Source organism: Anabrus simplex, chromosome 2 (genome assembly GCF_040414725.1).
Source record: "Anabrus simplex isolate iqAnaSimp1 chromosome 2, ASM4041472v1, whole genome shotgun sequence".
Classification (NCBI taxonomy): domain Eukaryota; kingdom Metazoa; phylum Arthropoda; class Insecta; order Orthoptera; family Tettigoniidae; genus Anabrus; species Anabrus simplex.
This window is the reverse complement of record NC_090266.1, coordinates 342,018,630-342,549,318: the sequence shown is the minus strand read 5'-3', so window position 1 is coordinate 342,549,318 and position 530,689 is coordinate 342,018,630. Positions and strand designations below refer to the sequence as shown.

Genomic DNA, 530,689 nt, shown 5'->3' with positions numbered 1-530,689 from the left:
AAGTATATTAAGCTCACTTTGTAAGAGTTTTTAAAAATTACATACCGTACAGAAAATATTTACATAATTAAGCCTAAGTATTAAAAATATGACTAAATTTATGATAAACATGGCAAAGAAATATTAAAACACATACGTATAGTACAATGAATACGTTGGTATGTTTCTATAAGACAAAACAGCATGCTTACTTCAGTATGTAGAACACAATATTATAAGGCACTTTTTGTTATATTTTATATAACAAAAAATTATAGTTTAAAAAGAAATCAAACATATAAAGCCCAAGTTTGCAAAATATGAATAAACTTAAGAAAATTTGATAAAGAAATATACAATATACACATTTATTTAAAGTTACGCGATTAGAAACTTCAATTATTTAAAAATACTCATAAAAAGAATTGAAATTACCGAAACCATTAATTTGGAGAATATTGACTGCATTCTAAAAGTTACCAATTATGGTGCAAAAATACAATTTGGGATGCCTTTGCTGTAGTAAGTCTATTTCTTTTCTCCGTAATTATCTGCCCTATCTTGGAGAAGATGCTTTCACAGGGAACAGATGTTGCTACTACGCACAGTCTTCTTTTTACAAGCTCGTGCAAGCGGGGATAGACGGCTCTCCTTTCCTTCCACCACTTCAACGGATCTTCCCTTCTGTCCAGTAGAGGTTCCTGCAAGTATTTATTTAATTCAACAATTCCTGGTGAAGTCGGGTTTTGAGGGGCGATCACTTCTTTTACCTCGCGGTCAAAATCTTCCCAAAGTGACGACGTGAGGCTAGAAGATGCAGGTCCTGCCACAGATAACGTAATGGCTGGCTCGTGATCCAGCCGCAGATTTACTGCACAAACTTTCTTCTTCAACGAATCGTTAGCTGCGGTGAATTTAGACACATTGCTGAAGCCATACTTTTTGAATCTTTGATCCAGTAATGTCGCATGTGCAGTCAATTCGTTGTCTTCAACGTCTTTGAAACGCTTCAACAAGTGTTCTTTTAAAGTCTTTACCAAAGAAACTACTTCAACAGGAAATCTCTTATCCTGTTCGTACGCAATAAGTCTTCGGTTCATTGCCCGAACAAACAGTATCACCTTAGCTCTGGATACAGACTTTCCCGAGCTTACCTCAACTGTTATTTCTTCAAATACCTGAAGTACTTCAGTTGCATATTCCACTCATGTTGGGTCAACACTTCCACACTGTTTTGTACAATAGCAAATGTGGAAACTACAGCATTTTTTGCTTGAACAATCCGCTTCAACATATCATGCGTAGACTTCCACCTACGTCTTGCTTCAATTTGAGCTCGGGTAGTCCCATTTGTTTTTGAACAGACTGCATTTTAGCGAGGGAATGCGAGCTCCTTTTGAAATATTCTACTATTACCTTTACTTTTTGTATGAGAACATTTATTTCACTGCTGCGCAGTCCTGTCTGCACCACAAGGTTTACTGAGTGCGCGAAATATGACAAGTGCCGCCAGTTACATAATCTTATTGCAGCAACAATGTTACTGGCGTTGTCACTGACGACAGCAACAACTTTTTTCTCTAAGCCCCACTCACGCACTGTCTCTTTCAAGCGCCCTGACAAATTTTCAGCAGTGTGTCCGTCCCGAAATTCAACACATCCTAATAAAACGGTACTCAGCTGGCAATCAGCATTGATATAATGGGCTGTGACGGCCAAGAAACTTTGATTATTTATGGATGTCCAAGAATCGGTTGTAAGATAAACAGCTTGTACATCTTCTAGGAGTTTCTGCAACTTTTCAACAGTGTTGCGGTAATATTGTGGTAATAAACTGGTGGAAATAGTTTTTCTAGTTGGGAGATTATATCCTGGGCACAGTAAATTTACAAAATCTTTAAATTCGGGCTCCTCCACCATACTGAAAGGATGGCAGTCTTTAACTACCAGTTTCATTAATTGTTCGTCAATTACTTTTGATTTATGTACAGTAACCGATTTCTTTACTCTAATATAGTCACCCATACTTGACCGAGTAGCATTTCCGCTTGAGGAAGACTTATCAGGAGGTCGCATTTCGATGATATTGTCTGTAAATACATCTGATGCTTCAGAACTAACTTGTTGTTGTGGGTATGGTTCATATCTTGAGGTACTTTTATGTGTCTCTGTAAATTACTTAAAGAACCACAGACAATGCTTATAATTTGTGAACAATACACACACTTCGCTCTTTTATCCTCTTCCACTTCACTGAAATGGTTCCACACTTGGCTTCTTCTCCGTGGCAGCATAATTATAAATGTTATAATATCACTTGAAACATATACTCGCACAAACTCGGAAATACATCAACTAGTTGAACTAAATGAGCTGTAGGAACTTGTTTATGAAATGAACTATTATAAAATTGACAGCTGCACAAGCGCAAGAATAGTCGACCTGTACATCAGTGTTGCCAACTCCAGCGACAGCGACAAGTCTCTTTGAAGTCATTTAGCGACAGAATTTCAAAGTTAGAGACAAACGACTTTTCTGGAGATTTTAGGAACATTTATTAGAGACAATTCTGACGAATTATGATTTATGGTTTGATAAATTTGGTGAGTGAAGTACGGTAGGTTAGTTAACACTATGAAAAATACAAGTGGTAAAGTCGCATTCTGATTGACTGCCGGCATCTTTTAACTTAAATGCAATGAAGAATATTACCGTATATTTTTGTTGTAAACTTAATTATCATATTTTGTTATGAGAAATCGTTTCGTATGGCAATTATTGCACCCAACTCTAACTGAGCATAGTCATTTTTCTTTTATTACGAATAGCGCCTGGGGCAGTCAAAGTCGAACTTCTTCAAATAGCCAAATTACTGAAAAACGATGATAAATATGTTATAGATGACTTAGCAGAGAAGACTAGACATTATGTCATAAGATTGCAGCCTTATCACTGCGAGTTGAATCCCATAGAGCCAGTTTGGGGCCTTGTTAAAGTTAGGTAGGAAAACACACACAACGTTTAGGTTAAGGGACTTGCATGCCTTAGCTAACGGACTTGCTTATGTAACAGCTGAAAAAAGGCACCGCAGGAGTATTTCAATCATGTGGTGAAGGGAAAGGAAAGCTATGGGAGTTAGACGGGATTACGGACTCTGTGATGACCGGTAAATGTAAATGCATCATCATCAAGTGAATGCGACGACTCTTACACAGATATGGAGGGAATCGAGCCACTGCCAGAAGACGACTAATGAGACTGCGTAAGTTATGTACAAATTACTTTGATTGTATTGTATATTTATGAGTCGTATCTGTCTGTCTATTCTTGTAAGTTACGGTAGTACGTAAACTTGGTACATATCAGCGTATACAAGGCCCGGTGCAGATCTTGTGCAACCTTCGTCGCCTGATTTGAAGGAGCTGTAAAAGTAATATTGTTTTCTGCTAGGCACATGAATATATAGTTTTAAGTGATTACATATCATACAAATAAACTGTAACTGGATTATGGAGGTTAATTCGACTTACCGACTTTTAATTTAGAATTTGCTGAAGTTTGTCTAACATTAGTTGGCTACCCTGTTGTGCAACTATCTGGCGAGAAAGCTAGGAAATAGAGAAATAAGAATATGCCGGCATGGTTGTTGGAAAAAACGTGATGGACATGTTCATCTTATTATGTGCATTGAAAGCCATCGATGTATATTATGAAATAACAATTATGTATTTAGACCTAATCAGTGATTTCGTGTTAAATTGTAACTGCTGTATATATAAAGATGCACAGTCGAACAAAGAATATACATGACACGGCAATAGCCCAAAAGCTTATAATTATCATGTCTATATATACATGCCCATGCGCGAAGTTGGAGGAAATGGAGGTGAACTAGTGAACTAAACGAACTAGTTTTTGAACTGTTCCTGGCAGTGAACTAGTTCACATTGAACTGATCGCAAGAAAGAACTATTTTTTTCCCATCACTACTGTCATGAGGCTTATGGGCTCTTTTAATGTTACCCAGTCACTATACTTCTTAAATCGACGTCAGCCCCTGATGGGACCGTTGCCTACGCTATAATACAAGGCCTTGAAATGCACTCGTGGAAACGGGTTGCTTCCTAGTTCACCATTCAGCCGCTAAGATCGCGGTCTTGCACCCTTATATTCGCATCCCCGTATATCTCAATAAGTAAAGTATATCCTAAATAAAATTAACTGAATGTTTTTGCGAGTATTGACAGTAATTTATTTATAGAGCGGTGCTTTTCTAATTGGCTTGGATATGTCATTGAAGTTTCAAAACTTTCCTTCTGAGGGGCTTCTTATCAAGTTTCAAAACTTTCTCTCTTCTACTTGATTAGCTCAAAGCAATGTTGTCTAACAGAGGTCTCAGAAATTTTCATAGTAGAAAAAGAGGTGGATTGTCGCCTTTACACTTTCCACACTTAATTTCACTGTTGAACATGTCCTTCGAAAAAATAAACGTACACCTTTTAGTAACTCCCTTCGGGACAAGTACTGCGTAGCGGAAGTGACAAATTCCGTCGTTCACTGCAGAAGTGCCACAGACGATTTTCGGTATCTGGGGGCTCCTCGAACTTGAAAACGAGTAAGACACAATGTTGGACTTTGAGTAGCTGGAGAACAGATATGTTCTAAACAGCCTTTACAGTCTGTTTTTTCTTTTGCCATACGAACCATAATGTCATTGTATTCCGCTTGGCGTCTTAGGTAGCTGAAGAAGAGCTCGATGTCATAACTCGTTAGGTTCCTCATCAATGCATAATGCAAATGTATACTTATGAGGTATTTTACGCAGGCCACAGTAGATTGGGTAGTCAAGATCTATGCCTGATACACTCTTCTCATGATTCTTTTTTACTTTCTCTGAATGCATTTTAAGTTTCTTAATATATGACAGGAAATCATTAATTAACCAACTGAGGAGTTCATCTTCAGTACTAAAAGATGCTTTTTTTTTTTGCTAGTGACTTTACATCACACCGACACAGATAGGTATTATGGCGACGATGGGATAGGAAAGGCCTAGGAGTTGGAAGGAAGCGGTCGTGGCCTTAATTAAGGTACAGCCCCAGCATTTGCCTGGTGTCAAAATGGGAAACCACGGAAAACCATCTTCAGGGCTGCCGACAGTGGGATTCGAACCCCCTATCTCCCGGATGCAAGCTCACAGCCGCGCGCCCCTAACCGTACGACCAACTCGCCCGGTTAAAAGATGCTCATTTGTTCTCGTTCCTGAATATGTACCATGTGAGGTGTTGCAGACGTTATGCGCATTGTACAATTTAATAAAATGCTCCATAAAACAAATGGCTTATTTTAAACTGTATTTTATGGAGGTGTTTTTGTCCCGAGAACATAATTTACAAATCAGAGATTGTTTCAGGGGAAAATACAAAATTTTTAGCTCTCGCTACATTCATTTTCGTGAAATTTGTTGGGCATATTATTTTCCTCGTTGGTTTCCTAATTTAAGATTTCTGAGTTTGAAGATGCCACTCAAATGATTGCCGGCCAAGGTAGCATAGTTTACAAAAAGTCCAGTGACAAAATTTTGGGATTGCTCGATCAGCTTGAAGTCGTATCTCATGCGTTATACTTCCTCTGTATAATATTTCGAACATTGAACATTCACTGGAAACTTGTGAAACGAAATTCCACTAGCTTTAATTTCTCTGGAACTGCGAATGTTTAGCATCAGACAAATACATAATACATTCACAACCAACTCAGTTAATGAACATGATCAAAGGAGCGAGCCTGGTAGACAGGGGGCAAGATAGCGATCCTAGCAGCCCGGCAATGAATTTCAGTGTAACCACTTCCATAGCGTTTTACGGGCTCTATTTCCAGGCCTTGTATTATAACGTAGGCAACGGATGGGACGTACTACGGCTCCACTCTGAAGCTTTACCGAAGCCTTACGGAGCAAGCCGATGCTTTCCGAATGCCATACGCCGCCATCATGAATCGAGTAGTTCAGTGACAAAATTTTGGGATTGCCCGATTTTTATGACGTAACTCAGAGGAACAGAAGCCAACTTCGATCAGCTTGAAGTCGTATCTCATGCGTTATACTTCCTCTGTATAATATTTCGAACATTGAACATTCACTGGAAACTTGTGAAACGAAATTCCAGTAGCTTTAATTTCTCGTGAATAAACCATGATAATTAACTGATCTGAACTGAACTATTCTGAAGAACATTGCTGTATGTTTATTTTCACCTACTGCAGCTTCACATGGTCAGCACTATTTCTATTATTTTATGCTCAGAGTATTAGCATATGTGTATATAAACGTGACTTGTGTGTTGAGAATGTCTTGTGAGAAGATATTGGATAGTGCTTTCGGTCTCTGGAGCTCAGTGATTGTTGTTATATCTCCGAGTGGTACATGTGATCTACTGCCCGTTGCTTGTGAGAAGATATTGGATAGTGCTTTCGGTCTCTGGAGCTCAATGATTGTCACTGTTGTTATATCTCCGAGTGATACATGTGATCTACAGCCCGTTTAAAGCAAGCCCAGTCTTTTAAAATGTACAGGCTTTATATAAATGTGTAAAAATTTGTGTATTTTTTAATATTATATTTGACGTTTATATTGTATATTTCAGTTCAATATTGCATCGAGTATTATAACCTCAAATTATATATTGGAATGAATGCCCTATTTTACCTTAGATACCGATATACAGTTTGATTAATCAATAAGAATTGCACAAATAATCAGTGATCTGCATTAGGTGCTGTTGCCCAGGTGGCAGATTATACTTTCACTCTTAAGTCTCAACTAATACAGTATAGACCTACGGGATTGATAAGATTAGCCAAAAGATAATTAATTATAGTACAAGGTAGTGAAACTAAGGCTGTACTTTTATTCCAGTATTGCTGATCTTGATGGGTATATCCATTAGTGGTTGGTGAATTTGCTTGAATCTATATCAGAAAGTCAGAAGAAAGTGACAAGGAGAAGTTTGAATATAATCCCATCAAACTCAGTACCTCTAGGTTATAGAAGAGGTTATGTAATTCCATAGGCAGAACTGACAGTGAGCTGATATTGTAGGGTATTCTTTTTTTTCTGCCAAGCATGAGATAATAAGATTCAAGCAAATTCGCCAACCACTACCGTAATGGATATAGGCTATCCTTCAAGATCAGTAATACCAAAATACAAGTACAGCCTCAGTTCCACTACCTTGTATTATAATTAATTAATCTTTTGGCTAATGTTATCAATACCATATACTGTATTAATTCAGACTTATAACAGTATTTCTAGTGAAAGTATAATCTGCCACCTGGGCGACAGCACTAAAGATAATCTCTCATCCTAAAGGGTCAGTGGTACACTCCTGTTTCTATTGTAAAAAAGGTCAAATCACATGAAATTTTCGAGCATGATGTACTATGGTATGATTTTTTTATCACACTCCATGAACTGTGTGACTGATATATGATAATTACCTTCCTGAAAGCTGCAGGTAACAGCTAAATCTATTCTAAAGATTGTTGGTTTGCAGCTTCCCTGTTGGTACATGGTAGTACTGCTGAAAGTGTCAGTCATTAGTGTGCTATGGCTCAAATTAAGTGTTCTGCAACTGTTAAGCCATGATCAGAAATTTGAAATAAAAGTGAGGTGTCATTTGCATAACTGAAATTTGCTTCCAGAGGATTCCTGCAGAAAGTAAATTTTACAAATTTCTTACATCCATACATCATCATCTTCAAGCTCCTGTTTCCCAGGTGTGGAGTACAAGCGCTTGCTACTTCATCCTGTTAAAGTTTAGTTTCTGTTCCTCTATATCTTCCCACTTGGCATTCCTCTTGCTGACCTCCGATTTCTATCCATCAATTCCTTGGCCTCCCCCTTTCACTTCTCTGTCAAAATAATTCCTTGCTGTTCTCGTTCTGTCCATCGTCATAACATGTCCAAACCATTGTAGCCTGCCTCTTCCTAAAAGCTTGGTAACAGGCATTTTGATGCCAGCTTCCTTTATATTTGCTTCATTTCTAATCTTGTCCTTCCTGGTCTTTTGGTTCAATGTTCTGGTGAATTTCATTTCTGTTGACTGGATTTTACTATTTGCCTTGTTATGCAGAGTACATGTTTCAAGTCCATATGTGGGAATTGGAATGAAGTAGGTATGAAACATGGTCAGTTTTGCTTTCTGGGGGCATTTTAACATCCCAGAGTAGGTTTCTCACTTGAAAATGAAATTGAGAAGATTTCTGAGTCCTATTAATTATTCCTTAATTTAATGTGTTATATTTTGAAGTGATTCTTCCAAGGTAGCCTATTTGAAGTTAGAACCAGACTGCAATAGACTTCCCTCCAGGAAATTGTTTGAATCTGTGCCTTTATTGTTGATAGTCATTTAAAGAGCTTTTGTTTTATTGATTTTTAGTCCATATTCTTTAAATTACTATTCCAGGGATTTAGGTTCTCCTGTACGTCTCCTTAATTTTCTCCCCAGGTCAGAACATCATCTGCAAATATTAGAGGCTCTTTGCAATGTTCTTTGTTGGATTTTATGATCCAATCCATGTCAATGATGAACAGGAGTGGTGACAAGGCACTTCCCTGCTGGACGTCTCTTTTGATTTCAAACCAATCTGATCTTCCATCCACTATTTGGACACAGGTTAAGCACTTTTGATAGAGCATTTTTACTTTATCAATCAGGATGTCTGGCAGACCTATACCTTCTAGGTATTCCCAGATTTTCTCTCTAGGCACACTGTCGTAGGCCTTCTCGATATCCATAATAACCATCACTAAGTTCTTAACATAGCCTATTCCCAGTGCTTCTCCGTTATCATTCTGATGGCAAATATCAGGTTTGTAGTGCTTCAGTTCAGTGGCGTATGCTGGTATCAAGACGTGGGCTAACACTAGACTTAGGCTACCCATTTTCGATAGTTGGTTTAGGGAACATCAAGCCTTAAGTATTTTGAGCTGCAGCCAACAGCCAACGGAGTTGCCCGCTGTGTTGTCAAGGCTGCTTCGCAATATACTGCCCTGGCCTCTGCCACCGTCAATACTCAACACCTGATCAATCGAGTTGGTAGCCTAAAGTTTAGCAAATTGAAGTCCAGCTTTGAGGCTAAATGGATAGAATGCTTTTCTTTGGTCCGACGGCCCCGGTTCAATTTTCAGAATCAACACACTCATAGTGTTAAATCCCTTGACTTGGGAACTGGGTATTTATGACGTCTTCGCCATCCATTTTATCCTTATTAGGTCACCACCAAGCCTATGTAGATGCCATGCACCATTATTATTATTATTATTATTATTATTATTATTATTATTATTATTATTATTATTATTATTATTATTAGGTATTATTATCGTTAAATAACAATGTTGAATTTTACAGCGGTCGTACCCATCGTTCAATGGTTAATTATCTTCCTCGGAAGATCAGTGGTGGTGTCCGACCCATGATAACGGGTTCGATTCCAACCAACAAAAGAGAACACTAAACCTGAAAGATTGCGTTTCATTTTAGCAGATCTACCAATGAAAAGAAAACTATAGTACTCCTATAACAGCAGCCCTGCAGTGTCTTCCTACAAGGGTGTAGAAGTAAACGGGAGTGAAATACCAGCACTCCGTTATCTATATATTTAAGGCAGAAGGATGAGGTGAGGAAGTATATAGGATGAGTAACGCATGGATGACAGCAGTGGCGATCTGACGGACCGAAGCCTTGCACAGCTATCCTCCGCCGGTCCCCGCGCCTGTAGGCAGACAGCAGCAGCAAGCCGCGTGAGGCAAGTCGATGGGAAGGGGCGAGAGTCTGGGCTGCAATATCAGTCTCCGAAACCTTGTTCTCAGAAATACGTGCGACGTGTTTTCTCATTGCTTTGCAAATGGAACAATGTGTCAGATGCTTACACTATAATGTGCTTTAGATTTCCGTCGCCCTCATTTGAGGTTTGGGCTTCACTGATAGCCTTGGTAGCCCTCGGTATGCGCCACTGCTTCAGTTCCTGAACCCGCGTTGCTCCTCCTCCAATAACGGTTCAACTATATTCCTAATTCATTTTCAAATGATCTTCTCCAAAAGTTTGATTGAGAAAGTTGAGTGATGCCCCTATAATTTGTGCATTTCTTCCCGTCTTCCTTTTTATACAGGGCAGTAGCGGCGATTTTGTGGGGGGGAGGGGGCAGTTGCCACCTCACTTTGTGGATAAAAGATTACATTTTTATTCCATTTTAGCCAGCTGAAACTAGGAATTATAGAAATTATTTTTAAACAAAGCAATTTGTACAAGCCCTGTTGTCTTATCGGCTAATTTTTCCCTCATCTTATTTAATTATTAACAAAATTATTAGAGGAAATACGCACATAATGTCGTTCGTCCCGGATAACCGATTTGTATACCGCCACAGCAAGTAGTGGACACTTCGTGTGCTATGAGGAAGGGTAGCAAGGTTATATATTTTTTGCCGAGGTCATGGGCACTGAGGTATGCTTCACCCGCTTGCCGCGTGCATCCTTCAGTCTGGCAGTCTCTTTAGTATATGTTAGTTTCTTAGTGTGTAGTCAAATACTAACTGATTTTAATTGCATTATCACACCATACTTTATTTAATTGTACTAAATGCGTAATATTGCTCCTTTGGTGAAAGTTTTATTGTATGGTATAGTATTGAATCGACCACCTCTGTGGTGTAGTGGTTAGTGTTATTAGCTGCCACGGTTCATGCAGACAGTTCTCATCCTAATTCCTCCAACGGCTAAATCTACCCAAGTCATCTCCTCATTTACGAGCCTAACCCAAATTATGTTGTGTGCAATAGAACTCCTGATTAACAGTCCTTCCCATTTTAACACCTGTTAAGAACACTTTATAATCTATCTCTTCCTCATTAGCTCCACTTACCTGAATATCTTTAACTCCTAGCACACCCGGATACACACTCTTTGATGACTCTGCCAGTTCTACTTTCTTTCTTGCATAAGCCTCATTGATATTGACGGATACGCATTGAATTTCATTTTATTTGCCAAGTAGTTTCCAAGGTAAATGCCCAGAAAACAAAAGCAATGAATATCAACGTGAAGAGCAAACAGAAATTCAATGTCAGTGATGAAGACATTCAAGAAGTCGAAGAGTTTACATATCTTGGCAGTATGGTTACGCAGGATGGAGGAGCAGCTGCTGATGTCAAAATGAGAATCCACAAAGCAAATGTGGCATTCATACAACTCTATCCGATATGGAGGGCCAGAGAAATCTCAATGAAAACCGAACTTCGCATTTTTCGAACAAATGTAAAAACAGTACTGTTACATGGTTGTGAAACCGGGAAAGTTTCCTCAGAGATCACTCATTAACTACAAGTATTTATAAATAGATGCTAAAGGAGAATTAAATGCATTTTTGGCCAAAAGTAATTTCAAAGGAAGATCTCTGGAAACAAACAGAAGAAGAGCCCATTGGCATACAAATAAAACGGAGGAAATTGAAATGGATCGGCCACACACTGCAGAAGCAGCAGGATGCAGTGGAGAGAAAGGCTCTGTTTTGGAACCCCCTAGGATAACGGAAGAGAGGTAGACCCAGAAAGTCCTGGAGACAGTGTGATGGAGGAGGCAAAACAAGAAGGGAAGACCTTTGGAGAACTGAAGACCCTAGCTCAAAATAGGAAATTTTGGCGCTCCGTTGTCAAAGCCCTATGCTCTCCAAAAGAGTCAAAGGACATAACTAAGTACGTAAGTTTAAAAGGTGTCCCTCCCCTGTCAAATAGAAGTGGGACTGAGTTACTCCCATAGGTTCAAGGCTTGTTTAAAATATTCTGAGCTTGGTACATTCTGTGAAGCAGGATGCTGCCTTACTTACACATAGTCACAGTGAGAATCTCTCCTATAGGAGGTAGGGACCGCCGGTTGATTGTATAGTTCTAGCTGCCAGAACAACAGGAGGGTCCTGGCTTGGAACATGTCAAAAATGTCCACCCCAATTCCATAGCAATGGGTATCCCAACTCTGAGGACGATTAACTTTGCCACTCAGCCGTTGCCCATGGTTCACACACTAGGATATGTCTACAGTAACTCTCACCATAAACCACACATTTGGACTTAACAGTTGAGGGTTATTCAAACATTTGTGTAATGCAATACTGTTATGTAACAAAATGTGTGACATTAGGTTATCTGGCGACATTACCTTGAGAGCTGCACAAACCATGGATCTTAATGTCATGGTCCATTCTCCATCAATACTTCAGATCACAGCCTGCATGGTTGCTAGGCAACATAGCATCACACATTTTATTGAAAGGCATTTATGCTCATTTGATTTTCCCAGAGGGAAATGCAATAACTTTTTAAATACTCATTATTTTCCATTACCGAGACACAGTTTGCAGAAAATGTGCAATTCTTTACTCCGTTCTACACTCTTGTTTGATCACAGGAAATGTAGTTTCATAGAAGTTATTAACTGCACAAGAGTCGTTGTTCAAGAGTACCTATGTGGAAAAACTATTCTGAAGTTTAGTTTGGGAGCCATTCTCAGCTAACAACCACTTTCTTTGGGTACACGCTTCTGATATCTGAGAACTTGGCAGCTGTTAATTTGTCATGGTAATAAAATGATGGAAACATTAAAGCTTTTTGCAGAGTCTGATTGGTTAAGCTCAGCTGATTATGATAATTTTTAAAATATACGCACTGTAAAAAATGAAAGTTTTGAAATTGTTTGAGAGATGACACTCATAACTTGCAGATATTGACAAGTCCTTAAACATTACATGGTTCACTCTGTTATTGTCTGCTATTATCACACAAATTTTAAGCCCTCATGTTACAACAGGCTTCACTTGCATAGGATGTTAGGTCCTTACCTGTGATATTTACAGGAGTAAGGGAAAAAGTTTGCTTCTTTCTGTTAGGTCGTCAGCCCAGAGGCTGGTTGGATCCTCAATTAGGAGCTCCAAAGGTTATGCAGTTATATGGGAGCTGCAAAAAGTAATGGCAGAGCCCAAATGAGGCATACTAGGCAAGATGAGGAGTGAGGTAGTTTGCCATTGCTTTCCTCACTGACCAGAAGGTGCTGCTGTAGCACGGCTGATCCTATGAGCAACACCTTTCATAACACTCAAACACTAGTTGTGCTCCAAATGTCATTACTCAGGACGACCCATACCCCAGAAGCTTCCATATTGTCACAGCCATGGATGAGATTGGGATTTCGGTAGAAGCTACACTTTGCTCTGGCCTGTGCCAAGAGACAGATACAAAAAAATGTGAAATAAATAGGCACTAAAGATGCCACAACAGAGTTTGCTGCTGCTGATAATTTAAGCAAACCCATTGAGCACACCTCAGGTGTAGACTGTACTCTCCTGTACATACACAAACTTCCCATTAATTAAGCCACACACTTTTCACTTGAATGTTGTACCATTAATGGTGGACTTTAAATAAGGTACGTTTTCGCTGGGATTGTAAACAGCCACATTCAATGGGAAGTATAAGTGCTGAAATTTTCTGAAAATTATTTTGCTTTTGAACTTTGATAACTACTGAATCAAAAATTATAAAAAATGCATATAGCATCATGAGAACTGAATAATTTCTACCATGTTCTAACAGACAGAACTAAGTCTCGCTCTTCAGAAATATTTTGTGAGTTTTACCACAAACATAACTGTACAGTTTGTAGATCCGTAACATCAACTGGAAAACTACAAATTAATCGATAATTTCTTTTTTAAAAATGTAACATAGAAGGGTGAATTGAGTTTTATGCCTAGTGCAGCTTTGTTTAGTTTTTTTACAAGTTGCTTTACGCTGCACCGACACATATAGGTCTTACAGCGATGATGGGACGGGAGAGGATTAGGAATGGGAAGGAAGCGGCTGTGGCCTTATCTAAGGTACAGCCCCAGTATTTGCCTGGTATGACAGTGGGAAACCACGGAAAACCATCTTCAGGGCTGCCGACAGTGGGGTTCGAACCCAATATCTCCTGAATTCTGGCCGCACTTAAGCGACTACAGGTACCAAGCTTGGTGTTTAGATTACTCTCTGAGACTTTCCAAAAAAGAGAGAATGTTTATTCAACTCTCTGTAAGATGAGCTGAAGATTCTTGGCTACTATATCATTTGTAGGTTTGCAAGACTGATGTATTATGGAGGCTGAATACAGCATGGATTAAGGAGGAGATATTTCAGTTATGCAACCTTCTTTAATGCTAAATAGTATTTGTTACTACTTTGTGAAAGACTTGCCGGAAAAAGAAGCCCTTTTTTCTTCTGAAAAGTGTACAGGAACACCAGTTGCAAACATCTTGCGGGGGAGGGGGAGGGGAGAATCTACTTCTGCATGTCTAATACATACCTGTTTTTTACAACCTAAGGAGAAAAATTCACATCACTGCTGTGTAGATATGGTGAAGGTTGCAAAGGTTCTTCCCATTGATATTTCTACTTATATTCTTCACAATAATAATATTTCCATTTCCATTTATTTAGGAACAACGTCCTGTATTTACAGGCTGCCACTAAGGACAACGTAAAACATACCAAATTTCTGTACAGATCTATTAATTGAAGAAATCTCTAAATTATAAAGGAACAGTATAATTAGTGTGGCATTCCAGAGCTGTAGCTGTTGAGGTGGTGTCTCAGGATTTTGATGGAGCCTCTGAGGACGAGAGTCGCAATTTCAGGGATGAGCTTCATTGGAAATTGGAAGCGCTTCCATGTGGCGACGAAATGACAAGGTACGGTACCGCGAACTCGAGCATTACTGTATTTCTATTTCCTGAAGGTGGTATTTAGATTTGTAGTAAGGGATAGTGGATTTGTATTTGTTAATCTTTTCAAGATTAACATCCTCTGGCTGACCGCTATGGTGCTCGAATCTGACAGTTGGATCTAATATGAATCCTTGAAAGCTGCTGCCTTTAAAGGCTATGTTGTCAATTCTCTGCGAACTACTGTTTATGGCCAGTCCGTGTATTTCCTCATGTACATTGAATCCCTTCTTTCTTAGTTCTTCGACAATGAGGGATCTGATCTGGTGGTGCCGGGTGTTTCTTAGGAGCTCCCCGTGTGTGCAGAATCCCAGGACATAACCAAGAGTTTCTTTCTCTCCGTGGCAATGCCGACAGAGGTTGTTGTCCAGGGATCTGCCTGGCACCGAGCGCACCGCAGAAACATAAGCAGTCATCCTTATAGCCTCTCTCCACTCGTTACAAGACAGTCCGGTATGATCTCGCACCCAAGAGTTTGCTGGTGTGTACTCTTTGTACAGTTGTACTCAGAGTCCTTTTTGCGGCAGTGAAAACCAGGAGGTGAATTCACGTTCTCGTAGCTCTTGCCGGATCTTCTTAGTATCGTACAAGCCGTTCTTGGCGCTTATTTTCTGGATATCAGCGTTTGTTAGTTTTAGGCGTTCTACGCATTCCCGACTCTCCGCATGAGAATCCCTTGAAGCGACGCCGAGTGGGTGTTTAGTCTTAAGCAAGATGTTACAGGCGTTAATACATTGAAGGTAAACTTCCCACGAGGTTTTAAAAAGAGTAAGTCCTTTGTATTTCTTTTCGGTGTACAGCATGCCATCTGGAGTATCCATCAGTAACTGCAATATCTCCTTTGTTGCACTTTTAATCATTTTATTGCTATCGGATAAGAATTTCTGTGCAATTTTCTTCAAACTGCATGTCAGGAAAGGGTACATCAGGGTGGGACAGATAGAGGAATTCAGTACTACCGGTATGAGTTTCTGGTCTTCCTTAAGCAGTGGCGACGATGTTAGAAGTTGGAGCTTATTGTGAAGGTTTTTCATTACAGCAGTCTCGTCGAACACTAGAGTATCCCTGAAGGTAGTTCCAAGATAACATATTTGTTCGCCGTCTCCAATTAAGTCAATCTTACAGTCTTCCTCCATGGATAGTATTATCCTTCAAGGTGAATGGAAGATATTTAAGTTTGAGAAAGTTAAGAAAAATTAAAAATCTGTAAGTTAAAAGAACCAGAAACCTCATATCAATCTAAAACATCCATGTGGGAAAAGGAAATATCCTGAAGTAGCAGATACAATTAAGATATGTTTCAATCTATCCTGTAGGAGTGCAGATGTAGAGATCTTTCTCTCAGAAGAGCCAAGATTTGACCAATGACAAAGCATCGCCCATGTCACCAGAATATTAAATACAAGAATAAATATTCAGGATGCTTTTAAAAATTACTGCAGTAAAACAAACCACAATTGATCTGGTCACAACGAAGCAACTGACAATGACAAGATCTGCTCAATCTTGCTACACTGCTCATCCAGAAAGGAAAGAATGAGCACCAAATGAACTTGATGGAGAGGAAGAAATCTGCATCAAAATTGGAAAAGTAAATAAGAAATGCAACTTAAATACTAAAGAATTTGAAGATTTCAAGAAACTTAAGAAATAAAAGTGAAGAAATGGCAACTAGTGACAAGCTTTTTGAAGAAGTAAAATTGAAGTTAAAGAAAGCTGTATAATAAATGGTCTTGGCAATATAAAGGTTGCTCATGGAATGAATTTCATGGAATGATAACTTTAAAACAAGAGAAAGCTTGTATATAAAGAAGTAGAATGCATGCAGAAGAACTGCGATGGATGTCTTATTTTATAATAAACATTTTCCAGAAAAAATAGCAATTTAATGGTTCATAGTAAACCTTTTTAGTTATTGATCTAATATTCAAATTATAGTACTTCTTTTTTATTGTATTATGGTAGTATTCTGTTAAAAATTAGAAATTAAGGGCAAATGACAGACTGCTGTAAGAGGTGATGTAAAGATTGTTTTGCGAAGAAGATATGCAATGTGTTTCTCTTTGTTTTATTTTAGAAAACATTAGTATATCAATACTGAATGGCAGCCTTGAGTTTTGTACAGATTATTCACCCACTTCCAGACACAGGTTCGACAGTGAGCTGCTGATAAGTTTTTCCTTCCTCTGCCAAGTATGACTGCTGTTGTTTATTAAGTGACTTAAAGTGTTCTGTCTCCTGAATTTCTTCCATCATGACTTTGATACTGTTCCTTGTATGATTCTTTCAACAAATGTAGACATCACTTATGTTTTTCTTAACTAGCATACCTATTCTAAAAAACTTAGGTATTCATAATAGGATATATTGCAGTTGATTTCGATGAGAAAGACTTTGGTAGAGGAAGGTGGTACAGTACTGTACTACTGCACCCTGAAGATAATCTCTTGCTCTAAACAGACAGTGGTACAGCCCACGAGACTATTGTAAAAGGTCCAATCAGATTAAATTTTCAAATGTAATATTTTATGTATGCCCTCTCTTAAGTAGATCTCACAAAAAAGCTGTACCTCTTTTTCCACTCGCAACCTTCTGCCCTATGAAAGGTCAACTATAAAGCAAGTAAGTTAAAAATAATTATACCCACCAAGTAATGCACCACCTCCATCATAATGTCTAGTGATCCTTCAGAACAGTACTTCTGAGGATTTCAATTCAGGAAGAAATAAATAGTAGTTTGTATATGCCTAAATGTGTTTATTCATGCTTAAATAAAGGACCTCAAATCTGTATCACATGTTCCTTTTTTTCTTTCTTTTCTTTTTTTTTTGTGTGTGTAGTCCATATAGGATTAATTATCAATGTTACAAACAAGAGTTTTACATTGATGCTCATAACTTCCTACTTTTTGCATTAAAATCCTGAAAACAGTGATTGCTTAATTCTGTGTATTATTTACCTACATACTGACTATATATTTCAAAACATTCTAAACCCTTTTCTTTACAACAGGCCACAAACACATATCACATATAACACTGATATCACAACATTTGGGGCTGATGACCTAGATGTTAGGGCCCTTTAAACAAGCATCATCATCATATCACAACATTCCAAACTACTCATTACTAACTGAAATAACAACTGCTTTTGATCTGAAACACTCAAAGCACAATGTTCATAGTCACTTTAAATCAAATGTTGCATGATACTATACACTCACTGACCTAGCTACTAGGTGTGCAAGACCACACCTATTTAATTCACAAAAATCTAAATATTGTTGCATTATTGTTTGCAGAATTTTATAAACATTTCCTTGTTTTTCTTTCCCATTTACTTTGGTCTGAATATTCTTCCTCCATGCTCTGTCAACATGCCATAAGCAAAATAATCTCATGGTTGGAGTCCCATGACTCCATTCCAAGCATTCTAGAAGGCTTCTGCCAAATCGGACATGAAGACCTTTGGGGATACACAACCAACCTCATTCTTAATGTAGGGGAAAAATAGAGACAATATTTCCTGGTCACTTCTATTGGAAATCAGAAATGCACAAGGAAAGCCCTGTCTCAAGTCAACCAGAACTAAAAGCGTTATTAACTCAAACCCGTAGCTATTAAGCCCATGTGTTCCATCAGTGCATATACAGTCACTACCATATTTCTTTAATATTTCACTCTGAGCACTGTTCATAATAATTAAAATAAAGTCATCACGTCTGAGGTTTGGATGCTTTTCACTGGTGGCCCCTGATGTTTATAGAATAATACACAGGGACTGTCACCTGAATTAACTTCATTGACCCCGGCCTCAATACTTGTACCATCCTCCTGGTGTCTGACATATTTAGAGCTCAAGTTAAAACTATGCTCAATATTATACAAATCCTGTTTTGTGATTAAATGCATTCTTTCAAGCTTTGAGTCTGTCACAGATTCGCGAATTTTATCCAGAATAGCTTGAAAGGGAATCTGGTTGGCAATATCTGTTCCTAATGTTTTCCTCTCTACATCTGTAAGCAGTGGCGGCTCGTGGATATCAGCAATCGGGGGCACACCTTAGTTTCATAATTCCATAATATATCTCAAGTTCTTCAAACGATGTCATCAAGATACACACTTCGAACACTACACGGTGCAATGCATATGCAATTATTATTATTATTATTATTATTATTATTATTATTATTATTATTATTATTATTATTATTATTATTATTATTATTATTATTATTATTATTATTATTATTATTATTATTATTATTATTATTATTATGCGTGAATGGTCCCTTTTGGAACACACGGATGTTTATTTATGATATGCTTTCATCTGTTGACTGAAGATCCTCTTCCTTTCTTACGTCCACTTGGTACCTGCTCTTTTTGGTACTTCATTCTCTGGAGTAACTTCCCACGTGTCAATTTTCTTTCTATATATATTTCGATTCAAAATGTCTTCGGGTTGAATTTGTGCGTTCTTCATGTCCGCCTTTGTTTGTTGTATTATTATTATTATTATTATTATTATTATTATTATTATTATTATTATTATTATTATTATTATTATTATTATGCGTGAATGGTCCCTTTTGGAACACACGAAGGTTTATTTATGATATGCTTTCATCTGTTGACTAAAGATCCTCTTCCTTTCTTACGTACGCTTGGTACCTGCTCTTTTTGGTACTTCATTCTCTGGAGTAACTTCCCACGTGTCAATTTTCTTTCTATATATATTTCGATTCAAAATGTCTTCGGGTTGAATTTGTGCGTTCTTCATGTCCGCTTTTGTTTGTATTATTATTATTATTATTATTATTATTATTATTATTATTATTATTATTATTATTATTATTATTATTATTATTATTATTATTATTTTATTATTATTATTATTATTATTATTATTATTATTATTATTATTATTATTATTATTATTATTATTATTATTAATGGTCCCTTTTGGAACACACGAAGGTTTATTTATGATATGCTTTCATCTGTTGACTAAAGATCCTCTTCCTTTCTTACGTCCACTTGGTACCTGCTCTTTTTGGTACTTCATTCTCTGGAGTAACTTCCCACGTGTCAATTTTCTTTCTATATATATTTCGATTCAAAATGTCTTCGGGTTGAATTTGTGAGTTCTTCATGTCCGCTTTTGTTTGTATTATTATTATTATTATTATTATTATTATTATTATTATTATTATTATTATTATTATTATTATTATTATTATTAACATTTGCCTGTTCTTGTCCACGATCGAATTATGTTTACGATAGTTTCGCTGTAGTGATCACTCAAACAAGACACGACATTGACTTTACCAAGCATTTCAGAGTCCATGATACTTTTGATATCACCCCTGTGGTGATCCATTTATCTCCTTTCCTAGAACGGAAGAATAGCAGGCAAGGAATGCAGTAAAAGGTTTCTGAGATATCACTTCCACATATCCGCGCGTTCTTGTTATATACGTCAGGAGAATTAATTTGTCTTTGGAAAGCCCTATTTTCATTTTCCTTGGTCTCCGGTCTTTTCAACGAGAAGTCTGGTGTCCGCCTACCACACCCCTTCAGTTCGACTTTCTTCTCGATAGAAAGAGAAGAAAACGTTAGTTCTTTAATATGTTCGACGGTAATCATACTGTACGAAGTGCAAACATAACACTACGCCTACATATAAATCACAACCTTTCTCCTAATTTCACCTCGTCACAGTCACCTCACGAGATCATTCATCAACACACAGCTAAACATCGCGCTCTCCAGTGAGTATGGCCAACATGTGTCAAGTGCGAGCAGACAGTAGTTACAGTCGTTACTCGTTTTGTTAGTTAATAACCCTAAAAATTACAAGACAATTTTAAATATATATCGGCACATTTAACTCAGGTAAGTGCCTCAGTAAAATAGTTCCTAGTTTTAGGAGAGAAATGGCACAAACTGACCCCTGTTAAATAGAAATCAAATCAGCAATGTTTCGGGTAGGTTGGCTGCAACCATAGGCCGCGGCGGAAACGCGCCGGAATCTCCGTTAGAACAGCACATGTCTACTGTGCCTCTGATTGGCTCCCTCAAAGCTAGTCGAGCGAGACTCGGAGTATTTGGTCCGCTATGAGAGAGCGCCCTCCTGCGCCGGGCCAGCAGCGCATCGGGCCGCAGTACAGTACAACTCGCGCCCTTGATAATAATAGTAAAATATTCCGCTTGTTAACATTTAAGATTAAAATTCCCTAATTTAATGGAACCCCGTGGGGGGCGCGCGCCTTAGCGCCTCCCAAACGAGCCGCCACTGTCTGTAAGGACAAGATGGCTTAGATCATTTTGATGACCTCTGTGAGTGGGAACATATTTTACTTCACACATTCCATTTTCGTGTTCAATTAGTCGAATACTTGCTGGACAGATCTCATCAACTTTGTTGCTTCCCTGAAGCTTCAAGTGCCTGATGCCTTTACTTTCAGACACACAAAATCCTGATCAATGACACACATAGTAATGTCTCTTCGTGTCATCTGTTGCAGTGTAAGAACCCGTTTTCTTTACATACTGTGATCATGTTTCGCTTTCAGTGTTTTGTTTCCACTCTAGGAAGCTTGAGAAAGAAGGATATTTTTTATCTTCTGTCTCAGGTCCTCCAATTAAGCTTGTGTGGCACTGACGCTCGTGCCGTTTTAAATTATAACTTTGCGTGAACTGTTTATCACAAAATTTACACTGGTGCGGAAGAGATGTGTCGCCCCTTAAACAAGGCGCAATTTCATCTAGTTTCTCTGGATGGGCCTTATAAATATGTTTCCTAAGATTTTTATTATGTTCATAGCTTTTACCACATTTAGAACACGAGTATCGCTTAACGTTGCTCATTATAACGCTATGTAAGTACGCCTACCTAAACTGAAGAAAAACTAAATAAACACGTGGCACATAACTAAATACACATTATAGCTGGGCACTCCAAACGAAATACACTAATCCCACAGGTACAGTAACGAACACAATGCACAAGTAGATATTCGAAAATATACACACGTAATTTTCTTCTCGAACCACTCGTACAATAAATACACTTTCCTGCAGTCAACACGAAATCGTCACTGCCCGGTTCTCTTCGTATGCATTCGTAGTGTACCTCATAAACACTACTATAGTTCGTTCGTTCGTTCAGCAGATCTCCTACAGTTCGTTCTTTTGCATTGTCAACTCAAAGCTAGTGCGCCGTTCGGAAATCTTCGGTGTGTTCCGTAAGGTTTCGGCCGTGGTATCCAGGTGGAGCCCGAGTACATCCCGTCAGGGGCTAACGTCGAGTTACTTTTTAATAACCGGAAACACACGTAAAATAGGGGCGTTAAACGCATATACAGATGAAATTTTTCACGTATTGAAAAAGAGATATAGAGTTCATGAACACTGTTAGGATTGTCAAGTTATTAATATATCACGCACGCAAAGGATTTTGCACACAGTTCAAAATAGAAGCCAGAGCCGTTGGCTATGAGATATGCAAGGCCGGGACATAACTACTAATTTGTCGCTGTAAGGATGGCCCGACCGTGTTCACGGTTTCAAATCAAATCAAAATTTCTTTATTTGCAAATGAGGTGTCTACCTCGGTGGCAAATGGTACACTAAAATAAATTATTGTCAAGCACTAAATATTAAATTAACAAGAGAATAAAATTTTCCTATAATACAATATTATATAATTTACGCTAACATTTTTTTCTATTAAACACACAGCTCATCCTTAATAAATTTACATTGTTTACAACATTCTACTTATAATATCTCCTGTACTACTTACAAATATAGTCAACTGATATACAGTATGTGGAATTACTTCAAATGATACTGTACAACTGGTAAAAGATTAAAATTTATATTGCATTTATTTACTTCTTCTTCTCTTAACCCATTCTGGAACCTAAGTAGCATAACGACATGCTGCGTCTTAACCAGAGCCGCTTTTACCACAACTTTTCAGAGTTACTGAAGGGCCTTCACAGCTACCGTAGCGGTCCCAGGCCCCTCGAAGTCCCCACTGTACTTCACCCCTACAGGCAGTCCCCTACTTTGGCTGTCCAAACTCCTTAGACCAGGGGATGGAATTAATTTATTCACACACATTTTTTATTTACATTAACCTGCACTGGTCGAATGCCCTCTAATATTTCATTTATTTTCTCTGTTGCTGTTTATTCTCTTGAATATCTGTACAGATTTTGGAAAAGGATCAAACACTACCCCCTGGTAAACTGTTCCACTCCTTCACACCCTTCCCAATGAATGAAAATTTACCCCAATCGCTTCGGCTAAAATTCCTTCTAATTGTATATTTGTGGTCAGTCCTGGCGATATAATTATTTTCCAATTGAAGCCTCTCACGGATATCTCCCCATGCTTCTTCTCCTGTATAGGCTCTATATAATCCTATAAGTCTAGTTTTCTCCCTTCTCTTACTTAAAGTTTCCCACCCTAGTTCATTTAACATTTCTGATATACTACTCTTTCTCCTGAAATCCCCTGTTACAAATCTTGCTGCCTTCCTCTGCACACTATCTATTTCTTTTATTAGGTATTCTTGGTGAGGATCCCAAACACTGTTTGCATATTCCAATAATGGACGAACCATACTTAAGTAACTTTTCTCTTTTAATTCCTTGTTGCATCCTTTAAGTTGCCTCATTACGACATGTAACGATCTGTATGCTTTCCCAACAATGTCATCCACATGACCCTTCCAGTGAAAATTACTTTCAAATCTTACACTTAAGTATTTGCACTTGCCATCTTTTGGGATAACTACCCCATCCAAAGTATATTCAAATTCAGTTTTAAAACTCCTGTTTGTAAATGTTGTAACAGTTGATTTGCCTCCATTAACCTTCATGTTATTCTCTTCAACCCATTGTTGGATACTCTCAAGGTCCCTTTGTAATTCTGAACAATCCTCAATGGTATTTATTTCCCTATATCCAATTATGTCATCTGCATACAATCTTATTTTTGATGTTATATTGTTCCCTAAATCATTTACGTATATTAAGAAAAGTAAAGGACCGATTATACTACCCTGTGCAATTCCCTTCCAAACTTTCTCTTCCTGCGATACGTTAATTCCAACTTTGACTTTCTGAACCCTTGAATTTAGAAATGTTTTTACCCAACGTGTAACCCTTACGTCCTATTCCCTCCAATTTCTTTAATAATATTCCATGTTCCACTCTATCAAAGGCTTTGGAAAGATCTATGGCTATGCAATCTAACTGGCCTCCTGAATCCAATTGATCTGATATGTCCTGCTGAAATCCCACCAGTTGTGCCTCACAAGAAAATTTCTTTCTAAATCCATACTGGCTCCTCATGAACCAATTTTTATCATCACATATCCCTCTGATGTACTTTGATATTAAACTCTCCAGTATTTTACAAACTATACAGGTCAGGCGGATTGGTCTGTGGTTCTCTGGTTTCCTTTTATCACCATTTCCTTTATAAATTGGCCGCTATATGTCAGGTTTCTCTTCTGCTCATGGCGGACTTTTAACATTGTCATAATTGTGGTAATTGTGAAGTTGTGTTGATTATATGCAATTTATTGTGCGTATTGTTTCTGTCGGCAAGTGTCCATGAGGTTGAAAAGCATGGTGCACTGTTGTGAACCTCTGTGTACTTCGGATATCGCTAAAAAGAGAGAAAATGTGACGTTCCAAAATTTTTCTTCGGAGTGCGGTTTTAGGGAGAAATGCAGGCAAGCTATTTCGAGGCACGAGGATGTAGCTTGCATTTTAATACATCAGATTTCAGTGTAGGCATATCAATCAAGAGAATTCTCCCCAGCGAAGTTCCTTCTTGTTGCTAGTGGCTTTACGTCGCACCGACACAAATAGGTCTTAAGGCGACGATGGCATAGGAAAGGCTAGGAGTTGGAACGAAGCGGCCGTGGCCTAAACTAAGGTACAGCCCCAGCATTTGCCTGGTGTGAAAATGGGAAACCACCGAATTTCCTACTCTTCTTAGTGTACCTACAAGTACCTACAAGTCTCGTTTCTATGTCAAGGAAAGGTTATGAGGCCCTATCTATGTTAAATCTAAATATACAGTGTTAGGGGTATACTTGCAGATATTTTTTGTAGCAGTAAAGAACGATATGGCGAACCACAATATATCAAACTCTTAGTAATCTTCGGAAGTTATTTTCGAGAGCAAAGGATACGATGTTTTTAGAATAGGTTCTTGTGAATGAATAGCTTTCCTTTGATAACAGGCAAGTCACGCGCCATCCGTGCCAAACTGGTTTCTGTTCTGTTTATGTTTAAGAGCAAATGTACTACCGTAACAGGTGAGCGCTACTTATGCAATGCCACTAGATGTTACGTAATATACGTAATATACTTGCCAAACTGGTTTTATGTTTACGAGCAACTGAACTACGATAACAGCTGAAGGCTACTACCAGTGTAAAACATGTTACGTTACATTCTCGCCAGACTAGTTTTGTTGTTGTTGTTAGTATTTGGTTTCCGTCTTAGGGGATTCAGACAACACTAGTCATCGGTTTTGGACCCTGGAGAGGTATCGAATTGTCAGCGTTAATACTGGTTCATTTGCTGTTACGTCCTTTAGGGGATTGGGATATCTGTGGTCGTCAGCCCCGTGGTATAGTGAGTATGGAAATTACTTGAAAACCTGTGTCGATGCGGGAACTGGACATGTTATACAACTAAAAAAATTAAACGTACCTACATTTCGTGATTTCTGCCGGATTGAGTGGCCCAAATGTTTGAGGTAACGGCCTTTTGACTCCAACTTCGTAGGTTCGAACCTGGCCCAGTCCGCTGCTATTGAAGGTGCTCAGATACGTCAGCCTCGTGTCGGTAGGTTTAGTGGTACACCGAGCTCGATAGCTGCAGTCGCTTAAGAGCGGCCAGTATCCAGTATTCGGGAGATAGTTGGTTCGAACTCCACTGTCGGTAGCCCTGAAGATGGTTCTCCGTGGTTTCCCATTTTCACATGAGGCAAATGCTGGGGCTGTGCGTTAATTAAGGCCACGGTCGTTTCCTTCCCACTCCTAACCTTACCTGTCCCATCGTCGCAATAAGACATATCTGTATCGGTGCGACGTAAAGCAAGTTGTAAAAAGATTACTGGTACATAAAATGAACTCCTGCGGGAATAAATTCCGGCACATCAGTGCCTCCAGAAACCGTAAAAGTAGTTAGTGGGGCGTAAAGCAATTATTATTATTATTATTATTATTATTATTATTATTATTATTATTATTATTATTATTATTATTATTATTATTATTATTATTGTTAGAACATTAACAGATGAAAGACGTGGAAGAAAATAGTACCATATGCGTAGTTTAGGAGGAAACAAGAAGAAGTATACGTCATGGGAGGCAATATCGGTCGCAGTATTTAACTACAGATCACTGTGCGTAAGACGAGAACCAGGTACAGCTCTTGGGGATGAGTCATCTGCAACCTCGTATTGTGGTTAGCACGAGAGGACGAAGTGTAACAAAACAGATTTTATGTACAAACATCGAACATACACAACAACAAATCTCATAAACGTAAACATGGTTGCACGTAGGAGACATGTAGCTATTAACCTGAACGCCAGGCCGACGGTCGCTTTCATGAGTACAAGATGAGTTATCAAGTTATACACAATTCACAGATTTCGAACGTTTTTAAGAGGATTCCGCCACAACTACATCCTACATTTTAATATGATGGTGCTAATAAAAGGTCGCAGCAGATTACGCTACTGCGTATTAAGATGATGCCGGTGGAATACATCTGTTAAGACATAAGACTTCAGAAGAAACAGAAGAAGAAGGTAATGAGAGCCATATATTCAAACAGGATATAGCCGAACAAGGCTCATATTAGTGGCACAGACATAAAAGTGGCGGTGTGGTCGTAGGAACTACAGTCGTAATAGTAACACTCTGTTGTAGAAAAGAATGAACTAACATACAGTAGGGGCTCCGTAATGCCAGGTGAACGGTAACAAGACTATCTCGAATAAAAAAGCACGGATTTACGGACGTACACGAAAACGCCTGTGTACACGAAAAATTTACCTATATTAAACATTACAGCAAAACAGTTTAGAAAACAAAAACACACAGATTGCCTTACTCGAAAAGAAATTTTAAATTGTCTTATGTTAATAAAAACGTTCTAGGCAACTTATAGTTCCTATTTCAATAGTGATGAATATAAAACAAGCATTTTATTGAAATTTTTAAATGTGATAATGATGATGATGGTGATGATGATGATTGCTGTTTTTAGTTGATCGGCCCTTAAAAACGCAAAGTGTCTTCTGTTTCAACTCATAGTGAATAAAAACAAAATATAAATTGCTCGAACACACGTAATGAACCAAACCACGTGCAGGGCAGGATTATGGACCTGCCGAACTGCGTTACAGGTCAATGTCTAGTGTTTTAACAAGCACGTCTTCCGTCTGTTGTGTTCATCTTTCATCACGTACAAGGCACTCGCGCACTGAAACTCCCGATTTCTCTGCTCAGTTTTATGAGAATATCGAACTAGCGAGTCTTAAAGTACTATATCGATTCTGTACTGTACTCCCAAGTACGCTGCAGAAATGGCGTAACAACTGACATACCAATAATAGCCAAGACACCAGTGTTGTTCAGAATATCCTGTGGTACTTAAAAAATACGTTCTCGGAGGTCATCCGAATTGGTTACTTCAGGTCTGTATACTTTGTTTTTCATGTTCCCCCAGACATAACAATCCACTGGAGTAAGTTCTGGAATAAGGGCTGGCCAATTGATAGTTCCACATCGTCCTGTCTACCGTTGAGGAAATGCCTGCACCATCGTGTAAAATCCACGTGGTTCGGCGTAGTCGAAACGACACGTCTTCTGAAAGTTCCAGTAACGTACTGTATCTACAGGAGCAAGATAACATTAATAAAAAGATGTAACCGACCTCCAACTACACCCATCCAGATATTAATTAGTACCGGTGCTGGAATTTGCCTTGTCCTACTGAATGGGGATGTTCCACAGCTCATGAGTGGGATATAGTGGGTTCGAACCCCGCTGTCGGCAGCCCTAAAGATGGTTTTCCGTAGTTTTTCATGTTCACACCAGGAAAATGCTGGGACTGTAACGTCATGATGGCCACTATCGCTTCCTTTCCGATACTATCCCTTTCCCGTCCCATCGTTGCCACAAGGAAAGCTACATCGATCAATTTTATGCAAGTAAGGTGTTTGGTACCGCTCTGAGTGTCTGAGAAGGTCGAGGCACTGACCTTCCGACCTCCAACTTGGCAGATTCAATCTTGGCTCAGTCTGATGATATTTGATGGGCCACAAATGCGTCAGCCTTGTGTCTTAGAAATACTGGCACGTAAATTAACTCCTGCGATATTAAATTTCGGCACCTCGGCGTCTCAGAAAACGGTAAAAATAGTTAGTGGGACGTAAAGAATATGTCCTTCAAATACCATCGGACTGACCAGGATCGAACGTCCCAAATTGGGGTCAGAAGGCGAGCGCCACGTCGCGTCTGCAATGGGACGTAAACAACAACAACATTATTATTATTATTATTATTATTATTATTATTATTATTATTATTATTATTATTATTATTATTATTATTACTGCATTAGTCTATTACTGCTACTATTATTCAAATAACATTTAACAGCTACACTCAAACTTCGTGACTCTGAATTTGTCAGAAAACACGAAAGAAAGTAGTGAACTGACAACGAGTCCGAATTATTAATCTTGTGATTCCGGACATGTCTCCGAAATTAGTGGAACATGTACTTACAAATTGGTTTTCTTCGCACCGACACAGATAGGTATTTTTGGCGTCGATGGGAGAGGAAAGGGTAGGAGTGGGAAGGAAGCGGCCATGGCCTTAAGTTAGGTACCATCCCGGCATTTGCCTGAAGGATTAGTGGGAAACCACGGAAAACCACTTCCAGGATGGCTGAGATAGGAATGGAACCCCCTCTACTCAGTTGACCTCCCGAGGCTGAGTGGACCCCGTTCCTAACCTCGCACTACTTTTCACAATTCGTGGTTGAGCGGGAATCGAACCCGGGCCTCCGTGCGTGGCAGCTAATCACACGAACCACTACACCACTGAGGCGGGCGAACATGTACTTGCATGTCCAAAGTTACAGTTCTATTCCTTCATAGGAAATGCTCGAAATGCCTTCCGATAGCTCGACGAAAAGCTTCCATGCGGTGACACCACGAAGCTCACACCCGCCTCCACACATCCACGTCAGCTCTCACAGTTGCGACGGCATCCCAGATTCGTTGTCGTAGAGTTGCTTCATCGGCTATTTCCACTTGGTACACCAAGTCTTTGAGGTACCCCAGAAATAAAAGTCTAGTGGATTTAAATCGGGGGACCGCGATGGCCAGCTGACGGGACAATACCGACCAACCCACCGATTCGGGAAACAGCGATCTAGAAATCGACGACCGTCTATAATGACATGAGGAGCTGCCCCGTCGTGCATGAACCACATCCGCTGACGTATCTGTGGTGGAACGTCGTCCAGAAGCTCTGGTAGAGAAGACTGCAGAAAATGGAGGTAATTATAGCCAGTTAGTCGTGCAGGCAGTTCCCATGGTCCAAGAAGCTGATTTCCCAATATCCCGGCCCAAAAATTTATAGAAAACCTGTGCTGGAAATTACAGTGTTGAATGGCATGAGGGTTTTCCTCTGCCCATGTATGGGCATTGTGAAAATTAATTATACCCTCACGAGTAAAAGATGCCTCATCTGTAACCAAAGGGAAGATCAGAATTAGACGTCGATCCAGAGAATAAGGATTTATGAGAAATTATAATATTGGGGGTACCGTGCAGGCTAGTAAAGGGAATGGAGTACATAGGGAGTGAAGAAGTCTTGAGAAGCAAAGTTCGTAATATGTTTAAAGTAATATAAGCAGTGTATATAGCAGGGAATCGTCCTGAACGGGGAGGTCATTATTGATAATATTCCTGTAAGAGCTGCAACTTCGGCATTAAAGGGAAAGACGAGAAGACAAGACATTTAAGCAAGTATTTCTGTGCAAGCATGTGCCGTCTAATTACAAGTGGGAACTCACCTGTTTCTACCAGTAACGCATTGGTAGGAGTAGTCTTCAGGGCTCCGATGCAGAGACTTAAGGCGTGAAATTTTAAAGTATTAAGCGGCGTAAGAGATGTGACTGATGCAATGTCTATTATATGGGCGCAATAGTCCAGATAGGAGCGGATAGTCGCTTTATATAATGAGAGAGCAGTATAGGGATCTGTGCCTCATTGACGATGCACGACAGTTTTAAGAATTTTGAGATACCCGTCAGCTTTTTGACATATCGATGTAATATGCCGTTGCCAAGTGAGATTTTGATCATAGATTATGCCAAGATATCTATGATGAGTAGTAAAGGAAATACTGTAGCCATCGAAGATAAGTGGAGAACGGTTATAAGAACGCTTATGAGTAAAAAGCATTGCAGCACATTTATCAATAGAAAGTTGAAGTCCATTATCATGAAACCATGTATGTACTTTACTCATTACGTCTCTCATCAGTATTCTTGCATCATCGATGCTATCATGAGATGTATATAAATCTATGTCGTCCGCATCAGTAAGAACTAGGGCGTACTGCGAAATGAGATGTTCTAAATCACTCGTATAGAGTGCAAATAAAATTCCACAATATGTCGCCCTGGGACAAACCATTACAAAAAGAGCGGCTAGATAATTGATGATATGAAGATTTAATTGTTAATGAACGATATGTATATAATTTTTGTAAAAGGACGGCAAAGGCGGGAGGGAGGCCTTTCGCGACGAGTTTTTCCCAGAGAAGATGTAGAGAGACAGAGTCATAGGCAATTTTTATATCCAGAAATACTGAAAGTGTACTCTGTTTATGGTGCTTGGCAAGGAGAAGATCTATAGTCAAAATATTGATGGGATCTTGTGTACTTTTTCCTTTTAGGAAGGCATATTGGTACTTGGGAATTAACTTATAATATTCTATAATCCACAGCAACCGTTGCAGTAAGATGTTAAGAAAGTTTTGTGAATATATGATCCTATTACTATTCCACGATAACTGTTCGGGTCCGTAGGAGGTATTTTAGGTTTGAGAATAGGGATTAGGAAAAACTCTTTCCACTGCGGAGGAATATGAGTAGTAAGTAATATATCGTTGTAAAGACGGAGAAGTATAGTCTGTGCGCTCGAAGGTAATAAACGGAGCATATGATATGTAATGTAGTCCCGGACCTGGGAAAGATTTGGATGCTGAATGAAGGACAGATTTTACTTCACTTAATTGGATGGGTTTTAAAAGGGTGGAGTATTGATTATGTGGATTATAGGTCGGGAGTTCAAATATTGGTAAAGAATAATCAGGGGTCAAAGAATGAAGAAAAGAAATGATAATATCACGTGGTATGACACGTTGCGTTTTATGTCGAGAGGCACGCGACAGCGTTCGGATGGCGTTCCATAAGTGAAGAGCAGACAAGTGCGAATTGAGGGGAGATATAAACAACCTCCACGCGGCACGGCGTTTCTGATTGCAAATGATTTTGGTTTTAGCAATATGATGCTTCAGCCTAGATAATTGTGACGAGGGATGAAATAATGAATGGATAAGGGTCGGTAAGATATAGAACGATGTATAAAAAGGCAGCCCCACCGTATCCTGGGCCGTCATGACGCACATGATTGTAACCAGGTAGTGAAAATACTCTTTGGGTCGTAAACCACGTTTCCTGCAAAGCAAGCATATGTGCTCCGGTGCCATTTTTAATTGATTGGAGTTCGTATTTTTTTATTGAGGATGCTCCTGGATTTCTACTGAACTATATTGATCATAAAGATTAAAAATGTCACATAATCGATCTCGTAATTGAGACACGATTGAAATCATGAAGGGATGTTCTCCTAAAGCTTGGATTAGAAGTAGAAGTATGTTGTGTATATCTTTCTGAAGATTCAATTTTTGACGGAGAACTGGGTGCTCGGTATGTGATAATGGAGCGATAGGACAAAGAACGTCAGCAGTAAAAGTAGAAGGTTGAGGCTGTTGAGGAGTGGGGGGGAGCATTTAAACACACGGGTGGTATACTCGGAATATGTTGATCTTGGGTAAACTTACGCTTCCTCTGATTTTCACTGGGGGAGGGGGAGGATGATTCCCTTGAGAGAGAGGGGAAATGCTGTAGGTGTTGGGCAGGATTATATGCAGGAGGGGAAACTTTGAATTTTGCTTCACGAAACGAAATGTTCTCGGTACTCATAATTTTCTTGACCATTTATTCGTGCTTGTGTTCCAGGCATGTGAAGTGTCCTGTTGGATGTTCCCCACTGCAGTGGGCGCATTTCCTGATCTGTTCTGTGCACTTGTCCATAGCGTGCTGCACTGAACAGTTGCCGCATCTAAAGGATCGAGCTCGACACTGCCGTGCGGTATGTCCATATCGCTGGCATTTTTTACAGATAATGGGGTTAAAGATGAACGGTTATACATCTAAATAGACACTGTAGAGTGACACTTGGTGTGGAAGGATTTGAGATCGAAAACCCACCTTAATAGAACCAGTGGGTATGTATTCAGTGGCATCATTGAGAACAGCCTTACGATGAAGCCTATGAACGAATTTGACGTTGACAGTTGATTTCAGATGCTGGAGAAAAGCCTCTTCCGTCAGGCTCTTATCCACTCCACGGATAATGCCAACACGAAATATGTGTCAACTAGGTATGCAGGCTCGGGCATGCGTGGTTTCAAGTAGATTATGGCGCAAAAATTCGTTTGCCTGAACAGCAGAACTGAATTCTAACTGCAATCGATTTCTCCCTCGCGCGTGATAGAATGTACGGGCACGTTCTTTTCAAGAAAGAGTGGGCCTAAAGCCATGGGATGGAGATGACAGACATTTCTATCATTTAAAGATTCAACTAAGACAACATATGGCCCATAATGTTCCCTAGAATAAAATTCCTGAGGAGCGGGATGTGCGGGCCTTTGATCACGTTGAGCAGTTTGTTTATCATGTACTTGCTCTTTAGGAAGTTGGTCAGTAGACTGTTCATCCGAAGACGCATGATCCATAAGAATTGTAACCTCTTTACATATAGGCAACTGTGAATTGTCTAACAGGGCCTCCCCTCCACTGGAGGCCGCCATCACACGTAGCACACACTGAGAAATGTATAATATAGATGAGACGAACTATCAACACAAAGCACACACGAAGTAAACTCCCTACACACGACACAACCGATTCGTTTCGCTGCGCGGTACGAACTGATTCTTCTTCTTCTTCTCTTCTACTCTTGTTCTTGTTCTTGTTGATGGGGACGGGCTCTTTTAATGTCACGCAGTCACATATCGGGAGTATAACTTCACTTTTGTGTTGTAAGAAGAATCCACATTAAACACACACATAATAGCGAAGCACTTATTCACAAAAAACACTATGCTATACACACGTTTTTGACCGTAAGCCATGGACCAAATTGAACCGTTGCTGTGTGCATATGTCAATGGGATGTAGGAGTACGAAAACATTTGTGAAACAAAACAGGATCATTTGCTTACAAAATTAATTTAGAGTCATCAAGAAACTGGTTGAGAATTTTAAGGATATTGGAAGAGGTTTCAAATAATAAACAAGAAACACGAGTTGGTAAAGGGATGGCAAACTGTATCAGTTCCTTTAATAATTTTTGTCGCGAGGAAGAATACTCAGGACATTGAAAAAACAGATGATTGCTGTCGCCTACTGGACTACCACATTTACAGTGGGGGAGGTCAGTAATATTTAAACGATATTTGTATTGAGGAGTGAGAGCATGATTGAAACGTAAACGTATAATGTTAATAATATGCCGCCGTGAATATGAGCCTTTAAGATACCAAGGTTTCTGTGGAATGTATGGTTGTACCTGATAATAGAATTGACCTTTCGTACGAGCAGAGCGTTGCCACACTTCCTGCCAAGATTGAAAGGCAGCATCTTTAATAAGAGGATAATAATCTGGGAGAGGGTTAGCTACCGTAAGAGGCTCAGGGGGTGAGTTACTCGCTTCTTTAGAAGCAAGATCAGCTTTGTCATTTCCTTTATTTGCGGAATGCCCTTGTATCCATATAAAAGTTAAATAAACACCCGAAATTTCAAGCTGGTAAAGAAGATATTTAACATTATATAAATACCAATTATAAGACTGCGTGTTCGAACTGAGAGATTGTAAAACACTTTGGGCATCAGTATAAATGGTTGCCTTCTCTACGGAATGTTGTTTAACATATAATAGCGCTTGGCTAATCGCAAAGATTTCTGCTGAAAAGGTTGAGAAATTGTTCGGTAAAAGGAATCGCTCGGTTGTGAGCGTATTAGAAACGAAGAATGCAGCACCTACATCCCGATGAGATTTCGATCCGTCAGTATAGATGTTGACGCCACAGACTATTGGAGAAAATTTGAGCTCCTTGTTCGCCGAAGTAGGGAATGGGGCACTTTTGATTGATCTGGGGAAATCAATGTGGAGGTAATTATCATATGGGGAGTAAAATTTCAGCTACCAAAGGAAAAGGAATGCATAGGTTGCTGAGGGGTACGTAGTAATGAAGTGCGATGAAAATTCACCACAACGTAAGCCTGATATACTGCGGGAGCTCGTCCATAGTGTGTGGGGAGTGTTGGCTATAATATTCATGTAGAAGTTGCAGCTTCGGTATTAGTGGGAAACGAGATAGGGCTAGTTTCTTGATAATCTACGTTTTAGCGAGCATTTGGCATCTAATTAAAAGGGGGCATTAACTTGTTTCTACGAGTAGAGCATTGGTGGGGTAAGTTTTAAGAGCTCCGATACAGATTGGTAAGGCTTGATATTGAATTGTATTAAGATGAGTTAAAGTTGCTTCAGACGCAGTATCTTGAAATTGGCACTATAATCCATAGATGAACGGATTGTTGCTCGATATAGGGATAACACTGTTGAGGTATCTGCTCCCCATTGGCGCCTCATGACTATTTTAAGAATTTTAAGGTAGCCATCTGCTTTGTGCCTTAATGTAGTTATATGTTTTTTGTATGCCCAAATATGTATGTTGAGTAGTAAAAGGATTATTGAATCCAACAAAGGTAATAGGAGTATGATCAAACGAGCGTTTGTGTGTAAAAATCATTGCAGCGCACATTGAAATAGAAAGTTGTAATCCATGTATGTTGAACCACGTTAATACATTACTCATAACATTTGCTATTAACTTTCGGCATTCATCTGTGCTAATGTGTGAAGCGAATATGACGAAATCATCCGCAAATGCTAAAACTCGAGAAAATGGTCTTATAATCAGCTCTAGATCACTCGTACAGAGGGCAAATAATATGCCACTTAATATATCGCCCTGTGGCAACCATTTCGATGACTGTCGACTATTAATATGGTTATGTGCAGATTTAATCTTTAATGTACGATAAGAAAACAATTGACGCAGAATAGATAGATATTTAAGAGGCATTCCCCTTGAAGCCAACTTTTCCCACAAGAGGTGTAAAGGAACTGAATCATACGCACCCTTTCTGTCCAGAAATATAGCAATAGTGATGTGTTTTCTCTAGCGGTCTAATAGGATATCATTAAGTAGAATACTGATCGGATCCTGGGTACTACGACCTTTTAAAGAGGTATATTGAAATTTTGGGAAGATATTGTAATAGTCTAAAGACCATACTAGTCGGCGTAATAGAATCTTACAAAGAATATGCGTACGCAAGAACCTAGGACTATTCGCGGTATTCGCTGGGTCGTTGGGAGTTTTATATGTGGTTTCAATATTGGTGTTAAATGAAAATCATTCCACTGTTGGGGGGGGGGGGGTGAGCGCGGTATGCAAAATATTATTATAATAGTTAAGTAGTACAAGTTGTGCTTGAGGAGGAAGTAACCGAAGCATCGTATATGTTACTGAATCCGGGCCTGGGGAGGGACTGTTAGCAGTAAACAAAACAGCTAGTAATTCAGTTAATTGTATAGGTTGTAATAAATTAGAAAATTGAGGATGAGGCACGTAGGAGGGAAAAGAGAGTTGCGGTACCGTATAATCAGGACTGAGGGAATTAAGAAAGTCACGAAGTATATCTCGATATATAGGTTGATTTTGAGAGGCCCTTGTAAATACTCGTACCGCATTCCACAAATGGGACACCGATACATGAGTGGTTAAGGACGATATGAATGTTCTCCAAGCATCTCTACGTTTATTATTAAATATAATTTTAGATCTACCGATATGACGCTTTATATTGAAATAATTCACTTGCGTTAATGATTGATGATAAGTTTTAAATAAAACTTTACGTTGTCTAATCAAATCATGACACTCTTGGTCCTAACAATGTATCACTTGAAAGGGTCAAGGGGAAGACAGTATTATTGGTGTATATGGATGGAAAGTATAATTATTAAGGATTGTAAGAAGTATTGAATATGTTATTGCACGCCCGTGAAGACTATTGAAATAATTGTTTAGGTATGTGACGTAAGTATCGTTGTCAAAGTTTCTAAAAGATCGTATATTACTGTGTTGTGCAGCTAATCGCATAGAAGTACATGGTCTACCAATACCGTATGTAATGATTATTGGGTAGTAGTTGCTAGAATAAGTGTCTGACAAAGTATTCCAAGAAATCATGCGGGCCATGTAAGTACGACACAAGGTTAAATCAACTGCGCTGAAAGGAGATCCAGGTGGGGAGAGTCTCGTGGGGGTCCATCATTGAGGATCGTAAAATTATGCTGTTGTGAAACGAAAAGTAGATATGAACCTTTTGGGGTATCAATTATACTTCCCCATGCGGTATGGTGGCAGTTAAGATCCCTAAACTCAATATTCTCTTCTACTCCTCGAAAGGTTTATGGGCGTGTGATGTCACCCAGTTCCAATACGTATAATCATTTTACAGTGTTGCACTCGCACAAACCACAGACAAAGATATATGCAAATGATGTCCTCAACATTTCCTTATTGACAACACTTGTTTAGGGAAGTAAGCAGACAGTGGCAGGGATCAAATATCTACTTCAAAAACACAGGAATAGGTAACTTTATAGTACAACATGTGAAACTTTTATGGGGAAAAACTACTTATCGTATTTTCTAGATACACAGGAAACACACGAAGACACAAGGTGCTAATCTTCACGCCAGTGTGTTCCTCCTCGGCAACACAGGACAAGACAAACATGACCGGATCAACAATTAGGGTCGATTTCAGAAGCGATGACTAATTTTAAGCCTTAGATAACGTCTTACTAAACAACGTCCAAGTCATGTTCGATGTTCCGTTGCTTAAACGGTGTTCAGCCGGTGTTTAGCAAGACATTAGCAAGACATCGTTTATGTTTCCATATCAGCTCCAAAACAGAAATAGAAGTGTCTTCGAAGCTACTCTTTGCCAGCTGGGACCAATGAGAACTCAAAATGCAGGCGCCATCTTTAATCATCTGTTGTGTGTTGTGAAATTGGCAAGATGTTCAGAAAACTTTTCAAGCGAAGAAAACACAGTATTTTCTGAAATTGTTAAGCCGCATGAAGTTGTGGAATGAAAGGCATACAACAGCGATACAATACAGAAAAAGAAGGTAGCCTGGCAGAAGATTACAGAGGCTTTCAACAGCATTATTCCTCAGAACCCCTCACGTGACAGCAGGACTCTATTGGGTAAGTTCGAAGTAATCTTTGTTGGTTTTATTTATTTCAGTGGGAATTAAGCCGTTCTATATACAAAAACGAATCATGTTGAATCAAAATGAAGACAAAAATGACTCAATAGGCATGCACTAAAATGTATTGGGGTATTTTTACAGGACTGTGGTGGAGGCTGAAGCTCCAGGCTAAAAACAGCTTGGATGACTAAAAAAATCCAAAACAACAGCAGGTGGGCCTCCACCAAGCCCATTCAGTTCTTTAGATGATAATGTGCTGGTGGTATTAGGCGATTCAGGCGAACCTCTTGAAAACGAATTGATGATGAGGGAGATCTCGCTTATGTAAGTATAATGGATAATGTTAAATAATCATTACTCTTGATGTAGGAAATTCATTTTTTGTAAATAAATTGCATGACGAAAGTTTTATTTGCCCCGTATGAAAACAAATCCCTGCGGAAGGTGTTAACGCTCAGCTGTCACTGCTCAGAGAGCGTGAGGTGGAGAGATGTTACCGTCCTGACGCCAAAATTAAGCAGGTGGAAAAGGGGGACTTGGTCGAATTCACAGGCGAGAGATCTTCAGCTCAGACACCAAGGTAAGTTGTGGTCAGAAATTTGAATTAATTTCTGTTCTCTACTGAATATAACCTCAGTTTTTTAGAAAAATGTACAGTTTAACCTCTAAACATGGTCTATGTTTTCGTGTACTTCCAGTGCCAAGACAAGTAAAAGGCGACATGAGGAAGATGAAGAGGACGAGGCGGTGAAAATGATGCAAGAAACACACACGAAACTGTTGCGTGTGTTAGATTTACAAGAAAGGAGAACACTGTTAGACAATTATTTCATTGAACAGGAAATGATGAAAAAAATGGAGTGGTATAATTCAATTAATTGATAATCATGCTCAATAATAATTAATGAGTAAATTATACATTTTCATTTCACTTGAGGTGATCTTATCTTAGCATGATTTCTAGCGGGCGAAGTAATTATCAATTATGAGCTGACGAAATCTGTTTCCTGTCACATCGTCTCTACTGGATCAACAGGCACTTCATCATCTTGTAAGTCTGCCTCCAGGTCAAGTCCACCGCGCTGCACAGCGAGGTTATGTAACACAGCAATCGCCACGATTATTTTTAGGGTTTTTCGAACTTTCGTTCACAGACCCTGTGCAACACAGGAGTTGTTCTTTTCCACGAGGCGAAAGTTCTTTCCACTAAATTTCTGGCTAGGACATGAGCTCGATTATAACGAGTATCAGCTGCATTCCATGGGTTCAGAATCGGAGTGAGTAAGTATTTCTTACAAGATGTCCCCTAACATCTCCTCTTTCCAGGCGGTCGTGGATAGTAGAATTTCGAAATATTCTATCATGAGTTGAGCCAGGCCAACGAGCAACAATAATCCTATTCTCATCTTAGTGTCACATATAACCTGCAACGAAATAAAAACCGCTGTAGTAAGAATGTTTCAAGTGTCGTAGTAGTATTAGTAGTAGTGGTTGTTGTTGTTGTTGTTGTTGTTGTTGCTACGTGTTGTAAAGTTGCGTTAACATGAACTCGTTAGACCGTATTTATCTCCACTATTGTGCATGTCATATAATTAAGTGTACCTTTAATAAGAGTATTGGCGTCAGGATGAGTCAAATAACTGCCATTACAGAAAAAAGTGCTGTTTTTGCGTCAATGTTATGTGCACTTACTTGGCAGTTAATAGAATGGAATCCCTTCCTTGATGTATGTGAAAGCTCTCTGACGATCGGGACAAGTTATTCTGACATGAGTACAGTCAATGGCATCTATTATTCCGGGAAAAATATCCCTAGAAATAATAACAATTATTTTCCAACGTGTAAATGGATAACACGTTTATGAGCACACACATTACAGTGATGATCATTACACTATATCCCCAGAAAGATGATTAGGCCTATTTACATGGAAAGGACAGCGAAATCATTCCTGATAGCAGGTAGCTCATCGTTGTTAGGGAAGCTGATAAATCTTTTCCTGAAACTATTGACGGCAGTTACAACACGATCCACTATCCGGCACACACTCGCTGGGTTGACATTTACCGTATCACCGTACATAGTATAAAATGCATTGGTTGCCAAGAATCGTAAAGTCAGAAGGAGCTGCGGGGTGACAGGTAATGTGCTACCTAGTGTGTCGTGCTCGATTAATTCTCCCGTGTCACGCAACAATTCCCTTAAAGCTTCCTTTGAAAAGAGAAATCGTGTTTTAAATTGTGCCTCCCCATACATTTCAAAAGGACTGCTCCGATCTCGTAGCAGGCGACGTACAGGAGACCGTCTAAATAACATTTATCTCCTGAACCGTCTCAACATAGCGATATAATTTACATGCTTCGTAGTAAACAACCAACGACTGCGATTCGCTCCTATTTTGAGGTTAAAGAGCGCTCTCAGAAGTGTTAAAACACGGCGTCTTGAACATCGAATTTAGACAGTGTCTAAGTGATAAATGACGTCCATGCAATGCGGCAGCCATGCTTACACACTGTTTAACCGTAGACATCGTCGAAACACCGTTTCTGCAATCGGCCCTTAAGGTTTAGAATAGGAATATAAGGGTAGTAACTGATTGGTAAAAAATTATAGGAAGGGAGAATTCTATACTGAAGGAATACAAAGAAATTTTACCGATGAATAAAACGTAAGGACTTGAAAAGTATATTTATGAACGTTGCGAATAACATAACATCGTAACACACCTGATATGGGTAAGCCGACAAAAGGAGTACGCGCAATATGTGAGTTGAACGAGTGACAACAGCCAGTAGCTATTAACAAGGGAGCCTCAGCAGGAGTATTCATAGAATCAAGGCTCAATTTACAGTAAGAGTATAATTAGTATACATAATGTGTAGTCGAATGTACTATTAAAGAAGAATAATATGCCAGAGACTGTCTCCAATCTCCAATCTCCAATAAGAGATTTGAAGTTTATATTTGATTCTTCAAAAAACAGAATTAATATGGCTAGTATCGCGGGAGAGGTGTTGTTAAAAGGACTCGCGACACACGTTAGAAGAGGGAGATTTAAACTGAGTAAACTCGAATAAAAGCGGCCACAGGAGGAGTTGTACAAAGGACACTGGAAGATTAGATGATTAGCATCAGCTTCTGATGAACCACAAATACAGAGTAGATGCTCTGTGAGATGACATCTGAATTTATATGTGGGTATTAATGCATGATTAAAACGAAGTCGAATGATATTAATAATATGTCGACGGGTGTATGTTGCCTTGTGGTACCAGTGCTTTGTGGGTAAGAGAGGCTGGAGGCGATGATAGAAAGTCCCCTTAAGGCAGGCAGATTCAGTCCATAAATGTTGCCACGAGTTTTTTTCTTGACAATTAAAAATAGGAGGGAAATCGGATGCAGGGGCAGCAATTGTTAGGGGAGGTGTGGATAACATGGAAGCCTCTTTGGCTAATCTATCAGCTTGTTCATTACCAGGAATATTTTTATGTGCAGGTATCCAAATAAGCGTAATATGGATAACTAATTGGTATAAGTCATATAGATATGTTTCACATTATAGACGTACCAGTTTATTGTAAATTTGTTGGATCTTAATGATTGTAACACAGATTGTGAATCTGTAAATATATTAGCAGAATTTTTGATATATAGTAATGTTTGACATATTGCAAACATTTGAGCCGGGAAAAATATGAGGATAAATGATAAACTCAACATGCTGGGTTTGTTCGTGATAAAGGGCAGCACCAAGCATTCTTAGAACCTTCTGTATAAAAGTTATTACAGGCATTAGAGTATGAGATACAGAATTTTTAGAAAATGAGTGAAAATTGGTAAGCCGATAAGGGAGCATGGCAAAAGATGAAACGCGAAATATGATAATTGAAGGAGTGTACTGAAGCACATCATAAGATACGGAATAAAGTGGAAGTAGAGGACGACGTATAATATTATATTTGAGTGGTGAGACAGGCTCATAAGCCCAAACTAACGCAGGAGCTCTGCAATGTTGCATGAGAGGTGTAGTGAACAAAGCAGCAAGTAGTTGGAATTTGGGTAATAAATTATTTGAAACAACTATACGTCGTTTTAGAATGCACTTGGAGGCAAGGCTGATCTGGAGAGGATGTTCACCGGTTTCTACTAAGAGAGCATTAGTTGAGGTGGTCGACAAGGTGCCAAAACAAATGCGGAGCGACTGACTGTTGTATGGCGTTGAGTGACTGTAGTGCAGACGGGGGTGCGAGGTCAATGGCGTTTGCATAATAATCAAAACGAGCACGTATTGTGCTACAATATATTAATTTAGCTGTGGAAGGATCAGATCCCCACGAACGCCGGGGGATATCCTTTAACATTTTGATATACGCTGCAGTACCGTGAAGAAGACGGTTCAAATGTTGGGAGAAGATTAATTTACTATCAATTAGAATACCAAGATATTTATGGTGAGCGCGAATAGGAATTTCATAGGTAGCAAATGTTACTGGTTCTGCATTAAAGTTGCGTTTGTTAGTGAAGATAATAGCAAAACATTTGGAAGGGGATATGGTTAATCCGTGTAAAAATAGCCAGTGCTGTGCCTTGATCATGAGTTGTGTGATGCATTTCCGAGCCATATCAATATCGTTATTGGAGATATAAATTACTATGTCATCAACTTCTCCTTCCTGAGGGGTGTGTTTGAACTCAGGAATTATCGTCTTCTTCTTCTCCTCCTCCTTCTTCTTTTTCTTCTTAGGAATATCTTGGGCGCTGCTGGAAAGCCATTATCCAGTCACTACACTTGTTATCGCGTATCTTCAAGAGAAACAGACTTTGAGTTTTACTCGAGATGGATGGAGTTGTTCAACACTTGTAGAAACACTTGGGTTACCGGACGAGAATTTGCTGATAATGATGATGCTTGTTGTTTTAAGGCGCCTAACATATAGGTCAATCGGCCCTGGACGACAATTTGACGACGTCGTAGGTTACAGTTATGTAGAGGAGGATGCGAGTTAAGAACGCGTAAGACTCACTATTCAAACGAATTTATTTAATGTGACAGTTATCCAAGAATTCTTGATTAGCAAGAACACTTGAAGGTGTAGGATGTTAAACGAGGCGAGTCACTATTGTGGGTACTTGGATGTTTGTGAGTGTAAAGTTTGGGAAAACGTTTTCTATGTAGGGTGAAATGGGAACATTGAAAGGAAATATGATAAACGTCGCCATGCTATGATTACATGAACATATGGGTGAGGTGAACCCGTCAGTTTTAATTTGAATTTATAAGCCGAAGTCAAAGCGTGATTAAATCGTAATCTGATAATTGCAGTAATATGTCTGAGTGAATATTTTGTTTTTGAAAACCATGGGTGACTGGCAATGCTCGGTTGCAGCGGATAAAAATATTTCCCTTTAGTTTCCCCGATTGTGACCAGTTGTGCTGCCATTTGTGTTGAATAACAAGTTTAATGATCTGGGTGAAATCTGTGTAGGGGAGGGCAATGAGAGCGCTGATGCCTGTTACGGATGCAGCTTGTTTCGGAATGTTATCAGCCTGATCATTACCGGCGTTGTTCGAATGTCCCTTCATTTGTATTTAAGTTATATCAGAGCCAGTTTCATCGAGTTCAAATAATAGGCGTCGAATGTTTCAGATGTACCAATTTTTATAGGACTTGTGTGGCATTAAACTTTGAAGCACATTTAAGGAATCTGTAAAATGATTGGATTGGTGAAGTGGTGATGTTTTAGGTATAGCAAAGCTTTTCGGATAGCGAAACCCTCAGCAGGATATATTGAGACATGGTTTGGAAGAATATAATGCTCACTGACGTTGAGTTGCTGAATGTAATATGCGGCCCGCGTGCCTACATTTTGTTTGGATCCACCTGTATATATTATGAGATTAGTGTTGAGATCATTTATCGCCGTTTTAAGTATTGGGTTAGGTATATCGGAAATTTGCATTGTGCTGTTATTAAACGGAATGTGCTGAGACGCTGTAATATTAGGTTTGTAGTGCATAATATTTAATGTGACCATATGTTCTCAAACTGAAAACGGGACACTTATCAACTGACTTTTAAAGAGTATTATTTGGTCTATAAGTTAAAGCAAATAGAAAACTATAAGCCTGTTTGTCTGTTTATTACAAACGTAAGGAAAAATTATTACAATAGGCCTAATGAATACTAAACATTTAAAGCATTACAATTACTATAAAAATCGTATACATTTTACTTCATGTTATACAGTTAGCCTAGAGGACATATTTTTCTGAAGAATGGATTTTCTTCAGAAGTTACTCATATTGCTTCAAGTAATTGAAAAACTCAAAGCAACTGTATTTTAGATTGACTTTTGTAAGCAACAATGCTTTCAGCGTTCCAACATTTAATTGGGCGTTTCTGATGTCCATATTCTGTTCATACTTGCAAAAACTCTCTCTACAGGTGCATTAGTACCTGGCAAGGATAACCTAAGTTCTACAACCTCAGAAAAAGTACTGAATGATAGTTTTTGAGAAGAGAAATACTGAAACATTTCTACTCATCTCTGATGGGCTTCTTTTCCTTCATTATTCCATTGAGTGATTTTGTCTGCAGTAGCAAATTGCTTAACATAAACAAATTCACTGAAAATAGCATTATCATCAACATTTGATTTTCCAGATACAATTTTAATCGTAGTTATACATATTGCAACATCATTCCATTTCAGGACATTGTTAAGCAAGATCCATTCAAATTTCTTATGTACTTCAAATCTGGCAGTCCAAACTTTTAAGTACTGAATACATGAATCATAGAAACTATTAGCATTTTTTGGAAATCCTCTATTTTCACCTTACCCTCATCTTGTAGTTCATGCAAAGCACATTTTACAACATCTGGGATAAAATTGTTCTCCTTTTCCTGAGTCATATTTACTTTCAACATAGAAAGTGCGATGGTTACTTCAACTCCTATTGTTAACTCACCTTCTACCTGGAGAACTGTCTGGTGGAAAGTTGTAGCTTGGTTGTGCAGAAAAAGAAGAACAATTTTCGCCAATGGGTTTTCAAAGAAATCTTTCATTTTCATTGGACATTTTTCCTGACACAGAAAATACGACCTCAGTCCTGCAAAAATTGCAAGAACTCTACAAAGTGCGGGCATCAACACTAACCACCTGGTGTTACTATAACCAAAAAATTCCTTTACTCAATCTCATCAAAATTGCAAAAATCCTATAGTGATTCTACTCTAATAGTGTATGAGTGAAAATGGTAATATATTTTGTAAATAACAAGTTCCGCATCGATAGATGAACAATCAGCAGCAGACTTAATTGTGTTGTGCACTACATGGGCTGCACATCCAACGTCAATGATTCACGATGTAATAACATCCTAAGTTTGTGGAAAATATTTCTGGATCCCTTACGTGCTGCCCCGCCAAAATTTCTATTAGTATTGTCACCACAGAATGCAATTAACTTGTTGTTAAGATAGTAGTTTGCAAACACATCAATCAGATAATCGGTTACAATATCTGCTGTTTCGCCAGGACGTTCGTCAATTTCCAAAATTCAAACACGGACATCCTGTAGTGAAAAAAAGTACCTAACCATAACAGGAAAAATACTTTTCTCTCCATGATTAGAAGCATCTATAAACACTGTAACAAACCTGATTTCATAAGAATGAGGTGAAAGTACGTTCACAACAATGGATTCACGCTTCGTACGACCGCAAGAGAATTTCTATTCAAACCATTTCCTTATTAGTATCGAACCACAGTCATTTGAGCGAAAGCTATGATTTTCTTCAACCATGATTTAAGTCCAGGCTCGTTCTTTTGCAGCCAATTGCAGTTCACGGTCTGTTGCTGAAGTTGGCCGCAAAATGAAGTTACACTTTTGGATGACGATGCCGCAATTTCTGCATTTTCCCTTGATTTTAGATGTTGTTCAATGTCGCTTTTCTCTCCATGGGAAACAGAGAATTCGGTGTTTCAAATGGTGCAACGAACATCACAATCACAATCGGTCAGTGTTTTCTTTATGAACGTGTACCTTCGATAGAAAATAAGTATTTGTTGATCTATACATGATTACTGGGAGTTGAATTGAATTAAATTCACAATAAATTCTAAGTTAATAAGGCACTTACCTTTCTTGCAACGCAGTAGTGAACATACATTTTCGTTTCGGCATCTTTTTTTTGCTAGGGGCTTTACGTCGCACCGACACAGATAGGTCTTATGGCGACGATTTCGGCATCTTTAATCATGCATCATACGACACTCCAACTGCTGTTGTTGAGAGAATTAACCAGGGACTCGCTTCAAGCAAGGAAAACAAATGCAGGCAGTGTAGCAGGGTTGCCATATTTGTTGTTGCTCGTAACGAATTTGGTCACAGCATCTTATATTCCCTCTTTACTCTTAGCTAGCTTAGTTTTACGGTCATAAAAACAGTTACCTTGCCATACAAGAATTTCAGTATCTATAATAATTTAAAATATTGCGTTGACGAAAATAGAGATTAAAATTAAAATTCACTTTCTAACAAAACGGGACAAAGAGGCGTCCCGACAAAATCTGTCGGGACACCGGGACAACAGTTTGAAAAACGGCACTGTCCCGTTCAAAACGGGACGTCTGATCACTCTAAATATTATATGGCATTGTATTGTGTGGGAGCGAAATATATTTTGTTGAATGCTAGTGTGAAAAGCGTTTAACAAAGCAGGAGTTCGTGATTACGGTTTAGAACGTTGCCGATATTCCGCTGGTAATAATTGAAGTTTGTGTGGGATAGGGTGTCCAGCTAGCGGAATTCTTTGCAGTAAAAATTAAGAAGTTTATACGAGTGGCGATAGTGTAGAGGCATTTTACATGTTTCAACAAGTAACCTATTAGTCGGAGTAGAGGTTAAAGCGCCTATACATAATCGTAGTGCTCGATGTTGGATTACGTTGAGCTTGTGAATAAGAGTGGAGAAAGCAATATCAAAATAAAAGGATCAATAATCTAAAAGCGAGTGTATTTTATGCCGGTAAAGTAATTAAGCCATTACGGGATCAGCACCCCAGTTCCGTCGAACTGTCATTTTTAATAGATTGGTACATTTTTGAGCCTTCTTCGAAAGGTATTCCATGCAGAAGGAGTGACAGCTGAGTTTGGTATTTGATTGTAATACGCTTCGATTATTGCGTGTGCATGGTAAGGAATATGAGTGAGAATTTTATAGCATTTTATAGGACAGTTTATTATCTAAATACGTTCCTAAATATTTGTGCACCCTTACGGTCGGAAGTTTAATATTTGCGATTCTGAAAGGATCAGTATTATAGTTGCGTTTATGCGTAAAAATCATGGCCACATTTTTGGTAGAGGGTAATTCCAAGCCATGCTCATTTAACCATGCCTTAGCTTTAGTTAATGCTCTAGTGATATTACTTCTTCAGACTTCCAGACTTTCATTAGAAGAATAAATTACTATATCATCTGCATAAAGTAAAATTCTTGCATCGCGTGTTACAATACCTTCTAAATCCTTTAAGTATAGAGCGAATAAGAAGCCACTTAAAATGTCGCCCTGAGGTAACCCATATGACGCATATCGTACATTAGCGTTTAGGTCTGGCATGTGATGTCCATACGCCGAAAATATAAGAGATGTTGGAGCATTGTGAGAAAGTTATCAGGGAGGTGTAGTTATGAAGTTGTGACAGTAACATGAGTATGGGCACGGTGTCGTACGCAGCTTTGATATCAAGAAAAGCAGCAATTGTTCCGTGTTTGCGTTGTTTTGTTAGCAATAGATCCGTTAATAATATAGTAAAGCGGCCCGCTGTGCTTCTCCATTTTATAAAGACATAGAGATATGCGGGTAGCAAATTTTAGTAAGGGAGACACCACAGAAGTCTTTCCAACATAATACTGAGGAAGACCTTCCTTAAACATGACCCTAAAGAAATTCCTCTATATTCGATGTGATTTGTGATCGAGAGTTTTGGTTTCTGTATGGGTACGAGCGTAAATGTATTCCACGCAGGAGGGAGAGCTGAGTTTAGTATTTGATTGTAATATGCTACGATTATTGCGTGTGCATGGTAAGGAAGATGGGTGAGCATTTTATAGGTAATATAGTCTGGTCCAAGAGCAGAAGCAGGTTTCTTTTGGAGTATGTTAAAGAATTATAGATAAGATATAGGTTGGGAGAGCGAGAAAAACTTATCAGGAAGAGTCACTGTATTATACTGCATATATTTTTGGACAACAAAATCCGGTGTTAAGGTGTCATAAAATTTGGAAATGCTTTCGAAGTGTGGTTGGTCGAGTTTATTGCATCCTTAATACAGGTGTTTCTATTGAGGGAGCTAATAAAATATTTCCAAGATTCTTTTTGTCTATCGTTGAAAAAAATTCTCAGGCGGGCAGTGTACTTTTCATATTGCACATGATTGGCAGGTGTGACATTTTGGTTTAAACTTTTGAGCAGGATTCGTCTTCTTTTCACCATAGCGGCGCATTGTTTATTCCACCAGTGAATGTTAAGACGTCTGGTAGTATTGCTATAGGTGCGAAAATGTAAAGGGTTTACACTGAGTTTTTAAAGCTAAGTTTTGCGAATATTTGTGTAGTAATGTCGATAATGATTGGAAAATGATCAATTCGATGAGTCTCTTTGTGCGTATACCACATTGAATTATAGACGATATTTTCGGAACAAATTGTTAGATCTAATGCACTATTAGGGTGCCCGGGTGGTGATAGCCGCGTAGGGGAGCCATCATTTAAAATAAACAGGTGGTTATTTAAGACTGCATTAATATATTACGACTTTTTGTTGAGGTATCGACACATCCCTAGTCAGTGTGATGTCCGTTGAGATCATCTGCTATTATTAAACGATCTTGGGGTGAAAACTGGGAAAAATATTGATGCTATAGAAGGGCGTTGCATTGTATTGAAGGTGGACAGTAGAGGTTCACGATAAGGAAACTTTCTACTCTCACAGCCAAGGAGCATTTGTTAGGAATCATATATGATGGAATGACGGTAGTATATGGTATATTCGATGCGATCAAAGTGAGTACACCTCCATACCCACAATCACCCAGTCGCTCAATATTATAACCCTTTTCTGACAAAGTGGGGTCATGTTTTATTCATCAATTTTGTAATATAATAATATGGGAATTATATTCTTGAATGAGGAGTATTAATTCATGCTTTTTTGGAGTAATACTCCTACTGTTCAACTACAGCATTCGCATCCTCTTCTACGAACAACTGACTAACCTTGGTAAACCGGATTTTTAATAAATGATCCCTTTGAGGTTGTTCACCCACGACTTCGGCTAATCGCTTGAAATCGTGCAGAACTTCTGCTTGAACAATGTTTGTTAATCGCGGGAGTATAGTGCGATCGGATGGAGTCTGATGATACTCTGAAGGTGAGGCTGTGCTAGTTGACTGTTCAACTTGCACCTTTGGTTGTTGGGGCTGTAAAAAAGATACCCGTGGAGCATGCTCCAAGATAGGATTTTGTAATATCGCATGATAGACTGCTCTATCAAATCCTGCCAGGGGAGTTGGTCGAATTGGTCTGTGGATCACTTCAGTGAAGTTTCGTTTGCGTGGATTCTTACTTGGAGACTGCGAATTGCTTGCACTAAGCTGTGGAAAGGGATGTGGGGCGCTAAGTTAGGAAAACCCTGTCCGGTGAATTTTCGTCTTGGGCTTCCTGGAAGGAAATATTGTCCACACACATCATGCGTTTGATTGCAATTTGTTGCTAATGGACTTCACATCTATCGGATCTTACACTGTGATTCAGCCCACAATGTAGGCATTTACGCATTACATCGGAGCATGTGTGAGTTTCGTGAGACCTAGAGCAGTTACCGTATCTCGGTAGTTTTGTTCTGCAGGTTTTGGCTGTGTGCCCATAGCGTTGTCACTTATCACAGATAGTAGGGCGAAAAATGAATGTCGGGACCTCTAGCATTACGTGGAAAATAGCAACGAATTCTGGTAAAGTTTGGTATTTGCAGGTTAATTTTATCGTTCCCGTGGGAACAAATTTAGTTTCTCCATCAACTGACACACGTCTGCTGAGCCGCTGGGTCTTAACTATACGAACGGGGATCCAACGTATTTAATAATGTCCTCCTCGCGTAAATTCTTATCGACTCCCCGAAATAATCCAATGCGAAACAAGCTGCATTCCGCGATGACAGCTTTAAGGTGATGAGAATCCAAAAGGGGATGTCTTAGAAAAATGTTGGCATTGGCAGCTGAGTTAAATAGAATTTGGATGCGCTTTGCACCTTTCGGTTTGATAGATGTTATACCGAATATGCGTTTCTCGAAGAAGAGCCTACCAAGCGCCATGGGGTGAATATTTCCGGTATTTTTCTCATCAGCCGACTCCTATAGATTACATACGGACCGCGATGTCCTGGATAGTAGTATAGCGGATTGGGTAGAACGATCTTGTCAGATTGTATATTCATATTGGATGAAGTTTGTTCACCACCGAGAGCTGGTGTGATGTCACTAATATTGGTTGACTGCACTGTTTCTTCATGCACAATGTTACTGGAAACGTCAATGTCCAGTGAACGGTAAGCACCGCCAACCCCACTAACGAAAAGGGCCATACATGTAACGTAAGGCTTGCACTAGAGTCCACTGAACCTGTCGCACACGACACAATCAGCAAAGTAGAACCGCAGTCTACTAGTGAGAAAAGAACTGAATTATCGCCCGGTCATAAAACAGTATCTCAGTGATGAATTGCGACATTCTCTTATCCAACTGACTTAGCGCTACCAACAAAATCACAAGACAGAGCCAAATAGGGTACCAGTGTCGCCAAGACCATTTACATTTAATAAGCAAGGAAATCATCCAGCATAAGCTAGAAGAAGCTAAATCAGAACTACAGAATTTTAAAAATTAAGCTTTGTATTTATAGGATTATTCACCGGCGAGAGAATGGAATTGTTCTGTTCGATCAGCAAACTACTATAACCGCAAACTATGGATATTTACTTACGTACATTGAGCTAGTCCTGACAGTTGGAGGTGGTGGTGAATGTTGTTTTAAGAGGAAGTACAACTGGGCAACCATCCTTTATAAAATTAATCAGAATGAAGTGGAAGGGGTTTGACACTTCGAAAAATGAGGATGTCGGCCAAAGAAAGACAAGGACCACGACAGGCTTGAAAGTGAAAGACTCCCTAGGCCTCGTGACATAATGCAGTCGGGGTCAGAAAAGAACAAGCGTTGACCAAGGGAGATAGGACTGGATAGCCGAAAGTGAAGAGCCCGCCACAAATAAGTGGAAGCGATGCCATGACTCAGCTGAATGCCTCGCAGTCGCAAATCCACGCTCCCAAAGTAAGAGAAAGTGAGAGAGAGAGTATGTGTATGTGTTCACACTGGGGTGAACACAACGCCAATCATATGAGGCACGTTGATGGAATTATGGTAGATTTAGCATGGAAGAAGCTACAGCGGGAATATTGTTCTTTTGCCACTAAACTTTGGAATAATTAACATAGATTCAGCGGGAAAAGCTACATTGGCAACACTGTATGATACAGTATACCATCGTATTTGACAGAGCTAAAAATTACATAGTTCAAATTATAACATTCAGACATTGTCCTGCTATGCAAAGAGAATGAGTATACAACACAAAAGTCAACAGTGAGCGATTTATTTACATATTTAATGTCTTCTGCTTGGAGTTCGCTTACACACTACGTCCAGTCACTAGTCTGATTTTGGTATGACTGAATAACGGTAATCGGAAGTAACTATTTGGGATGGGATAACTGCAACGAGCTAGAACATCATAGAAGGGCTGTATGCCTGAAATCAGCGCTCCCTGCGGAAATATATGGTGATTTGACACTGGATTATAGTTGTTACTGAGTTTCCGTGGTTCAGAGAGAGGTGAAAGAAGGTGTAACATTTCAATTAATCACTCACTAATGATCTGCATTTAGGGCAGTCGCCCAGGTGGCAGATTCCCTATCTGTTGTTTTCCTAGCCTTTTCTTAAATGATTGCAAAGAAATTGGAATTTTATTGAACATCTTCCTGGGTAAGTTATTCCAATCCCTAACTCCCCTTCCTATAAACGAATATTTGCCCCAATTTGTCCTCTTGAATTCCAACTTCATCTTCATATTGTGATCTTTCCTACTTTTAAAGACACCATCCATACTTATTCGTCTACTGATGTCCTCCCACGCCATCTCTCCACTGACAGCTCGGAACATACCACTTAGTCGAACAGTTCATCTCCTTTCTCCCAAGTCTTCCCAGCCCAAACTTTGCAACATTTTTGTAACGCTACTCTCTTGTCGGAAATCGCACAGAACAAATCGAGCTGCTTGTCTTTGGATTTTTTCCAGTTCCTGAATAAAGTAATCCTGGTAAGGGTCCCATACACTGGAACCATACTCTAGTTGGGGTCTCACCACAGACAAAATATGCTCTCTCCTTTACATCCTTACTACAACCCCCAAATACCCTCATAACCATGTGCAGAGATCTGTACCCTTTATATACAATCATATTTATGTGATTACCCCACTGAAGGCCTTTCCTTATATTAATACCTAGGTATTTACAATGATCACCAAAGGGAACTTTCACCCCATCAACGCAGTAGTTAAAACTGAGAGGATTTTTCCTATTTGTGAAAAACAACCTGACTTTTATCCCCGTTTATCATCATACCATTGCCTACTGCCCATCTCACAACATTATTGAAGGTCATTTTGCAGTTGCTCACAATCTTGTAACTTATTTATTACTCTGTACAGAATAATATCATCTGCGAAAAGCCTTATCTCTGATTCCACTTCTTTACACATAGCATTGATATATATATAAGAAAACATAAAGGTCCAATAATACTGCCTTGAGGAACTCCCCACTTAATATTTACAGGGACAGATAAAGCTGCACCTACACTAATTCTGTGAGTGATATTTTCTAGAAACAGAGTCCGACTCGTTGGCTGAACGGTCAGCGTACTGGCCTTCGGTTCAGAGGGACCCGGATTCGATTCCCGGCCGGGTCGGGGATTTTAACCTTAATTGGTTAATTCCAATGGCACGGGGGCTGGGTGAATGTGGTGTCTTCATCATCATTTCACCCTCATCACGGCGCGCAGGTCGCCTACGGGTGTCAAATAGAAAGATCTGCACCTGGCGAGCCGAATCCGTCCTGGGATATCCTGGCACTAAAAGTCATACGACATTTCATTTCTAGAAACAGAGCCACCCATTCAGTCACTCTTTTTTCTAGTCCAGTTGCACTCATTTTTGCCAGTAGTCTCCCATGATCTACCCTATCAAATGACTTAGGTAAGTCAATCGCAATACAGTCCAATTGACCTCCTGAAACCAGGATATCTGCTATATCTTTCTGGAATCCTACAATTTGGGCTACAGTGGAATAACCTCTCCTAAACCCAAACTGCCTTCTATCAAATCAGTTATTAATTTTGCAAACATGTCTAATATAATCAGAAAGAATGATTTCCTAAAGCTTACATACAGTGCATGTCAAACTGACTGGCCTGTAATTTTCAGCTTTATATCTATCACCTTTTCCTTTATACACAGGGTCTACAATAGCAACTCTCCATTCATCCGGTATAGCTCCTCCGACCAAACAATAATCAAATAAGTACCTCAGATATGGTACTATATCCCAACCCATTATCTTTACTATAAACCCAGAAATCTGATAAATTCCAGCCGCTTTTCTAGTCTTCAACTTTTGTACCTTATTGTAAATGGCATTGTTATCATATGTAAATTTCAATACTTCATTGGCCTTAGTCTCCTCCTCTATCTCGACACTTTCCTTGTAACCAACAATCTTTACATACTTCTGACTGAATACTTCTGCCTTTTGAAGATCCTCACAACATACACACTTCCCTTGTTCATTAATTATTCCTGGAATATCCTTTTTGGAACCTGTTTCTGTCTTAAAATACCTATACATACCCTTCCATCTTTCACTAAAATTTGTATGAAACTTGGGGGCAAGCAACTTTCTCCTCAGATTTAATGGGAATTCCGCAGCCTCGACCAATGTTGCATTGTTGGGGGACGATTGCAGTGCCCCAATACAAAGTTTAATAAATTGAACATGAAGCGAATCCAATTGAGCAAGCTTCTGCTTGGCCGCCGTGTCAAAGAACCCCGAGCCATAATCCAAGGTTGAACGAATAATATTGCGATATAACAGGAGCATAGTACTGGGATCCGATCCCCAATATCTCTGTCGAAGGGCAAAAAACAGAGTTTTTTCGAAGATACTTTCCCACAAGATGTTTAACGTGAGAGTGCCATAATAATTTCCTGTAGAGGTAAATACCGAGATATTTAGTCGACTGGTCGATCGGGATCGAAAAAACTTGAAATCGTATCGGCGGGTGATCAGTACGCTGGGACCAAGAGAAAAGAACCGCTCGACATTTATCGTAAGCCACTTCCATGTGATGATCGTGAAGCCAAGTAGCAAAATCAGAAAGGGTCGTATGTAACGACGTGTAAATAGCTTCAAGGGATGGGAGACTAAGATATATCACTAGATCATCGGCGAATTGTATCATGCGACTGCTACGGGTTATAATTTTCTCGAGGGACATCGAATAAAGTGTAAATAAAATAGGACTGAGAAGGTCTCCTTGAGGGAGACTCGTAGACGTCATACGTGCCTGAATATGAGGGAAATGTTTTAATTGAAGGGTTTTGTGCGTCAGCATGATCAAGAACAGATTAACGAAAAGGGGCGGGAAGTTATAATGGAGCAATTTTTGGAATAGCATTTGGAGGTCAACATTATCATAAGCTCCACGTAGATAAAAAAAAATGATAGCCAGTAAGGGTTCTTTCCGAAGGCGTGCGAGTTTGATGTCAGTTACCAAGTGGTTAATTGCAAAAGTGGCAGAGCGACCCGGGAGAAAGGCAAATTGATATTTGGGCAGCAAATCATAAAAGTCTAGAGACCATTGCAGTCGTTTAAGAATAATTTTTGGAAAATCTTTCGAATGCATTGTCTGAGGTATATGCCCCTGTAAATTTCGGGAAGTACAGAGTTTTTCCCTGGTTTCAGCAGGGGGACCAAATAAAAGTCGTTCCAGGTGGAAGGGACTTGAGCCGACTCGAGGCACCGATTGAATATCTGCAGTAATTTCTGGCGAGCCAAAGGGGGAAGTTGCTTTAGTACTGAATACGAGATACCATCCCGTTCAGGAGTCAAAGTATGGGATGTATTAATTGCCAGATTTAATTCTTTGATATCAACTGGGATAATGAGCGAAGAAAATTTACTCGAGCTAGGAGGAAGAGCGAGACTATAATGTGGGGCTACAAAATCCGGAGTAAGTTGTTGAAAGGAGCTTAAAAGAGCCTCCATGTTAAAGTGTATAAGTTTTGACGGTAACTGTCTATTTAGAGAGGAAATGGAGGCTTTCCAAGCCAGGCGTCGTTTATCGTTAAATTCCTGTTTAGTTTTTGCAACCAGTGCTTTATAATGTAAGTACGCTTGGAACGTCCCAAAACGGCGAAAGGAGCGAAGTGCTGCCTTCCGTTTTGGTATTAAAGCCGCACATCCCACCAGGGAGCATAATGAATAGTTTTGGGTCGGAAATGTGGCTGTTTCGGATGCTATAGATCTAAATAATAAGTGAGAACTGATGTGAAGGTATCATAGGACATCCGTTGACCGTCAAATGCAGATGACCTTTGAGACAAAAACTGTCGAAATTGGAGTGTATTGAGGGGAACATGCGCCTACTCACTTTAAGCGGGGGGATAGCGGCTGGTTGACTGGCCGCGAACCCAATAGAGATGGGGAAATTATCACTCGAATGATTGTCCTTGACGACCTCCCATTCGATTCTGTGTGCTAGATCGCTAGTACAGATGGTTAAATCAACAGCACTCTTATCTGCAAGAAGAGACGTCAGTCGAGTAGGCGAGCTGTCATTCAAAATGCGTAAATGATATAAGGCCGCTATTTGAGCTATTTTGTTCCCTTTTGGACACGAGACCTCGCATCCCTAGCTCTGATGGTGCCCGTTATGGTCGCCTCCGAGGATAAGGGGGGTGCGGAAGTGCGAGAAAAAAATCGCCCAATTCGAATATGTGTCTTGGATTTTCGGTGGACAATAAATAGAAATAAAATTTATGTTATCAACCACAATGGCGACCACCTGTGTACTCGATTTTCTATAGTGCAAAGGTGTCAAAAGGAACTGTAGGTTGTTAGCTACCAAAATACAAGCCCCATCATAACCGTAGTTGTCATGGCGAATACAAGTATAGCTTGGTATGTGAAATTGTTTGGCTGGAGCCAACCAAGTTTCACTAATCAAAATTACATGAGGATGATATGAATCAATCAGTAAATATAGTTCGTATCTCTTATGTACGACACTACGTGCGTTCCACTGGAGAATTATCATGAGGGGAGACAGAGAGTGCTAATGAATTGAGCAGAGCCAGTACTTCCTCCTGCATGGTTAGAATTAGTTTGGACCATTTAGAATCGTTTTCCGCTGCCCTAGCATAAGCAGATATTTTATCCGAAATAGCTGTGATTGTGGCAGTTATCGGGGTCGAGTCCAGGACTCGTTCTTGGGACGAATGATCACTAGTATCAACCCGCTTGGGAGGAACCTGTATGCTCTTCCCAGAGACAGAAGGCATGGGAGGTGTTGCACTCGTGGAAGAGGAAGGCATGTGTGGGATCGCGGGATGACCCTGTGCATCGTAACCAGGTGTACGATCATGTCGAAGCGGAGGCGATGTAACAACCGCCGTGAATTTTCTTTTCCGGGACATGTGGTTGAAGAACTGGAGAAGTTCGCGGGAGAGGAGGAAATTGTTGGAGGGACAAGGGTGGACCGAAACGATTTTCGACGGGTGTGAAAAAGGACTCAGAGTTTAAAGTAGGGACTTCCATATTCTGCTTTCTCTTCGATTCTTGTTGGCGTTTTGTTCGGGGCAGTGAAGGGTCCTCACTGAATGTTCCCCAGAACAGTTTATACATTGTCTACGAGAATCCGTACATTCTTGAGTTTCGTGATTGAGGGCGCAATTGGCACATCTAGGGTTTTGGGCTCTACAATTTTTCCTTGTATGGCCATAGCGCTGACATTTACGACAAATAGTAGGTTGAAATACAAATGGTTCAACAGGGGTACGAACCCTCTAAAGCGAAATGAAGGAAGGTAGCATCTGGCTACGAAAAGTTAACTTAATGGTGCCTGTTGGAATTTATGTGACCTTTCCGTCCTGCCTGAAGTGTCTGTTTATCCGCTTATCTCCGACTATTTGGTACGGCCCTCGGATTACGCCAACCTTAAAGAGAAACGCCGAGGAAATAAAAGCTTTTAGATGCTTTTTCTTTAAAATAGGGTTAGTTAGGAACTGATTGGCCTGGGTTCGAGTCTCAAATTCAATTTGTATTCGGAGTCTACCTCCACGAGAAATTAGGGAAACGCCCTCAAATTTCCGGTCGTAAATATTTTTTCCAAGAGCCATTGGATGTATATTACCTAATTTTCTGCTGCCGTCAACAGCTTCCACGTAAACTCTACATGGACCAGTATGACGGGCATCGTATGTCTGCACTTCAGATTTTTGAACAGAGGAATCGGTATTAGTAGGGAGAGCAGAATTAAGTTTCTGTAGGGTTTTATCATCAAGCACAATGGTATCATCCATAGATATTTCTTGACTGTCTACTACCACAGGCTTCTACTTCATACTATCTCCCCCACTTGACTCCGCCATGAGTGAGGTGTTTACCGAGTTCGATAGCTGCAGTCGCTTAAGTGCGGCCAGTATCCAGTATTCGGGAGATAGTAGTTTCGAACCCCACCGTCGGCAGCCCTGAAAATGGTTTTCCGTGTTTCCCATTTTCACACCAGGCAAATGCTGAGGCTGTACCTTAATTAAGTCCATGGCCGCTTCCTTCCTACTCCTAGCCCTTCCTTGTCCCATCGTCGCCATACGACCTATCTGTGTCGATGCGACATAAAGCAACTAGCAAAAAAAAAATAAAAAAATTAGTAAGGTGGGAAATCGACACACATAACAATCACAAAACCTTCTCACCACTCCCAAATAAGAGAGAGAAAGATTGAAACACAACACCAAGTCCGAAAACGATTTGCACACCACGCACAGTAAAACGCGAACGCCTAGGAACATGCATCTACTTACCATCGGTAACCGTCATTCGAGAGTCGGTCATGTCCCCTTTCCCCCTTTCCACTCAGCCAAGACCAACTACAATATATCAGACCTTAACCGACCTATCGAAACTGTCCATAATGGCGGCAGCTGGAGTGCTAGCATGCGTTTGTTTTGATTTGTGTAAGCCGTGTTGTTACCAAATATTTACGGAAATTTGAATATTATTAATCGTATATTATATTTATTTATAGTCTTAAGAAGGTTACAGATCCTCTTTCAGTGCCGTAAGAAGCTATTTGTTCTCAAAGAGCTTATTTATTCCAACAATATCGGTGGTGATAAGGTTAATGTTGATTCTCGTGTTCTTCTCTGAAAGTTTTTTCCTTAATTTTTAATTACCTATGCAATATGCTTATAGTTTAATGTGCTGTGTGCCTGGATGTAAGTAAGAGCTTAAGTGTTCCCGTTTCCAAAAGACCTAGTATTAAAACAAAATTGGGTTAAGAGCATTCGTAAGGAAAACTTCGAACCGAATCATAGGACTAACAATGTTGTGTGGATTAATCATTTTATCATTTTTGAAATCAAACGTATTATTAGGGAAGACATTATATACCCATAGAAGATGGTGATCTAATTCGAGTGCCGCGCAAACTTCCGAATTTTAAACTAATGATGCCTATCCTAGCATTTGCCTTATCAGCCAACGTACTACAAAGAACATTAAATCAGTCCCAGAAATCATGACTAATATTTATGATAAATTTTAAACGGTGGCGCAAGAATGATGTAATAAATTTTCAACGTTTTACAATGAACATGCGTAAACTAAACCTAACCCCCTTTCCCGTGGAGTGAACATGAAGGTTGTGTTCTTTTATATAAAATACAATTATGCCATAAATTCTGGTGAGTTTTAAGCTGACGAGTGCTTTAGATGGTCAAGTGTATCATACAAATATCGCTTGTACCTACTCAACAATATAGGTGAATTTTGGAGGGTTGAAATTTTGTTGGAGAAATTTATTTGCGTGTTTTACGTAATGGGCTGTGGTTAATGGTGGTGTGAAATCTATATATCGTATTTGCTGACCGGAGATTTTTATGTGAAATATTTTTATACTCTCTGTCCGTTCCAACCTGACGTTGATACAATAATTCTTCCTTCGTTATTTTCCCCTCTGAAATTTAATTTAGACTTACAATACGCTATAACGCTACTTTTGGTGTTTAATTATTCATATTTTGAGTTAGTGAGTTGCATTTCATGACGTTCGACTAGTGGTATTTTCTGTAGGTGACTCGAAATGAACATGCATAATCCTTCCCTCAACCTCTCATATCGCACGCCGATGTCCGCCATGTTTATTCTGGATTACGGTCTGATGTGAGTGAGAGGGAAGTGAGAGGGGAGTGAGTGTGAGTGTGACTGAGGGCTCCTAGGCGGCCCGGGTGGTCCAGTGGTGCACCGGCCCGGGTGGTTTAGGGGACAGAACGTGAGCGAGAGAGTCGAGCGAGTGAGCGGAAGCGTGAGTGAGAGGGTAGCGCGGAGCGAGTCTGGGAGTGAGCGAGTGAGACTCCTAGGCGGCCCGGGTGGTCCAGTGGTGTGCCGGCCCGGGTGGTTTAGGGGTGCGAGTGGGAACGAGTGAGTTAATGTGGACTGAAGTGAGTGCGTGAGGAGCAGTGTGAATCTGAATCCGAGTGAGTGTCCAGAGCTGCCCGGGTGGCTGAGTGGTGTACCGGCCCTGGTGGCTTAGTGGTTGGAATACAAGTGAATTCAGGGTTGGGAGCTTGTTTGAAAGGAAGATTGTGCCAGAGGCGTGTGGGGATACTAGGCGGCCAGGGTAATTGAATAGTTCGACGGCCCGGGTAGCTCAGTGGTTTGAGTGTACTGACCGTGTGATTGGTGGTGTGCGGTGCGTACTATATAATGGACAGCTTGAATATCTCTGAGGACGCTTTGGGTGAGGGCCTAGATGTGAGCGGTGCGGGGACGTCCCCCGGCCTGCGCGGCAGGCTCAGTCACCAACCCTCCACCTCGGCATCTCACCCCACCATGAACCCTGATGCTGCTGTATATGTACCTGTTGCAGGTGCAGAACAGCGCGTTGGGTCGCAGATCATCTTCCAGTTGCCTTATACCACCACGAGATGGCTCTGTCCAGCCTGCACCGCACCGCAGAAGACGTTCAAGCGCCAGGAGGATCTAATCAAGCACACCAAGAAGTTCCACCTGGCGCAGGGCTACACATTGGAGGTGGTCTTCGAGTGCTGCGGCCTGCATTTCTCAACTTCCGCCAACCGCTACGCGAAGAAGCAGGCCAACAAGCATTGGGGAGAGAAACACCCGGACCAGTCGATTGATTCGGTACTGCAAGGCAGATGTCGCCTCACCATCTATAGTGACATCAACAGGACCTACGCGACGCCTGGCCCCTCTCCTCGACGCTCGATCCCACCATCTCCACCAACTTCCCGTGTATCCCCACGTCCTGCCCCATCAGTCCCTACCACCTCCACACCGCTACCCCCAGGCAGAAAGCGGCCAAGAAGAGCTCCAGCCAACTCGGCTCCTCGTCCGGCCCCCGGCAACCGCCTCCAGAGAGAGACTCCAGAAGTGGTAGAGCCGTGCCAGCACCACGAGGAACGCCGTCCCACCACCTGCGACGACGCGGAGATCCAGCACGAGCTGCCTGATAACCCTTCCATGAAGACGCCTCCTGTTGGAAACCAATCTCGTCTCCCTCCAACCCTTACTCCCCCCCCTGGCTGTCCCCACCTCTTGTCTTCCACCCTCCTCAGGCAGCCCATCGACCGTAACGGCATGGTCAGATCCTGCTGGTGAACACTACCTGACCGCCTCGACGCCTAACACCGACGCGACCTGCCTGCGAGATGGGGACCCAGAGAACCCCCCACCGGACACCAGGACTATGGACCAACACTCCACCCTTGCTAACACGACGTCCACCACGACGACACCGAGCGAGCCCGAAGATACGTCGGCATATAGAACGGCAATCCCGATAAGGAACATCGACGGCGGCCTTGATGGAAGAGAATATGGTACCCCAGACACCAGAGAGTCTGCAACTGACGCGACGATTCCACCCAGCCAAAGCAACAACGGCCTACCTACTGGCGCCCAACAACCAAGCCAGTTCACTCAAGAATGGGTGGAAAGGTTTCATGACATCGATGATTGGGAGGTCTTTGAGTTGGCCTGTAGTGACCTCGCCGAAGCCGTCCGCAGCAGGACCTATAAACCACCCTCCAATGCGGACGTGCCAAGGATTGATGAAAACCGACGGCAGACTCAGAACCCAACATTCAACCGCCGCAGACGCAGGGGTGTACCACAATTCGACGCTAAAGAGGCCGCCAAAATACAGCGACTGTACCGCGTGGACCGACGCAAGGCGATGAGGCAGGTTCTGAAGCAAGAATCCCCCTACTGTACGGCCCCCCAAGAAGAGCTGGAGGAGCACTTCGTGGGAGTCCACCGGGCCAGGGATGGCTGCACCTCCGACCCAGCCGCAATGAGGGTACCGAAGCTACCGAGAATCGAGGACCCCGTCTCCATAGAGGACATCAGACCAGAAGAGGTGGCCCTCAAGTTGTCCAAGGCCCCTAACACCGCGCCCGGACCTGACGGTATCTCATACCAACACTGGAAACAGGTCGACAAAGACGGAGTCCTACTGGCCACAATTTTCAACATCTGTCTTCGGTATTCCAAGGTCCCCACATCCTGGAAGCAAAGTAGGACTGTGCTGATCTTCAAGAAGGGCGACCAGGATGACCTATCGAATTGGAGACCAATAGCCCTATCTAACACCGTAGGGAAGCTATACTGCAGCATCATTGCGACAAGGCTGGGCTCGATTGCAGCAGCAAACAACATCATCTCCCCGCAGCAGAAGGGATTCATGCCATCAGAGGGATGCCTTGAGCACAACTTTGTATTGCAAGAAATCCTGGTGGATGCTAGAAGATCTGGGAAAGAAGTTGTCATCGCTTGGCTTGACCTCGCCAACGCCTTTGGGTCAGTGCCGCACTCCACTATCCTTCGTGCACTAAGCGATATCAACGTGGGCCCTCACCTTATTAACATCGTGAGCGATCTCTACACTAACAGCACCACCAGGATTCGGTCCACGACGGGAGATACCGGCCCCATCCCCTTCAACGCCGGAGTCCGGCAAGGTTGCCCGCTGTCTCCGATACTCTTCAATGTCGTCATGGAGTACCTTCTTCCCACCGCCACTGACGTTGGAATGACCCACGGATACATCATCAGAGATTACGCTGCATCCGTTCTGGCCTTTGCAGATGACATCGCTCTAATAGCCAGATCGGAAGAGCACATGAGATCCATGCTCGAAAGGATGGGCAGTACAGCGCGCTGGCTCGGCCTCGAATTCAAGCCGCAAAAATGTGCCACGCTCCACATGAAGAAGAAGAAAGCCCTCGCCACGGAATTTACCATCTCCGGAGGAGCCATGGCAATTCTTCGAGAAGGGGACTCCTACCAACACCTTGGAGTCCCAACGGGGCTGAAAGTGGATCAAACCCCCAACAAGACCATTGAGCGGATTGAACGAGAGGTCGACGCAATCTTCGACAGCCTTCTCGCGCCGTGGCAAAAACTCGACGCCCTGCGCACTTTCACCATCCCGCAGCTCGAGTTCACGCTACGATCATCGCGCGTGAAGAAAACCCTGTTCCACCAGCTCGACAGGAAAATCAAGGCCGGCGCAAAAACTGTCCTCAACCTGCCGCAGCGCGCAAGTGCTGAGATTGTGTTCATCCCAACACGCCAGGGTGGTGCCGGACTTCCACCGATCGCCGACATCTCGGACTTGGCAGCCATTAACCACATCTTTAGCCTGTTAAGTTCCAAGGATGAAAGCATCGCGAAGCTCGCACTGGAGGGCCTCCGAACCGCCGTAAAGAAGAGGATCCTACGGGACCCGACACCGAGGGACATGGCCTCCTATCTCTCCGGGTCCATGGAGGAGCCTTTCAACAGGGACTCGGGAGACGTAGGCACACTTTGGTCGTATGCGAGATCGGCAACCCGCCGGATGCAGAAGAGAATTCCCGGACTACGTTGGGGATGGGCCGAGACGCTAATGAGATGGGAACTCCACCTCCCCCATCCAGAAACCAACACTAGCGTCGCAGATGAAGAATCGCGTCGTGACATGGCAGCACTCCTCCGCTCCTGCCTTACAGAGCACTACCGCCACCAGCTGGCTTCGAAACCTGACCAGGGGAAAGTAATACGAACTTCGTCCCAGAATGTTCCATCCAACCATTTCCTACAGTCTGGGAGATACACGAGGTTCGCAGATTGGCGGTTCATCCACCGTGCCCGCCTGGGACTGCTGCCGCTCAACGGATGCTGGAGATACGACAGAGCGAACAACGACCGCCGTTGCCGCAAGTGTGGCGATCTAGAGGAGACGACGGCTCATGTTGTGAACCACTGCCGTCCTCATCTGGCTTCGATTACGAGACGGCACGACGCGATCCTCCACAGACTAGCTAAAGCTGTACCTCCGAGATCGGGAACATGCCGCAAGAACCAACAGGTACCCTTCGACGAACTCACTGGGTCAGACACTAACATTCCACAAGACATCAAAACCCTTAGACCTGACCTAGTGGTTATCAACAAGGAAAAGAAGGTGATATCAATAGTTGACGCCACAATCCCATTTGACGACGGGTATGAATCACTTCAGAAGGCTCGTGACATGAAGAAAACAAAATACGAGCCAACTGCCAGGATTCTGCGTGACACCGGCTACACTGTAAACCTGGACGCCTTCATAGTGGGCTCGCTCGGTACCAGGGACGGTGCCAACGGCAAGACGCTGCAGAGCTTGGGCATCAGCAAGACATACTCCAAGATGATGGCCAATCTGTGCGTCTCAGACTCGATACGGTGGTCTCGAGACATCTACATCGAGCATGTGACTGGACACCGCCAGTACACCTAGGCGGCTGCGGTGTGGTGTGGTGCAATTTCAGTGCGTGTGCTAGTGATGTGTGATATGAAAGTGGATGCGCACTTGCGCAACTGAACGAAATCAAGTGATTCTATGTGTGCCAGTTTCAGGAAGAAAGTGGAGCGCACCTGCGCAACTGTTTGAACGGAATCGTGCTTGTGAGTGATTGATTCAAATGTCTCAATGTTTATTTCTATTACATGTAGCTTAGTATTACTGTACATATTATAGGGCGTGTGAATGTGAGAACGCATGGATGTGAGTGAATGACGTGAGAATGCGAGTATGTACGAGACATATTTATCCCACTAGTATAGTCCTGTACATATGCCTGATACTATAAGTCATTCTGTAAATATTATCATATTTTATTGTGCATTATATGCGTGAATGTACGAGCGAATGATAGGCAAATCGGGATCGTGTCACCTAGTGTCACTTAGATCTAGACAAGTCCAGGCCGACTGTATAATGCACTGGAAGGGTTCAACTAATATATCTCAGTAGTCAATCAGTGGGCAGGGCACCTCTACCTAACCCCATTCCCACTTAGGCCTGTAAGGGGTCATGGGGACACAAGGGTGGGAGAATGTTGGACCACTTCCAGATGCTTCCCTCACTACTAACCAAACATATTATTAGTCGCGATTCCGATAAGCCTAAGCCTGAATGAACGTATGAATGCACACGAATGAAAGGAAGTGAGCGCCTAGTTCAGGGTTAGACCCAACTATTCAATATTACCTGTATATACCTTAATACTACCAGCATGAGCCACACGGACTCTCGCAATATGGAAACGAAAGTGGACTCACCAGCAAGCAACTTCTTATATTCATGCTAATTACTTTGTATAAGACACTACCAGCACCATATACCATATGTATCTTAACGCTTGACTTGTATATATTATGTATTTTGAATAAAGTTTAATTGTAGTTGGTCTTGACTTGGCCGTCGTTTGACAGATAGATACAGCGTTGCCAATAGCGCTGTGAAGAGGAGGCGGACCTCCTGTTGATTGAATCGGATAATACGATTACAGCGCTCCTCCGGAGACCTCCGGTAGTCCTCCGATTGAATTCACTGGCGGAAAATTCAAATGCTTTGATGTGGGCAATGTTGCAACGGTGATCTTAGGAGGAATTACAATTTAGATTTCAGTACTAATTCCACAGATGCATGTGTTCCCCTACGTTTGTCATTCAAATGATGTAGTCGTTTCAAGATCGCCGCATTATTTGTTATGTTATGAATAACAGATTTTGATCTGCTGACGTTCAGTTTGCAATAGGTGCAGGTGGATAGAATACTGCAGATTGAATATTGGTATATATTATACTTTGCAAATGCGTTAACAATATTGTTAATACTGGTAGTAAAATAGTTTAAGTGGTAATTATATTCCATTGCATGTAAACATGTATTATATACGATGTTCTTACATTAATTATACTCGTAGCTCATTTATTACGGAACAGTACATCCGGCTCCATGGCTAAATGGTTAGCGTGCTGGCCTTTGGTCACAGGGGTCCCGGGTTCGATTCCCGGCAGATTCGGGAATTTTGACCTTAATTGGCTAATTTCGCTGGCGCTGGAACTGGGTGTATGTGTCGTCTTCATCATCATTTCATCCACATCACAACGCGCAGATCGCCTAAAGACGTCAAATCAAAGGACCTGCATCTAGTGAGCCGAACTTGTCCTCAGACACTCTCGGCACTAAAAATCATACGCCATTTCAATTTTTACTGAAGAGTATGAACTGATTGAAACTGGTTATATGTTGTACTGGGCTGAGTAGTTCAGACGGTAGAGCGCTGGCCTTCTGAGCTCAAGCTTGCGGTTTCAATTCCGACTTTGCTCGGCGGTACCTGAAGGTGGTCAGGTGTACCGGCAGTAGCGGCGATTGGGAATTAGAAGTAGGGGGGGAAAATGTAAAGACAACAAAGTACCCCAGTTTGTGGGATATAGCGGGGGGGGGGAGGGTATATATGTTATAAATTAAAACTGAAAAAAAAAGGCTACTAAATGGAATTTCGACAGAGAGGTAAAGATTCTCAGCCTAGCAACTTACCTGTATTGATAATATTTATTTGAGATTTTGATTCAATACTATACAATAAAACTTTCACGAGAGGAACAATATTACACATGTATTACAATTAAATAGACGTACGGCGTGATTATATAATTAAAATAATTTAGTATTTGACTACAAACTTAAAAAAAAACCTGACACTAAATAGACTGCCAGACTAACGAATGCACGCGTACCCTTCCTCACAGCACATACAAAGTCTCCACTACAGTACTCGCTGTGGCTCTATACAAATCGGTTAACCGCGTGAACGACTTTGTTGCCTATTTCCGCTAATAATTTCGTTATTAATTAAAGCAAATAATTAGCTGATAAGACAACAGGGCTTGTACAAATTGCTTGTTTTAATAATTCCTATAATACCTTGTTTCATCCAGCTAAAATGGAATACAAATGCAAAGTTTTCTCCACAAAGTAGGGGGGCGACTGTTCCCTCTCGTCCCCCCTAATCGCCGCTACTGTACCGGCACATGAAAGAACTCCTGTGGGACAAAATGTCGGCACCTTAACGTCACAGAAAACCACAGAAGTGGTTATGGGAGTACAATAATAATAATAATAATAATAATAATAATAATAATAATAATAATAATAATAATAATAATAATCCTTCCATCAATTTACCCTCCAGGGTTGGGTGTTCCCTCGGACGCAGAGAGGGATCCCACACCTATACCGCCTCAAGGACAGTGTCCTGGAGCGCGAGACTTTGGGTTTTGTTTTATGTCGCACCGACACAGATAAGTTTTATGGCGACGATGGGATAGGGAAGGTTTGGGAGTGGGAACGAAGCAGCCGTGGCCTTCAGTTAGGTACCATCCCGGCATTTTCCTGGAGGAGAAGTGGGAAACCACGGAAAACCATCTTCAAGGCTGCCGACAGTAGGATTCGATCCCACTATCTTCCGGATGAAAGTGGGTTCGAACCCCACTGTCGGCAGCTCTGAAGAGGGTTTTACGTCCTTTTCCATTTTCACGCCTAGAAATTACTCTCCTTAGCCGTTCCTATCACATCGTCGTCATAAGACGGCATGACGTAAAGCAAATTTTTACAAAAGTTATCGACAAATGAAACACGAACGATAAATGAGAATGTATATATTTCCTATATTCTCCTTCGTCATACTTATAAAGCAGTATTTACTATGTCGCTAGCACATCCGTTGCGCACCACGGATGGAACGGCAAGCGAGGCACACATTCAGTACTGTTGCTCCGTCCGCCGCTCGCCCTCCGCTCGCGTGCCGAAGCACCGATTGGTTTCCCAGCAACAGTTTACTACCGGAGAATTCCGGAGGGAGCGCTCACTCGCACTACCGATTGCAATCATAGGAGCAACTGCTCCGTTCCCAGCTCTATTCGCAACAGTAGCTCCGAGTGTAAGGACTTAGTGGGCTGTAATTTCAAACTTATGTCCATGAATGTAGGCGCCCTATAAAAATCGTTACCTACATAAACAAAAATTGATCTATATCACCGATATTCCATACAATACCCCTTAACAAAGAACGTATAGTCATTCAGAATAATTAATGCATCCTCTCATTTGTTATCAAGAAAATGCAATTATATCGACATTTAATACATACCCCATATACCTGTAGGTATAAACCCTGTAGATACAACAAACAATATATCTTAATAGGTTCAGTTGTTCCTCAGAAAAGTACAGGCCCTACCTGTGCAGAACTTACACAGTGGTTCGTTCATTATTATTATTATCATTATTATGGAAATATTCCCATTATATTGGCGCTAGAATACAGTAATTTCCAGTTAAATTTGAATTCGTTTTTAATTTCTGGACATAGGTAAAACGCGTGAAAGACGTGGCAGAAGTAAGGGATGATTATTTACGAGCGGAGGGAGGAGTTCAAGCGGTTCAAATCTGTAAAGGCTGCTCTGTAAAACATGGCACAAATGACTCCTAACCGCTGGTCTTGCGGTGTAGGTGGCAACGCGTCCGCCTGTTACTCGGCGGCCCCGGGTTCGATTCCCGGCCAGGTAATTTTTTTATTGTAAATTATTAATATCCCTGGCCTGGGGACTGGGTGTTTATGTCATCCTTAACGTTCCTTTCCTCGCATTCAACACTTTACCCTACCGCCATTTACATAATACACGCAGGTTTCCTCATATATGGTGCAAATAGGGGCAAAGGATCTTCATAGGTCGACGCCCCGAACAAATAGCATTAAAAAAAAGTTAAAGAAGGAGTGTAGTTTCGCGCAAAAACAGCGACGTCATAAATTCCTGTGAAAATGCTCGTTCATCCTCCCGTATGCAGTTCACACTATGCGCTTGTCATTCAATGTTTTTTTTTCTTTGCTAGTTGTTTTACGTTGCACCGACACAGATAGGTCTTATGCGACGATGGGATAGGAAAGGTCTAGGAAGTGGAAGGAAGCGGCCGTGGCTTTAATTAAGGTACAGTCCCGGCATTTGCCTGGAGTGAAAATGGGAAACCACGGAGAACCATCGTCAGGGCTGCCGACAGTGGGGCTCGAACCCATCATCTCCCGAATACCATCTTCAGGGTTGCCGGCAATGGGGTTCGAATCCACTATCTCCCGGATGCAATCTCACAGCTGCGCGCCCCTAACCACACGGCCAACTCGCTTGGTCGTACCGACTGTAACAGCCTGCCTGTATATTGGTGGGAAGTAGCTGGGGTGTAAGATAACTTTCTTCTTTAGCATGCCATTCCTCTGGTTCATACATTTTCTGATATATCTGGTACGTAACACACTGGTTCATCATTGTATTCGAGCTATAAAATCCCTACTCTGAGCCACTGATTGGAATGAGTAGTGTGCATATTTAACGAAATAATGACAGAGGAGTGGTCACGGCAGTCTGCGACCTGGTTATTCCAGTTCTGGAACTTTGGACTCTTAGATCGGCACCGTAGTACTGTTCGTTGAAAGTGAGAAAGTGTGCGGTTTTTCATTTGATCGAGTATTTTATATGATAACATTGCTTTCAATCGCTACATTCCTACTGACGTTTTTGTAATGACCTATGTTGAATTCAGATAGGAAAACCACCAAGTCAGTCTTTCTGAGAATCCCGTAGCGAAGCACGGGTACATCAGCTAGTAATAATAATAATAATAATAATAATAATAATAATAATAATAATAATAATAATAATAATAATAATAATAATAATAATAATAGCTTTACGTCCCACTAACTACTTATAAGGTTTTCGGGGACGCCGTGATGCCAGAATTTGGTTACGCAGGAGTTCTTTTACGTGTAATTAAATCTACCAACACGAGGCAGACGAATTTGAGCATCTTCAAATATCACCGGACTGAGCCAGAATCGAACCTTCGAAGTTGGGGTCAGAAAGCCAATGCCTCAAACGTCCGAGCCACTCAGCCCGGCATGCAATGATAATAGTATTAATTATTTCATAACGAAGTAATTTACAGTCACGGACAAGACCTAAATTATAACATGTTTATATTTAAGAAAATACATAATTATGTTTGTACGTAAGAATGCTATGTGTAATATCGATAAATAGTTAAGGTATTAACTGAGGGGCCTAGTTTCGCACAATAGTAGCGACAAGTTTTAAATTCCTGTGAAAATGCTCTTCCATTTCTCCCGTACCAAGTTCACACTACGCGCTTGTCATTCAGTCGGAGGTTCTGTTACATAATTATTATGTCTGTACGTAAGAATGCTAGGCCTATTTGTAATATCGCCAAATAACTGAAGTATTAACGGAGGGGCGTAGTTTTTCACATTAATAGCGACAAGTTATAAATTCCTGTACAAATGCTCGTTCATTTCTCCCGTGCCAAGTTCAAACTACGCGCTTGCAATTCAATCGGAGGTTCTCCGGAGGCAAACGATTGAAAGCGCCCGGAGCCTCCGCTCCGTAAACAACCGCTCCGTTAACAGCGCTAGTTGCCAAGCTTACCCTCTAACTTTAACTGTAGATGGCTCTGGCATAGCACGAGTCCGTCCTTTGTAATCTGGGTTAAGAATGACGGTTGTCTTCGCTCAGTTTTTTGTTGGTTGGCAATTAATGATCTACTAAAAAATATTTTATATTGATATTTGTAAAGCTGATCTTGAAATATGTATTACTTTGCATTACCCTTTTCTATTTCTCTCTCCATATTCATTTTTTTCTATCTCGGAAGGTGGTAGAGATATGCTTTTATATTCTTCACATTATTAGAATTGGTAGTACTATTGTTGAAATGTTGGCCATACCGATAGTTCTAATAGTGTTGAGAATGTGATGGACTGGTGACTGTTGTGGTTTGTTGTTATTTGTGTATTTTGTTGTAAATTATGTGAAATGTGAAGTATGCATATCTGTTAACCTTCAAGAGTGTGTTTTGAGAGGACGGCGAGAATGAACGTCGGCGAAGTAATGTGGGAGCGTTGGGTTGCGGAGAACGTATACAACAACAATGACTCCTTCGATTCCGGAATTGCAGGAATTCGGGATACGGAGACAAGACGAAATTGTGAAAGACAGCTGGACAATGCGCCGTCATGTTCTGAATATATCGTTGATCAATCAACGAAAACAACATACATGAAAGGCAGATTCTTGGGGAAGGTAAGTATCTTTGTTGACAGTCCTAATAGATCTGATAGATATTTCCAGGTACGTTTCTTTTACGAATTTCCTTGAATTTCCGTTTGGTTAATAAAGATTTTTCATAAATTACCTTGTGTCAGCGTTGCTTTTTAGCAATCTTTTGCTGTTGTATTACTGGGCTGTAGTGTCTAGAAAAAATAAAAATAGAAGCTTTGAAATGTGTTGTTATGGAAGAACGCTCAACGTGAGAAGGGTAGATCGAATCACGAATGGAGAGATATTGAATGGAATCAGTGAGAGGAGAATGATTTGGCGAAATTTGATCAGAAGAAGAGATAGAATTATAGTATACATCTTGAGCCGTCCAGGACTTGTTCGGCTAGTTTTTGAGGGAAGTATAGGTGGTAGGAACAGGAGTGACAGAGATTGATCTGGACTTTTCAGCGATTTTTTTGCCAATATTGATGCTTTCACGGCCTGTACTTGTAGACATGGTATAGGCTTTTGGGCTTATGGCGTGGCAAAAAAAACAAGGTGAAACTCTACGTTTCGCACAGAAATTTTATCTGCATCTTCAGAAGAAAATAGACTAATGGCAACCAACACACGCCGTGATGGTTTCAAACTTCATGGTTTTGATGATGATGTTTGTTGTTTACAGGAGCCTAACGGCTAGGTCATCGGCCCTTCATGGTTTTCTTATTTCCACTACACATGCAAGCTCTATCGGAGGCAATATGAATATTGCATTCATCACAGCCAGCTAATAGCAGCTAAGAAGATGGTCACATTTTCTAGTTCCACAGTTTCTCACTTTTAATCCTTGTATGTAAGTAAGAATTATTCTTGTGGTGGGTTGGCAGACACTGGCAAGCGTGAGGGAGGATCTACCCTCTCTGCTACTTCAGGTATCGTAAAACATCATTTTTCTAGATTTCAGAAATTTCGATGGGTACCAAAGTGACACCTGAATATCGCAAACAGATTATAGTAGATGTAGGATGTAGTAGTGACGTTAGAAATAAATTGGTTAACACAAGATAATTTGTCGCATCAAACCAGTCTATGTACTGAAGTCCCAAACATTGAGCGAGATGGCTGCATGGGTTGGGTCACATTGCTGTGAGTTTGCATTTGGAAGATAGTGGGTTATAATTCCACTGCCAGCAGCCCTGAAGATGTTTTTCCATTGTTCCCCATTTTCACACAAGGCAAAAGCTGAGGCTACACTTTAATTAAGGCCATGGTCACTTCTCAGTCCTAACCCTTTCCTGTTTTGCCATCATCGCCATAAGACATTTTAACACTGATGTTTTCACGGCCTGTACTTGTAGACATGATATAGGCTTTTGGGCTTATGGCGTGTCAAGAAAACAAGGTGAAACTCTTTATGTTTAGCACAGAAATTTTATCCGCATCATCAGAAGAAAATCTTGACTGTTCACAGGGAAGACTTCTGCGATAATGAGGGTTTGAGTTTAAGAACGCTAACTGTTGGTCGCTGTAAGTTATATGCTGATTCGTCACCAGATGACTCGCTATATTCTGGCACTTCCTAGCTGGAGTTGATGACACCATTAAGCTCCAATTAAGATGTTCCATCACACCACGTGTGCATGAGAAGTAACAGATAGGTCATCAGACGAATCAGGGATGAAGGTGGTAGAGCCTAGAAGAAATAAACAGAAAATAATAGAATAAAGTCCAACGAAAGGCATCCAGGATAGAATAGAACAGAGCTGAAGAATAGAAAGTAAGTGTGTGGATTAAACCAGAGGATGATAATAATGTGAGATAGTGTGGGAGAGGGGCATAACTGCTGTACACACGTTATGAAAGTGTGACACTTAACACATAGCCTGGAATGAACCATCTGGTGAAAACAAAAGTGAAAGGACAGGGAAGAGAACTGCCTACTTCAAAAAATCAAAATCAAAATATCTTTATTTGCAAATGAGGTGTTTACCTCGGTGGCAAATGGTACACTAAAATACATTATTGTCAAGCACTAAATATTAAATTAACAAGAGAAGAAAATTTTTCCTATAATACAATATTATACAATTTACGCTAACAATGTTTTCTATTAAACACACAGCTCATCCTTAATAAATTTATATTGTTTACAAAATTCTACTTATAATATCTCCTGTACTACTTACAAATATAGTCAACTGATATACAGTATGTGGAATTACTTCAAATGATACTATACAACTTGTATAACATTAATATTTACATTGCATTTATTTATTTACTATTTTTTTTTTACCCGTTCTGGATCCTAAGTAGCATAACGACCTGCTGCGTCTTAACCAGAGCCCCTTTTGCCACCACTTTTCAGAGTTCCTGAAGGGCCTTCACAGCTACCGTAGCGGTCCCAGGGCCCTCGAAGTCCCCACTGTACTTCACCCCTACAGGCAGTCCCCTACTTTGGCTGTCCAAACTCCTTTAAATCTTTAATGGCTGGCAACTACGTATTACTTAATTGGTAGCCAGTGTCCCTGTTGAAATTGTTAGGATTTTTACATATTTCCACACCTTCGCGTACAATCCTAGATCTTTATTGTTTAGTGTGGGTAAGAGCTCGAACATCTTGGAACACGACATCATGATCAGATGATGGTACTCGTATCATGGAACACCAAAGAAATATTCGTCCCTACCAGCCAGACAAGTCAGCAATAGCTGAGCATGCCATGAACTTTATTTTTCCTTATTTGGATGACTGTTTAGTTGCTTCAAAAATATGGAGAAACACTGCATACATCTCAAGGTTGTGTTTGAGAGATTGAATAAATTTGGCCTGCACATTAATGTTGAGTATTCTTGAAGCATGACAAATAGAATACCTAGTGTGTTCACTCCGCTTTCTCAGCATTGTCATTAGTGGCCTCGCCAGAGTGTGGCACTGCAGTTGCAACGAACCAGCCACAACAACATGTGCGCCATACTATCGACGAAGGTAATAGTGTGTGTGCGTGAAGTCATGGTAACAATTTTAACACCTATCGAGGGAATATTTTTGTTTTGATATTTTCGGAAAGTTTGTATTAATATCTGCATAGTACTTTGTGTGTGCAATCAACTGGTTTACAATTATTTCGGGAAAGTGTCGTAATGTTTCGTTCCTGGTTGTAAATTGGGTTACGGAAGGAAGCCTGATGGTAGACGATTTTTTACACCACCAAAAGAAAATAATCTGTCTGCAAAGCGTACAAGAGTTATTCACAATTAAGTATTTATTTTCCACCTAGTCGATACAATGATTGCTTAAGGCAATTTTTAATGGTCAAAAGTGGTACATGTTTCGTATATTATCAACATCTTCAGCCACATAACACTGTTTAGATGAAAAATGTATAAAATTGACAAAGTAATGCTTTAGAGGAAGTGTCACACTTGGGTTAAAGTGTCACACTTCCTCTAAAGCGTTACTTTGTCAATTTTATACATTTTTCATCTAAACAGTGTTATGTGGCTGAAGATGTTGATAATATACGAAACATGTACCACTTTTGACCATTAAAAATTGCCTTAAGCAATCATTGTATCGACTAGGTGGAAAATAAATACTTAATTGTGAATCTATTGTAGTGCGATATGGACCATGAAGCTGATTTTATGCAAGAGTTATTCTGCGGTAAGATAAGCAATTGTCTGTCAAAAGCAGCATTATGTGACTTCAGCATATTTAATTATAAAGGCGGACTGTTTCATTGTTAACGGTGAAAACGCTGAACTTCCTCATGTGAGGTTAAAATTAAAACCAGGAGTGCTGCCTCATATTTGTTCCAAATTTACCAAAATACCTATCCACTAAGGTATAATTGCGAAAGTAGGAAAAGGAATGAAGACAGTATCAAAAGAATAAGGAACAAGAATCACGATGTGAGTGAAGCAGTGATGGCAAGAGTAAGTGAAGGAGTTCAAGCTCAAGGTCAGCCTAGTTCTAGTCAAATTCACGGCCAGTCTAGTTCTCTTAATGATGCCCAAAAGCCAATAGTGTCTCTCAGAAGGTGACTAAAGAACGCAACTCATGCTTTAATGCCAGCTAAATGTCGCTTTCTACAGCCAAACCTAGGATTCATTTCCTACAGAGGCAGATTAAGAACACGGAATGTTTATTGTTTTATGTGCTCTGTTTAAAAAGTCATTTCTTTTTTTTTGAAGTATGTAAAGCACAATATTGTTCTTGCTTTTCGTAATGTTCCCTTTTATCTCGTGTGTTCTCTTATTAAATCCCAACAATATTTCTTTGTGGGGATCGAGAATATTGACAACTCTCTGACAGTATTATTCGTAAGTCTAAACAGTTGGGTGGTGTATTTCGTTATTTGCGTATCAGTGTAACTCACGAAAACAGCTGACCGTTTAGTGTTGGTGATTGGCTCCACTAGCGCCGCTTTGCGGGAGCGTGTCTGAACTCGGTGAGTGATCTCATGAAGTATTCAATTAGTCATGCTTGGAGTAGAAGAACTTGAATGTTTGGGATATTGGATTATGCCACAAGGCTCAAGACCTCTTCCTGATTAAGCGAAAGTTATCATCATCCACAAGCTGCCAGAGACAATACATGAACGTTGTGTATTCCTGGGCACTGTTAATTTTTATCGCATGTAACTTAACACGTTCACTGCGTATTCGTAGAGCATGACATATCCATCAACCTGAGCAAGATATTTGCGTGGAACTCTTAAAAGTTGTAATAATTTGAATTTTTGAACATTGGTAGGACGAGTTATGAGTTATATTGAACTCGTGAACTTATCCCACTCACCCGCCTGGTGCGTGAGCTGCACGGTAGTTGAAATCGAGAGGTAATACTGGTCACCAGGTGGATGATGTGACAGGCGTGTGGCTAGATTACTGTGGATTATTTACCGCGGATAACAAACAAATGCAAGTATGATTACAAACATAAATATATTCGTGTTTAGACTTCCTATTATACACTTTTATGTCATTGCAAAATTGCCAACTACCGAGAAGTTATTTCTTCTGTTGAAGCACGCCATTTACTGGTATTGGGTGGACCTCGCGATGTTGAAGGAACGGCATTGTCGGCCATCAGAAGAAAATACACTAGTGTCCAAAAGTTAAGCATAAGTTACAAGCAAGCAGGGCAACAGGAAATAGACAGCAAATCGCATGACATATGCATCTACCAACCTTACGTGTTCGCTCTGTATAGGAAAGGAGTGTTCCCTGCTTTGAGTAGCGGCATAACCGCAAGGTAAACACAGATAGTGCCTGCGCCCCATATTCCGTCAGTCGTGTTTGCCCTGTTATAGTGGGCGGAGTGTAGCCTCGTGGTGTACGTAATAACACATTGGTACGACGACGCTATTTGGACCCCGTTTTGCAGGATAGATTACTCGGCCGCCTGCAAGCAGGCCAGATACAGACCGTATCCTTGAATGAGCCACAAAGTGTCATTTCCAGGCTTTGGAGACGATTTTGAGACACAGGAGATGTTAGTCGTAGGCCAGTACCAGGTCGACCGAGGGTAACCACCCCGCAGGAGGACTGATATCTGGGCTTAACCGCCTGACGAAATCGGAGTGCACCTGCAATACAATTGTCGTCGGAGTTTGCAGCCGTCTCATGGGTTGCCGTTTCCCGGCAAACTGTGTACCGGAGGCACAGAACAGCAGGACTGTTTGCTTGACGTCCGGCGGTGTGCGTCCTGCTCACTCCAGCACAGAGATGGGCCTGTTTACTGTAGAGCCGTCAACATCGAAACTGGACCATGAATGAACGGAGGCATGTGCTCTTCACAGATGAATCCCGCTTCGGTTTGCAGAATGATTTCCATCGCACATTCATCTGGAGAGAACTGGGTATCCGATACAATCACAGGAACATCATAGAACGGGACCAGTATGGTGGTGGTGGTGGCGTCTTGGTGCGGGGCGACATCATGTTGAATGGCCGTACGGACTTGCACATCTTCATGGGTGGTCCGAGGAACACTGTTAACGCTCGGAGATACAGGGATGAGGTACTGAGACCACTTGTTCGACTCTTCAGAGGTGCGGTTGGTCCAGACTTCCTCTTGATGGACGATAATGCCCGGCCGCACCACGCTGCTCTGGTGGATGAATTTCTGGCTCTGGAAGACATTCATCGCATGGACTGGCCAGCGAGATCTGCGGATGTGAATCCTATAGAACATGCTTGGGATATATTGGGGAGGCGAATTGCATCCCGTCAGCCTCCACCAAGGACCCTCCAAGACCTTCGCATTGCCCTTTCGGAGGAATGGGATCGACTGCCACAAGAGCTCTTGGACCATCTGATAGAGAGCATGCCATGTCGCTGCGAAGCATGTGTGGCGGTTAGGTGTAACCATGCACCTTATTAACAGCATATTTTGTTGTGGAAGACATTGCTAAGTTTTGTTAGTTGTTGTCAAAGGTGTACCTTAGCTATCAGAACCTTTCTGACACTGTTTTTTTGGACAAGTATTGCGACATATGGTGTGTGAGTCAGCTTCTGTTTGTTCAGGAATTCGTCTGACATTCCTATCAGGCAGTATGGCCTCTTTTAGTGATTACATAAGCATCATGACTAGAGATGAGAATTATAGGCACCAAGAACACTTAAAATATGCAGGCATACACGCTCTTAAAATATCCACAATAGGCATGTAATTAAGCACTAATGTGTAAAATAGACAAAAAAATAGGCATGGAAAGTTTACTTATAACACACTCAATTACTGTAAGAGAAATTTACAACAAGCAACTTTTCAATGTTTTCCGATAACTATCTTGTTCTCCTGTCATGCAGAATGTTTTTGTACTAAGAGAAAGATCTCTCAACATCACATGAAGTGATTGGACAAAACTTCAATCTGGTCTTAATTCCATTGTTTCATCTACCTCACCTCGTAGGACCCCGGCCACTTTTACCATCGCTTTCCGTCCAGGATTCCGCTGCAGGACCCTATCGAACTTTTTGCCGTCATCGGCTACCTTCCCAGAGGTTCGGTCAGAACTTCCTCGACTTCTCCCACAATCCTAAATGACCCCACCTGGGGCATGCCACTCTTCTCCAACTCTGTGATTGCTCCCGGCAGCTTGTTGAAGTTTGCCTCCATGAATGCCAAATCGGATGGAGCCGATGGGCAGGACAAGGCTTTCTCAGCTTCTGTTATGCAGGCAGCATATCTTCATCCATGGCCTGAATGACTTGCAGTCACTGGGCAACTGTCAGGACAGTGAAATAAAATCCTCAACATTTGTACAGTGGTGTACCCACTTCTCCTTCATAGAGAAGATTGAAACCTAGGTTGAATCTAATTTGGTGTCTACTGCTACAAAATGACTTTTTAAACTTACCGATAAGTACGATGACTTGTGATACAAATTCTTATAATTTTATTAAATACCACCTATTCAATACATAATAAGCTAATAAGGACTTACATCTTTATTAAATTGTTAATATGGTACATGTTTTGCTCCTTTTTGTGAGCATCATCAGCCAATTATTATTTACCCAAGGTTTAATAAGATCGTGAACATATTCTATTGAGGTAAAATATGCTTTGTAAACATGAGAGACAAATCTTATAATATTTTACAAATCATATAACAATAAAAAATGATGTGTTTAAGTTAAAACACATTTGTCTAAAATCTTAGTTAACATTGTCCTTTAAATTTATTGACGAAACTCATCTGTTGGACATCCTTTTAAAATAAATTTTTAAAACCATTTGAGATCTGGCTAATTGGATTGATTCAGTATTACTTGACTTGTGTAATTGTTATTGAACCTTCGTTAACTATACTGACAATTTTATGCAGTTGATAATTGCCTATATTACGAACACTTATCTTGTTCTCAATGTTACTGGAGTAACACTTGTACAAAATGTATTATATTAATCCTATATTGCCAATACGTCAGTATTGTTTCTGAACGAACTTGTTGGTGAAATGAAAACATTCTAATGTGAAGTAGAATTTGACTGAACACCGTACATTTCCATATTGTTGATATATCCTTCCTGCTGCTGCGTAATTGTCTAGTGTTACTCACAGCCTCTTGAGAACTACTTCTTGTTCCGTTTGTGCTCCTTGTATTATATTATAATTCTACTTCACATTAGATGTGTTTTCATTTTACCAACAAGTTCGTACAGAAACAGTACTGACGTATTGTCAATATGTGATTAATGCCAATACATTTTGTACAAGTGTTACTCCAGTAACATCGAGAACAAGATAAGTGTTCATAATATAGGCAATTATCAACTGCATAAAATTATCAATATAGTTAACGAAGGTTCAATAACAATTACACAAGTCAAGTAATACTGAATAAATACAATTAGCCAGATCTCAAATGGTTTTTTAAAATGATTTTAAAAGGATGTTCAACAGATGAGTTTCGTCAATAAATTTAAAGGACAATGTTAACTAAGATTTTAAACAAATGTGTTTTAACTTAAAGACAATTTTTTATTGTTACGTGATTTGTAAAATATTATAAGATTTGTCACTCATGTTTACAAAGCATATTTTAGCTCAATAGAATATGTTCACGATATAAGTCCTCATTAGCTTATTATGTATTGATTAGGTGGTATTGTATAAAATTATAAGAATTTGTATCACAAGTAGATCTTCAATATGGACAAAAAATGAAATTTATAACCTGCAAAGTACAATGACTGCAGATAATTCTTCTGTAGCGTTGAGGGACATGGTATTACTTTGCTCAAGTATTTTCTTAAAAATTCTTTGAAAGTTGGGTGCTACAGTTTATGCAGGGGATATTAGTTCCTACCATTGCAGTTCATAGGCCTGAAAAAAATTGTTGGTCACTGTTCACAGCGGACTGGTAGAGAGGCTACGTTGATACATTTTTCTGTACTCTTGTCAGATGCATCGCAGTATTTCTATGTTGATCTATATGGGGTTTTTTCCCCACATTTGATCTGAAAAATAATAAAATTGACTTAAATTACAATGTTCCTGTATCATAAATTTCTATCATGCATTTGTTTTTTTGTTTTTAAATAATAATAATAATTTAGTGTGGCTATTACTAGCCGAGTGCAGCCCTTGTAAGGCAGACCCTCCGAAGAGGGTGGGCGGCATCTGCCGTGTGTAGGTAACTGCGTGTTATTGTGGTGGAGGATAGTGTTATGTGTGGTGTGTGAGTTGCAGGGATGTTGGGGACAGAACAAACACCCAGACCCCGGGCCATTGGAATTAACCAATGAAGGTTAAAATCCCCAACCTGGTCGGGAATCGAACCCGGGACCCTCTGAACCGAAGGCCAGTACGCTGGCTAACGAGTCGGACTGTTTTTAAATAATAGAGATAATGTTTCCAGAAGTACAAAACTTTGAAGTAGGAACAAGGGAATTCATAATTTACATAGAAATATGTTCTCAAATATATTTTGGTTATAACTTGGCAGTATTGTGTCCAGTTCACCATGTGAAAAAAATTAATAAAAATGACGTGAAAGGATACCTGAATAGAGTGGAGGAGAGATCCTTCATTTATGCTTGCCAGGGACCCACCAAGCTGCCCCTGGCTGTATTCTTAGGCACTATAAATCTGAGATTTGTGAACATTTTATTTGTTGCTATTTGCCGCCTTTGGTCAGCTCCTGCATCATGTGTGCTCACAAGGCTGCCACCCTCGTTGAAAACTAGAAAACTGCGTAATTTGAACTTGTCGGGGCATGCGCCCGTAACCTTACTTTTTGTCACAATTTAGCAAGACTCTAGGGGGTGCTAGATGCTTGTTGGCCACTTCATGGCCCTAACCTTGGAGCTTACGCTCCCCCCCCCCCCCCAGACCCTCTGTGCTTACTCCCTAGCACAATGCTTACTAACCGGACCTCACCAATCTAGACCAACGGTCTTTTCACTGGTCTGGTCTTATAAAGATAGTCTTGGCAACCTTGTAAAACATCCTGTGACATCGTCCTAGGTTCTAGTCATGCCACATTGGATATGCAACCTATTTTTCGCAAAGGCTTAGCGGTTGTTCACTAGAGCCTACACAAAAGTCTGGTGAAAGTTATTCACGATTTTTTTTTAAAGGGGGTTTTAAAACTTGCACTTCAGTTGTAAATCTTTATTTTCACAGGAAATGAATCACAGTTCAAAATACAGATTTTTAATTTTCATCCACTCTGTGACAAGAGACAATCGGCGTTCTAACTCCTTGTCCAGTAATTAAGTGATTATTTACATTTTAGCAGTATAAATTATTGAAAGTTCACGACTAATACAGCATTGCAACAAAACAACTTGCTGCAATACATAAATTAATACGCCTACAAATGCAACAATGAAATGCGATTGTAGTTCTCAATCAGTTTATCTTTGGACATTGCTGCGGACACACTTCTTCTTTTTCACAGTAAAGCACAACACGTTCTGAAGATGAAGCGTACGTGTACAACAGTTTGCATCGAGAGGGAGGTAAGGGATATAGTTTGTGCAACATAGTTTGACGTTGATTGGTTCTCGCATATGTCTTAGTAGAATGGAGGGGTTGAAGGCTTTGAGGTCAAATTGTTCCATGTTTCTCCTGATGGAAATTTCCCAAGTACTATTTCTGGTGACTTCCGAGAATTCCTGTTTTTTGTTTGTAGGGTAAACAGATATTGAGAAGCGTGCCGTGATGAAGACCTTTGTGAACCACGCTCTTCATGTCTGTGAAGCAGAGTGCATCAAGGAAGAACTACGACATCTTGATCAAGCCTTACAATCCAATGGCTGTACGGTACAAGACGTCAGGAGGGCACTCCTTCCCAGAAGAACCACCCAGGAAGAAAACTATTGGTGTTTTGCCATATATTCAGGATGTTACGGATCGTATTGGAAGGCGTCTTAACCTCTTCAGTGGCGGGTTCTGGCAGACCTCCTTTGCCAGAAAAATGAGATTTTTTGGAGGAAATTATTTATTTTTAGGAATCAAGGAATGAGTACACTGGATATAGAAATAAATTTATTTATCATCAACAGGTTATTTTCCCAATTAAAGATGATTCGATAAAACACAATATACAACAAATACACCTTAAATAAATAACACTAATTTCCTAAAATAATAACCAAGTTCAAACTAAATCTGGAGACTTTAAATAAATAAGTAAATAAATAAATAAATAAATAAATAAATAAATAAATAAAACAATCTCCTTAAATAATTGTCATGAAAAAACTACATCTAGAAACATACACATGTTTACATATTTTACAGAGAGGGCCTTACATTCATGAGGTCGTTAGGGCACGTCTGATTTTAGACGGGGGCAAGTTGAAAAGATCCACTTATAACCTACCTCATTCAGTATGTTTGTGCCCTCAGAAGCCATGAGTTAGCCCAAGCCACAGTTCTCACTTTAGACAGATGAAAAATATACCTTTGCCTAGTATTGCGATGAGCAGCATGTAATGGAATCAACTCCAATAATGTTGAGCAATCCACTCTATTCGTCAGACACTTATAAAGAAAGAGGGCATTGACACATCTGCGGCGTGAGTGTAATGTCCTCATACTCATAGTCTTACAAAAAGATTCGTAATCGGATGAAGAGAGAGAAATACCCTAACCATTGTAGCTGATCCATTTCATGAACCTTATTTGGACTCTTTCCAAGTTTTGTATTAAATACTGCTGAGAAGGTAGCCACACCTCGCAACAGTATTCTAACGATGGCCTGATTAGAGTGCAAAACAAAGTTATTACAGTTCTAGGAGAAACAAATTCGGCAGAGTTTCTTTTCAGAAGGCCAAGTAATTTTAACCCTTTCATAGAAATCTTGTCTAAATGTTTCTCGAAGGAAAGACCATAACAGTTTGAAAGTGTCACACCAAGATCATTTATTTCATTCACTTGAGCTATTTGAAAATTACATAGACGGTAAGGTTAATTTACTGGTTCCAACTTACGTGAAAATGTAACTGCATTGCATTTTGAAGTATTCAAACCAAGCAGCCACTTTTTACACCAATTACTTATGAGGTTTTAGTCAGACTGTAACAACTTACAGTCCAACTCACTATTTATTACTTTAAAGATCTTTAGATCGTCAGCATAGAGAAGGCAATTACTGTGTTGTATGAATGTTGTTATATCATTTATGAATATGACAAAGAAAAGAGGGCCCAGTAAAGTGCCCTGGGGAACACCAGAAGTAGGGTGGTACGGCTCTGATATAATATCATCAGCTTTTACTATGCAAACCCTATTAGTGAGGTAGCTTCTAATCCACTTCAAAGCACTCTCTCTTATCCCATATGCTGACAATTTGATGAGTAGAGCATCATGTTGAAATGAATCAAAGGCTTTGGAGAAGTCCGTGTAAACAACATCCACTTGTTGCCTCCTATCCAGAGATTCTGAAATGAAATTGATATACATCGCCATATGGGACATGGTAGAACGTTTCTGTACAAAACCGTTCTGGGCTATATTAATATACTGTGAAACCGAGCTCTGCACTCTTTTATACACCTTTGAAATCAGGGACAATAACACAACAGGCCTATAGTTATCAAACACCATTTTGTCTCCTTTCTTGAACACTGGTATGATGTCACGTTTATTTCTATCGCACGGAAAATACCCTGATGAGAATGAGATATTTATTATGATGCTAAGTGGCCTACTTAGCTCAGATGCACATTCTTTCAAAACTATTGTGGGTACATCATCGGGATCATGTGATTTGGATGTATCCAGAGATGCAAGAATTGAAGATACCTCTGCTGGAGAGGTCACTATTGAGGTTAGGCCTACATCGCACATGGATGAAGTGGATAGATTACACTTTGCGGCAGGTGAGTGATACTTTTCAAAGGCATCTGCAAAACTGTCCAAGATACTCCTCTTGTCCTGTAATTCTTTCCCATCCTGAAGCATATCAAATGGCAGGCAAGATGACCTCCGTTTGTTGTTTACAAAATTCCAGAAACACTTCGGGTTGGCACCTACGTAGGTGGTTTGAAAAGTTCTCGGAATGTACTAGAATTAAGTATCTTACCTCGGTGGAACTGCTTTTATTTTTCAACATAGTCTCCCTGTAGACTAATGCATTTGGTCCAGCGATGTTCCAATGCCTTGATCCCATCTCAAAAATGAGATTCCTCCAGGCCTGCAAAATACCTCCCCAATTTGGCTGTCAGTTCTTCCCGTGCAGAAAATCTCCGTCCACCGAGGAAAATGTTCAGCTTGGGGAATAGATGAAAGTCTGATGGTGCCAAATCAGATGAATAAGGTGGATGTGGCAACAATTTGTATCCCAGTTCATGAAGTTTTGCCATGGCAATAACACTTGTGTGCAGCAGAGCGTTATCCTGTTGAAAGATGACCTTTTTCCTTGCCAAACCAGGCCTTGTTTCGCGTATCTTTTCCTGTAGTTGGTCTAGGAGATTTGCATAGTATTGCCCCGTAATTGTTTGGCCAGTAAGAAGATAATCTATCAGCAAAATGTCTTTTGCATCCCAGAAAACTGAGGCCATGACCTTTCCGGCCGAACGCACTGCCTTTGCTTTCTTTGGTGGTGGTGAATCAGCATGTTTCCACTGCTTTGACTGCTGTTTTGTCTCTGGGGTATAGTAGTGGACCCAAGTTTCATCTGTAGTCACAAACTGGCACAAAAAATCTCGTTGGTTGCACTGAAAACGGGCCAGACTTTGTTCGGACATTTCCAATCTGGTGCATTTATTGTCCAATGTCAAGAGCCGCGGCACCCATCTTGCGGATAATTTTTTCATACCCAATTCTTCGGTTAAAATATAATATACCCATTCAGAAGACATCCCAACAGCTTCAGCAATCTCCCGCACTTTCAGTTGATGATCCTCCATGACCATTTTATGCACTTTTACGATAAACTCTGGGGTCGTAACACTTTTTGGCTGTCCACTACGCGGATCATCATCCAAGCTCTCCCAACCAAATTTAAACTCGCTGGTCCATATGGCAACAGTTGAAAATGAAGGAGCAGAGTCCCCCAGTGTGTTCTGAAAGTCAGCATGAATTTCCTTTGCTTTCATACCTTTCTTTACAAAGTATTTAATCACTGCTCGAATCTCAGTTTTTTCCATTGTCACAAATCACTACGCGGGAACAACAACAAAGAGTCATCACTACCACACTCCTGCAGCTAGAGTACTGATGCACCACGTGTTCACTCACAAAGGACGTGTGATTTTTGCGCGGGAACCTTGTTGCTCTAGCACTGACATCTAGCGGTGATTCCGAGAACTTTTCAAATCGTCCTCGTAATTTTGATTCCATCCGGGAGATAGTGGGTTCGAGTCCCATTGTCGGCAGTCCTGAAGATGGTTTTCTGTGGTTTCCCATTTTCATACCAGGCAAATGCTGGGGCTGTACCTTAATTAAGGCCTCGACTGCTTCCTTCCCACTCCTAGGCCTTTCCTATCCCATCTTCGCCATAAGACCTATCTGTGTCGGTGTGACGTAAAGCAAATAGCAAAAAAACTAATTTTGATTCCATCAAAGTTATGTAGTTTGTGAATTTTTTTTGAGCTGAAGATGCTTAAATTCAGCGCGTATGGTCGAAAATTGCACATAATCACTACTATGGCCTGTTTTCTAAAACTTCCTTCTTGCCCTCTCCTTTTCTTTTAATTTATCGATTACATCAGAGTCGTACCAGCATGGGTACCTTCTGCGTGCTAACTATCCGGGATGGTACACAGTGTCTTTTATTACAGTGTGAATGAGGTCGTAAAAAAGGGTTAACGCCTCATCGACGGAGGGGGGTAGTCTTTGATTAAATTCCAGGGGCACAACAAAAGGAAATCTCTCATTTAAGGAAATTCGGCCTTAATCCATGTCAACATAAACTTCCTCTGTGTTGCGGGGCGCATAACTCGCGGTAAGGATAAAGTGAATTCTACAGCTCGATGGTCAGATGTAATGACCTTTTCTGTCTCAAAGCAGTTCAAGTGTCCACTGTATTGTTCTGAGATTAGAACAAGGTCCAGGAAGTTCTCATTTCTTGTTGGGAAATGACACATTTGGTTGAGTCTGAATTCACTGACGATTTGAAGAAGTAAGAAGACTTCCACACATCGTTGTTTTATAACAGGACCAGGATTCCAAGCCAAATGCCTGGTGTTAAGGTCTCCGCAAACTAGAAGAATATCATGTGGGTTTAAAACAGCCTGTGACGCTGGCCAGTGTTGCTCGTAGATTACTCATCCTAGCAGTCCCTTCGTCCGGTGCCAGGTAGTAGCACACTACAAACACAGCCCTTCCTGGTGTTGGGGTGGCCTTGACCACGAGACACTCCCAGTCTCCTGGCAGTTCTCGTCGGGAAACTGGCCTTAGAGCAGATTTTACAGCAACCATAATCCCTTCCCCTTTCACTTTGCTACGATGGACCTGATGTCTGTCTTGACAAAACACACAGTAATCAGTAGACAACAGTTCATCACCACCAACAGAATCATTTAACCAACTTTCAACTATACAAATACAATCTTTGCTGGCGTCACTGAAATTAAGGTTGAAATCCGTCAAAAAAATTACACATGTTCCGTACATTTTGGTAGAAGAAATTCATACCGTCATGCTGCGGTCCTGGGTTCAGATGCATATCACCGGACAAAGCCATTGGAAGCACACAAATCGCTGAATCAGATATCTTTGGGTTAGAGTTCGCCTGTTGTTTTCTTGCAGCCTGGTTGTGACATCAGTAGATATGTAGTTCCATTTAAAGCCAGCACATGGGGCGAAATACGAAGCTCCGAGCCATTCAAAAAGCGTTTTCTCAATGGTTTTCATATTTCGCGTTGAATTCTAGCACATTCTTATGCCGGAGGCAAATTTGAACGGACGTGATACTACATTTGAACACTACTGATAGACAAAAGTCGCAGAACGATACCGGGACACAACTACTCGCGGTCGCCTCAGTGTATATCTACTACGACATTATCTGTCAAGGTAACAATATCTTATGTGATATCAGTGATCATAATGTACTGTACTCTCAGTTACCTGCCAGTAGTAGAACTATAACTACATTTAAGAAGAGGAAAATACTATCCACAAATTATAATATATCAAATCACTATTTTGCATACCACACCTTCTGTACTGGTGCCTGCTGCCATTTCTTGATGGATACAGTACTTTTGTATCCATCTCTTGGCACAGGCCAGAGTAAAATGTAGCTTCCACCGAAGTCCCAGTCTCATCCATGGCTGTGACAATATGGAAGCTGCTGGGGTATGGGTGGTGCTGAGTAATGACATTCAGAGCACGACTAGTGCATCTGAGTGCTATGAAAGGTGTTGCTCATAGGGTCAGTCGTGCTGCAATAGCACTTGCTGACCCAGTGAGGAAAGCAATGGCAAACTACCTCACTCCTCGTCTTGCCTAGTACGCCTCATTTTGGTGCTGCCATTGGTTTTTGCGGTTTCCTTATAACCGCATAACCTTTGGTGGTGCTATTTGAGGATCCAACCAGCCTCTGGGCTGATGACCTAACAGACAGACAGACCTTCTGTACTACTGCAGCTCATGCCGACTTGTTTTATAATGACCTAGACAGTGTTCTCCCTAAGACCTTTTTGATGGGCTAACATAACCCAACACAGAGAGGTCTTATGTCGATGATGAGATAGAAAGAGGCTAGGAGTAGGAAGGAAGTGGCCATGGCCTTAATTAAGGTCCAGCCCCAGCATTTGCCTGGTGTGAAAACGGAAAACCATGGAAAGCCATCTTCAAGGCTGATAGAGGGTTCGAACCCCACCGCAAGTAGTCGTGTCCCGGTATCGTTCTGCGTCTTTTGTCTATCAGTAGTGTTCAAATGTAGTATCACGTCCGTTCAAATTTGCCTCCGGCATAAGAATGTGCTAGAATTCAACGGCAGCCAGCCGCCCAGCTGACAAACATTTCTGGTGAGAACACCGCTAGAACATGCATGTCAAGGTCAAGCACACGCCAGGCGATATGCATGCAGGGTATCTTAACTCCCGTGTGTTTGTGGCTGGCACATGCTGATACGAGCAGAGAAATTCAAAGGAGATGTGTTAGGGGTGCACATTATTCCTTCGTTCATTGTGAATGAAGCACACTACCTCTAAATGAGAGGTGTCCTTCAGCAATATCATTATTAAGGCACTGTAAGTTGTTAATTTACGTGAAATAATAATAAACACATTATTGATAAATACGAGGACGGTTTGAAAAGTTCTCGGAATCACCGCTAGATGTCAGTGCTAGAGCAACGAGGTTCCTGCGCAATAATCACACGTCCTTTGTGAGTGAACACGTGGTGCGTCAGTGCTCTAGCTGCAGGAGTGTGGTAGTGACGACTCTTTGTTTTTGTTCCCGCGTAGTGATTTGTGACAATGGAAAAAACTGAAATTCGAGCAGTGATTAAATACTTTGTAAAGAAAGGTATGAAAGCAAAGGAAATTCATGCCGACTTTCAGAACACACTGGGGGACTCTGCTCCTTCATTTTCAACTGTTGCCAAGTGGACTAGCGAGTTGAAATTTGGTCGGGAGAGCTTGGATGATGATCCGCGTAGTGGACGGCCAAAAAGTGTTACGACCCCAGAGTTTATCGCAAAAGTGCATAAAATGGTCATGGAGGATCATCGACTGAAAGTGCGGGAGATTGCTGAAGCTGTAGGGATGTCTTCTGAACGGGTATATTATATTTTAACTGAAGAATTGGGTATGAAAAAATTAGCAAGATGGGTGCCACGGCTCTTGACATTGGACAATAAACGCACCAGATTGGAAATGTCCGAACAAAGTCTGGCCCATTTTCAGTGCAACCAACAAGATTTTTTGTGCCAGTTTGTGACTACAGATGAAACATGGGTCCACTACTATACCCCAGAGACAAAACAGCAGTCAAAGCAGTGGAAACATGCTGATTCACCACCACCAAAGAAAGCAAAGGCAGTGCGTTCGGCCGGAAAGGTCATGGCCTCAGTTTTCTGGGATGCAAAAGGCATTCTGCTGATAGATTATCTTCCTACTGGCCAAACAATTACGGGCCAATACTGTGCAAACCTCCTAGACCAACTACAGGAAAAGATACGCGAAACAAGGCCTGGTTTGGCAAGGAAAAATGTCATCTTTCATCAGGACAACGCTCCGCCACACACAAGTGTTGTTGCCATGGCAAAACTTCATGAACTGAGGTACGAATTGTTGCCACATCCACCTTATTCGCCTGATTTGGCACTATCAGACTTTCATCTATTCCCCAAGCTGAACATTTTCCTCGGTGGACGGAGATTTTCTACAAGGGAAGAACTAACAGCCGAATTGGAGAGGTATTTTGCAGGCCTGGAGGAATCTCATATTTGAGATGGGATCAAGGCATTAGAACATCGCTGGACCAAATGCATTAGTCTACAGGGAGACTATGTTGAAAAATAAAAGCAGTTCCACCGAGGTAAGATACTTAATTCTAGTACATTCCGAGAACTTTTCAAACCACCTACGTACAAAGAAATAGAACTGTTGATTCCATTAACACTACACACATTAACCAAATATTAAACGAAGAATCAAATTCTTAGTTGTTCAAGATACAAGAAATAACTTAAAAGTCTTCGATGAGCACTTGTCTACATCCTGGGCATCATGATTTCGCTTCCTCTGGAAGTAAAAAATAAGTAGCCTAAAAGTGACCCATTTATGTTCACTGATTTCCTGAGACCTGCTGACGTTTGCTGGCAATAATTTGGTCAATGTTAAGTTTGCTGGTGCTGGCAGACACTATTTTCATTACTGCTTTGAAATGTATGTCTGTTAGCCGTGATCGGAATCGGTCAGTCTTCTTGTACAATTGTTTACCACCCAGTATCAAAACCCAATTCAACTACTTTTCATTTCAATCCCATCTGAAGAAGTAAGTGTGGTCGTTATTCTGTATCAATAGCTGCTAATATGTGTAAGTACCGTACTTAGGCCCTTTTTAAAAAAAAGTGCTATTTGTTTGGGGCGTCGACCCATGTGGATCTTTTGCTCCTACTGGCGCCATATTGTATGAACCTGCGTGTAATTGGAATGGCGGTAGTATGGAATGTTGTGTGCAAGGAAACTAAGATTAAGGACGTCACAAACTCCCAGTCCCCAGGCTAGGGATATTAATCATCACAATAAAAAAACCCTGGCCCGGCTGGGAATCGAACCCAGGGCCGCCGGGTGACAGGCGTCCCTACACCGCAGGGCCAGACTACTTAGGTCCTAGTTTAAAAGATAAGATTTGTATTGTCTGTCGCTGTCCCTCATTTTCTGACGTTCTCCAACACACGAAAAAAGGTTTTATTCTGGCGTCATTCCCATTCTCTTTGACATAAACCAGAACTCCTTAAACAAGGATTTTTTTGATAAGCACTATTTCGACTAAATTAAATCATCGAAGATGCAAGACTGCCCCAGGCATTTCTTGCAAGAGAAACAAGTTAATTTTTTAAGACATGATAACAAAATTAAAATTTACCTTATCCCCATCAGCCTGGAACTACCCTTCAGAGCAAGAGCTCTCCACGGAGGACCAAGATGAGAATTGAGGTGTAATCATCGCGTCTTAGGATATCAACGCCCGCGGTTTTCATGCGACACCCTTCCAAGACAAGGGAAGCAACCAATCAATCAAGTCCAGAATTTCAATGGCAGTCTTTGCATCTTCTGGCATGAGTGGATGGCCTCATTCTCTGATGTATGCCAGAACACACTAAACAAGTTTTCATTCTGGGATCATTCCTATACTCTTTGACATAAACCAAATCACCTTAAACAAGGGTTCTTTCTGGCGTCGGCGAGATGTGAGAATGACATAGCCAGGCCTGCTACAGGGTGTTCCAACAGTTGTCACCTTTCTATTTTACTGAGCTGAACAAAGATTCCGTTTTCTTTATCATAATAATAATAATAATAATAAAAAACTGCCGAACAAAGAATTCCCCCTTTAGACACGCAACCCCAAATATATTTTTATAAGCATTTTTATAAACTGATACAATAAGTGTTAGGAAATATGTTCACTTTTATATATAACAAATTCCAGCTTGTATGTTCGAGGCGTTTCACCTTTCCACCACAAGAGTCATCCTGGTGTCATTCCCATACTCTTCGACATAAACCACAATGCCTTAAACAAGGGTTCTTTCCTGCTGTCCATGAGACGTGAGATTTTTCTTAGATAAAAATAATATTAATTTATTTTAAAATTAGTCTGTACATGTTTAGTTTTTCATAGAAAACATCTTCAGCCGTGATCTTGATTGACAGTTAAAATATGTACAAAAAGACAGGTTACATAAGTAAAGCACAATTAACCATTCTTTTGTCTAAAGAGCATTAGGTTTTTCTTCATTGTCACTATTTGACATCTCTTTTACTTTATATTTTGTTGTAATTCTTTTGTGCAATTGTTGGATTATCACCTATACTCATTGGTTTATTCACAAACATTGTTAATCCTGAGTTGAAGTAGAAATAATGCATAAATTCATTATGAAGTTGCTTTTAAACAAATGATATGTAGGCCTATAGGATCACTTGTCTGTATGTTTTCATATGACTCGTATAATGGGTCGCGTGTGCCTGAAATACTACCCTGATCCTGAATAGGTAGGATCCGGCCCGACCCATGTGCATCATAACCCAGCCCGTACCCGAATGCTACAGGCAATGAGACTTCAGAATGAGGATTTGGTGTGATAAATTTCAAAGCTATTCAGGATGTAAGGAGGCACTTATCTTTGCTACAGTATAATTGTATGATGCAGGACTTTTGAACCTGTGGTATTAGAATACAGAGAACCAAATAAGCCTTTATTTCATACTCAGTAGGGTATGATCTACCCGGATAAATTTTTTTTTTCTTTTGGGATTGGAGAACCTTTTCCTAGTGTAATAATTTGTTTTGCATGTAATTACTGAAAAGAGAGTGTCCATCTATATATATAAAATAAGAGTTTTGTCTGTACATTGCTCAGAAATTGAAAAGAATGGTATTTCTGTATCGGTCATGTCCACAGTAACAAGAAAATGCCTTTTTTTACTTTTCCGTAATTTCTGTCTGTCTGTCTGTCTGTATGTATGTATCTACACGCATCACGAGAAAACGGCTGAAGAGAATTTAATGAAAATCGGAATGTAAAGTCGGGTGATGAACCGCTACAATCTAGGCTATAAATTATTTTATTCACGCTGAGTGAAATGGTAGTTTAGGGGAAGGCCTAAAATTTAATTCTCAAATATTTATGTTATTAGTAGTCGTGTCTTAATGAAAATCGCTAGACAAAGATGGGAAATAAGTCGCTACAATATAGGCTATACACGCTGAGAAAAATGGTAGTTAAGGGGAAGGCCTAAAATTTAATTGTCGAATATTTATTTTATTAGTGGTCGTATCTTCACGAAAATAGGTATGCAAAGTCGGAGAATAGGTCGCTATAATCTAGGCTATCAATAATGTTATTCACACTGAATGAAATGGTAGTTTAGGGGAAGGCCTGAAATGTAATCTATATATATATAAAATAGGAGTTTTGTCTGTACATTGCTCAGAATTTGAAAAGAATGGTATTTTTATGTATCGCTCATGTCCACAGTAACAAGAAAATGCATTTTTTACTTTTCCGTAATTTATGTCTGTCTGCTGTCTGTATGTATGTATGTATGTGTGTATGTATGTATGTATGTATGTATGTACACGCATCACAAGAAAACGGCTGAAGAGAATTTAATGAAAATCGGAATGTAATGTCGGGTGGTGAACCACTACAAGCTCGGCTGTAAATTATTTTATTCTCGCTGAGTGAAATGGTAGTTTAGGGGAAGGCCTGAAATGTAATTCTCAAATAAGTTATTTATGTTATTAGTGGTCGTATCGATAAATCAATATATCTATGTATATATATATAAAATAAAGAGTTTTGTCTGTACATTGCTCAGAATTTGAAAAGAATGGTATTTCTGTATTGGTCATGTCCACAGTAACAAGAAAATGCATTTTTTACTTTTCCGTAATTTCTGTCTGTCTGTATGTATGTATGTATGTATGTATGTATGTACACGCATCACGAGAAAACGGCTGAAGAGAATTTAATGAAAATCGGAATGTAAAGTCGGGTGATGAACCGCTACAATCTAGGCTATAAATTATTTTAATCACGCTGAGTGAAATGGTAGTTTAGAGGAAGGCCTGAAATTTAATTCTCAAATATTTATGTCATTAGTGGTCGTGTCTTAATGAAAATCGTTAGGCAAAGATGGGAAATAAGTCGCTACAATATAGGCTATACACGCTGAGAAAAATGGTAGTTTAGGGGAAGGCCCAAAATTTAATTGTAAAATATTTATTTTATTAGTGGTCGTATCTTCACGAAAATTGGTATTTAAAGTCGGGGAATAGGTCGCTATAATCTAAGCTATCAATAATGTTATTCACACTGAGTGAAATGGTAGTTTAGGGGAAGGCCTGAAATTAATAATCTATATATATATAAAATAAGAGTTTTGTCTGTACATTGCTCAGATTTTGAAAATAATGTTATTTCTGTATCGATCATGACCACAGTAACAAGAAAATGCATTTTTTACTTTTCTGTAATTTCTGTCTGTCTGTATGTATGTACACGCATCACGAGAATACGGCTGAAGAGAATTTAATAAAAATCGGTATGTAAAGTCGGGGGGTGAGCCGCTACAATCTGGGCTATAAATTATTTTATTCACGCTGAGTGAAATGGTAGTTTAGGGGAAGGCCTAAAATTCAATTCTCAATTATCGTCATATCGATAATTTCTGATCATTTACGTCTTATGCATTTTTACTGTACCGGCTATGATAACAGAGATATTCATGAATTTTGATTTTTGTTGCTAAGTTCATATCAACGCCGAGCCCTGGCAAAATGGGTAAACAGAATTTAATGAAAATCAGTATATAAAGTCGGGGAATAAGAAACTACAGTTTAAGCTATAAACAATGTTATTCTCCCTGGGTGAAATGGTAGTTTAGGGGAAGGCACCTAAAATTTAATTTTTAAATACCTATGTTCTTGGTCCTATGGAAAAGTACTCCATAACAAAAGTTATAGAGAATATAATTTCCGATCATTTTAGTTTTATCCAGTTTTACCATACCGACTATGATAAGAGTGGTATTTCAGAACCAGAAGACAATTAATAATGTGACGGCCTACAATATCGAAAGCGCGTAACATAGATCAACAATAATATTACACTGACCATTGTTTGTTGTAATGTTCTTTGTCTCTTATGCTGACATTCAACTCGGATAGATGGGATTACTGCTGCGTACCGAGTATAACAGCCTAACTGAATATTGGCGGGAAATAGCTGAGGAGTTAGATAACTTTCTTCTTTAGCATGCCAATCCTCTGGTTCATACATTTTCTGATACTGCTGATACGTTACACACTGGTTCATCATAGTATGCCAGCTATTCGATACCTACTCTAACGCACTGTTTTGAATGAGCAGCGTGCACACTTAAGTGGGAGGCTCAGTTAGTAGTAGTAGTAGTAGTAGTAGTAGTAGTAGGAGTAGTAGTATGAACTGGTCTGGAATTACAATTTAGCCCTATTCCAAATTACAGTACCAGAATTCACAAAATAACTCAAAATTCAACCTTGAAAAGAGCCGTTTCTTAGGAAAAGCTTCCTCATCACTTTCATTAAATCTACATTAGTTTTATTCCAAATTAGCAGCGAAGATGTGGTTTCTTCTCTGGCTTGGAGGAAAAATTGCCTCCACGTCAGATAGTTCTTTCACTGCCAGTGTAGTGAATTGAGATTTTCCGACTCATATCAGGTACTCCCAGTAAGCCGATAAGTAAACGGGCATAGTTTTTGCCCTGAGACTATCCACTATTTGAACACCCCCACCCCCCCCCCCCCCGCCGAAAAAAGGACGAAGATTGTTCATGGATCACAGATGTCTGCGTCTTGGTCATTCCAGCTCTGTAGCTTTGGACTGTTAGTTCAGCAGCATAGTACTGTTCGTTAAAAATGAAAAATGTGTGGTTTTTCATTTGATCGAGTATTTCATATGAAGGTATTGCTTTTAATCGCGCCATTCCTACCGACGTCATTGTAATGACCCATGTTCATTTTAGTTGGGAAAACCACTAAGAGAGTGTTTCTGAGAATCTATAAAGGCAGGCGGAGAGTGAGTGTCTGCTATTATAATGAAAACTCCCCAACCTAATTGTGACTGACGGTAGGAAAGGTGGCCTACCATTACAATGAAAATTCCCTAACCCAGTCTTGATATGAGAAAAGACGTTGGTGACATGCCCGTCGTGCTTCTAGGGCAACGTTAACAGCTATGCAACTTAATACAATCTTGCTCACAACGTTTACACTACCTAACCTAGAATTCTGTATAAAATTTAGAATTCCATAGCGAAGCACGGGTACATCAGCTAGTATCATCTAAAATAAAGCTCTGATGGAGGACAACCTTGATACTTCCTTTGCGTTACATTTCACTGTTTCTGGTGAATAAATGAACGAATAAACTGTTAAACTCTTTTCACCTGCCACCCATATCCAGTCACCTTTATCCTTTCATTATGGCTGTGTTAAGTCAACTGATACCTTATTGTATCACATTCAGGTGATGGGCTTTCAACCTCATTTAAATTATCGTCATAATCACATGCACCTTCTTCATTATCACTTTCACTTACTTCTGGTCCACTGTCCAAAACACTTTCATCAGACTCTGAATTTGGTCATACTCATGACCCCAAGCCATAGCAAACTGAAAGACATGTGAACTAGGCTTAGACGATTGAGGCACTGGCCTTCTGATTCCAACTTGACGGGTTTGATCCTGGGTCAGTCTAGTGGTATTTGAAGGTGCTCAAATACGTCAGCCTCTTGTCAGTAGATTTACTGGCACGTACAAGAACTCTTGCAGGACCAAATTTCAGCACCTCGGCGTCCCCAAAAAAACCATAAAAGTACTTAGTGGGACGTAAAGCCAATAACATTTTTATTACTGTATTTACATGCGAACTAAGGGAATATCGTTGCTAATTCTAAGACTTTGCTGTGCGGTTAGGAGCGCGCGGCTGTGAGCTTGCATCCGGGAGATAGTAGGTTCGAATCCCACTGTCGGCAGCCCTGAAGATGGTTTTCCGTGGCTTCCCATTTTCACACCAGGCAAATGCTGGGGCTGTACCTTAATTAAAGCCATGGCCACTTCCTTCCAATTCCTAGGCCTTTCCTATCCCTCATCACCATAAGACCTATCTGTGTCGGTGTGACGTAAAACAACTAGCAAAAAAAAAAAAAATTCTAAGACGGTACACACAAATAATAAATACAGGGTTTGACAGCTACATTTCTTAGGTATTCATAGAACATTAAACATCAGAGATACTTGCAGGGTAAGCCAAATTACAAGCAGAAATATAACAGCCTGTTTTAGGCAGGTGGGACCCATCACCCAAGTTGAAGGCTATGAACGATGCCGTGGTCTGGCTTTTCGTCTGAGACAAACAGTTTAATAATATAAGTACTATATAAATATCAAATAAAGATAGGAAGAATTAGTGAAACAACGTGAACAAAATGTCCCGAGTTAACGTTGGTGTAGGAAGAGCTTTTTAATATTAAGTTTTAAAAAAAGGTATATAATGGTTCCACCTTTCAATACTATTAAAATAAGAAATGTAAGTTTACATTCCTATTTAATTAAAATTGATACTGGTTTAGAAAAGTATTCATGGTCATCATCAGCCAATTACAAGTAAGTGTAAAAGAATGCATAGAAAAATAAAATGCGAAGTTTAAGTAATTCTGTTTGGTTTCTGCTAATGAAGCACTAAAATCTTTAAGGAGCACTGTGTGTTGAAATATAACCAAAAAACACAAATAAGGTGCATAGGTAAAAGTGAAGTTTAGATGATGCTGTCAGATGCAGTTTATGGAGCACTATGACACATAAGGGAGCACTGTGCATTGAGATTTCAAAGCTATGTAGAAGTCTAAAGTCAAATACGTATTTTTAGTTGTAGTTTATGAGGCACTGTGTAATTTTAAGTATCAGTAATGCTTGTCTATGAAGAAGTCGTAGATCAAATATGTTATTAAGCACTGTGTGTGAAGAAGAATCAAATATGCACTTAAATGTAGTACAGAGTAAGTTCTTGAAGAGTTCAGTTGAAGTTTATGAGGCACTGTATAATTTTAGAAATTAGCAATGCGTGTTGATAGATTCAAAAATTATTTAAAAGTCGTAGATCAAATAAGTACTGGAAGTACAGAGCAAGTTCTTGAAGAGTAAATCGGCACTGTGCTTCCAAAAGTTACGTAAGTTAGATTAATGAAGTTATTGAAACATATGACATAGAAAAAACAATTGAGAAGAAAAAAAATACTAAAAAGTGCAATATTGGAACAGTTGAGGAACGTAAATGATGTAGCGTGATATATCTTGAAGGTCAGTCTTAGAATAGCATAAAATATAAATTTGAAAGTTAGAGTGGTCAGAATCATTAGGGATGTTAGAAAACGTGAACCAATTAGGAGAGTGGAAAAAAGAATGTATTACAAAATAATACGAAATTCTTATCTCTTAATAATGGCTTTTTAAATTCAGCAGCATTTCTCACTCTGTGTTTGATATTTTCTTACACATGATCTCTCTACTTTCAGAAGACCAAAGGTTCTTTTTACGGATGATTGAAATTGCTTGCTTTAGAAGATGATATATGGTGTAGGTAAAGTTCCTGTAAGTTATCACCTTGGTTTCAAGTAACAACATCTTTGAGCTGTAAATACAGTAGGCCTAGTTGATCTAGTGTAAAGAATTTTCCTATAATATTTCTGGGGTTGCGAGCCCCAGGAGCTCCAAACCTGTGTGAGTGGTCAGAATCCGCTGTATTTAACAGGCTATTCAATGTTTCCTCACCATTCTCTTCAGGAATATATAAATGGTATTTCATCCCTCATATTGCTCAGTTTTGTCCATTTTATCCTTAATTAAATTGGATTTTAAAAAATGTGGAAGTTAGTAAGTAGGTTGCAGTTTGAACACATTTATATCATCAAGAAATTATAAGTATCTTACAGACTAAAAAAATTGCATTAAGGTACATTGAATACTATTCACTTTACTAAGTTTCCAAGAATATGCCTTTTGAAAAAAAGGCTTTCAGTTTATACCTTGATAGTTACAATTATCAATATAACTCGGAGGAAAAATCTTAACACATTGAAAGCCATGCCTTTAAGGTGGCAATGGGGCAGGCAGACTGCCATATTTTTGAAGGTTTTTAAAAAATTTGGAAGTTAGTAATTAGGTTGGACTGTTGAACACATTTATATCATCAAGAAATTGAAAGTATCTATTTTACAGACTAAAAAACTTGCATTAAGGTACATTGAATACTCTTCACTTTTCCAATAATATGCCTTTTGAAAAAAAGAAAAGAAAGAAAGAAATGGTTCATGGTGTGGCTTATTGTAGTCACATCCTAGTTCGTGAACCATGGGCAACGGCTGAGTGGCCTGGTAAGTGGTCCTGAGAGTCGGGATACCAGTTGCTATGGAATAGGAGTGGGCATCTCGGACATATTCTGAGTTATGGCCCTCCTTGTGCTCTGGCGGCTAGGACTATACAATCCACCAGTAGTCCCTAACCCGTTAGAGGAGAGATCCTCACTTGGACTACGTGTAAGTAGGGTAGCATCCTGCTTCATGAATTAACAGAGATCAAAACATTTTAAGCAAGCCTCCGACCTATGGGTGTAATGGAGTCCCACTCCCATCTGACAGGCGAGGAACTCCTTGGAAACAACTTGGCAAACAACATGGAATTCGATGGGACGCTATCAATACAAATGGGGCTTACGGAAGAAAGAAAGTAGAACTGGCTGAGTCAGCAAAGGGGTATCTGGATGTGCTAGGAGTAAGTGATATTCGGGTAAGGGGAGATAATGAGGAAGAGATAGGAGATTATAAATTGTACTTGATGGGTGTTAGAAAGGGAAGGGCAGAGTATGGGATAGGGCTGTTTATCAGGAATACCATTGCACGCAACAAGTTTCTGTTAGGCACGTAAATGAGCGAATGATGTGGGTAGATTTGGCATTTGGAGGAATGGGGACGAGAATTGTCTTAGTTTTACGAAGCATTGAGTGACATTGTGGTCAGGGTCAACAGCAAGGATAGGATAGTGCTTGTTACGGAGTTATCCGTGGAAGTCAGATATGAAAGAAGGTGCGGGCTGGAATGGGTCTAACTACAAGTCCGAAAGATGAATTTAAAATTTAAATAAAGGTTATATTTTCAATAGACAACAAGAGTTAACAAAAGTTTAGCAATTTTCACAAGGTGAAATAACAAGAATATCAGGTACAATGTAAGTTTACAAATTCTGGGCTACGAGCCCTAAAGTCTGAGCTCTCAGCTCATAACCACAAATTACCAAAGGGCAGAAAACCCTTAATTACATGGAGCATTAGCTCCCAACTTTACATCTCAAGCCTCTCTAAGGCACTTTTACCACAACACCATAAAGAGCTGACCCGCTGTCGATCTTTCAAGCCTATAAAGGCAATAACAGACTTTTACACAAACTGCCATCAAGGCATAATAAAGAAACAGGGGTATCTCCTACCCAATCTACTGGGCCATAGTGTGCAAAAACTAGGTTAATTTAAATGGCCCAAAACAAAACGATGGAGGCGTGAATTTGCACTCCTAAATCTACATTTTAAAACCTAAGTGGCGCTAGGCCGATACACAGGGGCTAATCCCAAGCTAGGAAGGTGACTCGTATGAGAAAACTTTAATACATTAAGGAAGAGAAGAAACGGTTATAAAAACGTGGTCACCTCAATTTCAAATGAAGGGGAGCTCGAGAGGGTAAGGCACTCTCTATCCCCGAATTAAAGTTCAAGAAAACTGAAGTTTACCAGGAAATGGGTTTACATGTTTAATAGTTTACATATTAAAGGTTTCGAACCCTCCCCGAGAGTTAAACTGCTGAGCTAGCACGAAATAAAGATGTTAAAAGGCCATTACCTTGATGGAGATCTGTTGCCTGAAGAAAGAGGTGCTTCCCGCCCCCTGCTACATATCCACACACTAAGCTAGATGTTACTGAAGTGGCCCGGAGACAGGAAAATCAGCAGTTTTTATACCCTCATGGAAAATTTGAGACCTTTCAGGAATGAGTAGACACACCCACTCAGTTTTTATTGGTTGACTAAGAATTACACATGGAAATTTGAAGAAGAAAGCTATGATTGGAGGAAAATTAATTACAGAAATTACTGATTGGCTAAATTCAAAACAGGCGGAAAGAAAGGATTAATGTTGCCAACCCACAAACCACAGAACAAAATTTAGTAAAGACAAAACTTATGAATACAACATTTCTCCAAGAAGGTTCATTCCTTTACACAGAGTGCGTTATCATAGATTTTGGTAGAGACATCTGTTAGAGAATGTCCACACTTCTTGATCAATGAAAAACAAAAGCAAATCAAAAACACTCAGTGACATCTTCTGATAACCAGTAGAGTTGGTTCAGTTGTTAAAGTTCCGGGTTTCTCCAGTAGAGAAGTTTCAATTGGCGCAAGATTTGAACTTGCGTCGTAGAGGTGTACCGCCCGGTACAGTGCTAATGGGCAATTTCAGTGCGAGAGTTGGAAACAGAACTGAAGGATACGAAAGGGTGATTGGTAAACGTGGAGAAGATATGGAAGCTAATGCGAATGGGAAGCGTTTGCTGGACTTCTGTGCTAGTATGGGTTTAGCAGTTACAAATACACTCTTCAAGCGTAAGGCTATTCACTGCTACATATGGGAGGCTAGGGGTACCAGATCCATAATAGATTATATCTTAACCGATTTCGAATTCAGGAAGTCTGTTAGAAATGTATGAGTTTTCCAGGGATTTTTTGACGTTACAGACCATTATCTGATCTGTAGTGAACTAAGTATCTCTAGGCCTGAAATTGAAATCTGTCTGCAAGCGAATAAGGGTAGAATATCTCCAGGACGAGGAAATTAGAGAGAAGTACATGCATATGATTAGTGAGAAGTTTCAAACAGTGGACAGTAAGCAGGTTCAGGATATAGAAAGAGAATGGGTGAAATACAGGGATGCTGTATTAGAAACAGCAAGGCAATGCCTAGGAACAACTGTGTGTAAAGAAAAGCGAACAACTTGGTGGAATGATGAAGTGAGGGCAGCTTGTAAACGTAAAAGGAAGGCTTATCAAGAATGGCAGCAAACAAGGGCCGATGCAGACAGGGAATTGAACGTAGATGAAAGAAACACACTGAAAGAAATAGTTGCTGAATCCGAAGAGAAGTCGTGGGAAGTTTTTAATAACCTGGAAAGGCTAAGTCAAGCAGCAGGGAAACCTTTCTGGACAGTAATAAAGAATCTTAGGAGGGGAGGAAAAAAGGAAATGAACAGTGTTTATTGTAATTTAGGTGAACTCATGATAGATCCCAGGGAATCACTGGACAGGTGGAGGGAATATTTTGAAAATCTTCTCAATGTAAAAGAAAATCTTCCTCATGGTGTTGCGAACAACCAAGTTCATGGGGAGGACGAAAATTATGTTGGTGAAATTACGCTTGAGGAAGTGGAAAGGATGGCAAATAAAATCCATTGTCATAAAGCAGCAGGAATAGATGAAATTAGACCTGAAATGGTGAAGTATGCTGGGAAGGCAGGGATGAAATGGCTTCATAGAGTAATAAGATTAGCATGGTGTTGGTAAGGTACCTTGAGATTAAGCAATAGTAGTAATTGCACCTGTCTATAAGCAAGGGAACAGGAAGGATTGCAACAACTATCGAGATAATCTCATTGATTAGTATACCAGGCAAGGTATACACAGGCATCTTGGAAGGGAGGGTGCGATCAGCGGTTGAGAGGAAGTTGGATGAAAACCAGTGTGGTTTCAGACCACAGAGGGCTGTCAGGATCAGATTTTCAATATGCACCAGGTAGTTGAAAAAATATTACGAGAGGAATAGAGAGTTGTGTTTATGTTTCGTAGATGTAGAGAAAGCATATGACAGTGTACCGAGGGAAAAGATGTTCGCCATATTGAGGGACTATGGAATTAAGGGTGGATTGTAAAATCAATCAAAGGCATTTGTGTTGACAATTGGGCTGCAGTGAGAATTGATGGTAGAATGCGTTCTTGGTTCAGGGTACTTACAGGGGTTAGACAAGGTTGTAATCTTTCACCTTTGCTGTTCGTAGTTTACATGGATTATCTGCTGAAAGGTATAAAGTGGCAGGGAAGTATTCAGTTAGGTGGAAATGTAGTAAGCAGTCTGGCATATGCTGACGACTTGGTTTTAATGGCAGATTGTGCCGAAAGCATGCAGTCTATGTTGCAACTTGAAAATACTTGCAATGAGTTTGGTATGAAAATTAGCCTTTCAATGTAAATTGATGTCAGTCCGTAAGAAATTCAACAGAATTGAATGTCAGATTGGTGATACCAAAGCTGGAACAGGTAGATAATTTTAAGTGTGTAGGTTGTGTATTCTCTCAGGATGGTAATATAGTAAGTGAGATTGAATCAATGTATAGTAAAGCTAATGCCGTGAGCTTGCAGTTGCGATCAAGTGTTCTGTAAGAAGGAAGTCTGCTCCCGGACGAAACTATCTTTACATCGGTCTGTTTTCAGACCAACTTTGCTTTACGGGAGTGAAAGCTGGGTGGGCTCAGGATATCTTATTCATAAGTTAGAAGTAACGGACATGAAAGTAGCGAGAATGATTGCTTGTCAACGGGTGGGAACAGAGGTAGGAGGGTACTCAGAATGAGGAGATTAAGGCTAAGTTAGGAATGAACTCGATGGATGAAGCTGTACGCATAAACTGGCTTCGTTAGTGGGGTCATGTTCGGCGAATGGAGGAGTATAGGTTACCTAGGAGAATAATGGACTCTGTTATGGAAAATAAGAGAAGTAGAGGGAGACCAAGGCGGCGATGGTTAAACTCAGTTTCTAACTATTTAAAGATAATTTTAAGTATTTAGGTTGTGTTTTCTCTCAGGGTGGTAATATAGTAAGTGAGATTGAATGATGGTGTAGTAAAGCTAATGCAGTGATCTCGCATTTGCAATCAATATGTTCTGTAAGAAGGAAGTCAGCTTGCGGTCAACAGCACTAGTTGCAAATAGAGGATTGTGGCTACGTGTAGTAAATTCACAGAGGCTTGCAGACTGAACGCTGAAAGGCATATCCGTATATAATGATAATATATTGTGATCTTTCGCTCATTTCTGAGTTCTGGTTAAAAAGTTATGCCCCCTGTGGGTGGGGGACGCAGACGAAGAATACACCCAAGGTATCCCCTTGGGATCTACGATGACTCTGCAGCCTCCGTTAAAGAAACCTGGAAAATCTACTTCATCTCTAAGCACCAGTTCTATAATTTATAAGAAGAAATTAGGTAGCAAGAAAATCAAGGATAATCAATTCAGTATTGATCTATAGAAGCAGTCCCTTGTTGTAAGAGGCGACTAAAAGGGGCAACCAAGGGATGATTGGATTAGAACCATGAAACTACTTGTGATTAGTACCACCACGCGGGGAACACCAAGGGTCGCAATTATTTGTGCATAGTCCACTATGTCAGGTACCAAATAGGTTTGTGATTAGTAGCACGCAGGAGCACCGCATGGTCAGGCTTTTACTGTACCTGTGATTAGTAGCACTTTATGAGCAATACCAGGGTTCTGGCTTGCCTATGACTAGTACCCACTATATAAGGAACACCACGGGATAGTACGAGTCCCTATGGTTAGTACACTTATGTGATGAAAATCATAGGTTTGCGTTGCCTGTAAATGGCGCCGCTATGTGCGAAACACCATAGGTCTGTATTACATGTGCGAATTTCATTACCTGTGAGTAGTACCATAATGTGTGGAATACCGCGAGTCTACGATACTTTTGATTAGTACCGTGCCATGACAAATACCATCGTTCTACTTTCCAAGCGATAAGTACCATTATGAGAGGCCTATGACCTATATTTTGGACCCCTTTAGCTTCCAAGGATAATCGATTCAGTATTGATCTATAGAAGCAGTTTCCTTGATCAGTATTACTATTGTTTTCCGTCAGTTTCTGAGACTGAGGCATTGCGGGTCGGCTCCACTGATTGTTTTATCCATCTGTTCATTCTTCGTCCTAACGTTTTGAATTTCGGTCAGTGGAGGATTTTGGATTTTTATTTTGTCATTGCATTTCGTCTCATTTCATACCATCAGGGACCGATTACCTAGATGTTAGGCCCCTTAAAACAACAAGCATCGTCATCATCATCATCATCATCATCATCATCATAAAAAAGTTATGCCTCAGTTGGTGTCATGCGGAGATGCAAAGGATTCCACTCAAAGGACGTGAAGGTTCATCGAGTTGCGTCACAGTATCTCACCGTTTGCTTATTTTAGATCTGACTGACGTATGAGGATTTTTCTGGATTAATGCCGTAACCTGAACCATCATGATATTACCTTATTCTATCAAATGAAAAATCTGAAAATATTTCTTTTCATGGAAGGATGTTCCGTTTAATAATCAACATATTCGGAATAACATTTACAATATTAATGAAAGAAAAGCAACACAAATGGACGTTAGTAGTGACTGAACATTAAATTAATCAGAAGAAAACTATTCTAATCCCTGACTCTTGTTAGTATTCTGTCTTACATCATCATGTTCTTATCATAACAGGTTGGTCGCAATAATAATGATCTTTAAAATTCGCAAGAAAATCAAAAGGGAAACCAACCTCGCATTACTGAAGGCTTATTTTAACAGATAAGTCCATCAATCATCACATCTGTCTTCTAGTTGATGGTTAAAATTACAGAATCTTGTTTGTTTGGCACACCTATTCACTGAATTCAAAATAAATGTCTTAATATCCTGTTATTAATGTGGAATTACCATTTAATTCATCAAAAATCTAGCTAAACAACTTGAACGCACCAATAACCTGTTCATATTGCTATCGTTCAGGTTAAAAAAAATGATCAAAGAAACATAGGACCACGTATGATCCTTCATAACATTAAAGTTGGGCAATAAAATGAAATCAATCTCCCCTGAACTCCAATGGCAGCTGCACCTAAATAACAAATATCTGAAAATACAATCATCACCAACTACATTGACTCAAGATCTACGATGACTCTGCAGCCTCCGTGAAAGAAACCTGGAAAATCTACTTCATCTCTAAGCACCAGTTCTATAATCTATAAGAAGAAATTAGCTAGCAAGAATATCAATCTACACACTACTCATAAGTAAAAGTTACATGTTCCATCTGTGACATGGCTCACATCTGCATGGTGTCATCAACTAATGAAGATCTTATATCATCCTACGATATTGTGCGCAATTACCTATATTGTATCTTAAATTAAGGTATCTTTGACGATCATCATACAAATGTCTTCAATACACCTCGAAACATCACAAATATCGCCTGTATGCCTAAGTAGTCATTACTCATTACTGCAATCAAATTCACATGCATGATGAAATCAATCTTCACTACAACAAATATCACCGGGACTTCTAACATTGCATTATTCCATTAAATGCTTAATCCCAATGAAACATTCTTCAACGATCCACACAACCTTAATCACTCACATTATTCGACGACCCTGTCACAATAACATAACATAACAATACACATGTCGTGCTCAACAAATTCTCATTTCATTTCAAACATACTCAGGCACCTTATATTATGAAGACTATTCATCTTGATACAACTATCAACACAATATCACTGCAATAAATCACTATCACATTCGCAAATACTACGCCTAATATAAAATATGATCGTAGATGACTCTAAATTACGTACATTTAATTACTTCACTATTCCTTTCAAAACACATATCTAAACTATAAATTAAACTGAGGTTGATTTAGAATGACACTACATTAACACATGCGTCATCCATGCCTAAATTTCACCTGCATAACACTTACTAGTGGCCGCTTAGATTCTCATAACACAGCGTACAGCAGATCATAATTTTCAGGATTATTCACATTAAAACTCACAATATTCCTACCCATCGTAAGGTAATGATTGACGACTAAATGGTTGCATTCAAGTTGTATGTCTAGGCATGTCACATTTTGACATCATGAATTTATACTACTCTTGACTACTTATCGGCCGTTGACTTCAGGAAGAAGACACCTCTCATTCTCCAGTCTTAGTTTTATCCGTTGGTATCCATCTCAACACTCCTCAAATCCTTCAAGACCACGTCTTAAGTTAGTTAGCCATGCTGGGATTTATGAACATCTTATAAACTTCTTCAGTGGTACTCGACATCATGATACCTGAAACTTGTAACATGCTATTAGTATAATGCTACACAAATGAATATCATTTACAATATTATCATCCAACACTTGCCTTAGTATTTTTGAGAGAACCAGATATATATCTTTCTCTTTACAATGAATTATTCTTATTATTAATGACAAACTCGCAATTAAATTCAGATTTTTATATGATTTCCTTCTAAATCGTGTGGAACCCTTCTAATGCTTACAGAATCCTTTCAACAAAACTGTATTATTCTCTTTTTTTAAAACAAAATCTAATGCTGGACTGCAATAATAAAAGTCTGTTTGCATTTGAAGACTCTTCCAAGTTCCGTAACTTTCCATATGTTTTTGACGTTAAATACGTAACCTCTTTGATACAGAGTGCTCCTAAAAAATCACTGTCATCCGCAAAGGAATTTGTTTGACAATCCGTCACATGATAGTTTGGTGTATCAGTCGACCATTTCATTACGAGTCTCGATTCTCAAATTATATTGGACTAGATAGATAAGGTATGGCCACCATATATATATTGAACGTGGCCCATTTGATCCAACTCATTCCATGGCCTCCGATACATATTTCTGTCATTGATGTTTCTCTCCATTTATTTACATTTATTTATCTTCTACCTGAAGAAACTGCGATGTTTATTTAATTCTATATTTTCTGCTACGACATCCTATCATCAACCGTAATTTAATGAGATACCACGGGGATCTGAGCTTATTATTTTGCCGGTACCTTCAATCCGTTGTCTGTTATTTATTTGGTTGGGCGAGTTATTTGAATTTCTGACATACTTGGACATGTGATAATTGGACGTACGATTTCATTAACTTTTACCTTACCATAAACTTCCAATGTCTCCACCGACTCTAATCCAACATTCATTGGAAGGTTATAGTATATATGTATGAAAAGAAAGAAAAATTTCTTACGACCAAGTTGCACCTTAATCATCTACCTCTTCTTCTAAGCTAGTGTCATCAAACATATCTTCTAATGTTTCTGCAGTTCCATTTCATTCAAAGATCCACTTATGTTAGCAGAAACATATCATAAAGCACAGACTAAACACTTTGTTTGATTTAAACCAAACAGTGAAAGTGTCTTTAACATATTGGAGACCAAGCCTGGGTGTGTATGATGGTGGTGGTAGTGACGGCGGTGGTGATGGCGGCAGTGGTGGTAGAAACATATCATTAGAACTTTTAGAAGAGTTGAACCATGTCGTCCTATCCTCTGTCGTTGTTTTCTTGGACTTATGTATGTATTCATTTCTAAATCCTGCTTCCAGCTCCTGCTTAAAAAAGTGACCATCAATTAGCTTCAAAGTTCCGCATTAGACTCAATTTAGGGCACATTAAGCAAGCTCAAAATAAATAACAGCCTACCTGGAAGGAGTGAAAGAAATGAACATTCAACAATAATTAGAACACCGAGCTTGATGATAGCTGCAGTCGCTTAAGTGCGGCCAGTATCCAGTATTCGGGAGATAGTAGGTTCAAACCCCACTGTCGGCAGCCCTGAAGATGGTTTTCCGTGTTTTCCCATTCTCACACCAGGCAAATGCTGGGGCTGTACCTTAATTAAGGCCACGGCCAATTCCTTCCCACTCCTAGCCCTTCCCTGCCCCATCGTCGCCATAAGACCTGTCTGTGTCGTGCGACGTAAAGCAAAAAAAAAATTAGAACAGTGTCAAGAAGCCAATCATTTTTAAAAAAACCTTTTAACTGGAAGACAAACAGGTATTTTTAGTGTAACAGAGTTGAAACTTTTAACAACTATTCCAATGAATATATATAGTTTTTAAGCAGGCTAACTATGTATTCATCCTGTCTCATTTCATCATCCCATTAACCCCTACGTTGTTTTAACATCCTTTTAATTTAATTTATATTCAAATAGTCTTTAAGAGGAACGATGTACCTGAAAATAATGTATTCAGAAACTTAGCGATTCACCTAAGCTTAACAACAGCTGAAGATGTTCTCAAGTGAGAACGAAACATGTACTGTTTATAATTAATTATTTGCTAAAAAGCAAATAAAAAGTATCAAAAAGGTGGACAATTTTCAATTATTGTAAGTCTCTGTACTGGATACTGGCCGCACTTAAGCGACTGCGGCTATCGAGCTCGGTGCCAAATACTTAACGGTGAGTCTGTGCAGCTCCCTGAGAATGAGAATGTACTGTCTAGTACCATTCCTCATTTAAAATATGCACCACCGACTTCATGTGAAGTTGAAAGTTCTTTTTCTATATATAAGAACATCCTAACAGTCAGAAGGCATTTAATGATCGCAGAAAATTTGGAAAAATATTTAGTCATTAATTGCGTCTCCAAATGAAAATTAGAGGTTGAAAAACATGCACTTTTAACTTTTTTGGTTTTGTTTCGTTTTCTGTGTGCAAGAATACATCAAATAAAACATAAATATTAAGGTACATATTTTTATTTATTACATATTTTGTAAATTTTAGCTACATATTTATGTACATATTTCTCAATTTTATATTACATATAATCCGGTTTCTACTCATAAGACATATTTGAAATGAGTTGCCCCATGATACATAGCTTTATTCGACAAACTTGTCCTATGAAGGTTCTTGTTTAAATGTAAACAGTGCGGATCAAACAGTCCCGCCGTGCCCTTGAAATGAGTGCCTTGTAGATGTTCTTTTTATAATGTACCGGGGCAGTGTATGCCTTCTCACTCTCCAGCGAGACACAAACTAACAGCGGATGTTGAAATCGAAAACTAATAATGGTCAAATTTGTTGATTTTTAGTAACTTGGCACATAACTTGCTGGTGATGATTAGTCGGTGATACATTGTGACTGTTTTGTATGGTACAGTTAATGCATTCTTTGAGGTCTTAATGCCTGAGAAAAATGTTGTCAGTTTGTGTTTTCTTTGTGCCACTATAATCTATGTATATAAAAGAAGAGTTTTGTCTGTACATTGTTCAGATTTTAAAAAGAATGGCATTTCTGTATCGGATGTGTCCACAGTAACAAGGAAATGCACTTTTTAATTTTCCGTCATCTCTGTCTGTGTGTTCATGTATCACGAGGAAACGGCTGATGGGAATTTAATGAAAATAGGTATGTAAACTCGGGGAGTGATCCACTACAATCTAGGCTATGAATCATTTTATTCACGCTGAGTGAAATGGTAATTAGGGGAAGGCCTAAAATTTAATCCTCAAATATTTATATTATTGGTCCTATCGATAAATACTACATAACTAAAGTTATATAGAATTACATTTCCGATCATTTGTGTCTTATACATTTATACCGTACCGACTACGATAACGGAGATATTCATGAATTTGTGTTTTTATTGCTAAGTCCATATCAACGCCGAGCCATGAAAAAATGGGTGAACAGAATTGAATGAAAATCGGTATGTAGAGTTGGGGAATAAGAAACTACGGTCTAGGCTATAAATAATTTTATTCACTCTGGGTGAAATGGTAGTTTAGGAAAAGGTGCCTAAAATTTAATTTAAAAAAAACCTGTGTTATTGGTCCTTTCAAAAAGTACTACATAACAAATATTATAGAGAATACAGTTTCCAATCATTTATGTTGTATTCAGTTTAACTGTACCGACAATGATAAGAGTGGTATTTCAGAGTCGGAAGAAAACTAAACGTAAAGGCCTATAATATCGAAAACTCATAAATTGATAAACGTTCTTTGTCTCTTTTGCTGCCACTCAGTACTGCTGCATACTGAGTATAACGGTCTGCCTGAATACTGGCAGGAAATATAGGGGGGTTAGATAAATTTCTTCTTTAGCATACCATTCCTCTGGTTCATACATTTTCTGATACTGCTGGTATGTAACACAGTGGTCCATCATAGTATTTCAGCTATTCAATTCCTACTCTGAGGCTCCGATTGGAATGAGCAGTGTGCACACTTAATGGAATAATGGCAGAGGAGTGTTCACAGCTGTCTGCGGCCTGGTCATTCCAGATCTGGAACTTTGAACTGTTAGATCAGCAGCATAGTACTGTTTGTTAAAAGTGAGAAAATGTATGGTTTTTCATTTGATTGAGTACCGGTATTTCATGTGATAGCATTGCTTTTAACCACTCAATGTGGAGTGCCGTACACTGCACGCAGACTCCCCAACGCTCTCTGTCGCGAAGTGACATACATTGCACACGCGTAACAGCTTCTGCTTTGTGCTTCTATCTAGCAAATAGTCCTTGAACTATTACAAATGTAATAAGATACATCTACAGACGTAGCATGGATCTTTCGCGTAAATCTATTGAGTTTTAATTGATTACAAATGATATATCGCATCTGAAAAACCAACAAGTTCTGTTGTTGATATCATGGCAGCTAAACGTTTTCTTGTGATCACGAATTCGAAAATTAACGATGTTTTACCGAATGATTATATGGAAAGTTTTGTTTTGTTAAACAAGGACTAGGATATCAAATTTGAAAGTGAAAGCATTGATCGTGACATTGATGTTGCTTTTGATACATGGGAAAATATCAGCTGTAATGTTATTGACGGTGGGTTTGTGTGAGAAGACATGGATAATTACAGAGGGCAAAGAGAAATGTTTACAGCAGATTATGGGTCTCAGAACGCTGCAAAGAACTGCTTATATCCTGTGTGAAAAAAATTCAGTTGTTTTCTACTGTCGAGTTCGTAAAGATGATAGTAGAATAGGCAGATATTTATGCTCAACATCACATGCGGTCAAACGGTATGTTATTTCCGTTCCCATCGAGGGTAAATGAATGTGTACTGGTTACTGTGGAGGAAATGGATGTAGTATTTGCATTGTGTATGTTAATGAGCATAGTACAGAAACCTGTATTGAGATCTTATTTCTTAAAAAAAAATAATTAAAAAATGGGAACTAGCTACTCCCATATTTGGTTCAGGCATATCTCTTGTTCGATTTGAGAGCATCAGAAGATTCCTTCACTTCATTGCCTTTAGTTAATTCCAGTAAATTATGCTAATAATATACTGAACATTTTGGTAAAATTCATTGAACCGCTTGTCATTTACGCCCGATTAACTAAAAGCCTGCACTCATAGCATGCTTGGTGCTATACTCCTCCCGCAGCACAGGGTAGCCAGGCAGTGAAAGTCGTCCCACGCTCAGAGGTTAATTGCGACATTTCTACTGATGTCATTGTAATGACCTGTGTTGATTTTGGTTGGGAAAACCATTAAGACAGACTTTCTGAGGATGTAAAAAGGCAGGTAAATGGTGGAGTGTCTGCCATTATAATGAAAAGTCCCTAACTTAAGTGCAACTGATGGTAGGCAAGAAGGCTTACCATTACAGTGAATACTCCCTAACCCAGTCTCCACATGAGAAAAGACATATGTTGACTTCCCTGTCACGTTTCTGGGTTAACGTTTAGAGCTATGCAATGTAATACATGCTTACTCACAACGTGTTCACTACAACATAGATTTCTGTATACAATGTAGAATTCTGTAGTGAAGGACGGGTGCATCAGCTAGTATGCAACTAGTTGTGAATCACACATTTTTATGATTACTTGTTATTGCATCTCTAACTCTGTGCTTGTCCTCGGAACAGGTGATGAATTAGCTGGGGGGATGATAGCCAAGTGTTGGCTTCTCATCAAGGTGACCATGGCTCAGATACCAGCCAATGCATGTGGAATTTTAAAAGTTAGAAGTCATTGGTTCATATTTCACGTAAAACTGGAGGTCCTGTGGCTATGGTTACAATATCACCAGTATCATTATCCTCCTTTTTTGTCATGTCAGTCCAATCAAAATGTCCACATTAAAGTATAGGATGTCTGAGGGTTAGCTGTCTTACTGTACAGTAAATTGATGGGAAATTGACAAAACACTGTATAACTTCAATTACAATAATATTATTATTCAGTGAACTTTTAAATTGGTACTAATACTCTGCAACTGGCCAGCACCCACACAATGCACCAGTGAAGATATATGTGCTAGGGATTCTTAGCAACATATACAGCTCTCAAAATCCTGTACATGTTATTTGGTACTTAATTTAGAATGCTGCAAATTGAAAAATGTTATTGTACAATATATATGTGAGCTGTTTCCTTATTTCTGATGCATCTACAGTATCTACAAAAGAAATCCCCTGTTGCTATTGTTACTGTTAAGCATAGTACTGGTACACAATGTACTATCATTAGGGCAACCAGGTGCAAATAGATATATTTTTTGCAATAGATAGATAGAATAGAATAGGATAGAATAGTGCTAATGGGCAATTTCAATGCGAGAGTTGGAAATAGAACTTAAGGATATGAAAGGGTGATTAGTAAATGTGGGGAAGATATGGAAGCTAATAACTGTCGACAGTCATCAATAATGTTTAGTTTATAACGTAGCATATTACCCTCACCATCGTCAAATGATTCAACTGTCACACTGCCGTTTCGACTAGAATGTCAATAAACCCATATTCATAACAATGGTTTAGCGTTGCATCAAATTGAGATGGTCCATAAGGTCCAATTTAAACATCGTTCTTCAACCTTCAACTACAACTTTGTATTTTTTGATCAAAGTGAACCACAACTTCACCATATGCCATTGACTTTCGACTCTTATCTCATGTAAACAAATAATTACAGGTCACTTGACCATCCTTCAGCATTATTTTATTCAACATTATTTTTTGAATAAATACGATTTTGATCATCATTTTCATTGTAACCGCTGGTCGGCCAACATAATTTTATAGCAATCTTATCACTTGTTCATTTTAGTTCAAGTCTCTCCAAGGCTTTTTAAAAATTTGTTTTATTTCATTTATATGTAAATCAGGTGTCTGATTTTCTTTCAAGGTTAAGGCAACGGCTGATGATGCCTATATACAAGGCGAAACATGTACCATTTTAGTTAACATGTTAATGTAAATCAACAAAGACAAGACTTATTGTATTGATTAGGTGGTCAAATTAATAAATTAACTTATTGTTATTATTCCAATCAAATATCAATACGGACCAAAAATGATATTTATCACATGTAATAAGTGGTATGTTCCGAGCTGTCAGTGGAGAGATGGCGTGTGTCACGTCCTCTCACTACTACATCGTGGGATTTGAGATTCTACTTTTTCTTCGCCTACCTTACTTGTCTCGTCATCCAGTGCTGCTGCATTCTACGACTCACCTGCTGCCATGTGTCGCTCCTTATCAGCTGTGCGTCTACTCGCCCGGCCAGCTCTTCGTTTACTGGGCATGGTTTTGCACCCCTCCTCCCTCCGCTCACGTCACGTATTACGTCTGCTTTCTCGCATGTTCTGCGATCGCTACTCTCCGCCTATATAAGCTCACCTTGATCTTCTTTACGACGCGTTGGGTATGAGGTGATTCTAGAGTGGAGGGCTTCATTTGTCATTGTACAGCTGGTCTGTACTTCTGCTGTTCTACGAATTGGCTTTTCTACGAGGGGGTGGGTGAGCAAAGGACATGCACACAAACTTTTAAAACATTTCAGCTATTGGGTTGCCCTTCTGGCTTGACATAACAAACGCCATTTTCAGTCTCTCTCTTTCAAACATGGCTTTACTATTTTCATTTTATTCCTAGTCCTGAAAGTTTTATAATATTTTCAAAGTGTTGCAGAAGTATCTTCAGCTATGGACACACAAGTTTGAATTTTAATTATGGGTGTCTCGTAGATCATTGCAATCTTGTATCTATTTTCTGTCAACATTGTTGGTGCCGATCTAGTACTTGTTTCAATATATATATATATATATTGTGTACGAATGTTCATTTAGCTTTGGTCCCTTCTTTAATTGACCGATGTGCACTATTACTCTACTTTATTGTGAGGATCCATATTGTCGTTCCTCGATAACCCTTGTACTATTTTGATTTTTTTTTTTTTTTTTTTTTTGCTAGGGGCTTTACGTCGCACCGACACAGATAGGTCTTATGGCGACGATGGGATGGGAAAGGCCTAGGAGTTGGAAGGAAGCGGCCGTGGCCTTAATTAAGGTACAGCCCCAGCATTTGCCTGGTGTGAAAATGGGAAACCACGGAAAACCATTTTCAGGGCTGCCGATAGTGGGATTCGAACCTACTATCTCCCGGATGCAAGCTCACAGCCGCGCGCCTCTACGCGCACGGCTAACTCGCCCGGTGTACTATTTTGAGATATTCTTCACTTCGTATGTGTACTCCAGGTATTATTATCAGTGTTCGTCCCTCCAAATTATGTACCTTCCTTTGAGATTTGACCTTTGATCTATTTGTGCGTTTCTCTAGTGTGAAGCAAGCATGTTATTTCCTATAAAAAAAAAAAAGAGAATACCAGAAATAATAATAATAATAATAATGAAAAGGCTTGCAGAAATTCTAGTCGGCATCACTGTTGTGCTTAGACATTTGTTGGAATTCCCATTGAATGGGCTTGTTGGTCTTGTATCTTGTATATAATTTTTGCTTCTTTTAAGTATCACCAAAATAAAAAGTTTGTAAACATTTTTACCTTTTATCTTGCTGTCAGTTTTGAAAATACATAGCTTCAAACCCTTCGGTTGTTTCCAAAAGAAAAGAGGGTATTTAATTTTCCCTGCTCTTTCCATGTCCTTGTACCTACCATGACTTTGCCTTTTGGGTTTGCCCCACAACACGGCCCCCTGCGCGTGATTAACTCTGCTGACTTGCTGTATAGTGGAGGGTTGGCCACCTTATTCCGAAAGTAACTGGCATATTAACCCCTATCATCGCCTACTACTCAAAAAAATAACCTGACACGTGGGAGAACATCAGTAGACGAATAAGTTTGAGTGGTGTCTTTAAAAGTAGGAAAGATCACAATATGAAGGTAAAGTTGGAATTCAAGAGGACAAATTGGGGCAAATATTCGTTTATAGGAAGGGGAGTTAGGTATTAGAATAACTTACCAAGGGAGATGTTCAATAAATTTCCAATTTCTTTGAAATCATTTACGGAAAGGCTAGGAAAACAACAGATAGGGAATCTGCCACCTGGGCGGCTGCCCTAAATGCAGATCAGTAGTGATTGATTGATGTTCCCTCATCCATTCTTGCATAGCGTATTTCTTCCAGCTTCTTGTTGGTATATGCTCCTTCTTTCTGCCGCAATAAGAAGCATTATCAATAACAATAACAGAATTTGGAAGCAAGTTTGTCAAGAGCTTTTCCAAAAGTATGTTTCGTAACACACTCCGTCCATCCCATCGTGTATGTCGGCAGTATTTTTTTTTACACGAAAAGATATTCAGCGTTAGGCACGAACCCGTTATCGTTACCTGCGTGAACGATAGCAAATCGCGGCCCACAAGCGGTAGGAGTTCTCATCCCAATTGAAAGCCCTGCAAGAAAAGCTTGCCTTGGTGTTGTAATGGCTTTATCTCTCCACTCTTTAGCAACAGTTATTATTCCAGTGTTAGCCCAACTTTCGTCTGTATAAACAGTTTTCAGGCCTTCTTCTCTCTACTTTTTATTTTGTCGGAGGTACTTATGACGCCAAGACACAACATCTTCCCTTTCTAATAACATTGCTATATTTCTCCTTCTCTCGTACACAAAGTTCATTTCCCTGAGAATAACATGCAACGTAGATATCTTAAAATTGGGTAGTTCGGAGTTAATGTTTACGGAAGTGAGGGTTGTGTTCAGAGTTGACGGTTCATTTTAAATATTGAATTCATGAACAATGCGCCTTATTCTGCTTCTGACAAAATCATCGTATTTAATGAGTCTGGAATTACTGCGAATTAACTTTTTCCGGTAAAGCTTCCGTACCCAGTGTGCAAAAGTGAGGTTAGACATCCAACATGGCGTGACACGGGCGACGTCACGTAACACTCGGGAGGCTTGCCAACTTACGCATTCTTAGTGACAAGACCAGAGCTTGGCCTGGATTTGCAAAGATAGGTTAGAGCTGCTAAATTACATTTTTTTCCGTGCGGGCAGTATGCGCCGCGGCCATAGTTAAGAGCTTCCCGAAGGGAGTGTGGCCCCCGAAGGGGGCCACTGTTCTTATGACAGAGCTTGGCCTGGATTTGCAAAGATAGGTTAGAGCTGCTAAATTACATTTTTTTTTCTTGCCGTGCGGGCAGTATGCGCCGCGGCCATAGTTAAGAGCCTCTCGAAGGGAGTGTGGCCACCAAAGGGGGCCACTGTTCTCATGACAGAGCTTGGCCTGGATTTGCAAAGATAGGTTACAGCGAGTTAGGAATTCATGGTTCTCTTACTTTTAGCGAATATGGCAGCCCCGTACTTGCACACGATGTGAGCTCTGTCGGAGACATTAGAAAGCTTGTCCGGCGAATAGGAACTCTTCGCGAATATTAGCCGGCCAATAGGAACACAGCACATGGTCGCTATCATCTCATTTACACAGTCTCGGTTTTCTTCTATATAAGTACGAATACTTTTTGGGGCGGGATAGTGGGTTTCTAGCAAGCATGAAGGAAGGATCTCTCCTTTCTGCTACTTAAGGTATCGTTGCACTTCATTCTTATATGATTTTTATCTTCCCTAAGTCTGCACACCGAGTACGGAAGCGGCACCCTTTTTCCTTTGCCGCTTCTTGGTGGTACTCTGGAGTGGCCCTTCGCTGGCTTCCTTCCTTATATTGAAGACGGAAGACCTCGAAATTCCTAAAGCCTTTGCGGCTTCATCTACTACCCAGCTTACATTTTGTCCTGGATGCTTTATTTTCAAATATGAAAATGTATTAAGCACCATTTGCGGCTCCTTTCTCCTGAGAACTTCACCATTTCTCCTTTTCACATGTTCAGCCATAACTTAAAAAAAAATATTACTCGCTGATTGATTATATAAAATACTAAACAGACAAAAACAGTACACGGCATACACAACCAAAAGCAATGCAATACACCAAAAACGAAACACAACATATTTATAACGAAACACTATGCACCCTAGAAAGACGACCACTTCAATCTCAGACTGCCGTATATCTCCCTTACATAAGCAATTACTGTCATGAGTGACACACGCAAAATGGGAAACATGCCGCGCTGACCTCACCAATGATGATTCGCGGTAGTTAAGCTGAGTTATTACACTTGTTGACTCCTGTACACACTTCCGCACTACGGCACTACACGTTGAAATGTGGCGAGCAATGCGACAAGCATGGCCGGCTATTCCGAGTAATGAACTGCATTTGTAATATTTAAAACGATAAACTCAAAGATATCAAATTGATTTTACGGCTCCTTCAGAATTGTATGGCACAACCAATGTTTGTTTCATTAAAAAACATTATACATTTCGATGGGAATTCATTATAATTATTATATATATATTTAGAATTAAAGTGGGTAACACCAATAGAAGTAAAAGCCCATAAGACGTGTAGTCTTTTCTTAACCCTGGATACTCTATAGGACACCATGGTTTGAACAGTTGATCAGATGGTATACGTCCTGATGGGCTATCAGTCGCACCTTGGAAGAATGGAATATCCTTAATGCAGTTTGCATGGATACTGTTGTAGCTACACGTTTACCTACCACCTCAAAAGTAGCTGGGTCAGCACCAGAGCCAACCATTCTTTTAAAGTAGAAGAAAGATCGATATATTGTCGACATTATATTTTTGTTATGTTTTCTGTTGAAACGTTTGGGCCATGATGTTCCAAAGGAAGGAACCTTGTCTCTGAATTTGGGAAATGCTACAGGACATACGAGATGATTCCTATGTTACTGACTATATCCGGCAGCATATCGCTATCCGGAGTGGGAATGCTGCAGGTGCCATGGAACATTTGTGTACTCTTCTCCCCTGGAAGGAATATTTTAATTCTTGTATTGATAATTATTTTTGAATCATTGTATTCCATGTTTGATTAAATTTGTAATCGCCGGGCGGAATGGCTCAGACGGTTAAGGCGCTGGCCTTCTGACCCCAACCTGGCAGGTTCGATCCTGGCTCAGTCCGGTGGTATTTGAAGGTTCTCAAATACGTCAGCCTCGTGTCGGTAGATTGACTGGCACGTAAAAGAACTCCTGCGGGACTAAATTCTGGCACCTCGGCGTCTCCGAAAACCGTAAAAGAGTAGTTAGTGGGACGTAAAACAAATAACTATTATTATTAAAATAGCTGACCCGACAGACGTCGTTCTGTCAAAAATTAATGACAATGGAACGAACTTAAATTCAGTCTGTACTGCACTCAAAAATCAGAATAATGCAAATGACGAATCATCAACATCAAATGAGTTAATTTTCTACAGCTACTGAAAGTTAGTAACAAACTACTGGAAAAACGTGTTTTCATTACCTGCAATATTATTACCTTGATTGTGAATAAAGAAATGCTCAAATAGGTCACAGCATATCACTACCCAGAAATAACCCTGATTGAGTGTGACGTAGATAGGAACTGTTCAGCAGGTCTTCAAATCCGTCACAGAGCCATAATTATCCCCCGTTGCAAATCAAGTAATTTGATAAGTTGATGGCATGAAGATAATGTGGCAAAACTTACTCCTCTTTCTTCGTAGGAAATAACTATCATAGAAAACACTGATTCCAATCAACACTATGAAGATATTTTTCATTGTAAAGCTTTAAGGTACACGATATTTTTTGTTTGATTACCTGGCGCGTAAACAAACAAAGTTGATGGTTTTCCAACACGGGAACAGGCAACATACAATTGGCTATGCGAGAAACATGGGTTTTCAAGATTAATGCCGCAAACACTCAATGACTGCCCCTGGGAGCAAAAGCGAGCCCTACTGGAAACAGCAGTCGTTTAAATTCAAATGGTATGTCAGTCGGAATCATAGGGATGCGTGGTATCAAAACGTCTTCTCCTTTATTCTTCACCAGGCAAATGCCGGGGCTGTACCTTAATTAAGGCCACGGCCGCTTCCTTCCACTTCCTAGGCCTTTCCTATCCCATCGTCGCCATAAGACGTATCTGTGTCGGCGCGACGTAAAAAACCTTTATTCTTCCCCGTTAGAATGGTTGCTTCGATCACGTTGTTCAGTAATGTTTTCACCGCTAGCCATGTGCCATTACAAAGACGCGGTTGGTTGATATTTTGCAACATTATGGCCACTGATCCGACATTTAATTGAAGAATGTGAGGTGGCAATTCTGGCAAATCCAGCGAGTTCAAAAATTCGGGTGGATAGTTGACGACATCATCTTGGTTAGTAGCGGAATCAACTGATTTGTATGTCCTCAATTCACCGGCAATTTCATTGTGAATTTTGAAATTTAATTCATATACATCCATGTTTTTGGCAGTCAATATAGCTCGTTCGCTCAACCAAAAGAGCAATGTTTGGGAACACCTCTTGAATGAGTTCGGTTTGGATTCAGTAAACCGTCAAAAATTGTCAGGAAAAGTAATGCAGCCAGTCAGAACGTCTGAAGGGAATTTGCCAATGAAAAAAAAAAAAAAAAAAACAAATTGAAATGGCGTATGGCTTTTAGTGCCGAGTGTGTCCGAGGACATGTTCAGCTCGCCAGGTGCAGGTCTTTAGATTTGACTCCCGTAGGCGACCTGCGCGTCGTGATGAGGAAATGATGACGAAGACGACACATACACCCAGCCCCCGTGCCAGCGAAATTAATCAATGATGGTTAAAATTCCCGACCCTGCCGGGAATCGAACCCGGGACCCCTGTGACCAAAGGCCAGCACGCTAAGCACTTAGCAATGGAGCCGGACACCAGTGTCAAGTAGTTGTTCTGAAATTATCTCTCCAGATGGATCATTTTGCAACTCGACACGCATATTCTGGCTTAAATTTAGTATATTGACGTGTTTCTACAAAACTGATGGCTTTAAACATGCATTAAGTTCATCAGCTGGCGTTGACCGTGGAATCACTGGCAATGTTTGACGAAAATCTCCTGCTAACAAATCATCGCTCCACCAAATCGGTTTTGATTGTTCCGCAGATCTTGCATGGTTCGGTCTAATGCCTCCAAAGACTTTTTATGTGCCATGATGCTTTCATCCCACACTGTCAATTTACATTGTTGCAAAACCTTTCCCATTGCAGTGTTCTTCGATATGTTGCAGGTCGGAGTTTCGTTGCTTTGCATATTCAACGGAAATTTTAGCGCTGAATGGTCTTCCAACAATGCAGCTGCAATGCCTGATGAAGCAAGTGCGAGTGTAATTTCATTGTGTGAGCGAATTGTTGCTAAAATCATTGAAATTAAGAATGTTTTTCTTGTACCCCCGGGAGCGTCCAAGAAGTAAATCCCTCCAGTCCATCATTTACAACTTTCATTAGAGTATCAAATACATACTTTTATTGTTGGTTCAACAGCGGAAGATTTATTCGAACTGATTCTCTTAAAGCACCGAGATCGTACAGTTTTTCGCGTTGTAACTCTTGATTAAAAGCGTTGTGCATCGGGCGATTGGGCGCGGCCATGCCTAATTGAGATACTTTGTTTGACATCATCAAGCACATGTTCTTAATTGATATCAACACCTCATTGTACATTTCTTCACTGATTTGTAAATTTGTGCAGTCCGATTAGACTGAAAATTGGCTTGGCTTGCAGTATTTCGAGTTCTTCGACCGAAATTGCTCCGCCCGCGTCTTATAGGCGGCATGAGTCTTGCAATGAGTGTACTGTATATGGAAGCACACACAAAACAAACCAATCAACCAAAGAAATCGATGAACTTGTTTGTTGAGAAGCGAAGATTTAAAAAACAATCAAGGTAGACAAAGGTCTCTATCTACGACACTGCGTGCGACTGTCTGGAGAGCGTACACGCGAAACCAAAACCCAAGGAGACATTCTTCCCGTCACAAACTGAGAACTAAGCGAGATATGAACTTGGGATTTGTTTTTGAAATAACTTCCATATCTGAAGACCATTTGCCTCGCTTTGACCCCCCATGCAAATTCAATAGCAAAGAAGTTGGCCAGCGACTGACATTTTCGTGCCTGCACATAAAAATCTCTGAACATGACTGAAACGAAACACAAATAGTGCATGTTCTTATCATTTAAATTTAAAAACAAACTTATCTACGTCGAGCTGAAATGTTCCTTTACCAGCAGTGAAAAAGTTACAAATATTGAGAATATAAAATAGGAGTTATGACATAAGTTCTATGCAATGAAGATTTTGCATTTGAGGTAACATTCCATTATATTAACATTTTCACACTCAATTATTTTGTAAACGTTTTTTCTGTTAACTGCATCTAATGCGGCTTGAAATTTTGTACATAATCTGATATTCACCCATTTTAACCGATAACATTGAGATTTACGGACATTTGGCAAACGCGCTGGATTAGAGGAGGACAGCACTAAGCGCATACGTGGGAGAAGGAAAGAGAGACGAACAGTTTGAATGGAAAAAGAGAAATGGGGCTTTTACGGTTTTTCCTGGCATTTTGTCCAATTTTTCTCTTCGTAAAAACCTTACTCGGACTTCGACGAATATTTGAAAAAAAGAATTAGCCGAATTGGTCCAGCCGTTCCCGAGTTTTGCGCTTAGCAACACATTTAGTGATTCATTTTTATTTATATAGATTTGTAATCCACTATTTATAATTCATTAAATCTATGAATCTTTTGATATATTGCAACAGTAAAAGATTCTATTAAATCATTCTACATTCCTGATGAGGTTCCATTAAAAACCATGCTGGTTTCTAAATATTATCTTTTAAGAGCTTTTCCACAAGGTAACTAAATCCACCACTAATTTAAAATAATTTAAACCAAAATTAAAGGGATATTTATTGGGACTCTTGTCTTTTAAACAGTCTAGGAATCATACATCTGTAGAAGTATATTACTATCAAATACAGTAGTGGTAATACGCGACACTTACGGATTTAGCCTTGCTAAAATGGGAGACCAAGGTCTCTCTAGGGAGGTCAAGTCACGAATGCTACTTATGGAGCCGCCATATTGGGTCTTTAAGCGAGCGTAACCAAAGGCAAGTGTATTCGAATTTAGAGGATTTCGGTACCGTACATTGAAATAAAAACAAAATACCAACTATTTTTCATAAAGAATTTAACTGGGCATCTACTGGCCATGTATATATAACTGTATAACACTTAAATGATATGAATACATTCACAGCTCTTTGAATAGGAAGATAATTAACAGAGCCTGAAATTCTTTTTTTTCCTTTCTTTTTTGAGGAACAAGAATCAACAGAAAAGCTCATGTTCTTCTCTTTTACTTCCTTACAACTTGGTCTTACTGTGTTTTTTATTAATATCATTTGTGATACCGGTACGTAATCTTACTGACAGAAACATAGAAATCTGTACAGGCTGTGTCATATTATGATTACCGGTACATGAAATACTGAACTTGAAGTACTGTATTTAAAGTACTAAACGACGGTTGTAATCAATTACCTTCAGCGTTTTCTTTATTAAGAAAGTAATTTCCGATACTGCGTTTCTAAAAAGGTTACCCCAGTATATTGACAAACACTTAATGCCTCTTGAGTGCATTAAATTATGTATTGTAACTGTTGTTATCCATTCATGTGGTATTTCTTTGGGTTCTAAGGCAAAAATATTCTGCACATATGCATCGAGAGTGATGTTCTTAGCTACTCTTAACTAGTTTATTGATAACCCATGCAGCTATATAGTACAAAGTGGTGGTGGTGATTATTGTTTTAACAGGAAGTACAACTGGACAACCAACCTCTATAAACACTAATCAGAAGGAAACAAATGGAAGGGGACCAACGCTTTGAAAAGTGAAGGTATCGGCAAAAGAAAGATGAAGGCCACAAAGTGCGTGGAAATGAAAAACTTCCTAGGCCTCGAATGCGCTAATGTTGTCGCGGTCGGAAAAGAACAAGTGTTAACCAGGGGAGGTTGGATGGGCTAGAATAGTGAAAGCAATGTCAAGACTCAGCTAAGGGCCTCGTAGTCACAACCCAAAATAGATTTCCCCGCGTGGGTGGGGGCAGTAGAACAACACCCACGGTATCCCCTGCCTGTCATAAGAGGCGACTGAAAGGGGCGTCAGACGCTCCTAACTAGGGAGGGTTGTTTGGTGACCACGGGGCTCTTAGCTGAGTCCAAATATTCATGCATATAATAATAATAATAATAATAATAATAATAATAATAATAATAATAATGGTTAAGAAAATTAAAGCCATTGGTAGACACGATTCCATAAGAAATAGAAATTCAGTCACTATTGAGTTAACCTAGGATTACATTAGGATATTAGGATATTATGTTAGGCTACGGTACATTAAATTACAGTAGTTGGTTAGTGCGAGTGAAGCGAGTGTTGTGTTCAGCCATATGATGTACTCGATAGAGCATTTAAGGTGAATGAAATTTAGCTGTAAATAATAACCACAGTACAGTATAAGACTGCTATTATCAATAAAATTGTTGTAATGATGGCCAGCTGGACATAAATTGTTGGTTTGAAGTCATATGCCTATTGTTTGTTGTGATTATAATTGGTAAATGAACAGGAACAAGCATTTCAAATATCTGTGAAACATTTCTACGTTGCATGTAGGGTTAGAATGATACCGTCTGTAGTTTACATGAAAAGGAATGGAATGAAATGGCGTTTGGCTTTTAGTGCCAGGAGCGTCTGAGGACAAGTTCGGTTCGTCAGGTGCAGGTCTTTTGATCTGACTCCCATAGGCGACCTGCGCGTCGTGATGAGGATGAAATGAAGATAAAGACGACACATACACCCAGCCCCCGTGCCAGCGAAATTGACCAATTATGGTTAAAATTCCTGAACCCCTGAAAATGTTTTTCCGTGGTTTCCCATTTTCACCCCAGGTAAATGCTGGGGCTGTACCTTAATTAAGGCCACGGCCGCTTACTTCCCATTCCTACGCCTTTCCTATCCCATCGTTGCCATAAGACCTGTCTGTGTCAGTGCGACGTAAAGCAAATATAGTAGCAAAATTCCTGAAACTGCCGGGAATCGAACCTGGGACCCCTGTGACCAAAGGCCACCATACTAACCATTTAGCCATGGAGCTAGACACATGAAAAGGAAATTTTCATAAACATCAATACTACTATTATACATTTCCTGTTACTTTTCTTGCTTGTTTTGAAAGACAATTCTCTTTCTTTGGAAGGTTTCCTATTATATGTCAAAGACTTAGGTGGATTCGGGACGTTGAAAATTGTTGGGATGGAATTCCACTTGAGTAGTTTCCGTCCATCTGCCCTCTTTAGTTCAAATTGCGATTCTTCAAAATGATGCAAGAAGAAAATACATAAGACCCATAAATATAAAACATCATTCATATAAACATACTATTATTCAGGAATAATACGAATGTATAACTTCACTAACCTCGCACAAGAAGCATTTATCTGTAGGTTTGCTATTTGTCACGCCTACAATTTTGTACCCACTGAGTTCTCTTTTGCTTATCTCTCGGGAAGCGAAACACTCTAATTCCGTCAGTTGTCTTATTTTGACAATTTGGTGCGGCTCAGTATCCGTTTTCCTTCAAAATACAAGTAATAACTCACATCATTACATCGGGCACGCCCACATAACAACGATATTTGAGACCCAATATAGCCGCTACTGCAAAGGATTGTGGTAGCGTAACCAGACCTCCCTAGAGAGACCTTGTGGGAGACAATTCGACGGTGGCGCTCCTAGTAACTTGACCTGAACAAATCGCGCTAAATTCAAATATCAATGGAAATGTATATACGGGAATGGATAAATAAATTACGTCTAGAAAGAAAGTGTTATTGAGATATTAACTTCGAAGTTGCTAAAGCAATTCTGGATAAATGAATGAAGAATTATTTAAAAGGTTATTATTCGAAGACTGAAATTAGACATATAAACAAGGTGTGAAATGGACTGCTGTGAAATGGCTTGATCTTTCATTTATGCATTACTTTTTTAGCTTTAGGATTCCTACCTGAACTCTTATGGTTGGATTTGTCTTTTTTCCTCATTTAAAAACATTGTATCATCACATTAAGACGTTTGTCAATAAAAATATCGGCACATTCCTTACACATATGATGCAATGAATTAACATTTAATAGCTGGACAATTTTCCTCTTAACACGCAGCCTACTAACAGAAAGAAAATCTATAAAAATCCCGGCTTTAATCTGAGAAGAGGGATAAAAGAAAGCAAAGTATGAAAATGTTGTCGATAGTGATGCTTTGAGGAATATTTACGTACAATTAGAGTAAAAATGTAACATACCCTTGGCTGTATAGTTGAGGATTTTTAAAGTCGCTGGCCTGGAAATGATCTGAACAGATCTTATAATTCTTATATAAGCGTAACGTCCCTTCTTTCTTGTACACCATATCCAAATCACTTATGTGACATTTCAAAACCCACAGATCACACGTACAACAACACATCGGTATTGAAGGTTAACTGCTGCACTATAGAATAAAATATGCGTATTACATTTTATGCCAGTTAAAATGTGGGTCGAGCAGGTCAGAAGATTATGAAGTACTATAAAAATCTCTGTCACTGGAAGAATATATATGCAAACACAATATTACTTACATGTTCTTGTCACGAGGGAACCTGAAGAACGACCGCACATTTTTCTCTACTTTGTAATTACTGCAGCCAAACACAGGACATACCTTTCCCCTCATGTTGAGAGGAGATATCAAGGAATGACACACGCTACTATTTATTTATGTCAACTCACTGAAAACGCATAAATAACACCAAAAACTTCACACAAAAATACACATGCTCTTATGCGAGAATCAGTACTGTTCAGGTCTATCCGCTAGAGTGAGCTCCAGTAGCTGTCCCTCGATATCTCGCTCAGTGTCGCGTATTAATCTCTACTGTATTTGTTACTATTCAATATGTAGGCTACTTCTAGAATATTTATTCTATATTTTTAATTTTTGACTCATATTGCACAATGTGTATGTTACAAAGTGTACACTATGTGTTTTTACAATTTATGTATACAGTTCCTAAGGTAGTCAGTATATCCTCAGCCATTGTACATAGAATAGTAAATACATAAGCAACTGAGTTTTGGTGAAACCCCCCCAGATTCAAAATCAGTTTTCAGATATCCTGCATTTTTAAAATTGTATTTTAGTGCAATATAAGTTTTTCTAATAGGTGCTTAAATATTAATCATTAAAAAGGCACAACAGTCAGTAATGAAAATGCATATATTGACAAATTTGTATGTAAACTATTGCACTGGCTTCCAAGATATTTATTTTTATATGAGAGGGGGGAGCAAATGGAGAGGAAGTAGAATGCCAATTACAATCATTTATCTAATTATTGAATGAAAATAAGCACAGAGAATACCAAAAAAATTGGTGTTGAATAGAGGAGAAAAAGAAGGGAAATGTACTGGAAAAATTGGGAGACGAGACCATGAGACTCTTGTGAGAATCCAGAGACTGATTCTCCTGTGCTGGTGATCTGTGCAATGCCTCAGTAACTACAAGCGTAAGCTTGATAGTATATCATCAGCAGTTATTGCGTGAAATAATGTTCTCATATGGAAATGTGTGCTGATACAGTTTGTCAAAAGCCTGGAAAAGTATTGCATCTTCAATTGTGAGACCCTTAATACCATTAACAAAAGTGAAGATGGAATGTCGGTATCTTAAACGGTTCATGAATTATTTGAGGTGCACATCTTAGCTGAATTGTCATCATCCTCCATTTCCCTTATCCAGCTTCTGCCGGGTTGGAGCATTTATGGCACTTCTCCACCTTCTTCTCTCCTTCCACTATTCCTCTTCCATCATTTTGTCCCAGTCCAGGTTTCTTCTTCTTGCACTCTTCTTTATTGAATCGATCCACCTTGTTTGAAGTCTCCCTCTTGCTCTTTCTCTTGAACTTCATATCCATCATCTGTTTTGGTATTCTTTTCTCCTCCATCCTCTTTGCTTGTCCAAACCATCTTAGCTTACTCCTATCAGTTCTCTCATTTACGTTTTGCTTTCCTATCATACTTTTTAGTTATTTTGTTTCACTGGCTCGAGTTTTACTCTCCTCCCTACTTGTCATTATCCAGGTCTCAGCTGCATACGTCAGTATAGGTGCATAATACATTTTGTACGTAATCTCTTTACATTTCCTTGGTACTTCCTTATTCCAGACAAGGTTTCTTACACTCCGGTAGAATGCATTGTTCTGTTGCACCCAGTTGCTAATCTCCATGTCCAGCCTTGTATTCTGCATTAATTCTCTTCCTAGATATTTGAAACTGTCAACAATTTCAAGGCTTTGACCACCAATTTTTGCAGTGCCTTTCCTTTGCCTTTCTCCCTTTTATATCACCATGGTTTTGCTCTTTCTCTGCTCTCTACTCTGATATTCATACTATACTTTTCAATTTTCTTGTTCAGTGCATCAAGTTGTTCTTGTACTTCTTTGCTGTTTGTTCCCCAGACCACAATATCATCTGCAAATACTAATAACCTCTCCCTATTCCCATATGCTTCCTTTTTCTCCTTTATAATTTCATCGATAACAATTAGAAACACAAAAAGGCGACACTCCCCTGTCTTCGTGCAGTTTCGTTTCTAATCAGTTCTTTTTTTCCAAACAGTCTGTACACTGCTTACACAGTTTTTGTACATTGCTTGCACCATTTGTACAGTTTGTGTACCCAGTCTCTTTTTTTGACCATGGTTTCCCACACCTGCTCTTTCTGGGGACAAACTAGCGTATGCTTTAATTAGATCTACAGGTGGAGGAGCTCTCCCTATGGAGGCCAGGTGAAGCTGTTCTGTAGGAAATGACACATAAATTAAAATACTGGAAAGGCGAACATGGTCGATGGTTTAGATGGAGGAAGAGGACACCAGACCCAGCGGTAGATTAAACGGAAGAACTTTCTTCTGTCAGCAATGTCTGTACTTCAGTGAAGCGGTTGCAGAAGGTGTCTGTACTCCTGAGGAGCGACCTAAAGTTACCTGGCAATAGGTATAAAATGCCTCCATTAATTGCCTCATGCTGAAGATTAGGTCTACTGTAGATCTTCCAGTTCTAAAGCCTGTACCTCTTGCAACTCTTCCCAGTCTTCTGGCGCACGTTTCTGTTTCCATATGCGCTTTAATAATCTGTACGCCCAGTGTAGTCCAACAGGTCCAGCAGCCTTCATAATTTCAACACTTATTTCATCCATTCCTGCTGTCCTCCCCATTTTCAATTTAACCCCCCCCCCCCCCCCCCCCAAACCCCATGGCACTACAGCCCTTGAAGGGCCTTTGCCTACCAAGTGTCCGCTGCTCAGCCCGAAGGCCTGCAGATTATGAGGTGCCATGTGGTCAGCATGACAAATCCTCTCTGCCGTTACTCTTGGCTTTCTGGACCGGGGCCGCTACCTCACCATCAGATAGCTCCTCAAGTCTAATCACATAGGCTGAGTGGACCTCGAACCAGCCCTCAGGTCCAGGTAAAAATCCCTGACCTGGCCAGGAATCGAACTCAGGGCCTCCAGATAAGAGGCAGGCACGCTACCCCTACACCACGGGGCCGGCCCATTTTCAATTAACTGACTGATAATTCCTCCTCTGACATGATTATATCATCTTCTACTCTTGAGTCATCACACTGTACTATTACTGTCTCCTCTGCACAATTTCTCACATTCAGCAGTTTATCAAAATATTCCTTCTATCTTCTCTTTTTTCTTCTGATTGTGTTATCAACTCTCCACTGTCCTCTTTCATCAGCTTTGTATAAACTCTTTCTTCCCTATTACTTTGTATAATTCCATACAGCATTCTTTTACTGCCAGCTCCTTTTTCCATCTTTAGCATAAATTCTTCCCAACTTTTCTTCCCTTACAGTTTCTTATATTTCCTTTTATTATCAAGATACTTCCTTTTGCTTTCTTCTTTTTTTAAATCTCTATTCCATTCTTGCCATGCTTTCTTATTTTCTTTCACTGCTTCACTCACCTTCTCATTCCACCCTGGTGTCTCCTTTTCTTTCACTTTCATCGATGTTCTACCACAGGCACACTCTGCCCCACTTACAAATGCTCTTTTGAAGTTGGAACAATCATCTTCCATATTTCCTACTTCAGTAACTGGTATTTGTTGTTTCAGTCTCTCCGGAAATTCTTCCTGTACATTCTTATCTTTTAATTTCCATACCTTTATTTTACTATCTCTTATCTCCTTTAATTTTTCCATTTTCCCACTCTCATTTTTGCTATCACAACTTTACGATTTCTATCCAATTCTTCCCAAGGTAAAACTGTTACATCCATCAACTGTTTGTGATTTGTCCTTTTCACCAGAAAGTAATCTATTACTGGTTTTACTCTTCTGTTACCTCAGCAATATCTTGTAATTTTATGGCTGTTTTTCTTCCAGAACCATGTGTTGCCCACAATCATTCCATTCCTCTCTTAAAACTCAACTAGTTTCTCTCCTTCATTCCTTTTCCCATGTCCATATGGTCCGATTACTTTTTCCTTTCCTTGTCTTTCGTTTCTCACCTGTGCATTTATGTCTCCCATGATAATCACTTCCACATCAGTTATCTCCTTTTCTAGTTTCTCCAGAAATTCCTCAATATCCTTCTCTTTGCTCCCTGCCTGTGGTGCCTACACTCGAATGAAGTCCGTAATTTCGTTCCTCATTCTCAGTCTAATTTTCATTATCCTGTCGCCGATGTACTCTACCATATCCACATACTCTTCTAGCTGTTTTGAAATTATCAGGCCCACTCCATTTTGTTGCCTCTTTGCCACCGCTCCAGTATAGTGCATATCCTTTTTTCCTCTCCCCTACCATTTAACTTAGTAATTTCTATACCCTTTTGCTCCATAAAATCCACCACTTTTTCTGCCTTTCCTGTCAGGGTTTTAAGGTTGTTTATGCCCACCTTAATGATGTTGGCTTCTGGTCACCCATTTTTCACAGTTCCCCCAATGACCAAGGAAATGTGCGTCGCTTGCTGCAGGGTACGCCCGAACCTTTCTTAGGCAAGTTCCGAAGTACCATATATATAGGCTATTATTACAGAGGGGTCGCCACTCCCAGAAGTTATTTATACCTACTGCCAGGTGCAACTTTAGGCCGTTCCTCAGAAGTATAGATGCCTTTTGCAACCGCTTCACTGAAGTATAGACATTGCTGACAGGAGAAAGTCCTTCCATTTTACGTGCTGTTGGGTCGGGGGTCCTCTTCCGCCATCTAAACCATTGATCATGTTCCACTTTCCAGTAAATTAATTTATGTGTCATTTCCTACACAAAGGCTTCACCTCGCCTCCAAAGGGAGGGCTCCTCCACCTATAGCCATTGGTCCCCTCTTTGGGTGTCAAATTTCGTAATGGCCACTTGACCCTCGGCCAGACAGTCACAGAAAGTACTATCTACTGTCACATACGGTAGCTGAATAACCTTGTATAATATGTTAATAACTGTAGATGGGACATACACCTATCTGGATGCCTCGCATTTGTTGTTGACAGGCTAGCTTGTGATGTAGACCAGGCCAGCAGTGTTCTCTGTGATGATACCCCTTCACTGATATGTGTTTTTAAGTGCTGGATCATCCCAGAAATATTTCTGCTGGCCTATGTTACTTCTTTTGAACAAACAATGCAGCCAGCTGTGCTGTGTCGCATCTCTTCAAAATAATCCCAAGACCACGACTTACATCATCTTAAAGTTGTTGCGTACAATTAGACACAGTTACACATTGCACCCTCATATACTGAAGTACCTAATTATGTTGCAAATACTCTATAACATTGTAAGGAATTGTTTCCTTCATTACCATCATGTCATAAACACAAGCACTGTTTAAATGGATATTGAATGACGGGGTCTGATAAATTATGAGTGATAACGGTGTACACCTACAGTAGACATCAGTTTCTGTACTCATTCGTGTACTTACCACTGCATACAATTCTAGAATGCATATGTTTTATATTTGTAACAGTGCATCAAAATAGACCTCGGAAGAAATGAAAGATATGACTGGCCTAGTTGCTTCTTGGCACATATTTATGGAATGGAGAAGGTCTATGTTTGGCTATTTGCATAGTCAGCACAAATAACATTCAGCCCACCTGTAGGCCTGTGGCATGCTGCTCACCGCACAATGCGGTGACAAGACTCTCAAGATATCTCGAAATTTCTCATGAGAAACAGGTGCTTGAGCTAGCCTCGAGATTAAAAATTGGGAGTATGAGCGTAGGAGAAAAAATGAGAGCTATCATTATAATCAATTTACCTTTTTTAGCTCCAGCCAAGTTGGGATATGAATGGCACCTGCCATTGACTGCCCATCACTAGATTCAAGTACAGTTAATTGGGGCTCTAAGTTGTCTGCATTAATGATGATGATGCTTGTTGTTTTAAGGGGCCTAACATCGAAGGTCATCGGCCCCTCCGCATTAATGAAAGTCCGGGTTAAACGAAATAACTTATGAAATGAGCCAGGGTACATATTTAAACACTCTGTTCAGTAAAACGAACGTGTACAGTATTTTAAATGTAAGAAATACAAAGGTTATTTAGTATACAAGATATAATGCAATACAGTATTAGGCTCTACAAAATATAAAATAACTAGTGCAATAAAAAAAGTAGAACATGGCAATCAAGGCACAGCTTCATTGACCACACTTGACACACGCTTACTGGTTTGAAGAAATTGCTGATCTTTTGTTGTCTTTCTTTGACATTAACTTCTTTAATAATTTCAACATATTTAACAACAACGTTTAGATGGTCTTTAATTTTACTAACTTTTGACTAAAGGTTAATAATATCACCTGCTTCATTCTTGTCATATTCATCTGTTTCACAGCTTTCTGCAGCGTTCACACTTTCAACAGTCTCCTCCTCTGCAGAGTTACGACATTGCATTCGTAACTCGGCTTTATACTGTAATGGAATTTATGTATTATTATTAAACGGCTGTCTGGACTAAGCGAAGTCCGGAACTGGTGCGAGATTGGACATAGAGAATGGTGAAAAGATACAGCAGATGTGGATTCAGATCACAATCTGGTGTTGATGAAGAGATTAAGAAGAAAGGTTATAAAACAACCCTATAAGAGATGGAACATTAGCAAGGTAAAAACTGACAAGCAAGCTTTAAATGAGTTTGAAGAAAAAACTGATGAAAGTATTGACCTTCTGGTGATGTCTGGAAATATACAGGAAAGATAGGACAACATAAAAAACAAAATAACTGAAACAGTTGAGGCAGGTTTCGGTAGACAGGAAAAAGTGGTATACAAACCTTGGATCACCGGACAGATACTGGATTTAATAGAAGAACATAGGAAGTGTAACACAAGAGGAAACCATGAAGAATATGTAAGACTTAGAAACAAGATTAATAGAGAAGCAAAGAAAGTAAGGGAAGAATGGCATGAAAAGAAGTGCAAAGATATGGACGAACATATTCCGAAAAGTAACAGTGAGAGAGCGCACGCCGAGATACGGAAACAGTTTGGAAGAAGAAAAAGCATGATGAGCATCATATGGAACAAGAATGGTGAAGCCCTAAATGAAGAAGATGAAGTAGTGTTAAGATGGAAGGAGTACGCTGAAGAACTCTATAAAGGAACTCTAGATGCAGATGTCCTTGAAAGTGATTACCAAGTGGATGTTGATGAATTAGGACCCCCAATTATAAGAGAAGAATCTGATAAAGCCCTCAAAGAGTTAAGACTTAGAAAGGCTTCAGGGCCTGATGGGATACCTGCTGAACTTTTATAGGTCCTAGGAGATAAAGCCAAGAACAACCTATACAAGCTAATAAATGAAATATATATAACAGGAAAAATACCAACAGATTTTGAGCAAACTATTCTTATTCCTGTACCAAAAAGCTCAGAACACAGAGGTGTGAGAATCATAGAACGTTGAGCCTCCTCTCCCATGCCTCCAAAATAATAACACGTATTATCTACCATCGGATAGAGAGAAAAGTAGAAGATAATATTTCAGAAGTACAGTTGTGATTTAGGAAAGGGAGAGACACACGAGAAACCATCCTAAGTCTCAGAGTAATTATTGAAAAATCCCTGGAAATTGATAGACCTGTGGTAATTGCTTTCATTGATTTAGAGAAATCCTGTGATAATGTAAATTGGAATGTACTGTTTGAAACCCTAAGAAAGCTGAAAATAGACTACGGGGACAGAAGAATACTCTATCAACTTTACAAGAACCAGACAGCATTAATTGGCAAGGAAAGAGTGGAAGCAGGAATTGAGAGTTGAGTAAGATAGGAATGTGGACTATCGCCATTTTAATTTAACATCTACATCGAAGAAGCCATTAAAGAATTTTTACCTATGAACAGTCATGGTATAAACGTTAATGGCAAGCTGTTTAGTATCATACATTATGCATATGATATAGCCCTGATAGCTGAGAATGAGAGAGGAATGGAAAAGGCAATGAATCACATAAACAAATTTCTGCAAGACAGGTGCGGTATGAGAATAAACAAAAAGAAAACCAAGGTAATTGTATGCACTAGGGAGGGTGATCAAACTGTCAGTGTGCTAATGGATGGAGAGAAATTAGTCCAAGTAAAGGAATTTAAATATCTGGGGAGCCTGATCACATCTAATTGAAAATGTACGAGGGAATAAATGCTTGAAATGCACAGGCGAATGAAGCCTTCTCAAAAAAGAAGTGTCTACTAACATCCAAGAATGTTAACTTAGAGTTGCAGAAGCACTTAGTGAAAAGTTTTTTATGGAGTATTGTAAGCTATGGCTCTGAAACATGGACCCTGCGAAAAGCAGATGTTTTGAAACTCAGGACATTTGAGATGTGGTGTTGGAGACGAATACTAAAGATACCTTGGATTGGTGAGGTCACAAACGAGAATGTTCTCAAAAGAGTAAATGAGAAACACACCTTGGTTGAATCCTTGAACAAAAGAAAGAATAGCTTTGTTGGCCATTTGATTTGTCATTCTGTTTGGTGCACCACCCTTATTGAAGGGAAGCTGGAAGGAAGGAGGAGTAAAGGAAGACCAAGAACTCAGTTTATAGATGGCATTAAAGGCAAATACACCTATTGTCACTTGAAGCTATGGGCTAAAGAAATAAGATGCTCAGAAGACATCCATGTCACCCACCAACCTAATGGAGGAGGAGGAGGAGGAGGAGGAGGAGGAGGAGGAGGAGGAGGAGGAGGAGGAGGAGGAGAAGAAGAAGAAGAAGAAGAAGAAGAAGAAGAAGAAGAAGAAGAAGAAGAAGAAGAAGAAGAAGAAGAAGAAGAAGCTGACATATGCAGCCCAGACCTATACACTGGCAAAAGGACAAGAAAGTAAAATGCATGAGAGTGAGGTGATTTAAGTACAATGGGAAAGACAAGGAAGGATAAGATAAATGAGGATGTCAGGTAGGAAATTTGAAGTAGTTGTGAGATTGAAGGAATAACAAAAAGAGGGCCGATGGCGTATGTGTTAGGCCTCCTTGAACTACAATCACAATCAAGATCAACAAGAGGTGGACCCAGACTAAGGCGGTTGGACTCACGAGCAGCATAATAAGAAGGGATCTTGATGGGAACTCGGATAAGGAGCAACAACGGTGTTTGGCTAGGGAAAGATGTAAAGGTGCCATTTACATCCCAGCTTGGCTGGAGCTAGAAAAGGGAAATTGATTATGATGATAGCTTCTCATTTTTTCCCTATGCTTATATTCCCAATGTTTAGTATTTTGTTCTAGAAATCATCAGGAAAGCCTATCTTGAGTTCTATGGAAGCAACAGTTTCAGTGAAAAAAGTTCTTGTAGTATGTTAAATTGTATGGAGGACTGTATAGGTGACATTAGAGGTGCTTATATTGGATAGTTGTGTTTTCAAAGCTGTCCTTATCAAATCTTTCTCTTTGTTTCAGGGTGGTTTTGCTCATGTCCATGAACTGATGGATCTCACAACCAACACCATTTATGCTGGAAAAATAATTCCCAAGGCAAACATTACCAAAAAGCAGCATATGCAAAAGGTGAGTAAACTAAACTAGTATGTATCTATTTTCAGTTATCACTGTTTATCTTCTTAAGAACAAAATATGTCTTTGCACATTGTTATGTAACTGTCAAGAGGGGATACTGCTACCTTCATTTCATTTCTTCTGAGTAAGGATTTTAAAGGATTGAGATATGGCTGAGAGGCCTACTAAGTGGTTCTGAGAATCGGTATGCCAGTTAATACAGTGGGAAAAGGACAATCTGTGTTGTACCAGGAAATTACTTGATAATAAGCCACGATTAGATGTTTCTAGAGTAAAGATATCTTAATCACAGGGCACACTGGGTGAAGACCTGGAACTGGGTACAGAGAGAGGTCCTAACTACAATGAGTTCCAAATTCTTTAAACTGAATTTATTCACATAAAGTTCACCAATTGTGCTGGTTACAGAGAAGTTGCTTCCATAGATCCTCCTTGATGGACAGCGACCCAACCATGGAAACACGGTCCCTCGTGTGCAGCAACCGAACCATGGAACCACGATCCCTTGTATGCAGCAACCAAACCATAGAACCACAATCCTTTGTAGGCAGCAACCAAACCATGGAGCCACGGCCTGTTTCATAAGTTTAAATTTTGCGCCACAATCCCTTGTATTGCACGTTATAAATTTCATATTAGAGCCCGTATTGTCAAAGTATCAACTTGTGAAAATTTAGATTTTATAATTCCACCTTTACAATACAGTATTGGAATTATAAAATCTAAATTTTCACAAGTTGACAATCCCTTGTAGACAGCAATGGGTCATCGTTGATTCTTGAAGGTCCCAGCGCGGGGTAACCACTCACTGATTATGTTACACGAGTGTCCACATTTAACTGTCCTCTGAGTATCGGATGATTCACATAATCCACAGCACTTTGTGAATTGTAATCGTTGACTCGGTTCTAACTTAGAACCCAAACGTAAAATTAGAAAAATGAGTATTCACTTCGAAAAATAGAAGGTCTGATTGACTAACTGCTCTCTTAGAATTATAATTACTAGAAGCACAGTTCACTTGGAAATTTCACTTGCATTACATGAATATCTATGAGTGCACTTGTGTCCATGTAGTGTAAATCACTTGCACTATCATTTCTGAATACTGCATGCTATGCAAATCAATTATTATTATTGTTATGAAAAGTCTGGCTGAAGAAAAACAACATATCACTTTCACTACCACATTTGATAAAATGTCTAAGTGAATTATTAAACACTTGTACGAAAATTGAAGTTGCTGAATATTCTATTGTTCACATCGTAATGTTAAAGTTTAAGTCGAGTTCACTTGAAAAAAAAATAACTAGTATGGCTTCTAGCATACGTGTAAATGTTAGTTATACAAGTCTTAGAATCACCTCCTTCAATATTTGTAAGTTCCTTTACGAGGTTCAACTTACTGAAAGTTTATACAGTAAGTACCGTAACGTCAGAATTATTCTATGTTCCACAATTCGCTCGTCACTTTGACATAATTTCGCCCTGCAGGCTGACTCCGTACCATGTGGCGAACCAACATCGTCGTGTTGCTGGTGTGTAATGCCGTCACAGGACCAAGAGTTATGGCCTTTTATATAGATCTAGCTCTGACATAATGTTTTATAAAATCTTAAATTTCTCCGTAATCCCTGGATCGATTTTGGAGAAATTAACATGAGGAGACGTTTGAAATGTGCACTATAAGATCCTGTTGTTTTTGAATCGATACCTCAGTTGGTTTAGGATATAGATATTTTCTTGCTTGGATATTTCCAGATTGTATGATGCAACCTGTCCTTGATACCACGCTGGCTGTGTGATGACGAAAGTAGCATTGTGCGGGTTGACTACTTGTTCCTGCGAGACTTTATTAGTCTGAGTGCTGAAAATACACTCGCTAATACTTTGTAAATTCTTTGTGGTGTATAGTATTAAAGAAATACTTGGTCTACGGTCAATCCCGGTACAGTATATATATATATTTTTTTCTAGTTGCTTTACGTTGCACCGACACAGATACATCTTATGGCGACAGTATACATTTTGAAGTGTTGGCTTTCCTTATACGTCGGCAGCTAGGACTACCCAATCTACTGGTGGTTACTAAACTGTTAGGAGATAACTTAGTGGGAATACCTGTTAGGAAGATAATCACCCTGCTTCAGACACATTATTTAAAACATTCTTATGATGTTTCCAGCAAGCTACCCATGGGAGTGATGGAATCTGACATCCATGAGACTGACCAGGGACACTTTAGAAACAAACTGACTGATGAACTGGAAGGAAGGAATCCCTTCATATAGTTGGAACTGCGAGCTGTGCAAGCAGCTTGCTTGCTTGCTTGCTTGCTTGCTTGCTTGCTTGCTTGCTTGCTTGCTTGCTTGCTTGCTTGCTTGCTTGCTTGCTTGCTTGCTTGCTTGCTTGCTTGCTTGCTTGCTTGCTTGCTTGCTTGCTTGCTTGCTTGCTTGCTTGCTTGCTTGCTTGCTTGCTTGCTTGCTTGCTTGCTTGCTTGCTTGCTTGCTTGCTTGCTTGCTTGCTTGCTTGCTTGCTTGCTTGCTTGCTTGCTTGCTTGCTTGCTTGCTTGCTTGCTTGCTTGCTTGCTTGCTTGCTTGCTTGCTTGCTTGCTTGCTTGCTTGCTTGCTTGCTTGCTTGCTTGCTTGCTTGCTTGCTTGCTTGCTTGCTTGCTTGCTTGCTTGCTTGCTTGCTTGCTTGCTTGCTTGCTTGCTTGCTTGCTTGCTTGCTTGCTTGCTTGCTTGCTTGCTTGCTTGCTTGCTTGCTTGCTTGCTTGCTTGCTTGCTTGCTTGCTTGCTTGCTTGCTTGCTTGCTTGCTTGCTTGCTTGCTTGCTTGCTTGCTTGCTTGCTTGCTTGCTTGCTTGCTTGCTTGCTTGCTTGCTTGCTTGCTTGCTTGCTTGCTTGCTTGCTTGCTTGCTTGCTTGCTTGCTTGCTTGCTTGCTTGCTTGCTTGCTTGCTTGCTTGCTTGCTTGCTTGCTTGCTTGCTTGCTTGCTTGCTTGCTTGCTTGCTTGCTTGCTTGCTTGCTTGCTTGCTTGCTTGCTTGCTTGCTTGCTTGCTTGCTTGCTTGCTTGCTTGCTTGCTTGCTTGCTTGCTTGCTTGCTTGCTTGCTTGCTTGCTTGCTTGCTTGCTTGCTTGCTTGCTTGCTTGCTTGCTTGCTTGCTTGCTTGCTTGCTTGCTTGCTTGCTTGCTTGCTTGCTTGCTTGCTTGCTTGCTTGCTTGCTTGCTTGCTTGCTTGCTTGCTTGCTTGCTTGCTTGCTTGCTTGCTTGCTTGCTTGCTTGCTTGCTTGCTTGCTTGCTTGCTTGCTTGCTTGCTTGCTTGCTTGCTTGCTTGCTTGCTTGCTTGCTTGCTTGCTTGCTTGCTTGCTTGCTTGCTTGCTTGCTTGCTTGCTTGCTTGCTTGCTTGCTTGCTTGCTTGCTTGCTTGCTTGCTTGCTTGCTTGCTTGCTTGCTTGCTTGCTTGCTTGCTTGCTTGCTTGCTTGCTTGCTTGCTTGCTTGCTTGCTTGCTTGCTTGCTTGCTTGCTTGCTTGCTTGCTTGCTTGCTTGCTTGCTTGCTTGCTTGCTTGCTTGCTTGCTTGCTTGCTTGCTTGCTTGCTTGCTTGCTTGCTTGCTTGCTTGCTTGCTTGCTTGCTTGCTTGCTTGCTTGCTTGCTTGCTTGCTTGCTTGCTTGCTTGCTTGCTTGCTTGCTTGCTTGCTTGCTTGCTTGCTTGCTTGCTTGCTTGCTTGCTTGCTTGCTTGCTTGCTTGCTTGCTTGCTTGCTTGCTTGCTTGCTTGCTTGCTTGCTTGCTTGCTTGCTTGCTTGCTTGCTTGCTTGCTTGCTTGCTTGCTTGCTTGCTTGCTTGCTTGCTTGCTTGCTTGCTTGCTTGCTTGCTTGCTTGCTTGCTTGCTTGCTTGCTTGCTTGCTTGCTTGCTTGCTTGCTTGCTTGCTTGCTTGCTTGCTTGCTTGCTTGCTTGCTTGCTTGCTTGCTTGCTTGCTTGCTTGCTTGCTTGCTTGCTTGCTTGCTTGCTTGCTTGCTTGCTTGCTTGCTTGCTTGCTTGCTTGCTTGCTTGCTTGCTTGCTTGCTTGCTTGCTTGCTTGCTTGCTTGCTTGCTTGCTTGCTTGCTTGCTTGCTTGCTTGCTTGCTTGCTTGCTTGCTTGCTTGCTTGCTTGCTTGCTTGCTTGCTTGCTTGCTTGCTTGCTCGCTCGCTCGCTCGCTCGCTCGCTCGCTCGCTCGCTCGCTCGCTCGCTCGCTCTGAAGATTTTATTGAAGTATTTTAATACGATTCTACGTCACGTTTTAAGAAGTGTGTTAAATTAAGCTAATGTTTCTTCAAAACTATTTTATTTTTAAGTTGTTGTTCTTTTAAATGCACGTTATTTTATTAGTGAGCAAACCGGTTTACATATGTTTTCACCAATTTAAGGTTTAAGACTCGCAAGTCTCGGACTTGGACTTTGAGACAGTATAATGGTAACACAGTTTTAGGTTGTTAATATTGTTTTAAATTGTGTTCAATTTGACATAGATAAACTTATGTGATTGCCAATTTTTCCAAGAACCTATATCAGCTGATGATGACTCAAAAAGGGCGTTGAAACTAGTTCTGATTGAAATATATGTTGTAATTTCATGTAAACAACAGTTTTTATGTATTGACTAAGGTGGACCCAAATTATAATAAAAGTTGTACATTCTTGAAGCACAAGGCTATTCGCCACTATACATGGGAGGCTAGGGGTACCAGATCCATAATAGACTATATCTTAACAGACCTTTAATTCAGGAAATCTGTTAGGAATGTACGAGTTTTTTGCGGATTTTTCGATGATACAGACCACTATCTGATCTGTAGTGAAATCTGTCTGCAAACGAATAAGGGTAGAAAATCTCCAGGACGAGGAAATTAGACAGAAGTACATGGATATGATTGGTGAGAAGTTTCGAACAGTAGACAGTAAGCAGGTTCAGGATATAGAAAGTGAATGGGTGGCATACAGGGATGCTGTAGTAGAAACAGCAAGGGAATGCTTAGGAACAACTGTGTGTAAAGATGGGAAATGGCAAACATCTTGGTGGAATGATGAAGTGAGAGCAGCCTGTAAACGTAAAAAGAAGGCTTATCAGAAATGGCTCCAAACAAGGACCGAGGCAGACAGGGATTTGTACGTAGATGAAAGAAACAGAGCGAAACAAATAGTTGTTGAATCCAAAAAGAAGTCGTTGAAAGATTTTGGTAATAACCTGGAAAGGCTAGGTCAAGCAGCAGCGAAACCTTTCTGGACAGTAATAAAGAATCTTAGGAAGGGACGGAAAAAGGAGATGAACAGTGTTTTGAGTAATTCAGGTGAACTCATAATAGATCCCAGGGAATCACTGGAGAGGTGGAGGGAATATTTTGAACATCTTCTCAGAGTAAAAGGAAATCATCCTGGTGGTGTTGCAAACAGCCAAGCTCATGGGGAGGAGGAAAATGATGTTGGTGAAATTATGCTTGAGGAAGTGGAAAGGATGGTAAATGCACTCCATTGTCATAAGGCAGCAGGAATAGATGAAATTAGACCTGAAATGGTGAAGTATAGTGAGAAGGCAGGGATGAAATGGCTTCATAGAGTAGTAAAATTAGCGTGGAGTGTTGGTAAGGTACCTTCAGATTGGACAAAAGCAGTAATTGCACCTATCTATAAGCAAGGGAACAGGAAGGATTGCAACAAGTATCGAGGTATCTCATTGATTATTATACCAGGCAAAGTATTCACTGACATCTTGGAAGGGAGGGTGCGATCAGTCATTGAGAGGAAGTTGGATGAAAACCAGTGTGGTTTCAGACCACAGAGAGGCTGTCAGGATCAGATTTTCAGTATGCGCCAGGTAATTGAAAAATGCTACGAGAGGAATAGGCAGTTGTGTTTATGTTTTGTAGATCTAGGGAAAGCATATGACAGGGTACCGAGGGAAAAGATGTTCACTATACTGGGGGACTATGGAATTAAAGGTAGATTATTAAAATCAATCAAAGGCATTTATGTTGACAATTGGGCTTCAGTGAAAATTGCTGTTAGAATGAGTTCTTGGTTCAGGGTACTTACAGGGGTTAGACAAGGCCGTAATCTTTCACCTTTGCTGTTCGTAGTTTACATGGATCATCTGCTGAAAGGTATAAAATGGCAGGGAGGGATTCAGTTAGGTGGAAATATAGTAAGCAGTTTGGCCTATGCTGACGACTTGGTCTTAATGGCAGACTGTGCCGAAAGCCTGCAGTCTAATATCTTGGAACTTGAAAATAGGTGCAATGAGTATGGTATGAAAATTAGCCTCTCGAAGACTAAATTGATGTCAGTAGGTAAGAAATTCAACAGAATTGAATGTCAGATTGGTGATACAAAGCTAGAAGAGGTCGATAATTTCAAGTATTTAGGTTGTGTGTTCTTCCAGGGTGGTAATATAGTTAGTGAGATTGAATCAAGGTGTAGTAAAGCTAATGCAGTGAGCTCGCAGTTGCGATCAGCGGTATTCTGTAAGAACGAAGTCAGCTCCCAGACGAAACTATCTTTACATCGGTCTGTTTTCAGACCAACTTTGTTTTATGGGAGCGAAAGCTGGGTGGACTCAGGATATCTTATTCAGAAGTTAGAAGTAAAGACATGAAAGTAGCAAGAATGATTGCTGGTACAAACAGGTGGGAACAATGGCAGGAGGGTATTCGGAATGAGGAGATAAAGGCTAATTTAGGAATGAACTTGATGGATGATGCTGTACGCATAAACCAGCTTCGGTGGTGGGGTCATGTGAGGCGAATGGAGGAGGATAGGTTACCTAGGAGAATAATGGACTCTGCTATGGAGGGTAAGGGAAGTAGAGGGAGACCAAGACGACGGTGGTTAGACTCGGTTTCTAATGATTTAAAGATAAGAGGTATAGAACTAAATGAGGCCACAACACTAGTTGCAAATTGAGGTTTGTAGCGACGTTTAGTAAATTCACAGAGGCTTGCAGACTGAACGCTGAAAGGCATAACAGTCTATAATGATAATGTATGTATGTATGTATGTATGTATGTATGTATGTATGTATGTATGTATGTATGTATGTTTTTATATCCATATCCGATATTAGGCAGTAAGTCTCACTCTACATGATTTTAATGCTAACACATACACATATATACACAATTAACTGCAATGAAGCAAGCGATAATTAATTAATTAATTAATACATAGGAAAATCAGATTATAGAATTGAATCATACTATAATAATAGTTACAATAGTAGTAATAATAATAGACACAACAGCAATATTAATAATAATAATAATAATGACACAGATGAATGCTTGTAATGGGAGTTGAACCGTTACAGTACTTATCTGGGCGGAAGTGCTGTCTTTCTGCCTGACACAACTCGGCCTATAATTGTTATAGTTCTGATGTTCCTTTCCATTCATTTTAGTTTGATAACAATTCAAAAACAAGACTAAGAGGTCCGCAACCTCACCATTAGCACTTATGTTTGTTTTCCGTCTGTATAATTTATTTTATTTTAGTTTTAGTTTTAGCACACTTTTTGGATTCAGTTATGTTTTATATTAACCTTTTTTCACTGACTTTGTCTCAGTGGGTTATTTATTGCTCCATCTAGTGATGTAAATATTGTATATTGTTATTGTTTTCATTTCTGTCATGTCTCTCTTGTTTTTTCTTTTGTTGCTTCATTATATTTTTACCACATTTTTAGCTTGTATTATGTAGATTACTTTAACCCCTTTTATTTCACAGAAGATGGCTCAAACGAGTCGAAACATGTTTTGAATTTTATTGCTCCATCTAATGATGGAATTATGTTTTGTATTGAAGTAGGAGGAAATAATTTTTCCTTTATAAAGCAAAAACTGTCAATACGGAATGATTCTAATATCTTGTAACACCAAGTATTAATAAGAAAAAAATGCTACAGGGTATTTTTGCATGAAAATTGGTGCAGAGATGAAGGAAGATGTTGCCTGGTAGAACAAGCTAAAAACAAGCAAACAATGAAGGTTTTTGATGTGTATAATGCTTCTTAAAGAAATTAAGTTTGGATGCTTAAGTTGGAGACTTTATCACTGTAACATGAGTGTAAAGACAAGATGCAAGGCTGAAAAGATCTGGCTTTCATAAAACTAAGTCTTGTGCAACTTGTGAATACTTAACAACTTGTGTACAGTCAAAGGCAGCTATCAGACAGAAAGGAGGGAGTCATTTAGTCATGTGCTAAAAATACCACCTGAAGTTGAGGGTGTTTGACTGCAAGAACTCCAGGTTATTCATTGGCTTCTTATACGTTAAAAAACTCTTGCGGGACGAAATTGCAACTTTGCCATCCTTACTGCAATCCCTAAATACCCTCTTAACCATATGAAGAGCTCTGTAATCTTTATTTACATCCACATTAATGTGATCTTTCGTTATATTAACATGTAGATACTATAATAATAATAATAATAATCGTATGGCCTCAGCTACCGTGTGCAGACATTTCAATTTGACGCCATCTGGCTGTCTGCTCGTCAATTTCGACGTTCCGTTTTACTCTAGGCCCCCACTAGGTGGCAGACCGAGTAAACCGAAACTCTCTTGGGCGTCTATGGCTGAGATTTAATGAATTTTGTCGGGTAAACACCAAATGTGTCACCAGAGATCTTTAACATGCCGACATCGTACGACATGGAGTGTCGAATGGACTTTTTTCCGCCCTTCAAAAATCCGACTACCTCTGCCGGGTTTGAACCCGCTATCTTGGGATCCGGAGGCCGACACTCTACTATGAGGTACTTTAATTCCTTCAACACATTAATTAAAACTGAGAGGATATTGAAGAAGAAAACACAAACATTTCATTTCCCGTTATTAAATTGGAGTTTAAACAACATTTTCTTGGGTATACTCCCATGTGCATTGTGATTTTTTAAAATGCATTATTCATCATCATCATCATCATCATCATCATCATCATCATCATCATTTCCCTTTATCCAGCTGTAGCCGGGTAGGGGCAAATATGGTTCCTCTCCACTTTCTTCGGTCTTTCCACCACTCCTCCTCCAACACTGTGTCCCAGTCCAGGTTTCTTTCTATAATGTTGCGTTGGATGGTATCCTTCCATCTCAATCGTGGTTGTCCACGGCCTCTCCTTCCTTGGATTTGCATTTCCATCACCTTTTTTGGCATTCTTACGTCACTCATTCGCTTTACGTGCCCAAACCATCTTAGTCGGCTCTTCTCTATTCTATCATTCATTTTTTCCACTCCAATTTCTTCCCGGATTTTCTCATTCCTTATTTTGTCTCTTCTACTCTTCTGTATCATACTCCTCAAGAATTTCATTTCGGCTGCCTGTATTCGACTCTCATCCTTCTTTGTCATTGTCCAAGTTTCTGCTCCGTAAGTTGTTATGGGTACGTAATACATCTTGTACATAGTATCCTTTGCTTCCATTGGCACATCTTTGTCCCATAACATATTTCTTACACTATGATAGAAACAACTTCCAGCTTGAATCCTTTTACTAATCTCAGCATCCAGTCGAGCATTCTCCATTAATTCACTCCCCAGGTATTTAAACGTTTCCACTACTTCCAGGGGCTTGTCTGCAAGTCTAATCTGACCTTTCCCTTCTTTCTCCCCTCTAGTCATAACAAGAGTTTAGTCTTTTCTAGACTTATTTTCAATCCACATTCTTCAATCTTCCCATTCACCACATTCAACTGTTCTTGAACCTTCCTGTCGTCTTCTCCCCAAATCACAATATCATCTGCAAATAACATCATGTTCATTTCTCTTCCTCCATATGCTGCTTTTGCCATTCTCATGATGTCATCCATTACTATTGTAAACAGGATTGGTGATAGAACACTTCCCTGTCTCAGCCCACTAGTTATTTTGAACCAACTTGTCCTGCCAACTTGTGTTTGCACGCAACTACAACATTCCTCATACAATGCCATGATCATTTTTATTAATCCCTGTCCAATTCCTTTTTGCACCAGACTGTCCCAAACTTTTGTCCTAGGGACACTGTCATATGCCTTTTCAATATCAATGAATGTCATCACCATATCATTCCCATACTCCCAATGCTTTTCCATTAGTTGTCTCATAATGAAAATGGGCTCCATTGTTTACCTTCCACTTCTGAAACCAAACTGATTTTCCTGTATCTGCTTCTCAACCCTCAACCTTATTCTACTTTCCAGTATCCTTTCCATTATCTTAGCAACATGGGATATTAGAGTAATTCCCCTGTAGTTCTTTAAAACTTTCTTATCACCTTTCATGAAAATTGGGATGATTATTCCTTTTTGCCAATCCTCAGGGACCTCCTTATTCTCCCAGACATTTCTGAGAACCTGATATGTCCACTGCAGGCCTACAGCTCCAGCTGCCTTTATCATCTCCACTGAAATTTCATCTATTCCAGCAGTTTTTCCATTCTTCATCTTTCTTACTGCCATTTCAATTTCATTCATTGTAATTTCTTTATCCATTTCTTCGTCAACTAATTGCCTTTCCTGGTCATCCATTGAATGACTGTCATCCGTTCTTATGTTCAGCAGCTTCTGAAAATACTCTCTCCATCTATTTCTTATTTCTTCTGGCTTTGTTAAAATTATGCCACCTTCATCCTTCACAAATCTGGTGTTTACTTGATCTCTCTTTTTGTTTCTTAAGATACCATACAGTAATTTCTTGCTGCCCTGCGTATCATCTCTCAATGTCTGTGTGAATAAGGCCCAGCTTCTCCTCTTTTCTTCCTCCACTACTTTGTTGGCCAAATTCTTTGCCTCCACATATTTCCTTCTACTTTCTTCAGTCTTAAATGTTTTCCATGCTTTCCATGCCGTTTTCTTTTCCTTCACTTTAATCTTTACCCTATCATTCCACCAGTGTGTTTCTTTGTCTTTCACATTTCCTGATGTTCTACCACACACCTTTTCTGCACATCCAACCAGTGCTTCCTTAAATCTTTTCCATTCCTCTTCAACATTCCCCACCTCTATCCTGGGTACCAATGGTATTATTTCCCTTTGAAATTCTTCTTGTATGCTTTTCTCCTTCAACTTCCATACTTTAATTCTTTTCTCTCTTCTTAATTGGGGTTTTTCAATCTTTCCAACTTTCAATTTTCCTATCACAACTCTATGATCTCCACCAAAGGCTTCTTCAGGCATGGCTGTTACATCTACAAGGTTCTTCCGGTGTTCTTTCTCTATGATTATATAATCAATCATGGTCTTTGTCCGTCTGTCTGCCCAGCCATACCTTGTAATCTTCTGACTGTTCTTCTTCCTAAACCAGGTGTTTCCAACAATCATTCGATTCCTCATGCAAAAATCCACCAACAACTCGCCTTCTGGATTTACATTTCCATATCCAAAGGGCCCTACAACATCTTCCTTTCCTTGTCTTTCCATTCCAACTTGTGCATTTAGATCTCCCATCAATAGTACTTCCTTATCTTCTATCTGTCTCTCCACTTCCTCTAAGAAGTCCTCTAGATGTTCATCTATGCAACCAGTTTGTGGGGCATACAACTGAAATAGATCTTTCACGCCATTTTCAAACTGGAGTCTCATCATCATCATCATCATCATCATCCTATCGCTGACGTACTTTGTATATTCCAGATATTCTTGGATTTCTCTTCTAAGTATGATGGCCACTCCATTTTTTGCTTCAGGTCCTCTGCTGTAATACAGCCTGTATCCTTCTCTCAGAGGGATCTCCCCTGTACCCCTCTTCTTGGTCTCGCACAGTCCAAGTATGGCTATATCTTTTTCTAAAATGGAAGTCAACCAGTTCTTCTGTCTTTCCCGTCAGTGTCAGTACATTAACTGTTGCAATTTTGATGTAGTTTGGTGCTGGTTGCCCATTTTTCACAGTTCCCCCAGCACCTGAAGAGCTGCGCGTCGCTTTTAGCAGGGGCGCCCTAACCTTTTCCGAGGCACCATATCTGCTTTGTCCATATAGGCTATTGTTACTATGGGCTCGCCACACCCAAAGGCATTTTATACCTACTGCCAGGTTCAAAATTAGGCCGCCCCTAACATGGAGACAGACGCCTTTCTTAGCCGCTCCTCTGGAGTACAGACGCTACAGGTATGCCCCTTCCGCCATCTCCGCCGTACCGAAGTCCACCTTCTCCGCCGTAGATGCCGTTGAGGTCTTCACTCGTAACCCTGAGCTGGGACCCATACGAGATGTTACACACCGGGTCAGTGTGCTCTGGGACTCACATAGGCAGGGGCGCCACTCCCTGGGTAGGGCTGCCTCCGAAGAGGGTCCCTACCTGCTACCTGAATGCATTATTATTGAAAATATATTATGTGCTATATTATGTATTTACTATTACTATAAAATAACTTCTTGAGATAAAGCTGTTTTGTTACTATTAAAGAAATGTTATTTCTGTTTCAGATAGCTCGTGAGATCATAATTCACCGTGAACTCATTCATGAACATGTTGTTAGGCTTCATCATTTCTTCGAAGATAAAATCAATGCCTACATTATTTTGGAAAACTGCCCTAAGAAGGTACATTTGACAATTTTATTTAACATTCTCTTATTTTATTAATTTCATAACATTGTATTATCAAGGAAATTCACTAAATATAATAGCATTAAAGAAGGAGTGTATGATTAAATTCAAATTTTAAGGTATATATTAGGAATATTTCTCTAGTGTATCCAAGATTACTGGCAAAGCTAATGCCATTTGTGGCTTCTCTCTCTATTCATTACATCATCCATCCATTTTGTTTAACAATGTACTGGGCGAGTTGGCCATGCGGTTAGGGGTGTGCAGCTTTGAGCTTGCATCGTGCAGATAGTGGGTTCGAACTCCACTGTCGGCAGCCCTGAAGATGGTCTTCCGTAGTTTCCCATTTTCACACCAGGCAAATGCTGGGGCTGTACTTTAAGTAAGGCCACGGCCGATTCCTTCCCACTCCTAACCCTTTCTTATCTTATCGTCGCCGTAAGACCTATCTGTGTCGGTGCGATGTAAAACTGATTCTCTAATAATGTAGCCCGACATATGAAGGTGAACTTCATCACTTTACTGTAGACTGGCACCAGCTGGAATAGCTTCCAGGTTGTCTCACAAAATGCTCTGTGGTTGGCACAATCACGCTCACCAAGTTCCTGCATTCCCACCATTTGGTAAGAATGGAACTTTATCTCTATTTGTTAAATTATCCATATGGTGCGATCAGATAGTTCCATAGCAATTGCATGCCTGTGGACTGAATGTTGGGAAGATTACGAAATAGCTTGTCTCAATGCATGGATGTTTGCTGGTCTTACAACCAGGCAGCTTCATTTTGAAGTCAAACCCGTTTTTTTCCAAATTCACAAAATACAACAATATGGTTTACTGTCAGGAACTTTAACGTGTCGACCTAGCCTGAAGCATCCTGCAAAATAAGCACTGTGTTGTGGTAATAGAGTCAGTATTTTTAAAGTTATTCTCAATCATGAACCCACGATGCTCTCCACTCCAAGCCATGTTAGTGACATAGTAGGGCACATGCTCTGCAAGGTCATTACCCTGCTGCTGATATCACCACTAATGCCTGAGAAACAACGGTGGCAAATTTGGGAGTTATTCCAGCTACTTAAGTCTATCACCGTAGGCCACAAAGCATGTGAAATAAATGGCAAACACTGATTTTTCAAATTGAGAAATATATTTTTGAGTAGCTTCTAGCACTGCTTCGTTATTTATGTTTAACATTGGAGAGTTATTTCTGCTATACTCTGTATAGTTTCTCACACACAGCATATGCCGACCACTTTCATCGCAGGGTCTACCTTGCAAGGGCTACACCATATGCACACAGGCCACATTAAATTATTACTACCAAAATAAGAATGTCTCATTGACTATTTTATTTCTGTTTTCCCAAACCCTAAAAAACTGCCCATGCACATAATCGTAAGATTGGTTCAAAGCTCTGAGAAGCATCTGTGAGACTTGTTTTATATCTGCAATGTAAATCATAGGTGCTGTTCCAATATTATCATTAGTAAATAAACATTTTTTGATCTCACAGCCATTTCGCAGGGCTCTGAACTAATCCTGCAATCCATATTGTAATGGCTATTGTTTTATTAGCCACTATCTTCAAAACTTACTAAAGTGTAGGACCTACTAAAATTGCACTATATTTCAACTTTGTTCAAAATAGTACAAGTCAAGAAGCAAAATATTCAGTTGAATATAATTCTGAAACTTAATAATGTAGTGCACTTCACCAGTAAGCTCTGATTCACCGAATATTACCTGATATATTAAGCACTTCACATGATTACAATACAGAAGATTGAAGATGCCATGATGATTTTTAGTCTCTCCATACTGGTAACCTTATCATCATCATCATCATCATTTCCCTTTATCCAGCTGTCGCCGGGTAGGGGCAAATATGGTTCCTCTCCACTTTCTTCGGTCTTTCCACCACTCCTCCTCCAACACTGTGTCCCAGTCCCGGTTTCTTTCTATAATGCTGCGTTGGATGGTATCCTTCCATCTCAATCGTGGTCGTCCACGGCCTCTCCTTCCTTGGATTTGCATTTCCATCACCTTTTTTGGCATTCTTTCGTCGCTCATTCGCTTTATGTGCCCAAACCATCTTAGTCGGCTCTTCTCTATCCTATCATTCATTTTTTCCACTCCAATTTCTTCCCGGATTTTCTCATTCCTTATTTTATCTCTTCTACTCTTCTGTATCATACTCCTCAAGAATTTCATTTCGGCTGCCTGTATTCGACTCTCATCCTTCTTTGTCATTGTCCAAGTTTCTGCTCCGTAAGTTGTTATGGGTACGTAATACATCTTGTACATAGTATCCTTTGCTTCCATTGGCACATCTTTGTCCCATAACATATTTCTTACACTATGATAGAAACAACTTCTAGCTTGAATCCTTTTACTAATCTCAGCATCCAGTCGAGCATTCTCCATTAATTCACTCCGCAGGTATTTAAACGTTTCCACTACTTCCAGGGGCTTGTCTGCAAGTCTAATCTGACCTTTCCCTTCTTTCTCCCCTCTAGTCATAACAAGAGTTTTACTCTTTTCTAGACTTATTTTAATCCACATTCTTCAATCTTCCCATTCACCACATTCAACTGTTCTTGAACCTTCCTGTCGTCTTCTCCCCAAATCACAATATCATCTGCAAATAACATCATGTTCATTTCTCTTCCTCCATATGCTGCTTTTGCTGTTCTCATGATGTCATCCATTACTATTGTAAACAGGATTGGTGATAGAACACTTCCCTGTCTCAGCCCACTAGTTATTTTGAACCAACTTGTCCTGCCAACTTGTGTTTGCACGCAACTACAACATTCCTTATACAATGCCATGATCATTTTTATTAATCCCTGTCCAATTCCTTTTTGCACCAGACTGTCCCAAACTTTCGTCCAAGGGACACTGTCATATGCCTTTTCAATATCAATGAATGTCATCACCATATCATTCCCGTACTCCCAATGCTTTTCCATTAGTTGTCTCATAATGAAAATGGGCTCTATTGTTGACCTTCCACTTCTGAAACCAAACTGATTTTCCTGTATCTGCTTCTCAACCCTCAACCTTATTCTATTTTCCAGTATCCTTTCCATTATCTTAGCAACATGGGATATTAGAGTAATTCCCCTGTAGTTCTTCAAAACTTTCTTATCACCTTTCTTGAAAATTGGGATGATTATTCCTTTTTGCCAATCCTCAGGGACCTCCTTATTCTCCCAGACATTCCTGAGAACCCGATATGTCCACTGCAGGCCTACAGCTCCAGCTGCCTTTATCATCTCCACTGAAATTTCATCTATTCCAGCAGTTTTTCCATTCTCATCTTTCTTACTGCCATTTCAATTTCATTCATTGTAATTTCTTTATCCATTTCTTCGTCAACTAATTGCCTTTCCTGGTCATCCATTGAATGACTGTCATCCGTTCTTATGTTCAGCAGCTTCTGAAAATACTCTCTCCATCTATTTCTTATTTCTTCTGGTTTTGTTAAAATTATGCCACCTTCATCCTTCACAAATCTGGTGTTTACTTGATCTCTCTTTTTGTTTCTTAAGATACCATACAGTAATTTCTTGCTGCCCTGCGTATCATCTCTCAATGTCTTTGTGAATAAGGCCCAGCCTTTCCTCTTTTCTTCCTCCACTACTTTGTTGGCCAAATTCTTTGCCTCCACATATTTCCTTCTACTTTCTTCAGTCTTAAATGTTTTCCATGCTTTCCATGCCATTTTCTTTTCTTTCACTTTAATCTTTACCCTATCATTCCACCAGTGTGTTTCTTTGTCTTTCACATTTCCTGATGTTCTACCACACACCTTTTCTGCACATCCAACCAGTGCTTCCTTAAATCTTTTCCATTCTTCTTCAACATTCCCCACCTCTGTCCTGGGTACCAAGGGTATTATTTCCCTTTGAAATTCTTCTTGTATGCTTTTCTCCTTCAACTTCCATACTTTAATTCTTTTCTCTCTTCTTAATTGGGGTTTTTCAATCTTTCCAACTTTCAATTTTCCTATCACAACTCTATGATCTCCACCAAAGGCTTCTTCAGGCATGGCTGTTACATCTACAAGGTTCTTCCGGTGTTCTTTCTCTATGATTATATAATCAATCATGGTCTTTGTCCGTCTGTCTGCCCAGCCATACCTTGTAATCTTCTGACTGTTCTTCTTCCTAAACCAGGTGTTTCCAACAATCATTCGATTCCTCATGCAAAAATCCACCAACAACTCGCCTTCTGGATTTACATTTCCATATCCAAAGGGCCCTACAACATCTTCCTTTCCTTGTCTTTCCATTCCAACTTGTGCATTTAGATCTCCCATCAATAGTACTTCCTTATCTTCTATCTGTCTCTCCACTTCCTCTAAGAAGTCCTCTAGATGTTCATCTATGCAACCAGTTTGTGGGGCATACAACTGAAATAGATCTTTCACGCCATTTTCAAACTGGAGTCTCATCATCATCATCATCATCATCCTATCGCTGACGTACTTTGTATATTCCAGATATTCTTGGATTTCTCTTCTAAGTATGATGGCCACTCCATTTTTTGCTTCAGGTCCTCCGCTGTCATACAGCCTGTATCCTTCTCTCAGAGGGATCTCCCCTGTACCCCTCTTCTTGGTCTCGCACAGTCCAAGTATGGCTATATCTTTTTCTAAAATGGAAGTCAACCAGTTCTTCTGTCTTTCCTGTCAGTGTCAGTACATTAACTGTTGCAATTTTGATGTAGTTTGGTGCTGGTTGCCCATTTTTCACAGTTCCCCCAGCACCTGAAGAGCTGCGCGTCGCTTTTAGCAGGGGACGCCCTAACATTTTCCGAGGCTGAATACATGTTTGTACAATAATAATGAGGGTTATAGCAAGAGGATGATTAGCTTGTATAAAAATCATACTATTAAGAAGATTGAAGACAAGAATTCTTAAATTTAAAATTCAGAGGGTAGTTTAAATATAAAATATTAATTTTGGGGATTAGTGAAAAGAATTTTTCTTTCCTCTGAGTTTTAGAAGAAAAATCTTAATATTGGTTTACAAGACCAGTGTTTTTATTAAACTACTAAAACAATGGTAATAAATATAAGTTGAGTTGTCTTGATTTTAGTATTTTTAATAGGGGCGTGAACTTTTTGTTCTAAACGTAAGCATTTATTATCTATATTGTTGAGTTTAGAATTTATTGTGTTGAGTTTGTTTGGGTTACTTTATTTATATTTAAATTTTTTTGATTATGAATTGTATTTTAGTATAGTTTTTTTAACATTTTCTGTTTGTGAGGGGGCTTTGGGACTATCTGTGTTGGTTTCTATAATTCGAACTCATGGCAATGATTTTTTTCAAACATTTAGAGTATTACAATGTTAAAATTTATATTTATGATCGTATTTTTAATCCCTTTATGTTTTTTAATTGATTGTTGATGGGTGGTTCAGTCTTTAATATATTTTATAACATTTATATTTTTTGTAGGTTGTACTCTATCAGGTAATTTTGGTAATTTAAGTTATTGTTTTGGGGGAGATATTTTATCTTATGGATTAATTTTATTGAGATTTTGAATTTGTGCGTTGATGATTACAGCTAGAGAATCGGTTTATCGTGTTAAATTTTATAATCAATTATTTCAAATTTATGTTTTGTTTTTATTATTGATATTATACTGTACTTTTAGAAGTATGAGTATATTTTCTTTTTATTTATTTTTTGAAAGTAGATTAATTCCTACTTTGTTTTTGATTTTAGGTTGAGGATATCAACCTGAACGATTACAGGCGGGGGTATATTTATTGTTTTATACTTTATTGGCTTCCTTACCTTTATTGGTGGGATTATTTAATGTGTATAGAATTTATGGTAATTTGGATTTAAGTTTGTTGAGAAATGTAAGTTTGTTTAATGTTATGTTTTACTTGGTTTTAATTTTTTTTTTTAGTAAAGATTCCAATATTTCTTGTTCATTTATGATTACCGAAAGCGCATGTGGAAGCGCCAGTATCTGGGTCTATAATTTTGGCAGGTGTATTGTTGAAATTAGGGGGATATGGACTATTACGTGTTTATACAATAATGGTTTCTTTGGGATTAAAGTATAATTATATTTGAGTTGCCATTAGTTTAGTAGGGGGTGTGTTAGTTAGTTTAGTATGTTTATATCAGACGGATCTAAAGGCTTTAATTGCTTATTCTTCGGTCTCTCATATAGGGATTGTCCTGGGGGGTTTAATAACGTTAAGAGTTTGAGGGTTTAGAGGAAGTTACACGCTTATGATCGCTCATGGGTTATGTTCTTCTGGTTTATTTGCTTTAGCAAATATTACATATGAGCGCTTAGGAAGACGAAGAATACTAGTAAGTAAGGGTTTAATGAATTTTATGCCTTCAATGGCTATATGGTGATTTCTTCTTAGTTCTTCTAATATGGCTGCGCCCCCTTCTTTAAACTTAATGGGAGAGATTAGTTTATTTAATAGATTGGTTGCTTGATCATGAGTGTCTATGGTTATATTAATGTTATTATCGTTTTTTAGAGCAGTATATACCTTATATTTATATGCTTATAGTCAGCATGGTATGATTGTTACGATGGGCTCGCCACACCCAAAGGCATTTTATACCTACTGCCAGGTTCAAAATTAGGCCGCCCCTAACATGGAGACAGACGCCTTTCGTAGTCGCTCCTCTGGATGTACAGACGCTACGGCCTTAACATGATAAAAATATCAGAAAGACATAAGTTTACCACATCTGTCCATCATCAAGACCTTTATGTTTTCTTATATATGTCAATGATATGTGTAAAGAAGTGGAATCAGAGATAAGGCTTTTTGCAGATGATATTATTCTGTACAGAGTAATAAATGTTACAAGATTGTGAGCAACTGCAAAATGACCTCGATAATGTTGTGAGATGGACAGTAGGAAATGGTATGATGATAAACGGGGATAAAAGTTAGGTTGTGAGTTTCATAAATATGAAAAATCCCCTCAGTTTTAATTACTGCGTTGATGGGGTGAAAGTTCCCTTTGGGGATCATTGTAAATACTGTACCTAGGTATTAATATAAGGAAAGATCTTCATTGGGGTAATCACATAAATATGATTGTAAATAAAGGATACAGATCTCTGCACATGGTTATGAGGGTATTTAGGGGTTGTAGTAAGGATGTAAAAGAGAGAGCATATTTGTCTCTGGTGAGACCCCAGCTAGAGTATGGTTCCAGTGTATGGGACCCTCACCAGGATTACTTGATTCAGGAACTGGAAAAAATCCAAAGAAAAGCAGCTCGATTTGTTCTGGGCGATTTCCGACAAAAGAGTAGCGTTACGAGAATGTTGCAAAGTTTGGGCTGGAAAGACTTGGGAGAAAGGAGATGAGCTGCTCGACTAAGTGGTATGTTACAAGTAACTAATCTCATGTTTGTTCCATATTGAAGATAACAATAAGTAAAATTCTTTCAAGAATAAAATTTACTGTGTCCACCTATTCAATACTCAATCATCAATCAATCAATACTGATCTGCATTTAGGGCAGTCGCCCAGGTGGCAGATTCCCTATCTGTTGCTTTCCTAGCCTTTTCCGAAATGATTTCAAAGAAATTGGAAATTTATTGAACATCTCCCTTGGTAAGTTATTCCAATCCCTAACTCCCCTTCCTATAAATGAATATTTGCCCCAGTTTGTCCTCTTGAATTCCAACTTTATCTTCATATCGTGATCTTCCCTACTTTTATAAACGCCATTCAAACCTATTCGTCTACTAATGTCATTCCACGCCATCTGTCCGCTGACAGCTCGGAACATACCACTTAGTCGAGCAGCTCTTCTTCTTTCTCTCAATTCTTCCCAACCCAAACATTGCAACATTTTTGTAACGCTACTCTTTTGTCGGAAATCACCCAGAACAAATCGAGCTGCTTTTCTTTGGATTTTTTCCAGTTCTTGAATCAGGTAATCCTGGTGAGGGTCCCATACACTCGAACCATACTCTAGTTGGGGTCTTACCAGAGACTTATATGCACTCTCCTTTACATCCTTACTACAACCCCTAAACACCCTCATAACCATGTGTAGAGATCGGTACCCTTTATTTACAATCCCATTTATGTGATTACCCCAGTGAAGATCCTTCCTTATATTAACACCTAGATACTTACAATGATCCCCAAAAGGAACTTTCACCCCATCAACGCAGTAATTAAAAGTGAGAGGACTTTTCCTATTTGTGAAACTCACAACCTGACTTTTAGCCCCGTTTATCAACATACCATTGCCTGCTGTCCATCTCACAACATTTTCGAGGTCACGTTGCAGTTGCTCACAATCTTGTAACTTATTTATCACTCTATAGAGAATAACATCATCCGCAAAAAGCCTTACCTCCGATTCCACTCCTTTACTCATATCATTTATATATATAAGAAAACATAAAGGTCCGATAACACTGCCCTGAGGAACTCCCCTCTCAACTATTACAGGGTCAGACAAAGCTTCACCTACTCTAACTCTCTGAGATCTATTTTCTAGAAATATATACAATTATATATACAATATATACAATATATTATATATACAATATATACAATTATATACAATTATATTCTGTAGTGATTAAATCCTACATGAATTACATATATTAATTAGGTACATGTTTTGCCCTAGTTTTGGGCACCTTCAGCCTAATAATAATTTTAAGGTCAAGTCCTTTAACCAATTAAACATTAGAACTAATACAATGGTCTTATGCTTAATTTTTTTTATTTTTTACAATAAGTTGTGCTTTAGGTGATATCTACATAGATTTGAAATGTGTACATTAATTAAAACCCAGAATTTGTGACAAGGAAGCAATTAAAATTATCATACAATGACTAGAAATTGTCCAAAGCGTAAATTGGAACTTCTCCAACTGTATGGATGTATCATTATGTTGATAGTTTATACAGATGTGTTCACATTGACTAGAAATTGACCAAAGCATAAATTGGATCCTCTCCAACTGTATGAATGGATCATTAGGTTGATAGTTTATACCAATGTGTTCATTCAAAGGTAGTTATGATCACCTATGTCGTAAGTACACAGCTACAAAACCGGAAATGTGGTATATTGTCGATCTTGTTGGGCTTGGATATCCCATTAGAAAGAAGCGTGGTTGGATGGTATTATTTTGGTGGTTAAAAATGTGTATGTTTGGAACATGTCAATATCATCTGATAAAATGTTTCTTGGAATTTTGTGCCATTCTTGTCAGATTAATGTTTCCGTTGGTACATTGTTCTACCCTTGGGAGGATTTATGAGTATTGTCTGTAATTGTCCGGTCAGGTGTTAGCTGGATCCACATGTTCCGGTTGCGTCTGTTGCGTTAGTCGTTCAGACGCATTGCTAGTGCATATAGTGGAGGCATCATCATCGTCAAGAACGTTTTCATTCCCATCCCTGAGGTTGAGGAGTGGGCTACCTAGAGGGTAAAGCCCTTTCTCTGACCAGGAGTTTTGGGCATGGTCTGAAGGGTTTACGGATTCAGGAGGTGGGTAATTGGATGTGTGGATATAGGAGGGGGAAAGACTATTTGGCCTCTTGGCAGAGTGTTAGGCGTTTATTAAATGTCAACAGCTTTTATTTTTTGATTTTTTAAAAGTATGGGAGATGAGTTCCAGTGTATGGGCTCCAAAATAGTTAAGAAGGGGAGCATCCGTGAATGTATGACTTCATGTGGTGGGTGATTTAAAAAAAATATACAGTTTTACTGGATGGGTGGTGCAGAGGGAGAATGTATGATGGTTTGGAAGTGATGTTAGTGATGTTTGATGAATTGATAATACTATGGATGATATAGGGATTATAGGTTGGTTGAATTATCTAGTGGGTCAGGGCTAGCGGGGAGGTGATGTTTAGACTAATGTTTCCAGAGGGCTGAAAGTGGAATGTGTATTGAGTTTGCTGTGTAAAGCATAGAAATGTAGGTTAAGTGTTTGATTTCCTGCTGCTTGAAAACTGACAAGTACATGAGGGCGATCGTAAGGATGGATATTGTAGAGTGCGATTGTGATAAAACAGATCATATCTTATATTGTGGGTGGGGGGTACTAATGAATAAGCTGGTGTTGTGGGGGTGTCAATTGTTCTGACAGGTGCTACAAGTTCTGTTTTGCTGGGGAGTGAGTGCTTTGCAACAGCGGGTGTATGTAGGGGATTGCTCACCACAGTTGTTAACAACAGGGTGGCTGGGAAGAATTTGGACACCTGGTGTCCAATAACGGACCATTTTGATTGGTATTATAAATTTACTCATTCAGGACAAATATTTCAGATTCTCTATGGGAATCAACATCTATATCATATTGGAACTTGAAAATAGGTGCAGTGAGTATGGTATGAAAATTAGCCTTTCGAAGTCTAAATTGATGTCTGTAGGTAAGAAATTCAGCAGAATTGAATGTCAAATTGTTGATACAAAGCTGGAACAGGTAGATAATTTCAAGGTTTAAGGTTGTGTGTTCTCCAAGGATGGTAATATAGTAAGTGAGATTGAATCAAGGTGTAGTAAAGCTAATGCTGTGAGCTCGCAGTTCCGATCAACAGTATTCTGTAATAAGGATGTCAGCTCCCGGATGAAACCATCTTTACATTGGTCTGTTTTCAGACCAGCTTTGCTTTACGGGAGCGAAAGCTGGTTGGACACAGGATATCTTATTCATAAGTTAGAAATAACAGACGTGAAAGTAGCGAGAATTATTGCTGGTACAAAGAAATGGGAACAATGGCAGGAGTGTACTCGGAATGAGGAGATAAGGGCTAAGTTAGGAATGAACTCGATGGATGAAGCTGTATGCATAAACCAGTGTCGGTGGTGGGGTCATGTGAGGCAAATGGAGAATAGGTTACCTAGAAGAATAATGGACTCTGTTATACAGGGTAAGAGAAGTAGAGGGAGACCAAGACGAAAATGGTTAGTCTCAGTTTCTAACAATTTAAAGATAAGAGGTATGGAACTAAATGAGGCAACAGCACTAGTTGCAAATAGAGGTTTGTGGCGACGTTTATTAAATTCACAGAGGCTTGCAGACTGAACGCTGAAAGGCATATCAGTCTATAATGATAATGTATTTATGTATGGTTATACTTCTGAAATACGTTCGTAATTGTTAGTGAAAAACAGTTCTATATCTATTGTATCGTGATTATTGTGATCTCCACAAATACCCTCCCCAGGGATATCCAGTTGAATGTAATTCTGTTGCGCAGTATATAGCCCCTTTTTTAAAATTTTTAGTTTTCATTGTTTAAGATTTTCTGGAAATTAAAAGGTGTTATTTCTACAGTCGGAGCTAACTCTGAATTAATTTGCCGCATTTCAAAGATAGTTATGAAGGAGTTATATATTTAAGAAATTGAACTTAGCTGTGTCAACAATCAGTACTGTAATGTTACACTAGTGTCCAAAAGTTAAGCATAATCACTAAACGAGGCCATACTGCCTGATTGAAATGTCAGACGGATTGCTGAACAAACAAAAGCTGAATCACACACCATATGCCACACAACTTGTACAAAGAACAGTGTCAGGAAGGTTCTTATAGCTACGGTACTCTTTTGACAACAATTAACAAAAGTTGGCAATGTTTTCCACAACATAATATACTGTTAATAGGGTGCATGGTTACCCCTAATGGCCACACATTCTTCACAGCGATGTCGCATGCTCTCTATCAGATGGTCCAAGAGCTCTTGTGGCAGTCGATCCCATTCCTCCGAAAGGGCAATGCGAAGGTCTTGGAGGGTCCTTGGTGGAGGTTGATTGGATGCATTTTCCCTCTGCAATGCATCCCAGGCCTGTTCTATAGGATTCACATCCTCAGACTTCGCTGACCAGTCCATGCGATGAATGTCTTCCCCAACCAAAAATTTCATACACCAGAGCAGCACGGTGCAGTCGGGCATTATCGTCCATTAAGAAGAAGCCTGGACCAACCGCAGTTCTGAAGGGTCGAACGTGTGGTCTCAGTACCTCATCCCTGTATCTCCGAGCATTAACAGTGTTCCTCGGACCACCTATGAAGATGTGCAGGTCTGTATGGCCATTCAACATGATGCCAACCCACACCATGACGTCACCACCAATATACTGGTCCCGTTCCATGATGTTCCTGTGGTTGTATCGGCTACCCGGTTCTCTCCAGATTAATGTACGATGGGAATTGTTCTGCAAACTGAAGCAGGATTCATCTGTGAAGAGCACATGCCTCCATTCATTCATGGTTCAGTTTCGATGTTGACGGCTCCACAATAAGCGGGCTCGTCTCTGTGCTGGAGTTAGTGGGACGCACACCGCTGGACGTCAGGCAAACCGTCCTGCTGTTCTTAGCCTCCGGTACACAGTTTGCTGGGAAACCGCAATCCCTGGGATGGCTGCAAGCTCCACCGACAATTGTCTTGCAGGTGCACTCCGATTTTGTCGGGCGGTTAAGGTCAGATATCAGTCCTGCTGTGGGGTGGTTACCCTTGGTCGACCTGGTACTGGCCTACGACTAACATCTCCTGTGTCTCGAAATCGTCTCCAAAGCCTGGAAATGACACTTTGTGGCACATTCAAGGATATGGCAACTTCGGTCTGTGTCTGGCCTGGTTCGCTGTAAACTTGGAGATGCCGACTTTCTCCAAGTTGCTAACAGATGGCAGAGGGTAGCACATGTATGGGGTGACAAATTCTGACCAAGTTTCAATTGCAGCGACATCATTCGGAGGGTTTCAGAACTATGTCTGCCACCGTATGCAATTTTAAGATTGAATGCCTTACATTCTTAACTCCTCCATTTGCTGTCTCTTTATAGAGTGGAATAGGTGGCGAGACTACACCAGCACCACACGTAGTCAAGCAACGGAACTAGTACAGTTGCGCGGAGCTTTTGAACTTCTGAGAGGTGAAATTGATAATATTTGACTTGAAACAACCTAAAATCATACTTCAGACACCTCTTTGCGTTACCATAATGCATGTAATGAATGCCTTGCATTCAAGGAGAATATGCCCCTGGTCTCTGTCATGCTTCTAAACAAACCCCTAACATATACGTACCCATTTGGTTCAAGTGAAGGCCATCAAACAGGTCCCTGTTTTGTATTCACACATTAGGATCTTCAAATCTCACTTCCAGTTTCCTTCATACCCTCTCCATAGTCTCATTTAAATCCCCGATCACCCTCCATTCAGTATCCCTCCTACACATTATCCACTGATCACAATCTCCACTACCTTAAACTTCTGCTTCTGCTTGACTTACCTTGTTGGTACCAATGTAAAAACTAACCACCTTGTCTTTACCCTCCTCCTTTCTTTCTACTTTCCTCAATATCTGCCTTAACCTAATTCCTGGATAACACTTTACCCTGGTTCCCTTTCCTCCACACACCTTCCTTATTTGCTCAATAGTGGAGTCTCCCATAACCAGAGTCTCAGCCCCACCCACCTTGGTAGATCCCCTCCCCTCCTGGTCTCCCTTTTCTTCCCAGATGGCTGCAGAACCTACTTCTCCTCCCATTCCTCTCTCTCGTCCCGGTTCCACCTTCCTTTTCCCATCCTCTGTTCTACGTTTCCTTTTCTTCATACATCTTCCCTCCTCTGTAGCAATTTCCTGTACCTCATCTTCCCTCTGCTGTTCTATCAGCAGTGACTAATACCGATTTCTAATTGATATCTCTCCCGAACCCCCACCCCTCCCCCACCCCTCCCTCCCCCCTTTGGCTAGATTCCTTAGTCCCCATTATCCTTCCCCTTAAAACATTAGCCTACCATCTTCCACAACTTATCTCCTTCCTTCCCCTCCTCCTTGTTTACCCACTTAACCCTGTGCATTGTTTTAGGGAGACCTGCCCTCCTTCCTGTTCTCTGTTGGTGAAACTTTAGATATTTTGTGCATATTTGCACCCCTGTGTTGTTATTATTATTATTATTATTATTATTATTATTATTATTATTATTATTATTATTATTATTATTATTATTATTATTTATATTATTGGCATATATTTTAAATGATGATTTTGCCTTTGAAGTTTAGAATTAGCCCATTATTCTGCGTCTTCCTGTTCTATATTCTATATTTAGAACGAATAGAACATAGATGGTATTAACCAGTTCTAAGGTCAGCATAATAAGTAACCTTACGCACAACCTTCTGTTCTCTACTGTTTTTCATTTTTTACAGAACTTTCCTTTTTTCTCATAACCTGTATTACAAAACACCTCATTTGTTGTTTGTGTGTCAGCTCTTGCTTGGTTTGGCCCAGGTACATGAAATGGATTTGTGTCTGTCCTAATTAGGTTCTTGTGGATCAGTGGTAGTGTTGGCCTCTGTATCCCAAGATAGCTGGTTCAAACCCGGCAGAGGTAGTCGGATTTTGTAGAGCGGAAAAAAGTCCGTTCGACAATCCATGTCGTACGATATTGGCATGTAAAAGATCTCTGGGGACACATTTGGTTTTACCCATCAAAATTAATTAAATCTCAGCCATAAATGCCCAAGAGAGTTTCGGTTTACTCGGTCTATCTAGTAGGCCTAGAGTAAAACAGAGCATCGAAATTGACGGACAGACGGCCAGATGGCGTCAAATTTAAATGTCTGCACATGGTAGCTGAGGCCATACGATGATGATGATTATTATTATTATAATTATTTATTGATTGATTGATTCATTCGTTCGTTCATTCATTCATTCATTTATTTATTTATTTATTTATTTATTTATTTATTTATTTATTATGGCAAAAATAAGGATACATAGGAAACATACAAAGAACTTATATAAAATATTTACATGTCAGACTGTAGGTAATATTTGGTTTGTTAAAATACAATGTCCAGTGTACACAGCCAGGTCACTACTTCTTCAGTGGCACTATGTATTTCTTGGATGGATCCATGGAACCTTCTTCTTGGACACTCCATAGCAACATGCTGGATGGTCTGAGGCACGTTATCGCAGTCACACAGTGGACTTGTAGTTTTTCCCCATTTGAAGAGCCAAAATTTACATCTTCCGTGATTTGTCCTGATTCTGTTTAAAGATGTCCATTCCTTTCTTGGTAAGTTGAAACCAGGCGGAGCTCTGCATAGATTATTGATTAAACCCGGGTGGTCGGGGTTTGATGAGTTCCATTCTTCATGCCAGGCTTGATCAGCATCGAAATGCGAGTTGAACTTCTCACCAAGCTTCTGTGATGGGTTCCTGGATTTCAACCTTTGTCATGTCTGAAGTTTGCAGTCCTGATGCAAGGGCAATTGAGGATCACTGCAACATTTGTGCCATTCTTTTAGCAGAGCTTTTTCTCTTCGTATGTGAGAGGGATGGATGTTGGATAACACTGACAGCCATTTCAGAGGTGTTGATTTGATGGTGCCTGATATTATCCTCATTGTGTCATTCAGCTGGACATCAACTTTTGCAGTATGTGCACTGTTAAGCCATACAGGGCAGCAGTTTTCTGCAGTTGGGTAGACTAAGGCAAGGTCTGATGTTCGCAGAACTGTTGCGTTTGCTCCCCAGCCAGTTCCACTGAGCTTGTGCAAGATGTTATTCCTCATTTTTAGCTTTGCAGCGTTATTTAAGAGGTGTTGTTTATACGACAATGTCCGGTCTGTTGTGACGTTCAGATATTTTGGGCAAGGATTATATTTTAGTTGCTGGCCACTGAATTCCACTTGGGGTACATAGTTGGCTCTTCGACTATCTAGATGAAAGCAGCTCACTTCAGTTTTGTTCAGGTTAGGATTAAGTCTCCAGGTGTTGAAATATTTGTTCAAATTGTGGAGATCCTTGGTGAGTGCAGTTTCTGCTGTTTTAAAATCATTGGACTGGGCGGTCAGAGCTATGTCATCTGCATATATGAACTTCTGAGAGACAGTTGCTGGAAGATCTGCAGTGTAGATGCGAAAGAGTTGTGGAGCGAGAACTGATCCTTGTGGTTGACCATCATTTAGTACGTAAGGCTTGCTTACATTGCCATTTAGATATACTTAAAATACTCTATTGCATAACATGTTGAGAAGTGTCACGAGGGTTTTACAAGGAATAATCTTTAAGAATTTCAGTACCATTCCTTGTCGCCACACCGTGTCATAAGCTGATGTTAGGTCCATAAACACTGCGATAGTTTTCTTCTTCTCCTGAAATCCATTCTCAGTGTGGCTGGTGAGTGCCAGTACTTGGTCACAGCATCTTCTGTTCGGTCGGAATCCAGCTTGTTCGGCTGGTGTGTGTTGGAAGGCTGTGGCTGAGATTCTGTTGTAGACCATTCTCTTGATTAGCTTGTAGCATATGCTGTAGTGTTGGTTACTGAATGCATGATTCGAAGCATTGTATTGATTCATTCAAGTGTCCGAGTGAATCGATTCACAGGAACGGCGAGCTCACGGCACATGATTCAGCTTACTCCCAGCGGACAGTGCTGAGTGACGCACTCACTGGACGTTGATGGGGAGCCGAGCTTCCGCTGCAGCGAGACAGTGAATCATGGCACATCGAAAGAATCGTGAACGAGTGCGGCTCAGTGAGACACAAGATACACACGGCTCCTTATCGGCTCACTGGACACTGGCGGAGAGCCGAGCTTCCGCTGCAGCGAGACATACAGTGAGCCATGGCACACCGAAAGAATCGCGAACGAGCATGGCTCAGTGAGATACAAGATACACAAGGCTCCTTCGGCTCACTGGACACTGGCGGAGAGCAGAGCTTCCGCTGCAGCGAGACATACAGTGAGCCAGAGTACACTGAAAGAATCGTATGCTATAATGGACTCTCGAGCTCAGCTCATTTGAAAATAATACCCATTTGCATTCACTGTCCTCTTCTTACAGGGAGGTTTAAATAATAGATGGATTTATTTGCAGTGTTGAAAAGGTAGTCAAAACATAATTCTGAAGTAGCTAGTAATTAGGTAGGCTATTAGGTTATACTATTTATTAGTTTAATGAATCTTAGTATTATAACTTAGTTGACATTTGACAATTAAACTCAACTCTAGCCTGCCCTTTGACTATGAGTCATGCTCATGACCACTCAAAAGTACCTGTTTTATATTGGGAAGAACGGTTCGGTATTCTCTTAGTTCATATGTCATATCGTTGCACAAGACTTCAATCAACTTAACCAACGGTATGTTGAATCAGAAAACCAGCGGGCTACTGTACATCTCGGGTAGCCTGTACAAAATATGACGATTTAAAAAAATCCTAAGCTGATAGAAAAATACATATTTTCAGAAATGACTGAGCGAGTTGTCATGCGGTTAGTATCGCATAGCTATGCGCTTGCATTCAGGGGATGGTGGGTTCGAATCCTTCAGAGGGCAGCCGTTAAGATGGTTTTCTGTAGTTTCCCCATTTTCACACCAGGAAATGCTGGGACTGTACCTTAATTCAGGCCATGGCTGCTACCTCCCTAATCCTAACCTTTCCACCCTGCGTCGCCGGAAACCTTCGATGTATTAGAGTGACTAGCATTTTTTTCTAAGAAAGGAGTTCATAGTATGAAGACCAGATGGCAGTTGCGAGCACTGAATGCTGTTGCTGCTGTCTTACCAGCACATACTACACAGATGTAGTAGGAGCGGTGACTAATGTGCCGTGAATCGGATCACTGTATCGATTCAGTAACGTGAACGGAATCAAATGAATCGATTCAGTAAAATGAATCGAATGTCCCATCACTAATATGCTGAAGAGTGCGATGGGTCGATAATCTTCTGGACTGTTTCCGCTTTTTCCAGGCTTCAGGATGGCAACTATTTTTGTTCTCTTGAGCAGGGGTGAGAGCCTACTGCTCCGTAAGATGTCATTACAGAATTTAACTAGCCAGTCCAGAGTTCTAGGACCACAGTGTTTCAGGAACTCTGGATATATTTCATCTAATCCAGCTGCTTTACCTGTTTTTATTTCTTTCAGAGCTGCTGAAATTTCTGCAACACTGAAGTCTCCCGAAAATTGTGTGGTTGGTTCATTCAGTGATAGTTTGTTTCTTAGCTCCTTCTTAAGTTTCTTAGTTTCAATTTCGTTGGCATTAGGAGGTCTCTTCACATGTATAGTTATCACCTTAAAATACCCTACACGTGTCTCTCAGGTGGTGCTAAGTAAGCAACACCACTTGGCTGCTCGAGTTTAAGCTCTGCTTTACAGTTATGGATATCGCAGCAAACAGAAGATGCACTACACTTCAAACTAGATCATGGTACATTATTTTAATCTAAATGGTTCTTCTCAGAACCAGACAAAACATCGGTAAAAAATATCAGCCCCTCTTTGAATATACTCCATTATTATTATTATTATTATTATTATTATTATTATTATTATTATTATTATTATTATTATTATTATTGCGGAGTTATCCGTGGAAATCAGAGGTGAAAGAAGGTGCAGGCTGGAATAGGTCTAACTACAAGTTCAAAAGAGGAATTAAAAATTTCAACAAGGTTATATTTTCAAAACTTAACAATGGTGAAATAGAATTTTGAGCGTACAACAAATAACAACAAGTTAAATCAGGTACACAACCAAGAGAAAAATTTAAACAGTTTCCACTAGGGGGAAATAACAAGGAAAATCAGGTACAATGCCGCTTTACAAGAAAGCACCAGTAAGTGGTCTTTACAAATTCTGGGCTACGGGCCCAAATTCATCAATCCTTGAGCTCTCAGCTCACGATCACAAAACACCAAAGGGCCGAAAACCCTTAATACATGGAGCATTAGCTCCCAACCTTACATTTCAAGCCTCTCTAAGGCACTTTTATCACAACACCATAAAGAGCTGACCCGCTCTCGATAGTTCAAGCCTATCAGAAGGCCATAAACAAACTTTACACTTGACTGCCCTTAAGGCATACTTATAAATAAACAGGGGTATCTCGTACCCAATCTACTGGGCCTTAGTGTGCAAAAAACCAGGTTAATTTAAATGGCCCAAAACAAAAGGATGGAGGCGTGAATTTGCACTCCTAAATCTACATTTTAAAACCTAAGTGGCTCTAGGCCGATACACAGGGGCTAATCCCAAGCTAGGGAGGTGACTCGTATGAAAAAACTTTAATACATTAAGGAAGAGAAGAAACGGTTATGAAAACGTAGTCACCTCAATTTCAAAATGAAGGGGAGCTCGAGAGGGTGAAGCACTCTCCATCGCCGCATTAAAATTCAAGAATTTTTTTTTTTTACAAACAAAAACACATCAAAATTCACACAGAGCCATCTTTGGAGAAACTGTTGAGTTAATACAGTTTTTTAAAGTTCAGGCTTTCTCCTGTAGAGGAGTTTCAATTGGCGCAATATTTGAACTAGCGGCGTGGAGGTGTACCGCCCGGTACAATTATTATTATTATTATTATTATTATTATTATTATTGTTATTATTATTATTATTTCTTGTCTGATTGTTGCTATAAATTGCCTTCTTATAAGTATGCATGCTAGATATCAGATTCTGTGCTGCCTTTCAAGCTCCATTTGTTTTGTTCTCTTAGTTCATCTACATAGAACATGTAGATAATTGTCCCTATGAGTAGTTCAGTTTTCATTATTATGATATATATGAATTTGCTTTTGTAGATGAATGTATCTCTGGTATGTGCCTTTGGCTTCATTCTGAATTACAGTTGAAGTGCTTACTTGAAGAAGGGCCCAAGTTAATATTTTGTAATTTTACACGAGAGACAAAAAACACACGGCACATCATTACCAAACACTGATACAGAAGTTTAATTAACTATAACAGAGGTGCCAACTATTACGGATTCTCCGTTATAATTACGGATTTCATGTCACGATTACGGAATTACAGCCAGAGGGGAAATTATTACGGAAAAACTGACATTATCACGAGAAAACATTTTCTACGGATAAAAGAAAAGAAGGGAATATGTTCAGTCCTTTCGAGCCTTCCTCCTAAATCATCCTCATTTCAATGCTTGTGAGCTGGCAACGATACTTATTCGATCGTGACTTCCTTTTGTTACCCATAAGCGTTTTCAAATTCATTATGAATGAAGGAGCTCAGGCGCTGCTCTTCTCCACTGTAAATCCTTCAGTAATGTTGTATTTGTTGTGTTGAGTGTAGCTGACAGTTGACAGAAAGATTGAGAAAGAAGTGAGGCCTACTTTAAGCACATCTGCACTGGAATCGCTTATGGTTCAGAAGACGAAAATGTCACAGCGGGAAGGATGCTTCAAGAAAAACTACACTGAAAAGCAGCTGCTGCGTGAGAAACAAGCTACAAGGAATGTTTTAACACAGAACTAACAGGTTGCATGCAAATGTTATCGTGTAATATGATATACTTTTGAATAGATTGCTAGAGAGAAGGGAAAAGGGGGTGTCATTATCGAGAAGGAAGGAGCATGCTTTGGACTTGACTCAAAATTTTTCTTGTGGGCGGAGGGTGATTACTGATAATCCACTTCAAACGTTGGCACCTCTGCCTGATGATTTTATATTTATAACATTTTTCCTTTGCCCATTACACAAAACCATAACTGGCGACTGTAGAACACGTCACTCGTCACAGACATGGGATATTTTCTTTAAAATAAAATCAGAAGAAAGCACATTGACTGCCTCATCTGTCTCAGCAATCAGCAATGGCTTCCTTTTTTTTTTTCCCCCTAGCTTAATATAAAATGCATGAGCTTTATATTTGTGGCTTTTATGATCCTCTTCGAGTTATGTCTTATCCGTTACACCAACTCTAGGTGGATGTTTAATTTCAGTTCTTCTCATGTTGAGCGGACATAATGTCTAGGCTGGTTGAATAGGTAGTTGATGCAGTTGATGCAGAATTTTGCTTCTTTGCCCTAATTTTACTGTTGACTTCCAAGAAATGCTTTACCAGGAATATGTCATAGAGTTTTACTGTATCTAGAACAGGTTAAAAATATCTAGCTTTTCTACCATATTTCCCATAAAGACATACTTTATATGGAACGCTTTCAATGTGATCCCTGATTTTCTGCACTACATCTATGGTTTCCCTTTTTTGGCCTTGTGTTATATTTTCCTTGGAAGTCTTTTGGAACCTTTCCTGCAAATTGAGATCACAAAGTCTGTTGACCTGCTTAGCAAACCCCTCCCTGCAGACTTCCTTCACAACTTCACCAATATGGATCTGAAAAGAATAATGCTTTTTTTAAGAACATAATATATCAGGCCATAAATAATTCACAGTATGAGAGAATTTAAAACAATGTTGAAATCTCACTATTTAAAAAAATGGAGTTCTTTTCATATTTGAGACACACCTGCTGTTTTTGCAGAGTTAACCTTTATTAGGTTCTATAAGAAAGCATCTTTAGCATTCTGATCTCCCAACATGTTGAAGTTGTTGTATGTTTTGCATTTTATGTTGTCATTGAATCATATTAGACAACTTTGCGAGCATTTGAAAAAAACCACAGCACAAATATATAAGGACAATAATTTGCTATGTAAAATTCTCGATATGTCTCATTATGTCAACATCTTAACAATGATCTTAAAATCCATTAAACCTTTTAAACCTCTCTAAATATCTGCAGAATACAATATTATTACAAGAATGAAATAATGTTTACCTGCATTTGGTTCCTGTGCACCTGGCAGGAATCGTATTCCTTTCCTTCTGCTCTCAGTTTTTTTATCACTCCATGTAGGTGGACCACTTCGCCTCTTAGGCCTTGATGGATTATCACAGTCAGACATTTTTCAATAACAACAGCATGACAAACCAACAATACATATTCACAGAAAGAGGTTGTATAAGATTACTAGTGAAACATTTCCTGCCTTCTCATTCCTGCCTGTCTAAAGGTTCTAGCCTAACATCTGTGGGAGTAAATATTAACGTGAACAATATAAATATTCAAAAGTGCGTTATTTTAGCAGAGTATTATTTGTATAAAACATCCCAGCTGGTGGAATAAGGGCCCAAATATGAACTCTCAGGCTCTTCTTATGCAAACTTAAAACAGTGAGGTTATAACAAAGTCCCAAGTGGAATATATGGTTCTTCTTCTACCATCCATGTACTTTAATGTGTGATTTCACTGGCATGTACAAGCATGCCTGAGCCCTTGTTCTGCTCACCAGATGTGCCTCCTGAAGAAGTGCAAGATGTAGGAAAAAAGTTCATTTTGAAAAAAATTGCAACTGGAGCCCTTCTTTGATCTCTTAGCTCTCAATTTACTTCCCGTTTAAACATTAGCCTACCTGTCTTCCACAATTTCTCCCTTTCCTTCCCCTTCCTCTTGTATGCCCTCCGTACCTTGTCTATTGTTTTATGGAAACCTACCATCATTCCTGTCCTCCGTTGGTGGACCTCTAAATATTCTATGCTCTCCCATCAGTACTAGCCCTCATTTTGGGGTACTTACCAAAATCTTTCTCTTTGCAGTGTATTATAATCACTATCATGAGATAGACAGTGAATTAATGTATGCTACGTTTTTCTTGCCCACAGTCTCTGGTCCATGTTCTCAAGCATCGCTGTTTGGTCACAGAGCCAGAAGCAAGATACTACCTCAGGCAGCTGATATCAGGAGTTCACTACATTCATAGCTGCAAGGTGATCCATAGGGATCTCAAGCCAGGCAACATGTTGCTGAGTATGAGAATGGTGGTGAAGCTGGCAGACTTTGGCCTGGCTACCCAGGCAGATAAGTGCAATAAAGTGTTAGTGTTTTGTTCTTAATCAAATTTTTCTTCCCTCCATTGTCTCAGATCATACTGCTTTTTCTATGTATTACATGATATAGTTGTATACTTCTGTATATTAAAAAAAATGATAATCTCTTTGTTGGTGGCAGTGGGATGGAGTAATTCAGAGAAAATGACAACAATTGAGTCAGGTACATTATAGGAGTTATATAGTTGTAAGGCTACATTTTAGGAGATGGTGGGTTTGAACTTCCAGGTTAGCCATGACTGCAGTGGATATTTTGACCAATGGCAGAATTTCATATCTTACCATTTCCATGCTTTTAAGAACTTTCTTAGATCAGTTTTTTTATAAATCCTTTTGGAAAATTTTCACATACTTATTTGCATTTTGGCCAGAACGAAAAGTGAATCACTGGCATAATAACATTCCACTTTTCTAGATAGGCTGAAGTGATTGTATCGATTGATTAATATTTTTCAAGTTGCAGGAATTGTGTGCAAATTCTGGTGTTTACTCAGGATTACAGAGTACAGTAATACAGCAATTTACTTTGGTAGAATTGTATAATAACGAAATATGTCATGAGCTAACAAATAGTGCTGCTTCGAGGCAAATGAGCCCATACAATAAAAACACATTGATTGGACGAGTTGGCTGCGTGGTTCAGGTCACGTAGCTGTAAGCAAAGAAGATAGTGGATTTGGATCTCACTGTTGGCAGTTCTAGAGATGGTTTCCTGTGGTTCCCATTTTCACACTAGGAAAATGCTGGGGCTGTACCAATTAAGTCACTGTCACTAAACCTCCCAGTCCTAGCCCTTTTCCATCCTTGAGTTACCAATGAACTTACTATGTGTTAGTATGACGTTAAACCACTGTGTATGTGTATGTTGGGTATTCAGCCCGAAGGGTGGTTTGATCCTCCACAGTAACTAACAGAAAAAAAACCTGTTTGGAAAATGTTTCTGACGTGATGGAAAGTGACTCCTTATAAATTTCAGTTGTTGCAGCACCTTTGTAAAGAAGACAAAATTAAATATCAAGATTTCTGCATCGATATGTTGCAATGTAATGAAGAATTAGATTTATTTAGTGATTGGATAATGTTGAATGACATGTCTATTTTCCACTTGGGTGGAAAATTGAATGAATAGAATGTTCAGATATGGGGAGTGAACCTCCCAAGTGCAAGAGTATTGCCTTTGGAAATTCTTAATGTTTATTGGTTGATACTTCAGCTGCATGAGGAGAGGGAAAACTTTAACTTCCAACTGGACGAAATGCTTTCATGTTACTGGATTGGCCATGCAGCAGATGGCAACCATTTTCTCACATGAACTCCAAGGATCTCATACTATGCAACTTTGACATTTTCTGGGGGAATTTTTGAAAGATGTTTTCACCCCTTCTTTTCTTGAAAATTTAGGTGACATGATTCATCATTAGAGCTGTGACAAGTGTTATTGCAGATATGTTATACTGGGTTTTGTATGATTTATACCATTTCGTATAACAAGCCGTATTGAATAATTTTGAGTTCTGAAAAGTAAACCTCTGCAATTCCTCAACCTAACAGTGAAAAATGTGTGTTGATGTCACAGATGGTTTTGATTTATTCACTATTGTATATTTCTTTCTGAGAAACCTTGTTGATTGTTGTTGTAAAAGTGAAGGTACAGCCAGTAGTGAAATTGACCTAGTTGATATGATGCCAGTATATGTGATAATAAGAAGTGTGTATCCTAAGATGCAGAAACATAACTTCAATAACATTCATGAAGTAAATTGAGGGTGGCGATTCATTATTAGTACACCTATATGAACGTATCCTACCAAGCAATAAAAGTGCAACACTTTTTTTTTCTTCTGTTATGTTGCAAATATCTAAGAATATCACCTACAAATGTTTTCGAAGATGAAACATATTATAAAGAAAAACAATGCTCACAGACAAACTGGATCAAATAGCCCAAGGTCTACACTGGCCAGAGATCATCTTTTTAATTCTGGAGATTTGGTGTGAATGTCATGTAACAGGAGTAGAATATTATAATTTGGGGAGGGTATGTATTGTCAATATTGGCAAGTGGACAGCAAGGAGAAGAGTTAGTGAAACGTATCTGTCCTTATGCATGACCTCCCAGGGACCGTCAGTTGGTACACTGATACCAGTGACATAGGAGCATTAAAGCAATATCCTATTCGGTAACATTGATGTTACGCCATCATCCCTCTCATTCCCTCCTCACTCCACTTATGTCTGCCTGGCATGCTGATGGTTTTACATAGCTGCCAATATAACAAATGCATAGTGCTCTAATAAAGTCATAACACTTCCAGAAACCCCAAGAGTTACTTTTACCCAATGTGTTGGCTGTGCGGTTAGGGTCGCACAGCTGTGAGCTTGCATTAGGGAGATAGTGGGTTCAAATCCCACCGTCGGCAGCCCTGAAGATGGGTTTCTCTATTATCCCATTTTTGCATCAGGCAAGTAATGGGGCTGTACCTTAATTAAGGCCACGGCTGCTATCTTTCCAATCATATCCCTTTCTCATATTTCCATCAACAATAACCTTTGACGTGTTAGAACAAAGTTAAACAAGTAACAAAAAAAGTTGCTTTTAGTGACTGGTTAGATTCTAGTTTACCAGAAAGCACTGCTGGTGACAGGGTAGAGTTTTGTTCAGTTAGGTTCCAAAGTGACCATAATAATATCTTATTATTGTCGGTGTCAGAATTACTGATATTGACTGATTAATTCTTGTCTACCAGAAAGCACTGTTAATGACTGGATTAGGTTAGAATTCGGTGAGGTTGTACAGCAACATTAATACTAAATACTGTCTATGTCAAAATTCACTGACGGTGACAGGTGACAAAATTTATGATAATGATGACTTAAGTCCTTTTGGCCTATTGTGATGAAAATCACAAAATGCGCCTATCACATTCATCATTGTAGTATTAACCAGTCTATCTATATTTTTGATTATATTCTTTGGTACTAACACATTTTCTGCTTCTAAGCTTACTGGTTATGGGTAATAGCAATGTGTTTGCTAATTATTAATTTTCTCTTTGTGCTTCCTGATTGGTTAGATTTTGTGACTTTGACACTAAATTTTGATTATTGTTTTTCCAACAGAGGTTACCTTATGGGTCCTTGGCATAGTCTGGAAATTTTCAGTGTGATTTTTGCCAGTTTATTTGATTGATTTTGGAAAGAAGATCGTCTATGAAAAATTAAAAAAGTGTCAAAATTGATGCCTCTGTTTCATCTATATTTACATCCTACTCCATGGCTGTGAGGTCAGCATTTGACCTTCGGTCCTCAGGACTCTAGGATTGATTCCCAGCCAGATTGGAGGATTTTAATCATAAATGATTAATTTTCTTGTCTGGGGAAGTGGGCATTTGTGCTGTCCCCACTGTAATTCATTACAGCATCGTGTAGTTTCCTAAACACAGCCAATGCCGCCCACTCTCATCAGAGGGTCTGCCTTACAAGAGCTACATTCGTTAGCATTAGCCGTTCAAAATTACAATTATTTATTCTTTTTCTTTCTGTTGATTCTGATTAATTATTTACATCTCTTTTTCCCCTTTTATGAAAGAAGTATAAACTGATGAGCGGAAGACATACAGCCAGCTCCGAGAGGAGGACTACATTCACCCGACTGTGAGCTATTCTATTAAATAAAATAGAAGGTTTATTCCGGAGGACCTCGGCGTTTCTGAAAACCATAAAAGTAGTTAAAACATGTATTCTAATGTGTATGTAAATGACAGCTGAGGATGACTTGTGATAGGTCGAAACCGGTCCTGTTTTAAAGAACATTATTAAATTTAGTATTGATAAGGTGGATCTCTTTCTTTCTATGACATACTATAGATATCAATACGGAACATCATGACATTTATTAATCAAGATATCAATGCCAACCAGGCAAGACGTAATGCACCACCAAGAATATCGCCTTTCTAAAAGAATGCCTTGCCAACAACCTAACTCCTAAATTTCTTAAGAAGTATAACAATAAGCACAGAGTTACCAATCAGACACGTAACACATTAAATAAAACTAACAAAATCTGGCTGAAAACGGAAATCAAGTTTTTTTACCGTAAAAAACAATATTTGAACAATGAATTGTATCCACTACATTTGAGAGTATCCCAAGAGCTGCCATATAGTTATTGGGATCACTTTCAACGTATCACTAACGACAAAATAGAGAACTTAGCCATAAAAAAACAAAACAACCTTAATAAAAAATTAGAGTCTTTAAAACAGACACGAAGAACGGAACCCATGATTCCTAATATAAATAAGATTACCTCATCCCAACCTAATTCTGACATTGAACATAATTTCCATCCTTCGATCAAAAATCTCACAAGTACAGTATCCGATGAAACAGAAACTGAAATTTTGAGTAAGGGTCCAAAACATAATTGGGGCAATACCTCAGTTTTGCAAAATATCACAACTACCACCGCGGAAACTGAACTTGCATTACAGAAAATTCCATATGACCTACGAGATGAAGTAAAACACGACATCGCAAAAAGATTACCACAGTATATCAAGAAATTACAAGAAAATAGTTCACACAATAAAAAAATTAATATAACACACATAAATAGACTAAACAACAAGATAAAACAAAACAATCTGGTCGTAACTAAAGCGGACAAAGGCAACACCACAGTAGTCATTGACAAAAATGTATACATTCAAAAAACAAAAGTTTTCAATAACGACACCTTTCGGATCATACGCAAGGACCCTACAAATATAATACAAAGAAATCTCAAGACTCTACTTAAAAATATGCACCTACTACTTACCGAAACTGAAGCACAAAATCTCATAGTCATGAACCCCCAACTACTGAATGCAAAAGCTCTTCCAAAAATACATAAGGACAACATACCCATGAGACCCATAGTAAATTACAGAGCAAGTCCTACATATAAATTATCGCAATTCATCCAAAAATTCCTTAAAAAACATTCATTTCATGTCAATAAAACTATACGCAATTCAGTAGACTTCTGCAACAAAACTAAAGAGCTACAACTAGAACGATACCATTCCTTAGCGTCATATGACATTACCAATATGTACCCCAATATCCCCACTAAAAAAACTATAGGTATAATCTCACCCAACCTCAAAACTTACAGAAAACTAAGTAATTTAGAAATTGAGGAATTCATAATAATTTTAGAATTTGCCGTCAATAACAACTTTTTTAAGTTCCATGACACAATTTATCAACAACTAGGCTTACCAATGGGTTCTCCCGCCTCCGGTATAATTGCTGAAATATATTTAGACCACCTCGAATACAACTCAATCAGTACAATAAACGGAATATTCTTTTGGTGCCGTTTTGTTGATGACGTATTTGCTATCATAGATAATAGACTAACTAATGACAACACTTTGTTAGACAAATTAAACACCATAGACCCACATATACAATTTACAAAAGAATCAGAAAACAACTCCAAACTGAACTATCTCGATTTGACCATTACTAGACAAGACAATCATTTATCTTTCAAAATTTATCGCAAGCCCACCCATACAATAAATACAATAGCAACAGACTCCATTCATCCTAGCTCCCATAAAAAAGCAGCATATTACAGTATGGTTTATAGAGCCTTTAACATACCGCTTTCAAAAACAGGTTTTAATGAAGAGATACATTTAATCCAAGAAATAGCAAGAAAAAATGGATACAAGAAAGATACAGTCAATTCAATCATTCATAAATTCAAATCAAAACCCAAAACTAAATTATCAAAAATGGACAAACCTAAGAAAAACTACGCAACCTTTACATTTAATAACACGCACATATACTCGTTAACCAACATTTTCAAAAAACATAACCTTGAAATAGCCTACAGGACTACACATAACAGCAACATCATCATACATAACACAAAAACTATCAACAATAACAACAAATACCTTCGTTCTGGAGTTTACCGTATCCGCTGCAATAACTGCCTAACAAGCTACATAGGACGTACAGGCAGGAACTTTACTATCAGATACAACGAACACGTCAATGCCATAAAACACAACCATTTTTCGGCAATAGGACAACACATGGTTGATTACAAACACAACTTTACTAATATAGATAATGACATGATAATATTAAGCACAAACCCCAAAGGACCCTTACTCAATATTACTGAAGAACTATATATAACAGTAGACCAATATGCCAACCCTAATTATAACATTAATGAAATAACAGATAAAACCAATATTTTATTTAATAAAATCATCCCTTTTATAAAAAACTATTATCTGAGAACAGTCAATAAACAACACCATGCGCAATCCACAGCGCAGGAGAAAGACATGACTAACTCCACCTCTACACAGTTAGCAACTCCCCTTCCCCACCCCTCCATTCCTCTCACGACAACAGACACTAATACCACAAGTTCACGATATAGTACACGCCAAGCTGCCAAGCGATACACTTCCCAATCATCTCACGACAGTAAGTAATCTCTACAATACACACACACACAAGTTTAACACTTTAACATTCTAATACGCTTCTAATTGATTTCATTTACTTTTTACAGATAGTTAGCAAGTATCATGGACCGAAAAAGAACCACCTACAACAACAGCTTTCATAACCCCAGCAGCACATTCATCTTCAATCTGTATATTTAACAAGACAATATAAGTTTATAGTGATTGGACTTTAGCAAATAGTGGCCAATAGTGCCCCATTTGAACTTGGCATGTACACGTGAAGAACAGTACTTCATATGAAGATTTACAAATTTGCAGGACTGCCTCTTACCTTTTAACTTGCATATTGAAATGTACCATTGTCTTATGTTTCATTTAATGTATTTTACACAGTATATATTTGAAGAGGTCATTCAATACAGGTTTTAATTACCTGGCATTTCATTTCTCAACGCAATCTCAAATTCAGATTCACATTATTTAATTTGACAAAGTTTATATAAAGTATACTACCCCATTTGAAATTGACACATACGCATGAAGAAAGAACAATACTTCATATGAATTTCACAAAACGTATATGATTGTCTTATACCTTTCAACTTTTATATATTGAAGTGTGCTAATGTCTTCTTTGCATGAAATGTATTTTAAATAGCATATAATTGCAGGAGTCATTCAACAGAGGTTACAATTACCTAGCTTACTATTATTTCAAACGCATTTCACTTTGTTATTGTAATTTCAACTTCGAATTCACATTACTCATTTTGACAAAGTCTAAGCCTAATAAAAAGTATACTGTATAAGCACATGTGGTTACATTTAAGCATATTTAGTCGACTAAAAACAACGCAATATGAAAGCCCTTTTAAAGAACTATTACTAGTAAAACTTGAACGTTAATGCTATATTCAAGGTCAGGTGTAAACAACAAATTTTATCATGTGTTATAATTCTTTTAATGTATTAAAGATAGATATCTTTTTAATATACTTGATCCTCTAAACTTAGACGTAAGAAGCAGAATTTCACTTCTAGACATACTACCTAATGTCTATCAAACATGACATGTTTATTTGTAAGATACAACTGTTAAAACATGTATTCTAGTGTGTATGTAAATGACAGCTGAGGATGACTTGTGATAAGTCGAAACCGGTCCTGTTTTAAAGAACATTATTAAATTTAGTATTGATAAGGTGGATCTCTTTCTTTCTATGACATACTATAGATATCAATACGGAACATCATGAAATTTATTAATCAAGATATTAATCAAGATAAAAGTAGTTAGCCAATAACATTATTATTGTAGTTCTAATTTAAATTTAATTTTAACTAGCATTTGTCTTTGAACATTAATACATGTAATAGACCTCCAAATCTTAAAAGTTAACTTAGAGGCAATGCAACTCTGGATTCAATATATGTAGGACTAAAATGTGTGAGATGTGTTGTAGTCCGCTTGTGCTGGGCTGAGTGGCTCAGGCGGTAGAGGCGCTGGCCTTCTGACCCCAACTTGGCAGGTTCGATCCTGGCTCAGTCCAGTGGTATTTAAAGGTGCTCAAAGACGACAGCCTGATGTTGGTAGATTTACAGGCATGTAAAAGAAGTCCTGTGAGACTAAATTCTGGCACCTCGGCATTTCTGAAAACCGTAAAAGTAGTTAGCCAATAACATTATTATTGTAGTTTTAATTTAAATTTAATTTTAACTAGCATTTGTACCCGTTCTTTGCTCAGGAATTTGCAGTGGATTATATGTTACCTTCACGAATTTATGTAAAGTAACATGGCTCTATTCACACGTTTAATGCGACATGTTAAAATGATATTTTCGTATGAAAGCGCGTGGCAGTAACGTAAAATATGACGAAGTGGAACAAAGTCGAGAGAGAATGATGACGATTTCCGAATTTATTGTACGGTACAGTTCCTGGTCCGAAGTTGTATGAAATTCTCCATGGTTCTCAGGTTGCATATTGTATCTCTGTCCACTGGCATGGTGCTCTGACATTGATAATGCCCCCCTTAATATCTGTCCTATCGAAAAGAGTAAAATGGCTCTTTAGTTTTTGCCGTTGCCCATCTTGAAGTGACATCCACAACATGTCCCACGGGACTTGGACTAAAAATCCAATTTTTCGTAATAATCTGTTAGCCGATTATTATCAGTCGCACAATAAATATGTACATGGCATAAAAGAATGAACGTAATATATTCTTAAATATTTCTTGTATACACTCTTTGATAGACCTAATGTTAACGAAAATATTTGATAATATTCGTATAAATAAAATTCTAGGGGGTGTCTTGTCTGTAATGTCATTTATTTCACCAAATTTTGATATATTTATCTGTTTCATGTCAATTCAAGATCGTATCATTAGTTTTTAGCTTTTGTGTCTGTCTGTTTGTTTGTAAGTTTGTTCCACCATCACGGGTAAATGGCTGAATAGATCTCGACCAAACTTCATATTTAGAGTCTACTCATCCAGGAGCAGGTTTCGATATGCATATCATTTAAAACTCATTGGATAGACTAGGGGTTTATAGAAATGCCAGAAGAGGTTTTTTTCCCTTCAATTTTTTCTTACACTACTAAACATATATATAATAGGAATCAATCGAGGGATGTTCCACCATTCAACACTTTATATAATGTGTAACTTTTATTAAATGAAGACCGGTTTTGATTCCCTTGGAATCATCATCAGTTCAAAACAAATATATAAATCAAAAGGGTATTAACATGCATTCAACATGAAATCTGCCTTAAAACACACTTAAAATGGTTGAGATGGGTTATATGTCATAAAAACAAGTTAACATTTAAAGACTGTCCTAGGGTCCAGGTCATAAATAATTGGAGTGCGTTTGTACAATGTTGAGCAGAGTTTTAAAATAATGTATAAAAACTTGAAGTTGAGGAATGTTATAAAGTTCTGATGTTGTTGCTGTGGATATAAAAACATATGTTAAAAATTGTTCATATGTTCGTAGTCGAATCGTCTATGAAAAATTAAAAAAGTGTCAAAATTGATGATCTTGTGAAAGTGCCAATGTTAAGGCAACTTGCAGTTAATGCAGTTTGCTGAGGAGTTGGGAGAACATCCTTCGTTGTTTTGTAACAGCTGCTGTATTTTGAAAATGTCACTGTTGATATTGTTGTTGAAGGTAAAAAGTTAAATGACGGTACGGCCTCGGTTGTATGGCACAGTAGTCGCAAAGGGTGGACGTCTGTGGAAAAAGAAGAAAGAGAAATGAGGGCTAATGTGTGTATTTGGACATTAATTCTTGGAGAGTGGTTTGATAGTACTTACTCCCTTACTCCTTGCTCTAGTTACCCTGCCTCTAGGAAAGCTGGAGATGCACTGCTCGCTTGAGTTTGCGTGGAGCTTATTGTTGACTTGTTTTGGATTGGCTGTGCTGTGGAGGGGGTGCGACAGAGTGGGGGAGTGATCCGTTGATGTGCAGTTCTCCCTTGATATGTCTTGAGAATAAGGGGGGCGGATGACCGCGTAAAGTATGTTTGCTTTCTCGATAGATTCATTCAGATTGTGATTAAAATTGTCTCGTTGATCCAGATATAGATAAAACATTTCTGTGATATTGAACAGAGGTCCCTTCTTTCATAATTTCAATGATATGCAAGTCCTTGTCTGTATCGGAAAAATTGTGGTTAGATTCATGCATGTGTATTCCCATGGCAGAATGCCTGTTATGTTTGACTGCATTAATTTGACAGGCCATGAGAAAATTTCCTTGACTGAGCTCAATAGCTGCAGTCACTTAAGTGCGGCCAGTATCCAGTACGTATATAGGAAAATATTTAATATTTTTATTTCCACCTATTCAATACAATATAAGATATTGACATTTAACTTAAAACATTTTTCAAAAGTGAGACATGTTTCACCTCATATTTTGAGGCATCTTCAGTCACTAATCAAAACTTTATTATTTCTGTCAGACAACGTTTCCAAATATTCTACAGCTATTATACAAATGTTCATGAAATAACTAAAACTCTATTGTAGTGATGAAAACATGTGTTGTTCACTTGATGAAAAGGACGTCATAGGATGGTACAGTATTACAGAAGATGGCTTGAAGCCTTAGTCAATATTAAATTTTAAATACATAGTGGAAAGCATATAAAATCATTTCATTAAAAATATACAATACATTTAAATGATATTAAAATAGAAGGTTCTTAGGTGGTACACTTAAAAATGGAGGTATATTATAATTATGAGTGACAGTTGATGGCTTAAAGCCGTAGTCAGAGTTTGAAGCATAAGTAGAATAACACGTTAATATGAGGTACAAGAATATGAAAAAGATTACATTAATGAAATAAAAGATAAAGAAAAAACATTCCAAAATGCTGGGCAATTGTTGTTTATGCCAGCGTATATTTGCCCGTAATATTTGATGGTCAAATAGTTTGTAGATTGTTTATAAAATGGTTCAGCGAAATTGTGTTTACACGAAGTTTAATGTTGGCTTAAATTTATTCTGAATCATCGGAGTAAGTTTGCCCAAACTTTGCAACATTTTTGTAACGCTACTCTTTTGTCGGATATCACCCAGAACAAATCGAGGCGCTTTTCTATGGATTTTGTCCAGTTCTTGAATCAAGTAATCCTGGTGAGGGTCCCATACACTGGAACCATACTCTAGTTGGGGTCTTTCCATATATGCCCTCTCCTTTACATCCTTACTACAATCCCTAAATACCCTCATAACCATGTGCAGAGATCTGTACCCTTTATTTACAATCATGTTTATGTGATTACCCCAATGAAGATCATTCCTTATATTAACACCTATGTACTTACAAAGATCCCCAAAAGGAACTTTCACCCCATCAACGCAGTAATTAAATCTGAGAGGACTTTTCCTATTTGTGAAACTCACAACGTGACTTTTAACCCCGTTTATCATTATACCATTGCCTACTGTCCATCTCACAACATTATCGACAACTTATTTATTCCTCTGTACAGAATAACATCATTTGCAAAAAGCCTTGTCTCTGATTCCCATTCTTTACACATACCATTGATATATACAGGGTGAACCAAAATTCGCACACTCGTGCGTCGCAGCGCGACTCCTCACATGCCAGCAGTAAAAAAATTGTCTCACACAAAAGTTCGTCCTGCAAGTATATCCAGCAGAAAAGGATGTTGAAGAGTGGCACTCTGGCAACACTGTAACCACATGTAGGGTAACTACCTCTGTCAGCACATATTAGTCGTGCTGTACAGTTGGTGCAGTGGATAGAGTTTTGGGTTAGCATGCAGGAGGTCGAGGGGTCGATCCTGGGTTGAGGCGTATGTTTTTTATTTCGTAAATGTAGTCCAGGTGGTATGGTATCTGGCATCTTAATCGTCAACAGCGATTGCAGGGGGTCCTCTAGAAACCATTTGCACTTACATACTACAATCCTAGAAATGGACGAGCAATCCTTTTCATTGGTCAGCTTTGAAAGACGCCCTTTCCACGTCGTGGGCATGAATTTATTCGCTGTTGAAGATTAAGATGCCAGATACCATACCACCTGGACTACATTTACGAAATAAAAAACATACGCCTCAACCCAGGATCGACCCCTCGACCTCCTGCATGCTAACCCACTGCACCAACTGTACAGCATGAGTAATATGTACTGACGGAGGTAGTTACCCTACATGTGGTTACAGAGTTGCCAGGTTGCCACTCTTCAACGTCCTTTTTCTGTCGGATATACTCGCAGGACAAACTTTTGTGAAAGACATTTTTTTTATTACGGGCATGTGAGGAGTCGTGCTGCGACACCCGAGTGCGTGGATTTCGCTTCACCCTGTATATAAGTAAACATAAAGGTCCAATAATACTGCCTTGAGGAATTACCCTCTTAATTATTATAGGGTTGCCTACTCTAATTCTCTGAGTTCTATTTTCTAGAAATATAGCAACCCATTCAGTCACTCTTTTGTCAAGTCCAATTGTACTCATTTTTGCCAGTGGTCTCTCATGATCTACCCTATCAAATGCTTTAGATAGATCAATCGCGATACAGTCGTTTGACCTCCTGAATCCAGGACATCTGCTATATCTTTGCACAATCCTACAAGTTGAGCTTCAGTGGAATAACATTTCCTAACCCCAAACTGCCTTCTATCAAACCAGTTATTAATTTTGCAAACATGTCTCAATATAATCAGAAAGAATGCTTTCCCAAAGTTCGCATGCAATGCATGTCAAACTGACTGGTCTGTAATTTTCAGCTTTATGTCTATCACTCTTTCCTTTATACACAGGGGCTACTATAGCAACTCTCCATTCATTTGGTATAGCTCCTTCATGCAAACAATAATCAAATAAGTACTTCAGATATGGTACTATATCTCAACCCATTTTCTTTAGTATATTCCCCGAAACCTTATCAATTCCAGCCGCTGTTCTAGTTTTCAACTTTTGTATCTTACTGTAAATGTCATTGTTGTCATAGGTAAATTTTAATACTTATTTAGTATTAAGGCCGCTTCACACTAGGTGAGTAGAATCAGCGACCAGCCGCCCGTGCTTGTGAAACATTGTTTTAAATGGAGCTCTTCACACTGGGCGACTCAGTAGCCGAGCTACAGAAAGAAGCCTGGCGACTGACCTTGCAGTAGCTCAGTCCCGCTACCGGTCGCCGAGGCAGATTGCACAACCCCGGCTGGCGACAGCTGGTGAACCATTGTTTTGTATTGGAGTCTTCACACTAGGCGACTGTGCAGCCCAGCTACTCGCCTTGAGAACACCCTTCAGTGTCATTGCGCTTTTCTCGTACGTTCTCAGTATGAGCGATCTACCTTAAAAAGTGGGCCAAATTAACACTGAAGACTTAATTCTAGAAATTGAACAGCATCCAGCCTTCTGGAACCTAAACTGTAACGAGTACAGCAATAAAGTTGAAAAGAAAAATGCATGGTCTGAAGTAATCACGCAGTTCTTCAGTGACTTTGAAGAAAGAACATCCCAGGAAAGAAACAAGCTCTGTAAGTAAAATTTTACAAATAGCCTTTGCGTGACCTCACTTTTATTAAATATTCAATATAACTGAGATATTGTCGTCCGACTCGTTTGGCTGTATGCTCAGCACAACGTCCTTCGGTACAGAGGGGCCTGGGTTCGATTCCCGGTAGTGTCGTGTTCTTTTTTTACAATGTGCTTTAGGTAGCAGCGACTCAGACAGGTCTTACGGCGACGAGGGGATAGGAAAGGGCTAGGAATTGGAAGGAAGCGCCCGTGGCCTTAATTAAGGTACAGCCCCGGCGTTTGCCTGGTGTGAAAATGGGAAACCACGGAATACCATCTTCAGGACTGTCGACAGTGGGGCTCGAATTCACTATATCCCAATTATATAGACAAGGATTGGGCAATTTGTTTAAATACGCTTCTATGTAGGAACCTTGTACTGGAAAACTACTAGCATCTCAGTTCAACTTACCTCAAAGTTAAGGCTAACTTTTCTTTAGCCGGTATTGCTTTTCTCAACATGGTATCCATTCCGGTAATATCTTCTTTCACACTTTCGAGGAGTTCATCAAAAGATTTCTTTGACATTCTGAAGTAACTAAAAAGCTTTGTACCATCATCACATAAATCGTCGAACAGTTTATAGAAAAATCCTTTTTCCAACCGATCTTTCAACATAGGATGTGAATGAAACCTACAACGCTTTCTTTCCTTCTTTCTTTTAGACAACAACAAGAGTAGCAATAGACACTCCTCTGCCTGGGAACTCATGATGAAAACTGGTTCTAGGCCGGGGAAGGCGGCTAAGTAGCGCTACCGGCGACCGCACGGCGACACGGAATTCGCCTGAGCTACTCAGTAGCTGATTCTAGTCGCCGATTCCAGTTGCCTAGTGTGAAGCGGCCCTTAGTCACCTCCTTTATCTGGACATTATCCTTGTAACCAACAATCTTTACATACTGCTGACTGAATACTTCTGCCTTTTGAAGATCCTTGCATACACACTCCCCTTGTTCATTAATGATTCTTGGAATGTCCTTCTTGGAACCTGTTTCTGCCTTAAAGTACCTATACATACTCTTCCGTTTTTAACTAAAATTTGTATGATCACCAGTTATGCTAGCCATCATGTTATCCTAGCTGACTTCTTTGCTAGATTCAATTTCCTATTAAGCTCTTTCAATTTCTCCTTACTTCCACAGCCATTTCTAACTCCATTTCTTTCCAACCTGCACCCCCTTCTTAGTCTCTTTACTTCTCTGTTATAATATAGTGGATCTTCATCATTCCTTACCACCTTTAAAGGTACAAACCTATTTTCACATTCCTCAACAATTGCTTTAAACCTATCCCAGAGTCTGTTTACATTTTTATTTACCGTTTTCCACTGATCATAGTTGCTTTTTAAAAACTCCCTCCTGCCTGTTTCATCAGCCATATGGTACTGCCTAATAGTCCAAATTTTAATACTTTCCTTTCTTTCACATTTATTTTTAACTACCACTACCACAAAAACAGTTTCGTGATCACTAATACTATCTAATACTTTGGTTTCTCTGTAGAGCTCATCTGGTTTTACCAGCACCCCATCCAGAATATTCTCCCCTTCAGTTGGTTCCATCAGTTTCTGAATCTGATGCCCTTCCCATATTAACTTATATGTTGGTGATGCTTCCTGTTGTTCGCATTACCTTCCCAATTGACATTTGTTAAATTGAGTTCACCTGCTACAATCACGTTCCTTTCCTTATCGTTTCCCACTTAGCTGATTATCTTATCAGATTTCTTAATCGGCATCAGTGCTACCATTTCCCGGTATGTACACTCCAAAGACATCAAGTTGCCTATTATCTTTAGAGATGAGCCTTACACCTAGAATTTCATGTTTGTCATCTTTAACTTTTTCATAGTTTACAAATTCTTCTTTCACCAGAATGAATACTCCCCTTCCTACCATTCGTATCCTATCTCTATGATACACACTCCAGTTCTGTGAGAAAATTTCTGCATCCATTATATCATTTCTCAGCCATGATTCAACTCCTATTACAATATCTGGTAAGTATATATATATATTAAATTAACTAAATTCTATTCCTTTCTTTACGATACTTCTACAGTTCAGCACTAACTTTTTTATGTGATCCCTACTTGATTTCCAGTTCCCTGTTTCCTTATGACTGCTCCCTAGGCCACCCCATTTCCCTGAATGTACCTCCCTATAACCCTTCTATACAAATTTCCTAACTTATATGTACTACTGCGGTTTAAGTGAAGGCCATCTGAGCGCATATCCCTATCTCCTACCCACCTATTAGGATCTAGAAATCTCACTCCCATTTTCCCCACATACCCACTCCGTCATCTCATTTAAATCCCCAATTATCTTCCAGTCAGTATCCCTCCTACATGGTATTCCACTAATAACAATCTCCGCTTCCTTAAACTTCAATCTTGCTGCATTTGCCAGATCCCACACACCTCCGACTATGTTGGTACTTATACCTGCTTGTCTTACGTTGTTGGTACCAGTGTGAAACACTACCACCTTCTCCTTTCCCTCCTCCTTCTCTTCTACTTTCCTCAACATCTGCCTTAACCTAATTCCTGGATAACACTCTATCCTGGTTCCTTTTCCTCCACACACTTTCCCCACTTGTCTAACTATGGAATCCCCATGACCTGAGCCTCAATTCTACCCACCTCATTTGATCAATCCTATGTTTCCTGACAGCTGCAGAAGCTACTTCCTCCTCCCTTTTCTCCATCCCATGACCCTGTTCCACCTGTCTTTTCCTATCCAGTACCCCACATTTCCCTTTCCTACCTTTTCCCCTCTTCCTACTTCCACGCTTCTCAGCAACAGTTCCCTGTTCCTCATCTTCCCTCGGTTGTTCTACCTGCAGTGACTGGTACCGATTTTTCTCAGACACCTGTCCTGAATTCTGATCCTGAATGGAGCCACTGAAGATGTTCCACGTGAGGAATGAAATGTACTTTTTAATATTGTAGTTAGATTTTAAGCTGGATTATGTTACATAAATACATAGACTAGCAATAAAAAACAAATAAGTATTGGAATATAGAATGTCCCGTCTTCAGCCCTAAGGCTGGTTGGATCCTCAACAACTCTGCCATCAGCTGTCATAGAGGCGTACTAGGGAAATGAGGAGTGAGGTAGTTTCCCGTTGCTTTCCTCACCGACCCAGACGTTGCTATTACATATCAGTCTGCCAAGCCCACTGAAATGCATGCACCAACCGACCCTATGAGCAACATTTTCATACCATTCATAGCAGGGACTGGCTGCACAAGGAATGGCATTACTAGCATCGCTCATACCTCAGTCACTTTCATAGTGGCAAAGCCAAGGATAAGACAGATCAATGAAAGTAACAAAATTGCTCTAGCCCATACCAGAAGGCATAGTGTACTGTAAACACTAGGTCCTGCCAGCAAAGACATGGAATATAGAATAAAATAGAATAGAATAATTTTATTGTCGTTAGGCAACTGGCAGTTGCAATGGACAGAGTCATAGGTTCATAGTTACAAAATATTACAAGTATCTCATTTAGCACAGAAAATAAATACAACTATATACACAAAAGTTAAAATTAAACATAACACTATTCATCCAAGAGAGTGATAAATAATTACTAATTTACCAACGTGTTAGGATGGTGCTGGCCTTTATTACCACCCTTGAAACAGTGTTATTTTTTCTTCAAATTCAGATACTGAGTAGAAGTTATTGGATGTCAACCAATTTTTAAGGGTTCTTTTGAAGTTACATTCGGTGCATATCCTTTACTTGGACAGGTAGTTTGTTGAATAATTTAATGCCATTATACCTATAGTTTTCTTGTGTTTTTCTCAGCCTAACATGTGGTTAATCTAAATCGTTCCTATACCTTGTGGTCTATGAGTGTACATTGCTGCAAGTTGTTAGGTCGATGAGATTTTCTTTAGTATTGAGTATACTATGATAAGTGTATAATGAGGGAAGAGTCATAATTGCGAGGTCTTGGAACATAGGTCTACAAGACTCCCTTGTGGCCTTACCTTTAATACATCTTATTGCCTTCTTTTGCCACTTGAACACATCTTGAGCCCCTGTTGCGTTTCCCCATAACATGATACCATATGATAAGTGTGAATGAAAGAAGGCATAGTATGCACTCATCATCTGACTACTACTAACTGATCCTTTAAGTCTGCGAAGCAAAAATATCACTCTAGCCAGTTTTTTACGTAACTTTTGCATGTGTGTGTTCCAGGTTAATTTACAATCCAGATACAATCCCAATAATTTGACAGAATTTTGATCATTATTACCCAGACCTGAATTAATGGAAGTAGATCACTTCTGTCTTGTTATTATTTAGGATAAGTTTATTTGCCTGCAACCAAGAGGATGATTTGTGTAGCATTTCTATCCTTTCCTCCTCAACATATTTTAAGTCTCTAATGCTTGTTATGATAGTAATATCATCTGCATAGAGCACTGACCTACGGGGTAAATTACTAACTAGGAAGAGGAAGGTTCCTATAACTGAACCTTGAACCACCCCTGTTTTTACTATGAGAGCCCCAGATTGTTGATTTTCTACCAGTACAATTTGATACCTGTCATTGAGGTAGGATGTAATTAATAATAACTCTAAATCTTTCACGCCATAGTAGCTAAGCTTACTTATTAGTATATTGTGTGGTACTGAATCAAAAGCTTTGCTGAGGTCTAACTTGTAATGTGGTGAGACTCAAAGCATTGAATTACTTCAGTCACAACAGCTTCTAAGGCTTTAATGGTGGATTTTTTTGTTCTGTACCCAGTCTGTGCAGCATTTAGTAAATTATACTTTTCAAAATATACAGATAGCTGTTCTTTATACAATCTTCTATTATCTTAGATATGATTGGAACAATTGAAATGGGTCGATAACTGCCTGGATACATAACATCTCCATTCTTAAACACAGGAATTGTAACTGTAATTTTTAGACACAGAGGTTGATAGCTGCAGTCACTTAATTGCGGCCAGTATCCAGTATTCGCGAGGTAGTGGGTTCGATCCCCACTGTCGGCAGCCCTGAAGATGATTTTCCGTGGTTTCCCATTTTCACACCAGGCAAATGCTGCGGCTGTACCTTAATTAAGGTCATGGCCGCTTCCTAACCACTCCTAGCCCTTTCCTCTCCCTTAAGACCTATCTGTGTCGGTGCGACGTAAAGCAACTTGCAAAACAAACAGTCTGGAAAAGTCCCCTCAGCCAGTATCCATTTGATAAGATGAGTTAGAGGAATTATTATTATGTCAATAATTTGTTTTAGAATAAAATTACTTATGCCATAGAAATCTTCACAGTTTGAAGTATTTAGTTCTGAAACTATTTTGCGGCCTTTCTTAGGGTTTATAACATGCCATTTAAAGGGGTGTCGGTTATTTTCAGGAGTTACACTATTCTTTAGTAGATTGTTGTATGCAGTTTCATTGTCTCCAGAGGTGTTACTGATATTCGTATGTTTGGCACTAAAGTACCGGTATTCATTAAGTACATTTGGTTCTATTGGAACAGAATTCTCCCTCTTTGCCCTCCCAATTTCATCGTATTAGAGTTTAGTATAATGTTTTCAAAATTGATGTGAATTAATTAATTTCTTAGCTTTAAAATATTATTTTCTTCCAACCTCCTGAAATGTTTAAATTGCCTGTTGTCGTATTATTGCTTTTCCAAATCAGTTTTTAATTTTAGCCAGAGACCACTGTGGTCAAACAATATATGCTCTGTAACACCACATGTGAAGTCACTGTTTTGAACATTAGTGATTATGTTGTCCAGACAAAAAAATTTCCTGGTGGGTTGATCATTGGCAAGATAGAAATCATGAGACCTGAGAATATCACAAAATTGTTTTTTGATGGATGATTCAACTAAAATATTAATATTAATATCACCTATGTAATAGATTTTGTAATTCCGATACCTCGCTAAGTACTCTGCAAAATGATCCCACACGTTCAGAAAGGCGTGACTATCAGAATCTGGTGTTCGGTACAGGGAAATAATTATCAATTTAGTATTTGTAAATATCACCCCTACCACCTCAAATAACTTTTCTATACAGTACTACTCTAAATCTAAAACAGTGTATTTCATATTAGAATTTATTTTCCCATATATTGCAACTCCCCCATTTGAAGTCCTACTCTAAAAAAATATGTAACTATCTCATACCCTGCTGGGATATAAAAACCAACCTCATCCTTTACGAGACAATGTTCATTAATACATAAAATATCAACTGGAAATGAGTTCAAGAATATTTCAAGTTCACCTAGCTTATTTCTAATGAATTGAAGATTGTTATGAAAAACAATAAGGTCTGAATTTACATAATGTTCTCTTGAAACCTTGACTGCTGGTATAGGTTGGTCCTCTGAAAGATGTTGTCTGGTATTAATATTCATACTATTTCCTAGTGTTACATTTGACTCACGAGTTGAGGTGGGATTCTCCATTCAACCTACTCGTAGTTCAGTTGTCCCTCCTCAAAGGATGATAGTGTCACACTTTGCTTCATTTATATTATCAGGAATGAATGAAAAGTCGTATTCTCGAGTGACAGTCCTTTCCACAGTTTTGGCATATAAAGGAGGAGGGAGCCCAACCAGAAGCTGCTCTGAGCTTTCACCAAGTTCTTTTTGCAAGATGTGCGTCATTTCAGACCTTCTCTGCTGTCTGGACATTGTGTTTAACTGCTGTCTTCTTGGCATATCTGTCAATCGCTGTGCTTTCCCAATCTTTGCTGTCGATTGCAACCTGCATCAGGTTCTTTTTGCAGACATCCTTTAAAACGCTGTGTAGGTCTACCCAACGATCTTGAGACTTCACTTAGCCCCCTGTAAAGCAGAGCCTTGGGAATTCAACAGCTATCCATTATTCTGACATGACCTAGCCATTTGAGCAGTGCATGGATACTGGATGATGCAGTAATGGAACATTTGGTTTCCCAAAAAGTTTCATAAAATGTTCCTCCAAACTTTCAGTAACAAATAGAAACTAGTCACATGTAATCATTCTAGGGTTCTGTAAGGTGGAATTTCACAGTAGCTAATAGGAAGTAGTGGAGGAACCAATTTGTATTCTCTTTGTTTCAGATGTTTTTCTTTTTCACTTGACTATCCCTTGCTGCTTCTCTGGAAGAATGAGTCATTCATTTCTCTAGGAACAGAATTATGTTAGGAAATACATTGACTGTGCAAACTTTAAAGTCTATGAGGATAGGTGTGTAAACAAGTAAGTTTCATTCACGGCATTCTTTCTGCTGCTGAAAAGTTTTTTGCCTTGGAATAGGCACATAGGAATTTCTCTGCATGTTTCAGAGTGAATGGTGATGGGACAACCACACTCAAGGTACTTGTCAGAAGTTTTGTCAAGGCTCAGAATCAAACTTCTCAACTTTGGTTCTGTCATTCTGTCATGGTACCAGTCATGTAGACTACTTACTAGATATTTTAAATGTGTGGAGTAAATGATGGACTGTGCTACTATACAAAAGTGGAGTCTGACAAGCTGTTCAGGTTGTATTGTTGCTACTTATTTTGTATTAGTTAAATGTGTAATGTACTGAAGGACTGAGGATGTGTTTGTGGGCGTCGTTCTTTACTTTTTAAATGTGGAGTGTAAATGACAAGCTGTTCATGTTGTATAGTTGGTGCCTATTTTGTATTAGTTGAAAGTGTGATAGACCGAAGGACTGAAGTTGTGTTAGTAGGCTGTTGTTCTTTACTATTTGAATGTGGAGTCTGCCAAGCTGTTCATGTTGTATTATTACTCCTGCCTATTGTGTTTTCATGAAATAGTGTGATGTACTAAAATACTGAGGATGTGTTGTGGGCTGTTGTCCCTTACTATTTAAATTTAGAGTGTAAATGACAAGCTGTCCGTATTGTATTGTTGGTGCCTGTTGTGTATTAGTTAAATAGTGTGATACTGAAGGACTGAAGACATGTTAATGGGCTATTGCTCTCCACTATTTAGATGTGGATTCTGACAAGCTGTCCATGTTGTATTGTTGCTGCCTATTGTGTTTTCATTAAATAGTGTGATGTACTGAAGGACTGAGGATGTGTTGATGTGCTGCTGTTCTTTACTAGACCTATTCAGATGGGGAGTCTAAATGACAAGCTGTTCATGTTGAATTATTGCCTATTGTGTGTTAGAGGTGTGATGTGGCTGAGGGACTGAGGACTTGTTGGTGGGTTGTAGTTCTTTGCTATTTAAAAGCAAAGTGTTTAATTCTACTGACCTTAAATTGTATGCAGGCAGTTTTGTTTACTTGCAACAGTGGTTGTTAAGGATGGTTAGTAAAAGTTAAATATGTTATATGTTATACCGGATGCTCCACCAGCCCCTTGCAATCTAGTTTTATGCATCCCGCCGCTTTTATTACAGTTCTGAAATCCATCGGTCCTTCTCCCTAAACCTAGGTAATATAACAAGATGGGTGGTTACGGCTAGAAGACAGCAGGAATCGTGAGTGCCACTATTAATTCATTATGGGTACCTTGAATAAACCTGTAAAATGACTGCAGATACGAAAAATACACACCTTACAACAGGAGGTGCGCACACAGACCAGGAGCACATGTTGTATAGGCTGGAAACTGCACGCTGCATGTCAAGCCTCACAGTAGCACACATGGCAAGGGCATATTGAGAGATGTGATGGTGGACAGTGCTTGAAGGTTCAAATCCCATGCAAGCTATTTGTTTTTATTATTAATTTTTATTTATTTTACCGCCAATTGCCTGGAATGTGGTAAGGTTGCATACTTGATAGCTTCCACAGACTGATTTGTGTATTTGGCCCGTATGTATCGTGGCATAGGGTATGGAGCTGGGTTGGACGACGACGATGAGGAGGTGATGGTCTGCAGCTAGGACACAGGCAGCCAGTTAGCTACGTTATACAAATTCCAAGCTTCGCAGACCACAGGTAGGGCAAATTGTTCCCCATTGCAACGATAACAACCTGCAATGGCAGGTAAATATGTAGCTGTGCAGACTCTCCTCCTTCAAGGCAAGTCGCAACACAAAGCTTATTCACTGCCTCATGATGTATTCAAGCGGCTAGTATGTGGAAATGTTACTCATCTATAGGGAAGCTGGAGAGAATTTCATACCAGGCACAATGCATGTATCAAGAATTTTATCTGGATAGACGACAACTCACAGGCATCTCATTTTGGAGTGTGAAAAGATGTATGTGGGTTACCGCGTCCCTGGGAACGACATGGGCTGTTTGATATTAGGCTGTGATGCTTGCTCACAATGAAGAGGTGGTCTTGGACGCTATCCGGCATAACCCTCACACTAGCATTCGGGCCATTGCACAAGAGAGGAACATCAGCCAGGCGTCTGTTATTTGAATATTGCATATAGTGGTTTCACCTGTACCATCTGCACATACACCAGGAGCTCCATAGTCATGATATCGAAGACTGGGTGGCGTTCTGTCAATGGACCGTACGGCATGTGATCACTCATCCTGCCTTTTTAGCGACTGTCTCATTTACGGTTGAAGCAATGCTCCACGACTATGGAACTCTTAATCAGCATAATATACATTACTGGAATGTGGATAATGCCCACTGGGTACGACAGACACCTTTTCAGGTACAGTGGGGTGTGAATGTATGGCGTGGCATCGTGGGTGATCACCTTATTGTTCTCCATTTCCGTGAGGGATCTCTGATGGGAGAATGCTGTCTGCGGTTTTTCCAAGATGACCTACCACTGTTCTTGGAACATGTGCCACTTCTTGACCGCTGCACAATGTGGTTTCAACATGACCGACGTCAACTGCACGTGGCGTTGTCGCCTGGAACCGTCTCCATGCAACGTATTCTGATAAATGGGTAGGAAGAAGAGCACCTGTCTCCTGGCCCTCCAGATCACCAGATCTTACGCCCCTGGATTTTTTCTGTGGGGCCATGTAAAACAACTGGTATATGCACAGGAGCTGGCTTATCCTGGACACCTTAGACAGCTCATCACTGAGGCATGCCGATCCGTTATGCCACAGGAGCTGTCTTATCCTGGACACCTTAGACAGCTCATCACTGAGGCATGCCGATCCGTTATGCCAGAGATGTTGCAACGTGCCATACTGTCTTAACAATATTGTGCACAGCTATGTATCGACCACGGAGGTCATCAGTTCAAACAGGTGCTGTGTTAGCCAACGTAGGTAACTGAAATCCTGCCATGTTGCCTAACCTCTTCCAAACCAGCTCCATACCAAATGCTAACATACCAACGGCCCTTTTCATGGCCAAATAATCAATCAGCCTGTGGAAACTATTAAATATCCAACCTTGCCACATCCCAGACAAAAATAAAGAATACTTGCATGGAATTTGATCCTCCTAACTGTCAAGCACTGTTCACGGTTCACCGGGCCCCTGCCAAGTGAGCTGTTGTGAGGGTTGACATGCTGCGAGCAGTTCCCAACCGATACAATACCTATTGCTGGTCTGTGTGTACATCTCCTGTTGTAGGGTACATGTTCTTTGTATCTGTGCTAATTTTATGGGTTCATTCGGATCATTCATTATTACTTTAATAGTGTTCGCAATTTCTGTTGTTTTCTAGCCTGTAGCCACACATCTCATTATATTACTCTGGTTTAGGGAGAGGGACCAATATATTTCAGAATTGCAGTAAACGCAGTGGGTTGCATAAAACTACATCGCCCGGGCGAATTGGCCATGCAGTTGGGATGCGCAGCTGAGAGCTTGCATGCGGAAGATAGTGGGTTCGAACCCCACTGTCGGCAGGCTTGAAGATGGTGTTCCATGGTGGTTTCCCATTTTCACAACTGGCAAATGCTGGGGCTGTACCTTAATTAAGGCCACGGACACTTCCATTAAAAAGATCGCAAGGGCCACATGAACCACCTGGTATGCGTTTTCTTTCACTTCTGTAGTAGTTACTGTTTGCTGGAGACCAATATGTGATGTTATAGACACTGAGTTTTAGTGGTCTGTTTTGCACAAACAATTATGTACATAATGGTGATAGAATTGGAAGAAACGGCTAATAGGAAGGAAGATTGCTCTGCTAACAGGTCTAGTAATGTCGAACCTACTGCAAATATCCTAAATAAAATATCATGCTCTTATTATAGCAAATACTATATGCAGGTGAGTACTCACATTACCAGGCCTCAGCCAGACAAGCACAGAGAATTGTGAACCGCCATGCAAACTTAGTTGAATTTACCGATGAGCGTGAGGAGGAGAGTACACAGTGTGTGCATACATTCTCAAGAAGATAATTCACAGAATTGTCAGTTGAACTCAGTGAACTGTGTAGTGAGCTTATCAGTGTGGTACGGGAAGTAGGGAATAAGAAATAATAGTAGACATGATACTGTATAGGGTTTTGGGCTCATTCCGTGTCAAGAAAATAAGGTGGAATTCTTTACGTTTTGCAGAGAACTGCTCCGCGTCATCAGAAGAAATCTCGACTGTCCACGAGAGAGGCTTCTTAAACAATGACTCTTTAAATTTAGACGTTATAATAGAAGTGGAAATGGTACGTTCATTCGCCACCAGATGGCTCCCAGCACGTGGCACAGCGCTAGCGTTCGAAGCGGAAGCTGACCGAACCATCAGAATCAGTCTTAAGAGGTTCACATAACATGTGTACGTAACATATGACATTGACAGGTGTGTGACATGACACAAGCCTGGAATGAAACATCTGGCGATGAGGAACGTATGAATTTGGAAAACACCGAGACGAAATAACAGTATTGAAGTGACTGAGAAGGGAACTACCTACTTAAATGTCGTGAAAGCATCAATGGCAAAAAGAAATAATAATGTTATTGGTTTTACGTTCCACTAACTACTTTCACGGTTTTCAGAGTAGGGAATAAGCTACCTGGACATAAACACCAGGTTACACGATTTGTTGAAATGCAAAAAAACAAACGTGCATTTGCCAATAATGATGGGAATTACGGTAAAATTAGTAATCCTTAAGTGCATTCCAGAAGAGACAGAAAGGAGAGGAGGGAAGAATGTAACTACGATCTCATCTAGTTTCAGTATTTCAAAGTACGTAAGACATGTGCGAGGTCAATATTGAGTACTGATAAGAACCTCGAACGTTATACAATAGAAATGGAAACATTACAGAAGGCTTTTGACAACAAAATGGGGATCACCTAATAACAGTTACAGGACAATAGGGAACATGCATGATCCGGGGTTTTAATTAAAAATATGCTAATCTGATTCAAAATTTCATGCAGAATTCAAAAATGTGATCAGAATGTACAAATAATAACTCCAAACGTGATAAAAATCTACGAAAATGTCACGTCACGCAAGCACGCGAACTCATTGGTCTGACGTCATCGTACAGGTTGACTGAATTAGCAGACGAAATAACACGTAGTGTGCTGTGAGAAGCAGGATACACTTCGCGTATTTCTACTTTACCTTAGTGTCTAGTATGGTTAAATTCGAGGTCTATACATTGGATAATAATCTGAGTGGTATATGTTAGACTTAAAATGAATCCTGCGCAGACAGTGAGGCAGAAAACTATAAATGGTGTAGAGTTCCGATGTGTAATAGCACATCGCATACCATACCAAACAAATTGTTTATAAATGTTCCAAAGACGCTAAAACTAGGAAGAAATGGATTTTGGCGAGCCGGAGAAATGCTGGTGATATATCGGAAAAGTCTACAGTTTATTTTTTTTGAATATTTTAACGTAAGATGAATTTGTTTGAATTTTCAAATCACTTTTCCATGTCAGCTGTTCTAGTGGTAAAACTTTAAATTTTAATGTATGATGCTTTATTTAAATGCTTCAATTACATCTTGGAATATGAAAGTAATAAACAGTGCATTAAATAATGCTGATTATTAAAGTATTCTCCAAACCTAACCTATGTTTTGGGTGATCCATGTCAAGATAATAAATCAAAGGGGTTATGAACCATTTTGACAGCTCTAATTCTACCAATATATCTTGGCATGGGACAGTTATGTATGTCTTTATTGAAGAGCTTAATTGGTAAAGAAATTTAGGCTATATCTAAATACTCTATAATGTAACAAAGAATAGGCGTGTACATCATGAAAGGAAACAACGTGAATTTAACAAATGTATAACTCTACACAAAACCAATGCTTGTCTGTTGGGGTCTTATAAGTTAACAATGCTCAATTATAATAATTATCATAATATTAATGAAATAAATAACATAATTGCACACAGGTGAAAATAGTGATGTAGGTGTTTAAAATATTATCCAACTTAGCCTAAGTTTTAGGTTATACAAGGCAAGTCAATAAACCGAAGGGTAAAAATACCGCGCGAGTTGGCCGTGCGGTTAGGAGCACGCAGCTGTGAGCTCGCATCCGGGAGATAGTGGGTTTTGAACCCCACTGCCGGCAGCCCTGAAGATGGTTTTCCGTGGTTTCCCATTTTCACACCAGGCAAATGCTGAGGCTGTACCTAAGGCCACGGCCGCTTTGTTCCCATTCCTATGCCTTTCCTGTCCCATCGTCGCCATAAGAACTATATGTGACGGTGTGACGTAAAGCAAAAAAAAAAAAAAAAAGTAAAAGTCACAGCACCCAAAGACATTCCTGTATTGAGCGACTAAAATGTCACCAGGACACTTTTCTTTCCTGATATGTTCAGCTTGTTAAAAGCCAAATGTAATTAATGTTATTGGCTTCATGCCCCGCTAACTACTTCTACGATTTTCGGAGACGCCGATGTGCAGGAATTTAGTCCTGCAGGAGTTCTTTTACGTGCCAGTAAATCTACCGACACGAGGCTGACGTATTTGAGCACCTTCAACTACCACCGGACTGAACCAAGTTGGGGTCAGAAGGCCAGCACCTCAACAGTCTGAACCACTCAGCCCGACTTGTGAAAACTAGATGAAGTCATATTTATCTTTATCATGTTTAACTTTTTCCCTCCACAAAGATATTTAATTCTCTTTCATGGGCCCTGGAAGTGGGTAGGCCAGCTGTCCCAACCATAAATATATATTTTTTTGGGAATGATAGATTATAGCCCTATAGTACTATGATCTTTCTTTCTTTCCTTCTTTCTTTCTTTCTTTCTTTCTTAATCAGTTTATCCTTCAGGGTTGGTTTTCTCTCGGACTCAGCGAGGGATTTCACCTCTACCACTTCAAGGGCAGTGTCCTGGAACGTTGAGACTTTGATTATGGTGATGAAACTGGTGAGGAGGGCCATTACCTCGCCCAGGCGGCCTCACCTGTTATGCTCAACAGGGGCCTTGTTGGAGGATGGGAGGATCGGAAGGGATAGACAAGGAAGAGGGAAGGAAACGGCAGTGGCCTTAGGTGCCTGGAGGAGAAGTAGGAAAATACGAAAAACCACTTCGAGGATGGCTGAGGTGGGATTCGAAACCCTTCTACTCAGTTGACCTCCCGAGGCTGAGTAGACCCCGTTCCAGTCCTCGTACTATTTGTTTTCAACTTTCATGGCAGAGCCGGGAATCGAAACCGGGCCTCCGGGAGTGGCACACATTAACCACTACACCACAGAAGCGGACTAGTACTATAATGCTACCTATATGTTTATGTTAGTGCTGAAATCCGATTTCTTACTTTACTAATGCTGAAAGCCCGAAAATGTAATGTTATTCTTTAATAGGATAATCAGCCTAGAAGGAAATGTTGAAAGTGATGTGATATCTATCCAGGTTCGTTGTTATCCTAACACTATGGGTTACAGTACATTGCACGTATATAAAAGACGCCACTTACAAACTTGCTTGTTATCCGCGAATTTCTGCGGCCACAAAAGTCACATTTTTCAAGAATGATGACATCTACACATGGTAGATTGTCTGACTGTGCTGTTTCGAATCTTTCTTCTGTCATTTCGAAGTTACTCGCGATCATGAATAATAAACAATCGGCTTTTAGCAACGGCTGATGCACAACGGCTGGTAGAGCTCCATGCGGTACTGGATCGTGACGTCACAGCGCGCCGCTTACGTCAGAGGCCGTTTCACTCGCCTTGCGGAAAGGCACTATTAAACATTTTTTTAATGGTAGAAAACAAGGCAACATACCACAATGTAATACGTTTACGCACTATTTCATTGGTGTACTTTTCGAAAAAAATATTTTTGAAAATTATGCATGTTCCCAATTATAACTATATCTGATCTAGTATAGAGCTGGATGTCCTTGATGAAATGTTTGTAGGATCAGTTGAAGACATTGAAAAATCCTTTTAAGTAAGATGAAGTCAGACTCTTCCCTGGGACAAGATAAAGTTTTAATATGAACACTGATGTTAATGCAGTGCTCTAAAGTCACTGCTGCTTTAATGGAGGTAATGATTAAATGGAATGTGGTTCTGGATGGAATGCAACAGGCTAAAACCATACTAATCTACAAAGTCATAGGCGATAAAAGTTATCCTTCAAACTGGCATCCAATTTTTATATGTTCATTGATTGAATCGCTCACTGACAAAGTTCCGCATTCCAAATTGAGGGGTTTTGTAGTCCTAAATGTGAGTCAAAAGGGATTTGTGAATCAACCAGCCTCATACATTAATGTTTCACTGATTGTTGTTTAAGAAGAGCAAAGAAGAATAAGAATGATCTTACAATAGCAATTTTGGATGTTACATAGGCATTTTATAATGTTGATATTGATCATTTTGATGAATGTCTTCATACTCAGCCTATCCCAACAATCCTTCTTGAGATAGTCAAGTGTTTGTCCAGGGGAAACTATACTAGTATTCATGCCTTGAGACACGTATCTGAATATATTGTGCTCAGAGGAGGTGTTTTTCAGGGATCTCTTCTTTCTCCGACTCTTTTCAACCTATCAGTTGATTTCATCCTTAAGGATTTATCAGAGAAACAAATTACTAACTCATTTGGGTTTGAAATTTTACCTGATCTAGATAAATTATATCAGTAGTTTCCTTTGCAGATGACAAGGTAGTTATTGGGAATTTGATAGATGCTGCGTAGTCAGTTGTCGGTCATGATAACCAATTCTCAACTTCGGCAAATTGGTCTTTTTCTGAATGTCGTGAAGTCATCTTTAATTAATATAACTCAAGGTCACCTATTACAGAACAACCTCTTCTTGAATTATCAATCTTGTATAAAGCCAAAGTGAACCAAAAATACCATTAAATATTTGGGAGTAACATTTAAAGATGAAATCCTTTTTGGGTCAAAAAGGAGTATAATATCACTTAGGGTAGACCTTGAAAATCTTACATCACTACTAATTCTACGTCTGGGTCAGAAACTAAATAGCATTAACACATTGGAGACGGCCATATTTGGATGTACTACCCTCCAGAAATCGCAGGTACCGAGCTCGATAGCTGCAGTCGCTTAAGTGCGGCCAGTATCCAGTATTCGGGAGATAGTAGGTTCGAACCCCACTGTCGGCAGCCCTGAAAATGGTTTTCCGTGGTTTCCCATTTTCACGCCAGGCAAATGCTGGGGCTGTACCTTAATTAAGGCCACGGCCGCTTCCTTCCCACTCCTAGTCTTTCCTGTCCCATCGTCGCCATAAGACCTATCTGTGTCGGTGCGACGTAAAGCAACTAGCAAAAAAAAAAAAAAAAAAAAAATCGCAGGATTTTTTATGGTTTTTGAAACTTTTTCAATGCTAGGATAAGTCATAATTATAACAACTTTTGGAATGTTTAGATAGATCACACTTTCTTGTATACAAAAATGAATTTTAATTATCATAATATTGCTTCCAGATTTTAAATATAAATTTATGAAGATAATAAGTTTTACAAACGAAAAAAGATCTGACGCAGCTGTGGATGCCAGTTCGGTTAATATTTTGAAATCTGTCTAATATTGTGGACACATCTACTGAAACACACTAATACAGATTCTAACCTAATTGGTCAATTGACACTGGTATCCTTGTTTACAACTAGTAATTTGCTTTCCTACTGTTTTTTGTTTGACGACAGGGTTGCATCGAGTTGCTGCAGGTACACGAGAAACACCAGCATTTTTAGGAAGCGAAAACAGTATTACAGAACCCACTTTAAGGAAGCAGTATAAAACTACGTTACACTTCACACCAATTTGAAATTAGCTCATTATCTACATTTACTTGCCTGAAGCACCAGAATCATCATATTTAGGCCTACTTAGTGTGTAATTGTTATCTTCATCCTCATTTTCAGAACTCGTGTCTTCCATTATGGATTCGTTATCAAAATTTTGTACACTTGAATTAGACATCCTAAATATTCACAATAATTACACAAACAAGCCTGCCTCTCAAACACAAACGCCCATTTCACAGCTGAGAGTCAACGATGACACAGCCCCAGGTTATGTAGGAACCTGTCTGTGTTATCAATGCCTTGAAAGAAGAGCTCTCGATTTATGCTCATGACTAGTACATTTTATGCTTATAGAAGCATTCAGCAGTATCCTAATGAAGTCGCAGCTCGCTGAAACAGCAGCTACTATTTTTTAGCTACAGTGTAAACGTGCCCATAGATTCTCCGAATTCTGTCAGCAGCAATGAAATAGCGTGCCCGTAGTTTTGACGAGCGGCGTCTCCATTGTGTTAACCATTATGTATACCCATTACAGATGGCACCGTTGCACAAATGCCACGTGCATTTTTCGAGGACGTGGACAAGATTATTCAGAGTTCTGTTAGAGATGCTTTTCTTATCAATTGACATCCCCAGCACTGTGTTGTATTGAGGGAGAAATTTCAGAGGGCTAAATTTGAGCTGCATGGGAAGCTATTGTCCAGCACTGTAATGTCTGTATAGCATTCGTGAGAGCTGATAATGCACATGTAAATGTAGTTACAGTGTTGGAAGAGGAGTTAAAAACTTCATGTGTTCGCCTTAACTTTCCTCCATCATCAGAAATGACAAAGTCCTCAGTGATGAAATTCCAGGAAGGAGTGCATAACTTCGAGTCTGAAACTTTGAAATTTACAGTATGTCTGGAAGAGGTAAGGGGGTAGCAGTGTACAGTGAGGATACCAAATGGATATCTGACAAGAGCAGATTATCAACTTCAGAGTGGGTGACATGTTTAAAAATGAATGCAAATGTTGCTGCAGTTGTGTCCGTACACAGTACTCGGTGCAGACGTGGCTGCCCACAGAGTGAAACCCCCTGGCTCACGTCTAGGAACAGTGTGACTGTGGAATGCTCAATCGGAACTTACATCACCACATTGTAAGTTCAAAGATAGCTGATGCCCTGAGGAAGAATGGCTGGGCAGTAGATGAGGAAATTTCCTCTCTTGCTGTGAATGGATCATTGTGGATGATTGATATGATAGTGTACTCTACTAATACAAAGCAAGGTGTAATTGTGGATCCCACAATAAGATATGAGTTGGGAGGTGAACAACAGGATACAGAGGTGTGACAAGAAAAGAATAGTATTTATGAACCTATAGTAAATTTCTTGGAGACAATTGAGGTTTATAGTCTTTTATGGGAGCTCAAGCTGTGATATCAAGTGGGGTTTTTTTTTATTTAAGAGATTCAGCTTAACATCCTGTCTTAAGGATGAGATTCTAGTGATGGTGCTGAAAAATCCTACCAAACCTTAAATCACCACCTCAATCCAAATATTTGCTACAATTTGCAACAGCTGTTTTATAATATTTCTGTGACTATACTGAGTCCTATGGAGCTTAATGAATTAATTAAAATGGCATGTTTTGTTCTTGAAAGAACATCATCAGATTCTATCAAATCATACTCAAATATTTAGAAATAAATGTTTATGTTTATTTCTGTTTAAATACTTAGGAAATTAAAATCTGGAACTTACCTTAATGATGTCCTCTTTTGTCTCTACTCAAGCATTAACTGTCATTGGCGTGGGTCCAAATGGCTGCAGTCCGTTGACCTGCTTTCTCCATGTTATGCCCCTCTCCTTGGCTAGGTCAATGGCATGCTGTGTTTTATTTTTATTTTTAGCACCTTCTTCAGTATTACCATTGTTGTTATTACTATTATTATTATTATTATTATTATTATTATTATTATTATTATTATTATTATTATTATTATTATTATTATTATTCTCATATTGGTGTGGGTTACTGTAGTCACGTCCTAGTTCGTGAACCATGGGCAACGGCTGAGTGGCCTAGTGAGTGGTCTTGAGAGTCCGGATACCAGTTGCTATGGAAAGAAGTTGGCATCTCGGACATATAATAAGTCATGGCCCTCCTTGTGCTCAGCCGCCTAGGACTATACAATCCACTATGGTCCCTGACCCAGTTGCTATGGAAAGAAGTTGGCATCTCGGACATATAATAAGTCATGGCCCTCCTTGTGCTCAGCCGCCTAGGACTATACAATCCACTATGGTCCCTGACCCATTAGAGGAGAGATCCTCACTTGGACTAGGTGTAAGTAGGGTAGCAACTAGCTTCACAGAATTTTCACCAAGTACGCTCAGAAGGTTTTAAGCAAGACTCGGACCAATGGGAGCAACGGAGTCCCACTCCCATTTGACAGGCGAGGGACTCCTTGGAAACAACTTGGTGAACGAAATGAAATCGATGGGGGGGCTATCAATATTAATAAGGCTTATGGAAGAAAGAAAGTACAACTGGCTGAGTCAGCAAAGAGGATGCATTTGGATGTGCTAGGAGTCAATGATTTTCGGGTAAGGGGAGATAACGAGGAAGAAATAGGAGATTATAAAGTGTACTTGACGGGTGTTAAAAAGGAAAGGGCAGAGTGTAGGGTTGGCCTGTTCATCAGGAATACTATTGCATGCAACATAGTTTTTGTTAGGCACGTAAATGAGCAAATGATGCAGGTAGATTTGTCAGTTGGAGGAATTAGGACGATAATTGTCTCAGTATATTCACCATGTGAGGGTACAAATGAGGATGAAGTTGACACGGTTTATGAATCATTGAGTGACGTCATAGTCAGGGTCAACATCAAGGATAGGATAGTGCTATGGGTGATTTCAATGCGAGTGTTGGAAATAGAACTGAAGGATACAAAACGGTGATGGGTAAATGTAAGGAAGATATGGAAGCTAATAGGAATGGAAAGCGTTTGCTGGACTTCTGTGCTAGTGTGGGTTTAGCAGTTACTAATACGTTCTTCAAGCTTAAGGCAAACTGGGGCGAAATGCTGGCAACCAGGAATGAGTTAGCTGGAAAATTTATAATGTCCAATAACAGACCAACTACATTGGTTTTATTAAGGCTATTCACCGCTACAAATGGGACGGTCAGGGCACCAGATCCATAGTATATCTTAACCGACTTTGAATTCAGGAAACCTGTTAGGAATGTTCGGGTTTTCCGGAGATTTTCGATGATACAGATCACTATCTGATCTGTAGTGAGCTGAGTATCTCTAGACCTAGGATAGAGAAAATGAAATCTGTCTGCCGATGAGTGTGTAGAAAATCTCTAGGATGAGGAAATTAGACAAAAGTACATGGATATGATCAGCAAACAGTTCCAAACAATGGACAGTAAGCAGGTTCAGGATATAGAAAGAGAATGGGTGGCATACAGGGATGCTGTAGTAGAAACAGCAAGGGAATGCCTAGGAAAGATGAGAAAAAGCAAACTTCTTGGTGGAATGATGAAGTGAGAGCAGCTTGTAAACGTAAAAAGGAGGCTTATCAGAAATGGCTCCAAACAAGGGCCGATGCAGACAAGGAAGTGTACGTAGATGAAAGAAACAGAGCAAAACAAATAGTTGTTGAATCCAAAAAGAAGTCGTGGGACGATTTGGGTAATAATCTGGAAAGGCTAGGTCAAGCAGGAAGGAAACCTTTCTGGACAGTAATAATCTTAGGAAGGGAGGGAAAAAGAAAATGAATAGTGCTTTGGGTAATTCAGGTGAACTCATTATTGATCCCAGAGAATCACTGGACAGGTGGAGGGACTATTTTGAAAATCTTCTCAACATAAAAGGAATTATTCCTGGTGATGTTGCGAACAACCGACCTCATGCGGAGGAGGAAAATGATGTTGGTAAAATTACACTTGAGGAAGTGGAAGAGGTGGTAAATATACCCATTGTCATAAAGCAGCAGGAATAGATGAAATTAGACCTGAAATTGTGAAGTATAGTGGGAAGACAGGGATGAAATGGCTTCATAGAGTAATAAAATTAGCATAGAGTGTTGGTAAAGTACCTTCAGATTGGACAAAAGCAGTAATTGCACCTATCTATAAGCAAGGGAACAGGAAGGATTGCAACAACTATTGAGGTATCTCATTGATTAGTATACCAGGCAGAGTATTCACTGGCATCTTGGAAGGGAGGGTGCGATCAGTGGTTGAGGGGAAGTTGGATGAAAACCAGTGTGGTTTTAGATCACAGAGGGGCTGTCAGGATCATATTTTCAGTATGCACCAGATAATTGAACAATGCTATGAGAGGAATAGACAGTTATGTTTTGTAGATCTAGAGAAAGCATATGACAGGGTACTGAGGGAAAAGATGTTCACCATACTAGGGGACTATGGTATGAAGGGTAGATTATGAAAATCAATCAAAGGCATATATGTTGACAATTGGGCTGCAGTGAGAATTGATGGTAGATGGAGTTCTTGGTTCAAGGTACTTGCAGGTGTTAGACAAGAGGTGTCAGACAAGGCTGTAATATTTTGCCTTTGTTGTTCATAGTTTACATGGATCATCTGCTGAAAGGTATAAAGTGTGGCAGGGAGTGATTCACTTTAGGTGGAAATGTAGTAAACAGTCTGGCCTACGCTGACAACTTGGTCTTAATGGAAGATTGTGCCAAAAGGCTTTAGTCTAATATCTTGGAACTTGAAAATAGGTGCAATGTGTATGGTATGAAAATTAGCCTTTTCAAGACTAAATTGATGTCGGTAGGTAAGAAATACAAGAGAATTTAATGTCAGATTGGTGATACAAACCTGGAAGAGGTAGATAATTTCAAGTGTTTAGGATGTGTATTCTCCCAGGATGGTAGTATTGTAAGTGAGATTGAATCAGGGTACTTATTAAAGCTTATGTAGTTAGCTCACAGTTGTGATCAACAGCATTCTATAAGAAGGAAGTCAGCTTCCGGACGAAACTACCTTTACATCGGTCTGTTTTCAGACCATTTTTGCTTTACGTGAATGAAAGCTGGGTGGACTCAGGATATCTTATTCATAAGTTAAAATTAACAGACATGAAAGTAGCAAGAATGATTACAGGTACAAATAGGTTGGAACAGTGGCAGGAGGGTACTTAGAATGAGGAGATAAAAGCTAGGTTAGGAATGAACTCGATGGATGAAGCTGTACGCATAAACTGGCTTTGGTAGTGGGGTCATGTGAGGTGAATGGAGGAGGATAGGTTACCCAGGAGAATAATTGACTCTGTTATGGAGAGTGAAAGGTGTAGACCGGGCGAGTTGGCCATGCTGTTAGTGGTACGCAGCTGTGAGCTTGCATTCGGGAGATAGTGGGTTCGAACCCCATTGTCAGCAGCCCTGAAGATGGTTTTCTGTGGTTTCCCATTTTCACACCAGGCAAATGCTGGGGCTGTACCTTAATTAAATTCATGGCCACTTCCTTCCCATTCCTAGGCCTTTCCTATCCCATTGTCGCCATAAGACCTATCTGTGTCGATGCAACGTAAAACAAATAGCAAAAAAGAAAGGTGTAGAGGGAGACAAAGACGATGATGTTTAAACTCAGTTTCTAATAATTTAAAGGTAAGAGGTATAGAATTAAACATGGCCACAGAATTAGAGACAAACGGACGATTGTGGCAGCGTTTTGTAAATTCACAGAGGCTTGCAGACTGAACGCTGAAAGGCATAACAGTCTATGTATGTATGTATGTATGTATGTAACAATTCTTTATGTAAACTATGCAAGGGATCTTAATGAGCATCTAATGGGCTGTCTATTATACCAGTCATTTCTATTTCATTTTTGCTTGCTTCATCTCTTTTGGAACAGTACATTTGAGTTCATTTGAATAAATCTACCATTATATGTATTTGAATTGTTTTCACAATTCTCTTGAAAGGGTGAGATGGGTTTCTCCATTTTGATCTCTTTGGCATTGCACTATACTGGGTAACATCAGAATGGCTCCTAGGCAAGAGATACAGGTCCTGCTGATTAACTTGTGTGAAGGTGAATTAAGCCTTTTACCCTCATGCACTATCTTTAAATGTCTACTTATCAAGACTGTAATCTTGTCTGCAGACGGGAATGTGGAATAACTGACGCGTGTCTTTGTCAGGTGGGAGAAATGCCAGTTCTGTGCACCTGTGCACAATGCAGTATTTTCATTACCCCCAGCAGCTACTAGACACTAACTGTGTTAATTTGACAGTATAAACTATACTGTTGGTTCACCATTAACCATTATTACTAGTTGTATACAATTCCAGGTAATCTCACTGCCACATTTTTTAACATTTACATGAGATGTACAGATTGGTCCGCCAGTCCCTGATAGTTCTTGAAAAAAGGTAGCCTATGTAATAATGTCAGTTCTTAGAGTAGGAGCGGGCAGCTGTGAGGTTGCATCCAGGTGATAGAGGGTTCGAACCCCACTGTCGGCAGCCGTGAAGATGGTTTTCCGTGGGTTCCCATTTTCACTCCAGGCATATGCTGGGGCTGTACCTTAATTAAGGCCACGGCCGCTTCCTTCACACTCCTAGCCTTTCCCTGTCCCATCGTCACCATAAGACCTATCTGTATTGGTGCGACGTAAGACCAGTTGTGGAACACCTGTTTCGAGTCCCTCCACCTCCCACCGATTACTTGATCGTATGCCATTTGACTGCTTCCTGTGGGACCATTTAAAAGCAAATAGTGTATACACAGAAGCCTAAAAATCCTGATCACCTTAAACAGTCTAGGCATGCAAACCCGTTACAAAGTGTCAGCTTAACTTTACAATGTTTGCTTCAATCAGTGTAAAAACAGGGACCATCATTTTGAACACGTTAAGCATTCAACAGTATGGAGTACTCTGTTTTCTGCCTACAAGCCATTATGTTTCAGTATCTATTCATAACCTTACTGTACACTTCCTTTGCTAACATAGATGTTATTCACTGTGATCATTTTATACATTCATTATAGGTTCTTTCATTGATTTACCAATGGCATTAACAAGTCCATCTGTTTAGCTGACAAGGAAGTTAGCACAACTTGCAATCGTAATTGCAAAAACTTTCTGGTTTGTATTTAACTGTTTTACATGTACAGTACAAATATGCACACAATATTTGCCATCGACAATTACACTGCACTTTACAGTCCTGCGCACATGTTCGGGCACCAAGCTCAAAATATGGGTTGTTGGTAGCTCTTGGCAAAAGATTACGAGGATGAGCATGTCCACAGAGTATAAAGTGCAGAAAACAGAGTTGCTTATCACAGTAGGAACACTTCATGAGTGCTTGCAATAAGCATTCTTCTGAGTCACACAGCTTTTCATCATCAAAAATACATTCGGGTGGTGATTGAAACCTCTCTGGTCTGAAGTCATCATATCCAGCTACAGTCCAGGAGTACCGAATAAAGTCAGCAAAGACTGGAGAACAGAACTGATTGTGTAGAATGCACATCAGCAACGAAATGGAATCCCTCAACGATGGTGTGAACTGACAGTCGTTAAGGATAATGTGATCTTCAATCTGCTTCAGCACCCCCTTGAACTGTGTGAAGAATAGCACATCAAGTGACTGAACGTAAGGTGTGCACCCAGGAAGGATGGTCTTTATACACCATATTTTGTTGTCGGATAGCATCGATATGCGTTGTCACGATATGTCACGAGGGAATTGACCAGAAGTAGAGACTCCTGTGCTGCGTATGGGAAGTAGACATCTTAAAAGAATTGCATCATGATTTGTTTTGGGATTAGGCCGGACTTTGAAGCAACTTGAACCAGATTTTGTGGTTTCAGCATGTGTTGCGTTACTCGCACTGCAAACTGACCATTAGGTTCCTGGTAAATAACCAGCAACGTTGGAAACACATATCCACTTGCCGAAGTAACGGGTTGGATGGTGTAAGAATGAGTTGTTGCGTGATCACTCCATATCGAACTTCTTACCGACTTCTCTCCCTTGTAATGCAGAGTTTGCGATGAGTGAAGTTCTTTTCGTATACCCCTTTGATCAGTATTATAAATCTGTACACGTTCCATGGTATTCATTAAAGACATAACCTCTTTGCGAAACTCGTCACATTGTTCCTTCACGTCACCATCTGTATTCCAGGCTTTAGTGGTTACACATTTTGTTATTGCCCGTGAACCAAGATGGTGTGTCTGTTTAAACTGTGCAACCCATCCATAGATAGATCCAGTGAATCGAGTCAGTCCTATTTCTCGAGCTTTTTCTAAACCCCAACCACGAATATCCCTGTCTTGAACATCAGCGCCTAGAACAGTTCTCGCCACCCTGAATTTTTCCGCTACATAATTGTCAAGCAGGGGAAGTTTTGAGTGCTGTCCTAGCTCCCCTTTTTCTACTACATGACGTAAATATCGTAGATGATGTACGTCTTGCACCATACGATATCGTTTCTGTACTGTATTGAAGCTTAATCGTTTGGTTTTCCCAGAATCTTGGAATGAAATTATCTCCTTTGCCTTTTCAAAAGATACAACACCCCACCTCTTCCTCTGTGGTGGGCTTGGCAGATATGCAGACGACTGACTTCCATAACTTTTTATCAATGACTCTTCCTCACAGTCAGGTTCTGGATCGTCCATAATGTTTTCACAATCAGATAAGTCTTCCTCTGCATATACATATTCTTCAATATAGTCTATTGTATTTTCTTGATGTATATTATTACCATTGTTTGCCACTGTTTCGTCTGTCACATTGATTATGCACGCAGCTGCATTTCTCTCACTTACTGTAATTTCTCTGGATCTTCGTTTCTGTTTGTAATGGCGAACAATTATACTCGCTATATTGGCAGGATTCATTTTCACACGATTACGGTGACAGTGACTCGCTACGAAATTGAAAACACCACAAACAGAAGGAACTTTATGAACGGTCGAAGCAGATACAACACAGACGGAGGTCCCTATTATACTAGCTTCCTTGCTCTTATGCGGAATGTCTGTCTGGTTCCCCTAGATGTCTCATTGGCAACTATGTCGGGTGACCTTGGACACGGCGCGGCGTGTCGACCATAGCATACACGTAAAATAACTAAAGTAGCTAGAGAAAACGTTTATGGTGTCTAAAGTTACTAAAGCCACGATATCATGTTAGATATGGTCCACTTTGAGCGGAATAGCGAATCTTCGTAACTTACAGTGGACTTGGCGATGGCATTTAATTTATACAGTGTTGTAATCAGCACCTCAAACATATTCATACAAACCACAAATCACCTGCAATTGCGATCGCAAGTTGTGCTAACTCCCTTGTGAGCTTCACCTGAACATTTAGTTATACTAATCTTGTATAGGAACAGGAACTAATATTTTTAGTTCGTCTATAAATTATAGATTACCAAATTATAAGGGGCTGGTTGACAGAGTATTTAAGCATCCCGTTTACCACACAAGCAAATCTATTTGCAAATATCTATTGACACAGAATTGCCTCAGAGGTTTATTGTACTGATTATCTGTTTAACTTAAGAATCTGTTTGGGTATTTTAATCATCTTCTGTGTTATATGGCAAGGTGTGACTGTTGATACTTTATTATTTTGACATAATGCATGGTTTACTTTTCATTTGTATCATCATTTTGTTAGTTTAAAATTAATTAGCATGTCGTTTTTATGATAGCAATGTATGTTGAATGATTCTGTGCATGAATTTCTTTTATATTGGGACAAAGCAATTTTGTTTCAAAGTAATTGAAGGGTCTAAACCACATTTTTCAGCAAGTTGAGTTTTTTTGCGGAATAAGGGTCTATATCATCTCAGGTTATTGCATGCGAACTATGATAATCATAACTTTAACAGAAATAGGTCATTTGTCTGTTAAAAAACTCCTTTGCCTGGAAGAAGGGTCTATCCCACTCATTCAAGATGGATGCCATTGTGTTGAATGTTTTGTCCAATGAGTTAAAAAACTTGAATAAAACCAGAAAAACTAAGATAAATATGGATAACTGGAAGGATAATGAACGTAAAAGGAAACAAAGTAGGTGTGAGGCTTATACAACAACGAAAGGCGTTATAAAAGAAGCAAAAACCTGGCCACAACAGGTGAGTGGCATAAGGGTCTATAATAAATGGGTTATGTTGTGCTAAGGAAGGTCCTTAGAATAAATTTGGTCATCGTTACATAATGCATTATACAAACCATTCATTTAATTATCATTACGGTAAAATGGTATAGACCGAGCTCGATAGCTGCAGTTGCTCAAGTGCGGCCAGTATACAGTAATCGGGAGATAGTGGGTTCGAACCCCACTGTCGGCAGCCCTGAAGATGGTTTTCCGTGGTTTCCCATTTTCACACCAGGCAAATGCGGGGAATGTGCCTTCATTAAGGCCACGGCCCCTTCCCTGCCATTCCTAGGCCTTTCCTATCCCATCGTCGGTGCATAAAGCAAATAACAAAAAACTGGTATAGGGTATAACATTATAATCACTTTCTGCTTCTTCGTTGTTTCGGGACCGTGTGTATTATCCAGAGTTCTGTAACAAGAATGGGTGTATTCAGCTCATTGACTGTGAAAAGGAGACGTTGTGTACAGAATACTATACCATGGACCTTAATGAGCAGTCTTTGTTTCTTGTGAATAAGTGCCTCAAAATCTCTGAACCGAAAAGGAGGTGTAATCAGAGAACAGATGTCACTTCACGTCGGAAACATTCTTTTGGATACCATGTTCCAGCAAAAGGTAGTGACAGTAGTTCACCGCAGGTATGTAAAATAACTTTTTCAGGCATGTTTAGAGTGTCTGTCCAGAGTTCTGACTTCAAAGACGCAAAATGTTGGTCAACGACCCTAAATTCAAGGTTACTGAAGGAATGTGACTGAAGTTTTCTGAAGGTGACCCCACATCTATGTTTATGCGAAGATGCCACAATTTGATTGCTCCTCGAGAAAGATATGCCTTAGTTAAAGGTGTCAAGAACAGACGTAATCAGCCACTATTCCTGCCTCAAGAATTGCCACAACTCTATGGCTCAACACTGCCCATTAAGAAAGAAAAAAGAATGACCTACTGAAGATGTGTGACTATATGTCTCAAGAATTCAGAGGATTCTATAACGATTTGAAGTGATTCATCTCGCAATAAGTAACACTGTATTAAACTGTGAAAATGTGGTTTAGACCCTTATTCCATGATTTCAAAATGAGAAAGTGCTTTTTTACTACATTAATAAGGTTAATTTGTGATCATTCGGTTTTCAAGTGGTCTTTAAGCATTCTGATTTAATTCAAAATATACATTTTTCATTTTCTCGTTATTCAGACGGTTTTTCTGTTTCCTGAACATTTTAGTTTTGTGGCATAGACCCTTATTCCGGGGGGGCCTTCAATTGTTCTGAAATGGATGTTTATTTATTAAATGTATGTTTAACTGTGATATTTTGAGTACAGTGAATCCTCTATATAGTGTTGTAATACAGATGTAAACCAAGGTTACTTCGGGAGAAATATTGGGAGAAGGAATATTTAATATATATATATATATATATATATATATACTTATTAATTTTGGGCATACCCAAACTCCCATCTATTTATAAAATTACAGAAATAAATTTAAGAAAATAATAGCTTGAGGTTTCACTGTGCTTTGTTGTATAATTCTTATTTCTTTCATATTATTTGTTTTATTTCCATTTTATATACAGGTCAGTCTGTGGAACTCCCAATTATATAGCTCCTGAAGTTTTGAATAAACTTAGCTGCAGCTATGAGTCTGATGTGTGGGCCATTGGCTGTATAATGTAAGTTTTCATTAAGTCAGATCATTCACTAAACTAGTTTTTCATTGAAATTTTCCCATTATACTTTTGGCCGCTTTTAAGCAATAGTTTTAATTTGTAATGCTCATTTGATTCATTATTAGGCACAACATTCTTCTTGTTATGTTGGATAATTCCAAAAATGAGCAGGAAAAAACTGACCTGTAATTTCTCATTTACATGTGGAAAGGAGTTGGTGGGTGATTGAACCTAATTCATATGTGCTGATTTGAATTCTACTTGGAAGTTTTTCATAGCCCACTAGATAATTCTATGATACTAATGGCCAGTTCTTAATTGAGAATTGCAGTTTCTTTGTCTTTACATAATTGAGATTGCCATAAAAATGTTCAGAATGGTTCAAACTTTGCAAAATTAAAAATGCAGATTAAAACCAAAGTTAACATGGATCTGGGAGACCTGTAATTAATTATTGATCATCATATGGATATTCCATCCACTGTGGTACCTTCTTTTTTTACACAAAATGAGTGAGAAATGATGAAGAGATGTTATATTAGTTCCTTGTTCAGAAACTAATATTCTTTGTCTGGCTCCTTGCCTGAATGGTCAGCATAGCAGCCTTCAGTTCAGTGAAATCTGGTTTTGATTCATGACTGGCTTGGGGATTTTAGCCATGTCTAGTTTATTTCTCTGGCTTGAGTATTAGGCGTATGTGTTAGTCTTAATACATACCTCCTCTTCACGCTCAACACACCATACTACCAACCACCACAGAATCATCCAGTAATGCATACATCCCTCCACAGAGGGTTGGTGTCAGGAAGGGTATCTGGTTGTAAAACTGGGGTTAATGCTGACCAAAATTAGAAAATGGCCAGGAAGAAGAAGAATGAGAAAATAATTTTCCTTCTTAGTTTTAACATTTCAACTACTTGTTTGTATGTAAGGTGTTTGATATATTTTAAACTCTCATTTAGTGTGTTTCTAATCATAACAGTAATGTAACAGTGTGAAGTGATATTCAGTTTTAACTTTTGAAATAGTAGTATACACATATATTGTAGCTTTATGAAGTAGGGAAATGGTACAGTAGGTTAACTGGTAAAGGTTTGTTGTCAAAATGTTTGGATGGTAAAGTAATGAAGTAATTAAGTTTTTAACTTTTTTAAAGAAGCCGACAGGAAGGATTAAATGTTTCAATGGATTCAGTAAGCCATTTCATCAGAATGGATCATCTGTGTAATCTACCCTGGAGAATGAACGTTGAGATAGGAATCTGCAAGTTAGTGAGTGGTAGAATTCTTTGCAGAGAAGGAAAAGGATGCAGTGAAGCAAACCACACCAGGGGAGAACAAAGAAGAGAAGATTCTTGAAAGTTTATTTTTCTAGCATCAAATACAGGTCAAAACACTTAAGGTCCTTTTGTAATCAAGATAATGACTTGAAACTTGTTTTGTTTAAGTGTAGATACTGTATTCCATTTTAATTTGTGAAAAAGCGTGACATAGCCATCCTTGGGCTGAGTGAGACTAAGTTGTAGGTGGAGGGGAGGAGAGATATGAAGGATGTATGCAATACAGTGGGGGCTGGAAGCCTGAAATTGATTAGGTGTGATCCTGAGGAAGAATATTCTGGATGAGGTGAAGTGTGTAAAGGACAGAATTATTCTGTTTAAATTCGTTCTGTTTGTTTTAGATATGTCCCCCACAAATTGGAAATAGAAAACATAGAGCAGATTCTGGAAGAAGTGAAGAAATGTATATAAGATAAAGAAGTAATTGATAATGGGAGATATGAATGCACAAGTAGGGAAAAATGTAGGAGAGGAAGAGAAGAGGTCTTGGACCCCTCAGTATGCTGTAAGAATTGATAAAGCTATTTGCTAAATTGATTTTAGTGTCCGACTCGTTGGCTGAATGGTCAGCGTACTGGCCTTCGGTTCAGAGGGACCCGGGTTTGATTCCTGGCCGGGTCTGGGATTTTAATCACTTCTGATTAATTCTTCTGGCTCGGGGACCGGGTGTTTGTGTCCGTTCCAACACTCTCCTCTTCATATTCACACAACGTACTACACTACCAACCACCACAGAAACACACAGTAGTAATTACATCCCTCCATATAGGATTGGCGTCAGGAAGGAGATCCGGCCGTAAAACAGGGCCAAATCCACATGCACGACGCAGTTCACACCCGCGAACCCCACAGGTGTGGGATAAGCGGTAGGAAAAGAAGAGAGCTAAATTGATTGTAGTCAGAAGAATCAGTGAATTATAGGGAATACATGGTTCTAGAAGAAGAATAGTCAAAAGATATGGGTAAAGAGGTAAACAAACCAAAACCTTGGTTGATAAAATAGATTGTAAAAAACTTATGGATAATACTGCCATAACTGAGGAAGCTTTTTGTGGTGATGACAGGGCATGAAAAGGAAATGGAAAGATTACCTCATTCGGGAGGAGTTTGTGAAGGAACTAGAGAAACTAATCCAAAGTATAAAGAGTGGGAAGGTTGAAGACGAATAGAAGAAATGATATGAAGGGTAAGACACACCATAATAAAATAGCCTAGCAGGAGAAAACATATGGAAAAGAAGAAATTATTAAGAGAATGGACAACAAAAAAAGGCTAAGGAAGGGAGGTGGAGGTACACTAAACCAAAAAGAATTTGCAAGATCTTGAAAAAAAAGAAAAGCTGGGAACTGTTCACTCGTAAATAGAGATACTTTATAGTGGAAAGAAATTACTATATCGTATTCATGGATAAAGAAGAGTAAATTTGTGGAGGACAGATACGAAGTAACACACCAGAAATAGAACCCAAATGAGAGAACTCACTGAATGTAAAAACTAGGGAGTTGCTGAAGTTGCAGTAAGAATTATAAGGGAGTGCAGCGGACTGGCAAATGATTTAAGAGTGTATGGAGAAAGAAACAGGTTCCAAAAAGGTTGGCAGTAGTGAATCTTAGTACCTATTTTCAAGAGGGGAGATATAATAATTTTAGAGGAATCACAATTAAATCCTGTGTTGTCAAAATTAGGAAAAGGAATATTTGAGAAAATAATAAGTAGCAGGAAGGTGGAAATGCAACTACAAGAAGACTAATTTGGATTCAGAATTGGAAAATCAACAGTGGACCCAATTTTGATACAGAGAATTACTGGAAATGAAATAATTAGAATTATAGAAATATTTTATTTTGAATTTGACAACTGTGTGAAGATGTGTTGGCAGGACAGGATGGTTTGAAACTGAAACTGAAACCTAGTTTTTAACTTGCTAACTGCTGTATACTGAGCATTTTAGCCATATTTTGTAGCGTTATAACTTCAATTCTTTTTGAGCTAAATTAATTATTATTTTTGTATCCAAAATGGTATGAAGAAAGGCAAGGAGAGCCCAGGAAAGCAAAGGCAGCTGATTATTTTCCCATGAGCACATCATGAAGAGGCAAGGACATTATATTGTTGTGCCAGGCAATCAAAGTAGTGATTGGCACCAGTCTGGGTCCAGGCCGGCTGATGTGAAATGTTACAAGTAACTAATCTCATATAATTGTATTGAATAGGTGGACACAGTAAATTTTATTCTTGAAAGAATTTTACTTATTCTTGATGTGAAATGGGCAACCAGACGTGCATTGGTCAATGATCAGGCCTTGCATGGCAAATGAGCTCCTGATGGAACAAATGCAGACCAACTCTGTAATGGCAAAACAGTTGCAACGTGGAATGAAAGAGGACTTCTCCAGGCAGGGAAACTTTCATCATTAAGTCCAAATTAAAGCGGCATTGAATTGATATTTGTGGCCTATCAGAAACACACTAGAAAGGCTGTGGGCACTTTGTTACAAAAAAGCTGTGTGATATTCATCTGTGGTATAGATGTCACGGGACGAAATGGCATCGCATTTCTAGGTAGCAAGTCACTTGTTCAATATGTCGAAGCCTATGGACCAGTCATTGGAAGAGTATTGACTTCCACCCTTAACACCAAACACCAGCCATACAAGTTGCACCTGGTGCAGGTATACCTACCCACCACTGGCTCAGATAACCAGGAAGTAAAAGACTTCTACGCAACCCTAGAGGACACCGTGGCAGTTCTGTAGCTCTCAAGCCCAAAGGTATCATTATTTTGCTGGAGGACTAAGGTTGGGAGCACCACAATGGACAACCACTTGAGAGACACGGTGGGGCACTATGGCTTGAAAACGCGTGATGAGTGAGCCAACAGACTGATCCAGTTTATAACTGATAGTAACCTGTCCATAATGAATACAATCTTCAAACATCACAAACCCTGCCTCTACATGTGGATCTCACCGAACGGGCAATATAAAAACCAGATGGATTACATACTGGTCGACAAAAGATGGAGAACCAGGTGAGTTGGCCGTGCAGTTAAGGGTGCGCAACTGTGAGCTTACATCCGGGAGATAGTCGGTTTGAACCCCACTGTCGGCAGCCCTGAAGATGGTTTTATGAGGTTTACAATTTTCACACCAGGCAAATGCTGGGGCTGCACCTTAATTAAAGGTCATGGCCGCTTCCTTCCTACTCCTAGGCCTTTCCCATCTTATCATCGCCATAGTACGGTACATATCTGTGTCAATGGGACATAAAACAACTTTTTTAAAAAAAGATGGAGAAACTCCTCCTGCAACATCAGAATTAGACCTGGTGCTGAATGCAGTACTGATCACTGTCTTTTCTAGGCTTACCTCAAAATCAAACTGAGAAAGCCAGCAAACAAACTAAAATCTCAGAGGATAGTTGCTCCAGAGCTAATGGCCTTTCGAAAAGCTCTTCTGGAAAGTGGCCTATCAGACCTTGAGGGGAACTGCGACAAAGTTTGGAAGAGAGTGGAAAACTGAATTGTTGAAAGAACGAAGTAGATTTCCAAACACAACAAAACAGTGAAGCAATAATATTGGATGTCAGATAAGATCTTGGCACTATCAACAATTGACTAAGCATCTGACTCTCAGTTGTAGACCGTGAGCAACAGAAAGTGAAGGGAGACATCAGGCTTGCTTGTAGAACAGATGAGAACGAACACATACAGGCTGTATGCAGAGCTGGAGAGGCATGAAAATGAGAACCAGGATGGTTGCCCAGTTGTACCTCCTCTTAAAACAATAATCACCACCATAATAATCACTCTAAAGAGCTCCACAACGAAGGAAAATAAGTGGCTCGACAGTTCAAAGCCAAGATACAGGTCATCAGGGATGAACAAGGTAACATCATCTTGGACCCAAAGGGAATAGCCGAAGCATGGCGAGAGTACTGCGTAAGGTTGCTCCATGACAACCTACATTTCAAGCAAGGAGACCAGGTTGAAGTCCTAGAACCAGCAATCCTTAGAGAAGTGAAATGTACAGTGAAGGAGTTGTGAAATCAGAAAGCACCAGGCTTTTATGGGGTTACTGCTGAAGACCTAAAGAACAAGGGCAAGTAGGACATGGACATCCTCCACAACTTGTGCCAGATGATCTGGATGTCTGGAAACTGGCCAGAACAGTGGTGCCAAACCATCTTCATGTCACTGTTCAAGAAAGACTCCCCACTAGACCGTGGGAGCTGTCGCACAATATCCCTCATCTCCCACATTCACGATAATAAACGAGAGGCTAAAGACCTTCCTCCCACCACAAATACCAGATGAACAGACAGGTTCGTTCCAACGAAAGGAATGCCGGAGTAGGTCCTGAATGTATGCCAACTCGTCGATAAAGCTAGGAGTTCTACATCATGATGTTCATGTGCTTCATGGATTTCAAAGAAGCCTTTGACAAGTGAAGTAGTCAAAGCTCTGGATAATTCTCATTGAAATTGAAAGGCACCTAGTGAACCTGATCAAGCAACTGTATTCTTCAAATATGGTGGCAGTGCATGTCAATGACACCCTTTCATATATCTTATCAACTGCTGCTGGAGTGAGGTGGGGGTGAATTTTGTCCGTCCTCCTTTTCACCATCTACAGTGGGCACATCATCAGGGAAGTCCTCGAAGATTGGAATGGCGACTTCATTATTGGTGGCAAGAAAATTAACAATCTATCATATGCTGATGACACTCTGATAATAGTCAAAGATGAACATGAACTAGAGACTTTACAATGCTTAGTAAAGCTAAAGGTTCCACCTATTCAATACGTTATCGTAATGGTCTATTTAGAACATCACATATTTATTTAACTTATAAAATACATCTTTGGGACCAGTTTCGGCAATCCACTATGCCATCATCAGCCATTGAGTTTTTTATAGCAAGGAACATTCAAAAATTTAAAAATATGCAATAGCAAGTCCTATTCTTACATTAAAAACATTAAAAATATAGCTAAATAGCATAGGCCCATTGGTACTATACAATACGCTGTTACATTCAACCTGAGGTGAGTTTCATATCTTCAATTCTTTTCTATAGTACCGCGTATCGTTCTCAATAACTCATACTCATTTCACTAATTCCTTTTTTAGGACCGTACTGGTTTGAGATTAACACTATTTACGGCCCATTTCCATCTGGCACATAAAATAATATTCAAGATCTTAACCATAGTTTCGGCCTCAGCCACTAAGTTATTTACATTGGAAAATACTAGAAGCAAGGTTCAAATACTCAAACAAGAAAAAACACATCAGAATCTGCTACTCCTTACATAGTCAAACCGACTGTTATGTCAATAAGTTTTAAGGAAGAAGAACCTGTATTTATTATCTAAAACAGTACAAGTCGCATATTATGAGGAACTAAAAAAACTGTGTTTAAAAAATGACAGAGGTTTTTATAGAATCATTCATCAATTTTATAGAAAATTTCCTGTGTATCAACTATGTCAAACCATAGTCTTTTTAAGCACCTAAAAACAATTCTAGACGCACCAAATAATACTATATTTTAAAAGACATGTTACTTGTATAACACAAAAAAAGGTTAATACTAACTAGCCAATTTTTAATATTTTCCATGTAAAATGGGACTTGTTGTTTTTAAAACTGTGGTTTAAATGGCAAAAATAGATTCTTTTATCAATTTCACATGATTCTATTGTACATAAGCTACACCAAATCATAGACTTTTCCAATTATATATAAAAAATAAATTTAGATGCACTAAACAATATTGTATTTTTCAAAAAAGACATGTTATTTGTATAGTACCAATGGGCCTATGCTATTTAGCTATATTTTTAATGTTTTTAATGTAAGAATAGGACTTGCTATTGCATATTTTTAAATTTTTGAATGTTCCTTGCTATAAAAAACTCAATGGCTGATGATGGCATAGTGGATTGCCGAAACCGGTCCCAAAGATGTATTTTATGATAAGTTAAATAAATATGTGATGTTCTAAATAGACCATTACGATAACGTATTGAATAGGTGGAACCTTTAGCTTTACTAAGCATTGTAAAATCTTGAGTCAATACGGACAAAAAAATGAAGTTTTTAATACTAAATGAACTAGAGACTGTCGTGGAGACTAGAAAATCAGAGCAGATTGTATACACTAGAAATTAATAGTTCAAATACCAAAGTAATGATTATAGACCGCCCCCACAACCACACAGACATTACAAGAGGCAATGGCTATGAGACTGTCAACCACTTTGAATACCCGGGATCCATCGTCACCAACACTGGCGACTGCAAGCCTGAAATCCGCAGGCACATTGCAATTTCGAGAAATGTGACAGCAAAGCTGACTTGCATCTGGAAGAACACCTGGATCACCGTCAAGATGAAAGTAGGATTGGTGTAATCTCTCATCTTCCCCATCACAACATACGCAGCAAAAATTTGGACTGTGAAGATGGCAGACTGCCGCAGGATCGATGTCTTGGAACTGTCCACAAGATATAAATTTCATGGCTTCCATATTGACAGCTAACTTAGTTGTATAACAATTTATTACAAAGTTTTCCTCCTATTCAATACAGTAAAGTGTTTTGACACTTGAGTTTTAAAATCTATAAATGTTTCAGCAGTAATGTGGGGCCATTTTCAGTAGAAAATATTATTAAGACGTGATAATAATTAAAAACAATTAAAATTATGTTGAGGAATGATACGATAATAATTAGAAACGATTAAAATTTTGTTGAGGAATGATACGTGCGACTGGTAAATGGTACAATATTCTTATCTTGAAGATTGAGTTCATGGTCCAACTGGATAGTAGTAAAATGGAAGATTACAATTTATAAAGTTTATTATGTTTGAACTTAGGTAGTAAATCCTCTTTTCTTGAGTAATGTTAAAAAGATTCTTGATGTTGTTAAAGAAATAAACCACACAGACATCGCAAGAGATGCTGGCTATGCAACCGTCAACTGCTTTGAATACCTGGGATCCATAATCACTAACAGTTTTTCTTCTCTTTTCCATCAATTTTTTTTTTTTTTTTTTGGCTGACATTTCTAACTCTGCGATATTTATAGCTGTTTCAATCCCTTATTGGCAGCTAACCACTCCTTTATACAAGTCAAACATTAGAAATTGCCTTTCCCATTAGCTGATATTCATTTCTTGGACATCAGGATCCTTTTCAACATTACTTAAGAAAGGAGGATTTACCACCCTAGTGCAAACACAGTGTACTTTATAAATTGAAGGGAGATGGCTAAAAATTATCAGAGTCACATTTTGCTGATTGTCTAGAATTTCATTTTTAAGGTTTCAGGTCGATTATCTTACTTTAAATTAGTGAGAAAATTTATAATTAAACTCATTCCATAGAGCAACTTACTTTATTGCACTTGATGTATAGAAAAATAGAGTACAATGGCATCTTGTCAGATAGGTGCCATCATCAACAGGAGGATCATCTGCAACCTCAATGTCACTTTCATCTTCGTTCGGAATATTGTCTGGAATTAATGCTTGATAGAACGCTTGAGCATTGTGATTGACTAACAACTGTTTCAGGTGTTAAAGTCCTTCAACTTTGCATATTTTATAGGCGATGGTCCATTGTACAACTTTTCTAGTTCTGTAGGGCCCGCAGTTTTATTTTTGTCTTCTTCTTATTCTTATTCTTCTTTGAAACCACAACAGCTTTATTGTAACTTTCAAAATAAGTACGTTTATGTAAAATAAACATCAGCTGATGTTTGTCAGTTTTCACTATTCTGATTGGTCTTGTTTGCTAAGGACATCTTGTTTTGTATAAATGTGACAGAAACTCTGTCCAAGTATGAAAGTTTACTTCATTACCACAGTTTACTACTTTGAAAGGCAAAGCTTTTGTTCTTCTGCTTCTAAGCACTTCCCTACAGTCATCTGATGTCTCAGTGTAAGACTTTGTGTTAACGAGGCTCATATCTTTATCACCCTCCATATACAAATGTCTGCATATTGGGAAAACAACTTTTACGCTATCGAAATAGTTCTTCTTGAGAACTATGTGTTTTGCTTGATGTAGGTAGATTATATTCTGTGTGAACTGAACAGCTGTAATGGTGCAGTGGAGAGGTGAGGCAAGGCATATGGACCCTGATCGGTTGTTGCTCATCAGCGTGCGGACCTTGATCACTATTACCCATTACCTAATATCGTTTCCCTTCAGTAACTGGGTGACTATGAACTTCCTGTGCCAAACAGAATCGTATACATATTCTGTCTGAATTAACCTGCACGATGGCACTGCACACTCATTTTTGACCAAAACTGGACTATGATCGTTTTTAGCCGTCACCTTTCAATTGTAATCTAACATTTTACTATTATCCAGTTGGTCCATGAATTCAATCTTCAAGATAATACCATATGTCGGTTGCACATATCATTCCTCAACATAATTTTCTTTGTTTTTAATTATTACCATGTTTTAATAATATTTTCTACTGAAGATGGCCTGAGTTACAGCTGAAACATGTATAGATTTTAAATCTTATGTGTCAAAACACTGCACTGTATTGAATAGGGGGAAAACTTTGTAATAAATTGTTATACAACTAAGTCTTGGAACTGTGTTACTATAGAAGGCTGTTACAAATACCGTGGATGGCACACCAAACCAATGAGTCGATCCTGGGACAAGCCGGTATGAAAACAAGACTGTCGACCTTTGTGAGAAAACAGTTTTTGAAATACTTCAGGCACATTGCCAGAAGACCAGATGCAGTGGAAAAATTGATCATCACAGGAAAAGTTGATGGTCGAAAATCCAAAGGATGTGTACCATCACGATTGGCAGATCAATTCAAGAGTCTGACCGAGAGAGCCTGTAAGTGTAATCCACCATGCTCAGGATAGGGAATCCTAGAGGAGAACTGTCAATGTGCTTTTTGCATCAGGATGTCACCATTCCCTTATTTGTTTCAGCACTGAAATAATTGACATTGAATTAAGTGGTATCTTAATAAACAGGGTTCTACTGTAGTTGGATACATCTTCATTATGGACTGATCCACCACTCACCACTGCAAGCCTTTGCGAATGAGCTGAGCAACTTTAAAATCCTCCGTATGCAAGTAGAAGTAATAAAAGAAATCTCTCATCTCCAAATTCATCTGAAAACAGAGCGATGTAAAAATATTCTGAGAACCCTTCTTTCTTACAGAATAACTTTGATCGCAACTGTGACCTCACCACATTAGCATTGCTACCCCTTAATTTTCAGTTTCGCTTACTATTATTATCGTCATCATCATCATCATGGGCACTTGGTCACTGCCGAGGATAATGATTGTTTTCCAAGTGCAGTAGAGTTGCTGATTATTGGTTCTTAGATAGCTAAGAGACCCGTTCTGGAACCTCAAGCTCTCCTGCAATGTTGGCACATCAAATCTACCAAGCTGCTTATTGCTGTTGAGCCTGGCCTTATTTCTTCTCTGATTTTTCTTGTTCCTTTCTATGATCTCTCTTCTATGACTCGTGCATTGATTGCTGATGTTCAAAAGGTTGTGTGATCTCATAGACAATATGTCGTAACATCTACCAATCAGACATTGCATCTTCCCAATTTGGTACCACTCCGTATTAGACATTAGAATGTTTTGAGTTTGCTGTACTACCTGATTATGTAATCCATCCTTCAATTGAGAAAACACCACTTCCTTTGGTAGAGTAGCTATTTGCTAGGCATATGGGTGATATGGTCAGCCCATCAAAGTTGATGTTTGATTTGTCTCAATGCTTGTGTTATTAGCCTCTTCCAAGGCACTATGTGCATTCTATGATCCTGTCATTTTACTCTTAAGTGTTTCTCCAAGACAGTGCTGATGGTATGTTTCCAGATATTTTATGTGTCTTCTATAAGCAATCCAAGTCTTGCATCCATTAGTAAGTGTTGGAATCACCATGGTGTTATAAACATATAGCTTGGTCTTTGGGATCCTCCTTGTTTTATGGAGTTGAAGGCATCCGCAAGATTTATAAAAGATATGTAAAGGGGATAGTCTTGTTCTCTGAATTTTCCTTGCATTTGCCAGGCAGCAATGACCAAATTGATTTTGCCTTGGTTTGGTCTTAAACCAAACTGGGTTTCTGGTAGGGACTCTTTGACATGTGATAGCAAACACTTGGATGGTATTCTTATGGAAAAATTTCTAGCAGAAGGAAGTAGTGATATCTCTCGATAGTTACTAATTTGAAACTTGTTTACCTTTTTTTTTAGATAGTGATGATTAAAGCATTTTATTACCGGGCGAGTTGGCCCTGCGGTTAGGGTCGCGCAGCTGTGAACTTGCATCCGGGAGACAGTGGGTTCAAACCCCACTGTCAGCGGCCCTGAAGATGGTTTTCCATGGTTTCTCATTTTCACACCAGGCAAATGCTGAGGCTGTACCTTAATTAAGGCCACGGCCGCTTCCTTCCCACTCCTAGGCCTTTCCTCTTCCATCATCGCCATAAGACCTATCTGTGTCGGTGCGACGTAAAGCAGAAAAAAAATTAGCATTTTATTTCTCGATAGTTACCGTGTTGAAACTTGTCTACCCTTTTACGATAGTGATGATTAAAGCATTTTTGGGGTCAGCACGTGTGGTTTTGGTGTTACAGATTTTGATAGTAAGTATATACATATGTTTAGCTACTTTGTAGCCTTCTTTCTCGAAAAATTTGGCAGGAATTCCGAATGAACCTGGTTTTTTGTTGAACTGTCAAAAGGCTACTCTGAATCTCTTGAAGAGAGTTGCACACCTGGGAGAACACATATTATAAGTACTTACTTGAAATGATCCACATGTTCCAGTTTTGTATTCCATAACTGATATTCAGTCCTCTTAGAATTCTTACCTACTGGCATCACTTTGGTCTTGGAAATGTTAATTTTCATTTTGTACTGCTGCACCTATTTTCAGGCTCCAAGATACTAGATTGCAGACTTATAGTACAGTCTACCATTAAGAGTGAGTCATCAGCATAGACTGAAGTTCTTAACCTCATTTCTGTTCAGTTTTATTTCTCCAAGTTGTACCTTTTAGTAAATGATTCTGTAAACTAAGAACAATAAAGGTGAACGATTACAGCGTTTTCTAACTTCTGTAACTACTTTGAACCAAGAACTCATTCTACCATCATTTTTCATTGCAGCCTAATTGTCAACATAAATATCTTTGATTGTCTGAAATTGCACATGTTGAGGCTACTGTAACATGATTAATGATTTCGGTTACGCAACCTACTGCATTGAAGTAGTTTTAAATTGATCACGGATTCTCATTGCGCATGAAGTAGCATTTCCTCCTTTAAAATTAAACTGTTTTGTTAAATTCTTCTACCTGAAACAGTTGAAATTTCAATTCACTAACTCTGAAGTACTGCTGAGACTTAGCTTCATTATGCAATAAACATTAAAATAAGCTTGAATACTCTCCTTTTTGGCTCTCTTGTTAAGGTAATTTCTGTGCCCAGAATATTCTCCAATCTCTTTTCCTCTTCCCACACAAAAATGCTTATGCTGTCAGACCGTCCATTGCGTGCTTTAAGTTTCCCATAAAATCCCATTCAGTTCTGTTCTGCTAGATGTGAGAGGTCAAGTAAAAGTTTTGACTGTTCAGTTCGATTCGATTCCACTAGGTGGGAGCAAGACCGACTCCAATCCTCAGACCAAGGTCAACTACAATATATCAGACCTTAATGCAGCTATCGATATTAGCTAAAATGGCAGCTTTTATGCTTTTAGTGTTGGGTGCATCCGAGAAGAAAGCTTCTGCTGCTGCTCGTTAGTATGCAGCATGGTACCCTCAAAGGCGCCATCCTGATAAGAATATTTTTCGTCGCCTTGAGCAACGCCTGCGGGAAACCGGTAATCTTCGTCCACAAGTAGTGGACAGAGGTCGTCCAACGACTAGATGTACTCCACAAACAGAGGACGACATTCTTGAAGCCGTTCACCAGTCACCTCGGTGAATTACCTGTGATATTGCAAGACGGTTCCAGGTATCTCAAACACTGGTTGTTGACGTGTTGCACGATGAAAAACTGCATCCATATCATTACACGTTAACTCAACACCAGCTACCAGAAGACCGCATTCAACGAGTACAGTACTGTGAATGGCTTTTGCAACAAGTTGAAGATAACAAACATTTTATAAAGAATGTGATATGGAGTGACGAATGTAGCTTAACTTGGGAAGGTATTTTTAACCATCACAACAGCCATTATTGGTCTGACCACAACCCACATGTCACCCGTGAACGTGGCTTTCAGGCACGCTTTGGCATAAACTTGTGGGCTGGAATCGTGGGAGGAATGCTTTTAAGCCCTTACCTATTGCCGGACAAGTTGAATGCGCCCCGCCATCGTATGTTTCTGGGCAATACTTTGCCTGACGCTTTAGAAAATGCTCCACTTGGTGTTCGGCGACAGCTATGGTTTCAGCATGATGCTGCACCGCCATACTTTGGAATAACTGGTTTAATGAAGCGTTTCCAGGGAAATGGATTGGTCGTGGAGGTCCAATGTTCTGGCCTCCATGTTGCCTGGACCTTAATCCACTAGATTTTTATTTGTGGGGACACTTAAAGGAACATGTTTATAGTACTCCACCCATGGATGTACAAGACCTAACAGTTCACGTGCATGCTGCATCGGCAATGGTGGATGCAGGTGTATTGCATAGGGTCCAGCAAAGTCTGCTCCAGCGAGTGGCGAAGTGTTTGCAAATGCAAGGTGGTAGCTTTGAACATCTGCTATGAAGTGGACGTTGCTCGTAAGTGTATGTACCGGCTCTGTGAAGATAAGACTGGACGTCACACGTACACTATGGAATTATTGTGCGTAGCATAATAGGCAATCCAGTGTAGCCTACCTACTGTACTGTATTGTTTCCTTGTACCGCATTGGATAGAGACGATGTAACTGTATCCACTATTATGTTCTACGTATTGGCTTTATTTGTGCCATGGGCGAAACAAAGTTTTCGTTTACGTCTGTAAGAAGTTCATTTAATGTTTGAATGTTTAAATAAAGGTAACTGTAACAGTAAGACAGAACATAGTGTATTGCATAGTGGAGGTGTACATTGGATACAATTTGATCCATTAACTGAAAAAAAAAATTGGCGCAAACACAGCTCGAACATCCGCACGTCCTTACAACCGGCATTTATGGCATTACCTCGTCTCACTGAGCTAATGAGACAGCTCCAGCAGAGCGCTGTGTTCACGCGACTTGTGCTTGGCCACACTGCACACCGTTACAGTGTTGCCAGAGCCTCGTTTCTTAATGCGCATTTCTATTAAACCTCTTGGTGGGACTAGGTTTTGCAGGATAAACTTTTGTCCTGAATTTCAACGAGGAACCTCATGCCGACCTCCACGTGTGGCATTTTTTGTTCACCTTGTATTAGGTTGCATTCAAGGTAAATTTGTCAACAGAGAAGATGTGTTCCGTGTATTTGATGAGCTGTTTTTTCTGGATAAGGCCAAAACTCTGTGTTGTTACCAATCCTAGTACATTTCTCAGTTACTATACCTTTTGTGAATTTTAAAAGTGAGGTTATAAAAAGTGATAAAGCTATTCATTTTATCTGTGAATGAAGATTTTATTCTCTTTGTTAAAATTAGAGGACAAGGTATCAACTGTTATAGTGTCACAGTACGTAGGCTATTTACGTTGCCAACGATTTGGGTGTTAAAAGTGCTTTATACGAAAATGCATATGCTGCTAGAGAACTTCAAATTGATTCTCCTATTGATTATCTGAAGTAAAGCAGATGTAGCAGTTTGATGGATCATTATCAGAATCATGTTATGAGAGAATTGTAATTTGTGACAGGGTTATGTTTCTAACAAATTTCTTGAACGAGGTAGGCTATTATATTTATATTTAAAAATGTATGGTAATAGAAAGGTCATTCAAATAAATGTATTTCTAAAACAAGTACTGATTTATAGGAAGAAGAATTACGGTCTGGAATAATCTACCAAGGGTGCCCCCTACTATATCAACATCAATTAGATACATTTCCAACTTCTTTGAAATCACTTAAGAAAGGACAAGGTAGACAATTGAAACGTAATGTGCCACTTGGACGACAGCCCTAAATTCGTATCATTGGTGATTGATTAATTAATTGACTGAATTGAAACACATCAAATATTCCCCCAGGACTGCTATTTTAGAATGCAATCCTATATTACCTATTTCCTTTACCATACTAGCTCCTAGAAAATATTTATATTTTGAATTATCCACATATTGCTTATCTAAATATAGGATATTTCTAGATAGTATTGGTGTGTTACCCAAAGTAAAGTATTCTGTTCATTATTATTGTCAGCGTAGCAATTCAATACGATAATCAAGGTTATGTTTATGTATCACAGGAGTGTTTACATGGAACTGGTTCATCGGCCATTTTGTTTTGTATTAAGGTCTGATATTATTATAGATGGTCTTGCTCAGACCTTAATGCTACTGTGGACTGTTCAAAGATGGCGAATCGAGTAGCTGGATATGTTGGAAATGTGGGGTTGTTTTGGTTTGTTTTTATCGTATGTAGTCGGTGTAATTTCATTGTTGACGATAAATATTAGTTTCCTTGTAGAATATAAGTGTGCGAGTGTACAGGGCAATTCAAAATGATGGACCCGATTTCATAAATTTATTCTATGAAATCTAATGAACATTTTATACTGTGAGATATGCGCAAAGAAAGGCAAACTCTCAAAGTTTAGTTGAGTTTAGAGTTCATCCCACGTGATTAGTGCTCAGCGGCATTTCCGTACCAGGTATGGAAGAGACCCACCTACTGGAAAAGCCATTCATGCGTGTTATGCAAAATTCACTGACATGGGCTGCATCTGTAAGCGAAAGTCGACTGGCCGTCCTTCTACCGGGGAAGAGACAGTGGAACGTGTTCGCGCCAGCTTCGTGTGGAGTCTGCAGAAGTCCATCTACTGGGCAGCGAGGCAACTTGAACTTCCACAGGCAACTGTTTGGCGCATTCTGCAGAAACGTTTACGAATGAAACCTTACCGCTTGCAACTGGTGCAGGCGTTAAAAGACACCGATTGTGCTGCTCAAGCGTCCTTTTGTGCTGATTTTCTTACATTAATGGAAGAGGATGGGTTTTCCGAAAGGCTTATTTTCAGTGATGAAGCGACTTTTCACCCTCCTGGGACTGTGAACAGACACAACATAAGGATCTGGGGAACTTCTAATCCCCATCAAGTTGTGGAAGACCAACACGATTCTCCCAAGGTGAATGTGTTTTGTGCCATTTCCTATGAGAAGGTTTATGGACCCTTTTTCTTCATTGAACCTACTGTGACAGGAAATGTTTTTCTTGGTATGCTGCAACAATGGCTCCTGCCACAGCTCGAAGAGGACAGTGCAGATTTCATCCTTCAACTGGATGGTGCCCCTCCTCATTACCATGGCAACGTTTGGAGCCATCTCAATGAGACATTGCCACAACGCTGGATAGGTTGTGCATCTCAGGAGGATTGAACTCTCATTTGTTGGCTACCGCGTTCCCCCGACTTAACCCCATGTGATTTCTTCTTGTGCGGTTTCATAAAGGATCATGTTTACGTACCACCTCTTTCACTAACATTGGACAACCTTCGTGCCCGCATCACAGCAGCCATCGCAGAGATTGGCTGCGACACCCTACACAAGGTTTGGCAGGAAATACACTATCGGCTTGATGTATGTCGTGTTATGCGAGGTGCTCACATAGAACACTTGTGATATGACTGAAAGAAAACTTTGAGAGTTTACTGTTCTTAGCACGTCTCACATTACAATATGCTTATTAGATTTCACAGAATAAATTTATGAAATTGGGTTCATCATTTTGAATTGACCTGTATTTATATGATTCGGTGGACACTTAGAATCTGTATTTATATGTGGTAATGTGAGAATGTGTTTGTTTTGTTCGTGTTGTGAATCAGGTTTTAAGTTTAACTATGGCATTGCCTCTCATACAACTATTCTTAAGTTTTCTACGGAATAAAACATTAAGAGAGAAATGGATTAGGAATGTATATTGTGATTATTTTGAAATCAATGACAAAACTAGTGTGCATGCATTTTTTTTTTTTGAAAATAAGTCTGAGGTTAGGGAAGACTTTTCTCTAATTCCAAATGGTGAACCTATTTGTGTTCCTCTAAAAATATTAATTTAGATAGAATATAATTGATATTGTGATATTCCATCAGTGTCTATGCTTCAAAGTCGAGTGATTAGATGGAAGTGTATTTTACAGTAATCTGTGCTTGCCTGCAGAAATGTTTGGCTGGATCTTGGAGCATAACAAAACTTGTAAGTGTGACAGATGGAGCCATCTGTATACTGTTACACAGAAGAAATAGTTACTTGGAGGGATTAGCTGGGATTGTAACGCAGAGTTTTACACTACCAACACCTTCCGATACATGCTGTGGTAATGTTATCAAGCAGACTACACCGAACTGAAGCTCGTCCATGTGGTTAAATATCAATGTTTAGACTCAATAGACGTATTGCACTCATGTTCTTTTAATGGGTAAGAACCATTATATCTTTAGTGTCTGAGGCCCGGTTTCATCAACACATGTTAAATATATACTAACAAGTAGTTAGTTAATACAGAGTTAGAAATTTAACATCTTGTTAGGTTTCTTGCGTTTCATCAAACTTTTCTTGTGAAATGGTAACTAATCGACTGTTAACTCTCCCAATATTGCGAACTGGTGCGAATCAAGGAGGCAGTGGTACGATCATGCTGTTTTACAGCGCGCTCCAATGCGCTTTTGTTTGAGCACAGCTGTAAAATATGGCGCGTGAAGTGAAACGGAATCGTAGTTCTAATTTTTCCTCCTTCGAAAAAGAGTTGTTAATTGAATTAGTTAGTAAATATATATAAGTTATTGAGTGCAAACGCACAGATGGCTTGACGATAAAAGAAAAGGACGAGGCGCGGGAAAAGTCTGCGAGGGTTTCAATGGGGGTAAACAGATACTTCGTCAATTGTCCCACTTCAAACTGTGCTCTGATATGGGAGTTATTAAATATTGTATTGTCGTGTGCAGAACCAGACCACCTAGCAACTATATCCCTGATTTGGAGGTTAGGCTCATTAATCACCTGAACATTAACATTAACAGAGAAATATCCCTTTTGATTACGATATATTTCGGCCCAATTGCCTCTAGGTGATTGGATTCTTACATGTGTGCAATCTATTGCACCTAGAACAAACACCAGGAAAACGGCTTATTTCATAGAAGTCGCGGATAATTTGCTGACGCTCTTCTACTGAAGGGAATGTTATATACCTCCTTCTCATGCATGCTATTGCTGCAGACACTCGACAAACAACTCTATTAACAGTGGCTTTACAAATTCCAGCATTGTCTCCGGCCATTATGTGAAAATAACCAGTAGCAAAAACTCGTAATATTATCAGTACCTGCAGCATTTGGGAAAGAGGTTAAGTTTCTCTTCGTAGGATATTATAACCTCACTTGAATTTCGTCAACAACCTTAGCAACGACTGTTTTCGATAACCTGTATCTATGAAGAAATTTCGGATCTGTCAAATTTTAAAAGTCATTACGTCGCCGAACTCTTCTTCGATCAGGATTTTTTTTTTTAAAAGATTTAAATAGAGCAATTCCGCCTCGAAAGCGAGATTCACAGCAGCCATTTTGGAACAGGTTGCTAAATGCTAATGTTAGCCATTTAACATTGGAAATGGCTGATGTTAACTTTAATACGCTGTTTAACATTTGTTAATGTTAACATTTGTTGATGAAACGCAAATTTTCTTAAATCGTATGTTAAAATGATTTAACACCATGTTAAATATATACTAACAAGTAGTTAGTTAATACAGAGTTGGGCCCGGTTTCATCAACACATGTTAGTACTTAACAAGGTGTTAAATCATTTTAACATACGATTTAAGAAAATTTGCGTTTCATCAACAAATGTTAACATTAACAAATGTTAAACTGCGTATTAAAGTTAACATCAGCCATTTCCAATGTTAAATGGCTAACATTAGCATTTAGCAACCTGTTCCAAAATGGCTGCTGTGAATTTCGCTTTCGAGGCGGAATTGCTCTATTTAGATCTTTTACAAAACAATCCTGATCGAAGAAGAGTTCAGCGACGTAATGACTTTGAAAATTTAACGGATCCGAAATTTCTTCATAGATACAGGTTATCGAAAACAGTCCTTGCTAAGGTTGTTGACGAAATTCAAGTGAGGTTAGAATATCCTACGAAGAGAAACTTACCTCTTTCTCCAATGTTGCAGGTACTGATAATATTACGAGTTTTTGCTACTGGTTATTTTCGCATAATGGCCGGGACAATGCTGGAATTTCTAAAGCCACTGTTAATAGAGTTGTTTGTCGAGTGTCTGCAGCAATAGCATCCATGAGAAGGAGGTATATAACATTCCCTTCAGTAGAAGAGCGTCAGCAAATTATCCGCGACTTCTATGAAATAAGCCCTTTTCCTGGTGTTTGTTCTACGTGCAATATATTGCACACATGTAAGAATCCAATCACCTGGAGGCAATTGGGCCGAAATATATCGTAATCGAAAGGGATATTTCTCAGTTAATGTTAATGTTCAGGTGATTAGTGAGCCTAACCTCCAAATCAGGGATATACTTGCTAGGTGGTCTGGTTCTGCACACGACAATACAATATTTAATAACTCCCATATCGGAGCACAGTTTGAAGTAGGACAATTAACGAAGTGATTTTGTTAGGTGACAGGGATACCCACTAAAAAAAAAAGTATCTGTTTACCCCATTGAAACCCTCGCGGACTTTTCCCGCGCCTCGTCCTTTTATTTTATCGTCAAGCCATCTGTGCGCTTGCACTCAATAACTTATATATATTTACTAATTCAATTAACAACTCTTTTTCGAAGGAGGAAAGATTAGAACTACGATTCCGTTTCACTTCACGCGCCATATTTTACAGCTGTGCTCAAACAAAAGCGCATCGGAGCGCGTTGTAAAACAGCATTTTCGTACCACTGCCTCCTTGATTCGCACCAGTTCGCAATATTGGGAGAGTTAACAGTCGATTAGTTAACATTTCACAAAAAAAGTTTGATGAAACGCAAGAAACCTAACAAGATGTTAAATTTCTAACTCCGTATTAACTAACTACTTGTTAGTATATATTTAACATGTGTTGATGAAACCGGGCCTTAGAAATTTAACATCTTGTTAGGTTTCTTGCGTTTCATCAAACTTTTCTTGTGAAATGTTAACTAATCGACTGTTAACTCTCCCAATATTGCGAACTGGTGCGAATCAAGGAGGCAGTGGTACGAACATGCTGTTTTACAGCGCGCTCCGATGCGCTTTTGTTTGAGCACAGCTGTATGGCGCGTGAAGTGAAACGGAATCGTAGTTCTAATTTTTCCTCCTTCGAAAAAGAGTTGTTAATTGAATTAGTTAGTAAATATATATAAGTTATTGAGTGCAAGCGCACAGATGGCTTGACGATAAAAGAAAAGGACGAGGCGCGGGAAAAGTCCGCGAGGGTTTCAATGGGGTAAACAGATACTTTTTTTTTTAGCGGGTATCCACTGTCACCTAACAAAATCACTTCGTCAATTGTCCCACTTCAAACTGTGCTCCGATATGGGAGTTACTAAATATTGTATTGTCGTGTGCAGAACCAGACCACCTAGCAAGTATATCCCTGATTTGGAGGTTAGGCTCACTAAATCACCTGAACATTAACATTAACAGAGAAATATCCCTTTCGATTACGATATATTTCGGCCCAGTTGCCTCCAGGTGATTGGATTCTTACATGTGTGCAATCTATTGCACTTAGAACAAACACCAGGAAAACGGCTTATTTCATAGAATTCGCGGATAATTTGCTGACGCTCTTCTACTGAAGGGAATGTTATATACCTCCTTCTCATGGATGCTATTGCTGCAGACACTCGACAAACAACTCTATTAACAGTGGCTTTAGAAATTCCAGCATTGTCTCCGGCCATTATGTGAAAATAACCAGTAGCAAAAACTCGTAATATTATCAGTACCTGCAGCATTGGAGAAAGAGGTTTCTCTTCGTAGGCTATTCTAAACTCACTTGAATTTCGTCAACAACCTTAGCAACGACTGTTTTCGATAACCTGTATCTATGAAGAAATTTCGGATCCATCAAATTTTTAAAGTCATTACGTCGCTGAACTCTTCTTCGATCAGGATTGTTTTGTAAAAGATCTAAATAGAGCAATTCCGCCTCGAAAGCGAGATTCACATCAGCCATTTTGGAACAGGTTGCTAAATGCTAATGTTAGCCATTTAACATTGGAAATGGCTGATGTTAAATTTAATACGCAGTTTAACATTTGTTAATGTTAACATTTGTTGATGAAACGCAAATTTTCTTAAATCGTATGTTAAAATGATTTAACACCTTGTTAAGCATTAACATGTGTTGATGAAACCGGGCCTGAATGTTTCATTACTAAGGTTAGCATCATTGTGTGAAGTGCTGCTGTGGCATATGTCAACATTATGTTAGTATTACCAGGGCCATTCAATGGGTTAGCATAATTATTTCAGGTGTACTTGGGCTGAGTTTCTCAGACGGTTAAGGCGCTGGTCTTCTGTCCCCGAGTTGGCAGGTTCGATCCTGACTCAGTCCGGTGGTATTTGAAGTTGCTCAAATACGTTAGCCTCGTGTTTGTAAATTAACTGGCATGTAAACAAACTCCTGCGGGACTAAATTCTGACACTTCCGCGTCTCCGAAAACCGAAAAAAAAAAGAGTTAGTAGGGCGTAAAGCCAATAACATTATTATTTCGCGTGTACTTCCCTGCCATTGGGTGCTGAATATAAGAAATTGTCCACCACTTCAAAACTTACGCAACCGAGCAGGTTGGCTTTGCGGTTAGAGTCGCACAGCTATGAGCTTGCATTAGGGTGGTAGTGGATTCGAACCCCACTGTCGGCAGCCCTGAAGATGGTTTTCCGTGGTTTCCTATTTTCACACCAGGCAAATGCTGGGGCTGTACCTTAATTAAGGCCACGGCGGCTTCCTTCCCACTCCTAGCTATTTCCTGTCCCATCGTCGCCATAAGACCTATCCGTGTCGGTGCGACGTAAAAAGCAAATTGTCAATTTTAAAAACCTTAGGCAACAAATTTTGTTTCATAGTTCTCATGAGGGCGAATAAATTGAGGAATTTCGCACCTTAATTTATTTTGAAATATTCAAAATGATGTTATAAATATCATTTTAACGGTTTTGTCGTGTATTTTCATCTATCCAGCGAAGTGAAATCTAAGAGTAAACGTTATTTGACTGATTGAAATTTCTGAATAATCAGCTTGTTCTTTTCTAGTAGAATATATGTGATTCTAGTTTATTATACACTGACTGACGGAGCAAATGCAACACCAAGAAGGAGTGGTCAGAACTTTATGCCAATTGCAGGGTAGACTGACGTCACTGAGGTATGCTCATGATGTGAAATGCGCCGCTGTGCTGCGCACGTAGCGAACGATAAATGGGACACGGCGTTGGGGAATGGCCCACTTCGTACCGTGATTTCTCAGCCGACAGTCATTGTGGAACGTGTTGTCGTGTGCCACAGGACACGTGTATAGCTAAGAATGCCAGGCCGCCGTCAGCGGAGGCATTTCCAGCAGACAGACGACTTTACGAGGGGTATGGTGATCGGGCTGAGAAGGGCAGGTTGGTCGCTTCGTCAAATCGCAGCCGATACCCATAGGGATGTGTCCACGGTGCAGCGCCTGTGGCGAAGATGGTTGGCGCAGGGACATGTGGCACGTGCGAGGGGTCCAGGCGCAGCCCGAGTGACATCAGCACGCGAGGATCGGCGCATCCGCCGCCAAGCGGTGGCAGCCCCGCACGCCACGTCAACCGCCATTCTTCAGCATGTGCAAGACACCCTGGCTGTTCCAATATCGACCAGAACAATTTCCCGTCGATTGGTTGAAGGAGGCCTGCACTCCCGGCGTCCGCTCAGAAGACTACCATTGACTCCACAGCATAGACGTGCACGCCTGGCATGGTGCCGGGCTAGAGCGACTTGGATGAGGGAATGGCGGAACGTCGTGTTCTCCGATGAGTCACGCTTCTGTTCTGTCAGTGATAGTCACCGCAGACGAGTGTGGCGTCGGCGTGGAGAAAGGTCAAATCCGACAGTAACTGTGGAGCGCCCTACCGCTAGACAACTCGGCATCATGGTTTGGGGCGCTATTGCGTATGATTCCACGTCACCTCTAGTGCGTATTCAAGGCACGTTAAATGCCCACCGCTACGTGCAGCATGTGCTGCGGCCGGTGGCACTCCCGTACCTTCAGGGGCTGCCCAGTGCTCTGTTTCAGCAGGATAATGCCCGCCCACATACTGCTCGCATCTCCCAACAGGCTCTACGAGGTGTACAGATGCTTCCGTGGCCAGCGTACTCTCCGGATGTCTCACCAATCGAACACGTGTGGGATCTCATTGGACGCCGTTTGCAAACTCTGCCCCAGCCTCGTACGGACGACCAACTGTGGCAAATGGTTGACAGAGAATGGAGAACCATCCCTCAGGACACCATCCGCACTCTTATTGACTCTGTACCTCGACGTGTTTCTGCGTGCATCGCCGCTCGCGGTGGTCCTACATCCTACTGAGTCGATGCCGTGCGCATTGTGTAACCTGCATATCGGTTTGAAATAAACATCAATTATTCGTCCGTGCCGTCTCTGTTTTTTTCCCCAACTTTCATCCCTTTCGAACCACTCCTTCTTGGTGTTGCATTTGCTCTGTCAGTCAGTGTATGTGATAGGTAGTTGTTGCCGATGCGTTTTCGTACGTACAACAGTGGTTTTCCCTATGATGTTACATTTGTCATGTTAAATTAGCGCCATTGTACGTGATATTTTAACGTTAGCCAATACCAGTAATCCGGTTACTTCGGCCGCTTTATTGAACACATTCCACAAAATATCTGTAGAAAGCACAACAATTTCATCCTATGTAATTTCTGAAATTCAAATCGGAATCACTCATAAGTCTCTTCAGTGGCACGTCCGAGACATTCTCGGGCTGTACGCGCTTGCCCATAAAGTGACCGCCCGAGAAATTCTCCTTCAGCTGCAGTGCTCATTTTGCGATCACCGGGCGAGTTGGCCGTGCGCGTAGAGGCGCGCGGCTGTGAGCTTGCATCCGGGAGATAGTAGGTTCGAATCCCACTATCGGCAGCCCTGAAGATGGTTTTCCGTTGTTTCCCATTTTCACACCAGGCAAATGCTGGGGCTGTACCTTAATTAAGGCCACGGCCGCTTCCTTCCATTTCCTAGGCCTTTCCTATCCCATCGTTGCCATAAGACCTATCTGTGTCGGTGCGACGTAATGCCCCTAGCAAAAAAAAAAAAAAAACGTTTTGCGATCGCCCGACGTTTTCTCGGGTATTGTAATATCTTTGGAAAAATGTTTTATAGCATTCTCAACAGATGGCACGAGAGTTTTCAGTTGCTTTCATGATGTCTTTGACCTAAAATGTGCCTTATCTGCTCTCGCCTACATGCAATCTCTTACAACTTATGTCTCATTTTTTTGTCCCGTATTGGTATCAACTCATCTAAGGTTAGGTTGAATGGAGAATCCCACCTTCCGATACTTGTTTGTTTTTTAATTGATAGTCTGTGTAATTATGTAACATAGTCCAGCTTAAAATCTAATTCCATTATTTAAAAAGTACATGTTTCATTCCTAATGTGGAACATCTTTAGCCAAGAAAGATACGAAAATTGGCATAAACGAAATAAAAATAACACTTGTGATGATGATGATGATGATAATAATAATAATAATAATAATAATAATAATAATAATAATAATAATAATAATAATAAGTGAAATGCGCACAAATGTGCAAAGAGTTTACTGTACTCGTTGATTGATCTTGTTCTTTTTTTGCACTTAAGTATGTAGTAGCGATCACACACATCCTCACATAGAAAGCACACACACTCGCCGTTCACCTAATGGAATCGCTTAGTCGCACATAGCTTATGGTGGAAGCCATGGACTGCCATCCTTGTAACTACATGTCGCTGTTCGTAGTTCGCTTCTGTCCATTTTCGCTCCATCATGGCGTCAGTGGCATAGAATTTGAGCTCGATTTGGGCTCGTTTCATTCTTCTCTCTTCAATTATCTTTGCGCTTTGTCTTGCGAATGGCAGAACTAGACTGATTCTTAGATCCTCAATATAGAATGGCTCTTTACAAAGTTCGTACACTAATCTGGACTTTGTGTTCGTAGGCACACCTAATACTCGCTTTAGAAATCTGGCTTTTAGTTTCTCTAGAGCCCTAAGGTCAGCCACAGATAACTTTTCCCAAATAATTTCAATGCCATAGGTGGCAATTGGGCTTATTGCAGCATGAAATAGCTTTATTGCTGTTTTTAAAGAAAGTTTTTGCAGGTCTTTAATTCTGTATATCGCTTTGATGGTTCTTGTTGCCCTTTCCTTTATGTGCGTTCTGTAGGAGTTGATTGTCGTTTGTAAGATTATTCCAAGGTACCGGTATTTAAAGGAATTCGTTATGTTTAGGTCTGTTCTGAAATTTAATTTTGTCCTTTGTTGCAGCTCTTCCTCTTTTTCTGAAGATCATTATTACTGTCTTAAGGCCGGTCTCCACTGATTAACATTTAACACCAACATGTTAAATTTAACATGTTACGATTGACATGTATATTGTGATTGTGTCTTCCAGTTGACTTTGCAAGTTAACTCAGAATGTTGAGATTAACACTTTTAACATGTTGACGTGTTTCCCGCTCCAAGTGGAAAACATGTCAAGCCCATTCGTTGTTCGTGAGATGTTGGCACATCTTCGGCAACTTCATTCCTGTTTCCATGTCTGCAGATAGCCAAACGACGCAAACGACGTACTTCTCGTGAAGTAGGATTATAGTTACAACACTCTGCAACACTCATTCTCTTTGTTATAAGCTACAAATACAGTACCGGTAGCGGTACGCGCACGTGTGTCGTTCTCTCTGCACTATACTAAAATTTAGTCAGAAATGGAATGGAGCAAGATTACTTTGGACTTAATTGATGTTATAATAGAAAGGCCTTGTTTATGGGATGTTTCAATAGGAATACAGAGATAAAGCGAAGAAAGTCGACAGTTTCCAGGAATTCAAAATTATCTATAATTGTTCCCGCGAGTGCATCGAAAGAAAACCAGCGTCCTTCCGCTCCCAGCACAGTCGAGTATTGCAAAAAATCAGAAAAGTCGGGGGTGGGAACGGACGAAGTTTATACTTCAAGTGGTTTGCTTTTGAAGCATTGAGCAGGATGAGGGGAGGAAATGTGCCTAATAAAACTGCATTTCTAAATCAAACAAGAAGCAACAGTGGCAATAATAAATGGCAATGACAAAGGCCAAATCCTCTTCATCTGAGTTCATTGTCCTTGTTTGCAAATACTAGACACCACCTAAATGAATTACCACAAATTGATATTATGAACTGCCTACACATAAACAGCCAACGGCCGTAGCCGTGTTGAAACACCGGATCCCGTGAGATCTCCGAAGTTAAGGAACATCGGGCGTGGTCAGGAGTTGGATGGGTTGCCACGCGCTGTTGGTAAGGGAATGGAGGAGCGGAAAGGAACTGGCCACCCTACCGTACGTAAACTCCGGCTCAGGAACACCTCTGCGGAGGTTCGGACCTGCCTTCGGGCAGAATAACCCTTACCTTATACATAAACAAAGAAAGTCAAGTTTAACATGTTTATTAAGTGCGGACACAATGTTAAATTAAACATTTAACATGTTGATGGTGTCACCAGTTAACATTTAACATGTTGTTGTTAAATGTTAATTCTTTCGTTTATCTGCAGATCATTTTCTTCTGCCCATGTTTCCAGCTTGTTCACTACTTCCTGAAGTTCTTCCAAGTCGGATGACCCAATTACCATGATGATGATAATAATAAGATAAAATGTTCCTTCATGTTGGGTTAAAACCTCAACAAGTCAATGTTCGAGTTCGAGATAAATATCTGACATAAGGGATCATCTTTCTTCAAAAGCTGGAGAAGTATTGACTTTTAATATCTTGAGGATAGACTTAAAATGTAAAATTTTAAAATACGATGATTGGGGAAACTCCTAAAGAATAACCGAAGTTGAATTTAATTTTTTTTGTTTTAAAGTTTTATGTTGAAGGGAGTCTTCCGGCCGGTCCCGCTATGTTTACTTCCTCCCTTACGCCATCAGCTGACTCTACTTTCATGAAGTCTTTGACCTAAAATGTGCCTTATCTTCTTTCGTCTACATACAATCTCTGACAACTTATAAATCTCATTTTTTGTCCCGTATTGGCATCAACTCAACTAAGGTTAGGCACTGCAGACGCAGGTACACAGAGATACTTAAATGCACACCTATGAATTGGAACAAACTCCTCACCAGTTAACTGCAAACAACTGTACAATTTCTGTTGGCGCGAAAAATAAGCCAGTGACGGAAAAAGAAAAAGAAAAAAACTATGGTTAACTATCGATAATAGCCAACTGACTATCGATGTCAGACGATAGTGGTCTCTATCGTTAACTATCGATAGTTTTCCTTCTCTAGTCTGAGGAATGGAGTTGGTCTTGGTGGGAGAGAGCCTGTCGTTTCCCGAGTAGTGGTGACGCTTCAAGGGTTGGCCGTCGTACGTACCGCCTGGAAGGGTTCAAGTAAGTTAAACTGTTCTATAATTTGTTGCTCTGTATATGACTGGCGAGTTTGTAAAATGTGTCGCTGACAAGAAGTAGGCATTTACGTAGATATCAGTCATTGTTGTCAGAGAAATTTGAATAGGTTGCTGTGTGCTAACATAAACTGATTTCAGCTAAACTCTGATCAACTGAAAACAAACAACGTGAAATCAATTCGAAGGTTCAATGTATTTTACTGGCAAGCAACAGTTAAACATACCTTGCCTGTTTTGGGTGCAGATTATGGACAGAATGAATTTTTGTTTTTGTGCTGCGCCCTCGGATGCCGCCTTTCTGTACAATAGGAAATTGTTAACATTCAGAGATTACTTGCATATCTTACGAGGCCAAGGGTGAATATGTTCTTGATATTTAATAGAACTCAACAAATATTAGTAATGTCTCACTGCGCATTTTATCGGTGGAATGTCCACCTTCGCCATGTTTTCATTCCCGATTCCTCGTATCACGTTTCTTGAAATTCTTTCGTCAAAATGGCCGTCAAGTTAACTCTTGCTTCATGTTGGGCGAAGGATGGAATGAAGTGTTTGGTTTCGGTAAATCTTGAGGATTGTAACAGGTATTAGTTTCCTGTTTGAATCATCGCTTATAGTACAGAGTACTCTTTCCTCCCAAAATTACCCTTTTTTCCCTTCCTTTGTTTGGTTTAAAGGGGGTGGGGGATTTTCTCCCCGCCTGTGTTATTAATTAAAACGTGCTTGGATATTTTCTGGTTTTATGCATCTTGCGCCCGTTTTCTGTATTAATCTTCTTTCTTATTATCTTCCTAATCTCTCCATAAATGAAATGCATTCCAGTTACCGGATTACAGCATGAATGTGCACTGATGTAATCTTATTCCCGGAATACATTCCAAGGAAATTATTAACTTCTTCTCATGTGCCTATTGAAAACTTGATTGCAGTTTTAATTTTCTGTGAATGTCGTGGCAATAGTAATAAATGTAGATTGTCTCTGTTCCTGTTATTCTCTCTAGCATTCTTAAAATTTGCTACCCTGATCCAAAGCTCCTCATGCTAACGTCACTCGTTATTGGTTGTGACGAAATTACGTTGTCATTTTCGGATTTCTTGCGTCATATTTTCATATTGTCCTTTGTGTTACGCGGCCTTACTTAATGTCATACACGCGTGCATGCTATTATAAATTATATTTCTGCAGAGATGTGCCTGCAAATTATTGTACTATACGCGAACCTTTTCTTGAGCCCTGAGCTCTCTAGTGCTGAATCGGTAGACCTCGGTTATCTTCGACATCCATATTGGCAACCTTTGAAACACAAACTATGCATCGCTGTGCGACATATGGCGTACACTTTACGAACTAGTACTGATGTTGTTTACACAGCAAAGCCAAACTATATAATTCATGCTAGGAACAAGATTCGCATCGAGAAATGTTATATAATGTTAAATAATGTATGTGTAACAGAGTTGTTGGCGTAAGATAATAAATGTTTAGAAAATTCATATCGATCGATCATATTATCGATTCAATTCAGATTTCATTTCCATCCAGTTGGCAGTATAACCGGAACCGTCAGCGCTCCCTCCTGACCCCTCACCCCGTAAAAATCGGGCTCGAGAAAAAGTTCGCGTGTAGTAGATTAGGGTTAGTATATTGGATCAGAGCGGCTATTATGATTGACTGCGATTGCTTTCGCCTTTCAGTGACCTGCGTGTCCATTGGGTGATGTAATGCTTTCTCACCGGCACGAACCGCTGTTTTGTATTTGATTGGTTATTTATTGTATTTATATTAGCGCCTAGTGACAGGATCATATCGTTGCTAACGCTCTAATACAAGGCCTTGAAATGCACTCGTGGAAACGGGTTGCTTCCTAGTTCACCATTCAGCCGCTAGGATCGCGGTCTTGCCCCCTTGTATTCGCATGGCCGTATTTGTCAATAAGTAAAGTATATTCTAAATAAAAAGAACTGTATGTTTTTGCGAGTATTGACAGTACTTTATTTATAGAGCGGTGCTGCATTGGCTTGGATATGTCATTGAAGTTTCAAAACTTTCTCTCTTCTACTTGAGTGGCTCAAAGCAATGTTGTCTAACAGAGGTCTCAGAAATTTTCATAGTAGAAAAAGAGGTGGTTTGATCGCCTTTACACTTTCCACACTTAATTTCACTGTTGAACATGTCTTTCGAAAGAATAAACGTACAACTTTTAGTAACTCTCTTCGGGACAAGTACTGCGTAGCGGAAGTGACAAATTCCGTCGTTCACTGCAGAAGTGCCACAGACGATGATTTTTGGTATCTGAGGGCTCCTCGATCTTGAAAACGAATAAGACACAATGTTGGACTTTGAGTAGTTGGAGAACAGATAATTCTAAACAGCCTTTACAGTCTGTTTTTTCTTTTGCCACACGAACCATAATGTCATTGTATTCCGCTTGGCGTCTTAGGTAGCTGAAGAAGAGCTCGATGTCAGAGCTCGTTGGGTTTCTCGTCAATGCATAATGCAAATGTATACGGTATTTATGAGGTATTTTACGCAGGCCACAGTGGACTGGGTAGTCAAGATCTGTGCCTGATACATTTCTCTCATGATTCTTTTTTACTTTCTCTGAATGCATTTTAAGTTTCTTAATATATGACTGGAAATCATTAATTAACCAACTGAGGAGTTCATCTTCAGTACTAAAAGATGCTTTTTTTTTTCTAGTGACTTTACATCGCACTGACACAGATAGGTATTATGGCGACGATGGGATAGGAAAGGCCTAGGAGTTGGAAGGAAGCGGCCGTGGCCTTAATTAAGGTACAGCCCCAGCATTTGCCTAGTGTCAAAATGGGAAACCACGGAAAACCATCTTCAGGGCTGCCGACAGTGGGATTCGAACCCACTATCTCCCGTATGCAAGCTCACAGCCGCGCGCCCCTAACCGTACGACCAACTCGCCCGGTTAAAAGATACTCGTTTGTTCTCTTTCCTGAATATGTCCCATGTGAGGTGTTGCAGACGTTATGCGCATTGAACAATTTAATAAAATGCTCCATAAAACAAATGGCTTATTTTAAACTGTATTTTATGCTCTCGGGACAAAACCACCTCCATACTTTTCAAACCAGAGATTGTTTCAGGGGAAAATACATTATTTTTAGCTCTTTCTACATTCATTTTCGTGAAATTTGTTGGGCAAATTATTTTCCTCGTTGGTTTCCTAATTTAAGATTTCTGAGTTTGAAGATGCCTCTCAAATGATTGCCGGTCACGGTAGCATAGTTTAAATTAAGTCCAGTGACAAATTTTGGGATCGCCCGATTCTTATGACGTAACTCGGACCAAAACTTAGGAACAGAGGCCTACTTCGATCAGCTTGAAGTAGTATCTCGTGCATAATACTTCCTCTGTATAATGTTTCGAACATTGAACATTCACTGGAAACTTGTGAAACGAAATTCCACTACCTTTAATTTCTCGTGAATAAACCATGACTGGAACTGCGAATGTTTAACATCGGACAAATACATAATACATTCACAACCAACTCAGTTAATGAACACGTTTAAAGGCGCGAGCCTGGTAGACAGGGGACAAGAAAGCGATCCTAGCGGCCCGGCATTGAACTTCAGTGTAACCACTTCCATAGCGTTTTACGGGCTCTATTTTCAGGCCTTGTATTATAACGTAGGCAACGGATCATACTATGAACCAAACACGAAGCGTGCATGCGCGCTACCATGCTCTACCACTATCTGAACGAGACCGCGCTAATGTAACTGTTGGACTTAACAAGTGCTATTGTCGTAAGGTGACTATCGTTATTCAGTTTTTATTATTTCGTTTTCTTCTTTTTCTTTCATTGTTGTTGTTCTGTTTCATTTTGTGTGGTTTTGTGAATAAGAAGATTGGCAATACGCCTACTTTGTAAGTTCAGTATGTTTAGTTGCTCTGAGTGTGGTAGTGTGTACGAAGCAAGAACTACATACTTTGCGGAGGCATGTAAAACAGAAATATCCTGTGAAACGGGAAGGGATAGCGCCAAACTCACGGAAACCTCTGGGTAGTGGGATTCATACCTGTAACATAATAATAAAACTTTTGTTCAGCAGTTGTGTCCAAAGCGACATCAGCGTAACCAGCACTCTGAAAGTGAGTACCGGTACTTAATTAACCTTGTATTTTTAAAATACCATTTTGTAGATAATGTGCCCATAAAATATCATGTTCACTTTCTTTAAGAAAGTGTGAGTCTTCGTTTTCAAAGTTCAACAATTGCTTGTGTTGCCTGCTGTCTTCTGAGTAAACTCCTGGTCGACTATAACTGAGTGCTTGTGCTTCAAACCAGCTTGAAAAAACTAAGTACATGTACTGTATTATACGGATTATTACCGACGTCACTTATTCCGTAGACTGTAGTGCTTCTTATTCGTCTCCTTTCTGCTGTCGTAATGCGCGCCTGCATCATGCTGGTTCTCGTTACTTGCCTGCTGTGTTACGCATACGCACATTGGAAGAGGTACGGGACTGTTTTTAGGATCTTGTTTGTATTTATTACTCTTTGACCAATTAAAACTCTCGAATAATTTATTGACTCAAGAACGTTTCGCAAAGTTACTCGGTAATAGAGACTTCCTCTATTGACAGTTATTTCCATCTTTTGTAAATAATGTTTATCTTTAGTGTAAAAATCCCCTCTGTAGACTTTTCATAGGAAAAATCCATAGGAAAAATCCAAAATAAGGTGTATTATTATTATTATTATTATTATTATTATTATTATTATTATTATTATTATTATTATGGTGTGTATAGTTGGACGAGCTAGCGAGTGTTCGGCTGTTAAAAGAGCTCTGTACTTGTTGGTGATGACGTATTTACTACTTTTTGAAATATGGTTAATTTTGTGTGTGTGTGTGTGAGAGAGAGAGAGAGAGAGAGATAGAGAGAGAGAGAGAGAGAGATCCATTTAGATCTATAAACAGTGGTGTTTAGTGTCTATTTGTAGTAATTGTGATTAGTGACATTCATTTAAATTTTAAATTTAATAGTTCCATAGGCGTAGCCTCTGTGGCTCAGGCGGCAGCGCGTCGGCCACTCACCACTGGGTTCCGGGTTCAAATCCCGGTCACTCCATGTGAGATTTGTGCTGGACAAAGCGGACGCGGGACAGGTTTCTCTGGGTACTCCGGTTTTCCCTGCCATCTTCCATTCCAGCAACACTCTCCGCTATCATTTCATTTCATCTGTCAGTCATTAATCATTGCCCCAGAGGAGTGTGTTAGGCTTCGTATCCTCGCCGCTAGATGGGGGCTTCATTCATTCCATCCCTGACCTGGTCACTGACTGGAAAACAGGTTGTAGGTTTTCATTCAGTTCCAGTAGATTACATTTATTATTATTATTATTATTATTATTATTATTATCATTCACTGAGTTGGGAGAAGATCAGTTTGGCTTCAGAAGTAATGTAGGAACACGTGAAGCAATCCTGACTTTACGTCTGATCTTAGAGGATCGAATCAAGAAGGACAAGCCCACGTACATGGCATTCGTAGATCTAGAAAAGGCATTCGATAATGTTGATTGGACCAAGCTATTTATGATTCTGAAGATGACAGGGATCAGATACCGAGAACGAAGAATCATCTACAATCTGTATAAAAATCAGTCTGCAGTGATAAGAATTGAGGGCTTTGAAAAAGAAGCAGCAATCCAGAAAGGAGTGAGGCAAGGGTGCAGTTTGTCCCCTCTCCTTTTCAATGTTTACATAGAACAGGCAGTAAAGGAAATCAAAGAGAAATTTGGAAAGGGAATCACAGTCCAAGGAGGGGAAATCAAAACCTTGAGATTTGCCGATGATATTGTTATTTTATCTGAGAGTGCAGAAGATCTCGAGAAGTTGGTGAATGGCATGGATGAAGTCTTGGGTAAGGAGTACAAGATGAAAATAAATAAGTCCAAAACAAACGTAATGGAGTGCAGTCAAACGAAGGCAGGTGATGTAGGAAATATTAGATTAGGAAATGAAGTCTTAAAGGAAGTAGATGAACATTGTTACTTGGGTAGTAAAATAACTAACGATGGCAGAAGTAAGGAGGACATAAAATGCAGACTAGCACAAGCAAGGAAGAGCTTTCTTAAGAAAAGAAATTTGCTCACTTCAAACATTGATATCGGAATTAGGAAGATGTTTTTGAAGACTTTCGTCTGGAGCGTGGCATTGTATGGAAGTGAAACATGGACGATAACTAGCTCAGAAAGAAAGATAATAGAAGCTTTTGAAATGTGGTGTTACAGAAGAATGCTGAAGGTGAGATGGATAGATCGAATCACGAATGAAGAGATACTGAATCAAATTGGTGAGAGATGATCGATTTGGCTAAATTTGACGAGAAGAAGAGATAGAATGATAGGACACATCTTGAGACACCCAGGACATCTTCAGTTGGTTATTGAAGGAAGTGTAGGTGGTAAGAACGGTAGGGGTAGACCAAGGTATGAATATGACAAGCAGATTAGAGCAGATGTAGGATGCAATAGTTACGTAGAAATGAAAAGGTTAGTACAGGATAGGGTGGCATGGAGAGCTGCATCAAACCAGTCTATGGACTGATGACTCAAACAACATTATTCACTCACTACTGATCTGCATTTAGGGTAATCTCCCTTGGTAAGTTATTACAGTCCCTAACTCCCCTTCCTATAAACGAATACTTACCCCAATTTGTCCTCTTGAATTCCAACTTTATCTTCATATTGTGATATTTCTTACTTTTAAAGACACTACTCAAAGTTATTCATCTACTAATGTCATTCCACGCCAACTCTCCACGACAGCTTGGAATATACTGCTTATTTTTTAAATTTATTATTTATTTAAATTTATTAGCAGATCATCTAGAACATACTAAAATATTATGTAAAATACGAGGCCGAAACTTATGGTTACGATACGTGGACGTCACATTTACAACAATAGATCAAGAACTTAACAATAATGAAATTATTTTAGAATACTGAGCAGCTCATATCAAAACATAAAATTTTCTAAAGAAGATGAGGTCGATAAATGTATAAACTTTTTAGAGGTCTTTACTACACGTAGAAACAATGAATTTGAATACCAAATCTGCATAAATCTGCAGAAAACCAACGTTCTCCCCTATTACAATTAAAAATAATTAATTACACCCTCTTTCAAAGAAGCAGCTTACTATAGCTTAATTTATTATTATTATTATTATTATTATTATTATTATTATTATTATTATTATTATTATTATTATTATTAATTTTCCACTAATTGTAGTTACAATTTAGGGATGGTGAATGGAGAAAGGGCATAGCCCCACATACACAAAAGTGCCTCCATCACCACTTAAAATTGTAATATACAAATATACAATTACATTCTACATAGTGTTCTTATATACAGTTACCGTATTTACATAGGCATATTTACATAATACTCACAAGACCTGTTCAACATTCAAGTCATTCGACACACACACACACGCGCACGCGCGCACACACACACACATACACACACACAGAGTCTCTCTCCAGAAACCCCACATATATTTTAGCTAGGCCGGCTCACTCATACCCATTTACCGTCTCAATCACTGGGGATCCCATAACTTTCATCCATCCTCCCACTCATACTGAACATTCACACAGTAGATAAATTATGTTTTGTGCAGAGGGTTTCGTTATATATACATCCTTTTTACGTCTTTACAAAATTTTTCTGCAGGTAGTTCTTTTATCTGTGGTGGGAGTTCATTCCACAACCGAGCAGAACGACTAAAGAAGCCACTTTGATACGATGCTCTTCTTGCAAATGGAGGGAAAAGGGACACCCCTCGATCTCTTTGAGCAGAACGATAGTTCAGCTGTAAGCGGTTAAAAGGGTTTATATGAATGTTACCTGCGAGGGATTTTCTCAGGAAAGCAATATCTATTTGTTTACAGAGGGTTGTTATGGAGGGCAGTGACCTGGCTGTATTTAAGTGACCGTGTTGAGTAATTAGTCGTTCTGCTCGGCGTTGAACTCCCTCTAGTTTCTCCACTGTAGTAGGGTGCCAGGAAGGAAGCCCGTACAACAGTATTGGCCGTACTAATGACAATTAGGCTGTCTGAACGGCTTTCTTCCTGGCTCCCAGTAGAGATCTGCGGATGAATCCCAGGACTCTGTATGCTTTGCACCTTATTTCCTCAACATGCTTATTCCATTTTAAATTGCTGCAGATGTGAATGCCAAGCAATTTTATTGAGGTACAAGGCATCAGGTTTTTACCACACAGTGAAATTTCGTGTTGTAACTGTGATCTTGCTCTAGTTAAGCGGATATATTTACATTTCTGTACATTTATACACATTCTATTTATTTTGCACCACAGAACCACATTATCGAGATCTGACTATAACTTATTTACGTAGTTCTCATTGCGAATGGCTCTGTGAATGATGGTGTCAGCAGCGTACTGTGCCATAGAAGACGATACACAACCTGGCAGATCCAGCGTAAATATTGTGTACAGCAGCGGCCCTATCACACTACCTTGAATCACACCCGAGGTGACTGAGGTTTGTTTTGACCTGGCCCCACTGAACACAACGCTCTGCGTCCGACCTACCAGGAATTATCGAAACCATGCCTGCAGGTTGCCTTGAATATCATACTTGTTAATTTTGAACAACAGTCGTTGATGAGGTACCTGATGAAAGGCCTTACTCCAGTCGAGAGTTACGCAGTCCACTTGGGATATATTAGACTGGTCCAGGGAATGTTGCCACTCATCAATTACTGTAGTTAAAAGTGTAGTACAGGATTTTCCAGGGAGGAATCCATGTTGATTTTTATTCAACAGGTTTCTCTCATTCCAAAAATCCAGCACATGTTTAACAACTAGGCGTTCCAGGTATTTACATAAGCCAGATGTAATAGAGACTGGGCGATAGTTGTCTACATTTTCCCTGTCACCGTCTTTGAATACGGGAACGACATTTGCTTTCTTCCATTCTTCTGGAACAGTCCCACTGTTCATTGAAATGTTAAATATTGCACAGAGAGAAGGTGCTAATGCTTCTGCACAGCAATGGAGAATTCTGGCCAGCACGTTGTCTGGGCCGTTCACAGCATGAGGTCTAGTTCTCCGAAGACTTGTTACAACCTCGTTAGCAGTGAAGTACAAGCTAGTTAGGGGCAGGAAGGGAGGGGTTGATCTTGGAGTGAACATGTCTTCATCCTTGTCAGCAGTGGAGAAGTTATTTTTAAATTTACTATTGAATGTGTCTGTTATTTCTTGGGGAGAGGAAACTGATAGTCCGTTGTACTTGAAGACAGATGGAGCACTTTTGCCACTTTTGTTTCTAATGAAAGCCCATAGCTCTTTACTGTTGGAACTAAGGCTATGGATATATGAACTGTAGGCATCACGGATTAATGATTTGAGTTTGTTCCTAGCCAGTCTGTACTTCTCCCACCTACTGTGGGTTTTCCTTCCATTTCCTGTATAAACTATTTCTCTTTTGAATACCTGATGTTATCTCTTTATTGATCCATGGCGTTTTTCGCTTATTAGAGATAGAAACTTTCGGCACAACTTGATCGACACATTCAAAAAATACTTTTTTTCCAGTTTTCCCAGATCTCGTTGATATTTATATCACCGGTGAAGGACGCGAGGGGAATAGGAAGACTTTTTGATAGAATAGAGGAAAGATCGTTCCAGTTGGTGTGGGAAAAATTATATATTGTTCTGGAGTGGAGTTTTGGGGATGGTTTCCTGTAGCTCAAAATTATAATTATGGCTTGGTGATCACAAATCCAGGTATTACGTCCAGGAACTGGACGGATGATGGAGAGTTAGTAAGGAACAGGTCTAGTGTGCAGTGGAAATTTTGAGTAATACGAGTCGCTTCGAACACTAACTGATGGAGGAAAATGTCGTAGAAGGTGGAGAGAAAACTATTAGCAAGAGGATTGTTTGGTACTGGGGCGTTATTTCTAGACCAAGTAATTTCAAGATTGAAGTCGCCAGCAATATAAGTTGCGTCATAATTATTCTGTACTTGTTGCACACGATCCAGAGAGGAGAGCAAGGCATCGTTCATTGTTTGTGAGGACTTTGGTGTACGATATACAGATCCGATGAGGAATTTATTACTACCGCACGTAATTTCTACCCACACGGCTTCAGCTGTCGTCTCCAACTCGGGATGTCTAGTTGGATTACACTCTGATTTTGCGGCAATAAGAACTCCGCCTCCTGTGGTTAGAATGCGGTCCTTACAGAACAGGATGAAAGAATCTGGTAGCACTTCTGAGTCATTAATTGTGTCTGAAAGCCATGTTTCACTGATACACACAACAGAGGGATCTAGGCTTGAGAGCGAAGCGAGAATATGTTCTTTTCTACCTGGACGTAAAATGCTGCGTGCGTTAAACACAAAGAGAGTTAGATTATTATTTACATATTTACAGTTGAAGCTATTTACAGTCACTGGTAACGTCACTGGTATTGGTAAAGAAAGAGTTCGTTAGTGGCGGCATTTCGCATTGCCAGCAAGTCCACGATCTTCCTCCCTTCTTTAATTTCGTGTATTCTGAAGTAGAAATTTGTGCACATGTCCTGTGACTACTTGTTGAACAATTATTACAGTTTACAAATAGTTGATTACGACGCCCGCTGCTTTCACATATTGTACAATGCTGAGGTCCGGGGTTCAATTCAATGTCTCCAATTAGCGCGAGAGTTAGGCACCACAGTGGCCGCCCAGCAATCGGAAGTCTGACAACTCTGCCTTCCCCATTACGACGCGGCCGCCCTACCGCCAGCAGCCCAAAGCTTTCACTGTCACACCAAGTGAGACACTTAAGAGAACATTTTTCACTTACCAACAGTTTTCCAGTAGATCAATCTTCTTCAAATCACCACAAGACTTATCCAAATGCACTGTTACACTTTTCGCGTACGTCACGGCACTTTTTACCAACAAAACTATGATTAATGCATGGAGAACACTTGTAACGACCAGCATGCACGCCGCCATCTTACCGATCCATTTATAGAGCATTTAAAATACCCCTCACACCAAAAGAACATAATAAAAAAATACAATATATCAACAGCGTAGTTAATTTGGAAATGGTTCATCGCATAATCAATAAAATGAAAAATAAACTAATGTCAAATCTTATTCTGGTTAAACAAAAAAAAGTCTTCATATGCTACATTTACATACAACAACTCTAATATATATATCAGGTAGCAAACCAATTTAATAAACAAGATATAAAAATCACATTTAAAACACAGAACACCAATCAAAATTTGTTTTTAAACCACAGCAGTGTTAATTTGAATAAGGATCAATATTCAGGTTCAGGCATTTATAAACTAACGTCCTCTAATTGTTTAACCTCGTATATCAGACAGACTGGATGTAGTAGTTTTTCAACAAGATATTTGTAACATTTCAGCGCTAATAAACATAAATATTCAGCTATGAGTGTACACATAAAGGAAACAGGACACACTTACACAGCAATAGAACAGGACTTAACAATACTAAAAAACTTAAGAAAAGGAAAACTAATGAATGAATATGAAAATATGTACATTTTTATTGACCAGTACTTCAATAAAAACCTTAATTTGAATGACACAACAGGCACGAAAACCCCTCTATACGATTTAATTCCACAATTACTAAAAATAATGAAAATAAAGGAAAGTACAGTACTTTTATAAACATCAATAAATCTTCTCATAAAAGAGTCTTACCCACAATGAATACTCCTCCAAAACCAGCCAATACGCCATCCGCCTGCCCTTCCCCTACCTGCCCTCCCTCACAGACAGTACACAGATAAAACACGAGGCGTGCAGGCATACGCACAGCCATTCGATCTAATAGTGTCACCGAGACAAGCAAGCCGCGAGAGAGGCAAGGGGGTAAGTGATAGATTCCAACGCCTTTCACTTTTAATTTACTAACACTCATTCCCAATAGTAAAACATACATTTTTCTTACCGTTACAGACACTCAATTCAACTCCGTTCTTCATATTGAAGTTCTGGTATTCATCAGTTATATGAACACATTGAGAAGTCCCCTGTTCGACTCTCTCCAACAACAAGCGGCTCACTACTTTAACAGCAAAACATCTATTAGTAACGATACAAAAGTTTTTTATGTACTCATTTTACTTGCATAAATCAGAATTTACAGAGGTGATGCAAAATCGACAACTTGTCAGTTTAAAAAAAAGTTAAAAATTGCCTTTTTAAACAGAGAATACAATATCAAATAGGTCAACTGAGTTAACTATCTACAAATTCAAACTGACAATCCATATAGGGATATCCATTTTACGTATGTTCTCTCAGTAGGAGTCAACAGAATTGGAGCTGTTAGAACACCTTAATAAAAGAGTTTTCGAACCTGAACATTATAGTGTATTGTCAAGAATACGTGTCCAAGGAAGAAACATCATCATAACAGACAATAAGACTGATTTTATATAACTAGCTAAAGTGATTCAACAATGTTAAATTCATAGTCAGTTTATGTATCCCAGAACTTTTATTTAAGGATTAACATTGTCTCAATGCATTCTACTTCACAGTAGTAGTTATTCTAGTCAAATAGATTCCTTTATGTATTGTTAAACAAGAAATATTAAAATAACATAAACTAAATAGTTTAAAATTTATTAAAATATTATAATCAGAATTCTGGTTGTAATTAAAGATTTTGAGTCGAGAAAATGGCTGATGATGCCCTAAATGAGGGCGAAACATGTCCCAACAACTGAATCGATGTTAATATAAATATTGTACTTCTAAAGTAAAATAAATTGTATTGAAAAGGTGGACATCTTCAAAAGTTGTTTTAAATAAATATTATATGACAGCTCAATACGGACCAAGAAAATGAGATTTATAACATGTAACACACTGCTTAATCGAGCAGCTCGTCTCCTTTCTCCCATTTCTTCCCAGCCCAAACTTAGCAATATTTTTGTAACGCTACTCTTTTGTTGGAAATCACACAGGACAAATCAAGCTGCTTTTCTTTGCATTTTTTCCAGTTCTTGAATCAAGTAATTCTGGTGAGCATCCTATACACTGGAACCATACTCTAGTTGGGGTCTTACCAGAGACTTGTATGCCCTCTCCTTTACATCCTTTCTACACCCCCTAAATACTCTCATAACCATGTGCCGAAATCTGTACCCTTTATTTACAATCCCACTTATGTGGTTACCCCAATGAAGATCTTTCCTTATATTAACATCTTGATACTTACAATCATTCCCATATGGAACTTTCACCCCATCAATGCAGTAATTATTACTGAGAGGACTTTTCCTATTTGTGGAACTCACAACCTGACTTTTAACCCCGTTTGTCATCGTACCATTGTGTACTCTCCATCTCACAACATTATCAATGTCATTTTACAGTTGCTCACAAATAACATATTTATTACTCTATACAGAATAACATCATCCAAAAAAGGCCTTATCTTTGATTCCACTTCTTTACTTGTATCATTTATATATATATACTAGCTGATGTACCCGTGCTGCTTCGCTACGGAATTTTACAATGTATACGGAATTCTATTGTACATGTTGTGAGCAAGATTGTATTAAATTGCATACCACTTAACGTTAACCTAGAAACGTGACGGGGATGTCACCAAACATCTTTTCTCATATGAAGACTGAGTTAGGGAATTTTCACTGTAATGGTAGGCCTGCTTGCCTCCATCAGTCACAATCAGGTTGGAGAGTTTTAATTATAATGGTAGACACTCGCTCTCCACCTGCCTTTTTACATCCTCAGAAAGACTGTCTTAGTGGTTTTCGCAACTGAAATGAACATACATTACAATGACGTCAGTAGGAATGGTGCGTTTAAAAGCAATGCTTTCATATGAAGTACTCGATCAAATGAAACACCACACATTTTCTCACTTTTAATGAACAGGACTACACTGCCGATCTAACAGTCCAAAGTTCCAGAGCTGGAATGATCAAGCTGCAGGCAGCCGTGATTCGTGAACACTCTTTGTCTTTTTTCGGCGGGGAGAGGGTCGAATAGTGGAGACTCCCAGGGCAAAAACTGTGCCGTTTTACTAATCTGTTTCCTAGGAGTGCCTGATGAGTCGGAAAATCTCAATTCACTACACTGGCGACGGAAAAATCTATCTGAATTGGAGGCAAATTTTTCCTCCAAGCTAGAAGAGAAACCCCCTCTTCACTGTTAATTTGGAACAAAATGATGTAGAATTTAATAAAAGTGAAGAGGAAAAAGCTTATCTTAAGAAACGGCTATTTTCAGGGTTGAATTTTGTGTTATTTACTGAATTGTAGTGCTATAATTTGGAATAGGCCTAATTGTTATTCTAGTCCAGGCCACACTACTACTACAACTACTACTGCTGCTACTACTACTACTACTACTACTACTACTACTAAGTCAGCCCCTGCCTTTAGTATGCACACTGCTCATTCAAAGCAGCGCATCAGAGTAGGGATCGAATAACTGGAATACTATGAAGAACCAGTGTGTTACGTACCAGCTGTATCAGAAAATGCATGAACCAGAGGAATGGCAGGCTAAAGAAGAAAGTTTTCCAACTCCTCGGCTATTTCCTGCCAATATTCAGTCAGGCTATTATACTCGATACGCAACAGTAATCCCATCTATCGGAGTTGTGAGACAGCATAAGTGACAAATAACATCACAACAAACAATGGTCAATGTAATGTTATTGTTGATTGATCAATGTTATGCACTTTCGATATTGTAGGCTTTCACTTTTAGTTTTGTTCTGATTCTGAAATACCAGTCATCATAGTCGGTACGGTAAAACTGAATAAAACATAAATGATCGGAAATTGTATTCTCTGTAACTTTTGTTATGTAGTAATTTTCGATAGGACCAAAAACATAGGTATTTAAAAATTAAATTTTAGGCGCCTTCCCCTAAACTACAATTTCATCCAGGGTGAATAAAATTGTTTTTTATTTCCCGACTCTACTTACCGATTTTCATTAAATGATGTTAACCCATTTTCTCGTGGCTCGGCGTCGATATGGACTTAGCAACAAAAATACACATTCGTGAATATCTGTGTTATCATAGACGGTATGGTAAAAATGTATAAGTCATAAATAGTCAGAAATTTAATTCTATATAACTTTGGTTATGTAGTATTTATCGATACGACTACTAATAATATAAATATTTGAGAATTAAATTTTAGGCCTTCCCCTAAAGTACCATTTCACTCAGTGTGAATAAAATTGTTTATTATCTAGATTGTAGTGACTTATTTCCTGACTTTGCATACCCATTTTTATTAAGATAGGACCACTAATAACATAAATATTTGAAAATTAAATTTTAGGCCTTCCCCTAAACTACCATTTCTATCAGCGTGAATAAAATTGTTTATGGCTTAGATTGTAGCGACTTATTCCCCGACTTTGCATACCGATTTTCATTAAATTCTCTTTTGCCATTTTCTAGTGATGCGTGTACATGCATACATACATACGTACGTACGTACATACATACATACATACATACATACATACATACATACATACATACATACAGACAGACAGACAGACAGAAATTACGGAAAAGTAAAAAGTGGATTTCCTTGTTGCTGTGAACATGACCGATACAGAAATACCATTCTTTTCAAATTCTGAGCAATGTACAGACAAAATTCTTATTTTATATATATAGATAAAAAAGCATAAAGGTTCAGTAATACTGTCTTGAGAAATTCCGCTCTTAATTATTACAGGGTCAGATAAAGCTTCACCTACTTTAATTCTCTATGATCTGTTTTCTAGAAATATAGCCGCCCATTCATTCACTCTTTTGTCTAGTCCAATTGCACTCAATTTTGCCATTAGTTTCGCATGATCCACCTTATCAAATGCCTTAGTCAGGTCAATCGCGATACAGTCCATTTGACCTCCTGAATCCCAGATATCTGCTATATCTTACTGGAATCCTACAAGTTGAACTTAAGTGGAATAACCATTCCTAAACCCGAACTGCCTTCTATCGAACCAGTTATTAATTTCACAGTCACGTCTAATCAGAAAGAATGCTTTCCCAAAGCTTACATGGAATGCATGTCAAACTGACTGGCCTGTAATTTTCAGCGTATGTCTATCACCCTTTCCTTTATATGCAGGGGCTACTATGGCAACTCTTCATTCATTTGGTATAGCTCCTTCACGCAAACAATAATCAAATATCGGTAGGTTTGTTGATAAATACTTAAACAAAGACAAGATATACAGAGTTGTAGCTTTCGCAACATTTACATTCATACAGGAAATAGACACAGTATCTCCAAGAAAAATTTGCTGGTTTCACCTATCATGAAGGTAACAATTTCTTTAAATAATATGATACCCTTGTGAATTTTGTTGAAAGGAAGAAATTCAACTGAATACACAGTATTTCACTGGCAAAATAATTAACATTCGTGTATTATTATCTGTTATTGGCACTCTTTGTATTGAATTATTGCATACTTAGCTACTTACGGTCGAGGACAATAGGTATGCTGTAGTCCAGAAAACAGAAATAATAATCAGCGGATACGTGTATTCCAATAACTTAATTGTAGTTCTGAGTAGGTAGTTCAAAGTCTCCGGCGTAATTTATGCTTGCACTCTCGATCCTTTAGCCTTTAAGAGCAGTTTCCATTTCTGTTAGCTTCTAGGAATAAAATAAAAGTACTTTTTTTTATTAGAGATTCAGTCTTATCTACATTTCTGTTGTTTCAATTAACTTATTGTAATTATAGGTGGGCCGGCACAAGGGGCTGCACTTGACAGTTGTAATTCATGTTGGCACCACTACAAAAATGAAATGAAAAACGTCACCCGTCAATCAGAATCACCAATCTACTACTTTTTATGTCAGATACAGTTACACATCTTAATAATGTTAATTCGTATTTCATTCCGTATAGTGCTTATAATCTTTTATTTCCTTACACAAATACGATCATTTAAAAAATATTATAAGGTTTAAGCGAGCCACAAAGTAAATACGAACTATTTTCAGTTGATTGTTGTTGGCAATATGGGTAATATAGTGGTACCATCTATATCTAGTTTGACTACCATATTACAGTGTTACTATTTCGTCTGTCGTCGCTAGCACATGGTCAGGTGTGATTTGCGCGTTTGTGAAAGTTTTGTTTTCTTTGTAAGATAATTGTGATATTTTATTTTAACGAATGCAGTTCAATGGCATGGAAACAAGAACATAGTTATGAACTGCGAAGTGATAATCCTTTGCGCCATGGAGTGGCCCCTAATAGTTAGGCATTAGAATTAGTGTGGAGAACTTGTTAGTTTTATGAGAGGGAGAGAAATTCGTACCCTTGTATAGCCGTCTCTCTGTTCCTGCAGATCAAGTTGTGGAACGCATATGCCAAACATTAGGGCTTTCAAAGCGTACTGCTATTCAGACAGGTGTTCGCCTCCAATAACAGAAGGAAAGAGGGACTGGGGAACATAGCAGTAGCGGAAACGGGGCCTATAATGGGGACTTGTTTCACAGCACTCTGGCAAAGAAACGCATTAAGCTATCTCCTGTAATAGAATTAATTCTTTCCAGGCCGATGCAATATGAAGACACATGAACGATTATTACAGCTCAAAGTCCATTCTGTCATTGTTATGCGCAATGCACCTTACAACTCCATAATAATGGACAAGACCCCTACTTCGAGCACCTGTAAAGAACTGTTAGTGGAATGGCTGCAGGAAAGAAATATCCCAGCGCATATGTGTATGACTAAATTAACATTAAGGAGTGAGGGTAATTGTTTCCACCTATTCAATACTACAACAGTGTGAAGTTATTAATACATCACATATTTATTAGATTTCAACATAGGGACCGGTTTCGGCAACTGTATTTGCCTTCGTATATAATCTTATTCCAGCGGAGTCTACATGTCTCAAAGACAATGGTTTTACTCTTGTGCTTGATAAAGATATTATTTCTTGTTCGCATCTGGTAATTGTGATTGTCACAGTTCTTTCTGAAGTGATCAATATTTTGTTTTACATGTAGAATGCATTGCACCGGGCGAGTTGGCCATGCGGTTAGAGGCGTGTGGCTGTGGGCTTGCATCCGGGAGATAGTGGGTTGTCATAAGGCAGATTAAATTAGACCTGAAATGGTGAAATAGTGGGAAAGAAGGGATGAAATGGCTTCATAGAGTAGCAAGATTAGTATGGGGTGCTAGTAAGGTACCTTCTGATTGGACAAAAGCCGTAATTGCACCTAACTATAAGCAAGGGAACAGGAAGGATTGTAGGAACTATCAAGGCATTTCGTTCATCAGTATACCAGGCAGTGTTCACTGACATTCTGAAGGAAGGGTGTGGTCAGTGGTTGAGAGTAAGTTGGATGAAAACCAGTGTGGTTTCAGACCAGATCAGATCAGATTTTCAGTATGAGCATGGTAATTGAAAAATGCTACAACAGTAATAGACAGTTATGTTTATGTTTCGTAGATCTAGAGAAAGCATAGGCCAGTACCAAGGGGAAAGATGTTGGCCATACTGGAGAATTGTGGGACTACAGGCAGATTTCTAAACAGGCATTTTTGTTGACAATTGGGCTGCAGTGAGAATTGAGGTTAGAATGAGTTTTTGATTCAGGGTACTTACAAGGGTTCACCTTCATTGTTCATAGTACACATGGACCATCTACTGAAATGTATAAAGAGGCAGGGAGGATTTAGTTAGTTGGAAATGTAGTAAGCAGTTTGGTCTGTGCCAACAGCTTGGTCTAAATGGTAGACTGTGCTGAAATCCTCCATTTTAATATCTTGGAACTTGAAATTAGGGGCAGTGAGTATGATAAGAAAATTAGCCTCTCCAAGACTAAAGTGATACCAGTAGAAGAAAAACTTAAGAGAATTGCATGGCAGGTTGGGAATATAAAATTGGAACAGATAGATTATTTCAGGTATTTAGGATGTTAAGAGAATTGCATGGCAGGTTGGGAATATAAAATTGGAACAGATAGATTATTTCAGGTATTTAGGATGTGTATTCTCCCAGGTTGGTAGTATAGCAAGTGAGATTGAATCATGGTGCAGTAAATCTAATGCAGTGAGCTTGCAGTTGCGATCAGCAGTGTTCTGTAAGAAAGAATAAGGCTCCCGGACAAAACTATCTTTAACTATCAGGAAAATGAGAATTTTTTTTGTTTCATGGAGACTGTGCTGCACGTCTTCAGAAGAGTAACCACATCAGCCAGCAGGTAAGACTTCTCTAATAATGATGATTTGAATGTGAGAATATATTACCGTTGCTCTGTTGTAAGTAGTACTCTCGTTCGTCATCAGATGGCTGACTGTGTGCTAGCCTCCCAAGTCGGAATTGACGATGCCATCTTAGCTCCAGTTAAGATGTTTCTTAATCGGTATGTTTGTGCATTGCAAGATAGGCATCTAGGTCATCAGATGAATTGAAAGACGATGGGGGAGGAATATGGTGGAAGAAATAAATAAAACAAAGTACAGTGAAAGAAGGATAGAAGAATAGAATAGAGACGAAGATGGAAAAAGTATGCAAGAAGTACAATAGAGAAAAATGTGTTTTTGTGTCGGGTGGAGGGGAGGGGGAGAGTTGGACGTACTACAATAAAATTGAAGACACAATAGTGAAAAGCAGTAAGAATTAATACAGCAATAGGTCTTCAGAGTGAACCATCTAGTGATGAGGAGAGTACAAAATATCAATAGTGAAGGACAAGGAAGGGAACTAACTACCTATGTAGTCCTTTAATAGCTGGCAATCACATTTGCTGCTGCTCCCACCTCACCCCAGGTGACATCTCCAAATTTTCTGCAGATTCAGAAGAAATGAGCAAATCTGAGAGTTTTTATTTCCTCTCCTTGGATTGTGATTCCCCCACCAAATTCCTCTTCGATTTCCTCCGATTCTATATATGAAAACCTACAACCTGTTTTCCAGTCTTTGACCGGGTCAGGGATAGAATGAATGAAGCAGATATAGGCTATTAGTACGATGGGGTCGCCACTCCCAAAGTGGCTGATAGATGCTATGAAATGAGAATGGAGAGTGTTGCTGGAATGAAAGATGACAGGGAAAACCGGAGTACCCGGAGAAAAACCTGTCCCGCCTCCGCTTTGTCCAGCACAAATCTCACATGGAGTGACCGGGATTTGAACCATAGTATCCAGCGGTGAGAGGCCGACGCGCTGCCGTCTGAGCCACGGAGGCTCTCCCGATTCTATATAAACATTGAAAAATAGAGGGGGCAAACTGCAGCCCTCCCTTGCTCCTTTCTGGATTGCTGCTGTTTATTCATAGCCCTCGATTCCTATGATTGCAAACTGATTTTTCTACAGATTGTGGGTAATCATTCTATGTCCGTATCTGATTCCAATCGTCTTCTGAATCTCAAATAGCTTGGCCCATTGTACGTTATTGAATGCCTTGTTCAATTGTAGGAATGCCATGTACGTGGCTTTGCCCTTTCTTATTTCGTCCTATGTTGCAAGAAATTTGAGATCATTGAATAAGTTGGTACACAAAGTTATCAGCAGAAACAAAGGAGAAGTTCGAAAACTGGAAGTAATGAATACTTCATTTAGCTTCTCTCACTACCAAACCAAACCCCATTGCACTACAGACCTTGAAGGGTCTTGGCCTACCAAGCGACCGCCGCTCAGCCCGAAGGCCTGCAGATTGCGAAGTGTTATGTGGTCAGTACGACGAATCCTCTCAGCCGTTTTTCTTGGCTTTCGAGACCGGGGCCGCTATCTCATCGTCAGATAGCTCCTCAGTTCTAATCACGTAGACTGAGTGGACCTCGAACCAGCCCTCAGGTCCAGGTATAAATCCCTGACCTGGCCGGGAATTGAACCCGGGGCCTCCGGGTGAGAGGCAGGCATGCTACTCCTACACCACGGGGCCGGCAGCTTCTATCACTACACCAACGCAAAATCAAGATTGCTTCACATGTTCCTATATTTCTTTTGAAGCCAGACTGATCTATCTCAGCTTCAACTTGTCTCTCCATTCTTCTGTAAATAATACTACTAAAGATTTTGCAAGTGTGAGATACTAAACTAATGGTGTGGTAATTCTCACATTTGTTAGCACCTGCATTCTTGAGAATAGGTGTAACAACATTCTTTTTGAAATTGGATGGTATTTCTCATGTGTCATATGTTGAAATGAAATGGTGTATGGCTTTTAGTGCCGCGAATGTCCAAGGACAAGTTTGGCTCGCCAGGTTTAGGTCTTTTATTTGACGCCCGTAGATGACCTGCACATCATGATGAGGATGAAATGATGATGAAAACGACACATACACCTAACCCCCATGCCAGTGGAATTAACCAATTATGATTAAAATTCCCGACCCTGCCGGGAATCGAACCCATAACCCCTGTGGCCAAAGGCCAGAACGCTAACCATTTAGCCATGGAGCCGGACTGACATATGTTTCACACACTAAATTTCTCCTAAGGAAGTCAGTAATAATTATGAGAGTAATTTCCAGGTGCCTTGTTCCTATCTAGGTCTCTGGACTTACTTTCACATGAACAGTTTCTTCTTGTTCCAGAACTATATTGTCTACTTCTTTCACATGATACAATTGTTGGATATGTTCCTAATACCTTCTTCTTTGTCTTCTTTCCCTAGTAGTAGCTTTCCATCTAGGCTCCTAGTATTCACACGCCTAGTTTTCCTTTCTCAAAAAGTTTCCTTGTTTACCCTATATGCAGCGTCTACCTTCAATATCCTTACGCTTCTCTTTCAGCCTTTCTCCTTTAGCTCTCATGTACACACCTCATTCACTTCATTCTTTTCTGCCCTCTTCATTTTTTGCATTCTCTTGCTTCTATGGGGGCCATACTGATCTCATTTTTTAGGATTGTCTCTTCATCTCTTGTGTTTCTGTCAGCCTTGAAACAATCCCTCACCCTCTTTTCCTTCAACTTTCCTACATCCAATCTCCATGAATTTCTTCAACTTCGGACAGCATTTCATGACCACTAAGTTGTATTCGGAGTCTACGTCTCATTCTGGTAAGATCTCGCAGTCCATATCCTGGCTTCTGAAATATCTTCATAATCATAATGAAGTCCAATTGATTTTTTTTTACATCATAAGGTGCAGCCTCAGCATTTGCCTGGTGTGAAAAAGGGAAACCACCGAAAACCATCTTCAGGGTTGCTGACAGTGTGGTTCGAACCCACTATCTTCTGAATGCAAGCTGACAGCTACGGGAGCCAAACTCTCTCGGTGTTTGATACCTGCCAGTATCTCCTGGTCATGTCCATGAATACAGTTCTCGCTTGTGGTTTATGAACCAAGTATTAGATAGAACTAAATTGTGATCTGTGTAGAATTCTACCAGGCGAATTTCTCTTGCATTCCTTTGTCCCAGTCCATATTCTCATTCTACATCACCTACAAGATGATAAACAAGTCCAAAACAAAATTAATGGAATGCAATCGAACGAAGTCATGTGATGCAGGAAATAATAGATTAGTAAATTTATTCTTGAAGAAAGTAAATTAATATTGTTACTTGGGTAGTAAAGTAACTAACAATGGCATAAGTAAGGAGGGCATAAAATGCAGACTAGCAGCCCTCTGCAAGCCTTACCGATGCTCAGCTTGTCGTGCCTACTTTGGCAGACATGGCCTCCATGGCCTTTCCTGTGTGAAAAGTAGAGGCAGACAAATCCGTCACTCCAGTATCAATGATGTCATCTTGCGGGCTCTTGTTTGAGCACAAGTTCCTGTTATACCAGAGCCTACTGACTGCTGTTGTTCAAATGGTAAAAGGCCAGATGGAATGATACCTGTGCCGTGGAAAACGGTAGATCTCTCCTGTGGGATTTTACCTGTGCCGACACACATGTGCAGTCCAATTTTCTCCTTTCATCAGTGAGTACTGGAGGTGCAGCCGCTAGTAAGGAAAATGTTAAAAGAAGGAAATACACTGATTTGTTGGACAAATTCTTCTTTGTACCAGTAGCTATTGAATCCGGGGTTACCAAGGGCAATGATGGCCTCAATTTTATCAAAGAGTTTGGCCAAGAGATTGCTCATATTTCTGGCAATACCTGATCAACTACACTGGTGGAAAAAAAATATCCAAACACAATGAAATAAGGAATGTAGGACACAGAAATTTTGGCAATATATTTGTTAAGGTAACATACAGCGTGTTTCTAAATTCCCATTACAGACTTTGAGGACTTGCAGTGGGGACCAAGACAGTTAAGTTTATCAGAGAAATTCGTGTCTGGAAACGTACCATCTTCCTGCTACCAGCAAAAAACCACCACAGCACACTTTCACAGCTCCCGCATTTTTGGCGCTCTGTCCGACTTCTGCTGCTTGTTGTCTGGGTCCAATTACAGGCGGGGATCGATATGACGACCACCGACGTCAACACAGACAGACGGTACCTACGCATCATGTTCTCGTACACATGATCATCAATACCTGGTCCTCCAACATCCACCGCAGCCATAACCCGCGCCAGTAGATCTTCCTCAGATTCACAGAGGTCTCGTAAATCAGATTTTCGTATGACCCCACAGGTAGTAGTCTAGCGGTGTCAAGTCGGGAGAACGTGCAGGCCAAGCAATTGGACCACTACGACCTATCCACTATTGCCCAAATCTTTGGTGCAGATGAACTACTGTACATACAGCTTACTGCTGTGTACGTAGTAAAGAACTACTGCTGTACTGTAGTATGAACGAAAATCACAAGTATAACAGCAGGTACAACACGTCTCCATGCGGATCACACACTCAACTGAATGGTATGGAATGTCAACAAACCTGTAGGGGTATGGAGCATCATGTGATCGTTCAATGACGTGCGTACTCTAATCAGTAGTACTGAAAATGCGGGAGATTTGAATGTGTGCTGTGGTGGTTTTTTTACGGTTAGCAGGAAGACGGTATGTTCCCGGACACAAGTTCCTATGCTACAATTAACCGTCTTGGTCCCCACTGCAAGCCCTTGAAGTCTGTAATGGGAATATAGAAACACCCTGTATTTAATTGATTACATGTACAAGACTACAGGTTAATATCCACACGAGAAAAGCCATCGTAAATATGCCATGCTGGTCCGTTAATAACTGGTGTAAGCGCCTGACTGTTGAATGCAGGCATGCAAACATGCATGCATTGTGTCGTACAGGTGCTGCATGTCAGCTTGTGGGATGGAGTTTCATGTCTATTACACTTGGTCGGTCAATACAGGGATGGTTAATACCGGTTGTGGATGACACTCGATTTATCGTCCAGTGATGTCCCATACGGTTTTGATTGGGGACAGATCAGGGGATCGAGCAGGCCAAGGCAACATGTCATCATTCTGTAGATGATGTTGGGTTACAACAGCGGCATGGGGGCATGCATTATCCTGTTGTGAAACACCCCCAGGAATGCTGTTCATAAATGGTACCATCGTAGTGAGCTGTTGATACTGTCCTCTTTGTCGTCGTAAAGGCATTCTTGACTCACTTGCAGTCACTCGGTCCAATCTCCCAGGTATCTAACGCTCTTGCACAGTACAGCCCGTATTTAATGCAAACCTGATGTGCAATGTCATGGGCCCGCTATATCCTATCTCAAACTATCTGGGAGATAAGAATAACAAGTCTGGCCACGTGTGCGTTGTAGTACTAGTTGCATAAAAATAGCAGTCAAGAAATCGTGAGATCGATAACTAGTTCAAATAATCTGTAACTAACATGTTTTAAGAAGAATACAACATTTTTACAATCACCAGAATGAATCAAGATTATATTCAATACAATTCTGAAGGTTAATGTACTCACCAATGTCGCTTGCAGAAGAAATATAGGTTACTCAATTCCCTCCATATCGTCGTCGGTATCACTGTCAGATTTCTATGAAACCCTTATCCGCCTTGTCAGTACTTTACATTTTATTATAATTATCTACCGTACATGTTTCGAGAGCTACTGCTCTCTTCTTCAGCGGTGCAAAAACATCAAACAAAATCCTTGGACTTGATACATTTCTACAATACAGTCATCAACAAAACAAATTATTCATAAATCTTGAAATCGTTAAAATATTATTTTTTGTCTAAACTCTTCACTTGCACTTACTATGTCATTTAGTAAAAATAGAAATAAAAGTATAATAACTTTCAAATCACGAAATGAATTAAACCTATTAAGTTAGTCACTATATGCTAAAATTTAAAATGCTTTCTGCTCTGTTCTTGAAACTTCTCTTTTCCTTAAATCCTTATTTACACCTAAAAAAGAAAAACATATTTAAATTTCTAATCTGTAATTCAAATATGTTATTTGTATATTTTATTCCAATAATTGTCAATTAACTTACTGCTATAGTTCTAAGACCTTTCATATAAATCTGAATTCCTCCTCTTAATCCTGTCCGACTATGCAAGCCATTTTTAACCGTCAAGTTCCTTTAAATTAAACAACCAACAAAACCCACTTTAGAGACATTTTTTTACGGAAAAGACGACAACTCAGATGATTAGAAAATTTTGTTTGTACATCAGTTTCAGCTGATATCAAAGTTTTCAAAATTAAAACAACATTGCACTTGTCTGAACCAAACAAACATGTCCTTGCTCCTCTCCTTGCTGCCAGTGACCTTACGAGGCAAGCTGCTACTTGTCGCTATGCTGCCGGTTACGTAATGTAGGGGAGGGGGAGCATTTCAGTGACCGGAACTATTTCTTTCACTCTCTCTTTCTCTCCTTTGTCCTTATGTGATTGTACGCTAATTTGTACATCACATTTTCTTCATTCAGCGGTTCATTTAAATTATTCTGATTATTGCTTTCTGATCTACATATACACATATATTCTGCAGTGTGTCCATTAATTTTCCTTTTGTTGTCATGTGCAGTATTTCCATATCTTTATCTATTTTCGTAAAATCATGACTGTACTCCTCCATGTGTTCACCCATTGCTGAGAACCTTCTGCGTCTTACTGCATTCACGTGCCCCTTGGATCTCATCTCCAAACTCTTACCTGATTGTCCTATATATTTCTTTCCACAACTGTGGCATTTAATGCAATATACCCTTGTCACTTCTTCCTCATGATCATACAACCTCTCTTAAACTACTGCTCGCCGGGCTGAGTGGCTCAGACGGTTAAGGCGCTGGCCTTCTAACCCCAACTTGGCAGGTTTGATCCTGGCTGAGTCCGGTGGTATTTGAAGGTGCTCAGATACGTCAGCCCCGTGTCGGTAGATTTACTGGCACATAAAAGAACTCCTGCAGGACTAAATTCCGGCACTTCAGCATCTCCGAAGACCTTAAAAAGTAGTTAGTGGGACGTAAAAACAAATAACATTATTATCATTAAACTACTGCTCTCCTATTTGGACAACAGCCTCCCCCTCCAATACTAAGCAGTTAGACAGAGCAGTGTCCTTCTTTGCTGCAATTGTAAGGAACAGAAACCCCAAGCTCAGAAATCTGTCTACGCAGCAGGTATTAATGGCAATTAATATGTCACCACTGCACATCAGGCGACAGGTAGCTGACCTGAGTTTCCTTCACGGGATCTTAAATGGGCATTACCGCTCGGAACATCTTGTCTCACTCTTCTCTCTCCGTGTTCCTTCCCGCTCCACCAGAACCAAAGACTTCTCCACATTCCCCACACTCAGCACTCAATACTTCAACGATCTTTCCTAATCCGCCTCCCAACACTCTAACAATATTAATAGGAGACAAGAGCTTGATATAGCATCAAATAAAAGTGTATTCGAGAGGTGTGTAAATAGTCTCTTAAAGATAAGTTGATGTGAAGGGATTATACCGCCATCTTGACCCACGATGACTTGGCTACGAACATGGACATTCTCATGGTTTTCGATTCGGACAGTTGTTATTAGTAGGCTGTGTACCGGATCTTGTTATATTTTGTTATGTTTGTTATATTTTAGTATGAAAGTTTACGTTTGTTAAATAGTCTGTTGACAGTGCAAGTGAAATTTGCTCACTGTAGCTGTATCTTGTGCTTCGTGAATAAATACATTTCTTGAAATTGCTGGACATATTAACCTTATGTGAATTAAATAAAATTCTCTTATTACTAGCAGTTTCCCGCTGGCTTCGCCCGCAATGTACAAAGTATGGTGTTGTTCGTTACTATCCTCACGGATGTATTTGCAAAGTTTCGAGTTAAAGAAATAAAGGACATGATCTGCTGTAGTAATAGAATGTAATATTATATCAACAAAACACTTGAAAATACATCACACAAAGAAATTGAATTAAACGTTCCTTGGAACAACACTAGGCGCCGAACTGTTAAAAAGTCCTTCAAAGATCTTCGTCGTGGAGACAAATGTACTCATAACTTTTCTCAGAATCTACCAATTTAAGTAGTTATCACCTCAAGAGGAAGCACTTGATCCACTGAGTGTTTTTAGACCAAAACAAACTGCGTACCTCAATTAGAACGAAAGATATGATTGCTTCAATGAGAAAAAATGTAGAAGAAATGAGACATCAGATTGAAAGTGTACTCATAACTTTCCTCAGAATCAATTAATTTGAATAGTTAAGAGCTGAAATGAAAGAGCTTGATCCACTGAGTGTTTTTAGGCCAAAACGAACTCCAAAAGACCAAAAGATATGATTGCTTCAAAGAGACAAAAAATTGAAGAAATCAAATAATTTGAGGAAGGTGGAAGTTAAGTGATTTATAGTACCTGATGACAAATCTGTGCATGAATACCTTTCAGTAAAAAAAGTGAAGGAAATCGACAGGATAGAATGGCCGGACTGACTGACTTTAGTTTTCATAAATATTTTTATATATAGATTGTTGTTTGTCTTAAACGCAATGTCAGTGCCCTTTTTGTTAAAAAATATTTTTTATTCCATTATTTGAGAGAAAGAAGAAGAGCTGCTCGACTAAGTGGTATGTCAATTAAGATTATTAAAATTTTATTAGTCAACCTATTTAATACAAATGATATTTGCAAAGTTAGGACTTACATCCTATTAAACTAAGGTCTAAAGGGACATATTTTGCCCTTTAAAAGGGCATCATCAGCCTTTTTACACTCATGCTAAAGGTAAAAATCAGGATCCTGATTGTCGATATAAGGAAAAGTATATAAAATGAGAATAAAAATTAGAATGAATATTATACAATATGTGCAATCGTGAGTTCCCAAATGACAATTGACAATTAAAAATCATTTAAAATGTTTGCGAAGAATTAAGAGTTGGTACGGTAATTACATCAGCAATCTTAAAATGATCTTAAAAAACTGTACAAACTAGGCCTTGACCAAATAAATAATAAGAAAGTCTATGGCTAAAGTTGCCGTATCAAGGTTCGTGAAATTCGGCTGGAAGCAACCTGATTTTAAATAGAGAGCAAATTAGAATCCAATAGCCACTCAAGACAACATAGAACCTCTCTCGTTGAAAAGTCGTAATGAAACTGTAGTATGGCACATGTAGATTATAAAGTTGTGTCCAATCAATCCATTAATCTCATATTTTACGAAGTGGGATCACGGTCTCAGTATTTTTGTTGAAGGAGTTGTGAGACGTTAACTAATAAGTGCCGCTGTACAAATTTTGTCAACTCGTATACCGATGGTTAAATGGGAACATTCTTACGTGTTGGCCGTAGTTTTGAATGTGGATTGACTATTGAAGAATATAGTGCAGAATCTGTAATGAAAAGGAGAATAAAAAGGTAAGAAGTTTAGAGGGAAAACGGTTAAATTACGGGAATTGATATAAAATCAATTACTTACGTTCTCGGTTTTTGCGGTATGAACTTGTTGCTTGTATGGTCTCGGAACGAGTGAGGTTTGAATGGCGTGTGTTGTATCTGTGTGGAACTGAGGGAGGGGGGTGTGATGGATGAACGGAAATAGGCGGAGCGTTGAGCTTGCGCGCTATTGGCTGTTGAAGATAGGGAGTTAAGGAAGAGGAGTGTAATGGAGAAGAGGAGGTGGACGGAGGGTTTAACCTACATGCCGTTGGCTGTGGAACATTAGCAGGGGCGGGGACGGAGGGAGTTACTTTTAAGGGGAAGTTGGAATCTTCATTGGAAGTTAGTTTGAGGTTCTTAAGGATTTTATTTAAATTTGGATTTAAAGATTGTAATAAATTGGGTAAAGTCTCGTATAGGGGATTTTTTATTTCGACGGGATCATTGAGATTTAGGTCTTTGTTGTAATGTTGATCCAGATATATGTAAATGTTTTCTAATTCGTTCATTAATTTTCCTTTATCTACTATTTTAATGATTGTTAGGTCCTGTTTGATAGTTGTGAAATGATGACCTGTATCTTTCATATGTGAGCTCATGGCTGAAAATTTATTATGTCTATTGGCATTGTAGTGTTCCTGGTATCTAGTAAGGAAGCTCCGGCCTGTTTGCCCTATATATGATTTTTCACATTGCGTGCATTTGAGCCTGTATATGCCTGAGTTTGAGTAAATACTATTGTTCATGTTGAGTGTATTGTGGTTGAAAAATAGGCTGTGATTGGTGTTTGTCGTCTTGAAGGCAATGTTAATGTTTTGTTTTTCAGAGGGTTTGTTGCTTGGTAAATGCCTGGATTATTGTATGTAAAGGTGGCGAATTTAGATTTTTTAGATTTTTCAGGGACGAGGTTTGTTGCTAGTTTATATTTAATTTTATTAATTATTCGGTTGATTATTTCTATTTTGAAGCCATTGAATTTTGCTAAGTTTTTAATATAATGAATTTCTGTTTTTAGATTCTTGGGTGATAATGGGATTTTTAAAGCTCTGTAAATTAAAGTATAGAAAGTTGCTTGCTTGTGGGAGTTGGGGTGTACAGATGAATTTTTGATTGTTATTGGAGTGTGGGTGGGTTTTCTGTAAAGTTTGTAACATGTAATAAGTGGTATGTTCCGAGCTGTCAGCGGAGAGATTGCTTGGAATGACATTAGTAGACGAATAATTTTAAGTGGCATTTATAGAAGTAGGAAAGATCACAATATGAAGATAAAGTTGGAATTCAAGAGGACAGACTGGGGCAAATATTCATTTATAGGAAGGGGAGTTAGGGATTGGAATAACTTACCAAGGGAGATGTTCAATAAATTTCCAATTTCTTTGAAATCGTTTAGGAAAAGGCTAGGAAAACAACAGATAGGGAATCAGCAATCTGGGCGACTGCCCTAAATGCAGATCAGTATTGATTGATTGATTGATTGATTGATTGATTGATTGATTGATTGATTGATTGATTGATTGATTGATTGATTGATTGATTGACTAGTTTTCTTACTTGCGCCAGGGTGAATGTTTTGTTGTTCCTAGCCATGTGGCGGTTAACTTGGCTCCACACACTTTCAATTGGAGAACAATGGTACGGAGGTAACCTTAAAATTTGCCTTCCCGACTGCAATGCGATATCATCTACTCCATACGCGCCACACAAATCCTTAATATGGTGGTGTGAGATGACATTAAGAAGTAGTGGCTACTAACCTCGACACATTTTCGAGAGTATTACCAGGATTTGCGTCTCTAAACTTCTTAAAAACGTTGAGAACACACTGTTTTTCTCCACTTCTCAATGCTTTTCCCTTCTTATGCTTTACGTGAGAATGGCTGGGCTCACCCATCTTCACTCCACATGGAACAAAGGTTATGTAAACGTAAATTAAAATGATTAACTAAATCCTAAACACCAAGACTAAGACTGACTACCACTGAGCTCGATAGCTGCAGTCGTTTAAGTGCGGCCAGTATCTAGTATTCGGGAGATAGTGGGTTTGAACCCCACTGTCGGCAGCCCTGAAGATGGTTTTCCGTGGTTTCTCATTTTCACACCAGGCATATGCTGGGGCTGTAGCTTAATTAAGGCCACGGCCGCTTCCTCGCCCAGTCCTAGCCCTTTCCTGTCCCATCGTTGCCATAAGACCTATCTGTGTCGGTGCGACGTAAAAGCCAATAGCAAAAGACTGACTACCAATTTAATTAATAATAATATATTACTAAATATTAGCACGAAAGAAACTCGTAATAATATGCTAAGTCACTAGTGTGCCAATAACACCCGGACCACAGCAGTAAACAGAAAGCACATGGATTGTATGTTAGCTAAATGAACCCCTAATGAATACTGCAATGACTGTTCCGCTGTTGACACATCGCCCCTCTCAAAAGGCACTTTAATGCATGAATATCAATTATAAATTGAACCTTAACAGCTTTTGAAAGGTGAAGATAAACAGATTTAGATGATGTACATCACTTTTATTTGGAAAGAACATTACTTAACACATATAAAGTATTTTTAATGCCTTACCAAAAGATAATAGTACCACTGCATTTATCACGTGTTTTTGGTTTTTACCGTATTTCCCAGGTTATATGAGATAGGAATACTAGCGCCACGCTAATGGGATTCACGGGAAATTTGAATCAACACCGTCTTTCAGATGTATAAGCACGCCTACCAACGTTTGTTAATCTAGCACAACCCCTTCTTGGTGTTCGGATATTTTTTTTCCGCCAGGGTATCTTCCTTATATTCATTGCATCAGCGTAGCTCTAGAGCGTTTAAATGTCGCATCTAATCTCGGGGCACAACCACCTAGTAAAGAGCTGGATGAAGTTTTCCTCCTTCAAGACCAGACTTTTATATTTGATAGAAATTGTACGTGTACTAAAATCTCGGAGAAGAAAAAAAAAACTTACTTTCTCATTGTAATATTACTCAATAATTAATAATAAAATAGTGCATATCATGATTAATATTCCTTGTATTAGAAGAGAAACCATTTCACATTTTTTATTTGATATTGGACTGGTTTATCCTATTCCACAAAGAACGTTTTAATGCAAGGACGAGGTATATGCCTTGCCATTGCAACTGGATTCCCGAATCATCAGATATGAAATTATGTTTTATGTGTGATTTCAGCTTTTTTATAGAAATTGTATGTACTGTATACTAAAATCTCTGAAATTAATATAGAATTCATTAAAAAATATTAAATATCCTATATTCTTGATTAATAAATTTCATGATGTTCCGTATTGATATCTATAGTATGTCATAGAAAGAAAGAGATCCACCTTATCAATACTAAATTTAATATTGTTATTTAAAACAGGACCGGTTTCGACTTATTACAAGTCATCTTCAGCTGTCATTTACATACACATTAGAATACATGTTCAAACAGTTGTATCTTACAAATAAACATGTCGTGTTTGATAGACATTAGGTAGTATGTCTAGAAGTGAAATTCTGCTTCTTACATCTAAGTTTAAAGGATCAAGAATATTAAAAAGATATCTATCTTTAACACATTAAAAAATTACAACACATGATAAAATTTGTTGTTTACACCTGACCTTGAATATAGCATTATCGTTCAAGTTTTACTTATAATAGTTCTTAAAAGGACTTTTATATTGCATTGTTTTTAGTCGACTAAATATGCTTAAATGTAGCCGCATGTGCTTATACAGATACTTCTTATTAGGCTTAGACTTCGTCAAAATGAGTAATGTGAATTCAAAGTTGAAATTACAATAACAAAGTGAAGTGCGTTTGAATTAATAGTGATCTAGGTAATTGTAACCTCTGTTGAATAACTCCTGCAATTATATGCTAATTTAAAATACATTTCATGCAAAGAAGACATTAGCACACTTCAATATATAAAGGTAGAAAGGTATAAAACAATCATATACGTTTTGTGAAATTCATATGAAGTAATGTTCTTTCCTCATGCGTATGTGTCAATTTCAAATGGGGTAGTATACTTTATATAAACTTTGTCAAATTAACAATATTCAACAGAGGTTACAATTACCTAGATCACTATTAATTCAAACGCACTTCACTTTGTTATTGTAATTTCAACTTTGAATTCACATTACTCATTTTGACGAAGTCTAAGCCTAATAAGAAGTATCTGTATAAGCACATGCGGCTACATTTAAGCATATTTAGTCGACTAAAAACAATGCAATATAAAAGTCCTTTTAAGAACTATTATAAGTAAAACTTGAACGATAATGCTATATTCAAGGTCAGGTGTAAACAACAAATTTTATCATGTGTTGTAATTTTTTAATGTGTTAAAGATAGATATCTTTTTAATATTCTTGATCCTTTAAACTTAGATGTAAGAAGCAGAATTTCACTTCTAGACATACTACCTAATGTCTATCAAACACGACATGTTTATTTGTAAGATACAACTGTTTGAACATGTATTCTAATGTGTATGTAAATGACAGCTGAAGATGACTTGTAATAAGTCGAAACCGGTCCTGTTTTAAATAACAATATTAAATTTAGTATTGATAAGGTGGATCTCTTTCTTTCTATGACATATCCTATATTGTTAATTAATTTTTCCTTTAATTACGGCTCCTAAAATCATTCCTTAATCAACCCCAAATGTCTACCTGCAATTAAAAAGAAATCCTCCGTTCTGAATTATTCCGTCAATCAAGAAAGTTAACCACACCCTGAAGTCTTGTTTAAGTTTGAAGTGGCGTGATAACCTGCTGGCTTGTGTTTGGCTAACTCATCTGATGGAGCTCTTGTAAAGAGCATGAATCTCCTTGCAGGTAGCTTGGCAATGCTGCTTACAAACGTCCGAGTCATTCTCTCTGTGGCACAACAATACTACTACTTCACAGTCATTATTCTCTGAGACTTAATAGCATATCTTTTCCAATTATTTTATGCTCTCTTCTCCTTGGGAGCTAACATGATCTGCCCTTGCAGTTTTCTCGCATTATATCTTCTTTACAGCCAGCTCATATTCAAGATGATGTATTCCCTCCTTTCTGAAAGGCTACATCTTATTCCCTAATTTTCTTTTACTAGTTCCTCATAGAAATAACATCACAATTTCAAGACATTTTCTGTTTTGGTATTTCCATTTCTGTGGACTTTCTGACCATATTTTTCTTTGAGGTTTTTTACCGTTTGTCAGAACATCCTCTAAATTTATTGATAGTTCTCCTTGTCTAAACACTTCCAAGCCATCTTTGCCTGTTGAACAGTTCCATTATTTCTCTTTAGTTCATAGTTGTTCCAAGCATCCTCTTTCTTATGTATAATATAAGCTTTCCATGCATTTTTTCTTTTAATTTTGCTTCTAATTCCATCATTCTACTAATTTATTCTTGCCTTCTGCCTGCCAACTGTGGCTACAAAACATATTTCTTCTTCTTTCTTTTTTTTTTTTTTTTCCTTCAGTAAAGTGATCTTCAGGATTTCCTTTCCCATTTCCAGAGTTTGTTCCTTCATACTCTTGCCTTTTCTCTAAGATTCTTAGAAGCTGAGTTTTCATTTGGTTTATTATCCAATCATCTTGAGCTAGGGTGTCCTAAATCCTGCATACATAAGGAGTGATATTCTATATGTTCTGTACTTAGCTCTGCAATTCTGCCTAAATACTCGCACATCATTCATTGGATATCTTTTCGTGTATCATATATAATGGCAATATACAGTTGAATCCGGTTTATTGTGATGTGGCTTTTAACGAGGTATTGGATATAATGACGAAATTTAAGAGTCCCGTCTAAATCCTATATAAACACTGTTTTTAAAAGATCACTCGTTACAACATATAATATAAAATAGCATATTTTCATCATATTTTCAGAGAAATGTATCGACTATAATGTCCACTGACAACAATGTAAAGCTTATTTTCAAACTCTTGTTTTCAGTTGATTGTATATTTCAGATCAGTCTGTCTGTTAAATGGTCAATGCAAGCATTGGTGTGAAGATACTGCAGAAGAAAAGTCAGAAATAATATGGCAATTTCAAAATGGGGGAAACAAACTTCAGTGTCGCGAAGGGATGGAGAGGATCACACTCAATGATTTCTAAAATTTGGAAGGACAGAAATAACAGCTCATTTATTAGCCAAGACAGTGTGTGACATTATTGCTCAATTTACATATTTGCTACTTCATTCCTCACTTATTATTTTATATTTTGCTGACACATAATTGCTGTACGTACTGAAGAAAAATTCCTCTCAGTCCCATTCCACAAATACTTTCTTGATCTGGGAGATAGTGGGTCCTAATCCCACTTTCGGCAGCTCTGAAGATGGTTTTCTGTGGCTTCCCATTTTCACACCAGTCAAATGCTGGGGCTGTACCTTAATTAAGACCACGGCCGCTTCCTTCCCATTCCTAGGCCTTTCCTGTCCCACCGTCGCCATAAGACCTATCTGTGTTTGTGCGACGTGAAACAAATAGCAAAAAAAAAAACTTTATTGCAAATACAGTACTACACTATCGGCAGCCCTGAAAATGGTTTTCCGTGGTTTCCCATTTTCACACCAGGCAAATGCTGGGGCTGTACCTTAAGTAAGGCCACGGCCGCTTCCTTCCAACTCCTAGGCCCTTCCTATCCCATCGTCGCCATAAGACCTATCTGTGTCGGTGCGACGTAAAGCCCCTAGCAAAAAAAAAATAAAATACAGTACTTATTTCACTTGTGTTTTTTTTTTAATGTTTTAACTTTATTCTGTTAATTAACTAAGTAAAGTGCAGCCTAGAAATTACAGATATGACATTTTTAGAAACAACCCTCCCCCCCCCCCCAAAAGAGAGTTTGTGTGACTATCGCCTATAATGACCGTTAATTGGTGGTCCCTTCAAAGTTGTTATAATGCGTTTTGACTGTACTTCTAATTCTCCTCCACAGCTTAAGGAGCTATTTTATTAATAGTCTTATATGGGAAGAAAGTATTTCCTTTAAGCATATCATAATCTACACACGATGCCTGGTGGCATAGTCACTGCCTTCTCATGGATGCTACTGCAGTTAGAATCCTAACCAGTACACGTGGGATTTTTGAAGTAGAACATTAGATCCCTGTTCTTCGGATTCTACATAACACTGGGGCTCCTGTGGCTATGATTACAATTTCAGCAATCACTTAAAACTACAAGCTTGCTTTATTTCATAATGTATACGGAAATTAAAAATGTTCTCACCATTCATTTTAAAATGTACAATTTCATGCTTTTCCAAAAAGCTATGACCAGTTTTTTTTTAAGCTACCTACATATTTACTTCAGTCATCTGGGAGTTCACTGCTTCCTAGTTGGACAGTCAGTCAGTCATGTTATTTTTTAATACTACTGCGTGTTGGCAGGGTAAATAAATGAGTACAGAACTTGGTAGCATCCTATTTCTAAGATTTATTAGCTAAGCACTAAACTACACAGGACAACACACAACTTTCACTCATAACACACCCTTACACAGTTTGCGTGCTCTCTCTCTCCCCCTTAGTTTCTCACTTGTTCTCACACTACACAGTTTTATATTCACACACACAAGGTCCCACTTCGCACGGCTACACGTTCTCTCCTTCGCCGTCAGTCCGCACTGTAGCACGCTAGTCAGACAATCACGGCAGCTCACACATTTCACAGCACTGGCAGTCGCTCACAACTGAACCACACTAACTGCAACCAAGGCAAGTCACTCCTCCCTTACATATCTGCGCCGGTCCTTCCAGAACAGTCCGGATGCTGGATATGTCCAGGAACCTCGTAAGATGGAAGACTCCAGATTAATCATCTGATAATTTCCACAGTCTCATGATGCGCTACCACGGACAGAAGCGAGAGGGGGCCGGTCTAGCACTTAAAGGCTTGCTCATGATTGGTCAAAGCGTAAGCGGGTGGACCGATACGGTGACGTCCCCACCTGTAACAAGTTGACATGGCGGATGCTATAACCATTACAATACTATTTATACTCCTTCCTCTGCCTTGTTTGTTTGTTTTATGAACCTTGAGTACAACAACGAATAGTTTTGTGTAATGTGTTTTCTCTGCTTCATTTCTTCTTCTACTTCTTCTCACTAACTTCAGCTGTTGTGAGTTTACACGTTTCCATTTCTCTTAATTTTTCTATATAAATTTTGTACATCAATCTGTTTACATCATATCTTTCAATTTCTCTGCACATTTCTATTTTATAGTGGTAGGTTATTAGCCCTATGCCATTCTAGCCACTAGAGGAACTGTTTCCTTTTGGCCACTGAAATTGCAAGATTTTCTTCCTGGGCTTTACGGTTTGGCTCCTTTTGTAGCATTTAATCACTTCTTACTGTGTGAGTTGGAGTTACCTCCACCAGTGTTGCTGCATTAACCCATTGGAATCACTTGGTGAGCTGTGACAGCACGTGGATCGAATGACGTGCTCAGCTCGCCGTGTCTCGCTTACCTTCTACATTCCCTTTGCAATATAATTTCTCACAATACACATTGTCAGGGATGAGAAGCATGTTATGTTGGTAAACAATGTTGTCCATACTTCTGTGTGACACTGGGATTGTTGAAAATCGTTTAGGTAGATATTCAGTATGTGCAACATAAGTTTTTGATAGCATCATAAGGGATTTGAAATGTTACAAATCTTACGTGGAATAACTTGTAGAGAGATGTGTTCACTGCGACAGTCGGGGACCCACCTGCTGTTCCCCATAAGTACATTCACTTTTATAACCTAATATAATTTATCACACGCCATTATTCATTGCTCAATCATGCTGTAGCACTTCCATTGGCTGAGATACAATCGGATATGACGCCATTTCCAGCAATGAAGTGAAATTAATTCCATTACCAACCCACGCGCAATAAAAATACAACTAAATGTGTTGTGTAACGAAACAATGTGGTTGGACCAATAGCTTTTTCACTAGCAGGCATGATAAATTACTTCAGCTTTTTGAATGCGCTATTCTCACCATACGGAATGTTAAGAGACCTAACGCTGCTTCATGGCCCTAACCTGGGGGGATTACGCCCCCAGACCCCCTTTGTAAGATCCCAGTCCAATGGTTTTGTCGATAACCTACCCTAACCTACCCTGACCAATGGTTTGGTCACTAGCCGAACCTAACCAATCCAGACCAATGGTTCTGTCACAAGTTGCCAGCCTTGTGCACCGCACGATCACGACCATCATGAGAAGTTGGCGAGAAAGAAACAAATGACAGTGCAATCAGTGCAGTAACTGAACTTTTGCCACTGTTTATTTTCATTGGTATTCAGTATTCATTATGCATTAGAATCGGCATCGTGGTAATGACGACGAGAGTTTGAAAGCGCTTGTAGACAGTGTTCTAAATTATGTTTATGGCAATAATGATGTTTTGGAAAATGAATCAGAGTTCGAGGGTAGTGATAGCAATAGTGAAAGTTACTCGAGTGAGAAGAGCATTGAAGAAAGTGAAGAAAGTGAATGTGCTGCGCCAGGTCCTTCCAAATGCGTGCGGCTGGTGACATAAAAGAACCATAGTGGTTGGAAATTTGAGAATAAAGACAATAATCCTGATACGTATCCGTTTCATGGATACGGCTGTGTTTTAGAAATACCTACACAAAATTTAGATTCTGCCTACCGTTCGAACTTGCGATGATAATAGAGTACACAGATCCGCTCTTTTGAAATTATTTCAAATGAAATATTTTTACCACAGTCAGCAGTCATTCAAGGAATGAAGTATGGACAAGTCATAAGTCATACAGTACGTGGCCACATTATTAGTCCGAAGAACCTTTTTAACAATTCTTTTCACTTGACACCCTACTTCTTGAATGTATGTAACAGGAAATCCATTGTTGATGCTTGCATTGTAGGATATGGTATTCTTGATAGTAATGTGACTTGTGGAACTTATTACATCTATAAATTCCTGCCTTTTTTTAGTTCAGTACTTTAGCATAAATATATGAGGAAACAGGTTCTGCATTTTTTGTGTCAGATGTGTGTTTGGTTTACTGCTAATGAATGTCTGGCTGTGTTTGAGATATTTGTGCTAAATCAGTGTTGGTAACAAAAACTTTATGAGATTGCAGTGGTTTTAAATATGTTACTAGGGAAATCAGATAGTTTATTGATAACAGAATTATGGCGAAGTCTCAGGACCTTTCTCCTCCAAAATTTGTGAAGCGACTTTTGTACCATAGAAATCTAACACAACAAGAAATAGCTGCCCATTCAGGCCTATCTTAGACCTCTGTGCATCGTATATGTGATGAAAATGAAACTGGGAAAGATTACACAAAGAACAGAAGAGGGAAATTTGAAAGGAAGGGAAATGTGACTCGAAGAGCAGGACGTGAAAGGAAACAGAACGGTGCCTTTTATTACTATAAACCTTAGTGGTATCACGGTATCCGAAAGGAGAGCGTCGACTTGCTTCTAGCTTGTACCAATGTCGTCGACCAGGCGAGGAAGCCAGACTCACTGAGTGAATGATGAAATAGAGGCTATAGTGGGCAAGAAACTATCAACATTTCACCACAGAAGACTGGAAAAGGGTTAAGTTCCTTGTATAAATTCCTTAAAAAATATTTTTTTAACTAGAAAAATTCCAACAAGTATTTACAACTTTAAATTTCGTACACATCATCTTCACTTCTAGGTTTGCTTCAGTGATGAATCCACTTTTTAGGTTTCTAGCGAGAAGTTCCTGTTTTACATGTAATTAATCTCATAATGGAACCGTATTGAGGATAATATATTAAAATTATAAAATTCTTTTATTAACAACCACCTACTCAATACAATATAATACACTCATTGAATTATAAAATAATCATGAGGTGTCTTAAAAAATGGCTTAAATAACGGAACATGTTTCGTTCGGCATTGCGAACATCATCAGCCGTTAGTACAAAGACTAAGGTCAGGGCCCTGAACTTAAGTGATTAAAATTGTTAAAAGAATAACGATGTCATAATAAAAAGTAATATGATAACATTAGACATAATTAGTAACAGTATGTACAGATTAACAGCAAGAATTTATGGTGAAATACATTGAACGATGGCAGTCTGTGGAGTTAAAAGCAATCATGGGGTTGTTAAAGTAAAAAACAAAAATAGATATTGTAGACAATTAAAATGTATGTCAGTGTGTGAAGCGTGGATTAGTTATTGACGTTGGAGTTCTTACAATTGTGCGAAAACAAAAGTTGAATTAGAGTTAATTGAACAGTACAAGTCAAATAGAACCAGTCAAAAGGTGCATGACGACGTAACCAAGGATGATATGACGTGATCACCGGTAATTGCAAATTCTGTAGGAGAGAGAATCACAATGCCAGAAGGAAATACAAGTTGAACTAGTCCACATTCACGCGCTAGCATAAAATTAAAAACATATACAATGTAGAACATCACTGATGAACTCATTAAGGAGTAACTGTGATCTTGAATAAGGGAGAGTTCAGGCAATCCGTAGATGAATGAAGCAGATTATGGCACAATTGGAGTTTGAAATCTGGAATGAAAGAAAAGGGAGGAAAATAAAATTATGTTATAACGGAAAATGAAGAAGGAGAAAAGAAAAAATTGAAAGAGGAGGCTTACCCTTGGGACTAGTGTGAGGTGTCCGCTAGTGTTAGCTGCGTGAAGAAAACTGGCGAGTAGCTTTATTGCTGCTTCTAGTGTTATATGTGTGTATATGTAGAGGCGGGGAGTGAGTCATGTGAGGCGGAGGGGCGACCGATTCTTTGGGCGGGTCGAATGTTCGTGGAGGGGGTGTTGCATGAAGGGGCGGTAGAGCAGTAGCTGTTGTTACAGAGGAAATATTATTATTATTATTATTATTATTATTATTATTATTATTATTATTATTATTATTATTATTATAGTCACAGCGTGCTAACATCCCTTAATGAGCTTGACAAATGATGTCAAATTCACTAAGGAAGACGAGATCAACGGTTCTCTAAACTTTTTGGATTTAAACGTTTCAAGAGAGAATAATAAATTAATTTTTCAAATATTTAGAAAGCCTTCTTGTGCCCCCATCACTAAAAGAAACGATTCCTTACATCCGCAATCTCATAAACAGGCTGCATTTTTTAGTCTTGTCTTTAGAGCATTAAAAATCCCGCTTACAACTGAAAATCGCAAAAGAGAACTAAACTTATCAAGGATTTGGCCAGAATTAATGGCTATAATCCCTTGATGATTAATAAAATCATCAACAAGATAAAATTAACAACCGCAACGAAACTGATTCCGGACAAGCCTAAAAAAACGAAATATGCTCCCTTTACCTACACGAACCCAGGCTTATTTCAAGTTACTAACCCTCTAAAGAAATACGATATTAATATCGCTTATAGAACCTGATATACGAACCGTAATATATTCTTCAATTCTAATATAGTTAACATTAACCACAATAAATTCTCGAACTCTGTTATCTATAGGCTTAAATGCACCCATTATGGTTTTTCTTATATCGGACAGACCGGACGTAGCTTTTTGACCAGATACCTTGAACACTACAACGCTTCGAAACATAAAAAGTATTCCGCCATGAGCACCCATATGGAAGAAACTGGCCACAGTTTTACGACAATTGAAAAAGACCCTCAAATCTTGAAATATGTCGATAAAAGTAAACTTATGACAGAGTTTGAGAACATTTATATATTCTTAGACCAGTATTTTAATAGAAATCAAAATTTAAATGATACTTCAGAAATTAAAAGTCCAATAATCGAAAAAATTCCAGAACTACTTTTTCTTTTCAATATAAATAATAATAACTTTATGAGAATTTTTAATTATACAACCGCTAATAATATTTCCTCTGCAACAACAGCTACTGCTCTACCGCCCCTTCATGCAACACCCCCTCCACGAACATTCGACCTGCCCAAAGAATCGGTCGCCCCTCCGCCCCACATGACTCACTCCCCGCCTCTACATATACATACATATAACACTAGAAGCAGCAATAAAGCTACTCGCCAGTTTACTTCACGCAGCTAACACTAGCGGACACCTCACACTAGTCCCAAGGGTAAGCCTCCTCTTTCAATTTTTTCTTTTCTCCTTCTTCATTTTCCGTTATAACATAATTTCATTTTCCTCCCTTTTCTTTCATTCCAGATTTCAAACTCCAATTGTGCCATAATCTGCTTCATTCATCTACGGATTGCCTGAATTCTCCCTTATTCAAGATCACAGTTACTCCTTAATGAGTTCATCAGTGATGTTCTACATTGTATATGTTTTTAATTTTATGCTAGCGCGTGAATGTGGACTAGTTCAACTTGTATTTCCTTCTGGCATTGTGATTCTCTCTCCTACAGAATTTGCAATTACCGGTGATCACGTCATATCATCCTTGGTTACGTCGTCATGCGCTTTTTGACTGGTTCTATTAGACTCGTACTGTTCAATTAACTCTAATTCAACTTTTGTTTTCGCACAATTGTAAGAACTCCAACGTCAATAATTAATCCACGCTTCACACATCGACGTACATTTTAATTGTCTACAATATCTATTTTTGTTTTTTACTTTAACAACCCCATGATTGTTTTTAACTCCACAGACTGCCATCGTTCAATGTATTTCACCATAAATTCTTGTAGTTGATCTGTACATACTGTTACTAATTAAGTCTAATGTTATCATATTACTTTTTATTACGACATTGTTATTCTTTTAACAATTTTAATCACTTAAGTTCAGGGCCCTGACCTTAGTCTTTGTACTAACGGCTGATGATGTTCGCAGTGCCGAACGAAACATGTTCCGTTATTTAAGCCATTTTTTAAGACACCTCATGATTATTTTATAATTCAATGAGTGTATTATATTGTATTGAGTAGGTGGTTGTTAATAAAAGAATTTTATAATTTTAATAAGTTCCTGTTTGTAGGAAGATTGTCTTTTCAAAACTATGACAAGAACTGTGTCCAGCACCCAGTAAAACATCGTACAGTGATCATGATTTGGTCAGTAATGAGTTGAAAGGGATTGGGACGTCTTCTGATTGTGGAGGGTATAAAGCGTCAAGATTGGTGCAAACAAATACTTGAAAAGAGACATCCCGCAATTGAGGGACTGGGTTAGTGAAGGTGAAAACAAGATTTTCATGCTATGCAGAAAAATCTATTAGAGCTTTTCTGAGCCAGTGTAAGTGGCTCAGACGATTGAGGTACTGGCCTTCTGACCCCATCTTGGCAGGTTTGATCCTGGCTTAGTCCGGTGGTATTAGGAGGTGCTCAAATTCGACAGCCTCATGTTGGTATATTTACTGGCACGTTAAAGATTTCCTGCAGGACTACATGCTGGCACCTTGGTGTCTGTGAAAACCGTGAAAAAGTAGTAGGACGTAAAGCGAATAACATTATTATTATTATTATTATTATTATTATTATTATTATTATTATTATTATTATTATTATTATTATTATTATTATTCTGAAGGAGAAAGAAATTCCTCTTTTGGATTGGCCTGCTAATTCATCAAAACTGAACCATATAGAAAATGTGAGGCAGTGTCTGAAATGTGATATTGGAACTCTTAGAACTGCATATGACACCCTAAATTAAACATACTGCTATTTTATTCATAAGTGAATGTGTAATATTCCATTAAATGTCAGTTGTTCGAAAAATTAAGATTTTTTATGTTGAGTCTAATAAATTGATCAAAATGTAACTTTCAATGTTATGAATCCAAAATTTACATGAATTAACTTCATTAGTTAATATTTTATGCATGTTTTTGTGTGACAGGTACACTCAAGCTACTGGCAGGCAAACTAAATCTGATTCGACAGTCATCAATGTGGCCATTTATTGTGGCTTGAATGGGTTAAGATTATCTTCTCTGTTAAGAAAAGCCACTGAGGATTTCATTGTATCCCTTACAAGGTGCGCACAAAGGGTACTATTGGCTGTGGCCAGCTGAACTCCAATTTTTAAGATGTTTCTGCACTATTGGTTTTTAGCATGTGACACGCAGTATATAGCTCCCCTGTCTTCGGACCAAGCTTAGCTGGATTTTATTGCCTGTTATCAGCTTGTGCAATGTACACAATCATATTGTGTGTGTAAGTGGGTGGGTTTGGTGGTTGAAATATATATCCCCCCACGATAGTGACTTTTATTTTACATGGTCATAGAGTGAACATGTTTTATGTATGGATTACATTTTTTTACATGGCGGAAATAGCTAATCTCTCATTGTAGAGCCAGCTGTGACAGGTTTCAATGTAGGTTAAGTTCCACTTACGAATATAGTAAACAATTTATCATTTTTTTACTTTTGCAGGTATACGATACTTGTTGGACAAGCTCCTTTTGAGACAGCATCCCTCAGGGAAACGTATATGCGCATTGTCAACAACAACTATTCAGTTCCTGGAAACATATCAGAACATGCTTCTGGACTTATCCAGCAGTTACTCCATCCTAAACCTGAGGCCCGACCATCACTGGATGAAATTTTGAAGCACGATTTCTTCACGTGTGGGTATACCCCAAAAACACTTTCTCCAGCCTGCTGCTTCAGTGTGCCAAAGTTCCCTAAACTAGCTGAGTTCAAGAGGTCAGTACTATTACTCTTTAGCATGTGCTTCACTGTGCTAATATGACATATTTCTTATACTTTGGTACAAATTTAGAAATTCAAGAATTTTGCTTTGTGATGATGTTTTAATGTAATTTTATTCACTTTCAGCTGTAGTTATGCTATCATAATGGACTTGCATTGAATGCAGGTATGTTTTATTGATGATATACTTTTTAATGCTACACTCACAGAGGGTATAATATTTCTACAGAAATTGTTCATGTATCTATTCTCCAGCATTTCTTCTATGCATTGAATCTTTAGCAATTGTAGGTCATTTTCAGTTTTGAGTTCGTATGAGGGTTGTTCATAATTTAATAAGACTTACCTTATTTCTTCCTTCTTTATGACAAAGTGGATAACTTTGTATTGGCTTTTTCAGGTTTTAAGTCATGTAGTGTACATCAAGTGCATGTTATTCAGATGCTCAGTAAAAGATCTAAATTGCACGGTATGACCTGATACATGTGTTGATTTTTAGTAGTGGCAACTAATTTTTATTTAGATACATAGCATACTTACAAAGTTAGGTGTTTTACAAGGCTTCGAAGTATTCACAACTGTTCTGTAGCACTGGTTCCCAGCAATGTGGAAGCCGTTGAATGCTGTTGAGAGCATCTGATCTCTGGAGGTCACAGACGGAGCGGTCGGTGGCCTGGAGAATGTCATCCACTGTGTAGAAGCGGACCCCTCAAAGTGGTGCTTTCATTTGAGAGATGCGATCATGGTCTCAGGGCCTGAGATCTGAAGAATAAGAGGGGTGGTAAAGCACTTCCCAGCCCCAGCAATTGAACAACTCAGTCACAGCTCCTGCTGCATGTGGCCTTGCATTGTCATGCAGAATGATGGGTGGGTTATTCAGGAAGTGTCCATATTTTCTTCTTGGAGCTGCTACCAGGTTCATTTGCAAAAATGCACAGTAATACTCTGCTTAAACAGTATGTCCTCAGGGAACGGTGTGCTTTATGCTAACACCATCCCAGTTGTAGGCAGCGATCAGCATGTTCTTCACATTGGTTCCGGTCAGCCGAACCGTACCCATCAGATCTATCATAAATTACAAGACTAGTCCAACTTATGAAGTGTCACAATATGTTCACAAATTTCTTAGAACACATTTCAAATTCGACAACAATACATCTATAAAGAACTCTGTCGAATTCTGTAATGCTCCTAAAAATTTAGAGTTAAATTCCAATCACACAATACACTTATTTGATATTAAAAATATGTATCCTAGTATTCCGATAATAGAAACCATTAACACTATTAAAGAGAATTTGAGCTAATTTAGCCACTTGAGCTTTCAAGAAACAAATTAATTTTTAATCGCCCTAGACTTTGTCTTAAATAATAACTATTTCTTGTTTAACAACAAAGCCTACCGATAAAAAGGTATTCCAATGGGTGCTCCAACATCGGGCATCTTAGCCTAAATTTACATTTACCACATGGAAAATACTAAAATTATTGATAATAATAATAGTAATAATAATAGTAATAATAATAATAATAATAATAATAATCGTATGGCCTCAGCTACCGTTTGCAGACATTTCGATTTGATGCCATCTGGCTGTCTGCTCGTCAATTTCGACGTTCCGTTTTTACTCTAGGTCCGCTAGATGGCAGACAGAGTAAACCGGATCTCTCTTGGGCATCTATGGCTGATATTTAATTAATTTTGTCGGGTAAATACCAAATGTATCACCAGAGATCTTTTACTTGCCGACATCGTACGACATGGAGTGTCGAATGAACTTTTTCCCGCCCTTCAAAAATCCGACTACCTCTGCTGGGTTTGAACCCGCTATCTTGGGATCCGGAGGCCGACACTCTACCACGGATCCACAGAGGCAGCTAAAATTATTGATGAACTTGAAGGATTGTACCACTGGTCTAGATTTGTAAATGGCACCTCTGTAATATTAGATGAAAGAATAACTAATGGTCAGACCTTTTTAAATCACCTTAACTCTCTCACATTTGATTCTGAAGTATGTAATAGTTTGAATTATTTTGACTTGAAAGTTACTAGAAAAAGGAACCTATCATTTAATATCTTTAGGAAACCAACGCAGACCATTAACATTATCAAAAATTATTCCATACACCCGGGAGCTAATAAAAGAGCTGGTTTCTTTAGTATGATCTACAGAGCATTTAATATTCCTCTTTCAGCTCCGGATCTAAAAAAGAAATGAATTCTATATACTTTATAGCATATAACAATGGCTATAATAAAGAATTTGTAGACGGGGTTATAAATTTTAAAAATAATAAAAACCTGTGACTACTTTAGTGAAAGAACAGAAAGAAGAAAGAAATGTGCCATTTTCAGATATAATAACAGTAAAGTATATAGGATTACGAATTTATTCAAGAGACGTAATTTAAAATAATATTATATAAACAGTATTTCATACCAATTGTAACGTACGGACTAGAAACACTGGTAACTAATAAGAGACAAGATAGTAAGATCCAAGCAGTAGAAATGAAATTTTTTAAGAATATTGGTAAAAAGACAAGAAGAGATAGAATTCAAAATATTAAAATCAGAGAAGAGCTAAATATAGAACCATTAGTACAGAAGATACAGAAAGCAAGACTGAGATGGTTTGGACATGTAAAAAGAATGGGAAAGGAACGGGTAGCAAGAAGGGAATTGGAAAGAGAAGTTAAGGGAATGAGACCAGTTGGAAGACCGAGAAGAAGGTGGATGGGTCAGATTTGGAAGGGGAGAAGCTGGATTGGATGTGGGGGAAGAAATGGAGCTGGAAAAGTGGAAGGATAGCATGAAGTGGAGAAGGCTTGTTAGCCACACCCGGGTGACTGGAGTGGGACATTGATGATGATGACATAATTTAAGAATCACTTTTAGGAACAACAACACAAACTCTAAATTATTTCATAACACCTGATCGTTAATAATAACTGTAAAAATCAAAATTCAGATGTCTACAAATTGAAATGTGTGAGTTGTTTAATCACGTATATCGGGCAGACCAGAAGAAACGTTGTTACAAGATATCAGGAACATGCCAGGGCTAAGAAATACAACAGATACTCGGCCATGAGTGATCACATGACAGACTTAAACCACATGTTTACAAACATAGACAATGGCCTTAAAATCTTGAAAACTTTAAATAAAGGCCATATATTGAACATATACGAGAAAATATACATTTATCTGGACTAGAAGAACAATCCAACAGGTAATTTAAACCATCTTTCTGAGAAGATTAACATCTTGTATGAGGAATTGAGTAAAGTGAAAGTTAGAAAGAAACGTCAAACTTTAACATGTCAGACGCTTGATGACACTCAAGTCGTTCCTCTGCCCGGAACATGCTCTCCCACTTCCCCTCCACACTCCCCGCACAACATAGCTACTACTTGTTTGAATTCAGATAGACACATACCACAGCAGAGGTGTGTCCTCTTCCGTGCGTCAAGGCCAATAACAAGGAACCAAGTAACACAATTTAGATCATATATATTATTTCATCTTCCATCTCTCTTCACTTATATGTCAGACCGAACATTATTCAGTTATTCAATTCTACAACTAACTTTACTGCTTCGTCCCCGTGTTGACTTGGAATCCTGAAGCGTTCATTCTTAAATGCAATTTAAAGGAATTTCTATCAAGGATCTTAAGGATCCTTTATCAAGAAATATTTTAAATCAAAGGTTTTTACTCACATCAATGTTCATCTTACGATTGTATGAATGCGAATGTTAGTTTCCACGAACTTTGTCGTCAAGAATTTTAATGAACAATTCACATCAATTTTATTGACTATATGACTTGAAACCTTAACAAAGTTTACAAATATATTTTTTTAAATGTCCTTGTGCATAAATGTGTATTTTAATTTGTCTTACCGATCTAGTATTGTAATTTTTGTATCTGATATATTGTGTGATTTAATTCCAGCTGATGATGTCCCTTAGGGGAAGAAACATGTACTAGATTTAATAAATTATATATGTATTGATTAGGCAGACTGCTTAAATATATTTTTTAAATTATTCTTAAATATTCGCTACTTGATTTTATAGTTAATACAGATTTGTATCAAAAATGAAGTATTTAAAGCTTTTTACATGTAATCTAAATCAACAAACGTCAGATTTACACTAAAATATTGTGTTGACTTATCTTAATTTTCTTCCCATCTTGGACTGCTGGATTGTCATCTTGATATTGGTGAGTGTTAATGTTGGGTAGTTTCACATCTTAACCTGTCTAATGGGGAATGCAGTGTGTGCCACACTGTATGGGCTCTTGGCTGGTGGGCGATGCGGCATTGCGCATTATATTTTAATTCGGGTAACATCCGCCTGATCGAGGTGAAATTTTAAAGATGAGCTGTGCCTTGTGCTTACCATGTCTTAGGATTTCATTCAACACCTTGGCCGTGGGTGTATCTGCATGGGGAATCCCAGCATTTTGTGAAACAGTGGCTGCTTCATGTAAGAAGGATCTATGTTTCTTTTCATCTCGCACAGCCGCTCCACGTCAAGCGTACTTGAATGTTTGTATGGGAGAATTATATTTTTATGGTGGGATATGTTGACACAAGTGCAAAAGTATTGTTTAGACCAGGGTGGTGAACGGGCAGAATGGCAGATTCATAACGAACTGTGATTATTCTCTCTGCCCCCATCTTTCCCTAACATAAATACATCCACACACCCAGGTTTCCCCTTCTTCAGTCACCAATGAAGTAACCAACCAACCAACCTCTTGCACAGTTATTTGACAGCACAAACAATAACCAAAAATAACAATACAAAACAAATTGAGAAAAGTAAACAATACTCTGTTACGTTGGATAAACTTACCAGTTAATGAGAGGTCTGGGCCTTCTTTTGAAGTGACAGTGTTGAAATGTATGGACTCAGAATGTAATGTAGGTGTTCATCACTGATCCGGGAATGTCATTTTTATCTTATAATCATTTTCAAAAATATTTGTTTGGAAATTTAAGTGCTCACAAATGTTCACATGTACTTTCTTGCAAATTTTAAGAAAACCCAAAAATTTTCAATACTAACAGCCCTGTAAATGTTTATAAGATTTCCCTCCTCGAACTTGTCCCTCAGTTGGAAACAACCCCGAAATTCAGTTAGTTCAACCTGTGGTTGCATAGATGCTTCACCGACCTCAACTGCAGATGGATTTTCAAACAAATGTATTCTCCGCATTCGCAAAAGGTCTTTAAATCTTTTTTCAAACTCATTCTTCCTACGTCATTCGACTTAATAAACCGATCACATGGCATTGAACTGTTTGAGTTCACTTCTTGAAGCTCCGTACAACATGAAGTGTTGGAACATACCCTTATTTAATTGCTGTCTAAATAATTTCAATTTATTTTGGAATGCTAACACATAAGTATACACTTCATGTAAGAGATATTTCTTCCTTTTAATCCGTTCTTCAAAATATTAAATCTTCCATTAAATCTGTGAGTATTGCAAAATTCCACATCCAGTTTTCATCCTTTACCACTTCTTTCTGTTTCGTATTCATAAATGTGTTTATTTCTTCATGAAGATGAAAGAAGCATTTCAAAATATTACTACGACTAAGCCAGCGTACCTCGCTGTGATAAACTACATCATTATAATGACAGTCAATTTCGGCCAGAAATGACGAACTGCCAGTGATTGAGTCCATGTGATCAAATATAATTAATTGTAGATGTCACTATGTTCATCACATGCTGTAAATTTAATACTTTTCCACATGGCACTTGATGAATAATGCAGTGTAATTCAAGAGGCATATCAGTTTTTCTGTTAGTAAATTTGTTTCTTATTAATCCAGTTTTTGTACCACTCATATTCCTTGCTCCATGTGTTGTAGATGCCAATGCATCCCATCCTAAATCGAGATCCTTCAATGTCTCACTCAGTTGGAGAAACAAATCCTCACCTGTTGTAGTTATATGGATGCTTTTTAAAGATGCCAGCTCCTCGGTTATTTTGCACACTGTGTCAATGCCACGAATAAAAAATTAAAAGGTGCGGCCAGTATCCAGTATTCGGGAGATAGTGGGTTTGAACCCCACTGTCGGCAGCGCTGAAGATGGCTTTCCGTGGTTTCCCATTTTCACCCCAGGCAAATGCTGGGGCTGTACCTTAATTAAGGCCACGGCCGCTTCCTTCCCACTCCTAGCCCTTTCCTGTCCCATCGTCGCCATAAGACCTATCTGTGTCGGTGCGACGTAAAGCAACTTGTAAAAAAAAAAAAAATTAAAAGTTGTGCTGTATCACGGACGTCCTTACTTTAATTCAAAGCCAACTAGAAGCACTCAAATGATTTTGATTTTTTGCACAGTTGTGAGCACAGATTTGCCCTGAGTTCATCTGTTTTTCTGGTCATTGTTTTCTGTGATAAGCTGACCAAAATTATCAGTTGTTTCTTTTCAGGACACATTTCTTCTATTACAGAAATTATACAGTTCTTCACAAACTCCCTATCACAAAATTGTGTCCCTTTTGTTGCTAATGAATGTGCGAGGCTGCAGCTATATTTTCCTCGACCCGTTTTGCGAACATTTGTGTTTGAGTGGTAATACCTTTCATTAAATTTGAAATCTTTTCCTTCCGTAACACTCCAGGTAGCAGATAAGGACCATCTTCGGAGGCAGCTTATATGAGTCGCAGAGCACATTTACCTGGTGTGTACCATCTGGTAAGGGTCCTAGCTCAGGATTACGAGCGAAGACCTCAACAGAATATACAGCAGAGAAGGTGGACTTCGGAATGGTGGAGAATGCGGAAGAGGCAGCCCAGTACTCGAGGAATAGTATGAGTACACTATTCCTCAGCAGCATTTGTTTTTCATGTTAGGGGCGCCTCCAAGGTTGAAGGAGATGAGGCAAGGAATGGAGTGGGAGGATTGTTAACAAAATCCTGGATGAAAATGTGGATAGGGTAGACTACGTTAGTGACAGAATAATCGGAGTGCGACTGAGCACAGAAGGAGTGAAAGATTTCATCCAAGTTTTTGCACCCCAGGCTGGAAACAGTGAGGAGATAGAATTTTCCATTCGGAATTGCTAGGCGGGCAATAATTCCATTGTGGAGATTTAGCTCCTGTATGCTGTTATCAGACTGTGCTTCTTATAAGGGCTTCTGATAAGTTCACTTGCATACACCCCAGCGTCAGTGGGTAGGGTCTGACACATCCCACTCTGATGAGTCTAGTGTCAGACCTAAGACGAAACGCTGGTTAATAGAGCAAACGCCTGAAAAAGCCTTACATCTGATATGTTTTTGACATTCCTGAACATGGTGTCGTTTGTTTACATTTCCGGTTTCTGAATTTTCGTTGGAGTCTAGTATTGTATTTCTCACATCATTAACAGTTTTAACAAAGTTTGAAACATGGCAACGAATTTTTGCTACATCTGCCTGCCGATTTTGAAGTTGATTGTATAAAATATCAACATGAGGCATGATATGATGAAATAATTTCAGCCAAGAGTTAAACTCTTCATCCTGAAGGTACTTATGCAAAGCCGATGCTCCTCTGCCTCTCTGCATACCTCCAGCATATACTGCAACAATTCTTCCTGGATTATTCTCGATGTTCCTTTGAAACACGAAGCACTCTCTAGATGTGACTTAAAAACAGAGTCTAGTTCACTCGTGTATTTAATTAAATTCAGAAGTATACCAGGATTCTCGGAGTCTGGCCTCTTATCATGTCCTCTCAATGCCAGTTCGTTTTACCCACAAAACTTAATACAGTTTATTATTCTGGATAGTACTTGCCGATTTTTGCTTACATCATTGTTATGACGCTGTACAGATTCCTCATAGGCCTTACTTAAACCCTGGCGCACATCTACGGAACCTAGAAGAGCTAAGTCTAGCACACTGTTCACATGTTTTTGTGATTTTTCATATTTCTTTCTTTTTTCACCAAGTCTCTTCAGATAACGAACTCCTACATCAACCCATGCACTGTTTGCTCCTTCACTGGCACTTCCAAAAATAAGGCACGGGAAACAAAAAGTGCATTTTGAACTTCGCACCCACACAACCATTCATGTTTACTATATAGCCTACATCTGGATTGAAAATTCTTGTGTACTCTTTGTCACGGCTCTTACCAGTCTGGCAGATTTTCAATTCTGGGGTGGGTCTTCCTCGAGCTTTTATATCACATTTTTCATTTAGGGTTAAACTGTTAACTTTGATATTTTAAAAAACTGCACTGAGTTAACAATACTCATGTTGTTGTTAGAACTTCTACTATCGCGATCGGTGGACAACAAATAACACATACTGGTCTGCAATGCATGTAGACCTCTAGAGCGGGGTTGGCGGGCGCCTTATAGTGCACACAGAGGGGGAAGCGGATTCAAAGCCGTATGGCGAGATAACAGAGCCATGTCCTGGCAGTCCCAAGAGAAGGATGTGGAATCATATGACATTATCATGTGAAAAGAAGCATTCAATGATTGCGCTATTCCGGAGTTGAAAATCAAGTGTTAAAGGAACTCGCAGAATGGATTGGCAATATTTCCCTATTGAATATGTAATGTTGCTTCGTGTAAATTACGTGTGAAGAACCGGGGGGAGGGGGTGGGGGGCTGCAGTCCTGCAGACTACCCACTATGTTGAATCACTACTGATCTGCATTTAGGGCAGTCGCCCAGGTGGCAGATTCCCTATCTGTTGTTTTCCTAGCCTTTTCTTAAATGATTGCAAAGAAATTGGAAATTTATTGAACATCTCCCTTGGTAAGTTATTCCAATCCCTAACTCCCCTTCCTATAAATGAATATTTGCCCCAATTTGTACTCTTGAATACCAACTTTATCTTCATATTGTGATCTTTCCTACTTTTAAAGACACCATCCAAACTTATTCGTCTACTGATGTCCTCCCACGCCATCTCTCCACTGACAGCTCGGAAGATACCACTTAGTCGAGCAGCTCGTCTCCTTTCTACCAAGTCTTCCCAACTTTGCAACATTTTTGTAACGCTACTCTTTTGTCGGAAATCGCCCAGAACAAATCGAGCTGCTTTTCTTTGGATTTTTTCCAGTTCCTGAATCAAGTAATCCTGGTAAGGGTCCCATACACTGGAACCATACTCAGGTTGAGGTCTCACCAGAGACAAATATGCTCTCTCCTTTACATCCTTACTACAACCCCTAAATACTCTCATAACCATGTGCAGAGATCTGTACCCTTTATTTACAATCATATTTATGTGATTACCCCGATGAAGATCTTTCCTTATATTCATACCTAGGTATTTACAATGATCCCCAAAGGAAACTTTCACCCCATCAACGCAGTAATTAAAACTGAGAGGACTTTTCCTATTTGTGAAACTCACAACATGACTTTTATCCCCATTTATCATCATACCATTGCCTGCTGTCCATCTCACAACATTATCGAGGTCATTTTGCAGTTGCTCACAATCTTGTAACTTATTTATTACTCTGTACAGAATAACATCGTCTGCGAAAAGCCTTATCTCTGATTCCACTTCTTTACATATATCATTGATATGTATAAGAAAACATGAAGGTCAAATAATACTGCCTTGAGGCCACTGGTTGTTTTCATGTGACGGGTTTGTATAACATAGATGGCAACATTGCTCGTGTAGTTATTCTTATCATCATTATCTGTCTGTATGTATCATATCATCAATCAGTCACTGTTGATCTGCATTTAGGGCAGTCGCTCAGGTGGCAGATTCCCTATCTGTTATTTTCCTAGCTTTTTCTTAAATGATTGCAAAGAAATTGGAAAATAATTGAAATATCGTTTGGTAAGTTATTCCAATCCCTAACTCCCCTTCCTCATCAACATCATCATTGTACATTTCCAGTCTCCCGGGTACTGTTAATGAGCCTCTTCCACTTCTTCTTATCCATATACAACTTGTCATGGAGAACATCATCCACTGTCCATCCTCTCGTAATTAGATCAATCTTGATCGTGTCCATCCATCGGCTTTTAGGTCTTCCTGCAGGTCCTTTCCTCTCCACCTGTCTTTCCAAACTTCTTCTGGCTGTTCTTGTAGGCTCTATCCTCATCACATGCCTGTACCACCGTAGTCTGGATGTGCCGATTCAGTCTAATAGAAATATCTTTATTCCGGCTTTTTTCTCCACCTCCTCATTTCTTAACTTGTCCATCTTCATCTTCTGGATGGTGGATCTAAGAAATTTCATCTCTGATGCTTGCAGTTTTGATGAATCTCTTTTTGTGAGGGTGCACGCTTCATTACCAAAGGTCAATATTGTTATGATATAGCTGTTAAACATCATCAGTTTGGCCGGTTTTGGAATCATGTCGTCCCCTAAAAGTGTTCTTACTTGTTGGTAGAATTCCGATCCCTTTTGGACTCTCTTTGTAATTTCCTTTCTGACCAAATTATCACTGGAAATTACACTTCTAAGGTAAGGAAAACTATCCACACACTCTAGCTGGTGATCTCCCAATTTTTTCACTTGCTGGACGCCCTTCTCTGTTGACTGCCATCACCACTGTCTTTGGTCTCGCTGATGTTGAGGTTATATTCCTGGAACTGGGATTTTCATATGTTGAGTCTGGTCTGTACTTCCTCTTCTGTTTCGCCCCAAATCATGATATCATCAGCAAAGGCCACTGCATTCAGTTCACGTAACTTTTCCTTGACGTTCTTCATTATATTGTCCATAACAGTGATGAACAGTAGTGGGGACAGTGCACTTCCATGTTGAACTCCACTCTTGGTCTCAAACCATGATGATCGACCTTCCCCAATTTGTACACAGCTAGTACAGTCTTTGTACAACATCTGAATTTTCCCTACCAGTCCTTCAGGCACTCACAGATATCTCCTATAACCCTATCATATGCCTTTTCTATATCAAGGAGTACAATGACCAGGTTCTTGCATTTCTCCCAATACTTTTCCATCAGCATGCTGGTGCTAAAAATTAGATCCATTGTTGATCTGTTACTTCTGAATCCATATTGCTCCTCCTCTAACTGTGGTTCAATGATGGTTCTCAACCTCCTTTCTATGATCTTCTCTAGAATTTTTAGCCCATGAGACAGCAGTGTTATTCCTTTATAGTTGGTGGGTTTCCATCTGCTTCCTTTCTTAAATAGGGGAGTTATAAGACCCTTGCTCCAATCTGCAGGTATTTTGTTGTCTGTCCATATGGCATTTAGTACTTTGCGCAGCCATTGTACACTCTGGATGCCTGCTCCCTTTATCATGTCCGCATTCACTTCATCTGCACTGGAAGATTTTCCTTCAGGCATAGATTTTAAGGCTGTCTCAGTTTCTGTCCAGGTGATGGGAGGTTCCTCACTGTAGGCTTGGATTTCTGGTTCTGTGTTTTGTTCTTGAACTGGTCTATTCAGTAGGTGGTCGAAATGGTTCTTCAGTGTATTTGGGGTCTTACCAGACACTTATAAGCCCTCTCCTTTACATCCTTACTACAACCCCTAAACACCGTCATAACCATGTGCTGAGATCTGTACCCTTTGTTTACAATCCCATTTACGTGATTACCCCAATGAAGATTTTTCCTTATATTAACACCTAGGTACTTATAATGATCCCCATAAGGAACTTTCACCCCATAAACGCAGTAATTAAAACTGAGAGGACTTTTCCTATTTGTGAAACTCACAACCTGACTTTTAACCCCGTTTATCATCATACCATTGCCTACCGTCCATCTCACAACATTATCGAGGTCATTTTGCAGTTGCTCACAATCTTGTAACTTATTTATCATTCAATACAGACATTCAATACAGAGTAACATCATCTGCAAAAAGCCTTATCACTGATTCCACTTCTTTACTTATATCATTTGTATATATATACATTGTACCGGCAAATTATTGAATGATAAGCCACGACTAGTTGCTTTGGAGATTTTTAAGATTTCTTAATCGCAGGGCACACTGTGTGTAGACCTGGAGCTAGGTACAGAGAGAGGTTCAGAATTTAAAGTACGGAATTTATTCATATAAGGTTCACCTTACAATTTTGCTGCTTACAGTGAAGTTGTCTCCATAGTGAACCATTCTGTTCATGGTCAAAGAATGTTGATTTTATAATAATTATGGGAATTGTATGAGACCACAAAGAAAGCGCCTTGGGTGGCATTTTATTGTGTAAGAGTATCTGAGATTGCACGCTTTTCCTGAGAACGTACAGTCAGAAGCGAGCTGAAGTTTCTAGATGCTCATTAAAATTTATTACTCCAGTGAACCTCTTCACTTGCAGCTTGGGACGCACGCAGCTGCGTGAGATATCGCAGGAATTTTACATTGGAGGGAAAGGAATTTTATTCCATATCTTTGATTACAAGATGAATACAGAGGACTGGATACAAGAACTGCAATCAGGATATTTTTCTGAAAATTTTAATATGCGGCATGGCTCTAGTTGTAATCACAATAAAAGTATGAGTACTTAATATGCATATCGCAGGAGAAAATTTCCACACCGCGGGCGCGCATGAAGCCCACACACGTAGAGCTTGGTAGCGTGGATGCGAGACTGCTAATATATATGACTGCCGAGTGCACAAGAATCATTTCTCTGTGTGCATCGCCGTTACGTAGGTGTCTGTCACGCCGCTGCTCAGCGAAGGGAAGACCCCCTTCATCTATAAGCAACGCAGTCAGAGTTCACCTTACACTTGGGAGGTTTTCTCCTACATCACAAGTGGACTGGACACTGCTCATCCATCACGGTGAAGTAGTAATTGGGACCGAAGCTGTCGAGTTTTCTTCACGGCATCGAGGTGTGAACCGGGAGCATCGGCGACATCCAATCATCACGGTATCCAGGAGGCGATCATCAAGTCACCTGAACGAGCTGCAGAGAACATCACAGCCGACCAGGATGTCACCGGTCATCGAACCACGAGTGGTGTCACCAGCTTCTAACGTCAACATGAGGGCGTCAATTCGCAATGTCCACAAGGGGGACTGTTCAGTTATATCATCAGACATAGGTCAGATAATTCCATTGTTTAAGCATGCAGCAATACGATAATGGTTAGGTCAATTGTAGATAGATGTGGCCTTCTGTCAATATGTAAATAGGTTAGGATATGAATGCCCATGTAAATAGAATTTATGCCCCAGGACTCAAGCTTGGCTAGATTGTTAATATTTGCACTCTGTTAGTCTTATTTGTTTCGTTAGTGTCATTATTGCAGATATTATATTCAAGGTAGGGAAATTGAGCTTGTGCATTTCATTTCACTGGGACCTATACAGTCTTACATCAGTGTAACCAAGACAAGCAGTTTAGGTACTGACTAGTTGCATGTGCAGTGTAGACTGTAACGTTAGTTTTCGAGTGAAGAAAGCCTAATATCTTCTATATCTCTTAAATACACTCGGGTTGGCGTATGAAGCTGAGCAAGCCATATCGTAAAAAGCCTATAAGAATTGAGGAATAATGTTATTGTGCCCAGAGTATTGAAATGAGGCCCTAAAGAGAATAAGAAATAATAGTTAAGTAATGATTTGTGAATGTGAGTGCCAATAACAAGGCCAGGGTATGTATAGGAATTTGCCGCTGAGAGCACCAATGCTAAATGATGAACGGGCCTGTTGTATTTGAGTTTATCTGCGATAGAGTGTTGAATTTGTAATATAAGGAATAAAATGGCTTGTGGTAATTATATTATAATGAGGGCAATAGATATGTCAGATTCATGGGCCGAGAAGAAGGGAGAGTTGTCCCCCTTGTCTCTGTTTACGTGCTGTCAGCTGAGGGAGATATTTATGACAGAAAGGAATGGCTGCTCAGTTTGTACAAAATACTGAGGTGTTGAGAGGTTAATATGGGTTGTTTCCGACATCAGGACACGAAAGTCTGAATGTAGAAACTGTGTGTTTGTATGTCAGGAATACAGGAGAGCAGTGACCTTTTTATATTATGGTCCGGAAGACGAAATTTTATACACGATTGTCGATGTCATGCGAAGAAGCACATAACTGTTTAGATGTATCTGCATGACGTAAAATATATGTTCTTCTCATTTATGTGTTGTCGTATGCTGTTGTACTTGGGAGAATCTCACGATCGATTCCCAGACAATAGAGTGTATATTGGATGCTTGTTTAGAACTTGTAGGATAATTAGGAGCACTGAGGCATAGATTCATGTTAGAAATCAATTAGGTTCTTTGTAGATATGAGTTGCCTACGAGCAGATTTATGTTTAAATTCATTTTATTTGACGTAACCATTATGGTGGTTGTTGCAGTGCCTGACGTTTACGTTATGCAAGACATCTCCTCCACACCGCTCATATGTAAATCGAGATACCCATTTTTGTCAAGAAACCAAATTAAATTTGTTTATGACTATCATGTCAGTTATATAAATTTCTTTGATATTTGTTCGTTATCAGAATTTTTAGATTATTGTAATAAACCAGTTTGTTAAAATCGGAAATGCAGCTCAACCGTGGTTTATTTTTGGCTAGTGTTAGTTAACACCTTGCACATTTTTTTAAATTCCTCTTCATTTATTTTATTTTATTACGTTAACCCTTTCCTTACCCGATACCCTGAAGAATGCTGTTACGCCAGAGCTGATGAAGAGGATAGTCATGCAAGGTAAGCTATGTGCCATCATGATTCACTTGGCGGTGAGTGTATTGTTCACTATAATGCACTTGGTCTGATCTCAACATTGGCTTGACGTTGAGTAACTCATTGTAGGACACATAGTTTTATGGCGCCCAATGTGGGGCTCGTTATTTCCATAAATAAGGGTTACATGACCATAGTTTCTTGACGCCGATATTCGTGGGACCCGGTATTTCTGTAAATAAGTGTCATACTTGCATAGTTTCCTTGCGTTGATATGTGGAGTTTGTTATTTTCATAAATAGTGGTCATACGACCATAGTTTTATGCCGATGAGTGCATGACCTGATGTTTCTGTAAATAAGGGGTTGTGCTAGTTTATTTGACATTAGGCATATTTAATCTGATGAGCTGCATTTGATATAGGTAGTACAGAAGAACCAAAATTGGTATTTGATCTGTACGGTTTTGAATTTAGTCTCGCAAAATATTATGTACATCTGTTGGATGTCAGGAACAGCAAAATGATTTCCTATACGCAGAGGTAGGTATTTCTTTCAGATCTCATATTTAGGAACGAGGATATTGCATGTTGTGCTTGTTGGTGATATGTGGTGAACTGTTTGATGATTAGATCGGCTGACATGAATTATGATTTATAGAATTGTTAGTTGACTGGGACTGAGTTCTGTTTGTTTTTTTGCAGTCCATTTTCTTTTCTCTAGAGCCCATTCTAGACACGGTGTCCCTATTTTATTTTTATTTTTGCCGGAAGTTAGGGCTATTGTCTGTATTTCAAAAATTTGTTACGGCTATACTGTGGATATGTGGAGAGATGTGATGTTGCATATTTTGTTATTCTTGCCTGTTATATGGAAACTAAAATTTTATGTTGTTAGGAGCCTTTATGGCTAAATCATAGTTGAATGAAAAATTATGAAATTTAAGAGTTAGGTCTGAGATATACTGAACAGTTCTCCGCAGGACTTTATGACAAGTAATTGTAATGTCGCTCGATATTGAGGAGGTGCTACGGCACTTGAGGGAATAATTTAAGGAACAATTTGGAGAGCTTAGAGAGGAATTAGGTGTCATTAAAGGCAGCAAACGGTGTAAGTGAACAGAGTCTGGCAGAACAGTTTTCCAAAAACGATAAACTCATGACAGAAAATTTTGTGGAAAGTGAGGAATATTTGAAAGATTAGGTAACACGGAAGATAAACTAATCAACTAACCGAACAGTTAACCCACACTGAAACACGCATGTTACAACAGATCAATGAGCTCAGGGAACACACTAGCGTTCGTTTAGAGCTATTGGCCTCAGAGAATGAAGTGACCAGGAAAACTCTAGCTGAATTAGAAAATAAGATAGAGGATTTGCGTATATGCTGTGTTACCACCACAGAAGAGTTACGGAAACAGTTCAAGGAATCATGTAAAACTACAGATGAACAGATTATTGAAATAAAAGGCAGTATAGGAGAAATAGAGCAAAAGATGGAAGAGAGGGATGCTAAGACAACAAAAGAGTTAGGGACTGTCACGGATAATCTGATTGCAGTTGTAGTTAGGATCGATAAAATGCAAGAAGATTTGGAAATGATAGAAAAGAAATTAGAGAATAGGATAGAGGACAAGACACAGGAAATAGCAGACAAATGGGAGAAGACAACCGAGAAAAATAAGGCAAAAATAGCAGGACTTGAATTGGGTCTCCAACAGACCAGGAAAGAGGTTAAAGCTGAAGTAATGGGGTTGGAAAGCCGCAGGGAAGAATCTCAGAAAGTAGTGGAAAGGCGCATGCTGGGATTAGAGCAGGATATAGAGAAAATTAGAGACAAGTTAGAACAATTAGAATTTCCGAACGAAGGCGAGGTAAAGAAGAGGAAACTTAGCTTCTTACATAATCAATCAGAGAATAAATATGAATGGGACATACTAATCGAAAGCCAAGGAAGTGAACCCATGCTACTAGGAGAGTCGTTCAGCTCCAAGCCACGAGAAGGAAACACGACGATGTTCAGTAATGTCAACACAATTCCAGTATATGGATGGATGCGTTCACCCGAAGATAGGCCTAAGAAATTCGAGGCAAATGGAGAGATTACTCCACGATCATTTCTCAGGGACTTAGAGACGTACATGGACGAATGTCAAATTCAGCTGGAGAGACGACTACGCACGGCTGAATTTTTTTTAGGTGGGTCAGTTGGAGTCTGGGCTCGCGCTTTTAAGTACACATTTCAGACGTATGAGGAATTCAAACAAGCATTCCTAAATAAATACTGGAACCAGGGTCATCAATTAGCCTTGAGAATGGAACTATACGCACGAAAGTATGCAGGTTCAACGCCCACAAGACTGAGCAAATTTTTGTATCCCAGTTCATACGCTTACAGGAGCTTGACAACCCACCAACTGAAGAAGAAATAGTGATAACTATCATTAAACAATTGCCGATCGAAGTGCAAAGGACTTTAATTGCGGTGAATGTCAAAACAGCCGTGGAAGTAGAAGAGGCCTTAAGGCAATAGGACCAAACTTCCGCCTTGCACCAACCTAGGATTTGGATGGTGGAGGCAGTACATCACGTGGATGCCATGACGGGGACATCGGACAAGAAGAAACGAAATAAATTGTCAAAACTCTGGCACACAAACTTCGTTGCTGATGGAAGAAGAACGAGGGAATCCAGGACCATAATCTTAGCTTCATTTCCGTATTGATTGCTACTACAACATAAAATAATTTAGAGCCTCCACCTTATCAATACAATATTTATTTATTTACTATAAATATTTATTTATTTACTATAAATATTGTATTGATAAGGTGGAGGCTCTAAATTATTTTATGTTGGAACCCAGGATGTCGAGGAGAGTCGAACTGGCAGACTCGGAGGTAGAACCCTCAATGTGACGACGCAGAAATGCAAAGAAGATGAGAAAGGAGGAATAAATATTTTGATCGACGGCGAGATGACCGACCGTATTGGAATCGAGAAGGTGGTCATCGCGGCCCAAGAAGGATGTATCCTCACTGGAATGAAGACAGAGAAAGCAGTGCCAGACCACGAGGAGATCGGCTGCGCTCACACGATAGCAGCAGACGCGACGGCTCCTTTCATACTAGAGAAAGGGAAGAAAAATCAACTTCCCCAGGGTGAGTGGAAGGAAGCCATTAGAACACATGCCGAAGCTAACTCTCCAGGAGCGACAGGCTTGGCGTATCAAGAATATGCTAACGCCTCATGACCCCACAACATGAACCCAAATGCGACTGACTGTACTGAAAACAGTCGAGAGGTAAAAAAACTTTGAACCCCGTTAAAGAAGATAGCCTGAATTCCCAGGAAGCAGTATGGATGACAATAGCCGTACACAGCTGGGTAGTTAAGCCAGAAGATTTGATAGAGGATCCAATTAAAAATAACTTACCTAAGGAATTGTCGGTCATATATACAGGGGTTCATGGATTGAACGTTAGGACATTGACGGACACAGGACACAGGCACTTGTTTCGGAATTTCAAACCAAAGTTTGAATCACCTCGATACCAATTTCAAAATTAAAGGTTAAAGGCATCACCCCGGACAAGATTACTACTTGTAAGGAGCAGGTATTTCTAGACGTTCAGATTGGGAACTTACTTGTCTCTCATCCTTGCGTAGTACTCCCACGGATGGAGTATAACCTTATTTTAGAGGCGGATTTCCTTCGAGATTACGAAGCGGTTATTGACATGGGCACTAACTCCATAAAGCTAAAGACAAATGGTCTCCATGAAGGATTGAATTGAATATAAATAGGGATTACCAAACTGAAGAACGTATCTGGATAACAGATTTGTATAAGGAAAATTTCATTTCGGAAAATTGGTTGGGTGGATATGATGAGATAATACCGGAGTTTGAAATCATGCTGTCTGAATTAAAAGAGCAAAGGGAAAAAGTAAAATTCTTGGGTCTCATGCCTGAGAAGGTGGATGAGGCCAAGATCACTGCTGAAGACAAGATTAGGCTTAAAGAATGGTTACTACGGCAAGAATCAGTCTTTGGATCAAAACCCAGAAAAATTCCAAATTTCCAGTATAAGCTGTGTGTTAATTGGGAACCTTACAAGCAAAAACCATATCCCATTCCAGAGAAAGTGTTTTCCCAGGTCCGTGAAATTATTGAGGACATGGAGCGAAATGGGTTAATCGCTAAGTCCCTGAGTCCATTTCTGAATCCACAAACCTGCTACGCAGGTGTAGCAGGGGGAGAGGTGATACTCCCACGTGGCGCGTCCCAGGTGGCGGATAGGGGGTCCTAACCGGCTTGCCGGCGGACTTGAGGGAAATAAAATACCTCTCGTGGACCAAACACACACCCCCTGTGGGTGGGGGAGGCAGACGAATAATACACCCACGGTATCCCCTGCCTGTCGTGAGAGCCGACTAAAAGGGGCGATCAAGGGATGGTTGTATTCGAACCATGCAACTACATGTGATTAGTACCACCACGCGGAGAACACCAAGGGTCGCTTTTACTTGTGCGTAGTACCACTATATTAGGTACGAAATAGGTTTGTGATTAGTAGCACACAGGAGCGCCGCGCGGTCGGCTTTTGCAGTACCTGTGATTAGTACCACCATATGAGCGGGACCATGGGATGATAGCTACCATGGACCTGCCTTACCTGTGATTAGTACCCACTATATGAGGAACACCATGGGATAGGGAGAGGTCCCTGTGGTTAGTACTCTTATGTGATGAACATCATAGGTTTGCGTTGCCTGTGAATGGCGCCGCAGAGTGAGAAAAACATAGGTCTGTATTAATGTTGAATTTCATAAGCTTTGAGTAGTACAATAATGTGTGGAATACCACAAGTTTCTGCTACCATTGATTAGTACCGCAACAGGACAGATACCATGGTTCTACATTCCTAGCGATAAGTATCATTCTGAGGGGCCTTTGACTTGTATTTTGGACCCATTTAGACACCAAGCATCCTCGATTTGCTTTGGAAGTGGTCCCTTGGTCAGTAATACTATTAACTATGATAGTTTTTTGAGTCGGATCCACTGATTGTTCTAAATTCATGTTCATTCATTCATTCGTTCATTCATTCTTCATGACATTTTTTATTTTCGTCAGTGGATACTTTTGAACTTTTACTTTGTCGTTTCATTTCGTACCATTAGGGGCCGATGACCTCGATGTTAGGCCCCTTTAAACAACAAGCATCATCATCATCATCACCATTTCTGAATCCATTATGTACGGTACCCAAGCCAAATGGGTCAATTCGCGTATGTTTGGATGCGAGATCTCTCAACAGTCGCTTAGTGCCGGAATACGAGAGGGCTCCTAATCTCAAAGACATTCTAAAGAAATTTGGAGATATGGAGTACTTAAGCACGGTTGACGTAACGTACAGTTTTCATCACATCGTTTTGGACCCTAGCACCAGTATGCTAACAGGGTTTCTATTTGATAATCAAATGTATATTTTCCAGAGGCTCCCCTTTGGTTTAAAAACAAGCAGGTCTGCGTTAATAAGGGCCTTGGAAATGAACCTCAGTCAAGAAGTAAAATACTTTACTATTCGTTATATTGATGACATCTTAATTTGCACAAAAACTTTAGATGAGCACTGAGAGAATTTGAATTTGTTATTTCAAGACCTAAATAGAAGCAACTTTAAAGTAAATCTGGAGAAGCTACTTTCTGCCAATGTAGTGTGTTATTTCTGGGGCATATAGTAGATGGCCAAGGTATTAGGCCAAACCCAGCAAAGATTGCTGCGATACAGAACTTTCCGAGACCAGTAAGGATTAAACATGTTAGGCAGTTCTTGGGCCTAACGCACTTTTTCGCTGATCATTGCCCTGGGTATACTGAAAAAACAGGGGCACCCCTTCAGGAACTGCTTAAGACAAATAATCATTGGAAATGGGGGAATGATCAAGAGACTGCATTTCTAAACACAAAAAGGCTTCTTGAAAATTCCGTAAAGTTGGGATACCCCAGTTTCGACAGAAAGTTCATCATCCAAACCGATGCTTCAGCAATAGGAATCGGAGCGGTACTATGTCAAGAGACACTGGAGAAGGAGCACAAGGTGACATATTTGGCCTTCATGAGCCGGAAGTTACGGGCTTATGAACTCAAATATACCACTACTGAACTGGAAATGCTGGCCATTGTGACCGCATTAGCCCACTGGAGAAAATATGTATATGGTTTCCCAATCATAATTAGAACAGATCTTATGCTCTTACATTCATTTTGAAGACAGACATGGCTAATGCATGTGTAAGTAGATGGGCACTTTATGTACAACAATTTGACTTGTCAGTTGAACACTGCCCAGGAAAGCTGAATGTCCTAGCAGATGCGTTAAGCCGGAATCCAAATTCAGAAGAAGTCACCATTAATTTAACCATGTTAAACCAGGATGATTAAGACATACTAGAAAGGTTGCGCACCGTTCAAGAGGAACAGATGGATTTCCCTGAAACTCGCCAGATGATACAGTATTTCCGTAAGGAATTGCAACTCGGAATCCCACAGCACACAGAAGTGGAAAAGAAGGCTTCTAGCTATCACTACTTCACCAATATCTTACACAAATTCATAGACGAAATTCAGAATAGTTGTGCCTCCCAGGTTGCAAATTGACTTGGTATGGGTAGCTCATCATTCCACGGGACACTTCGGGATTGATAAGGTTGTTGCAGTTCTACAGGAGACGTTAGTTTGGCCGAAGATGAGGACGATGGTACAAAAAATACTACTTACCTGTGACATCTGTCAAAGGGTGAAACCAAACCCTTATCTATTGAAACAACCTCCAAGACCATTAATCCCCACAGAACCCCGCAAACTATACTACATCGATTGGTTCGGTCCCTTGCCCGCTGCTACAAGAGGCCTGAGGTTCATATTGGTTTGCATGGATGTATTTAGTAAATTTGTTAACACTTTGTCCTGTTCAAAAGGCGAACACTCGTTCTGCACTCAATCAAATTAAGAATAAAATCATATCCACCATGGGGAAGCCTGAAAGTTTGTTGAGTAACCATGGAAGTCAATCTACGGCAGCCAGATTTAAGCGTGAACTTGAACGCTTGGGGATGAGGCATGTTTTATCCAGCATAAGGCACCCAGAGGCAAACCCGAGTGAGCGTGTCATGAGAGAGAGATCGAAATACTGTAGAATATATTGTCCTAGAGAACACTATAAATGGGTTAGTGCCGTACCCATTATAACGGAGTGCATAAATTCTACAAAGCACGAGTCCACAGGTAGGGTGCCATCTTGGATACACAATAATCAACCTCCAAACCGCCCATGGAAAATGTCATTCCGTGCCCTCATGATCCGCGACCCTCCAGAGAAATCTGTATAAGGAACGTAGCCGAACACTGAAGGCACAAGCGGAGAAATGACAACGAAGAACACTGCACAAGAGATTTCATCGGCCACTACAAGTTAATGAATTGGTCCTAATCAAGACACCCGCTGTATCGAATCCCACTGAGCGATACTATCATAAATTCACAGAATTGTATACTGGACCATATCATGTAATTCAGAGCTATAACAATAACTCATATAAGGTTCAAAGCTTGGGGACAGTTACAAAGGTTTTTAACTCCTCGAATCTTAAACCCTACTACAGCCCAGGTCAGTATCAGCTGGACAATGATCCAGAGGAAGAAGCTGCTGGCAACGAAGAAGACGATCTTATTATACCTGAATAAGACGTGCCTGGCGACGAAGAGGGACTTCCAGGCACAGAAGACTGCGAGCAAGGAGAAGATGAGATAAATGTGATCATTCCGAATGATAGCCAACCGAAGCTAGTTGAACAGCAAGGAGAGATAGACTGCCCAGGATGCGAGAGCAATCAGCGAAAATTTTTAGCCCTGTCGGATGTATATTACAAAGCTAGGAAAGAAAATGAAGCATTGTTATCCGTCATTGAAGAAAATCATATTCCAGGAGACTTAATACAAAAGAAGTCAATTAAAAAGGATAGCATTGTGGTCTCATAATTTGAGAAAATAAAATTTTTGACAAAATTTTATTTTGTAGTTCACGAAGGGCTATGAACCATTCTGTTCATGGTCAAAGAATGTTGATTTTATAATAATTATGGGAATTGTATGAGACCACAATGAAAGCGCCTTGGTTGGCATTTTATTGTGTAAGAGTATCTGTGATTGCGCGCTTTTCGTGAGAACGTAGCGTCAGAAGCGAGCTGAAGTTTCTAGATGCTAATAAAAATTTATTACTCCCGCGAACCTCTTCGCATGCAGCTTGGGACGCACGCAGCTCCGTGAGATATCGCGGGAATTTTACATTGGAGGGAAAGGAATTTTATTCAATATCTTTCAGAGGATTGGATACAAGAACCGCAATCAGGATATTTCTCTGAAAATTTTGATAAGCGGCATGGCTCTAGTTGTAATCACAATAAAAGTATGAGTACTTAATATGCATATCGCGGGAGAAATTTTGCACACCGCGCACGCACGTATGAAGCCCACACACGTAGAGCTTGGTAGCGTGGGTGCGAGACTGCTAATATATATGACTGCCGAGTGCGCGAGAATCATTTCTCTGTGCATCGCCGTTACGTAGGTGTCTTGTCACGCTGCTGCTCAGCGAACAGAAGACCACCTTCATCTACAAGCAATGCAGTCGAGTTCACCTTACACTTGGGAGGTTTTCTCCTACATCACGAGTGGACTGGACACTGCTCATCCATCACGGTGAAGTAGTAATTGGGACCGAAGCTGTCGAGTTTTCTTCACGGCATCGAGGTGCGAACCAGGACCATCGGTGACGTCCAATCATCACGGCATCGAGGAGGCGATCATCAAGTCAACTGAACGAGCTGCAGGGAACATCACAGCCGACCAGGATGTCACCGGTCATCGAACCACGAGTGGTGTCACCAGCTTCTAACATCAATATGAGGGCATAAAATCGCAATGTCCACAACGGGGACTGTTCAGTTATATCATCAGACACAGGTCAGATAATTCCATTGTTTAAGCATGCAGCAATACGATAATGGTTAGGTCAATTGTAGATAGATGTGGCCTTCTGTCAATATGTAAATAGGTTAGGATATGAATGCCTGTGTAAATAGAATTTATGCCCCAGGACTCAAGCTTGGTTAAATTGTTAATATTTGCACGTTGTTAGTCTTATTTGTTTCATTAGTGTCATTATTGCAGTTATTATATTCAAGGTAGGGAAATTGAGCTTGTGCATTTCATTTCACCGGGACCTATACGGTCTTATATGAGTGTAATCAAGTCAAGCAGTTTAGGTACTGACTAGTTGCATGTGCAGTATAGACTGTAACGTTAGTTTTCGAGTGAAGAAAGCCTAAGATCTTCTATATCTCTTAAATACACTCGGGTTGGCGTATCAAGCTGAGCAAGTCATATCTTAAGAAGCCTATAAGAATTGAGGAATAATGTTATTGTGCCCAGAGTATTGAAATGAGGCCGTAAAGAGAATAAGAAATAATAGTTAAGTAATAATTTGTGAATGTGAGTGCCAATAAGAAGGCCATGGTATCTATAGGAATTTGCCGCTGAGAGCACCAATGCTAAATGATGAACGGGCCTGTTGTATGTGAGTTTATCTGCGATAGAGTGTTGAATTTGTAATATAAGGAATAAAATGGCTTGTAGTAATTATATTATAATGAGGGCAATAGGTATGTCAGATTCATGGGCCGAGAAGAAGGGAAAGTCGTCCCCCTTGTCTCTGTTTACGTGCTGTCAGCTGAGGGAGATATTTATGACAGAAAGGAATGGCTGCTCAGTTTGTATGAAATACTGAGGTGTTGAGAGGTTAATATGGGTCGTTTCTGACGTCAGGACACGAAAGTCTGAATGTAGAAAATGTGTGTTTGTCTGTCAAGAATACAGGAGAGCAGTGACCTTTTTATATTATGGTCCGGAAGACGAAATTTTATACACGATTGTCGATGTCATGCAAAGAAGCACATAACTGTTTAGATGTATCTGCATGAAGTATAATATATGTTCTTCTCATTTATGTGTTATCGTTTGCTGTTGTACTTGGGAGAATCTCGCGATCGATTCCCAGACAATAGAGTGTATATTGGATGCTTGTTTAGAACTTGTAGGATAATTAGGAGCGCTGAGGCATAGATTCATGTTAGAAATCAATTAGGTTCTTTGTAGATATGAGTTGCCTACGAGCAGATTTATGTTTAAATTCATTTTATTTGACGTAACCATTATGGTGGTTGTTGCAGTGTCTGACGTTTACGTGATGCAAGACATCTCCACACCGCTCATATGTTAATCGAGATACCCGTTTTTGTCAAGAAACCAAATTAAATTTGTTTATGACTATCATGTCAGTTTTATAAATTTCTTTGATATTTGTTAGTTATCAGAATTTTTAGATTATTGTAATAAACCAATTTGTTAAAATCGGAAATGCAGCTCAACCGTGGTTTATTTTTGGCTAGTGTTAGTTAACACCTTGCACATTTTTTAAATTCCTCTTCATTTATTTTATTTTATTACGTTAACCCTTTTCTTGCCCGATACCCTGAAGAATGCTGTTACGCCGGAGCTGATGAAGAGGATAGTCATGCAAGGTAAGCTATGTGCCATCATGATTCACTTGGCGGTGAGTGTATTGTTCACTATAATGCACTTGGTCCGATCTCAGCATTGGCTTGGCGTTGACTAAGTCATTATAGGGCACAATAGATACTCGTTGTGGAACAGCGACCCAGCCTTGCAAACACTATCTCTCGTGCTCAGCCACCAAACCATGGAACTGCGATCCGTTGTATGCTGTCGTCGTTGATTCTGGAAGATCTTGGCGCGGGGTAATCCCTCGCTGATTATGTTACACAAGTGTCCACATTTAACTGTCCCCCGAGTATGGAATGGTTTCACGTAAACCACAGCACTTCGTAATCATGAAGTAATATTTAATCATTGATTCTGCTCTGACTTAGAACAAAAATGTTAGTTTAGAAAAATAAGATGCACTTGTGTGAAAAGATTGTGGTTATTATCCCTTACACAAAGAAAAAAGTAAAATAAAGTTTGAATCCCTTCACTTGCATGGTGTCTTCCCACGAAACTAAAAATTGACTGTTTCTTTGCACTAATAAATGTACAGTTTATTCTTAATCACATCAGAAAATATAGTGTCTGATTTAATAATTTCACTTCGAAATGATTCCTAATTATTCTAGAATGAAATTAAATGTCTGCAGCGACCGACCAAAAGCACTTGTAAGATGAAGTATCAGTTCGCACATCCCAGTTCCAAATGGAAATATCACTCGTAATTACTGCATTCTGCACGAATGCCTAAAGCGATTTAAGACTGCACTCATGTCATTGAATGTCTATTCTCAACGTACAATTCAACTTATTAGATTAAATTACCACCTAATCGATACTTTATTACATGCCTTTGTGAAACTTATAAAAACATTAACAATTATAGTACATATTTCGACCACTTAGTGGTCATCTTCAGCTGTGTCCAAAAAACCTTAGATGATAATATATGAATAGTAAGCACGTTAAAAACCTTGATTTGTTCCCCATGGGACCTTTAAAAGACTTTAATAACTATTACTATTTGATATTGAAAGAGGAAAGGAAGGAGGGGAGGGGGTGTTGGGGGGGCAGGGAGGTTAAGAGTTAGGTAAGAAAGGATAAATAGAGTATACTTAAAATTAAAATCTGTGTCTACATTATGTTAAAACATATTCTTCTATTAAACATTTTTGAAATGTCTTTTAAAAGTCTATTTTGAAGCTCTTCTACGTAGTACAGTCATTAAGTTCTGAGACTTGACAACTGGAGGATAGGCCCCCACACGACTCTGTATGTTGCACACGATGCCGTCAGAATAGTTGCTGTTGGCCGTTATTCACGTTTGCCAACGTTGGTATAGCTGCTGGAAGCACCGCTGAAAGGAAACACCATGTTTCCTCTCCAGTTATTATCCGGTTGAGAAACGTCAAATCATCATCAGCACTACTGATGATGTCACCACAAATCGTCATGCGATCATCACGTTGGTGTTGTGTCAGGATTCGTGGCACACTGTGCTGTGTAACACTAGACGTTGAAGTCGTCCGTCGGAATTTTGTGGCAAATACCATGGCTGACCCCCTATTGCTGCTGCAAGATAGTCTACCGATTGGGAGCGGTTAGCACGCACTAACGTTCAAACTTCTTGGATCTTGCATTCTGTTTGAACTGTTTGTGGCTGACCAGTACGTACATCATCTTCCAAACTGTCCCATCCCTGCACAAAACATCGGTGCCACCTAAACACAACACTGTGACTCAATGCGTCCTCACCGTAAACCTGCTGCATCATTTTGCAAACATTTCGGCAACGGTTTTGCCTAATTTCTGGCAGAACTTGATGTTTGCCTGTTGCTCAAACTGTGACATGTCAAGGTCCGACTGGCGCATTCAAATCACCGTCATAACAACGACTGTATGTCTGCTTCCAGTGCATGCACTCAACTGTCTCTTGCAGGGACGAGAGACTAACTGACATGGTACCATACCACAGCACCACCCATGCGCTATGGTGCACCACAGTGCCATCATGCGGTCAGTCTCAGAACTTAATGACTGTACTATGTATAGGATCACTGAGTGACTTGACCTTGTATACAATTAAAGTCGATCCGTATTACAGTTTTCAAGTGTTTAGTATTTGTATGGTGTGTTGAAAATCTTCCTTGAAGGCTTCACATAAACTGTACTAGAAGGCTGTGAGAAGCTGTTTGATTTACTGTTGTCTCAAGGTAACTTTATTGTTGTGTTAGGTGGAATAACGGTCTTCTAATTGGGCAGCTTGCCTCACGATCTCTAACCAGCAGAGGATACAAAAAATTGTTAAAGTATGTCAACAAACATACAGTGATTTCAAATTAATCTGTGTCACGGAAGGGATGAAAATTAAAAGCTTATGTAGTCTTAACTCTTTCTAGAATGGTGTCTCTATTCCCGCTACCTTGAGGATGTGTCTGTGTACTCAACCTGGTGTAATAGCGATATGTCACAGCCTGTTTATGCGCATGGTTCAGCGGAGAAAGGGGAGGCAAGGCTGTGTTGTCATTTATTGCGTCTTGTGAGGTGTCTTGTGCCCTTCTAGGACACAGATTTATTTGAAATCACTGTATATTGTGTAGGATAGTACACAAAGATCACACAACAATAAGGTAGTTAATATACTACTACACTTCAATGCTACTTAGTTGTACTGTATTTTTATCCTACAACAGCCTAACAGGATGAAAACTGCAGTTAATTACTGAATACCGAAAGTAATACACAAGAATTACAACACAAATCTAAACTGGAGTTAAGCCTATCCTAATTACAACCTACCATAATGTATCATTGGTATATGTTCTCACTGTTGTACTTAGTGTGTGATTGACAGGGTCATATGTAACTTTTACTTCAATAATAATCATCATTGCTATCGTCGTCGTCATCGCACGCATTTTCCAGCTTTTGGCCAGGTCTGCTTGGAATATAAGCCTCTCCATCTCCTTGTCTTCCCACCATTTCCCCCCTTCACACTCTTGTCCAGTCCTCTTCTCTGCACACACTCTTCCACTCCTTTTATCCACCTGTCTTTTGTTCTTCTTCTGTTGTTCTGATCGTGTGTCTAAATGCCTCCATCTTGTTCTGTAGTGGCTCTTTTATTTTTTACTATATCTCTATAACCTTCTCATTTCTCATATTATCCATTCTTGTCACTATCCTGCTTCTCAGAAATTTCATTTCACTTGCCCGTATCCTAGTCACGTACTTCAGTAAGTGGTTATTGTTTGTGAACCCAGATTACAGTTTGATCAATCGTTCATGCAATTGGTTTTACCTAGCAGCCAGAACACTTTGCACTTCAGTGAAAAATAAACTTTAATTTACACTAAACCCCATTTATAATTTTGTTGTATGCAGTGTTATTTTCAGCAACTCAAAATGATAGAAAAAATGAATTTGTGATACTTTCAGTTTATCACAATGATATTCCCAGAAGATTCTCCTATTTCTAGAAACTATGAGGACACTATGCATAAGCAACAAATCAATCATGCATGTGGTCTGGTAAAAAAACATTGTAATCTTCTCAGTGGTAATGCACCTGCACCTTTGTTTATACGAAAAATTATCTGATATGAAGGTATATAGTGATGATGTATCATACTGGATTTGTCCATTGCTTGTTTGTGACTTTTGCTATACTAATTGGTGTCTTTGTGGTAAGGAATGGAGTTGCCATCTTACGTACAAGATGTTGGTGTAAAAATCTTCTGGCAGACTTGTGGTGAACATACTGGTTAATTCCTTGCCTTTCTGTTGCTATAAAAGTCTTGTTATTAGTTGAACAACTCTCATATCTCATTCTAGAAACATCTGTACTGCTTATTCATACTCCTCAAAACAAGTAGATGTTGTTCCATTCTCTCTTTTTTATGTATATCCTTTCCTTCAGTTGTTACACCTAATGTGTGCTATTATGTTAAACTCCTTGTATTAGTCGCCAACAGTCGCCATTGGTTTATAGTACCTTCCTCCTGTTTGTTACTCTACTGTATATTGTATATTTGGCCTGTTGTTGCTCTTGGTCTCGTTACTGCTTTTGTAGTGTTTATATGGTATGGATAACTTTTGCATTTGAGAAAATAAAGTACATATACATTTATAGCAGATAGAAGCATAATAATGATTTCTTGACACTGTTATCTTAACTCTTCTGCTGGATTTTCTTTCATTTATCTTTTCATGTGGAATGAATTTTATTTAAACTTTTTCTTGTATGTATGAAAGCTGTCTGATTACTGTTCAGTTACCTGATTATTACCTAAAAGTACAATAGATTTATAACCTGAAACAGACTCATTCATGTTTTGAGTATTTCTGTCTCAGGAGATTGATTAGTTGTCTTTCATATTTTTCTTATGAGCTGACTGATTTCTCAAGTTTCAGTATATCTTATTATCCTGTTTCTCTCTTCCACACATTTTTATCCCCAATCTTTCTGAAATCCTCCTGGGTAAGGAGGAATTTCTACTTAGATGATTTCTGCTCTTTCATTATGTGTATATTGGATATATTTGAATATCTGTAGTTACCTTTGTCTACTTTTAAATACGAAGGTTGATTCAGAAATCATACTCCCTATGTCAGTTGTCTGATGGCAGCGGTGTGTAACGGAAGTTTCCACTGTCGATTAGTGTCCGTACGTCTTAGTCTGAGTGACTTCAATCTTATTCCCAAAGTGCAGTAGCCATTGTTGAGAAACGCTTTGCCAACAAAAGAGACATCATACCAGCATTTTGATGTGAGGTGCACATTGAGGAATCTCGTGCAGCAGTTGGTATTTTCAGTCTTCTTCATCCATTGCAGTGAACCATGGACAACCTAGGAGACTTCTATGAAGAATGTTAAACAGCTTGTTCGATACATACACATGATTGTATACAGGTTGTACAACAACAATTTTAAAAATGAGATAAAACAATGATAACAAAATGCAATTTTTGTCCTTTTACCTTACCATATATTCCTGCATCCCTACCCCATGTGGTGTCATGCCTAAAAAGTCCTTGTTGCATACTTCAAATTATTTAGTACAGTACACATTTCCTTTGTAGAAGCTTCTTTGCGAGAGAATAGAATAGAATAGTTACCATGATTTCTGAATCAACCCTCATATTGACATGATATAGGCTTTTTGGGCTTATGCCGTGTCAAGAAAATAAGGTGAAATTCTTTACATTTCACAGACAACTTCGCTTTTCATCTTCAGAAGAAAATATCAACTGTTCACAAGGAGGACTTCTCCAAGAATGAAAGTTTGAATTTAGACGTTAATCATAGAAATTTAAGTGGTACATCTGAATATGCCATCTGTGTGTTAAAATCTCCACAAACAGCAACTTTGGCCTTAAACTTCAAATTTTTTCCATTACTAATTCAAAATTCTTAAGAAATACATAAGCATCGGCATTTGGAGATCTATACAAACTAACAGTTATCAAATTCTGATCAACCAATTTCACACAACTAAATTTTCCCTCTAATTCCACACAATATTGACTTAAATCAATTTTTACAAATTGAAAACACTCTCTAACTAAGATCCCAGCTCCCCCATTTTTCTTTTTACTCCTACAAAACATATCTGCAACAGTATATCCACGGAGCACAAAATATTCTACTTGATTTTCAGAAAGCCAACGCTCCGATACACAAATCACATCAACTTTCTCGGTTTGGCAAAAGTGTTCTAACAACTTATTTCTAACGCATTGGATATTCACTTGCAATAAATTGAGAGATTTACCCTTGCTATCCTTCTTTTGGATGCCATTTACCTCTCGGTAACTACTTTTTGTATCACTCATTCTTGGTGGAGATTTCTGACCTGATGTTTCATGTACTGGTATTTTATGAATAGGAGAATAACATACCTGAGTTTGGCTACTTTTTAAACTATCTCTGATTTGATTTGGTGACCGATCTGATTCGGTCACAGATGCTAGTTTTGGTGTACATGGCCTCTTAAAATTCATAACATTTTCTAGTTGACTTAGCCAGCTTGAAGAACAGTTGGCTCTTTCTACTAGTTTTCCTGGTGGGTATTATAACCTAAGGGAGTTGCATTTTTCGAAGTACATATTTTTATGATTAAAAAAATCATGAAGAATATTAGCAATCTTTCGTTTACCTGAATTGTTTAGATGGAGGCCATGTTTTGTATAACAGTCTCTCTCACAACTGCTTCATTCAATAACCTGAGTATTCCGAAAATGTTTACAAATTTTAACAATATCTGTATTGGCCTTGTCCACTTCAATGTTCACATACGATTCTCTACTCAAATCATGCCTGTGGAGCACGTTCACTACAAAGACGTTAGTGTGAGTCAGCTTTCCTAGTGTATTTTTAAGTTGTAGCTTTACATTCTTGGCGTCGTTGTTTGAGTCAGCTTTCCTAGTGTATTTTTAAGTTGTAGCTTTACATTCTTGGCGTCGTTGTGAGCTACATCGTTCGTCCCACCGATAAGCACTGCATCGCCGCTCCCGAAGTTCCTAGTTGCTTCTTCTACGTTTTCCGGGACATTGCTGATAGAAGATCCCGGATATATTTCTTTGGTTGTTGCTATATTCTCGTCGTTTATCACTGCCACAATTTCCCATCCTTGGCTATCGCCAAACACAGCTACCTTTGCTGATTTAGGCCTAGCTGGGTCTTGATTCTGAAATCTAGACCTAATTTTTAACCTCGGTACGGCAACGGCAGCAGTTTGTGATGATTTGGTTTCACGCGCGCGATCACTTTCTTCCAGAATAAAATTATTCAGGGCAGAAAACCTATTTCTGATGTTTATTTCCGGAAATTCACTTGTAGATTTCTTCTTAGCCATCCATGAACTACTTGACACCCTGTGCACCAGTTGAATCTGCTGCTGGTTCTGTGTATGCCAGGTATCAGGATCCTCTGGTCCCTCTCTTTGTTCATGGACAAAATTCCAGTTGCCCGTGGACGTCCAAGGAAAAGTTCTGCAGGTGAGAAACCCGTGATGCAGTTAACCCGTTGTCTGATAGCACCGAAAATAATCGATGAGGAATACAAAAGTACATTAGAAATTATAAACAGTCTACAAAAGGACAATGAGGCTCTTAAAGTAGAAAATCAAGAATTAAAAGAAAGACTGCGATCGCTAGAATACGGGACTGACCATTCTTCGAGTGATATACCGGTAACAGTAAGTGGTTATTGAATGTGTTATTTGTTTGACATTATCACATTTTCAAACAGTATTGTATGTTCTGTATTTTTAAAAGTTTTGTTGTGCATTAAAATACACAAAATCATATTATCCGTGTTTTCAGTTATCGGTGCGAATTTGTCCAGTGATCAGCCCGGATAATCAAGAGAGTGCTGTATATAAAATAGCCTGTCTGGTATTTCCTTTCAAATAGTTCATAAAAGCAAGTCATAACCCTTGTGTTAGAAGGACAGATTATATCACTATTTTTCTAAAATTGTGTTACATGACATTATTTTACTCGACAATTGTAGAACAGACTCTGGTTTCTGTTCTTTTTACATTTTAAAAAGTCTCTGTGATAGCATAAAAAAAGGTTGCAGGTGAAGATGAGCATATTAAAAGAATGTTACTGTATGTAGAAGAAGGTGAGTTTCCAGTGGTCTGTACAGAATCTTCAGAAGACAAAGAAGATATATATGATAGTGATAATTTCTCTCAAAATGAGGAGTCCAGTGAGGAAGGAACTGACTATCTTAAGCTTAAGTATTTTTTCTTGGAAAGGTCGACTCAACCAAGTGGTACAGCCATTGACTTCCAAGAAATATGAGAGCCAGGTGGCACAATGTAATTGCAGATCCGTTCAAACAGTTTAATTGCAACTGTTCAACATATTATTCTGTTGGAAAGTACATAATGCTAGACCCATTTAGAGGGGGAGGTATGCAAGCAGGCAGCATATGAAATCTAAACTGGCAAAGTATGGCTTTGAGTGTTCGCCCTTGCTGATGCAAGAATTTTCTATGCCATCAAAATTGAAGTTTTTGTTAGAAAACAACTCCAGGGCCATTTGAAGTTGACAATAGTCCACACAGGGTGGTTCTCTTGTTAATAACTCCAATATCAGGAGCAGAGTGCAACGTAATAGTTGACATTAGGTACAGTTCCATACCATTATGCAAAGAACACCTGCAACAGCGTCGGTTGACACTTGGGGAACCCTGCAGAAAAACAGAAGGGAAATTCCACCCCTGTTTATTCAGATCACATATTGTGAAGAGAAAGGTAGTCCTTTGGATATGAAGAGGACATTACTCTTGTTTTCCAAAGTTCCGAAGCAAATGAGAGTTGTACGTGTGCTTTCCACAGTGCATCATACAGATGCAACTGATGTGGAAACTAGCGAACAGGAAAAGCCAGAAATTCTCACATGCTACAACAAAACATGGGTAGTGTTGAGACACTCAATTAGATGCAAGCAACATACGCTGTCGGAAGAAAGACAAATACGTTGCAATAAGCTCTCTTTTTTTGCAATGAGGTATATTGGTGGCAGCAATACTTGCATAGTATTTCAGGCGAACACAAGGCAGAAATGAACAGGTGCATGTTCCTCAAGACTCTGTCAAAGGAATTGTGCATGGACTTTCTGATATGTAGAACTACAGTTGAAAGCCTTCCTCGGGAGCTGAAAGTGCAAGCCTGGTAAATTGCCGGCATTCCTGACAGACTAAAATCATCAGATGGGGCCGATGACCTTAGATGTTAGGCCCATTTAAACAACAAGCATTATCAAAATCATCAGACGGCCACAAGTGCACCTGGAAGATGCAGTTTCTCTTCTTGGCGGAAGAATAGCAAGACGAATGCTACGTGCGTGTTCCAATCTCGATGAATAGTGGATTGTATACTCTTTATACTTTTAAACTTAGTACTAAGAATGAATATGATTTTTACAGGAATATAGGATTCAACCATGGGAACCAGATTTATGGACAAAGGAATATATAAGCTATGTCGAGAAAGAGAGCATACGAGCACAAGCACACATGAGCACAAAACTCGAAGTGTGTTTAGTCATTTCTTTTGATTGTATTCATCTTCTATGACAATTTTTTAAATGTTTGGTAAAGTTTTTTTTGAAAAGGAAGTGTGTATTTCATGCCCGGTCTTTAAGATCGTGTGTGTCTAAATCTGTTGCAGCAACCTGCACAGCTAACTAAGGGGGGTAGCTTTTGTGTGTTACATCTCACTAACTACTTTTATAATGTTTGAGCCCCTTAAGATACCATCAGACTGAGCCAAGATCGAACTTGCCATTCTGGGGTCAGAAAGCCAGCCAGCACTCTTATCATCTGAGCTATTCAGCCTATCTCTTAGTAAGATATTGCACCACTGCACGTGTTGGTTATAATTCTGTTTGTTAATTGGTATCCCCGAAATTGAATAAATGTTTAACAGTGCAGTTATTTGTTATATTTATGTGGATATGTAATTTAAGAAAAATGTTATAAAAATTAAATTTTTTTTATGATGGTGTTGAAATATTTTCAAAATATATCAGACTAGCAATAACCCGTGACTTCATTCGCGTGCATTTTGTGATTTGTTAAAAAGTAATCGTTCCTCGGTACTGTACTAAGATGATATCTGAAAATCCCTAAAGTATAAAAGCTCACCGAAAAATTAAGTTTAATTTTCCCCAGAAATTCTTTGTAAACCACGTTTGTGGTGACTTACTGACTTTTGTGGCTAAGCTGACCATGCAACATTGAACTGTACATGTGAGAAACAATCTTCTCGCAAGTCCAGAAAAAAAATTCATGTTTCTTTATTTTTAAAGGAGATTCCAAATACCTATTTTCACGCCTGTAACATCTTCAGTTTTTGAGATATAAGTATCCTCATAAAAAGAATTAAACTTCTTCACTTCTTTCACCCCTCTCTCCTCTTAAGTGGCGGCCCCGTGGTGTAGGGATAGCTTGTCTGCCTCTCGCCCGGAGGCCCCGGGTTCAGTTCCCAGCCAGGTCAGGGATTTTTCTCTCGACCTGAGGGCTGGTTCGAGGTCCACTCAGCCTACATGATTAGAATTGAGGAGCTCTCTGATGGTGAGATGGCGGCCCCGGTCTCGAAAGCCCAGCATAACGAGTGAGAGGATGCGTCGTGCTGACCACACGGCCCCTCTTAATCTGCAGGCCTTTGGGCTGACCAGCAGTCACTGGGGAGGCCAAAGCCCTTTCAAGGGCGTTTAGTGCCGTGGGGTTTGGTTTGGTTTGGCTCCTCTTAAGTGGACTTTCTGAAAACAACAAATACATGTTGCTTTATTTTTGAAGGAGATTCCAAATACCAATTGCCACATCTCTAACATCTTTAATTTTTGTGATATAAGTACCCTCATACAAAGAATACAACTAATTTTTCAATTCATTCACCCCCTCCCCGTTAAATGGATTTTCTGGAAACAAAATAATACGTGTTTCTTTGAGTTGAAAGAAGATTTCAAATACAAATTTTCATGTCTGTAACATCTTCAGTTTCTGAGATATAAGTATCCTCATATAAAGAATTCAACTCCTTTTTCACCCTCCCTCCAATGTTGATTTTCCCCCAAAAATGCATTTTTCTTTATTTTTCAGGGAGATTCTGTAACATCTTTAGTTTTTTAGATATAAGTATCCTCGTACAAATAATTCAATTCATTTTTAATTTTTTTCACCCCACCCCCTTAACTGGTTTTTCCAAAAACAAAAAATGCATGATTTTTAATTTTCAAACGAGATTGAAAATACCAATTTTCTCATCTGTAACATGTTAAGTGTTTGAGATGTTCTGTAGATATGCTCATTTTAAAAAGTCACACCCTTTTTCAGTTCCCATAAAAGGATTTTCTGGAAACAAATCATTTATGTTTCTTTACTTTTACAGGAGATTCCAAATACCAATTTTCGTGCCTGTAATATGTTACGTTTTTGAGATATACTGTGCAGGGAGCTCACTAGCTGCAGTCGCTTAAGTGCGGCCAGTATCCAGTATTCGGGAGATAGTGGGTTCGAACTCCACTGTTGGTAGCCTTGAAGATGGTGTTCCATGGTTTCTCATTTTCACACCAGGCAAATGCTGGGGCTGTACCTTAATTAAGGCCACGGCCGCTTCCTTCCCACTCCTAGCCCTTTCCTGTCCCATCGTCGCAATAAGACCTATCTGTGTCGGTGCGACGTAAAGCAACTAGCAAAAAAAAAAGAAAAAAAAGAGAGAGAGAGATATACTGTGGATATTGTCTTTTTTTTTAAATTCACCCACTATTGTCACTCCTGTTCAACCCACATTAATTGGATTTTCCAAAAACAAAAAAAATATGTGTTTATTTCTAAAGGAGATTCCAAATTCTGATTTTCATATCTGTAACACCTTCAGTTTTTTAGATATAACTATCCTCATAAAAGGTATTCAACCCCTTTTTCAATTTTTTTCACCCTCTTAATGGGATTTTCCGAAAACAAAAAAGTATGTGTTTCTTTATTTTTAAAGGAGATTTCAAATACTAATTTTCACGTCTTTGCACTGTTCAGTTTTTGAGATATGGATATACTCATTTTCCATATTCACCCCACTTTTCACCCCCTTAATAATGGAATATACAAAAATCCTTGGCTAGTGAGCACATACACTGTAATATAAATGTATCCTCAAAGTTTAATTTCTTTATGTCCAGTAGTTTTGACTCGGCGATGATGAATTGGTCAGTCAGGACTTGTTATTTTATATCTTCAGATGATCGCCGGTTGACACATGAGATAAATCCGCGCTACCAGTTATCAAGTATTTAAAGTTCTAGAGGTTAAACTGCAAGGTTTATGAATTTTTAATTTTTATTGTGGAAATCTTTTTTACAAAGCCAGAGGCCTTAAATTCATAGAAAATGAAGTCATTGCATGCTATTGCAAATAACCCAGCAATACTGGTAGTTTCAAACATACCAGTACATGAGGATGATAACTCAGGATGTCCTAAATGATTGTACTTTATATTAATGGCATATAGTTTTCTATGGTTTTCCGTTTTCACACCAGGCAAATTCTGGTGCTTTACCTTGATGAAGGCCATGCCCACTTCCTTCCCACTCCTGCCCCTTCCCTATCCCATCGTCGCCATAAGACCTGTCTGTGTTGGTGTGACGTAAAACTTGTTAAAAGAACTCTGGAAGCCCATTGCAGGAACTATCCTTCTTTTTAAGGTCAATCACAATTGAATCAGTCATTTAAGAAAGGGCACATGTCCACAACCACAACTTTTCAGGAGGAGCAAAAAACTGATTTAAAAGCCAGTCTTGCTAGTTACGTTAAATGTATGTATTTTGTCTGTTAGTGTTATCGGTTGTGGATAAGTTACATTATAAAATATGGAAAAAAGATGAAGGACTTTACGGTAATTGGCAGATTAAAAAATGGATATATGCCCTTTCTGAAATAATGGCTGAATGAAAATCAGTTTTGGAGCAAAAACACTTTGTTTATTCAGATAATTTAGACACACTGTGTCGTTGTTCTACAATAATAAACATTTGAATGATGACAGTTAATCACAATCATCGTCAGTCACACGAACAGTTGGCTATGCAAGTATTTTGTTGAAAAAGTCTTTGTACTCCCCCGGAACGTACACTTCTAGACGCTTTAAGTCATTCATATTATTCTTGTCAATAGGGATTGGTTCGTCGTAGGCTAGTTCGTTAGGAAGCTGAACGTTGCTGTTTAGATGCAAACGGAAGGTGTGTTCAATAAGGCTATTGATGAACTGTTTTGTCTGTACGGTTCCCGGATCATTGCCAGAGTAAAGAAAGTGCTTGAATGATGCTGGCTGGGAACAAATTTTCAGTTTGGTAGGCACTCCTCTTCCTCGAGATTCATCTGACAAACCTCCCCTCTTATAAAATTTCGGCCACCATGCAGTAAAGTTAAGAATATCAGTCATCTCTACCAGAATGATGGTGAATTTGTCATGACGTTAAGGTACCCGTAAGATGATTTCACAATATTGTTTCACATCATAAATTCAATCAATTTCTTTAACAGCTCATTTAATGATAGCAAAATCTCTATCACAGGCATTGAATGAGTGCCCTCGCATAGGGAAATAATGGTGAATGGTTTCAAATCGCTTCATGTCAACAAGTGCTGCACATAATCGGATCACTGTATGATTTTTGTTCTGCCCTACAGCGCCATCAGAGAACAGTTCAAGTTATTTTACACTCTTTGGTACACTTGTTTGTATATAGTCTAACAGAAAAACTATGCAATTCATTGGCACCTTTACGAACTGTACCTTCGTGGTAAACATAAAGCATTGGCGAATCTGTTTGCATATTGTGAATGCCAAACGTGTTCACTCAAAGCTGTTGCATGTAGAATATGCCCTGCACTAGTATTTTTGGCAGGGGAAGGTTTTGACAATAATCAAAACACAGTCGTCGTATTTCAGGATTACTCTTGCATTCTAATGCAGTTTTCTTCAGGCAGAACAAGCAGATGTTCCTTCCGGTAAGCAAAGAAGTCATTCAAGAAAGGGCACTTATCCAGGGATATGTGCCCTTTCTTAAATGACTTCCAAACAACACCCAAATGAACCTTAAATATCAGCATGTTACTGGCTGGATAAAAGGAATGTTAATCTGGGGAGAAAAAAAAAGTTCACCATCATTCTGGTAGAGATGACTGATATTCTTAACTTTACTGCATGGTGGCCGAAATTTTATAAGAGGGGAGGTTTGTCAGATGAATCTCGAAGAAGAGGAGTGCCTCTTAAATGACTGATTCAATTATAGATTTGGTATTTTCCACCTAATCAATACTTAATTCAGTTATTAGTGTATGTATTTAAATTAAAAATACTTTATCAAATTACCAGGTTCAGTGTCATAAGAGATCATCTTGAAGAGCTGAAACCATACCAACCAGTTACTGTGACTGTTATACTATCAGTTTGGACATGAAGTTAATAACTCATTATTTTAAGGTCAAGTTGAAACTAACCGGTTCTTAAGCCTTTTTTTTTTTCAAAAGCAACTTTAGCCTTCGTAACGTATAGTTACCAAAGTTTCTGTAAACCAATTTACATGAAAATTTTTATTCACATGGAAACCTTAAAAATGTTAATGCTCTCTACCATTGGAAACAAACAAAGCTTTAATTGATGATGATTTAAATTCTGTTTTGAAGCAGACATTTCCTGCAGGAAAGGAAATAGTCACGTGAAAGATAGTAATTTAGAATGATAATCCTCGGTAATTTCTTGTAGAATTTCAACTCAAGTGAAAGAAGCATGGTGAGTGTTTTGTACATGTTGCAGACAGCTGTTATTAATCCTTATTTTGATGGATTTTAACAAACAGACTTGATATCAAGTAATACTTTTGGGAGACAGTTTTGTTTGGTTTGTTCATTTTATGTTTCTCACCAAATTTACTGCTAAATAGTCAGTGATAAACTATTAAGAGGAATATATGATTGTGATTGTTTCAGACCTGAATTCCAATCACCGCCTGCCTACCAAGCATCTCCAAAAGATGACGTGCATATTGTCACAAACTCGATGTCGGGTTTGAGACTCTCTTCTCAGAAGAAGTTACACATTGCATCGAAGGTAATTTCTTTGTTAATTCCTGATCAATCTTTAGTCAAGTTTTACTTTAAACTTTATTATAGGTCCTGAGTTTTGACTTACAATCGAGGAGTGTCTGTTCAAAAGGTGTTATTTCCACCATAATAAAGTTATGGGAAAATGCAAGAAAAGTATAATAAAAGGCACATGGAAAATACCCATGAGGGGGTATGGTACAACTTTTAAGGAATTACATATTTTCTTGGTCTAAATTGCTCATGGTATTTATAGTATTTAACTACTGCAATGCATTTGGATAAAATACTGAGTTTTGTTTGAAGTGGAAATAGCATGTTTTGAACAGACACTCCTCAATTGATCTTACATAAAGACCCTTGCCAAAATACATTTTATTTGAATTGGAGGCTATTGTAGAATGACACTGGTTGAGTGAATTATTTGTTAAATTTACGTCCAGCAGAACTGTGATGGAAGAGAAACTCTGTTTTAGTCACCATGTCGGGTAAAGAAGACTCCTGTCAAGTGAAAAGTAGGCTTAATTATTATTTTCCTCAGTGAGTATTCATATACTGTTTACTTGTTCACACAGAATCCACTTATTCTGTTAGGAGATAATTTCAAGAGAATTATATGTTAAGATTTCTAGTTCTAATTTGGTTAAAAGTTCATGTGCATTATCTCAGATTGAGTAGGGGTGTTGCAGTCACCTTGACAAAGAATACTGTAATGTATTTGAAACATTGGCTAACTGTACAGAATGTACAGAAAACAACAACACAGTTCAATCCGAAAGAAGAACTAAATAACATGAGGAATATTCCCATGAAAGATCACTTTGCTCAGGAATTTCTTATACTTCTCTACAAGTGGCTCTGAAGTTTGTTTACATATATTACTTCAGGCCAGGAACTTAAACTAGGTGATATTGTTGCTATTAATAGATTTTGTGAATGAAGTTTGACTCATTTGCTTGACTTTCCACAGATAATCCACTCACCGTATGGTAGAACTCACATATCGTAGCATTAATTTAATTTAATTACTAACCATGTGCTGATATGATTATAAAAAAGTGGAATGAAATTCAATAGTGACATCAAACCCACTATTGGAGGATGTGGCCAAGATATCTAGTGAAGCATGACTTACCATACAGTCAAGTGTCATTTTGAGTCTCTTGTTTGTATGGTGATAAGGATCATTCTCCAATGATTTTAACAATTCCTTGAGCTTGAATACTGCTATCCTTCCTGTTTTATTGTCTTGTGTGAGAATTGAAATATCTTGGTTTCAAACTAATTTCTGAAATTGCCCATGTACTGCAACTTTGTTCATTTTTATATTCAGATTTTTACAAATCTTCATTAGCATATCTTGTTGTGTTGAAACCTCATTCCCTGGAAAAGTACTCTGCTGATGTGTACTTTCGTACATCAGTGATTTTTTCTTTTACTGGAAATTAGAAGTGCCAATACTCACCATGGAGTTGTTGTCATAGGAAAACTCTAGACATATCCTCTTAATTTCACAAATAAAATATCATCTAATAAATTTATTACCCTAATGAACAATTTAAACTTTTTGCTTGCCATGTGAACTAAAACAGGAAATTTTAATTAAATCAAACCTGTACACAAGAATAACTGTCAGATCTTTGTAACATGTAATGCCATAACTTGAATTAAGTGAATTATCATTGGAGTAGTCTTCCGGCCCCAGGAAATGAATCTGAAAAGAAAAAAAAAAAAATGCAGGAATTATAAATGAATTATTTACAAACATTAAAGCTTGTGTAATTAAAATCACATGTCCTTGGTTTATTTCTATTTTATAAAAAAAAATCCATTTTTTGACGTACTGACGGTGGTGGAAGTTCCTTCACTTCACCCTTCCCATGCCCGTCTCCGTAGCGTAACGGTTAGTGTTATTAGCTGCCGTCCTCGGCGGCCCGGGTTCAATTCCCGGTACTGCCAGAAATTTAAGAATGGCAGGAGGGCTGGTATCTGGTTCAGATGGTACACGCAGCTCACCTCCATTGGGGGTGTGCCTGAAAAGAGCTGCACCACCTCGGGATGAGGACACGAGTTTACTTTTTACCCTTCTCATAATGGAAGGTGTTTTTTCTGAAAGTCTGACCTAATGGGAACAAATACATACCCTCATTAAACATTAAATATTAAACATCAAAAACACACGTAATTAAAATCACATGTGGTCCTACAATGGTTTACTTCCAATTCATAAAAGAATGGTTACCAATCCAATTTGTTGGCCTACTCAGTGTATCACTAAACCCATGAGTTTGTTGTGATGAAGACAGCATCTCGGCAGCACAACTTGAGGGCTGAGGTGTGTAAGAACATGTTGCTTGGGACATCAAACTTGCATGTCTTATTTGTTTCGTAACAAGAGAAAGTTCAACAACCGTATTTCCTCGTGTGTTAGACCCCCTCGCGTATTAGTTGCCCCTGGCTTTTTGAGACAAAGAAAATGAAAAAATATAGCTTGCATATAAGACTTCCAACATAATTAGAGATGAACAGTGATTCTGCTTTGAAGCGGGTACAGGTCGTACTGCAGCTCCAATGACATCACACAAATTTGTGAATAGTTTCATCTATCCTACCCGCGCAATGAAAACACTCATCAGAGTTATGCAGTGTGTCTGTGTTTCGTAGTTAAGAAATGTCCACCTACACAGCTCCAATGTCGTCGCACAAATAGGTGAACTGTTTTGTAAGTTCGACACGCATATTGCAAGTGCGTATTAGTCTTGCAATAAGTCTGTGTTTTATAGTTACGAATATCTGCCAGCGTAACAGTTAGCACAATTAGCTGCCGTTCTCGGGGGCCCGAGTTCGATTGCCGGTACTGCAGATTCAAGAATGGCAGGGAGGTTCATGTGCGATAAATTGGTACATGCAGCTCACCTCCATTGAGAGCGTGCCTAAAAAGAGCTGCACCACCTTGGGATGAGGACATGAGTTTACTTTAGTTAAGAAATATTCACGGTTGTTGCTATTAATATTGCAGGTGAGATTATTAACAAAATGATCATTTAACATCTTGTAACTGAGGCTGTTTTTGTTGTTGTTTGAGTCATCAGTCCATAGACTGGTTTGATGCAGCACTCCATGCCACCCTATCCTGTGCTAAACTTTTCATTTCTAGTAACTCCTGCATCCTACATCTGCTCTAATCTGTTTGTCATATTCATACCTTGGTCTACCCCTAACGTTCTTACCACCTGCGCTTCCCTCAAACACCAACTGCACAAGTCCTGAGTGTCTTAAGTTGTGTCCTATCATTCTATCTCTTCTTCTGGTCAAATTTAGCCAAATCAATCTACTCTCACCAATTCGATTCAGTATCTCCTCATTTGTGATTCTATCTATCCATCTTGCCTTCAGCATTCTTCTGTAACACCACATTTCAAAAGCTTCTATCCTCTTTCTTTCTGAGCTAGTTATCATCCATGTTTCAATTCCATACAATGCCACACTCCAGACAAAAGTATTCAAAAACATCTCTCTAATTCCCATATCAGTGTTCCAAGTGAGCTAATTTCTTCTCCTAAGGAAGGCCTTCCTTGCTTGTGCTAGTCTGCATTTTATGTCCTCCTTACTGTCCGGCTCCATGCCTAATTGGTTAGTGTGCTGGCGTTTGGTCACACGGGTTCCGGGTTCGATTCCTGACAGGGCCGGGAATTTTAACGATCATGGGTTAATTTCCCTGGCATGAGGGCTGGGTGCATGTGTTGTCTTCATCATCATTTCATCCTCATCACAATGTGCAGGTCGCCTACGGGAGTCAAATCAAAACCTGCACCTGGCGAGCCAAACCCGTCCTGGGATCTCCCGGCGCTAAAAAAGCCATACGCCATTTCATTTTTTTCTCCTTCTGCCATCGCTAGTTATTTTACTATCCAAGTAACAATACTCATCTACTTCCTTTAAGACTTCATTTCCTAATGTCATGTTTCCTGCTCACCTGACTTCATTCGACATCACTCCATTACTTTCATTTTGGACTTACCGTATTTATTTTCATCTTGTACTCCTTACCCAAGACTCTATCCATACCATTCAGCAATTTCTCCGGATCGTTTGCAATCTCAGATAAAATAACAATGTCATCAGCATATCTCAGGGTTTTGATTTCCTCTCCTTGGATTGTGATTCCCTTTCCAAATTCTTCTTTGATTTCCTTTACTGCCTTTTCTATATAAACATTGAAAAGTAGGGGGACAAACTGCAACCTTGGCTCACTCCTTTCTGGATTGTTGCTGCTTTTTCAAAGCCCTCGATTCTTATCACTGCCGACTGATTGTTGTACAGATTGTAGATAATTCTTTGTTTTCGGTATTTGATCCCGATCACCTTCAGAATCTCAAATAGCTTGGTCCAATCAACATTATCAAATGCCTTTTCACGATCTACAAATTCCTTTTATGTGGGCTTGTACTTCTTAATTCGATCCTCTAAGATAAGACGTAAAGTCAGGGTTGCTTCATGTGTTTCTACGTTTCTTCTGAAACCAAATTGATCTTTTCCCAACTCTGTTTCAACTTGTTTTTCCATTCTTCTGTAAATAATACGTGTTAAAATTTTGCAGGCCTGAGATACTAATCTAATGGTGCAATAGTTTTCACACTTGTCAGCACCGGCTTTCTTGGGAAAAGGTATAATAACATTTTGCTCAAAATCAAATGGCACCACTCCTGTCTCTTACATCTTACACACTAAATGGAATAACCTCACCATGCTGGTTTCTCCGAAGGCAGTCAGTAATTCAGAGGAAATGTCATCAATTCCAAGTGCATTGTTCCTATTTAGGTCCCTTAAAGCTCTGTCAAATTCTGACCTCGAAATTGGGTCCCCCCTTTCATCGGCATCAACAGACTCTTGTTGTTCCAGAACCATATCATCTACGTCTTTACCTTGATACAACTGTTGGATATGTTCCTGCCATCTTTCTGCCTTGTCTTCTTTCCCTAGAAGTGGTTTTTTTCCTTCTGAGCTCTTAATATTCATACACCTAGTTTTCCTTTCTCCAAAGATTTCCTTGATTTTCCTGTACGCAGCATCTACCTTTCCTAGGACCATACAACCTTCACCATCGCACTTCTCCTTCAACCATTCTTCCTTAGCTGTGCTGCACTTTCTATCCACTTAATTCTTTAATCGCCTGTATTCCTTTTTGCCCTCTTCATTTTTTGCATTCTTGTACTTTTGTCGTTCATCAGTCAGATCTTGTATCTCCTGAGTTATCCATTGATTCTTAGGTGATCTTTCCTTTCTTCGTATCATTTCTTTACCACCAGAATATTTCATTCTTCACAACTGTCTGTTCTTCCTCTATTGTGTTAACTTCAGCCTTTTGTCCTAGTGCAACATGTTCCTTGAAACAATCCCTGACACTATTTCCTTTCAACTTGTCTAGATCCCATCTTCTTGCATTCCTTCCTTTCTTAAATTGTTCAACTTCAGTTGCCATTTCATGACCAAAAATTTGTGGTCTGAGCCCACTTCTGCTCCTGGGATTGTTTTGCAATCCAACACCTGGTTTCTGTATCTCTGCCTAATATAATTAACTCAATTTGATACCTTCCAGTGTCTCCAGGTCTTGTCCACGTATACAGCCTTCTTTTGTGGAGTTTGAACCAAGTATTAGCAAGGACTAAATTATGATCGGTGCAGAATCCAACCAGCCGACTTCCTCTTTCATTCCTTTGTCTCAATCCAAATTCTCCTACAGTATTACCTTCTCCTCCGTGGCCTACAACTGGATTCCAGTCTCCCATCATAATTAGATTCTCGTCACCTTTTACATATTGTAGTAAATCTTCTATCTCTTCATACTGTACCAGGAAAAGTTTTCGGGGAAAGGGCATGAGTAGGACCTCAGGGAGTGGAACTTGGTTTTGGAGCCGATACAGAGTAGGATAGACTCGCAGAGCGAATAATAGATGGTTAAAAAAAATTTTTAAACAATTTATTAATTCTTCACCCTGCAATATGATTATTGGACTCAAATCTGGCATTGAAATTAAAAGTTTGAACGTAATCTTCCTGAATTCTGTTCATGAAAATTAAATGAATATCACTGATTCCAAAGTCTTTCTAATGTGAGAAGACGAGGTATTAGATTTCCACCTAAAGTCTTTCTAAATATGAGCACACACTTGTAATTGCAAATTGACATGAGAAATTAAATTTCTGTTAATAGTTTTCAGTTTTTCAGTTTGTAAACCTTGATGTATAGCACACTTGAAAAGCCTAAAGTCTTTCTATGAGATATGAAAATTAAATTTGAAAATTAAATTAATCACTTCTGAGAAACTATGAGAACTCTGAAATATTTGTTCACACGCGGCACTGAAGTTTCCACTGTTCAAAATTAATCAGAAAATTTTAGTCAGTTTGTTACTACTCACTTAATGAAAGAAATGTTGCTACAAATGTTGAAGGATGGACGTCTGGAATGTTCCGTGGAGAATCAGGATCGGCGGTGTTCCCTTAACACACCATGTTGACGTCCCCCGATGAGGTGATGATAGCTGGGACTGGATCGTGTAGAATTGCAGCTCGTTAAGGTGATTTTTCGCACACGAAAAATTCACTTAGTGCGAGTAGTTATCACTGACTCTGTCATTTACTGTTGAACACAGTTTATGGTGTAATTGAACTTTAAGACGTTAAATGAATAATCACAGTCCTTCCTGTATGAAATATTATTTAAAGTCGTTACTGAAACGTCCATAATTACACAGTTTACACTTGAAAAAGGCAAATCATAGTCTATAATCACAGTCTTTGAACACGGTCATTAAGGCACTAAGGATTATTTTCTGATTATCTTGTTATTATAACGTCATATTACCTCAGAAAAGTTCTTAGTATTCACCCAGATTACTGCTGTAAGTCGTATACTAATATGGCGTGAATAAAGAAATACAGTTCAATACTCGAAAAGAAATGAGTTCTGGTAATTCTACACATTAGTTTCTGTAGAAGTTCAATATCATGTGAAGTAAACTAAGTCTACACGTAATGATATATTCTGTGAACGTTAAATATTTGGTATTTGCACTTCAATAAGTTCACTCGTATTATATTCTCAAATATCTTTAGAATTAGACTGTAGTCGCGATGCGATGTACTAAATACAGTGCGACGTCTTTTATAATTGTGTCGGCGATACAACTTCGTGTTCCGGAAACGCAACGGCAAGTACTTTTACCGTGACTGCGCGGACATACTGTACGAGGGTCGGTCTCTCCTCTGTCTCACTCGCACACATCTGTGTACTCGTCCTTGTACTGCACTGCTCTGCTTGTTAGCCTTGACATATATATACCGGCGCTGGGAGGGGTGGTTTCTCTTGGCCATGTGACCGCGAGAGTATAATTTTCTTAGACTTTAAATTATTATAACTCAACAACCATGGGATGGATTAATTCGAAATTCACAGGGATTAACTTTTATGACGTCCGCTACAATTCAGCGTTTGTCCCGTTGAAATTGGTTAAGGCGTTGAAAAGCTTGCGAAAAGAAAATTCTTTTCGAGAAATATCTCTAGGGGAGGTGAGCTTCGAGCAACAGGTGACGTCACTTGACTTCGCCTAGTGCACTCGTGAAGTCTGGCACCTGCTGGAACATTCCTTTAGTTAAATGTTCGTACGTCGGACGGATATTTTATGCTGGAATAACGTTTCTTTCGATTGATATGGGCCAGGACATAGGCTTTCCTGGTACATCACATTCTTTTGATTTCTTCATCACCTGCTGAACTAGTAGGCATATAGACCTGCACTATTGTGGTGGGCATTGGTTTGGTGTCTATCTTGACAACAATAATCTTTTCACTATGCTGGTCATAGTAGCTTACTCGTTGCCCTATATTCTTATTCATTATTCAACAACTCATGCATTTCCCCGGTTTGATTTTGTGTTGATAATTCCGTAGTCGCCTGACCAAAAATCCTGCTCTTCCTGCCAACGTACTTCACTTATTCCAACTACTTCTAACTTTAGTCTGTCCATCTCCCTTTTCAGATTCTCTAACCTACCTCAACGATTCAAACTTCTAACATTCCACGCTCCGACTCGCAGAATGTTAGTATTCATCTTCCTGATGATTGCCCTCTCTCATGTAGTCCCCACCTGGAGATCCAAATGGAAGCTATTTTACCTCCAGAATATTTTACCCGGGAGGAAGCCATCATCAGTACATCATTCATACAGAGAGAGCTGCATGTCGTCAGGAGTTAGTTGAGCCATGTTGAGTATTATTACAAGGCCATATCAATCAGTCACCTCATTGCCGCCCTTGCAACGTTCGAAAGACTGCTACTTCACTTTCAAGGAACCATTTGTTAGTCTGGTCTTTCGACAGATACCCATCCAATATGGTTGCATCTGCGGCTCGGCTATCTGCTTCATTTGGACACGCAAGCCTCCCCACCATGGCAAGTTCACATGGTTCACAGGGGAGGCTATTGTAGGTAATTTTTGGAGAGAAGTAGGTTTAAAACATGATAAAAACAATCCGATCATAATGATGGTTTTATTTATCAATGTACCTAACAAATAATAATAATGATAATTATAATGTTGTTGGTTTTACGTTCCACTAAGTAAAGTGTTTGTTTACGGGTAGAGCCAGGAGAAACCTCTCTAGCCACGGGCGGGCTTGAGATGCGCCAATCAAGCTCGAGAAGGCGGCAGTTGTAAGCCAGCTGTGCAGCGTGTGTGTAACGCAATTGTTAGAAATAAAACAGGCTAAATACTTGCTTGAGCAGTGAGTTTTTATGTACGATACGTAAAAACAGAGTCACGTAGAGAGTTGCGCAGACAATTTGCAGTAAAATATCCGTGTGCTCCAATTCCAGAGAAACTGTTGGACGACTTGTTAACAAACTAAAGACAAGAGAATTGCTAAATGCTTCAATTTCTAAGCGAAAATGAAGAGTATTGACGGAGGAAAAAATTGGGGAAATCACTGCATCATTCACACGCTCTCCAAATAAATCTCTAAAACGTGTTTCAATGGAAGTTAGTGTTTCAAAAACATCCGTTTTTACTGCCACTTGACTTCTAAAATTAAAACCATATAGAGTGCATATCTTACATGAATTACAGCCTAGGGATGATGGAAAGTGAGTTCAGTTTTGTAACTGGATGTTACAAAATATTGTGGACGGTAGTGTGGATCCTCATTTAATTTTTTTTCTGATGAGGTGAGGTTTCATCTACGAGGACATGTTGCTTCACAGAACAGTCGGTATTGGGAGTACACATAGTCCCCATTTAATTCATGAGGTTCCATTGCATGATGAAAAAAATTAGTGTTAGGTGCACCATTACAGCAAAGCTAATTATTGGGGCTTTTTTTTTTTTTTGGGATACAATAAATGCACAAAAATATTGCACTCTAATATTCCTGCCATTTTTCCAAATGCTATCAGCTGAGGAGAAATGTTTTGCTATTTCCAACAAGATTCAGCAACAGCCGATACAGCTCATGAACCCATGAACGAATTAACTGACATGTTTAGAGAAGGGTAATTTCTTAGGGTTTATGGCCACCAAGTTACCCCTACCTCTCAGTGTGTGATTTCTGTTTGTGGGGAACATTAAAAAATAATGTTTATAGGAATAATCCACACAACATACAGTAGATGAATTGAAGGAGAATATAACAACAAAAATTGGGAAAATTACCAAACAAGAACTCAACCATGTGAACTGTAATTTTACTAAACGATGTCAGAACTGTGTGGAGCAGATGTACATCACTGCCAACATTGCCTATAACAAGGTAAGTACGAGTAGACTAATTCATCAATTACCTAATGTGTCTTGGTAGCACTATAATATAGACAGCGGAAGCATACAAATAGCTAATTCCCACCCAACAGCATAGCTAGTGCCCGGCAAGCGATGCTTTGACCTTGACTAGCGCGTCTCAAGCCCACAAGTGACTAGTGCCAGGCAAGCAAGGTTTCTCCCGGACTCATTCGTAAGCGAACGCACTGTACTTTTACGATTTTCGGAGACGCCAAACAAAACCTACTGTGTGTTAATAAAAAAATAAGAGACAGTGAAAGTATGAAATGAAATATTATGATGATAAAAACACACCTTTAAATATCCATAAATGTGGTGCTTTCCTTTTATTTATTATTTTATTTTTTATATTTTCATCGTGGAACTTCTGGCACTATCGGGGCATTTTATAGCATACCTAACCTAAACAATGCGGTCTCTCTTCTCTAAATCACAGCTGTTTGGGTAAATCCTGATGTGATAAATTAAATGAAAGCATGGAATATATATAAAGGTCTGGCTTCTGACAGCCGCAGTTATCCGAAGAATGCTTCCAGTCACTATGTATTACATTCGGAAGTACAACTGGAGACATACGCCCACAATCAGCTGGTGGGTTGGCATGCTTTATACAGCACTGCTTTATTTAGGAGGGTTGGCTTCTGCTGCACATACACCCACTGTGAATAACAGAGACCATCTCCAGAAACCATTTTTGGATAGATTCTCACTGTTTGGACTTGATAATAAGGAAGTAAACTAATTTTAAACGTTTCAAAAAGATGGTATCTGGAATGCTCTCGATGGCAATGAAGATCATGTCATTTGGGATGACGACAACGCCGGTAGCAGGGAAGTTGGCAGCGCAAGATGACGGTAATTTAAATGAAAGCAGTGATTAGGTTTGCTGTGTGATAGGCCTACTGCTCAACTGACAGAGACAAATGATGGCCATTAATTTTTTTTGTATTAATATTGCATAATATAATAAATAAAAACTGCATTTCCAACCCTTATCCCTTTTCTCTATGGGGTTGAGTATGAAGTGAGATAAATCTTCATAGCTAGTTTTTACAACCAGATGACCTTCCTGACATCAGCCTATGAGAGTAATTAATGAGATCAAACTAATGGCGTGATATAAGAGTAACTAAAACTGACTATATTGTTTTACTGTATATGTAGGCCTAAAAGTCATGTGTTCAACATTTATTGTCTCCATTATTTTTCAAATTTACAAACGCTGCCTTCCACCGAAGGTAGCCAGTAAGACTCGGAATACAATCACAAATTTGTTAAAGAATAGTGTGGAATACAAACATGTACAATTTATAGTTGTTTATACCCAGAAGTCACTGGACAAAATGGGAGACTATCGCATATTGAAAAAGAATGGGGTCTGATACGTGAGGAAATAGTGTATTCTTGCATCTGTGTCATCTGCATGGAGAAGTTCCTTCTCTTCAAAACCCTTCTCATAATGAATGGTGTGTTTTTTGAAAGTCTGGCCTAATGGAAACAAATACTCTCCCCCATTATGATCATTACACCATGTTCAATTATTTTCTTTTATATTTTATAAAATACTATGTAGGCTCAATATAATCCTAGCACTAAACATACATACATACATACATACATACATACATACATACATCCTTTCAGCGTTCTGTCTGCAATCCTCTGTGAATTTACTAACCACTGCCTCAATCCTCCGTTTGTAACTAGTTCTGTGGCCTCGTTTAGTTCTACACCTCTTCTTCTTCTTCTTTTTCATCATCCATTCCCTTTTCCAGATTCTGTCTGGGTAGGGTAGTGTACCAAAGCCCTCCACCTTACTTGATCTTTCCACCATTCCTCTTCTAGTACTTTATTGCTATGGACTCCTCTATTTGCAATACAGTCCACAACAGAGCTCCTCCATTTTATTCTAGGCCGTCCCCTAGGCCTCATTGTAGTCTCTGTATCCATGAATGTTCTCTTAGGTATTCTCTCTCTCTCTCTCTCGGCATTCTCATCACGTGTCCAAACCACTTTAGTTTGCATATCACTTTCTTCTTGAAGTTTACACACTCCCACTCTTCTCCTTATTTCTATTTCTCAGTTCTGTACCTCTTACCTTTAAATTGTTAGACCGGGTGAGTTGGCCGTACGGTTACATGCGCGCGGCTGTCAACTTGCATCCAGGAGATAGTGGGTTTGAATCTCACTGTCGGCAGCCCTGAACATGGTTTTCCGGGGTTTCCCATTTTTACACCAGGCAAATGCTGAGGCTGTACCTTAATTAAGGCCACGGCCGCTTCTTTTCAACTCCTAGGCCTTTCCGATCCCATCATCGCCACAAGACCTGTCTGTGTCGGTGCGACGTAAAGCCGCTAGCAAAAAAGAAAAATGTTAGAAACAGAGTTTAACCCTTTGGATGCCGACCCATAATAGGTCATCATATGCATAGAATGCCAAGCATGTTTCAATGGATTTTGCATCACTGTATAAAATATTTTATTTACGTCTCAGTTTATAAGATATGGAGGTAAAACTTGGTATGTGAGCTTGATATACTCCAAGGAATATAAACATGTGACTTGCATTTCAAAAAACAAAATTTTGCGGAATAATGTGCACAAAAATATTATTAATTTTTTATTTAAAAAAGGAAAAACATAATTTGAAATTAATTAGCACATTTTACACTAAACAGAAAGTGACTAAGTGAAGATATTTAATCTTAACTCATATCTGGGATCATATATACCAATTTATGTTGTTAATGTAGGTCTACTTTACAACTTATAAAGTAATTTCCAAAAACATTGAACATATGGAGGGAAAGACACGAACAGTGTAACCTGTCAATGATTGAATATTTTATGAATTTTGAGAGAGTAATAGTTATCATTTGAGAGAACTGTGTCTAGTAGCAGTATTTGTTACTACAGAACAGTTCAGAAGATCAGAACAACATACAAAATCAACTAATAGTGTCAGAAATGAAAGTGTAAAGAACAGATTGAAATATTCTATGGGCAGAGCATCAGATTGAGTTAGACCTACGTGTTTAGGCCATGGGATTTGATAAAAATGGTGGGGATGGACAACATTACTTTCAAGGAATATGCAATCAGTCCAAGAATCATCTAATTCACTGTCACTGTCATTTTCATTAGCACTGTCACTATAACTCTTTGACATTGCACGAAATGTTGTAAGCCCATTAGCGAATGGCATGGCTCCATCATTCTCTGGTGCGCTACCTGAAGACCCCCAAAATATCATAATCATCACTTTCGATAAAATTAGAGTCGCTTACATCTTCAAAGCAACCCAAAAGTTGCTCAATTTCTTCTCCCGAATTAGGCCTACGTGACAACATGCCTTGTTGTTATAATTGTACTATTTACAACTTTACTACGACCTAAATAAATTGCTAGGTAATTATAACTGCAGAAGAAATAATAATAAACTTAATATATTACGATAAATAACTCAAATGCATCAATTAGAACGTAAAATTATTGAAAACAAGTCGCAACAAGCGGACATAAACAAACAAGGAGGCTGCCATATTGTATCATAGATGTCAAGCGCTCACAGATCATACACTCGCAATCGACAAGTAAACTAGCAAAAATGAAGCTATGTCAGTGCCATCTAATGACATAAGAACGAATTACAAACATTCTACCTTCTTTCTACTTGATTTGTGACGCAATCTAGCGCCTTACTACATAACTATACCACTTATAAGAGGGTGCCGATGGAATCGGCATCCTGGCATTTTTTGTACAGAATGTAAGTGCCGATGCATCGGCATCTTGGCACTGTAAGAGTTAACCATCGTTGTCTTGATCTCCATCTACTTCTCTTAACCTCCGTAACAGAGTCCATGATTTTTTCTAGGTAACCTATCCTCTTCCATTTGCGTCACATGACCCCACAACCGATCTGGCTTATGCATACAGCCTCATCCATCAAATTCATTCCTAACTTAGGCTTTATCTCCTCTTTTCGAATACCTTCCTTCCTTCCTTCCTTCCTTCCATTGCTCCCACCTGTTTTTACCAGCAATCATTTTCGCTACTTTCATGTCTGTTACTTCTAATTATGAATAAGAAATCCTGAGTCCACCCAGCTTTCACTCCCTTAAAGCAAAGTTGGTCTGAAAACAGGCCGATGTAAAGATAGTTTCGTCTGGGAGGTTACTTCCTTCTTACAAAATATTGTTGATTGCAACTGCGAGCTCACTGCATTAGCTTTGCTGCACCTTGATTCAATCTCTCTCACTGTAATACCATCCTGGGAGAACACACGTCCTAAATACTTGAAAATATCTACCTGTTCCAGCTTTGTGTCCCCAATCGGACATTCAGTTCTCTTGGATTTGTTACGTACTGACATCAATTTAGTCTTGGTAAGGTTCATTATCATACCATACTCATCGCACCTAGTTTCAAGATCCCAAGATATTAGATTGCAGGCTTTTGGCACAATCTGCCATTAAGACCAAGTCGTCTGCATATGCCAAACTGTTCACTTCATTTTCACCTAACTGAATCCCTCCCTGCCACTTAATACCTTTCAGTAGGTGATCCATCTAAACTATAAACAACAAAGGTGAAAGATTACAGCCTTGTCTAACTCCTGTAAGTACCTTGAACCATGGAGCTCATTCTAACATCAATTCTCACTGCAGCCCAATTGTCAGCATAAATGGCTATGATTGATTTTAATAATCTACTCTTACATTAAAACCGAAACAGTATTTATTATCCTCCTCAGTCAATACATTATTATCATCTTATAGGATGAGTGTTAATTAGACATGTTTCAACTCGCTACGAGTCATCTTCAGTAAAACAACTTATATTAAAATGTCATTTAAGATTAGTGTATATTCCATAATTTTGTACAATTTTGTAAGAAGACATGTCTAATTAACACTGGTCCCGTCGAGGTGGATAAGCAGCTGTGCCATGGGGTCTACTTATTAAAGACCAACCCTCCAGTCAAGGTCTATGCATCGGAGTTGCGGCGCGCCACCCAACCGCTCCGCATACAGAGTAAGCCTGGTACTACCACGGGTCCACCTGGAGGAGAGGCTACTAATGACACAGCACAGTCTGGTCATGAGAAGAACGCATCAACTATTATCAAGGAAGAGGCTGGCAGTGAGGCAACCCCGACACAGCACGATCCGGTCAAAATTAGGAGAGCACATCCAGCGACGTCGAGGAAGAAGGAAGTTACAATCTACGACCAAGGCAAAGTCGACGAGTGTGATAGACTGTCGAAATTGTTTTTTTTAAGTTACAGGGGGGATATTGACGCAAGTGTAAGGGACTGATATAACTTGAAAGCAATATTCTTCAACCCATGGGTAAATATTGCCAATATCGAGCTCAAAGTATTATTATTATTATTATTATTATTATTATTATTATTATTATTATTATTACTACTACTTGTGAGGCAAGGCTATGAAGTGTTTACATCCATTTAGTATTTATGGACGATCGTATTATTTGTGAGGTTATGTCATGAAGCATGTGCTGTGTATACAGGTAGACCTCGTTATATGCGATAGTTATGTTCCGCAGAATTGCTGCGCATACCAAATTCGCGTAAATCGAGACTCATTTTATATGTGAAATATAGGGTTAGGTTTCTGTTTACTCGCGTATTAAGTTTAAAATAGCAGAGATTCTTACTATTTTTACAAAGAAAAAGCCATTATGTTTCTGAAACGCATTTTAATGCAAATTTTATATAAACTTAATTTTCTAACACTGAAACACAATAATAAACTAAATTCTGCATACAAGCTCTTGGCTTTAGCTTGAATAGCAGCTCCAGAGAGAGGCATGTGTTGGTTGGGGTTGGTTGTGATGCTCAATCCAATCCATTATTTCCATCGCTTCCGAGCGAGATTAGTAGAAGATTGAGCAGTTTTTCGAATTGATTTCTCATTGTCACGAATAGTTCTCACAGTGGGTTCAGTAAGTCGCAAAGCACGTTGAATATCAACAATACGCTCATCTTTCTCATAGCGATCCAAAACTTTTAACTTTGTTTCTAACGAATACGACTTTGGTACAAGTTTCTTTCCTTCGGCAGGTAGACTTTCTTTCCTTTTACCCGGCAAACCTGTCAAGTGCAACTTCACAGCTCTACTGACCGATTCACGTCTCGACAAATACGACAGAACATGCGCTTGCTCCGTTTAACCTTGGCGCGCGACGTAGTGTACGTTACAGAGTTCGGCACGCATCTCTGTACCCGCCTTAAGGCATTGCTGCTTCCATGTACTGTTAACAGATGGCAACACTGGACTTAAAAACAAAATCGCGTATATGCGAAATCGCGGATAACGAATCCGCGTGTAAAGGGGTTTACCAGTATATTAATATGAGTTTAGTTAATGCAAGAACCCGTAATTAATAGTATAAAAATTAGTATTACCTGTATGTTTGATGTATAATCCACTACAATATTATGCAGCACACACTAATATCCAGAATAAGGCACTAGATGATTGTAGAAAGTTCTTATATTATAACGAAGCTATTAGGCACTATAGAATTTACGAGGAGATATGTTGTGACATATCCTTCGAGAATCCTGACCAGGCAACATATATAAGGAGGCCATCTTGATGGTGGAGAGGAGTTATTGTTTAACAGGAGTTGTTTTGATGAGACTTGTGTAGAAGTCGTACCAGCGAGTGTTTGAAGTATGCGAATTGGTTACGTTGAGTTGGTAGTTGACATGCCTCTGGTGCAGTCTTCTTCTTATTCTTTGTGATAGGCAGTAGTTCAATATGGTGGTTTATTGATGTGTGACAAATGTACAACATAAATATTAAATTTGTGTACTCAAGTGACAGCATTTTGTGTGCGTCTTTGTGGATATATCAACACTCTTCTTGTAAGATGATACTAATGTATTGACTTAGGAGGATAAAAAATACTGTTTTGGTAATAATATAAGAGTTCAACCTTCAATACAGATAAAATGAAGTTTATAGACTTTAATAATCTCCCCTTAATCCCATAGTTTCCCAGTACGGTGAACACTTTTCCATCTCTATTGTGTCATATTTATGCCTTCTCTAGACCTAAGAAACATAAACATAACTGTCTATTACTGTCGTAGCATTTTTCAGTTACTTGGTGCATACTCAAAATCTGATGCTGATGGCCCCTGTGTGGTCTGAAACCTTACTGGATTTCATCCAACTTACTCTCAACCACTGATTGCACTTATCCTTCCAAAATGCCAGTGAGCATCTTGCCTGGTATACTGATTAATGAAATACCTTGATAGTTGTTGCAATCCTTCCTGTTCTGTTGCCTATAGGTAGGTGCAATTACTGCTCTTGTCCAATCAGAAAGTACGTTGCTAACAATCCATGTTAATCTTATTACTCTATGGGGCCAATGACCTTCGATGTTAGGCCCCTTAAAACAAGCATCATCATTATTACTCTATGGAGCCGTTTCATTCCTGCTTTCCCGCTATATTTCAACACTTCAGGTCTAATTTCATGTATTCCTGCTGCTTTATGACAATGGAGTTTATTTACCATCCTTTCCACTTCCTCAAGTGTAATTTCACCAACATCATTATCATCATCGCCACGATCTTGGTTGTTTGCGATGCCACCAGGAATATTTCATTTTAAATTGAGAAGATTTTCTAAATATTCCTTCCACCTGTCCAGTGATTCCCAGGGTTGTATTATGATTTCACATGATTTACTCTACACACTATTCATTTCCTTTTTTCCCTCCCTTTCTAAGATTCTTTATTACTGTCCAGAACGTTTTCCCTCCTTCTTGACCTAGCCTTTCCAGGTTATTAACAAAATCTTTCCACAACTCCTTCTTGGATTCACTCTGTTCTTTTTTCGTCCACGTACAATTCCCTGTCTACATCAGTCCTCCTTTGGAGCCATTTCTGATACGCCTTCTCTTTATGTTTACAAACTTCATCATTCCACTGAGATGTTCGCCTTTTCCCATCTTTACACACAGTTGTTCCTAGGCATTCCCTTGCTGTTTCTACTACAGCATCCCTGTATGCCACCCATTCTCTTTCTGTATCCTGAACCTGCTTACTGTCCATTGTTTGGAAATTCTCGCTAATCATATCCATGTATTTCTGTCTAATTTCCTCGTCCTGGAGGTTCTCTACCCTTATTCGTCTGCAGACAGATTTCACTTTCTCTTTCCTAGGCCTAGAGATACTTAGTTCACTACAGATCAGATAGTGGTCCCTGAAAAATCCCCAGAAAATCCATGCATTCCTAACAGATTTCCTGATTTCAAAGTTGCTTATGGATCTGGTGCCCCTACCCTGCCATGTGTAGTGGTGAATAGCCTTATGCTTGAAGAATGTATTCGTAACTGCTAATCCCTTACTGGCACAGAAGTCAAGCAAACGCGCTTCCAATTCCTATTACCTTCTACATCTTCCCCATATTTATCAATCACCCTTTCTTATCCTTCAGTTCTCTTTCCAACTTTCGCATTGAAATTGCCTGTTAACACTCTCCTATCCTTACTGTTGACACTGACTACAATGTCACTCAATGCTTCATAAAACTTGTCAACTTCATCCTCATCTGCACCCTCACATGGTGAATACACTGAGACAATTCTAATTTTGCTTCCCGCAATTACCAAATCGTCCTATATCATTCACTTATTTACACGTCTTACAGAAACTATTTTGCATGCAGTAGAATTCCTGATGAACAGTCCTAACCCACACTCTTCCCTGCCCTTTTTAACACCCGTTAAGTACACTTTATAGTCTCCTACCTCTTCCTTGTTGTCTCCCCTAACGCATCCAGATTCATCCTTTTTGCTGACTCAGCAAGTTCGAATTCCATCAAATTCCATTTTGTTCACAAGTTTGTTTCCAAGGAGTCCCTCGCCTGACAAATGGGAGTGGAACTCCAGTACTCCTGTAGGTTCGAGGCTTGCTTAAATTGTTCTGAGCGTGCTCGGTGAAAATTCTGTGAAGCTGGTTGCTACCAGTTGCATATGCTGGGATCAAGATGTGGGCTACCACTAGACTTAGGTTACCCCTTTTCGATAGTTGGTTTAGTGAACGTCAAGCCTTATGCATTTTGAGCTGCAACCAATAGCCAGTGGTGTAGCCTGCTGTGTTGTCAAGGCTGCTTCACAAGCTACTGCCTGGCCTCTGCTACTGCCAATGCTCAACCCCTCATCAGTGGAGATGATAGCCTAAGGTTTAGCAAATTGAGGTCCAGCTTGTGGCTGAATGGATAGAATGCTTGCCTTTGGTCCGATGGCCCCAATTCAATTTTCAGAATCAACCCCCTCATACTGTTAATATCCTGGCTTGGGGACTGAGTGTGTATGGCGTCTTCGCCATTCATTTTATCCCCATTACGTCACCACCAAGCCTATACAGATGCCATGCCCCGTTGTTGTTGTTGTTGTTGTTGTTGTTGTTGTTGTTGTTGTTGTTGTTGTTGTTGCTGTTGTTGTTATAAAAGAAAAAAATTGAATTGTGCAGTGGTCATACCCATCATTCACTGGTTACTTAGCTTCCTCGGAAAATCAGTGGTGGTGTCCGACCCCTGATCACGGGTTTGATTCCAACCAACACAAGAGAATACTAAAGCTGAAAAATTGCATTTCATTTTAGTAGATCTACCAATAAAAAGAAAACTATATTACTCCTATAACAGCAGCCCTGCAGTGTCTTCCTACAAGGATGTAGAAGTAAGTGGGGGTGAAATACCAGCACTCTGTTATCTATGAGTATGAGGTGAGGAAGTATATACGATGAGTAACGCATGGTTGATAGTTAGCAGTGGCGATCTGATGGACCGAAGCATAGCACACCTGTCTTCAGCCGGTCCCCGCTCCTATCCGTTACACAGCAACAAACCGCGCGAGGTGAGTCGAGGGGAGAGGAACGAAAGTCTGGGCTGCAATATCAGTCTCCGATGCCTTGCTCTCAAAAATATGTGCAACATTTTTTCTCACTGCTTTCAAGCTTTGTAATTGGAACAATGTGTCAGATGCTTACATTATAATGTGCTTTAGATTTCCATTGTTCTCATTTGAGGTTTGGGCTTCACCGATAGCCTTGGTAGCCCTCAGTAAATGCCACTGGTTGCTACCCTTACTTACAGATAGTCCAATTGAGATCTCTCCTCTAACAGGTTAGAGACCACTGATGGATTGAATAATTCTAGTTCTAGTCACCTGAGCACAAGGTGGGCCATGACTCAGAATATGTCCGAGATGCCCACTCCCATTCCATAGCAAGTGGTATCCCGACTCTCAGGACCACTTACTAGGCCACTCAGCTGTTGCCCATGGTTCATGAACTAGGACGTGACTACAGTAACCCACACCACCATTGTAACCACTAGTAATGACATTCACATTTTGAAACAATTGCTTGCTTTATCAGAAACTAGAGCCTCCGTGGTTCAGGCTGCAGCACGCTGACCTGTCCGCTGGGTACCGTGTTTCAAATCCTGGTCACTACATGTGTGATTTGTGCTGGAGAAAACGGAGGTGGGCTAGGTTTTCTCTGGTTACTCCAGTTTTCCCTCTCATCTTTCATTCCAGCAACACACTCCAATATCATTTCATTTCATTTCATCAGTCATTAATCATTGCCCCGGAGGAATGCAATGGGCTTTGGCAGCTGGCTCAATTCTTATCCTCGCCGCTAGATGGGAACTTCATTCATTCTCTTCTGACCCAGTTGAATGACTGGAAAGAAGCTGTGGAATTTTATTTTTTATATTTTTTTTTCTCGACTATACTAGACCAGTGCCTCCTCTGCGAACCATGTGACCTTGCCGCTGTGGGGAGGCTTGCGTGTCCCAATGATGCAGATAGCCGAGCCGCAGGTGCAACCATATCGGATGGGTATCTGTTGAGAGACCAGACTAACGAATGGTTCATCGAAAGGGGGCTAGCAGGCTTTCGGTAGTTGCAAGGGTGGCAGTCTAGATGATTGACTGATACGGCCTTGTAATAATACTCAACATGGCTTAGCTGTGTTGATACTGATACACGGCTGAAAGCAACGGGAAACTACAGCCATAACTACCTCCCAAGGACATGCAGCTCTCTCTGTATGAATGATGTAATGGTGATGGCTTCCTCCCGGGTAAAATATTCCGGAGGTAAACTAGTCCCCCATTCGGATCTCCGGGTGGGGACTACACGAGAGGGGGCGATCATCAGGAAGATGGATACTGACATTCTGCGAGTCGGAGCGTGGAATGTTAGAAGTTTGAATGGTTGTGGTAGGTTAGAGAATCTGAAAAGGGAGATGGATAGGCTAAAGTTAGATGTAGTTGGTATAAGTGAAGTACGTTGGCAGGAATAAAAAGATTTTTGGTCAGGCGACTACCGAATTATCAACACAGAATCAAACAGGGGAAATGCAGGAGTTGGTTTAATAATGTATAAGAAAATAGGGCAGCGGGTAAGCTACTACGACCAGCATAGTGAAAGAATTATTGTCGTCAAGATAGACACCAAACCAATGCCCACCACAATAGTGCAGGTCTATATGCCTACTAGTTCAGCAGATGATGAAGAAATCGAAAGAATGTATAAGGAGATAGAAGATTTAATACAATATGTAAAAGGTGACGAGAATCTAATTGTGATGGGAGACTGGAATGCAGCGGTAGGCCAAGGAAGAGAAGGTAGTACAGTAGGAGAATTTGGATTGGGACAAAGGTACGAAAGAGTAAGTCGGCTGGTTGAATTCTGCACTGATCATAATTTAGTCCTTGCCAATACTTGGTTCAAACACCACAAACGACGGCTGTATACGTGGACAAGACCTGGAGACACTGGAAGGTATCAAATAGACTTGATTATGATTAGGCAGAGATTCAGAAACCAGGTGTTGGATTGCAAAACTTTCCCAGGAGCAGACGTGGACTCTGACCACAACTTGTTGCTCATGAAATGCCATCTGAAGTTGAAGAAATTGAAGAAAGGAAAGAATGCAAAAAGATGGGATCTGGACAAGTTGAAAGAAAAGAGTGTGAGGATGAAAAGGCTGAAGGAAACACTATAGAGGAAGAGTGGAGAGTTATGAAAAATGATGTCAGTAGGGCTGATGATGAAATGTTAGGAAGGAAGAAATGATCTACTGAGAATCAGTGGATAACTCAGGAGTAACTAGACCTGATTGATGAACGATGAAAATACAAGAATGCTAGAAATGAAGAGGGCAGAAAAGAATACAGGCAATTAAAGAATGAAGTGGATAGAAAGTGCAAGGTAGCTAAGGAAGAATGGCTGAAGGAGAAGTGCAAGGATGTCGAAGGCTGTATGGTCCTGGGAAAGGTAGATGCTGCATACAGGAAAATCAAGGAAACCTTTGGGGAAAGGAAATCTAGGTGTATGGATATTAAGAGCCCAGATGGAAAGCCACTTCTAGGGAAAGAAGACAAAGCAGAAAGATGGCAGGAACATATCCAACAGTTATATCAAGGTAAAGATGTAGATAATTTGGTTCTGGAACATGAAGAGGCTGTTGATGCTGATGAAATGGGAGACCCAATTTTGAGGTCAGAGTTTGACAGAGCTGTGTGCGACCTAAATAGGAACAAGGCACCGGGAATTGATGACATTCCCTCTGAATTACTGACTGCCTTAGGAGAAACCAGCATTGCAAAATTATTTCATTTAGTGTGCAAGATGTATGAGAGAGGAGAAGTCCCATCCGATTTTCGACAGAATGTTGTTATACCTATTCCCAAGAAAGCCGGTGCTGACAGATGTGAAAACTACCGCACCATTAGTTTAGTATCTCATGCCTGCAAAATTTTAACACGTATTATTTACAGAAAAATGGAAAAACAAGTTGAAGCTGAGTTGGGAGAAGATCAATTTGGCTTCAGAAGAAATGTAGGAACACGTGAAGCAATCCTGACTTTACGTCTGACCTTAGAGGATCGAATCAAGAAGGACAAGCCCACGTACATGGCATTCGTAGATCTAGAAAAGGCATTCGATAATGTTGATTGGACCAAGCTATTTATGATTCTGAAGATGATAGGGATCAGATACCGAGAACGAAGAATTATCTACAATCTGTATAAAAATCAGTCTGCAGTGATAAGAATCGAGGGCTTTGAAAAAGAAGCAGCAATCCAGAAAGGAGTGAGGCAAGGCTGCAGTTTGTCCTCTCTCCTTTTCAGTGTTTACATAGAACAGGCAGTAAAGGAAATCAAAGAGAAATTTGGAAAGGGTATCACAGTCCAAGGAGAGCAAATCAAAACCTTGAGATTTGCCGATGATATTGTTATTTTATCTGAGACTGCAGAAGATCTCGAGAAGTTGCTGAATCGTATGGATGAAGTCTTGGGTAAGGAGTGCAAGATGAAAATAGATAAGTCCAAAACAAATATAATGGAGTGCATTCAAGGCAGGTGATGTAGGAAATATTAGATTAGGAAATGAAGTCTTAAAGGAAGTAGATGAATATTGTTACTTGGGTAGTAAAATAACTAACAATGGCAGAAGTAAGGAGGATATAAAATGCAGACTAGCACAAGCAAGGAAGAGCTTTCTTAAGAAAAGAAATTTGCTCAGTTCAAATATTGATATCGGAATTAGAAAGATGATTTTGAAGACTTTCATCTGGAGCGTGGCATTGTATGGAAGTGAAACATGGACGATAACTAGCTCAGAAAGAAAGAGAATAGAAGCTTTTGAAATGTGGTGTTACAGAAGAATGCTGAAGGTGAGATGGATAGATCGAATCACGAATGAAGAGATACTGAATCGATTTGGTGAGAGGAGATTGATTTGGCTAAATTTGACGAGAAGAAGAGTTAGAATGATAGGACACATCGTAAGACACCCAGGACTTGTTCAGTTGGTTTTTGAAGGAAGTATAGGTGGTAAGAACGGTAGGGGTAGACCAAGGTATGAATATGACAAGCAGATTAGAGCAGATGTAGGATGCAATAGTTACATAGAAATGAAAAGGTTAGCAAAGGATAGGGTGGCATGGAGGGCTGCATCAAACCAGTCTATGGACTGATGACTCAAACAAGAAACAGCTAGACCAGTGAACCATTTTTCATAATTCAGGAACTAGGACTTGACTTCATGAATCCGCAGTAAACCGTGAACATTTTGGAAAGCAGAAATCATTGTTATTTAAAAAAAATATGTAAATTATTATCATTCTGTTTCTTGTAAGTTTAGGGTAGATACAGATGAGAAAGTACAAATATCAAGTTTTTTGGATATTGCATAATAATGCCTGGTGTCCATGAAAACATATAGTGATGTAGTGTTGCCCATATTATATAATTGACCAGGGAAATTGAGCTCTTTCGTACGTTAGTCTGATGATGAGAACTTAAAGAATGAGGAGACAAGTATTTTCAAATCTTTCCTTCTCCTCCCCTTCCACTCTGCGATCCGTGAAATGGTTTTTCAGATTTTCCATGGCCTCATTTGCTAGCTATTGCTAGCCTTTCTGAAAGTTTCTTTCCTGGTTCTAACAAAAGATTATTAGACAGACTTCACATAATGTAATTAAACAAGACCGGTAACAATAATATCCAAACCAATCCGATACATTGAATTACAACAGCACCGACAGAATATGATATGCTTTTATTATAATGTTATCAGATTACAATATAACCTTGTTTATCAGGACTAGCTGGGACTGGAAGACATCTGGATAGTCCAGAAAATCGAGTGGAATATACTATACACACTGAAACTGATTGTATTCCAGCAGAACTGCTTAAGCAAGGTGGCAGTGAATTGGAAGGCATTTTCCTAAAAATAGTTACTTCAGTATGGGATGAGGAGAAAATGGCCCATCAGTGTGAATAAGGAAATTATATGTCCTATATATAAAAAAGGAGATCAGTTGGAGTGTGATAGCTATAGAGGAATTACATTGCTTAACTTGGGATACAAGGTATTCTCCAACATGCTGTTTGACTGTTTTCTCCCAATTGTTCAAGAGAGAAGCGGTCATATCATTGTGAATTTATCCCAGGAAGGTCAACTTTAGATCAGATCTTCACCTTAAGGCAAATTTTAGAGAAGACAATCAAATTTGGGATTGGCATGCATCACGTCTTCATTGATTACAAAGCAGCATGTGATAGTACAGACAGAGAGCAATTGTATCATGCTATGATTTAACTGGGTAATTTGGCAAGGCTCGTGAGAATTACAATGAGTGAGACACAAAGCATTATAAGAACAGGGGGAATGATATCTGACACATATAGATATTCACAATGGGTTATGGCAGCGAGACGTGCTGGCATGTCTCCTTCTTAATGTGGCCTTGCAGAAGGTGACGACAAATTCAAAACTCCTGAATTGGTGAACAATTTTCTATAGATCAGTGCATACACTTGCTTATGCTGATTTATTTTTTTGATTAATCGTGTGGTGATTATAACAACAAATTCATAAGTCCAGGTCAAAGATTTTCAGCCACCCTACAGCACTTTCTGAAAGATGAAACAGGTCGCTGGGGCTTCCGGATTAGGCATGAAGAGGGCAGCGCAGGATGACACGGTCTATGGTCTGCTCCTCTTCACTGTATTCACACATTGGAGAATCCATCCAACCCCACTTATGACAAAAAATTGCAGCGTCCATGCCCAGTTCTCAGTCTGTTGAGGCAACACCATAGTTTTCTTGGGAGGTCGAATCCCTTAATTTTCTGAGTTGGATTATGCTGATGATATGTATATAGTAGCAAGAATTCGAAAGGCAATGGAAGACACATTATCGCCCTTGAACATGCCAGTAGGAAAATGAGAGTGAACATCAACCAGCAGGAAAGCATGTAAGGAGAATATACCAGCCTCAATAACTTGTGTGCCATTACACCTTTGAGCGAGCTGAGCAGTTGAAATATCTGGGATCGACAGTCACCGACTCAAATGGTATCTCCTGTGAAATTAAACAGAGATTAATAGCAGCCAACAGAGCTTATTTTACTCAAGCAAGACTTCTCTCCTCAAGGCTCTTGACTCGTATCACCAAATTAACCATCTACAAAACACTTATAAGACCTGTGCTTATATATGCCTCAGAAACTTGGCCGTTAACAGTAAAAGATGCTGGATGCCTTCGAAAGAAGGATACTTCGAAGAATCATCGGCTCAATCTGTGAAAGAGGAAAATATAACAGAAGGTACAATCATGAATTGTACACCATTTATAAAGATCCGCCTATTAGAAGAATAGTGAAATCAGCCAGATTGAGGTGGGCCGGGCATGTAGCACGGATGAATGATACGGAAATAGCTTGAAAGATATTAAATGGAAGTCCAAGGGGCAGAGAGGACAAGGTCAACTGAGAACCATATGGATGAATGGAGTTATTGTAGATCTTCGGAAAATGGGTTGTAGAAATCAGGACTCTTTAGCGTTGGATGGTTGAAGAGGCCAAGGTTTATAATGAATGTAAGAAGAAGATAGTACACACACTAATACAAATTATACATGGCTGAAACAAGTTAATACCTTTATATTTACAAACATTTAAAGAATCGAGCGAGTTGGCCTTGCAGTTAGGGTCACAGAGCTGTGAACTTGCTTTCGGGAGATATTGGGTTGGAACCCGCTTTGTTGGCAGCCCTGAAGGTGGTTTTCCGTGGTTTCCCATTTTTACACCATCCAAATGCTAGGGTGTACCTCAATTAAGGTCATAGCTGCTTCCTTCCTGGTCCTAGCCCTTTCCTATACCATCATCACCATGAGACTTATCTGTGTCGGTGTGACGTAAAGCAAATGAAAAAAATACAAAACTCATTTAAAAACTTAGCTCTGCTGTTTCTCTTGGATGATGTTATATAGGTAAGTGAATCATTATACTGTACCTCTAAAATAATGGGCAAGTTTAGTGTTAATTTTGAATATTGTTTATGCGGAACATGGTCATGCAGGTGTTTTACTAATATCAGTCCTGTGGAAGTTAAGCAATTACTTTATCTACTTTTGCCATTGACTCCGTTTAAGACATTGCCTTTCCTGATTTGCGCCAGTCACGTTCTCAGCTCCAGTATCAGTCTTTGATATCTGCAGATGCACATTCGGCGATAATTTCATTTTCCATCGTACCATAGCTGCCACCATCATACCTGCCAACCCTTCCGGTTTATCCGGAAACTTTCCGGTTTTTAACTCGTTTTCCGATTTATTTTTAATTCTTCCTATTTTTGACCAATATAACCTCCAGTACGGTCAATACTCCTCCTCTAGGATAAAGGATAAATTCTTATGTGCTTGTGTAATTTACCCAAGCTCATTTTCAAGCGTTTTTATTTGATGCTTTATTTCGCGAGTATATCGTCCGACGCCTTCGTGTATAGTTTCCTGCTCGCTACCTCAGCATGTGTGCCTTACGGCTGGGGATTCGGGACAGCAATCATCCTACAAGCAAGAGAGGCTAGCGAGCGCTAGCGACTCAGTTAATCGGGACGAAAGAAAGTTTCTTATTGTGTGGTTGACGCACTATTGACATCGTTTCTGTGCATAATTTCGTTGGAATTATTTGCCACGTGTTTTTTCTAGCGGTTCTGTGCTTTTCTCCATGTCGTCAAAGTCGTATGTTAATAATGTATGAGACATACCTATCTGTTTTGTATGTGCTAGTTTCGCGTATTTCACTGCATTTTTGTTTATTCTTACTTCATAATTTTAATGAGTTGAATGTATTTCAGAGGGTTGTGTCGGTGACAGTTTCTGGTATTTTCTCTTCACGTTATGGCCAAAAAACATAACAAACATTACCTCCAAGTGTTCAGAGATGCCTATAAAATTAAATTTCCATTAATTTTACGGTCTAATAAAGGAAACTATTATGCGAATCACCTCGGGAGATAAATTTTATTTCAAGTTATCGAAATTTTGAGATATAGAGAATACTGTTTTTGAGCTCGTTTAGCACATAATTTTTAATGGTACGGGTACCTAAAATATACAAAGAAACTCTATTTTATGGCTTCACTTTAATTATAAATTATAACCCTTATTATAGTAATTTTTTAGAAGACAGGATACAGTACACACAGTAGTGAAATAAGAAACAGCTCCATTAACACGTTTGGAAAAAAAGATCCGTTAGTCTCTTCTGTTTGTTGCGGTTAACCTTTCCTCCCCTCACGTTGAAACTTTTCGTCAATACCACGCAGCCGAGTTTCGTAAATGGAGCTTGTCATCCTTGACTTCTGGGCTTGCTTTCGTACGTGACCGGTAATTGACACCCGAGAAACTGCGAGGCTTGGCCTATTTGCCGATCACTAGAAGTTCGAGTTTTTCGGTTCCCATCATATTAGTTTCCAGCTCCACTGGAACCCTTTCTTTACTTGTTAACTATTCCTCACAAACCGCAAATGCCTTATTGCACAGTTAATGTTGCACAAAATTCAAATTACAGTGTATTTTTTGCTTCAAGGGAGGAACTATTTGCTTCGAGAAATCTAGAAATTCGTATAACCGAATAGAAAGTAGAGAAATAAATACACGTGAAGAATAGGACAAACGGCCGGAAAATCTAAGTTAGTTCGAGATACTGAAAATTCGAGTAATGGAGTTTCGAGATATCAAGGTTCGACTGTATTGTTATTCGTATGCATGTGTCATGAATGAGAGTGATTAGGTACATTTTCTTGTAACCATTTTAATGTTTTTTTTAGTTTAAGGTTTTAAATTTAATGATCAAATCACATTGTAACTGTATGTATGCGTGCCTTTTATCCTATCCTTTTTTCACTTAGACCTTGGCGCAATATATGTGATGAAATCCAAGAATTAAAAAATCTTCCTATTTTAGATTTCTAAAAGTTGGCAGCTATGCACCATTGTCTGTTTGTAACCAGGCATTTACATCTTTAACATCTGCATCTGAGCAACCAGGAAAGTTTAGAAACATTTCAGCAAAGTGTGATGATTGTTCCTTGTCACAAACTTCATCACTTTTTTTTTTTTTTTTTTTTTTTTTTGCTAGGGGCTTTACGTCGCACCGACACAGATAGGTCTTATGGCGACGATGGGATAGGAAAGGCCTAGGAGTTGGAAGGAAGCGGCCGTGGCCTTAATTAAGGTACAGCCCCAGCATTTGCCTGGTGTGAAAATGGGAAACCACGGAAAACCATCTTCAGGGCTGCCGATAGTGGGATTCGAACCTACTATCTCCCGGATGCAAGCTCACAGCCGCGCTGCCTCTACGACTTCATCACTAGAATCACAAATAGTTAGCCATATTTTTTTCCAAGATTTCTTAACGATCAGTTTTGCAATGATTTCCCAAGCAGATGTAACCATATAAATAACATCTTTGATGTTTATCGATTTCAATAGGACAGTAGCACCGTTTCCCACTTCTCCTTCACTCCACTTGCTCAGTATTTTTCTCCTACATAAACGCTTCATATTTTGCAAAACACCTTGACCTATCATCTGGAGCAAAGCTTGTTAGATCAGGTCATAAAGATTTCACTTTGATGTTGCCATTGATCAGTTCTTCTTCTGATGGGTGTGATGGAGCATACTCAATGAACAATACTGCCTTCATCGCCTTTATCAGTAAGCCTTCTTTTGTTAAGAACTTTCTTACCCCTGGCACAAAATCCTCATTGAACCAGTTTTTTTAAGTCACACACTCCATCCACACTTTTTTGTGTGTGTGTGTGTGTGTATGTGTGATGTATATGCAGCTAGCTGGGAGGAACAGTTCACAGTTTTGAAACCACTTGACTTTCCAATGAAAAGAATGGGAAATTAGGTCTCCTGGATGTGTTACTGCAAGTCATCAATGTAATTCAGTCCTTGTTTCTTTTAAAACCTCTTGCTGAGTTGCCTAATTTATAAGCTAACATCTTATTTGGTAACATTCAGTAAAAGAGTCATGATTCACCGGTGTTATAAACTTGATCTGGCTGTAAGTTTGCAGATAAAGTAATATTTTCAAACCACGTCTACCATTTTAACCACATACCATCCCTCTTCCCATTCTTAAATCTCTGGCAGTCCCAGAAATCGGACCCAGGCCACCGAGGACACCCGTTAATAGTGCTAACCGTAACACTATGGAGGCGGACTTCATTAGATAGCTTTCTATTTAAATTCATTTTGAAACAAAAGTATTTTATCTCCTGATTTTTCTTCCAGTCAGATTCAGTTGACGTCCCAGCTTGTAATTCAGCAGCAGTGTTTTTCAGGAGTTCTTTGTCACCCTTATTAAGTGTACCCAACTTGTGATCTCTTGCCGAAAGCTTTCAGTGTGTTAGTGCAACATGAAATCAGTAGCAAAAGAAAAGTTTTATCCATAGACGCAGTCTTGTTCTTCCTCTTCAACGCCATTATATGTGCACAAACCACCGAAAACTCAATAACAATGCACTGTAGAGTAGTGGGGTCTTAACTTGCAAAGGGTAAACGAAAACTGATTGTGGAGGGGAAACAGTGAAAGAGGAAACATTTGTAGTGGTGGGAGTATCGTCGTTCACCATCAGTTGAGGATAGGGAGCAGCTTGTGGTAGAGGGTAACAATGTGGCATTCCCGACAACTGACCATTAGCAAAGCAGGTAGTAAACTTATCCTAACATTCTTCTCAATTTAAGCTTTCCTAGACATCAAATTCCAGAGGAAAACTGTTACTAGGGTAGAACTATCCATACTTGACAAACATATTAAAAGAAAAAAATCAGATAAACTGGAGATCTGGATTAAAGAAGGCCAGATGAATGAGGTTCTACTATACTTCATGATATCTAAAAGCATTCAGACCTGGTAAAACTTAAAGTTCTGTGTTGAAAATATACATTTTTATGAATTAACTACAGACTCTGCCAATTATTTCTCTCTATTCCTTTAGGAACCATGTAACTACTTCGTCAACTCCTGTCTTCCTTAATTAAGTCTGCTAAGTAATATACCACAACAGGTTTGTAGATGCTGTGCCCTTTAGAAGACAGAATGACGTAATTTCCCATGCCCTCACTTCAGACAGTGCTGAAATAGAAATTTGTTTCTAGACCCAGGGTACCTCACGCGAGCCTTAGGGCATTTATTTGAATGTTCATGAATGCAACACCATGAAGGGGTCATGTGAACATAATCAAACTGATCTCAAATATTACTAATACTGATATACTGGACTGATTAAATTTTTGGACTGTTTCTCATGAAAAAGGAAAGAAACATGCAATGACACCTTCTATACTTCATGGCATTGAATCAAAGAGAGTTTGGATGTCTTCCCAGGTAATTTTTTTATTTTTTATTATTATTAACAAATATATCGCAATTGGGAAATATCCCGGTGGCAGTGGTCGCTTACAGTATAATAAAGTAAAGTACTGGGCGAGTTGGCCGTGTGGTTAGGAGCACGCAGCTGTGAGCTCGCATCCGGGAGATAGTGGGTTCGAACCCCACTGTTGGCGCCCTGAAGATGGCTTTCCGTGGTTTCCCATTTTCACACCAGGCAAATGCTGGGGCTGTACCTTAACCCCTTAAGCGGGGAGCTTGGTTCACACTAGCTCACTCCCAGGTGGGGAGCGATTTCCCTGATTGAAAAAAATATTTAATTACTTGATTAAAAACAATCTTAGACTAAAATGAACTATTGAAAGGCCAAAAGAGAAATATTTACTTGAATATAATGTATTTAATTTGTGAAAAATTTGATTATTTTAATTTTTCAATACTTTATGCAAAAACGTACTAAGTGCTTTCACACGGTGAAATCGAGATTGCTTCTTCCTAACAGCAAAGCTCTGGTTTTTGTTCATACAGTAACTTTCACCTGAATATGTTAGGCAGTTTACTATCAATCTCTGCCTGTAAATAAATGTTTCTGCATATGTAAATTGTAGATTTACAAAGTTCACATGTACTTAAAATATGTACAATGGAATAAATTATAACATTCACAAATTTTTCTGTTATGTTGATTAGCACTTTCGAGGGATCAAGTTTATATCACCTCCCTACAATTCATAAGTGACATAAACGGACTATATTACACTACAATATAGGAAATATTTACAGTATTTACAGTCTTCACAGTGTTATGTCTTTCACAGCTGTTAATTATGATACACAGTGAAGCAGGTCATGTTATATAACCTGTCTCGCCTTCGCATAATTTATATAATTCCATTCCGAAACGCGATCGTTTTCTTGTTATGTAAACCTTCCACCCTAGCCACCCTTTCCATATCAAGAGGTTGTCATCAATTGACATTTTGCCACCATGGGTATAAAGCTTCCGAAAATGTTGCTAACAGGTGGTCAAATACTGGATTTATCTCGTATATTTTGGGAGGAAGTTGTGCATTATTCAACTCATTGTCAGAGATATGTAAAAAGCTTTGGAGGAAAATCTAATAGTAGTAGTAATAATAATAATAATAATAATAATAATAATAATAATAATAATAATAATGTTATTGGCTTCACGTCCCACTAACTACTTTTACGGTTTTCGGAGACACTGAGGTGCCGGAATGTAGTCCCACAGGAGTTCATTTGAATGCTAGGAAATCTACTGACAAGAGGCTAACGTATTTGAGCACCTTCAAATACCACCGGTCTGAGCCAGAATAGAACCTGACAAGTTGGGGTCAGGAGGCTGGCCAGGCCTCTCAATCTGGCGAGAAAAAATCTCTTCTGTGTCATCAGCTCATAGAAAGTAGGCGTAGTGAACAAGCGATTGAGAGAAATAGTGTCCTAATTTAGGTTTCTCTACAATCCCCTGCGGCAACAGTATGGCCATAAGAAGCTTTATTTCATCCTTATTTGTCCGGACACGGTCTTGATCTCGATTCCTTCCTTTCGTCTTACTAAACTGGGATTTATGTGTGATTTCCTGCTCGGCATCTTTTGTCTGTTCAGCTATGTTCTGGCATATCTCGTCATAAGAAAGTAATTGAAATATTTCGCTCAGTTTTGTTTTCCCTAAAAACAGTCTTTTTACATCACGATGGAAATTTGGATAAAAGCGGGAATTTCTTTGTCCATTTTCAGTATAAGTTGACGAAGAACTTGCAGTGGTTGGATTGTAATCAGTATTATCGTTACAACTGTCACTGTCATGATCGCTACTTGAACTGGAATCGAACACGTGTCATCTCTTCTGCGACTGCTGAACATTCGCATCAGCTACGCCCAAACCCTGTATATTCGAGCTTGCAGTACATTTTCCATGTAAATTCCTGTCACTTACGAATTCCCCTTCGGCAGAAATTACTTCACTAATATCACAATTCTCCGCACTAAATTCCAACATTTTGTTTATCATGACCCGTAAATCATCTTCCTCTAACAGTGGGAGGCGGTAATTCGTTATAAATATTTTAGCGGAAATAATGTAGGAAAAAGGATAGAATAGAACCCTGGTCTCAGCAGTTTGGCCGGAAATCATGAAATAGGACTGTATTATAGATGCGTACGATAATAAAATGTTGTGTAACTCGCGATAAACACACGCTCCAGTCGTGAAGTATGAACTCAAGACTGGGGATAATAAATCAGGTCACAGTTCTAAAATGTCATCAGAGAAGTCTGTTTAGTGTCATAATCTCTAGAAATTCCTTCTACAGCAATATTATTACATCCAAGGGACGATTAGGCGATGAGCTAAAGCTTCAGCGCGGAGCTATTAGGCCTTAGGTCGTTCTTGCCTGGACTCAGCTGCGTTCTTTATGTTGCAACTCGTGGATGACACATTTGTATTGGGAGAATATAGTTGAAAAAATTCACATCAGAGGGAAGACTCATCCAGAATATGCTGCTAAAAAGGAAATAAGCCTCTGCAGGCAGGCAACTGAGAAAAAAAATATAATCCGAATCGGCGGATATATCCGCGTTCCCCACCGAGCAAGCGACTTGTAACCGCGGATTTCGCCGCATTGCCCACCAAAGGGGTTAATTAAGGCCACGGCTGCTTCCTTCCCATTCCTAGGCCTTTCCTGTCCCATCGTCGCCATAAGACCAATCTGTGTCGGTGCGACGTCAAGCAATATAGTAATAAAGTAAAGTTAAAACATAATTACCCAGCAACAACAAGTGTACTACAAGCAAATCTGTGGCAAGAAAATATTACAAGAAATACTACTAGTTTAACATTCTGAATCCAGCATCATCATATACAATTTCACACACAACTTAAGTATTTCCAGTGCTTAACACTACGGTTTACAATAATATAGGTTGAGCTTACTCAACATCATCATCTTCATTTCCCGTTTCCAGCTTCCCGGGTCAGGTTTTGAATCAAGGACCTCCATCGCTGTCTGTCTCTCCACCACTGTTCTCCTTTTTTAAGTACATCTTCTAGTTTTCCTCCCCTCTTCTCTATGCACTCCCACACACTGAATCTGTTCACCTCTTTTGGGGTCTTCCTCATGGTCCCTTTCCTATTAACTTCTCTGAAAAAGCTTTTTTTTTTTTTGCACTCTCTCTTCTCTCATTCTCATCATATGCCCATACCACTTTAGCTTTGTTGTTTTTATCCTGTCTTGAAGTTTCAGGATTCCTGTCCTTTTCCTTATCTCTTCATTTCCAATTCTATCTTTTCTGGTCTTGCCCTCGATACCTCTTAGGAATTTCATCTCCGGTGCCTGTATTCTACTCTCCTCTCGTTTTTTTTGTAGTCCATGATCCAGCTGCGTAGGTTAGTGTGGGTTCATAATAGGTTGAATATAATCCTTTCTTACATTCCTTCTGGACATCTTGGTTCCACAAAAAAAAAAAAAAAAAAAACTTACACTCTGGTAGAAGCTGTTTGCTTGTTGTATTCTTTTTCCAATTTCCTCGGTAATCTTTCCATCTTCTGTGATCACACTTCCCAAGTACTTGAAACTTTTAACCACTTCCAGAATTTTACCATTTAGTTTTATCTTTCCTCTTCCTTCCTTGTTTCCATGCATCTACTTATTTTTGCACATCCATTTCATCATCACCCCATATCACTGTATCATCTGCAAACAAATTGGCTTTTGTTGCCTGTCTTCCCAATCTCTGTTTAATGTTCTTATGAATTTCATCCATGACTATGATGAGTATGGGGATAGTACACCTCTCTGTCGGAGACCAGTTTCAACTTTATAAACCATTTTGTTTTTCCTGTACTAGTCTTCACACTATTAACACAATTTTTGTACATAGCTTTTTATCATTTGCACTTCCACTCTGTTAACTTGTTTTTTCCTTAATGTGTCCCATACCAACTGTCTGGGCACACTGTCATAAGCTTTCTCAGTGTCAATAAATGTCATCACTATGTCTTTCCCAAACTCCCATCTTTTCTCCACCATATGTCGTAGTGTAAAGATCAGGTCAAGCGTTGATCTGTTTTTCCTAAAACCATACTGTTCTTCTTCCATTTCTCCTTCTAGCTTCCTCCTCAGTCTTCCAATACTCTCTCAAATATCTTAGCTGCATGGGCAATAAAGGTGATCCCTCTGTAGTTATTGCATTCCTTTTTATCACCTTTTTTAAATATCGGGATAATTAAACCCTTTCCCCACTCTTCTGGGATCTCTTTCTTCCTTCAGATTATTTTAAATAGTCTATACAGCCACTGTAGCCTTATTGGTCCTGCTGCTTTTATCATTTCCAGAGTTACCTCATCCACTCCTGCTGCTTTACCGCTCTTCATCGTTTGTATGGCTTCCTCTATTTCTAACATCGATATCTCTTTTTCCTTTTCTTCTTCTTTCCCCATTGTTTCTTCCTGCTCCTTCTTGTCTACCTGTTCACTGTATTTAATATTTAGCAATTCTGAGAAGTATTCTTCCCATCTTTTTAGTATGTAATTTCTTTGCGCCAATATCTGCCCTGCTTCAATTTTTACAAATTTTATATCTTCCCTATTTCGTAAACTATTCTTCACCAAACCATACAAAACCATTTTACTTCCCTTTATTCCTGTAAAGATTCTGTGAAACTTTCCCAGCTTTTCTGTTTCTCTTCTTGTACCATTTTCTCTTTGGCTGTTTATATTTCTGCCAATTCTGTGTACTGTTGCTGCCTATCCACTTCCGCCAAGCCATTTGTTTCTCTTTAACTGCTACCTTTACCCTGCTGTTCCACCAAGGAGTCTCCGTTTCCTTTTTCCTCCCTTATAGTCTTCCACAGGTGTTTACTGCACACTTTACAAATCCATTTCTGAAACATGTCCATTCCTCTTCCACACTGTTAATGTCATCTTTGGGAATTTCTTTCTTCAGATCCTCTTGAAACTTTTCCCCTTATTTCTTTCTCTTTTAACTTCTACCCCTTTATTTTTCTTTCTCTTTTTTCTGTTAACTTTGTTATTTTACCAAGCCTTAATTTGGCTACCACCACTTTATGGTCTCCGAAATCTGCTCTTGGCATTGCTATCACATCTTCCAGTTGTCCACATTTCTCCTTCTCCACCAGAATAAGACAAATCATTTTCTTTGTCTTTCTATCTCCCCAACCATATCTAGTTATTTTTTTTGAGTTCTTTTTTTCTAAACCACATATTGCCAACAATTAAGCCATTCCTTCTACAACAATCTTTTACCAAATATCCTTCTTCATCTTGGTTTCCATAACTATAGGGGCCAATTATCTCTTCTTTCCCTGTCTGTCTCTTCCAACATGTGCATTCATGTCTCCCAGTATTATAACCTCTTTGTCTTCAATACTACTTTCCAGTTCTTCTAGAAACTCTTCTAAACATTCATCTGCATTCCCCTATGAGGGTGCATAAACCTGTATAAAATCCTTGATTCCACTCTGAAGTCCAAGTCTAATTATCCTGTGACTGATCTGGTCAATTTTGTCCACGTATTGCGCTAGGTCTTCTCTCAATATAACACCAACACCATTTGTTGCCATCTTTCCTCAACTCCAATATAATCTATACCCTTTCTTCAATTCTTTTTGACCTTTCTCCTTTCATTTTGTCTCACTCATTCCCATCATCGCTATGCCTTTCTTCTCCATATACCTTATCAGTTCTTCTACCTTGCCATTCAAAGTCATGACATTGATGATATTTCTTGTGATGTCTAGTAGCCCTCTTCTCGCAGTTCCCCCTGAGTACAGGGAACTGCACGTCACTTCAGGGTGTCGTCCAAGCATTTTCCGAGGCCTTGATTCATTCGCACTCATTTTATAATCTGCTTCTATGATAGGTATGCCACTCCCAAAGGTGTTCAACATAATCTACTAGCTTAAAATTACAAGTGATAATAAAGTAAAGTTTAAAGATAATTACCCAACAACAACAAGAGTACAACAAACAATTCTGTGGAAAGAAAATATTACAAGAAATACTACTAGTTTGACATTCTAAATCCAGCAGAAAATCACAAATTCAGTATCCATCATTTATAACTTTTACTTTTCATTTTATGCTAGCACTGATTATCTTCTTAAACGTTTTGATACCAGAAAGGAATCTAATAAGGACTGCTGTAGGTACAGTAATTTATTCCAATCCCTTATGGTCCTGTTTACGAAGAAAAACTTGGCCACATCCGTATGCTGGTTTCTGGCCCTAATTTTATACTTGTGATCATTTCTTGATAAGTATGAGGGAGGTTCTAACCTATTCCTAATACTATTCCAGGCAGCCCTTCCCGTGTAGCTCTTATAAAGACCATGCAGGCGAGCTTCTAGTTCTTCTAGATTCAAGAATTTCCCAATTAATGATATTCCTCCTATTCCCATTTACAAAATGCACCGCTCTTCTTTGAACTTTTTCTAAGGAATGTATTAAACCCACCCTGGTCGGATCCCAGCACGCAGATCCATATTCGAGAATTGGTCTTACCAAACATTTATAAATAGTATTGAATAGGTAGAAACCTTTTAGTTCTTGCTTTACATTATATTGCTCTTCAGTATGGAATAATATGATATTTATTACTTATGATTATAACGCCAACCAGGCAAAGAAAATGGAGGAGATTGCGTTTCTCCCATGCGCATCCTTTGTGATCTTCCATTGAGGAGATCTCGTATCCATTTCACCACTCTGATGTCACGTCCGTACACGCTAATTTATTAAGGAGGATGTCATGTGCCACAAGATCGAATGCCTTAGCAAAATCAATTGTTACTGCATCAATCCTTGACCCATTGTCGAGTTTATCCGATATATCTTGATATACGGAACAGAGCTTGCTTTTGCAGGAGAAACCTTCCCTAAAACCATGCTGCCCCTTAAATATCGTACTACCGAGCTCGATAGCTGCAGTTGCTTAAGTGCGGCCAGTATCCAGTATTCGGGAGATAGTAGGTTCAAACCCCACTGTCGGCAGCCCTGGAGATGGTTTTCCGTGGTTTCCCATTTTCACACCAGGCAAATGCTGGGGCTGTACCTTAATTAAGGCCACGGCCGCTTCCTGTACACTCTTAGCCCTCTCCTGACCCATCGTCGCCATAAAACCTATCTGTGTCGGTGCGACGTAAAGCAACTTGCAATGTTGATGTTTGAGTCATCAGTCCATAGACTTGTTTGATGCATTCTCCATGCCACCCTATCCTGTGCTAACCTTTTCATTTCTACGTAATTACTGCATCCTATATCTGCTCTAATCTGCTTGTCATATTCAAACCTTGGTCTACCCTACTGTTCTTACCACCTACACTTCCTTCAAAAAATCCAACTGCACAAGTCGTGGGTGTCTTAAGATATTTCTCTTCAGCCACTTTCTTTTCTGCTAGCAAATGATTCACATATTTTATACTTGGCTTTGCACGCATCATTATTATTTCTTGTGTTGAACGCTCTCCTAGTCTTACGTTTAAGCTTCCTAATAGTCACGGTGTAGTACGTCGGATCTGAATTTTCGCTAATTACCTTCTTGGGAACGAATTTATTCAGTCCAGTATTTAAAATGGTTTTGAAATTCCCCCAGATGTCGACCATCCCCTTGCCCTCCTTTTACCAATTAGTATAGAACAACCTCAAATAGTTCTGAAAACCTACAGATCGAGCTCGATAGCTGCAGTCGCTTAAGTGCGGCCAGTATCCAGTATTCGGGAGATAGTAGGTTCGAACTCCACTGTTGGCAGCCCTGAAAATGGTTTTCCGTGGTTTCCCATTTTCAGGCAAATGCTGGGGCTGTACCTTCATTAAGGCCACGGCCGCTTCCTTCCCACTCCTAGCCCTTCCCTGTCCCATCGTCGCCATAAGACCTATCCGTGTCGGTGCGACGTAAAGCAACTAGAAAACCTACAGTCTTCCTTTGCATAGCACCAAATAGTCTTAGAAATTCCCACATGCCTCCTATTACATGTTCCCCAAAAGAGATCAAGTATCACTGCACTGTGGTCACTAATCCCTTGATTTACTTCACAAGATATAACTATGTCATCTGGTCTGACTAGAAAACATCTAAAAGTGGTTGTTTACATGTGTTCTTTGTAACAATTTGGGAAAAACCCATTATTCCACACTAATAAGTTAACTGCCTCCTGCAATAGCCCCACTTCCCGTAGTTGACCCAGCTCAGTTTACTGATGGTAGATTCAGATACCCTGCAGTTATAGTTCTTTTCCCATAGTTATATTTGCAAAGGTCATTTCTGAAAGACGAGTGATCGTGTTTAAACCTGATTTTGGTGGGTGATAATCTCCAATAATGACTGTATTTTGTTTATTGGGTGAATTATTTACTTCCACCCCAATTATTTTCCAGTCATCAAGAACCCATTTTAAGTTACTGCTTAGCTCTGACCTAACACAAATGAAAATTCCCCCTCCTTCAGACCCTCTATCCCATCTGAAAGTTAGAAATTTTGACCTGAATATTTCTGAATTATATTATCCGATAACAAACTTTCCGTTCCCACAGTTATATCGGCGTCATTTGCATCAACTAAGTTTCCAAATTTTGCGATTTTATTACCAATACTTCCGCAGTTTACCTACAACAACCTAAGAAACTTACCCGATCTGGTATCACTGCCTCTCACAGTATCCTGTTGGTGGCCTTTTGTCGCTGTAGCTGCATTGAATCTGCTCCCGTTGTGGATCGTCATTTATCTGCCCATTCTGTGCTGTCATCCGGTTGGGGTCCTCGAAAAGAATTCACCTAATCTCGCCACTCCATGCTGGTCCGGGTTAAGTCCATCTGTACTGAAGTCTCTGTCGTCAGTCCAAGTGTTGCCTTCTACAAAGAGTGATCCAGAGCTTTTGGCCACCCACTGAAGCTCTTCGTTCAACCAGCCAGTCTTCTTACATGATATGTCTGGTCTCCTTAGTATATCATTAATTACAACATTTGCTTTCGGGAACTTTTTCTTAGTCCAGTTCACTAGATCATAAATGTCCCCCATTATACAGTATATTCAGTCCGTTGCTTTATAAATCATTAGTTCCTATACGGGGAATTACAACTTCCTCATTCCCGCCGCATTCATCTTCTATTTTCATGTTCAACTCTTCAGCTCGAATTCCCATCAGGCACTTCACTTTCACTGACCTATTTTCCTGTCCTTTATGCCGTACTATAGAATCGCCTATCATCACACAATTTACATGTTTATTGTTCTCAACAGATGGATGAATGCCTACATTTCTCATGTACATTTCCTCTAACTTCGTTTGTAGCTCTGCAATTATGAGATTTGCTTCATTTAATTCCAACTGATGTTCGTCGATTTTTGCTTTGTCGCTAGTTGCATTCCCATTAATGAAGCACTTGCTACATGCCATCCTTTCCTTTTCACTGTCCAGGGCCTGTAGCTTACCACACTTTAAATGATACCACATTCCACACATATCACACTTAGCACCAGATCTTAAGTTCCTCTTACATCACATACACTTCATGTTCACCACCTCTTCTGAAGCTGCGTGGAGAGGGTCCAGGTTTAACTCCTATAACAAGTAACTTTGTAATGAGTGCCAACAAGATAACACTACCCTGGTAACTGCCTGCTGTTTGTCCGCATACCAGCACACACTCCGCAACCCCATGCCTGCTTGCTGATGTCCCGATTGCTGCTCGCCAAGCTGATAAGGAAATAACCCATCGCTGCACAAGCACATCCACTCCCTTAAACAGTCAACTAACTGCTTGTATGCCAGTCCACATTTTGTTGATACCCCCTGCTGGAGGACTTTGATGGGCTAGTTGTCGACCAACCCTATCCCATACATGTTCATGTTCAACAGGCAACATGTCTGGTGAATGGGCAGGCCATGGAAGAATCCATATCTACTGTGATAGGAAAAAATCTTGAAATTTCCTGGCAAAATGTCCTCAGGCATTGTCTTTCTGGAATGTAATGCCAGGAGTGCACTGAATTAAGTTTATGACTTTTGCTTTATAACTTCCCCAATGTACTGGTTGCTGGTGAAATTGTGCTGAAAGCTTAGCAGCTGAGATCATAAACATTGTCCAGTGGCACCCCCACACCACCATGCCTGGCGTTTGGCCAGTATAACACTGGATGATACCACTCATCACAATATAGTCTTGTATGGCCATCATTTTAAACCAAATTGGAGTGGATCTCATCCAAAAGCACTAAGTTACATGATGCCAATCTACTCATCATTGTGCATGTTCACAAACTCTTTGTAGCCTCTGATGATATCAATGTCCAGGGTCAAGAAAATCTGCCATTAAGGAGTATGTGCAACCAATCCTCCACGAAGCAGACATCTTGAACAGTAATAACAAGACCATTTCACACCTGTTACAATATTCCACCATTACACTTTCAATGAAATTGTATGATCTGTCACTGCAATGGAGATGATGTGGCTGTCATCCACTGTCAGACTTTTTATGAGTGTGGCTTTCTTCAATCCACTGCTTCTACTGTTGTGTCATTGTAGTGGCATTATGCCCCATACAAGCAGCATTGTCATAATACAAATATCCACCTTCACGCAGTCTCATAATTCGACCCCGTTCAATCTTTGTTTCTTTATACTGTGCCCATTGAGCACAATGAGGCATACTGATTCTCGAAAGAAGGTTTACAGCCTGTTGACTCTGATATTCGGTGTTAATTGGATGCCTCCTCACCTAACGTGACGTTAATAGGACACTGCTGGGCCGTGGAATGCAAAATTACACTGCAGTTCTAATCAGTTGCTTGTTGTGCTCTGCTTTGCACTTGCTGAATGTTTACATGCATTTCACCTTCCTTCATAGTGAAGCAAATTTCATAAACATAAGTGTGATCCAAATACTTGGGTAATGAGATATTTTCATTTGTGCACAAGAACATGATATTATTGATCGATCAATCAATCAATCAATCAATCAATCAATCAATCGGTCATCGGTGATCTGCATTTAAGGTTGTCACCCAGGTGGCAGATTCCTTATCGTTGTTTATGTAGCCTTTTCTTAAAGGTTTTCAATGAACTTGGAAATTTATCAAACATTTCCGTAGATAAGTGAAGCCTCCGTGGCTCAGGCGGCAGCGCGCCGGCCTCTCACTGCTGCATACCGCGGTTCCCCGGTCACTCCATGTAAGGTTTGTGCTGGACAAAGCGGAGGCAGGGCAGGTTTTCCTCCGGATACTTTGGTTTTCCCTGTCATATTTCATTCCAGCAACACTCTCCATTAACATTTTATTTCATCTATCAGTCATTTATCATTGCCCCCGAGGAGTACGACAGGCTTCGGCAGCCGGCACAATTCCTATCCTCGCCGCTAGATGGGGGCTTCATTCATTCCATTCCTGACCAGGTCGAATGACTGGAAACAGGCTATGGATATTCATGTTCATTCCTTAGATAAATTACTCCAATCCCGTATTCCTCTTTCGATAAATGAATATTTCCCCCAATTTGTCCTCTTGACACCAACTTTATCTTCATATTATGATATTTCCTACTTTTAAAAGTACAGTATCGCTCAAGCTTATTTGTCTACTAATGTCATTCCACGCCATCTCTCCACTGACAACTTGGAAGATATCACTTAGTCGAACATCTCGTCTCCTTACTCTCAAGTCTTCCAAGCCCAAAGTTTGCATCATTTTCCTAACACTACTCTTTTGTCGGAAATCACCAAAAACAAATTGTTCTGCTTTCCTTTGGATCATTTCCAGTTATCATGTCAGGATTTCCTGGTCTGAGTCCTGTACAGTGAGTTGAAATTTGTAAAACGTATGATAGGGAAGGCCCAAGAGAGGGCAGAGTAAGAAGGGAAATCAGGATGGAAAAGCTTTCTAATAGCATGGAGAATATAAAGTGGAAAAGCCTTCCAATACAATGGAGAGCAGTTGAGGTAGATGGTTTGGATATGTTAAGAGGATGGCAGAAGGAAAGATACTGAAGTGGATGATGGGAGAAAAGATTGAAAAATGAACAAGAAGTAGACCCCGACTTAGGTGGTTGTTCTCAATCAAGAACAACAAAATAAGGAGCAGCCTGGTCAGGAACTTGGTTAAAGAGCAGGTACGGTGGTTAAATAGAGGAAAATGGATATAATGATTATGGTATATGATGCAATACAGTATAATAATAATAATAATAATAATAATAATAATAATAATAATAATAATAATAATAATAATTTTGTGTGGCTATTTCTAGCCGAGTGCAGCCCTTGTAAGGCAGACATTCCGATGAGGGTGAGCGGCATCTGCCATCTGCATGTTATTGTGGTGGAGGATAGTGTTATGTAGTGTGTGAGTTGTAGAGATGTTGGGGACAGCACAAACACCCAGCCCCCGAGCCATTGGAATTAACCAATGAAGGTTAAAATCCCCGACCCGGTCGGGAATCGAACCCGGGACCCTCTAAACCGAAGGCCAGTAGGTTGACCATTCAGCCAACGAGTCGGACATGCAATACAGTGAAGAGATTTGGAAGAAGTTATTCTAGCTGGAATGTACTCTTTCATTAAAGAATATGTTGGACATATGAACAGTTACAAAAGGCAGTGATAGTAGTGATAATTGTTTTAAGGGAACATACAAAAACATAACTATCTCGTAGAAAAATGAGACTCAAAACAAGTCCACAAGAACCCTGTGTGAGGTGAATATCTTAGCATCTAAAATATGTCTTCTTTGAGACCTTTCCTGCAGCCAGTGTGGTTATCGTACAGTTGTTGGTGTCAGCTTTTGTAACTAGGATTGCTACTTTTCAAATCGGATTACTTGTCAGTTGTCTTTCCAAAGGTGAATCAGCTCAAGTTTTGGAATCTCATTATTGGAAAAACCTATATAAATTGGTGGAAATTGGATCTGGACAGCAGTAGAAAGTGTTTCCTATTAAGTACACAGTTCAAAAAAATTAGGGGAACATGTCTTTGAACGTATGCCATGCTCCACAAAACAATGCCTCACACCCAAGTATATTACCAACTAAACCTTTATTCTTTACCGTTGAAATATACAAAAGAATGTCGATGGATTCGCGTTCATTTTCAGAACACAAACGGAAATGTCCAAATAGGGACGAAAACTAAGTGATAACAGTCCTCCAGGTTGGATTTTTATCACAATTGGAGAGCTTCAGTCTGGTGTATGTCCTCCATGAGCATTTATCATAGCTTGTCACCTACGTGGCACGTTCCGTATAAGTCAACGGAGGTCACATTGCGGTATCAATGAGAGCCTGTTTGAGGTCTTGGAGAGTCTGTGGTGGAACAGGACGCCCACAAACACCCCTGTCAAGCCTATCCCACACATGCTCGATGGGCTTAAGGTCAGGACTCAATGCTGGCCATTCCATCTCTTGAATGTCCAGTTCTTGCAAGACAGCTCTGGTGATGCGCTACATGAGCCCTGGAATTGTCGTGCATGAGTACAAATTCAGGGCCGACACCGTATGCAGCAACCAACACATGCTGTAGCAGTATCTGCTCTATGTACCACGCAGTGGTAAGATTACCCTGGATGACAACAAGATCCGTACGGCCATCAATACTGATGCCACCCCATAACATCACAGAACTTTGTCCGAATCGGTCACCTTCCTGGGTACATTTGCCATGTACTGCTCACCACGGCGTGTCCATACAAGTTGATGTCCATCACGCTGTGTCAGGGGAAATCTGGACTCGTCTGTAAACAACACAGGTCTCCATTGGCGAAGTTGCCAGTTGACGTGGGCACGGGCAAATAGAAGGCAAGCCACGCGATGTTGCTGCACTAAACGGGGCACTCAAACAGGACGTCTGGGTCATAAGAACACTTCTCTTAACCTGTTCCTTACTGTCTGGTCAGACACCGTGACTCCATTGCCATTGACCCTCCTGAGGTCTTGTTGCAGTTCTCTGGCAGTTGCTGAACGACGCCGCAACGCACAGATGGTCAGATATTGGTCATCCTGCGGGGTCGTCATGCGTCCACAACCTTGTCCAGCCCTCCTTGTGAACTGGCCTGTCTCATTGTAGTGATTCCACATGCGTTGAATGACTGACGGAGAAACATTGAGATCCACAGCAACAGGACGAAAAGTCCATTCTTCCTGGATCAAAGTGACGGCCCTTGCAAGTTGAACCTCGTTAAGATTTCTCATGTGATGTGCTGGTTGACATAACAACATGCTCAGATGACCGCAGTAGTGTGCTGGTTGACATAACAACATGCTCAGATGACCGCAGTAATCTGTGTACATCACCATGACACACGGACGCACCGCTATTCACTTTGTTTTGAGGGGTCACCTGACATTTTAATGCATGGCTACGCCTACAGATGGAGTATAACTTCGATTTGACATACCGTGAGTAGCTAAGGTCTCAAGGTATGCTGTACGACCATTGGAACCCCATCTACCAAATTAATGTTCAAATACCAGACATTACTAAATATGTTCCCGTAATTTTTTTAAACTGTGTGTTTATATTAAATTATTTTGCTATTACAGCTTCATTATTTAATCTATGGTGCAGTATCATTATAACAAATTTTGAATAGTATTGTTACTCTATTGTTTATTCAGGTAAGAAAGCTAACAAGAGCAAAATATTGTACCGGAAAATTATTGAATGATAAGTCACGACTGGTTGTTTCGGAGATTTCTTAATCTTACACTGGGTGTATACCTGGAGCTAGGTACAGAGAGAGGTCCTAACTACAATAAGTTCAGAATTTATCTACATAAGGTTCACCTTACAATTGCGCTGGTTACAGTGAAGTTGTCTCCATAGATACTCCTTGTGGAATGGCAACCCAACCATGAAAACATGATCCCTCAAAGGCAGCATTTAGATCATGGAAACACGATCCTTTGTGTTCAGCAACAGAACGATGGAACCAGGATCTCTTATTGGCAACAGTCGAACCATGGAGAAACAATCCTTTGTGTTCAGCAACTGAAACATGGAACTACAATCCTTTGTAAGCTGGTCGTCGTTGATTCTAGAAGTTCTTGGTGCGGGGTAATCACTCACTGATTATGTTATGTGAATGTCCACATTTAACAGTCCCCCGAGTATGGAATGGTTTCATGTAAATCACAGCACTTCATAATCAAGGCGTAATATTTAATCATTGATTCTGCTCTGACTTAGGACAAAAATGTTAGTTTAGAAAAATAAGATGCACTTGTGTGAAAAGATTGTGGTTATTTTCCCACACACAAAGAAAAAAATAAAACTGGAAGTTAAACCTGTTTCTTTGCACTAATAAATGCATAGTTTATTCTTAATCACATCAGAAAATATAGCATCTGATGGAATAACTTCACTCTGAAAAGATTCCTAAATATTCTAGAATGAAATTAAATGTCTGCAGCGACTGACCAAAAGCACTTGTAAGATAAAGTGTCAATTAGCACGTCACAGTTCAAAATGGAAATATTACTCATAATTACTGCATTCTACACAAAAGTCTAAAGCGATTTAATACTGCACTCGTGTCATTGAATGTCTGTTCGTAATGTACAATTCACACGAAGCACTTGTTGTTGTTGTTGTTGTTATTATTATTATTATTATTATTATTATTATTATTATTATTATTATTATTATTATTATTATTATTATTATTATTATTATTATTATTATTATTATCATCAGAGTTCAATTCACTTGAACATGTTACTTATAATTACTGCATTCTTCACAATGTCTGAAGTGAACTACTAGAACACTTATAATACATAAAGTCCATTAGCAAAATACCTGAATATTCTATCACTCAAGTTGTAATGTTAAAGTTTCAATTAAATTCACTTTGAAACAGTTCTGACATATATGACACACATAAATATTGGTTATAGTATGATTTACAAGTCCTGGAGTCAAACTCAAATCTTTACAAGTTCTTTAATAAAGTTGTAACCACCGGGCGAGTTGGCCATACGGTTAGGAGCGCGCAGCTGTGAGCTCGCATCCAGGAGATAGTGGGTTCGAACCCCACTGTCGGCAGCCCTGAAGATAGTTTTCCGTGGTTTCCAATTTTCAAACCAGGCAAATGCTGGGGCTGTACCTTAATTAAGGCCACGGCTGCTTCCGTCCCATTCCTAGGCCTTTTCTGTCCCATCGTCGCCATAAGACCTATCTGTGTTGGTGTGATGTAAAGCAACTAGCAAAAAAAGAAAAAAAGTTCTAGCCAGCCCCGTGGTGTAGGGGTAGCGTGCCTGCCTCTTACCCGGAGGCCGCGGGTTCGATTCCTGGCCAGGCCAGGGATTTTTACCTGGATCTGAGGGCTGGTTCGAGGTCCACTCAGCCTACATGATTACATTTGAGGAGCTGTCTGACGGTGAGATAGCGGCCCCGGTCTCAAGAGCCAAGAATAACGGCCAAGAGGATTTGTCATGATGACCACACGACACCTCATAATCTGCAGGCCTTCAGGCTGAGCAGCGGTCGCTTGGTAGGCCAAGGCCCTCCCAGGGCTATTGTGCCATGGGGTTTGTGTTAATAAAGTTCTATTTACCGCAAATGTATAAGTTCTGCAACACCGGAATTATCCATGTCTAAAGTCCACGCTTCATTTGGACAGAGTCCTGTCTTAAAAATATGATGCAGCGAACCAACATCGTCAATGTGTACCCTGTAGCTGTACTGTTGATGAACTGGCTGATAGGACTCAGAATGCTGTCCCTTTTATATAAAACTGGCTCTGACATAACATTTTACTAAACCTTGAATATCTCCGTAACCCTTGAATCGATTTTGAAGAAATTAACATGAGGAGACGTTTGAAATGTGTACTAAAAGATTCTGTTGTTTCTAAATTGATATCTCAGTTGGTTCAGAATTTAGAAAAATTTCTTCTATGGATGTTTTGAAAACGTATGATGCAATCTGTCCTTGGCGAGCGCTGGGCAGGCGATGAAGCAAGCGGCGTTGTGTGGGTCGACTACTTACTCCTGTGGGACTTGTTTTCTGTCGACGTTCGAAAAATACACATGCCAATACTTCATCATTTCTTCATGGAGAATAGTATTTAAGAAATACTTTATGTACAGTCAATGCTGGTACAATATGTATAGTGTACTGTACATGCAGAAAACAGATGGAGAGCAGTGACTTGCTATGTAAGCACATGTGGAGTATACTCTATCCACACTTGCTTACATGGTAAGTCACTGCTCTCCATCTGTTTTCTATGTGTATATACATTATAGTGAAAGGGAATGGGAAGGTTGTACACCTTCCCTAGTGAATGTATAACACTGCTAAAATAATCAGTGGAAGCCTACCATAAAATTAATAACATACATCCACTTGCAAAAATGTACCATCACTTGCCCTAGTCATTGGATGTGTATGATTATTACTAGGGAGCGGATTTTTATGTAATTACATATTTTTCTTTCGTAAGTTTTAACGCAAGTTACGAAGTTCATTATTCTTATTGTGCATCCCCAAGTGTAAAAACTGATATTTCACATAAAAACACATATTTTCACATTTTTTAAATGTAAATACATATTAAAAGAAAATATATAATAAGCACATAAATCGGCAATATTTGTTGATCAATAAAATTGAAAATGCTTCTGTGTTATAAAATAATGCTCATATTTTCATTTTAAGATTACGGTATTGTTTTTAACAGTGTATTTAACATAATGTATCTGAATGTTTCGGCTATTTATGGACTTCCCTCCATAAGTTGTCAAACTTGCTGGTCACTGGCTACGTCGTTACATTTAGACAGCGATTTGATTTGCTGCACAAGATGTTTCCTTGCATGATGTCATTCCAACTCTTTATGAGTCAGCCCTCTCGGGTTTTGTTTATAGAATATCAGCGAAAGGTAATCATGGAGAGATAAGGTGACGTAATTCCGTTACGACATGGGAGACTCGGAAGAAAATTGCCCCACCATTAGGAAGTGGAATTTCATCACTCCTAAGAGTAAGGTTAGCTGTTCGGGTCCATATATCATTCCCGTGGTCGTGTGATTTTGTATGGATTTATAAGAAATATTTCCTTCAGTGTCCGCTGCTATTCTTTTTATTGAAACAGTGATTCACCGTAAGTGCGTGTGTCGCAACCTGAAAAATAATGCCAAAAGAGAAGTTGAGTACAAGATTGCGTCTTCAACAATATGTAGTGGAATTTAAAAACATTTTCACTACCGATGAAAAAGTATTATTTTGCCAACCGTGTGGTAAAACAGTACGTGCAGATCAAAGTTCTCAAGTAACCCAGCATTTGTCTGCAAATAAGCATACTGCGGCTGCTCGCGTGTGCGTTCACGACTATTACTAATAGCTGAACCAGCTACTTCAAATGCAGGCCCATCTAAATATTCCCAGTATTATTTAGATGTGTGCAGAGCATTTGTTTGCGCCGACATTCCTCTTGGTAAAATAAATAATCCGGGACTGAGAAATTTCCTAACAAAGTACATTAATTTTGAGCCTCCAGACGAATCCACATTAAGGAAAAACTATCTTCCAAAATGTTACGAAGAAACGTTACAGAGAATTCGGGCAGTATGTGATAGCGAAAAACTGTGGATGAGTATTGACGAAACCACTGATTCAAGTGGCAGAAAAGTAGGAAATGTTGTAGTTGGTGTGTTGAAGAATGACAAAACTGCTTGCGAACATTCTCATTTGCTAGCGTGTAAAGAAATGCTTGCTGCAAACCATGTCACTGTAGCTAGGTTATTCAATGAAGCCATGCACTTACTTTGGCCAAAAGGTATAAAATACGACCATGTATTGCTTTTCCTTACTGACAGTGCAGCTTACATGAAAAAGGCAGCCGAAGGCCTTTCTGTGAGCTTTCCGAAAATGATACACGTAACTTGCGTTGTACATGCTCTACACAGGTTATGTGAAACTGTGCAGGCTCAGTATCCTCAAGTGGATAAATTAGTGTCTAATGGCAAAAAAGTCTTTGTAAAAGCACCCTCAAGAATCGATCTCTTTAAAGAGAAAAACCCGGATCTTGCGCTTCCTCCTCTGCCTATTGTTACGCGGTGGGGTACTTTGGCTTAGCGCTGTGGTATACTACGCAGACAATTTCGAAAGTTTTGCATCCGTTGTGAACCTGCTAGATAAAAACGACGCGTCGTCAATTGAGATTCTTCAAGAGATACTAAAAGACAGCTCTTCGAAAAATGATTTGGCGTTTATATCTGCCAATCTAAGCTTCTTGTGTAAAACTATAGACATACTTGAAAAATCCACTAACCTGTTGTCCGAAACAGTGAAGGAAGTGCGCGCTGTTGAAAATAAATTAGATTCACTCCCGGCTTTGCAGGTACAGGGACTGTTAAAGGTCAAATATCAAAATTTGTTCAGGAAAAACAAAGGATTTCAAACAATGTGCCAAATTTCTAATGTATTAGAGGGTGCTCATGTTGGCGAAATTGATGGCGTTATTGTTGGTGACATTCCTCTCTTTAACTATGCTCGTCTGACTTCCTGTGATGTGGAGCGATCGTTTTCGCAGTATAAGGTGTTCTTTAGAGATAATTGGCATGCATTTGTGGTGGACAAATTGGAGATGACCTTTGTTGTTCACTGCAATTCTGAGACTACTTCTAGCAACTAATATTCCAGCGTGTGATGGGTGAGTACGAACTGGTACTATTTTTTCTAAGATGATAGGTTGTTTTTGCCATATTTAAACAAAACATTACCTTTAAAAAAATAACCATTCATAATATGTACTCTGACATATCAAAAATTAATATACCATACAGCACGTTTCCATACACAGACACCATTTTGCCTTAAGGAGCACATTTGGTAGCACCATATTCTAATACAAAACATTATACTTATTTACTTCTTGAGCGCGAGTAGTTATGTGATATTTAAAGGAAAATAATTTCAATTTTTCATCACATATATTAAAGTTTTTCAGCACATAAAAAAAAACATTTTTCACATTTTTACCACATAAAAATCCGCTCCCTAATTATTACTGTATTACAATATTTGCTGTTAGGCCAGTGGTCTGACATGAAACAGTGAGAGACTCTATGCTAATGCACCCTGATGTGTGCAGACCAATAAAGAAAGAGTGCCTCAGTAGGACAATAGTAGTAGCTTTTTATTGTTTTTCAGTTCAGTTCAGTTCTGACTTTTGTTCATGTTATAAAGTAAAATGCAATTTTTCTAAAGATGACTATTTTTTATTATTATTAGTTCTAGGATTTTAATGACCTATAAATTATAAAAATATGCTGTATAAAGGAGGCATTTATGACCTACTTTATTTAATTCTGTGTTTTCTAAGTAGGAAAAACGGTCTTGTTTTGTTATTTAGACAACTAATAATATTGTGAAACTCATAATTGAATTGAAATACCAATGTAGAAAACTGTTTATTATTTTGACTGATTTAGTTTCCAGCAATTAGCCCTACTTGGTTGTTATTTTCACTTTCACTTACATACCTGCAATATACAGTAAACACTTTATGTAAGTTTTCAAAACTGAAACTCTGACAATTATCAGATAACAAACATTCGTAGAAAATGTTCTTTCTACCGCAACTGAAACAATATCAGCATACCCAAAGTACACAGTATCACTGGTCACTAAATCACTGTCATCTCCTACCTCGAGTGAGAATTGTTCTCCTTATAAAACATTGGATATTGAGCACATCATTGTGACTTGTTTGAAGGGGTGATTGAACTGGTCCATTAGATAGTGGTGGACGTTCGAATGGAAATATTGAATATTAGGAAAATGAACAATTGAAGGATTAAAATATGTAATTATGGGTATTAATGGGGAAAATTTATAGACCAAATATGAAGTATCAGTGGAAATGGAAAATAAAAATAAAAAAGAGGCATTAATGGGAATTTCTGAACAAAATTCTACTAAAATACCTCCAACTTGAAAAATATGAACAAAAATGTTCTTCTATTTCATCATCATCTTCATCGTTTTGCACAGCTTCCAGCCACTGGCTGGGTCTGTTCAGAACATAAGCGTTTTCTTCATCTTCAGTCTTTCCACCATCTCTCTGTTATCACTTTGGTCATGTCTTCTGCTGTTTTCTTCACCTGCTCCTCTACTCCTTTAAGCCATCTGTCTCTTGGACTTCCTTTTGGTTTCCTGCATTCCACTCCCATCTCATACATCTTCGTGATTAGCCTCTTCTTTTCGATTTTCTTCATGAGTACATACAATCTAAACATTGATTCCTCTTATCTGGAATGGTTCCACCTGAACTAGTTCTTAGACCTTCTCTTTTCTTATCCATTTTTGTGACTCATATTCTACTTCTCAAAAATTTTGAAAGAAATGCTTGTGAGAAACAAAAATGCTCTAACTTATATTTTAAAATACTTCATGTGTCATAAAATAGTGTCTTTGCTGACATGACATCGTTTTTACAGTGAACTTTCTCCTCTAGTGTGGGCTAGAACAAATTTGTTACCTTTTTTTTAAACCTGTATTAGTCTTATCATTGACTCTGGCTATATGAAAGTGACTGAGGTATGAACAATGCTAGTAATGCCATTTCTTATGCAGTCAGTCTGTGATTTGAGTGGTGTGAAAATGTTTCTCATAGGTTTGGATGGTATGTGCTTTTTTCGTGGGCTTTGCAGATATAATAGCATATTCTGGGTTGGTGATGAAAGCAGTGGGAAACTATTTCTCCTCTTCATTCATACCTTTTCCGTGGTTTCCCATTTTCACACCAGGCAAATGCTGGGGCTGTACCTTAATTAAGGCCACAGCCGCTTCCTTCCAACTCCTAGGCCTTTCCTATCCCATCGTCGCCATAAGACCTATCTGTGTCGGTGCGACGTGAAGCCCCTAGCAAAAAAAAAGAAAGCATTCATACCTAGGCCATCTATGATATCTGACAGTAGAGCTGTTAAAGTTCCAACCAGCCTTTGGACTGAATACTCAACATACATATCATAAAACATGTAAATACATATTATATTTATGTATTACCAGATAAAAGGATGTAATTTTATCAACATTTTAGTCCTAATTATTATAGCAATTGGGTTTACACTTCCTACCTCAAAGTAGCGAAGGTATACAATCAGTAGTGATTGTGCTCTATCCCTAGTGAATCTGTACTTTTAGGCAAAATTTAGGACCAGTATCCAGGCTAAGTAGCTCAGGCGGTAGATCAATGGCCGTCTGAGCTGAAGTTGGCTGGTTCGATCCCGGCTCAATCTGGGGGTATTTGAATGGGCCTTATGTCGATAGACTTAGTGACGTGTTAGAATTCCTGCGGGACAAAATTCCAGCACTTTGGCACATCCACAAACCGTAAAAGTAGTTAGTGGAATGTAAAATATGTATGTACGATCAATAATCCACTTTCAGTAAAGGGTTTGGTGAAGGTTTACCATCGCCATGGTGACCCAAAACTTCCACTTTCACCATAACATGTATATTAGACTGTTGTTTGTTGATTTGTGTTCCCCTTTCCAAAATTTCATCTCTATTTGATTTTTCTCTCCACAGTTAACCTCAGCAGAACATTTTGGTAGGCCATTTGTGAACGCTATCCCAGACTGTGCTGCTCAGCCTACACAGAAGGACAAAGGCATGAGTCTAATGCAGAAATTAAGCAGCATGCTATGTCCTGATTCAGTGGGATTTTGTCGTGGAAGAATATGTGACGCAGCAACTCTCTATGGGGTAATTGTTAACTGCATAGACACAATGCCTTATGGTGAGTGCTTCCCATTCTTTATGGAGTGATGATTATAAGTAAACTGTTTAGATTTTGAAGATGTCCTTAGGAATATGGCTGGATGGATGAACTAAATTTCATATTGAATTAATGAAACTTATTCTTTGCTCTGTATGAATTGACACAATGCAGGATGGTGGTTGTTTTCTGTAATACAAAGTAAATTTGATAAAAATAATAATAATCTATGGCATTCTAGTTTATCACCATTTCGACTGCCTACACATCAGTTTTGACATTATGTAACTATAAGCTTGTATTCAGGAGATGGTGGAGTCAAACCCCATCGTTGGCAGTCCTGAAGATGGTATTCTGTGGCTTCCCATTTTCACACCAGACAAATATTGGGGCTGTATCTTAAGTAAGGCCACAGTCACTTCCTTCCCAGTTCTATTCCATCATCACCTTAGATCTGTCTGAGTCGGTACAATTGTAAAACTAATAGGAAAAAAGCATATTGTTCTACCAGATTGAAGAGAAGCAGGAATTCTGTTGGATGACCTATTGCTGAATTTTAATTAGCTGTGTCTGGTAAATACCAAATATATTTCCAGAGACCTTTTACATTTCAACATATACACATGGAGTTGCATGTGGACTTTTTCTGCCCTTCAGTTGTCTGACTGCCTCTGCAAGGTTTGAATCCACAAGCTTGAGATCTGAAGGACTCATCTCGAAGGCCTGCAGATTATGAGGTGATGCATGGTCAGCTGCTTTCTTGGCTTTCTAGACCACAGCTGCAATCACACCATCATATAGCTCCTCAATTGTAATCACTAGGGCCAAAATATTTAGGTGGTATAAACCTTCATTTTAGGTTTCTTGCATGCTCAAAATAGGTGTTTGTTAGGGTTAGCTTCGTGGATCAATATAGGAATTAAGAATTTTCTGTTTTAATTAGATTAATGAAATTTATTTATGAACTTATTTCAGAAAAGTTTACATTCTCAATGATATTCATAATCAAACATGCAACATTTTGCTGTTTCTTTTGATGGTAATTTTTTTGTCATTGCAGTAGATAACTACATACATACCCAAATGTTCTGGTGTAAATGATTTCCTATTATCATGTGACACATTTTTGTATGAAGAAAAACTTCTTTCAATGGAGCATGACATCATTGGAGCATACAGCATAGATAGTAATGCTACAGGTTCCAGGGTTAATTTTCCTGTCTAGTTTACTCCCTATAATACTGAACTCTGATGACTTTCATATCTTCAAACCCAGGAATGCGTTGAAGAACCTTCTGCAACTTCAAAGTACATGGAACTCCCACTGGTCCAAGCATTTTGTTGGCATTGATAGAGCACCTCTGAGTGTTAGGGTTGCACTTTCCAACCTGAGAATAACTTCAGGTATGCAAGGGAAGTGACAAGAGTGAGACATTGGAAGAATTTCTTGACCTTGGCAATGCAGGAAGCTTCTGTTTCATTCATGTCATTTACAACATTTTAAATTTCTAGTAGGTGTTCAGCATAGTAAATGGCAGCAGACAGCTAAGTGTCCCAGCAGGTAAGTTTCGACTCAGGGTTGCCAGTAGTTTCTCTTCAAACAACTGTATACGTGTTGGGGCTTTTAAGAAAACTTTCTTGACCAAAAATACCGTGCTGTTCACTTCATTGATGGCCTTTAACCACTTTTACAAGGCTGCGCAAACCATGGGGCAAATATGTAATGTGTAGCATGCTCGGGTAGAAGGACTGTAGAACTTCCCCTGCCTTTAGCATGTAGGCACTGCTGTCACTAACAAAAGGAACCTACTGTCCTGATTCTCTGCTGGCCACAATATGTGTAAATCATCCCTCACTGCAGAGGCCTTTGTGCTGTTGTTATTTTATCTATTTCTTTACACAAAGAATTGGAAGAGGGGTACTTGATTCCCACGAACCTGCTACGCAGGCGTAGCAGGGGGAGAGGTGATACTCCCACGTGGCGCGTCCCAGGTGGCGGATAGGGGGGTCCTAACCGGCTTGCCGGCGGACTTGAGGGAAATAAAATACCTCTCGTGGACCAAACACACACACCCTGTGGGTGGGGTACGCACATGTAGAATACACCCGCGGTATCCCCCGCCTGTCATAAGGGGCGACTGCAAGGGGCGACCAAGGGATGATTGAATTAGAAATATGAAAGTACTCTTGATTCGTACCATCATGCAGGGAACACCATGGGTTGCCTGTACTTGCGAGTAGTACCACTAAATTGGTACGAAATAGGTTTGTGATTTGTTGCAGTAAAGAGGCTGGCCTGGGGGTTTCCAGTACCCGTGCGTCGTACCCATGTGAGCAATACCGCGGATCTGGGCGTAGCCTGTGAGTTGTACCGCTATATGAGCGGCACCATGGGTCTGCGTTGCCTGTGACTAGTACCCACTATGTGAGGAACACCACGGGAATACCGGCGCCTGTGATTAGTACACCTAGGTGGGGAACCTTATCGGTTTGCGATGGCTCTGAGTGGCGCCATTATGTGAGAAACACCATAGGTCTGCGTTCCCTGTACGAAGTGCAATCCTTGTGAGTAGTACCATCTTCTGTGGAACACCGTGAGTCTTCGCTACTTTTGATTAGTACCCCAACACACCGGGCGAGTTGGCCGTGCGCGTAGAGGCGCGCGGCTGTGAGCTTGCATCTGGGAGATAGTAGGTTCGAATCCCACTATCGGCAGCCCTGAAAATGGTTTTCCGTGGTTTCCCATTTTCACACCAGGCAAATGCTGGGGCTGTACCTTCATTAAGGCCACGGCCGCTTCCTTCCAACTCCTAGGCCTTTCCTATCCCATCGTCGCCATAAGACCTATCTGTGTCGGCGCGACGTAAAGCCCCTAGCAAAAAAAAAAAGTACCCCAACATGACAAATGCCATGATTCTACTTTACTCGCGACATGTACCATTCTGTGGGGCCTTAGACGTGAATTTTGCACCCCTTTAGACATCAAGCATCATTGTGCTTTATAAGTGGTCCCTTGGTCAGTAATAATATTATTTACGATATTTTTTTTTGAATCTGATCCACTGGTTTTTTTTGTTGTTGAATTCATGTCCATCCATTCATTATTCATGACGTTTTTATTTTATTTTGGTCAGTGGATGAATTTGAAATTTTTGTTTTTTCATTTTGTACCATTAGGGGCCGATGACCTCGATATTAGGCCCCTTTAAACAACAAGGATCATCATCATCATCATCGGTACCTGATTCATTTGGGACCAGGATATCTACTACCATATTCATGATGAAGCTATTGCGACTGTCAGTTATTTCATGGAGAGAACAGTGTGGTTGCCTGGATTTTTTTCTTATTTCATCTAGTGTGTTGTGGTAAACAGGAACCAAATAAGTCTTTCTTTACCGGGCGAGTTGGCCGTGCGGTTAGGGGCACGTGGCTGTGAGCTTGCATCTGGGAGATAGGGGGTTCGAATCCCACTGTCGGCAGCCCAGAAGATGGTTTTTCATGGTTTCCCATTTTCACACTAGGCAAATGCTGGGGCTGTACTTAATTAAGGCCACGGCTGCTTCCTTCCAACTCCTAGGCCTTTCTTATCCCATCGTCGTCATAACACCTATCTGTGCCGGTGCGACGTAAAGCCACTAGCAAACAAAAAGTCGTTAGGTCTATTGCAGCCACTGATGTCTTCTAAGAATGCTTTTGCAGTCAATTTTGTTAGCATGTTCTATGTGATATTTGCATACACAACACCTGACATAAGTAAAAGTTAAAGTTATCTTCAAGATTGCCTATTGTGAAAGAAATATGAGTTTGCTTAGTGTTGCTGCTGGACTTATTTCTCTCAGCTACACTAGCAGCGTGTGCAGCTGCAGATGTATGCTGCTCAGAATGGGATTTGTGATCACATTTAACTAAAAAAAATACTGATCTTAAGTACACTTCAGTAAACATGCTAGGGTATTGCAGTACAGTTTTTATGTTAGTTACGGGAAACTTACCTGCTTGGAGTATGCCTAAAGAAGACTACTCGACCATCCATAGTACAGTTTCTATCTGTAGCAATCTTTTTTTTTTCAGTAAGTGCGATTTAGGCATTGTTTTGCTATACAGCAATTAAAAGTTTGAAAAGTATTGCAGCAACCATTCACCATGCTTTCTGCCTGCTGTATTTTCTGTGGACGACTTGAGGCCAACCTGTTACGCTCTTCCTGACCTCCTATCAGTTGTATCCAGGTGTCACCAGATGTCACATGTGCAATGAGAGGCATGGGTCTTGCTGTATTGAACAGTATATGCCTAACCTGTCTGTGAATTGAACCCAGGGCATCTGGGAGAGAAGCAGGCACACTACTCGTACACCACGGGGCTGGCTCAGAGATAAAGGTATATTTTTTTGTTTTTGCTAGCGACTTTATGTTGCACCGACACAGATAGGTCTTACGGCGACGATGGGATAGGAAGGGCCTAGGAGTTGGAAGGAAGTGGCCGCGGCCTTAATTAAGGTACAGGTTCAGCATTTGCTTAGTGTGAAAATGGGAAACCACGGAAAACCATCTTAAGGGCTGCTGACAGTGGGATTCGAACCCACTATCTCCTGGATGCAAGCTCACAGTCGTGCGCCCCTAACCGCACGGCCAACTAGCCTCTTGATAAAGATAACAATCCATCATCATTGATTCTGCATTTAGGTAGCGTGCCTGTCTCATACCCAGAGACTTTGGGTTCTATCCAAGTCAGGGATTTTTACTTGGATGTGAGCGCTAGTTCGAGGTCCTCTCATCCTACATTATTATATTGGGAAGCTACCTTATCGTGAGGCAGCAGTCCCAGTCTAGGAAGCCAAGGATAATGGCCAAGAGGATTCATCTTGCTGACCATGCGTCACCTCTTAATCTGCACGCCTATGGGTGGAGCAGTTGTTGCTTAGTAGGTCAAGGCCCATCTAGGCCTTTGCACCAACAAGTTTTTGTGCATATTAATAACAATAATAATATATTCAGACAAAATAATCCTAAAGAATCACCAGTGTGAACTTGAATTACATGAAACAAACAACTGGTGAGTGCATACAGTATAATATTATGAGACATTTTTGACCAGTTATTGTTCACAATATTAATAATGTATTATGACAGAATCTTAAATAATAACCGATATGACCTTCCATTGGATAAAAGACAACAAACCAAGCAACAACATAAAGCATATTATTACTACTTTTTACCTGTTATTGTTAGTAGATATCATAATAATAATAATAATAATAATAATAATAATAATAATAATAATAATAATAATAATAATAATAATAATAATAATAAAATACTGTTTTCTGACAGAATACTCTTAAATAGTCACCAACATTTATTTTAGTTACATAAAACAAAAACTGACAACTGCATGAAGTATAATATTACAACTACTTTTTACAGTTATTCTTAATAAATATTCTGCATTACAAAAACCATTCGTTATTGATATGTATTCTGACAGAATTATCTTAGTTGGCAATTTGAACTTACATATTAATGATAAATATAAAGCCAGGTCAGTGGAAATTCTCATTGCTGCTCACTGCTATCTCTGAAGTTTCCTCTTCAAATCCTGGTGTGGGTTACTGTAGTCACGAACATGGGCAATGGCTGAGTGGCCTAGTAAGTGGTCCTGAGAGTCGGGATACCAGTTGCTACAGAATGGGAGTGGGCTTCTCAGACATATTATGAGTCATAGCCGTCCTTGTGCTCAGGTGGCTAGGACTGTGCAATCCACCAGTGGTCCCTAACCCGTTAGAGGAGAGATCCTCACCTGGACTATGTGTAAGTAGGATAGCATCCTGCTTCATGAATATACCAAGCTCAGAACATTTTTAGTAAACCTCGGATCTAGTAATGAGTTCCACTCCCATTTGACAGGCGAGGAACTCCTTGGAAACAACTTGGTGAACAAAATGCTTTTCGATGGCGAGCTATCCATGTTAATGGGGCTTATAGGAGAAAGAAAGTAGAACTGGCTGAGTCAGCAAAGAGGATGAATATGGATGTGCTAGGAGTAAGTGATATTTAGGTAAGGCGAGATAACGAGGAAGAGATAGGAGATTATAAAGTGTACTCGACGGGTGTTAAAAAGAGAGGGGCAGGGGTATGGGGTAGGACTGTTCATCAGGAATACTATTGCACGCAACATAGCTTCTGTTAGGCACATAAATGAGTGAATGATGTGGGTAGATTTGGCAGTTGGAGGAATTAGGATGAGAATTGTCTCAGTATATTTACCATGTGAGGTTGCAGATGTGAATGAAGTTGACAAGTTTTATGAAGCATTGAGCAACATCGTAGTCAGGGTGAACAGCAAGGATAGGATAGTGCTAATGGGCGATTTCAATGCAAGAGTTGGTAATAGAACTGAAGGATATGAAAGGGTGATTGGTAAATGTGGAGAAGATATGGAAGCTAATGGTATTGGGAAGCGTTTGCTGGACTTCTATGCTAGTATGTGTTTAGCAGTTACAGATATGTTCTTCAAGCATAAGGCTATTCACCGCTACACATGAGAGGCTAGGGGTACCAGATCCACAATAGACTATATCTTAACCTTCTTCGAATTCAGGAAATCTGTTAGGGGTATAGAGGTTTCTCAGGGATTTTTCGATGATAGAGACCCCTGTCTGATCTGTAGTGAACTAAGTATCTGTAGGTCTAGGATAGAGAAAGTGAAATCTGTCTGCAAATGAATAAGGATAGAAAATCTCCAGGACAAGGAAATTAGACAGACGTACATGGATATTATTAGTGAGAAGTTCCAAATAGTGTACAGTAAGCAGGTTCAGGATATAGAAACAGAATGTGTAGCATACAGGAATGCTGTAGTGAAAACAGCAAGGTAATGCCGTGGAACAACTGTGTACAAAGATTGGAAAAAGCGAACATCTTGGTGAAACGATCAAGTGAGAGCAGCTTGTAAACGTATAAAGAAAGCTTATCAGAAATGGTTCCAAACCAGGGCTGGTGCAGACAGGGAATTGTACGTAGATGAAAGAAACAGAGCAGAACAAATAGTTGTTGAATCCAAAAAGAAGTCGTGGGAAGATTTTGGTAATAACCTGGAAAGGCTAGGTCAAGCAGCAAGGAAACCTTTCTGGACAGTAATAAAGACTAATAATAATAATGTTATTTGTTTTACGTCCCACTAAGTACTTTTCAAGGTCTTCGGAGATGCCGAGGTGCCGGAATTTAGTCCCGCAGGAGTTCTTTTGCGTGCCAGTAAATATACCGACACGGGGCTGTCGTATTTGAGCACCTTCAAATACCACCAGACGTAATAAAGACTTGTAGGAAGGAAGGGAAAAAGGAAATGAACAGTGTTTTGGGTAATTCAGGTAAACTCATAGATCCCAGAGAATTACTGGACAGGCGGAGGGAATATTTTGAAAATCTTCTCAATGTAAAAGGAAATCTTTGTGGTGGTGTCGCGAACAGCCATGCTCATGGGGAGGAGGAAAGTGATGTTGGCGAAATTACGCTTGAGGAAGTGGAAAGGATGGTAAATAAATTCCATTGTCATAAGGCAGCAGGAATAGATGAAATTAGACCTGAAATGGTGAAGTGTAGTGCAAAGGCAGGGATGAAATGGATTTATAGAGTAGTAAGATTAGCTTGGAGTGTTGAAAAGGTACCTTCAGCTTGGACAAAAGCAGTAATTGCACCTAACTATAAGCAAGGGAACCGGAAGGATTGCAACAACTATCGAGGCAAAGTATTCACTGGCATCGTGGGAGGGTGCGATCATTGGTTGATAGGAAGTTGGATGAAACCCAGTGTTTCAGACCACAGAGGGGCTGTCAGGATCAGATTTTCAGTATGCACCAGGTAATTGAAAAATGCTACGAGAGGAATAGACAGTTGTGTTTTGTAGATCTAGAGTAAGCATATGACAGGGTACCAAGGGAAAAGATGTTCACCGTACTGGGGGCTATGGGATTAAGGTTAGATTATTAAAATCAATCAAAGGCATTTATGTTGACAATTGGGTTGCAGTGAGAATTGATGGTGGAATGAGTTCTTGGTTCAGAGTACTTTCAGGGATTAGACAAGGCTGCAATCTTTCACCTTTGCTGTTTGTAGTGTACATGGATCATCTGCTGAAAGGTATAAAATGGCAGGGAGGGATTCAGTTAGGTGGAAATGTAGTAAGCAGTCTGGCCTATGCTGATGGCTTGGTCTTAATGGCAGATTGTCCCAAAAGCTTCGTTGGTAATCTTTGAGTACAGTAGTTCTTGCAAATTTCATTTTTGTTGTGCTTAGTAGTGACATACGGTACGGTACCGGTATCGTAATTAGGATACATCTGAAAGTAGTTTAAAAATTACTGTAGTGTACTGTACAGTAGTATACGAGTAATATCCTATTAGAATTTAGTGTGCTTATTTTATTATTGTAAAATATTTGTGTAGTACTGGTGTAGTAGAGGTATCCGTAGAAACTCTTACTAAAATATTGTTGAAATTAGGATAGGCTTAATTGCAGTTTGGAATTGTGTAGTTCTTGTGTATTACTTTCGATATTCAGTAATTAACAGCAGTTTTTATCCTGTTAGGGGTTGTAGGATTAAAAAAAAAAATAGAGCACGACTAAGTAGTATTGTAGTGTAGTCATATATTAATTACCTTATTGTTGTGTACTATCCCAGACAATATATCCCTCCGTTCATTTATTTTTTTGCAAATAAGTTACTTTATTTTTCAATTTAAAAATTTTCCCCCATAAAGAATGGCTAAGGAGCGCGAGTGTACTTATTGTGGGTGTGGTGAGGCATTGAGGGGTATGAGGGAGGAGTTGGAAAGTTTGAGGGAGATAATTAGGATTCTCACAGAAGACAGGAAGGAAGATAGGACTCCCTCAAACAATGTACAGGTTACAGTAGTTGTACAAGAGGGAGGGGAAGGAAAGGGAGGAGTTGTAGAAGACAGGTGGTCTAATGTTCCAAGGGGAAGGAGATTGCAGGCCAAGGGCTCTATTCAGGATCAGAATTCAGGACAGGTGTCTGTGCGAAATCGGTACGAGTCACTCCAGGTAGAACAACAGAGGGAAGATGAGGGACAGGGAACTGTTGCTGAGATGCATGGAAGTAGGAGGAAGGGAAAAGGTAGGAAAGGGAAATGTAGAGTAGAGGATAGGAAAAGACAGGTGGAACAGGGTCATGGGAAGAAGAAAAGAGAGGAGGAAGTAGCTTCTGCAGCTATCAGGAAAGATAGGGCTGACCAGGAGGGGAGGGGATCAAATGAGGTGGGTAGGGTTGAGGCTCTGGTCATGGGGGATTCCATCGTTAAACACGTGGGGAAAGTGTGTGGAGGAAAGGGAGCCAGGGTAGAATGTTATCCAGGAATTAGGTTGAGGCAGATGTTGAGGAAAGTAGAAGAGAGGGAGGAGGGGAAGGAGAAGGTGGTAGTGTTTCACGTTGGTACCAACAACGTAAGGCAAGCTGATATAAGTACCAACATAGTTGGAGATGTGTGGGATCTGGTAAATGCAGCACGGGTGAAGTTTAAGAAAGCGGAGATTGTTATTAGTGGAATACTGTGTAGGAGGGATACTGACTGGAGGGTGATTGGGGATTTAAATGAGACTATGGAGTGGGTATGTGGGAAACTGGGAGTGAAATTTCTAGATCCTAATGGGTGGGTAGGAGATAGGGATCTGCGCTCGGATGGCCTTCATTTAAACCGCAGTGGTACGTATAAGTTAGGAAATTTGTTTGGAAGGATAATATGGAGGTACATTCAGGGAAACGGGATGGCCTAGGGAGTGGTGATAAGGGAACAGGGAACTGGAAATCAAGTAGGGATGACATAAAATTGTTAGTGTTGAACTGTAGAAGTATTGTAAAGAAAGGAATAGAATTAAGTAATTTAATAGATATATATTTACCAGATATTGTAATAGGAGTTGAATCCTGGCTGAGAAATGATATAATGGATGCAGAAATTTTCTCACGGCACTGGAGTGTGTATCGTAGAGATAGGATAGGAAAGGTGGGAGGGGGAGTTTTCATTCTGGTGAAAGAAGAATTTGTAAGCTACGAAAAAGTTAAAAGATGAGACACATGAAATTCTAGGTGTAAGGCTCATTGCTAAAGACAATAGGCAACTTGATATATTTGGAGTGTACAGATCGGGAAAGGGTAGCACTGATGAGGATTCGGAATTATTTGATAGGATAGTCAGCTATGTGGGAAACGACATGGAAAGAAATTTGATTGTAGCGGGAGATCTGAATTTGCCAGATGTAAATTGGGAAGGAAATGCGAATGACAGGAAGCATGACCAACAAATGGCAAATAAGTTAATATGGGAAGGACAGCTGATTCAGAAAGTGACAGAACCAACCAGAGGGAAAAATATCCTGGATGTGGTGCTGATAAAACCAGATGAGCTCTATAGGGGAACTGAAGTAATAGATGGTATTAGGGATCATGAAGCTGTTTTTGTGGTAGTTAAAAATAAATGCGATAGAAAGGAAGGTCTTAATAAAAGTAGGACTGTTAGGCAGTACCATATGGCTGATAAAGCAGGTATGAGGCAGTTTCTAAAAAGTAACTATGATCGGTGGAAAACGGTAAATAAAAATGTAAACAGACTCTGGGATGGGTTTAAAGAAATTGTTGAGGAATGCGAAAACAGGTTTGTACCTTTAAGGGTGGTAAGGAATGGTAAAGACCCACCTTATTATAATAGAGAAATAAAGAGACTAAGAAGGAGGTGCAGACTGGAAAGAAATAGAGTTAGAAATGGCTGTGGAAGTAAGGAGAAATTGAAGGAACTTACTAGAAAATTGAATCTAGCAAAGAAGTCAGCTAAGGATAACATGATGGCAAGCATAATTGGCAGTCATACAAATTTTAGTGAAAAATGGAAGGGTATGTATAGGTATTTTAAGGCAGAAACAGGTTCCAAGAAGGACATTCCAGGAATAATTAATGAACAAGGGGAGTGTGTATGTGAGGATCTTCAAAAGGTAGAAGTATTCAGTCAGCAGTATGTAAAGATTGTTGGTTACAAGGATAATGTCGAGATAGAGGAAGAGACTAAGGCCAAAGAAGTAATAAAATTTACATATGATAACAATGACATTTACAATAAGATACAAAAGTTGAAAACTAGAAAAGCGGCTGGAATTGATCAGATTTCTGGGGATATACTAAAGAGAATGGGTTGGAATATAGTACCATATCTGAAGTACTTATTTGATTATTGTTTGGTCGAAGGAGCTATACCAGATGAATGGAGAGTTGCTATAGTAGCCCCTGTGTATAAAGGAAAGGGTGATAGACATAAAGCTGAAAATTACAGGCCAGTAAGTTTGACATGCATTGTATGTAAGCTTTGGGAAGGCATTCTTTCTGATTATATTAGATATGTTTGTGAAATTAATAACTTGTTCGATAGAAGGCAATTCGGTTTTGGGAAAGGTTATTCCACTGAAGCTCATCTTGTAGGATTCCAGCAAGATATAGCAGATATCTTGGATTCTGGAGGTCAAATGGACTCTATCGCGATTGACATGTCTAAAGCATTTGATAGGGTGAATCATGGGAGACTACTGGCAAAAATGAGTGCAATTGGACTAGACAAAAGAGTGACTGAATGGGTTGCTATATTTCTAGAAAATAGATCTCAGAGAGAGTAGGTGAAACTTTGTCTGACCCTGTAATAGTTGAGAGGGGAGTTCCTCAGGGCAGTGTTATCGGACCTTTATGTTTTCTTATATATATAAATGATATGAGTAAAGGAGTGGAATCGGAGGTAAGGCTTTTTGCGGATGATGTTATTCTCTATAGAGTGATAAATAAGTTACAAGATTGTGAGCAACTGCAACGTGACCTCGAAAATGTTGTGAGATGGACAGCAGGCAATGGTATGTTGATAAACGGGGCTAAAAGTCATGTTGTGAGTTTCACAAATAGGAAAAGTCCTCTCAGTTTTAATTACTGCGTTGATGGGGTGAAAGTTCCTTTTGGGGATCATTGTAAGTATCTAGGTGTTAATATAAGAAAAGATCTTCACTGGGGTAATCACATAAATGGGATTGTAAATAAAGGGTACCGATCTCTGCACATGGTTATGAGGGTGTTTAGGTGTTGTAGTAAGGATGTAAAGGAGAGTGCATATAAGTCTCTGGTAAGACCCCAACTAGAGTATGGTTCCAGTGTATGGGACCTTCACCAGGATTACCTGATTCAAGAACTGGAAAAAATCCAAAGAAAAGCAGCTCGATTTGTTGCAATGTTTGGGTTGGGAAGAATTGAGAGAAAGAAGAAGAGCTGCTCGACTAAGTGGTATGTTCCGAGCTTTCAGCGGAGAGATGGCGTGGAATGACATTAGTAGACGAATAGGTTTGAATGGCGTTTATAAAAGTAGGAAAGATCACAATATGAAGATAAAGTTGGAATTCAAGAGGACAAACTGGGGCAAATATTCATGTATAGGAAGGGGAGTTAGGGATTGGAATAACTTACCATGGGAGATGTTCAATAAATTTCCAATTTCTTTGAAATCATTTCGGAAAAGGCTAGGAAAGCAACAGATAGGGAATCTGCCACCTGGGCGACTGCCCTAAATGCAGATCAGTATTGATTGAAGCCTGCAGTCTAATATCTTGGAACTTGAAAATAGGTGCAATGAGTATGGTATGAAAATTAGCCTTTCAAAGACTAAATTGATGTCAGTAGGTAAGAAATTCATCAGAACTGAATGTCACATTGGTGATACAAAGCTGGAACAGGTAGTTAATTTCAAGTATTTAGGATGTGTGTTCTTCCTAATTCTGAGTTACATATAGGAAGAGTTTCCAAGTAAAATTGAAAATACGGATTTTACACTTAACAACGCCCATGATCTCTATTTTTGGATGAGTTGGCCGAAACACAGGGGAGAGAGACAGGCTCAAAATCAGAAAATTTACAAACATTTATATGATGGAAATCAGGTTTCACTAATAAGAGAGACTATACTTCCCGAGTCTAACAGGGCCGAAACAGGTTCATTATTTACTTCTATTTTAAAGGGGCGAGGCCATTAATATCAGCAGATATTTTCAAACATTCTGCGGGGCAAGTAGATAGAGGCTGACTAGTAGACACAGAATTTTCACAGTTTTCAGGAAGGACTGGGTCGGTGGCACCAGTTGACATCGTCTCCCTGTCCAGTCAGCTGTTACTAGATGCTCTAGGACAATACCTTGCCAGATGATGTATGGACCCACACCGAAAGCACACGTTATTAGCAAGCCTGGGATTAAACTTAGTGCTAGAACAGGCACTAGGTGGTGGTGTGCTAGAAGATAGAACGGGGCACCAGTTACGCAGGTGATCAGGCAACCCATATGCATAGCACTTTCTTGAAGGTGCAGGCTTCCTAGCAGTAGTACAATCAGTTGCTCTAACAGGGGGAGGTACATTAGCCACCCAAAGAGAATCGGCAATGCGAACTCCCTCAGTGAATACTACCATTGCCTCCAGTTCAGCAAAATTATGGGGGCAGCGAAACACAAATAAAACCGGTAGAGCAGAAAGATACCCTCTACAATAGTGGAAACCATTTCCTCTTCCATATAATGGAGAGCAAAAACTCTGGCATAAAATTTAATGTCTCCCCTTTGATTCTCAATTATTAATAAGCAACTCGTAAAGTTGACACGTTACGAGTAGCCATAATGTAAATAAAGTTGAATATGAAAATAAACAATATTTAGAAAGACCAGAAAATTTTTAGAGTACCGGGATTGAAGCTAACCCAAAACAGTAAAAATAGTGCTCTGTCCAGATCCATTTAACCACTGCTCTGCTACCACTTGTTCCGGATATTACCGGGTAGCAGGAAAAAAAAAAGTGGGCAGGCCTGGATCTGGACACAAAAGGCACAAGAATTACAACATACACACATACATTACATACATATATTATCATTATAGACTGTTATGCTTTTCAGCGTTCAGTCTACAAGCCTCTGTGAATTTACTATACGTCGCCACAATCCTCGATTTGCAACTAGTGTTGTGGCCTTATTTAGTTCTATACCTCTTATCTTTTTAAATAATTAGAAATTGAGTCTAACCATCGCCGTCTTGGTCTTCCTCTACTTCTCTTACCCTCCATAACAGAGTCCATTATTCTCCTAGGTAACCTACCGTCCTCTATTCGCCTCACATTACCCCCACCACCGAAGCCGGTTTATGCATACAGCTTCATCCATCGAGTTCATTCCTAAATTAGCCTTTATCTCCTCATTCTGACTACCCTCCTGCCATTGTTCCTACCTGATTGTACCAGCAATCATTCTTGCTAATTTCGTGTCTGTTACTTTTAACTTATGAATAAGATATCCTGAGTCCACCCAGCTTTCGCTCCCGTAAAGCAAAGTTGGTCTGAAAACAGACCGATGTAACGATAGTTTCGTCTGGGAGCTGACTTCCTTCTTAGAGAATACTGCTGATCGCAACTGCGAGCTCACTGCATTAGCTTTACTACACCTTGATTCAATCTCACTTACTATGTTACCATCCTGGGAGAACATACAACCTAAATACTTGAAATTATCGACCTGTTCTAGCTTTGTATCACCAATCTGACATTCAATTCTGTTGAATTTCTTACCTACTGACATCAATTTAGTCTTCGAGAAGCTAATTTTCATACCATACTCATTGCACCTATTTTCAAGTTGCAAGATATTAGACTGCAGGTTTTCGGCACAATCTGCCATTAAGACCAAGTTGTCAGCATAGGCTAGACTGCTTACTACATTTCCACCTAACCGAATTCCTCCCTGCCATTTTATACCTTTCAGCAGATAATCCATGTAAACTACGAACAGCAAAGGTGAAAGATTACAGCCTTGTCTAACCCCTGTAAGTACCCTGAACCAGGGACTCATTCTACCATCAATTCTCACTGAAGCCCAATTGTCAACATAAATACCTTTGATTGATTTTAATAATCTACCTTTAATTCCTTAGTCCCCCAGTATAGCGAACATCTTTTCCCTCGGTGCCCTGTCCCTTGCTTTCTCTAGATCTACGGCACATAAACACAACTGCCTATTTCTCTCATAGCATTTTTCAATTACCTGTCGCATACTGAAAATCTGATCCCGACAGCCTCTCTGTGGTCTGAAATCACACTGGTTTTCATCCAACTTCCCTCAACGACAGATTGCACCCTCCCTGCCAAGATGCCAGTGAATACTTTACCTGGTATCCTAATCAATGAGATACCTCGATAGTTGTTGCAATCCTTCCTGTTCCCTTGCTTATAGATAGGTGCAATTACTGCTTTTGTCCAATCTGATGTTACTTTACCAACACCCCATGCGAATTTTACTACTCTATGAAGCCATTTCATCCCTGCCTTCCCACTATACTTCACCATTTCAGGTCTAATTTCATCTATTCCTGCTGCTTTATGACAATGGAGTTTATTTACCATCCTTTCCACTTCCTCAAGCGTAATTTCACCACCATCATCTTCCTCCTCCCCATGAGCTTGGCTGTTCGCAACACCACCAGGACGATTTCCTTTTACATTGAGCAGATGTTCAAAATATTCCCTCCACCTCTCCAGTGATTCCCTGGGATCTATTATGAGTTCACCTGAATTACTCAAAACACTGTTCATTTCCTTTTTCCATCCCTTCCTAAGATTCTTTATTACTGTCCAGAAAGGTTTCCCCACTGAATGACCTAGCCTTTACAGGTTATTGCCAAAATCTTCCCACGACTCCTTTTTGGATTCAACAACTATTTGTTTCACTCTGTTTCTTTCATCTACGTACAAATCCCTGTCTGCCTCGGTCCTTGCTTGGAGCCATTTTTGATAAGCCTTCTTTTTACGTTTACAGGCTGTTCTCACTTCATCATTCCACCAAGTTCGCCTTTTACCATCTTTACACACAGTTGTTCCTGGGCATTCCCTTGCTGTTTCTACTACAACATCCCTGTATGCCACCCATTCACTTTCTACATCCTGAACCTGCTTACTGTCTACTGTTCAAAACTTCTCACTAATCATATCCATGTACTTCTGTCTAATTTCCTCGTCCTGGAGATTTTCTGCCCTTATTCGTTTGCAGACAGATTTCACTTTCTCTATCGTAGGCCTAGAGATACTTAGTTCACTACAGGTCAGATAGTGGTCTGTATCATCGAAAAATCCCCTGAAAACTCGTACATTCCTAACAGATTTCCTGAATTCAAAGTCGGTTAAGATATAGTCTATTGTGGAATCGGAACCCTAGCCTCCCATGTGTAGCGGTGAATAGCCTTATGCTTGAAGAATGTATTCGTAACTGCTAAACCCATACTAGCACAGAAGTCCAGCAAACGCTTCCCATTTCCATTAGCTTCCATGTCTTCCCCACATTTACCAATCACCCTTTCGTATCCTTCAGTTCTATTCCCAACTCTCGCATTGAAATCACCCTTTAGCACTATTCTATCCTTGCTGTTGACCCTGACCACGATGTCACTCAATGCTTCATAAAACTTGTCAACTTCATCCTCATCTGCTCCCTCACATGGTGAACACATGGAGACATTTCTAGTCCTAATTCCTCCAACTGACAAATCTACCTACATCATTCGCTCATTTACGTGCCTAACAGAAACTATGTTGTGTGCAATGGTATTCCTGATAAAGAGCCCTACCCCAGACTCTGCCCTTCCCTTTCTAACACCCGTCAAGTACACTTTATAATCTCCTATCTCTTCCTCGTTATCTCCCCTTACCCGAATATCACTTACTCCTAGCACATCCATATGCATCCTCTTTGCTGACTCAGCCAGTTCTACTTTCTTTCTTCCATAAGCCCCATTAATATTGATAGCTCCCCATCGAATTCCATTTCGTTCGCCAAGTTGTTTCCAAGGAGTCCCTCGCCTGTCAAATGGGAGTGGGACTCCGTTACTCCCATAGGTCCGAGGCTTGCTTAAAATGTTCTGAGCTCGGTAAATTCATGAAGCAGGATGCTACCCTACTTGCACATAGTCCAAGTGAGGATCTCTTCTCTAACGGGTTATGGACCACCGTTGAATTGTATAGTCCTAGCCGCCTGAGCACAAGGATGGCCATGACTCAAAATATGTCCGAGATGCCTACTCCCATTCCATAGCAACTGCTATCCCGACTCTCAGGGCCACTTACTAGGCCACTCAGCCATTGCCCATGTTCGTGACTACAGTAACCCACACCAGATTTGAAGAGGAAACTTCAGATATAGCAGTGAGCAGCAATGAGAATTTCCACTGACCTGGCTTTATATTTATCATAAATATGTAAGTTCAAATTGCCAACTAAGATAATTCTGTCAGAATACATATCAATAACAAATGGTTTTTGTAATGCAGAATATTTATTAAGAATAACTGGTAAAAAGTAGTTGTAATATTATACTTCATGCAGTTGTCATTTTTTGTTTTATGGTTCGCGAATTAGAACGTGACTACAGTAACCCACACCATGAACCATAAAAGGTGAAACTTGTAATACTTCTTCTAACAATTTCCTAGAAGTATTACAAGTTTCACCTTAATTTTATTTCATGTTTCTTTTCGTTTTTTGGTTTTTGCTTTCAAAAATATAAATACAAAGACATTGAGATCATCAAATATAATAAGATGAATAGCTTTAAGTTATCGGTGTTCAAAAATTTAGCAGAGACCAACAAGATAACACTTTTAGAATTCTATTTAATAACAGTTAACAGGATGAAGGATTTTAGGCTTCTAATTAGTAACAATTAGCAGGATGAAGTACTTTAGGCTTCTAATTAATACAGGGAGACACATCTCCAATGTTTAACTAATAGATATATATACTACCACATAGTTCTGGACTTTATAAAACATGCAAATCAAACGTGAAGGCCATTAAAGTTTACATAATAGAAAAACCTTAGAAGGTAATTAAACACTCAAGGGAGGTAATTAGCAAAAGAAGAGGAAACCACAGGAAGCACAGGGCTTCTGTTTCGACATGACCAAACTTCCTTAATAAGAAAAGAACCGGAAGGGTTCCAGAATACACTGGCACTTTACAATAAACCACACTGGTTTCACGCCTCACAGATCTATATTACAGGGGCACAAACCCATGCTAAATGGCCATAAGGATAGAAAACAGAAACTAGAAAGGGTTATTTTAATAGGCCATAAATCACAAAAGGTTTAGATGCTGGCACAACTAGGCTATCCTATTAGAAATAAGGCCGGTTAAAACCTAAGTTGCAGAACGCCTGTGAAGCAGTTGCCAATTCATACTACAGAGTGACTGGGATAATTAACTAATGAAAGGTGACAACCAATTTTGCCAACTAGTCACTGAAAAATCAAATTGCAGAAGGGGTTTCAAGGGTACACACATGCACCACCGTACATTCCATAAAATGAAGCACCACCTATGAATTCACATACTAAGAAAAAATTAAGTCCTCCCGTCATCCCTTTTTAAAACTCTCGAGTTGACTGAGTCTTACCTTCATGACTCAGTGGCCCTTTATGCAAGCCTCAGGCGGGCAAGCTCGCATTACAATCGCAGCAAGTCCTTCTAGCCCTTAACGACGATTCCAAGACCAAGTTCCAGGAGCAACTGTCTGAGTTTATATAGACCCAGGGAAGGGCTCTTATTGGTAACTAAGGGGAGGCGTGGCTTGTTGCCATGAAGGAATGGAGGGAAACAATATTTTTACACGGTGGCCAACCTATGGCAAACTATTACTCAATAGAGGGAAAAATTGTCCTTTTACTCCTGAGCCATCTATGAGAAAAGGAGGATCACATTAGTTTATAGTTCAATACCTAGATAGTGTAGTATGCGAGACATCAGTTAGCAGGTGTAATAACCACAGATTAGCAAGGAGAGGTAGCTCATACTGTTTACAGAAGATGGAGCTGACTAGAGGCGGAAAAATATTGATAGTGCTATCGATATTTATCGATAACGACCACTATCGTCTGACATCGATAATCATTTGCCTATTATTGATAGTCAACGATAGTTTTTTCCCCATCATTGGCTTGTTTTTTTGCGCTAATTGAAATTTTACAGATGTTTACAGTTAACTGGTGAGGAGTTTGTTCCAATTCATAGGTGTGCATTTAAGTATCTTTGTGTACCTGCGACTTCAGTGCCTAAACTTAGTTGAGTTGAAGCCAATACAGGACAAAAAATGAGATTTATAAGTTGTCAGAGATTGTATGTAGGCAAGAGAAAATAAGGCACATTTTAGGTCAAAGACTTCATGAAAGTAGAGTCAGCTGACGGCGTAAGGGAGAAAGTAAACATAGCGGGACCGGCCGGAAGACTCCCTTCAACATCTTAAAACTTTAAAACAAAAAATCAACCTCAACTTCGGTTATTCTTTAGGAGTTTTTCCCGATCATCATATTTTAAAATTTTACGTTTATGTCTATCCTCAAGATATTAAACGTACATACTTCTCCAGCTTTTGAAGAAAGATGATCCCTTACATCAGATTTTGTATCTCAAACTCAAACATTGACTTGTTGAGGTTTTAACCCAACATGAAGGAACATTTTATCTTATCATCATCATCATCATCATCATCATCATCATCATCGTAAGTGTTTCTTATTTTGTTTATGCCAATTTTTGTATCTTATTTATCTGAACATGTTCCACACTAGGAATGAAACATGTACTTTTTTTAAATAATGGAATTAGATTTTAAGCTGGATTATGGTACTTAATTACATAGACTATCAGTAAAAAGCTAACAAGTATTGGAAGGTGGGATTCTCCATTCAACTTAACCTTAGTTGAGTTGATGCCAATGCGGGACAAAAAAAAAAAGAGAGAGAGATTTATAAGTTGTCAGAGATTGTATGTAGGCGAGAGCAGATACGGCACATTTTAGGTCAAAGACTTCCTGAAAGCAACTGAAAACTCTCTTGCCATCTGTTGAGAATGCTGTAAAACATATTTTCAAAGATATTGCAATACCCCCCCAGAGGAGGGCGACAGGCCTCAGTAACCGGCACAATTCATATCCTCGCCGCAAGATGGGGGCTTCATTCATCCCATCCCTGACCTGTTCATTGACTGGAAAACAAGTTGTAGGTTTCCATTACAATACCCGAGAAAATGTCGGCCGATTGCAAAATGAACACTGCAGCTCAACGAAAATTTCCCTGGGTGGTCACATTATGGGCAAGCGCGTGCAGCCCGAGAATGTCTCGGACGTATCACTGAAGAGATTTACGAGTGATTCCAATTTGAATTTCAGAAATTACATAGCATGAAATAGTTTTGCTTTCTACTGATTTTTTGTGGATTGTGTTCAGTAAATGTTTTGTTTTCAGGCATAATGATATGATTCGTTCCACTTTTTGAAAACTATCGATTACTATCGATAGTAGAGCTCATAATATCGGAAAATACCAATGGCGATTACTATCGATAGATTGCCGCCTCTAGAGCTAATCAGACAGATAAAATGAGGGGGAGATTGGAAACTCATGGATCAAATATTATTATTGTTGTTGTTGTTGGTATTATTATTATTATTATTATTATTATTATTATTATTATTATTATTATTATTATTATTATTATTATTATTATTATTATTATTATTATTATTATGAACTAGCATGAGACTATTATCGAGGGTTGGGTCATCGGCTGACGATATCCTGGCGAGGTTATACTCTTTTGTGAAATGACACACAGTCCATTAAAATATATAAATATACTTTCAAAATTAACCACTTCAGTATTCTTCACAACACATAGCAACAAAAAGACAATGCAAGAAATATACACTTAAAATTAACTGCGTTGATATACCTCTAGCATACCACCTCCATGACACATGACAACACAAATTACAATATAAGAAATACACTGTATTCTCTTATTATTCACAATCAGCCCTGAATTTACACAACATAATTACTGAATTAAATTAGCTGGTATGACAACTTTGCTATGAAACATTATATTAGGACTTTCTCCGTCCCTTGACACGCTAAACTCAACTGTTCATATATACACAGTATCTTTTTAGCTTGAATTTATATGTATAATCTGGCTAGTCTTGAATAGCCGGATCACAAACCTCAGCCGTATAATCCACTACACCATCTCGAAGTGATCTGGAGAGAGTGAGTGAGTGAGTGAGTGATTGATTGATTGATTGATTGATTGATTGATTGATTGATTGATTGATTGATTGATTGATTGATTGATTGATTGATTGATTGAAGTTGAGGTTAAATACCACCAAATCTCGCCAAACTCGCTGATAACTTTGGTGGCAAGTTCATGGTCTGTTTTAACATTGAAACCATACTCACATTATATTCAGCTAAGTATAATGGCTTAGCACTTCATAGCAGACTTCTATATAACATATAATGATATCTAAGCCTGTCGTATGTCCCAACTGGACATCCATCGACAAGAGACAAATCTCCAAGACACAGACACAAGCAGCATTCAGTAGGACTAAACGTCGCACACTTCAAATAGGACAGCTAGCCAATCACAACATTTTCACTACTTAAAACCAATAAGACCAACCATGCCTCAAGTCTCAGACAGAATCCAGGCGTGCTGATTCTGTTGAGGATTTTAGCCCTCCGATCTGTGGTGGTCTTCAGTGCTATTTCATAACGTGATTATCTGAAGCTGCATTGATGTGAGGTGAGGGGACGTGTTGGAACGGATTCGGAACTGGTTGGAATGTGACCTGCGCCCTTTTTGGAGGCGACTAATCTAGGATGACCTTGGGTCGCTTATAGCGGAAGCCAAGGGTGTCATAATTGCCCAATGTAGTGATGAGAGGAAATGGCTTGCGGATTAATCCAGAATAGAATTTCCGGGACATCTTTTTTATTCTGGTTCTAATCTCATCAATGCTTAGGGATTAATGGATGTCCCAATTCCGTTCAAACCATTGTGCACCTGAGATGAGACGTGTGAGATGCAGCGCACGGTTTTGGATGTACTGCACCTTATCCAGGTGGGTTTTGGCTGCCATTCCCCAGACCAGACTGGCATACTCTAGAATTGGTCGAAGGGATGTCTTATACAACGTGAGCCTGTTTTCTAGATTTAGGCCTTGATCGGCTTTCATAAGAGGGATAATTTCAGATAAGTGTCTATTCGCTTGGGCCAAAATCGAATTGATATTATCTTTGAAGGTGAGTCCTCTGTCTAGGATAGCATCTACATATTTAGTTGCATTTCTCCACCGGATTACTTCACCAAAAAAGACCAGTGGGAGGGGATTAGTTCTAGTAAATTTTGAAAATAGGGTTGCATTACTTTTATTAACGTTAATTTTGATTTTCCACTCCCGAAGCCTTGATTCTTGGATGTAATTTAGTACTCTAGGTGGTTGCCAAGAGACAGGAAATTACCGTATCATCAGCATACATGTAGACCTTCATGTGCATCGGCTTAGGTATGTCAGCCATGTACAAGTTGAAAAGAATCGGGGAGAGAATTCCACCCTGGGGAACACCTGCCAAGATAGGGCGGGGGCTCGACAGGGTTTTGTTGACTTGGACCTGAAATTTCCTGTCTGAAAGGTAGCTTTCGAATATCTGAATCATGTAAGAATGGATACCTAAAGTGTTAAGTTTGAATATAAGACCTTCATGCCGTACCTTGTCGAACGCACGCAATATGTCTAGGAAACAGACTACCAGTTGCCTTCTATCATTGAAGTTTTTAGTGATTTCCTCTGTTAGTCTCATGAGTTGGTGGACCGTTGAGTGCTTACACCGGAAGCCAAGTTGTTCTTTGTTAATTAAGTTTTCTTCAGTGGTAGTGTTTAACCTTGTGAGTAGAAGTGCTTCAAATAATTTAGATAGAATGGATAGTAGAGGGATTGGCCTGTAATTTTGTGCGAGTGCGGCATCTGAGAGGGGTTTTGGGATCATAATGACCTTGGCTGTTTTCCATGAAGAGGGGAAAATGGCCATATCGTAATATGGCGTTGATGAGTTTAGTGATGAATGCGTTGAAAGAGTTTAGTGATGAATGTGAGTGCCTTTTATGGAAGGTTTTTCAGAAAGGATGCAGAAACATTATCCAGACCTGGCGTTTTCTTATTTTTGAGTTTAAGAATGGCTGAAAAAGGTTTCGAGGAGAGATGAATTTGAAGTTTGGGGTGAAAATTGGTGTCGCCTAGTTCTTCGACCTCATCCTCAACTTGATTGATTAAGTCATTGTCAGAAGGATCATCATTAGGGATGCAGGTGTTTTCTAGTGTGTCTGCAAGTATATTTGCTTTGTCCAGGTCTGTATAGGCCAATCCTCGTGGTACATGTAGGGAGGGTATGCCAATCCGTTTTCTAGTGAATTTCCTAGCCATCCTGTGAAGGGAGTTGTCAGCCACATTCAACCCAGCTAGTTTGGATTTCCAGGAATTTATCCTGTGAAGTTTAATAAGTAGAAGGAGGTTTCTCCTTTGCCTGTTCCATCTGCCATCTGGCTTTGATGTAGAGATCACGAATATTTTGCCAGAGTTTCCTGGTGTTATTTTTAATTTGTATTTGGTCCAGAATTCCTTTGGACAGTGTGTCCTTTCTGGACTGTACCACTGCCGGTCCCACGGCGGATGATTCAGTGCCGAAATAATGATGTTACTTATTTCGGTCACTAGGGCGTAATTATATTTCTTCAGGACCTTTCAGACTGGGATTGCCATTTATATGATTGTTTATGTACTCTCTGAAGTTTAGCCAATTAATTTTGCAATTGAAAATGGGATTTATAAGGGAGTGATAGAGGGGGGGAAAGCAAAGGGTCATGAGTACTAGAAGGTGATCTGAATCGAGGGCGTCTATGGTATTGAGTTGGATGTGGTGTCTGATCCTGTGTGAAATGGCAAAATCCAGTGAGTCAGGTCTAACATTAGGGTTGTGGGAGTAGTACGTAGGTTTATCTGGACCATGAGTGATTAGAAGGTTTCTGTCACAGTACCTGGAAAGGAGATTACCTCTATGATTAGTGGTTCGACTATTCCACCGAGGTTTTTTGGCGTTCAAGTCTCCTGCCAGAATACATTGGGTACCAACCCGAATGACTTTATCCAAGTCAGCTGAATCGAACATGGCTGAAGGGGAGATGTAACAGGCCAAGATATTGAGAGGTCCTTTCTGAGTGTTGATTTTAATTGTGGTTGTTTCAAGGGAGGTGAGATTGGGAGGGGTGGGGATATTTTGGTGGGAGAGGGTGTGCGGATGAGGACAGCAGTGCCTCCTTTGTCTATGGTGGGACGATCATTGCAGTAAATTTTAAAGTTTGAGATATGAAAGGGCATGTGAGGCTTTAGGCAGGTTTCTCCAGTGAGGTGTCAATATTATGTTGGTTTAGAATTATGCAGAGTTCTGCATGCTGGCGTTTGTCACTTTCGGCGTTCCAGTAAAGGGCTCTCAATTCTCTGGGGAACATTTTCCTATTGGAGCAATTAAGCATTGTTGAACCATTGGAATATAGCTTCAAGTAGTGTCTGTTTCTTGTCATTAATGGTGGGGGCGGCCACTATTAGTTGGAGGGTGCTCTTAATTAAGGTTATGATTTATTTGAGAGCTGGGCCTGAGTAAAGTTTAAAGAGTTCTAAGAACTCAGAAGCAGAAGAGGTATTGGGGAGGGACGGTGCTTCCCTTTGTGATAAGGTGGCCGTAGAAATCTGTGGAAGAGCAGGAAAATCAGAAGGAGATAGAGTAGTATGGTTGGGGGTAGACTGGGGGTGTGCTTGAGTTGCACTGGTGGCATTTGCAAACGTTACATTCAGCTTGAGACAAGCAGGGGCAGGTCCAGCTGGTTTTTTCCTGGTGGAAGGTAATCTGGAATTCTGTGCCTCAATGAGGCGCTGGTAGGTACTGCAGCCTCGATAGTTGGCTGTGTGTTCCATGCCACATTTGGTGCAGCAGGGTTTTGCTTGTTTGTCCCCTCTTCTCAGACAGTCTTTTGTGGCGTGATATTGGTCACAGATGACACATTTGGAGTGGTAGTGGCATCCTCCTGAAAGCTGTCCAAAACTCTGGCAACGATAGCATTGCACTGGTCCAGCAGGGCTTATGTAACATTCTACTGTGATGTCTGTACAGAGTAAGTGTTGTACTTTGTAGATATTGTTCTCATCGGAGGTATCACTAGTGTAGGTGATCGGAAACTCCCCTCTTTGTTCTCTGTGCTGTGAGTTGAGCCATGGATGAGATGTTAAATCCAAGCTGGTTGAGTGCTTCTTGAATTTCTTCTATGTCTTGAGTGATGCGGAGGCCACGGATGACAGCGTAGAGAGGACAGGTGTGGAATTCTCCCTTGTGATACAGGATAGCCAGTTTAAGGGCCTCAAAGTCTTCAGGAGTTCTAGTTCGGGCCCTTACGCCATCGTGAAGAATCTTAAGAGTGTAGTCGATCTGGTTCTCCCTTAGGAAGGTTGTGAATGCAAGGATATACTCGACAATCTTGACGACACTGGTGGAATCTTTATTTTCTGCTGGGCGGGTGCTTGGTTGGGATCTGATTGAGAAGGTTTGTTGCGAGAGGGGTTGGTAGTGCTGGGGTTGGGAGGTGCCTGAGTAGGGAGGTTGGAGGAAGCTGAAGAAGAATTGGGTCTTGGAGCCTGTGAAGTAGTTGGTTTGGAAGCAGTCGAAGTGGTGGGTGAGGGATTGATACTTTCGAAAGCATCATATTTGTTTGAAGTCACAATAGGTCGTGGTTCGACTGTGAGATATTTCAGTCTCTTCTTTTGGGACCTTCCTTTCTGCGAGGAATAAGGGAGGCCATCGTGGATTGCTTCCTGATCGGGAGGGTTGCGTCCATCTTCATGATTATTTGTGGTGTTAACGTCGTCTGGGATGGACTGCTGAGGTGATCGGTCATCCGGGACAGTTGAGGGTGAAGTGGTTGATCCTGAGCATGGTGAAGGAGACCTTGTCCTGGGTGGGGAATTACTCTGAGCAGTAGTGCCTACCGAGGCTGCTGAAGTAGAAGCAGGGGGGGGGGGTAGGTTGTCTATTGACAGGCGTACTTGTGGTCTTAAAAACTTGAGGGAGATAGTGATCGGAGGAATGTAGTCTGTATACTAGGGCTGTTTATTCCCCTTCACAGGATTGGCTTTCGACAGCCTAATATGGCTACTAGTAGCGGCTGAATTCATTTTTGTGGAGGAGTGTTTCCCTTCCTTAGTCATGGTGGGATATCTCATAAGTTAAGGGACCGCCGAAGCAGGGGGCAAGTCACTAGGCCTGGGGGAGGCAGTCAGAAGTGTGTGGAGGGGATCATCAATGCAGCTATAAATAATGGGATGATGAGTTGGGGGTTGGGGGGAGATGGTGGACAGTGAAAGCCGTATTCCTATTACCAGAGTAGTCGTGACATGGACAGTTTTGTATACGTGGTTGTTGCCACAGACAAGTCATGAGCTCCAGGTAACAGGTAACAGAGACATGACGGCTGATAAGCGGCAGCGAAATTTTTTATGGGGGAGCACCAAGGAGTCGGCAAATTATTGCTCTTTTGGACATTGCTCTTTTGAAATTTACTCCTGGCTTACAGTTGTGGTCAAATGTGACTGTGGATGTAGGCAGAAGTACTCAATGAGCAGCTAAGTGCTCGTAGACAGTCGGCGAGTCGGTTGAGTGAAGATTGGAGTCGAAACGACGATTGCTTGATGAGCCCAAAGGGCTCAAGGCGTGCGCCGGTTATGCAACCCGCAGCACAGGTAGGGTGTGCATCGGCGAGTCATAGACGTCGGGTCCCAGCAGGAGATCGCAGTGGTGAGGTATGCAGCCTGCAGAACAGTTGGGGGTAGACAACCCACCCAACTACCAGTTGGAATACCTCCTCACTTCTTATGATTCCCGGGCTGATAATTCCTGTTGAAGGCGGCAGTGGCTGGCCGGGAACGGGTTGGCGGCCAAGGCAGGCACGTAGAGCGACCACAGAGAGCGGTTGGAGGTTGCTAACACTCGTTAGCAGGGGCAAGGATAGGGCAGAGCGTCGGAGAATGCTCGGAGGTGTGCTCTGTCCGAAGGTATCCAGTCGAATACAATTGAATAGCGCATGAGGCTGGCTGAATGAATGGCTTATGGCTGAATGAATCCAGCAAACCAGCCATAAAATAAATTCTTCAAGTCACGTGGTTTCCTTTGTCTTAGCTAATCACCATCTTTCATTTCTGTCACATGTGGCACACCATTTTCAAATTTGTGACACTCAGCATTGGCGTAATGACGCCTTGAAAATTGTTCCGAGGCACGCGACATGTTGGGCAAACTAACTTCTTACACAATTTTCTCTATGCAGTATTTAGTTCTCTTGCTTAACCAAGATTCCCAACTATTGGTGCCATAGAATGCCACCAATTCACAGAGTTCTTACAATGCCTAAATAATGTTTATGATGCATTAATAAATATCTACAGTATTCCTACAATGAAATAAATTATACTGACAATACAAAATAAATACATAACCTATAACTTGGCATAAATATCACCGTAAATACAAAAATTAACTAAACGGGGGGTGGGAATTTTGTACGATTACAGTACATCCGATAGAACCATCACCATTTGCTTCACTTGTATGACTTTTAGTGGTATGAATCCTTGGTGGCTATCTAGTTCGTTTCAAATTTGCAGCCATCATTTAGGTACTAGGGCTGTCTTCGTACGACTTCGTCACTTATTGCCTCACAATACTTCTAAACTTGTTCTCCAAGTACAAGCGTACTTCTTCAGCTTTTTCAGCAACTCAGAATGTAGTGTGGGCCTAGAGACATAGCAATCCTAGTTACTGAGTGCTTTTGTAAAGGAAAAGCCTCTTGGAAATGGGATCCAGAATAAGCCTTCGGAACATCAAAGACGTTTTGGTTTGCAGTTTTCCCGAGACATCAAGATATTGGCCAAAGGCTAACAAAATGTTTTGGGAGAAAATTGCATACCGAGTTGCAGACAAAATAGGTGGGAGTTATGGGAATAAAGTACACAAATTATTTGAATTCTCTATTATTATGAATACATCAACGTAACATAATTATACCCAATATATGATGTATAGACGAGCATAATTAGACCCAATACTTGGTGTATAGACACAGTTGGCATGATAAGCATAACAGGCCTTGAATTTCTATGTAGAAATATCAGGATTTCTGTTCTTCTTGCAGAAGGGGATGACATTCAGTTGGAAATTTAATACCTGTGATTCTCAACTTGTATCAATATGACAGTTTTGTTTCTCAGAATATCACTGCTATCTTACACTATGTCCATGTTCTCTTCCTTGTTAACTACACGGTACTGCCATAAGTTCTCTCAGTAAAATCTAAACGCGCTCTAGTATGGTAATTGTGAATGAAGAAGTATGGCAATACTGTATATCTTCATCCACAAGGTCACCTTCACGACTGTGCCAGTAACTAGCTTGCAATGTGCCAACAGCAGGCAGCAGTGAAAGATGGAGTGGGGAGTGTATGAGAATCGTATTGCTGTATTGGCATTTTTTTGCATTGTGGAAAGTGAGCTAAGGTAATTTTTCTAGGCTCACTTTCCACAATGAAAAAAAATAATTCTATGCTGAAACCCCTCAGACCGGGCGAGTTGGCTGTGCGGTTAGGGCTGCGCAGCTATGAGCTCGCATCCGGGAGATAGTGGGTTCGAACCCCACTGTCAGCTGCCCTGAAGATGGTTTTCCGTGGTTTTCCGTTTTCACACCAGGCAAATGCTGGAGCTGTACCTTAATTAATGCCACGGCCGCTTCCTTCCCATTCTTAGGCCTTTCCTGTCCCATCGTCGCCATAAGACCTATCTGTGTTGGTACGACGTAAAGCAAATAGCAAAAAAAGAAAAAGAAATCCCTCAGTATCAATGAATGATCTGTGTTTTGGACAATAGCACAGTTTAAACAAAGGGTACATCTGTTGTTCGCGGCTAATCTGGCAGTCCTAGGTGTGTACACAGAAAAGAAGTTGTGAAAGCTGTTCATGCAAGGATTTGATGCAATACTTTGCGTAAACAACTATTATGTATCATGAAATGAATATATCTGCATGAACTATGTTATGTACACTGACTGACAGAGCAAATGCAACACCAAGAAGGAGTGGTCAGAACTTTATGCCAATTGCAGGGTAGACTGACGTCACTGAGGTATGCTCATGATGTGAAATGCGCCGCTGTGCTGCGCACGTAGCGAACGATAAATGGGACACGGCGTTGGCGAATGGCCCACTTCGTACCGTGATTTCTCAGCCGACAGTCATTGTAGAACGTGTTGTCGTGTGCCACAGGACACGTGTATAGCTAAGAATGCCAGGCCGCCGTCAACGGAGGCATTTTCAGCAGACAGACGACTTTGCGAGGGGTATGGTGATCCGGCTGAGAAGGACAGGTTGGTCGCTTCGTCAAATCGCAGCCGATACCCATAGGGATGTGTCCACGGTGCAGCGCCTGTGGCGAAGATGGTTGGCGCAGGGACATGTGGCACGTGCGAGGGGTCCAGGCGCAGCCCGAGTGACGTCAGCACGCGAGGATCGGCGCATCCGCCGCCAAGCGGTGGCAGCCCCGCACGCCACGTCAACCGCCATTCTTCAGCATGTGCAAGACACCCTGGCTGTTCCAATATCGACCAGAACAATTTCCCGTCGATTGGTTGAAGGAGGCCTGCATTCCCGGCGTCCGCTCAGAAGACTACCATTGACTCCACAGCATAGACGTGCACGCCTGGCATGGTGCCGGGCTAGAGCGACTTGGATGAGGGAATGGTGGAACGTCGTGTTCTCCGATGAGTCACGCTTCTGTTCTGTCAGTGATAGTCACCGCAGACGAGTGTGGCGTCGGCGTAGAGAAAGGTCAAATCCGGCAGTAACTGTGGAGCGCCCTACCGCTAGACAACGCGGCATCATGGTTTGGGGCGCTATTGCGTATGATTCCACGTCACCTCTAGTGCGTATTCAAGGCACGTTAAATGCCCACCGCTACGTGCAGCATGTGCTGCGGCCGGTGGCACTCCCATACCTTCAGGGGCTGCCCAGTGCTCTGTTTCAGCAGGATAATGCCCGCCCACACACTGCTCGCATCTCCCAACAGGCTCTACGAGGTGTACAGATGCTTCCGTGGCCAGCGTACTCTCCGGATCTCTCACCAATCGAACACGTGTGGGATCTCATTGGACGCCGTTTGCAAACTCTGCCCCAGCCTCGTACGGACGACCAACTGTGGCAAATGGTTGACAGAGAATGGAGAACCATCCCTCAGGACACCATCCGCACTCTTATTGACTCTGTACCTCGACGTGTTTCTGCGTGCATCGCCGCTCGCGGTGGTCCTACATCCTACTGAGTCGATGCCGTGCGCATTGTGTAACCTGCATATCGGTTTGAAATAAACATCAATTATTCGTCCGTGCCGTCTCTGTTTTTTTCCCCAACTTTCATCCCTTTCGAACCACTCCTTCTTGGTGTTGCATTTGCTCTGTCAGTCAGTGTATTTTGAAGGAGGATTTTCGTGTTGGTGCATATAAAAGATAAACACAGCATTTACTAACTGAAAAATTAAAGGAGATGTGTTGTATACAAGGAACTTGATATACAAGGCACAACATAAAAGTTTATTACTTGGAAATTTTCATACAGTATGTACACAAAAGGAATTAGACTTGTATTGATGTTTAATGTGCTGCACATGTTCAGTGATAACATAAATTAGTAGACTGAGGGTCTGACAATTATTTACAGTTATACACATTAATATTTCTATGTACATTGAGTTCTGTCTTGATAAGATAGTCTGCTCGGATGATAGAATGTCCGTGATAGTTGAAGACTATCTGTAGTTGGTAGAATGACAAGTGGAACTTGTAGAAAGTCCGTAGTAGCAGAATGCTAGTTAGGAGTTGTAGAACTTGCAAGGAACTTGCGGTAAAGTTCATGAATAGCAGAATGCTTGGATTGAAGTCGGAGAACTTGCAGGGAACTTGTGTTAAAGTTCATGAGTAGCAGAATGCTAGGAAAGGATGCACGACAGCGATACGGGAGGCAATGTCCTGAGGTGACACCTCCCGACCAGAGTTAGTCCACCTGTTCAGAACACTTATTTAAGAGGGTACCTCCGTGTCTGACGTATGGTGTAGTCTGATCGCTGGACATTGTGGGAGTGCCTGGAGAGGCGGAAACGTCGCTCAATTTATAGTACTGGCTGACGTCACAGACGATTACGTCAGTGCACTGCAGTCCACCTCATGGTCTCTCGAAACGGCGATGCTGTGCGGGCTGCGGAGCTTTCAGGCAGCGGAGGACACACACAAGAAGATGCACCCGGGTCCGATAACAGGCTGTGTTAATGACGTATGGCGAAAGCCAGTATCGCGACATCCTATTCACAGATGACAAAATATTCACTGTGGAAGAGTCATTTAACAAGCAAAATGATCGTGTGTGCACGGTCCTCCAAGGAAGCAACAGAGAAAGTTCTATGTGTGCAGCGTGGACATCACCCTGCTTGTATCACGGTATGGCAGGTGATTTCCTGGCGGGGGAGAATCGGTGGTGAATTTTTGCAAAGGTGGATTAAAGACTTCTACAGTACAGCTGTCTACCAGACAGTGTGGGAAAAGGTGATACCATGTATCAGTTCGAAGCTGTTTGAAGGGTAATCATGGATTTTTCAGCAGGATAGCGCTCCTGCATACACAACAAGAATTACACAGCAGTGGTTGGCAACCAATGTCCCATGGTTCGTCGCTACTGCTGACTGTCCTGGTGGAGGTCCGGACCTTAGTCCGGCTGAAGCTCGAGGCGATGGCATGTCAAAAACAGCACTGCAATTTTGAGATGTTAAAAAATCAATCATGTCCGCTGTCAAAAGCATTCCACTGAGCACGATTCGCGCAACTATTGATGAGTGCCCTCAACGTCTTCGCCACTGTGTTATCATAGATGGTGATCATTTTGAATAAGAGTACATTATTTCTGTAGCATCTTTTGTGTTTTTTCAGAATATATGTAAACTACCACTCATTAATTTCAATACACCCTGCTATTTCAGATTTACAACACAAATCATACGTTATTTCTCTCAAAAGATAATTATATTAAGTTACACATATATAAAACAATCACAGTCATTATATTTTACTTTCATCAAAGTATCCTCCTTTGGATTTAATGACTGCCTCACAAACTCGAGCCATACGGTCAATCAGTTTCTGTAGGTATCGTGAATTTATATGATTCCACACATCCTTAACAATATTCCAGAGATGTTCCTTGCTGGATAAATGAACTTCCCTGATACGGCTGTCCACTTCATCCCAGACCATTTCAATGGGATTACAATCGGGGCTTTGGGACGGCCATACCATAACTTTCAGTACTTTCCGTTTTCCTTTGATGCAATGTAGTTCGTACAGTATGCCGACCGATGTTTTGGGTCATTATCCTGTTGTAAGGTGAACCCTTTCCCTATTAAGCACAATCCACTTGGTACTGCATGATACTGAAGTATACGGTGGTACTGCTTCTGATCCATACATCCTTCTATTTTCACAGTGTCGCCAACTCTATCTCCGGCAAAACATCCCCAAACCATAATAGAACCTCCACCATATTTAACTGTAAGTAGAATACACTGCTGGGCTACCCTTCCCCGTACAAATCAGCGAACAAATATTCTCCTTCTGGTTCCAAAAATCTCGAAATTCGATTCTTCGGTGAATAGCTCCTTCGCCCACTCTTCCGATGTCCAATTACGATGTTTTCTAGCCCATTCAAGTCTGTTATGTTTATTTATGGGCCTTAGAAGGGTTTTTTTTGCTGTGATACATCCTTTCAAGCCGGCTTCAATCCGTCTCCTTTTTACTGTTGCAACAGATATTGTTGTCGTGTTAATTTCTACCAATTCTGCACGAATTTAGGGCGCTGTTTTGAATCTATTTCTCTTACTGGTAATTCTGATATATTTATCATCACTTTTAGTTGTTTTATGAGGTCGTCCTGGTCGTGGTATCTCCTTATTGCTACCTGTTGTCTTCTGGCGGTGAAGGGTGTATTGCACCTCCCCCCCCCCATAGACAAAGTACACTGTTTCGCAATTTGGCAAATAGATAAACGTGCTTGGCTAAGTGCTACAATTGCAGCATGTTTTTCTATGGATATCTCCATTCGTGGAGTGATGTGCACACTTCAATTGTCACAAAGGAACTGACATGCAGGAACCGCATGTTATGTATCGTAGCAATGCTTGCCGTTCGCTGCAGATATCACATCACTACAGGGAACACACCAAATGCAGCGTCCGTCAGCAAATAGGTATACTAACGTATCTGATAGGTACATAACGTTTATGTACACAACATTGTTTGTTGGATACTATTGTATCTCGTTGACCACAAACAAAAATCATGACATGTGTACAACTGTTGTACTATTCCTTTGCTTCCTCAACCGTACCCATGGTATTAGAACTTATCTACAGAGAACTAGATGTCAATTATTGGGTGTATTGAAATTAATGAGCGGTAGTGTAGACTGATTCAAACAGGGCATACTGCCACACCCTAACCTCCTCAAACCTAACCAGCAATACACAACACCTAGACCTGCAGTCATCACGCGAAGTACACAGCCATAGTGGGTTGCCTTGAACTGAGAGGCTATGCCCGCCTAACAACTTTAGGGTAAATCAAATCACAGTTCCAACCATTATATATACAGCACAAAAACTACGTTTCTACACATTAACAAAGCTAAGAAGACGGCGCAGTTTAACAATTTTATTGTACACAACGAGTTTTTATCTACAAGTTGCTAACATTGTATATAGGAAATTAACATTTTAACATTAAAGGACTGTATTCAACTTTAACTCCTCAATTTTAGGATCATATTTGAATCCAACATTACGAGTGTACAGAATTATAGCCATTACGGAATTTGAAGATAACTCATCACCCAGATGACATTTTTATATTTACGACATCACAAGATTTTTCTTGCTGTAAATTAGAGTTTTCAAACCTAGCATAAGTTAGTTTTTAAGGAGTCAAGTTCAGCAGTATGTTGTTGTTCATTGTTTATATCGCCAAGTTTTTTCACTTACTATACAGCTGATGATGGTGTCAAATTGAAACACCGAAACATGTTCTGTAATAAAATAATGTTGTAAATACCATCCAACAACATTGTATTTTGTATTGAAAAGGTGGAACGTGCTAGATTTTAATTCAATTGTGATCTCAGTTCAATACAGATGAGAAATATGAAGTTCCTTACGTTTAATAGCCACACCATGATACATTTATGAAACACAACATAAATACTAATCATTGAGAAATGAAGAAAAAAATACATTAATTGCGGAAATCAGCTCTAGTCGCTGGCTGCGTGAGAACATGCGGCTATGAAGCTGCCTCAGTAGTACCAACTTAGTATCATAATAGAATTAGGTTCCGATGATGTGCCGATACCTGGTATTTTTTAAATGAACAACAAGCACTACAGAATGTGTTCCAGTACTCTGCTAACTTTTGTAGTACATTGAAGCAGATGTGTAAGCACTAGAACTGAACGGCATACGGCGTTCGTCGTCCACGGAACATTACAAATGACGTATGCAAGACGTACGGCGCTCGTGTGTTAAAAGTTTCAAAATGACAGTATCTCAAATGGTCTCAATGGCAGTGAAGATGACGTCATTTGGGATGACAACACACCATTAGCAGGGAAGTTGGCAGCACAGGACGACAATAATTCAAATTAAAGCAGTGATTAGGTTTACTGTATTGTAGGCCTAGTGCTCAACTGACAGAAACAAATAACTGGCCGTTAAGTTATGTTGTAATATTGCATAATACGATATGCAATAAAATAGTACATGCAGCTCATCTCAATTGAGGGCATCTGAAAATAGCTCCACCACCTCGGGATGACGAAACTAGTTTACCTTAGGTAAGAAGTATTCATGGTTGTTGCTATTAATATAGCAGGTGAGATCATTAACAAAGTGATTGTTTAATATCTTGTAACTCAGACCAATACAGGTAGTTTTTGGAGAGAACCAGTTTTAAAACATGATAAAACAATCTAATGATAATGATTAAATTTTCTCTATGGAGTCGAGTATGAAGCGAGACAAATCTTCGTAAGAATATAAGAAATAAATTGACAGGAGGTCCACCTTTTCAATACAGTATATCAAGTAAAGTATATTACGTACATCTGTCTTGGGACTAGTTTCAGCCACTTAGTGGCCATCTTCAGCCAAATAATAAAATGAAATAAAAAGAAATTTATAGCTTATAACAAATCCTTGTAGCGAGTTTTTATGACCAGATGCCTTTCCTGACATCAAGCTCATCAGAGGAGTTAATGAGATGGATGACGTAATATAAGAGTAACTAAAACTAACTATATTTCCTTTATATGTAGGCCTAAAAATCATGTGTTCACTATTTATTGTCTTCTTTATTTTTTAAATTTAGAAATGCTGCCTTCCAACAAAGGTAGCCAGTAAGACTCAGAATGCAGTCAACTTAACCTTAGTCACAAATTTTGTTAAAGAATAGTGTAGAATACATACATGTACATTTTATAGTTCTTTATACCCAGAAGTCACTGGACAAAATGGGAGGCTATTGCATATTGGACCCCCCCTTATTTTTTGCCGCTTTAAAAGTGGAAAAGAAAGTGGGGTGGGTGTTCAAATGCACAAAGAAACATGGTATTTTATGCAGTTAGAATACAAAGAAATTGTTCTTCGTAGTTTCTGGCCTAGTTAAATGTTTAACATGAATGATTATGATCTAGCTTAAAGGAGATTAACTGAAGAAATCTGGCAGTCAAATTTAAATTTAGATCAAGGAGAAATTAATGATCTGGATTCGTTTTTATACAGCAGAAAGTCAAATTTCAATTTGACTGGGGGCCATTTTTCCGTATTAATCTCAGATCAAGAGTTTTATACTACTGGCTCTTGGTTCCTTGTGACTTGAAAATGAAATGTAGTGAAGATCTTAATGGCACTGGCAACAATTTCTTTTAATAGCAATAATTTTTCATCTCTTCTTTTCCCTCATTTAGTTGGAATATATGATGTAAGTTTTTTTCTCTGTACTTGTAAGTTTATGAATTTCCCATTACAACTTTGAGTAAATATGTGAGTATAACATCAATAACATTGCTTTCCTGGACATGCCTTCTGTATGTGGACTAGTAGACTTTCTGATGGCAAAAATATGCTTAATATTACTTGGCTGATTTTATCTTTTAGGTCCTACCGCCAATACAAACCCACACGACGTAAATCACAGTCCACTTTTTGTATCAAAATGGATTGATTATTCCAACAAATATGGATTTGGATTCCAGTTGACCGATAAATCCGTTGGAGTGCTGTTTAATGACAGCACTCGGATGTCCTTCACTCCTGATAGAAGGTGAGTTATGAGTGTTTCATAGAGTTTACATTTACTCTCTTAATGTTATCTCTGTTGTGCATTCTGAGAATTGAGGCTGTGCAGTTATATAGTTGCAAAGGGAAGCGAGTGTTTCACAGTCTTTCAAACTACTTTTGTATATTGCTTTCAACTGTCAAGAATCAGAAATCCACATGGCTTTTCACTTAATCATTTACAGTATTTACAGTGCCCTGTTCATTAACCCAATGCAGGTCATGGTGCAATATATTGCATCTCGTAGGAAGTGCCACAGCAGTTACGACATAATATATTGTGTCTCAAACTTCCGAGTGTCATATCATTGCTTCTCTGTTTTTGAACAATGATTCAAAAACATAAGCCATCTGCCATCTATTGGCTACGTTACTGAAGCTTGCACTTGTTCATATCCTGATGGGAAGTTCTATAAAAGATTTTTTAAATACGAATGCCTACAGCTTTTGGCAATATGAACATGGCCACTCACAGCCGTACCGAAGTATTATAGTACTGGATAGTGAGAAACTGTTCGAAATTTTGATGAACGATGTAAGTGAGGATTCTTATTTTTCCTGTACAGATTAAGAAGTTTATGATGACTTCCTTCCTGAAAGTATCATAATCGAGGGTGAAGGAATAAGTGATAGTGACTAACAAGAATTACAACCAGCATCTGCAGATAGGCACAAAAATTGAATCATGCACAGTTCATGGAAAATAATTATCTGGGAACTCCTTTTTCAGCCTGAGTACAAAAATGGACTCACGTAATTGTGAAAGGACTGCATTGATTTTTAGGAATTATGCTGAGGGTCATGTACACAAACATACCCTAAAAGTATAAGAATACGAGTCTACTGATCCATTCATCCGCACTCCTGTATCATCCCCACTATGGCAAACTAGCGAAAGTGATGAATAAGGGAAGTTTTGGCCAAGATTTCATTATTTATATAATTTCTACCCTCTGACAAAGTAACACATCTGCAGCTCATTCTGTACAGATAACACACAAAACACACACAAAAATATAAAACTGGTTTGACATTAGTAATCACAACTTCTTTCAGCACTCCTAATTTTTTGACAATTTGCTGATTAGTTAGTTTGCCAGAGGAGGGACGATATGTTCTCAGCTTATACTCTAATTGTTATAAGTCAATTCTACAGTTCTTTCATTTCAACGATAACAGTTCCCTACTTCAAAATGACAAAATCAGCCCGAAAGGAGAACCAATGGACCACATATTAGTGTAAAGACTGTAACATCATCTGTGTCCAACACCACATTTTGTGAAATACCATGCAAAAAACATTAATCATGACTTTTTTTTTGCTAGTTGTTTCACGTTGCACCGACACAAATAGGTCTTATGGTGACGATGGGACAGGAAAGGCCTGGGAATGGGTAGGAAGCGACCGTGGCCTTAATTAAGGTACAGCCCCAGCATTTTCCTGGTGTGAAAATGGGAAATCACGGAAAACCATCTTCAGGGCTGCCGACAGTGGGGTTCGAACCCACTATCTCCCGGATGCGAGCTTACAGCTGCGCGCTCCTAACCGCACGGCCAACTAATCATGACGATTACACTGACCTGCGAATTCAAACTTTCCAATCATTGCATGAAGTTTACATAGTGATCTTTTATATTTCGGGCATGGTGATTCCGGAACTCAAGTCAGTTTTCCCCTATCACATCAGGTTTTTGTGCAAATTCAAAATGAAAATTTGATAAATATGCAGCACGCGCACATGCAAGATTACTATTATCACATGTAAAGAACGCTTCTTTCTTATTATTTTCACCCATCTGAACACTCCTATCTTACACTGGTATACTTATGAACATAATATATAGATATGTAGTGTATTGTGTTAACAGATCTGTGGAAAAACACAGCCAAATGGACCAAAATTTACCACGCATTAAGCCTCATAACATACTGAGAATGGTAAGTATACGGTTTCAATTTTATAGTGTCCTACCTTAGTATAAAGAACGTCTTTGCCTTGCTTTTCATGTGTGAGTAGTAGTTGGACCTTCTCTCTTTAGTAACCAGCAGTAATCTGCCAGCATATTTTTGTTCCATTTCCCTTGATATCTGCGTTCCATTTCCTGTAGATCGTGATGGAATCTTTCTCCTTGTTCTTCGCTCAGCATTCCTAGTTTCTAAGGGAAATAGTCTACATGTGAATGTAACATGTGCACTTTCAAGCTCATTTTGCGGCCTAAATCTTGGAAAGAAACAAGCAATCTATCCACCATTTGTTTGTAGTCTGAATCCTTTGTGTTTCCAAGAAAGTTTTTGACCACATTCCGGAATGCTGTCCATGCCGATCACTCTGCAGCGCACATAACATCTTCAAAATTAGCTTCAGAAAGAAGTTTTCTGATATCTGGATCTGTGAAAATACCCTCCTTGATTTTGGAATTACTGATGCCTGGGAATCGATGACACAGGTACTGAAAGCATTCACCTTCATTGTTTAGGGCCTTAACAAATTGCTTCATGAGCCCTAGTTTGATATGAAGCGGAGGTAACAGTATTTTGCTCTTGTAAACAAGAGTTTCTTGTTTTATATTTTTTGACCCTACAATCCATTGTCTATATGGCCATTCTTTTTTTAGTCCAGTGATGTAACCTTGCTCGACTGTCCCACTCGCACAGAAAGCAGGGGTGCTTTGTGTAACTTCCTTGTAAACCTAACAGAATACCTATCACTTTGAAATCACCACACACTTGCCACTTTTGTTCCTGGTACTTCAGTTTACACAACAGCATTTCAAGATTTCCATATGTTTCTTGCATAATAACTGAATGAGCAATGGGAATGGATGCAAGTTTGTTTTTATTTGTGAAGAAGGACGCACTTCAAACTACGCTTGGAGACATTGATGAAAAGTATCCAGTCAATAGGGTCATACTGTGGTGCTCCTAGTTTTAAGATAACCTCCGGAATGTTGTTGCAGTAAACCAAGGCTCCCTCTTCAGAAAAGAGGGTGTAAATTCTTGTTCGTGATGTCTGTACCAATAGTACATCGTCCCTGGTACCAGCATGTTCCTTTCACGAAGTCTAGGCCCGAGTAACTCGGCAGATTCCTTTGTAAGGCCAAGATCTCGAAGGAAGTAATTCAATGCACTTTGCTCGAACAGTCTCGGTTCTTTTTAACACATTCAAGGGACTATAATCTATTAGTTTCATGGTCTGTATTGATAGTTCAAGTACTAGTATGAAGGATGAGTTCTCCACCTAATCAATACTTTATGTTACATAGTGTCAATATTATTTACATAAAAATACAGTACCGGTTTCGACCCGTAAATGGGTCATCTTCAGCTGCTAGAGAACCTACTTAATAGCGACTGTACAGAATAAATATTACTAAAATTAAAATTAAACAAGGATGCCGATAAATAAACATGATACCACTATTCTAAAATTACTTAATGTTAAGATATATACATACGGTACAGTTTTGGGGTTAAGGTAATATTTTCAAAAATTACTTTTACTAAGGTTGGAATTGGATATAATTTTTAGAGTTTAACAAGAATCACTGACATTCAGGTGTCAAGTTACCTGTGTTAAATGCCACTATTATGTACAACGGTTTATGAGATGTTTAAAGTGCATTGTTGTGCCGAAAATATGCGGGGGCGTCATGTTCCTTAGAATAAGAGGTTCAGCAACCAGTTCACGGACACATAGCTTATACTCTTGTCTATATCACTGCTGAAAAATATGTTAGCGAGTGCCACTATTCTAAAAATACTTAACATTAAGATATATACTATGGTACAGTTTTGGGGTTGAAGGGTTTTACACTGGCCCCAAGATTACTACATATTACAAAAGTTCTATTTGCTGAGGCTGAAATTGGATACAATTCTTAGAATTTATGAAGAATCATTGACATACTGGTGTCAGGCTCAGATATATACTGTACTATGTCCAACGGTTATTGAAAGTGCATTGTTGGGACGCAAATATGCGGGGACGTTGTGTTCATTAGAATAAGAGGTTTAGTGACCTGATTACAGATACATAGCTCTTTCTCAGTCTATATAAATCATAAAAAACAAGCTAGTTTATATTAGACTTCCTTATTGAGGTTTATGTTGGTGTGCGTGACATATTGAAATCAATGAAAGCTAGTTGTGGGTGCTCCTTTCTTCATACTTGCGTTCCCTCAGGTAATTTTAAAAAATCTGCGAAATAAGATTATGCCAAAATGAATGTAAAATCTGAGAAAGATTTTTAAAAATTACCTGAGGGAACGCAAGTATAAAGAAAGGAGCACCCACAATTAGCTTTCATTGATTTCAATATGTCACGCACACCAACATAAACCTCAATAAGGAAGTCTAATATAAACTAGCTTGTTTTTTATGATTTATATAGACTGAGAAAGAGCTATGTATCTGTAATCAGGTCACTAAACCTCTTATTCTAATGAACACAACGTCCCCGCATATTTGCGTCCCAACAATGCACTTTCAATAACCGTTGGACATAGTACTGGCATTTAACAGTAGATATCTGAGCCTGACACCAGTATGTCAATGATTCTTCATAAATTCTAAGAATTGTATCCAATTTCAGCCTCAGCAAATAGAACTTTTGTAATATGTAGTAATCTTGGGGCCAGTGTAAAACCCTTCAACCCCAAAACTGTACCATAGTATATATCTTAATGTTAAGTATTTTTAGAATAGTGGCACTCACTAACATATTTTTCAGCAGTGATATAGATAAGAGTATAAGCTATGTGTCCGTGAACTGGTTGCTGAACCTCTTATTCTAAGGAACATGACGCCTCCGCATATTTTCGGCACAACAATGCACTTTAAACATCTCATAAACCGTTGTACATAATAGTGGCATTTAACACAGGTAACTTGACACCTGAATGTCAGTGATTCTTGTTAACTCTAAAAATTATATCCAATCCCGCCTCCGCTTTGTCCAGCACAAATCTCACATGGAGTGACCGGGATTTGAACCACGATATCCAGCGGTGAGAGGCCGACGCGCTGCCGTCTGAGCCAAGGAGGCTCTTAGAATAGTGATATCATGTTTATTTATTGGCATCCTTGTTTAATTTTAATTTTAGTAGTATTTATTCTGTACAGTCGCTATTAAGTAGGTTCTCTAGCAGTTGAAGGTGACCTATTTACGGGTCGAAACCGGTACTGTATTTTTATGTAAATAATATTGACACTATGTAAAATAAAGTATTGATTAGGTGGAGAACTCATCCTTCATACTTGTACATTCAGTGGAGAAATCACAGTCAGAGTTAGTGCCCACCATTTCTGCGTCAGATTCAGAAGAGGGACAATTCTGTAAATGTTCTGGAAGCTGTGGTACTGGTGCATCAGGGCCATGCAGAACGGGTAAAATTGCAGATCGAATATTGCTTGGATACACAATGTTACCTTTGTTGCTGCTGTTAAATCCCTTCACATTCACAGACCATTGGAATACTGAATGGCAACGCAGTTTGCTTACCGTTCACCCATTGCCGTAGCTGCTCTATACAGGTTCTACAAGCCTTATGTGGTGCCTACGGCTTGTCTTGGTCTCCAAGTTTCAAGTCAAAGAAGGCATAGTAGGCCTTTCTCATGAACTTGGTTATATTGCGCCGCTGTCTCATCGGCACAAAACTTCCACATACATAACAAAATGTATCTGGATTGTTCTTGCAGCCACATCGTGGCATGTTGATAGATGTATGTTCAATAAAAATATTAACACAGTACGTCACTCACATATAGAATGCTTATGAAGACAAAAATCTCTTTTCACTAGCAAGCAAAACACAACTCAAACTCTCACGGACGAAGCACAACGAGAGAATGACGCCCCTCAGCCAAAACCGTGCGTTGCTGGCTACGTTGTACAAAGTTGCCCGCTCTACACTCTGAGCGTGAAAGTACAGGACTACGAGATGGCTTTAGGATGTTGAATTAATAAAATAACAAAATAAATTAATAAAAGAATATGGAAATCTAAATTAAAGCAACACTCTTCCTAACAACGTAAGAAATGCATTAGTGCATGTGATGAAATAAACGTAATATAGGATTTTTCAGAAAATGTGATGTGATGGGGAAAAAAAGCAATACAAGATGGCAGCAATGAAACCATCGCAGGACAGTGTTTTGTGATTTTTAACTTTTTTCATATGTCTTGGTCATATTTTCAATATGATGTAGTATGTGCCTCTGCATTAATTTATAATGGGGTTTATTTATGAGCACGCAAAAAGCTAAATTGTGGTGTATGCTAGTGCTTCGAAAAACCGACCCTCAAAGGGTTAAAACAGATAAAGTTGTACTGCTTCTTAATATAGTAACGCACTGGGCGAGTTGGCCGTGCGGTCAGGGGCACGCGGCTGTGAGCTTGCATCCGGGAATCCCATTGTCGGTGGCCCTGAAGATGGTTTTCTGTGCTTTCCCATTTTCACACCAGGCAAATGCTGGGGCTGTACCTTAATTAAGGCCACAGCCGCTTCCTTCCAACTCCTAGGCCTTTCCTATCCCGTCGTGGCCATAAGATCTATCTGTGTCGGTGCGACGTAAAGCAACTAACAAAATATATATATATATATAGTAATGTATACTGTATGTGTTGCTGCCAAAAATCATTGAGAAATAAGTTACCATAAATCATTGGCGCTTCCTTATGGAAACATTCCGTACATGTCTTATCGTGAGCCAGAAGCCTTACGTGCATTAACTGTGTAAACCGGTAAGTAAACATTTGCAACTGATAGTAACAAGCATGACGGACGCGTATTATTATTATTATTATTATTATTATTATTATTATTATTATTATTATTATTATTATCATCATCATCATCGGTTGGTTTGCGGACACATGTACAAAACTATTCTGTATGAGCTACTCTAAACAATTTTTAAAAGTTTCCTAAATTGAACAAACCCTTTAAAGATGAAAGAAAGCTGAATAAAAGTAAATAAATGTAGCTCTTAATAAGAAAGTTATTTTGTGACTATGGTAATAAATTCATATAAGCAAATCTTTTGATGATGATGCTTACAGTGACAGGGATAGTACACCTGAAGGTTTTTTATGTATAGCCATACTGAAAGGGATAGTACACTAGCAGGAACTGGGGCATGGAAATGGTCAAATATTTACAGTACATCCTGAAATATACCATTTACATTACTCTTTGGTCCACAATTAATGAATCACATTTGTAGAATATTCAACATTCTTCTCACGAAGAACTTTTGATAGATTTTCACTTTTGACGGACTGATGACTTTGATGTTTAGTTAACAAGTTTTTAATCTGTTTCAAAGTCACGGGGCTCTGAAAAGAGCCATTACAGTTTGAATGATGTTCATGGTGTATTCTGTTTTCCAAGGGGATCTACAGAGGATAGTCTGGCTGTCAGATGCTGATGATCAGTTGAGTACTGGAAAATCAAGTCCATGCAGGGGCACCACATGCAGGAATCAGCTTTACCCCCCTTTTCATGTGTCCTGTAAATTTGTAAATATTAATGTATATGCATGTATATATTTATCTTGCATGCTTTGGCTTTGCTTATGTTATGTGATAAATAATAAACTGAATATTTAGACTTTGATTTGCGAAAAGATAGCTTTGAAAATATGTTATATTCTGATTCATTCATTACAAATATATCAAGTCACTCTATTTTTCAATAAACTAATGGGATATAGCTGTGTGTATTGTTTTCCAAATACTAATGTGATATATCTCTGTGTATGTGGGACTATTTTATTAAGGCTCAAATGGATTTAAACTTAGCATAGTTGCTGGTAACATACTTAAAGAAAAAAAGAGATTAATCCCATAAGGAGTAATTTGTATTAGGTACCGGTAACATGGACATAAGTAATATACTGTGATTATCAAGTAGAGTATCATACAAAACAAGCAAAAAGGATGATTTTAGCTGTATAATGGGAAGAAAATGAGGTGTGTTTTTTTTTTTTTTTTTTCTGTAATGCATGTCAGCCATTGAATGTGTACCTCTTACGACAGTTGTGGTTGAAATTTTGACAACATTAAGAAACACCATTATATAATATGGAGAGCTGAAATCAAATCCTATTTTCTGAAGTGTATATATCACTCAGGCTCACAGTGTGAAGTTCAGAATGGTTTTAAAGCACACATTCTACAACTGGAACTAATTTTGTTAAGCTCAATCTGTATTGATAGAAGCTTCAGAAAGTGGTGGAAAAATGTTTCATTATCAGTGAAAACAATACGTAAAAGGTGGTAAATAAAGTTGTTATAAGCCAATACAGTTTTAATTCTTAATGCATCATAAACTAAATATTATAATCTGACATATACCTAATAGCAATAACAATACAGTAGAACCTCATTAGTCTGGACTTCGCTTAATCTGGACAGTCGTTTAATGAGAATACGTGTCGCCGTAAGACCTATCTGTCAAAACTAAATTAAACAAACAAAACTAAACTAAAACTGTCAAATCTAATTCTCTCCATGTGAATTTAGAATTTTCCAGACCTATCTGTGTCGGTATAAAACTGAGTTGCCAACGCAATGTTATAAACTATGCAGGAGGAGATCATTGAAAATGTGATCGCTGCAGAAAGCTCTGAAATCAATCCATCAGTCACTACTGATCTGCATTTAGGGCAGTTGCCCAGGTGGCAGATTCCCTATCTGATGTTTTCCTAGCCTTTTCTTAAATGATTGCAAAGTAATTCAAAATTTATTATCTCCCTTAGTTATTCCAGTCCCTAACTCCCCTTGCTATAAACAAATATTTGCCCCGATTTGTCCTCTTGAATTCCAACCTTATCTTCATATTGTGACCTTTCCTACTTTTAAAGACAACACTCAAACTTATTCGTCTACTAATGTCATTCTGCGCCATCTCTCCACTGACAGCTCAGAAAGTGTATTATTAACCTTAAGCCAAAACTTAGTGATATTAAAGACCATCTAAACATTGTCATTAAATACATTGAAGATAACAACGGTGAAAAAATATCTGCATATTATGAACATTTGAGGCATCTGCGGGAGTTAATTATTAAATAAATTAATGTCAAAGGAAGACAAAAAAGATCAGCAGTTTCTTCAAACCATTATATATATTTATTTATCTTGCATGTTTTGGCTTTGCTTATGTTATGTGATAAATAATAAACTGAATATTTAGACTATGATTTGCGAAAAGATAGCACACATTTTACTACTGGAACTAATTTTGTTAAGCTCAATCAGTATTGATAGAGGCTTCGGAAAGTGGTGGAAAAATTTTTCATTATCAGTGAAAACAATACTAAAAGGTGGTAAATAAAGTTGTTATAAGCCAATACAGTTTTAATTCTTAATGCATCATAAACTAAATATTATAATCTTACATATACCTAATAGCAATAACAATACAGTAGAACCTCATTAGTCTGGACTTCGCTTAATCTGGACAGTCGTTTAATGAGAATACGTGTCGCCGTAAGACCTATGGGTAAGCACTCTTGATCTCAGTTCTACATTAATTTATATTTAACTAGCAAGATACCCGTGTTTCGCTATGGTATTATAATGAAATTTATAATTGAGGTGTGCCTTGATAGCCATGTTGTAAATCTGTACTGCACTAACTTTTTTTCTATATTTTGTTGGGCCTAATACTGTATTGCATTATATCTTGTATACTAAATAACCTTTGTATTTCTTAATTTCAAAATACTGTAGTGTACACGTTAGTTTTACTGAATAGTGTGTTTAAATGTACCATGACTCATTTCAAAACTTATTTTGTTTAATCCGGACTTTCATTAATTCGGACAACCTAGAGTCTCAGTTAGTGTGGATTAATGGGGTTCTACTGTACTAATAATGGTAATGGGTCTATCCAAGAATTCTAGAAAATTCACTTCGCTACACTAATAATTCTGCTCTGAAATTAACCCTTTTGGCATAGAGCATATATAGGGTGATCGGAGATAATGTCAACTGGATATATGAGCATTACAGGGCTGGTCGTGCTGATAATTAATTTGAAAAACGTAATCGTAATTTGATATCTCGCGCCATTGTCATTTTATCAGCTGCTGAAATTAACCCATCAGAGCTGTTCACAGGGGAATTCAAATGATCTGTATGAGACTGTGTAGCCAAATCTGCAATGGGTTTCAGCCAATTTTACAGAGCATACATACAGTGGTGCCAATCTGTCAACTCAGAGGTCCGTGTTCAAATCCCTCTCCTGTTGAAGTTTTTCATTCGATTGGCGCTTTCGAACTGGTCTTAAGCCTTGTGCAGATTTAGCAACACCGCCTCGCAAAGCCTGTTTGAATTCTCCCACAAAGCAATCTGATTGACTAACTTCAGCTGCTGATAAAAATGACAACACGAGATGTCGAATGTTTAACTCATGTAACTGGTTCACGTTTTTTCTGACCACCTTGTATGTGTATGTTGAATACTTAGCCCAAGACTGGGTGGAACCTGAAGAGATCCGCCATCAGCTGTCATAAGTAGCCTAGATGTCATCGAAGAGGAGTATTAGGGAAATGAGGAGTGAAGTACGTAGTTTCCCTGTTGCTTTCTTCACTGGGCTAGAAGGTGCTGTTACATATCAGTCTGCCAAGCCCACTGAAATGGACACACCAACCAAATGTGTGAATACTTTCACACTATTCATCGCAGGGACTGGCTGCGTTAGAAACTGCATTACCAGCATTGCTCTTAAATGTGTTGTGGAGCTAGTTTTCCATGTCCATGTCTGTTATTAAGAATGTCCATTTCTGAGAAGTAATATTCCCATTAAACCTCGTGTATTTCTTCAGGAGAATTTAAAACTCGGTCACTTTCATACTGTGTAAGCCAAGGGTGAGACTGAGACAGACAGAAAAAGTGAGACCTATGCGGAGTCCATTTTTAAGGAATATTCACTGTGTGATGTGGAATGTTGTTGTAGAATATTTTATTTGAAAATCTTTTAAAAGGAATGTTTACTGTATGATGTAGAATGTTGTGGTAGAATATTTTATTTGTATTCCATTTAGCTACCTAACCTGTATGGTGTAAAATATTATTGTAGTATATTTTATTTGTATTCCCTTTATCTACTTAAGTAACTACTAGATTGTAAATTATTGTCCTGTAATGGGTGAAACAGTCCAGAAAGGTTGTGATGCAGACTTTTAGAACAGGGTGTGTTGACCCATGTCGATTGTCGATTCTTGAAGCATGTCCTTTCTAATTCTGGAAGAGGGAAAGTTCGCGATTAGTGTCTGTACATTTTGTGGAACATAGTCAAAACATCGCGATTGGATAAAGGGTTATGATTGGCGGATCTGGGTGGCGATAGACAAGCTCCTGTGCTCTGATTGGTCACTTGGTAATCACACCAGGGCCAAACTTCCCTTTTTAAGTGAGCGAGGCAGGATTTCGTGGTCTTCCGTTCTCTTGTCAGTCCAAGGTTTTGACGCACGTCGGTGAATCCTCCCTCCCAGGATGGGCTACCTTGGGTAAGCACTCTTGATCTCAGTTCTACTTTAATTTATATTTAACTAGCAAGGTACCCGTGCTTCGCTACGGTATTATAATGAAATTCATAATTGAATGCTTAATGTTTTATATATAATCCGCCTAAATTCACGATCTAACTCGTTTTCTGAGAGAATCCGGCAAAATTCGTGATCTGACTCGTTTTCTTAGAGATTATGGCAAAGTTCCTCCCATGTTTCAATCTTTCTTTCCAGCAATCGATTTTGTACTTCCCGGGCTAGGTCCAGGTATTCCATCCGGCCAGTTGGATCCCTAAATCTTTGCCATCCTTACCTATAAGCATTTTAATATGGATCAAATCCTTGAGGAGATCCAGTGTGATGTCGTCTTGGGTGCCTTGGAGGTACTCAACCCGCGGCCGGACTGCAATTGTAGTCATTATCCGGCCAGGCCCCGTTTCCAGCGCGGTCCGCACATTTTGACGATGGTCCAGAACATTATTATTATTATTATTATTATTATTATTATTATTATTATTATTATTATTATTATTGTTGTTGTTGTTATTATTATTATTATTATTATTATTATTATTATTATTATTATTATTATTATTATTATTATTATTATTATTATTATTATTATTATTATTATTATTATTGATGGTCTGAAACCCACAGCAAGATGCAAGACCGCTACTTGGCGGTAAATTACATCCTCTGCCATTGTCATTGCTGACAATGTGACCAGCACCACTGGCGTACGTAGGCAAGTACGCGAGATTTCTGGCAACACGATGATATACTTCCGTGAATTATTGACATTATTATAGATGTGAACAACTGCATGGTCAATATCATTCATATCGTTTATTTCAAATATGTTTAAATTTTTATTTATATGCCAGGAGAATCTACTGTAATCTTAACTTTATGTTCTCCAAAGGAAAAGATGGTTCTTGAAAACGAACCCAGGAAAGATTAAAAATGATCAGTTTATGATCAGAATAAGTACATTATGAACAGTAAAATCAATTGGTCTTAACTCCTTTTTCACCACACTGCCGTTAAGTTGATTTACCCCCCCCCCCCCCCAAAAAAAAGAAGGCTTGTTTCCTTATGTTTACAGGAGATTCCAAATACCAATGTTCATGTCTGTTACCTTCAGTTCTGAGATATAAGTATCCCCCTAAAAAGAATTCACTTTTTTCACTTCCTTTCACACTTCCCCCCCCCCCCCAAGTGAATTTAATGTTAAAAATACTTGTCTCTTTAATAGTAAAGGATCTTCTAAATAAGGAGATCGAAATATCAATTTTTACATCTGTAACAACTTTAGTTTTTATTAGATGTAAGTATCCTCATACAATTAATTCAATTAATTTTTCAATTTTTCACCTCCCGCCCCTTCATTGGATTTTCCGAGAATATGTGTTTGTTTAATTTTAAAGCAGATTCCAAATACCAATTTTCATGTCTGCAAAATCTTTCGTTTTTGAGATAATAGTATCCTCATACAAATAATTCAACAAATTTTTAAAATTTCCCTCCTCCCTTTAGGTGGATTTCCGAAAACAAAAAATACGTATTCCTTTATATTTAAAGAAAATTCCAAGTACCAAATTTCATTTCTGTAACATCTTCAGCTTTTGAGATATCAGTATCCTAATTAAAAGAATTCAACCCCATTTTCAGTCACTTTTACCCCTCCACCCAAGTGGTTTTTCAGAAAACAAATAATACATGTTTCTTTATTTTCAATAGAGAAAAAAATCCTATTTTTCACTTAGGTAACATGTCAAGTTTTTGAGATATACTGTAGAAATGCTCATTTTAAAATTTCACCCCCTTTTTAGTTCCCCTTAAGTGGAGTTTCCAAAAACAAATCACCTATGTTTCTTTACTTTTACAGGAGATTCCAAGTACCAATTTTTACATCTGTAACATTTTACGTTTCTGAGATATACTGTAGATATAGTCTTTCTAAAAATTCACGCCAATTTGTCACTCCTGTTTAACCTCCATTAATTATATTTTCCAAAAAAAAAAAAAAAAAGTGCATGTTCCTTTATTTTCAAAGGAGATCCCAAATACTAACTTTCAGGTCTGTAATATCTTCTGTTTCAGAGATATAAGTATCTTCATTTAAGGCATTCAACCCCTTTTTCACCCCTCCTATTGGGATTTTCCAAAAACAAAAAATATGTGTTTCTATATTTTTAAAGTGGATTCTAAATACCAATTTTTACATCTGTACACTTTAAAAGTTTTGAGATATATATGGGTGGTAGGTTAGAAAATCTGAAAAGGGAGATGGATAGACTAAAGTTAGATGTAGTTGGTATAACTGAAGTACGTTGGCAGGAAGAACAGGATTTTTGGTGAGGTGTCTACCAAATTATCAACACAAAATCAAACGGGAAATGCAGGAGTTGGTTTAATAATGAATAAGAAAATGGGCAGCGGGTAAGCTACTACGACCAGCATAGTGAATGAATTATTGTTGTCAAGATAGACACCCAATGCCCACCACAATAGTGCAGGTCTATATGCCTACTAGTTCAGCGGATGATGAGGAAATCGAAAGGAATATGAAGAGATAGAAGATTTAATACAATATGTAAAAGGTGACGAGAATCTAATTGTGATGGGAGACTGGAATGCAGTGGTAGGTCAAGGAAAAGAAGGTAATACAGTAGGATAATTCAGATTGGGACAAAGGAATGAAAGAGGAAGTCGGCTGGTTGAATTCTGCACCGATCATAATTTAGTCCTTGCCAATACTTGGTTCAAACACCACAAACGACGGCTGTATACGTGGACAAGACCTGGAGACACTGGAAGGTATCAAATAGACTTCATTATGATTAGGCAGAGATTCAGAAACCAGGTGTTGGATTGCAAAATTTTCCCAGGAGCAGATGTGGACTCTGACCACAACTTGTTGGTCATGAAATGCCATCTGAAGTTGAAGAAATTGAAGAAAGGAAAGAACACAAAAAGATGGGATATAGACAAGTTGAAAGAAAAGAGTGTGAGGGATTGTTTCAAGGAACATGTTGCACAAGGACTAAATGAAAAATCTGAAGGAAACACAATAGAGGAAGAGTGGATAGTCATGAAAAATGAAGTCAGTAGGGCTGCTGAAGAAATGTTAGGAAGGAAGAAAAGATCAACTAAGAATCAGTCGATAACTCAGGAGATATTAGACCTGATTGATGAATGACGAAAATACAAGAATGCTAGAAATGAAGAGGGCAGAAAAGAATAAAGGCGATTAAAGAATCAAGTGGATAGAAAGTACAAGGTAGCTAAGGAAGAATGGCTGAAGGAGAAGTGCAAGGATGTCGAAGGTTGTATGGTCCTAGGAAAGGTAGATGCTGCATACAGGAAAATCAAGGAAACCTTTGGAGAAAGAAATCTAGGTGTATGGATATTAAGAGCCCAGATGGAAAGCCACTTCTAGGGAAAGAAGACAAAGCAGAAAGATGGCAGGAACATATCCAACAGTTGTATCAAGGTAAAGATGTAGATAATTTGGTTCTGGAACAAGAAGAGGCTGTTGATGCTGATGTAATGGGAGACCCAATTTTGAGGTCAGAGTTTGACAGAGCTGTGAGTGACCTAAATAGAAACAAGGCACCTGGAATTGATGACATTCCCTCTGAATTACTGACTGCCTTAGGAGAAACCATCATGGTGAGGTTATTCCATTTAGTGTGTAAGATGTATGAGACAGGAGAAGTCCCTTCCGATTTTCGGCAGAATGTTGTTATACCCATTCCCAAGAAAGCTGGTGCTCACAGGTGTGAAAACTACCGCACCATTAGTTTAGTATCTCGTGCCTGCAAAATTTTAACGCGTATTATTTACAGAAGAATGGAAAAACAAGTTGAAGCTGAGTTGGGAGAAGATCAATTTAATAATAATAATGTTATTTGCTTTACGTCCCACTAACTACTTTCTTTAAGGTCTTCGGAGACGCCGAGGTGCCGGAATTTAGTCCCGCAGGAGTTCTTTTAAGTGCCAGTAAATCTACCAACACTGGGCTGTCGTATTTGAGCACCTTCAAATACCACCGGACTGAGCCAGGATCGAACCTGCCAAGTTGGGGTTAGAAGGCCAGCACCTTAACTGTCTGAGCCACTCAGCCCGGCGAAGATCAATTTGGCTTCAGGAGAAATGTAGGAACACGTGAAGCAATCCTGACTTTACGTCTGATCTTTGAGGATCAAATCAAGAAGGACAAGCCCACGTACATGGCGTTTGTAGATCTAGAAAAGGCATTCCATAATGTTGACTGGACCAAGCTATTTAAGATTCTGAAGGTGATTGGGATCAGATACTGAGAACGAAGAATTATCTACAATCTGTATAAAAATCAGTCTGCAGTGATAAGAATCGAGGGCTTTGAAAAAGAAGCAGCAATCCAGAAAGGAGTGAGGCAAAGCTGCAGTTTGTCCCCCCTTCTTTTCAGTGTTTACATAGAACAGGCTGTAAAGGAAATCAATGAGGAATTTGGAAAGGGAATCACAATCCAAGGAGAGGAAATCAGAACCTTGAGATTTGCCGATGATATTGTTATTTTATCTGAGACTGCAGAGGATCTCGAGAAGCTGCTGAATGTTTTGGATGAAGTCTTGGGTAAGGAGTACAAAATGAAAATAAATAAGTCCAAAACAAAAGTAATGGAGTGCAGTCGAACGAAAGCAGGTGATGCAGGAAATATTAGATTAGGAAATGAAGTCTTAAAGGAAGTGGGTGAATATTGTTACGGTGGCGTGCCAGATGCGACCGTGCCACTAGCGACCGCATAATCTGTAACCGTGCCGGATGCGACCGGCGTTGACAAGTAAATTGTCATTTGATAAGTTGTGTCATCAGCCAAGATAAGGTAAGCTAAACGAAGTGCAATGCCATTTCAATAAGTCCTATAAGCAGCTACTGCCCCTACTTTACACAACACTTCTGGGGGAAACTCGTTTTTCAACACGAAACATGGTGATGCGTTTACGTCTTTTCCCACCGGGCGAGTTGGCCATGCGGTTAGAGGCGCGCGGCCCTGAGCTTGCATCCAGGAGGTAGTGGGTTCCAATCCCACTGTCGGCAGCCCTGAAGATGGCTTTCCGTATTTTCCCATTTTCACACCAGGCAAATGCTGGGGCAGTACTTTAATTAAGACCAGGGCCGCTTCCTTCCCATTCCTAGCCCTTTCCTATCCCATCGTCCCCTTTAAACCTGTCTGTGTCGGTGCGACGTAATGCCACTAGCAATTAAAAAGATCATAATTCTCTGAAATTATTTACGACTTAGGCCTATGTACTTATCGTGTCCTATTAGTACCAGGAGTGTCCGAGGACGTGTTCAGCTTACCTGGTGCAGGTCTTTCTACCTGACGCCCTTGGGCAGCCTACGCGTCTGGATGTGGGATTATGATAATGAAGTAGGGAGAGATGAAACCCGGTTTCGGCACTTAGCCTACTCCTCTCGAATAATACAAAGGGGTCCTATCAATGCTTTACGTCGCCATCCGACGGCCGAATCACCATCAACAGCATCATATCCCCTCACTCCATTTGAACACTGCGAAAAGGTTTGGATTTGAATCCCGGCTTTTGGCATGCGATCTAGTGATTAGAAACTATCTACCACCAACTTTCCTACGCTGCCGGCCAACATTCTGATGGTGATTTTTTTTTTCATCCGGGCTAAGTGGCACAGACGGCTCAGACGGTTGAGATACTGGTCTTCCGACTCCAACTTGGCAGGTTCGAACCTGGCTCAGTCTGGTGGTATTTGAACGTGCTCAAATACGTCAGCTTTGTGTCGGTGGATTTACTGGCACGTAAAATAAGACCTGCGGGACTAAATTCCGGCACCTCGGCGTCTCCTTTAACCATAAAAGTAGTTACTAGGACGTAAAGCCAGCAACATTATTATATTTTTCTTTCGACCAAAGGCACTCGAACCTGCTAACAACGGTGTCAGATCTTTATTTTAGAAAAGACCAAGTTAGCTACTTATAAGCAATCTGCCACTCGGTGACAGCCCTTAATGCAGATCAATTGTAAGTGATTGATGGGTCGCATACGGCACGATGCTTTCCCGCTCGGTCGCTATTGGCACGATAATAGCCGGGTCGCATCTGGCACGTAACCATTGTTACTTGGGTAGTAAAATAACTAACGATGGCAGAAGTAAGGACATAAGATGCAGATTAGCACAAGGAAGGAAAAGCTTTCTTAAGGAGAGAAATTTGCCCACTTCAAACATTGATATAGGAATTAGAAAGATGTTTTTGAAGACTTTCGTGTGGAGCGTGGCATTGTATGGATGTGAAACATGGACGATAACCAGCTCAGAAAGAAGGAGAATAGAAGCTTTTGAAGTATGGTGTTACAGAAGAATGCTGAAGGTGAGATGGATAGATCGAATCACGAATGAAGAGATACTGAATCGAATTGGTGAGAGGAAATCTATTTGGCTAAATTTGACGAGAAGAAGAGATATAATGATAGGACACATCTTAAGACACCCAGGACTTGTTCAGTTGGTTTTTGAAGGAAGTATAGGTGGTAAGAACGGTAGGGATAGACCAAGGTATGAATATGACAAGCAGATTAGAGCAGATGTAGGATGCAATAGTTACGTAGAAATGAAAAGGTTAGCACAGGATAGGGTGACATGGAGAGCTGCGTCAAACCAGTGTATGGACTGATGGCTCGAACAACAACATACACTCATTTTTAAAATTCACCCCCTTTTCACCTTTCCATTAATTGGATTTTCCAAAAACAAAACAATACGTGTTTCTTTATTTTTCAAAGAAATCATAAGTACCAATTTTCAGGTCTGTAATATCTTCAGTTTCTGAGATATAAGTATCCTCATTAAAAGCATTCAACCCCTTTTTCACCCTTTTCCACCCTTCCTATTGGGATTTTCCGACAACAACAAAAATACGTGTTTCTTTCTTTTTAAAGGAGATTCTAAGTACCAATTTTTACATCTATAAACTTTAAACGTTTTGAGATATAGATACATTCATTTTAATAATTCACCCCTTTTCACCGCCCCATTAATTGGATTTTCCAAAGACGAAAAATACATGTTTCTTTATTTTTAAAGGAGATCCCAAGCACCAATTTTCTGGTCTGTAATATCTTCAGTTTCAGAATTATAAGTATCCTCATTAAAGGCATTCAACCCCTTTTTCACCCTTTTTCACCCCTCCTATTGGAATTTTCCAAAAACAAAAAAATACGTGTTTCCTTATTTTTAAAGAAGCTTCTAAATACCAATTTTTACATCTGTAAACTTTTAATGTTTTGAGATATAGATACACTCATTTTAAAATTTCACCCTCCTTTTCACCCCCTTAGCGACTTATCCAAAATTCTCTCTTAGCGAGCACCTACATCTTAATATGAATGTATCCCCAAAATTTCATTTCTTTATGTCCAGTAGTTTTGGCTCGGCGATGATGAATCTGTCGGTCAGTCAGGACAAGTTATTTTATATATATTGATGTCCGCTTGCATTTTCACATAGGAGTTTACCCTACTCGCCCAGACTCGCCACTCAGTTACTGCAGATGCCTTAGCTTTTCAGCCGGGCCTGCCTGTTTGCTTTCAAGGCATGCCCCTTTCCTAGTTTTGCTAAACATGTAATTTGTAGATTAATTTAATTTCCCTTGGAGTTTGCCTCTAGTAACTCCGTGTCACTTGATGCACGCTAGTTTTTCCGCTGCCCCGCATCAGAAGTGTTTTTGGTGTGGGAGTATGTTGAAGTGGCCTCTGCGCCAAGTTTAAATATTTCTGATTTCTCCCTATTTCCATTATGTTTCTCAGACATCTTAGAAAGCACGTTAACTTCCGTTTAAATGTTGTATTTGAGGCGGTCCCTTCCAAAACTCGTCTTATCCATATTTTTTTTTTAAACTGAGTTAGAGGTAGCATTGCCTTCTTGGTGATGTTTGTGATAGTTCTATCACAAAATTAAGCGCCAAAACTCGCCTTATCCCATAGAAATCTGTCACCAAACTTAGGCTATTGTTCCACAACTCGCCTTATCCACGGCGCTTGTCGTTCCAAAACTCGCCATATACAATCAACCAATAGGAATGGATAATTTCAGCACGTGACTCACGCTACAATTTACTCGCGTTTTATGCCAGTCTTTCCACTCTTTGTGTTGTTCTTGAACTGTGTTAGTCTTTCATGCAGTTTTGTGCTGTGAATAGAGTGTATTAAGATGACCGAAAATATTGCTCTTGTTGTGGAAGGTATATAAAACTTGCTAATACAGAACAGTTTCACATTCAGGTCTGCCAAAAGACATTCTTGAATGTATTGCATGTCAGCAAAGATCGGGTTCAGAGGATTGCCAGAAATCACTTCACAACAGGGAAACTTCCAACAGAAAAGAGGGGAGGAGCTAGGTTCAAACCAGAGTACACTGAAAAGAGGCACTCCGTGAAACATTTCATTGAAAGTTTGCAGTGTTGTGAAAGTCACTATTGCCGCGGAAAGTCACCGGTCAGACAGTATCTACCCGGAAATTTAAGCATCACTAAGCTTTACAAAATGTATAACAAGAAATCACCTGAACAACTCAGGGTGAAGCGGTGGTTCTTCCGTTAAATTTTTAAGCATTGCTACAACATAGGATTCGGAACACCAGTTACTGACGCTTGCTCAAAGTGCATAGAGCTCAAGGAGAAAATTAAACTTGAAAGTTCGAACGTATCACTGAAGAATGATTTAATCTTGGAACTTAGAGTACACAAACTAAGGGCTGCAGCTTTTTTCAAAAAGCTCCAAGAAGAAAGGGACAGCATAGCAATATTTTCATTTGACTGCCAAAAGAATCTTGTGAATCCAAAAGTTCCAGATCAAATTGCCTATTACAGTCGCCAATTGTACACCTATAATTTTACCATTGTGAGGGGTACCTCACATGCCAAGTTGACAAAGGAGAATGTTTTTACATACACGTGGATGGAGCATGAATTCAACAAGGGGTTCTAATGAAACGTCATCTGCAGTTCACCATCGATTATCACAAACTGATTTGTCAAACTTCACTACTATACGAATTCGTGCGGATGGCTGCGGAGGACAGAACCGCAATTCTACAATGATTGCAATGTGCTCATATTTCTTGACACACACAGCTCCGCCTAATATAGAAAGTGTTGAATTGGTCTTTCCTATGACAGGCCACTCATTTCTTCCCTCTGACAGGGTATTTGCTCAAGTCGAGAGAGAGAGAGGTATGGAAATGCCCTATAATCTGTAATCCAGCAGAATATGAAGACATCTTTAGCAAACATGCTGAAGTCTTCAAATTTGGCAGAGACTGCTCGGTGAACAATTGGAAAATGGTTTCTGAAAATATGATGAAAATGCCTGCATCTTGGCACTTTGAATTTTCTTCAGTGAAACGATTTGTTATTAGCAAAGACTCACTGGGAAATGTCACCCTTATGGGGAGAACCTCATTACAACTCAGACATCAGTTTAGGAAAATCCATAATGAAAAAGGGAAAACGCCTGCGAGATATGCTAATGCCACCTGAATTATTGCCAGGAGTAAACTTGAATCCCGCCAAAGTAAAGGACGTAAAAAGTTTGCTTGAAAAGCATTTTGGAATGGATAGGGATAGGAATGAGTTGCTTTCTTTTTATAAGAATCTGTTCACCTCAATTTCTGTAGACGAAAACAATCTTGTTCAAGTAACAGAAGTTCTTTGTAATGGATGTCAAGAGGAGGGAACAGATTTGAGAGTTTGATTAACAACAAAGTGATGTTTTATTGTTCAAGTTACTTCTATTGTGAGTGCAGGAAGAATTCTCTCCAAATACTATGGATAGGATGTAAATGTGATAAATCACACTGCTGTGTTTAATTTATTTGTGAATATCATTATACTGATAGCAAAAAGGTGCATGAGTGTACTGGTGAGTTTTATTACAACATTATATTCTCAATCCTTTCATTTTTCTTGTTTTAAAATAAGTTGTGTGAGTTAATATATTTTGAATTTTTTTGGGTGCTTCAAAACTCATCTTATCCAAAATACAAATGTAATTTATTGACGTTCTACTAATTATATTTATAATTCTTAAGTAAGACGACCCTATGGCATTGGACTTGAACGCGTCATAAGACATTTAAACAAGTGAGACTTATATTACACAAATTACAGGTTTTTCGCTTTTCCTAAAAAATCACTTATGATGGATAAGACGAGTTTTTGAACAGACCGCCTCATTTGTATCTTGTGTTTTCTCTTATCTTCAAAATTGTAGTGTGGAACTTGGATTATGCTAAGATATATTTAGTTAACCTCTTGGCGTAATAGTAAAGCTCTTGTCAAACAATATCTAATCTTGTATTTGTAAATTATGTAACTGTATTGTTTGGATAGGTGAATTTTGTTCGAAATATACCTTATAATGTTCATTTTGAAAATAATATCTTGAATCAAAGATCACCGTTGATTTTTCTGGAAACCCGCAACCATTGTATCTCTATGGCCCTGGTAGGTTTGCCCAGACCCGTTCCACATTCCTTATGATAGTCGTCAAGTTGCCCAACCTGATATTTATTTGTGAGTATTGGCATAGTCCATCCCATGTTTGTTGTGTGTTAAGGTTTTTTGGTGCCGTGTAATTTGATTTATTTTCCTCTGTACTTAACTGTGTACCGTGTAACCGCTGAAATCCGGTAACAAAAAGGACTGTAAAAATTTATTCTAGCCCATACAAGGAGAGACAATACAGTCTGCAAATGTATGTCACAAGAGGTGGACCTGAACAGACAGAAATATAATACACAAACTGCCTGAATATTTTGGATTAAATACTACTTTCGCTAAAGGAAGCTCTTCTAATCAAAACATTAATGCTAGAAGCTCACTGAAAATATTTCAAATATTGAAGTACAGTGAAACCCCTCCTGATGGATGTCTCTAAATTACGGACAGTTTTGAATTCCCGTACAGAAATACATGGTGTTTAATGGCAATATTACGTCTCAGAAATGGACATTTTTAATAACAGACATGGACACTGAAAACTACCTCCCCAACACATTTAAAACTTCTTAATAAAAAAGTGGTTGCAATTCCTGTAATTCAACAAAATAACAGGCAGTATTTCAAACTACTGCACATTTTTTTCATGTTACTACAAATGTATTTCTTTTTAAAAGTGCAAACAGTATTCCATGTGATTATCATAAAAAGTGTGTGTCACGTAAGCTACGTTGTCGAAGAAATGCATACGACTGACTTTAAAGGAAAAGGTTGAAATCATCAACATCTATGGGGAAAAAAAAAGTTTTTGAGACATGGCCATGTGGTTTGCTGTTGGAAAAACATTGATCAATGACTTTTTAGGAAACAAAAGCAACGTTCTTAATTTATGGACTGGAAATGAAAATCTTTCTGATAAACACCCATTTCCAACACTACTTCATGCTCCCAACTCTTGGATCCTGGGATTGTTCATAATTTTAATGTCTTTTTATAGGCAAGAATTACTGATACATATTTTGTTTTTCGAATGAATAATCTTGGATCTGCAGATGAGCTGGAGAAGTATATCAGTGTATTGGATGCAGTTCTGTAGGTATCTTCTGCCTTGAGTGATCACTACCACTATCAATAGCAAATAACATAAAAGTGACTTTAAATCATTATCGTTGTTTAGATTTAACACATAAAATCAGATTGACAAAATGAGATTTTGTTCATTTACTGAAATATGCCTACTCTAAAATGTTCTTCCTTTGTTCCATACACTTATGCTGGATCACCATTTTCAGACAACTCCAACACAAATGTAATGGGTCCTTAACATACATCCAGGTTACGTTTCCCTCATGTCTGTGTTCGCCACATTTACGTACAATAATCCCAATATATATCAAGTTTCGAACCCATTCAAAAAACATTATTTCAAAACACAGAACACAAACCAAAGTATGTTCCTAAAGCATAACGTTGTCAACTCCAATAAAGACTAATACTCAGGTTCAGGGATTTACAAGCTCACATGTTCTCAGTGTTTTGCCTCGTACATTGGATAAACAGGATGTAGTTTCTCAACAAGATATTTAGAACATTTTAAAGCAAATAAACATAACAAATTTTCAGACATGAGTGTACATGTACGGGAAACTGGACACACATACACAACAATAGAACAAGATTTAACAATTCTAAAGAATATAAGAAAGGGCAAATTAATGAATGAGTATGAGAACATCTACATTTTTACAGACCCACATTTTTATAAAAACCTCAATTTAAAAATGCTAAAAAACAGTACAAAAACATAATCATAAATAATTATTTTAAATTTCCATAATGAAAGACATACTGAGTGAGATGAGCTCCCAGCATTTCTGTGATTAGTGACATGCAACTTTCTCAGTTCTCAACCCATATGGGTGAAACATCTCCCATTAATATTATCAGTAATCATGTAAAGTTTTAATGTGGAACAAAAAGTATGATGTAATGAAAAGATGGTCATTTCAAATAAAAGTTTGAAGTGAATGATATATTGTCACTCAATACGGAGCAAACAATGAGATTCATAACTTGTAATAGCAATTTCTATGTCATCATTTATGTTTAAATTCTGTTTAAGTCCTTAAATACTTCAAATAGCTGCCTCTGTGGATCAGCGGTAGAGTGTCGGCCTCCGGATCCCAAGATAGCGGGTTCAAACCCGGCAGAGGTAGTCGGATTTTTGAAGGGCGGAAAAAAGTCCATTCGACACTCCATGTCGTGCGATGTCGGCATGTAAAAGATCTCTGGTGACACATTTGGTGTTTACCCGACAAAATTCATTAAATCTCAGCAATAGACGCCCAAGAGAGTTTCGGTTTACTCGATCTGCCATCTAGTGGGGGCCTAGAGTAAAACGGAACGTCGAAATTGACGAGCAGACAGCCAGATGGCGTCAAATTGAAATCTGCACACGGTAGCTGAGGCCATACGATTATTATTATTATTATTAATACTTCAAATTTGGAACTTACCCTAATGAGGTCCTGACTTCTCTTCACTCTAGTGGAGTGTTAAAATGGACATGTTCTTAATTGGAGACAATATATTTATTTCATATGTGGCTTTTCTGTTGTTGTTTTTTTTTTTTTTTTTCATTGAAATCTGTTGTGGTCATTAATATGAAAATTGCTCTGTGTATCATGGTATTCAATCTTGATCATTTGTGTGTATGAGTGGTTGGATTCGTTGTCAGTGGTGTGTGATGTCTAAGTGGGTTTTCTGTATATTTTGTATGGCAGGTTGTTATTATTCCTACTGATTGTGATGTCTAAAAAAGTTGATTTTCTTGTTAGTTTCTGGTTCCATTCTGAATTTGATTGACTTGTCTAAAGAACTTGGCATGTTTAAAACATCATTATCAGTATACACATATTATGTCATCTACATATCTGCTCCAGTGCAAGATTACTTTAGACTGCTGGTTAGTTAAAAAATTGGTTTTGAAGTTATTTAGGAAAGTGTTCATTTATTATATGTGATGATGGTGAGCCCATCGTTAACCCTTCCCTTTGACAATAGATTTTGTTATTGAGTGTAAAATTGTTTTGGTTTAAGGTTGTTCTAAGAAGGTGTGTCCGGAGGAAGGACGGCTTCGAACTGAGTACTCCGGCAAGTTCACTGTCTCAAGTAACAGCTCTCCAAGGTTTATTCTAAAGTCAGTGTAGCCTGACTTCTTGTTTCCCACTATCTTATAATACACAATATACATATTGAAAATACACGTCAAAAAGGTAGAACGTGATTTTCCTGTACCCCTTAGCTGTGCGTCGCATGATGGGAAATAGAGCTGTCACCTGATCCTGTAAATCCACGCCCCCAATCCCTTTCTGGTATACAATGACACATTTTGGTTTACGAACCTCATCTCTAGGAACTTGGCCTCTCTTCCTTGTGAGATTTATGTTAGATTTATGTTCCAGTTACTTCAGATTATTTATGCATAGTGGAGAGAAAATGAACATCCTTGTTGTCCGACCACTTCCCACACAGAACCTTGTTAGCTGACCATATTTGAGACTCTCCGCACTTCAGTTTTTTCTTTGAAATATCAGCTGGCGTATCTCTCCTGTTCGGCCTAACTGTACCAATTGCATTGGTTGACCTGCTTGTCATTCTTGTAAAAAGATCTGGAGATAAGTACCAGTTGTCCAAGTACAAAGTGTGGCCTTTGTCAAGTACAGTGAAACCTCGTTAGTACGTTTCTGCAGGGGATGGCGAAAGAAAATCATGTTAAGCGAGAAAACGTACTATCGAATATCCCATTAAAAACTATCCAACAGGGAGACGGTATCACTTTACACATTAGTACATTTTACATTGTGTGTGTAGTGTTTCAGGAGATAAAGGAAAGCACTAAAAAGTGTGAAAAAGTCGAGAGAACAAATATCGATAATTCTCTACTGGAGCCTGTTAAAGTAACAAGAGACTATTAAAAGATGTGAAAAACACGGAAGAACAGATATGACATTCTTTTGCCCTTGGGCTCATAGAAGCAGCTACAGTACCTACATATTATAGCAGATCACTTTCTTCCTAAAACAGTTGTATAATGAATTGTTAGTTGAAGCCTTAGGTTTTTGACCAGTGGGTAATTAAAAACTGTTTTCTGGTCACTTTGTTCGAGCATGAATTTCTGCGAGGTTATACTCGCCATATTAAGCGCCTTCGGCCGCCATCTTGAACACGAAACTTCGGCAATACTCGCGTTGGTTCGGACAGACTCGCCGGTGAATAATAAAAACGTGCCATTTGTCAAACTAGCAGTTTGTATTTTTGTATGAATGGTACTCTGCTTTATCATTGCCTGCATCTTTACATAACTTTTTAATGGGATAGGCCTACAGTATATGGAAACCTTATTACTTAATGGCACCCACAAATGACCTGTCGAAGATCTGCTATTGCTGCACTATAGACTTATTTTAACTTCAGTCGTACCACACTGATTTAAATCATCGTATTACAAAAACAGTTATTGGCATTACCTTCAATTTATTGTGTTGAATGGTAAAAAAGAAGTGAAGTGATTATTTGTCGCGTGACAACCTACTTACGGACTAATAGGATAATCGTGAGTAGTTCAGTAGTGCGGTATATACGGTATCTGTCTTGTGATAGCCTAGCTATGGATAAGAAAAGGGTCGTGAAACCACTCACTAATGAAGAAAAAATTAAAATCCTTCAAGAAGTAGATAGGAATCCAGATGTTAAGCGCGTAGAGTTGGCGCGAACATTAAAACTAGCACCTACTCCGAACGCTATTGTGGGCAGCTGAGACAAAATTGAAAATGCATATAAGCAAAGTAGAAACAGAAAAAGAAAACGAGGGCACGAAGGGAAGTTTCCGAAGTTGGAAAGAATGATTTTGATTGTCTCTTGCAAGGTTATATTTTTTTTCTTCAAGATCAAGAAATAACAAATATAACAGGTACTCAGTAGCCTGGCAACAAATCGAGAATGTACAATTACAGTTATTACAGGATTTGGGCTCCGATGACCAGACACACAATTCTTGAGCAATCAGCCCAACTTTACTTATATACAAGATTCCACCAAGGGGCAGAAAACCCCAATCATGCCCAGGAGCACTTGCTCCCCATTACACGGTAAAGCCTCCTCGAGGCACACAGAAACCAAATTTTAAGAAAGAGCAACTCGCTCTCAAAGTTCAAGCCCATCAAAGGACACACCAAACTCCACATTCAAGCTGTCCTCCAAGTACAATAACACAGGGGTAAAAAAAAAAAAAATACCCAACCTACTGAGGCCTATTAAGTAAAGAAACAGGTAAATGACATGGCCCCAAAATACCAATTTGAGTGGAGGCGTACTTGCACTCCTAATACACTTTATTAAAACCTAATTTGGCCCTAGGCCGCTTATGCAAGGGCTAATCCCATTCTACGGAGGTGACACGATAGAAAACTTTATGACATTACGAGTAGAAGGGAAACTGTTATGAAAACGTAGTCACCTCAAAAACAAAATGAATGGGAGCTCGAGAGGGTTAGGCACTCTCTATCCCAATTTGTAGTTTAAAGAGACAGAGTTTATACCAAGAGTCTTTTACATTTTAGAGGAAAGTTACATGGTAAAAGGTATCGAACCTGCCCCGAGAGTTAAACTGCTGAGCTAGCAAGAAAATAAGTTATTAAAAGGCCATTACCTTATTGATGAACCGCTGCCCGACGAAAGAGGCGCTTCCCGCCCCCTGCTACATAATTTACACAATGATAGATGTTACTGAAGTGGCGCAGAGACCCGAAAATCAGCAGTTTATATACCCTCGCGGAACATTCGAGACCTTTCATGAATGATAACACCTGCCCACAAGCATTTTATTGGACGACCAAAAGATTACATGTCAAAACTGAAGAAGAAAACCAGGATTGGTGGAAAATTAATTACAAAAATTACTCATTGGTCGAATTCAAAACTGGCGGAAAGAGAAGGGTTATACAGCCAACCTAAACAATGACTGAAAGAAATTTAATAAGGAACAAACTTATAAATACTAAATTTCTTCAAAAAAAAAGGTTCCTACACTTCGCACTAGAGTGCACAATTGTAGTTCTTAAGAGGTGCCATCTAGAAGAGAATGTTCACACTTCGTGCTACAGGGAAAACAAAAATACATCGAAAACGACACAGTTCAGAACACTTCAAAATTTACAAGTAGGGACATCTTCTGATAACCTTTAGAATTAACATGGTTGTTAGAGTTCAGGCTTCCTCCAGTAGAGGAGTTTCAACTGGCGCAAAGTTTGAATTAGCGGCACGGAGGTGTACCGCCTGGCGGTACACCACCAACGTCTGCATGGTTGCTAGTTACACTTCCGTTACACATTTTGTGGTGGTAACTTCCGTGACGCATAATTTCGGATGTCTCCCAGCTGTAAGCCATGTATGTCAACAGGACAGCTTTGAAAAAAAAAAAAAACATGTGAAAACTGAATTCAGCGATCCTAGCCGCAGTGGAATCTATTACTGTGCTTTAACTTAGCACTGTCCTGTCTTGTTCTAGTGTAAAGTCTTCGCTGCCAATCAATGATGCACCGGGCGAATTGGCCGTGCGGTTAGGAGCGCGCAGCTGTGAGCTCGCATCCGGGAGACAGTGGGTTCGAACCCTACTGTCAGCAGCCCTGAAAATGGTTTTCCGTGGTTTCCCATTTTCACACCAGGCAAATGCTAGGGCTGTACCTTAATTAAGGCCACGACCGCTTCCTTCCCATTCCCAGTTCTTTCCTGTCCCATTGTCGCCATAAGACCTATCTGTGTCGGCGCGACGTAAAGCAACTAGCAATCAATGACGCAAAACTGAACTTTGCCAAAGATAACAGCTTGCCCCTTGAAGGCGCAATATACTCGGTGTTTGAGAATTCAAGGTCATTTTTTCTTATCGCGCAACTTTCTCCGACTGACTCGAGGCAAGGGCTCTTATCTCTGTTGGAAATCACATTCCGTACACAAGGGATGATGAAGAACATTTTCAGGTCTAGGGAATTTATGATCGTACTAAGCGGTAAAGGAGAAAAATTGTGACGTGTTAAGTGAGGTATTTTTTATTCAGATTTAATACAACATGGGTCGGGACTTCAAATTTATAACGTGCTAAGCGGGAAAACGTGTTAATGAGGAACGTACTAACAAGGTTTCACTGTAGTTGTTTGCACATGTTTAGTACCACATTTGTGCTTGCAGGAAAATTAGGATCTGTCACATCATCACCTACATAAATTTTGAAGAAAGAGCAGTATCCAGAAATGGATTCACAAATTTTGAAAATTTTGATGCCGAATCGTGAAGTTTGGACCTATTACATTGCACATAGTACTGGAGACCTCTGAATTTCATGAGGCTTTTGTCAAGAATTATGTCCTATGCAGGGAAATACAACTAAGAACATTTCCTTGAGAAGTGCTATAGAATAGGCCTAATTTTCTTTAGTTTGTCACTTTGATCTGCATTCATAGTTCCTCGATAGATCGGTGTCTCACTCACTCTTCTTTTGCTCCAGTAGTCTTAAATTTTACCTGTTGACATTTGGCCAGTGAGAATTAGTAACGCAAAATACACTTTTATTTCATCTACAGACATGTTGAACCATATATCATATGTTTTCCTTTTGAAAGTGCTCCGCTTTTTCGCATTATAAGCGTTTGTTTCACTTCAAATGATTTCAGAGAGCAGATTCAAACTTTCTTGTAAGTGTTTCTGAAACACCACAGTAGCTGCGAAATGGATACATGACAGGATTATTGTCTTCATTCTCCCATTTACAATACAGTTCTTTTGCGTTGCAGACCGTGCGCGTTTAGAAGGACCCAGTGAGCTAAATTCGCTCTCACTTTCTCAGTGCTCTCTGCATTCGAGTCACTTTCACTGTCGTTATCTCTACCGTCAAACACAGATTCATTTTCAGAGTCATTACCGTCAGAATGCTATCTAAAACACTGTCAACAAGTGCTTTCAATATCTCTTCATCATTACCGTAATACTGGTCTGACTGCATGATGAATACTGAATAGAGATAAAAATAAACTGTTGTTCAACAATCCCAACATCACAGTCTGCAAGGTTTTCCAACAGTACATGCCTCTGTTTCCTGTCAATGTGTATTGTGACAACTTATATTGCAAAGGGACTCTAATACACAGTACAAAGATAAGTGAGACACTGCATGCTTGCGAGCTGAGCTCGTCATTTTATTCATGCGCCAAAACTCCGCGCACAGCCACAGCTCATCATATTATGCGGATGGGTTAAACCAAAACGATTTTACATTCAATGACAAAATCTCTTGTCAGAGGGCGGGTTAACCATGGGCTCACCATTTCTTAACTAACTAGCAGTCTTAAGGAATCTTACACCGAAGCAGATTTGTAAACGATGTAATATGTGTATATGGTAATGATGTTACAAATGCACAACAGTTATTAAAAACACAGAGTTCTTTACACAAGTCGAACAATTCAGAATGGAACCAGAAAACTAACAAGGAAATCAACCTTTAGACATCACAATCAATAGGAATAATGACAACCTGTCATACAAAATATACAGAAAACCACTCAGACATCACACATAATTGATTATGAATCCAAACACACACATGCGCGCATGCATACACACACACACACGCACTAGCAGGAGTTAATGCAATGATACACAGACATACCAGCCAGCCCTTCTGATTTACCCGGAAACCTTCCATTTTTTAACTCATTTTCCGATTTATTTTTACTTCCTATTTTTGACCAATATAACTTCCAGTACAGTCAATGCTCTTCCCCTAGGATAAAGGATAAATTCTTATGTGCTTGTGTAATTTACGCAACCTCATTTTCAAGCGTATTTATTTGATGCTTTGTTTCGCAAGTGTATTGTCCGTCGCCTTCGTGTATCGTGTGTGCTTTACAGCTGGGGATTCAGGATGGCAATCGCCCTGCAAGGAAGAGAGGGAAGCGCGCGCTAGCGACTCAGTTAACTGGGACGAAATAATGAGTTTGTTATTATGCGGTTCTCATGCTGTTAACATCGTTTCTGTGCGCAATTTCGTTGGAGTTGTAGGCTACGTATTTTTTCTTGCAGTTCTGTGCTTTCCCCCGTCAAAGTCATATGTTAATAATGTATGAGACATATTGATCTGTTTTGTATGTGGTAGTATCACATATTTCAGTGCATTTGCATTCATTCATACTTCATAATTTTAATGAGTTGAATGTATCTCAGGGAGTTGTGTCGGTGACAGTTTCTGGTATTTTCTCTTCATGTTATGGCCACAAAACATAACAAACTTTATCTCCAAGTGTTCAGAGATACTTATAAAATTAAATTTCCATTCATTTTACAGTCTAATAAACAAAACTATTATGCATTTTGTTGTGTGTGTCGGTGTGATATAAATATTATTATTTGTATGTATGTGTCATAAATGAGAATGATTAGGTACATTTTCTAATTATTTTTGTTTTCTTCGATTAAGATTTTTAATTTAATGGTCAGTTCACATTGTAACTGTAGATATGCATGCCTTTCATCCTGTCCCTTCTTCACCTAGACCGTGGCGTAATATATGTGATGAAATCCAATAATTAAAAAATCTTCCTATGTTTTATTTCTAAACGTTGGCAGGTATGCACAGGGCAATTTTCATACCAATGAGCACAACAGATTTCAGTAAAAAAATACAAATAATAAAACAATATCGTGAACAAAATCACCCTCCTGAACCGTAGATAAAATATTAAATTAAAAATTAAAAACAGAAAAACCATACATGAATGAAAGAGAAAAATACACTGTCCTCAACTAAAAAATAGATCAATTTTAAAAAAACAAGGCCTAGGAGTAGCCTTTAGAATGAACAGTACACTGCAAAGAAACATCAGCAAATGCAACCTAAACAAAAAGGCCTCTATTAACTCAAATAGCAGTGCCTATTAGATGCAAGAGCAGTGAGCTGTAGACAGGAAAGGCAAAGATCCTGAAAAGGCTCGCGCTACATACAGTGCTTATTTGAAATGGCTTAACGTCAAAAGCGGTTCACATGACTAGCCGACAGTATGGCACGACGCGTATTAGTGGTTGATGCAGCTAAATGGTTGACACCAACTAGGTAACACTGAAATTTATGGCTTCTGAATACAATGTAACATTGTATAATGAAATCCACCATCACACTACAATGCTAGAATGTAATACAAGACTAAAACTTTGTGAATTTATGTAGCCAGATAAATGGAATCGTTATAACTGCTTAGGCTTTCATGGTTGGTATGTAGCGAAGATCAGCTGTGGACTCAGGCTGACCGTCAGAGAGAAAATGCCAAATACAGTCTTCAGTGAAACAGTGGAAGACCACATCCCTTCTTTACCACGACCTACAAGACCTTAAAAACTCATGCATAAAAATGGAACCATTTTTTGTTAGTAAACTGCGTTATATAAATCAGGTGGAGTTTTCAGTGAAAGACTGAGATAAACCATTGACAATACGAGAATGTTGGCTGGAAGTTAACACGGCCATAATATGGTACATCATGATCTTAATTTTTATTGGATTGCCAAAAATTGTGTCTTCACAACCTTTATTCTGTCATCTGTAGCCTTGGGCTGTATGCAGAGCCTCTTCCCAGCTTCATTATATGAGTGTATATCAACTCTCGTTGAGAGGGTCATCTTGACAGATTGTCGGTCTTGGAGTGGGAAGTGAAGGCTAAAAAGAAAGTTGAATAAATACAAGAAGTTGGAAGAAATAAAAAGGTAGTGTGAATACATGTAGTAAAAGATGAAGAACAAAGGACAAACGTAAAGAGAACAGCAGCCCAGTGTTGGTGTGTGTTCACTCTCTTACTCTTTTGTGTTCTATATTTCATCTCTTGCAGCCTTGTTTATCTTTCATTTCAGTTATCTAAAAAAGAATGTTATTAATTTCATGTTTTGTTTCTATATAAATAATGTTTCTCTTACATTGTTAAAATGAATCATCTGTTCAGACATAATCTGGAATTGTCACATATTGACCAATTGAAAAGCCTAACTTATTATATTAACACCAAGTAGGTAACACTGAAAGTTACAGCATCTGAACACCCTATAACAGTGTATAATGAAATCCACCACACCACCACCTCCTCCATGTTCCCCGTTCTGCATATTCACTTTAAGAATAAGTTTCATCACACAATGCTAGCCCGCCACCTCCCCCTTCCATGTCCCCGTTCACTTTAAGAATAAGTTTTATCACCGAGCTCAATAGCTGCAGTCGCTTAATTGCGGCCAGTATCCAGTATTCGGGAGATTGTGGGTTCGAGCCCCACTGTCGGCAGCCCTGAAGATGGTTTTCCGTGGTTTCCCATTTTCACACCAGGCAAATGCTGGGGCTGTACCTAATTAAGGCCACGGCCGCTTCCTTCCCACTCCTAGCTCTTTCCTGTCCCATCGTCGCAAAAAGACCTGTCTGTGTCGGTGCGACGTAAAGCAAGTTGCAAAAAAAAAAAAAAAAAAAGTTTTATCACACTACCTGGACAGTGTGTTGTTGTCAATGTGATGCTGTCAATTGTGTGCACTATCTTATTTACAAACTCTACATACATTATACTTACACATCAATAAACCACTATTTTGAACACTTTACTGCTGAGAAGAAGAAGAAGAAGAAGAATAAGAAGAAGAAGAAGACTGCTCCAGAAGGCATGTCAACAGAATCACCAAGTAGTCGGCACCAATGCGTAAAACCACAGGCCATTTTAACAGTGTCCAGCAGTGGTGGTCTGACATGAAACATTGACGCTACTCTATTAGAAAAGTTAGGAAATTACAAAGCGTATATTAACATATTTACATGGGAGCAGTTTGGGGAGAAAGGATACAAATTGTCTGGCACCAATGTGCATAACTATAATTGCTGCCATTGGTTGATAATCACAGTATTGACAAGGCAACTACACAGTTTTATGCAGCAGTGGTTTGACCTCAGTTCATATTATTTGGAATGCCAGGAAAAATATTCCAGCGTTTTTTGAGATTGCCAAATGAGGCTCCATTAGGAGTGTAGTCATTACTGAAAGCTGTCTGGTTGAAGTCCCAGGTTTGTGAATATGGCTCCAAAAAGCAACTGTGAATTTGGCTGGATGTTAGCGTGTTGTTAAAAGCTGTGGTGGATGGAGCTCTCTAGAGCCAAAGATGCGTTGTTCTGGACTATTACCGTGTGTTGCACAATATTGCATTGGATTTATACATCACATATACAGGTAATAATCAGTTACATACTATTAATTACGTTTTCTTACCTTAAATAAACTCATATTAAATATACATAGAGCAGATGTTTAATGACATAACCTCACAAATAATACAGTCACGAATTATACCAGATAAAGTCGTCCATAACTATGTAAATAATAATAATAATAATAATAATACTAATAGATGTAAACAACCTCATAGCTATACCTCACAAGTCATAATAATAATAATAATAATAATAATAATAATAATAATAATAATAATGATCACCAAGCTCGATATTTCCATTATTTACCAATGGGTTAGAGAATATTGTTTCCAAGTTATACTAGTCCATTGCACTTGCATCAAGTGCTAGAATAAGGAGGACAGCAGAACTTGTGGCAGAGGCTTCATCCTGTCATATATACCTCTCGTAGCACTATATACTAATTGTAATATTTATTACATTATATATAATTTTTAGTGGTTGTTGTATTGCAGCATACCACAACCAATTTGATTCAGAAGAGTGGCGGTGGTGATTGTTTTAAGGGACTAAACCTGTCCTGAATTGTATTCCTAGTGCTTGTTGATTTACATAATGGTTAATAACTGTGAACAGTGTCGTATATATTTATCTGTTTGTAAAATCGCCATATGAGTGAATTAATTAATCGATATTGCCTTTACTGTAACAAGGAAACTCTCCTTCTTGCAGTCGTGTGGAATTCCATGATGTGAATGGGAAGATCACAGCCCATCCAGAACATTCTGTGCCTCTGCCTCTCCAAGGCAAATTGATGCTTCTGAAGTATTTTAGCCAATACATGGATGAACATTTAACAGAAGGTGGTGACCTTGAAGCACAGACTAATGGGCAGAAGACTCCTGTGCCCCACATGAAACGCTGGGTGAGGACTGTTACAGCGATAATAATGGAACTGCACAATGGAACCTTACAGGTTAGATTATTTAGTAGTATTTGTTAGTCATACTGGTTAGTCATTCTTATGTAGAATTTATGTTGGATTGTGTCTGGATTTTTTAAATCAAGTGTAGGCACATTTTGAGTTGATGGTTGTACGCAACAGGTTTAGACTAAAATTGAAATTGCTGAAGTCATCCATTGGTTTGATTACTGTGCAGGGTGTTGTCTGTAAATATACAGTAAAACCTCATTGAGACATTTTGCCACCAGACAAGGAAAAAGAACACGTTAAACAAGAAAATGTACTATTGAATGTCCAATTAAAAACTACAGTACTTCACATTTTTTAAATATGCATGCACTGTACTTTGTGTACATACAGTTAAAGCTGTATCTGCCATTTCTGAAATGAGAGGAGAGTATTAAACAGTTCAGTGAAAGATATGAGGGAACAAATACAAAAATCTTTTCCTCTTGGACCTATAAAAGTAACAACAGAGGATTCAAAAGTGTGAAAAACATGACAGAACAAAATACGAAACCTTCTGCACCTGGCCCCATAAAAGTAACAACGTATTATTTCAGTTCACTTTCTTTCTAAGAAAACAATTCATAACGTTGAACTATTACTTGAGGCCATATGTTTTGGACCCTAGGGTTATTAAACACTGTTTTCTGTTCACACTCTTGAAACGTAAGTACTCAGAGGTTGCACTCACCCACGGTTGAGAGAACGAGTTTCGCCACCATCTTGAAGGTGGCAATGCTTCAGCATTACCAGCCTTGGTTGGGACCGATTCAAGCTGCAGGTGAGAGTTTTAACATTCCTGCCAACTCTACGCGTTTACAAAGAGCCAGAAGTGGGTGGAGGCTGGTATGGTTCATAATGACTGAGAATGTTTTTGAGGTTAGGTGGGCGCCTGAAAATTACTGGGGAGCTTCTTGGAAGAAGATCCCGGGTGTGAGGTGAGGATGAGGGAAGATAGAATGCTTGTTTTAAAATGTGATTTATTTTGTGTAGACAATGATGATATGTGGTAATGGGGCACTGGCTCTTTCCCATTTGAACACAGCCACTATAAGACCTGCTGTTTACGTACATTACATGCACTAAACACCACTTTTTTTTTTTTTGCTAGTTGCTTTACGTTGCACCGACACAGCTGCTTTTACCAGCCGCATCACCAACAAGTAATACCCCATACAAGGTCATCATGACTGTATTTCATCCAACGTTATCTACCAGCTTCAGTGCAGACTCAGTCCAGCGTTCTACATTACCTTCACTAGCTAAACATACATGCAGCCACTGCAGTACCTCAAAACCCCAACGTGTATCTTCCTGTCTCCATTCACATCAGGCACCATCAAACCTTGGTCAATGAATATTTCACAGTTGAAGTCCTCAAACACTTACCTCCCCTTCCCATTCTCTTGCCCTTAGAGATTCCAGAGTGGGACATTAACTGCTGCCCGGGTCCAGGAAAGCACCCAGCCTTAACATCAGATAACTTCTTCTTCTTTTTTTTTAATTTTTTTTAATTCTCTTTTATGTATGTTCCCCCACTCTCCTCACCTCACACAGCATACAGCATCTACTTGCCAACAATGACCATCATCATTCTAACCTCCACTGATGAAGGCTGCAGCCAAAAATTTTGAACCCATGTTTTTGTTTTGTTTACTCTATCCACACGGTGTTACATTTATCATGTAACATGTCTCTGCTCTCCATGTGTTTCTGGAGGGGGTGGGGGATGTGTGTGTGTGGTTTTTTATTGCTTCTGCTAGTTTTATTTCCTAAGCATTCATATAAATTTAATACGAAAAATTAGGATGTTGAATTTACAACATGCTAAGCGAGAAAATGTCTTAATGGAAGTTTCACTGTATGTGTAATGTTTCATTGTTTTTTATGATTTTTGTGTTTTGAGAAGTTGAAATGCATGCATTGCAGTTCTATGCTAGATCCATGATATTTATTTTTTCAGTTGCCATTCAGCTTCCTCCAACTAGAGGCTAGAGGCTGCCCAAGAGACAAAGTATTTCACTTATACGAGTCATTATAATCGACATGATTAGAGAGTAACATGTTCTGACAGAGAGAGGTCAGCTGTTCCACATATCACTCATAACTGTTATGCAGATGATTTCTCAGAAGTGCAGTTGAAACTTTTATAGCCATCAGGGCTACCATGTTCATCATCATCATCCTAAACCATCTCCAGTTTCCCGGGTGTGGTATATGAGCCTTCTCCATCTCATCCTGTCCTTGTACCATTCTTCCTCCACCAACTTGTCCCAATCATGACCTCTCAGCATTACATCGCTCTTAACTAAATCTATCCATTTCCTTCATGGCCTTCCCACGGGTCTACCTTTCTGTCAAATTCCTTCCTTGCAGTTCTGTTTACTGGCATCCTCTTCATGTGACCAAACCACTTCAGTCTTGATATCTGAATCTTATTTAGGAGAGAATTGTCTATTCCTACTTCTTCTCTAATTTTCTCATTCCTAATCTTGTCTTTCCTGGTTTTCTGGATCATAGTGCGTAGGAATTTCATTTCAGCTGCCTGAAGTTTGGAATTATCTCTATTGGTCAGTGTTGTGGTTTCGAGACTGTATGTAAGAATTGGTGTATAATAGGACTTGTACAATGTCATTTTTGTTTTCATGGGTATTTGCTCATCCCACAGCAGGTGTCTTACCTGGTGGTAAAATTGTGCTGCCTTATTGATTCGATTGTTCACCTCATGTTTTGCTAGGTTGTCATTTGATATAACGCTACCCAAGTATTTGAAAACTGGAACGCTGTCCAGTTGAGCTTCATTTAACATGACTATTGGTTCTGCTCCTTCCCCATACACTTTCATCACCACCGTCTTGGTCTTGCTGATGTTTAAACCATATTTCTTAAACTCCTCATTCCAGCTTTGTATTCTCTCTCCCAATTCATCTTCTGAGTCACTCCAGATCGCAACATCATCTGCAAATGTGAAGGCTTTGATATCTCCGTGTTCTTTCCTTTTAATAGATTTCATTATTACATCCATTACAATAATAAATAGAAGTGGTGACAATGAGCTGCCCTGCTGCACTCCTCTCTTTGTTTCAAACCAGTCCGACAAACCACATCCTACTTGAATACAGCTTCTGTTCCCACTATACAACATTTTCACTTTGTCTATGAGGCTGTCTCGCACTTGAAGTTCTTTCATGCATTGCCGAATTCTTTCCCTTGGTACACTATCGTATGCTTTCTCAATGTCCAAAAATATTAGGAATAAAGGCTTGTTCTTCTCCCAGTATTTTTCCATTAGCATCCTAATTGCAAATATAAGGTCTTCCTGGTCTGAAACCATACTGCTCTTCTTCCAAAATTGGTTCAACAATATCTCTGATTCTGGTCTCTATTATTTTTTCCAATATTTTCAGGACATGAGACAGTAGTGTGATACCACGGTAATTAGTACATTTTCGTCGGCTTCCTTTCTTGAACAGAGGTACAATGATGCCCATCTTCCAGTCCTCAGGAATAGTATTTTCCTCCCATATCTTGTTGAGCAGTCTATAGAGCCATTGGATTCCTGGAACTCCCGCTGCTTTCAGAATATCTGCACTTAGTTCATCTACGCCCACTGCCTTTCCTTTCTTCATGCTCTTGAGCGCATTTTCAACCTCAAGCCATGTAATTGGTGGTTCAGTTGTGGTTCCTCGACTTGGCTCTCCTCTATCCGTTGTTATGTTTTCTGTATCTCCATTCAGCAGCTTTTCGAAATAGATCTTGAGTTCTTGTTTAATTTCTCCCTCTTCTTGTGCCAGAGTTCCATCATCACGTTCTATTGCTTTTATGGTCTCTTGATCCCTTCTCTTGTTTTTCACTACTCTGTATAGCAATTTCATATTTCCTCTACTGTCCTCTTCCAGTTTGTCTGCAAACTCATTCCATTTCTTCTCTTTTTCTTCCCTTACAATGTTCTTTACAGCAAGTTTCTTGTTCCTGTATACTCCTTGAAGTCTTTGTATTTCTTGTTCATTTCGTTCTTGTCCCTGTTTTTGTTTCTCCTTGTCCAGTGCCTTCTTTATTTGGTTTCTTTCTTTCACCGCTGTTTTCACTCTATCATTCCACCATGGTGTCTCCTTTTTTCTTTTGATTGAACTTGTAACTCCACATAGGTTTTTGGCTTCTCCCACAAAGGTGTCTTTGAAGGCCTTCCATTCTTCATTAACGCTGGTTACTTCACACTTCGGCAAACTCTGTTGAATCCTTAGTTTGTATTCTTCCTTTATTTGGACTTCTTGCAACTTCCAAGTTTTAATCCTTGGTTTTTTCGTAATAAGTTTCTGCGTTTCATTTGTCTTATGTTTGAAGTCTACTACCAACAATCTGTGGTCACTGTCCATGCTTTCACTAGGGATGACCTTTACATCTGTGATGTACCTGCCACCATCTTTATTTGTGATTACGTAGTCAATCAATGTTCTATACTGGCCATCCCAACTGTACCTTGTTATTCTGTGACTGTCTCTTTTTTTGAAGAATGTATTTTTGATTATAAGATCATTTCTTCTGCACAGATCTAATAGTTGTTTTCCTTCTGGGTTCCTTTGTCCAAATCCATGTGGACCAATGATGTTCTCGTACCCAAGTCTGTCTACCCCAACTTGCGCATTTAGATCTCCAATAATAATAACATTTTCCTCATTAACTGTATCTTCCAGGTCTTGCCGAAATTTCTCTTTGTCTTCCTCACTGCAGCCTGTCTGTGGGGCATACACTTGTATGATGGTGTACTTAGTGTTCTCCAGTTTCATGGACATTTTAATGATTCTATCACTTTTGCAGATAACTTCAGCTGTAGCATCAGTCCTTTCGTTAATTAAGAATCCAACACCATTTTTCGCTACCTTCTCCTGTCCACTCCAGTATAATTTATAACCTCCACGAAGTGTCTTACTTCCAATCCCTTTCCATTTGGTCTCACTTAATCCCAATATTGATATTTTTCTTCTATCCATCATGTCTAGGAGTTCTTCTAACTTTCCAGTTAATGATAGAATGTTCATAGTTCCAATTCGGTATTTGGGTCTCTTTTTTATTTGGGGTTTCCTTTCAGAACATTGTATATCATCAGCCTTACGGTCATCATACTTTACAATTGTCTGAGAGGACGTGTCAGTCCGGTCTATAATATTCTTTCCGAGGCTCTTTTTCTTATTGAAAGCAACTATACTCAATACTCTCCTGCTGACTTGCTAGGCCTAACGCATAAGAGGATTTTCTTTCAGGGTTTACTCCCTTAGCCTTTGAGGATGCCTTCCTCGTCCTACAAGGCAGTAGGTTCCATCTGTACACCCCAGAAGGATGGGTTGCCTCTTCCGCCATCTCCGCCGTACCGAAGTCCATCTTCTCCGCCGTAGATGCCGTTGAGGTCTTCACCCTTAACCCAGGGCAAGGGCCCTCCATATTTATGACCCCTGGAGAGAGGGTGTCCCAGTATTTTAAAACCCCCAGGAATTGGGCTACCTGTTGGTCCGCGGGTTGTATTGGTTATTTCAACCAGCCCTACATACTGTAGGGGCCCCCTATCCGCCACCTGGGGACGCGCTCTGTAGGGGTCAGGTTCCCCTGGTTACTTATTGGAAGTTAACCCCACCCACAAGGAGTAAGGTTATTTGCAGAGCTACCATGTTCATAAATTTATCTATTCTGAGCAGCTTACAAAACTGTGAAATTCTGGCCATTATTGTGCCTCCTTTTCGTCTTGGCAACTATTAGCAACCATCCTTCAGTGGCACCTAGGCTACCTATGACAGCTGATGGTGGAACTGTTGAACATATTTACGCATTGAGAATCTTTGTATATTTTTTGTGTTTGAAACTGACTCTATTTATAATACCACTTCCTTTGCATTTGCCCAGTTCCATCTCTGATGAGATACATTGTGCAGAATGTACTTTGTTACCTGGTATGGGCTAAATCAATTTTGCCACGGTCATTTTTCTGTCTCCGTCTCATGTTTGGTTTGGATGATATGAAAATGATTTGAGATATGTGTATTAATAGTAACACCATTCGTTATGTACCCAGTCCGTGTGATAAATGGTGTGAAATAGGTTGCTCATAGGGCCGGTTAATGAATGTATTTCAGTGGGGTTGGGAGATTGTATGTAAGAGCAAGTGAGGAAAGCAACAGGAAACTGCCTCATGCCTCATTTCCATGGCATGCCTTTTCAGTGACACCTAAGTTACCTATGACAGCTGATGGTGAAAATGTTGAGGATCCACCCAGCCTTTGGGCTGAGGACTCAACTTATATACTTCCTTTGCATGCAATCATATGTATTTTAGTTTTTTATCAACTTTTAATGTGAATTGAATGAATATGCTTAATAATAGTGAAATTCATATAAGAAATTTGGAACCAATATTTAAAATAAAATAATCTTTACTTTTCAGATAAATTTTTTCAAAGACCATACAAAGCTAATTATTTCCCTTGAGAAACTTGGGTACCTGGTCACCTTTATTAACAGTAAGCGGCAAAGTTGTTCCTACTGGGTCCATCAGATCGCCCAAGTTGGTTGTGAGAACAATATTTTAGAACGCTTACATTTTGCTGCTGCTGTTCTGCGTGAGTTTGCAGAATTGGATGGTGTCAAAGTATGAACATTTGGAGTGCTTGATTCATCAAAAGCTACTTGCTGTGATCTCCCTCCTACCCAAGAGGAGGGCATAAACAAATATTAAAGAAATGTTTTACAATGCAGGATTTAAGAAGTTCCATATATAAGCTGCAGATTAGTTTTCCAAAGTTCTTTTATTTTTTACCCCATTGTTTCAGATGTGCAGCTTTCTTTATTCATGGTGCTTGAGTTTTTCATGTCGGTGTGAGAAAAGAATTCTTCCAAGTGAATTTTATATTTACTCAGGCAAAAGGTTTGGTACAGTTACGAGATTTCAGTCATAAATAAGAAGACATGTTTAATGAAATGTCTGGTAAATATGACATTGAATTGTAGAAAATAAATTCAATAGAATTATTTTATTTTAGTATATGCTGTGAGAAAAGATACAAGACACCTCGGACATATTCAGTTACATTTTATGTCCCTTATATTTCCCATGTCGTAATTGGAAAATACTTCTGGACACTGTCATCACTCTGTTTGGTCACAAGATAAAATCATGTTCTTGATTATTAAGAAAATTCACTTACTGAGCGTAATTGTAAAGAATGATTCAGTTATCTGGTTTCTGGAGAATCATTTTATGTCTGACCTTTTTGGCTCTATTTGGCATTGAGGTGTATCTAAATTGTTTCGAGTTTTATTGTTTTGATTTATTGTTGTTGAAGTTTCATGGAAATTGATCCCATGCAGAAACGTTTAACCCTAGGAGCAGCAAGATTGATCCTCTTTGATTTGTTATTTTTACCTGTAGCCTCTGTTTTTTGATATATGAATATTATTGTGACTTAATCATTGAAAGGATGTTTTCTCATTTTGATTGTGCTTTATGTGTGGCAGATTATATTAATAAGTATTTTGTTGTAATTTTATGACGCACACTAATGCCCAAGTTCACTAGCACTGAAATCCTGGTCTGTAAAGATTTGTAATTGCTTTGTGAACCTTTCATTGGTACCCAGTGTCAGTATGATCAGTTTCACCATTTGGTAGCAAGATTATTGTGTTAGGTGTATATTGCTCCATAAGCTACAAATATTTTTATAGAATTTTCCTATGTTTTTTCCCTATGAGGATTTTAATTTGAATGATAAACAAAACTAATTAGTGTATGAATGTAAGATATTGTTATTGCTTCTTCTCCTAGGGTTAAATGTATTTTACAAGGAATGTAACTGAAGGAAAGCCAAGTCTGTATTATCTTCCCATCTCTAGAGAACTGAGAAAGTTGCATGTCACTAATCACAGAAATGCTGGGAGCTCATCTCACTCAGTATGTCTTTCATTATGGAAATTTGAAATAATTATTTATGATTATGTGTTTGTACTGTTTTTTAGCATAGTGTATGTGATAAGAGAGAGATTTGTGTATTTTATTGTTGTTTGTTTGTTTCTCAATTATCTTTGAGGTAATTAACACTGCCATACAAAGTGAATCTCTCCAAAGTTATTTTTTATTATTGGAGGGATTACATAATAGAAATTTGCAACTGCAAAATAAGACTTGCTTATTGAGTTTTTTGTTAGATAATAGTGTGATATTTTCTTGTTATGTAACAGTTTCTCTCTCTCTCTCAGTACTGATATGTTTCAGGGATAGATATAGAGTAACATATCAGTTTCTGTGAACTATATTTGCCTTAACCCTATGGTGGTTGCATGAGTGACAGCATCGTGTTGTCATACAATCATGATATTTTTGTCTTCATGTTTTAGAAATGAATGATTATGTATATGTACTGAAATGGAAAGAAATACAATGAATATTGCATGTAATTTGAATTATCGTCATTTATAATATGCTGTACTTCTACACCGAAAACAAATTCTAGCATGAATGACATTCGTAATATCACATTTTAACAAGTATGTGAGCAGTTATTCATAATAAATATCATGGGAAATAGGACACACCATTTTATTGCAGCAGCTGCAAAATCTTCTAGTCATTTTTTATAGATACTTTCCTTACAGGCACTTTTTTTTTTAATATCTTGGAACAATTCCATCTTTAGAATATATGCTTACCATTCAAGTTCCTTAGGGACTTCTAATACTGGGAATTGTTTTTAATTTGAGGTGTCATCAATTCCTTGTTGAATACTTTGATGAACATATTTTTAAGATACTTCCTTTAACTCCTTTTATGGATATTTAAGCCTTCTCAAAACATTGCCGGCAAATATTTCAACCCATTCCAGGTTAATTTAAATCATAAAAAGACATTCAGCAAGGAATTGTATGCTAGACATTTGGTTGTGTCCTGTTCATCTCCAAAGAACTGAAGTAAGCTATTTCTAAAAAATAATAATAAGATAAAAGAACTGCATGGGTTTCAATACTCTCTATTTAAGATTTATCAGAAAGTATGAAACCCACATTCCCACCGCTAATGTGTAAGACCCTCTACAGCTTGTCATCCATATGGCCACTGCAGGGTTAAAGAGGAGCTGTGATAAACCTGTAATTTTCTTTGTTTGTAGGATTTTTACTGATGTTTGTGAGTTAAATTAATGTTTCTGTGAGCTTTGATTGAATACTGTAATTTATTTTGGTTTGGTAAGATTTACCTGATCATGTTGTATTCCATTTGTCTTCCCGTTGTTTGGGCGTACTTTAATAGTATGTCCCAGTGCAAAAGAATTCTGTATTATTTTCCCATGTAGGGAAGATATTTAAATAAATATTTTCAGACTGTGAGGTTTTGATTCGTAGAGTTTGTTTTCAGATTAATTGATGATTTTGAATTGTATTCTTAATTTGTTTTTTGTTTGTAGAATTTTAAATTATATTATGCTTCTTTGTTTCATTTTCATTGAAATATTATGAAAAATCTATATGAAAATAAAGTCTTCAAAAGTATGAGAGTTAAAAGTTATGTCTAATTTGATGCTCCATCATTCTTCATTAAATTAGGTCATAGTAGATTATATGTTTATCTTGGAAATTGCAACTTGGAAATTCTGTGAAATTGATGTGATTTTGACTGTCCCATGTGCCCACTTACGTCATTGAAGCTACAGTACAAGCACTGGGCAAGTTGGCCACATGGTTTGGGTCACGTAGCAGTGAGCTTGCATTTGGGAGATGATGGGTTCAAACCTCACTGTCAGTACCCAGAAGACTGTTTTCTGTAGTTTTTTATTTCACACCATGCAAATGCTGGAGCTGTACTTTAATTAAGGCCATGGTCGCTTCCATCCCAATCCTAGCCCTTTTCTATCCCTTCGTTGTGATAAGACCCCGACTAAGTCTGTGCGGCATAAGACAAATAGCAAAAAAGAAGAAGCGGCTTTGTGCCTGATTGTTTTCTATCCACAATGGTGTGGACCGACCTGTCCTTTCTGTAGCACCTGGTATAGCATCTACACTAAATAATAATAATAATAATAATATGAATTAGAATTATAAAAACATGAAAAAAAGGCAATGACCGTGAAAACTTAATAATAATAATAATAATAATAATAATAATAATAATAATAACAACAAATAAATAGGGAAAATAGGAAAATATCAATGTTGCGGCGATTTCACATCTAAGCTTGGGAAAATGAGACGGTTAACTTATCAAAAACGCAAAATCAAACCATACGCAAGGTAAACATAACTTACAGGCCTAACAACGACAACTACGGGTAGGATTGTGGAACGTGAAAGGAGCCCTATTGAGGTCCACGGGAAAGTATGACGTTATGGTGAAGAAAAGGTTCACAACAATCTCCCTCAGACTAATAATTATTAATAAAATGAAAGATACAATTTCAAATGAAACAAAACAAATAAATGGCTGCGTAGCTGATACTTAACACACTAAAACAAAGGTATTTAAATAGACATACAAAACAAACCGGCAAACTAATCAAGCTCTTTGGACACGAAACGAACTTTGACGTAGAAGTTCACATTTAACTTAAGTCACAGAATTAAAGGAGGCATCCTCGAAAGAATCAACAATTAATTAATGTGATGTACAATACGCTATTCAAGAAAGTGTGTTACATTTACTTTTAGTAACAAAATATAGAGCACCGGGCGAGTTGGCCGTGCACGTAGAGGCGCGCGGCTGTGAGCTTGCATCCGGGAGATAGTAGGTTCGAATCCCACTATCGGCAGCCCTGAAGATGGTTTTCCGTGGTTTCCCATTTTCACACCAGGCAAATGCTGGGGCTGTACCTTAATTAAGGCCACGGCCGCTTCCTTCCAACTCCTAGGCCTTTCCTATCCCATCGTCGCCATAAGACCTATCTGTGTCGGTGCGACGTAAAGCCCTTAGCAAAAAAAAAAAAAAATAAAAAAAAATATAGAGCCAAAAAAAGGTTTGCCTCCGAAAACAACACGTTGTGGACTAGCTTAACAGCCGTCGTATTGATGCTCAATTTTGGGTAAATGTGGAAATCTAGAAGAAACTCCGGCACACAAAATGAAATTCTACATAATCACGAAAGTTAAGTCCAAATCACAAGAATGAGTTTAAATTAATTATAATGCAATAAATTAGCGCTTACCGTGAGAGACCGGGGACCCAAGGCGGGACAGACGCAAGATGCGACTGCCCGCTGCAGTGATCCGAATTCAAAGATGCGGACAAAATCACTCGCACACGTGAGGAGCAAACCACAGGAAATCGTGCGATTACAAATAACCAATAACAACACTCCAGATTGCCACATTCACCAGTGAGAAAGATTGTTATTCCGATCAATCCCAACTCATCCGATTTTCGCAGGGGAAGTTCAAGAGAGTTGGATTTACGAAACACAGCAATTTCACAATCGAAATTTTGCACGTGCCGCACAGTTTGCCTCAAAAATAAAGACCCTTTTAAATTTTTCAAACACATTTCAAAATTACAATTCTTGATGTACAGAATATAAAATGATAATACAATTTAGTTCAGTAATTCTTCTTCTTCATTCAATAATTTAAAAAAATAACTTTCAATATGTTCTTCAAATTAACATTTTCCAACACACAAATTCTTCAGTGTTTTTTTTCTTGAGGCTTCTTGAAATTAATTTAAATGATACATGACCCTTTTCCAAATTCAATAAAGCACAACTACATGAAATTTAAATACAAAGATCACTTCAAAATTAATTCTTGTCGAAACTTCAATAATATAATTTTATGAAACACCATAATTTCCAGTTTGCCGTCCCACCACAGGTGACACCTACCAGCAAATACTGAATTGGAGAAGTGATAATAGATGAGGAGCCCATTGGCTTAGGTTCATGAGATTGTAAGATGAGATGCCCAGCTGATTACAAGTACCTCCAAACCTAAACTTGGACATTCCATCAATAAGTCATAACTTACCAATTGCATAACTAGGTTATTTCATATAAAATCCAGCAAATATAGACACACACTACACCATACCCTCTCCAGTATGGAATATATTTTCTTGGACATAAATTTCAGTAATTTAACAGCATAACAAAAATATTAATTCACTAATATCATTAGACCCCCCAAACATAATTTGAGGAATTTTAATTTTTATGATTTTTAAATGAATTTTGACACAGAAGTTGTATGGACCTTAATATAAACACCAACGTAAATACGGGAGATATTTCAGTATTCCAAAATATTTATGCAGCTAAACCCTTTTGCCCATTCACTGTAAGAAAAGAATTGGCATGTGACATTGCTTCCACAATGATGAATTAATGACACACAGTTAATCTCATAAATACTAAAAATGTTAAAATGTGAGCTCTTATCAAATAGGTGAAAAAAATTAAATTAGTGTGCCCTAGTTTATTTTTTGCAATATCTTTGAATGCTGATGTAACGATTTTGCACATATCTTACACTCTTATTTCATCAGTCTTGAAATGTAGACATTTCTTATTTACTAATTGCATAATTGAATGCACAAACTTCCACTGTCATCCACCATTGCCATAAACTGAAGAGCTGCTATTCCACAAAGAACATGATTAACGGCAATATGGTATCTGCCTTCTGTTTGTGGGCACGAAAATGTACCATGTACATTGACTATCACAATTGGTGACATTGTCCAAAGTAATCAGAGTGGCCTTTCATCAAAGGTAATTAGAACTCTAATGCAACCATACCTGGATAGAAATCGCTTACTGTTTATGGATAACTGGTATTCAAGCCCAGATTTGTTCTCTTTGCTGTACGATAGAAGTACTGGAGCATGTGGAACACTAAATTCCGGAAGAAAAAATGTACCCTGTCTTCCAAAAAAATGAAAAAAGGGGAAGTCATAGCTCGGCATAAGAATAAAATGCTAGTAGTAAGATAGTGTGATAAAAGGTCAGTGACAATGTTGTCTACTGTTGACACAAGCGAAATGACTACTGTCAACATCAAGTCATTTGAAAATAAGCTAAAGCCAAAATCTCTAACAAATTATAATGCAAATATGGGACCAATAGACAAATGTGATATGATGGTCTCATTCAATGATTCAACAACAACAACTATAAAGTGGTCAACAAAAGTTTATTGTTTCATTTGCTAGACATTTGTGTTTTGAACGCTTTTTTAATGTAAAAAGAATATGAAAAGAAATCTAACCTGACTGTAAAATTGCACATAATGGATTTCAGACTAAACCTAATTCGACAACAGCTTAGAAAACACTTTACTGCTAAAAATAACGGAAGGAATGTTGCACGCCCGATTGGAGGTGGGATACAAGATCCGTTACGCCTCAAAGGTCGCCATTTTATGAGGCTACTCCCACAAAGTGAATCAAAGAAGCTTAAACTTCTCAGGCAATGCTACGTGTGCAAACACACTACCCGATCAGGACAGAAGAGGAAAGAAATGAGCTACGAGTGTTCTACTTGTGAGATCACTCTCTGCATGTATCCTTGCTTTGAACAGTATCATACATTTAAAAGGTTTTGAAATGACAGTGTTTTCTCAATCCAAAATGTGTTTTCATGTCTCTCAAAGTCTCTCAAAGTTGGAATAAATAAGTGGTTGTTTACCGGTCAAATGCGTACACGGATGCGGCCGTCATTATTGCATGGCATATGCCAGGGTCAGCCAACTGCGTGTACGTGTGATGTCAGGTAACACGTCACACACACTGCTCGAGCAGCGATACGAGGTACTTAGTACTGTAACTGAGAAGTGAAGGCTAGAGGGGCGAGGGGAATCACAACGTCATTTCTAGTACAATGCGGTTATGTGTAGTACATATTTCTCTCCACATAATTTATTGTAATGTAACTTTGTTGTGAATTAACCTAAAATTTATAAAGCTACTTTATTTCTACATACACAAACTAAACTAGCTTTTTCCGGTGAATCTTCGGAATTGATATTGAACACAAGATTGCTGTGTTTTACAATATCACCCATTGTAAAAAATAGTGCTAATAGTGACAAACAGCACAGTTTTACAACAAAAATAGTACAGAGAGTAATCTGTAAACTCAAAACATACGTTTTATCTCATGATATCGATACTCAGTTGCCACTCATGGGTTTCCTTGCTTTTTGTAGTCTTGTTTCGTTTACTAGTTTTGCAATATTTGGAGTTAATGTTTGAGGAAACACTATGTTTAAGAGCACACTTCAAATCGTGATCTGACAACTGGCTTCAATGTTTTGGTTTTGTTGATTTAAAATAGAAAAGTTTCGTTCACAGGCATATGTGGAGCCGAAAATACTCAACATTCTCGCTGCAAACCTACGCAATCGGGGAAACCTTTTTCTAAATATTATGAGCCCAACTACTCCAGCATTTTCAACAACACTTACAGTGAACTTGAAAATGTCGCTGCCTTTCGTGGTATTCTTCATAGGCACTAAATCCAGTATTTCCTCCCAAATTGTAAAGTTTTTGTCAACCCCTCGTATGAAAACGGCTAACTGGGCCATGTCAGAAATATCTGTGCCCTCGTCAATTGCTAAGGAGGATGCCCGGAAGCTTTTTGTCAGTTCTAATAATTGTAGGTGGACTTCATCAGATAGGTCTTGAATTTTTGTCGACACTGTGTGCGCGGACAAGCTGGTAGCTTCGAACTCTTGAATGATATTTAGACAAAACTCCTCACCTGCCAGAATTAAACATTCCTTTACGAACTCACCACCACTGAACGGTTTTTAAGTTTCTTTGCAATTAAATATGAAATTTTATAACTCAGTCGAACTGCTGACTCAGACTCACTGATCGAATGTTCGACATAGTTATTTAATTTACCTTTTAGTTCTGTAATTACACGTACCCTTTCCTCGCCTTGATACTGATCATAATCTGCAACATGATACAAACTGTAGTGGTGTTGTAAATTATATATTTTTACAAACTGTAGCTCTTTTCTACAAACTAAACATTTAGCTGTAGCAATCCTATCATTTTCAACAAATAAATATAGATCTTCCCATAAAGATAAAAAGATCGGAGGCGTAGATAGCTTCTCGCACCGTGATGTGCCCGGTTCGTCCATACTTACGTACTGTACCACTAATACTATACGGCTGAGGGTACTGATAGGTATGTCAAAATCATAAAAAAACCTTTTTTCGGAATTTGATCCTAGATTTTTTTAATTTTTTTTTTTTTTTTTTTTTTTTTTTGCTAGGGGCTTTACGTCGCACCGACACAGATAGGTCTTATGGCGACGATGGAATAGGAAAAGCCTAGGAGTTGGAAGGAAGCGGCCGTGGCCTTAATTAAGGTACAGCCCCAGCATTTGCCTGGTGTGAAAATGGGAAACCACGGAAAACCATCTTCAGGGCTGCCGATAGTGGGATTCGAACCTACTATCTCCCGGATGCAAGCTCACAGCCGCGCGCCTCTACGTGCACGGCCAACTCGCCCGGTGATCCTAGATTTAACAATTTGGAATGTCTGGCAACTTATATTCAACTTTTAACCACGCCATTTTCAGGTGTTGCAAATAACGTTTATCTGGACCTACAGTTAGAGTTATTAGATTTACAGTGTGATAGAGAACTAAGAGATAAATTTTTAAATAAGAAGGATTTGTGTGGCTTTTTGTGAAAAGTGTCTATAAAAGCCGTAGCCATCAGCATGTATGGCACTTCACGTGTTTACTACAAAGCAAGGCTGTCTCTTCCAGTCTACGACAGCGGCTCCCCACCTTCTGCGCTCTTACGTCACATGGTCTCCCCGACGTTACACGGTCTCTCTTACATCACACGCCAGGCTGTTGGCCAACCCTGGCATATGCTGTGCACACTTGTCAAAAGGTTAATTTCCGATAGGTTGCAGCGATATAACTAGCTTTCAAAATGGCGTCTGTAACGGAGGTGTGTACCAAACAGAGAGCAGTTATTGAGTTCCTTTTGGCGGAAAACCAGGGCATCACAGATATTCATAGGCACTTGCAGAATGTCTACAGAGACCTGGCAGTGGACTAAAGCGCAGTGAGCCTTCTCCACGACAATGCAGAACCTCACACAAGTCTACACACCTTACAGAGGCTAGGAAAAAAAAAAAAAACATAAGGAATCTGCCACCTGGGCGACTGCCCTAAATGCAGATCAGTAGTGATTGATTGATTGATTGATTGATTGATTGAGCGAGCGAGCGAGCTCACAAAACTTCTGTGGACTGTTCTTCCTAATCCACCCTACAGCCCAGATCTTGCGCCTTCTGACTTCCATCTGTTTGGCCCATTTCACTTTCAAAGTCGCTAAGCTCCCTTGCTCCATTCACTGTGCCGATATCTTGTAGCACTGATAACATTGTGCACTCCGCGGAAAGCACTACAGGGATGATGGGGAAGTTATCGATGCCGCACGATGTTGGCTCCGACATCGACCAGTCGAGTGGTACCACGCAGGCATACAGGCCCTCACATTAAAATAGCGTAATGCCATAACATTGAATGGAGATTATGTTGAAAGATAGGCAGTGGCGTATACTGAGGGCTACCAAGGCTATCAGTGAAGCCCAAGCCTCAAATGAAAACGATGGAAATCTAAATCTAATTATAATGTAAGCATCTGACACATTCTTCCATTTACAAAACTTGAAAGCATTGAGAAAGAACGTCGCTCGTATTTCTGAGAGCAAGGCATCGGAGGCTAACATCGCAGCCCAGGCCCTCGGCCCACACCCCTCGACCCGCCGCGCAAGGCTTGCTGGCGAATGTCGGAATGGTGCGGGGAACGAGGGGATCCTAACCTTGAGCCGGGCTAGGCTTCGGTCCGTCAAATCGCCGCCACTAACGAGAGAGAGCGGTGGAAAGAGAAGGCCCAAAGACTCGAAGTTCTCCGGAAGTGTCCGAATGCCATATGTTACGCAAACACGATATGTGAACCGCTTAGTCTGATTGTGATGGTTCAGTCAGCTTTGCTTCAAACACTAGTGCTGTGCCACGTTCTGGGAGCCATCTGGTGGCGAATGAAAGTACCATTTCCACTTCTATTATAACGTTCCGAAATTCAAAGTGTCATTGTGTAAGAAGCCTTTCTCGTGGACAGTCTAGATTTCTTCTGAGGACGCAGAGCACAGTTTTCTGCGAAACGTTAAGAATTTCACATTATTTTCTTGACACGGCATAAGCCCAAAAACCTATACTTCCAATCATGTTGCTAGCTGCACAGTTCATGGCTTTGTGGAACTCACAGGTGATGGTTTCACATAATGTTATGCAATATTTGCCATTGTTTTTTATGTGGTGTGGTGTTCCCATTTCCGCTTAACATTCACATCACCGACAGTCGATTTGGGCAACTTGAGAAGGATGGAAATGGCCCTGACTGATTGCTTACTGATGTGGCAACCAACAACCATTTCACTTTCAAAGTCATTAAACTCCCGTACTCCATTCACTGTGCCGATATCTTGTAGCACTGATCAACATTGTGTCCTCATCTGCCTTGTTTAGCAGCAGCAGAAGACATAGCAACATCTAGGCTCTAGTTTACTTGTACAGAAGAGTATCCCGATACTTTTGATCAGATAGTATACTTGAAACATCAAGAACTTTGGTCAATTTTGTGATTACAGCATCCTTTTACTTAGGATAACTTAACATGTGCCATAGTTTGGTTTTCCTTTTTGTCACCTCTTTTTGGTTTGGTCAGTTAACATCGCAAGATTATAACAGATTAATTTATTCTTTCCACTTACAGCATTGGCATCTTCATCTGAGGAATTATTATCAGATTCAATTGGAGTGTCACAGCTATATGCAGGTACCTCTATTAACAATTTAGTTTGTATACGATTGTTAATCTTCTTGTAACTGTACAAGTGTATGATCCCCACTTTTTAGGTTAGATAATTTTCGTAAGATAATTCGTAATATTGAAGTCATGAAAATCATGTAATTTTGTTCATTTATAATGTAAAAACATAATATTATAAGAAGAATTTATAGTAGGGAATTTTGTACCTGTGTAACTTTAATTTGTGTAAGAGTCTGCACATGGCATGGCAGTGTAGGTTGCTCAAGAATTGTGCAACACAGAAAACAGTGGCTATATCGGGAAAGACGGTTGAAGTCAGTTGAAAGTGTTGCAACAAAGTGGCTTGGAAACCCGGGGTACAGCAGGTAGTATAGGCTGAAGATTGGAGTTGATCAATGTGGATGTACATGAGTGGACGTTCTATGTCACATCAGACGCTCAATAGCCAATACGAGGGCTTTGTTTTAAGCAAGGTTGGGTTGACTGAGTGACGTGTGAAGAAATGCTTGTGAGGGCGTTGCTACCAGTAAACTTTTCGGGACGCTATAACCACAAGTAGCAAGCCTATATAAGTATGTACGCGTGTACGGCAATTCATTCTGATTCTGTTTCTCATTCGGACCGGTGCGCGGGAGCTACTTTGCGCAGTTTCCTATGCGTTGTTCTATTGTTCTTGAGTATCCATTACAGAGTAAGCACTCTATAATCACAGATGGTAACGAGTTTCCGATGGCCATTCTGTAAAAAGACACTACTAAGTGTTTATTTGTTACTTAAATTTTGTATAATAATTATACTATAATTCTTCTATGAGATAATGTACAATGGATGTGGTGGTGCATATTGAATATACATTCTGGACCGGATGTGTGGTTGTGCACAGAGCTAATTCTTGGTAAAGGAAATCGTCAGCCGAGTATGCAGGTTTTTCAGTCAGAGAAACGTGAGGTGTCACACTAACCTGTACGGCAATCGGGAATGACTCAAGACATCGATGAAGAAGAGTGTAAATAAGGTTAGGGATGCTCTTTCTAAAGAAGGGTGCATCCGTACGTAGAGAAAGTTGTACTTTTCTTTACTAGATTAGGATTTTTCTTCTGTAGCAGTAGGCAGTGCAGTGGGACTGTTACCTGGAGGTATGTTATGAAATGTATTGAACCCATGACCTTTTTGCCCTAAGAATTTTAAGTATGAAAAGTTACTACATTTCTGAACATTTCTTGATATAACGGGAGTGACACATGGCAAGGAGGTAGCTACTTTCCGTCCCACGCTCTGAGATGTGACATCATCTGCACGTGTCGGCAGTGGAAGGATACAGAAGAAAGTTTATGTTGAATAAATATAATTAAATGAAAGAATTAGCGGTGAATGCAATATAATGAGGGTCCTGTGTTTATTGGTCTTTAGTAAGACGGATTTGAGACTGCTAAGCCATTTCTGTGGATTATTTCAGATGGACGCGTGTGTCTAGCTTATCCACGCTAAGTCGACAAAAGGTAGTCCTATCAAATGAGGTCATTTAACCCGTTAATTTAATAGGAATAAATTCTAAATGTCCCGGAACACTACCGATAGCAATGTAGCAAGTATGTGGTTACATCCCAAACTCTTTTAAATACAGTTCATTCAAGTCGAAAAAGTTACGAAAATTTTCTTGGCGGCAAAGAGAACAACAAGTGAAAGGCATTTCTCTTTTTTTAAATGCTTTATTTCCAGGAAACAGGAAGAAAAATGCAATGTACAGCCAAAAATGTAAAAAGGGCTAATTAAAGGAAGAGGGGTCGCCAGTGACCCCAAAGATGAACGCTGACGTGACTTAAGGAAGGTGACATGCCATCTTAACGCCTACTATATCTTGTTTCATGATGTCAAACTTATGTGTATTTGAAATGGGTATTTATGACGCAGTTGGTCACCCATGGTTTTTTTTTCTAAATGTCAGAAATATATTTAAAAGGGTTATTTTCTGCTTGGATAAAATTTGAAAGTATTGCGAGTGCCATGTAATGTTGTAAAAGTTACTAATGAGGGTTTCGAAGTGATATCACGTCGAAAGTAGATCATTTTCCATGTATTCATTGCATATAATTTGTGATGTCAAATTAAGATGTTTATTCGACGTTAATTTTTTGGAATTTTGATGGAATTGGTGCAAAAGGGATCCGTGGTTACCCATTTTCAATCAGATGGAAGCGCTGTACGTAGTGTTGTGTAATGCATATCGGTGAAATTTGTCACGAGGTGTAACGTATTCTATGTCCGTTTAAACCATGTCTGAGTGAAATAATAACAGTAAATTTGTCAGTCACTTTCGTGAAACTCAAGTTTATAAATATGAGATCATTTTATGCGAAGTTGCTCATTATTGAAGCATTGTGCGTTATTAGGCATTGGGGATTCTAGTAAGGATTTTTATTCCAGTTCTTTTGTTAGTGAGAGTCTTCGAGTTTGAGAAACAGAGATTAGATTTGTTATATGAGTTGAGATAGGATTTGTGAAGCAGGTGATTGGAAGCCTGTAGATGATGCCGGGACTTTGAGGGAGCCTGAGGAATATTTTATAATGTTTGGGATGGAAAGTAGAGTACGAGAATCTGCGCCGGTATTAATTTGCGACGTGTACAGTTGTTGTGGGACATTTAAAAGTAAATCTATGTGCATATTTGTTTGGTCAGAATATCGTATTTTGTTCTATTTTGCGAAGTCAAAGGGATTCATTCTATGAAGCCAGTCATGTATGACCGCGGACATATGTTTCATGTCGAAACTGACAGACAGAGAAGGGTGGTTTGTGTCCAGTACCGCCCGCTGATCGGAGTTCACCGTTCAAAGGTAACGGGGATGGGCGCGTGCTACGTGTTAAAACGAGATTGCATTTCTTGGCAGTGGATATCATTATCTGTTGGATCTAGTTGAAATTTTCATCCCGGAATAACGTGTAGATTATGAGATACTGTGAATTTGTTTAATGGAGATTGTAATGTATATCTGAAACCCTAAAGTTAGAGTATAACGAGAGAGGTTAGCCAATTTCAGGGTTGTCCAAAATATAGAGTGGTGGTAGTGATGATTGTTTTGTTTGTGAGGGTGCTTAAACTTTATGATATGTTATGACAAGATATGACATCGTAGTTGGCTTACATTATCAGGTGAGTTATTTTTGGTTTGTACTAGATTATTAGGGTTATCCAAGTATTAATAATGGCTAGGGTTAGGTTAGATTTAAAGTGTGATGTCATGAAACAAGATAAATACTGGAAATGTATGATGTAAATTTTTTCCAGCTACATAATGCCCAATGATAAACATTAAACATAAATTGAATATAACTGCGTCAAAACGTGAGTAGGGACTTGTGAACGAAACCATTCGTCCGTGGAGATAGAATTTGTTGTTCATTAAAATTTCATTAAATCATTTTTTATTTATTTAATTATTAAATTCAGTGGAACCGTATTTGTGAAATAACTTTAAAGCAAGCGAATAACTTGGAGATGCATTCTGGAAATCTTAGTTTATTTTTCTGGGAATATTTAAATGTTAACGTAACGATTAAGGAGATCCGAAGGTAATGGACTTTACTGCCACAAAGTATTGTGAGCACTGTTGTTGTTGTTGCATATTTGACTTTGATTGATTGATTGAGCAGTAAATGTGCTGGGTTAGTAAAGTGGAAACTTTGGTCATCAACCGATGTAACTTTATTTTGTTTAGCCTTCAGCTTAGAAACTTGGATGGTCATGGGTTCATCAAACCCAGGGACTTAGATTAGGGCCATATGTCACTGTAGCATCATTTTCCTTGCAGTCATCATCCACAATGACTTCAAAGTAACTTAGAAGTTTAGAGGTCGGTCCATGACATAGTCACAGGTCACATCGATTCAATTAAGGGTCCATGCCGTATATCCACTGTGTGGCACACACCGATTGGACTGCCTTAATTATACCCAGAGTTCGTGTTACAAGGGCTGGACCATCAAGAATCATTATGATGGTACATGTAGTCTCACATGGAAGCCGAATTTAAGGATTTCCAGACTTTCCTTTCTTTAAAATCACAGGAATAGAACCAGCTTTTGGGTGGTTAGGCCGTGTGCATTATGCAGAGTTTCGTCCAGACGTGCCATTTGGACTCATCACACACGGCCTAACCACCCAAAAGCTGGTTCTATTCCTGTGATTTTAAGATCTGCGGCTGTGAAAGCCTTTTTTGAAATTTCCTTTCTTTATTTAATAATTGAGACAATGGTTTCTAGTAAGGATGCCCATCAGGCAGTTAAGTCAAAGGCTCAAACCAGCGTTCGGCCCCTAAGTGTAAAATGATTGTGGTAGAGTGGACAAGAGAGAGTCCGAATTATACATGGATTTCAAATTATTAGTTTCTTCCGTAAATTTTTCTTAAATAAAAATACAGATATTTTATGAATAAGACCTTTCATTTGAGTAGATAGATTAGAATTACTGAACCCTACCTTTACCTCAGCAATTGACGAAGAACCCGATATAACCCAAGAGACAGATCTCATGAAATTTTGCTTATAGGTAAGGAAAGTAGGTATCCTTCAGAGTGGACCAAAGGGTTTAGTAAAATGGCGCCAAACATGAGGGCTTAAGCCACTTAAGAAAGGGCCTAAGTACATCAAGGGAAGAACTACAAGTCAGGTTGGTTGACATCAGTGAAATTATGACCAATTTAAGGACATTTTACACGTTGGTCGACCAGTAAAATGTCGTACCAACAGTTGGGCTTAAGTCAACCAACAGTAGGGCTCGAGTCACGATAACGATGAGGATATTTCAGAAAATCGTGTACCAGAAAAAATGGAAAATAATGTTGAGGCTATTCCACATTATGGGTGATAAAATCGTGCACCAGAGTTGAGAGTGAACTTGAAGAAAATAGATGAACGCCCGATGAGTAAGGCTACGAGATACCACTATGAGAGGAATTTATCTATTAAATGAAAGGTATAATTTAAGTATATGTTAGAATAATTTCCCAAAAAATGATATACTGATTTGAGTGTCTTGACTGATCACTTTGATCACGTGAACGTTGAATTTCATTTTTTATTGAATAATTATTGAGAGAATGTTACAATGTTTATCGTCTGCATTCGTGAATACGTCGTGGAAGTCGCGGGTTCACCAATGACCAATCGTTTTCAATTAAGTATGTCAATGCTGGAGGGAGAATTGGCCCAAGGGCAGTTTCTCCAAATGTTTAAGGACTTAAGTGAAAGTATTAAATCTATCAACGATAAGTTAGGAACAAAGGACAATAAGTTAGGAACAGTGGATGTCAAATTGGATAGTACAGATGGAGAATTAATAGGCATGAAGGAGGTTGTACAGGACATGCAGGATAGTTGTAAAGAAGATAGTGGGGATATCAGGAAGGACATTGGCTACTTAAATGTAAAGGTGAAGCAGAACACTAAAGCGCAGGTTGACTTTAAAAATGAGATTAACCAGCTGTTCATAGAAACTCGCGAGCTACATCGTGTTCTTAGTGAGAATCGGGACATAATTAGGGGAGACCTCGATAGGCACGTCAATGAAAGTAAGGAACTACATAAGCAGTTGATGTCAAATCAAGCTGAGCTTAGGGCCGATCTGGAGATAGAGGTAGAGAAGTTCAATACTCTGTGTGAAGACGACAAGTCAAAAGTCTTCACAACGATACACGAACATAATGAAATGTTGTCTAAAGGGATAGCCATAGTAAATGCCAGAGTAGACCAGGTAGTCGATGACGTCAAGGTAAATGTAGACCAGCGCATTGAAGCCATTGACATGAAATTAACTCAGAGGAATAAGGAGGATATAGGAAGGATGTGTACAACTCGGGAAGAAACGGCTAGGAGTATTGAAGAGGTACAAGTAGATATTGAGGAACTGGGAAAGGATCTAGGCGATACGAGGGTAGACTTATCCAAACAACTTACAGATACACAAGATAAGATCATAACATTGAGCGACGAGTTGACATCTGTTCATGAGGCTCGTAAGGGGGAAGTTAGCGCCCAGAAAGCAGAACTGGATGGAGTTGATGCAAATAAGAGGCCTAAGAAAAGCAGCAGTGATGAGAGTGATGAAGATTCAGAGGAGGATGCCAGTGATGACTATTATCGTCCGTCAAAAAGGGCTAATGTAAGTGCCAAGAAGGGGAAACCAGCCGCTAAGGTGAAGAAGATGAGGATGAAGAAGAATAAGGATAAGGATAAACCACCTGCAAAAATGGAGAGAGGCAGTGACAACGATAGTGATGAAGATAGGGATTTGAACCCTGAAGCATCACATTTTGATGTGAATGCAAGTTCGTCAAGAAGTTGGAAGGACAAACCACCTATCTTCCAATAATTTGACTACAATTCACTGGAGATAGACCCCGTAACCCAGAACTCACCAAGTAACCAAGAACCACCGCGAAGCTGAATGTATCAACCAACATCTGGATACCAGGAGATGAGCAACTGCAGAAGAGAGAAGAAAGGAATTAATGTTCAAATGTCATGTTTCATCAGACGTCGAAATTAGAAATTTCGCCATCTGGAGTGTATTGAATGAGATTCTTGTTAGTGCGTGAAAGGAATTCGTGTCTTGAGGGAAATATAAACCCATGACCTTTGTGCCGTAAGAATTTTAAGTACGAAAAGTTAGTACATTTCTGAACATTTCTTGATATCACGGGAGTGACACGTGGCAAGGAGGTAGCTACTTTCCGTCCCACGCTCTGAGATGTGACATCATCCACACGTGTCGGCAGTGGAAGGATACAGAAGAAAGTTTATGTTGAATAAATATAATTAAATGAGAGAATTAGCAGTGATTGCAATATAATGAGGGTCCTGCATGTATCTTTAAGTAAATTGGTCTTTAGTAAGACGGATTTGAGACTGCTAAGCCATTTCTGTGGATTATTTCAGATGGACGCGCATGTCCAGCTTATCCACACTAAGTCGACAAAAGGTAGTGCCTATCAAATGAGGTCATTTAACACGTTAATTTAATGGGAATAAATTTTAAATGTCCTGGAACACTACCGAGAGCAATATAGCAAGTATGCGGTTACATCCAAAACTCTCTTAAATACAGTTCATTCAAGTCGAAAAAGTTACGCAAATTTTCTTGGCAGCAAAGGGAAAATGTCTGGAGAGACGGGGTACTGTCTATAAATATAGAACAGACGCCATGTTGAAAGCCCTGCATTTTCTATTGTGAGGCTGAAGAAAGACGGTTGAACTGTTTCTGTAAACTGATGGACAAGTAGACTAAGTCCAACCAACAGATTTTAGCCGATGTGGCTGGGGTCTTGACTCCATGTGAAGATAGTTTTTCTTTGAGCAGAAGTAATTGTATAAAGTCTTTATAAAATTGTTGTGTGGTAAAGAAAGTAATTCGTGTGTGGGAAATAAATACTATCAGTTGAGTGCGATCAACAAAATCAACAAGTGAAGCGAATTTCTCTTTTTTACCCTTTATTTCCAGGAAACAGGAAGAAAAATACAATGCACAGCCAAAAATGTAAAAATGGCTAATTAAAGGAAGAGGGGTCGCCGGTGAGCCCAAAGATGAACGCTGGCGTGACTTAAGGAAGGTGACATGCCATCTTAACGCCTACTATATCTTGTTTCATGATGTCAAAATTATGTGTATTTGAAATGGGTATTTATGACGCAGTTCGTCACCCATATGGTTTTTTTTAATTCATATTTGTGGGTTACTGTAGTCATGTCCTAGTTCGTGAACCATGGGCAACGGCAGAGTGGCCTAGTAAGTGGTCCTGAGAGTCGGGATACCAGTTGCTATGGAATGGGAGTGGGCATCTCGGACATATTCTGAGTCATAGCCCACCTTGTGCTCAGGCGTCTAGGACTATACAATTCACTTGTGGTCCATAACCCATTAGAGGAGAGATCCTCACTTGCAAGTAGGGTAGCATCCTGCTTCATGAATTTACCGAGCTCAGAACATTTTAAGCAAGCCTCGGACCTATGGGAGTAACGGAGTCCCACTCCCATTTGACAGGCGAGGGACTCCTTGGAAACAACTTGGCGAACGAAATGGAATTCGATGGGGAGCTATCAATATTAAGGGGCTTATGGAAGAAAGAAGGTAGAACTGGCTGAGTCAGCAAAGAGGATGCATCTGGATGTGCTAGGAGTAACTGATATTCGGGTAAGCGGAGATAACGAGGAAGAGATGGGAGACTATAAAGTGTACTTGACGGGTATTAGAAAGGGAAGGGCAGAGTCTGGGGTAGGGCTCTTTATCAGGAATACCATTGCACGCAACATAGTTTCTGTTAGGCACGTAAATGAGCAAATGATGTCGGTAGATCTGTCAGTGGGAGGAATTAGGACAAGAATTGTGTCCGTGTATTCACCATGTGAGGGTGCAGATGAGGATGAAGTTGACAAGTTTTATGAAGCATTGAGTGACATCGTGGTCAGGGTCAACAGCAAGGATAGAATAGTGCTAATGGGCGATTTCAATGCGAGAGTTGGGAATAGAACTGAAGGATACGAAAGGGTGATTGGTAAATGTGGGGAAGATATGGAAGCTAATGGGAATGGGAAGCGTTTGCTGGACTTCTGTGCTAGTATGGGTTTAGCTGTTACGAATACATTCTTCAAGCATAAGGCTATTCACCGCTATACATGGGAGGCTAGGGGTGCCAGATCCATAATAGACTATCTTAACAGACTTTGAATTCAGGAAATCTGTTAGGAATGTACGAGTTTTCCGCGGATTTTTCTATGATACAGACCACTATCTGATATGTAGTGAACTAAGTATCTCTAGGCCTAGGATAGAGAAAGTTAAATCTGTCTGCAAACGAATAAGGGTAGAAAATCACCAGGACGAGGGAATTAGACAGAAGTACATGGATATGATTAGTGAGAAGTTTCGAACAGTAGACAGTAAGCAGGTTCAGGATATAGAAAGTGAATGGGTGGCATACAGGGTTGCTGTAGTAAAAACAGCAAGGGAATGCATAGGAACAACTGTGTGTAATGATCGGAAAAGGCGAACATCTTGGTGGAATGATGAAGTGAGAGCAGCCTGTAAACGTAAAAAGAAGGCTTATCAGAAATGGCTACAAACAAGGGCCGAGGCAGACAGGGATTGGTACGTAGGTGAAAGAAACAGCGAAACAAATAGTTGTTGAATCCAAAAAGAAGTCATGGGAGGATTTTGGTAATAACCTGGAAAGGCTAGGTCAAGCAGCAGGGAAACCTTTCTGGACAGTAATAAAGAATCTTAGGAAGGGAGGGAAAAAGGAAATGAACAGTGTTTTGAGTAATTCATGTGAACTCATAATAGATCTCAGGGAATCACTGGAGAGGTGGAGGGAATATTTTGAACATCTTCTCAATGTAAAAGGTAATCATCCTGGTGGTGTTGCAAACAGCCAAGCTCATGGGGAGGAGGAAAATGATGTTCGTGAAATTATGCTTGAGGAAGTGGAAAGGATAGTAAATAAACTCCATTGTCATAAGGCAGCAGGAATAGATGAAATTAGACCTGAAATGGTGAAGTATAGTGGGAAGGCAGGGATGAAATGGCTGCATAGAGTAGTAAAATTAGCGTGGAGTGTTGGTAAGGTACCTTAAGTTTGGACAAAAGCAGTAATTGCACCTATCTATAAGCAAGGGAACAGGAAGGATTGCAACAACTATCGAGGTATCTCATTGACTAGTATACCAGGCAAAGTATTCACTGGCATCTTAGAAGGGAGGGTGCGATCAGTCGTTGAGAGGAAGTTGGATGAATACCAGTGTGGTTTTAGACCGCAGAGAGGCCGTCAGGATCAGATTTTCAGTATGCGCCAGGTAATTGGAAAATGCTACGAGAGGAATAGGCAGTTGTGTTTATGTTTCGTAGATCTGGAGAAAGCTTATGACAGGGTACCGAGGGAACACATGTTCGCCATTCTGGGGGACTATGGAATTAAAGGTAGATTATTAAAATCAATCAAAAGCATGTATGTTGCCAATTGGGCTTCAGTGAGAATTGATGGTAGAATGAGTTCTTGGTTCAGGGTACTTACAGGAGTTAGACAAGGCTGTAATATTTCACCTTTACTGTTCGTAGTTTACATGGATCATCTGCTGAAAGGTATAAAATGGCAGGGAGGGATTCAGTTAGGTGGAAATGTAGTAAGCAGTTTGGCCTGTGCTGACGAATTGGTCTTAAAGGCAGACTGTGCCGAAAGCCTGCAGTCTAACATCTTGGAAATTGAAAATAGGTGCAATGAGTATGGTGTGAAAATTAGCCTTTCAAAGACTAAATTGATGTCAGTAGGTAAGAAATTCAACAGAATTGAATGTCAGATTGGTGATACAAAGCTAGAACAGGTCGATAATTTCAAGTATTTAGGTTGTGTGTTCTCCCAGGATGGTAATATAGTAAGTGAGATTGAATCAAGGTGTAGTAAAGCTAATGCAGTGAGCTCGCAGTTGCGATCAGCAGTATTCTGTAAGAAGGAAGTCAGCTCCCAGACGAAACTATCTTTACATTGGTCTGTTTTCAGACCAACTTTGCTTTACGGGAGCGAAAGCTGGGTGGACTCAGGATATCTTATTCATAAGTTAGAAGTAAGAGACATGAAAGTAGCAAGAATGATTGTTTGTACAAACAGATGGGAAAAATGGCAGGAGGGTACTCGGAATGAGGAGATAAAGGCTAATTTAGGAATGAACTTGATGGATGAAGCTGTGCGCATGAACTGGCTTCGGTGGTGGGGTCATGTGAGGCGAATGGAGGAGGAAAGGTTACCTAGGAGAATAATGGACTCAGTTAGGGAGGGTAAGAGAAGTAGAGGGAGACCAAGACCACGATGGTTAGACTCAGTTTCTAACGATTTAAGGATAAGAGGTATAGAACTAAATGAGACCACAACACTAGTTACAAATCGAGGATTGTGGCTACGTTTAGTAAATTCTCAGAGGCTTGCAGACTGAACACTGAAAGGCATAACAGTCTATAATGATAATGTATGTATGTATATCAGAAATATGACGAAAAAGGGTCATCCGTTTTATTTTCTGCTTGGATAGAATTTTAAAGTATTGCGAGTGCCGTGTAATGTTGTAAAAGTTACTAATGAGGGTTTCGAAGTGATATCACGTCCAAAATAGATCGTCATTTTCCGTGTATTTATTGCTTATATTTTGTGATGTCAAATTAAGGTGTTTATTTGACGTAAAAGTTTCAGTTTGTGTAACGTATTCTATGTCCATTTAAACCGTGTCTGAGTGAAATAATAACAGTAAATTTGTCAGTCACTTTCGTGAAACTCAAGTTTATAAATATGAGATCATTTTATGCGAAGTTGCTCATTATTAAAGCATTGTGCGTTATTAGGCATTGGGGATTCTTGTAAGGATTTTTATTCCAGTTCTTTTGTTAGAGACAGTCGTCGAGTTTGAGAAACAGATATTAGATTTGTTGTATGAGTTGAGATAGGATTTGTGAAGCAGGTGATTGGAAGCCTGTAGATGATGCCGGGACTTTGTGGGAGCCCGAGGAAGATTTTATAATGTTTGGGATGGAAAGTAGAGTACGAGAATCCGCGCCGGTATTAATTTGCGACGTGTACAGTTGTTGTGGGACATTTAAAAGTAAATCTATGTGCATATTTGTTTGGTCAGAATATCGTATTTTGTTCTATTTTATGAAGTCAAAGGGATTCATTCTTTGAAGTTAGTCATGTATGACCGCAGACATATGTTTCATGTCGAAACTGACAGACAGAGAAGGGTGGTTTGTGTCCAGCACCGCCCGCTGATCGGAGTTCACCGCTCGAAGGTAATGGGGATGGGCATGTGCTACGTGTTAAAACGAGATTGCATTTCTTGGCAGTGGATATCATCTGTTGGATCTAGTTGAAATTTTCATCCGGGAATAACGTGTAGGTTATTAGATACTGTGAATTTGTTTAATGGAGATTGTAATGTATATCTGAAACCCTAAAGTTAGAGTATAATGAGCGAGGTTAGCCAATTTCAGGGTTGTCCAAAATATAGAGTGGTAGTAGTGATGATTGTTTTGTTTGTGAGGGTGCACAAACTTTATGATATGTTATGACAAGATATGACATCGTAATTGGCTTACATTATCCGGCGAGTTACTTTTAATTTGTACTAGATTATTAGGGTTATCCAAGTATTAATAATGGCTAGGGTTAGGTTAGATTTAAAGTGTGATGTCATGAAACAAGATAAATACTGGATATGGATGATGTAAAATTTTTCCAGCTACATAATGCCCAATGATAAACATTAAACATAAATTGAATATAACTGCGTCAAAACGTGAGTAGGGACTTGTGAACGAAACCATTCGTCCGTGGAGATAGAATTTGTTGTTCGTTAAGATTTCATTAAATCATTTTTTATTTATTTAATTATTAAATTCAGTGGAACCGTATTTGTGAATTAACTTTAAAGCAAGCGAATAACTTGGAGATGCATTCTGGAAATCTTAGTTTATTTTTTTGGGAATATTCAAATGTTAATAACGATTAAGGGGACATATTCGAAGGTAATGGATTTTATTGCCAGAAAGTATTGTGAGCGTTGTTGTTGTTGCATTATTTGACTTTGATTGATTGAGCAGTAAATGTGCTGGGGTTAGTAAAGGGGAAACTTTGGTCATCAACCGATGTAAATTATGTTTAGCCTTCAGCTTAGAAACTTGGATGGTCATGGGGTCATCAACCTCAGGGACTTAGATTAGGGCCATATGCCACTGTAGCATCATTTTCCGTGCGGTCATCATCCACAATGACTTTAAAGTAACTTAGAAGTTTAGAGGTCGGTCCATGACATAGTCGCAGGTCACATCGATTCAATTAAGGGTCCATGCCGTATAACCACTGTGTGGCACACACCGATTGGACTGCCTTAATTATACCCAGAGTTCATGCTATGAGGGCTAGACCATCAAGAATCATTATGATGGTACGTGTAGTCTCACATGGAAGCCGAATTTAATGATTTCCAGACTTTCCTTTCTTTATTTAACAATTGAGACAATGGTTTCTAGTAAAGATGCCCATCAGGCAGTTAAGTCAAAGGCTCAAACCAGCGTTCGGCCCCTAAGTGTAAAATGATTGTGGTAGAGTGGACAAGAGAGAGTCCAAACTATACATGGATTTCAAATTATTAGTTTCTTCCGTAAATTTTTCGTAAATAAAAATGCAGATATGTTATGAATAAGACCTTTCATTTGAGTAGATAGATCAGGATTACTGAACCCTACCTTTACCTCAGCAAGTGACGAAGAACCCGATACGACCCAAGAGAGAGATCTCATGAAATTTGCTGATAGGTAAGGAATTTAGGTATCCTTCAGAGTGGACCAAAGGGTTCAGTATATAGTGAATTAATTTTTATTGATGGTTCTTAGTAGTTTGTATATTTGCCCTTTGTAAATGGCAAACATGAGTTGGTCTCATCAAGTGATGATTATTGTTGGTGTTTGTCATATATTTTATTGTTTTGGGAGTAAAGTCATGGAATATAACTTGAGGAAATCTTTTATCAGTGGAGTAAAGATTAACCTGGCATGCTTCCCAAATTTGATTTCTGGGGTAAGCAGTAACAGGTAAGGTTATAAAGAAAGTCTGGAGCTTCGTCAGCCTGATGACCGTCACCTTGGGAGAGGGAGTTGCTCGTTAATTATTCCTGTAATTGTTTTAGCAGGTGGTGCCCAATCTTGTTATTTATACTTATCTCAGTCACCATTTATCCATTTGGTATTTTCAATTTTCTTTCTGAAAGATGTGCACAATTTTCAACCTGCCTTAATTTTCATCCTTATTGACTTCTTTGGTAGTATCATACATTTATGTGTGTTGAAAGAAGCACAAAGTTTGGTACACCTACTTAAAAAGTAAGTTTACGTGGTGAGAGCAAATACACTGATCAGCCAGAACATTATGACCACCTACCTACTATCAATATGAACCCGTCCAGGCAATAGCAGCGTCACCTGTCGAGGAATGACTGCTAGTCAGACACACGCACGGTGCATGTAGTATTAGTGAGCGTGCTGTCTGTGTGTAGAATGGGGAAGGCACGCGATCTATCTGAGTTTGACCAAGGGCAGATTGTGATGGGCCGGAGGTTCGGCATGAGCATTTCGGAAACTGCACAACTTATCAGGTTTTCGAGGAGTGCTGTGGTGAGTGGCAAAACCAAGGTGAAACCACATCCAAGTGTTGAGGGGTTGGGCGGCTACTCCTTATTACAGATGTCGGACGTCGTAGGCTGGGCAGACTGGTAAAACAAGACAGGCGGCGAACTGTGGCAGAACTAAACTCTAGGCAGAGTACAAGTGTATCTGAACACACAGTGCATCAAACACTCCTAAGGATGAACCTCTGCAGCCGACAACCCATGCATGTGCCAATGTTAACACCACAACATCGGCAACTACAACTGAAATGGGCACGTGACCATCGTCACTGGACGTTGGCGCAGTGGCAGAGCGTTGCATGGTCTGATGAATCCCGAAACCTTCTTCATCATGCAGATGGGAGGGTGCAAATCCATCGCCTTCCAGGGGAACAGCTCCTTGACACCTGTACTGCGGGGCGGAGACAAGTTGGCGGTGGCTCAATTATGCTCTGGCGAACATTCACGTGGGCATCCATGCGTCCAGTGGAGCTCATGCAAGGCACCATAACTGCCAAGAAGTATCGTATACTGGTTGCAGACCACGTACACCCCTTCATGGCGATCATGATTCCCATTGGCAGTGAGACTTTTCAGCAAGATAATGCACCATGTCACAAGGCAAGGAGTGTGATGGAGTGGTTCAAGGAACACAGTGGCGAGTTGCACTTTATGTGCTGGCCCCCCATCTTGCCAGATCTTAACCCGATCGAATACATCTGGGTTGTGATAGAACATGGTGCCAGAGCTCATCACCCCCCTCACTGGAATTTACGGGAATTAGGTGACTTGTGTGTGCAGATGTGGTGCCAACTCCCTCCAGCGACCTACCGAGGCCTCATAGCTTCCATGCCAAGACGTGTCGCCGCTGTTATCCATGCCAAAGGTGGACATTCCGGCTATTTGGTAGTTGGTCATAATGTTCTGGCTGATCAGTGTAATTACTATCGTATACTCTCATCAGCTGTGAAGGTTGCATATCTTAACAATATAACTTCCTTTTCTTCAGGCTTGAAGTTATTTAAACCGGGACCGAGCTCGATAGCTACAGTTGCTTAAGTGCGGCCAGTATCCAGTATTCGGGAGATAGTGGGTTCGAACCCCACTGTCCGCAGCCCTGAAAATGGTTTTCCGTGGTTTCCCATGTTCACACCCAGCAAATGCTGGGGTTGTACCATCATTAAAGTCACGGTCGCTTCCTTCCCATTCCTAGCTCCTTCCTGTCCCATCGTCGCCATGAGACCTGTCTTTGTCGGTGCGACGTTAAGCAACTTGTAAAAAAATTTAAACCGGGCAAGTTGGCCGTGCGGTTAGAGGCACACGGCTGTGAGCTTGCATGCGGGAGATAGTGGGTTCGAATCCCACTTTCGGCAGCCCTGAAGATGGTTTTCTATGGTTTCCCATTTCACACCAGACAAATGCTGGGGCTGTACCTTAATTAAGGCCATGGCCGCTTCCTTCCAACTCCTAGGCCTTTCCTATCCCATCGTCGCCATAAGACCTATCTGTGTTGGTACGATGTAAAGCTACTAGCAAAAAAAAGTTATTTAAACTGTGAAGGCAAGTTTTTCTTGCATATTTTTGTAAGTGACATGGAGTTTGTAGTAATTTTCCTAAAGAACAGTTCCATATTTTAACCTTATAAAACACCTACCTGTAATATTACTTCATTATATGATAGATCATTTCTATGAACTAGACTTTAAAGAAACCTGCTCCAGGATATAGATTTATCCAGTGGCGTATCCTGGAATCTCCACTCAGGCATGCAACTAGTAACCATGCAGTTAACACAATGTATTAAGTAAATTTCAATTCTACTCACCCTAATTACATGTAGGTGAACTCGAGCCAAACAGTTTTACTGTAAATTTCTGGATTGAACGTGTGTACACAATTCTTGTTTTCTGTTTTTAAATTTACAAGGGAAGGTAGGGGTCTCCCGGCTTTAACTATTTGAATCTTTTCATCAAATGAACGGCCAGTAAGTGGCTTTTCAAACTGATTTACAATTATATCCATTTTAGACACATCCATCGTTAATACTACATGTGCGCAAAATATAATAAAACACTGAAAACGAATTGCACAGGAACAGCACACACAGAATGAACTCGCTAATCAGCAAAACACACAATGAATGAACTCACTAATTAGCCACAACTCAAGCACTGAAGGTAAGTCACCCCAGTGGCATTGGTCAGTTTCGTCACGTTGGGTTCTCGCTGGGGGGTAATCTGTGGGTCCCGTTCGCTGTAAACTTGGACATGCCGACTTTCTCCAAGTTGCTAACAGATGGCAGAGGGTACCACGGGTATGGGGTGACAAATTCTGACCAAGTTTCAATTGCAGCGACATCAATCGGAGGGTTTCATAACTACGTCTGCCACCGAATGCAATTTTAAGATTGAATGCCTTACATCCTTAACTCCTCCAATTGCTGTCTCTTTCTTTCTAGAGTGGAATAGACGGCAAGACTACACCAGCACCACACGTAGTCAAGCAACGGAACTAGTACAGTTGCGCGGACCTTTTGAACTTCGGAGAGATGAAATCGTTAATTTTTGACTTGAAACAACCTAAAATCGTACATCAGACAGTTGTTTGTGTTATCATAACGCATGCAATGAATGCCTTGCATTCAAGGAGAATACGCCCCTGGATTTATCACTTGTCGGTGTCTAACTGAAATGGTCTTTCAAGCTGTGGTCCGTGTACCACAAGTCCTCAAGGTCTGGCTTTATGGACCTCTGAGATTGAACATGTACCGTACAACGTCTCTCCACCCTCAGTGGAGCGTTTTGTGAGAACCGTCGAGGAGCACCTCAATGAAGGTGGTTTCGGTGCACCAGACGGCCTGGGACAAGAGGGTCCCATTCTTCTTGATGGCCTATCGAGCGTCCACCCATGAGACGACGGGCATGATACCTGCCAACATGGTCTTCGGAAGGAAGCACCGCTGCCATGCGATCTAATGTTCGGGTCAGCACCAGACCAGCAGCAACCAGCGACAGACTATGTATGGGAGTTGGTGGATCGGCTCAACGACGTCCACGATTATGCCCGACATCATCTAAGGGTAGCCAGCGAGCGGATAAAAGCCTGGTACGACATGCTGGTGAACTCTGCGGGTTTCCAGTAAGGTGACAGTGTCGGCTGTACTGTCCGGTGCAGACAAAGGGAAGTCACCGAAACTGCAGCCACAATGGGAAGGCCCATATACAATCGTCACCAGGATCAATAATGTTGTCTACTGGATCCAGCGGCCTCCCCGAGGGGAGATCATGTTTGTTCACCTGGATCGCTTGGCACCGTATTGGGGAGCAGCTCGGGACGAGCAGCCTTAAGGAGGGGGCAGTGTAATGGTTACCGAGTCCGCCATGTTGGAATTTGAGGGAGTCTGGTGACGTCACCATTTGGTCGGCCCATTTACTCTTAGACACTGTGATCGGAAAAACAGAGAAAAGGAAAAAGAAGAACAGTTGAAAGTGTCGTAGTGTGAATGATAAAAAAATTACGTCAAGAAAAAGATCTATAGAAGTGTGTAGTCGGGAATCCTGACTGTGTACTGAGGTGTAAGTTATAACTAGAATTAGTTAATAAATCTTAGTATGGAAACTATCAGTCTAGTGTTAATTTACCTTACTACCCTGCCAACTCGTCGCAATACTTTTATTCAATGTACTTAGAATTAGTTAAGTCACTATCACAACTAAGCTGTTAGTTTTATATGTTTCATGACCATAGCTGTTTTCAAACAAAACAACAATTTGTAAATTAGATTTTATGACTAATATAGAATCCAATAGTATAGTTTTGAACATAATCAGGATCCTGATTTGATATTGAGGTGCAATTGATGGCTGATGATGCCCGACATACGGGCGAAACATGTTCCAATTAGAAAATTGTAAAAATAATTTAGTCCTAACTATAATTAAATGTATTGAATAGGTGGTTTGTTCAGATAAACATTTGTATTTTAAGAATTAAGTGGTATGCTCCAAGCTGTTAGTGGAGAGATGGCGTGGAATTACATTAGTAGACGAATAAGTTTGAGTGATGTCTTGAAAAGTAGGAAAGATCACAATATGAAGATAAAGTTGAAATTCAAGATGACAAATTGGGGCAAATATTAATTTAAAAGAAGAGGAGTTAGGGATTGGAATAACTTACCATGGGAAATGTTCAATATATTTCCAATTTCTTTGCAATCATTTACGGCTAGGAAAAAACGGATGTGAAATCTGCCACCTGGGCTTCTGTCCTAAGTGCAGAACAGGATTGATTGATTGATTGATTGATTGATTGATTGATTGATTGATTGATTGATTGATTGATTGATTGATTGATTGATTGATTGATTGATTGATTGATTGATTGATTGATTGATTGATTGATTGATTGATTGATTGATTGATTGATTGATTTTAAGTGGAGAGGATAAGGAAAGAAGAAGTTGAGGAAGTGATACAACCTCTACTGGAGTGGAGGACACAGGGCAAAGAATGGAGTGGGAATTATAACCAACAAGATTTTAGACGAGTATGTAGAAAATGTGAACTACATTTGTGATTGAAAAGTCAAGATACAGTTAAGAGCAGAGATTAGAGTAAAGAATTTCATACAGGTGTATACCCCCAGACTGGATGAAAAGAAGATAATATGGAAAAATTGCCGGAGACACTGTAGAGAGAAATAAAGGATGTGGAAGTGACTGTCATTGGAGATTTTAATGCATGGTGGGAGGCGACAGAAAAGGAATGGAAGTAATTGGAACATTTGGATATGGAAAAAGGAATGAAGAGGGAGAAAAGTGGGTGGGGTTTTGTATGAGAAATGGATTAGGCCTCCTTCTAATTGACCAGTTAGTCATCATCATCATTATCATCTGCAGTTTCCAGCTGTTGGCCGGGTCTGCTTGACCAGTTAGTCGTTGATGCTAAATAAATGTTGGATGTCGTCCATTTTTCAATGTTTTGATTTGACAATTTCATATGAATCCCATTCGTTTTCATGCTTGTTGAGGTAAAATTCCGTGCACCACTGGGTCTTTGTTGCAGTCGTGATCTTTATCGTATTTTTTGCCTCTTTGCCGAATGTTTCATAGGCATTCCAAAGAACTATATAAGGCATTTCGTTCCAAACTTCGACAACATTTTTTTTAATGAGATAGACGTAGCATTGCATTCTTCGTTAGGTTTGTAATAATTCTATCATCAAATTATCAAAACTTGCCTTTTCGTATGTAAATCTATCACCAAAGTTAGGCTATTGTTTCATAACTCACATTATCCATGGCACTTATTGTTCCAAAATTTGCCTTATACAATCAACCAGTAGCAAAGGAATTATTTCAGCGTGTGAGTTCACGCTACAATTTACCCGTGGTTTTTGTCAGTTGTTCTTGAACTATGTTAGTGTTTCATGCAGTTTTGTGCTCCGAATATGACTGAGAATATTACTCCTGTTGCGGAAGGTAAAGGGAAAGAACGAAGAGTGGTCTGGATTCCTGGAGAAAAAGTATAATATTTTAGTTGACAGTTACCACCTTTAAAATACAGTGAAACCTGATTAATACGGGGGCAATTTTATTGTGCCTATTTGAAGAATTTTAATTATTTCTCTATTAGTTAATGATTTACTAATTTTCTTCTACAGTACATCTCAAATTTGTCATTAGAGTGCTGAATACACAAACCCATAGGCACAAAGTTTAGGTCGGAGTAGTTCAGGCAGTAGAGTGCTAACCTTCTGAGCTCAGTTAAGCAGGTTTGATCCCGGCTCAGTCCGGTGGTATTTGAAGGTGCTTCCAAAGTGATTCATCTTCATTGTCCTGGCTTCCTTGCTGTAAGAATGACAATCGCGTGCTTGTGCATGCAGTATATTTACCGGCATGTTAAAGAACACCAGTGGGACAACATTTCAGCACCTTTCCAAAATAATACCAATATAAATGGTCTGTTATTGAATATTATAAATTTTCCAGCTAACTCATTCCTGGTTGCCAGCATTCTGCCCCAGTGTGCTAAGCTGGGCTCATCAGTTGGTAAATAGCACACCCACCAAGACACACGGCTAGTGCATTTAAATTTAAGAATTTCATCTTATATCCGTGTTGAACTGAGAACGTAAGAGAGGTAACTTAAAGAGTCTAGCTTTTCAATACAAATGAATGTTATAACGGTTAAGTTACAACATATTTCCTTGGGACTAGTTTCAACGCCGTTTAGCGTCATCTTCACTCAAAATGTGAGAACAAGCATAGGTGCATATATACAAACATACACAATACACAAAATATACAGAAAATGAGGAATAAAATAGTGGATAGATTTTCAATCACAAGTTCAGAACTTGACAGTCATTATCGGAACAACACATGTAAGGTGAATTAAAATAGCAATCTCATCATACAGACACAAGTTAAGAACTCAACAAACATAGTTTTTAAGAATACATACGAGTATACATACATAAGAGTATAACACTTCGAGTTGAGCTTGGTAGTCAAGGGTTCGACTTTTAAGTCACTTTTTTCATTAAATGATATCACTTATTGACTAGAAGTATAATGAATAATTTCTTTGAGCAATGATTTTGTCACATTTTGACCAGAAGTACAATATTCAATTTGCATAAGATGTTCCTCTGAGAGCTTTGAAGTCAGTGTTACATCACGGCTGTGCTGTTGCCTGTGGTCTAATGTTTTAATGTTGTAACATAACGTTTGAGGTGGAGACCAAGTTTTGAACCAAGGTCCTTAAGATGTTCGCATTTAAATACAGGACATGCAGTATAAAAAGGGGGATAGTTTATGAAAGTTGAAAACTATTAGGAAAAAGAGCTTGGGCTAAATGAATGAGACTCACCTCGGACGGCAAAGCTGTGACGCGTGATGGAGGGGAACTGAGCGTGATGGCCAAGCTTGGGTCAGGGAAGCAACTATTGTTGGGGTAGGAAGGCACAGGGAAGGAGGAGCAGCAGGGGAGGTGTGAGGAAGGGAAGGAGGGGAAGTTAGGGAGGGTGATGCGGTGATAGCCTGTGATGTGAAAAAGTATTACACATAATATGAATGACAGATCTATTATTCAGAATTTTAATATTTTTGAAAAACCCAAAAAGATTTTTGGTTTCTTCGAGATATTATTTAAGTTTAGGTTTGAATTAAAATATTGATCTAAATTAATTTAGCAGTTTTCAGTAACATCTAGTAAAGGACCTTTATTTAGAACTTTATAGCATTGACATGTTCTGTATATCTGATTTTAAAACTATGTCCGGTTTGACCTAGATACAAGCTATTGTAGTCTTCACAATAATAATAATTAAATTAATGTTTCAAGACTATATTATGCAATATTATTGAATTACATTACTAAACTAGAGACTAGTTTTGGCCTTGGCTAGCCATCTTCAGCCTTAATGTAATACATCTAATAACTAAACAAATGTAAAAACACACAATTGGCATGAAAACTAATGTACAAACATACAATTAACATTAAAATCTGGGATGAACTAAGTGTAAAATCCAAAAATTAAAATAGCCTCTGAATTCTCAGCATCTACAGTATGCTCATCATCCCTACTCTTTCTTGTATTGATATTCATAGAATTGTTAGTTCCATCACTGGTAATCATTACAATATCAATTACAAAACGGGAACTGGTAAATGTTGATTCTGTAGTCAGATCATCAATTACCAAATCTACTTGAGTGGTGTTAGCAGTATGCAAGCCATTGGATGCCACTGTGAATAACCACCAGCTGATGCAGAACTGCTAGATGGTGTTTCCACATCGACCAACGTAAATAGAATGAAATGTTCCCATAGTGCTTGTTAAAATCATGCTGAAATTCTGTTGGACATTGTCAGGACGGCACATGAAGATATGGTTAAAACTGACACATTTTTAATTTTTGGCTGGTATAAATTCGCGATTCATTGTGATGTCCATGAAGTTAACCTGAATAACCATAGGTTACATGAGACTCACCTCCAAACTACAAGTTTACTTTCGGATGCTCACTGGAACCTATTTCAAGCCCGAGTTGACAATAGATTATTTATTGTATTATCAAAGAAACAATAAACCCTAGAGAAAAAGCTGCATACATTAATGAACTCTAAACTCAACATAACTATGCTAAAGAAACCAACAAAAACACTAGGCCTAACATACCCAATCAATTTCACCTTCCAATCATAAATTTGTCCAAGGTACCATTGAATGAAGGCGAAAGTTCTATTTTAGCCAAGGCCTGATTTTAACAATCTGAACACAGCCGTCACTACAACAGTAGAAGCAGAATTAGCCATTTGCAAATTGCCAACAGATAAACAATATAAAGTAAGAACTGAAGTAAAAAGAAAAACTCCATTCTTAATCCAAAACTCAATATTAACTTCCGTAATTCACCCCTTACTACTCATGAGGACAATAGCTACAAGGATTCAATTCCACACAAAAGCAAATACATGCTCTCAAAAAGAAAATCAATGATGATAATCTTATAATTACAAAAGCAGATAAAGGTACAACCACCATCATAATGGACAAAAACAAATATGTAAGCAAAACGACGCAAACCCTCAAGAATACTTCATATCTATTGACAGATCAAGAAAAAACTTAATTAATTAATATGAACCCAGTTTTACCCACTGCCAACGCCCTACCTAAGATACACAAAACCGGCGTCCCCATTAGCCCGATCATTAACTATAGACCGAGTCCGTTATATAAAGCATCACAATTCATTCAAAGATTTTTAAGAAGGAACTATCATTTTTTGTTGAACAAATCCGTCAAAAACACTAAAGAATTGATCGATAAATTTAAAAATTTTAAATTCAATCAAATCATTCTATCAACTCATTTGATATTGTAAACATGTATCCTAGCATACAAATCTCCTAGGTATACCCCATCGTTCAAAACAATTTAAGCAAATACAGCGGCCTAAGTATATTAGAAATACAGGATTAATGCCTATGCTTAAATTAGTTATAATCAACAATTATTTCATTTTCGATAATGTTATTTATCAACAAGAAGAATTGGCTATGGGACCGCCGGCCTCGGGTATCTTAGCCGAGATTTACTTGGATTTTTTGGAACACACTAAAATTGATAATAATAATATCTTTGACAACATCCTTTTCTGGGCAAGATATGTAGATGACACCATAGTAATTATGGATAAGAGCATCACAGACGCTGCTACCACCCTCATTAATATAAATAACATTGACCCGCATATAAAATTCACACTTGAATCCGAAATTGAACGGTTAATTAATTTTTTAGACTTAACTATTTTCAGGTACCCGAGCTATTTAAGATATAATATTTTCAGAAAACCCACCCAAACAGTCACTACAATCCTTCAAGATTCTTCACACCCCCAAATTCACTAACGAGCAGCATACAACAGCATGGTGTACCAAGCCTTCAGTGTTTTAATGTCTAAAAGAAACCTCAAAAATGAGTTGAACTCCATTTGTAATATAGCTAAATCTAAAGGATACAACAGTTTCTTTATTGAAAAAATAATCAATAAATATAAATATCGCCCCTCTACCACTTTGAAAAAAGATAAACAAAACAACTCCTCTCTTTCTATCTTTACGTTCAAAGAACAAATTTACAAAGTCACCAACATCTTCAAAAAGCATGATGTAAAAGTAGTTTTCAAAACCAACAATAGGAATGCACAAGCCTTACATAATGCCAAATCCTTAAACAAGTTCAATAGTTTTTCAAAATCAGGAGTATACAAGATTATTAGCAGCAGTTATAATTCTTCTTACGTCGAATAGACGGGGAGGAATTTTAATATAAGGTACTCGGAACACGTCACTGCCCTGAAGTACAATAAATTTTCATCTGTAGGACAGCATATGCATGACTATAATCACAAATTCACAGACATAAAACAATATATGGAAATTCTCAAAATCATCAACAAAGGACCCCTCCTTAACATTACTGAAAGCTGCTTCATATATGTAGATCAATATTTTAACCCGAATCATAATCTTAATGACATTTCAGAAAAGCCAAATATCCTACTTGACCTTCTAATTCCCATTTTTAGAAACGTCAAACCAACAAGTCATTATTCAGTTTTTCATAATAATCACAGCACCCTTCCTCAGCGGCCATCTCTTGTCCCACATCCTTCGGCCCTGTCTTAATCCCCCATCCACTCCCCTCTCCCCTTGTCCCACCACCAACCCCTTGCCAAGCCTCTTTTTCCTTGCCCCGCCCCTTCCTTTTCCTTTCAATCTCACAACCGTTAGCATGAGGCACACAACAATACACCACGCACCACATGCCACAACGAGAGGTAAGTCTCATGTAGCCTATGCTATTTGACTAACACGCTCTCTCTCTCTCTCTCTCCTTCTATTCATTAATTTTATCTAATTTTACCTATCATTTATTCAGGTTAACTTCATTGACACTGCAATGAGCGAATTTGTACTAGCCACAAATTATGAATGTGTCAGTTTTAACCATATCTTCATGTGCCGTCCTGACAATGTCCAACAGCATTTCAGCATGATTTTAACAAGTTCTAGAGGAACATTTCATTTTATTTACGTTGGTTGATGTGGAAACACCATCTAGCAGTTCTGCGTCAGCTGATAGTTCTTTACAGAAGCATCCAGTGGCTTGTATACTGCTAACACTACTCAAGTAGATTTGATGATTGATGATTTGACTATAGAATCAACATTTACCAGTTCCCGTTTTGCAATTGAAATTGTAATGATTAGCAGTGATGGAAATAATAATTCTATGAATATCAGTACAAGAAAGAGTCTGGATGGTGAGCATACTCCAGATGCTAAGAATTTAGACCCTAATTTATTTTTCAGATTTATGCTTATTTCATCCCAGATTTTAATGTTAATTGTGTGTTTGTACATAAGTTTTCATGTCAATTGTGTGTTTTTACATTGGTTAGTTATTAGATGTATTACATTAAGGCTGAAGATGGCCAGCCAAGGCCGAATCTAGTCCCTAGCTTAGTAATGTAATTCAATAGTATTGCATAATATAGTCTTGAAAAAAGGTGGACCATACGACATTAATTTTATATTTATTATTGTGATCACAATTCAATACGGATCAAAACCATGAAGTTTATATCCTATGAAATCAGGGATTGTCGGCAAATTACAAAATCATCAGGGAAGCCAGGGAAGTTAATTCAAATTTGTTATGTGTCAGGTAATTCATACTGATGACAAACTGCAACCTGTGAATCCTTTGAAGCGAGGAACAGTGATCAATTGATGAAGTAAGTAGAATTTTATTTTTAAAAATAAAATTGTACTTGTTTCGAGCTATGACAGCATTAAAACAAGATAAGTTTGTTGAAATGCTCAACAGTATGTGGCGGCAATGGCCCTAACAGGCTGTACAAGTACATTTTTATCCCAACAACGTATCTTTATATTGCTGAGATAAATACTATTGGCTTTACGTCACACCGACACATAGGTCTTATGGTGACGATGGGACAGGAAAGGGCTAGGACTGGGAAGGAAGTGGCCGAGGCCTTAATTAAGGTACAGCCCCAGCATTTGCCTGGTGTGAAAATGGGAAACCACAGAAAACCATCTTCAGGGCTGCCGACAGTGGGGTTCGAACCCACTATCTCCTGAATACTGGATACTGGCCGCAATGAAGCGACTGCAGCTATCGAGCTCGGTGAGATAAATATATTTGTGCTTTGATATAGTTTTTTTACAATTAACATGCTTTTCTTTTGTTTCAGGTTAGTCCTATGCATTAGATGGTAAGAGAAACAAATTTCAGTTACCAGTGGCTGGATTCAACCCTTAATCCAGTGTTTGTAGATTGGCTCAATGATGTACCGGACAATAAATTTGAAGCCTACTGTTAATGTATTCACAAAAACGCACACAAAATGCTGTCAGTTGGATACACTAGTTTATTTAATAATTATTACAAAATTCTATTTATATCCTCTTGACACATCCCCTAATGAACTGCCATCATGGAACAAAACACTAATACGAAGGAATAAGAAGAGACTGCAGCAAATGAATGTCAACTACCAACCCATCAAAACCAATTCACATACTTGACTTCAACCACATGGCTATTATAACTTCCACACATATCTCATCAAAACAACTCCACCCTCACTCACATGACTGCCTCTTCATATATGTTGTCTGGCCAGGCTTCTAGAAGGATATAACACAACATATTTTCTCGTAAATTCTAGAGTGCCCAATAGCATAGTTACAACGTAAGGAAGTTCCTACAACTATCTAGTGCCAAAGATATGTTATTCTGGATATTACAGTGTGTTGCACAATATTGTAGTGGATTATACAGTACATCATATGTACAGGTAATAATATACTATTAAGTATGTGTTCTTATATTAAATAAACTCATATTAATATATATATATATATATATATATATATATATACAGCACATGTTTCATGACATAACCTCACAAATAATACGATCGTCCGTACATAACTACGTAAATAATAATAATAATAATAATAATAATAATAATAATAATAATAATAATAATAATAATAATAATAATAATAATAAGTGGATGTAAACATTTCATAGCCATACATCACAAGTTATAATAATAACAATAATCATAAAAATAATAATAATCAATATTCGCATTATTTACCCATGTGTTAAGGATATATTGTTTCCAAGTTACATTAATCTATTACACTTGCATCAATATCCCCCCTACAACTTGAAACAGTTTCAACAGTCTATCACACTCGTCGACTTTGCCTTGGTCATAGATTGTATCTTCTCTCTTCCTCGACGTCGCTGGATGTGCTCTCCTCCTCTTGACCGGATCGTGCCGTGTCGGGGTCGGTGTTGACTCGCTGCCAGCCTCTTGCTCGATGGTTGTCGATGGCCTCTCCTCATGACCAGATTGTGCTCAGTCAATAATGGCCTCTCCTCGAGGTGGACCCGTGGCAGTACCAGGCTTGCTCTATATACGCAGCGGTTGGGTGACTTGCCACAACTCCGATGCGTGGACCTTGACAGGAGGGTTAGTCTTAGTAAGTAGATCACATGGCCCAGCTTCTTATCCACCTGGACGGGACCAACCCACTTAGATGCGAGACCTGCTTGACATCCTCCAATCTTATTACTGACTGGGTGGTTACTTCGCAGTACTTTTATATCTTAGAAGTGAAGCTTCCACTGTGTGAAGAATTACTTAATTTAATTTCCGGGTTGAACCGTGTTGTACTTGTACGCATATCACGTACAGTTTGCCGACGTTTCGAATACATTGCAGTATTCTTTGTCAAGGCGACTGAAATACCCCTACTCGATCCGAGGTAATCAGTCTCCCAGGCAGAAATTACACTACTAGAGTGGCCTTGATCTTGGCCTTTTATATCCTAGCCTTTCTGGCTGACGTAAGCCCTGGCTGTCTCGCGAGACTTCTGGAATATATATGTCACAGCCAGGTAGTGGGGGCTTGCCCGCGCTGTTATGTAATGGGGTTGCGGCCCGTGTGTTTATGTTGTGGTCTGTATGTCTTAAACTATGAATGATAGGCTTCCAAGAATTACTGATTTTGTATCCTTCTAAATTTATGTTGTTCGGATGTTTCTTGATTTCGATAGCCTCGCGGATTTTCCTTTCCAGATTCCAAGGGATAGCTGCTAGGATCTTGGTCTTGTCAAATGATATTCCGTGCCAAGTTTCGTAGGAACGCTTGGCTACTGCTGAAATATCTGTGTTTTGGTTCTTGGTGTGACGGATATGTTCTTTTAGGCGGGTGGAGATCAGACGTTTTGTCTCACCTTCATAACAAGCTCCGCAGCTACATTCAGTGTGATACACTCCAGGGGCCTGTAATTCTATTGTGTCTTTTACTGGTGGTAGATAACGGGCTAGCTTACGGTGAGGTTTATAGATAGTTTTATGTTGTATTTGTCCAGTATCTTGCCGATCCTGTCTGTAGTGTTTTTAATGTATGGCAGTATCGCTGTTTTCTGGCGGTTCAGTTCTTCTTTCCCGTTGTTTTCTCCTGCGGCGGCCTTTTCTTTGTTCTCTTCTGATTTTTAAGGACTCGCCGGATGTTATTGAGCGAGTAGCCATTTTTCCTAAGGGTTTCCGTGAGGTGTTCTTTTTCTTCCTCGAGGTGCTCTGCGTCAGATATCGCTATGGCCCTGTTCACTAGTGATGTTAGGACAGCCTGCTTTTGTGATGGGTGATGATGAGACAATGCGTGTAGGTACCTGTCTGTGTGAGTGGGTTTCCTGTATACTGCGCGACTCAGCGTCCCATTGGGGTTACGTATTACTAGTACATCCAGGAATGGTAGTTTTCCGTCTACTTCTATTTCCATGGTGAACTGAATATTTACGTGTATGGAGTTGGTCGAGAAATAGCTGTAGGTTATTGCTCCCGTGAGGGCAGATTACAAAAGTGTCGTCCACAAAACGGAGAAAACATTTCGGTTTCAGGACAGATGTAGCTAAGGCTTTCTGTTCGAAGTGTTCCATATACATGTTTGCTATTGTTGGAGAGAGTGGCGACCCCATCGCGGCCCCTTCTGTCTGTTCGTAGTACTCCCCGTTGAAATAGAGGTAAGTGGCGCTAAGGCATTCTTTAGCTAGTGTTGACAGGTCTTCTGAAGTTTCTGGTCTAATAGCGGAAATACTTCTGTTAGCGGCACCTTGGTGAAAAGTGACGTGACGTCAAAGCTTACTAATAGGTCCGTACTTTCAATTGATTGGTCCTTAAGGAGCTGGATGAAATGTCGGGAGTCCTTCACGTAGGTTTCAGTGTTTCCTGTATGTGGCTGAAGTAGTCCAGCTAGGTAGCGGGCGATATCGTGCATGGGAGAGCCTATAGCGCTCACGATAGGTCGCAGAGGATTTTAGGCAGGCCATACAATTTTGGAGGTATCGGGTCCGAGGATATCAGTTTCTTCTGTATTTCGGCTGGGATACTGGAATTTTTTACTAGTGTGTGGAGTTTGTTCTTAATGCGGTTGGTAGGGTTCCTAATTTTGCAGTATGTAGAATCGGTGAGTAATTGTTCTATTTTCCGAGTGTAGTCTGTGCGTGTCATTATCACCGTAGCGTTGCCTTTATCTGCGGGTAGGATAATTGTTTCCGTATCTTGACGTAGTGATTTAAGGGCATGAATTTCTTCTTTAGTCAAATTGGATGGCGGCGGCTTTGCGGATCTCAGTAGACATGATACATCCTGTCTGGTCTCCTCTGCAGATTCGGTAGGAAGGTGCCGGATTGCAATTTCTACTTTGCTAATTATTTCTTCTACCGGTATACTGTTCGGAGCTACTGCGTAGTTGAGTCCTTTTCTCAAGTTCTGACAGTTTATTTGTATGCATGCATCCATTCCACTTTGGAGATAGTTATAAAAGTTGCCAGGAACAAGACTAGTGCATGTTGTGAAGGGCACCCAGTCTGGAATGTGTTAAGATACTCATTGAAAAATAAATCAGTGGCACATGAAAACTGAGAAAAAGTAATGACACCCTCTTCCTACAGGGTGGTGCATGAATAGTTGACACATTTACTTTTAGAATAACAACTTTATTTTTCACAGAACACTAATGAAATTTTAGACACAGGTAACTTGTACCCTGGAAATACATTTCACTATATAATATGTTCAATGTGGCCTCCACTGCGGCGGACAACCTCTTTGAGACGAATACGCATGTTTCTGATGACTTTGTGGCACAGGTCTTCATGAACTCCACTGCAGAGCTGCACAATCTGAGCACGCATTTCCTTTGAGGTCTTGAAGTGAAGAGTTTGTCTTTCAAATAGCACCATAAAAAGAAATCACAAGGATTTAAATCTGGGCTTAAAGGAGGGTAGAAGAATCCGCCAGTATTGTTATACTGTGAGTAACGATGAGACATTACCCGATCCCCAAATACTCCCCTCAAAAACTAAAGAACATAGTTAGCTGTGTGAGGTGTTGCACCATCTTGCATAAACCACTGCGTATGCATAGGGAGTTCAGTAGCGAGAAGTTAAGGCATGAATTCATTCTCCAGCATGTCCTTGTATTGCTGTGCATTAACTGTCTGACTGAAGAAAATGGTCCAATTAACCCATGACTTGACACAGCTACCCACACATTCACTTTTTCCCCATACATGTTTTTTCATGAATAATGTGTGGTTTTTCTGTAGCCCAAAATTGCACATTTTGTTTATTAACTGCCCCATTGAGATGAAAATAGGCTTCATCAGAGAGCCAAGTGTTAAGCAGTACTTCATCTTTATCTTGAGTCCATAAGGCGTACTGCAATCTCTTCTGCCTGTGAAGATCTGTTAGCTTGTGTAGTACAGTCATTTTGTACGGGTACAATTGAAGGTCACCGTGAACATTCTTTGAACTGAATGGTGCGATATTCCAGTTTCTCTTGAAGCTCACCATGTTGACTTGTGACAGCTGCGCTCCATTGCGACCCTCAGCGCAGCGATGTTTTCAGGAGACTGGACTGCTGGTGCACGTGGTCGCTTTTCTTCCTTCACACGGCCTTGTTCTTCCTAGTTTCTATATAAGCAAATAATGATGTTCCTTGCTGGTGCCCACCTAGTCTGAAATATGGCATAAAATTTCCTTTGTGTCACCATAACACTTTTTGATTTGCAACAAAAGATAACTGTTTTGCCGCGCTGCTGAATGGAGAGTCGGCCGTGGTCGGCCATGGCAGAAAGCTCACTGGAATGTAACCATTCGGAGACAAAGCAGCAATGTCATCTCGACAGTTATTTCCATGAAACAGGGAAGGTATGCGCGAAATTTGAACAACATAGTTCATAAGTTGCATTTTATATCTGCTTTTCAAATGTGCCAACTATTTGTGCGCCACTCTGTACTATTATCTAAACAAGTCTTTCACATTAGTTACATAAAATAAGACCTGCGGTTTTCCAATTTAGTAAAGTTTCTTAATTCCAAACACAGACTCTACAGTCAAAATGTTCTCAGACTGAAGAGGTTCGATGGGTTTCTGATAAATCTTCAGTTGACTTCTAAAGAACATCAACCAAAGAAGAAAAGCGTGGTTCTCAAAAAACATTTTGAGAACATTTGGACATCAGTCTATAGTCAAGAAATATGTTTTGAGTCTGTCTATGTCTATAATGTGTTTGACAGCTGGCATTAATTTCATCCACCTTGTTTTTGCATGGCTAAGAAGATTATTATATTCCACCTTAGCAAATGAACATAATTCTTTAAATAATTCAGTTCTGACAGTGTAAACATTAAAATAGTGAATATCTTATAAGTATTGCCTTCGAAGTGAATCTGCTGCTGTCTGAATGCTGTTGTGAAGTATATATGCACTGCACCTTGTTCCTTTCCTTTCTTTCTACACCTATAAAGTTTGTATTAATGTTATCAGCAGATATTGCAACAAATTTCAGTCAGGTATGCCACTCGAGTTTCACAAGTTTCGTTAACAAGATTGCTAAATTCAAAAATCTTGACTTTGATTCCCGAAGTAGGAATGTAATATCTAGTAAGCATGGGCACAGTTTTTAAATGTTTGTGATTGGAGGAATCAGTTAACAAGAAATGCATCTAGCAGCTTCCAGCTCTTTTAAAGCAAAGGGGGCCAACACGTTCACAAAAATCTTTTTGTACTTGGTACAGCTGAAAGTAAAATTGCTTTGGGTCAAGACCTTTCTTACAATTGAAGTAGTGCAGTCCATAGGACAGAAGTTATGGATATGTCTGACGGTGTGAAGTCATTGTACCTTCCTCTGTTAGAACTAGTATTTCTTCTTCCGCTGCAGCAATTCGCTTGCAAAAATTAGTCAATTTTTTCGACAGTGATGGTAACATTGCATCTTTATGTTTCTTCTTGCTGATGTTGTCCTTGATGTCTGCTCTCCTGCTGTGTGCTATTGAAAACATGGAGTTACACTACATACACTCGACTTTATCTTCACATTTTTATTTCTGAATATACATAAAGTCATGGTTCATGGTGTGGGTTACTGTAGTCATGTCCTAGTTCTTGATCCATGGGCAATGACTGAGTGGCCTAGTAAGTGGTCCTGAGAGTCGGGATACCAGTTGCTATGAAATGGGAGTGGAAATCTCGGTCATATTCTGAGTCATGGCCCTCCTTGTGCTCAGACGGCTAGAACGATACAATCCACCGGTGGTCCATAACCCGTTAGAGGAGAGAACCTCACTTGGAGTATGTGCAAGTAGAGTAGCATCCTGCTTCATGAATTTACCGAGCTCAGAATATTTTAAGCAAGCCTCGGACCTATGGGAGTAACGGAGTCCCACTCCCATTTGACAGGCGAGAGACTCCTTGGAAACAACTTGGCGAACAAAATGGAATTCGATGGGGAGCTATCAATATTAATGGGGCTTATGGAAGAAAGAAAGAAAGTAGAACTGGCTGAATCAGCAAAGAGGATGCATCTGGATGCGCTAGGAGTAAGTGATATTCGGGTAAGGGCAGACAACGAGGAAGAGATAGGAGATTATAAAGTGTACCTGACGGGTGTTAGAAAAAGAAGGGCAGAGTATAGGGTGGGGCTGTTTATCAGGAATACCATTGCATGCAACATAGTTTCTGTTAGGCACGTAAATTAGCGAATGATGTGGGTAGATTTGGCAGTTGAAGGAATTAGGATGAGAATTGTCTCGGTGTATTCACCATGTGAAAAGTGCACTTAGGTGGTTTCTGCAATTAGTGATTCATATGTCTATAATATGTTTGACAGCTGGCATTAATTTCATCCACCTTGTTTTTGCATGGCTAAGAAGATTATTATATTCCACCTTAGCAAATGAACATAATTCTTTAAAGGATGAAGTTGACAAGTTTTATGAAGCATTGAGTGACATTGTGGTCAGGGTCAACAGCAAGGATAGAATAGTGCTAATTTGCAATTTCAATGCGAGAGTTGGAAATAGAACTGAAGGATACGAAAGGGTGATTGGTATATGTGGGGAAGATATGGAAGCTAATGGGAATGGGAAGCGTTTGCTGGACTTCTGTGCTAGTATGGGTTTAGCTGTTACGAATACATTCTTCAATTTAAGGCTATTCACCGCTACACACGGGAGGCTAGCGGTACCAAATACATAATAGACTATACCTTAACCGACTTCAAATACAGGAAGTCTGTTAGGAATGTACGAGTTTTCCGGGGATTTTTCTATGATACAGACCACTATCTGATTTATAGTGAACTAAGTATCTCTAGGCCTAGGGTAGAGAAAGTGAAATCTGTCTGCAAACGAATAAGGGTAGAAAATCTCCAGGACGAGGAAATTAAACAGAAGTACTTGGATATGATTAGTGAGAAGTTTCAAACAGTAGACAGTAAGCAGGTTCAGGATATAGAAAGAGAATGGGTGGCATACAGGGATGCTGTAGTAGAAACAGCAAGGGAATGCCTAGGAACAAATGTGTGTAAAGATGGGAAAAGGCGAACATCTTGGTGAAATTATGAAGTGAGAGCAGCTTGTAAACGTAAAAAGAAGGCTTATCAGAAATGGCTCCAAACAAGGGCCGAGGCAGACAGGGATTTGTACGTAGATGAAAGAAACAGAGCGAAACAAATAGTTGTTGAATCCAAAAGGAAGTCATGGGAAGATTTTGGTAATAACCTAGAAAGGCTAGGTCAAGCAGCAGGGAAACCGTCATGGACAGTAATAAAGAATCTTAGGAAGGGAGGGAAAAAGGAAATGAGCAGTATTTTGAGTAATTCAGGTCAACTCATAATAGATCTCAGGGAATCTCTGGAGAGGTGGAGAGAATATTTTGAACATCTTCTCAACAGAAAGGGGATCTTCCTGGTGGTGTTGCAAACAGCCAAGCTCATGGGGAGGAGGAAAATGATGATGGTGAAATTACGCTTGAGGAAGTGGAAAGGATGGTAAATAAACTCCATTGTCATAAAGCAGCAGGAATAGATGAAATTAGACCTGAAATGGTTAAGTATAGTGGGACGGCAGGGATGAAATGGCTTCATAGAGTAGTAAGATTAGCATGGAGTGTTGGTAAGTTACCTTCAGATTGGACACAAGCAGTAATTGCACCTATCTATAAACAAGGGAACAGGAAGGATTGCAACAACTATCGAGGTATCCCATTGATACCTATCCTCAGTCGTTGAGAGGAAGTTGGATGAAAAGCAGTGTGGTTTCATACCACAGAGGGCCTGTCAGGATCAGATTTTCAGTATGCGCCAGGTAATTGAAAAATGCTACGAGAGGAATAGGCAGTTGTGTTTATGTTTCGTAGATCTAGAGAAAGCATATGACAGGGTACCGAGGGAAGAGATGTTCGCCATACTGGGGGACTATGGAATAAAAGGTAGACTATTAAAATCAATCGAAGGCATTTATGTTGGCAATTGGGCTTCAGTGAGAATTGATGGTTCTTGGTTCAGGGTACTTACAGGGGTTAGACATGGCTGTAATCTTTCACCTTTGCTGTTCGTAGTTTACATGGATCATGTGCTGAAAGGTATAAAATGGCTGGGAGGGATTCAGTTAGGTGGAAATGTAGTAAGCAGTCTGGCCTATGCTGATGACTTGGTATTAATGGCAGATTGTGCAGAAAGGCTGCAATCTTATATCTTGCAACTTGAAAATAGGTGCAATGAGTATGGAAATTCTAAGTTCCCATGGAGGGAATTAGATATTTTTCCACCAATAGGGCATATCAAAAATCAAATCAAAAATTAGATGTATGGCTTTTCAGGCATTTGCTCTATTAACCAGCGTTTTGTCTTAGGTCTGACACTAGACTCATCAGAGTGGGATGTATCAGACCCTACCCACTGAAGCTGGGGAGTATGCAGGTGAACTTATCAGAAGCCTATTTTAGAGGCACAATCTGATAACTGCATACGGGAGATAAAACTCCACAATGGAATTATGCCGGCCTAGCAATTCCGAATGGAATTTCTAAGTTCCCATGGAACAAACGCCTGAAACACTAAGTTCCAAGTTCCATTAAAATCCACCCATCTATTTTCCTGTGATGCTGTCACAGACACAGACCAATATTAAAGTGAACTTGATATCAGTCATTACTCCTTCACAACCTTTTCTCATTTTGATAGTCATATTTACAAGTTTCCTAGCCGATATGGGTTGATGGTTATGCGGTTTTTCACCTTAACACAATCATGACAAAAACACCATCACCAGTTAACACGACTGGACAATATTTCCATGTTAGGAATGCTCGGTGTTGATATGGACTAAGCAACAAAAGTCTAAATTATGAATGCCCCTATTATCATAGCTGGTAAAGGTCATGCCAGGCCCTTGGGCTTTTGAACGTTAATGGTGAGACTAAAATTATCACATGCAATCTTGTAGCAGTTAAATGACTGTTGCAATTCCTCTGGCGTGAGTGTAAGTGATGCAGCATCATCTGCATACAGGAATTTGGTTATCTTTGTAACTTGGGTGAGCCTCTGGGAGCAAAGTCTTGCTAGGTTGAAAAGTCCTCCATCAAAACAATACCTAATCTCAACACCTGGGTTGTTCATAGAAGATTCATATAGCACGGCAGCCAAATATAATGCAAACAGTGTTGGAGCAAGCACACAGCCTTGCTTCAGTCCATGAGTAATAGGAAATTCATCTGGCTATACTGATGGCAAACCTGTCTAGTCTTGCCATTATGGAGTCCCTGAACGAGATCAACAAAACGCTGAAGACAGCCAAAGTGTTTCAGTTCTGCCCACTTAGCAGGTCTTGAAACAGAGTCAAATGCCTTTTCCAGGTCATGAAAGCCTGAGAAGAGAGGTTTCTGTTGCTCTCTGAATTTTTCTTGAAGTTGCCTTGCATAGAAAGTCAGATCAGTTGTGCTTCTGAAAGTCTGAAACCCATACTGGGACTCTAGGAGGACTCTCTCAGAGATAACCTGGAGGCGATTAAGCAGAATTCTTGCAAGAATTTTACCTGTAATAGATAGTAGTAATACACTGCGATAGTTACCACAAACACTGCAATTACCTTTCCTGAAGATTGTGATAGTTTGTAGTGGCAGATTGGGGGTTGGTGGGCTGTCACCCCCTACTTTGTGGAGAAAAAATTTACACACCATTTTAGAACCTAAAATGAGGAATTATAAAAAGACAATTTATATAAACTGTGTTGCCCGTTACCTAATTATTTCCTTTATTTTCCATATTTAAAAAATTGCATAGCATAAATATGCACAAATTGTCATTCGACACAGCTAACCAATTCGCACAGCGCCGCAGCAAGTAGTGGCGACTTGTGGAGCTGCGTGTAGAAACGCGATTATTATCTGATGGTGCCGAACCTTCGTTGTGCACTAAATGAGTTTTGTATGCGGATGAGTCCATGTGCTGCTACATGACTGAGAGAGGAGGAAAGTTCACTTTGCTAGTTGCTACCGAAGTGTTCGCATCGGCTCGTGGCGACTACGGTACAATGACAAGGCTTCATTTTGCTCCCAATACCACAAGAGTAGTTACACCCTCCTGTACCTTCCTTCCCCTACTTTCACCTCCATGCTCGGGTCTTTGCGCAGGTTTGTAGCATAAGATATTAATCACATTTCTAGCATGTCCTGTGAGTAAGGCAGGTAGGGGTATATTTTTATCACCAAAGTCATGGACAATGAGAAGTGATTCACTCGCTTGCGGTGCGCATTCGTCAGTCTGACTCAATGTATTTGTGTGTCTGTCTAAGGTTATTTTATTGTATAATCATAATGTACTTGTATTTAATTGTAATATATGTGTAATTGTTCCTTTGGTGAAATTTGTATAGTATTGAATCAAAATAATTAAAAAACCTCTTATTACCACAGTTAAGTTCGTAAACTCTTAACCATTACTTCTGTGTCGAAATTTGCTCGGAGAGCATCAGGATTTTGCAGCAGTACTTTTCAGTTTTGTTGCCTAAACCCCCTACTGTATCCCCCAAGACTCCCGGTACTCTTTATGGTCTATAAAATTTTGTGCCGCCCCCACTTCTAATTCCCGATCACCACTAATGATGATAGTGGCATTTTTAGTTCAGCAGGTAACTCTCTGACTTTCCAAATATTGAGAATGCGAGTGAAAATCCTTGTTTTGAGGGATTGATCGCCAGCTTTAATTAAGCTTCAGACGATTGAGAGCTGCCCTGAATTCTTGTTAAGTTAGCGGAACTGCCATCCACGATTGTTCGGGCTCTTGAGGCACATCACAAAGAAAGTCTTCATGAGCAGTGGAAGGATGATTTTGGAGAAATGCTTCTTCCAACGCTCCAAGGTTTCATGGTTGCCAGTATGAGTGGTAGAGTTTTCAGCATTATCAGTGTATCTGTAGAAGTGTGAGATGGACAATATAGCTCTTTTATCCCCGTGTAAAAATTACTCAAGTCCTGAGCATCAAAGAGTCTCTGAAGTTCCTGGGCTTTCTTTTACCACCAGGTATTCTTAATTTCTGTTATCTTTGTATGACATGCTCTTTCGAGGTCTAAAATATGTGCATTCTTCATGTTGGAGGATGGATCTTGAAGATGGGATCAATAGGGTTCCCTTTTTGCTTTGATGAGAGACAAAATTTCCTCATTGTTGCCATCAAACCAGTCTTGCCCCTTCTGCTTTACGAAACCAATGGTTTCCTCAGCTGACTTTGTGATTATCTTCTGCAAAGTGGCCCATTCTTGCTGAACGTCTTTTGTGTTAACTGTACATTGATCGTATTCTGAAACTCTGTGGCAAAGGATCCATCCTGAAATTCAAACGTGTTAAACTTTCTTCTGGTCAAGATTTGGAGATGTCTAGGTGGTTTAGGGCGTATTGTGGTCCTGAGTTGACAAATAAAGAGTTTGTGATCAGTTCAACAATCATTAAAATTTCTTGTTGTTCTGGTAATAAGTATCTCCTTCTTATCACATTGTCGTATAGTGATGTAATCAAGAATATGCCAATGCTTGGATCACGGATGCATCCATGGGGTCTTGAAGCGGTTAGGCAGTTGAAACAGTGTTGGTGATGAAGAGTTCATGTTCTGCACATAGACCAAGAAGCAATAGTCCATTTGCATTACAATTGCCAACTCCTTGTTCACCCATCACATTCTTCCATAGCCAATTATCTCTCCCAACTCTGGCATTGAAATCGTCAAGGAGTAAGAGCTTATCTGCAGATGGTACCTTGGTGATGGTTGTGCTTAGCTGATTATAGAACTCATTCTTTACATCGTCATTAGCATCTAAGGTATCCGACTCATTGGCTGAATGATCAGTGTACTGGCCTTCGGTTCAGAGGGTCCCGGGTTCGGGTATTTTAACCTTCATTGGTTAATTCCAGTGGCTCAGGGGCTGGGTGTTTGTGCTGTCCCCAATATCCCTGCAACTCACACACCACACATACACTATCGTCCACCGCAATAACATGCAGTTACCTACACATGGCAGATGCCGCCCACTCTCATCGGAGGGTCTGCCTTACAAGGGCTGCACCCGGCTAGAAATAGCCACACGAAATTATAGCATCTAAGGTTGGAACATAGGCAGTGATGAGTCATAAAAGTAACTCCTAGGAGTGGAATGCGAAGAGTCATAAGTCTTTAGCTGATTGCAATGGGTGTAAGTTGGTGATCAATAACCAGTTTAGTCTTCACAGAGAATCTCACACCATGGATGCAACGTTCTTGCTCCTCCTTTCCCCTCTAGAAGATGGTATATCATGAACCAAACTCAGTGATTTTGCTTTCCGTGGACAGTCTGGTTTCACTCAAAGCAGCAACATCAATGTTGAGTCAAGAGAACTCAAGGGTAACAAGAGCTGCTCTTCTCTTGGGCCTGTCATTACCTGTCACGTCAAGTAAAGTTCTCACATTCCATGTTCCGATTTTCAGAGTGTGACTCCTTCCTGCTTTTGATTTCAGACCGCATCAGAGGTGACGGTCTAGGTGCGGCCGCTCAGTCGGACATAAGATGTGACTTCCGATGTTTAGCCCACCTTTTCTAGGGCCTTCCCGATCTCGGGTGGGCAGTGGTAATCCTAAACAGGCTTGGCCAAACACAGATGCAGGACCAAATTCGTGAGTAGTCACGGGGTCTCAGGGAGACGTCCATCAAACATCTGCTGCCAACGTGCAGGTCCGAACTAAGAGCTTCCAATTTCAACCATAACCTGTACCCACAATCCATATCCCATCGCCGCTGGACTTTGGAAATAGTATGTGACATTTGGAAGAAGTGCCACTGGTGTGGATTTGTTTAGGGTGAATCTCAGCTTGCCAGGAAGTGACCTATGCACTGTGATCTCGGAGCCATGTCCTGTAGCACATACGGAATGAGACCTACAAGATCAATAACCGAGACTGCTACTAACTGCCGCAGACTCAAAGTACTACTGCGGTGTGCCTTCACAACTAGTTCACCTGGCATGACCTCTTCTGCTTCCACTACTATTGGGAACCATGAGAGTAACGGATTACTCCTCCGCTCGTTTTGTCATTGGGCCAAACACTTGTGATGGGTTCCAGTGTCTTTTCCTGCACTGAGGGGACCATCAACCTCTCTAAAGGGGCTCATCCGCCCAAATCCATTGGCTCCTTCAGGGAGTCGATTTATTTATCGCCGCCTAGCACTTGGCGCTGATTCACTGGCTGTATGGACTTACTGCATTAGCGTAGCTTAATATATGGCCAGACATACAATATCGCAATAGTGCACTGTAATAGGAAAATATAGAGATTATGAAGGAGGTGTAGACTAGAAAGAAATAGGAATGGTTGCAGTGTAAGGAGAGATTGAAGGATTGAAGGATGAGTAAGCTATGTCGTCCACCAGCAAAGAGCGCATTCTTGCCGAATGTGAGGTTGTAAGTGTTTTATGCACATTACAATCGGAAGATGAATATTCCGATTTTGATTATTTCAAGACTAGACATGTGGGGAACGTGTGTGGAGGAAAGGGAACCAGGGTAGAGTGTTATCCAGAAATTAGTTTGAGGCAGATGTTGAGGAAAGTAGAAGAGAGGGAGGAGGGGAAGGAGAAGATGGTAGTGTTTCACGTTGGTACCAACAACGTAAGGCAAGCTGATTTAAGTACCAACATAGTTGGAAGTGTGGGATCTTGTAAATGCAGCAGGGTGAAGTTTAAGGAAGCGGAGATTGTTTATCAGTGAGTAGTGGTAGGACGCCGGTTCAAATCCACTTGGGGGGTGGGCGGGGGGTGTGGTCTGTGCTCTGATTGGTGGGTGGGTGCGGGGTCTTTGCTCTGATTGGTGGGGTGGGTGCGGGGTCTTTGCTCTGATTGGTGGGGTGGGTGGTGCTGAGGGGGTGGGTGGGTGTGTGTACTGTGCTTTGGGGGGGAGGAGGAGGAGGGGAGTTGAGCGTGCGCGCGCGTGTAGGGTGGTGGGGGAGGTGTGTGGCCTCCACCCCCTCTGTATGCAGGTGCGCTCTCCTGCTGAGTCAACCACATTTCCCTTTGTGCAGCTGTGTGTGGGAGGTGCGCTCTCTTCCCGCTGAGTCAGCATGGCGTGCAGGTGTGCTTCCCTCCCGCCGAGCCAGCCTCGTTCCCCCCTCGCTCCCCCAGCTGAGTCAGCCTCGTTTCCCCACTTCCTTTGTTCTTTTGTGAGTGGCATGTGCGGTCTCCCACTAAGTCAGCATCCTTTATCTCTTATTTTTAAACATGCGTGCAGGTGCGCTCTCTCCACTGAGTCAGCGTCGTTCCCCTCGCAGGTGCGCTCTCCTGCTTAGTCAGCGTTTTTCTCCTTGTTATTTTTAAAGAAAATGTGTGCAGGTGTGCTCTCCTGCTGCGTCAACATCGTTATCTCTTATTTTTAAATGCATGCGGGTGCAGAAGGGGTGCTTAAGAAACAGGAGGTGTTATAAAATTAGGAGCGTTGTTGGCTTGCACGTGTGCTTTCAGGGGCAGCGCTCTCTCTCCTAGCCTAACCACCTACGGTTTCATTACGCGCGCTCCCCTGCTAGTAAATAAGCGTGTAGTGCCTAATAGTAGGGGTAAGAGATTGAGTATATATGCTGGAGGATTTTGTGGACTGTATTATAGAATCATCTCAGACACTGAAAGGAATACTTTTCAACAGCAATATGGTACGAGTGAAGCAGAGCTTGCCGCGATTCTATAAACCTCTGGACTTGAGGTTTAACCTTCAGCAGCAGCAGCAGCAACAACAGCAGCAACAGCAGCAGCGGGAGGAGGAGAAGGAGGAGATGTTGCCTACACCACCACCGATGCAGAGCTTTCCTCATGTCCAAACACTATTGGACTTGAGCTGTGGTAGCCTTCAGCAGCGACAGCAACATTACCAGGAGGAGGAGATGTCGTTGGGCTTGTGCTGTAACGGTAGCCTGCGACAGCAGGAGTTGCAGACCACACCACCACTTCGTAGTAGAGTTCAACCTCAGCAGCAGCAGCAGCAGCAACAACAGCAGCAACAGCAGCAGCGGGAGGAGGAGAAGGAGGAGGTGTTGCCTACACCACCACCGATACAGAGCTTTCCTCAAGTCCAAATACTATTGGACTTGAGCTGTGGTAGCCTTCAGCAGCGACAGCAACATTACCAGCAGGAGGAGATGCTGTTGGACTTGAGCTGTAACGGTAGCCTGCGACAGCAGGAGTTGCAGACCACACCACCACTTCGTAGTAGAGTTCAACCTCAGCAGCAGCAGCATCAGGAGAAGGAAGAGGAGGAGATGGACTGCAGTTTACAGCAGGAGGAGGAGGAGATGGAATGCAGTTTACGGCTGGAGGAGGAGGAGCTGCACAATAGTTCAATTGTAAAATGGATTGAAGAAGTGGTGATATTAATAAGAAAAGAAGAAGAAGAAGAGGAACAGCTGAAGAAAAATCTTTTCCTCTTTAAGGAGGAGGAAGAGGAAGAAGAAGACCCAGATAATGAAGAAGAAGATAGTGATGATGATAATGATGAAAAGACATTTATTAAAGAAATGAAAAAAATTTCAGTTTTGATTCAGTTGTTCAAAGGGGGATTGAGCAGCAAGGGTGTTGCAAAGCACCCAATTTGGAAAAGTAACAAAGGAGACTTTTATATTTGTAAAAATTGTAAATGTATAAATATTTTTTAAAAAATTGTTTTGTATTTATGCATTTTTTATTATATATTGTGTACTATTTTTATAAATATATAATTATTTTTATATCTTTTTTATTTCTTAAACCTTCATCTGTATCCTTTCATTATTACTAAGAGCAGAAGGTAGGAAAAAGGGAAACAAAAAAGCACATCTTTTATAATTTTATTACAATCTATTCCTTACAAAACATTGGTTTCTTTAATCCAAGAATTATAAGAATCATCATACCCTAACCATTTTACAAGCACTTTATTTCCTATCCCTCGAAGTATGCGTTCTACTAGGTAGATGTCTGGATGTTTAGTCTTTTGCAATTCTTCTGTGTAGAAAGCACCAGCTATTAGATGTTGTTGATAATCTTTTAAGAGGTATGTTACAGGGTTAGAAGGTTGCACCTTACAAATAGTGAAGAGCTCAGTAGTCCAGTTAGGTGTATACCCTTTTTCAAATTGATGTTTTTGCTTGCTGATGCGAACAATATCACCTACTTGAAATTTTCTCTTTCTAGTATCTACTGTTTTAATTGCGTTATACACTGTTGCAAGCAGTCGATTGTCTTTTACATCACAAGGTTTCATTTTAATAGTACGGTGATAGGTGTGATTATAATCATGGATAATTTTTTGTAACCTATGTATCCATGAATGAGTTCCTTGTTTAGTAAACATTCTCCACATACGTTCTCGAAGTGTTCGGTTGAAACGTTCTACAACACAAGCTTTCATATTGCTGTACGTTGAGTAATGATTAATGTTGTGTGATGTGGCCCATCGTTTGAACTCAGCATTGTAGAACACTTTTCCTCTCTCTGTTTGAATATGTTTAGGAAATCGTTTGCTCTTATTGTATATCTTACGCAAAACTACAGCAACTTCTTTTCCACTCTTACTTTTTTAAGGTTGAGCCCAAGCATATTTAGAATAAACATCTATAATGGTTAGCATATACTTAAAACCATTATTTTCTCGAGAATAGCGTACCATTTCTACTAAATCCATTTGGTGTAGGTCATCTAATCCTTTAGTAATGACCATCCGCCGCATGTAACATCTGCGAGCGGGACGGTGAAACTCTCTAGCAATATTAGCTCTGATTTCAACACTCATTCTGATGTGGTGTAAAACGAAGACTGGTTATTTATGCAATGATTCGAGCTTCTCGAAGTTCTTCAATAATAGATATAATTTCGTTTCCGTGCGCAGTATGACCTGCTGATCTAGAAGCCATTAACAGCTGTAGACGTTGTACAAGCTCATTAGGATCATCCCAGTGTACATAGTCAACAATAGGTTGTTGATGATTATATTTCCACTTCAGTCCCATGCCTGTTCGCTTTCTTTTTCTACATGGTGAGCATTCTGTAGAGAAGAGTGGTTTAATAATGTTTGTATATTTATACCCTCGATTAGACATTAACTGTTTATCCGATCGATGCTGAACTCTGTGTGCGTTTGTAGATTCTAATATTTTTACATAATTTGAAAGATCTTTCTTTGTGTATATACTATTATTGGGGTAGGATTTGAAAATTAATTCATAAAGACCTCGTGTGACTTTATAGCTTTTGTTATTTATGACTATGTCGTTACCGTGGAAACGTATTTCTGAATCACCAAGAAACCATCTAGCTTATTCTTTTCGTACCCCATAAACTCGATCTAATACTTTGCGTACACTGTGTGGTTGTGTAAATAAATCCAAGTAAGAAGAAGCAATATTCCCTATTATTGGCTTCTCTGCTTTAAAAATGAATGGAACTTCTGCATAGGGTTGTTTTCGAAGATTTCTTCCTTCGTTTTCTTTTGTTTCTTCTGTTTCTTCTCTTTCTTCTTGTTTGATAGGAGGTGGTGTAGGAGAGTTGAATGAATTAGATTTTTCTGAGACGGTAGCCAGTATAGATTTTAAGGGTTTGGATATAGGACTAAATGTTTTTTCAAGTTGATTTTCTTGTAAAAGCTCTCCTGATTGAAGTGTATCATATTTATATTTTACATTCTTAATAGCTTGCGCAAGATATTGATTGTCATATATGTCTTTCTTTATGTCAGATTGTACTTGGTTTCTCGAACGGGTGCTGTTTTTCAAACGGGTGTTCGTCGAACGGGTGCTGTTTTTCATACGGGTGTTCTTCGAAGGGCTCCTCTTTTTCAAACGAGTGTTCTTCGGACAAGTATTCGTTGAACAATTCATCTTTTTTCAAAGAAGTTCTGTAGATCTTTAGCTTTTGTTCTGTATCTATGAGCGGACAAACCCATAATGGTATTGTAATACGTTTTTCAACGCTTTTTATTCTATCATAGAGAAATCGAGTTTTGTTGTGTAGTCAAACACAATATGTGAAGGTAAAATAGTCGTTGAATGCTTACCATCGTCTCCAACCAATTTAAATTGCAGTTTGTCTTTTGCGTGAACAGTAATTGTAGTTCCTTCTCCGATTGTTATAACATTTTTATTATGTTTACACTGAATCTTGTCAGCTGGAGGAACAATAGACAATACTTCAAGTGTTCCCGAGTGTAGTAACGTGTATGTAAGATGCCCATTATTGAGACGATAAAAGGGATTATCGTACATTGATGGTATGCTTGTTATTTGTAGAAGGAAATGAACAAGCAGCTTATTTTTAAAGCCTGTACTATAGATAGAACACGTTCATTTACATTGCTTAATATATTATCTTTTGTTTCATCGATGGATTTTTGGATCCATTCTATGTTCTTTTCGTTTAACAAATTATGCGTTTTAGTCATGCTAGCTTTGAGTGTAGCGATGTCTTGCTTATAGTTAACCTCTATGTTATCGGTGTGCTGTTTGTTGTACGCATAATCTTCCAGGTGGTGCAGAGTGACAACATCTTGAGCTTCTTTGGGGTTTGAAACACCAGATAGACGTTTATCATTTATATCGATAGTCTCTTCGTTAATATGAAAATGTCCAAAGTGATTGCTAACATTATTTTTAAGTTCGTTGATATAATATATTACTACATCAGTTATGAAATTTTTAAGATTAGCGATGTCTTGCTTATGGTAAACCTTTATTTTATCTATATCTTGTTTGCTGCATGCATAATTTTCTAGATGGTGTAAAGTGACAACATCTTGAGCTTCTTTGGCGTTTGAAACATCAGATAAACCTTTGCCTTTTATGATGATAGTATCTTCGTTTATATCAAAATGCTCAACGTGATTGGTAACGTTATTTTTAAGTTCATCAATATTATTGGCTACTACATCAGTTACGTGAGTTTGAAGATTAGCGATGTCTTGCTTATAATTAGTCTCTATATTATCGGTGTGCTGTTTGTTGTACACATAATCTTCCAGGTGTAGCAAAGTGGCAACATCTTGAGCTTCTTTAGGGTTTGAAACACCAGATAGACATTTGTCTTTTATGTTGATGGTTTCTTCGTTAATATCAAACTGAGCAACATGATTGCAAACGTTATTTTTAAGTTCATTGATATCTTTGACCACCACATCAGATATGTGGGTTTTAAGATCAGCAATATCTTGCTTGTAGGCAACTTCTATGTTATCAGCATGTTGTTTGCTGCATGCATAACTTTCTAAATGCTGCAAAGTCACAACATCTTGAGATTCTTTGGGGTTTGAAACCCCGGATAGACGTTTGCCTTTAATGTTGATAGTATCTTCTTTTATATCAAAGTGAGCAACATGATTGGTAACGCTATTGTTATGTTTATTGATATCATTGGTTACTACATCAGTTATATGAGTTTTGAGATTAGTGATGTCTTGCTTATAGGTAGCCTCTATGCTATCGGTATGCTTTTTGTTGTATGCATAATTTTTTAAGTGGTGTAGAGTGATAGCATCTTGATCATTTTCAGGGTCTGAAACATCAGATAGACGTTTACCTTTTATGTTAATGGTTCCTTCCTTTATATCAAAGTGAGCAACGTTCTCTTTAAGTTCATTAATATCATTTTGATGGTTGGCTATCACACAGTCTGTGTATTGTTTGTTATATGCATAATTTTCAAGATGATGCAACGTAACAACATCTTGAGAAAAAATTGGATTGGAAGCTTTCGATATGCGTTTATTATGTATATTGAGGTTATCAGTGTTTACTTCTATAATGTCATTTTGCTTATTTAAGTTTGATTTGAGTTCGTTTACAGCTTGTTTTATGCTTTCTACAACAGCATTAACATCTTCCTGAGTAGATGCATACAGTTCCAAATATTGTTTATTTACCGCATCAAGAGGTTTTCTCGGATCTTCTCAAGCGGTTAGTCTTCTTTTCTTAACATCTATATCACTCTCTGTTTGAATATCAAAAATATCAGCGTAAGTGTCAATCTTACGTTTCAATTCATTAAGTTCTTTTACAACTGATTCGTCTAAATACTCTTTAGAATGTGTATGATTATGAAGATGTTCCAGGTCACTGCATTAGAAGCTGCGTTTGTATTTACTATTCCGCTAACTGTAGTGGATCCTAATTCCAAACACCCCACTCCAGAATTGTTAGCAATTGTTTTCTTGAATTCGTTAAGAGAATCTACAACAAATTTTTTATTGCATGCATCATTTTCAAGTATAGGATCGGCTACAGAACGTAGTCGCTTGTTATTTAATGAATAATCTCCATCTTCAGTGCGGTATAAGTTATTAGCTACAGCTTCAAACAAAATACCATCCTCATAAGCCTTAGTTGGTATAACATCTTCCAGTACTGGGTAAGATACAGCAACACTAACATTTCCACATACCTCCATGATGTTTACACTCACCACTTAATAGATCAAATGAACATGATCCACGTTATATTCACAGTATTTATACCTTCCGTGTATCGAAATACTTATCGATTCCATTACGATACCGCCCGTTATGTAATTCACTATCTTTATCGATAACAAGGAAGCTGTATCGATTTTCATTCCAACACTGAGCGCAGAGTTCTTTAAACTCATCGAAGCTCATATCCGTATTAACATGATCATCGTACACATGTTTTAGGTTTCCAAGATCTTGTCGAAATAATATAATAAAATTTGCGTTATCTCGAAGTAAATGTTTGGGTAGACAGGTGTAGGTTTGACATATATAAAACACATCAACACCAAAATGTCTAGCCATACTACAATATATGTTTTCATAATACTTTATTTATCGAACGCTACATCATCGAAAATAATCACAGAGTAAGGTTATTTTTCTTCAGGACGTATAACATCTTCGTTTTCAGAATAGTTGTAATAGGAGATACTTGGAATGGAAGCCAGCACCTTTTCTAAGCGAGCATATTTACTTTGCTGTAACGATTTCGAATAGACGTAGACGTTGGCGAAACTCAAACCATTTGGGTGTTCCAATAGATTAATCATAAGGTTAGTTTTTCCAAAATTCGATGGACCACATATGATAGAACGCAAAGAGTTTGGAAGGAGAACACTGTGGTGTCGAATAGCATTTTGTTCTCCTGCATCACCGTCTTCGATTACACGAACAGGTAGAGAGATGGTTTGCTTTACCGTTTTAACCATAACGGACTGAATGGTATGCATCACCTGCATGCTTATATATATGCTTACCTTGAGGTGAAAGCTTTCACACGATGTTTGTCACTCGAACGAGTAACAACAACGTTACTAGTACTACAAAGGAGACGAAGAAAAGAAGAAGAAGACTTGTTGTGGACGTGGGTTATTGAATAAAATTATAAACAAAGTATTAACCACCTCCCATTTGAAGCACACATTCCAGGTTACCAGTATTGTGGACCAGGCACCCGACTCGAAAAAAGGCATCAATCCTCTAGATAAAGCGTGCAAAGAGCACGATATTGCGTACCAAGAAACTGATGCAAATCATCGACGTGAAGCCGATCGAGCATTAGCTTCTAAGGCTTGGGCTCGAGTCAAGTCACGGGACGCAAGCGTACGAGAAAGGCTTGCGGCCTTAGCCGTAGCTGGAATTATGAAAGGCAAGGTAAAGCTAGGAGCTGGAAAACAAAGAAGACAAAAAGGAAAAACCATTTGTCGTTAGCTATTCAGAAAGCTCGCTCTGCGCTCGCACGTCTAGGACCAGGTGTCGGCATCAAGCAGGCAGCTACCGCAGCACTCAGAGCTGCACGCAAAGCTGTAGGAAACAACAACAGTGTAGGAAAAAGAAGAAGAGTTATCCCATTACCACAAAAAAGTTGGGGGGATTATTCCACTTATTCCACTATTCGCAGGCCTGTCAGCCTTAGGAAGCCTAGCGGGTGGAGCGGCAGGTGTAGTGAACGCTATAAACAAAGCCAAAAAGCAAGAGAGCAACTGTGCGAGATGCAATGTCACAACCATGTCATGGAAGCAGTAGCTTTACGGGGCGTAAAAGGCCTCTATTTAGCTCCTTACAAAAAAGGATTGGGTCTATACCTCTGAAACTACTATTCAAACCGCTCTCTAACATTGAATTACATCAGTATGCCTTACAGTTAGGAATTCCTTATTTTCGTGGTGTTTACATGAGAGACACGTTGCCTAAGTACGCACACAAAAACGAGAGTTGTATTGTAAATCTAGAACCCTCTTCCCTTTCAGGTTCACACTGGGTAGCAATATATAAAAGAGGGAAGCATGCACACTATTTTGACAGTTTTGGTGATTTGAGACCATCTTGTGAAGTATCACGCTATTTGCGTGGTTGTAGCCGTGTTCTATATAACTACGAACGTTACCAATCTTTTGATAGCTTTATTTGTGGACATTTATGTCTACAGTTTCTACTAACTATAAATACTGCTGATAAGTGTTGACTACACATCATTCATCATGAAGAGTAGAAAGGAATCGGTGTACACGTTGACTGGAAATGGGTCGGAATTGAGCATGGAACTATCTCCAGCGCTTGTTTTAGATGACTATTCGTACGAAGTAGGCATGAAGAGTTTGTATACCTCATACACGATTCCTAATGTAACTAAAAATAATAATCTTCTGAGAATTAGGCATGTAGGTAAACATAAAGATATCAATCATGATATAAAGATACCACCAGCAATGTATGAAATTCAGGATATTATAGATGTTTTAAGTAGAAAGTTTGCACGAATAGGAGATACTCCTGATCAAACACATGAATACGAAAAGAATAGTACAAACAGACCCAACAGTAATTTTAACCTTTGACAAACATACTTTAAAATCAAACCTTTTATAGCAAGTATACAATCGATTTCACCGTTGACGATTCTTTGGCACCTATTCTTGGTTTCGGGCGAACTATTTTGAAACCAAACAGAACTAATATCTCACCTTCCCCTATCTGCATTTCGAACATTAACGTTATCCGTGTAGAGTGCAATATTGCAAGCGGTGCATTTTTAAACGGAAAACGTACACATTCCATTTACGATTTTTATCCTAACGTTGCTCCAGGGTATAAAATAATTGAGCAACCCTTACCTATCATTTATTATCCTATTGCCTTACAAAGTGTAAACAACATCACTGTGACTCTCAAAGATCAAACTGAAAATAAGGTTGATTTGCTTGACGAAAACCTTTCGGTTACGCTTCACATACGACCTATCGAAGAAACACATGGGTATCGTCTATAGAAATACAAGCGATGGAAGTGATAGTGGAGAACGTAAAGCTTCGAACCGCATCTATCTAAAACCGTTGACATTGAGCAACAAACGATATCTGGAATCTTTAGGATACAAAGTGCTTTACCCTTATAATGATATAAAACTAAACAGACACACCTCGTTCTCACCTACAGTCAGCTAAGCCTTTATAGAGTAAACAACATATTCACCATGTCTCAAGCGCTAAAAGAAGAAAAACCTTTTTTCAATCATTCTACTTCGGGTACTGGAGGATACAATGATGAAATACGAATCCCCTATTACGCAAGCAAGGATACTATCTCTTCTAATCCTCACGCTATAAGTACAGGTACAGACGGAATCTTAAAGTTATTACAAACGGACACATGTACACACAATATGTACAACAGTTACAAACGAAAGTTTTAAGTTTTAGTGCTATCACCCCTTACAAAGGTAAAACACACTCCGTGTTTTACTCATAGTGAGCTAAACTTTTATATGGTAAACAACACCTCCACCATGTTTCGTACGCTAAACATAGAAGAAAACCTGTTTTCAATCGTTCTATTACTGCTGTTAAGGAGCGAAACTATCGCCCTTACGCAGGTACAACATTCGGATACAATGATGAAATACGAATCCCAGCACGCAAGCAAGAATACCATCTGTTGCCTTCAAAATGTTCTCTTCACGTTATAGGTAAAATTACAAACGGAGCAGGAGCTATATCCACTACTTCAACCCTAGATAGCAATTTCGGTGCTCTTCTCTTCAGCGAATGTCGATATGAACTTAATGGTACAGAAATCGATCGAACAAGGAATTTGGGAATAGCAAGTACTATGAAGACTTTTACATCAACGAAATCTACAACCAATCTCCAAAATACTGGTTAGTTCCCTGTCAGTCCAGGTTATGTCCTAGCTGACCCTACAAAGGTTACTTTCACAACGTTATGCCTCTTTCTAATATTTTAGGTTTTGCTGAAGATTACCAAAAGTGTATCACAGGTTGCTCCCACGAACTAGTATTAATTAGAAGTAGCAACGATAATTGCACCCTCAAATCTACAGAAGATAATGATAACTCTAATATAATTATTGAGGATATTTACAGGAAGGTGCCTTCGCTCGCTCTCTCCCACCAAGAACAAGCACGCATGCTTAACATTGTAGAAAGAAATGAGAACTTGTAAATCGCATTTCGATCGTGGGAATTGTATGAACTTCCTTCTCTGCCTGCAACCAAACGAATGAATTGGACAATAAAAGCATCTTCACAACTAGAAAAACCACGTTTTATTATCTTTGGATTTCAAACTGACAGGAAGAAAAACCCACTAACGCTTGTGTGTTTGATCATTGTAATATTTCTAAACTAAAATTCCTTCTCAATGAGGAATATTATCCAAATGAAGACATACGTGTTAAAATAAGTGCTGGAGACTTTCCTGAACTGTATGATATGTATACAAAATTTCGAGCTGCTTATTACTCATTAGAGGAAAATGAAATCGTTGGACCTATGCTTGATAGACTTGAGTTTAAAACATTGGCACCTTTGATTATTATCGATTGTTCTCACCAAAATGACTCTATTCGCTCATCTCCAGTCGACATTCGTGTAGAATTTGAAACCGACACCGACATTCCTGCGAATACATCCCTTTACGCACTTCTTCCTCACGACCGAATTGTGGCTTATAAACCACTTAGCGGAGAAGTTACCATAAAACAGATGTAGACTTGAGAAGAAACACTTACCATGCTTGCATACTTCTCTGTTATTATGGAACATACTATACTAGAACTTAAAAATAGGTATGACTGAATCAACGCTTCCTTCGCCACGCTCGTGTCGCCATCTATAAATTATGTGTTGATGGAGTTACTATAAAACAGATGTGTGCTAAGAGGAAACCTTCACTACATGTGCGTGTACTTCTCTTTCATTATGGAACAGTCTCCACTAGCTCTCATCGATCTGAAACCTTTGGATAATGAGCGAGTTGAATGTGCTTTCTGTGAATACACCAAGGATGCTGATTTTAGTTGTGCAGCTTTAATTAAATTTGACAAACAAGATAAGTTAAAACAATTTTTAAAAGAATTACAAAACAAATGTTTCGTTGTGGTGAACGGATTGGGTGAAGAGTTTAAAACTGTTTTTTCTAAACCTGTTGCTGATTTGTCAATGTACGGATGTTCGAAAGCAGCCTTGACAGCAGAAGAAACTAGTGATGATGAATACTTTCCATGTGAACTACATCAAGAATAAAAACAGAAATGTGCGTTATGGCATAATAAACACATGCATGATTGGCTCCCTAAAGAGAGTAATATTATGCGTGTGGTGAGTGCTTCTATAAACAAATATCTTAATAGTGGTCTTAAATCATTCAACACTCTGGACTGGTGTTATATGCCCGATGAGATTCTGATTTCGCTTGCTGATCATCAACTTCCTTTTCTTTGGAACATACTCCCAGATGAATTCAAGGAAAAACCTCCTGATTATGAATATTGTTATGAACATTACTTCAACAACGATCCAAATGCTACTACTCAAATAGATGGTACTCCCAGTATGAAGAAAGACTGTCGTATGTGTTAAAAAGGTGAAGGAGATGTATTATAATAGTCCTTGATGTTCAAAGAAATAAATAATAAAAAGATGGTGTAATTATGTTTATATATACATTTTTGTATGTGTCTTGATTAAATAAATATCATATAACCTTTTTGTGTATTATTTTTTTCACCACCTTCCATATTGTTAACATAAAAACAACCAATATATACAAATTTATTATTTTTTATTTTTACAAACTAGCTCTTTTACATTTAATTACATATATAATCACTTCATTTATAATTTAATAACAATAAAATAGGTACACAGATAATTTATTAGTTGCTGTACATACATTTTAATTAGTGTATTAAACATCATACTTCTTATACTTCTTTACTATCACCATCAATGCGGTAATGACCACGCTAAAATTGAAATACCATCCGATTGGATGTATCGTTTATCATCATCTGGTGTTAAAACTACTTTGTTTTGACTCACAGTAAATACATGATGAAGATTTGATTGTATAGAATACTGATTTTTCATCATATGCTTATTTTCTCTGAAACACTCCTCATAATCATCTATTGTCAAATTCGCTGTAGATTTTACACCTTTGACTTTTGTTACAGTTTTATTTCTATTTTTATAGCATACATTTTTGCTCTAAGTCCAATAAATTTACAAAACAACACACCTGACAATTCGTCCTTCATGTAGCCTATTTCACGTCTATTCATTCTAGGAATTCTGTACGGATTATTCTCTGAATAGTCTCCTGTATCAAACTATTCAGCAATATTTTCCTTTATATTTGCGTAAACATCCTCAGTTTTTATATGATAAATAAGGCTATCTGTATCAGTATACACTAATGTAAGGTCTCCCTCCTTTAGATACTTTTGCTTCATGTACGCATAATGAAAATCAACTACCTTTGTTTTAGATAAGTCTAATATCGCCATTCCTACAAACATTGGTTTATCGCTCTTGAGTATCACCCTTTCCATTTCAATAGCTGCACACGATTAATCGAAAATGACTCGTTTCTTAAAGGTAGGTTGCGCTATTAAACGCCCAGCACCAAAAGGTCCATCCCAACGTGTCACCAATTTAACGTCCCTAAACTTTCTCACATTCATTAGTGTGCGACCAAGAAAGGAATTATTCATTAACTTGAAAAAGTTTTTATCGAGATCGCTTGTGCTTTGCATACGTTTTTCTGTATTCAGTTCAATGTAAGGTTTCATCCAAGGAGCTTGATTAAATTGTAGTATTCTGTAAATTTTTAAACATTGCAAACCATACTTTAAACATTGTTTCAAGTTTCGATAATGCAACACATACCGATGTTTATTATGTAGTGTTGTCATAAGTTTAGGAAGAGCCTTTTGTGCAGGAGATTTCCACATTTCAGGACAAAGTGGAAAAAACCATTTCTTTATGTTTATAATGAATGAACTTGATTATTTTTTCATGCTCTTTCGGCATTTCTAACTTTACAGGATTAAATTGACTGCACGTAACCATGTGGTTATCTAGTCTGGGTTGTGTACCAAGGTATGATAAACAGCGTTCACACACATAGATCTTATGATTATGTTTGTTAACTGTTGAAGACACTAACCAAGATAGAGATTTGATCCACGAAAAATGGTATACAACGTTATCTTGTTCCGTTTGGAGCAGCAATAGGTTTACATGCTTCCTTGTAGAACCCCCTAATTTCTTGTAATGTAAATAGGTACAATTGTAAACGGTTGATTGCTATCTTGTCCTGCATACATCCACTTTCCATTTTCATACATTACTCCATACACATTCACCGATATATCGTTTTGGTTTTCAAATTTAGACAACTTTTGCATTTCCATAGGAAATGAAATTCCTTCTAAGTTTAAAACACTTCTATAGTGTGGATATGATGATCGACGCTCGGTGTGCGTTCTTGCTGGTTTAAGAGCAGCTACAATTGACCATGCAAAACAGTAATCATCGTTGCATTTTACATTAACAACAGCTTTCTTATCCCGTATGGCTTTAGGTAATTTCAAATGGTGACCCGCATGAAATCCTACGTATGACTTTATGTTTATTCGCAGTTCCAACAGCGACTTAAGAGCCCACCCAGAATCTCTCTCTGGATAGCGACTTAATTTGGTTAAGGTCTCTTGCACAACATTTTCTTCATACCACTCTCGTAAATCTGTTGCAATAGTAATAATATGATTTTTGGTGTTGGTGTGAAGTTTAGTTGTCTGATCCGAACTATGCAATATGTGTTCAGATATCAATGATGTGTTTACTTTAAGCGCACTACTTTCTAACGCTTTTTGCACATACTTTTTAAACCATATGTAACACCTTTCCAAAAACTATTTAGGATCCTTCAACTCACATATATTTCTAATTGACCCTGTAAACATACGCGTCCTGTAACTAGTTTCTAGTAATGTCCAAGACATACAGCATTTTTCTACTCCTACAGTTACTTTGCTTAAACAATTGTTTTGTATACAATTCTGTAGACTGTCAACTAGATTTACCCAATATGTATTCAATTCATTTGTATTTTCAATTAACGTGGGTTCATAGATTGAAAGATGAGTTGATGGAATAACGTCCACAGACACATTCAACCGTCTGTCCAAACCACATTGTTCTAACATACTCTCTACGGTGGTGTATGTGTCACTTAAAAATTCTTCAAATATATGATTGTTTGTTACATTATCCAAAGAAAAGGAAAGTTCTTCTGATAACCTCAAACGTTTTGGTTCCATCATTCTTTACCTAATTTCTCTATTTTTTAATAAAAAACAGTAATAACAGTTATGTACATCCGCATGAATCCACCACTGCGGAAGGAATGTATAACGCTACTAGAACAAGGAATTAGTTTCAAATCACACTCGTTCTCAAGTCTTCATAACAAATGCTAATGATATACCTTACTGGACATATCAATAAAAATTAATACATTTGACATAATTTCTTTACTTTAAATAGACAGTAATGACAGTTGCTGTACACAGTATGTACATCCGTATTGTAGTTAAATAACTGTTTTTGAATCCACGAATACGGGGAATGTATAACGTCACAAGAACAGTGAATTAGTTCGGAATCACACTCATCTTGAAGACTGTATAACAAATGCTGTTGATATATCTTACTGTGCATATCAGTAAACACTATCACATTCGATTCAAACCTTAGAGTTTTGTAGTTATAACCAGAAATTATTAAAAAATGAGCATTTTTATCCAACCCTGGAGTCTGTAATATCACACGTAACACACACTCATCAACATTTTCCCTGTGGTCTTGATAGTATTCTTTCGAAGCATCTGATGTGTATACAGTAAACGTTAAGGGTGTAATATTGTTTAACCAACAGTCTTCTTCTTCTTCTTCGTCTTCTGCTTTACAACCCTCAAGACATGAAGAAACTATAACTGTTCGATTCCTTCTCTCTGTCTTACACTTATATGCTTATGTTTCATATTTTAGGCACACATATAAAAAACAGCTTAGGCACACATATAAACACAGCTAAAAACTATGGTAGATAAAACATAGGTAGGGAAGATTCTAGCGCCTTCTCCTCCTCAGCAGACTACCCTTCCCTATACATGCATGAACAATGTTAAAATATTAAAGCAAACATTTTAAACTTTCTATTTAACAAAATCTACCTCGTTACGTGAATTTATTTTGCCTTTATATATGAGCTTCAATCCCCTTTCATTTAATTCCTCCACGTCGTCATTTGTTAGTTCTTGGTACTGAGCTGGTAAAAATACTGATGTTGCCACCTCTTCGTCACAAGATTTTTCTAAAATATCTGCAACAATTCGCCTCCCGTACTGAGTTTTAACAGCTCGGTACGAGAGTACATTGTAAACTTCATTGACCGCTAATTGATCTAGCGGTTTATACTCGCTTCTTCTTGATTTCGATAAAGTAGAATCTTTCTTCAACAAGTCCATTACTTGAAAGCAAACAGTTAAATCACACTCTGAAACCAAAAAAGAAATCCTAATATTATCCTCTCTATTCAATCAAGTTATAACTTATTACATTGCGTTACAAAGAAACATAGAGAAAAACTTACCAAAAGATAAGGTGTGAATCAAACCTCTGGTCAATCCCGAACAGCGAGAGCAGCAATCAAGGATATATGTAATAGATCACTGATGTACACAACCAAGGTCGCAGAACCAGCGAATACGTTTCCACAAACGAATGCTGGCTATATATATACTGAACTCATCACAGCGGGAGAGCGCACGTGCATGCATGTTTAAAAAGAGATAAAGGATGCTGGCTCAGCGGGAGAGCGCACGTGCAAACCAACTCAGCGGGAGAGCGCACCTGCCACACACAAAAGAACAAAGGAAGGGGGGAAACGAGGCTGACTCAGCTGGGGGAGGGAGAGGGGAACGAGGCTGACTCAGCGGGGGGAGCGAGGGGGAACGATGCTGACTCAGCGGGAGGGCGCACCTGCCACACACAGCTGCACAAAGGGAAACGTAACCTCGCCAAGGGGGTGGAGGCTACACCTCCCCCACCACCCTGTACGCGCGCGCACGCACGCTCACCTCCCCTCCTCCTCCCCCCAAAGCACAGAACACACACCCACCCACCCCCTCAGCACCACCCACCCCACCAACCAGAGCACAGAACCCGGCCCCACACACCAACCAATCAGACCACGCCCCCACCCCCACCCCCAACCAATCAGAGCACATACCACGCCCCCGTCCACCCCCACCACACCCCCAACCAAAAGTGGATTTGAACCGGCGTCCTACCACTACTTCAGTGGAATACTGTGTAGGAGGGATACTGACTGGAGGGTGATCGGGGATTTAAGTGAGACTACGGAGTGGGTCCGTGGGAAACTGGGAGTGAAATTTCTGCATACTGATGGGTGGGTAGGAGATAGGGATCAGAGCTCAGATGGCCTTCATTTAAACCGTAGTGGTACATATAAGTTAGGAAATTTGTTTGGAAGGGTTATAGGGAGGTACATTCAGGGAAACGCGGTGGCCTTGAGAGCGGTGATAAGGGAACAGGGAACTGGGAATCAAGTAGGGATGACATAAAAATGTTAGTGGTGAACTGTAGAAGTATTGTAATGAAAGTAATAGAATTAAGTAATTTAATAGATATATATTTACCAGATAATAGGAGTTGTAATAGGAGTTGAACCATGGCTGAGAAATGATATAATGGATGCAGAAATGTTCTCACGGAACTGGAGTGTGTTACAAGTAACTAATCTCATTTTGTTCCATATTGAAGGTAACAATAAGTAAAATTCTTTCAAGAATAAAATTTACTGTGTCACCTATTCAATACAATTATATTCTGTAGTGATTAAATTCTACATGAATTACAAACAGTAATTAGGAACATGTTTTGCCCTTGTCTTGGGCATCTTCAGCCTAATAATAATCTTAATGTCAAGTCTTTAAACGTATTAAACATTAGAACTTAAAACTAAATACAATGGTCTTATGTTAAAAAATGTTTACAAAAGTTGTGCTTTGGGCGATATTTACATAGTTTGCAATGTGTACATTAATTAAAACCCAAAATTTGTGACAAGGAAGCAATTAAAATTATCTTACAATAACTAGAAATTGGCCAAAGCATAAACTGGAACTTCTCCTGCTGTATGGATTAAAGTTTACGCAAGTGTGTTCACATTGTCTAGAAATTGACCACAACGTAAATTGGAACTTCTCCAACTGTATGGATGAAACATTAGGTTGAAGGTTTATACAGTTGTGTTCGTTCAAAGGTAGTTATGGTCATCTATGTCGTAAGTTCACAGTTACTAAACCGGAAACCTGGTATAAGGCCTATCTTGTTGGGTTTGAATATTCCTTTAGAAAGAAGCATGGTTGGATGGTAATATTTTATAGGTTAAAACAGGGATGGCGAAACTTTTCCAACTAGTGTGCCATTTTAAGTCTGGTTTATTATTCTCATCTGTTGACTGTGCCATTTGTTGTTTTCCACTAAGGGATGTCTACAACCTACAACACCCCCAACACCCCCGGCGACTTCCTTTATAAATTCCCGATGATGTTTCATAATATGTTATTTATTTATTTATTTATTTATTTATTTATTCACTGATTCATTTATTTATTTATTTATTATACATATATCTTGTAAATAAATTTGATTGCATGTTCCGTGGGGCTGTACCCCAATTATGGCCACGGCGGTTTCCTTCCTACTCGTAAGCCTGTCCCATTGTTGCCACAAGACGTATCTGTGTCGGTGTGACGTAAAACAAATAGTAAAGAAATATTATTTCATATAAAAATCAAAATTACTAATATTGCGAATGGAATTCACTTTCTCCATTCCAGGTTGTAGTGTGTACGCTCACAATTAAACTAATTTCTCCCTCATCACATTTCCATGAGGATATCTAAAAAAAGGGCTATCCTTGTTTGTACGGTCACATTCATGATTTCATCAAAACATACTGCATGCATGTGGGAGTTAACCAAATTAGCTTTCAACTGCTCCGAAACTTCTTCACCCATTTTTATTTTTCTATCCTTGACAGCAGTTCAGCTAGCTGGCATTCCTTTATTTCTGTTAATTATTAGTTGTTTGTTAGGGTAATTTCAAATAATGTGTCGAACGTCAATAAGAAACTTTCTTTCTACAACTCACCATCAGAAATCGGTTTCCCATGCATGCTGTACTAGGCAGTGAGACGGATAGTAACAACCGCACTGATATTATTCCTTGGCCAGAAAGATGATAAAGAAGAACTAGTTTGTTTTGTGTAATGTTCGATATTTTGTGAAACGAACTCTCTTCTTTCTTCATTTGAAATGCAACAAACATTTGAATGACCAATCTCGAAATTGCGCTTTACATTAAATGTGGGGGATACAATTATTGTTTTCGAACACAGGCAACACATCTCTTTAACAGGCCGAATTCTCTTGGCCAGAATTCTTGAAATATACGGTCACCACCTTTGTTAAGTTTCTGTTTTCTTCGGCACCGAAAACATATTTGGGATGTCCGTATACAAAACCACCAGAAAACGACACTATCTCATTTGACTTTCGGACCTATCAGTGTAGCCGTGTTGCCATATGCACGTCTGAATGGAACTAGGATTTAGATTTTCGATATTTATTTGTTACAAACACTATAAGATATGCATTGTCTGTAGTACAAGACGTATATATTACAATGTTCATGTGGCGTGCCACCGAAATCGTGTTCTCGTGTCACCTAGTGACACGCGTGGCATAGGTTCGCCATTCCTGGGTTAAAACGTGTATGTTGGAACATATTGTTAATATCATTCATTAGTAAGGTGCTCATCTGATAAAATGTTTCCTTGAATTTTGTGCCATTCTTGTCGGATTAATGTTCCCGTTGGTGCATAGTTCTACCCTTGGGAGGATTTATGAGTATTGACTGTAATTGTCTTGTCAGATGTTAGCTTAATCCACTTGTTCCGGTTGTGTCTGAACGACTAACCTTGTTACTTCCAGTGAAGATCGGCATTATACCACGGTTCCGGTTTCGTAATTGTGTACTTACGACATAGATGACCATAACCACCTTTGAACGAACAGAACTGTATAAACTTTCAACCTAATGTTTCATCCATACAGTTGGAGAAGTTCCAATTTACACAGTGGTCTATTTCTATACAATGTGAACACATTTGCATAAACTTTCATCCATACAGTAGGAGAAGTTCCAGTTTATGCTTTGGACTATTCCTAGTAATTTTAAGATAATTTTAATTGCTTCCTTGTCACAAATTCTGGGTTTTAATTAATGTACACATTGTAAACTATGTAAATATCACCTAAAGCACAACTTTTTGTAAACATTTTTTAGCATAAGACCATTGTATTTAGTTTTAGGTTCTAATGATTAATAGGTTTAAATACTTGATCTTAAGATCATTATTAAACTGAAGATGCCCAAAACTAGGGCAAAACATGTTCCTAATTAGTGTTTGTAATTCGTGTAGGATTTAATCACTACAGAATATAATTGTATTGAATAGGTGTACACAGTGAATTTTATTCTTGAAAGAATTTTACTTACTGGAGTGTGTATCATAGAGATAGGATAGGAATGGTGGGAGGGAGAGTATTCATTCTGGTGAAAGAAGAATTTGCAAGCTACGAAAAAGTTAAAGATGAAAAACATGAAATTTCAGGTGTAAGGCGCATTTCTAAAGATAATAGGCAACTTGATATTTTTGGAGTGTACAGACCGGGAAAGGGTAGCCCTGAAATGGATTCAGAATTATTTGATAAGATAATCAGCTATATGGGAAACGACTTGAAAGCAATATGATTGTAGTGGGAGATCTGAATTTACCAGGTGTCAATTAGGAAGGAAATGCGAACAACAGGAAGCATGACCAACAAATGGCAAATAAGTTAATATGGGAAGGACAGCTGATTCCAACCAGAGGGAAAAATATCCCGGATGTGGTGCTGGTAAAACCAGATGAGCTCTATAGTGAAACCGAAGTAATAGATGGTATTAGTGATCATGAAGCTGTTTTGTCTTATTTAAAAATAAATGTGATAGAAGGGAAGGTCTTAAAAAAGAAGGACTATTAGGCAGTACCATATGGCAGATAAAGCAGGCATGAGGCAGTTTCTAAAAAGTAACTATGGCCATTGGATAACGGTAAATAAAACTGTAAACAGACTCTGGGATGGGTTTAAAGCAATTATTGGCGAATGTGAAAACAAGTTTGTACCTTTAAAGGTGGTAAGGAATGGTAAGGACCCACCTTATTAAAATAGAGAAATAAAGAGATCAAGAAGGAGGTGCAGACTGGAAAGAAATAGAGTTAGAAATGGCTGTGGAAGTAAGGAGAAATTGAAGGAACTTACTAGAAAATTGAATCTAGCAAAGAAGGCAGCTAAGGATAACATGATGGCAAGCATAATTAGCAGTCATACAAATTTTAGTGAAAATGGAAGGGAATTTTAAGGCAGAAACAGGTTCCAAGAAGGACATTCCAGTAATAATTAATGAACAAGGGGAGTGTGTATGTGAGGATCTTCAAAAGGCAGAAATATTCAGTCAGCAGTATGTAAAGATTGTTGGTTGCAGGGATAATGTCCAGATAGGGAGGAGACTAATGCTAAAGAAGTATTAAAATTTACATACGATAACAAGGAACTTTACGTACAATAAGATACTAAAGTTGAAAACTAGAAAATTGGCTGGAATTAATAATATTTCTGGGGATATACTAAAGAAAATGTGGTGGGATATAGTACCATATCTGAAGTACTTATTTGATTATTGTTTGGTTGAAGGAGTTATACCAAATGAATGGAGAGTTGCTATAGTAGCCCCTGTGTATAAAGGAAAGGGCGATAGACATAAAGATGAAAATTACAGGCCAGTAAGTTTGACATACGTTGCATGTAAGCTTTGGGAAGGCATTCTTTCTGATTATATTAGACATGTTTGCGAAATGAATAACTGGATCGATAGAAGGCAGTTCGGTTTTAGGAAGGTTATTC

General features: G+C 39.3%; 1 protein-coding gene across 1 annotated transcript; it reads left to right on the top strand.

Moving 5' to 3' along the window:
* Positions 1–70,175: 70,175 nt before the first annotated feature.
* On the top strand, positions 70,176–460,342 carry LOC136864128 (serine/threonine-protein kinase PLK1). Its single transcript, XM_067140737.2, has 11 exons — positions 70,176–70,519; positions 134,786–134,893; positions 147,331–147,447; positions 169,945–170,156; positions 212,574–212,669; positions 285,057–285,332; positions 325,106–325,226; positions 378,887–379,097; positions 415,369–415,534; positions 450,580–450,823; positions 457,251–460,342. The coding sequence occupies exons 1-11, from the start codon at positions 70,310–70,312 to the stop codon at positions 457,458–457,460; spliced, it is 1,971 nt and encodes a 656-aa protein (XP_066996838.2). The 5' UTR covers positions 70,176–70,309; the 3' UTR covers positions 457,461–460,342.
* The last annotated feature ends 70,347 nt before the right edge of the window (positions 460,343–530,689 follow it).

What these genes read in the sequence shown, in the direction of transcription:
- LOC136864128 (XM_067140737.2), top strand. Translation starts at nt 70,310, where the DNA reads ATGAACGTCGGCGAAGTAATGTGGGAGCGTTGGGTTGCGGAGAACGTA. An exon ending in AAAAGCAGCATATGCAAAAG is followed by an intron (nt 134,894 to 147,330) that starts GTGAGTAAACTA and finishes TTTCTGTTTCAG; the next exon opens with ATAGCTCGTGAGATCATAAT. An exon ending in GCAGATAAGTGCAATAAAGT is followed by an intron (nt 170,157 to 212,573) that starts GTTAGTGTTTTG and finishes TTTTATATACAG; the next exon opens with GTCAGTCTGTGGAACTCCCA.